Source organism: Lissotriton vulgaris, chromosome 7, assembly GCF_964263255.1.
Source record: "Lissotriton vulgaris chromosome 7, aLisVul1.2, whole genome shotgun sequence".
In the NCBI taxonomy this organism is placed as follows: Eukaryota; Metazoa; Chordata; class Amphibia; order Caudata; family Salamandridae; genus Lissotriton; species Lissotriton vulgaris.
Genome location: NC_141695.1, coordinates 1524648095 through 1525224810, shown reverse-complemented (window position 1 = coordinate 1525224810; position 576716 = coordinate 1524648095). Strand labels below are relative to the sequence as shown.

At 46.5% G+C, this 576716-nt stretch overlaps 2 protein-coding genes across 2 annotated transcripts in view; both read right to left on the bottom strand.

Annotated features, from left to right (window-relative positions):
* RABEP2 (rabaptin, RAB GTPase binding effector protein 2) overlaps positions 1–16514 on the bottom strand; it is a 305401-nt gene extending 288887 nt beyond the window's left edge. The window contains exon 1 of the mRNA XM_086932395.1: positions 16326–16514. Coding sequence (XP_086788521.1) covers positions 16326–16356 — 31 coding nt within the window. The 5' untranslated portion in view covers positions 16357–16514. The remainder of the gene's footprint in view (positions 1–16325) is intronic.
* Positions 16515–154227: 137713 nt separating this feature from the next.
* Positions 154228–575012, bottom strand: TCTN3 (tectonic family member 3). The gene is made up of 14 exons (XM_086932394.1): positions 574573–575012; positions 531971–532100; positions 469073–469188; positions 460727–460857; positions 456714–456819; positions 456142–456260; positions 428573–428608; positions 363146–363220; positions 281516–281641; positions 238507–238608; positions 224439–224536; positions 223805–223961; positions 157517–157657; positions 154228–155073 (listed from the first exon to the last, which is right to left on the bottom strand). Exons 1-14 carry the CDS (start codon positions 575009–575011, stop codon positions 154849–154851), a joined length of 2001 nt encoding a protein of 666 aa, XP_086788520.1. The 5' UTR covers position 575012; the 3' UTR covers positions 154228–154848.
* Positions 575013–576716: the final 1704 nt, after the last annotated feature.

Genomic DNA, 576716 nt, shown 5'->3' with positions numbered 1-576716 from the left:
GTTCTCTAATAACCTTACATTGGAGGAAAAAGTACCCTTCCCCTCTCGCTGTACTATCTTTTGATGCTTAAAAAGCATTTGATCGTAAAAATTGGTAATTTATGTTTAAAGCTCTCAATTGGTTTGCTTTGGTCCTAAGTTTATTTCATTCATCAGACTGCTATATTTTAAACCACATGCTTGAGTTTTTCTCAATGGCTGTTTTTCCTTTTATTTCAACCTACACAGAGAACCCTTTCTTTAGCTTATTTGCTGTAATCCTTCGATATCAGGTTTTCCATATAACTCCTTCGAAACTCAACTCTCCACTTATGTAGACGATGTCTTGGTTTACTCATCTAACCCCTTGTCCTCCCTGCCTCCATTTTTACAAGAGATTGATTCATCAAAATATCTGGTTATAAATTAAACTTCTCTAAGACTGAAATTTTACCATCAAATTCCTAATGCTATCAGTTTATGTTTTCTAATACTAACTTTATGTGGTGTCCTTCTAAGATTAAATACTTTGGTGTCTGGTTTTCTTCTACTATCTCACGCACACTCTCTTTCACAATTTTAATGCTCTAAAACGTAAAATCTGGGATAGATTAGATACTCTTAAAATGATGATTGTACCTAATGTCCTTTTTTTTTAACTTTCTATGATACCCTTCAAAATTCCTAATTATTACTTCACTCAAATCAATTCTCTTTGTACTAAGTTCCTCTGCAATATTAAAAATGCTCGTATTGCTGTAACTTAATTAGATATAAAAATGAAGGTGGCGTACGCTTCCCTAATTTCAAGTTAGATCATACTACTTTTTTTAATTTGGCAAATTTATGCTTTATCCAGAAATCAAGACTGCCCTATACCTAGCTGGATCACCTTTGAACGTTCTTTAGTGCATGAATTTTCTTTTCATGTTGCCATTTGTATGACCAAGCTGTACTTTTATTTTTTAAAACCCTATTTTAAAATACTCCTACCATTTAATGCATTTGCGGTTTACCCGTGTATCTGATTTTTATCAAGCTTTCCTTGCCTCCTCTATTTGGTATAATAAATTCATTAAATTTCAGCATGTCATTCTATTTTAAACGCTGGAAAGAAAAGGGTATCCTATATGTTTACTTATTTATTTATTCAGTGTTTTCTATAGCGCGAACAAGACCCAGAATGTGGGTGTAAGAGCGTGTTACAGTTCAACGACATTCAAAATCAGCAAATATCCAATACCTTAAAGCCAAGTACAATGTATAAGTATTACAATAACATTGGCATATGCTTACCCTTACACAAATAACACAAAATGAAAATAACTAGAATCATCTAGATTTACAGTAAAACATGCCATATCATACTTAAATTTAAAAATAAACCCACTACTGAAGATACTAGGTGTCCACACTGGTTATAGTATTGCTAGTCTAATCAAATGTACATGTGGATTGATCGAGGTACCTGTCATTATACAACATCCCTGTTGACCAGAGCAGAGACTAAATGTATCCAACCTCGCTGAATATAGACAGGAAAGTAAAATCAATGAAAGCAAACTGGCTAGTGCAATGCCCAGTTGCTTTGTTCTGCGATTAGCAGGACTTTAATACTGCTTAAAGTAGCCTACTTGAACAGCTCAATGTAGAAGATCAAAGGATTGTCTGCAGTTCTCAGAAAAGTCCTAGAATTCCCTTTTGTTTGTTTAATTGGAGAAATGTACCCATCAGAAAGGACTTGGTCCCCTTTTTGAATTGTGGAGTGTTAGAACCGGCTGTCTCTAGTTGGCAGAGGTATACACTTCCGACAAATAGGGACACACCTTTTCTAGTCAGGGCAAGGGGATCACACTCTTTGATAACCCCTGCTCACCCCCTCGGTAGCTTGGCAGAGCAGATAGGCTTATCTCAGAGGCTGTGTGTTAAGCATTTATGACCACATACAGTAATAAAGTGAATGCACTACAAATGGACACGACACAGTAGTATTATAAAAATAAGTATTTTTATATAAGGCTTAGCACAAGACCAAATAACGACAAAAATGTACACAATCTTAATAAATACTCTGGGAAGGGAAAAATAGTTCAAAGGTAGTTTCTTCTTTAGCACAAAGTCTTTAGTATCAAAGCAAATCTTCTTCTTGGAAACACAATTCTTAGTAACAGGGCAACTCACACGGGAGCTACACGACGTCGAGGCAAAGTTAATCCAAAGGTTCGGCGTCGACCGCGAGGAGCGCTACGTCGAGCCCGGAGTCACACGGACCCCCAACAACACAGTACCTTAGGAAAATGAAGCACACGAGGATCAGCGGCGTCGAGCAATCCGGCGTCGCCTCTTCGGTGTCGATCAAGCCTCAGCAGGCGTCGTTGTCGATGATGCGGTTGCATTGCGTGAGCAGCGCTCACGGCGTCGAGATCAGCAGCGGTGCAGACACGAGGTCTCTTGGAGCTGGAGCCGAACTCACTACTCACTGGCGTTGCTGCTGACGTCGATCGGGCCCGGTCGTCGAGGAAGCGGGACACTGGGGCCGTTACCCACTACGTCGAGCTGGATTCGGCGACGTCTGTCGGCGTCGAGATTGCTGGTTCTTTCAGAGGTGCTAGATTCACAGGTTCCAGCAAATAGCACTTTAAGCAGATGAAGTCCTTTAGCCCTGTGACTTCAGCAGGAGACTGGCACTCTTCCAGTCCTTGGAGATTTTCTTAGCAAGCGTGAGAGTACACACACAGTTCCTCTCTCCTGGTTCCTTGGCAAAAATAAAGAAGCACTGCAGGATTCCCCCCAGCAAACAGCACACTGGCAGAAGGGGTAGGCAAGTCCTCAGATCAGCAGGCCTCTTGTCCTTGGTTACAGGGTTCCTTGTCAGAAGTGATCTAAATTCTCGGTTCAGGGGTCCTTCTCTTATACCCCTTTTCGGCTTTGATCCCTTTGTCCATGCAGGGGACTTTCCCAACATCCTGGGTCTGTTGTGGGTGGAGCCAGGCAGAAGCACCTGGCTTATTCACTGAGCAGAGCTGGGTCCTCAGACGCCCAGCAGGAGGTGGAGCCAGCATTGATACTGGCAGGAGCAGAGCTATCGGCCTCCTGGCAGGAGGTGGGGCTAGGATCGTCCATGGCAGGCACAGAGCCATCAGCCGCTTGGCAGGAGGTGGAGCCAGCATTGTACCAGGCAGGGCAGGCTATCAGCAACTACTCTCCCCCTACTCTCAACGCAAATGTCCCACTCATCCCACACTGACTCATCCAGACCTCTGGAGCCACCCAGCTCCTGTCACACACACGCAAGACCAGCAGAAACCAGAAATGGTTAGACAAGAAAATAGACACTTTCTAAAAGTGCTATTCTCGAAACCAGAGTCCAAAAACCATCCACACCAACGGATGCGTAATTAAACCCCGAGTTCAGGGATACCAAACTCAACATTGCACCATGCTCCCCGAGCCAGCTAGGATCATAGCATTAATAATCCCGGCGGCCCATTCTAACCAACGGAGAGCAGGTTACCTCGCAATAGTGAAGCACGAAGATGGCTGTAGTTAACTATTAGGACATGCCAACTTAATCAGGGAATAATGCAGGTTTCAGTAAAAAAATCTTCAGATCCCCTAGAGGATCTACCGCCTCCAGACAGCGTATTTTTCTGGGCCAGGTAATGTGGGGTTTTGTGGTGTAGTGCCTTGTGTGTAATACATGCAATCTTTAGCTGCATTCTTGCCTCGTATGGTAGTCAATTAAGCGCTTTCAAATGTGGAGTGATGTGGTCAAAATTATTTAGAGCCTATTATAAGTTAGTTGCCACATTGAGATAAGCTTTTAGGGGAGCTGTTGAAATTTTAGGAAGACCTGATAGAGTTGATTATCTATACTCAATTCTTGATATGACCAGCGCCTGGACTGCCTTTTTACGATCACCTGAATTGATGAACGGCTTCAATTTTCTGAGATAGCTCAGGTGGAAAAAGGCTTTTTTGCCATTGTATTTGAATGTTTAATTCTTTATCCAGCATGATTCCAAGAGACTTAGTTGAATTCACTAGAATCGGGGTACAGTTTAGCGCAGTGATCATCTTGGTCCATTTCTTAATTCTGGAGGAACTTTTAGGCGGGGAGATCAGAAGGAATTCTGTTTTCTGCGAGTTAAGCTTAAGATGATTGCCAGCTAGCCATTGAATGGTTCTTCGTCATGCTTGGTTCATTATGTTGATCTCTTCTAGTGAAGAAATCTTCATATACAGCCGAGTGTCACCTGCATACATGTGGAAGGAAATGTTAGCCTGCTGTAATAAATTCTGTTAATGGTTCGATGTACAGATTGAATAGGGAAGGGGATAGAGTTTATCCTTGTGGAACTCCAATTTGAATCGGTAATGGCATGGGCAGCTTGTTGTTCATCAGGAATCTCTGCGATCTGTTCTCCAAGAAGTAATAAAAGTATTTCAAGATGGTTCCCTATAAGGCCATGCTATTTTCCAGGCGGTCTAATAATTTGGGATGTTTTACAGTGTCAAATGTGGACGAAAGGTCAAGAAGGACAAGGAGACAGGTTTTGTGGCAGTCAAGAGCAAGAAGAGCGTTATCTACTATGTGCAGAATTGCTGTTTCCGTACTGTGATCTAAACCCCAACTGGCAGTCGTTTAGTAGCTTAAATTCAGTAATGTGTTGGCTCAGTTGTTGTTGAGCATATTTTTCTAATACTTTGGCTAATAAGGGAATGGTTGTTACTGGCCGAAAATTGTTTAAGTCCGACGGGTTCTCCGTAGGTTTTTTTTTTTAAGAGAGAGACGACCTGGCCAGTTTTTAGACAGTCAGGAAAAGATCCTTGGACAAACTACTCTTTAATTATATTAGTGCAGTAGGGGATGACCATATAATTGAATGTGGGCCAACATTTTGCAGGAAGAGGGTCATTGTAATGGTTGTTCGTTTTCAAAGTTAGTAAGATTTTGGCAATGTCATACTGGTCATATAGTTTGAAGGTTGACCAATAAGCATTATTTCTGGGCATTGCTTGAGAAGTTTGGGCTTGATTTTCCACTTTACTCTTTAGATTCAAGGTTTTGTCAGTGGTATTCTTGAGTTCGCTCTCCAGTGAGCTGGCTTTATCAGTAAAGAATAATGAAAAATCTTCACAGCTCAATGCCGATTTAAAAGTTAATAGGGAGGATTTGGGCAATTTGTTCGATTGATCTTTTAGCAGATCGAAAAGTTCTCAGTCTGTTCTTTGCGTTATCGAGCTCATTTCTAAAACATTATTTGTTTTAATTTAAGTATGCTTTTATTGTAGGCTGTCCTGGTCTTCCTTAATTGTTTTAGGTGGGGGGATAATGGGAGTTGTCGCCATTTCCGTTCTGTTAGTCTGAGTTTCCGTATTTCTTCAATAAGTGAACCGTTGAACCATGGGTTTTTATCTTTGACCTATATAGTTTTAGCGGGGCCATATTATCAATTATTATAGACATTGCATTATTGTAATGATCCATAGGGTCGCTGACTTTTGTCAGTTCAGAAGGAGGTTGAAGTTCACTCTCGCCTCGTGCTCTTAGACTCTCCAAGTTCAGACCTTTAGTGTCTCTAACCCAATGCTTGGGTTTGACTGATTGCGAGATGCTTTTTCTTTTTTTGTGGATGGTATTTGGAAAATGATGATATGGTGATCAGACCAATCACAAGGAACATCGGAAATTGCTTGCACCGCGTTTTCTTTGGAGATGATCCAATCTAATGTAGAGCCTTTAGAATCGGTTGGCAGAGCACAAGCTTGCTGACTGAGAAAAGTTTATTGTTTCAGTTAATTAAAACCATAACAATACATTTTATAAAAATCGGATGCTACGAATACAAATGTACGCGTTTTCCTACTGTTTGATTTTCTAAACCATAAAACTTTCCGTTTCAGCTGCGATTATATATATATTTTTTAAATATAGTCATTTTAACATACAAAATGAACTATTTTTTAAAATCGGAAGCATTTATTGGTCCATGTATAGTGTTCCTCCCAATGTTTTAGTGCGGTTCTGTGTTGTATTCAGGAGAACACTCTACTTCCGAGTTGACTGTCCGGTTTCCTTTTTGTGAGCAGGGCACAAGGTTACATTTTAGTGCTTGTGTATGAGCTAAGAGGAACTTTATTAGTTGGCAATTCAATGGAGTGTCAGTTGGGTCTAAGGTGGCCATAATTGCCGATCTGCACGTTCTTATGCCTCTGGAGTTCATGGCTTTTTTCAGAAAGGTGCCTTGTGCTTGGGATAAGTTCGGACAAATGCATACAAGCTGGATGAAGTCCTCCTTGCTACTCCCACATAGTCTGCAGTCTTTGGGCCCATCATGGATCCAAGTTGGCTGATCCATGATGGAAGTGAATTTACCCAGACGTAGGGCCATTAACTGTAGTTTTCTGTGGGCCGGGAACGTAATTGTTAAGTATGAAGCTGGGGTGAGTGATTTGTAATTGGATATTACCATCCAAGAATGTTTTCTCGTGCTAAAAGTGGTTTTGTCAGCTAGCAGCGAGTGGAACTTTTCTGATTTGTTTATGGCTTGCTGAAAAGCCGGGTAAGGCAGATTAGTTTCCCAGAGTTCTCTTGTGCAAATGTCTGTTAAGGCTTTTTTTAGGAATTGGTTGTATGGGGACTTTGCGTCATTATCTATTTTGTCCCACAGGGCCTTATTCAGTTCAGAGGCTGCTATGTTTTGTGTCAAGTTATACCAATGCTTGATGGTCGCATACTTCCTTCCCAGAATTTCATTTGTTGCTCCAAATTCTAATCTGGTCTGCGCTGGTGAAGCTCCCTGAAGAACTTGAAAGACTGTTTTTTAGATTGCCATCTGTACTTTGTTAAGCAGGGCTGCATCTTGCCCATGGAGAGCTATGCTGCATGGAGAGCAATGCTGCCATATGATCGCATAGTAGCATTTTGGCTTTTATTGTTGCCAGAAGGGGTCTAAATGATGGCCCCTTAAGCTTTTTTGATAGGGACCTGAGGGCGAACAATAAAGCGTTTGCCCTCTGCGAGATGTAGGCTTTTTGCTGCTGGTGATTGTGCTGATTGTCAAAGTAGAATCCCAAGTACTTGTAATTAGGCACTGCTTCTATCTTTTTGCCCTCCAATCGGATTTGTTAGTTGACAGTCCGTTGTCTGGTGATAAGCATCGTTTTACTTTTAGGGGTGTTTACACTAGTGAGTGGTCGGCTAGGAACTCTTTAAGAATAGTGACCTGATTGTCCTAGAGGTCATTCCAATGAAGATTGAAGTCCCCTAGAAAAATATCATTGGAGCGAGGTTCTGAATTAGCTGTAATAATTTCCTTTAGATGGTTAATAAAAATTAAGTTTTTGCCTGGGGGGGCGGTAGAATGCGTGTAATTTGTAAAGTTGATTATCTGTAAATCTTAGTGAGAGCCCAAGGTATTCACATGAATCGATAAGAGTCTGAGAGAACTTTAGGCATGGTAATGTCTGATCTGTGGATACAGGCCACACCTCCACCAGTTTTGTTTAGCCTGTCTAGTCTTACAATATTGTAGTTTGATGGCACAAGTAGGTCTAGGCAAGGGGAGGATGATTCAGATAGCCACGATTCTGTTAAAATAGACACGTCAACGTCCTGGTTCATCATTAGGTCAGCAACACCCTTCTCAAGAAACCCAAGGCAGACCCAAAGGATCTCAAGAACTTCCGGCCCATCTCCCTGCTCAAGTCATCGAGAAGATAGTGAACAGACAACTGACCCACTTTCTTGATGAGAACACCACCTTGGACTCGTCCCAATCCGGATTCCCTAACAACCACAGCAACGAAACCACCCTCATCGCTGCCACTGATGACATCAGGACCCCGCTAGACAACATCGAAACCGCTGCCCTCATCCTCCTAGATCTCTCGGCTGCCTTCTACACTGTCTGCCACCACACCCTATGCACACGCCTCTACAACGCAGGAATCCGAGACAAAGCCCTGGATTGGATCACCTCCTTCCTCACCAACAGAACCCAGAGAGTTCGTCTCCCTCCATTCCGATCCGAATCCACCAAGATCACCTGCGGCGTAGCCCAAGGATCATCCCTCAGCCCGCCCTCTTCAACGTTTACATGACACCGCTCACCAACATCGCCCGATCACACAACCTCAACATCATCTTGTACGCCGATGACACCCAGCTGATCCTCTCCCTCGCCAAAGACCCCGCCACTGCCAAAACCAACTTCCACGAAAGAATGAAGGCTGTCGCCGAATGGATGAAGAGCAGTCGCCTGAAACTGAACTCGGACAAGACGGAGGTCCTCATCCTCGGCTCCACCCCATCCACCTGGGACGACTCCTGGTGGCCAGCCTTGCACGCAACCTGGGGTTCATCCTGGACTCATCTGTCAATGACCCAGCAAATCAACGCCATCTCCTCCTCCTGCTTCAACACCTTCCGCGTGTTTTGCAAGATCTACAGATGGATCCCCACTGGAACCAGGACGGTCACCCAAGCCCTCGTCACCAGCAGGCTGGACCACGGCAACGCCCTCTACGCAGGAACCACGGGTAAACTCCAGAAGAGACGTCAACGCATACAGAACGCCTGCACACGCCTCATTCTTGACATCCCCCTCACAGCCACATCACTGCCCACCTGAGGGACCTGCACTGGCTCCCCGTCAACAAGAGGATCACCTTCAAGCTCCTCAACCACGCTCACAAAGCACACCACGACGCCAGCCCAGCATACCTTAAACGATTCACCTTCTACACTCCCAACCGCCAGCTCCGCTCCACTGACTTCGCCCTCACCGCCGTTCCACCCATCCACCGAACGACCACCGGCGGAAGATCCTTCTCTCACCTCACCGCCAAGACATAGAACACCCTCCCCATCCACCTGCAACAGACCCAGGACCTGCTGACCTTCAGGAAACTTCTCAAGACCTGGTTGTTCGAACAGTAGCAGCTCCCCCTCCACCCCCCTCAGCGTCTTGAGACCCTCACAGGTGAGTAGTGCGCTCTACAAATGATTGATTGATTAAGCAGCAATTGATAAGTAGGCATGAGATCTTTTTTGGAGGGTTATTTACGTTAGAATCCTACCCCACTGGGATTATCGTTATTCTTTTCAGGTTATTGGGGTGTCACTTTCTGTGATTAGTTTGTGTTATTCTATTTATGTTAATTGGGACAACTTGAATTTTCTGTTTATTTTCTAGCCCTACCCCTGCCAAAGAAGTCTTCAAACTCGTTCAAGAACTTCAGAATGCCAAATCCCCCCTCCCTAGTATCTCCTCTGCACAACAATGCGAAGATCTTGCTACATTCTTTGTCGACAAAGTACAGAAAATATATACTTCTTTTCCTCAGCATTCTCCCAGCTCCACTAAAAACCCTACTCCCTCCCCCAACCTCACTCCCCTGACTCATATCCCGGAAATCTCCCCTGACAACCTCACCAAACTATGCCATAAAGTCAAAACTGGTTCTCCGTCAGACCCCATGTGCCCGGCACAATTCTTAGAATCTCTCAACTTTTTTCTATCATCCCTGACCTCTATTCTGAACATCTCCTTCTCCTCAGCGAGTGTACCATCTGCCTGGAAGCAAGCGTGGGTCTCACCCATCATTAAGAAACCCACCCTGGATCCATCTAAACCGGAGAACTTTCGACCAATCTCCTTGCTCCCATGGCTGTCCAAACTAGCAGAAGCCCATACGAACAGCACTCTATCCCAACACATGGTCCAAAATAACATCCTGGACCCATCACAAAATGGGTTCAGACCAGGTCATAGCACTGAGTCGGCCCTCCTGGCCACCACCGAATACCTCCGGACGATTTTAGATGCCGGTCAAAGCGCTGCGCTGATTCTTCTCGACCTCAGCGTGGCCTTTGATACGGTATCCCACGACATCCTTCTTAATCGTCTGGAGACATTCGGAGTATCTGGCAAAGCATTGGAGTGGTTCCGATCTTTCCTCATGAACAGATCCTTCCGGGTCTCAGCACCCCCCTTTCTATCTAAATCCCATCCCATTGCACAGGGAGTCCCGCAGGGCTCGGCGTTGAGCCCATCCCTTTTTAATCTGTACGTGCAACCCCTTGCCACATTGGCCAAAGAGTGGGGCCTGACACTGGTGTCGTACGCCGACGACACACAGCTGGCCATCACTCTCACGGAAGGCCCTTCTATCTCAGCCTCCAAATTTAAAAACGGTCTATCAGCAGTAGCCCAATGGATGACAGACAACTGTCTACAGCTCAACGCTGATAAAACAGAAGTGCTACTCCTTGGCAAAAACACCAGCCTCTGGAATGAGCACTGGTGGCCGTCCTCCCTAGGCACCATCCCACCCCCCAAATTCTTAGTTAAAAATCTAGGCGTATGGATGGATGCCTCTCTCAACTATCAGGCCCACGCCAAAAAAGTTGCTGGAACCTGTGTCGGCTTGCTGAGAGTCTTAGCCACATATTGCGCTTCTTTGACGCCAAGGTACGCCAGCTTATCATTCAAGCCACCATCCTCTCACGTTTGGACTACGCCAATGTACTCCTCCTTGGCGCCAACAAAGGAGAGATAACACGGCTGCAACGCGTGCAGAACTCTGCGACTAGAGCTCTAGTCGGCCTCCCCCGTAGATGCTCGGTCAGAGCTACAATCCGAAAGCTACACTGGCTACCCGTGGACTCCAGAATTAAATTCAAAACGCTTATCATGACCTTTAAAATCGTCAAACTCGAAACTCCTACACTGTTACGACCTCTACTTGCCTCCTACGCTCCGTCACGTAACCTGAGGTCATCTAACCAGCACCTCCTATGCGTTCCGCGCATAAAACTCTGCCGCATGGGCGGCCGCTCCTTTAGAGTCCTAGGAGCCAAACTATGGAACAGTCTGCCACTAAATATCCGCTCCAAAGAAAGTCTTTCGGCCTTCAGAAAAGCCATTAAAACGCATCTATTCCCCCCTCCCTAACTCTCTTCCACTTCTTCTCTCAGGCCAGGGTCTATGGTTTTCTAGCGCCAGGACGCTCATTGCTGGGGCAGCTGTTTTGCGCTTTACCAAAACAATACAATACAATACAATTTATCTTAGTGGCTAGACTGGATGTTGACTCGTAAGATAGTAGTAAGGTTTGTGATTCAATGCCCGGCAGATATCTAAGTAAAATACATGGACGGTAAATCCTATTAGACGGAGGCAGTGGGGTAGAGTTAAGCTTATTCTGGAAGGTGTGTACAGATTTTTGAATATAGATAATTTTGGAGAGATAGCTTGAGAGAAGTAGAATATTCGTCATGTTCCGAATAGCATTTTGCATGTTTTTAGATACCTCATCTGTCTGGGCATTGAGAATGTCTAGCTCACTTCTTGAGAGAGGAGAGAGATGATGCTTTTAAAGTGCGATTGTTGGCCTGGGGAACGGTATGCTGGATGGCTCAAATTCAGAATGCTTGTTGATACATTTAGTTCCTTCCGTAGTTTTTGTTGTTTAATCTGAGGAGCAAGCCTTGTACTATCTGTATTGAGATTTATCCTCCTGGGGCACTGATTGATGGGTGCTGCATCCGAGAGATAAGCTATTTGTAAAGTTGTGGAGGTATTTGCCCCAGACGTGTGAAGATTGGGACGGCTTGCTAGAATTTAACTGGTTTGCTGCTAGGGACTCACTGATACCCGTTTTGTGTATGTCCAGTATTAAATTGGTGGCTATAAGACGTGTCTTTGTACCTGATCTTATACTGGGGGTTCTAGGGTGCTGACTCAAGATTTGTTCCGCTGTGACTGTTAGCAGTTACACTTAGTGGAGTATGGATGATGGTGTCTGCGGTGCCGCCTTGCTGGTGAGCTAAGTGAGGGATGTTATGAACACAATATTTTAACGTGGCAAAGTGGCCATCAAAAAGCTCAAGATCCTTGTTTGCTGCATGGAGGAGTACTGTGCCATTTTTGTAGTAAGTTATATTCAGGGTGGCCATTAAATTTATTGAAGGTGTTATAGGCAACTTACTTCCGTAAGGAATGTTTCTTGCCTCTTTGATGTTTAGCAATTTAGACATCGTAGTGCGTATTTAGACAGTGATCTAGTGAAGAAAATTAGATCGTTAAAAAGTACTCCGTTTTTTTGTTGAAGGAGGGATCTGAGATAAGTGTTTCAGTGTTTTTTCTGAGCAGGTTGTTTTAAAACTTTTGGTTGCATTTTTAGAAAGGTATGCCATAGCACAGGAATTATTACCTGCAGGAATCCGATTCCCCCTTTCATTTTGTAAGTAGTGTATACAATTCCTGCTTTGGAGTTTTCTCTGCTACTTTGTCTGAGTATATGTTTTAAGGCAAGTGATGCAAGCGTAATTACTACTCTGAGTGTCCTGCAATAACTGATATTCTTTATGATGTTGATCAAAAGCTTTTTTTCATCAATTAACTTCCCAAAATTCTGTTCTCTCTTTTGCTTCATTCCAAGAGCTCTATACTTTAAACAATTCTTGCCTACCCCAATATTCTAAACTTTCTTGTGCATTTCAATCCTTTTATTGACTAATAATTTCCTCTGACTCAATTCCGTTTACTCCCTTCTCACTGCTGTATAATATTGCTTGCGATTTCAATCCTAAAGCATCCCTTATTTATAATCTTGTATATGCTCCTATTTCCGATAGACCTAAATCCCCTCTTGAACTGATTTTGGGAACAGACCGTCTGTGCTCCTCTCTGTTCAACAATGGCATTAGTTATGGCATCTAGAAGAACCTGGACCGGAACACGACCCCAATCTGGATGCAGCTTCATTTCCATTGCTTATAACAAACGCCACACAATTCACCTTTTTTCTTTCGATTTTATTTGGTTTGTTTTTCAATGTAATCCAATTTTATCATTCTTCATATTTTTCATGTCACAAGAGAGGTGCTTAAGTCTTCACTATACTCTTAATGATGCAAAAATGCCAATCCAGGCCTTATCCTGCACACAACAGTGTACATAAGTATGTCCACGATCGTTGATTTAGTTTACCCAATGATAAAATTGGATTACACTGAAAAACTAACTAAATAAAATCGAAAGAAAAAAGGTGAATTTTGTGGCATTTCTTATATGCAATGGAAATGAAGCTGTGCATTCAGATTGGGGTGGTGTACCACTCCAGGTTCTTGTGAATTCATAATAATATGGCTCAGGCTGTCACAATTTATCTTGTGCGCAACTGGTTAGGGGTTAACAGAAGCAAGGTAACAAACAACATCTCCCATAAGGCCTTGCACTCTGCTGGAACACGTGACGCCTGTTTATCCACATGACAGATCAGGAAGTGTGTTGAATATTCTGCTGGCCGGCTGTCTGTTCGGCTGGGTTTTGTTCTTCGACTGACTTCTTTTGTTTCTTCTGGGTACCGTGTTCTAAATTACCTGGATTTGTTTTTTGAACTCAGTAATTAGACCTTGGATTGTCCTGATTCATTACTGAAGCGCGGCTGGGCTCTAATTGGCTCCAGCTTAGTATCTTGCTTCCCGGTCCTCCGTTGGCGAGCTATTTGCTATTTAGCTCATGCGGAGGACGGTATTATTATTTCTTCTTGCTGTTGCCTGACTTTCGAAAAGTCCTCCGTTGGAGAGCCGATTATAGTGCTCATGCGGAGGACGGTATACAATTGATTACCGGATAGCATTTTCGGCCGCCTTGATTGACAGGTCCTCCGTAGGCGAACTCGAAGTTGCGAAATCATACGGAGGACGAGTTTAAAGGGGCAAAGCTTACATATTATTATACCGGATGGTATTACTTTGATTTTGGAATACACCCTTTTAGTCCTGTGAACTGTCTACAAGGAACTCATCGCAGGCACCATTGTGTGAGTGCGTTTAACTCATGAGGATGAACTTCTTCCTGTTTGCTTTGGCTTATCATTTACTTCCACACCCTCCGACTGTTGAGAATTACGAGGACTCCAGATTCCTGTGGGATTAACCGGAATACAGGTATGAGAGTGAAGCTGAGTAATAGTACATATTGGGTCATAGGTAGCATTAGGATCTCACTGTTGTTCTGGTCTTTCCATTGCAGTTTCGTCAAATGCTATCCTGCCTAGACCAGGGAATTCAGCATTCCTATTGTGAAGTTATATTGAGAGTCAGTACTTAACAGTTCAGGTACATGGTGTTAGACATCCTCTACTATATAGTTGGATAAACAAGTAATATATGTGGAGAAGTGATCATTGTTTATTTGTTGTTTCAGATCTCCCTCCTCGCTGTCCCTTTCCCATCCTTCTCTCACTTGATCCTTCTATCGTCCTGTGCCATAACGGCAATCAGGCGTGGTTAGATCAAGAGGTGGACCCCAATGAGCAACAAACGATCCTGAGGACTTGTGAAGTAACACGGGCTGACCACGTCTCCGGGTAGCACGCCGTGGATGAGAGCAAATACAGAAATTGAAAATCACAAAACAGGTGTGCACTCTGTCGCTCTTTCAAAATGATTAGTTATGGCATAACATGTTCACTACCTCTAAAGCTGCCAATATCACTCAATCTTTATTTTTCCTGTATGATAGAGCTGTTTTTACACCAACTTCTAGTAATAAAATTGATTCGTCTGCTTCACCTTTATAATGGTTTAGTGTTTCCTCCAACGGTACACGACTTCACTTAATGTTATTGCCCTAATGTTTTACATTTTTGAGAAATCTATTTGATCAAAATGTTTAAAGATATTCTGATGTATTATACCACTATCAATTCAGAATGATTTTCTTTTAACTATTACTGAATATTTTCATAACCATTTTCCGAAACAGATGGAATTTGATCTTTTCATTGCACTTGCTTTTAAAAAGGTATACTTTCTTGTTGGAAAGATAATTCTGAACTATGTTTGTTATCATGGTGGAATCTTATTTGTGATGAACAAAGAATATCTTCTGCTTCTTCTTTATCGTTATCTCAGAAAATTAAATCTAAATTTGCTCTGGTTACCTTTCACTACTTTATTGTCTTTGCACTCATCTCTATCAACATTTCTATACTTCTCTCTTTTATATTTCTATAGTATTTTTTTATTTCAATCTTTTTATTAAGGCTTTACAGGTCAAGACCCCTGGGGGGGGTGGGGGGGGGTAGTAATACGTCAAACATGAATCCATTGTGTCACACATTGAAGGTTACATAACATTTTACATTTCTATATTTCCTCTTTCTATCTTCTTTCTCGTTTTACCCCTTTCCTCTCTTTCTTCCTTCTCTTGTTTGGTATAAAATAATTATAGTTAAATATGTACTTTGCTCAACTTTTTTACATTTTATTATGGATTACATTTTATTGCTTTGTATTTGATAACTAATGTTTGTCCATTAATTGCTAAAGCTCTGTATTTCGATACCTTGTGTTCCTGCCTTTTGATGACTGTAATCTTTGTCTTTCTTCTTGATTGTAAAGAAAAAACTATTCAACTAAAGAAAAAAAAAAACCCCCAAAAAAAAAACAGAAATATACTATGGATATCGTAGCAATAGACAACATAGAATTACTGTGTGTGTGTGTACACAGATTGTGGGCCTTAAATCTGTTTTTCAAGGAGGTCACTTGTAACAAATCTAGCCAGGGATGCAAGACCGTTTTCCATATGCAACTCTCTAGCATTACAACACCATTGTGCCAGAGAGAGACTGCTCAGTTATAATTTTCTTCACTTTATGGATTAAAAATGTTCATCCAGTGTGCTCTGGAGTGGTACTTCACCTGATAAACTAAAGGCAGCATTTCAAGCACTCCCAAACCTACTTGCTACTTTCTGTTGTGACGGGCAAGAACCCAGAAACAGGTGTCCAAAAGAGCAGGCATACACAGGCTGCATAACACTGGTAGCCTGCTTGAATTTTTGAAAAAAACACTATCAAATACACTTACCATAACACGATAGGCGAACTGGTGCTGAATTTGCTCCCTCTCCTATTGTTATGTTCATAGTCCACTTAGCTGGTTACTGCACTGAGTTGCTGAATCTGTCATATTAGGTTTGAAATGTTATGGTTCCAGGAAGCTCTTTTTCGTACACACTGCTGTCAAGGGGGTGTGCAGTCTCGAGCATACAGTGCCACGTATAGTGCACTAACAGTATATACTGACACCTGTACACAATCTGCAGACATAGGTATGCAGAGTTGGGTACAAAACTAGTAATATACAGTAAAAGTGTAGTCATTCAAGTGTTTACTGTCCTGTGTACAGGCACCAAACATAACCACAGCAGTGCAATGAATGTCGCTTGGTTGGAACAGGACAGCCCATGTTAGCTCTAATTTTAACCACCATACAGCAAGAAGACTGTCGCCCTCCATTACCAAAACCCGGGGTGCCTTACCGTGTCTTCCTTCGTCTCCCGTCGAGTCCATCCTCCTCTTTTACCTCGCAACCGCACCACAAATCCGGTTCTTGGGCACCGGATAAAGTAAAGTACTTCCAGGTCCGCTCGGAAATCTCCGATTCTCTTCGGAAACAATCGGTGATCCACCAACATATCAGGTGTTCCGGCGTTTCCAGCTCCGTCTATGTGCGCATGCGTATCATCGCATGCATGCGTACTACGCTATTGCTCAATAATCCGGTATTTCAGAGCTCCCCCTCTGTACACTTGGGTTTTAGTGCGCATGCGTGTCATTGTACGCACGCCCACTATGTACTGGTGCTTTTATTTTTAAGCTTCCCGCGATGAGGCTCAAGCCTGTGAGAGGCGTGTGCCACAGCGACAGACTGCATGGACCAGGCGGCGTGGGTATTTAACCTCCGAGAATCCTAGCCAGAGACAGGAGCGGCTGGTGAAATGATGGCATATGCCCCCCAGCCATTTAAATGACCCTGTTAGGGTAACCAACTTGCATGGATGCAAATTCAGGACGGTGAGTGTAAAAATTCATGACAAAGGGTAAAAATTCAAGGCAAAAAATTCAGGACGGGTCAAAATTTAGGACAAAACTTCTGGTCAAAATATATGTTTTACAGACCCATCAGAGGGGGGCTGCGCAATGGAATGATAGTAAGTAAATAGGCAACCATTGAGGCACTAGTCAAAAGTTTATATTAGGTTGAAACAATTGTGTACTTCATGGTTTTTCGGTATGCACGCTGCTTTGATCAAATGTGCAGGTCTTTTTGTGGTATTTCCTATGATAATAATCTATATATATGGTTGCAGCGCAGGGTTGTCCAGTCTGATATTTTTTTTACAATTCAGGGTCCTGGGCAGGCATGTTTGGTGAGAGAAATGGTCTGGAAGATCTGCTCGGATAGACATTGTGAGATGCAGTAGCAGCTCCTGGAGGGAGTGGTGCGGGCGTTGGGGTGGGGAGTAATAAACTATGGCGTGGGGCGCTCAGACATAAGTAAATAAATAAAACTAATTACATTGCTCGCACTGAAACGCCGATGGTGTTTCAGCGCGTGCAATGTAATTCATTTTATTTATTTATTTAGTTACTTATCTCTGTGTGGCCTACGCTGTAGTTTACTACCCCCCACCCTGCCTCTCCCCGCCCCACTGCCTCGCACCACTCCCTCCAGGAGCCTATACTGGTGAGATGTAAGATGCAGCTAATCCAGATTCAAACATTTTCAAATCTATCCATCATGTATCCTTCCATCCATCATTTCACTCATCCATCCCTCCATCCACCCTTTTACTCGTCCATCCATTATCCATCCATCCACACTTTCACCCTATATCCGCACACTCATCCATCCACTCTTCCACCCACCCATCCATCCATTCACTCATCCCTCCAGCCATTTACCCTTCCACCCATCCAGCCACCCTTTCACTTACTCATCCATCCACCCCGTCACTCATCCTTCCACACATTCACACTTTCAGTCATACACAAATCCAACCTACCTTTCTCTCTCCATCAACCCTTTCACTTAGCCATCCATCCTTCCTTCCATCAACCCAACTATCCATCTACTCATCCACTCATGAATCCATCCATTGACCCTATCACTCGTCCATCCTTTCAATCATCAATCCAACCTTTTGCCCATGTACCCTCCCTTTCACTCACTCATCCATCCTTACATCCACCATTTCACACATCTGTCCATCCATTCACCCTTTCACTTATCAATTCATCAATCCATCCATCCATCATTTCACTCATCCATCCTCTCATTCTTTCTCTCATCATCCATCCATTCACCCTTTCATTCATCCATTCACCCTTTCACTTATCCAGCCAGCCACCCCTTCACTTACTCTCTCACCCACCTTTTCACGTTAATTGTGAGCTGAGCCTATGTCTGCAGAGTTGCAGACAGAAGAGACCCATCAGGAACTCACCCCTCGCTGTAGTTCCTAAAGCAATGGGAGGGGTTCAAGGTGCCCCTGCACATAGTCAATCTGAAACCTTGGAAGTCCTGAGTCATGCATGATGCACAGTGCCAGGACGTGAGGTGACTGTTGCATGGTGTGTTTCCAGGTCTTTAAGTGGGATGACAAAACTAGGGGGTCTCCAAAGGGGGTATTCCATGTAATTAAGGGCGTTAGCTTAAAACACTTAAGCTAAAAATCTGTGCTTAGCACAGTGTGCTGCCCGACTGGTATTTTGCTGATTCTGTCTTTGCATTCAGATATATAATACAGCAAGTAATGTTACACCTACAACAAGCCAGATCTATAGGCTTTCTCAATGGTTGTTAGTGGCATAAAATAACAAGCATTTACAATGCAATAGGTCTCGCAGCATTAAAGTTTGAGTTATTGGCATTGTGTATGACAATGCGTTGCATAATATTTTTTGCAAACTTTAAATTGGTGAGCAGTGACAGTGTGTGCAAGAGTATGCTGTTGCTCACAGCTGTTATTATTTACACAGCTCTGATGATGCACCTCACGCACGGGGCTGACGCAGTTATTATTCACACAGCTCTGATGATGCACCTTAGGCACGGGCTCACAGCTGTTATTATTCACACAGCTCAGATGATGCACCTCACGCACGGGGCTGACGCAGTTATTAGTCACACAGCTCTGATGATGCACCTCAGGCACGGGCTCACAGCTGTTATTATTCACACAACTCTGATGATGCACCTCAGCACGGGGCTGACGCAGTTATTATTCACACAGCTCTGATGATGCACCTCAGCACGGGGCTGACGCAGTTATTATTCACACAGCTCTGTTTTCATTATTTTGCATTCTCAGCAGCCATGTAAACAGCAGAACAAAATAAGCAACGGAACGGAACATGATGACTATATATCACTGAGGCATAAGCCATGTTTCGATGTTCTTAATCAAATAAAAAATGTACATACAAAAGAAAGCTAGGACGTGTTATAATCTCCTGTTAACATCTTTCTGTAAAGCCTCACACGAAAAAACCTCCAGACCATGATTTCACATATTCAAAACATAACACCTTCCTCATCCACACTGCTCTCCCAAGACAATACCCATAGGTGTTTGTAATACATTTTGCTCTTCCCTTCACCACTGAGAAAGCAATGAAATTTCAGCGACTATAGTGACCACAGTGGATAACTTCTAGGGGGGATTATTAGGCATACAGACACTCATGACAACTGTTCTACCACAGGAAAACATAGGTGTTTGAAAAAGCAAAAGGAGATAATGCATCCAGGGACCCTAGACATAAAATGATTTAAAGGGTCAATAGGTCATCCTAACCTGGGAAACTAAATTTGGTTTTTTTCTTGACCATAATTCAGATGACGTTTTCCGGGGGGTGGCTTCAGAGGTATCAAGAGAACAGTTTGATTTTACTGCATCATTTGAGAAACCCGTAGAACACAGTTAAAGATTCGAATATTGTTCGTGTTGCAGTCGGCCTCTGAGGCAAAGCAGTGTAAAACTCTATGTGTGAAACCAAAACACACATACAGCGCTCCCCAGTCGCAATCATATATGCATTCAAGTTAGTGTACAAAACTCCATACCTGAGGGTAGGGTGACAGAGGAAGAGGAGTAGGAGAAGTGTGTGTGTGTGCGGGGGGGGGGTGTAGGTGTGCCTTTTTGTGTCTTAAAATTGGAAGAATCAAAGGAAAGCAAAGGGAGTCTGACTTACAGCAACAATGCCTCCGGATCCAGCGTTGGGCATCTCTCGGCATTCTCAGATACTTTCCCTACCCATTCTCGGTTGGGTAAGGCCTCCCTGCCTGTTCTTGGTTTGGTCAGGCCTCCCTGCCCGTTCTCCGATGGTTAGGGCCTCTTCCTGGCTGCCTCCCTGCCCGGTCTACGAGAGTCTGCCCAGGGCACTGACAGAGTCGCACGAGCCACTGACTGAGCACTTCAATGCCGGCCTCAACAGCTGACAGGAGGAGGGGAGGTGGCATCTCAGCATTCCACACATCTGCTCGCTCTGAAAATAAAATCCAGTCCCGACCCAAGATGGGGGATCCCGGCCTCCTGTTCCAAGAACACCTGCCTCGCCCGAGCCCTGGAATGTGGCCTGGCTGCCTGTCCTCCACAAGCCTCACGCCCATGGCATCCAAGTGAGTGGGCCAGTTATTCAATGAAATCAACACCTCCAATGGAATGCGTGTCTATCGCTGCTGGAATCTGGAGGACTTTCATCACTTCTGCAACTGTACTTCGTGCCTTCTAGCAAGCTGCTGGTGCCTGACTGCAGAGACTCTGCCCATTCGAATTCAAGTTCATCCACACAGGTATATGAATTGTTATATCACTCGGTCTTCTGTCCCAGAGCATCTTTTGCAGTACAAGAGCAAACTGACACTTTTTAATTAAATTCCTGTGGCTTGTACTTGCTAAAGTTCAGAAAGCAGCCTATGTGAAGTCTGAATGCTGCACAGTGAAGGAGACCCGCTGTGTACCCACTGTTTGTGCAGTACAATGTATAAGTCCCCAAAGGTTCTGATTGGAGAAACACTAACAATTACCGCCAGAAAAATAACATGTTATCAGTTAATTATGTATGGTGATGAAGATACTATTTATTTTTTAGAGTTGTGCATTGTAGAAGGTAGAGTGATATACGTAATCGTATCAGTAGAAACCAGTAACAACAAGGATAGAGTGCGTGCAGTAACGAGAACAAGACGTGAGCGAAACCGAAACCTTCCGTGGGGCGGGACTTCCGTCTTCGGAAGCCCGCGCACGCGCCCATGGAGTGCTTGGCCAGAGAAGCAGTGCTGGTGACGCGGGGCTCCCATGTCTGAGGGAGAGCACCGCGGAGGCTGCAGAAGTCCAGAATGGCGGTAAGTGGGGCTTACTTATAGGGGGAGGGTGAGGGTGTGTGTGTGTGTGTATGTGTGCGGGGGGTCTCGTGCGTGTGTGTAGGTGCGCTCGTGTGTGTCTGTGTGCGCGCGTTGTCTCTGTATGTGTGTGTGCGTGTGTGTAGGTGCGCTCGTATGTGTGTCTCTGTGTGTGCGCATGCGTAAGCAGGGGGAGGTGTAGCTGTGTGTTACAGCTTTCCAGGAGACAGGAGCTGGCCACAGCGAGCGCGTTCTCGTGCGCGTGGCCCGCTCAAATCGCCTTCTGCCAGAGTAGATGCGCGCGGCCAGGTACTGTCTCCTGGAAAGCTGCGTCGCTAACAATAGGTCTCTGGCGAGACCGCGCTTCGCACGGTTAACGCCACGAGACCTAAAAAAGCAGAACCATGGCTTCCTTGAATATTACAGTTTTAAATTGCTGAGACTGTGAAAGAACTATAATTCTTTGTTAAAACTTTTTTTACCGCCTTATTTTAATTAACTGGATTCTCTCGTAGCAGCATGCTTAGTGTCTGTCAGTCACTGCCTTAGTTTGCTGCTCATTTTTTTATTCACTCTCAGGTGTGCATTGATGGGAGATTTATATATTTATAGTGTTCTGGCATGTGGTGCTTGCATCAGTAATTGCCTTTTGTTAAAGGTGTAAGTTGTACTTCCAGGTTTCGGCGGCAGTCGTCTGTCTCTGTCCTTTGTTGTTTTCATGACACCGCTGGTTTCTCCTGTGGCTGCTGTTTGTTCGCGATGGGTCAGGTTCTTGGCTCTAGTGAAAGGCGCCCTTCAGCTGCTTTGTTGTGCTAAGAAGTGTGCGTTTTTTCATTTTACATCACCAGGCTCCCACGGAGCGTCTGCCTCTTGCTCTGATGTTGTTTTTGTCCTCAGGCTGCTCCCGCCCCTTCTCACCTCTCTGAGAGCCAGTGCCCCCTTTGACCCTCTACCTGCCGCCCACCCCCTCCCCCTCCTCTTCTCCCGGTTCTCACCTTGGTGCTTTCACACTTAACGTTACCTCCAGCTCGCATTTTCAGAGAGGGCCCAGGCTCCCTATCACCGACATGAGGAGGAGGAAGAGAGAGGGGGGACAGAGGAAGACTTGGTGGCTTATGGGAGACGAATACGGGGGGTGAGAGTGAATCAAGAGGGGGGAGAGAAAGAGAGAAAAAAGCAGTGGGGAGAGACCGAGAATTAGGGAGGAAGGAAGATGAGAGAGCAAGTGGAGGGGGGGTACGGGTGAGGGAGAGCAGCTCCAGAGAAGTGAGACCTGTATCCTAACTCCACCACTGAAGACAGCGGGTCCAAAGGAGAAAGAACCAGGCCAGACAGAGTAGGTCCAGGCAGTGTGCACAGAGGCAGGCTCGGTGGACCCGGAAGAGGGACTGGGCAGGCAGAACAGCTCCAGAGAATGGCGAGCAGAACCGGACCAGAGCAAGCAGATCCTCCTGAGCATGGAGATGGCGTGATACACAATCAGAATGTAGTGTTCAGCTTTTGCAGTGCCAGGGGGTAACTTTAGGGTTCAGGGTGGGTGTGGGTTTAGGGTCCCTTGGAGTAATTTTAAGGTTCAGGGTGGGTTAGGGATTGGGGTGCCAGGGGGATCATTTTAGGGTTCAGGGTGGGTATGAGTTTTGGGGTACCAGGGAAGTAAGTTTAGGGTTCAAGGCCGGTATGGGTTTTGGGGTGCAAGGGGAGAAATTGTAGGGGTCAGGGTGGGTATGGGTTATAGGTGCCAGGGGGTAATTTTAGGGTTCAGGGGGGGTATGAGTTTTGGGGGGGCAGAAGTAATTTTAGGTTCAGGGTGGGTATGGGTTTTGGGGTGCTAGGGTGTAATTTTAAGGTTCAGGGTGGGTATGGGTTTTGGGGTGCCACAAAAGAAAGAGATAGCTGTGACACAACAACTCTATGGGTGTATGAGATCATACGCGGCTTGCTTCCTGCCCCCATGGCTCCTCCTGGACCCCAGTGTTTCTTGTGCCCCACCTGACACACATCATGTCGGAGGATGGTGATGACGTTAACATTTTGCGCCCCCCCTTGAAAAATTTCTGTGGACGCCCATGGTCAGGCCTCTGTATTTTTAACAGCAGCACACTATGTTGTAAAATGTGTATTACAGCTCTTTGCTCATGTTCTTATATTTGGCGTCTTAGTGAAGCACAATGAGGTAATAGAAATTTTCAGGTAGCTAATGTGTCCCCCACTCGCACCCCTTCCATGCACCCATGTTCCTTGTATGTCATGTAACTTCTTTTCCGTGCATGCTAGAAAGACGCATATGCATTCGCGTCCAACGTTAACATGTCAGTTATATAGTTCCCCAAGAAAATCATGTTAATTAGGCTTCTAGGCCTATGGTGCCAACGTCTTTACATGGTACACTTTTGAATCTCGCACACGTTTTCTCCATGTTTCCTGGCTCCGTCGAGCTAGACCCTTAATCGAGGCTCCGAGTCTCTTCTGTCTCTGAAAGCTGTAGTTTAGGTATGCATCCCTGACCTCTGCCTTACTTCCTGCCCAGCGAAGCGGTGCCCGGCTCAGCCTGGCCTGCCTGCCAAAATAGTATTTTGCCTACAAGTTATCTGCTCAGCCTCCTCGAAAACACATTCCAGTCTAGTGAAATAGGTAAACATATTCCCGGCTGCAGAGCAAAGGGCCCGGCCTTCCTGTCCTCCTTGCAAGTGATTTACAGAACCCGTTACCATGGTAGGCCCATGGCCCCGCGCATTGCACCAAGACACGTATGCACGCACTAGCATTCAGTATTGAACAGCCTCTGCCCGAGAGACCTTTTACTTCAGACACTACATCCTCCAAACATGAGATACCAGATATGCTATAGGTACAGGTCGTTCTGACATCCCAGACACCAGTCTCCTCTACTAGTGCTAAAGTCAAAGCCCCAGTTCTCCCCAGTTACACGTCATACTCAGTTGCGCGCGCATCTAGGCCAAAAGTTTCTGCTGATCCTGCAAACTTTCTCTATGCATCCACCCACTTGTGACGTTTCTCTGACATGTCCAGTGCACGCCCACGTGTACGCCTTCTTACACGCCTCCTGTTATGCACATGTGTTCTTATCTCTCTCTTTTCAACCTGTTACGCCTACTGTATTCATTTCAATTATACTGTTTTACTATATATAATGTGTGATGTTAATAAAACGTTGAATATCCCTTCCTGAACCTTAGTGGTGATGGAACATGATGTCCTGTTCCTCGAGGATCATAATTAAAGCCCGTATGACTCAGATACCACGGACTTTGCCTCTCATTTGATTGAGCTATCCTTATTGATATTTAATGTATGGAAAAATAGTTCGGTAATTTTATTTACCACATAATTCTGGCGCCCGAATAGGGACCCCCCCTTCCCCACTCGCCGGCGATGTTACGCAGGCCTTGACCCCTTCTACAGCCGTGAAGGATCCAGTGCACACCTGCGGGTTTTCCTGCTATCTCCCTCAGGCCCACGGAGGAGACGGAGACTGCGGTCCGGCATCCAGACGAGGCGGTGAGGAATGCGGAGGATCCCGACAAAAGCCCCAAGTCGAGAGAGCAAGGTCCGAGGTATCCGGAGGCCCACCTGTTCCGAAGCGCATGCGTGGTAGCGTAGTAGCAGCCAGACGCTGTAGCAGTCCAGTCCAGTCCAGTCCAGTTTCCGAGGCCTTCAGTTTCTGCTTCCCGGTGAGTACCGTTGTTGGGAACGCATCTAGACGGGTTCATTAATTTGTGCCCGGTCAAGACAGGTCTGGGTACACAGACCTGGTCCAGACGTGTTCACTTAGGTGAACGCGGTATGACGTGTCTCTTAATGGGACCGGTATTGTCTGTACTGTTTTAGCAGTGCATCTAGTAATCCAGTATTCTAGTATTGTTTCTCGAAGATTTTCAGAATTTGTGTTTTCTATGTACCAGGTATCAGTCTGAAATGTTTCAATGTGTTTAAATGTCGTGGTATGAATGATTGTTTGCTATTCATTACTGTGTTTATTGTGTTCACGTTCAAGCCAGTCCAAAAATGCCACCGTTCTCAAAATTACGTCAGATAGGAACTAGGAAAGGGATACTCAAAGAAGCAGTTCCCATCCCGCCTAGGGACACTCCTGGACATTTTATGTACCACAAGCACGACTTAGATGCCATACTATATCTAGATTTGTGGGTGGATTATACTAAAGATCTGGAAGAGAAGTATAGATGGCCTGTCTCAGCGACATGGGATGCTGATTGCATCATGAGAGTAGAAGAAGCATTATGGAAGAAGAAAGCCAGACAATCCCAGAAAGATGCCATAGAATTGTGGCGTAAAGAAGCGCATAGAAGAACAGAGAAAGAAATCAGGAAAGCAGAGAAAAGTAGAGAAGAATCTGAAAAAGCCAGAGAAAAAGAGTTACTAGAAGAAGGTGAGCGAGTCAGAATAGAACAATTAGACCGACAAAGAAATGCCCTTATTACAGGCATGTATTCTGTTCTTGCCGAGGGCCTGCCCAAGGCGACCCCGGAAGTACCCCGTAACTTGCCACCACCATTGGTCCCGACTAAACTCCGTCACAAACAGACCGCAGCAGACATTTTCCTTTCTTCCTATTTAGATGATGTAGCTCCAGAATATACCAATGTACGCGTACCACCTGCTAATAATGTACAGCAGCCTATTCAGCCTGTTCAAGTCTTGCCTAGGTTATTGACAGTTAAAAAGGAAGACTGGGATGCAATCTCAGCCTGCAAACAGAAACAAGATGAAGACACTAGTGATTTTTATTCTAGATTCGAGAAATGTTTTATTATTAATAGCGGCCTGAAAACAAGTAGTGAATCATATCCACATCTTTTTGTGACCAAATTAGTCGAGAATTCCTTACCACAGGTTAAAAATAGAGTACTGAAAGTCGAAAGTAAGTGGCAAGCTAATACTCCTTCCCAAATGTTACAAATGTTACAGTACCACCAGAACCGAATTAGAGAGGAACACGAACATGAACAGAGACGTATGAAAGATACGAAAATGAAAGTACTAGTTGCCCAGTCCGTCCCAGCAGATGGTCAGAAGAGGGGTACGACACAGACTAGTCATCCTGCAGCTCCAGTTAAAGGGAATTGCAACTACTGTAAACAGCCAGGTCACTATATAAATGAATGTCTGGTTCTGAAACACAATATTGCTACAGGCAGGACGAAAGAAAGACCGCGTCCACCTAGAACAGAACATGTTCCACAGAATATTCCACAGAACACGCAACCTCCCCAGAATGCACAACAGCAGACAGTAGCTGTACCCCAGCCTCAACCCATTGCTGCTACGCAACATGTCACACAGCAAATGTACCAGTATGCACAGTCAGATTACCCCGATTATCAGCAGTATACATGAAACAGCCTAGAGAGGGAGGTTGGCTTGCCCCTTATCGAGGTTCCTGTAGATCAAGAGGGTCCCTATGTACATAGTCAGGTATTAGGGAAAGACAGAACATTTTTGATTGACACAGGGGCGAGCAGAACTACCATCAGTCACGACGAGGTTCCAGGGGCACCCCTCTCAGGCTCACAGAATGTTTCCCTTGGATTTTCAGGAAAGCCTATTGTTAACGAAGTGTCAAAGCCAGTTCCCCTTGCAGTTGGTCCATTGTCTCGTACTACAGATTTGTTACTTACGAAATCATGTCCTGAAAACTTGCTTGGTATTAAGACGTTGAAAGCACTAGGAGCAGTGATATGTTGTTCTCCGGAAGTAGTGAGATTGTTTTTACGTGACTTTAAAGGTCATTATGTGTTGAGAGATTTTGATCCTAGATTGCAGAATGTACCACAGCATTTATGGGCGCAAGGTCCAACTGATGTAGGTTGTATGCACATTACTCCCTATCGTGTCACACTCAAGCAAGGTGTTGTACTGCCCCGAATCCGACAATACAAATCACACCCGAGGCTGTAACAGCCTTACTGAAAATTATTGACGAGCTCATTGCACAAGGAGTAGTTGTAGAAACTGACTCCAATGTATGTAATTCTCCAATCATTCCGATTCTTAAACTAACTGACCCAAATGCACCTCCAGTCTACAGACTGGTGATCGACCTTCGAGAACTGAATAAATGCATAATACCACAGTACCCAGTAGTCCCAGATATTTCTTCCCTATTGACTGCTATTGATTCCCAAGCTGCGTTCTTTACCGTAATCGATCTTAAGAACGCCTTCTTTAGTGTCCCCATTCATCCGGAAAGCCAGTACCTTTTCGGATTCTGTTTAAATGGCCGAAGCTTCAAATTTGCACGTGCACCTCAAGGGTTCACAGAAAGTCCTAGTATTTACAGTCAAGCTCTGAAACGACAACTAGACAGTATTCACATGCCTACTGACACTGCACTGCTGCAATACGTTGATGACTTGTTAATAACAGCACGGACCGAACGTGACTGCGAACGCGCATCACTGACAGTCTTGTATTTTCTGGCCGAAAAGGGGCATAAAGTGTCCCCTTCGAAGCTACAATTCTGTGCCCAGCAAGTGGTATACCTTGGACACTTGCTGTCCAAGAGGGGTGGACAGTTGACACCAGATCGTATCCAGTTAATTGCACATCTGCCACAACCCAAGACACAAAAGGAAGTACGGGCCTTTATTGGCCTCACTTCTTACTGCAGACAATGGATTCCTCAGTATGCATATCTAGCCAAGCCACTCATACAGTTGACAACACAGGAGGCAGCGACTTCGACTGTCCTCCCTTGGGCTCAGGAACATACACAAGCTTTTAATGACTTGAAGAAAGCTTTATGCCAAGCACCTGTTTTAGCAACACCATGTTACAGTAAACCTTTTACACTTTTTGTCACAGAACGCGATGGCACAGCATTATCTGTTCTCACACAAGATCAAGCAGGACACCACAAGCCTTGTGCTTATTTTTTTAGTACATTGCATCCAGTAGCCCAGGCCTTGCCTGCGTGCTTAAAATCAGTTGCAGCAACAGCTCTAGCTATCAGACAAAGCGATTCAATAGTATTAGGACATCCCTTGACAGTACAGGTTCCACACTCTGTGGAAGTTCTCCTGAACCGAACCCAGACTCAACACTTGACCATAGCACGACTGACAGGATATGAACTGACACTGTTCCAGCCACACATAGAAATCAGACGTTGCAACATACTCAACCCTGCCACATTGTTACCCTCAAGTACACCTGATCCAGCACCACATGACTGTGTAGAAGTCATTAATACCGTGACAAAGCCCAGACAAGACTTGACAGACATTGCATTGCCCGACCCAGACCTGACACTTTACGTGGATGGTTCATGTATGAGAACAAGTACAGGAGAGTTAGTAGCCGCTTATGCAGTGACCACTGAAACTGAAGTCATAGAAACACATCATATTGACACATTATCTGCCCAAGAAGCAGAGCTCATTGCTCTGACCCAAGCCTGTATACTAGCCAAGAACAAGAAAGTAAATATATACACAGATTCACAGTATGCATTCGGAGTCGTTCACGACTTCGGTGTTCTTTGGGAAGAAAGAGGTTTTTTAACTTCTCACGGTGCCAAGATACAACATGGTCCCCTCATTCAAGCCCTGTTGGAAGCAATACACTTGCCTACAGCCATAGCCATCATGAAGTGCAAGGCACATATTAAAGTCACCGACACTATTTCTCAGGGTAACGACCTGGCAGATCGAACAGCCAAACTCACAGCTCAGACTCAGACAGACATTCCGACTGATCCAACAAAGACTGAAGTCACTTCACTGACACATTGCATGACAGTTAAGGATCCCACACTAGATGTACTCGACATACAGACACATGCAACCCCAGACGAAATCAAGAAATGGACTGAACAAGGAGGGATCCAGACAGATCAGGGATGGATGACAAAGGGAAGAGCCACATGGCTCCTCCCCGACTCTATGGTTCAAGTTATCATTAACACAGCACATAGTCCAGCACACTTAGGAGAGAAAGCCATGTTAGACAGTTTACAGAATCTTTGGTTCAACAAGCATTTACGTGCAGCAGCGAAACAGAAAGTGCGTACTTGCATGATCTGTTGTCAGTTCAATCCAGGCAAAGGTATCCCCGTGGAACAAGGTGGATTTCATCCTCCTGACCATCCTTTTGAAGTCCTCCAGATGGATTATATCCAGATGGACAGATGCAGAGGATTCAAGTATGTCCTCGTAGTTGTATGTGCCCTTTCCCGATGGACAGAAGCATATCCAGTCCCAGATTACACTGCTGTAACCACTGCCAAACAACTGGTCCGAGAATTTTTCCCGCGATACGGTTTGCCCCGTGTCGTGTACTCTGATAATGGTCAGCCATTCTCGTCCGAGCTCATGAAACAGGTATCACTCCTGTTAGGTTACCAGTGGAAATTCCATTGCGTACGACACCCCGAAGCCGCTGGTGTCGTTGAGAGACATAATCAAACCCTGAAAACACGGTTAGCGAAGGTCTGTGCAGAAAAAGGTGTAGATTGGATAGTAGCCTTGCCAGTTGCCCTCTTTTACATGCGAATGGTAGCCCATTCTAGAACTGGATTGTCCCCGTATGAAATAATTTTTGGACGTCCCCCAAACATGTGGGGTACGCCTATGCCCCGAAGAATTACAGATGTTGACAGTACTATGCTGACAGATTACCTAGCTTCCTTGATGTCTGCACTACTATCTTGTCGTTCACAGGTCGCGGCTGCCTTCCCGGACAACACCCAAGTAAAACCGCATGAAATCGTTCCAGGGGATCACGTCTACGTTCGTAATTTTGACCGATCAAGCCCTCTGGAGCCGAGGTGGAAGGAGCCCAAATTGGTGTTGTTGACGACGAGGACCGCAGTAAAGATCGAAGGCCGGAAGGGATGGTTACACTCCAGCCACGTGAAGAGATTTCATGGATTGTGTCCAGAGACTGTAATCAAGGACTGCCCCCTTTCAGACACTGACTCTAAACTCCCCCTGCTAGAGAAAACTCCGCAGCAGGAGTACCGAGCCAAGTTGAGGTCTAGTAAGTCAGACAGCGTTTAATTGTTTAAGTCCCCCTCGGGTGAAGCAGTTAGACAGGTTTCTGACATGTATAAGATAGACCCAAGTAGACAGAGGGATAGGCGAATTGAAAAGAGAGAAAAATATTGCAAAAATTTGCACAGCCGATGCGTTATCGCATTCATTTCTATGTTTCTTCTGAGTCTTACGATCATATGCATAAGTTTAATGCTACATGTTTTCTTTCCTCTTGATTCTCATGTACATACATCATGTGACCCCGCAGACGCTGCTCAGGAGGCGGGTGAGTTGATGGTGTCGACTGAAATGGCCAATTCATTACCTCAGCCGGTTCGTGTGGTGCATGGTTTACTTTAATGTCCTCCCTAGATAGTAAGTCCACGGTTTCCCAAGGCAATTGGATATGGGGGAACCTGAATACAGTTATGAATAAAATATGTTTCCCAGACAAGGAAGGTCTTCCCCAACGGACAGGGACCGATCTAGAAAATGAAGTATATGGATTAGGTAATTTTACACTTAACCTCATGATTCTGAATGTGCAGTCTGAGACTAATTCAGACTTGCCGTTTATTACAGTTTTGCCAGTGAAAGGCGAATTATGCGTCAGAAAGAATGGTTCAGTACATCTAGGACACAGTGATTGTAATACTGTGGTCGAATTCAGTGATAAAGGAAAGTCTACTTTCAAAGCCTCCCGCCATTCTTATTTTATATGTGGTCAGACAGCTTATGTACGTCTGCCATTGGATTGGGATGGGACGTGTTATATCGCGTTCCTATTGCCACCTGTTTTCCTAGCCCCGCCTGATTATCATCGAAATCCACATCTTGTGCATGTAAGACATAGAAGGGAGATCAAGACCCCGATTGTCGACCAGACTGAAACAACATGGGAGCAATATACAGATTTCAATAAAGGATTCTTTTTCTTTGTAGGTCCTGTCCAGAATAGTAAATTGATACGCAAATTAACCAGAACTTTGGAAGCAGTAGTGAATGAGACTACTTCTGCTTTAGGTAACCTGACTGAGGAGCAGTCTGCTATGAGACTTGTTGTTCTTCAAAATCGCCTTGTCCTTGACGTCATCCTGGCCGATAGGGGCGGGGCTTGTAGAGTCATCGGATCCAGTTGTTGCGTGTTTATTACTAATAACGCGCCATCCGTGTATAAGGCCATAACACGGCTTCATGAAATTGCTCACCTGATACACCAGAATCCAGGCACCTGGACTTGGTCCGGTTGGCTCTGGAGTGTGATATCCGCCTGGGTATGGAAATTGTTGTCATTCCTAGGAATTATACTACTCATAGTATTCAGTTGTTGTCTCTGTCTGCAATGTGGGCCAGCGATTTGCGGCTTGTGCGCCACAGCTTGTATTCCCCGTCCAAGTACACGTTCCCGAATAAAGAAAGAAGAACAAATGATGCTATATGAACAGATAGATGGTCTCATGAACATAGATATATCCTAAAGGGTGTAGTAGGGGCCAAGGAGGGAATGAGGTAATAGAAATTTTCAGGTAGCTAATGTGTCCCCCACTCGCACCCCTTCCATGCACCCATGTTCCTTGTATGTCATGTAACTTCTTTTCCGTGCATGCTAGAAAGACGCATATGCATTTGCGTCCAACGTTAACATGTCAGTTATATAGTTCCCCAAGAAAATCATGTTAATTAGGCTTCTAGGCCTATGGTGCCAACGTCTTTACATGGTACACTTTTGAATCTCGCACACGTTTTCTCCATGTTTCCTGGCTCCGTCGAGCTAGGCCCTTAATCGAGGCTCTGAGTCTCTTCTGTCTCTGAAAGCTGTAGTTTAGGTATGCATCCCTGACCTCTGCCTTACTTCCTGGCCAGCGAAGCGGTGCCCGGCTCAGCCTGGCCTGCCTGCCAAAATAGTATTTTGCCTACAAGTTATCTGCTCAGCCTCCTCGAAAACACATTCCAGTCTAGTGAAATAGGTAAACATATTCCCGGCTGCAGAGCGAAGGGCCCGGCCTTCCTGTCCTCCTTGCAAGTGATTTACAGAACCCGTTACCATGGTAGGCCCATGGCCCCGCGCATTGCACCAAGACACGTATGCATGCACTAGCATTCAGTATTGAACAGCCTCTGCCCGAGAGACCTTTTACTCCAGACACTACATCCTCCAAACATGAGATACCAGATATGCTATAGGTACAGGTCGCTCTGACATCCCAGACACCAGTCTCCTCTACTAGTGCTAAAGTCAAAGCCCCAGTTCTCCCCAGTTACACGTCATACTCAGTTGCGCGCGCATCTAGGCCAAAAGTTTCTGCTGATCCTGCAAACTTTCTCTATGCATCCACCCACTTGTGACGTTTCTTGTGACGTTTCTCTGACATGTCCAGTGCACGCCCACGTGTACGCCTTCTTACACGCCTCCTGTTACGCACATGTGTTCTTATCTCTCTCTTTTCAACCTGTTACGCCTACTGTATTCATTTCAATTATACTGTTTTACTATATATAATGTGTGATGTTAATAAAACGTTGAAAATCCCTTCCTGAACCTTAGTGGTGATGGAACATGATGTCCTGTTCCTCGAGGATCATAATTAAAGCCCGTATGACTCAGATACCACGGACTCTGCCTCTCATTTGATTGAGCTATCCTTATTGATATTTAATGTATGGAAAAAAAGTTCGGTAATTTTATTTACTACAACAGACTTAAGCGTAGACAAGAAGCACGTGCTTCGAAAGGGCAAGATAGGCCGACTCCCTCCTTAAGCTAGGTAGTCCACTCCTGTGTCTCGAGAATAGACTGGGGTACCTCAAAGTTCTGAAGTTGCTGCTGCACAGTTCTAGTGAGCAAGGCAAAAGGGTTTGATGATGTGAATTGCTTCAGCCCCTCCCCTTTTGTAATATAATTAACTCTCCTTAATTTTACATCATTAGGTGACAGGACCACTCTGTGAGTATGGTGCCTCCTGTGTATGTCTACGTGTAACTGAATCTCACATAAGCAATGCTGCTAAGTATTAGCTAAGGAATGCATATGGCCTCCTGTGTATGGATGTTGCATGTGTTGCTCCTTCACTCCCTCGTAAGGGAAGACTTGTCCATGACATAGCTCATGTTATTGCCAGTAGTGTGCACAGTTTCTATGCCCAAGCCTCACCCTTTCCATATCCCTGAAAACACGCCAGCACAGCCAAACCCCGGCCTTCATTGAACTCTAAGAAAAGACCCTCACCACCCTTAAACACAAGCCATACATGACCTATAAGAACTCATCACCCTAAACGATTTATCCTTGAATCCTAAACCTTTCTAAATTTAACATCCACCCATCCCGGAGTCCTTAAAACCTCTCTCCACCCACTCCTGAACCCTAAAAATAACTCTTCACCACCCAACGCATAATTGAACCTTAAACCCTCTCCTGCCCTGAAATTCCGGTCATCCATGAACCTCAAAATCACTTGACACCCATAAACTCCACCCATACATGAATCCTAAAAACCCCTCCAACACCTTAACTCCACTCACTCATAAGCCCTAAAACCCCTCACCACCCCTGCACTCTACCCATCTCTGACCCCCAAAAACTCAAATTCTATGCCCCAACGCCAATAATTCCTGACCTCTAAAATGTCTCTCATCACCCTAAACATGATCCATTCCTGAGCCCACAAACTCCACAGTAATCCTAGACTCCACTCAAATGTAATGTAATTTGGGATTTTATTTAAAATTATCTTTCCTTTAAAATTCTTGCTTTCAATGTAAATTGTTTTTAATCCTTAAAATTGTCTCTCCTTAAAATTGGTTTCCAATGAATTGGTTTCCTACAATGTGGTTGTTTTGTTTCAGTTTTTGTATAAATTCACCCACCAACGTGCACATCAGCACATTCTGGTCTTTCAGTCATGAGGTAGAATTTTCTGCCAAGTCACAGATGAGTCAGTGAGGTGGCAATGCCAATAGAGTACAGCAAGGTTCTGGCTCTTACTTCTTCATGCATCTTCTTGGAGACATGCAAGACTGCTAGCCATGGGAACTCTGCAAATGAACTAGGAGAGGCGACCTGTAGTCTCGAAGCTGATGTTGCATCCTTCATCTCCAAGGGGGGCACAAAGGTCCACCACACAAAGATACAGTTGGCGAGGAGTGCAATCTATTGGACCAAGCTCCGAACCACACAAAAAAACCATGGAAGCTGGTCACAGGTGAAGGACGAACACCTCAGGAAACCCAAATTACAAACTGGTTGATCTCTTAGGCTTACTGGGCTCTCCCTTTTGTTCTTGGTGACTTGGGCAAAAATGAATCAAATTGTGCCATGGGTGGTGTATTGAAGAATACGTGAACACTCGCCTTTGGCTCAGGCTGAACTCTCATCACTGTACGTCACATTACCAATGGAGTAATTATACAATATTTTGGCACTATTCCAGTATAATGGTTCTTACCCTTTAAGACCAGGAGGTATCTTATTTGAAGGAATATGTCTCTACCAAGAACGTGCAGCCTGAGGAGGCGTTATTTTAGAACCCTGTCCCTCAAGAGGTCTACATATAATTACCTAGGAGTTTCTCAAGGTTTTGCACAATTTTGGACAATTCGAGGTGGGGCAGATAATCCTTAAATGTAAAGTGTTGGGAAGAATTTGTGATTATGCTGAACAGTAGCCATTGGAAGATCCAAACTCATCATGGTAGAATACACCGCAGATGGGCCCACTTCAACTTGCTGCAAAAAGAGTATCTTTATAAATAAAACAAGCATTGGCATAGCCAATAGGTCACGCTTTTGGGACCTTATAAGTATTTAGTTAGGCAGCACAATATCCTTGGTGCAACAACATCACCGTTGCTTGGCTAAACACTTATAAGGTCCCAAAGGCGAGACCTATTGGCTATGCCAATGCTGGTTTCATATGGTAACTGCTTTAGGCTTATGCTTCAGGTGGGTAAAATTACCGAATTTCAGCGCTTTTCCAAATTTCCTGGAGTTAAAATTACAGGCCAGACTGGTAAAAAAAAAAAAAAAAATACACAGTCAGGTGGGAACCCTACTTCTGCAGTTCTCCAGCATATGTACATTGAACTTATTTGGGTTTACCCCCGTTTATTTTAACCGACAGAATACTAACTAAACATGCAGTATTTTTAAAGTTTCACTTTTGTTTTGCAGCTTCCTTATGTAGAGAGGACACGCCTTAAAATGGATTGACAGCAGAACGTTGCTATAGTCCCGTTTGCACTGCTGTCGGCTAGCCAATTACCATGTAGCATTTGGAAACTTGGAAGAAGTGAGCTATAAACATGCAACTTCCTTGTTTAGAGTGTTGCTGCGAGTAAAGAAAAACAGATTAGGTTTTATATAGCACTGATCCGTAAAAGTGAAAGAGCTAAACACTGAAGCAGCCGAACTCTTTTCCAGGACTACATTGCGTACTATGAAGAAAGGTGGCTACAAGGAAAACTGTCCCAGTGCAACGAGGAAGCTACGAAGGACAGAGCTAAACACATTTTACTGCCTGCTTCCTGCCTCTGTGAGGAATTTGGGGGCGATACCCTGTATAGTATTATTGCGACCTATTTACAGAAGCATAACGACCAAGAAGGGGACATTTTGAACAAGCATTGGCCGCTTTCGCGGCTGCTAATGTGAAAGCGATCTCCCGGGAGTGGTGCGTGCGTGTGTGCGCGCGCATTGTGCTCTTTTTCAAAGCACCTACTCATCCTTGTGGCGTGCTCCCACAAGGCGTATGCCGCCACAAGCACAAGTATGTGCTTTGAAAAAGAGCTGCACAACGGCTAGAGGTCTCCTATGCAGAGCATGCGCACTGCATAGGCGAGACCTGAAAATATTTCAAGCAAGTAAAGCTGAAGGACATGAGTACCCTTTTATCAATGTCACTTCTCGCAGGCACATACACCCAACTTCTCTTACCAATAAAGGTGGTAGCCATTTTCTTTAGATGGCATATATTTACTGGACGTTAAAGAGAACAAGCAAAGGAAATGAAAGGATGGCAATGGACTGTGCAACAAAGGGCAAAAGACAGAAAACCAGATACTCAATTTGAGTACTTGGTACAAGGAGTGATGATGAAAGAAGTTTTTTTAACACTTCCGGGACTACTAGAATTAATAATTCTATGGGCGGAACAGTGTTCTTAGTAGAAGTTCGCATTTTATGGAACTGCCGTCTCTTACATCTCAGAGTTCCTTCCGCCCTCTCCAGCTTTAAGACAGTCTTAAAACCTACATGTTTTATACTCTTGTAACAGATCCTAAAAGATTTTTGTAGGTGGTAAGCAACTTATAAGTGACAATATTTATTTGCTCATGTATGGTGGTATTGCTACAAAGGGATCTGTTCCATAAATGAATGCAGAAAGTAGCAGCCTTCATTTTATTTAAGTATGATCACATCATTTTGTGCAAGGCCTACTTCATGACAATGCAGGATAATGGAATGGAGTAGCAGTCTCCCCTAGCAAAAACAGCGTAAAAACTTGATCTGTACATTCCAACAAGAAATTATAGAAAGCTAGACTGATACTTCTAACTGCAACTGTCCTTAAAAGTACCTTAAAAGTACTTTTAACTCTTCCAGTTATCTCATGTTTTCTTTCCTTTTTGGAAACATGCACCGTGCAAGACTGCAGTAACACTGTACCATATACTGTTCCTAGGTGTCCCAAAAGTGATTGTAAGAAGCCTTCAGTAACAAAGGTTGGTATTGGGTGTCCTAAGGGTATGCATCAGAAGCCTGTAGTGTAGCTTAGTCATAACATATACAGTGTAATATACCATATAGCACCCTATGCCAAACTCTAAATGTTGCGAAAATTAAAATTTCTATTCAGAAATAATGCATATCTCAAAATATAAGGGTACATTTGCAAAGGACTGGCCATGCGTAGGTTTTTTGTATACCCACATTCCTTTGCAATCTACTATATTCACACGAAATTGAGTAGCATGTGCACTTATGAGCAACTCTTAAGAAACACAGAGAAGATTGCCCCTTTTCAAATTGGTTTGCTTCACCATTGATGAACGGAGGCTAAAAGATTAAAGATCAGCCTGTCAAAGCTAAGCAAGCAAATGAATATTCAGCCTGCTAACATGCCTCTATTAAGATCATGTCTATTGATGATCTGATCACGGAAGGCACATAAGCTATCAAGAAAAACATACAACATAATAATAAAAGCTTATTGAACTTTATAAGTTGGTAAATGCAATATATTTTATGGAGTTTTTTTACAAGGTGTATTTATTTTTTACGTCAATTTTTTTAGCACACAACACTTCAATAAAAATAACAACTGAAAAATGTTTCATTGCATTTATACACCCAGCTACATTGTATTTCAAGCAAGTATTTAGTTATAATGTAGAATTTGTAGTTGTTCGTGGTGAAGACTTTTTTAGGTCTAGCATTAGCGGTCATGAGCTGTCTGCAAGATATGCTGTCATGAATAAAACCACGGTATTCCCACCTCCTGCTTACCGTTGGCTCATTCCACCATCATTCTTCTTTGCAGACTCCTGTTTCGTTCTAGCAGCCCATGCCTCACTTCCTTTCAGCTGAGGAGCAGCGATAAAGTAGGGCGTATATACGCATGCCTTCTTGATGCCGTTTGGGCGAATTTTTTGTTTGATTGATTCTTTGTTGCTTCTTCATTTTAGTTTGTCTATCCCTACCCCCAACACTCCCAGATCGCTGCTTTTTTAAAAATTTAAATTTGGATATTCTGTGATTTGTGTATTTAAATTAGTAGACTAATGGATTTGCTAAGAATCAGAAAGTTGTACTAACAACGAGGCTCGAAATCTGGTCTCCAACTCTTGAGTCTGCAACTCTGACCCATGAGCCATATCCTCTCCCTCTAGGGATGGCACAATGTTTTATATATTTGCTTGTTATGCTAAAACGTTCTGTTAGGAACTACACACGGGCAAATTACAATGAAGAACTGTTAATAACCAAGCTAGAAAACACATAAAGGCATTTTTGTTTTGGTTATTAACATTTCTCTATTGTAATTTGCCCATGTGTCGTTTCTAATGGAATATGTTTGTCTAGAAAAGAAATTCTTTTCATGAAGGAAAGGGCGCAGTACCACAGGCTGTTACTAGGTGTCCCTGGGACACCTAGTAAAAAAATTATTTTAATGAAGGAAAGGGTGCAGTACCACTGACTGTTACTAGTGTTGTAATTTGGCAGCAATTGGGTTAAGCACTAGCAGATGACATCCTGCATTTAGGGATTATCTTGTCAGTTTTGCGGAATCCTTTTTGTATTTCCGTCAGCCATTTTGTTCGCCATGTGCTCTGTCCTACCTTCCTGTTAACCGCTTTTGAAATCTGCCTAGAGACAAGATATATTTAGCCTCTTCTGCTTCTACAGCTGTCCCCAACTTGTAACTGTCAGGATGTGTCCACCAGAATTAGCTAACTGTCAGCCCCTCCCACTCTGTATGACCTTATATGTATTTGAAACCAGCATTCTGTACTTGTACCGCCTTCATTTGAGCCCCTGTGTGGGTATAAAAGGACCAAGCTCCTTCCAGTCAGTGTGCCACTTCATGCATTACCGAAGGGTGCTGTGTGAATGTAGTTCCACCTCATGAGGTTTAATAAACTCTGTCTTTTCTATTCCAGTTTCTGTGCCAACTTCTTCCTATTGGTCTGAGGACTCTGTGCAGAGAAGGGCGAATCCCTTGCACTGGTAGTCCTCGCTGAGGCTCACCACCACACTAGGTGTCCCTACAATTTCTTTTATAGGTGTTCCAGGGACACCTAGTAACAGCCTGTGGTACTGTGCTGTTTCCTTACTGAAAGAAATGTATTTGCTTATGCTACAACTGGCATAGTTTGAAACGGAAAAAAACCTATTAGCTTCTGCAACACCAATAGCTCACACTTAGATTAATGTGAGACCTATTGGAATCTCTCTTTGGACGCGATCGGTGCCTGAGGAGACCCTAGTCTTGGCACCCACAGAGTTTTTCCTTTCTTTCTGATCTGACCATCCAGGTGGCGCCGGTCCTCGACTGAGATCTCTTCTGTTGATTCGCCGTGCAGTGACCATTTAGTCGATTTGAGAACTTGGCAGTTAGAACGAGGACACCATTTGATTGGTAGGAGCCGTTCTGCGGCACTTGCTGTTAGTTTGACGCCTTTGATTGGTAAGGTAGTTTAGTAACACTTACTGCGGCTTTGTACGATTGGCCAATATTGAAATCTGTTTGATAATTATATATGCATTGCAATTCATATAGGCAGGTATTGAGGAGATTTTTCTCTATCTGAATTTGTTTGAACGGCGCAACGTACGAAGCGTACCTTAAGCGCTACTTTGATGAATAAATACTGCATATTCTGCACTATTTTTGGCATGCCTGATTCCAGCACACTTCGTAGGATGTGTTGCTTCTGTAGTGGTACCAGTTTGAAACTCGACGAAGCACAACCGCCCCCCCGGAGGTGACGCCTAAAAGGGACATGTATATTAAGTATGGTATTTCTTCCATAATGTACAGCACGTTATGGAACAAATACACTCTTAAAGATCCTGAGTTGCGTTGGCCTATGCATGGGTCATTTGATTTGCGAAAGATTCAGTATGTGGAGCAACGAATGTTCAAGCAAAAGGCTTGGCAAGATATGTTTGACTGTGTACGAATGTGGGAGAAAGAAGTGCGTGAGCGAATGAAGCGTGAGCAAGCCGTGATTGAAAAAGAACAACGTAGAAGCATTCATCCGAAAGCATTGGAAATGAAAAATAGGGAAATTAAAGAGAGGGAAGATAGGGAGTGTCATTTACAGGTAAATGGCCAATACGCTGTTCGTAGACCTCTTTATCCTATTCTTAATAAACCCCAAGATGATTCTCTCTTATTAGATCGTTGTCCACCTCCGTATACTCTTCCTTCTGCTCCTTATGAGTCAGATGAGGACTCTCCTACAGAACAGGATAAAGCTAGAGAAACTCGCTCAATGTTATCTGCTGAACGTGCGTCTCAGATTATATCTGCTGCGCATAAAGCCGTTCGTAGTACTCCCACTACTTCTGAACTTTTAGATAGTATAAAAGATTGGCAGGAAAGGGAGCAAATATATTTTAACGATACATTTGCTGCAGAGGTTATCGAACAGTTTAGAAAATATTCTGTAGAAATAGAGCCCGATGATGTAGCAGCTGATTGTTAAAAAAAACTACGTGAAGGTCTTTTTGTCTTCTCCCAGGTGGCTGACACGATCAGACGCTTGGTTAAACTGCGTGTTAAAGATGCCCGTTTGCGAGAGGAGAAAAAGGCAGCAGACGCATCTGCACAAACATCCCGAATCAGCATGACACGAACTTCTACTCCTGAAACAGAGAAGAATGTTGTAATTAATGTGAAACCCATGCGGGAAGCCGCACCTTTTATATGTTCATCCTAAAGGAACGGGTACAAATGATGATAAGACTTCTGTAGATGCTAAAGGATATTTTATTTATAATTGGGTTTACACTCCTTGAAATAGAACAGATGTTATGGCCCTTAAAAATGCATTGCCTGATCTGCGAAAGAATCCAGCAGCCTTTTATGAGGAAGTTGAGGGTGCCATTAGTTCTTGTACTATGACTTTGCCTGATATTGATTTGTTTTTTGGATTAATATTACCACCTGATATGTGGAGAACTGTGCGTACAATTGATGACCGTGCGACATTTGGAGCATTGTGGAAAGATTTAGAGCAGTTAGATGAAGACAGAGAACCTGCACAGAAACTGTGTCAGTTAATTTTAGATCTTCCAGCAGCTATATTAGTTAAGTTAAAGACGAATATTCCCCCTAAAAAGATAGATTGGACTGTATTAGCGTTGTGTAAGCAAAAGGCAGGGTGTAACGGGGAGGACTCGGGTCACCTCTCTTTGACCAGCATACAGGGACCTGGAGAGACACCGACGTCCTGGAAGAAACGGATCCGGAAGACAACAACGAGCCCTGCTTCTTTAAATGGGCGGAGTTAGAACGGGACAACGTCACGAGACACACCCCCTCGACCCAGGTAAAGGCCGGTCAGGAACTATCCCAGGTGTGTTATACACCCGGAGGAGAGCGGAGCTGGAAGGAGGAGGACGATTGCGGAGGAGAGCAGAGCTGGAAAGAGGAGGACGATTACGGAGGAGAGCGGAGCTGGAAGGAGGAGGACGAGTGCGGAGGAGAGAGGAGTAGGACGGAGGAGGACGAGTGCGGAGGAGAGCAGAGTCAGAGAACGAAGGCGGAGGAGAGGCGGGAGCAGAGGAGAGACGACGGCGGAGTGGAGCAGAGGCAGGAGGCGGAGGAAAGAGACCATCGGAGGAGTGAGACGGAGACGAGATCGGAGGAGGGAGAACGGCGAGGGACGGCGGTCAGAGACGAGGAAGGAGAGAGAAACGTTGAAAGGGGAAGGTCCAGAGGAGCGGAGTCCACCAAGCCAGGAGGCCAACAGGAAGGCGCTTCGCCCAGCCACACTTCATCGAGGGAAGTGTGGCTACCAGAGGTACGATCACGGCTTTCGGGCTGGGCGGGTTTTAAGTGGGCTAAACCCCCTTAGCAAAAGACCTTAAACTCACACCCTGTGCACTTCCCCTCCCTCACTATCCCAACACTGTGGGCCATAGTCGGATACGAGTGCCCGTGTGATCCCTCACTCCCTTCCCCGTGCTACTACGTCGAACAGTACCTAAAACTCCGTTGTCTTTCTTTCCTGCACAGGTGAGACGCCTCGACATCGTGGAGGAAGAAGGGCGAACCACCAGTCCCAGAAGGCACCGGGACGAGAGACGGAAAGCAACGGAAAAACGCCAACAAAGACTGTCTGACGACACAGAAACCCCCCTGCCATATTACAGGAAAACCATCCACAGAAAACGAACATTTAAAACAATAAAACCTGCTTTACCCAGAGTACCGGTGTCAGTAAGTCTATTCGAAGGGTCTGTATCCCCGATCACCCCAACGCCAGTTAGTCAGGGACAACCCGAGGCGCCACAAGTGGTGGAGAATGCGGGCACAGTAACCATCTGGGACACTAAGATGGAGGAGCTGCTACAAAGACTGGTCAAAGGGCAGGAACAGCTGGGGTGGGCGGTGGAGCAACAGATAGCCACCGCTCAGGCTGACCGGGACAATTTCCGAGACACCGTGGTGAAGCGACTGGGTGAACTACAGCCTATAACGATCGACCCGGCAGGCAACCCAGTGCGAGAGATTAGACAACACGTACCCACACCATCAGGCATATCTCTACAGAAGTATATAGCTGGAGAAGATCCAGACGCATTCCTCGTCAACTTCGAGAGAGTTTCCCTTGCCTGTGGTTGGCCATTAGAAAAATGGCCATTCTTTCTCGCGCCATTGTTAACAGGGGAAGCCCAGGCAGCCTATCAGGTGGCCAATGGCAACGGGCAGACCCCATATGGACAAATAAAGAACATCATCCTGGATCATTTAGGATTAGACGCAGAAGCATACCGCGTTCGATTCCGCAAGGAGAGAGGGACCACAGGAGAGAACCTGAAGACCTTGTTCTTTAGGCTGAAGTCAGCGGCCGATAAATGGCTAACCCCCACACAGAGTACAAAGGAGGCCATAATGGATAAAATCTACTTGGAGCAATATCTTGAGGCGCTGTCATTCGGGACACAGCGGTGGTTGAGGCAACACTCCAACCTGACCACAGCACAAGCAATGGAAATGGCCTCCACATTTTCACGGGCTCAACCTAGACTACATCCGATGGAGCCCGAGAGAAACGTCAGAGCCCCTATTCGGATGGACCGCAAACCACGATCCCCTCCAGGGCTTCCTGGTCCCAGACCACCCACCCCGGACATCACCCCATTCCGAGGCCCTCAATGCTTTGACTGTGGCACCTGGGTAAGCATGGGCGAATTTTGCGAATCTCGCGTTCGCGAATTTTGCGGATTTGCGAACTCGCAATCCGCAAAATTCGCGAATTCTCACGAATTTGTGGATTTTTTTTGTGTGTTCGCGCGGGTTTCTGCCAGTTCGCGAGGGTTTTGTACAATTTCGCAAACGCGAACTTACCTGTCGGGTCGCAAGTTTTGCGAACTTGTTGTTTCTACGTGTCCAGCCTGTTTGGGACACTCTTCTTCATCACTGCCACTCTCTGTCACCACTGCCACTCTCTGACTACTCATGCCACCCTCTGGCCCACCCATGCCACCCTCTGTTTCATCACAGCACCCTCTGGTTGTCCAGTCAGTGTACATTATTGTGGCAAAGCAAAGCACACCTTCCCTGCCTCAAGTGACCTGAATTAATTTGGGGCTGATTAATGTGTCACAGAATATTTTTTTAGCTGGCACCTGCTTCCTTAGTGCTTCCTGATTAGTGATCTTTTGCACTTGCTAAGTGCTTTCATTGTTGCAAAATTAGTTACAACACCTGCCCTGCCCCAACTGACAATAATGAATTAGGGGCTGATTAATGGATTTGAACTTCCAGCCTGGCTCCTGCTTGTCTCCCTTAGCTGTAATTCAGGACCTTTGTGCCATATGTGTAACTATTCTGAGGTTCAGAGCAGGGTCACATAATAGTTGCAACTGGCAACTGAACTCTGGAGGGCCCCTCAGGAAGCACTACAGGAAATGGCTACTAATGATGAGCCTGAACTTTTGAACCTGGTAAGTAGTTTCAGTTTTGCTAAGATCGTATTTCTGCAATTTAGCGCTTATTCGCGGGGCGCGAAGTTGTACTGGGAAGCCGCGAACTCACGCGAACAGTGCGAGCAAGCCATAAAATCCGCTGCTCGCGGATTTGCAGATTTTGCGGGAGATTCGCGAATCTCGCGGATTGCGAATTTACCGAAAATCCGCGAGCGAAACGGATTTTCCGCCCATGCTTACACCTGGGGCCATATTGCGAGATTTGGCCCACGGAAGAGGAACCAGGAAGAACCAATGGAGGTAGGGTATCTACCTTGAGCAGTAATGTTCTCCGCTGAGCTTGGAGGGGCCCATCACGTGAGTGTCCAGGTGAACGGGAGGAAAGTCAAGGCTTTGTTGGACTCGGGGTGCAAGCAATCAGTGATTCAGGGGCGGTTTGTGTGTGAACCCCAGGTAATGCCAGAGACCCTAGTACATATCAAGTGTGTTCACGGAGATATAAAGACCTACCAGGTCGCTTACGTCCCTTTGGAGTTAGAGGGGGGGCGACGCATAGTGATGAAGGTAGGGTTGTATGGCAGCCTCCCCGAAGAGCTCATTATCGGGACAGACAATCCCCACTTCCTAGACCTTTTTTCAGAGACCCTTAAAATCGGGACGGCAGGCCCCAAGAAAGTGCTCACAGCCCCTGATCCGTGGGAGGGTGACCGCAGTTTCCAGTTTGCGCAAGCCAATGACGCCACTTTGTTTAATGCCTGGGAACAGGCCCACGCCGACCAGGATAACCCGTCCCCCAGGTACCCCCGGTTCATGATCCAAGACGAACTCCTCTACAGACAAGGGAGGATAGACGAACCCAAGCAACTTCTTGTACCAGTATGCTTCCGGGACCAGGTGATGTTTTATGCCCATACCCACCTCCTAGCAGGACACACGGGCAGCGAGAAGACCACCCAGAATATCCTAAAGAACTTCTACTGGCCGGGAGTCTATCAAGATATCAAGACCCACTGCCAGACCTGTGACGTCTGTCAGCGCAACAACGTGCACAGACCCCCGGCAGTGCCTTTGCAGCCACTATCGATTATTGGGACCCCGTTTGAGAGGGTGGCCATGGACCTCATTGGCCCCCTCCCTAAGACTCGGAAGGGGAACCAATACGTCTTGGTCATTGTGGACTATGCCACCAGATTCCCCGAAGCCTTCCCCTTGAAATCCCCCACGTCCAAGAACATCGCAGAAAAGTTCCTAGAGCTCTTTTCACGTGTTGGGTTCCCGAAGGAGGTCCTTACGGACCAAGGCACCCCCTTTATGTCACGAGTGATGAAAGACGTGTGCCTTCTATTAGATCTGCATCAAATCAAGACCTCCATCTACCACCCGCAGACCGACAGCCTCGTGGAAAGATACAACGGGACCCTAAAAAGCATTCTGAAGAAAATGCTCACGGCCAACAGAACGGACTGGGACATGTTGCTACCCCTGGCTCTCTACGTCATTAGAGGACAGACCCAAAGCAGTCTTGGGTGTTCTTCCTTTGAAATGCTGTACGGCAGACGACCCCGAAGTCTCCTAGATATGACCAGAGAGTATTGGGAGGCCGAACCATCCAGAGATACGAAGACTCTACTCGAGTATAGCCAGACTCTAAAAAAACAGCTGGGGAAGATAAGGGAATTGGCATACTCCCAGCTAGGAAAGAGCCAAACGAAACAAAGAACACATTATGACAAGGGAAAAAAATGGAGGAAACTCGAGGTGAACGACTGGGCCCTGGTGTTGTTGCCATCCACCACTAAGAGGTTTCATACGGAATGGCAAGGTCCCTACCAGGTTCTGGAAACCATCGGTAAAACGACGTACCGGCTACGGCTAACGGAAAGGAAAACCCAGATCTTTCATATTAATGTCCTCAAGAAGTGGCTGGGAGCCCCTCCCCTTTCTGCATATACCACCCCTGCCAAAGACAAACAAAGGGAGACCACGGTTAGCCAACTGGTCATCAACAAAGAACTATATCTAGGCCAACAAGAAGGATTACAGGAAGTCCTTAGGCGGTGTTCGTCCATCTTCTCGGACCTCCCGGGGTTGACGTACCTGGCAGAACATCAGATCGAAACACCGAAAGGGACCATCGTGAAGCAGCGACCCTATCGGATACCTGCGCAAAAAGGGGAGCCATTAGCCGCGAGGTGAAAGAAATGCTCAGCCTAGGTGTCATACGTCCATCCAGAAGCGAATGGTCCTCTCCAATCGTGATGGTGCCGAAACCCTATGGAAGCAGTAGGTTCTGCATGGACTTCAGGGCCTTAAACGCCGTCTCCTCCTTCGATGCTTTTCCCATCCCAAGAATCGATGAGTTGATCGAGAAATTAGGGGAAGCTCGATACATCAGTACCCTCGACCTCACAAAGGGGTATTGGCAGGTGCCACTGCGAGAAGAAGATCGCAAGAAGACAGCATTTTCCACACCTGACGGATTGTTTGAATTCACAGTCCTCCCCTTCGGATTACACGGAGCCCCCGCAACGTTCCAGCGATTGATGAATGAGGTACTCCGGGAACATCAGGAATACAGTTCGGCGTACCTAGACGACATCATTATATTCAGCCCCGATTGGGAGACCCACCTCAGACACCTTGAAACCATCTTGACACAGTTAGCCAAAGCGGGACTCAATGTCAATGCGAAGAAGTCAAGGATCGGCTTCCAAAAGGTGAAGTACCTGGGGTACGTCTTGGGGCATGGAGTCATTGAACCTCAAGATGAAAAAGTCCGAGCCATTGCAGAAACCCCTTTTCCCAACAACATCAGGGACATGCGAGCCTTTCTAGGATTAGTGGAGTATTATCGTAGGTTCATACCCTCCTTTTCCGACATAGCCGCCCCGCTCACCGATACCCTGAAGAAGCAAACCCCAAAAGTTGGGTTCAGGGAAGCAACCCCTGAGATGAGAAGGGCCTTCCACCTCCTAAAGGAGATAATCACCACCCATCCCGAGCACTCATCCCCCGATTTCACCAAACCCTTCATTCTCCACACAGACGCCTCCGATTTCGGGATAGGGGCAGTGTTATCCCAGACGTCGGAAGACGGAATAGAACACCCCATCCTGTTTATCAGTCGAAAACTATTCCCTAGGGAGGTGAGGTACCCCATGATTGAAAAAGAATGTCTGGCAATCAAATGGGCAGTTGATAAACTGCGGTATTACCTGGAGGGACACACATTCAAACTGTACACTGATCACGCGCCTCTCCAATGGATGAGTCGCAACGCCTCCAACAACCCAAGAGTGATGAGGTGGTTCCTATCGTTACAACCTTTTTCCTTCCAAGTGTTACACAGAAAAGGGAAGGACAACGCTAGCGCTGACTACCTCTCCAGGTTTCCTCTCCCCGATCGGGAGAATCCAAGGGGGGAGGGGTGTAACGGGGAGGACTCGGGTCCACCAGGCTTACCTGTCTCACCTCTCTTTGACCAGCATACAGGGACCTGGAGAGACACCGACGTCCTGGAAGAAACGGATCCGGAAGACAACAACGAGCCCTGCTTCTTTAAGTGGGCGGAGTTAGAACGGGACAACGTCACGAGACACACCCCCTCGACCCAGGTAAAGGCCGGTCAGGAACCATCCCAGGTGTGTTATACACTCGGAGGAGAGCGGAGCTGGAAGGAGGAGGACGATTGCGGAGGAGAGCGGAGCTGGAAGGAGGAGGACGATTACGGAGGAGAGCGGAGCTGGAAGGAGGAGGACGAGTGCGGAGGAGAGAGGAGTAGGACCGAGGAGGACGAGTGCCGAGGAGAGCAGAGTCGGAGAACGAAGGCGGAGGAGAGGCGGGAGCAGAGGAGAGACGTCGACGGCGGAGCGGAGCAGAGGCAGGAGGCGGAGGAAAGAGACCATCGGAGGAGTGAGACGGAGACGAGATCGGAGGAGGGAGAACGGCGAGGTACGGCGGTCAGAGACGAGGACGGAGAGAGAAACGTTGAAAGGGGAAGGTCCAGAGGAGCGGAGTCCACCAAGCCAGGAGGCCAACAGGAAGGCGCTTCACCCAGCCACACTTCATCGAGGGAAGTGTGGCTACCAGAGGTACGATCACGGCTTTCGGGCTGGGCGGGTTTTAAGTTGGCTAAACCCCCTTAGCAAAAGACCTTAAACTCACACCCTGTGCACTTCCCCTCCCTCACTATCCCAACACTGTGGGCCATAGTCGGATACGAGTGCACGTGTGATCCCTCACTCCCTTCCCCGTGCTACTAGGTCAAACAGTACCTAAAACTCCATTGTCATTCTTTCCTGCACGGGTGAGACGCCTCGACATCGTGGAGGAAGAAGGGTGAACCACCAGTCCCAGAAGGCACCGGGACGAGAGACGGAAAGCAACGGAAAAACGTCAACAAAGACTGTCTGACAACACAGAAACCCCCCTGCCATATTACAGGAAAACCATCCACAGAAAACGAACATTTAAAACAATAAAACCTGCTTTACCCAGAGTACGGGTGTCAGTAAGTCTATTCGAGGGGTCTGTATCCCCGATCACCCCAACGCCAGTCAGTCAGGGACAACCCGAGGCGCCACACAGACAAATCGGTTTCAGATTTCTTTACACGCTTTAAAGAGGCATTCCACGATTTTAGTGGCCAGTCATTGACATATGACACGGGTAGACATCTGTTAGTCAATAAATATTTCACAAACCTTTTGCCAGGAATAGCTAGTTGCCTGAAGGCCAGTGAGAGTTCATGGACTACCTCTTCTCCGGTTTCTCTCTTGACCATTGCTCAGTATTAGGAGCAATAAGAATAATAAAGTTAAAATTAATGAGGATAAAATGCCTAAAGAATAGAAAACAAAGGTTATGTTAGCTCAAGCTTATGGCCCACCTTCTAGAGGTATTGATAGAGGCGGATGTGGATCTTATGGTTCATCTTTTCCTTCTTATACTCGTTCAAATGGATCTGTTGACCAGTGTGCGTCCTGCAAGAAATTTGGAAATTGCCTTTCTGATTGTCCAGTACTGCGTGCTCAGCAGTGTCCACGTGGTCGGGGACAAATGAGAAATCGCTCAGGATATTCAGGGCCTAGAGGAAGCATGAATGATCACGCTAGATTTGATGCAAATACACGTGGGCAGGATGGGTTTAACACTTTTGATAGAAGGAACCAATATCAAACGTCCGACTATGTGCCATCTGATTTACAAGATTCTGCTTATGCATAGGATTGCCCAGGATGGGGTAAGGAACCAGTTAAAGTTCCAGTAGATCAGAGGGGTCCCTATGTTACAGCACATGTTTTGGGTTCTACTGATTGGTACAGGAGCTACTCGTAGCTCCTTGTCTAAACACTTGGTTCCTAGGTCTTCCCTGTCTGGCTTAACTATTACATCGATAGGTTTCGATGGAACACCTTCCCTTAGCCCACTGTCACAACCATTTGCATTCCATGTTGATAAGTTTACTGCTCCATGTCCGTTTTTGCTTTCTCCAAACACACCAGACATTATTGTGGGTCTTGATATGCTTAAATATTTCAGGGCTACGATACAATGTTCTCTCGGGTTATTTTGAATGACAACTACCCTGTGATTGAGAGATTTTGTATTGTTAAAGAGGACATTGCACCAGCCTCACTCCCTAGTACTTTGTGGGCTACTTCGGACACCGATGTAGGGCAAATGGTTATTCCACCAGTGCATATTAGTGTCAAGGAGGGTGCTTCATTGCCAAAACTGCCTCAGTACAAGATTTCTCGAGAAGGAGAAGAAGCACTCACACGCATTGTACATGACTTGATTAAAGTAGGGGTCGTGGATGAAGTTTCTTACAATGTTTGCAATAGCCCAATTCTTCCCATTTTGAAAAAAGATACTGACACTAAGATTTACAGATTTTTCATTGACTTGAGAGAAGTAAACAAGATTGTAGTACCGCAGTACCCTGTGGTTTCTGAAATAACGACACTACTTACTTTGGTTCCTCCGACAGCAACTACATTCTCTGTTATAGACTTGAAGAACGCTTTCTTTTCGATCCCTATTCATCTTGATAGCCAATATTTGTTCGGTTTCACTTTGAATAATCGATCGTATAGATTTTGTGTAGTTCCTCAGGGCTATACTGAGAGTCCTAGTATTTACAGTCAAGCATTGAAGAGACAGCTTGATTCCTTTACTTTGCCTGAAGGAGTGGCTCTCATACACTATGTGGATGACATCTTGTTGGCAGCTGATACGCCTGAGCAGTGTGAAAAATGTACTTTGTCTTTGCTTTCTTTTCTTGCCACACACCATTATAAAGTGTCATGAAAGAAATTGCAATATTGTAGACCGAAGGTAACCTACTTAGGGCACCTTCTGTCTAAAGAGGGCCGTGCATTGACACCAGATCGCATTCAAGCAATTTTAGACACCCCAGTACCTTCCACACAGAAAGATGTCCGTGCGTTCATTGGTTTGGCTTCGTTTTGTAGGCAATGGATATTGGGCTTTTCACACATTGTTAAACCCCTGCTAGCGCTTTTGACTAAAAACACTCCGATCCCCCTTCCATGGACAGATGAATGCCAAAATGCTTTTTGTCAGTTAAGACAAGCTCTTTGATCTGCACCAGTGTTAGGCACATCAGATTACACGAAGGCTTTTACACTCTATGTACACTAGAAAGATGGGTGTGCATTGTCAGTTTTAGTACAGACACATGGTGATAAGCAGCGCACTTGTGCATATTTTTATGCAGTTCTTGATCCTGTTGATCGTGTGTTGCCTGGATGCTTCCGTTCAATTGCAGCGACAGCTGTGTCCATACGTCAGAGTGAAGGGATAGTTTTGTCACACAAACTGTTGGTGCTAGTAACCCATGCAGTAGATGCCCTTTTAAATCAGACCAAGACACAACACTTAACTAATGCTCGCTTGACAGGATACGAATTGACACTCTTAGAACTTCATATTACCTTGAAGATGTGTGTGACACTGAACCCAGCCACTTTGTTGCCATATCCTGTGGCTCAGTCCCAGTCAAAGGAACCTCATGATTGTATATTCCTTACTGAGGAACAGACAAAGGGTCGCATCGATTTGCAAGATACGCCCCTTCCAGATGTAGATGGGAACTGTGGGTTGATGGGTCCTGTCTGAAGTTACCAGATGGCACGACTTCAGCTGCTTATGCAATCAACACGCATGAGACAGTAGTGGAAACAGCTCGCATATCTCAGAATTCGGCTCAAGCAGCTGAACTAATAGCTTTGACGCGAGCGTGTGAACTTTGCACTGATTTGTGTGTGGACATTTACACGGATAGCCGCTGTGCTTTTAGAGTGGTTCATGATTTTGGCCTACTCTGGAAGGAAAGAGGCTTTCTTACATCCCACGGGATGCAGAAAATGCACGGAGATTTAGTACATAATCTCTTGACTGCACTTACATACCCAAAGAGATTTGTTATTATTAAGTGTTGCGCACACAAAAAAATCATTGACAAATTAGGACAAGGCAATGCCTTTGCAGATCGTGTAGCTTGTGAGACTGCGATGCAGCCAAGCACTACATCCATGTACGTAGTGAAATCACAAGCTGAGCGTTGGCATGATGCTAGAGAGGAAGTATTGGATATACAGAGATCTGCCTCTGTGGAAGAACTTGAGCAATGGTCTAAAGAAAGAATATTAGACGATGAGGGCTGTTGGCGTAACAAAGAAATGAATACGTGGAAATTGCCTGCAGCCTATTTACAACTTATGGTTCAAATGGCACTTGGGCTGGCACATGTTGGAGCTCTAGCAATAACTCAATTGCTTATGCAAGTTTTGGAGCACCCTGAAATTGCCAGCACAGCTAAAAGAGTAGTACAGTCCTGTTCGATCTGTTGGCAGTATAATCCTGGATAAGGGACACAAACTCCTACAGGAGGGTTTGCTACACCAACCGCACCCTTTTGAAGTCTTGCAGATGGATTACATCCAACTTGCACGCTGCAATAATCTGAAGTATGTCCTGGTGGTGGTATGTGCCTTCAGTAAATGGATAGAGGCATATCCTAATAAGGATAATACAGCTCTTACTACAGCTAAGGTGCTTCTAAAGGAGTTTTTCCCTAGGTATGGTGTTTGTAAGCTTTTGTGGAGTGACAACCAACCTCATTTTATTGGGCAAGTTGTTGTGTATGTCCTGAAAGGATTAGGGATCAAACAGAAGTTCCATGCAGTCTTACACCTGCAATCAGCAGGATTAGTGGAAAGATGCAATGCTACTTTAAAATTGAAGATGGCGAAAATACTGGATTCCACGTCTTTAAAGTGGCCAGATGCACTACCATTGGCATTGTTGTCCATAAGATCGGTGCCACGTTCCCGATCTGGTCTCACCCCGTACGAAGTGATCTTTGGGAGACCAATTATTATTTGGGAAGTTCCTAAGCCACGCCCCATACATGATGTTCCTTGTGTTCTGATGAATGATTATTTGGCACAGTTAACCGACAGTTTGATCTCTATTCATCAACAGGTTCGAGAAGCGCTTCCTGACAGATCTACAGGTGAGGCTAACGAACTCCGTACTGGCGACTATGTGATGGTCAAGGTCTTCGACAGATCAAACAGCCTGGAACCGAGGTGGCAAGTTTCGGAGCAGGTGCTCCTAACTACAAGGACAGCAGCTCGAGTGACGAACAAGAGGAACTGGGTCCACAGCACATACTGTAAGCGTGTGTCGCCTGCCTTGGTGGAACCTGCTGTGCTGACCGACCATCGAGAGATTCTGGAGACGGAGAAAGGTCAATCTATCTCACCTGATGAATCTGCGGAAGGCTTCCCGGACCACACGATTCCTGGAGCATCGCGATATCACTTGAGACCGAGGAAAGAATCTGCAGTGTTGAAAAAGACTGGTTGAGTTACCGCCCTGGGTTATTGAAACGGAGAGCCGATGTGGCAAGGGGAGAGGGGGGGGGGGGGGGGGATCAGCCCTGTGTTAGTTTAGGTACACCCGTCTTGGCCCGCGGTGAAGAAATCAGCGGATGCCCAAGGAATAAGAGCTGCAATGATTGTTTTCAATGAGTTTTTAGGAAGATCAATTATCGCTGTTGCTGAAATGAATAACAAAAGAATTACTTGTGCTGTAGGGTTTGATGTTGCTCTGGTAGTTATGACGATAATCACCTGGTTTGTTGAGAAAGTGGCTCCTGCTCAACAGCTTCTTGTTGCCACTACTCCAGCTTCAGTGTCACATAACTATTTTACACGTCCCTATCACGAGCAGAAGCATCGACAATCCTATTTAAATAACACATTCATCCAGATGTTGCATCATACACACAATGCTATGAATGCTACCAATTGTTGGCTGTGTGGAATGATACCTGCACACCAAAAGAAATGAGGAACACCTTTTATTCCTCTACCGTTTTCCCACAATGGTTCATGTCAAGCTTGGTATGCTCTTTTGTTTGCTTTCGGAAAGCCCTCAGTAGGTGGAATCATCTTTTGGTTGAATAAAGTATGCTACCAAGATGAAGACGGTTATCCTCAAGCTAAAGGGACTAAATGGGAAGAGTACCAACCGGACAATATTTCGACACCATATGTCTTCACGAATATGAGGAACATCAAAGACAATGGACCTTTTGTAATTTCTATGACCAGAGCTAAAGCAGAACTGTGTATAAGTAGTGTTGGGAAAATTCCAGTAGGACGGAGTGAATGTATTTTGACATTGATTATTGAAGGAGCTAACAACAGTAGTTTTACGTCTTCGCATAATTCGTATTTTGTATGTAGTAATAAAGGATACTATCAATTACCTGTTGGGTGGTCCAGGGTATGTTACATATCATTTTTGTTACCACCTGTGTTCTTGGCCCCTCCATCATATCAACTGAATTTAAAGTTGTATAATGACATTTCCAAGAATAGATATAAACGAACAATAAGTGCAGATGAAGTTGATCAGACAGATACCACTTTGCAACAATATGTCGATTTCAATTTGGGTTTGTTCTTTTTTGTGGGTGCTGCATTGAATAGCAAAAAGATAAAGGCGATTAACTCGTGTTGTGGAAGCTGTCACCAATCAAACAGCTATGGCACTTGGGAACATTACAGAGGAACTACAAATTGCGAGGATTGTAGCACTCCAAAATAGGATGGTGCTAGAAGTGATTTTGGCTGATCGAGGTGTTGCATGTCGCATCATCGGTAGCAGTTGCTGTGTATTTTACCAGCTCCCTCACCTTCAGTATATGATGCAATCTCAAAACTGCATAAGATTGCTGCAAAAATTCACACAGAGACTGGTACATGGACATTTTTTCAAACTGGATATGGACACTCTTTGCTACTTGGGGCTGGAAGCTACTGACTATTCTATGTATACTACTGGTGATACTATTTACATGCCTTACTTGTATACAATGTGGTCCTATGCTTTGCTCAATGTGCATGACTGCTTGTACACCTGCCAAAAGAAATACTGTAAACATAAAAGCACAACAAATGTTAAAAAATTAAATTACTGAGATGATGAACATCAATGTACAGGATGCATATCTAGATTACCCCAGGTAAACAAATGTCTTCATCTAATGCTGAAAGGGTCGTCTGTTGTAATTTGGCAGCAATTGGGTTAAGCATTAGCAGAAGACATCCTGCATTTAGAGATTATCTTGTCCGTTTTGCAGAATCCATTTTGTATTTCTGTCAGCCATTTTGTTTGCCATGTGCTCGCCATGTGCTCTGTCCTACCTTCCTTTTAACTGCTCTTGAAATCTGCCTAGAGACGAGATATATTTAGCCTCTTCTGCTTCGCACATGCTCAGTTGAGCTTACAGCTGTGCCCAACTTGTAACTGTCAGGATGTGTCCACCAGAATTAGCTAACTGTCAGCCCCTCCCACTTGTTGCCAGCACACTCTCTGTATGACCGTATATGTATTTGAAACCAGCCTTCTATACTTGTACCGCCTTCATTTGAGCCCCTGTGTGGGTATTACCGAAGGGTGCTGTGTGAATGTAGTTCCACCTCATGAGGTTTAATAAACTCTGTCTTTTCTATTCCAGTTTCTGTGCCAACTTCTTCCTATTGGTCTGAGGACTCTGTGCAGAGAAGGGTGAATCCCTTGCACTGGTAGGCCTCGCTGAGGCTCACCACTACACTCGGTGTCCCTACAATTTCTTTTATAGGTGTTCCAGGGACACCTAGTAACAGCCTGTGGTACTGTGCTCTTTCCTTACTGAAAGAAATGTATTTGCTTATGCTACAACTGGAATAATTTGAAACGGAAAAAAACTATTAGCTTCTGCAACACCAATAGCTCACACTTAGATTAATGTGAGACCTTTTGCGTTGAAAATGCTTGTATAATTTGTCAGTCCGGAGGGTCTGGTCCACTTAGTGGTGGGAACTGTTTGAGGGTTACATGTTCTCTCACTGACGAGTTCTCCATGGCTAATGTTTTGACCTATTGAGGGTACGAATGTTGCGTTTTAGAATTTTACCAATTTCCAGATCAAGATGATATTGTTGTGTTGTAACCTACAATTTCAGTTTCCTGCCTTTTAGGGTAGAGTGCACATAAAATAAAGAAAGGCAAAAACCCTCGACTATGCTGCCACAGAGAATGTATTTCACGAGATTTTACTACCAGCTGGGGAGCCAGTAAGTCATTGATGTGTTCATACAGTAACGTAATTTACAGATCACGAAGTCCGTTTACAATCTGTATTCCATTCATGCTGTCAATTTTTGTCTGCTGTATGTTGGAGTTTGCTTGTTTGGCTGGCCTAGTTCTTTCAGGTCCAGACTATGCAGCCAAGTTTGATGGAATAAGATTTCTCCTTCTACCAACAGGCTTCCCGACAGCACAATTTTATATATAGTTGCTAGTTATGCAAACATGTTCCATTATGAATTACACACAGGCAAATTACAATGAAGAAATGTTAATAACCAAAGCCCAAAAAAACATGAAGGCATTCTTGCATTGGTTATTATCATTTCTCCATTGTTATTTGCCCCTGTGTAGTTTGTATTGGAACATTTTTGCCTAGAAAAGAAATTCCTTTCACAAAGTTAAGGGCGCAGTACCACAGGCTGTTACTAGGTGTCCCTGGGAAACCTGGTAAAGAAATTCCTTTAATGAAGGAAAAGGTGCAGTACAGGCTGTTCCTAGTAACAGCCTGTGGTTCTGCGCCCTTGCCTTTGTGAAATAAATTCCTTTGCTTATGCTGCAGCTGGCATAATTTGATATGGAAAAAAACTATTAGCATCTGCTACATCAATAGCTCACATTTAGATTAATTTGAGACCTATTGCATTGCAAATGCTTGTTTCAAGATGGCTTCCGTGTTCACCAAAAGGTCCGTGCAATCCAATGGAAGAAAATGAACTGTGCATTTTATTTAAAGCACCCGCTAAAAGGTGGATAATTTACCAAACACATGAGGCAAAATATAATTGAGGTTCAGAAGCTGGCTCTTTCTGTTCGTATATTTTTATAGTGACAAAAGCTATGGCAGGCAGCTGCACTGTTCAGCAAAATGTACAAATGTGAAATCTTTCATAGAGCATTTTCTTGGTCCGCATATCATAGCCATTCATGAGTTTAGAAATCCTCTGGTTCATCAAGTCTTGGGGATATGAACAAATTAGAAATAACTGTGCAATAAAATAAAGCAACTAGATTAAGTGAGTGAGCGAAGAAAAAAATGAAAAGTAAAATAATAAAATGTAACAATACTGCTAAGAACGAAGAAAGAAAGGAAATGAGGAAAAAGTATACAAAGAGGACCAATGAAGAAATGGAAAGATAAAAGTGAGAAAGAAAATTAAAAGGAAGGAGTGAAAAGGAGAAGGGATAAAGGAATAGAACATTAGGAGGAAAAATGGGTGGTAAAGAAAGAGAGTTTCTTGTAGGAAGAATGGAAAGAAAAAGAAAGAAGGAAGCAGAAAGAGAGAACGAGACAGAAAGAAATTAACAGAGAAAGAAAGGTTGAAAAGAAGCTCCCACTACCCCCTCATCCCTCCCTCGTTGCTTGAACATAGAAGTGTTTTAATCTTGTGTGCTTTATGTTTTTTGACTGGGTCTCTTGGAATAATCATTTTTCTTTACCTGTCCTCGCTGTTAGACATTGACCCAAGGCTTATTTATATTTGAAAGCTGAAGGTTAGTGCTACCTGCTGGGTCTAATTAGCCTTTCTCTTTGCGTTCCTCCCAATGCTGTCTTATTAAATATACATATTTGTTTACCTCCTTTCATGCCATCCTGCTTCATAATAAAATTGTAAATTGCCTTTTCCGTGTTTTTTTTCTCCTCAGCCTGTGTTTGACGGTTGCCCTCTCGAACCCCCTCAGGTTTTCAAATTGCATTGTTAACTTTCCAATCCCAGCAGGAAGGGTAACATTCCAGGGCCCATGCTCTCTGTTGAGGAAAATTCTGCTACAAAGCACTACTGTAGCATGTACTGGTGTTCTAGGGTTCACGAATGGGTGGGATGTAGTAGTGAGGGATTTTAGGGTTCAGGGATTTTGGATTCTTGAGGTAGAAAGGGCTTTTAGGCTTCACGGATGGGTGTTGTTTAGGTGGGGTGAGGGGTTTTAGGGGACAAAGATTGATAGTGTTTAGGGGTTGTGAGGGGTCAGCGATGGATATTGTTTAAGGTGGTGAAGGGTCAGATAATTAAAAGCATATAAAGTAACTGTCTGTCAATGTAAGAAATATTAATATAAAATGCTGTCCCCTGAAGTAAAGCATTGAAAAAGCTATTTCAGACGAAAATGTTTCTGAAATAAGGCCTGCAATTATTGCATTTACACATAATAAATAAGCATTCACATGCCAATTTCAGCCATAAAGACTGATTGTGAATTGGTTTCTATGAAAAGGTAAATGGCATTCATTCTGAAAATTTACATTAAACAGTTGAAATTAAATAGTTTCTCGGTAATTCCGTGAAACAGTTTTCTATGAAGTCACATACAACCAATGTGCACACCAGTAACTAAGGTAAGCACAGCTTTAAAGCTAACAGAACTTTGAGTTGCTCATGCAGACCAGGCACTGCATATATAGAACATCAATTTCTTACTGTCCTTGCTTGTTAGAGCTATACTTTGTCTCGCCGCAGACCCAGAGGAGACAAACAGGTAGCAAGAAACTTTCCATGTTCTACCCTTAAAGTTGATATTCTTGACCACGATATTCTTGCTGTCAATATTTCTGTATCACAATATTTCCAACTAGATATTTGTGTATGTCGATATTTTAAACTCGATATTCTGTCTGTGCACCATTTAAATTCTTCTCTGGCTGTCTTCTCCAGAAGTTTTTTTTAGTCCAATTTGCACCCTAGAGATGCACATTTCTGAAACTTCGTTGCCTAGAGCCAAGTCCGAAGCCGGAAAACATAGCTAAGATGTATTTGTGTATATTTGCACGTTCTCTCTCTCTCTCTCTCTCTCTCTCTCTCTCTCTCTCTCTCTCTCTCTCTCTCTCTCACTCTCACTCTCTCTCACATAATAGCACTCATACACACAGACTACAACAGACAGATTGCATCTTAAACTATAATGTGGTGCGATTACTGGAGCTGTAGAATTTGAGTCAACTGCCCATAAGAAAGGAAGAAAGATTGAACTGCTCAGGAACAGGGTAGAAAAGAGAGTCTTTCCAAACAAACATAGACAAAACAATAGGATTGGCCTTTCAGAACAATTGCCTTTGCCACCGCTTGCTGCCAATATTACAGCGTTGAAAATGCTTGTATAATATAAACAGCTTCGATAAAAGAACATGCTTTTTGATAATGCTGTTTAGCATCAGTAAAAAAAAAAAAGCACCAAGCAAGACCACTGTTTACAGTCACACCATTCTGTAGACGTGTGCATGTGTCACCATGCATACCCACTCCTACAGAATGACGCTAGTACCATTTTCTTCTTACCATTCTAACCAAACCAGTGCAGGAGACAAGGATAATTGAGCCAGTCTCATGCTGGGAGTGCACTGTGAACTCTGGACCCAGAGACTTCACTTTCCGGCACTCCCACTCTCTTTAAAACTCGAGCAATGTTAAAGGTAGCTGATACTCAGCGCTTGAAAGATCTCTTGTGCACTAGCGCACGCCTGAATTGAGTGTCAATAAAGTTGTGGATCGTCATGGCAACTAGTGCCCTTCTAAGATGGTCTCCATAATAGAGTCCTTCTTTTATGTTTACTCCAGTGTGCAAATTTGGACAGGCGTTTTATGGTGGTTTATCCTGGAGTTTGAGTAAACGTTCACCTATGACAGTTGATGATAAGGTAGTTTGTGATCCTCAATGCGAAACAGTATGAGATTTTGTTTCCTTTGAGTATTTTTGTTTCCTCTGAGCATTTTTGTACATTATTGGCGAGAAGCGCCTTTCTAAGATTGCGCTCACATTAAAGTCCATTGTTTGTGTCTATAAACTCATACTAGTATGGGTAGTGGCTCGTACTGGTGTTCAGTAGCGGTTTTCAGCGAGGAGATGAGAACGTGTTTATCAAGGTTTCAATAGGTGAGGATTTTTACTTGGTAGCTCTAGATTGGCGATTTGAGACAACTTGAGAGCTCTTTGTTCATGATATTATGTTTGTCGACAGCATTCGAGATTTGAGGAGTTTTCACGAACAACGAAAGCATTTTATGAGATCAGATCGTGATTCCCTGGTAAGAGTGAAAAGAGGCACTTTCTCACAGATGTCCTACACAAGCAAAGCTCATATATGGGGGTTTGTGCCAGGACACAGTTGGACAAAGAATTCAGGGTGCGTATGATTTTGGATTTGGCAGCCAAACTGGGGGGAGATCCACACCAATATCTGGCAACACAAGATGGATCTGGCAAAATCTAGAAAAGCAATTTTCACTGCAAGTGGTTTGCCCGTAGTCCTTTGCCCCAGAGCTATTATTACACACACAACGAACCAGTGGCCTACGTCGCCCTGGAGATCTGAAAGCAATAACTTGAAGGAACCCATGCATAACGTTACACAAAAAAGTGTGCATGTTTTTAATCAAAGAACTAGGCCACTTATAAAAGCCTCCACACCTGAAGAAAGCATGGTCCACTGTGCAAAGGTACTGGGATCTTCCTAACAGTTGCAAAAGGCAGAGGGCTAACACCATTATGCTCTTGGTACAGTGAATAGTTTAACGATAGATAGGAGCTATTATCATAATGATAGAAATATTTGTGGTGTTCACAGTTCTGGTTTAATTAGTAACTGTTTGGTCAGAGTCCCATTGTTCCATATGGGAGCTCATGTTCCGGCCATAAGACAGGCTCCTATGGGGAAAAAGGGTGTTTGCGGAAAACCCTGCAACCCTATCCCAGGCACCCCACAGTGCCTGCCACACAGTTGGGGGGGTTTACAGGGGGTCCCTTAGGTACCCCCTCGGCAATCAACAGTTGGATATTGGGCCAAGGGGGCCCTGCCATGGGTATTCAAAGTCACAATCTGATTTAGTGTCTGGCAGGCTGATGCGGAAAGGCTGTTGGAAATCGATATCATAATCCCAAGGGCTTAAACATTGTCCATAGAGATGTACGGTGCAGTTCCGACCGACACGAATACTCCCCGAGTCACTTGGAACCATTTTGGAAGGGCCGCGTGGTTTAAAATTAGCCTTTACTTTGTGACACTATTGACGGTGTTGTTAATTCTCCTTCCACTTGTGTGTATTACGTCACAGGTTTCTTTATATTTTGAGACCATGTTGCCTTTCCCTTGTTGTTTGTTCCTCTCCTTTCCTCCAGGTTTCTCCAGAAGGCAGAGATTTTCTGCACTCCCCTTTCCTCTTTCCTCTTTCCGGATTACTGTTGAATCCATGTCCCAGGGACGGTACTCCTTAGGACACCCTTCTGTCTGTCCTTGACATTTAGAGTAGATTAGGTTTTTTGTTTCCCCCGTTCATGATGAAACATCGCTCATCCGATGGGAGACTTAAGGCGAGAAACATGTCGACCTTTTAAATCACCTTCACCTCACACATTGGGTTGCAACAGGTTTAATTTTCCTTGCCATGCCTCTTGTTGTCTCTTTTTAGCCATAGCATCATTGCCCAGCGATTAACGGTTCTTAGAACACTCATAGCTATTTTTTACGCATTCACAGTGCCCACTCTACTCCCTACATGCTTGTCCCACCACCTCATCACATAGGGACTCCTGGCTTACAACATATAAGATCTCGGCAAAGACCCCCTGCAAGGCCCGTTGAGCATTGCAGCACCGGCCCAACGAGGAGCTGCCCTATGATGACTCCTAACACCTCTGGGGTATGTGAGGCCCTTGCTCATTATTGGAGCTCCCCTTCCCTTTCTTCCTTCTCTTACCTGTTTTTTTGTTCACTTTTGACCGTCCCAATCACCTCCTTAGGAACTGCATACCTTTTGATTTACTTCTACATATGCGGGCATATATACTGGACCTACACCTTAAATGCTCTTGTCCATCTTTTTGTGTATATTTCTAGCACTATCCGTCAATCGTTGGTCCAGTTGATAGGAGTAGCCAAGAGAGCACCCACCTGTCTACAGAAAAACCCTCTGAGATCAACCTGATCTATAGAAAATCGTTCTGAGATCAATCCTCCCCTCTCCCAGCCCCCTTTTTACCAATCCCCGTACCCCCCACATACTACCGAGCTCCAGGTGGTCCTCTTCCTCCCGCCCCCTCCCTTTCTCCTCTCTGATGCCACAACCACGGACTGCTCTCAGGGATTCTCCTTTGAGGACAATATGGTAACTGAAATACTGAGAGCACCACCATTACTGCAGGCAGAAGGATCTACAACAGGCAACACCCAGACTAAGGACTGGAGCACACTAACCTCCATGAAAAGACTTTATGTCAAAATCACACTTTACTGCCTACTTATGACTGAATACTTGGTTGCCAATATTGCCCCAGGCGGGCTCATCGTGAAGAACATGCTTGCATCTTTCTTGAGCACATGGTCTTCAGAAGAGAATGGTCCCTGGTGGCACGGAAATGCACCAGGGACTGGCTCATCCTAATTATTAACACGGCCTAACGTTTGGCGACCTCCTCATCAAGATTACTATGGCAGAGAAAACCCTAAAACCCACGAGTCAAATTACTGCATACAAAAACAAACTGGTGGAAATCAACACTGAAAATAATGAGAATCGAGACTACTTGCTTAAACAGAAAATTAACAAACTACAAAAGGATATCAAAAGAAATTTGAGAGGAAACAGGTGTACCCCTTCTTAAAAGAGGATTATAGGGTACTAATGAGGCATCCTCTGACAAGAACAACACATCAAGGTCATGTTATTCTTCGTCCAGCAGCAATTCCAGCTCTGGGAGCAGGGGATATGATGACACACATAGGTATCCATGACCACCACCACCACAGTTAATGGACTACGGTGGAACACCTTATAAAGGACCTCCTCATGGAGGGCACACCTACCAGATGTACCCCCAGGATCACCACGCAACTTTCCTCAAGCCTACTTCACCCCTCCTTTTTTTAGGCAGAGGCTGGGGCAGAGTGAGAGGAAGAAGAAGTAGAGGTGCACAACAGAAGCAGGTGCAGAGGCAGACGCAAGAAGCGGCGACCTCCAGACAGACCAGGAGCCAGACAGTAGGCAAGAAAAAGTCATTGTCAACTTATCCGTGAGGATTCTCACGGACAGCAAAACTGCAGTACTTAGCAAGGGTCTGGAATACGTCCCCACTACTAAGGAAGACAACTTCAGGACGACGCAGTAACCACACTGGTTCTTTAGAAAAATCCGCCTCCATGCCTGCTTCCAGGACAAGCCCCCACCAGATCAGACCGACTTAGGCCTGCACGCTCCTTCTATCTTCACTCCTACTTCAGGGATGGTACTGCCTGAAGTCTCTACTGCTGAAAAGGAAGGCAGTTCTAAAAGACGTGGCACGCTGCCCGCCCAGGCATACCTTCTCCAACATGTCAATGGCTGAAACAGAAGCAATGCTCTCCCGTGGCAAAGATACAGCGATAATTATAAAACCAGCCGACACTATAAAACCAGCAGACACGGGGGGCCATTGTCAACCACAATACCACAAATTACAACCAGGAATGTGAGCGATAGCTATCCAATTGGGTATACCACACGCCCATCAAAGAAGATCCCACCGGCCGCCTGATAAAACACATCACCTCCATTGTTTTCGTGGCAGAGACCCAGGGTTGGATTAGCAAAAAAGAAGCTGCGTTTCTGGCCAACAAGAATCCAAAGATACCATACTTCTACACACTCCCTAAGATCCACAAAGTCACCAGACCACCACCAGGGAGACCGATAGTGTTAGGTACTGGGTCCACCATAGAGCCCCTGTCACAGTTTTGTGACTTCTTCCTCCAATCTCGTATTACCAAGACCCTGTCCTTCCTTAAGGACACAACTGCACTGCTGAACCTCCTTAAGAATGTTGGTGGACATTGTCGGAATAATTTTTTTTTAGCTGTTCTGTTTATGTATTGTACAACTTAAGTTAGCATTCGCTGCACCATTTTATGTTTACCCGCATTTTGAGCTATGATCAAAACTAATTCTCTCTGCCTCTGCTAAAAGCAGCTGTGGTAACTTTACTGTTTCTTCAAGGTTGGGCCTTGCTGTACTAATGAATACACTGTTCTTAGTAGCGCATACCATTCCCACTAGATAGAGGACTGCCCCACCTTTAGAGCGGCGGGCACAGGCAGAGCGACCTTGACAGTAAGAGAACGTGTGCCCATTCTCAGGATCAAAACTCATTATTCTGTACCTTCTTTGTCTAGCTGCCTCCCACTGGAAATTTCGAGTCTGGGCTTGTCTTTATTGGTTTTGGATTGTACATAATGTATCACCATGCTTGCTGAAGTCAATCCCTCTGCAGCAATCCCAGGAGGCTGGTCAGACTGAACTCCGCTCGAATGTGCCTGAATTAATATACTTGGTTTGTATTCTCTACTGTCTGACCAACTCTTCATTTGTTTGGAGGGCTGAGAGCCGGTCGCAAGTGACATAGGTGGTCCTAATCGGGTGACCTCCTTCAGATGGTGCAAGAACAGCTTCCTGAAGAGTTTAAGGATGTGCTACCGACACTGTGGGCAACGGGTGACACAGATGTGGGTTTGTTGCAGATATCGCCTGTTTCGATACTTGTCAAGCAAGGTGCTATTTTACCCCGTATTCCCCACTATAAAATACCACAGGCAGGTGAGCGAGCTTTGATGCAAATTGTGCAGGATTTGATTGAGAAAGGAGTGGTTAAGGAGACGACTGCTAATGTTTGTAATAGCCCTATTCTTCCCATTCTCAAAAGGACACCTTCAGGTTCCTCTGATGAACATGCAGATGTTTATCGTTTTGTGATTGACTTGCGTGAAGTTAACAAGATAGTGATTTCCCAGTTTCTGGTGATCCCTGACATTACGACACTCTTCACAATGATTCCTTCTTCTGCTAGATTCTTTTCTGTCATTGATTTGAAAAACGCATTCTTCAGTATCTCCTTCCATCCAGACAGTAGGTATCTGTTCGGGTTCACCCCAGCTGGTAGAAGTTTTAGATTTTGGCTCGCTCCCCAAGGCTATATAGAAAGTCTGATTCAGGCATTGAACGGTCAGCTGGATTCCTTGTCGCTCCCTGCAGGCAATGTATTGTTCCAACATGTCGATGACCTGCCCATTACCTCGGACTCAGAACTAGGTTGTAGAGATAGTACGGTTAAATTATTGCTACATTTAGCTGGCCATGGTCATAAGGTATCCCTTTCCAAATTTCAGTAGGTCACTTACTTATTTCACCTACTGTTGAAGGAGGGTAGGAGATTAACTCCTGAGCGCATCAGTACTATTGTTGAAATGCCCATTCCACAAACGCAGAAATATGTGCGCGCTTTCATAAGTATCACTTCCTATGGAAAGCAGTGGATACCTGGCTATTTACTGCTTATTAAACCCCTGATTGCGCTAACACTAAAAGATATGCATGAACCCCTGATCTGGACGCCTGAGTGTCAGCAGTCTTTTGAGCAATTTAAAACTGTGCTTTGCTCGCCTCCAGTGCTTGGTACCCCAAATTACGCAAAACTCTTTGTATTGTATGTCAATGAGATGGGTGGTTGTGCGCTTTCAGTTTTAACACAAAAATGTGGGGATAAGCAAAGACTGTGTGCTTATTTCTCTGCTGTGCTTGACCCTGTCGCACAAGCCTTCCTGAGCTGTCTAAGAGCAGTCGCAGCTATGGCTATCTCAATAAGGCAATCGACTGGGCTCGTACTTTATACTGATCTCACAGTCATGGTACGCCATGAGGTGGATACACTTTTGAATAATACAAAGACGCAGCACCTCACCAGTGCACGTCTGAGATGTTATGAGCTAAGGCTCTTTGCATGACACATTACAATATAATGCTGTGCCACTCTGAATCCAGCCACATTACTACTACTCCTTTCTAAGAAAGAGGTGATTAACATACATGAGTGTTTCTTCCGGACCGTAGAAGAGACAAAAAAGACGGTAGATCTGACTGATGTTCCCTTATCTGACCCCCAAGGGGAACTATATATCAATGGCTGTTGTTTTAAATTATCAGATGGCACTATAACTTCCGCGTATGGTATTACTACGCTGCGCACAGTAGTTGAGACGCCACACATTCCCTATCAGTCGGCCCAAGCTGCAGAGCTCGTTGCCCTTAATGGAGCCTGTGAATTGAGTGAGGGATTGGTTGTCAATAGCTATACTGACAGTCAGTACGCCTTTAGAGTCGCCCATAACTTTGGGCGGCTCTGGGCAGAAAGAAGGTTTCTTACATCCCATGGGACAAGAATTCAGCACATCCTCTTATACATAGGCTTCTGTCTTCTCTGACACTCCGTAAGAAATTGGCCACAGTGAAGTGCAGCGCCCATAGAAAAGTTACTGACAACATGGGTACAGGGAAGGCTTTTGCAGATCAGACAGCTAACAAAACAGCGCAAACTAAGATGAGAAGGATGTTTGTAGCAGCTCCTGCTCGGTGGGTGCCTGAGGTCACCATGTTTGATAATACACTTGAGAACATAAAGGAAATACAGAATGAGGACACAGTTGTGGAATTAGCAGTGGGGCAAGAAAGTACAGCACAATTGAATGATGAGGGAGGTTGGATTAACGAGTCAGGGAAGCAAAGATGCATACGTTTTTCCTGTAGGTACAATGGCCCATGGCCCAGCTCATATCAGTGCTAAGGGTATTTGCAAACTGTTAGACCCCGTATGGCAAAATGACAACATTCCATAGACGGCTACACATTTAGTAAAGTACTGTATGGTGTGCATGATGCACAATCCTGGCAAAGGTACCTCTACATCCCCCCGGCAATTTTGCGCCTCCCACTTTCTCTTTCGAGGTCCTTCAAATGGACTATATCAAAACGGACAGGGTCAATAATTTGAAGTATGTGTTGGTAGTTGTTTATGTATTCAGTAAATGGGTTGAAGCTTACCCTACTGAAGAGAATATAGCCATTTCAACTGTAAAGGTACTCCTGAAGGCGTTCTTTCCTCGCTTTAGTTTGACCCATATGATCTGGAGTGATAACGGAAGTCCTATCAATGCCAAGATTATCGAGTTAGTTTGTGATGGTTTGCACATAAAACATATGTTTCATGCTGCAAATCACCCCAGTCGGCAGTGAAGTACTAAAAATATATACCATAGAGCTATACTTACCAATAGCCCATATACCTTACTTAACCAAGAATAAGTCAGTCGGCAATGGAGAAGGTTCAATCGTTTATTTAGCAAAAGCGCCCTATATAGGGGAGCCTCTCTCTCGTCCTCACCCTCAAAGGTGCGCAGAGGAGACTACTGGATTACATTCAAAACAGTGCATATATACTTTCAGTATACCCCATGAAGACCCCATACATGGAAAAGTACCACTTCTCGTGAAGCCAACAGGAAAACCCATATAAGGCACAATTGATTGATTCGAAACTCAGCTCAAACTATTCCGGGGGTAGGTCAGTGAAGGTGCCTCCCTTTCGTTCTGGGGCACGGGAGTACAGGCACGGCACCTGCAAGAATGTGCTCATCTTACAAGAAAGACAGAAGCAACCTTGAGTTTCCTAAGTTAGAATCAATAGTCCGTTCATAGCCCAAGTCGACCTCTCAGGCTCTCTACACAGTAGCAGGTCACGTGTTTTCCTAACTAAAGGAAGAGATACAGGGAAATGAGACAAAAATGGCGTTTGTTCAGTCGAGGCCCGATTCTTAATGTATGCATGGTTCGAGTGTATTTACAAGGGGTTTCCCTAAGGTGGCATGCTAATATATTGGATACATTAGCTCAACATTATACAATATCAATTTATATTCCTTCAGACCACCCTTTTAGCCAGATGTAGCCAATATATACAAAAAGAAAACAGCAGATTTGAATCCAAAAACACACCTTCATCTATTTGCATTAAATCTGTAACTTTCTTTTGCACTAACTGCTTCTCTATTTCCGCCTGGCGAGAAACTGTCAAGGAGGAAGTAAGCTTGGCAGGGCAATAAGAGCAACATGCTGGCCCACAATGCAGGCATAGGCAACAAGTAACTACCACCCCAATTACTCCAGCAAGGATCATGAAGATCTTCCAACCCCAGGTGGACAAGAGGTTCCAGAACAACCCTGTTAAGGACCAAGTACCAGTGTCAGTATGAACTTCAGCTGCCAAGCGGTGCAATTTCTGATTGGCCAAATGTATAGTTGGAGCAGAATCAGGTATATAGACGCAGCAGGAGCTGCCGATCACGCGTCATGCTCCTCCTCGATCAGCTAGGATGACATCAAGCACCCATCCGATTTTGAAGCGAAACGAGCCCCGTAGCTTGAAGCTCTACCGTCAGGTTAGTCAAAATTCCAGCAGTGGTTTGAACTAAATTTTCCACTACTCTGGACAGGCGTCTAACATCTCTGCTGGTAAAAATAGGACCCTATATAAGAAAGAGACCCTCTGCTATATCCACAAACTGCTGTAAGGCGGTGTCAGTCTGATCCGTACTGTCAGTATCAATACTTCTCCTAGCTCGTATGAAATCTGAATTTCTTTTAGTCAACTGGTGATTCTTATGATAGTTAGAAGGGACTATATATACTGGAGGATAAAGGAAAGACAGGTAACACTGCCCTGCCTATCTTCAGGGAAGCCAAGTATAAGTGTTTTCACTGCATACAAAATACACGTTAGGCGGAGTTATCAAGGGTGGCGTGCTATTGGTATTCAAAATGTAGGTGCAGTTACATCTGCTGTCTCCTACCTTAACATGACCTTTACCTCTAATACAAAATAAAGCAGTACTATTTAAAATGGGAACTGGCATTTCCTTATCATCTGTAACATTACGATCTTGGAAATACTGGAAATATTGTGTGGAGTTCAAGTGTTCAAAATCTAACATTTCTTCCTTCAACCAAGTAGCAGTCTCATAAGTGGTATACATATTCATACAGGCATCTGAGTCTAAAGATCCCTCTCCTTGGTTTCCCAAAGCGTCGAATCCCTGATGTTGTTCTATATATCTTAAAACAGCTTCATAATCCTTTTCAGTATATCTTTTGGGGTCGGCTACATAATGTAAATACATAAGAGATAGCAACTGAAAACCAGGCCTCACAACTCGCTGAGTGTGATAATGGCAAAGAAATGAATAAATCATGACGATGCATTACATATGGCAAAAGGCCACATACCCAACAGTTTGTCCTATTTGTGGTGCTATGAGCTTGATGTAGCATTTCAATGAACACATTTTTAATATACGTTTCTTGATGTCTTTCCTTATGGGGAGGCAAAGTATAAAAGAAATGTTCAGGCGGAGCTGTTGTAGTATCTAACACCTTATGTATAGGATATTGAAATTCTAAATACACAAACACACTCATTAACCCCTTCCATGCTCATGACGGAACGGTTCCGTCATGAGCGTCGGTTGGCCTGTGCTTATGACGGAACCGTTCCGTCATGGTTCTATTGGTTCTTTAGAACCTTCAGCACCGCAGCAGAATACGGAAGAGTTCCGTCATGAGCGTTGGTTGGCCTGTGCTTATAACGGAACCGTTCCGTCATGGTTCTATTGGTTCTTTAGAACTTTCAGCACCGCAGCGGAATTCGCGCAGCGCTGAAGGGGTTAATATTATCATGATTACTGCAATAATTAGTACAAAGGTTATCTTCACTCTGCTAGGCCAACCGGAAAACATGGGGATATTTTCAAAGTAAGGTCGGGGAGCAAGGGGTCGTTCATCTTCAAGGGCAAACCGGGCAAAGGGATACTTCCTAACTAAAAGTCCAAACTAAACTCGGGAAAAGGTGCAAGCCAACTGCCAGGGGGTTTCTTCTTCCTGTGTCCGTCTAGAGCCACACAGGCAGGCTCCTATCGTTCATCAAAAAGGAACCACTTCACACTTTGATTCCACTGTTGCAATTTAGGCCCTTAGTGTAACACAGTCTTTCTTTCTGAACAGCAATGTAACAGTTCCAAGCTCTCAACGGGTTCTGTCCAGTGTCTTGCTCAGTACCCCAGTGAAGAGCTAACTTCAACCCTACAGCTCAAGTCTTTCCCGATCTCCTAGAATCCGAAACTGGGGTACAGCGTTGCTTTCGGGGCCGTAAATTGTATTGAAGATGGCCAGGCTGTTCCTGGTCATGAAACAACACAGCAGCAGGGACATTCGGTGCAACAAGGTTCTCAGAAGCCTCTGAGGAATCAGCCTTATCAAAGGATTCAGGGACTGGGGCTGATTCGTCTCCTTGCGGTATCAACAATCCTTCCTCTTGCCCGATTTCAAGGGCATCTGAGAAAGGCACAAAACTTGACCTCCGCTCTCCTTCTTGCGTTAGAATTCCGTCTCGGTTCTGCTGGTCAAGAGGGAGCGGAAGGGGCAATTTTTTCACGTGGGAGACGTGAATCCAGTCAGTGTCTATTCCCGTCCACTTTCACTGCTGTCTGAGTTGCCAAAAGAATCTGGTAGCAGGGCTCGAAAATTCCACTCGACCGCTCGGTCCAGGAGCACAATCGAACCCTAAAAGATTTTGAACCCAAATCAATGCAAACACTACACTACACCTCCAACAACAGGTCACCAGTCTTCAGGACAGGGTGGAGGACGTCAACATTTTAAATTACAGGAACCTTGACACCCTCTTACAAAAAGCCAGGGAAAAAGCACAGATCCAATATGAAAATCACTGTATCTCGTTGTACCCGGACTCTACAATTTTAGTACAACGACAAAGATCCTCTTATCAATTCATCAAGAAAAAACTGCGGGCTGCCCAACTCAAATATGCACTACTATTCTCAGCCAGATTAAAGATCATCCATGACAGAAAAACCTACTTCTTCGACAGCCCAAATACGCAGAAGAATGGCTGGAAGTGATGAACCTTGACTCAAGCCAGAGCGGACTGTCCGATTCGATAATTCAGGGCCCCAGCAAGCCGCAGAGACACGGGATCCGCCATACGCAGAAGAGCACTCAGGATAAAGAAAGCACCAGCCCGACCCGGGAACAGCAAAGTATGGATAGGGCGGCAGCCCTGGCCATAGCTGGATCGTTCAGGGATGGAAGCACCAGGACCCCCACTGACTCGGAGGACAGCACCCTGCACTCGGACTCCGATCATAGCATTACCCTGTTCCCCTCTGTCACACCTCAGACCGTAGACGAATTAGTAGATAACTGAAGCTATGCACCTGTATACAATGGTCACACTGACATGAAGGATCCGGAGTGTAAAGAAAACCCACGATGTGTGACATATAACTGAAATATCAATCGCAACTGTATCCTTTTTACCACACTGAGTTCGCAGTTGTCAAGGTAGTCGGAACTGTAAAGATGTGCTCTTAGCTTATTATACCCACATCTTGCATACATCCAGTTTGATTATATGATTTTGTACACATACCAGATGTTAAACATGACTTATTTTGTTCAAGCCAAAAATGCGTACATGTGGTGATAGTACAGTAGTAGCTATGAAATGTTCATACCCATCGGGGCTCTGTCGAGCCGCCAGGACTCCGCGTTTGCACCAGTCGCAGTATGGACGGTGGCAGCAATCCTCCACTAAGCGTATGCACCGTTATGTGTAATTTGTATGTTGGAATTTGTTGTTGGGCTCAGCGTAGTTTGTGGGCTGAGCCGAGTATTGTTTGCTTTAAGGGAAAGGGATACTCCTGGTCTGCGATAGTTAACGGGATCCACAATATAGGGAGCTCCATCTACTGTAATGTCTTATGCCTAGAGATGGCACCACTGTAGGTTCCTACAACCTGCTGATCTGGAATGTGCGGGGGCTGGGGCAGTACAGGAAAGGCAACGGGTCCATGCCTACCTCATTAGGCGCAAAGCCCACATAGTCTTCCTCCAAGAGTCACACCTTACTGACTCGGTGGCCCAGAAAACCCATAAGAAATGGAGAGGCCATATTTACTCCACTAACTACTCAGCATTCGCTAGAAGGGCGGCCATCTGGATCCAGCATGGGGTCCCATTCAGGGAACTAGATTGTTGCATAGATGACCAAGGGAGATACATCCTGTTGAAGGGTACCTTTGATGGCACAACTGCGGTCCTGGGGAGTATAGATGCCCCAAACATTGACCAGGACAAATTCTTCCACCGATTGGGTACAGCATTAGCCGGGTTGGGATACAATTCCCTGGATCCTGCGAGGAGTGGGGACTGTAATGCAGTGCTGGATATGGATTTAGACAGGTCACACCCCCCATTACATGGCACTAGTGTCTGCAAGCTAGCTGATCTCCTGAACACCTGGGTGGAGGGATGGGCTCTATTAGATGTGTGGAGCCGGATGCACCCTACCCATGAGGAATATTAATTTTATTCACCGGTCCATCACCTCCACACCAGGATAGACAGATTCAAATGCTCCAACTCCATCGTCACACATGTCCGGCAATCCACCTACCTAGCCAAAACCGTCTCAGATCACAACCTCCTAGAGCTCACACTTACCTGGGGTAAAGTACCGACCCCAGCGCCTACTTGGAAACTGGGGCCCCAATTACTGGAGGATGCCCCATTCTGTGCCGCTCTTTCCACTACCATCAATCACTATCTGTCTGAAAACTGGAAAACAGCTTCCTCCAACCTAATAAAGTGGGATGCACTCAAGGTGGTTGTGAGGGGGCCGCAATTGGACAGGTGGTGGGGCCAGACAGGAAACACATCCGCGTTTGATCAGAATAGAACATTTAATGACCACCTTAGAGCAAGAGGAAGTGACAGATCCAGACAAAGGGGACGCCCTACGGAGTGCCAGCATTAGCCACGCTGAAACACTTGAGACGCTATGGGTAATAGACTATAGAGTCTTCATGCAATGGAAACAAACATAGGCAGATAAGGCCGGGACACTACTAGCCCGCATAGTACGGAACAGACCTGAACCACCAATTATCACTCACATTACTATACCGAACGGGGGATCAGTCCACACAACACAAGATAAACAAAGCTTTCTGCACATACCTCAGTGATCTCTATGCAGCCCCAGCACACAACATTGTTAAGTCAATAGATGACTTTCTACAGGGTCTAACAATACCCTCCTTATCGGCGGATATACAGGAAGAACTAGCAAGCTCCATAACCCAACAAGAAATCCGAGCCGCGATTAAAGACCTAAATTGTAATAAAGCTCCGGGCCTGGACGGTCTGCCCATAGAATTCTACCATGCCTATTCGGACGCCCTGACCCCCAAATTAGAGGAAGTATATAAGCCAGCCCTGGATGCTGGCCACTTACAACAGTCCACCATGCAAGCATTGGTTACTTCATTCCTCAAGCTGGGTTGTGATAGCACGGATATTTCAAATTATAGGCCTCTATCCCTACGGTCAACTGAATATAAAATCTTGAGCAAGCCCTCACAAATCGCATACATCCATATCTAAACACCTTCATACACAGTTATCAATGCGGGTTTCTACCAAATGGTAGTACGTCCCTAAACACTAGACGGTTACATTATATTATGAAGGCTACCCCGGCAGACTACCAAGCTTCGGGATGTCTGGCGCCGGACTTACATCAGGCCTTTGACTCCATAACCTGGGACTACATGTTCGCTACTCTACAACGCTTTGGCTTCCCTGACGCCTATCTCAAATGGGTGCATCTACTCTACACCTCCCCCAAGGCTTGAGCTTGCACTGGCCAACATATCTCCCACGAGTACACAATACACAGGGGTACACAGCATGGATGCCCTTTGTCCCCCCTGCTGTTTGTGCACGCACTAGAACCCTTAGCAATAGCCCTGAGACAGTCCGCTGAGCAACTAGGTATACCCGTTGATGGCACTGCCCACCTCACCTCCATATATGCAGATGATATCCTCCTTTATCTTCGTGATTTGTCTGTTGAAGCCGCACCTCTCCATACTATTTTTTCCACTTTTGGAAAGATCTCAGGCCTTGTTATCAATCCGAGGAAATCGCATGCTTTTTACTTTCAAGATGGAACCCAGACAGATGAGTTACAATTTGGCACCTATACTCTACCTGTAGCCCACACCACATTTAAATACCGAGGAATACAGTTATATAGGTCAGAGGCGGACCAACTGAAAGGCAACTTACTGAAGGCCATCACTGCCTTGCGCTCGAGTTTGACCTTTTGGATATCCCTACCCCTATCAGTGATGGGATGGTTTGCCATCTCTAAGATGGTGGTGCTCCCCCGGCTATTATATTTTGTTCGTGAACCTGTCCATAGTGGTCACGCATTCAATATTCCGCACCCAGAACACTATCCTAGTGAAACTCATTTGGGGTACGGGCCGCAGGAGAGTGAGCCTCCAGAAACTAGAATTAGAATCCCACAAGGGAGGCCTGGGGGTCCCCGACTTCAGGGCATACTACTATGCTTGTCAACTCCAGTGGCTGTCCTACTGGACAGCGGGGAGGAATCTACAAGAAATTGGTTATACACCAAAGGATAATGACCGGGCACGCTACATTCCCTACTCCTGCCTAAAGCCGAAATCCTCCCCGGAGGGACCCCCACTGCTGAAGACCGTTTTACAATGTTGGAGGAAAGCTCTGCTGTATACCTTCCACCCCTGGAGGCAGGCTTACTAATACACGTCGGACAGAGGCAGGTGTGGAGGATGTTGGAGCTTTTTTTGGCGATGGTAACCTACTTGACCACTACACCTTTGTGCAGATCACTGGAGCACCTGAACTTTTATATCTAGACCATGCAGTAGTATCACATTATATCAGGAAAACATGGGCGCCACAACGCACGGAACCTCCACAACATGTCTTGGTCCAGCTACTATACTACATGGGGAAAGGAGGCCATCTAGTCAAATGGTTATATACTTGCATCAGGGCACATGCTGCAATCACACTCACAACTCTTAGAACAAAGTGGGCGGAGGACGCAGACACAGAATCACCGACAAAGCTTGGGCGAGCATGCTTGAACATCCCAAGAGGGTATCCTGTAATGTTAAACTGAAATGTATTCAAACAATGATCCTACATAGATCCTACTTTAACCCCAAAGAGAGTACACTGTATGTTCCCGGAGGCCCAACACTGCTGCCCCCGATGCAAGGGAGATGAGGCAGATTTTATTCATATGCTGTGGGCCTGCCCGCGTATACAAGATTACTGGTATGGTATTCAACATTCCCTGGGAGAGGCCTCACACATAACCTCAGGAAAATATGGTACAATGGGGCAGTGCTGAAAGCGCGATACGTAGAAGGGAAGAGGCAAGAGGGTTTCAGAAACAGCATATCTCTATGGAGTGAAACATCATGTTAGAAGACATTAAACATCTAGATCTAGCGTGGCAATCACACGCAATATTCCAATGTCACACCTTACGAATATGGGGCTAGACCCTTACAGACGTCAGACTACATACCAACGAATACAAGCAGAGTAAGACCAGTATTGATAGATTAATAACCCTAATAGGCAACTGTATGTATCTGAAACAGCAGACCAGGAGGGTGGGGGTGGACAGGGAGAAGTTATCAACGTTAAAGCTAGGTTAAATGTAAACTTGCTTGGTATTGCCGAACTCAGTGCCATATTGTTTTACATGTATACAAACTATCCCTTCCTGTCCGCAAAAGCGGACATCAGACAAACTACATCTGCAACTGAAATTTATAACGTGACAGAAAATGTATTATGCATGAGTTGGAAAATCAAAAAAGATAAAATGCCAGATGCATCAATAATCTCACTATATTATGCAGCCATGGTTCTCAATAAAAAGTTTTTTTTAAATCCATCATGAGCTGTCACCTGCTGCCAGGCACCACGTCTGCTCCAGGCCATGAAGGCATCAAGGGGGGAATGGAGTTTTTCAGAGACCATGTGGCACAAGACCCCTGGACGACGCCATTTTGAACTATCCCCAAGGCCTATTCTGGAAGGAAGGAGCAGGAGCAGAGAGGTGATAAGTCGCTGCAGGATAGGGTAGAAGAGCCTTCTGCCAGCCCCCTCCAAATTCTTTTAAAAGGTCTTGCACAGGAAGAGGAGCTCTCTCTGGGGTGTGGTCTTGCTGAGGAAGACTTGTGCTGGAGCCTGGCACCATGGAAAGTTGGAAGGAGGAACCCCCTGACTGTCCCAGGACCCTGGACAGCGTTTAGGAGGGAGTCTAGGACCAGTGAGGATAAGCCTGGGCCTCTGTAAAAGGAGAAGAGAGGCCCAGGAGGAGAGCAAGGTGAAAGGCTGGTGCAGGGAGCCAGTGAAGACAGCTCCCTGCTGAGCTCACCCTCTTGGAGGTGAGGAGGGTGGTGAAAAATGATCCAGATGGCTAGGGCTGCCCATCAGAAGTGAGAGGTCAAAATGGTGCAGATTGGCCCCCAGTGGGGCTGAGATATGCCCCCAGAAGGTAGGTGACCTTTGACCTCTAATGGGACCGACGATGAAGTGTGTGTGGCTCCCCACTGGTCTTACATGTGCCCAAGGGTTGGGTCAGTTCCCGGGGGCTGCCCCCCAAAAATAAAGTTGAGGAGTGCCATCGCGCTCCCTGGGAAATTGCCCAAAAGGGGTGCCAGGAGTCCACCTTGGCCCCGTTGACACTGGAGGATGGGAAGTGCCGTAGCGCCCCTGCAAAGAGATCTCTAGGGCCCAGGATTCCCAACTCTAGACCCCGGTGTCTGCAGCAGGAAAGCAGGTGGGGGGTGCCATCACACTTGCGGGAGAAGACAAGCCAGGGAACTCCTTGCGCACCCCACCAAACTTTTAACAGGGGCCCGGGACCCCAACTCCAGGCCCCAAAGCCAAGGCAGAAGCCAGGGAGTGCCATTGCGCTCCCCAAGAAGGTTGGCCAGGAGGGGCCCGGGATCCCCAAATCCGGGCCCCGGTGTGCTGATGGAGGAGTGGGAAGTGCCACTGCACTCCCCCCACAGCAGCGGGAAGGCACAGGGAGTGCGACGGCACTCGCACTTCCCAGAGGACCCGCCAGTCCACAAGCAGCATCCGTGTCTGCCCAGAGGAGCGGGGCAGACCAGAATGGAAGGCCGGCTCCCGCTGCAGCATGCGAGGGTGCTGGGCCATCAGGCAGCCGGCGCGGACAGCCAGGGATGGGTTCAACGTACCCTAAAGGAAGGGGTCCTGGAAGGACCGGGCCACCAATGAAGGTCAGAAGCAGCGTGAGGCCACCAACTAGGGCATCGCGTCTCTCCCCGAGCAGCGGGGGAGCCGCTGCTATGTTATGCACCAAAAGTGGAAAAGCACCCCATAATGCCTAATAGGGCAGGTGGAAACCTGCAGGAAAACCTACGTTTTCGGCTTGTGATGGCCCCAGGAGGATGGGGCCACCGCTGTTGGTGTATAAAGGTGCAGGGGGAGCTGCAGGAGCGAAGCAGACTCCCACAGCACAAAAGATGAAAGTTTCTCCTTAAGTCTCTGGGGGACTTGCAGGAAACAACCCCTCCAGAATTCAGCCATCCTTCAAAGACAACCTTTGGCTGGAACGTTCGTTCTACAGCAGAGTGTGAGTGTCTGAGACTGCACCAAGGTGCGAAGGGCTGAACTGGGGATGTCTTGAGAAAAGAATCCCCTAGAGGTGAAGAGGTGCAGTAGCACAAGAGGTGCATGTTCATGAAGATGTTTCTTGTGAGGGACTGGATGTCATGTGTATTGTGAAACCATAAGCAAGGTAGGGTTATGTTGCTTGACATTCCTGCTAGGGTGTCTGGCTCTACATGCTTAATCCTGTGATTATAATAGTGATGCCTTTTGGGGGCTTTAATTGCAATGCATTATACAGGTTATCAGAAATGATATGTACCTGCCATTCTAAAGGCACGCTTAGACATGTATTCTTTCTACCGCATTAAGCGATAAACAACCCAGCAACTGTGATTCAGGGGTGTATACTTTATGGTCAGTATGTCATGCTCAGTCAGGGTTATGTGTCACTAGGGCCGGTGTTCTCTTTCTAAATGCTTGTTGAGATAATGGGGTGGGTCGCCACTGGTATGGTGCTAGTGGGAAGGGCCCTCACTCCAGGTTATGGTCAACCTACTGCATTAGGGGGCAAGAAGATGTGCGGACATGGGAGTGGTGGTACTAGACCCCCCCCCCCCCCCCCCCCCCGGGGGAGGGATGGGAATGTTATGCAATGTCATGAAGTAATTCCAACAGCTTATGTATATTTGTAAATTGTTGCATGGTATTGAGTAGTGTGTGTGTTTAATAAATGTACTTTTCCTTTTATAAAGCAAAGTACAGACTGGACAATCAGTTATTGAGTGTTATTTCTGCGTACCTGCAAATGGTGATTACTAGCCCACACCACCTCCCTTGAGTAAGCCTTAGACTGCTCTGCAACACTACCCTCTGAGAGTCAAGCCCTACAATGGGGTGTTTGGTTCCCAGTGAAGGACAAATGTAGACATGGTATTTGCGCAGGCTTCACATATACTGCCACGTTTTCCAACATCTTACCATCTAGATAATGTAATGTATCCATGGGTAATTAGGGCTTTTACACTTTCTTTGATTCCAACTTAATACTTCACTGTATTCTTTTTAGCCTTCTTATTTCACTTTGTTCTTTTTGTGTGTAGCACTGGGATATCTGTTTTCAAATGGTCAGCACAATTAATAGGTGATGGAATCAAACTCAGACCAGTTGACTTTCCATGCTTGAACTGTGGATAAACATAGATCAGACGTCCAAGAATTCATCTTGTACTAGTGTTGAAGGCAAGGCAAGTGCGCTGAGACTCATCTCCATCCTGTGGTCCAGAACTTAAGGAATAGGTTAACTTAAAAAAAATAGAGAATCCATGTTGGTGAAATGCAGTTTCCCTACATCTTACGGACCTTAACAAAAAAGTTACTTACCTTCAGTATCAATGTATCTGTAAGAGACGTATATAGTTATAGATTCCTTACCTTAGAATTACCCCCAAGCGTCAGATTGAATCCAGAGAAGGTTTTTGTAGCAGTACCCCTGCGCTTCTGTAGGTGGCATCGGTCGACTCTGCATTCATCGGCGCCGTGTTCACCCGGATGATGTTGCGGTGTCTCCTTAGATGCCGCCCCTGGGAGCCGATGTCAGTTCTGACACGAGTTTCCACACCAGAAGTGCAGAGCCATGCAAGACACTGACCATTGGTGCACACAACCAGGGCCCTGGATGGGAGTCCCTATCCCTAGGAGTCAGTTCGCAGAACGGGAAGGATGGGTGGGGCGGTAAGGAATCTATAACTACATGTCTTTTTTTTTTCCTCACTCACAGCCAATCTCACCCTGAATGCACACTCAAGCAGTCCATACCCACACTCAGCACACTGAGAGGCGTAGGCGGCTAAGGGGTGAACTCGCCCACCTACTGGCATTTAGACTTGCTTGTGTGCACACCAAGGCACCCACTGAGATAACTCAATTTTTGTGAGCCTCTAGAGCTCGGTGGCCTTTGTCTTAGAACCTCCTACCCCATGCTAGGGGTTCCCGACCTGGCCCTTGGTGTGTTCAGGTAGTATAATCATAGGACCCGAGAGAGAAAAGAAACAAAAAACTACACACTTAACTCCGGGTCCAATCTTGTTTTCAGTATATTCCAGAATGTTCTCTTCTTTTTGCTGTTTGATCTTGACAAATCCAACTTGGAAATCGCCAGAACAGAAGATTGCCAGTCAAAAAAGGAGGGAGGGGTAGGATCTGTCCATTTTATGCATATTTGTCTCCTAGCCAGGAGCACAGGGTAAAAAAGTAGCGATCTTGCAGGGCCTCTAACATTATCTTGTAAGCCAAAAAAGACCAAGGATAAGCCGATAATGACCGGGGTTCCTATTATATCAGACTAAAATTTGCCAACACTGTCCCAGAATGGGATCAGAGCTGGACACTCTTTAAACATATGGGTATCAGAAGCCGAGGCCAGTCCACATTTCTTACAGCATACAGGCAGCTCTTTATTGATTCTAGAAAGCTTCAGTGGAGTAAAATAAGCCCAGTCGATGGTGAACAGGTGGTTCCTTTTTAACCACGCCGGCTTTACTATATCATACAGAAGTTTACACGAGGATTGCCACAAAGTGTTACATTCTTGAGCTGGTAAGACACTTCCCCATAGTTCCTCAGCGAGATTAAACTCTCCATCCAATGCCTCCAGAACTGCCTGATACCAGAAAGAAACTTCTTTCTTCTCTCGGGGTCTGGTCACAAGATGGTACTCTAAGGGCCCGATGTAGGTCGCCAATTACCGGTCGGTAACGGCTGAATTCGGCCGTTACCGACCAGTATTTGGGAATTGACATGCAGGTGGAATTAAATTTACAGAATCTGTATATTTACCGATTCGGTAAATTTACCGATTCTGTAAAATACTGAATCGGTAAATTTACCGAATCAGTAAATACAGATGTAGGTGGCACAGTGCCACAGGCCATTACCGATTCGTTATTTACCATGTAATACTATTATATGGTAAATAACGAATTTCAGTGTACATGCACATCTGTGCATGTACACCTGTGCCATGTGGCACACAGACATGCCCTAAGGGCATGTATGTGTGTCACATGGCACACAAGCCAGTAACAGGGGTGCAACAGGGTGTCAAAGTGACACCCTGTCCCCCTTGTAAAATCGGTAATTTTACCGATTCGGTAATTACCGAATCAGTATTTGCTATTGAATCCTATGGGCTTCAAGGCCCATAGGAATCAATGGCAAATTCCGATTCAGTAACTACCGAATCGGTAATTACTGATTCTTACCGATTCGGTATTTTTAACAAATTTTTTACCTACATAGCAATTACCGAATAGTGAATACCGAATCGGTAAAATTCGGTATTTACCATTCGGTAATTTGCTATTACCTACATCTAGGTCCTAGTCGTTGCCCCTCCCTTATAAGCTCCCCTGGGTTGTTTGTAACTGAGCATGAACCCAACTAGCCAACTGGAGATATTCAAATCTAGAGAGACCAGGCCCAACCCTCTCACTAAGTTGTTCCCATTTTATCAGAGTGCCGTCTGTGATCAGGTCCCCCCCAAACCGCCAGGCCGGATTCCCTTAAAGGAGCCGCCAAACTGTCCCTCAGGCACCCTGGACCTCCGGGTGAATCCCATAAGGGAGCCATAATAGAGAAGTAACCGATAGTGTCCGACCTCCTCAAATCTGCCCATGTTTTGCCCAGACCCTGCAAAGCCTTATGCCTAACTTTTTCCAAAAAACGTAACATCCTCAAATTTAAACAAAAAACCCTCCACCGGTAAATGTGCGCCCTGCAGCATTGCTAAAAACATCCTGCTAAAAACATCCCTCCTGCTCCAATATTGACTGGCATTTTCAATAGCATACAAGCGTGGGAGAGTTAGAAGGCCCAAGCATAAAGCTGAATATCAGGCAGGGCAAGACCCCCTTTCTCACTTCGCCGTCTCAGCTTTTTCCAAGCTAACCTCGAGAATTTATAACCCCAGACGAAAGAATTAATATCCCTCTGATTTTTTCATTTTGTGGTTTTTCCAAATGGAGAGGGAACAGTTAAAAAGGAAGGTAATTTTTGGGAGTATCGACATTTTAGCCAAGTTTCTATTATTGATGATAGAGAGGGGGAGCAAGGCCCAGGTCTTCATTAGCTTCACACACTCTCTCGCCACCGCAGTCAGATTGAACTCAGCAATCTTGGCTATTTCTTGCAGTATATTAACCCCCAGGTATCTCATTCTGGGGCTTATTTGGAGCTCATACTGGTTTACCTGCTGGTTCCAGCCCATTACCTCAGTTTTAGCAGCATTCATTTTGTACCCCAAAACTAGTCCAAACTCCTGGGCTTGACTGATGACAGCTGGAAATGCCATATCTAGGTCGGCAGTAAAGATCAAAATATCATCGGAGTACAGGGCTACCTTCCTCTCTCACTCCCCATATCTGAAAGGCTGAATGTTAGAGTCCTCTCTAAGCCGTTGAGCAAATGGCTCAGTGTATAAATCAAAGAGAAGAGGGGAGAGTGGGCAGCCCTGTCTAGTACCCCTAGATATATTAAAGGGTACCGTGGTACTGCCATGTACCAGAAGTCTAGCCCATGGGCTCCTATAGATAGATTGTACTGCATGACAAAACCTCTCACCAAGATTGATTTTTTCCAAGACCTCCGACAGGTATATCTAATTCACCCTCTCAAAGGCCTTGGTGGTATCGAAAGTCATAGCTGCCAAAGGGATGGAGTATGTAGAAGTCAGATCTATTGCCCCAATTAGATCATAAGTTAGGTATGCTATCTGGCGGCCTTTCACAAAGCCCTTCTGGTCTGAATGTAAGATATCCCCAGCCACTGTACCCAGTCCTGCTGCCAATATCGAGGTAAAGATTTTATAATTGGCATTCAATAACGAAATGGGTCTATGAGACCCACAATTGAATGCCGCTTTTCCTGGTTTCAGGATCAGTACTATAGTGGCATTGTTCCATGAGTCTGGTGGAAGCAGGCCTTCTTGCAGGATCTGATTAAAAAGCTTGGTCATAAAAGGAATAACCTGATCCCCTATTACTCTGTAGATCTCAGAAGGTAAGCCATCTGGCCCTGCGGCCTTGCCGTTCTTACTATTGAAGATAACCTCCCTTACTTCCCCACAAGAGAAATCTCTGTCCAAATATAGCTGTTGTTCTAAGCTAAGAGAGGGAAGTGAGATATCTTCCAGCCACCTCTGGGCACTCTGGCTATCCACATTGCCATCCTCCTGATAAATGGAATTGAAAAAAGGCCTGAAAGGCGTCCTGGATTTCCTCTTCAGGACTAGAGTACTCCTCTCATTTCTGATCTCCTTAATATAGCTCCTTGCTCAGTCTGATTTACTCTTCCACGCAAGGAGTTTGCCCGCTCCTTCTCCATATTCGAAATGGGAGGTCTTACTGGCTTTCCACCTTTGAATGAGCCTAGTGTTCAGAATATTTTCGAGCTGGGCTTTTAGTCCAGTAACCTTATCCTGCTTTTCCTGCAAGATTTCAGGGGATACTGGAACTGAGAGGTCTACATCTGCGTCCTTCAACCTGGCTTCAATATCTGTGATCTCTTTCTTCTATTGTTTGTTCTTATAACAGGACCTGTTAGTAATTTGACCACGTAAGAAAGCTTTCAAAGAGTCCCAAACTGAGTTTATTGTGGCTGTTCCTACATTCACCTCCAGAAACCATTCCGCTTCTCGTGAGAGAAAGAGGGTTTCTTCCTCCTCCAAGAGTATGGCTCGGTTAAAGGACCAAGTCCTACGTGGACTGGGTACTTGGCACTTCAGAATCAGAAGGACCCCATAATGATCCGAGAGATGGGGTGCCAAATATGCTATGTTCTTAACCAGGCTCCTTAATGAATAGCTGACCAAAACAAAGTCAATTCTTCACTGATGCCTGTATTTAAAGTTTCGATACAACACCCCTAGCTGCTCCCCTGCTCTGTCCCTCAAAATGTCCGAAAGAGTAAACTGTCTCATGGCCCCGAGCAGATACTCCAGAGATCTGGAAAAGACCACAGCCCTACTAGTTGGTGTTTATTCCAATGCAGGGTTCAAAACAATATTGAAATCCCCTGCCAGGATCATTGGTTCTGGGAAGTCCAGTAAGTGTGAAAAAAGAGACTTCAAGCTTGTAGGGTCATCGTGGTTGGGACACTAATATCCAATTAAAGTTAACGGGGTATCCCTTATTGAAGCTTTAACAATGACCCATCTACCATTTGGATCTTTTAAATTAGAACAAATATGGGCCCTAGCTGATTTCTTAAAGATAATTGATACCCCTCTGATATTTGCTGACTGGTTTGTGATGACATGAGAGCCCACCCAACTTTGAGACCTTAACAAAGAGATCATTTCATCTTCAAATAGGTGTGTTTCCTGGAGGACAATGACCTGCGCAGAAGAGTCCCCAAGTAATGCAAGATCTTGTCTCTCCTTGGTCTAGTGCACAGGCCATTGACATTCCAGGAAAAAATCTGAAAATAACTCATGGCTGCTCCCAATTCCCAACTCTATCGGAATATAGGGTATCAGCTTTCAACACCATCAATGCCTGTGCACAGGTCTTCCCTTTGCCTACGCCCTTAAGCTTAGCTCTAAAAACAGACATACCAAAAGTGGCGAAAATGAGGATTTAAAAAATATTTTCTCCCCCACCCCCTGCTCTCATACTTATCCTCCCCCCATTCATGGAGAACCCTGCCCCCGATCATCTGGACAAATGAAGTCCAGATATTTGCATCCTGAAGTTTCCCACCCGCATCCTCCCCAAAGAAAACACACCCAGAAGTGCTGAAGAAAAAAAAACCCAACCTGACTATATCTAAGCCAGCCTATTACAGAGCGATAGATGAGTCTAAAATGTTAAGAGCAAGGGGAGGAAAAAGAACAAGTAAGAGAAACCTTATCTGTACCCTTCCTAATATCTTTTGTCCCTCTCCTTGTCCCTCTCCTTTTTCCCTCTTCCCTATCGTAAAAACCTTATCTATTCCCCCCTAGGCTTTCTGCATAGAAGAGTACATATATAAACATTTTCGGCACTATATTTAGAAAAATAATCTATCCGTGTGGCAGGTGGAACAAAAGGAGGAACTAGGAAATGAGGCTAGAAGATAAGGTATACCTAAACCGACTGTAGATTTAAAAGCAAATCTTCAGCCTCCTGTACCGATGTCACGTTGTACATTTTATTTTTAAACATGATCTTCAAAGAGGCAGGAAATTTGAGTTGGGCCACCGCCCTCACCTTTTTTTTTTTTTTGTAAAATTTTTATTTTGAATTACAGAGAAAAACAAACATGGGGCTGCGGAGGCGCAGCACAGTACCCCATACAGGGCCAAATCAAAATCACACATCAATAGTGTCCCAAGACAACATAAGCAGATCTAATCCGAGGACGAAGAACCATGGTGCGAAAGCGGTAGTGCAAAAAGTCCCGGAGGGCCTGACAGTTGGACCAGTGCAATGCAGATAGACAGTATAGTAACAGGCCGGCCCTCGAACTTGCACATCTAGGTTGTCAGGCTATGCACTTGAATATTAACACCTCCACAGCCCGGAAACCAACCCGTCAAGCTCCCCCCCCCTCCCCTTCCCCCCCCAGGTGGTGACGCCAATCATAACAACATTCATACCGCAACCATACTATACTTGAAAGAGGTGCAGTGACCGCAAAGAAGCAGGGCATACAGCCGAGGGTAACCCCTTAGAGAGGAAAGTAACCAACGGACCCCATTGGTGTTGGAAGTTCTTGAATTGGCCAAGGAAGATGTCCGCCACTCTTTCCAAGCTGAGCAGCCTCCAGAGTCGCGCGTGCCACAAAGAGATCGCCGGTGCTTCTTTCTTTTTCCAGGCAGCAGCCAACGTGAGCTTAGCTGCCCCGAGGCAGAGCCACAAGATCTTTTTATCCGCCCTGGTCTGGTATTCAAGTCCAGGTTCCCGCAGTCCCAACAGGACATAGGCCATGGAGTCCTCAATGGGATAGGTAAGGATCTCCCTGATGTGCGAGAGAATCTCCTCCCAATACGGTCGAATCACCGGGCAATCCCACCAGATGTGGCGGAAGTCCCCTAGGAACCCGCAGCCCCTCCAGCACTTATCAGAGGTGGCCGGATAAATGCGGTGTAGCCTGGTCGGGCACATATACCATTGCATGACCGTCTTGAGATGAGCCTCCCTCAGATGCAGCGAATGGTTAAAGGTCGTCAAGTCCCGCCAAAGCGCCGACCACTCCGCGTCCGACACCTCCCTCCCCAACATCTCCTCCCATTGCCCCATATAGCGAGGGCGAGGCGCTAATGTCGATTTGAGCAGAAGCTGATACAGGAAGGAGATGGCCCCCTTCATGGCAGATGTCCGTAGTATGAAGGCCTCGAAAGGCGTCGGCGGTCTCGTAGCCGCCTCCAACACCCCAGGCGACGTGGCCCAGTGGAGTAGTTGAACATGCCGAAATTGCTCGGAGCGGGGGACTCCATAGTCCCTCATACAGTTAGCAAAGGTGAGAGTGTCCAGGCCATGAAACAGATGGGTCAAGGCCCTGCAGCCCCCCTCCCGCCACCCGTCAAATGGCCCCTCCCGCAGCGCCGGCGGAAAGGCCGGGTTGAAGTGCAAGGGCGTGAAGGGCGAGGGGAATGTGGTCCAGCGGTCGTCCGCGGCGAGCGTGTCCCAAACCTTCAATGTCGTACTCGTAGGAGTACTAATATACGCGTTGATGGGGCGGTCCTTTTTTGGTTTCCAGGCCAGGTCCCAGATCGACCTGCCTGCCACGCTCCGGTCCATATGCAGCCAATGCTTTTCGGATGTTTGCTGCGACCACTCCACTAACACCCTGAGCTGAGCCGCTTTGTAGTAAAGCTGCAAGTCGGGAAGGCCAACTCCACCCTCGGACCTCGGCCGACGCAAGACCGTAAAGGAGAAGCGCGCCTGACCCCCCTGCCACACGAAACGCAGTATCTGAGTTTTGAGCCGCCGGAAAAAGCCGCCGTCCAAGGGGATAGGCAGTGCTTGGAACAGATACAGGTATTTGGGGAGGAGAACCATCTTTATGGCATGGATTCTGCCAAGCCAGGACAAAAATTTAGGTTTCCACCTATCCAATTCCGCCCGGGATTTCGCCAGCAAGGGTGGGAAGTTAGCAGAGAACAGTCCGCCCACTGTCGGAGTCAAATGGACCCCCAAGTAGACAATCGATCCGGCGGCCCAAGCCAGCGGTGTCAATGATCGCACACGTGCCACCTCGGTCTGCGAGAGAGTAAGGTTCAGGATATACGACTTGCTGTAGTTGACCTTGAAGCCGGCCACCTCCTCATATTTCAAGAGGACCTCCCTAACACATGGCAGTGAGCGCTCCGGGTCTGCTATAGAGAACAAAATATCGTCCGCGAAGAGCGAGATCTTATGTTGCTCCCCTGTGAATGGCAGACCTCGGATCCCCTCGTGTTCACGCACCGCCACCGCTAAGGGCTCGATGCTCAACGCGAACAGGAGGGGGGACAGAGGGCACCCCTGTCTAGTGCCGCGCGAGTGCGGAAAGAACTCCGATAAATGGCCATTCACCGCGACCCGTGATCGGGGGCAGCAAAAATTAGCCCTCACCATTTTAATGAATGTCGCCGAGAAGCCGAAGGCCGTCATCGTATTGAACAAGAAACCCCAGTCTACTCTGTCGAAGGCCTTCTCGGCGTCTAGCCCCACAAGGACCGCGGGAATATGAAGTCTGTCTGCTTTTTCGATGAGATGCACCACCCTTCGCGTATTGTCGTGGGTCTGGCGCCCTTTGATGAACCCGGATTGATCCGGGTGTATGATCGCCGGCATTAGGTCCTGTAATCTACGCGCCAGAATCGCCGAGTAAAGTTTGGCATCTATATTAAGAAGCGCTATCGGGCGGAAGGAAGCACACTGGGCGGGATCCTTCCCTGGTTTAGGCAGAACTGTGATCACCGCTTCTGCCAAAGAGCCAGCAGAAGAGCCGGACCTGGCCATGTCGTTAAAGAGGCTCACCAAAAAATCACAAAGGTCGGAAGCGTATGATTTATAAAAAGTGGCGGTATAGCCGTCCGGCCCAGGAGCCTTGTGAAGCTTCAAGTTCCTGATGGCATCGAGTACTTCCTCCCTGGTAATTGGGGCTCCTAACAGCTCATTCCATTCCTTCGATATCTGTGTAAGGGGCAATCGCTCTAAATACTCCCTTTGGGCTACCGCATCTAACCCGTCCCCCGCGTAGAGGTCCGAGTAAAAGCGGCCGAAAATGGCCGCCTTCGTTTCATCCCGGTGTTGCAACTCCCCCGTCGCATCGCGGATCCCGCCGATATATTCACGCTCCCTTTTATCGCGCAGTTGGCGGGCCAGGTGTCTGCCCACCTTGTTCCCACAAGCGTAGGATTGGCGACCCAACCGCAACAGGGTGAATTCAGCCCTGTTAGTATAATGTGCTCTCAATTTCCCCCGTATCGCCGTCAGTGGTCGAAGGGTCACCCTTGAGGGGTTGAGTTTATGCGCCTGCTCGAGGGAGGTCAGCTCAGCCTCCAGATCTTCCCTTTCCTTGCGTCGCAACCGGTTGAGTTGCGCATTGAGGCCCAAGCATGTGCCTCTGATGGACGCCTTAAAGGCGTCCCAGGTATTGGGGACTGAGGTATCCGACGCCGGGTTGAGTTCAAAGAACTCCCTTATAGCTTTCCGTAACGCTCTATTAGAGGTATCGTCCCGGACCACCGATGCTGGGAAGTACCATTTTCGTTGCCCGCCGCTGGTCGAGGACCAACGCAAAGTAAGCACCAGCAAACTGTGGTCAGAAACTGAAAGAGGCAGAATGGCAGAGTCAAGGACATCTCCTCTAAGAGCCTGGCTGAGAAAGATATAGTCCAGTCGTGAGTAGGAGTGGTGTACATGAGAGAAAAATGTGTAGTCCCGTGAGGTAGGATGGAAGAAACGCCACCCATCAACCAGCCCCATCTCCCCCACCTTCTGTTGTGACACGGTAGAGAACACACCAGTATCCGCCCTGTGGGCGCCGGAGCAGTCCATCACCCCATCCCATACCACATTAAAGTCGCCCATGAGAAACAGGTGCCCCTCAACAAAATCACCCACCCTCTGCAGCAGTCCCTGCAGGAACTTATTTTGACCGGCATTGGGGAGATACGCCACAACAAAAGTACACAACCTCCCTTGAACAAGCCCCTTCACCATCAGCCAGCGGCCATCCCTATCGGTGCGCATCTCTACAGGTTGAAAGTGCAGCGCAGCGCGGAAGAGGAGAGCCACCCCTCGATGCTTCGTGGATGCAGAGGATCTGTATATTAGGGGATAAGCCTTATGCTTAAGGCGCAGCTCATCCTTGCGCGCTAGGTGAGTCTCTTGGAGCCCCACAACATCCAATTGGTGGTCAGTTATGTATTTCCACACCTTCTGCCGCTTTTGTGGAGAATTCAGCCCCTTAACATTCCAAGTCCCTATGCTAACAGGCATAATAAAGCATGAAACAGGAACCAGCTACGGACACCTCATTACACCCCCCTCCCTCGTTGGAAGGTCCCACGGCCACAAGCAACACAGAGATGGGTCCCCACACCCCCCCCCCTGCCCCGCAAGCCCAAATTTGAATCAACTGCAAGACCGTCACACGCCACCCCCACCACAGGGATACCACCCCTTCCTTCACACAGTCATACATCACTCTCCCCAACTCATCCGCGTCACCACCTCCGGCACCCCCAACCCCCGCAACTCCCAAAACCAGCCCCCCAAGGCCCTCCCCTCCCCGAAACCCCCCCAACACAGTAATATACAAACCAAACCACACAAGGATGAAGGACCAAACCTCCCGCAACAGTTCAGAAGTTCCAAACAAGTCCTCCAGGAGCCGGAGGAGAGACACCAGCCGGTGCCTCCCCAAGACCACATACCGGGGTGTCTTCCCACAAAGTACAAATGAACCCACGGTACCTGCTTGGTCGTGTCCCTCCGGCGTCCGTCAAGACACCCTCCTCCAATCACGCCGCCCCGGAACCAAGCTGGGAGGCCGACAGCGTGGCAGAGGCAACCGAGGCCACCGCGTCAACCCTTTCTTGTAGGCTGGTGGTCCTGTCAGGCACCCTTCTCCCCGCCTCCCCCCCCACCCTGTGCCACGAGGGGGACCTCCGCCGTCCCCTCGTAGAAGGGCTCCCAGTGCCCTGCGAAGATTCCGGCTCGTCGATGCCCAAGAGATCCTTTGCAACCTGGAGGGACCTGATCTGCTCAAGCCTGTTTTGCCATCTGAATATGATGCGGAATGGGTGTCCCCAGGAATAGGCGATGTTGCGTTCCCTCAAGAATGCAGTCACAGGCCGGAACTCACGTCGCTTCCGCAGAGTGGTAGCAGCCAAGTCCTGGTATAGCTGAGGGTGGTGGCCACGAAACTGGAGTGATGGAGCCTCCCGTGCCTTTTTCAAAATGCGCTCCTTCAGTTGGAAGTCATGGACGCAGACTAGTATATCTGGCGGAGGGCCCCCCCCACGCCTGGGAAGCCCAACCCTATGAGCCCTGTCCATCTTGATGTCGCCAACTTCGTCGTCGCCCAAAATCTGCTGAAACAGCGCTAGGACATAGCCCCTCAGGTCGCCAGACTCCCCGTCCCATGGCACTGACCTGATGCGGATGTTGTTCCGCCTGGAGCGGTTCTCCAGGTCCTCCGCATGCGCCTGCAAATCCAGATTTTGTTCCGTGAGGCGGAGCACATCCTGCTGCAACTGGTGTACGTCATTCGCCACATTAAGGTCATGGTCCTCTAGGGTGGCCACCCTCTCGCCGACACCGTCCAGATCCCGTCTCACCTCCCTAAGGTCTGATGCGAGTTGATCTCGTAGGTCGGAGATGTCCGCCTTTATGGATGCAAAAAGCTCTGTCATAAAGGCTTTGGTAGCCGGTGCCTCGTCGTCCTTCGTCGCGGACGAAGAGCTCGCTCCCGGGGACGGCGGGTGCTGAGAACCCTTGCTCGGGCCGTCCTTGCCATTCTTCCCTTTCCGCGGGTTGCCCGCCATCCTGGGACCCCAAGGCTCTGTGAAGCTCCCCTGGTAGCGGACGTGCGTAGTCTCCCCGAGGTGTATGAGGACCCCAACGCCAGGCTCAGCCCGCCAAATGATCCGGAGCCGTGCCAGCCGCCGTGTGGGACTCTCAGCCGTCACACCCGAGCCCCACCGTATTGCCTCCCCAGTTTCTGCTCATCGGAGCGTAGGGGCCCAGCACGTGAAGGGGATCCACTTGAGGCTATGCCTCCTCCGGGCCTCACTGTTGTTGGCGCCACGTGTGTGCAGGGGGCCCAGCCCGTAGAGGAAATCCACTTGAAGCTATGCCTCCACTGGGCCTCACTCTTGTCGGCGCCACGTGCGTAGCCCCCGGTTAAGCCCAGGCTGCAATGGTGGCTTCCGTTCCCGACCCCCACTCCGCAGCTGCAGGGAGGTCGCGGCGGTACCCCCTCGGTAGCAGGTCCTGCCTGTCCTTGGTGCTCCTGTGGTAAGGCCTCTCGCGGCCGCAATCTGCAATATGTCCCTCAAGGACGGCTGCCCCCACCGGCACTTCCCAGGCGGACTGCCCAGCCAGATCGGAGCTCCGTCCCTGCGCAGCGTCCGCCGCGCGCTGCAGGGGCCCCCACCGCTCACCAGGCCGGGGGTGTGTGCTCCTCCCGACCCCCTCCAGGCCGCTCACCTCCGCCTGCCCGGAGATCCCTCCGCTCCGCCGAGTCGCGGTCCGCTGTGGCACGCTCCAGCACTGCGGGGCCCCGCACTGCACCGCTCTCCAGGGGGGGGGGGACGGGGGGAGAGGCCGCCCCCCAGCAGAGTCGCCGTCTCCTCTGGGTTCCGCGCTGGCCAGCGGACCCGGCCTCCGTCCCGGATGTCTGCCGCCGACCTGCACTTCCGGTCCGGCGGGCTCGGCAACGCAAGTCCGGGGTCAGCCAGGCCTTCCCTCGTCTTCGGCTCCGCAGCGGGTCTCGCCCTCCAGACGGCTCCGAGGTGCGTCCGCGGCCGCCAGGAGCCTGCCCCCGTGCTCCGGCTCCACTCCGCAAGCGGAACCGTCGGCAAGGTACGGTTCCGGGGGTGCTAATCGAAGCTGTGCAGAGGTCGGCGCCGGAGGGACAGCAATGTGCGTCTCACTCCGTCGCCATCTTGGCCACGCCCCCTCACCTTTTTTAAATCCTCCAACTTCCTGCCCAATTCCCACTGCCTATCTAACGTGACTCTGGCCAAATCTGATTTGATCTGGAAGGGGAAATCCTTACCCTTCAGAGATTTATATTTGAGGGATAGATTAAGGATCTTCTCTTTCACTTAGTAGGTGTGAAAATTAATAAGGATTTTCCTCAGCTTAGCATGATTCGGATTTCTTCAGAAGGGGTCCCGATGGATTCTCTAAATGTTCCGGTCCAGTTCCTCATCTGAGATCTCTAGATCGAGTGATTCTTTTAAAAGCTTGATCATGAGGGCTTAAGATTGTCGCCCTCGCTCCCCTCTGGAACATTCAATATTCGCAAATTATTCCTACGGGAATTATTTTCTAATTTTTCCAACTTGTCCCGTAGGGCTCCCTCTTCTTTTTTCAGGGCGACAAGATCGACTTTCATAACGTCAAGCTGCTCCGTTAATGCCCCCTCGTTCGATTCTAGTGTTTCCGTCCTCGTATTTAGGAGGTCTTCTTTTTTAACCAATGATTTGCAAAAGCTCCTCATCTCTCCTTGATTTGCGGCTGAAACCTCAAAATCCTTTTTTTATATGTACCGATAATGAGGCCATAAGGTGCTCCAGGGAAGAAATCGAATGTGCCTCTGTAGCTAGAGTCTCTAAATTTGGAGCTATTGCTCCTCCATCCCAGCATCCTTCCACAAGAGACCGGACTTTTGCCCTTAAATAGACCCTGAAGGTTTTCTGGAGAGACAACATGGGGTGTCTGGTCCACAACCTCTTTCCCTTCTTTGACTACCTCCATCCTGTTGTCTCTCTCTGCCAACACAGAGCTTATCATATCAGTTGGGACAGAATCCTTGACAAGCGTGTGACCTCCCGGCTCAGACATCACTAATTTTAGGGCAGGATTAGCAGATCCGTCCAATCCGGGTTCTAGCTCTATTATGGCCTTTCTCCCCAACCTTCCAGCCTCTCCCTGTCTCGCAAGACACAAACCTTTCCTGCAGGACCTTGAAGTACGGCCTTAGGGAAGGAGTAATCTTGGGCTTAGTGTCTGGGAAAAGAACCTTAACCTTGGTTACTTTGGAACTATTTTTTTTTTACTTCCCCAGATAAGAAAAGTACCTCTACCTTCTTATCAGTCTTCCTGTCCTTTCCGGACTTTAACTTCCTCTTAGCGCTACTATTACTGCTATTGCTGCTATTGCCGTGATCTTCACCAGTACTGCTATTCAAGATGTCGCCAGTAATTACTGCGCTAGTGACTAAACTGCCCTCGAAGCCGCTCAGCTGCAACTGCTCGATAACTTTCCTGGCAGACTTAGCCCTTGCGAACCCGCCTCCTCCCCTACACCTTATGTCCTACCTGGAACCCTTGCTGTTACCCAGGGGGAAGGCAGAACTGAAAGCAGAAGCAGGAACCAAGATGGGGGAGTCCATATCAACTGAAATACATCCTACTTGAATATGGGACACCCCATCGACCCCCAGACCTCCACAGACCTGAGGTTAAGCCTCCGAGTGCATTTGAAAAAATGTGTCAGCCAACTCTGCTTCACAAGCTCTCCCTTCGTAGCCGTCCTATCGCTCCCCTCCAAATGCTCGCTTTCCACTATTTGCACCAGGTTGACCGCTACTCCCCTGGTGCTACCCCGGAGGAGTCTGCGGGCCGTGACTCTCAGGCTCCTTCTTAGCTCCAGCGCCGCCGTCCCCCAACGCATCAGGCCGGGAGAGGCGGAAGGAGCGAAGGAAGCAGAAGCTGTGCCAGAACAGCAGCCTGCACCGCCGTTGACACACATCCGCCAAGGGCTGGCTACCAGCACAGTCCGAAATGGAGCCCGGACCGGAGTCTGAACAAAAAACCCTGACATCCACTCTAAAAACAAGACAAATGCCTCCACACAGACACCCCAACAATGCGGAGGCCCAGGGGAAAAGGAGAAAAACACCACGCGCTGAAAACTGGCCGCTGGCGCAATCAGGAGCCAAAACCCAGGACGAGTCAATTGCGCCACCGCCGCTGTCCAGGCAAGCGGAGCGGCCTTGATGAAACAAAACCCAGAGAAAGGTCCAGGAAAAGGTAGGGAGCCCTTGCTTCGCTTTAACCCCGTTGAGTCCTCAGCACTTCATGCACCACTTCACATGGCGTGGGGGAGCGGGTGGAGCCTTCAGGTGCAGCGGCAGCTCAGCATGCTGCCGCCATGTTCTCCCGAGCTCCCTGGGGGCTTTAATTGCAATGCATTATACCGGTTATCAGAAATTATATGTACCTCTCATTCTAAAGGGATGCTTAGATATGTATTCTTTCTACCACATCACGCAATGAACAACCCAGATGTTAGCCACTTTGATTCAGGGGTGTATACTTTATGGTCAGTATGAGATGCTCAGTCAGGGTTATGTGTCACTAGGGCCGGTATTCCCTTTATAAATGCTTTTGAGATAATGGGCTGGGTAGCCACTGGTATGGTGCTAGTGGGCAGGGCCCTCACTCCAAGTTATGGTCAACCTACTGCATTAGGGGGCAAGATGATGTGCGGACATGGGAGTGCTGGTACTAGGCCCCACCCCCCCCCCGGGGGAGGGGTGGGAATGTTATGCAATGTTATGAAGTAATTCCAACAGCTTATGTATATTTGTAAATTGTTGCATGGTATTGAGTAGTGTGTTTGTTTAATAAATGTACTCTTCCTTTTATAAAGCAAGGTACAGACTGGACAATCAGTTATTGAGTGTTATTTCTGCGTGCCTGTAAATGGCGATTACTAGCCCACACCACCTCCCTTGAGTAAGCCTTAGACTGCTCAGGCAACAATACCCTCTGAGAGTAAAGCCCTACAATGGGGTGTTTGGTTCCCAGTGAAGGACAAATGTAGGCCTGTTATTTGCGCAGGCCTCACATATACTGCCTCGTTTTCAAACACCTTACCATCTAGATATTGTAATGTATCCATGGGTAATTAGGGCTTTTACACTTTCATTGATTCTAACTTAATACTGCACTGTATTCTTTTTAGCTTGCATCTTTCACATTGTTCTTTTTGTGTGTAGCACTGTGACATCGGTTTCCAAATGGTCAGCACAATTAATAGGTGATGGAATCAAACTCAGACCAGTTGACTTTCCATGCTTGAACTGTGGATAAACATTGATCAGACGTCCAAGAATTGATCTTGTACTAGGGTTGAAGGCAAGGCAGGTGCGCTGAGACTCATCTGCATCCTGTGGTCCAGAATTTAAGGAATATGTCAACTTAAAAAACATAGAGATTCCATGTTGGTGAAATGCAGTTTCTCTACATCCTACGAACCCTAACGAAAAAGTTACTTACCTTCAGTATCAATGTATCTATAAGAGACATATATAGTTATAGATTCCTTAACTTAGAATTACCCCCAGGCGTCAGACTCATCCAGAGAAGGTTTTTGTAACAGTATTCCTGCGCTTCTGTAGGTGGCATCGGTCGACTCTGCGTTCGTCGGCGTCGTGGTCACCCAGATGATGTTGCGGTGTCAGTTCTGACACGAGTTTCCACGCCAGAAGAGCAGAGCCATGCAAGACACTGATCACTGGTGCATACAACTAGGGCCCTGGAAGGGAGTCCCTATCCCTAGAAGTCCGTTCGCAGAACAGGAAGGATGGGTGGGGCGGTAAGGAATCTATAACTACATATGTCTCTTACAGATACATTGTTACTGAAGGTAAGTAACTTGTTCATCTGAAAGAAACTGTAGTTATAGATTCCTTACTTTTTAAAAAATTGTTTTTATTAAGGTTTATACAAATTTCAAGTACAAACAATAGGAACAGGTGTTCCAACCAAGAAACCAGCCAGCATGTCGCTACATTAATATACAAGGATTCATAATGCAAGACATTAGAGTTACACATATGGAAAGATACATTAAGCAAGCAGCACGCGCAGGTCAGGTAGCAACATGTCCATACACATATCACAATTTTTAGTGTTATCCATTTTGTTTTTGAAAAACGCATGAAACATCGGGGGCGAACAGATAGCATAATACAGCCACACCTATCAGTCCAAAGTCATGCATGGTGAAGATTTTACAAACACAGTGCAAACTAATCTAGTGTATAGAGGCAACACAGCACTGGGTATCCACACCAGGACTGGGTGCAGGGGACTCAGTTTTAGCGCCCGCCCAACTCAGGAATGGCTCCCATATGTCACGCGGTCTCGAAGTCGGGAGCATCAGTTCCCAGAATGTGCCAAGTTGTGTGTGGCCATACGTAACATCGGACAGCCAGTTCTTGAGCCTAGGTACCCTCTTTCTCCTCCAACGAATAGCAACCTGTCGTCTTGCATACAATAAGTAAGTAAGTAAGGAAGTAAAACTTTATTTGATCCAGACCTCTACTGAGGTCAACAAATTCAAAATTAAAATAATTCCAAATACTCATAAAAATGCTTAGCTTCACTACAAGATGGTAAAGTGGTAGTGTTCAGCCACCAACTCAGTCAACATTAGAGTGAATTTGTTAGGATAGAATAAAATCTTGGATTATACTTCTTGTTTAAAACAGCTTCAAAAAGCTTTTTAAAAACGTAAACAGGTTATGACAAACATATTCATTGACCGGAGAGTTACATAATGTAATCAAATCTAGAGCAGAGAAAGCGTTATACTTTAGTTGAATTGGGATTATGTAACTTCGGCGGGCCTTAACTATGCTCTCATTAGGACAGATTAATAGAACGTGGAGAAAATCTTGTTGCCCGCCTTTACAAAGTTCACATATACCTTTAGGGTTATTATTACCATCCCAGCTAGCTAAAATAGTGGCTAAAGGGAGTATGCCCAAACGTAAAATTAAAATACACCGCCTTACTCCATGCTCTAATTGAAAAAGCAAGTAAGGGGCAGAAGTTTAAAATTCGATTCGTTCAGCGAACCGTTTATAGTGCTTCAATTGACAACAGTGATCTTTATCAGATTCAAAACTGATTCTAGGGGCCAAGTGTTTTAAAAACAGTTTCAGATGTGCTAGAGTCCACTCCTGTAAAAGTGCAACTGTGCATTGAGAGACCTCCAAGGCTTTTACCACATTCTTATTAAAGGTGTACCCAGACGCTTCCTCTCTAAGAAACTCCAATTTTAACAAATGTCTTAAGGTATCTGGGGCTGCATGTAGTAGATTGTATGCCCACCTAATAATATTACAAATTACTCTGGCAAAAGTTCCCGTAATTGATAGCTCAAGACGGAGGGCTTGAACTGGGACCGACTGTGCTACGTTTATCAGTTTTCGAAGAATGGTCCCTTCTTTTACTTGTAATAATTGCCACGTTTTAATTTGAGAATATTCCATGGCATATGATAAAATCGGGGGGATTTTCATATTATAGACTTCCAGCATAGAATTAAAGTGTCTGTTTCCTGTGGAAAGATACAATCTCTGTAGAGCCCCAACATGGGCATCTGCTTTCCGGCACAGGTGGCTAAGGTGGGCTTTATCTAGGAGATTGGAATTGAATGTTCGATCCAGATACACGTACTCACTTACGGACTCTATTGGCTTATCTCCTAGGAATCAAGTATAAGGCGAAGGCTTCCTTCTGCCCCTAAAGGGGACTACTTTATTTTTATTGAGATTTGGCATCAGGAAGTTTTCGGTTGCATAGAGATTTAATTCATTCAAAGATCTTTGTAGACCTATCGGAGTCTGGTCAAGAATTACGATATCGTCTGCGTACATTAGACACAGTATATCTACTTGAGCTAATTTTGGAGGAAAATTATTTCTTTGAGAGAGACGCCTTGGGAGATCGCTGATATAAATAGAAAATAATAAAGGAGCTAGTAAGCATCCTTGTTTTAGCCCATTCTGCGAAGGGATAGGTTTAGTTAGGCCTTTTTCGCCCCCCATTTGAACTCTGCACCATGTAGATGTATGTAGGGCGATTATTATTGTCAGGAGATCTTTGGGTATCCCTAATTTAGCTAATTTTCTCCATAGTGTCGGACGGTCTACACTATCGAACGCAGTTGAAAAGTCGATAAAAGCACTATATAAAATTTGGCCATTTGACTTCACAAAGTTATCTAGCACAGTTTGGAATACTGCTATATTGTCCAAAGTAGAGTGCTTTGAGCGAAACCCAGCCTGATACATAGGAATTATTTTCTTGGAAAAAGCCCAGTCTTTTAAATGTTCCAGAATACAAGCAGCAAAGATCTTGCCGGAAGCGTCTAGGAGAACTATTTGCCTATAGTTTGCAGGGTTTGTTCTAACGCCTTTTTTTAAAAGGGGTACGACCACACTCCCTCGCCAAGATTCAGGAATTTCACCATTTTCCAGGCATTATTGAAAAAGAGGGGCTAAAAATGTTCCCCAGTCATCAGAGTTTTTTTGTAAAACTTTGATAGGAATCTTATCTGGGCCCATTGCAGATGTAGACCTTGCAGAAGAAATCAGAGTAGAGATCTGAGCAGCTGAGATTTCTATTGACTTTTGTTTGGGGAGTTTCATTAATGCCTGGTCCAGTCCGGGGGATAAAAGATCTTGATGGTTGGATTTATACAGCCTTAACATATACTTTTCCCAATCTGATGATGATACAGGATGCTTCAACCGTTTTCCGAATCCCCATCTGCGCAGAGATTATTTTCCAGAATGCTTTATTATTATTGTGCTTTACTGCTTGTTGGATGTCTACCCAGATAGTCTCTCAGAGCTTGTCTTTCTCTCGCCTTTTTCCGTTGGAGTTGTTTTTTCAGTTTCCATATTTCTCCTTGTCTATAGACGCTGAAAGAACTAAATTGCATTCTAGTCAATTTATTTAATTGTCGAGAAAAATTGTTCTCCAGAGTTTTTCCTATCTGGCGTGTTTTAGTACATTCGCGTCTAGAACTACTACCTTGGAGAGAGGCGACTACCGCCTGCAAGGTCACCTCGAATCTGATTATTTGATTACCGATCTTGCTTAGTGGTGTTAGCAATTCTTGTGTGATCATATAATTTGTTTTACTAATAGTTTTAGAATTCCAATGGATCCGTCCTGTTTTCTGATTAGAGACCGCCTGGCCTTCATAGGAATGGAGTGACCACGGAATGGGGTGCAGGGTATGAATTTGAAATTCTACAGTAAGTAATGCATGATCGCTTTCATGTGAATGTCTAGTGGAAAGCAATTTAACCTTTGAAAATAAGTTGAGGCTGCAGATGAAATAGTCTATGATAGAAGACTTAGTCGGGGCCAATCTGGTAAATGCCGCTAGAATATCGCTCTCTTTTCTCCCGCTAATTATTACACTATTAATTGCTTCAATGGATGACAGCAACATTTTCCCCCTTTTCTCTGCTTTTAATTCATCAGGAAAAACAGGAGTTGGAATTTGGCAGGCTTCTTCGTGTGGAGATTTCCCCCTGCTATATATTAATGAATTTGAGATCTTCCCGTTGAAGTCCCCAGCCATTATCATCATAGGGAATCCCCTTACTTCTAATATTGATTCGATTTCCTTGAATGCTTTAATCAGGATGTGATCTTTTGAGGTTCCTGGAGGAAAATATATGTTAAAAAGTAAGAGTTCAGATGAAGACTCCAATCTTTCTTTCCGACACTTAATGCTGATGCATTGAACATTTGGGAGTGATAGGTTCATTTCCTCCGGGTCCCAGTCGATCTCCTCTCTCAATAGGATTGCTAGGCCTCCTTTTGCGTGGCCTCTTCTGGAAGCCTCTGCTGCTTTTGCAAACACCACGTAATCTTTTTGCCTAAAAGTTGATGTTGACCATGTTTCTTGAAGTAATATTATAGACGGTGGGTGTTCCAGAATAAAATGCAATTTTTCAGTTGTCTTTCCCGCGATGTTCCATGACGTAATAACATGCCTAGTGCTAAAAAGGTAGTTTCAGATCTTTGCCCAGCTTATTCCTGTTTAAAGAACCTGCAATCCAAGTCCAGGAATTTTCATCCAGATACGGTTTTTGCCGTAAGTCCGGTCCTTCCGAAATTTGCCGTACGCCAACTTTTATAGAGATCTGCAGGGGAGTATCTTGCACATATTTCCTTTCTATTCCTTCCGTTCTCAGTTGTTTAAAGTTATTAATAGAAATGCCTTTTATTCCTTCAACTTCCCTTATTCCTTTACATATCGAGCTTGCCTTCTTAACCATAACAATATCATAACCATTTTTATGAAGAGTGCTTTGTTCTTTAATTATGATAGCTGGGACGACGTTAGACCAAAACTCAACTCGGGCCACCGAGCAGTTTGTTTTGTCTGGAAAAGAGACTAATTTTATTTCACCGGAGGTTAACGAATGAAGCAGACTAATCTTATATAGCAATTCAAATATTCTTCCTCGATTTAATGGGAATTTGCGGCTAGAGAATATGTCTGCAAAATCTAGTACGTTTTGAAGTGAGACCTTGAGGTCGTCTTTAGCTTCTAATATGTCACCATTACCCTCTGTTTTATATTCTTTCTTATATTCTTTTGGTTGTATGCAATTCGAGGGGTAACTCAGAGCTAGTGGATTAAATGTTTTACTGCCTTTTGTTTCCATTTGAGTGATTTTTGGAGAGGACTTCTGACAAGTATTACTATATGATCCATTGCTGTTGGGGAAGTTTGTTTTTCCTTATCGTGTTCAGCTTGACTTACTCGAAGAAATTTTATTTTCCGCGATGCTCTTTTTGATATTCTTCGTATAACTTCTTTCTTCGACAGTTTTAGTAAATTCTTTTTCCCGGCCTTATGTTTCTCCTTTTTTTGGGTCGATCTTATTGGTTCCAGAGGAATTAATTTGATCTCAGGAGACACATCCCCTTTCCTCTCAGATATTCGAGAAGGGGAGAGACCTGTTTTTTATTTTCTTGCTATAAAGATCGGAAAGAGAGAATTTGTTTTTTTGGTGACACTCTCTGTATCTCTTCCTGGCCCTGGTTCTTTAAATAGTTTTCGAAGAGAATAAATTTCATCGCCATTTGGGGAATTTATTTTTTGATTTTTTGGTATTTGATACTTTCCTATTTGGCTTCCCTTCTGTTTTCCCCCCTTATCTTGCATAGGCGAGATACAGGGGACCGAGGCAGTTACATGACACTTACTTTTTCTGCCCACGTCATGCTGTGGGCTAAAACTTAGCATATGTGTTGTTTTAACTGGTAAATTTGACTGAGCCATTTGCTTTTTCCTTTTTTTTCCTACAAGATATTGAAGGATTCCGGTTTGAGTTTCTAAGATCTGATCTGAATTTTCCAAATTCTTTTCCAGAAGTATTAATATCGAGTCCATAATTCTCTGTAGTGACAGAATAGTATTAGAAACAGGATCTTGTCTGGGTACAGATTGAGGCATAATAAACGGCGGAAACTCAGTAGATTGAGAGAGATTTTGATCTAATTCTAACAAATTACTCGGTGTACTAGATAATATACGGATGGATTGCCTTTGAGCATTATTAGAGTCAAGATGAACAGGTGAGATGAGGTTAAGATCTGGTAGAGTAAAATCAGTTGGTGCGACTTGTCTTAAGTTCTCCTTTATTTTCATTTTAGAGGATATTCTTGGAGGGTCTGTCATGAGCGAGAGATTCTCAAGCTCTTTTTGCTCTTGGAATGTTGTAGGATCATATATTTCCAAAGGATCTAGTGATTGAGCATTTTTATGAAGTTCATCCTTAGATGGGAGGACTTTGAGGGCTTGGTCTTCTCTTGAAGCGTCAGCTTTCCTTTTACAATAATAATTGCAGAGTGCTTTGTCTGATCCTCTGTAGACGATATTGCTGTAGGTAAGAAGAAATTCGTTACAGCTTGAATCATTGTACACGAGCTCTTGTAGTTGACTGAGGATCGCGCTGTTCCCACTTTTTTCATATGTATAGTGTGGGACTGTTTCCTTTTGTAGACCATGCCTCCTTGCCGTTGAGGGGGGAGGGGGGATAACTGTGAAATGAATCAGCTGAGATGTTTTCCCCTATCTGCCTTCCAAGTACTAGAGCACCCAACCTCCAACAGCTTTCTCCTGTTTTTAGACCTTCAAGTCTTCCTAGCCGCCTACCGACAGTCTAGCAATCTATCGCCTTTAGCTGGTTTCTGGCTCTTCTTCTGGTCACCTTACCGCTGCCCTACTGCAAAGCTGCTCGGTGAACACTTTATACTGTAGGAATGTTTCCGGATTTTGGGAGACACGACTCCCCTTTAAAAACACAGATGGCTCAGCTTTAACCTACTTCTTCAGAGCTATATAGATTTAGTAGCTTAAAATATAGAAGTTTCACCAAATTCTACAAAGTTCTGCCGAGTGATTGCCAGATGCTATATTGGGACACAACCCAGCTCAATTCAGTTCTACTGATGTTTCACGTCGAGGCACATGCCCACAATAACGAAAAGTAGGCAACAGAAAGTATCTGAGAATCAGCAAAAAACTTCCTGGCGTAGCAATATCCGCAGCTGCCGCTGAATAGTCTGCTGCCTATCTGCTTATTGTTTTTTTGCATTTTTCTCAGTTACAGGGGGGGGATGCAGAAGTGAGGATATGCGGGATAGCTAACAATCACCTACCAGCCTGCCAGCCTGCCGGTGCACGATAGCCGTCAGCGATTCTTCGCATGCTTCACTCCTCCTCCCCTGCTCCCACTTCTGCTCTGCGCTAGCCGCTGTGCCCAAAACTGGGCGATGCGCCCGCCGGCGTCCTACTGCTGAGGAGAACGCCCCCCGCAGCTCGGTCCCAACGCCGCGGCCTCTCACAACCTCGCAGTCTCCACAGTTCTCACCCTCAGCTCTCCACAGTTCTCACCCTCAGCTCCGGGTCCGAGTCCCGAGTCCGGGGATGGGTGTGCTTCGAAATTGCCTGCCTGCCGGTGAATGCCGATCGGAACAACACCGCCACCGAATCAACGCCGGCAGACCAGCACCAGCACTCCTGCGGCTCCCCCGCCACTTCCGCTTAGCTCCGAAGCCACACTCCAACCACTCTCCTCCACCCAGTCTGCGCCGTGTACTATCTCGACGAGGAGTGTAACCGCTGGTGTGCAGTTGGTGTTGGCGACGCAACCGGCGTTCTCTCTCCTTTCTCAGGGGCTCCTCAGAGAAATCCGCCCGGTGAAATCCGCCGCGCTTTACTTTCACTTTTTCGCTTTACTGCCACACAAGCCTTCTCCCTCGCCCGCTTGGCGGTTGTGGTTGCGGTCGGAAAGTAGCCGAAGGTGGGAGGCCGCTCTCTCATTCACTCTGCTCCGCTCCGCTCGATTCTCTCGACTCCTGATGCTGGCAGCCCATAATAAATAATAAAAGAAGTGCAAGTAATTTGCGCTGTTTTGATGGCGTGTCTTTCACATAACCCAGGAGGCCCAACATTGGGGAGGGGGCATCCGCTCTCTCAACAATATGGTTTACCACAGTAAAGACCTCCTGCCAAAACTCATTGATTTGCGGGCAGTCCCAGGCAATATGCAAAAAGGATGCAGAGGCATACCCACAGTGCCAACATCGGTCATCCTCCCTGAGCTTTATGCGATATAGGCTTATTGGTGTCCTGTAATATCTATGCAAAAATTTAAAATGTATTAGGCGAAGTCTATAATTTGTGGAAAGCTCAGTCAGCTACATGCAGCAGAATTCCCACTGTTCTTTTGTCAATTGAGAGTCAAGTTCACTGTTCCACTGATGTAGGGACTTTGGCCGGACTACCGGAGCAGTATTTTGCATGCTGGTATACAAGCGTGTGACTAGTTTGCGTGAGGAAGGTAATTTCAGGATAAGCTCCAAAGCTGGCAGTATTGGGGGAGCTTCGGGAAAACCTGCCCAAAGTGCACGGCATGAAGTTTTCAATTTGTGATATAAAAACAGCTCTGCAAATGACACAGCACAATCTTCAGTCCTGGCAGGGGGGGCTAAACTCACCATTCGGATACAGCTAAGCAAAAGTGTACAGGGGCATGTCTTTAACCACTTACTCACCCCAACTTCAATGTAGGGTAACATTGGGGTTTCGCGCTAGTGGTAAAGATGGCGCATACAGAACAGGGATGTTAGCTCTCTTCTGGAGCGCACGCCACGCCCAGCGCAGGGTACCCGCTGTGTCGACATCTCCCCTAGGACGCTGTGACTTCTGGTACAGCACCATCCCAAGTGGCACTGGGGTCACCACGTCAACTTCCATCGCTACATGAGGCTGATATGGCGTCTGGTGCACCCAAAAATGGAGGAATTGAGCCTGGGCGAATAGATCATAGAGCTGCATGTCAGGGGCGTCCAAGCCGCCATGTCTCAATGGAAGCGTCAATAGGTCCCATGAGACCCTGGCCTGCCCTCCCGCCCAAACCAGGGATAGCAACTGCGATCTTAAACGTGAGAAAAAGTGTTGCGTGAGGGGGATCGGCACGTTGACAGACAAGTATAGAAACTTCGGCAAAATAATAATTTTTGTCAATGCTACCTTCTCGGCAATGGATAAGGGCAATTTAGACCAAAGCGCAACTTTACCCTCCAACCACGTGTATGCCCTGCCGAAGTTCAAGTTCCAGATCTCCTGTAGGTTACGGCTCAGCCATACCCCCAAACATTTGACTGCCTCAGCCTCCCATCTCAGTGGGAATTCTGATGTCACCATTGGAGTACCATCTGTCAGTGGGAAAATTACTGATTTTGCCCAGTTATTAGAGACACCTGCTAGCCCCCCAAATCTGATGAATTCCCTAAGGACCAGATCTAGATTTTCTTCGGGGTTGAGAATGTACATGGTCACATCATCCGCATACAGCGAAATCCAGAGGCTACGTGTACTGAAACCGATTGCCCGTGTGGTATGATGTTGCCGGATTCTGGCAGCCAGGGGCTCCATGGCAATGGCAAATAGTAGGGGCAAAAGGGGGCAACCCTGTCTCATGCCCTGCAATATATGAATGGGTCAGATATTAAACCATTGACCCTGATCCGGGCAAGCGGCTTTGTATATAACAACCTGATACGATTTATAAACTGAGGGCTCAATCCCATGCATGTTAATAGTGTAAACAAATATGGCCACTCAAGCTTGTCAAACGCTTTTGTTGCGTGTAAAAAAATGGCAGCGGCGTGGACACTCGGGTGAAGATAATGCGACACCAAAAATAATGTACGCAAATTGTGTGACGTCGACCGTCCAGGGATAAACCCAGATTGATACGGGAGTGCAATCATCGGAAGGAGAGGTTGCAATGTATTTGCCAGCAGTTTAACATAGATCTTTACATCAACATTAATCAAGGATAGTGGCCTGTAGGAGTCAACCTCTGTTTCTGCCTTCTCAGGCTTCAACAGCGTTATGATTATTGCTTCCCTCATGGACGGTGGAAGAGCGCCTGCCTCCAATGCCTCCTCATACACTGCGAGCAATCTAGGGGCCTGTTCCTCTGCATATGTTTTGTAGAAGGCAGTAGTCAGGCCATCCGGCCCGGGGGCTTTATTAAGCGGCAAACTTTTTATGACCTGTGCTACATCCTCCACCGTAATGGGGAGGTCCATATAAACTCTGTGTGTATTGTTAAACCATACCAGGGCCATATAGTCTAAAAAAAACCTGCAGGTCTTCTGGGCTGGATACCTGGGTGGCAGTATACATGGAAGAGTAAAAGTTGGAGAACTCGTTGAGAATCTCTGATTGGCTCGGGAAACATTGTTTACAACGCGGTGTTTACACCGCACAACCTTTACCACTCAGCCATTACAACAAAAGTCATTACTACGACTTGCGCTGGATGGCGCTCTTGGTTAAGGAATAGTTTGATTTTCTATTCCAACACCTTCCCTACTGTTACGTGGGCTGGAGTTGGAATAGAAAATTAAATTAATCCTCAATCCAGCACCCTCCAATGCAGGTCATTGTAACGACTTGCATTTTGAAAACCGCGTTGTAAAGTACTTCGATCAAAATGATCGCGTTGTACTGACGTACATCCGATTGGCCCCTAATAGTGTCTCCACTAGCAGTCTTTATCTCATGTACGAAGGCAGTGGACCTGGAAGGAGGAATCATACCCGCCAGCGTGCGGCCCGGCAGTCGCCTTCGCCATATCTTCTTGCCTCTGCATATTTGTCCAAACATTTGACCTCTCGCTGCGATTCCTCAGCAAACTCCAATAATTTTGCCTTTAGAAGTGCAGCACTGGCAGAGTCATTCATAGAATAGAATAAAAAATTTTTTTTTTATTGCTTTGCAGCAAAGAAACGCCATTGACAACAAACATGTCAGCATCAAGCAACATCCCCACTTCCCCACCCCTTATCCCACCCACCTCCCCCTTGGTCTAAGACCTCATTGTCACCCATCAAATGTTCAGTCCATATAGTTCCCAAAGTCGCTAGCTGCAGGAGCATGTGACCCTCGACATTCACCCCTTCTATGCCAACCATGAAGCAAAGTGTTCGTGCCCCTTTAGAGTCCTCCATCCAGCCCATGATAGAGTAGCCATTTACCCCATACTCTTTGGTATTTCTTCGGGCACCCTCGTGCTTTGTATGTTACCCTTTCGGCCGCCATGTAAAGGTCCATTCCCCTCCTCCATTCCTCCAGTTGTGGTATGTCTGGTGCCCCCCATTTACTGGCTATGTCTCTCTTGGCCACCACCAGGGCTAGCACTAGGAAGATCAGCTGTGGCCTGGGTACATCTACATCGTTAGTCATTCCCAGGAGTAGAAGCCTTGGGTCTGGCGGTATGTGCGCCCCTAGCACCTCTCCCAGTTCAGCAAGAACCTCCCCCCAGTATATTTGAATGATTGGGCAAGACCAGACAGTGTGTAGGAAATCTCCTCTTTCATGACCACATCGCAGGCAGCAGGGGTCAGGTATTCTCCCCATTTTATATAGTCGTACTCTATCAAAGTTGACCCTGTGCAAGATCTTGAACTGGATCAAACGGAGACGCAACTTAATTGCCACCTCCCTGGGGTGCATCAGCACCACACCCCAGTCTACGTCGTCCATGTCTCCCACCTCCTGTTCTCATGTGGTTCAGAGCCCCTCCAGCCTGTTAGGTCTATTGCTCATAATGGTCTTATACGTGAGGGATACTGCCTTTTCAGGGATCCTGTCCTGTAACAGGCGGCCCTCCAAATGCACGTATTCAGGGAGTGCTTCTAACAATGCTCCCTCTGCTCTCCACGCATGTCTTAGTTGCATGTACTTAAAAAACTGGGACCGGTGGAGCCCAAAGTCCGCTTGTAGCGACGGGAATGATTGCAGTGCCCCCTTTTTGACTACGTCTCCTAAAGTAGAGATGCCTATGGCGTCCCAACCCTGAAACCCTTTTAACTTGCTGATTTCCTTCAGCCATGTGCAGTTCCATAGAGGTGTCTGTTTTGTTGGTTTATGGTCCCACTTAATGGTTTTCGTTGCCCTTTTCCACGCCCCAAGTGTGATTTTAGTAGCCGGTAGTAGCCTAGCCTGTCCTTTTCCTCCGTAAATGTAGTGGAGACACGTGTGGGTGCCCATGGTGTGCCTTTCCAGCGTGTAAGTGGGGTGTGTGGCAGGTGTGTGTATCCATTCATTTATGGGGGCCAGGTGTTCCGCCCAATAGTAGGCTTCTAGATCTGGCAGTGAAATACCCCCATCGTATTGGTGTCTCTGTAGGGTTGCCAGTGCAACCCTAGGGTGCTTACCCAGCCAGAGGTATTACCGCAGATCCGCGTGTATGTCTCGAAAGACTGTATTCTTCATGGGGAAATATTCGTTCTGGAAGGCATACAGAAATCTCGGCAATAAAATCATTTTAAACATGGCTGCCCATCCAAGAATCATCAAGGGGAGCGTCTGCCACCTGCTAGCATCTGTTTTGAAGTTACGTTGGACCCGAGCAATGTTACGGTCGTAAGAAAGGTCTCCGTTCGTTGTAATAAATATCCCTAAGTACATGAATCCCTCTCCAGTTGTCTGCAGTCTCTCAGGCAGGGCGGGCCAGCTGTCTCTACCCCGAGGGTCATAAAGAGTCGATTTATGCCAGTTGATCTGGTATCCAGACTTAGCACCATATCGATCCAATTCCGTGAACAGTGCCGGGATCGTGGTCTCCGGTCGCGTGATATACATTAGGACATCGTCCGCGTATAGGGACAGTTTTTCCTCCTGTGCCACCGCGGCCCCTATCCGAAATCTCGTAATTCCCACGCTCTGCCTGACCGTGCAAGCCATCACTTCAATAGAGAGGGCGAACAACAGGGGGGAGAGGGGGCATCCCTGTCTTGTTCCCCGTTGTATAGGGAAGGCCTTCGACATTGTCCCGTTGATCCTAACTCTAGCACTTGGGTGCGTGTATAGTAGATTGGTTTTGCATCTGTATTTAGGGCCAAATCCCATTACTCCCTCCAGAAAAGGCCAGTGGACCACAACAAATGCCTTTTTGGCATCGAGAGACAGGAACCAGTGAGGTTCCTCCCTGCTCCCCACCTCTCGAAGCCAGTTGTGGGTCCTCCGCTAATTATATCTAGTTGCCCTTTGGTCAAGATGGACCAGTCCCGGTATGACCCGTCGGAGGCGGAGAGCCAGAATTGTTGCATGCAGCTTCAACTCCACATTCAGGAGGGAAATAGGGCGGTAGGACGAGAGTCCTCTGCTGGCTTCCCGGGTTTGTGGATTGGGACAATAGTGGCCTGACTGAGGTCTAGTGGGAATTGACCCTCCTCTTCGGCGCCCCGAAAGAGGCCAGGCAGGTGGCGCTACAGGAGGTCCGCCATTTCCTTGAAGAACTCCGCAGGGAACCCGTTCGGGCCAGGGGCCTTCCCTGTACGAAGCTTGGTCAATGCGACTCTAACTTCCTCTTCGGTTATGTCTCCCTCTAGGTCTAATCGATCCGCCTCTTCTGGAGTCGGGATATCAATAAGCGCCATATATTGCAGTGCCTCCTCTTTTGACCCCAAGTCACATGCTTGATAGAAGGTGCTATAGCTCTCGACAAATGCATTCGCTATCTTGATGTCCGTGTAGGCCCATTCACCTTGACCATCTCGCACCTTTTCCACCCATATATCGTCTCTCTCTCCTGCTTAGCCACACCAACAACCTGCCAGATTTATCTCCTACATCGTACACACGGTGTAGGGTTGCCAGTGCCTGCGACTTTGCCTCCCCTGTCACTAAGTGTCTATATTGAGTTTGTAGGACTGCAAGGCGTCTAAGGTTCCCTGGATCCCTCGTAAGCATGTGTTTGCTTTCCATCTTCAGTATGTGCGCTTCCAGTCCCTGTGTCTCAGTCTGGACTTTTTTCCTATCTTCCGCCAGTCTACACTGTGCCCTATCCCTTAGTACCACTTTAAATGCCTCCCAAAGGACTAACCGGGAGTCCACCGAGTCCACGTTTTCCGCCAAATACACTTTCACGTCTGCACGTAATCCCTTCAGGATTTCCTGGTTTTGTAGGTCCCAGGCCGACAGTCGAAGTATTTTGGGCCCTTCCCTCGATCTCCTACCCACCGTCAGAAGCAATGGCGAGTGGTCTGACAACCCCCGGGCACAGTACTCCGCTGAATCCGTTACCTGTAATGCCTGCCGTGCCATAAAGATATAGTCCAGACGGGAGTACACTTTGTGTGCTCCAGAAAAGAAGTAAAAGGCCTTGGCTTCCGGATGAAGCCATCGCCAGACATCAAGAAGACCAAGCGCAGTTATGGTTTTGGCCAATTGTGTCACAGTCTGTGATCTGTCACGATCGCCTGTCCCGTCTATCCCGAGGTTCATTACGTCGTTAAAGTCGCCCCCAAGTATTTGGATTGTGTCAGATGTATTAAGGATGATGTCTGATACTCCCTTCAGTGTGCCTGCCTGCAATTTGGGTGGGGCGTAGGCCGTAGTAAACCCTGCGTGTGCTAGGGCTCTATATTGTCCCCTCGCCAGGAATGCACATTTCGTGCCCTGCAAGTGTGTCTCCTGGAGGAGCACCACATCGGCCCCTGACCTCTTCACATAGTTGTTGACCAGGCCTCGCTTTATCTTACAGCCTAGACCGTTGACGTTCCAGGTCAGGACCTTAAAACGCCCTCTGTGTACGGGTTCTCGTTCTGGGCTACACATAGGCGTAGTCTTGGAATGGTAACTGCTGGGATCTTGCGGCCCGGGGTGGGATTTGCTGTGTTGCGCGTGTGTGTGCTTGATCTGACATGGTAAAAAAACATTGCTATCCCTCCAATAAAACATTGTGAACATCCCCAACTTTCCCCCGCTCCTCCCTCCCTACCTTCCTCCCCCTTCGGTCCCACCATCTACCCCCTTCTACGGCAGGACTTATCGGCAGGAAAAGGTCTGTCGCCTTCCCCTAGTCTCCCTCCCTTCTCCTGACCTACCCCAACTTAACGAACAAAACGCAGTCAGTAAGGATAGTATCCCACTGTACCCACAGTTCTATGTGACAGTTCAATATCAAAAGCGATTAGGTTCTAAAATAACCAAATTCTAAATAGAAAAATAACATTTAGGAGGCGTGTAAGCCACTTGCGTGTCTCCGATCAGTCCAACCGATATCTCGTCCACCCAGTTGCCTTCTCGCTCAGGTGTTAAGGTCTTTGCCTTTGCCCTGCACAGGGGGGCTGTCCGTATGAGGGTCCTTTTCCAGGTCATTAATAGCAGCCACCAACGAATGAAGTGAATGATCTTCATCCTCATCGCTCCCTGACGTAGCCCCTCCCGCGTCGTCCTCTCCCTCAGAGCGCTCCTTGGCAGCCAGGACCCGAAATCTGGAGCCAGCCTGGGTGTCCTGGCGTAGAGTTGCAGAGTCCTGGATCCTCCTGGGGGTCCTATGCTGCGATGGGTAAGGTGTCGTTTGCGTCGTCCTCGACCCTGCATTCTGCGTCTGCGTTGCGGTTTCACCATCTCCCAGAGGTTGCCATTGGAGGGGCCTTCCGTCTCCCTGTTCCGCCCGTCTTCTTCTCACCTCCGCGTAGGTGGACGTTCCTCCAGCCACTGCCAAACGTCATCCGGGTGAGTGAAGAAGTGCGTCTTGTCCTTGTATATTACTTTAAACTTGGCCGGGAAGAGGAGCATATACTGTATCTTCAATTCTCTAAGTTTGGATTTCACCGTATCAAAGGATCGCCTCATCTTCTGCACCTCCTGCCTGTAGTCCAGAAAGATCATTATCTGAGAGTTCTCGACTCGTATCTCGCCCTGCTTCCTGGCTTCTCGCAGTATCGTATCTCTATCGGCGAAATTGAGGAACCTCGCTATTATCGGCCGAGGCCTACCTCCAGCCTGTGGTTTGGCCATGAGTGCTCTGTGCGCTCTTTCAATGATAAAGCAGTTGGAAAATGACTCTTGGGCAGGATTAGGATCAACCAGGAGCGCAGAAACTCCGCCACGTTGGACCCTTCGATTCCTTCCCTAAATCCCACAAAACTGAGGTTGTTGCGTCTCGCCCTGTTTTCCGCATCATCGACTTTCTATTGGAGTTGCTTATGAGAGGCCATCGGGTCTTTGACATCCTTCTGCAGTGCATGGATAACGTCTTCCGCTTCACCGAGCCTTGTTTCGGTCGTGGTAACTCTGTGAGGTTTCGGAAGTCCTGTCGCAGTAGGTTGACCTCCACTCCCACCTCACCAATTTTCACCTCCAGGGCAGCCCAAGAGGCCTGAATGTCTTCCCTGGACGCCTGGATCGCTCCCATCAGTTGGGCCGTGTCTGAGCTCGCCCCAGAGCCCTCTATAGCGTTGGATGGAGGCGCAGTCGCGAATTTATCAATGGGGCCGTGCTTCGGGGCCTTAGCGGCTGTGTCTTTCTTCCCCATTCCTGTACGGTCCCGCAGCCGGGGAGGAGAGACTGCAGGGCCTGTATTCCTTTCGGCGGTCCTGTCACCTCTTCGTCCCTCCACCGCGTCGCCCCCACGGGATCTCCTTATAATGTCCAGCAGGTCGCCCCTATCTGCTTTCCAATGCAGCCCCGGGTGGCTAGTACTACACCCTGAAGGGGTGCTCTCCTCTGTATCAGGCTTCTTGCTGAGACCAGGGCACACAGTATGTCTCATCCATCCCGCCAGTAGGGCTCTACCAGTCAATGAGGGGGACAGCGCGACCCTGTCTACCCCTCGCCTCCGAGCAAATATCGCCAGGGGTGCCGCTCTCTCTTGGGCAGGAGTGGTTGTAGTTAGGCTAATGTGGGTCCACTTGCAGGGCGCCGTAATCTGGTTCTCATGGGCCTACCCCATTCAGGTGAAACAGCGTGGCTCCTGCAGTCGTCCCCGGAGAGGTGGCCCCCAACTCCAGGCCTGCCCCTCACTTTCCAAGGGAGCGGGCGATTTATCTTCGGGTCCGCGTTCCTCCAGTCGCGGCCTCCGCCAGAGCGCTCAAGCGCCCCCGTGTGTCCTGTCCCCCCGTGCCTCTTGCTGGCACTTGGCCGTGGGGGTAGGGGCGAGGACCTTCTGGGATCAGTCCGCGGCCCCCCGCCCGTTTCTTTGCTCCACCAGGGAGCGACGGCGTCCGTCGTAGCTGACCACAGGCAGGCGCTCTTCTCCTGAGTTACCCCACACACCCTGTCTCCTGCCCGTTAGGCAGCCCTCAACCGTTGTCGGGCGATGGGGGAGTTGCCTGCACCGCTGCAGTGAGGCCGGTGTACAACGTTCTGTACGTCCTCCCGAGGCGTCCGACTAGGGTCTCTGGGGCTCATTAACTCGTGGCCTTGAGCCGGGCACTACCTCAGCAGTCCCCTCCTTACCCCCACAGGGTCTCAGGCGCTCTGGTCTACGGCTCCAGTCTAGGCCCCAGTGGGCGCCGCCATCTTGGGTCCGGCTCCGGATCAGCACGCCACTAGTTGCTCCGTCCGTTTTCTGGACCAAATCACCTCAAGGGGCCGTACTCGGCAGTCTTCAAGGGTCTATGTACTGTCCGCCACCCTTTTAGAGCGTTTAGAGGCTGCTGGGTGTATGAAAAGACGTCGGATCAATGTCGGCTGGACGGAGCTCCTGCTAAGTGCGGCTTACAGCGCCATGTTGCTGGCCGCGCCCCCTTCATAGAATAGAATTGTCTCTCAAGTTCCCTTATGAAGAAAAGTGAAAAATGACTCACTCTCCCCACCAGGGATCTATCCAGCAGTTTGCATAATAAAGCAGCAAAGGAATTGACAGCCAATCTGTAAAATCAAAAGACATCTTTATTATAATTAATTATGAGGCTTCGTCGTCCAACCGTAGTTTTACAATTGAAAGAGGGAGCCTGCCTGAGCTTTCTCAGGCAGGCCTTTTATACAAAAAGTTTGGCCCTAGGCTCACATTCTTGCTGACGAACACATCATTGTAGGTCGCTCCCATGGTACCATAACAAAGCAGGCTATAATTATGAATTCCATTCTACTTGCCCAAACTGACCAACCCATCTTCCATCATGAACATATGTCAAACTTCACATATTTTCCTGTGCAGGCCGGAGAAGCTCACAATAGACTGGTTTCCTCCCCATCATATAAACAGTCACCTCCCCATTGTAAAAGCCCAGAAGCAGAGAAACAGAGCCAGGTGTGGAAGATAGAAATGTAGGATAAGGGATGCTTGTGGGTCATAAACAGGCATGGCTACTGTATTCGGCCTTCTAATCTTGCTCAGGCCAATGTACACAACAAGTTGCTCAGATCTTTAATATAGATTGACTAGAGGGCATGGACTGGTTTGGTGAGGCCAACATCACATAGGCAGATTCAGCCTGTTCAGGTCAAATGGGAGTCAGGAAGAACTCAAGCTAAGGAATACGTGTCCTTTAAGAATCATTGGCTCATGTATATGCCTATGTAAAGGGCAACAACTAAAATGGACGCTTGTTCACAACCTTGGAGCCTGTGGGCTCAGAATGAATTTGCCAATAACTCCTGCATGCATCATTGTATTGTGATGAAAATACACACACATATTAAACTTGCCATTTTCGTTTCTCTGATATCAAAATCATAGCAGAATAATGATATTTTAAACACAGGTTCAGATTTCACAGAACCTCAGACGCCCCTTTTGCCCTTACATAGGCAATAACTCAGTCTATGTTAGCAGCTGTGTCCAAAATCCGTTATAAGCCTCTTGGAAGGCTTCTATTGTCCATCAAATCCGCTTCCATCATCTTCTTCCGCGTTGGGCCTCTCGATCCAGGCCTTTTCATGCTCAGTAGGAGTGCCCTCCTGGAACACCCACAGTTCATTCAAAGTCTCAATGTCTTAAAACAAATGCACCAGTGTCTCTTCTCTGTGACACCTCAGGAAATGTGCTCTTCATTGATCAAGGGCACAAAACATCTTGTGCAGAAACAAGCACCACTGAGAATCAACCTCTCAAGATCAGTAGCTCCTTTCAGACTCCAACACTCATCATTTAGTGTCAGAGGACGATCAAGCTGCTCTTCTCATGGGCACCGGAATGTAGTGCCTTTTCCAAACTTGGATTCTCAGGTGCACTGCCTTTCTGCTGGAGCAAAGGGAAAAGAGGTGTGTGTGGGGAAAGGCCAAAAACTCAGGCCAAGGGGGTCAGGGGACCGCGCGCTGCCAGAGGTTCAAGCACATGACAGTTTGAACAAATTGCACAAAGTGGATGACAGTCCTGCCATCAAAAGCAGGGATCCTTCGCATCTTTGCACTGAACTTCTGAGGCAAAACACAAAATCAGCTCCTTTTTTCTTTTCTTTTTACAACGCCTTCTGATGAAACAAATGGCTTGCTTAGGAGGTACCACTGGAGGCACGCTGATGATCGCTGTCCATGCTGATGACCGCTGCCCACGCTGCTGATTGCTGTTCACGCTGCTGATTGCTGTTCACGCTGCTGATTGCTGTCAGGAATTGCAAGGCCAAGAAGTCTGTAGTCGTCTGCCATGTTTACTGATGGGGACCAGGCTTTTTTGATCACCGGTCTGCAGGGTAACATTCTTCCTTTTTGACTCTGGAAGATTCCCGCAGAACCTAGTGATATAGGAAGTGTAACACAATTGTTAGTTTCCTTCAAGTCAGATATAAAAACAGTTCATGGGTTGGCTTTTTGACAAGAGAGCTGCAAGCAAGTGGCCTGCAATCTGCAAAGGAGTGGCAATTCGTCATGGGAACCTAAATGGATGCCCTCACACAGTGGCATTATCTAATGGGATACATTATTTAATGGGGTAAATACATATTCTCCTTAATGATGAAGCCTAGGTGTTCCTAAACTCCTTATCTAGAACATCTCAAATAGAGAAATGACATAATACACATTATCAAGGACATGAAGAAGTCCCTTCTTTAAACAATGTGCATCAAATGCGCTATGTAATGCAAAGGCTAATGATCAACTGTGCAGACAAGAGGACAAGAACTAGAGAGTCCTGGTATCTGCATGATTAGAACACATCTTATAAAAAATTGAAACAGCAGAAACAGAGGAGAACTGAAAAATTAAAAATAGACATTAAAAATATGTCGTACTAAAAAGAATGTAAACTTGAGGTATCTCCTATTGAGATGGAAAATGTCCTATTGGGTCAATTAACCAGGCTATCACTATCCTGACAGTCAGTCTGAAAAGGCATTTGAAGTAGGCCTAAAGAAAATTCTTGAGAAGCAGTCTGGTCACACAAAAGGGGAATGGTGTGTAGCATAAGGGGGGTTCCTAATACATCACTGCCTAAAAGTGTGAACATGAACAATACACCCATAATAATAAATGGGCTGACAGGTGAAAGGAAGATGGAGGAGGGAAAATGGAAGTAGAACACAACAAAAGTCTTCAATAACTAAACATGATGCAACATTGGTCAGGTAAGGAGCAAAAAGAAAAATCTATAGGAAGGACAAGAGTTTGCTTGGGTGGCCTAAGGCATGTGACACAGCACCAAGAGCACGGGGATACATGAAAAGACCTATGTTACAGAATTTTAACTCTACCGCTGACAATCTATACCCTACACGGTAATTCTAACTAATGTTCAGTTGTCTCTTCAGGGAAAAAAATGAATCCATAGGCTTATTCAGGAATCAAAAAATGCGATCAAAAAAATGCGATATCGAAATTAGGCCACCTTTAGTCACGGATCTATAATTCCATCCTTAGGCCCAATCAAGGATACATAAATGCAGAGCTGCCTGTCCTTAAGGAAAAAGGCAGTTAAGTGACTAACAACGGATGGCAATCTTTAATCCAGTATATCAGTTTAGTTTTCTTAAATAAAAAAAATCATTACAGCCAAATTAGGCATGAACTGGAAAAACACAGCTGCCTTACTGCTCACAGTATGAGGTCCATATCTGTGAAATTTGTCTTAATACAATATTCATCCAATTTATTGTGAAACAATGCATATCGTCATATGTGTTCCTTCACAACACAGGGGAATTTGTAATTCAAAGTAGCACCATAGAACAGAACATACACAAAAAACATTAAAAAAATAAATACACATATCAAGCCATCTCAAGCCATAAGATATACTTGCTGTATATCAAGCACAAGGAAAAACAGCCCAGACAAACAAACAGCATATATGAATAAACGGTCATGCATAATACCATGGCACATGCCCTTCTTTTGACAGCAGGGCATCAGGTAATTGATACCCTGCAGTCAACTATAATGTTGCTGTGTCAAATAACGCGTTTCAGTGGACCAAATGTACAAATGAAACATAAACACACACATTTTTTCTTAAAGAAATTACGCAAAAAAAAAAAAAACATTTCTCTTCAACCAGCCAACTCACGTGTCTTGTGAATTAATCCATGAATTATCTGTAGGAAGAAGCAGAAAAGATACACAACACACACATTTCTCATAATACAACATAAATTTTAACCCTTTTTATCAGACTACAAAACATGGCACAACGTGACATACAAAAACTTTTCATTACTTACCTGTAACCTATTTTCCATGTACCTTGCAAAAACGCCCATTCTCACTCAGGCCTAAGGCCTTTAAGTTGCAGAATTTTGGGGAAGGGCTTCTACTTATTGCCTATCTAAAACTCAATGTAACACTTCGTTTTTCATTTTGTCAAATAAACTTAACTAAAAAGAATTCGTTCCTAGCATGGAGACACACATATACCAGTTCTACAGATCATTTAGCAGAATGTTTGATATTTGTTTTCTCAAAGAAATCACTTTTGCATTTGCCCTTTTTAAATCATGTTCCTTCATTTTACACAGTGCTTAATTTGTAAGACTAGAAGTGCAGGTGCTACAATTTTGCATGAGGAATACCTTTCCTATTTGTTTATTATCTCAGATGTGCGCTTAACGCAGATGTAATGTGAATGCGGTAAAGGAAAACAAGCCAGCCTGCAATAAATGAAGGTTACAGATTTAAATTATATACAATCAACTACATCTCATATAAAGCGCTTGTGCGCAGCATTTTGAAAGCAACTGGGAGCTATGCAAACCATGTGTCCCTCAGGGTACTGACAAATGAGGCTGCAGTTTTACAAATTAAATAGTGTTCCTTTTATTATCATTAGCGGGATGCAATGCTGTGTCAGCCCTGCCGTATTTCTAATTTGAGATAAATGTGTTGATGACATAATTTACAGAACAACAAGCGTTTTGTCGGAACATGCTGGAGCTATTATTTATTCTTTGGCTAAAATGCAATCATCATTGCTGTACATGGCCCTGCATTCTTTGCTCATTTTAGTTCCCAAAAACGAAAATCCCATCCCAGCTGATGTCAGAGTTTTAACACTCTAAGAAGATGCTTTTAAATTATAAACATGAGCAGGAATTAGATTTATCGGAGCAAGTCAGGCTATTCAAATGACCTCAGGTCAGGACCGTGGCAGGGGCAGGGATTTAAATACAAAGCATGCTGCATTCCACAGGCGAGGCCCTAATTAAAAGGTCACAAATGTCAACAAGACAGCCTTACAAGATAACATCTCAGCCGCTACTGCTGGAAACACGTTATACAGGTTCTGCCAGTCCCCTGCTCGTGGTAACTGAAGCTGACAAGGCCAGTAGGTTTAACCATTTACACATAACTTGCAATATTTCACTATATTTAAAACAATTTCTATGACACATTGCCTCGCTGAATCCTAAGAAGGCACAACCTGCAAATATATATATTAAGATCTAAATGTATGTATTTACTAAAGAGACACTTTAAACAGGGGCCCTGAAACCATTTAAAACAGTCTATTTATGTGAAAATCGACTTTTGTATTCTGGATACTAAGAAATAAATATTCTATAATTTTATTGGTTAATGGGTATTACTAGAATGTCTACTACCCAATTTACGAGAAATGCTTTTGAAAATACTAAGTTATACCTTATAGAAATGAGCTTGTTTGCGCCTGGGGTAAGGGAAATTGCGCACAGAAGTGTTTGGTCATTTTCGTGGTACAACATAACTTAAATCAAACATTTTAATGCTAGGGGGTCATAGTATGAGTGTGAAGCTTCACAAATATTAAAAAACGATTTTTGTAGCACTTTGTTTTTAATAATTATTTTTCATAATTAATAATTATTTTTTCCTAATGAAGCCTAATTATTGCTATTTGTGACTGTTCTACATATAAAATGCTCACTACATCCCTTGCCTATTATTTAGATACATATTAACACACAAGCCTAAGCGCAGCTGCCTTACTGGGAATGCGTGAGATGATTGCGCCACATTTATTTAAAAAGGACTGTTTGCAAAATTCCACCACCCGTGTTTAACTAGAGAGGTGCTGGCTGAATGATTAGATATACTGCAGCTGAAAAGACTTGGCTGTGAACATCTAACACTGTGCGTCTAAAGAACAGGCAATTTCGTTTTTTCATTTTTTTCTTTGGAGCCTTATTTACATCTATTGAAGGTGACCCATACACATACATACATTGAGCTCATTCCAGACACAAAACAGAAGGGGGTCAAACACTCAGGACACACAAAACAGCGCGCTCTAACCATTTCTTGTACATAGCGCAGTTCTTGTACATAGCGCCGTCGCAATGTACAAGAAAACCTTCAAACAACATAGACATTTAAACACACATTTTAACCCATAGGTCAACACTTAGGACAGGAACAAGGAACAGCCTACAGACTGTGTTCAAAAATAACCTGCCAAAACTAGTTGTAAACCATATTTACAACAAAAACGTTTTAGTTCCTATTTTTTTGTTTTTCTTAAATTCTTCAACAGATTTCCAGAAGGCTGCAAAAGGGACAGCCTCACAGACCTTTTAGAGAGAGCTCATAAATTGGAGTTCCAACCGGAGGTATCAGACGCGAATCCTCCAACCGGGAATCCTTTGTTGCAACCTAGTAAATACTAATACAAAACAAAATACCGCGACCAGGCATCTGCGCTCACTAGTCGGGTTTCAAACTTCATGGGGCTATCTCCAACGATATACACGCAAATGTACGTGACCCACGGTTTTTGAATACTGCAGTGTTCAAATAAAACCAAGGAACCAATACTGAGGAAGATTATCCAACGATAATCTGAACCACAGCAACCAAAAGGCCTACCAACTGAACCAAATGTACCGGTACCCAAACCAAAGCGTCACATTTCTGCGACCAATAAATAACCAAGGACTGCGTCACATTTCTGCGACCAATAAATAACCAAGGACTCAGAACCAAAAAAAAAACTGGGAGCGACCCATTTTTATTCTTCAACTAAAACAGATGGAGAAAATATCTCTTCAACTGCCTATACAAATTGCAATTTGCATATACACAAATATTTGTCCAGATTATAACTGTCAATTCCCCACTGCACTAACAGTCTGTTAAAAATACTTACAGCAAAAAAAGAATGGGTTCCTTAGTCAGGAGTGACATCTTTAGGAGAGTTTTAAGTCAGAAAAATCAAAAAAACATACTAGGCCACAGAGACAGATAATCCCCCAGAAAACCCTGTGCCCAGAGTACCTCTTTTTGGTAGAATTCTGTCCTGCCTCCAGTAGTTTTTCCATCCTTTGACAAAACACTCCTGCAGATAACCACTCCATGATAAGGCCCCGAGTTGGGCAGCCAACTGAAGAAAAGTGAAAAATGACTCACTCTCCCCACCAGGGATCTATCCAGCAGTTTGCATAATAAAGCAGCAAAGGAATTGACAGCCAATCTGTAAAATCAAAAGACATCTTTATTATAATTAATTATGAGGCTTCGTCGTCCAACCGTAGTTTTACAATTGAAAGAGGGAGCCTGCCTGAGCTTTCTCAGGCAGGCCTTTTATACAAAAAGTTTGGCCCTAGGCTCACATTCTTGCTGACGAACACATCATTGTAGGTCGCTCCCATGGTACCATAACAAAGCAGGCTATAATTATGAATTCCATTCTACTTGCCCAAACTGACCAACCCATCTTCCATCATGAACATATGTCAAACTTCACATATTTTCCTGTGCAGGCCGGAGAAGCTCACAATAGACTGGTTTCCTCCCCATCATATAAACAGTCACCTCCCCATTGTAAAAGCCCAGAAGCAGAGAAACAGAGCCAGGTGTGGAAGATAGAAATGTAGGATAAGGGATGCTTGTGGGTCATAAACAGGCATGGCTACTGTATTCGGCCTTCTAATCTTGCTCAGGCCAATGTACACAACAAGTTGCTCAGATCTTTAATATAGATTGACTAGAGGGCATGGACTGGTTTGGTGAGGCCAACATCACATAGGCAGATTCAGCCTGTTCAGGTCAAATGGGAGTCAGGAAGAACTCAAGCTAAGGAATACGTGTCCTTTAAGAATCATTGGCTCATGTATATGCCTATGTAAAGGGCAACAACTAAAATGGACGCTTGTTCACAACCTTGGAGCCTGTGGGCTCAGAATGAATTTGCCAATAACTCCTGCATGCATCATTGTATTGTGATGAAAATACACACACATATTAAACTTGCCATTTTCGTTTCTCTGATATCAAAATCATAGCAGAATAATGATATTTTAAACACAGGTTCAGATTTCACAGAACCTCACTTATCTGTTCCTCTATGGCAGCTATAGTGCCCCTGATGGCTTTAAGCACTCCGGCCTGCCTTGCAATACATTGTACCCATATCACTATCTTAAAGGCCTCCCATAGCAAGGCTTCAGTGTCCACCGACCCAGTATTAAGAGTAAAATATTCAGAAATGTCAGATCAGATTTCCTATTTGATGGCCTCGTATAGGAGCACATGGGGGGGGTAATTGCCAAGTGAAAGCACACAGGGGCACATCTGGCAAGCACAGTTTAAGCATACATGGGGCATGGTCTGATAGCGAGCACGCCAGGCGGACCACTTCAAGTGTCCAGGTGGCAACATCCCGCGATACAAATCAATAGTCCAAACGGGACCAGGCGTTATGGTGGCTAGAAATACATGTCCCCTTCCTAAGCCCCGGATGACGGACCCGCCAAATATCTAGCAAATCACCGTCAGACATAATATCCTGTAGTGCTGCGCTAGCCTGAGGATGTAAGGTACGAGCCGAGCCCTGTATATCTATATAATCATTCAGTATGGCATTAAAGTATCCACCCCAAATTATCGTATGGCAGCCCATTGCTCTAATCCGTGACCAAAGGTCGCGGAAAAATTCCGGGGAGTCAACATTTGGACCATACACAGCCGCTAGTATTATGGACACACCGCCCAGCCTCACATTTAGAATCACACACCGCCCTTCGGGTCAATATATGCAGCCTCTTCACGCCAGTTCATCCCTTTCCGAATCAGTACCGCCACTCCCCTTGCGTAGTTGGAATAAATAGCGGAGTGTGTTTCTTCCCATCTGCTGTGACGCAACCGATGTGATGGCTTTACATTAAGGTTCGTTTCCTGCATAAGCATATGTCAATGTTCTGCCTTGCTAGATAAGCATGTACAAGTCTGGCCTTCCTGTCATCGTTCACCCCCCTAATGTTCCACGTAAGGACATTCACTGTGTTAGTGTGCGGTCCCTCAAGAAGCGCTTGCATCCAACCCTCGTACCTGAACCCCGCAGCGGACTACTGCTCCAGTGCAGCACTCCAAAGTATCCTGCATCGGCATGCTGGCATAAAACCAAATAACCAAACCCCTTCCTCCACCCTCCACCCACTCCAACCCCCCAATCAGGTTGTAGTATACCCTTCCCAATTCCAATGTTGGAAAACTGCAAACATTATATAGGGAGACTTCCCATGAGGGCGAGGTAAAGCCGGGGAACTTCCCTGTCTGCACAGGGTGGCCGGTAGTAATGCGGACAGGCATTCAGCGGTAACTAATGAACATGAAGGATCAGTTATATATGCACCCTGAAGCCGCCAGGGTCTAACACCCCACAGTACGGAGCTAAGCAACCGCAGATCACCACAACGAACCAACCGAGCTCGGCGAACTAAAATATCTGCACAGCATATTAAAACTTCAACAACCAAGCTAAGCAGAGATCAAGTAATAAATCAATCATTGTCACTTAGCCGGCCTCCTGAATGTCCTTCCATAGCTCTGCTATCCTTAGATTTCTTACTGCCAACATGTTTGGCAAATTTCAGAGCAGATTGGGCATTCGTGAAATAGTGAGCAGTGCCATTGTGCGAGACCTTTAGTTTAGCTGGGAAAAGCAGGGAGTAAGGGATCTGCGCCTGCATGAGGATGCGCTTGGCAGGGAGAAGTTCTCTGCGTGCCGCCTGGACCGCCGGGGTAAAATCCAGGTAGAATACGATGTTATTTCCTTTATGATTTATTTGTCTGTTTTCCCTTGCCAGGTGCAGAATAAGGTCCCTGTCTTGGTAATTTAGTCGTTTGGCCAGGATTGGTCTTGGCGTCCCACCAATTATTATTATTTCATTTTTTTGTTTGAATATCTTTTATTGCGTTTCTTTTTTGGATTGCATAACATATCAAAGTATTTTCAATGAAAACATATCTTGACAAGTTGTGATCATACAAATATATACTTTAGAGACAACAGATTGCTGCGATGGTATTGCGTACGGTCCATATTTTACAAATCAAGTGTATAGCCTAAGGCCAAAATAAATCAGTGCCACATTATCTAAGGTGCCGGGAGGCGCTGAGGACACATGATGCAAGAAAATTGCGGGGTATATATGGCATCGTGATTCTAGTCATATGTTCCAGCAGCCGATGATATTGTTACAAAGGCGTGTTCTCAGTCCTGTGCCTCTAAGAATGTGCATCTCCATCTAGCTATAGCCTCAGTATAACTGAATCCACGCATATAGTCATCAGGGCGTGCCCAAAGGAGTAATTGTGCCATACAATATTCAGAACATCATAACTTTTCTTCGAAACTGCAACAATTACATGTTAAACGATAACATCATAAAATATAAGCAACCAAAAGAAAAGAAACAAAAGAGACGCTGGTTGTCAGTATTATGCTATCGCTAACGTAAAGTGTCCAGTGTGCGGTGTGGCTTTTCTGGGAGACAGGGGGATATGCAGGTGGCACGGTCCGAGAGAGGGAGGAGGCTGGGGGAAGGGGGCCGGCGGGGAGGCGCGAAAGGTCAACAACAGCCTCCGCGTCCGCAGCGGGAGTTCAACACGGGAGCCAAGCCATCGAGTTGCAATGTGCGGGTATATCAAGTTTGCTCCGTCAAGGGACTTTCCCCTTGTTGGGATCCAGGCGCAAGACGATAGCACTGAACCATGTCTTGTGCTAATTTCACGCTCGAGGGCTGGGTTAAAGGGAGTGTATCTATGTGATTCCGCATTGAAAGTATGCCCGGTGAAAGGAGGCCAAGGTGTCATCCCAGGTCTGTGCTATAGGGTATGCGCGAAGTCCCGCAGTTTCTTCCCTGTGCAAAGTTATGCTTTCTGCTCTCGCCCAATTATCAAAAGAGCTGCGCCAATGCGCCGCCTGTGGGGGCTCGCTGTTTTTCCAGCATTTAGTGATTAACCTTTTTGTCGTGATTAAACCTCGGTCCCAGAATCTAGTGGGAACTTTTGTCAGTTTAGTCCGTTTGTAGAGACCTAGTATACATGTTTCCCATGTGTGTCGCAGTTCCCTGCCCACACCTGCAGCCAAGGAGGCCGACACCGCACGCCAGTAGTTGTGTAGCGAGGAGTAGGACCAGAGCATGTGCAAAAGATCTGCATCAACTAGCCCACATCTTGGGCATGCAGACGTCGTGTGCCCGAAGTAGCGATTAACCTTGTCCGGAGACAAATATGCACGGTGTATGATGTAGAATTGAATAATTTTAAAGCGGGAGTTACGTGGTATATTTGTTGCGCCAGCCAATATCATCGCCCATTCCCTGTCAGTCCATTCCCATCCCCTGTCCTTCGCCCACCTGTCCCGCAGGCGCTGGGAAGAAAATTGTGTGTGGATATGGAGGGCTTGCGCTAGCCAGTGCACCACATGGGACCCGTTCCCCATCACATGCAAGTATTGTATCAGCAAGTGGATTGGCAGCTCTTCAGAAAAGTCGCCCCAGGCCTGCGTTAGTGTGCGTATGAGTGTTGCGTGAAGTAGAAACTGCCCCACCGGGAGGCCTGTGTCAGCGGCTAGCGTTCCAAAAGGGACCAATACCCCCTCCACATATAGATCTCCTATAGTGTCCACGCCAGCCTGCACCCAGCCACCCTGTGCCGCCTATGTGATCACGCCATTTTCCCTGGGCATCCCCAGCAGGGGTAAGTTTGGAGCACACAGCCTTGTGTAACTAGTAAGCTTCAAGCTTCTCCTATAGCACCTACGCGCTACAGCTAAGTGCAGATGTGTTGGGCAATGGGTTTTGGCCAAAGGGTGGAACAGTGTGTGTATTTGTATGAGCTTCATGACAGTGGTGTCTGTAGCTGTATCTCCCAAGTTTTTCCCGCTCGGCTAGCCGGTTACTCACTGCAGTTGCGCCGCTAAATAGTAAAGTTCCTGGTTGGGAACCGCCGGGCCCCCAGCATCTGGAGAGGCATAAAGTGTCCTCAAAGCCACCCGGGACCTTCCCGCGTTCCAGATCAGATTCCGGACCAAGGTCTCTAGTTCTCGAAATATGCGTTTGGGGACATAGACCGGGAGGTTAGCATAGAAATACAGTAATCTGGGCAGCGCTATCATCTTTGTCAGAGTGACTCGGATAGGCACATTCAGGGGGAGAGTCTTCAAAAAAGTCATCTGCGCCTGTAGGGAGGAGATTGCCCGTACTAGGTTGCCCTCCAACACATCCGTGAGGCTTCTATAAACATATATTCAGAGGAAGCGGAACGTGGTTGGGTACCAGCCAAGCCTTTCACCCTGGATGGTAATTGCACATTCCGGTGTGGCAGCATCAAAGGAATACACGCCAGACTTAGCACAATTGACCCTGAGCCCCGACATCGCCTCGAAGGTGCAGAAGACGGGAGTGAGCGCCAATGGGAAACAGGTCAAGTCCCTGACATAGAGCAATAGGTCATCAGTATACAACAATACTGCGTGTAATCCATCAGCTAGGGGGATACCCCAGTCCACGCCATAGGCTTGCAACTGTGCCGCCAGGGGCTCCATCACCAGTGAAAAGATCAAAGGGGACAGGGGGCATCCCTGTCGGGTTCCTCTGCGCACTCGAATAGTTTCCGATAACAGCTTGCCCGCGCGGACCCGCACTGTGGGCCGCTGGTATAACAGCTCCACCATTTGGATATAATCGCCTAGGTCATATTTCTGCAACACCAACACTAAGTAAGGCCATTCTACGGAATCAAAAGCCTTTTCAAGGTCGAGCACCAGGCATCCAGAATGGGGCCATCGATTCGTGGCGAAGCTCTGCATCCTAAACAAGCGCCGGATGTTGTGTGAGGTGCTACGAGCCGGCACAAAACCATTCTGGTCGATGTGGACAAGGTTAGGCACCAGGGGAGTCAAACGTTGGGCCAGTGTGGAAGCCAGGATCTTGTAATCTGTGTTGAGGAGGGCCAGTGGGCGGTATGATCCCAGTTGGGCACCGTCTCTGCCAGGCTTCGGGAGAGAGATCACATTTGCCTCATTCAGTGTGGGCGGGCGGGAGGGCAGAGTCGGTGAAAGCCGCCTCGTACATCCGTAATAGTTCCGGGATCAAGATGATGAAATAAGCTTTGTAAAACTCGGCGGGTAGCCCATCGGGGCCCGGGGTTTAGCCGTTGGAGAGGGAAAAAATGGCTACTCGCAGTTCCTCGGGTGTCAGCGGGGCGCCTAGTTCGTCTCGTTGTGCATCGTCTATCGTCTATCCCGGGCTCTCCATCTTTTTATTTTCGCATGCCTGCTTGCGTGCCAAGGCGGTGGCCCCTTGTGAGAACCTTGAACGCATCCCATTCGAGTTGCGGGGTGGAGGCAGTGTGATTATTTTCTTCAAAATATTGTAAAAGACGCGTCGAGAGTGAGTCACAGAATGGGGCATCTAATAACAGATCAGGTTGGAGCCTCCAGGTGGGTATCGGCGGGTATGGGCGCTCCCATGCTAACTCTAGAATATGAGGGTTATGGTCAGAGTGTGTGCGACCCATATAGTAGGTGTCAGTGATATGGAGGAGCAAGTCACTTGTCAAAATGTACCTGTCCAGCCTAACATGGAACGCGTGTGCGCCAGAGTAGTAAGAGTATATCTTAGTGTGCGGGTTACGACTCCGCCAGGCATCATGTAAATCCCATTGTAACGTCCAATTCGTGAGCGCCCTCATGGCCCCATATACCGGTGCGGGGAGGAGCGATCGAGGGCAACGTCTAGGACGCAGTTGTAGTCGCCTCCCAGCACCAAGGGAAAACCGTGCCAAGGCGCCAGTACCGTCGACAACCGTGCAAAGAAATCTCCCTGCTCAGTATTAGGGGCGTAAAGGGATGCGAGGACAATCAATTGGCCATCTAGTTTGCCGTGGATGACTACACACCTACATTCCGTGTCTACCCTAAATTGGGAAAGTGCAAATGGAGTCCCGGGTCAAACCCAAATTAACGACCCTCGGGCATAAGCCGAATATCCAGTGGCGTACAACTGCCCCCACCATCTACGGTGTAGTTTCGCCGTTTCCGGGCCAGTTAAATGAGTTTCTTGCAAGAGGGCTATGTGTACGTGGTGTCGTTTGAGGTAAGAGTAAATTTGATAATGGCGTGACGGAGTGTGCATGCCGCGCAAGTTCCATGTGCATATTTTAACCACCGACATAATACGTCCAGGCATTCCCCACCCTCCTGCCCCCACCCATCTCCCACAGATAACCAATGCAGCGTCTCGTCAAGCCACACACCCACAGTCACCATCAGAAGATTAGCGTGCATTTTCTGAGTGTGTATGAGAGTAATAAAATGGAAAAACAAATCAACCAGCGCTTGGAACAAAAAAAACAAGTGAACAATACCAGAAGGTCGACAGCAGAACATGTCATCGTCCAAACACTCTAATGAGTTAATAAAACCTTAACTTCAGGGGGGTTACTGAGCACTCGGCGTGACTGTTACAGGAGTGTTTATAAAGCAAAGAGAGGGTGCCTCCCCCCACACAGGTGTTTCATGCCAGTCGGCTCAGTCGAAACAGGGTCACTTCCGATCAGGAGTCTCAAGGCCCTCTAGGTGCAGTGCTCCGCAGCTAAGTATCGCCGGGAGGCAGATCATGTCTCTCCCCCCACTCCCAAAGTCAGTGCCATCTCCATCACCTGACCCCCCCCAACCACCGAGCCGATCCAGAGTGTTCCCGATGCCTCAGCACCCCGAACAGTACTTACTGCGCCATTCAGGTCGAAGACAAGGTTCAGTCTGGGGCCAGAGTCCGCTATCTGCGCCCAGCAAGCGCCCAGTAAAAATCGGGTCCAACATGGCATAAGGGGCACTCAGAGGCAGGCAAAGCTCTCCGGGCAATCGGTCTCACCATCAGTGGAATAGATCAGCAGTTTGTGGAGTGACATCCGGTAGCTCCGTCGACACTTGTGAGTCCGGCAGCCCATATATGTTTTCATCGTCACTGGGCAGCACGCGTGGACTGGCTTCCAAGGCAGTGTCTGTGTCCTGGTAGCCACTGATCTCCACCACCATCCGAAGGGCCTCTTGTTGTTCATTGTGAACGAGATCAGCCGGGGGGCCAGCCTCCGTCTCCATGCGTAGCTGTCGTGCCGGCGATGACCTGCGCCTGCGGCGGCGCCGGGGCCCCTGGAAGCGCGGCAGGGGCGGTGCTGTCAACGCCGCTCGGGGATCCGTGGCTGTTCCAGAGTCCAGCTATGCCTCAACCGCCTCTGGAGTGTTAAAGTGAGTCTTGTCCTGGGCCACCACTCGCAGGCGCGCCGGAAAAAGGAGGGAATACTCAGCTGACGGAGCCGTTGCTTGAATGCTAAGAAGGAGTGTCTCTGGCGCTGTACCTGGATTGTGTAATCAGGGAAAAACATGATCTTAGTATTTTCAACCCGTATCTCCTGTAGCTTCCTGGTTTCCCGCAAGATGGCGTCACGATCGCGATAATTAAGGATACGGAGGAGCATAGGTCTGGGGCTGGATCCAGCCAGGGGCAGCCGGGTCGGCACCCGGTGTGCTCGTTCCACAACAAAGTGCTGAGAGAGTGCGCCATCTGGCAGTAGGTTCCGCAGCCATTCTTCCATGTGTGTCTCGGGTTCCCTGCCTTCCCAGCGCTCCGGCAGCCCCACGATGCGTACGTTATTTCTCCGCGTCTTCCCTTCCGCATCCTCCGCACGTTCTTCTAGGAATTCTACGCGGTTGAGGAGATTCAGCACGTGTCTGTCCGTTTGTGCGACTTTGGGCGCGAGATCTTTCACGGTGGCCTCCAAGGTGGCGGTGCGGTCCGACAGCTTTTTATGGTCAGCACGCAGGTGTGTGAGATCAATGGTGACGCCATCAATCTTGGTTTCCAGGGAGGTGCGGGTCAGCTGCATCGACTCCTCCAGTCGCTCCATCGCCGCCAGCATCATGTCAAGTTTTGAGGCGGTCTGTTCCGGGTCAGCCAATTTCGCCGCCTTCTCCATCTTTCCTTTCACCTGAGTACCACTAGCACCAGTTCTCGTCCTAGTTCCCCCAGACATGGGCAATGCGGTGTGGGTCGCGGTGGGAGCGTTCCCAGTGGTCTCCTCGTGCCTTGGGGAGGCCGATCAGTCCCGGGGTCAGGAGTACCAGGGCACGCGGGGGCGCAGGGCAGTGCCGCTGCCGATCCGTGTAGGTAGGTCTTGTCCCGTGTCGGGCCAGAGGGCAGGAATGAGGCAAGAGCGGGGCGGGGTGGGTGGGCGCCTGCTCCCAGCACGGCCAACACCCCCCGGCAGGTCCAGGCCGACGTCCTTGAGACGACTTGCGCTGGCCTCCTCCGCCTTCAGCCACGGGGGCAGGAGCGTAGATTGGCAAGCAGGCGTCCCCAGTCTCAACCGGCAGCTCCCCCGCCGCCAGCAGCCGCAGGAACGTCCCGGCCTGACCCGGCCGATCCGCAGCAGTAAATGGCAGCGGTGTCCTGGCCTCACTGCCGGAGGCTTGGCTCCCCCGCTCCGGGAAACGCCCGCCGAGAACACCGGGAGACAGGCTCCCCTCGCAGCAGGGCAAAGGATGAGGGGCACGAGGTGCGGTTCCCCCTCACCGGGGGGCGTTCGCCGCAGGCGCCGAGAGGCGTGCCCTCCCTGCAGCAGGGCGAAGGATGCGGTGCCCAAACTGCAGCCCCCCCTCCCCGGGGGGCTTCCGCTGTAGATGCCGGGAGGTGGGCTCTCCCCACCGCAGGGCAAAGGGTTTGTGCTCGGTGGGTCCGCCCGAGTCGCCGCAGACCCGCCTTGTGGACTCCGGAATGTAGGCCTCGGCATCAGGGCCCTGCGGCAACAGTCCCTCCCCGGCCTCGCGTGGTTGTGAGCGCCGGCCGGGGAACCGGCGATGGAGGCAGCCAACCAACGTCGCTCCCGGGGCGGCTAGGAGCGATTCCTCGGTCCCAGGTTTGTCTGGGCACCAGAGGTTGTCCCCACGCAGCTCCGCTGCTATCTTGGGCCAGTTTCGGAGAAGTGTGCCGGAGTAATGGCCTGTGGAAGGGGAGCTCAGCTCGGAGCTCTACCCAGGCACGTCCTCCGCCATTGCGTGCTTAGCCACGCCCCCCCCCCCCCTTGGCGTCCCACCAATAGGAGGTTTCGGGCCCAGGGATCTGTGAGCCTTTCAATCACAAATACTGGGGACAAGTGAGGGTCAAACAGCTCATGCAGGAGATCTGAAATGAGCCCTTCATTTTGGAAATAGCGGTGGTCTCCGGAATTCCAGTAATTCGGAGGTTATTCCTTCTAGACCGCGCCTCCAAATCATCATTCTTGGCCCTAATAACACACAACAATTTATCCATATGTCGCAATTGTTCCCTGGTATCGGCCTGAAACTCGTGGAACTCGGTGTGTCTGTTCTCCAAACTGTCCAATCTGGTCTCGTGTGTGGTCACCTGGTTCTTCACAGAGTCTAACTGCGTGGTCAAGTTATCCAGCTTTGTGTCGATGTTTCGCAAGCTGGAGCGCATTTCCAGCATTAATGTCCGCAAATCTTCCCCCTGATCCTCCGCCTGTGAGCCCTGGTTTAAGTCACCCTGTGTGTCAGGGTCAGGTACGGTGTGCCTAGTAGAGTGTTTATTTTCGAAGGTCAGCTTGGGCTGCTTTGCATCGGGCTTGCCCATGTCGCCGGTAACCAGCAGTCCGCACAGTGCTCGCACCACCACCTCTGCAACGCCACCCACCACACAGGTGGCCACAAGTCTGCAGGACAAACTCAGCCTCAAAGGACAAGACACCTCCACTGCAGCTTCGCACTCCCCAGCGCCTGGCCACACCCCACTGATGAACAAGTCGCAGCAGATCAGCTGGCGAGAACACCCCAGGATGGGCTTCACCTCAAGCAGCACCAGTGTCCCTTGCGCTATATATCCTCGTTAGCGCGGCAAAGGGATGAGCCGTGTGCGGACCAATTCGGGGCTCCTATCCAATGCTTAATCTGAGTTGCCTGGGCACCACGTCCTCAACAATCAGGGGCGCCCAATAACGTCTCAGACTCCCTCTCCTCTACACCTCTTGTCATTCCCAAGCACAGTAACTGAGTCTTCCGCACTTAGTCCCGGACTAGTGCACCCCATCTCCTATGTAGTATGAGGAAGCACCCTGTCATACAGGAGTTATGCAGGCAGTGTGGCCCTATTCATCATGGTACCTCTATGAATGGCACACATCCCCAGTCCATTCTCATCTGACCTGTGCTGTGTGGTCCGTGCACAATAGCCGCCGCCTCAGGATTCCTTTCCACCGGGCTCAAGCTCCAGTCCACAAAGATGGCAGCCGCTGCCCACCAATGAACGCCCCTCTGTGCCTCCTCAATTAGCCGCTGCCTCCCAATGTCGCCACCGGGCTCTCCGTACCTGCAGGGAATGGTGTGTAGACTGCTGCCGCTCACGGTCCCCAGCTCTGCTTTCCTCCGTCCCTCATGCGCTTCAGACACAGCGGGCCCCAGCAGCCGCGGGTCCATGCCGCCGAATACTCCGGTCTCAGGTCAGGCCGCAATGAGTCGGCCGCCACACAGCACGACCCCCGCATCTGTCGCAGACAATGCGCTTCGTTCATAAAGGTGGCCGCACCACAGGATTTGATTTCTTCACCACTCAGGGAGGGCATTTAGTTTTATGTACTGTGTGGCCCTTTGATTGCAGCTGCCACCTCGATGTACTGCCTCACCGGGCTCTAGATCTGATCCCTAAAATGGCGTCAGCAGCCTTCCGCGTCACACTCCTCCGTGGCACCCCTGTGAGCCGCCAACTTTTGAAGGCGCCTTTAATCCTCTCGCACCTGCAAGGATCTTCATGCAGGTGGCCGCCGCCCATGGCCACCAGCTCCGCCGTCCACCAACTGGAGCACCCCAGGCAAGGTAGGTCCCGCAGCCGCTGGCTCAATTTTCAGGACTGCCGGGCTCTCGCTCAGATCCAGCCGCGATGCATCAGCCGCCACACAGCTCAACGGCCCGTAGCTTTGGCAATCGAAGTGCTACGCTTACGGAAACAGCCCCACCGCAAAAACCGGCATCCTCTCAGCCCGGGGGGGAGCAGTGGGGGGTATTTTTGTACTGCTACAGCCCCTCCATGTGCAGGATTTCCCGGCTGGCGGAGCTCACTTACAAAGCGGCCATTCTGCGGCTCGGCTAGCCACACCCCCATATATTTCTTACTTTAGAATAGATACCTCAGCAATACAAACCATGGAGGTGGGTCTGTGAACAAAGTTCACACCAGGAAGTCCAGGATAACAGAACTGCCATAAAAGCTGTCTCTCTGGATTTGGTTTTCGAGGCAGTAATGCTTTGTGAATGTGTGCAGGGATGCCCACATGGCCGCCTGGCAGATGTCAACCAACAGAACTCCACATCCCAAGGCAGTAGCGGCTGCCGTCGCCCTGGTACAGTGGGCGCGTAGTCCTACTGTAGGTTCCTTTTTTGACCAAGAATAGCAGATCTTAATGCATAAGACAACTGCTCGAGAGATGGTACATTTGTGGACTCTCCAACCTTTTTTGATGCCCTCATAACCCACAAAGAGTTGATCGTCCACCCGAGAGTCTTTAGTGAGGTCAAGGTAGAAGGACAGAACACGTTTTGGGCCTAGACGGTGGAGTCTCTCCTCCTCTTTGGAAGGGTGCGGAGGCAGGAAGAAGGTGGGCAATGTTATGGTCTGACCTATGTGGAAAGAGGTAAACACTTTGGGCAGAAAAGAAGGCCTAGTCTGAAGGACCACTATGTCTGGATGGACAGCAAGAAAGGGATATTTGGAAGAAAGAGCCTAAAGCTCACTCACCCTGCAAGCACATGGAAAGCAGTCTTTTATGTTAGGAGACGAAGGGGACAATTATGTAGTGGTTCAAAGGGAACACATATAATATAATTGAGGATAAGATTCAAGTCCCACTGAGGCATTACGAAAGGAGAAGGAAGAAAGAGATGAGTAATGTCCCTCAGAAATCTATTAATAACAGGGGACTTGAAAAGAAACGGCTGATCAGGAAGGCAAAGAAAGGCCGAAATGGCCGAAAGATAGCCTTTATGAGTTCCCAGAGCAGAGCCCTGCTGGGCCAAGGAGAGAATGAAAAGGAAAACCTCTGAAAGAGGGACAGAAAGGGGATCCACAGCCTTTGCTGTGTACCATGCCACAAATGTGTTCCATCTACAGGAGTATACTGTTTTAACGGAGGGACGCCTGGCTGCCAAGATGACGTTACAGACTTTGGGAGGAAGATCGAAAGCTGTCAACTGTCGCCGTTCAATCTCCAAGCAAGGAGGTGGAAACTAACCAGGTTCAGGTGGAGGACCCTCCCCTGCTGCTGCGACAGAAGATCTTCCTGAAGAGAGGCAGTCTGATTGGAGATTTGATGGCCATGCTCAAGAGCTCCTGGTACCAGACTCTTCGTTCCCAGTCCGGTGCCACAAGAATTACTTGGGTCCGGTCGCGCTTGATCTTCTTCTGCACTCTGGGTAAAAGTGGTACAAGCACAAAGGTGCACAGGAGTCCTCAATTCCACTTGCGATGAATGGTATCTATAAGCGAGTGCTGCCTTGGAAACTCTAACGTGCAGAACTACTGATGTTGCACGTTCTCTTCAGTGGCAAACAGATCTAACTAAGGCTCTCCCCACTGCTGAAAGAGACCTTGCACCACCTCCAAGTGAAGATACCATTCATGATCCATCATACACCAGCGACTGAGTTCGTCCACCCTGGCGTTCAGGGAACCAGCCAGGTGTTGAGCCACCAAAGATTTGCCCTGATGTTCCAGCTATGTCCAAAGGCAAAGAGCCTCTTGACATAGGGTCCATGACCCCAACCCGCCCTGTATGTTGCAGTACCACATGGCGGTGGTGATGTCCGTGAACACCTGCACTACTCTTCCTTTGACAGAAGGAAGGAAAGCTTTCAGTGCAAGATGGATTGCCCGATGCTCTAGAAGGTTGATGTGTGGCCCGGACTCCATTGTCACCACTGTGAACTCTGGTTGGGAACGGAAGAGGGATCTGCCACTGACCAAATCTTGGTTCGTAAGCCACCACTGCAACTGACTCTGAGATCTGGACGACATCGGAAAGATTGCCCTGATGCTGCGCTCACTGGAACTTCAGGTCCCACCGCAGTGCCCGCATAAGCCATCCGGTATGATCTACCAGCAGGATGCAGAAGACCACGAGGTCCAGCAGCCTCAGAGTCATTCTCACCAAAATCAGGGATAGAGGCTGAAACATCTGTATCATAGTCCGACTCGGACTAGCTGCTCGGGAGGATAAGCCCGAAACTGCGCTGTATCCAGAACTGCTCCGATGAAAAAGTGCTTCTGAGAGGGAATCAGGTGCGACTTCAGCATGTTGATAGTAAACCCTAGCAAATGCAGGAGGTCAGACATAGCATGCAGGTGGGCAAGGACAGCTTGGGAAGAGCCTGCCTTCAACAGCTAGTCATCGAGATAGGGGGAAGACTGGAACCCCTGATCTGAGCAAATGAGCTGTAATACCCGTCATCACTTTCGTGAACACCCAAGGGGCGCTAGTAAGGCCAAAGGGAGCACAGTAAACTGAAAATGGTTGTGGCCTACCTTGAACCGTAGGTAACGCCAGTGGGCAGGGAAGACGGGGATGTGAAAATAAGCGCCCTGTAAGTCCAACGCTACCATCCAGTCTTAAGGATCGAGGACAGACAGGACCTGAGCCAAGGTCAACATTTTGAACTTCTCCTTTTGGAAGAAATGGTTGACGTCCCTGAGATCTAAGATAGGACAAAGGCCTTTGTCTTTCTTTGGTACCAGGAAGTAGTGGGAGTAACAACCACAATCTATTTCTGGCACAGGGACTCGTTTGATAGCTCCCTTGGCCAAGAGAGTCATACCTTCCTGACAGAGAAGGGCAAAGTGATCCTCCGACATGCGATGGAGTGTAGGGAGAAGTAGTCTGGAAGGGGAGGGAGTAGCCCCTTCAGACTATCTGCAAAACCCACCTGTCTGATGTGATGTTGTGCCAGTGGGGGAGGCAATGGCAGATCCTGATGCCCACTGGCAACTGGTGGGCCAGAAAAGTGGGGCTAGGAAGGTTTGCTGCAGGGAAGGCATTGGTGGACTGGCCCACGAGGTGGCCCACAGACCCGCGACACTGGGTCCCACGTCTCCAGCCACACATAGGTTGGGTAGCTTGTGCAGCTATGAGGTTTTGGGTGGAACGTGGTAGGGCGCCCCTTCCGTAGCCATGAAAGGGGCGAAAGGCAGACTGCATGGGGCGAGAAGTTGCTGCGAGGCCCAAGGATATGGCAGTGGCCCTAGAGTCCTTGAAGCGCCTAAAAGCGTTGCCAGACTTGTCACCAAACAGGCGATGGCCATCAAAAAGCATGTCCAAAAGTGTAGATTGGACATCCCCAGAGAAGCCTGATGTTCTCAGCCAGGCATAGCGCTTCAGGGCTACCGACATGGAAACAGTCCTACCCAGCGAGTCCGCAGTATCCAGCCCATGGAGGATTGTAAACTTAGCTGCATCTCGACCCTTAGCAACAGTGCGGTCTCCTCTAAGCACTGTGGCAACATTTACGCGACTGCATCCTACATCTGTGTATAACGGCCCAAGAGACATGCAGTGTTCACCGACTGCAATTCTAAGCTGGGGGAAGACAATATCTTCTTCCCAAGATGGTCCAGCTTCTTGGATTCCCAATCTGGGTGAGCAGTAGGGAATGTGCCTTTCGAGGATGAGGCTTGTACCACTAAGCTCTCAGGGGTAGGGTGTTGGGAGAGGAAAAGTGGGTCACCCGGGGCTGGGAGGTGGAGTCCGGCAATCATAATGCCCACAGGATCCCCTGTGCTGGGCTTGGACCATGTGCCCAGAACGAGGTCAGTTAGAGCTTCATTAAAAGACAGCAAGGGCTAAGAAGAGGCTGCTTCTGGCTAAAGGACCTCTGCCAGGAGGTTAGTCCTGACAGCCACTGTAGGAAGCTCGAGCCAAAAGGCCTCGGCTGCCCTACGCAACATCACAGCATAGGAAGCTCCCTCCTCTGTAGCTACAATAGGAGGAGAAAGAATTCAAAGGTCTGGGAAGGTATCCAAACGACTGGTATCCCCAAACTCCTCTCACCAGTCCGACTCCTCAAGTTGGTCTGATAGAGGGTGTAGGAGAGTAGGGTCTGCAATCCTATGATCACCCAGATTTTTTGCTTTTGTTTCACTGGTTTACGACTTTCTCTGGCTGTGGGCCTGCCAATCAGACCCACAGCCTGGCTGTTCTCTCTCTAAATTACAAGATGTGCCCTAGGTGCATTTACCAATTGGTACTGGGCCACCTTATCAGACCCTGTAACCCAGGGCATAGGTGTACCCAGGGCCGCCAGGGGCTGCAGCATGTATTATGCCACCCCTGGCTGGCCTCCTAAATCTGACACAACTGGCTGCATGACAGCTGGGGCAAAGTCGTGTAATCACCCTTTGCTTTAGATATAGTAGCCCTATATCTAACCCTCCAATGGACACCCGAGTTCCTATCAGTCACTCCTATGGCAGGCCTTGACAATCCTGAAGGCAGAGTGCATGGGCTCGTGTGAACTAAGCTCTGGCCCGAGCCGAGCCCGGTTGCAGCTTGCGGAATCAAGACCCAATGGCTGTTCCATGATAACGCGTACCATATCGGTAACTTCGGTGTCGCGTTATCAAGACATGTCGAGTAAGGTGTCATACGAATCGGGATGCTGCCCTCTCACCAACTCTGGCGACGAGGTTAGCATTCCGCCCTTCTAGAGGGACACGACATGTACGTAACTGTGAACCCCGGTTAAAGTTAACGAAAGCCTCAGCTCCACAAAATGGATGCTGCCACCACAGACACGAGTCTGACCTCCTGCTGCTGGGAGTCCTTCCAGCGAGGAGCACTTGGACAAAGGGTTTCCTGTCAAGGGCGGTGTTCGCACCGTCCCAGACAGGGTTTGTGTATTCTGGGTAGGTAGGGCTTTTGCGAGAAGGTGACTGCGGAGTGGCACCCCGGTGCTCACTACGCATCTGCCGGTTAGAACCAGTTCCAGGGGCGACAGCCCTGGCCTGGGGAAAGTCCGGCAGGGGAGAGGGGTGTAACTACCCCCCTTCCTGGTCCCACCCTTAGGGCAGGACCTAGTCATGTACCCACCCCTTTCTTTAGGATAAAGGCCGGAGCGGGGACCCTTCCAAATTAGATCATCTTTGAATCAAGAACTACTTTCTACGAAAGGACCTTCAAGACTCTTCTCAAGATTTCTCCCTTGTGGCTAAGGAGTAGTCACCCTGCATCAGCGGGCACCATCTAAGAACTCTGCGGTTTGCTGTAAGTCCTTCCTCAAGGAATCCGACGGCCCAGCTCGACGAGAACCGGCTTCCCTGGCACCTCTGACCTCTACCCACGTCATCAGCTCAGCTGTGATCTGTGGGTGCGACGAGACCTCGAGGGACCGGCCATCATCAGAACCTGCACGCTCTTAAAAACCAGCACGACCATCGAGGTAACTCTCTGGTGAGTGCTCTGGGGTCCGAGAAGCCCCGACCCTGAGCCGCTCCAGCACCGAAGTGCAGTCTCCCAGCATCTCCACGATCTGCGTGGGGCCCTTCTGCTCGCTGCTCAGCACGTTGTCTGGTCACTAGCCGCTGGCTCGTGTCCTTCTGTGACGACATCCGAGAATCAACACTGCCGGTCTGGTTGCTCCAGACTGGCCCTTGCTTCCATCTTTTCGAGAAGCACCCCGGACCCTCCTGGTCCACTCAAGACGCCGACAGCGACATCCGTCGTGGGACAGCTCGCACCTCCACCGTGGTCGCCGACAACGCCTCCTGGTCCGAGAGACTGCAGAGCCTAGCGTCGCCCACTCACCTGGTCGAGGTGACGGCCAACCGGTGCCTTCCTGGTACCCTCTGACTACTGGCTAGTAGTACGAACTTGGTCCCCTCTGCTTTCAGGTTTCATCAATCTCCGATCCAGGCTTGGATCTCTACGAACTATTCATCACTGGTCGCCGGCCAGCAACTCCTTTTCTTCCGGCTCCTGGCTCGTCAGCGAAGACCCCGACGCCTGTAAGACTTGCAGCCGCAGCCCTCGTGGCTAGGTAACTCGGCACTTCGGTGCCTGCATAGCCTCCTTACTCTAGGGTCCCGAGTCCCTCGCTTCCGACTTGCCTTAACCTTTCCGTGTCCCCGGACACCTGTTTTAAACTGTGCACTTGAAGTATTTACTAAAGAGATTTGGTTTGTGCTTAGTACCCTGTCCTCATAAAGAGTACAGGGCTGTTGTGATTCTTAATAAATATACTGTTTATTTTCATAACACTTGTGTGGTGTCCTTTCACTGGGTGTTCAAGGGGTACATGTGTGGTAAACAGCTGGCTTAACGCGCCCTCTCGAGTCTTTAGCCTTAGACTGCTCGTATCCACGCTACTAGGATAGCTGGTCTATAGGTTGACTTACAACCAAACACCATAAGGGTCGTTGGAACGATACATAGCGGTCGCTAGAATAGCGAACGTTGCATATCGGGCCAACTTCTCACATTGGTGAGCAGCGGTTGGGATTTGAGCTTGCTGTTGTTTTACCACACGTATCCTAAGAATATCTTGTTGAAAGATCGTACAAGTACTGTTAGTACATATAACTAAAGCTTAGAATACTCTGAGTTCTACTGAACCAGCTGTTGTAGCTCCTCAAGGCTTAGCACACCTTGGCTACAGCTCTTAGCAAGGGAAAAGTAGGTAAACACATAGTGTAGGTAGGTGCATCACTTACACCACACTAGAAACAGTATGTCGGACAAAGGAGGAAACTCTGAGTCTCCCCTTGTGTCAGTTGACCCTCCACAGGTCATCCCGTCAAGATATACTGCGCTTAACTTCCATGAGTTACGACAAGTATGTACCTCTAGGAAGATTAAGCAAGGGGCTAACCCCACCACCTCCTTTCTGATTGGTCTCCTAGAGACTTATGATGCCAGAAAGGCTGAGAAGCTTCTTAGCCCTTCTAATCCAGAAGGAGGCATGCCTCCCCTCGAGGGAACCCGGGACGATCCTGACCTCATTCACCTCGCAACTGAGAACGAAGATGGGGAGGAGGATGAGGATGAGGATCTCTCTGGGGACGAGGCAGATAAGGGACAGGTAGAAGTCGTCAGACTGACACGGTCCAACTTAAGCAGACATGATAGTGGTACTGGGGGACCCCCGGCGCTACTGTCAGGTGCGCTTAACATTGGGAATGGACGAGTTAGGTCTCTATCAAGAGGCTCTAACAGATCCCTTCGAACCAATGGCTCTCGCAACTCTTCTCAAAGAGGGATGACGTCCCCTCAGAGGAGAGTGTACGAAGCTAAGGAAAGGGCAGCTAATCTGAGGATCGAAAGGGAAGAACTTGCCCTGGCCAAAGAAAAGCTTGCTTTTGCTAGAGAGCAACAGTTAAGTGGGGCAGTCCCCACTGGTGGCAGCAATGTACCTAGTAATAGGGAAAAGAGTTTCGATACGAAACACCTTGGGAAGATAGTGCCCCCCTTTAAACAAGGGGACGACATCCACAAATGGATTACTGCTTTGGAGAGGGCCTGCACTGTGCAAGGTGTTCCCCAGAGTCAGTGGGCAGCTATCTTGTGGCTCTCCTTTGAAGGTAAAGGAAGAGACAAGCTTCTCACCACAAGGGTAGAGGACGCTAACAATTACCAAGTCTTGAAGGATACACTCGTTGAAGGGTTCGGCCTAACCACTGAGCAGTACAGGGTGCTGTTCAGGGATACCCAGAAAACGCAGGCTCAAGACTGGTCTGATTTTGTCGATTGTGCCACTAAGGCTTTTGAGGGCTGGTTGCTGGGCAGTAAGGTTACTGATTACAAAGGATTGTACAATTTGATGATGAGAGAACAAATTTTAAACAATTGTCAGAACCAGTTGTTGCATCAGCATCTTGTCGACTCGGATCTGACCTCTCCTCAAGAATTGGGGCAGAAGGCAGACAAATGGGTTCGTACGAGAGTTAAACAGAACCAGGGCCAGAATCAAGGTGGTCAGAAGAAAGCAGACCAGAAGGGTAAAGATTCTAAAGGGGAACAAAATGACCAGAAGTCTTCGACAGGTCCCCAACAACCCAGAGAGGGTGGGGGTCAGGCTCCCCAAAAGAAGAAAGAAGGCCAATCCAAACGATGGTGCCAGTACTGTAAAAGTAAATCTCACTGGTTTAGTGAGTGCACCAAGAAAGGAGGAGGGCAGACTCCTGCCACTGCAGCCCCTAAGGCACCTGTGCCCCCTAGTACAGTCAGCAGTGGTAGTGCGCCTCCCAAGGGTTTAGTAGGGTTAACCCTGGGTTCTGAGGGGCGTGACAACTTAGTTGGCACGCTCACTCAGGCTGTCCTTGTCAGTACAGGGGACGTGGACGTGTCCCCTGACGTAAGCCCCAATACCTTGGGCAAATACAGACAGACGCCTTTCATAAATGGAAAGATGGCTCAGGCCTATAGGGACACTTGTGCCAGCGTCACCATGGTGACGCCTAACTTTGTGGACCCTGGACAGATCATGCCAGGTACAGAATTCCTGGTGACCAATGCAAGCAATGTCACTACCAATCACAGTATGGCAATTGTAGCTTTCTCCTGGGGAGGGGTAACTGGCCAAAAGAAGGTTGTAGTTAGTTCAGACCTCCCAGTGGATTGTTTGTTGGGCAATGATTTGGAGTCATCACAATGGTCAGAAGTGGAGCACCGGACTCACATGGAAATGTTAGGTTTGCCAGCACATGTGTTCGCTGTGACTAGGTCACAGGTCAGGAGATGCCCCACTGAACAGGTGCTGGATTCTGGAACAACGGACCAGACACCTCCCAAGAAAAAGAGCAGTAGGGTTAAGGCTGCGCCTTCCCCCTTGCCCCAGGTCGAGGATCAAGTCTCAGAGGAGGCTGACCTACAGGAATTGAGGGAAACTGAGCCGAGAGAGTTCGAACTCGATCAAGTTGAATTCTTGGGCTCAGGGGGACCCTCAAGGGAAGATCTGGGGAAGGACCAGTTAGACTGCCCTTCTCTTGAACCCCTCAGACAGCAGGCTGCTGCTGAGGCTGCTGGGAACGCCACAGGTACCCACAAGGTATACTGGGAAGATGGACTCCTGTACACTGAGTCAAGAGACCCCAAGCCTGGCATGACCAGGAGGCTGGTCGTCCCCTTGTCTCAGCGTGGTTTCCTACTTACCTTGGCCCACGAGATTCCCTTAGCAGGTCACTTAGGCCAGACGAAAACGTGGGACAGGCTTGTCTCGCACTTTCACTGGCCTCACATGAACGAAGATACCAAGGAGTTTTGCCGCTCCTGTGTCACTTGCCAAGCCAGTGGTAAGTCAGGTGGCACGACAAAGGCCCCCCTTATACCAATGCCTGTGGTGGGGGTGCCCTTTGAACGGGTGGGGATCGACATCGTCGGTCCCATGGAACCACCGACAGCATCAGGGCACAAGTTTATACTGGTGGTAGTGGATCATGCCACCAGGTATCCTGAAGCTATTCCCCTTAGGACCACTACAGCACCTGTTGTGGCAAGAGCCCTAGTTGGAGTGTTCTCCAGAGTGGGCTTCCCTAAGGAGGTCGTCTCCGACAGAGGTGCAAACTTTATGTCGAGCTACTTAACTGCTATGTGGAAGGAATGTGGTGTCAACTACAAGTTCACTACACCCTATCATCCACAATGCAATGGGCTTGTTGAGAGATTCAACAGGACCCTAAAAGGGATGATTCATGGACTACCGGAAAAGCTTCGGCGTAGATGGGACGTCCTGATCCCCTGCCTCTTGTTCGCCTACAGAGAAGTCCCACAGAAGGGGGTTGGCTACAGCCCTTTTGAACTTTTGTACGGGCATCCTGTAAGAGGACCCCTGTGTTTGGTGAAGGAAGGATGGGAGAGACCTCTCAAAAAGCCTGCAGCCAACATAGTGGACTATGTGCTCGGCCTCCGCTCGCGGATGGCTGAATACATGGAGAAGGCATCCGAAAACCTTAAGGCCAGCCAAGAACTCCAAAAAGCTTGGCATGACCAAAAGGCTGTCTTGACTGTTTACCAGCCCGGACAGAAGGTGTGGGTGTTGGAGCCAGTGGCCCCAGCAGCACTCAAGGACAAATGGTCCGGGCCCCACACCATCCTGGAGAAAAAGGGAGAGGTCACCTACCTGGTCGACCTGGGAACTCCCCGGAGCCCCCACAGGGTGCTTCATGTCAACAGGCTAAAAGCATATGTCGACAGGAAGGACATGAGTTTGCTCATGGCCCTAGATGAGGGACAGGAAGAGGAGAGTGACCCTCTCCCCGACCTGCTCTCTCAGAATCCTGACGATGGCTCGGTAGATGGTGTTGTCTTTTGTGGCAGCCTCTCCGAACATCGACAGAGCGACTGTAAACAGGTTCTTCAGTCGTTCCGACATCTGTTCTCTCTGACACCCAGTCAGACCGATTGGTGCACCCATGAGGTCGACACTGGTGACAGCTTGCCCGTAAAGAGTAAAATCTACAGGCAGCCTGATCACGTTAGAGACTGCATCAAAAGTGAAGTGCAGAAAATGTTGGAGCTGGGAGTCATTGAACCCTCGGATAGCCCTTGGGCTAGTCCCGTAGTTCTAGTGCCGAAACCTCACACCCAGGGTGGTAAGAGAGAGATGAGGTTCTGCGTAGACTACAGGGGTCTCAATGCAGTCACTAAGACTGACGCCCACCCAATACCAAGGGCAGACGAGCTTATTGATAGGCTGGCCTCGGCCAACTACTTAAGTACGTTTGACCTGACAGCTGGGTATTGGCAAATCAGGTTAGCTGAGGACGCCAAGCCTAAAACCGCATTTTCAACCCCTGGTGGGCATTATCAGTTCGTGGTGATGCCCTTTGGTCTGAAAAATGCACCTGCCACCTTCCAACGGTTGGTGAATCACGTCCTTACTGGGCTGGATGACTTCTGTGCGGCGTATCTTGACGATATTGCTGTCTTTAGCTCCACCTGGGAGGATCACCTGGTCCACCTGCGGAAGACATTGGAGGCGCTGCAAGCAGCAGGCCTCACTATCAAGGCCACCAAGTGCCAGATAGGGCAGACACAGGTTGTATACCTGGGCCACCTTGTAGGTGGAGGTCAGGTTCAGCCACTGGAGAGCAAGATACAGTCAATCAGGGACTGGGCTCCTCCAACCACCCAGACTCAGGTTCGAGCTTTCTTGGGCCTGACTGGTTACTACCGGAAGTTTGTCAGGAACTATGGTTCCATCGTGACACCATTAAACGAACTGACAAGTAAGAAAATGCCAAAAAAGGTTCAGTGGACAGCGAGCTGTCAAAAAGCATTCGATGACCTAAAGCAGGCCATGTGCACGGCGCCTATCCTCAAGAGTCCGGACTACTCCAAACCATTCATTGTCCAAACAGATGCTTCTGAGTTGGGTGTGGGAGCTGTTCTTTCTCAACTGAATTTTGATGGTCAAGACCAGCCCATTGCTTTTATAAGCAGACGGCTGACCCCTAGAGAGAAAAATTGGTCAGCTATTGAGAGGGAGGCCTTTGCTGTGGTTTGGGCCCTGAAGAAGCTGAGGCCATACTTGTTTGGCACTCACTTCAAGATTCAGACCGACCATAAGCCCCTCTTGTGGCTAAATCAGATGAAGGGTGAAAACCCCAAACTGCTTAGGTGGTCCATTTCCCTACAGGGGATGGACTTCACAGTGGAACACAGACCTGGTACTGATCATGGCAATGCCGATGGGCTCTCCATATATTTCCACTTAGAACAAGAAGACTCACCTGGTCAAGGTTAGCTAGTTGTTCCGACGTTTGGGGGGGGGTCATGTAGGAGAGTAGGGTCTGCAATCCTATGATCACCCAGATTTTTTGCTTTTGTTTCACTGGTTTACGACTTTCTCTGGCTGTGGGCCTGCCAATCAGACCCACAGCCTGGCTGTTCTCTCTCTAAATTACGAGATGTGCCCTAGGTGCATTTACCAATTGGTACTGGGCCACCTTATCAGACCCTGTAACCCAGGGCATAGGTGTACCCAGGGCCGCCAGGGGCTGCAGCATGTATTATGCCACCCCTGGCTGGCCTCCTAAATCTGACACAACTGGCTGCATGACAGCTGGGGCAAAGTCGTGTAATCACCCTTTGCTTTAGATATAGTAGCCCTATATCTAACCCTCCAATGGACACCCGAGTTCCTATCAGTCACTCCTATGGCAGGCCTTGACAATCCTGAAGGCAGAGTGCATGGGCTCGTGTGAACTAAGCTCTGGCCCGAGCCGAGCCCGGTTGCAGCTTGCGGAATCAAGACCCAATGGCTGTTCCATGATAACGCGTACCATATCGGTAACTTCGGTGTCGCGTTATCAAGACATGTCGAGTAAGGTGTCATACGAATCGGGATGCTGCCCTCTCACCAACTCTGGCGACGAGGTTAGCATTCCGCCCTTCTAGAGGGACACGACATGTACGTAACTGTGAACCCCGGTTAAAGTTAACGAAAGCCCCAGCTCCACAAAATGGATGCTGCCACTACAGACACGAGTCTGACCTCCTGCTGCTGGGAGTCCTTCCAGCGAGGAGCACTTGGACAAAGGGTTTCCTGTCAAGGGCGGTGTTCGCACCGTCCCAGACAGGGTTTGTGTATTCTGGGTAGGTAGGGCTTTTGCGAGAAGGTGACTGCGGAGTGGCACCCCGGTGCTCACTACGCATCTGCCGGTTAGAACCAGTTCCAGGGGCGACAGCCCTGGCCTGGGGAAAGTCCGGCAGGGGAGAGGGGTGTAACTACCCCCCTTCCTGGTCCCACCCTTAGGGCAGGACCTAGTCATGTACCCACCCCTTTCTTTAGGATAAAGGCCGGAGCGGGGACCCTTCCAAATTAGATCATCTTTGAATCAAGAACTACTTTCTACGAAAGGACCTTCAAGACTCTTCTCAAGATTTCTCCCTTGTGGCTAAGGAGTAGTCACCCTGCATCAGCGGGCACCATCTAAGAACTCTGCGGTTTGCTGTAAGTCCTTCCTCAAGGAATCCGACGGCCCAGCTCGACGAGAACCGGCTTCCCTGGCACCTCTGACCTCTACCCACGTCATCAGCTCAGCTGTGATCTGTGGGTGCGACGAGACCTCGAGGGACCGGCCATCATCAGAACCTGCACGCTCTTAAAAACCAGCACGACCATCGAGGTAACTCTCTGGTGAGTGCTCTGGGGTCCGAGAAGCCCCGACCCTGAGCCGCTCCAGCACCGAAGTGCAGTCTCCCAGCATCTCCACGATCTGCGTGGGGCCCTTCTGCTCGCTGCTCAGCACGTTGTCTGGTCACTAGCCGCTGGCTCGTGTCCTTCTGTGACGACATCCGAGAATCAACACTGCCGGTCTGGTTGCTCCAGACTGGCCCTTGCTTCCATCTTTTCGAGAAGCACCCCGGACCCTCCTGGTCCACTCAAGACGCCGACAGCGACATCCGTCGTGGGACAGCTCGCACCTCCACCGTGGTCGCCGACAACGCCTCCTGGTCCGAGAGACTGCAGAGCCTAGCGTCGCCCACTCACCTGGTCGAGGTGACGGCCAACCGGTGCCTTCCTGGTACCCTCTGACTACTGGCTAGTAGTACGAACTTGGTCCCCTCTGCTTTCAGGTTTCATCAATCTCCGATCCAGGTTGGATCTCTACGAACTATTCATCACTGGTCGCCGGCCAGTAACTCCTTTTCTTCCGGCTCCTGGCTCGTCAGCGAAGACCCCGACGCCTGTAAGACTTGCAGCCGCAGCCCTCGTGGCTAGGTAACTCGGCACTTTGGTGCCTGCATAGCCTCCTTACTCTAGGGTCCCGAGTCCCTCGCTTCCGACTTGCCTTAACCTTTCCGTGTCCCCGGACACCTGTTTTAAACTGTGCACTTGAAGTATTTACTAAAGAGATTTGGTTTGTGCTTAGTACCCTGTCCTCATAAAGAGTACAGGGCTGTTGTGATTCTTAATAAATATACTGTTTATTTTCATAACACTTGTGTGGTGTCCTTTCACTGGGTGTTCAAGGGGTACATGTGTGGTAAACAGCTGGCTTAACGCGCCCTCTCGAGTCTTTAGCCTTAGACTGCTCGTATCCACGCTACTAGGAAAGCTGGTCTATAGGTTGACTTACAACCAAACACCATAAGGGTCGTTGGAACGATACATAGCGGTCGCTAGAATAGCGAACGTTGCATATCGGGCCAACTTCTCACAGAGGGTCAACAGCGCCTCACAGTCCTCCTCTGGCTACCACTCAGTGCGGTAGAGAACGCCAGGTATGAACAGCGGGATAAAAGTATTCTCCGGTGCCGGTACCGACGTTGGTCCGGCGCCGTGACCAAATCGGGGGTGAGCCTGGTGTCGATAACGGTTGGGGCAGAAGTGACGTAGGGGGCGTCGTCACTGGAATCGGCGCCAGGGAGGGTACGGAGCGGTCGACCGGTGCAGATTCAGATCCTGGCCTGGATCCGTGGGGACCCTGTGGCGCCAAGGCCGGAGCTGCCGGCATCGAAGTCCTAGGGCCCCCAGCCAAGTCTGTGAGGCCCGAAGGCATGCCTGCGGAGACGGGCTGCCCAAAGATGCTGTGCAGCGCTTCGTAAAATGAACGGAGCTGGGCAGGGGAGTCTCCGGGGAAAGGAGGGTGGCACGGAGCTGTCCCAGCAGGCTCAGAGGAAGGAGCCAGAGAGTGACAACGCTACAGGTCCCATGTCGCGTCAGCCGACAGACGGGGAGAAGGCAAAGAGCAACGATGCTTCTTGACTTACCCAAGGAGTGCAAAGACTTTGAGGACAAATGGTGGTGACTCCGCAACCAGTCCCGTGACTTTAGCCTCGACCGGGACCTTGAAAGGCATGGAGCGGAGTGCCAGACCTTCAGCTCTAGGGACCACTCCAGCAAAGACTTTGGGTCCAGGGCCCCGCAGTTGGAGCTCAAATTCGGATTGTGGTCGCGCTCCAGGCACCAGAGACACACGAGGTGCAGAACGGTGACCAACATCAACTTGAGCCAGGAGTCACAGGGCTTGAAACCGGGCTGACGGCTGGACATTCCTCCTGCACCAGGAGGCAAAGACTCAAAAAGATGTTGACAAAAGTAAAAAAAAGTTAGTCAAAAAGTGACTAAGGGGCAAGCTCTCTCTGGATATGAGCTGGCTGGTGTGGAAAAAGAAAGAAATTATGTCAGCACGAAAGCGCAGAGTCTAAGTAGACACCGTGACATCATCCCGGTGACCATGACGCTGAACGCAGTCGACCAACGCCACCTACTGACTCACAGCAGTACTGCTACAAAATAAATTCTCTGGATCCAGTCTGACACCTGGGGTTAATTCCAAGGTAAGGAATCTATAACTACAGTCTCTTTCAGATTATGATTTATGTGTGAATAAAAATACCCGATTTCTATAGGTCAAAGCAGTGGGCACTGACAATTCAAAAGTCTGTAGCTGTGTTATTGACAATATTCTCAAATGTGCATTTTCCTTAGATGTGGACTCATGTAGCCCTCTAATCCCTCTAATTAAATAGGTATTATAAAATTGTCTCTGGATCCAAAATATTTACAATGTTTAAGAACTCGCCTGTCCTTCTAATTGATCACTTGTGTACAGGCTGAATAAAAAACAGTTAAGTAGCAGCAACGCTTTTTCAAACTTTTCTGACCACAATGTAAACCATTATATTGAAAAAAGGAGAATACTCCATTAGAAAGCACAATCATTTTTATTGGAAACATATTAATAAATATATAAAAATACAAAAATATATTGTCTTTCTTTCAACATTTTTTAGGCTACTTTCGTAGCACATCTGATTAGGAAAAACAATATTTCATGAGTTTGAGGGTTTTTTCAATGGTACTACATTACGTTTCAATAGAACCACAGTACATTTTAAATAACAAAGGGCCAGATGTACTAAACGTTTCTCTGGTTACAAACAGTTTTCTTCACCGCTTTCACCCGCCAACACGTTTTTTTAGAAAGTACTTTAGCCATTTTATAAGTCTGTAAACTTTTACCAACTCCTAAAACGGTTTTGCAAATGTATAAAAATGTACAATTTGGAAGGGTAATGTTGTAGCAATGTTTGCCGAACACAAAATATTGAAAAAGAAAAGGTTACTTAGGGGTTATTTACAAGCCCCTTGCACCGCCCACACGTCCCTTTTTCCCCATGTTAAAAGTGACAGCGGCAAAAAGGACTTGAAAATAAACCCCCTTATTTGTAGCCCTAATTATCCATCAAGGGTGACTTCATTGAAGGCCTAAACTCTAGAATAATTCCTTGATCCATATGTGGACCCAAGAAGACATCAATTTAACGTAATTGCCCAAAGATTTCTCTTATGGGGTGTGTAGGTCAATTTGATGTACAGCCCTCCTTGAAAACCTACTTGAGGCCTTATTTTTCTAAAATTTAGACTTTTAGAATCCAGTGTGCCTATTTCAAGATTCTATAGCAGAATCCCAAATCATTAATGGCTTAAAAACATTTAACATTAAAAGGGAAAATGCAGCAGGCTTGAAGTGAAAAACGCAAGAAAAGTGGCAGGTTTCTAAGATCTCAGGAATTGTCGATCCATGGTGCCTTGTACTGGAAGTTGCTTCCCACAGTGATATATTGTTTTTATGGTGGAATAAATATTAGATGTTGTTTATACAACTCTAACTTATCTAGCTAGGTCTTTTGTCACATCAATGAATATTCCTACACTGCAAAACTAGGACTGCAAGTAACCTTTTCTTCAGCATAGAAAGATCTTAACTAAGTCAAATATGTTTCAATAGAGTAGCAATCTGAACGTTTTCATCTGTAGCAGCTACAGGACTGCAGAAACTAACTATGGTAATACATTAAAACTTTAATAGCAGAGCATGTTTGGTTAATTGAAGAGATGTCAGTGTCTCTTGGTGGATAGCAGCCTCAGTTTGAGTGTTTTAATCTAGATAATAATGTTGGGAATTAAATGATGTCCATTCAGCTGCATCACAGATTTCCTTTACAAGATTTCTATTTGTTGTGGTTGCTTCACCCTTTGTTGAGTGCATTCCTGTTTTTCCTTGGAGAGGTTGATTTGCTAATTGGTAATAACATGAAATGCAAGCCACAATGTTTCTTGAAATAACCTGTTTAGATGAGACTAGGCCTTGCTGAAGAGGACCATAACTGACAAACAGTTGCTTTGATTTTCTTGGGTCTTTTGTCTTGTATAGATAGAAGTCCAGAACTCGTCTGACATCTAAGGAATTAAGTGAATGCTCTACTGAAGAGGATGGATTGGAAGGAAACATAAGATAAAAAGTTTGATAGTTCGATTTATATGAAAATCTGAATCTACTTGGGTAAAACGTATAAAATATTGAGCACCCATTTGTCTTTGTTGCTAGGACTCCACTCTTCCTAAAGACACACTGCTCCCTCTACTGGTGTGGTCGACAAAAGGGAGAGGGGTGCGGGGATCAAAGACTGTCAATGTCTATTCCCTGATGAATGTCTCCCTCTGGAGTTGGATGTCTGCTGTTGTGTGGGCTTTGTCTTGGCGTTCTTCCATTGAAATGGTTGTTTCTGGCCTTCCTACTATTGGTTCTGCAGCTCGTAAGGCTGGAAGTATCTCCTGCCTTTAGGCTGGTGCTGCAGTCTGTAAATGGTTCTGTGCTACTCTAGGCCCAAGCCTTAAAGGTCTTAGCCTCACTGATTTTCAGCATTTCTTCTTCAGTATGCTGACTGAATAAGGCGGATCTCGTGAAGGGAAAGTTCAAGATCTTTGCTGGGCCTATGGCTGGAGGATGGTTGAGGAAAGCCATGACGACCATCTCAAAGATACTCCATGGTAGTATACAGTTGCCGATAGCTCTGCTGAGATACAGCAGCACTTACCTGGTTGGACATCAGGGAGCAGTCGTTTACCATCTCCAAGAAACCCTGCACTGATATTTGATTGGATGATTGGTGAAAGATGCCATACCTTCCCATATTTCCATCTGATATCTGCCTTGGAGGGTAGTTGTGTTGGCATTTTTAAGGTGAGTGGCAGCAGATTTTTCTACCAGCTGCCTCCAATGTTACGCTCATCTGCTCTGGAGAAGCTATTTACAGGTGCTGATACATGTCTCCGCTGTACAGATGTGAAAATAACCAGATCAGGTTTTGGGTTTGTTTCCTGCAATTTAGCATCCTGCTGACAGGGCCCCATTCTTCTTAGGTCTCGCCTGTCGATGCGCATGCGCATCGAGCTTGCGAGACTATGGGGGCTTATCCACTCTTGAACCAACTTGCAAGGAATCGTGGCGATTCCTTGCAGTGCCCGTGACTTTTAAGCTCAATGCGCATGCGCATTGAGCTTAAAAGCGCGTGCACATCAGTTCCCTCATCCGCACGTCGCATTTCTCCTCCCCAGCTCCGCCCCCTCACTTCTTGATTGCACGGCCGCTAGGCCGTGCCTCCCCTACTCTCCTCCCCCCTCCTCCTCCTACTCTGCCTGCCGTGTCGCACCTCTCCCCTCTCCCCGCTCCGCCCCCTGCACACTGGCCTGAATTGTACCGAAGACTGGACCTCGTATGCCCTCAATCCATATTGTGGACCCCTTGGCTCCAGTTCCCTCAAGAGGGCCGCCGCAGACGCTCTGCATGCACCTTTGGTCTGTCCATATATTGTTTCATTACACCCCCAACCCAAAATGGCCGACACTTTCTGCCGCGCGCCCATTGGTCATTTGCTTCCATGTGACCGCGAGCGGCTTTCTTATTATGACAACACATTGCTGAGGGCGTATCGTGAAGATCTCTCACGCCTAGCAAGGACCCCCATTGCGGACCTGCAATTCTTCCTGTGGGGTAAGCCCTTATAGATGCGCGACATATTCGAGGCTCCAGACATGCTTTATTTATTTGAACCTGCCTTCAATTTTTATGTGTCAATTGTTTATGTGCACTTTCCCTTCCCGCAGATTATCCATCAAGGGCACTGTTCCCGCTGGTAAGCTTGTTTATTAGAGCACCCTTTTTTCACTGCACACTCGGTAATTGATACCCCAGTTCACTCTCCCCTCTCTCCCCACAGACGTCTTCAATACTCCCCTTGGCCCCACCTCGTGGTAAGTTTTTTCCGCAATAATGGCAGCCCCTTTTTTGGGCAATATGACCGTAATTAACTGTCTAATTCCTTTCCCCTTAGACACTTGTTATACTTTGCATACAGCGCTGAACTCCTCTCAGCTTCATTCCACCGGTAAGCCTCTCTCACGGTCCCTTACTCCTGCACTCCTTTAGAGTCCTTCACTTATGGCTAGCAATGTTGCATTCCAAATGCTATAGGTGTCACATTCGCAAAAGTTATAACTATTGGCATTGTAAATGACAAAGCTATCAATTTAGCTATTTTAAAAACCAACAAATAAATAAAATATTTGTCATTTACAAGACCAATAGCTCCAACTTCTCTAATGCGAGACCTATTGCATTTCCAATGCTTGTTTAAGAGGAGTGGTGGTGCCATCTTCACTTTCTCTTCAGCTCTATATAACATTCACAGCACTAATGGCAAAATTGACTTTGGAGATTATCTAAGTTGCAAAGTTTCAAAGATGACGGACACCACAGGTTGAGGAGTAAAATTTAATATTAAGTTTTGACGCTGTCCTTGCAAGGACTCCTGAAACATAATATTGTCAACAAGTGATAACTGGGATGGTGAGGCAACTGGAGAGGTAGGTCTCTATGAGGGAATTTCATCAGAGTTTGTATAGGAGATCTTGATCTTAAATTTGATCCTTGCCTTTTCCTTTTTTCAGGCATGGTCTAGGCCTCCTTAAATGTGATATAGAAGTAGGCCTGGGTACCACCCTTTTAGGGGATAAGCAGAGGTCTTAACAGCATCTGCACTGTATTTACAAGAGAAATGGTTGGTCTTGTGGGTCGAGGAGGAAGTGGTGCTTGATCAGGAGAGAAAACTGGCCTTGGTGTACTTTCCTCTTGTGCAGCTCTCTGTCTCTTACAAGGCTAAGGCAGTACTGAAGACGAAAATAACCTCAGTGCGACTTTAGATGAGGCCAGACAGCGTGGCAATACCATTCTGAGTAAGTGAACTGTAGAGGTCAAGGGCACAGAATGGACTGAAGCATAAAGATAAGACCATTAACTTCAATGGGGTGTGCTTCGATGTCATACATGGAGTTTGTCTTGACATTCATGAGGACTGAGAGTATGCTAACATTGGGTAAAGTATTTTCTTCAACGGCAATGGATCATGCTGGATAAAATGCCAGGCATAATCGCTGCATTCAAGTGCAGCTTCTTACATTAGGGGCGGTTCCGAAGAAGAGACGCTGGTTCTAATGCACCAGTATCTCCATTATATATTTGTGGGTATTATATCACATTAATCTGGTGATTTTGGCATGATCTTCGGTGCTTGGAGTTTCATTGGAATATGTTTTTGATCCCCATTATGGCTCTACTCCTTAGAATACAAATTGAGATTACTGTCTTTGTCTGTTACGAGATTGGCTGATTAGCCTAATTCCATTTGGACTGTTTTATCTGGTGGACTCATATTGAAGAATGCCCTGAAGAAGTCCTATGTTACAGGACGAAAAGCGTTGGCTGTTTTGCATTATAAAGAAAGAAATATTAAAGAAGAAATTGTTTCTAGTTGCGCATGATTGAACTATAACTTTTTATATGGACTTGTGTTTTCTGAAGTGGTGCAACTCTGATCTAGTTCTTTTGGGCAATGGGATGTATGCTGGTTCTGTGAGACCCTACTTTGTCTTCGACAACGAAGGTGGATTTTGAGTGTGCGTGCATCGAAGACCTGCAGTGTCCCCTATGACATTGATGTTTTGCATTGTGGTACCCGTGGCAACTTCAAAGCTTTTGATTTTAAACTCTAATTAAGTCAAGAGTAGTTTTGTCTGTGGTGTTACTTACCACTAGTTATTCTTTCCCTGGATCTCTCTCTCTGGAATTTTTTGTTAGCAGAGCCTGCTTTTCACAGGCCATTTTAGAAGCCAATCTTCTGGGTTTTTCCTTTTTTTGTCTTTCTTTTATTGCCCTAATGTCTTGCAGGATTCCACTCAGTCTTAGTCTTTTCCAGTCCTCCAAGGTTCTCTTAGACATTTTATTGACAAATGTCACAGTCTTTTACAGAGTGGAAGATGGTTTCTTTCTGCCACAGGATGGACATTTAGAGAATAGAGAAGGCATTACTTACAGAAAAAGTGTACTAAGAAACAGTAAAACTTTTTTTGCATTAAACAGTTTAAGCCTAAAACTGTTGAGTAAAAAGGGCAGAAAAAAACTTCCTGACAAAAATTGTAAGAAAAAACAAACAGAGGTGGAAAGCCTCTCAAGTGTTCTGAAATTCTTTCCACCATGAGCTAGAAAAAAGAACTGGCATTGACAGGCAACTGCCAGTACAATGCATTACGGGTAGGGAACCACCTTACGACTTGAAGATAGAGGACACGTTTACTCATTTTTTCAATCCTGGCCTATTAGCCTGAATTTCCTTTCATGTTAGACAGTTTTAAGCCATTATTACTTTGGTATGCTGCAAAACAGTTATGAATAGGTATGTGGGATTTATTCAGTCTACATTTCGGAAGAAATATGGCCTTGAGTATGCTTCTAAGAGGGGCTGTACAACATATGGATTTATGCACCCCATAAAGAAAATCTGTGGACAATTGCATTCAATTCATGTATTCTAGTGTCCAAGCATGCAGCAGGCAATTGTTTGAATATTTATGAATATAAATCAATATCCTACAATGCAGAATTACAGACTTCTGAGTTGGGATGCTAATTTATACGTGAAAGGGAAGGAGTCCCCCTGACACCCCTTCCCCTGAGTGAATATCAATAAATGTCTGCTGGGGAGTAGGCAGTGATCCAATGAACCACTGCCAACTCTCAAACTTTTAACAACAAGAAAATGTGCTTTTAAATGAAGCACTGTTTCCTTTGAGGAAAAACAGACTACATAAAAAAAGTTTGTTATAAGGCTATCAGTCATGGGGGTTTGTGGAACCTAGCAGGCCACCATTCCTACACTGGCCACCAACTGGAGGCAGTAGCAATATGCAGTCAATCTCATTAATATTGCTCAGGCATTCCAGATTGCGATCCACTCTAAATCGGAATTTAGCAAACCAACATATTAGAACATAAGTCAGACTGTTAAATTATTTACTGGTTGAAAAAATACTGGTGATAAACTGCCACCACATGTTTGCAACCAGTAATTAGTACATCGGGCCAATAATTCATTGAGACGTTTTAGAAACATGAAATTATTTTGGCATGCTATATATTGGCCCTACTCTTACTTGTTGTGTGACCAAAGTGTTGAGTGCCTTTACCTGATCGGAACAGGTAGATGTTGCAGTGGTTAAATGTTCCCATGGCCTCTGTGGTTTTGTGGGATATGCATAGCATTATTAAATGCTTCTCGGTGTTTTAGAAGCCTCCAGTACCATCAGTTACTGTGGGACCACAGTGATACTGTCAAAAGACACCAGTGCCCTTAGTTGTGATAATGGGCCACTAGTCTTCAGTGCTTGCAGTTAGCAGTCTTCACTCCTCTCAGTGAAGGGGTGTCACTAGCTGAGTCAAGGGACAGACTCCCTTCAGCTTGTGATTGGTAGATCCTGTGAAGATACAGTCACTGGTTTTCCTGTGCTGGAGAACCCTCACATCCCTATGCTCAGAGCCTTTCAGGGACAGCTGGGTAGAACTGGACACCATTCACAATGAAGGTGTTGGGTCTGCAGGGAGTCCTAGGTAAGGCTGTATCTCACCATTACCAAGAGAGCTACACCTTCAAGCAACTCCTTGACCAGGTACATGTGCGTTATTGTCCTCCAACACTGGTCGGTAAAAGTCACTAGATCGTAGAAAGTATAGTGCAAGAGACGTCAATGTATCAGAGGTCCCTGCAGCCCATTTGGTGCGGGGGCACACCCTTCAGGGGGCTCTCATTGAACCTAAAGATTCTAAATATCTGTAATTTATGGAGACTCAGGAGCCCACCACCACTCTTTGCAAGGAGGCCCTATCATCTTGTGGTATGCCACTGGACCACCATATTACACGCCAGTTCCTGAAAAAATTACTGATGTGTAGCTTTGACTCTTCTTCTTTGATTTCTTGCATAGCTTTTCAAGCTGTGTCCTGGGACTAATTAGGAGCAACAGTTCAAAAATCTGTAGTATTCATTTATAGGTCTTATACCTTTCTTTGTTCTGCACTGATAGCATGCCCCCTTCATGCTAAAGAAAATGAGTGGAGTGCAGGTAAGGAGACATTCGTCTCTGAGATGTTCTCTATACAACATGCCCACTCAATCAATTAGTTCAGCTACAAAAGTATCCATAAAAGTAAATTTAAAAAACACAGTGAATAATTTAAAAACATTTAAAACAGGCATTTCATAAAAATCACTATAAAATTCAGAGAGTGACATCCACAGCCTGTTATCAGTCAGGAATACAATTATAAAACAGTTCTAATAGGAGCTCCTTGTAAAACGAGCGCGGACAGAAATTTTCAGAAACGTGCCCACATAAAAGATACACTCATCATTAAGTTGTAGCAGTTTGCTATAAGCTTTTCTAAAATCGATAAGGCTGAGCCTCTTAATTAGGGGGTAACAAAATGCTCTTTGTGTATATGGCGTAAAAACCGCAGAAAAGTAGAAATTTAACATAGATTGGCCTGAGCTCCCATCACACGGGCAGGGAGACGTATCTAGATTTTCCTGAAAGCCTAAAGGAAAACATAAATATCTAACAGTGCCCGCCCTATAGCGAAACAATAGAGTACGCACCCAGTACCCAAAGGTTTTGTTAAATACCTTGCGATTGATCTATTTGCTCCAGTGTTCATACTCGACTTTGAGGTCTCGATCACCAATCTTTCAGACTGAGGGATTTTAACAAAACTGCCTGCAGCTGTTTTTTGCTAATAGTATGTTCCTACTCGTAGAGCCCTCACACATCAATTATCAAAATAAATATCACCGTAGCAAAGCTGAAGAGGGAGGTGCATGACACATCTCTTCCATGCATTGATACCCCATTCACAGCCACTTTGAAAGGGAAATAGAAGTCAAACGGCAATTTCCAAAACGTTGCAGGCTGGCCACGTGGATACTGGGGATACACTGTAGTGTCAATAAAAGAGATTGTAGTCTCCAAAATAACTGGACTCTGGCACTGTAGAAATAGATGAAAAAAAAGGATTAGTCAACCACTTCCCCGTCAGTAAACATAATGCAATAATAATTACAGACTCAGTAAACATCTCACTGCTTTGCTTACAGGTAGTTCTGATTGGATGAATTCTGCATGCATCTTCCCAATGTGCTTCTTCTGGAATAACGCACCTAATGGAGGCCTCTTATCTCCCGCCTGTCCAAACTCATGGTCAACTGAGTGTGTAGAACCATTCCCTCTCCTTCACAACTGGATAAAAGGCTTTGCGGAAGGCACATTTGGACATATTAATTCAGTTCAGCAAGAAGCACTGCCAAATCTCCAATAATTCCTGGACTGCTGCAACTGAGTAAATACCCTTACATCAAGAGCCCTCTCTCTCAAGAGCTCAGCCTAGAAGACGAACGAAGTGTTTAATGAGCTCCTATCACCAAACTGTCTGATTTACAAGTACAGGGGTAATTAATGGCCGCCAGAATTATCCCCTGGTAAAAACTAGCAGAACAAAACCTGCTGCAATTAACTGGGGAAAGTGGCCGGAAAATACTGTACATGTGGAATTCGACACGGTAAGCAGTGAAATGTACAGGTTATTCCCCATTTTCTAACTGAAAACTATGAACGGGAGGTTTTTATCGCGACTGGTATATACCTCACCCTGCAGTATCGACATTTGTCAATGTGGTAAATACCTCGTCCCCCATCGATCCCATTCGGAATCAGGGCCAGAGGCATGTTAAATGTGAGAGGGCCCTCTTTAGTATAAAAAAATATCCTTACGATGTGATTCTATGTTCCAGTTCCCAACTATCAACGAACTTGTTACACTGTGTTAATATAGGACACATTTACTAGTCCACTACCTGAAGGCATAGGTGGCTACTTAGGTTAACAGTGCATCCACTGCTAGTGGTCACTTAACCTACAGTAGTGTTGGTATTTCCTAGGCGAAGATGGGGTATGCAATTGAATAGTCTAAGCCTCTTCCTTTTCGTAAGATGAAGGTAAATCTGTATTTCAATAGTTTGAAACTGGCTTTGTCCTACTGGACAGTGATTCTCCTGGAATACTGAATGTATTTCCATTGCTTTCATGAATTTTAAAATAATGAATCAGGGAAACCTTTCCACAAACTGCAGAGAACCCCCAAAAAACAGACTTACGTCTATGGAAGCAGGTGCAAGAGGTTGCAGACTGAATCCTTCATATCTTCTCAACACACAATACTTCCTGAGACCTGGATGTCCTGTTGCAATACTTTCTAGTGCTCCCCTTCCAACCAGAGACTTCATGGAACATGCAATACTTTATAATGCATGCCTCTCCACATCACCAGAACTCCGAGATAAGCCTCTCCCACCGTGAAACGTGCCAATGCACACCTCTGATGCAGTTCTCTACTAATTCAAAACTTCATGGCCCATGACCCTCACTACAAGCTTTCACGATAAACTCCTTCCCACTGAAGGCCTTCCTGAAGCTTGACTCTCCCACTGCAAGACTTAATGACTACTGCCCTAGCTATTGTGAGATTTCATGATGGGCTTCTTCCCAACGAAAGACTTTGTGAACCTTACCTCTATCATTACAAGACTTTCCATTGCAAGTCTCTCACACTACAAGACTGTACAAAGCATGCAACTTTCCCATCCCTCTTCCGCCTTGTTACTTACTAAGCGGTACAAATGGGGGTGGTGATGGACGGAGCATATGAACCAATGAAACACTCACACCCAGTCAACAGATCTGGGTTTAATCCATCACCGTTCTTTAGCCCACTCGGCCACCCCAGTTCAGACATGGCCATATGCAAATCGGTCCGACCCTGTGCCTCATGGGAACAGTCCAGCCCGAACTGCCACGCCATGTCTTCCCTAGACCGGAAACAAGCTTCCGAGGACCGGTTTCTGGCATTCCAGCCGTCCTCAGACCGGCTTGCTTGAATCAGGTGGCAAAGTGAGCAAGGGACTCACGTCTGAGCATACCCTGCCAACTTATGGCGAACAAAGCGGTACAAAAGGGGGTGGTGATGGACGGAGCATCTGAACCAATCAAACACTCACACCCAGTCAACAGATCTGGGTTTAATCCATCACTGTGAGTCCCTTTTTACTTACTAATCCATGCATCACACTGTGTAGTGCGGCACACCTTTCCGAGAACCAGACAATCTAACACTGCAAGACTTCGTGACTCCCGGCCTTGCCACATTGAACCTTTGAGATGCACTGCTTCCCCTTACAAGGTCTTCCTGAAGTCATCTATCCCACTGCTACAGTCCAGTGCGTTTCCCCTTCCCATCAAAGGACTTCTTGAAAGTAATATCTCCCACTGCAATAGTCCAGTGCATTTCCTCATCTACCCCTCTCCCTCACCATTATTTTATGGAGAATGTCTTTCACAGGGCGTGTTCAAATGCATGTCTCCTCCGTCCTTTGCTTACCGTCAGCTGTGAGCAGTGACTTTTGACCCGAGCTCCAAGCACCTGGGCCTGTGGGTTGGACCTCAGCCCCACTTCTGCCCATAGCACCTGTATTTCCAATGACACAGGAACGATGCAACCAGTGGAGCAGTCACCCTGAGTCTAGAGAAAAAAAGAGAGCATAAAATTAATTTCAATTAGAGAGCGCAGACAACACCACTTTCAATTCCCCCTTCCCAACAGAAAGTTCCTCTCACTGTTTTGTTTTTCAAATGTAACATTGTTAGACAGGACATGCCAAAAAAGCTATAGATTAGTTCACCGATGAAGATCAATTTAGCAAACGCCACCTAAAGTTTCCTTTGTAAGTCAGCCACGAGACTACCTTCAACATTGCACGGTATTGGTCACAGGTGGCTAGCTTATATTTGACTGCATTGTCAGCTTCCGGTATCTCAAAACAACACCAAAATGCAGAATACGAAAAATGATTCCCTCACACCTTAGAAAGAAGAGACCATTGTCTGCATCTTTGGGAGCCAATTACTTCTAAGCCTTCCTGTCTCAGGTGTGGCTCAGTAAAAACATAGTTTGTATATGTGCTGGTGGAAAGGCCAGAGACACGGGGGACATATATTGGCCATGTACTGAGATGAAAGCAGCTAGAATTCCTAGATATCTTCTGGTAGGGGGCTATTTATCTTATTTCTTTCTGGGATGGGATTATGAATTACATTTATATCTGGAGGAAACTTCTACAATATTCAGTTGTTCTCTGTTGGGTAAAAGTGTGTTGTGCATTTTCTACTGTCATTTTCATATCGATAATGCGTTTGTAATAGTGTTGTACCTTCCCTGGTATAATTCTACTGATGGATTAAGTACAATTGCATAACCTCTGGCACAATAATTCTATTATCATATTTCAAGTGGCATCTTAATTCTACCAATAACCTACTCATGCTCACGGCAACTCTGCATTATCTGTTGTATAATAATTTATTGAAATATGTACACTTGCACACTGCCCTTCATGGCATCATTTCTCATGCCACTTGACTCTTTTCAGAATTTCTCATGTAGAAGTTGCAAAATGTCTTATTAAAAATTATATGAAATATTGTTTTTCCACTCGGTACTGAAATGCTTATCGAACAAGAATAGAGATACCTTTATGGCGACTCTTAGGTTATAGACTCTTTTCCCATTATGACCTGTGGGTGCCTTTCTACCTACTGGCAGGATCACAACCACTGCTTCTATGGCTACTTTATTACAGAACCTTCTGTTGTCATAGGCGGACACCCCACTCTTGTGGCATGCCCTCCGCAGTGTGATTCAATTTGAAAAAGTTACTCTGTTTTCTGTTGGGGGATTTTTCAAATACAGACATCAGGGAGCTATGACTTGGATGGATCACCCACATTTGCTGCTCAGAATGCCTTCTAAACCTAAAACTATGGCTAGAGAAACACAGTCTCCTTACCTCTACTTGTTGTTAGAGACTATAGTTCCTAGAGAACATCATGTGTCCTGCGTTGCCAACATTTCCACAATAGAAACTTTACCCATACCTTATAAGTGGATGTGCATATTGTATGGGAGGGGAATGGGTCAAAACCGGAACCATGTCACTACCCTTGCAATATGTACTATACAGGGGAATAGCTTGATATTCTCTCACGCAATGTGTGCATCCACATATGTACCTATGTTTTCTTTTTTGGTTATCCCCCTATTCTTTTCTCATAGTATTATTTTTTTAGATCTCGCCTAGTGTTGCAGCGCGCATGTGCTGCTTGCTCTGCGAGACATATTGTGGATGAGGAGGTTTGAGAGGGGGACTTGAAGCCCAGCCCCTCTTTTTCATTGGCTGGCATCACCGTTTATGTAAAATGGTGGCCACCGAGTGAAACGGAGGCTTTTTAGTTGCCGTCCTTTCCCCTTTTCGTCCGGCCCATCCGGACTGGATCGTCTGCTTCACGGCTGTCGTGAAGCAATTTGTTATCTTAATAGGGGCCATGTGTTTCTAAATAGTTCATCGCTTGCTTCATTCCGCAGAGCGAGCTTTAGGGGACCATCTGTTTTTAATTACACCTCAGGATGCGACCTTCGAAACGCGGTGCAGTTACATAAACGCGACTCATGCTATCGCCTCAGCTGCCACTTTGCGCGGGTCAGTTGTAAACACCGCAAATTAGTATTTTTTTTTCTTTTGCCTCCCGTTTTATCCTGCCTCTGGAAGGTGAAGCGTGTCTAGCAGGGCGCCCTGTCCCAGGGCCTCAAAGAGAAAGGTAACGGAGGCGTTTGAAGTTACATCTAGCTGGACAGCTGCCTCGCTCTCCACAGAACCATCCCAGCGCTGTCTGTGTCACTGCCATTAAACCGCTTCCCACAGACCGTGAGGAAGCCGAGCAGCCCCACTGCACTTCTTGTGGGAGGAGGCCGAGCCCCGCGCAGCACAGGAGGAGCACGTTTCCTGAGGCACCCACCGGCACGGCCTCTTTTCAAGGAGCTGTTGTGCTGCGAGGCGCTGGCGGGTCGAGGAGAACTACCTGCTGTGGTGCTCCTACTTCAAGTGTATACAGAAGGACATGCAGCCCTACATGCGCAGGATGCTCCCCGCATGGATGCAGGAGTTTTGTTTCCTAAAGACCACCCGCAGTCCATGCTGAGGGACCCTCCCATACCTCACCGTGTGCCCCAACCACACAAGGAACATCTCCCCACTGCTTGCCTTTTATTTGCACATATTGCCCTTTTCTACTCTCCCTTCCGGGCTGGTGGCTGCTGCTCTTCTAAGACTTAAGAAACGTTTCAGAAAGTCCCCTCAGAGAGGGCTGCATTAACTTTTACCTCTAAGGGGATAATAGCATAAAATGTTAACATTATTGACACACAATCTGCTGTTTCTTCCTATTAAAGTCGGTGTCTATGTATACACAAGGTGCCATGTTTTGCCACGTTGATTTGAGCTGTAGGGTGGGGGTGTCGATTCCAGAAGGTGTTTGCAGAGTGCCACGAGTGGGAAGGATTGCAACCCCTGGCTCACACCCGGTAAGATACCTCGGGGTGCCTATCCTCGTGGAGCTCGGCTGTACTCCGTGAGACCTGTCCGCTTCAGCCCCTGAGATGACGAGAACACCCCACCCCTCCTTTAGAGGCTCTGTATGCCCCCTCTTCATACCTCACCCGCCCGGAAAAGACACCCCTTGGTAGCTCATAGCCCTAGCTTTGTTTTCATGTATCAGGCTTCTCTGTCCAACTTTCCTTTGATTTTTAATGTTTTTTTTAAACTAAGCGCCAGCTTGAGCACGCATGATTTTTGCTTCTCCGTTGGTCTTTCTCTGCCCCCCACATGTGCCTGGTCTCTCTCCCCATCTCTCCCTTCTATCTCACTCTGTACCTTTCTGTCTTTCTGCCCGTCCCTCTCTTTCGTTTCAGTTCTCCTTCATCTTTAGCTCCTTTCATGTGGTTCTCTTAGGTCACACTCTTTCTCGCTTTCCTTTTTCATTCTTTCTTCTTTCCCATCTCCCGCTCTAATCTCTAACAAGTTCGCTGTCTTCGTTAGGTAGTTTCTCTCTCCTTTCTCGTTCATTCTCTCCCTCCAGCTCACCTGCTATTGTTTCTTTCTTCTCCACTCTAACTCTACATTCCTCTATCTATTTTTCTCTTCTCTTTCATTCTCTCTCACTCTTCGCTACTTAGTAAGCAATATATAAATGCAAATACTTACTTCTTCGCCCTTTCTCTGGCTTTCCTCGCCCTTATTTCGCCTTCCATTCTACCATTTGCCAGCCCTCTACTGACCCCTAGAACTCTTGCAGTCTTTCGCTCTTTCCTTCTCACCACCCCTCTACCATCTCTACCTTTCAGTTCCTCATCCCCTTTGCGCTTTCATTGATGTTTTTCTTTATTTCTCGCGACCCTTTCTCCTTCACTTTTTTCTTCCAGTCGCACTTTTCGGGTGCTGCGGCACTGCGGCCTTCAGGAGCCCTCTATGGCGGCGCCAATCCTGGTGGGCTCGGCTCAGGTCTCCTGGGGCCCCCGGCGCAGCACCTGGCTGTGAGCAGTATGCAGGATAAGACCGGTCAGTGAGCTTTATTCCGTGGCATTGCTCAGTCACCCGGTCTAAAGCTCACCCCAGTTGTTCCACTCCCAAATTCAGCGCCGGTCGCACTGTTTAGGGGCCTCCCTGTGTTGTCGTCTGTCTTGCGCGTATTCACCTCCGGCTCTCCCAGCTGTTCCGGCAGGCAGTGTCCGCTTTTGTCGGTGATGGCACTCACTCGTCCCCTCCGGCGATGCACAGTTTTGGGGCTCCCTCCTGCTGAGCCGCACTCCCAGCGAAATAGTAGCACAGTGAGGGAACCGCATAGGACACCTGCAGGCCGACTCCGTCTTTCTCTTCCCTCGCCGCAGCCCCCCGAATGGGTCCTTTCTCCAGCGGGCCCTCTCTCAGTGGGGAAAATATCCACCACTTCCACTGAGCTCCTCAGGACTGGGCCACCATTAGATCTTGTGCCCACCTCACTCTCTTCTTCTGCCGCTTCGCACCCACCATCTGGGGATCCTCACTCTGCCCCCGAGAGCCTTTGCGGGTGGGCGACTGGCCAGCAGCGGCGCCGGTTTGCGGACGATCTCCACCTTGCTCAGCCCTGACCGGCCCAACCTCCAGCAGGTCAGTCGTGGTACGGGGCTCACAATCCCGCTCCTCTACGCCGCTGCCTCCTTCCAATGCGGCTGGGTGCCCCAGGTGGACTCTAATCCCCAAGTCTCAATCCAACGGCGGCCAAACCTCGACCTCCGCCGTATCTGCACGTCAGGCAGCCCCACCAAACAATCAAGGCCCCCGGCGTGTACCCCTCTTCAAGGCTTCAAATTTCCTCCTGTTGTCCCGGCAAGCCAAATCATCCTCACGTCCTCTACGCCGCCTCACCACAATGCAGCCGGACACCCCGATGTAATTGGAGCTCCCCGGACCCGCTCGGCAGCAACTGGACCTCGGTCGCCACCGGTTGCTCACTTCGGGCGGTGCCGCCAATCAAGCGAGGCCCCGGCTTTCTCGCCAGGCAAGGCCCTGAGTCGCCCGTCGATGAAGGTCGGTCCCCAGAGCACCGGGACGGCTCGAAACGGAACCTACAAGAATCGGAACTGCTCCTGATGCCGGGGACGGGGTTGAGGCACAGGATATTCGTCAGGATAGTGCAGCAGGGAAGTGAAGTCGGCGGAGCCGATTCACTACGCGGCCATCTTGGTCGCCGGCTTGGCTCCTTGGCAGCAAACTTTTTAGAAAAATGTGCGCTGCTCCAACCTCCCAAAACACTGAAGAACTTACAGTCAATTCTAGGTTTCCTAAATTTTGGAAGAAGAACATACATACTAAATTACGCAGAAAGGGTTAAACCTCTCTACGAATACTCAAACCTGATTTCAAACAAATTAATTGGATCAAAAAATACACAGAAATTTTGAGTTCAGAGCAAACAGACATGTTAACAACAACACATTTACAGACACACGTAACTATATGCAACCTTGTAATCCAAATCATCCCAGGGAGATACGGAGTCACATACCTAATCTTTAATGAAGGTGAAAAGGTACCAATAGCTTATAAATCACACACAAGCTGAAATTAAATTCACTTCTACAGAAAAGATTCTGACAGCTGTTCAAACTGCAGTAACAAAAGAGAGAGCACTCGCACAGGGAAAACGCATAATGGTCGTTACGCTTGTACCTGCCTTAGAGGCGGGAACAAAAGTGAGCATTCCGAATGCAAAAGCTTTACATCCTAGATGGATACAATGGGTTAACTCTCTTGCTGCAACAGACGTTGAATACGTTTTTGACCCTTACTTGAAAACACAAGAATTTCTACAATACGAACAAGAATGCCCTCTGCCCAGTGAGATTCTGCCTCTAGAACAATACCAATGTATAATTTATACAGACGGATCAGCACAGCCCGCAATTGGGGGTAAACAAGCTGATAGTGCTGCGTGTGCGATTGTTAAAGGTCGCTGGCGCGATGGTAAATGTCGACCTATGGTCGCAAAAACCCAAGCTCTAGGAGATTGTACAGCTCAGCGAGCTGAACTACAGGCATTCAAGATGGAGCTTGAAAATAGTGATCGCGAATTCCTCACACTCATAGTGTGCGATTCATATTACTGTGTTCAATGTTACAATAAATACTTGCAGAACTGGATACAAACCGGTTTCAAAGATGCAAAAGGTGCCACAATCAAACATAAATTGCTTTGGGAACAAGTAGTTATATTACAGAAAGAACTACAAAAGACTCATGTAATTCATACACTGAGTCATCAACGTGATGCATTCACGCTGCAGGGAATTCATTGGCTGATGAAGCCGCAAAGGCAGCTGTGCAAACGGCTTCTGTAGCTGCAATCACTCGTTCAAAAACAAAAATAGACAGCGAAATAATGCAAGCTGTCACTGCTTCAGTAAAAGACAGTGGTAAAACACTCCCAAAAGGCTTTCCACTCAAGTACTCATATATAACTGATGCGAATAATGTTCCTTTTGCTTGAATCCATGGAGTGGGTGATAGAGTAATTCCAAACATGGAACATAGATTAGGACTAATCTTAGCAGTACATGAAGGGCTCGCCTCTGCACAGGCAGGTGTTTCTGCCACAGTATCATTATTGAGACAGAGATACTGGTGGCCGCGCATGAGGAAACAAACTAGAAACTATGTTCTAGAATGTGAGATCTGCCAGAAAATAAAGGTTTCGACAGTGAAACGTTCGGCGCAGACTCCCCTTCTAATTTCAGATAAACCATTAGCGTGTGTTTACCTGGACCACTGTGGTCCCTTACAAAGGGATGGCAACTATAAATATATTATGGTCGAAGTGGATTCCTGCTCAAGATTCATTTGGATGTGGCCTCAGCGCTCGGCTGATGCCCAAACCGTTATAAAAGATTTGAGAGTCTTTATCGGCACATACGCAATTGGCACGCTACATTCTGACCAGGGTCCTGCGTTTAGCTCTTGTGCTTATAAAGAGGCAATGGCCAGCTTGGGCGTTGCAGTGTGGTACTCAAGTCCATTCCATCCTGAGGGAAATGCATTAGTGGAAACAAAAAAACGGGACATAAAGCAATCTATAACAGTTAGGGTATTAGGCTCGGGTGACGGGTGGGTCAAACATCTAATAAGTGTCCAACGTAGTTTAAACAATCTGCCAAGAAATTCTCTGGGTGGAATCACTCCATATGAAATACTGTTTGGTACTAGAATGATTATCCAGGATCTTGATCGGCACACTTCAGTGGTGGAACAAAAGCCTTTTGATATCAAAGACCGTTTGGCTGTTTTGCATGACTTAAATGAAACAAGAAAAAGTCTGAGCAACACAATACAGAAGCCAACGACCACTGAAGAACAACCACCTGTCACAGCAAGGCCTGTCATGATTCCGAAGATTGGGGATCTAATCAGAAAAAAAGATCGTGGACCAGAAGGATTTTGGGCCTGGTTACAGAAAACCAGTACCTGTACTAGCAATCCATGGATCAAGAACAGTATTACTGCCGCCCCTTGCTGGAAGAAAGGAAACAGGTCCGTATCCATCGACCTGGCAAAACCACATCATGTGGCCGATAATAAGTAGTAGGCCCAGTGGACTCCAAAGATGTAGCAGACGAATGAATCTTTCTACAATCCAAGAGGTTCAAACTGAGAGACTCATCACCTTTGAAGAACCTGCAGTAAGAAAAGGACTATGCAATAAAGCCATGGAACTTGTGCCTCTTGAGACCCAAATAACAGTTCATCAAGACAGAACTGTCTACAATGAGATAGCACCTGACTATACTAATCTGACAAGGGATCAAACAGCTAAAGTGATTTCAAGTAATCCGGATGCAATTCCAACAATTGACAGAACTGCCTCTGGCTATTTCATCAACTTTGATACGTTTTCTGAGGATCCCAGTGAATTGGAAACGACGCTAACAAATAAAACATTCAAAGAAAAAATAACAGAACTCTTTCATCAACTTGAAAAAACATACCTGGTTTCACCATGGGCTGAATTTTGGATTGTGTTAGGTGTACTTTTTCTCCTACTTTGGCTTAGTCTTGTTTTAAGTTTGGGGAAGCTGATAGATGGAAAATATAGTAAAATGGACACAGAAAGTCAGAAAATCAACTTTCTCCTGAAGCCACACAAGTCTTCTCATCGTGAACAAAGAGACCTGTCATCAGTGAACATCACAGCCGTTCCTATACCTGGTGGTATAGCATGGGACAGAACTGATTATGACATTTATGGGCCTGTGGAGCTGTTCAAGATTCCACATCAATTTAAGGTTTCTTTGAGTGACTTTGTTTCACCCAGCACATTTTCTGATGATTGGGACTTTGAGACTGTTAATAATATGATGTCAGACTTCGAGATGTCAGCAAAATTTACAAAACATGAATACTTTGAAGGTTCATTAGATTATGAACAAATGTATTGTTTTAATCATTATGGTCATCATTATTTGCACAAATCAGCAAACCCTAGAAATGTTTATACTTATAATCAATGGGAACATTGTCCAACGCCACCAAAAGGTAGTTCAAAAACATTCTACAAAAAGTTTCCATACTTCTCAGGTTTTAATGTCACAAATCCAGAACCTTTTTTCTTTAAAAATGTTAATAAGACAGGAATGAAAAGTATGTTGACTAATACTAAGCAAATTTATTCTGCGGCCTTTTATGCTCAGCTGTCTACATTAGGCTTCAACTTTTGGAAAGACAACATTAAGACAAAAACTGTCTGGGGCACAAAAGACTGGCAAGTGAAGGGATTAGAAGCCTTATTCAGAGCCTGTATCATCCCAGAGCAAATAATGTTTTTGAATGACACTGTTCAACAAACATCTTGTCTTGGCATAGCTAAGATAAAGGATTTAAACAAACCATCCATACCTGAGCCCACACCTGATAGTAATAGCACTACAGATGAGGAGGTAGACGTAAAACATATTTTACAACAGAACAGAACTAATCCTGATTGGAAAAAATTGTTAATCTGGCCCACAGACACAAATTACTGTGAAGATAGATTCCTGAACAAAACACAAGGGTTTACAGTGAAAGGCCAGATCCAAGATATGCCCAGAGACAACATCCAGGGATAGTTACAACATACAGTGTAGGAAAACTATGCCTTGAGTGGCTACAGAGATCCACACTTCCAGAAATAAAACAACACTTAACTTTACTTAAAGATGGCGTTGATTTAAGAGACTTCTTACTAGGACCTCATAAACCACGTCATAAATGTTTCATATACGCCGGTATATACACTGCTTATAATGAAGTATGGAAAGTCATGCAAATGGAAACTGCAGAAAGAATACAAGAAATTGGTTGTATTAATTTAGAGAAAGCTCTCTCTGTAGTGGACAATCGGTTAACGACTCTGTCCTCCAGAATTTATTCTTTGGACAGCATTGTATCCTCTGCCATAGATATAATAGAACAGGACTTGCTCATGTTACAACATGGGCAGTCTCAATTGCGTTCTATAATGCTGCTAGGCTGGACGTTACAAAATCTCTGTTCAGACTACGTGCCTTGACATTTAATCAACGCCACGTCATTGTTTTCTGGATTTAACCTTGCAGATAAACAAATCTCTTTGGCACAGAGGGCAGCAGACTATACGGGGCTGAGCATAGAAAAACTGAAAAGATTACCATTAACCGTTTCGGAGAAACCAGTCGTGGAGTGGATAATACATGGCACCATCACAATACCAGTGACGATTTTCCAGTTTCAGTACTGCTTGAAACACATACCAGCAGGCCTGTATGAAAGGTGGGGTAAACAATAAATAAAGTCGACTTGGGATTTACCATACACACACAAATGTTGGAGTGGGGGAAAGGAGGTATTTCTTAGTGGTAAACATTGCAAAAATGCACTAAGTGGTACACTTTTATGTCAAGGTATTAATTTACATGGAGCCTGCGATGGTTCTTCGACTAACCTATCGTGCCACCTGCAGGGTTCTACGGCAGCGGTGATAGATCCAGTTTTTAGGCAGCTTTCCAATGGAAGCTACATAATGTTAAATGATCACAGCTGTTGTGGAATGATGCCAGGAATAGCCTATCTCGTTAGTGTGTCAGCCAGGGTCACTTGTTGTTTTCAAGTATTGTTTCCTAAAGCTAAGACAGACGGGGAGTCGCCGCTATGGCCTTGACTGAACATCTCTTCTATACGAATTGATACTTTAAGCAGAGTGAAAGTGATCATTTTACAAAAAACTGTGCCACTGGCATCGTCCAAAGAGACGTATGATCTGCAAGTTGCAAGGTCCTCTGCAGAAATACACGCCCTTTTATCCACAAACTGTCCTATACATTTCGTAGAAATGTTAGGTTGTATCTTAAACATGTCTGATACCAGCGGTATTGTACATGTATTTAAGGCAGTTTTTTCGGGACTGTTAGCACCCTTTGAAGCAGTCCTAGGCATTTTTCCAAACTTCGTGCACTCTGTGTTCGGTGGCCTGCCTCCCGTCTTGGGAATCGTAGCAGTGATACTATTTTTTATTCCTTCCGCTCCGATATGGCAAGTCCAGTCACCAGCGATATCCAGATTACCATGGAAAACGCTCTTTTGGCAATGCGGTATAGTGACCGAATTACACAGGTTCTTGGCTTGGCTTGTTTGAGAGATCTGAATACCACATGGTTCCTTTCGTTTAGACCAATCTGGCAAGATTGCATCTTACCTCTTCTGCGATGCCTGCTTTGTGGAGAGGAATGCGTGTTGGATATTTGTCTAACACTTCCATCAGCATCAACGGATGTTGACGCTTTGCTTGGTTCGGTAACGGCTCATGCATCATGTTGTCCCCAGCGGCTACCTATCCTGATGACGGCATTCATTGAGGTCTCACCGTCAATTCCATTTGACGGTGAGATACGTGGACGAACAGGCACACAGGTACCGTGTACTGCGAACATTGCTAATGCGGATCACGCTGACGGCGATACTTCTCATCTGTGTACAATTGATCTACTTAATGAAGTAGTCCAACTTTCACCTACTGTGGTAGATGATTTCTTTGCCAGCTTAGATGTTTTAATGTTTTCTCCCGGCAACGAGAATAACTTTTGAAATTAGCAAACAGTGTTCCATGAACTCTGAGTTCGACCTTCGCTTTTTCAAAACAAACTTCTAACTTTGGAACTCTATTTTTCTATGATTTGATTTAACTTTTTCCAAAATTGAACATTTTTGGCACTAGGTAATCTGCTTAAAGTAGAACTATTATTAGAGAACAAGAATTCTTTGAATACTTCTAAGAGACAATATTTGGCCTTGTCCACAACCAAAACAGTTTATGTACTCTGTTATGAAATGGTCTCAACCTTTTCTTCTCTATTTGAGAGCCATTTTCATAAAATGTAATTTAATGATTCATTTGGTTCGCATTGCCAGTATCATACTATATGCTTTGAATGAAACTATTGCCTTTACAAATGCGTGCAGCACAAATGGAAATTTTCCGTGTACAACCATTCCAAGTGCATTTTATGTATTTTGGGTGGGATTGTAAAGACATGCTTTTGAAATGTTTTAAATGCTTATAATTTAGTAATGTCGAACATAATAAAGTGGAGTGGGTGTTGTATAGCATTTTAGGACCCTAGTGTAATTTTCCAGATTCATGCTCATATATAGGTATAAATCACCTAGACTTTACATAGGCATAGATATCATAACCATATTTAGACTTAGCCCATGCAGTCCAAATACGGCATGGCTACTTCCACTAGCTCTGAAAATCCACACCGATATCTTGGAAAAACTTGCCTTCAGCAGTCAGGGACTTCCCCTTGCTTGAATATTGATTTGTCCAAGAACTCGTGGAGTTTTCAAAGAACTGCGAGTCTTTGATGACGTTATTATGTCCAACCTTACGTCAAACTCGGCACCTTCAAGGTATAAATATGCCCACACTTGCCCTAGCAAACACATAGTGTTTTGGAGCAGTTCGGCTATCTACCTAATCGACACAGCTTGCCGCAGCAAGTGCCGAAGGAAGACAACCCTCCAGCAGACGCATTGAGAGAGACGCTGTCTTCTCTCTTGCCGAGAAATCCAGCTCCAGTGTTTCAAAACTCCCCTAGCGGGGTGTTGGGAAATCAAGTCCTGAAGACAGAGAGTTACCAGACCTCCTTCATTCTAAACCAAGGTACGGAGCTGATTAGACCTTAAGAGAAATCTTGGATAGATTCTTGGCAAAGAATAACTAAACCTATGCTACACCTCACTTACTTCTTCCCTCGTACTAGACCTAGGTTAGGTACATCGGGGTAGGCGTATTTTAGAAGCACCAGTTGAGTTTTTTAGTCATTGTTATTTATGTATGTATTCTATGGCTCAAAAACCATACCATGCTTTTACAGTATTATTTCATAATACTCTTCTTGCTGTACGCATTATACTGTACAGCCAGTATTACGAGTGTAGCCGTTCATTTCTTCTGCATGAGAAAGAAGACTGTATAATAAATACCTTTTATTGAAAACACCCGTCTCTCTATTTCTCTGCACCTCTGGTGAAATAAAGCATGCACGATTGACTGAGTGAAATATCTATCTATTGTTTCCACAACTCTGAAGATACGTTTTATCTTGGGGAAACAGAGTTGTCATGTTCATGCGGTTGTCAGAAACTAATCCCTTCTTGTTTATTCAAGAAAGTTTCTGGTGACCTCTGAGATAGCTGGAACTCACAATTAAGTCTAATATATTCAATAGAGACCTAGTTGACCTAAGTCCTACGTCAATTCTATAGTATATATTATTCCAATGCACAGAGCCTATTGGTAATATAGGAACTACACTACAAATAGATGGGGGCTAGTTGATAGGAGCAGCAAATGGTAGGGTCAGCTCACAATGCGGCCTGCCTTTAAAGCTTCTCCTTCATGGACCCTGCCCATCCTCGGGGAGGAGGATTGTCACCTCTACCCAGGATATACTTTGTTTTAAGACCCGAGAGCGGCAGGCTCTCGACCCAGGGGTCCAGAAACATGTCTCGGTGGCAGCTGGCGAGCAGCCAGTAAACCAGGACACATGAGTTAGGGCGATTTTCAGGGAGCATCTCTAAGATGCCCTCGGAGTGCATTTGGCATTAAATCCTACACTGACATCAGTTCGGGTTTAATGTACGAAGAAGTTTAATACCAAACTTCTCACTTTGCACTTACATTGTCTAAGAATGGACTTAGACATTGTACAGGGCTCATCACCTGTACCCTCACCAATGGTATAGTGCACCCAGCTAGAGGGGTGGTCTTACCTATACCATAGGCAGTGGATTGTAAGCACAGCACACAGGCATGTTTTCCATGTCAACTGTTCACTTTTCTCTGCACCAAAACACACAGCCTGTAATAACAGTGTGTGTGTAAGGTACAGGGCCTCTAAGGATGGTCCAATTGGTGCTGCCGTCCTTAGAGGCCTTCCCTAGTCACAGTGCCCTTGGTACCCATGGTACTTTTTACAAGGGACTTACATGTGGGCAGAGAGGTGCCAATTGGGGTTGGAAAGGTACAGTTTTAGGGAAAAACATAGGCCCTGGGTACCTGGTTAGCAGGAACTCATGGCACACTTAGTCAAAGACCATCAACATCAGTGGGGGGCAACCATGCAAAAAGGGGCACTTTCCTACAAACATCATATGCAAAATCTATTCCAGTTAAAGGCATATGCGGAACATGTTGAAGGCGCTTAGCCTCTTTCAGGATATCAATACAGTCTTGGGGCAGAATCAAGGCTCTGTACTGCACTAGCTCAAGAGCCATGCCGCCAAATTCATTGGAGAGAGATTAGGCTGTACCATCTGACCTCTGAACTTCGTTAGCAGGTGTGGTCTGCGTGGCAGATTGCGATGTGGATGGACGGACCGGTGAAAGAGGTCGTGAATGACCATTTATGTGGCCACTCCGGAGCTAAGAGGATCATCTTTGTTCTCAACAGGGACAACTTGATGAGGACTGTTGGGATCAGTACTGGAAGAAAAGCGTAGAGAAATCTGCCAGATGATTTGATCCATAGGGCATTCCCCAGCGACCTTAGCTTGAAGTACCTCGAAGCGAAGCTTTGGCATTTTTTGTTTTCTGCGGTGGAAAACAAGTCAATGGCCGAAGTTCCCCTGTTGAAAGATATTTTGAACAACATCGTCATTTAAGATCCACTCATGGTTTTCTTGCATGAGTCTGCTGAGGGATCAGCTTGAGCATTCTGGACCTGGAAGGGGGGTTGATATAATTATACGACCCATGGCTAGAAGCCATTTTCGGATTGTCTGGGGCTCGTGTGACAAGGAACTGGACCTCGTACCTCCCTGCTTGTTGAGGTAGTACATGGTTGTTGTACTGTCTGTTTGAACATGCAGGGAGTGGATTCTGCACGATGGATTAAACGCCTTCAGTGCCAGATGGACTGCATGCTGCTCGAGAGGAATGATATAGTGTGTCTATTCTCTCTGTGACAACGTTCCCTGGATTTGGAGGTGATCCATGTGGGTTGCCCATCCCATGAGGCATCCATGACTGTGGTTTGAGGAGGAATTTTCTGATTAAATGGCGTACCTCAAAAATTGGTTAGAAAGCACTACCATTTCAGGCACAGCTCTGCATGAAGGGATAGTTGTATCCTGCCTTCCCAATTGCCTGCCAGTTGGTTCCACTGGTCCTTAAGACATTCCTGTAGAGGGCGCTTTTGGAGATGGCCATTTGGTATGAGAAAGACGCAGGAAGCCAAGGAGGGAAAATACTGTTCTCACCATTGGATGAGAGGCTTTCATGTCTGTGGGGATTCAATCAGTGAGACTCTCAAAATTGCGGTCAGAAGACTTTTATTCAATCTTCTCGGTAATATTTTCAAATCAAAATGAATCAGTCCAAACAAAATAAGTTTGGTTTAGCTATGAGATGTCCTAACTCCTAGACGTCTGTGTTTTGGCAATCTCCGTTGTTCCTTTCCGGTACGTCACGGTTGGAACTCCGAACACAGACAAAAAAAAAAAAACAAGGTTTCTAAGGACTCTTATTGTCCTTGCTTGTGCGAGGGGCTAGGGAGTGAGGGAAGAACACCACAAACCGTCACCAACGCCGTACGCAAGGTTGTGCATGAAAGCAAAAGTCAAACCAACTAAAATGATACGGCTCCCAGGTGTTTAAGACTGAGGGTTTCCTCCCACCCCTAGGTTACGGATATTTGCGGGCATCACCCTTTTGAACCAGCCTTTCACCCGGGAACGTACCTCTGGAAGCCACCCTCCGCCATGGGCGTGGCTGGCTGCTTCGCACAGTATCCTTCGGTCCTTGTAAAACCCCCGGCCATACCCGATAAACAGGGTCCAAAATCCTTCTCAATCTTAAGATCAGCCAAAGGCCGATCCCCAGTAAGGGCGACCCACCCAAAAATCAAGGAGGCCAAAACCACAGCGATTGACTGGGCCTGGCTGCCAGCGGCCCTGGATGGGGGAAATCACAATTGAACCCAACCTGGTCTCTTACTGTGCTCATGGACATCAATGGCCTTCCTCCAAAACTTCAATCCCCAGATGTGATAACGTTTTTTAAAAATCACGAGGGTATACTATTGCAGGAAACATGGTCCATGGTCAGCCTCCCAGTAGAAGGCTATTTGGAATATAGAACACCTGCTCAGAGGCTGCATAAGTTGGCCGACCCAGCGGTGGTCTCCCAATTTACATTTCAGCCAAGTTAAATGTTAATATCACACAATTGACATATGAAGAAGATTGGATTTCTGGAGTAATGATTAACAATTCCACACAGACCGAACAACTGATCCTGATCAATATCTACATCTCACCAAGCGCCAGGGAGAAAAAAAAAAAGAAGTTTAACCATCTAACCCAGGTTTTGTGTAACATACAAAGTAACTATAAAAGACCAGCAGGCATAGTATCCAGTGACTACAACACAAATCTTTTTCAAGAACTTCCGGAAGAGTATGAAGCACCATGGCCAGACATTCTGGAACAAATAAAACCCATTGGCATTAAATACAGCAAACTAGGCGAATACATGGTGCTACAACTCAGTGCTCTGGGTTACACAATCTTAAACGGTCGGTTCCCCAAGGATAATCCTCCCAACTGGACAGGATCAAACGGTCAACCCTTTCCTTCCTAGATTATACCATATGTAGCAAGGAAATCCTTCCTTTTATCGAGAACTACACCATAGCTGTTCGAGGAGACAGTGACCATTGCCCCCACGTGACCACCCTGTCATTTCACTTAGCACATCTCGCCACGACTAGCCAGACTGCAGAAGGTAACTATACTGAAAATCTCAAAAGGTAGAAATGTACTGATCCAACTATACCAGCAATAATGAGCCAATGTAGAGCTCAGCGAGATTCAATGAGTACTGCTACATCCCTGCCCACTACATCATGGGAGCTCTTCTCCCGGGAACTGCTTAAATAATTTCCACGTACCACACGAAAACCCGAAAAAGGAAATCAGGCAATAATAACAGGTGAAATCAGGAAATTAAAATCAGCACGTAATAGTGCCCTAAGACAGGCACGTAGACTTCCAGGGGAAGACTATAATCTAAACAATTATAAGCAAGCCCAAAAAGCACTCCGACACGCAATATTCACCAAGAAAAAGAAACGCTCTGAGCAGTTCTGGCTAGAACTGATACATGCAAGTAAAAACGATAATCTAAAACCCTTCTGGTCACTTGTTAATTCTAAAACACACAAACAAGGAGTACAAAGCAGCGCTAATACTCTGAAGCTCAATGGGTATCCTCTTTAACAACTCATTTTGAGGAACCAGAAAAAGATGCCCCATTGGTCAGACCACCAGCCATGGCTCTACAACTCAACACATGCCAACCATTAGGCATGATGGATGTTAAGACACTAGGAAACCTCGCTGAATTATATACAGGTGCTCCATCGACAACTGATATGAAATCTTTGCCACAGCCCACAGAAACATCACAAAGTGCTCCAACAACCCTGGGAATCATTACGGAAAACATAGCTCGAATTATAACCGAGGGCCGCTCAGATGAATTTGAATTTAATTTGAATTTGAAGGAAATTTGTATAGCGCTCGTACACCTGGCGGTTTCTTGGCGCTCACTGATAACAGCTACTCAGTCGGTCGGAACAGGGGAACGGTGAAGAGATTCAGGTTGGGAAGGCTTGGGTAAAGAGGAAAGTCTTGAGATCTCTGCGGAAGAGGGGGTAATGAGTGCAGGTTCTGAGGGACAGTGGGAGAGAGTTCCAGAAAGCTGGGCCCGTGGTAGCAAACTTGGAACCACCCCATTTCTTCCGTTTGAAACGGGGAACCACGAGAAGGTGGTGGGAGGAGGATCGGAGGTCTCGTGACGGAGTATAGGATTGTATAGCTGAGTTGATGAAGGAAGGGGCGGAGCCTATCCTGGCTTTAAAGATAGTGCAGCCAAGCTTGAATAAGACGCGCTGCCGGACAGGGAGCCAATGGAGGGAAAGAAGAAGAGGAGTAACATGGTGCGATTTAGAAAGGTTAAAAACCAGCCGGGCGGCCTGGTTTTGAACCAGCTGGAGGCGCCTCATGAGGTAGTCAGGCATGCCATGGTAGAGGACATTGCCATAATCTAGGCGCGATGTCACCATGGCCAGAAGAATTAGTTTGAGCGCGTCTGGGGCGAAAAATCGTGAGACTCTGCGGATAGTCCTGAGCGACAGAAAAGCTGATGACACCACAGCAGAGACTTGGGAATGTAAGGAAAGTTGGTTATTGATTTTGAAGCCAAGGGTTTTGACAGAGGATACAGGAGTGGGTGGGGGACCTAATGATGGGGGCCAGAAGGAGGGGGACCAGGGACTGGAGCAACCACCTGTCAACACCAACTCCGTTTTGTCGGGGTTGAGTTTCAGGTGGTTGAAGTTCATCCAGTCCTGGATAAAGGTCATGATGGACTGAACCTTAGACATGGACTCTGGAGCAGAGGACAGGTGGAAGATGAGCTGGAGATCGTCTGCATAGTTGTACACAGAGACCTCCAGCTGCTGTAAAGCAAAAATAAGGGGGGCGATGTAGAGATTAAATAAAAGGGGGGATAGTGAGGAACCCTGGGGGACACCGCACTGGATGGGTAAAGATTCCACAGAGAACTCTCCCAGACGAACCGCCTGAGTCCGACCGCTCAAGAAGGAGGACAACCATAGTAGGGCTGTTCCTCGAATTCCCGCCGCCTCGACCCGTGAAAGTAAGATGGTATGGTCCACGGTGTCGAATGCGGCGGAAAGATCTAGGAGGATCAGGGCCTGATGTTGATTGGTGTCCATTCCTTGTCGGAGGTTATCCAGAACTGATGTTATGACGGACTCAGTTGAGTGGGCTGGGCGGAAGCCAGCCTGTCTTGGGGCCAAGACCCCATGACTTTCCACGAAGTCACTCAGTGTTTTGACCACGTGTCGTTCCAATACCTTTGCCAGGAAAGGCAAGAGGGAGATTGGACGGAAGTTAGCAGGGTCGGAAGGGTCCGCTCCAGGTTTTTTAAGGATCGGTACGATCACTGCTGATTTAAGTGCTGGGGTAACGATGCCCTGAGCCAGTGAGCTATTGAGGAGCGCTAAAGGTGGTGAGGGGCAGAAGGTGTAAATCTGCTTTAAGATGTAAGCAGGGCAGGGGTCCAGCGGGGAGCCGGACTTGACCAACGGAAGAATGGAAAGAAATGAGTCGGTCGATAGGGGGGGAATTGAGTCCAGATTAGCGGTGGCTGGAGGACGTCGGTGGTCCGTGAAGGTCGGGGATGGGGGGGGAATTTTAATTTTAATTTTACTAATTTTATCTAGGAAGAAGTGATTAAGGGAGTCGCATAGTGATTGAGAGGGTGATGGTTTGAGTGAAGCTCTGTCGGAAAAGGCGAGGTCTTGGATGATAGAAAAGATTTCTCTCGGCCGGTTCTCCGCTAGTTGGATTTTTGAGGAGAAATAGTCTTTCTTTGTGTCTAATATGGCTTTCTTGTACTGAGTGAGAAGTTCAGTATACCTGGTTTTAGCAATGGAGCGTCAGGGCCAAATGGTTTACTCCAGTCTCTGTTCAAACAGGATACAGAATTCTGGGCCAAACAATTGGCATCTCTTTTTTCCTATGGCTGGATTAACTCGGTATTACCGGAATCATGGCAAGGAGCTATTATACATCCAATTTATAAAGGTGGTAAGAGATCAGACCCGAAAAAGTATAGGATGATCACCCTACTGGACGTGGAATCGAAATTCTATGCTAAGCTGCTCCTTCAAGACCTGGCGTCCTGGGACGCAAAAAATCAAAAATTGTTGACTTTAAGGCCACCTTCAACGGCGTTCCCCGAAGCCGATTATGGCTCAAACTGCGAAAATGGGGAATTCCACCTGTGTTACTACAAGCCATAATTGTGCTACATTCTAACACATGGATCCGTATAAAACTTGGGGGTGGATCACACATCTCAAGGAAAATACAAACAACCCGCGGAGTGAAACAAGGGTGCGTGCTGGCGCCTCTTCTCTTCAACCTCTTCATTTCCGATTTGTCAGAGTTACTTGACAAAGTTAATTCTCATCCTCCAAAACTCGCTGGGACAAGAGTTAGTAACTTACTGTATGCGGACGATCTGGTCCTGCTTAGTCACACCAGGGTTGGCTTGCAGAGACTACTTTCTTATAAGTATCTGGTGCTTCAACTAGACAAAAAGGGAACATTCTCTAAACATAGAGACGAGGTAGAAGCTAAAGGTGGTTTTTAAGACTCTTGCAAGGCAACTGTCAGGTCCTAGTCTAACCCCACTTATAACCGTAATGAAGGCAAAAATCTTCAATTTTCTCACCTACAGCCAGGAGATCATGCAAGGGAAAGACAACAGTCACATGAACAAAATAATAACAAGAATATTCAAACAGGTACTGGGCTTACCTAAATCCTCCTCCCCCGCTCAAATAAGTCTTGAGTTCGGTCTTCAAGACCACCAAGCAGTAGGGCGTGGAGCCTACATCAGGTTGTGCAATAAGTTTCGTATGCAGGGTTTTATTATATAAATTGAATTGCAATTCCAGGAACCTCACAACAAATACGGAACTACATTACCAGCATTATTAATTATTGTTTCTTAATAACAAATTTTTGCCTGGGGCCCTAGCAGATGGAAAGAAATATTATAATGGATAATTATGGTTTACAACTGCCTTTTTAATTACTTCTTTAAAAAAAAAAAAAGGGGGGGGTCGTACTGTCTAGACAAGTTAATACATTTTATTATTATAAAAAATAGGTTTCTAGCATTTTAAATTATTTTCTGATGAACTTTATCTTTTATTCTCATCGTGATGGCACAAATCTAAATATTTTAATAACTATCCGCGATATATGTTTTATTATGGATGCATCTTCACCATTGTAATGATTGTTATTAATCAAACAATAAAGTATATTCCCCAGGGTCCGGCTCCCGCTCTTGGTTCCTCGAAGACGGACAACTCTGCACTCCCGACATTGACTGACTTCTACGTCGGAATCCGCAACTCCTCTTCGGTTTCCTCGGAGTTCCTAACTTCCGTGGTCCCCGTGAGTGACTGCCTCCTCTCTTTCTTCTCTGGTTAAAAGGGCAACCTCGTCCTCCTCCAGGGTCCCGATAGGTGCATGTGACCCAGTCGTCAGCGAAGACCTCGCCTGCCGGAAGGGAAAGGCAGAGGAGTTAAAGGTACCGCTATAACTCGTGCTGGAGGTGTCCCACGGTGACTGCAAGAAAAGTACAGGAGATACATAAGGAGGCAGGGCGTCATCCTCCCCCTCTTGCGAGACCCCCCGAGGTAGTGTTGTCTGACACATCCCTCCCCTGGACAGTTCCCGCTCGGGGAGCTGAGGTACACGGGAGAGAAAGTCTGCATTTGTATTACAACTACCCTTACAATGGTGGACTGAAAAGGAGTAGGGCTGAAGGGAGAGGAACCACCTTAGAACCCTGGCGTTGTTCCCCTTATTACGGCACAACTATTGGAGGGGGCATGGTCCGTATACAGGCGAAACGTGGTTCCTTCTAGATAGCATTACAGTTTTTCAACCGCCCATTTAACCGGCAAACACTTCTTTTCAATGACTGGATAGTTCTTTTCACGTGGGAACAGTTTCCGGCTAATAAAAGCGACTGGACATTCTATGCCATCCTCGGTTTCCTGTGAAAGTACTGCACCCGAACCGGTCTCGGAGGCATCGGTTTGAAGAATGAATGTGCGGTTGAAATTAGGGGACATAAGCACCGGGTGAGAAGTGATGGTACTTTTTAGTTCAGAGAAGGCTTGGATGGCCTGTGAGGGTGGTGATAGAAGCTCCTTTTCCCTGGTTCCCTTTCTGAGCAGATCAGTTAATGGGGCAGCTATGTGAGCATAACATGGGATGAACCTACGATAGTAACCAAGCAAACCTAAGAACGCTCAGAGTTCTTTCTTTGTTGTGGGAAAAGGAGCATTAGTGATGGCCTGTACTTTCTCTTGTTGAGGTTCTATCTGTCCATTCCCTAGAAGATACCCTAGGTATCGTACCTTTGGATATGCTACTCTAGATTTTTTTGAGTTAATGTGTAGTCTCGCTGTTTGGAGGGCCTGAAAAACATTTCGGCAATGTGACAGGTGTTCCAGTCAGAGCTGAAGATAATGATATCATTGAGGTAGGCTGATGCATACCCCTGATGTTCTTTTAGGACGATATCCACGAGGCGGTGAAAGGGGGCAGGCGCCCCATGTAGACCGAAGGGTAATACAGTAAATTCATAGAGGCCAGATGGTGTGGCGAAAACTGTTTTATGTTGGTCTTGTGGTTAAAGGGGGACTTGCCAATAATCTTTAGTCAGGTCTAAGGTTGTGATATATCGGGCTTCCCCCAATCGTTCAACTAATTCATCCACTCGGGGTAAAGGGTAAGAATCGAACTGGGTGATTGCATTTACTGCCCTAAAGTCTATACAGAATCTTATTGTACCATTGGGTTTTGGGACCAGGACTATAGGCGAGGACCATGCACTTTTGGAAGGTTTTATGATGCCGGCCTTGAGCATGTTCTGGATCTCGTTTTCAACAGCAGCTCAACGAGCAGCGGGAATTCTGTATGGTGGGTGTCGAATGACCTTCCCGGGTATGGAGGGAATGGAATGTTCAACCAGAGAGGTCTGACCGGGCCTATCAGAAAAGGTCTCTGAGAAGGAGGACAGTAAAGAATCCAGGGACTCTCTCTCGTCTTTTGCAAGTCTTTGTTTATGTCAAGAAGGTGCAGCGTGGTTTCCGTGGTTGTTGTTACCAAATTGGTTTTTGGAGTAGGACCTAACCATTTTTAAAAAAAAGGTTTATATGAAATATCTGAGTTTTGTTTTTAGAAAGGCGAAGTTTGTATGTAGTGAGGCCCAGCTTCTCAATGATCTCATAGGGTCCTTTCCATTGGGATCGGCCCTTGGGAAGTACCGAGGGTAATAAAACCAAAACCCAATCATGGACCTGGAGATGCTGCCATTTCTTACCCTTATCATAGAATACCTGCTGCTTCTGTTGAGCTTTGTCCAGGTTGCTATGTGCAAACTCCCGCAATTTGGACAGCCTCGTCCTCAATCCCCTTGAATAATCCAACAAAGTCTGGATTTCTTCGGGTGTTTCTTTTTCCCAGGCTTCCTTAGTCATCTCGAGGAGGGTGTGAGGTTGACGCCCGTACAAGAGTTTGAACGGTGAGCAACCCAGACTGCTCTGTTTCTGACAGCGGATGACAAACAAAGCTAGGGGTAGTAATGCATCCCAATCTGCACCTCGGCCCTCATCATATTTTTCAGGATCAGTTTTATTGTACCGTTGTATCGTTCACATAAACCATCTGTCTGGGGATGATAAACTGATGTCCTAATTTGGGTTATGTCTAGGCTCCTACACACCTGACCCATCAGACGAGAGACGAAGAGTGTGCCCTGATCCGTAAGGATCTCCCGAGGGAACCCCACCCGGAAAATAAATCCACCAGCTTCTCACAGATGGTGACCGTGTTGGGGGAACGTAAAGGAAAAGCCTCAGGATATCGGTGGCATAATCGATGATGACTAGGGCGTATTGAGGATCCTTTCGAGATTTAGGGAGGGGACCGATAAGGTCCATACCAATGCGTTCAAATGGCTTCCTAATAATGATTAAAGGTTGTAAAGGGGCAGTGGGGGGTCTATACGGGTTTTTACGTTGGCATACCTCGCACTCCCGTCAATATTTAGTTATTTGTGCGTGTATGCCAGGCCAGTAAAAATGGTTTAAGATGTTTTGGCTAGTTTTCAGTGCTCCTGTATGACCGGCGAGGAGTTGAGCATGTGCAAAGAACATGGCCTGTTCCCTAAAGCTGTGGGGCACTAGAAGTTGAGAAGGAGCGGTTGGGCTACTTTTTCTATATAGAAGATCATTTCTTTTATAAAAGCCGGTTAGGTTGTGATGGGAAGGGTTGATTGTTGCCATGCCATTTGTAATGTAGAGTCGTTTTTCTGGACATAATGGAAATTTTTATCTCCCTGCAACGGGACCTGAGTGAGATAGACAGAGGTTTTTTTGTGATAGGCTTTAATCTTTATTCCTAGGTATTTCATAAATTCTGGATGGTCAATCCCTAATATGAGCTTTTCTGGAAGGTTAGGGAGGACACCTACCATAATGGGAAGCTCACTGCCTTCTGGCGTTCTGACTATGATGGAAGCGGATGGGTAGATTTTAACATCCCTATGGACACAACTAATAGAGATTTGACGATGTATCAAAATATTCTCGGTTTTGACTAAGGAGCTCTGGATGACTGATTGTCGGCACCCGGAATATAGAAGTGTTCTAACATGTACCCAGTCAATGACAAGACTTACATAGAATCCTGTACCCATCTCTTCCGTATACATGACGTGATGTGAAAGATAGCTGACATCCATGGGTTCCTCAGAGTTTCGTTTCTGGGGACAGAAGCGGTCGATATGTCCCCAGGTGCCACAATCGAAGCACTGAGGTCCTTTTGTGGTGGGTGCTACTGCTTTTGAGGGACAGACTTTGGCAGCTTCTAGTGGGGCTTTGCCCGTATTTCTCTTCTCCAGTTTATTCGTGGGGATGCAAGGTATGTTTTCCCCTTCCCAAACAGGGATTCTTGGTTGGGCCCTAGAGTAAGTGGTGGCCATTTCTACTGTTTGGTCTAGGGAAAGACCAGTGTGTTGTCTTAGCCATCTCTGGGTAGGAGAAAGTAGCGCTTCCAGAAACTGCTCTAGGTAAATTAGGAACATAATTTCTTCCTTTGTATGTTCTTGTGGCTTAAGCGATTTGTGTGCAGCCGTTTTCAGTCTATGAAAGAGTGTCTTGGGCGTATCTCCAGGGTTGCCCTTCTCTTTTCTGAATCTTACCCTGTACGCCTCGGCGTCTAGTCCTAGCTGGTCTAGGATGACCTCCTTTATCTCGCTATAACCGGCTTTGCCGTTCTGGTTAGCCACTTGGTAAGCGGCCTGTGCTTCCCCTGTTAATAGGGGAGCCAAAAAGAAAGGTCACTTGCTTTCCGGCCATCCTGATGCCCGAGCTGCTTGTTTAAAATTACTGAGGAACGAATCTGGGTCTTCCCCTACAACATATTTTTGAAGGAAAATATTGGGAAAAGATGACTAGGAGCCCTGGTGTGGTGTCATGTCCTTGGAGACGTCCTCTTGTCGGTCAGAGAGTTTATACAAACCCTCCATTTGTTGACTCATTGTGGTACTAAACAGTTCTCTGTCCGCTTGGGCTGCCTTCATGTATCTTTCTAAAGCCCATTCTAATTTATTCAGTCCGGCAATGAGTTGGTGGAGCGGGTTCTCCATTCTGTTTACAATGGATGGAATCCCACTTCTGACACTATTTGTGGGGATTCAATCAGTGAGACTCTCAAAATTGCTTTCAGAAGACTGTTATTCAATCTTCTCAGTAATATTTTAAAATCAAAATGAATCAGTCCAAACAAAATAAGTTTGGTTTAGCTATGAGATGTCTTAAATCCTAGGCGTCTGTGCTTTGGCAATCTCCGTTGTTACTTTCCGGTAGGTCATGGTTGGAACTCCGAACACACAAAAAAAAAACAAAGAAAAAAAAACCAAGGTTACTCAGGACTCTTTTTGTCCTTGCTTGTGCGAGGGGTTAGGGACTGAGGGAAGAACACCACAAACCATCACCAGCGCCGTACGTAAGGTTGTGCATGAAAGCAAAAGTCAAACAAACTAAAACGATATGGGCTCCCCGGTGTTTAAGACTGAGGGTTTCCTCCCTCCCCTAGGTTACGGGTATTTGCGGGCGTCCCCCTTTTGAACCAGCCTTTCACCCGGGAACGTACCTCTGGGAACCGCGCTCCTCGGTGGGCATGGCAGGCTGCCTCACTGTACCGGATCGGGTCCGGCTTCTGCTCTTGGCTCCTCGAAGAAGGATGACTCTGCACTCCTGACGTGTCCGGTCCTTCAGGATGCGGTGCGGCTTGACTGTCTTCTACGTCGGAATCCGCAACTCCTCTTCGGTTTCCTCGGAGTTCCCAACTTCCGTGGTCCCAGTGAGTGACGGCCTCCTCTCTTTCTTCACTGGTTGAAAGGGCAACCCCGTCCTCCTCCAGGTTCCCGATAGGTGCATGTGATCCAGTCGTCAGCGAAGAGCATGCCTCCAGGAAGGGAAAGGCCGAGGAGTTAAAGGTACAGCTATAACTCGTGTTGGAGGTGTCCCACGGTGACTGCAAAAAAAGTACAGGAGATACATAAGGAGGCAGGGGGGTCATCCTCCCCCTCTTGCGAGACCCCCTGAGGTAGTGTTGTCTGACAGTGTTTCTAATCCGAAAGACACACTTTTGCCCGTATTGTGTCGATGGAAGCTCCTAGATAATGTAAGGTTTGAACTGGGACAGAGGTCGACTTGTGGTTGACCTGAAGGACTAACGTTTGTAGGAGATTGCACGCCAATTGTAATAAAGCTGAGCTTCCTGAGACGTGGATGTCCTAATTAACCAACCTTCTAAGTATGTAGTGTAGTTCCTAGTTTCCCACTAGGCCCTGCGCATTGGAATAACATAAACAGTAGTATCGACGTGGAACTGCGGATATTCCAGGCCTCCACTGACTATGCTAAACTTAATTGGGTTGTGTTACCAACTAGCTCAGAGGTCACTGGAAACTTTCTTCTCTGCATAGGAAGTGATCAGCTTCCTTGGCACAGACAAGAAGGGATTCAGTTTTCCAACAACCGTGCAACATGACAACTTTGCTCCTCAGATCAAGAGTCAATCTCTAGGGTCGTGTGAAACAATAGACATGTATTTCACTCAGTCAGTCTAGTGCAGTTTACTTTCACGAGATGTAGAAAATAGAGAGACGGGCGTTTGTCAATAAAGGGTTAACATTTATTGAACAGTCTTTCTTCTCGTACAAGAGAAATGTATTGCCACAATTGCAAGAATTGTTACTATAAAAAGTACGTACAGTAAGATAAGGATTGCGAAATAGAACTGTAAAAGCATTGATATGGTTTCTTAGCCATACAATGGTTTAAAAGTAATAAAACATATATACAGTCATATATACATTAGGCTAACATACTCAACTGGTGCTTCTAACTAAGCCTACCCCAGTGTGCCTGACCTAAGCCTAACACGTGGAAGGGGAGTAAGTAAGTAGCTTTAAGTTAAGTTGGTTTTGCCAAGGTTTGTTTCAAGAATTCTCGTCTAAGGGTTTAGTCAACACCATACCTCTGAATAGAATGATGGAGGATTGGCATCTCTTTCAGGGGTCACTCTCGATATCCCAGTCACCCGCGAGGGTAGACCTGGAAACGCCGGGGCTGGATTTCTCTGCAGGAGAAAGGCAGCGGGTCTCTTCAGCGCGTCGAGGAAGGAGGGGGGACAGCGTCCGCGGGCAGCTGGAATCTGCTGGATGTCTTCGCAGAGGACGGCTGTTCAGCTCCTAAGCGTACTGCACCATAGTTCGCGCTTTAGCAGCGATAATGGTATCAGCAGCTTCACCACCACAGGGACAGCAGGCTGCAGCGACAGAGTGCTAGATTTACCAACACGGGGTCTTGCAGGCAGCTGGCATCAGCAACAGTAGCTCGCATTGCTTAAGGCAACGTTGGTAATATTTATACCTGACAGGTGCCGGGTTTGACGCAAGTTTGCTGGACATAAGACGTCAATTAAAGATGTCACTCGGAAGTGATAGTTATCAGTTGCTCATTAGAGTTCCATTACTAATCAAAACACAGCAAGCGGGGATTTCCAGGTTTGCTGAGTTTTTATCTTGTTGAAGAACTCGGAGTGTTAATCTAGGAATATCAGATAGTGACTTCTGCTCTGTCATTGCACTAATTGGTCGCAAAGGAAGTGGCAGAGAGCTATGCTGGAATGTGACTCTGTTCGTGTGAGGCCAGCGATGACTTTTCAGAAAATCGCACTTGAACGGTTATGCCAATATAGGGAATAAATGGATTTATAGCTGAATAGGGGCATAAGGTCACAGTACAGGGCTCGACAAATCCACTCGCCCGCTCGCATTTGCAAGGGAGAATGGATGAGGACGAGCTATTTTTAGGTCCTACTCGCCCTTTCTGGCGAGTAGGAAGTCAAACTAACTTTTGTCCTCTGTCTTTGAAAACAGAGCAAAAGTGACAAGATAACATGATTTAAAGGCATTTTTATTGCTCATTAAGGGAATGAGCAATAAAGATGCCTTTAAATCTTGTTAACTTGTCACTTTTGCTCCGTTTTCAGAGACGGAGGTCAAGTGGGTTGCAGTCAGGTCGAGGGGATTTTCCATGGTACTAGACCAGCAGGACTAGTACCATTTTTCGGATTTGTCGAGCCCTGCAGTATCGATCAGGAACCTAGATAAACACGCAACACCCACTCCACGGGTTAATGTCCATCAAAATTACTAAAACTAAAGCAATTAGATGCATGTGTAACATTGCCCACCCCAAAATACATAAATGCATTCGAAATAGGCGTACTTGTAATACATGAATTTAGGTACTGTACGTTTTTTAAAGGATAGAAATCATTCAAAAAATTATTGCATATGAAATCAATGAACGATTATGCAAAAGGAATTACACATGAAGTATCTCTGACAGAAGAAGGGCGAGATAAATCATCACATAAAAATGCATTGTAATAACATGTGTGCTAGAGGCTGGTGTAATGTTGTTATGTCTCTAGATGTGTTTAGAAATAGAAGTGTGAAGCTTCTGTTCTCTAAGAATAGTTTTTACGTTAAGCAAAGAATTGTTCGTGCCAAAAAGGGTCAATATTAAAAATTGTCCAATTCAAAGAATTATTGCTTGAACGGGGAAAAATAGATTTCCAAAGCTCTTGGCAGTTTTTGTTGATCAAAACTGAAGGCCGAATTCAGAGTTCATGGGAACGCTGTGTTTCGGAAAGCTTCTAAAAGTTATTGTTTCTGTACGGGTGAGAACATCGTATCAGACAGGCTCTCAAAGAATTGGTCTACAAATTCAGGTGATAGTTCAACCAAATTAGATAGCGCTGCAACTTGGCAGGTGTGAGAATGATTGCTGTCATCATAGTCGGGACCAGCAATGCTCACAGAACGTTGTACCTGGATGATGTTGCTTTTGTCACTCGCTCCACTGTTACCACTTGGCTGTAGTACAGGAGTCTCCACGAATGCCGTCATCAGGATTGGTAGCCGCTGGGGACAACACAATGCGTGAGCCGTTATTGGACTGAGCAAAGTATCGACGTCCATTGGTACTGCTGATGGAAGTGAAAGACAGATGTCCAACACGCATTCATCGCCGCAAAGCATACACCGTAGCACAGGTAAAATGCAATTTTGCCATATCGGTCTGAATGAAAGGAACCAGGTCATGTTTAGATCTCTCAGCCTGGCCAATCCAAGGACGTTAGTTATCCTGTCCCGGTAGCGCATTGCTAGGATTGTCTCTTCCATTCCCATGGGAGCTATGTCTGAGCCGAGGCTTGCCATAACGAAGCAGGAGGGTCAAAAATAGAATCCCTGCGACAAGTCCCAAAAATAATGGTATGCCGCCAAAAACGGAGTGCACAAAATTAGGAAAGATTCCCAAAATTGCCTGGAAGGGTGTTAGCAGTCCCGTAAAGACTGTCTTAAATATGCCTGGGATGCTTGTTGCACTAGACATGTTAAGGAGTTGGCTGAACATTTCTACGAAATGCACGGGGCAATTTGTTGATAAAAGGTCATGAACTTCAGTAGCTGTCCTTGCAACTAGAAGAGCATACGTCTCTTTTGATGACGTTATAGGCACTGTTATCTGTAAAAGTACAGATTTCATTTTGCTTAATGTATCAATTCGTATAGAATAGAGATTCAGACGAGGCCAGATGGGAGTCACTATGTCTGCAGGCCCACTCGGAAACAATGCTTGCATACAGCATTTGACCATGGATGTTACTTCTACTAGATAACTTTTCCCTGGCACGAGGCCACAACATCTGTGATCCGTTCTAAGAATGTAACTCCCGTTCGAAAGTTGCATAAAGAAGGGCTCTATCTGAGTTGCAGGTGTGACTAGCTGGTGGCATGAAAGGTTGTTAGAATTTCCATCACATGCTCCGTGTAAATTAATACCCTGACACAAAAGTATACCGCTTAGTGAATGTTTACAGTTCTCACCACTAAGAAATACATTTTTGTCGCTGTCACTATAGCAAGAATGAGTGTATGGTAATTTCCATTCAGATTTTACATATCCTTTACCCAATTGTTCATATTGGCCGGCAGGTATGTACTCAAGGCACTTTTTAAATCGGAAAGTTGTTATCGGAATTGTGATAATTCCGTGTATTATCCATTCAATGACAGGACTCTCTGACATTGTCAATGGTAATCTCTCGAGTTTTTCGATGCTCAGGATTGTATAGTCTGCTCCTTTCTGTGCCAAACTGATCTGTTTATCAGTAAGGTTAAAACTGGAAAATAATGACGTTGTGTTGATTAAACGCCAAGGCACATAGCCTGAACGAAGATTTTGCAGCGTCCAGCCTAATTCTATAATAGAGCGTAATTGAGACTGGCCATGTTGTAACATTAGCAAATCTCTGTCTATCACATCAAAGGCAGAGGATACAATATTGTCCAACGAATATATTCTGGAAGACAGAGTCATTAACCCATTGTCTACCACAGAAAGTGATTTCTCCAAATTAATACGATCAATTTCTCGTATTTTTTCAGCAGTTTCAACTTGCTTTACTTTCCAAGCCTCGTTGTAAGCAGCATAGATACTGGTCGCTATGAAACGCTTTTGACGCTGTTTGCGTGGTCCAAGAATGAAATCGCGCAAATCAGCACCATCTTTTAGTAAAGACAAGTGTTGCTTAATTTCAGCCAGTGTGGACGAAGTTAGCCATTCAAGGCAGAGTTTCCCTACACTGTATGTTGTTATAATCCCTGGATGTTGTCTCTGGGAGTATCTCGAGTCTAATCTGGTCATTTTTAACCCCTGTGTTTTATTCAGGAATCTATCTTGACAGCTATTTGTGTCTGTAGGCCAGATTAACCACTTTTTCCAATCAGGATTTGTTCTGTTGAAATGTAAAATTTGTGACACGTCTAACTCAATATCAGCGGTTGCATTTTCTGGTATTGGCTTCGGAATAGACGGTGTTTTAAGGTCTTTGATCTTAGCTAGGCCAAGACAAGATGTTTGGTGTATTGTGTCATTTAAAAATAACATTTGTTCTGGTATCATGCAGGTTCTAAACAGTGCTTCTATGCCTTGCACCTGCCAATCTTTTGTACCCCAAATTGTTTTCGTTTCAATATTATTTTTCCAATAATCAAAACCAAATGTCATCATTTTGTCATAAAATGCTTCTGAATATATCAATTTAGAATTTGTCAGCATTGTTTTCATTCCTGTTTTATCTAACAGTTTATATTAAAACGTTTCTGCATCACTGGTGTTAAACCCTGAGAAGTATTTGAATTTCTCAAAAAATGCTTTAGAACTGCTTTTAGGTGGTGTAGAACAATGTTCCCATTGATTATACATAAAAACCTTTCTAGGCTGTGCAGATTTATGCAAGTAATGATCCCCATAGTGGGTTTAACAGAATAACTGCTCATAACTAGATGAACCTTGTAAATAATCATGATCTGTGAATCTAGCTGACATTACTAAATCAGACATCATTTCATTAATACTGTTAAAGTCCCAATCATCAGAGAATGTACTAGGTGTCACAAAGTCACTTAAGGAAACCTTTAGTTGATGAGGATACTTCAGGATTTCGACCGGACCATAGATCTCATAGTCTGTTTTCTCCCATACTACCCCACCAGGTATTGGAATTGCTGTGACATTTACTGTTGACAGTTCTCTTTTCTTCACGTGGGATGATCTGTGTGGTTTCAGGACTAGGCTGATGTTCTGACTTGCTGTGTCCATTCAATTGTAATAAACTTCCCAAAAATTAAAACTAAAATTAGGCATAGTAGGAGTATGAATACCCCTGAGATAATCCAATGCTCAATCAACGGTGAATCCAGATATAGTTCTTTGGTTTGTTGAAGGAGTCCTGTTGTATTTTCTTTAGAATACTTTTTTGTTTCTGGCATCACTTCGGGTCGTTTAAATCTTCAGAGAAGTTGTCGAAGTTGATGAAATAACCAGAGGCAGTTCTGTCAATTGATGGGATTGTTCTTTCAATTTGTCTCTCGGTAGCACTTTCTGATGCCACATCATTGTAGACTGGTGTTGTTTCTTGACGAACTGTTTCAATCTGTGTTTCAAGAGGCACGAGTTCCATGGCATTATTGCATAGTCCTTCATTGTGCACTGCAGGCTGATCGAATGTGATGAGTCTTTCAGTTTGAACCTCTTGGATTGTTGCAAGTTTGGGTATTCTGTTGTTTCTTGGGAGTCCACTGGGCCTACTGTTGATTATAGGCCACATGCTTGTGGTTTTACCAGATCGATAGACACGACTCTGTTCTCCTTTTTACCAGCAAGGGGCGGTAGCACAACTGATCTTGTTCCGGTGACTGCCAAGACAGGTACTGCTTTTCTGTAAGAAGGCCCAAATTCCTTCTTAACCGCGATCTTTTCTCTGACTAGATCCCCAATCTTTGGAATCCAGACAGGCCTTGCTGGGGCTGTTGCGGGTGGTGCCTCGTCAGTGGTACTTGGCTGTTGCTTTAACTTTATGTTGCTTAATGATTTTCTTGTTTCATTCAGTTCCTGTAAAACAGCCAAACGATCTTTTACATCAAAGTGCGTTGTTTCTTCTTGTACCACTGACATCTGACTATCGAGGTCCTGAACTCGCATTCTAATTCCGAACAATAGTTCGTATGGGCTGAAACCTTTTAGAGAATTTCTTGGCATGTTGTTAAGACTAGTCTGGACACTTATTAAATGTTTGACCCACCCAGCGCCTTAACCTAATACCTTCGCTGTTATAGATTGCTTTATGTCACGGTTTTTTCTTTCTACCACACTGTTCCCTTCCGGGGTATGACGGACAAGAATACCGCAACCCAATTCCCATGCTGGCCATGGCCTCCTTATAGGCTCGAGAGCTGAAAGCAGGACCCTGGTCAGAATGGAACGTGGTAATTGCGTATGTGCCGATATTGACTCGCAAATCTTTTATAACCGTTCTAGCGTCAGCCGAGCGCTGGAGGCCTCATTTTTTAAGTGCTTTTCGTCTTAATGGTGTACACTGGGACGCTCTTCTCTTCTTTGATTGCGCAGATAGACCGCCTTATGCTGTCTAGAAGGGATCCTGAAACTACACTGGCCTGTTCATTACTGCGATCTCTGTTGCAGTTTTCACAATTTTGAGCAAAACATTGAATATCTATACTCATTCCTGGCCACCAGTACTCTGATTGTAATTCTTTCAGAGAGGCTTTGATTGTTTGGTGTCTCAGACCCAACCCCATGTGTGCTTCCAGTAAGAGGAAGCCCCTCCTGCTCCTGTTTGGAATTACTCTGTCCCCCACTCCAGGGATTCGAGCAAAAGGAACGGAGTTTGCATCGATTATGTATGCATAATTGAGTGGATAGTTTACGGGTAGTGCTGCACAGTCGCCTTTTACAGTCGTTTTTACTGCCAACATGGTTTCCCCGTCTATGTATTTATCTGTACGCTTTTTTGTGGCTACGGAAGCCGGTTTAGTTGCTTCCGCTTTGGCTGTATTAGCCAATGAATTCCCTGCAACGTGAACGCCATCACGTTGAAGACTCTGTGCGTGAATCACGTGAGTCTTTTGTAGTTCTTTGTGTAAAAGAGCTACCTCGTTCCAGAGCAATTTATGCTTTATTGTGGCACCTGTGTCATCTTTGTAGTCATTTTCGATCCAACTCTGCAGTTTATTGTTGTAAGAGTTGACGCAAAAATGAGAATCGCACACTATAAGTGTCGGGAATTCACGTTCTGCATTTTCGAGCGCCATCTTTAAAGATCTGATTTCAGTTCTCTGAACCGAACAGTTTCTTACAGATTCAGTTTTTGTTACTTTCGGTCTGAATTTACCGCACAGCCAACGACCTTTAATGATCGCACACGCTGCATTGTAGGATTTTCTCTCTACGTTGAAATGCTGTACAAAGCTATCTGTATAGATTATACAAGCGTATTGTGGGAGAGGCAGAATTTCGATTGGCAGAGGATATTCTTCTTCATATTCTTAATCATTCAGTTCTTTGAATTGCGGGGCGAAATAGTATTTCACATCTTCCGCTCCTAGAGAATCTATGCACTGTATCCATTTCGGATCCAGTGACACTATAGGCAGGTTTACTGGGCTAAATAGCGCCTCGAAGGCGGATTCCGCTGTAAGGATATTAATCCGTTTGCCGTGTGCTAGTTCTCGTTCATTTGCTAATGCGATTTGCACTGCTTTCACAGTTCTTTCTGTGTGACTGAATGCTTTTTCTGCTTGTGTGTACAAGTGAGATTTAATTGAAATTGGTACCTTTTCTCCCTCATTAGAGGTTAGGTATGTGAATCCGCATCTTCCTGGGATGACTCGGATTACAAGATCGATCGTGTTGTCACGTGTATCTAATTTTGTTTTTGCTAACATGTCTGTTTGCAGTGATCTCAAAATTTCTGTGTGTTTTTGAGTCCAATTGATTTGTTTAAAATCAGGTTTAATTAGTTCGTAGAGAGGTTTAACCCTATCCGCGTAATTTAGGGTTTAAGTTCTTCCGAAATTCAGAAAACCTAAAATGGATTGTAAATTCTTCAGCGTTTTTGGAGCTTGGAGTACAGCACACTTCTCTAAGAAGTTGTCTGCTAGGCTTTTCCCTTCACTTGATAATTCGTACCCTAAAAACAGTACTGTCAGATGGGCAATTCGAGACTTTTTAAAGTTGAATTTGTAACCCTCTGCTGCGAACCCAAGTATAATGGTGTTCACTCTTTTCAAGTGAGTATCCAAGTCGTCGTCTGTGAGATAAATATCATCTACGTAAGATAATGCTTCATCATCATAGATTTGTAGTAACTCTGTTACCCTAGCTGAGAATAGTCCTGGGCTGTTCTTGAACCCCTGTGGGAGTCGACAGAATTTTTTCTGCGACCCAAATGCAGAGAAAGCGGTCAAATATCTGCTTTCTGGTGCAATGTTTTGACAAAAGAAACCATTAGAAATGTCTAATGTCGTTTTATATTTTTTCCTAACTATGTTATTCATTAGGGCTGCACTATGCGAGTTTTGTACTGCAAAAGTTTTGCAACATGTATTAAGATGTCTGTAGTCCAAAACTAGACAATATGAATTGTCTGGCTTGGAGACAGGAAACAAAGGATTGTTCATTTGAGAGGTGCATGTTTCAATCACCCCCTGGTACTCAAGTTGATCTAAGATCTCCCTGACCTGTTTTTTAGCTTCTTGCTTTATGGGATACTGCCGTTGGGCAGTTGGTTCACTTTTTAATTGGATTTTGTGAGGAGGTGAATCCTTATCCCATCCTACATGATTTTTATATAATGCAGGTGCCTGGGCTACTGCCCATTTCCTTGCATATGTATATTTTTTGTGAATCGGTATGTGATTCGAGAAGGCAGGCATAATCACTTCTTCGCCACGAGGGCACTCCCTGACAAACTCTGGGGGCCAATCTTTTTCAGCTAACAGAATATCATAGCCTTTTGAGAGTTTATCCCAAAATAGACCCTTAATTTTCCTAGTCTTATCACCCTCTATACGCAATGTTATTTCGTATATTTTATGGGGCTCGCTAAGTCTGGCATCGGCAGTTTCAACCTGAATGTATTCATTCGTGTCCACTGTCTCCAGATGACTCATCAAGATCTTGCGCGCTATACTGATTTCTGCTGCACTGTCCAACATTGTCAATGCCCACTCCCCGTTTTTCAACTGTGTCCTCAGTATTCTCGGCATGGTTGATTACTCTAATACTGGCTACCTTCTTTTTCTGAAATTGAGATTTCTTATTTTGAGCAGGTTCCTTGTCTTTGGACTTGGTGTGCTCTCCTGGGTCTGACCGTCCTCTTCTTTCCGAATTCTGTGGAAAAGATCGAGAGGGACGTGTATCAATACTTTGATATCTATCAGGTTTTTTCAGATTATCCCTATTTCTAAGGTTATATCTTTTCTCAGAGGGCTCCCTCTGGGGAGACTGGCGTTCTCGAGTCGGAGTTCTTTCCCTCCGTCGAGGAGACCTTCCTCTGGACTGGAAAACTTTTTCCTTGGGAGTGGATTGTTTATTTCCATCCCAGCTCTTTTTAGGAGTGTTTGAATTATTTTTAATAAATAATTTTACTAACTCTCTATAAGCTTTTGTTAATTCTCCTATGTTAACTAAGAGATCTTCCTTTGACATTTTTGCAATGTCAGGATGTGGTGTGTAGCTGGCTAGAACCGGCCACGTTGCTCCTGGTCTACCTAGTGGACCGAGCCTGGTTATGTGATCATTGTGTTTTAGGGCGCCATTAAACCAGAGCAGGTGCTCTTGAAATTTAAGTGGAATTTCAATCTCCTCGAAAGGAGCGTACTCTTCCGGAGGTTTCTCTATTTTGTAATAGTGAAACTCTTTTGTTCTAGCGTTTACCGCTGGAAAGTTTATCCATGAATAGAATACCTCTGTCTGCCGATACTCGTGAGCCTCTATCACGAAAATTACTGTACCACCTTGAGGTGTCAGTCCGTTTTCTATAAGTTTTAAAGTTATAGATCTTCTTAAGTGGACCGGGATGATAATAGCATCCGGGTCTGTGTGTTCGGGACCTTGCTGAGTCGCATCTGCTGCGGCCCCAGTGGTTCCGTTATTTTCTGGCATTGTAAAAATGCAAGGTTTGCAGAGTAGGTCTCCAAGGAGACAAAGATTAGGTGCACAATATTTTGGAACACTGTATCCTTCAACGTTGAATAAACCAGAGCTTTACATAGGAATCTCTTCCTACTAAGGTCGGGCGGATTTTAACCTTTCACCCACTCCAGACGTCTATTGGAGTATTTACGGGAGAAAGGGGTCTGTGTGAAATATGCACGACTGAGTTACTCTAACTGCCTTGCGTTAGTTTATCGCCTTACCAAACGTTGGGCGCCATGTAGTGTAGTTCCTAGTTTCCCACTAGGCCCTGCGCATTGGAATAACATAAACAGTAGTATCGACGTGGAACTGCGGATATTCCAGGCCTCCACTGACTATGCTAAACTTAATTGGGTTGTGTTACCAACTAGCTCAGAGGTCACTGGAAACTTTCTTCTCTGCATAGGAAGTGATCAGCTTCCTTGGCACAGACAAGAAGGGATTCAGTTTTCCAACAACCGTGCAACATGACAACTTTGCTCCTCAGATCAAGAGTCAATCTCTAGGGTCGTGTGAAACAATAGACATGTATTTCACTCAGTCAGTCTAGTGCAGTTTACTTTCACGAGATGTAGAGAATAGAGAGACGGGCGTTTGTCAATAAAGGGTTAACATTTATTGAACAGTCTTTTTTCTCGTACAAGAGAAATGTATTGCCACAATTGCAAGAATTGTTACTATAAATAGTACGTACAGTAAGATAAGGATTGCGAAATAGAACTGTAAAAGCATTGATATGGTTTCTTAGCCATACAATGGTTTAAAAGTAATAAAACATATATACAGTCATATATACATTAGGCTAACATACTCAACTGGTGCTTCTAAATAAGCCTACCCCAGTGTGCCTGACCTAAGCCTAACACGTGGAAGGGGAGTAAGTAAGTAGCTTTAAGTTAAGTTGGTTTTGCCAAGGTTTGTTTCAAGAATTCTCGTCTAAGGGTTTAGTCAACACCATACCTCTGAATAGAATGATGGAGGAATGGTATCTCCTTCAGGGGTCACTCTCGATATCCCAGTCACCCGCGAGGGTAGACCTGGTAACGCCGGGGCTGGATTTCTCTGCAGGAGAAAGGCAGCGGGTCTCTTCAGCGCGTCGAGGAAGGAGGGGGGACAGCGTCCGCGGGCAGCTGGAATCTGCTGGATGTCTTCGCAGAGGACGGCTGTTCAGCTCCTAAGCGTACTGCACCATAGTTCGCGCTTTAGCAGCGATAATGGTATCAGCAGCTTCACCACCACAGGGACAGCAGGCTGCAGCGACAGAGTGCTAGATTTACCAACACGGGGTCTTGCAGGCAGCTGGCATCAGCAACAGTAGCTCGCATTGCTTAAAGCAACGTTGGTAATATTTATACCTGACAGGTGCCGGCTTTGACGTAAGTTTGCTGGACATAAGACGTCAATTAAAGATGTCACTCGGAAGTGATAGTTATCAGTTGCTCATTAGAGTTCCATTACTAATCAAAACACAGCAAGCGGGGATTTCCAGGTTTGCTGAGTTTTTATCTTGTTGAAGAACTCGGAGTGTTAATCTAGGAATATCAGATAGTGACTTCTGCTCTGTCATTGCACTAATTGGTCGCAAAGGAAGTGGCAGAGAGCTATGCTGGAATGTGACTCTGTTCGTGTGAGGCCAGAGATGACTTTTCAGAAAATCGCACTTGAACGGTTATGCCAATATAGGGAATAAATGGATTTATAGCCGAATAGGGGCATAAGGTCACAGTATCGATCAGGAACCTAGATAAACACGCAACAAGTACGGGTAGAAGAATATTTTGTGTCTCCTGAGATGGGCATCCACTACAGCCATGCATTTGGAGAATTTCCTAGGTGCTGACTTCAGGCCAAATGTAAGTACTTGGTACTGATAAAGGTCCTGCCCCACTACAAGCCTCAAGAACTTACTCTGCTTTCTGGCGAATGGTGTATGAAAGTATGCCTCTTGAAGATGGATGGAACAGAGCCAATCCCCCTGGTGTAATTGGGTATACATTTGGTATAATAATGAGCAAATAGAAAGGTGGCAGTGGTTTCTGGAAGGACAGCCAGCACTTCTGTTGTGTTTGCAAAGTTATCAGCAATTTATGTTTTTACGGCGTGCTCAATGCAGATATCATGCCACGCAATATTATTCAATGTGCGACAATAAAATTCCACGCATATAACATATACAAAATTTCAATAGCAGAGCACTGCACGTCTAAAAGTTCAGACTGACTGTTATACAGTCAGTTAAGAAATTGTTATTTTCCAGAGAAATGTCAAACTCTCAGGCTGAGAGTTGGACGTTTCTCTGATTTTGAAGGAAGATTATCATTCTTCCCGAGGGCTTGACACTTTGGGCCCTACTCAGCGAACCGGTCTGAGTTTCTCTCGGCTTATCGATATTTTTTAGTGACAAGCCATGCAATCTCTATCTCCATGATCACAGAAAGGATGGAGTAGTTTGTAGTAATTTGTTATTGTTCAAATCCAACTGTGTGGATCAAGTGGAGTTATAAATGCCATTGACGTCTATTTTAGAGCCTTGAAAAAGTCGCATCAAGAGACGAAACACGTGTCAGTGGTTCGGCTGTATCATCTACGTGTCAACAATTTGTTAAAACGATCTACTTATGATAGATTATGTCATATGGACTATTCAAAGTTTGGAAGATAAAAAATTCTTAACTGACTGTAGAACAGTCAGTCTGAACTTTTAGACGTGCAGTGCTCTGCTATGGGAATTCTGTACATTTGGTATAATGCCAGCATCTGGAATTTTCCCACCGAATCCACTTGCAGGCTGTTTTGAGAGCAAGAATGGATCTGAATTAGTTCTGGTCTTTCGTCATGACAAGAAAGTACCTGGATTAAATGCCTGTATCTCGTTGATAAGGAACAGGTTCCACCGCCTGCTTTATTAAGAGGATGTTGACCTCCGGTCGAAACAGAGGGAATTGGAAACTGAATAATTCCAGAGGTGTGGAGGACGGGTGAATCTTGTACAATATCCATTATGAACAATATTCATAACCCAGGCCTCTTGTGTTATGTTTTACCACTGTGCCAAACATTGTAGGCTTCCCCCTACCGGAGTGGGTAACAGAAAAAGGGGAAGTAATGATTCAGAGGTTTGTCCTGGATGGTTGCTTGCCTTCTTGAGACGACAGCTAGACAGATCTCCCTCTAAGCTGCTTGCTTTGATATGATTGATAGGGACGTTGGTGCTGTTGTTGTGCAACGCTTTGCTGGCGCCCATGATACCAGTGAGGGGTTTGAATCCTCCGGGAATAGAAGAGGCATTTGTAGGGTTGGAATAATATTCTGTGTTCCCTGGGTCACTCTAAGCTGACTGTCTTTAGATTTTCCATTTCTGCCTTCAACCTTGCCATCTCATTGTCAGTATGGCTTCCAAATAGAGTGCTACGAGACAATGGCAGATTTATTATTCTCTGCTGCAATTCTGGCTGGAGAGATGTAAGGCGGAGCCAAGAGTGCCATCTAAGATAGACACTGTGGCAGCACTTATGAACTGCTAATAGAAAAGAGTCTGCTGCATCACTAATAACTTGATTGCAAACCAGTAATCCATCATTTAGGATCTGCATGAATTCTTGTCTCTAGGGAGATGTTCCGCAAACTGGTTCATGGATTCCCACAGTGCCCTGATGTCTTGACCGAGATCTTCGTGGTGAATGATGATGATGGCGGGAGCACCTGGAAGAGGTAGAAGTGTATAAACAATGAGATTCTATCAATGTGAAGAGGTGATAATTTTTATGATGTTTTTATTCTTATGGGGTCCGCTGAGGTACTAGGCTCCCTCTTAGGATTAGAAAGATGAGAGCACAGTGTGCTTGTTAAAATACCCCTCACACACTAAAAAGTCCTTTAGTGTCATGCTTCATCATAGGGGTCTTCCCGTCCCTATAACGGGGCGGGGCGTGCTGCGACCAAACGAACTGCGTGGGAGCACTTAAGTTGTGACAGAGGCTATGTGTAGGTGTAGGGGTGTCAGTGAAAGTGTAGGGACCTAGCAAGTGAGTGCAAGAAAAGATACAAAAAAGTTAAAAATTCCCTAACTTAGTAGAAAAATATATTTTATTCACTTCCCTAGCTGGGAACGTTAAAAAGAGGATTGTGAGGTAGAGCAATAGCTTGCTACCTAGTCGACATGTTTCGTAAGCAGTCCCCTACTGCTTACTCATCAGAACCATATAGTGATCCCTACTACTAATAGCTCAGTTCTACAGAAGTATGCCTACTGTCCTACAAACAATGCAGCAAAAATAGGCTGACTGTTTGGGCTTCAGGGCATGAGCTGGCCCGTGTGAAGCATGGTAATTTACATTGATAGAATCTCATTGTTTATACAATTCTGCTAGGAGGGTGATTCTATCAGTACCTCTACGATTCCTCTCTTGTTTTGGAATGAGAGGTAGAAGTGTGCCTTAGGCTCAGTTAATGGAGCCTAGAATGATGGTGCGACCTAGACCAAGATCTGTTTCTTGGACTTGTGCCGGTGAAGTTGGAGGCAGTGGTGGAGGAGATGGAGTTGGAAGCCATGGTGGAGAAGGCAGAGGAGATGGTGCTGTTGGTGGATAACGTGACTGGAAACCTGAAGCAGGGGAATATGTTCTAGAGTACTCCGAATCTGGGGAGAAGTAGATACATCTTGTCTTCTTTTTTGCCTCCTGTAGCCTCACCAACTTCAAGAGTTCTCAATGTTGACCAACCTTGATGCCTAGCTGTTGACTTGCTTGTCGACAGTGATCGCCGACGGCATCCTCACATCAGTGTGCCTCGACATCGAACTTAGAGGTCACCTCGACAGTGATCTTCTTGATGGCTGCGTAGTAGATGGGCTCCTCGATGTTGAACGAGGCCTATAGGTCGACAGTGTAGTTATCAAGGTCGATACTCCCTGCCTCAACGCTGATCTGTGGTTCTTCCTCGACGTTGAACCATGGATAGACATGATCAGGTCGGCGCCATACCTCTTGTTGATGTCGATTAGACATAAGGCGTTTTTCTGCCATTTTCTTCCTCGCACTCACTCCAGGGACAGATGACAGAGCCCTGGTAGAGGCCTAACCCTCTCCTTGCCCTGAGGTACCACCGTCAGACTGCGCCTGTTGTCTTTTTTATTTTATTTATTTATACCACTTGTAAAGAGTATTTGTCACCAACTGGTGTCCTGGCACTAAAGTGAGTGAATAGCTACAGCTGCTGGTGTGATATCATCCAGGGGGAGATACATATGTAGGAAGGCTGTTGCAGATCTAAGAGATGGTGACAATGTATTCCAAAGTTGGGACTATTCAACTGAGAAAGCCCGGACCTCTGTTTTGTCTTCGGAAACGTATTGACACAGACCAGGTGTGCAGTGCTGGAGAGGAGGTGTTGCTCTGGGGTGTACCCCTTCAATATCCTTTGTAGGGATACTGCGCCAACACACTTTAGAACCTTGAACATAGCCTTGAAAAAAAACCTATGCTTTAAAGGTAGCCAGGCAGTTCCTTCAAGAAATCAGTGGCTGATGATCAGTGAAATCTGTTTAAGGCAAGTTTTGCTGCAGCCATTTGGACTCTATAGAGTCTGTTCAGCAGATAATCAGGCGTCCAGAGTAACATGGTATTAAAGTAGTCCAGCCTACTGAGTATAACGCTACGTACTACAAGAGCATTGGCTTGATGGGATAACAATGGTAGCACTTTTCTGAGGCTCTGTAATAGTGCAATGCATGTGCCTGCTACTTTTGTACCATGGTTCTCTATAGATAGCTTATTATTGAAAGTGACCCCCAAGTTACAGAACATGTCGGCTTGTACTAACTCATCACCAGGTGGGATGGGGCAAAGGTTGGAGGAGTCATTGGGTTCTTGTTAGCCGAACAACACAGAAATTCTGTTTTGTCCCTATTATTTTAATGAGTTTGCATTCAACCAGCTCACTATTTACAATTTTTGGAAAGCTGTTCGTATCTCCTCTTGGTTATTATTGAAGGATAAGATCAGCTGAGTGTCATTCACGTAATAACCACATTAATGCTCTGTTTCTTTATCAAATGGACAAGTGACCTCAAATAGATATCAAACAATATTGGGATGAGCCTTGCAGTACGCCCTGTTGTAGAATTTTAAATGCAGAGAAGTAGGGGGCAGAGAGACCACTTGACACCTGTCTGGTAGCTAGGACTCCAGCCACTTTAGTGCTGATCCTCCTACCCCAATTAAAATTTACCTGGACAGCAAGACTTTGTGATTTACAGTGTCAAAGGCAGCAGACAAGTGAAGCATAATCAAAAGTGTTGACTGTCTATGTGCATTCGTAGATCATCTAAAGCAATAAGTAAGGCTGACTCTGTACCATGTTGTACCATGTCCTGGTCGTAAGCCAAATTGCCTATCCTCATGGAGGGACTGAGATTTTGCGGTACCATGAAGGGAAATCTTCTCTTGGTCTCTCAGGGTGCCTCTTGAAAAGTTCCTGCAGTGATGACAAGACTCAAGAATATGATCTTCTGAGATGCAGAGTATGAGGGTCTGTCTTGGCCTTTTTTCTTCCACAGGATAGGCATTTTGTAAAAAATACATGCCATTTTTCTGTTAAAAAGCCTCTAATTTTGGGGGGCGTGGCTGGCGGCCGAACATGGCGGCAGCATAGAGGACTAGCTCCGGCAGGGAAGCGGCCTCTCCATCTATCAGCACGATAATCTGTGGCTAATTCTTACCTCAGACGGCGGCACCGAACGCCCGAGACCGGGCGGAACTGGCAGCAAGTACCCGGACAGAAATCGAGGATTGGATGACGGAGTTATCGTCGAGTGCTGATCCGATCGAAGTACAGGCCCACCTCCGGGAACTCTAGTGGCGACTGAGGCCGACCGGAAGTGCAGCCTGTTCAGCTACCGCAGACAGGAAGTGGTCGGTGCTGGAGGACCACCTCGAGTGACGGCCGGCGGGCGTGTTCCCTGCCCAGGGATAGACTGTTTGCCGTAACTGACGGAGGTTAATCACAGGGGGTGCCCGAGGATTTTCAAGACATCTATCAGAATACTATCTTGCCATCTGCCCCGTAAAGATCATCGGGGCGTCTCCCTCATTGCACTGAAAGCCCCTCTTCGCACTGAACAGAGGGCCGCGCTGTGACGGTGGTTCCTTCAGGTACCCCATTGTGCCGGCGAACTGTATTTTCTCTGTGATCGAACTATGGCCGGGAAAGGTGTTAAAGGCGGTACAACCCAGACTCGTATCGACCGATTGACGAACGACAGAACCGCTTCCCTTCCGGCGGATGGGAAACATTCCTCCGTAAAACCAGGCGAGCCTGCGGGGACGAAGTAGGCGACAGTGGAAGATGTTATGAAGGCTCTCTCGCAGGTCCAAACGACGGTGGGCTCCATCTCGACCGAAATCACCCTTATCCGAGCGGATCTCCACAAGATGGCCGAAAAAGTAGGCTCATTGGAACTGGTCACGAAATCGCTAGTAGAGGATGTTTCGGAACTACAAACGGCCATGGAAGCGGTCATGGCGGAAAACAAGCTCCTGAAGGATAAGCTTGACGACCAGGAGGGCCGTTCCAGGCGGAGCAACGTACGCATTCTTGGCGTTCCGGAGTCGGAGGGCACGAGAGCGATGGATTTGTATGTGGAGGACCTCATTAAAACACACCTTCAACCTAAAGGTCTGTCGGCCTTCTTTTCGGTCGAGCGGGCACATAGAGTCCCGGGGGGTCAACCTAAGCCAGGGGCCTCGCCTAGGCCGATCCTAGCAAGACTGTTTAACTACCGCGACCGGGATGTCATCCTACAGGCGGCGCGAGTCTCACCGCCGGTGAAAATCCTTAACTCAACGGTGGCGTTTTTCCCGGATTATACGGCGGAGGTGGCCAGGCGGCGGAAGACCTTCCTGGACATTAAAAAGGAACTTAGGAAGCGAGAACTCCCTTACTCCATGATTTTTCCGGCCAGGCTCCGGGCGGTGGCGGAGAACAGGACCTGGTTTTTCGACGACCCTGGAACTGCACGAGACTGGCTGGACGGCTGGCGTCCTGCCTCCCACTCTCGCCATCCTGGACGGACTAAGAATGGCTCACATCAACCCGACCCAGACGACGCTGGGGAAGCCGGTACGAACAGTGGCAGGAGCTCGCCAGTAAGAGACAATGATGACCTGAATCAGGAGGTGGACTCATGAACACTCGGCGTGTACGAGACATTGTTGTTTGGGACTGCGGCTGGAACCGCCAAGGACACTGGGCCGAGGGCCTCCGTAGAGGGTATGAGGGGTCGCTACTTCCGGAGTACTCCTCACCCCCAACGAGCAAGTAACTGTGTGTTTTCTTTGGGATGGGTCTAAGCACTCTGCTAAATTGGGGTGGCGGGCAGTTTGGAGTCCGTGTAGCAGGGAAGCAGGGTGGGTGGGGGTATTGGGAACGGGGGGGTTTCGTTGGTTTGCTTGTTTGAATTGTTTGGCTCTATTCACCATCTTACAATTGCTAATAGTCACATATGGCCGTATTCCTTACACCGGGTGTGCCACCTCTGATCCTCTAGCACTACGAAGGCACCGACGTGCGAATAGTTGCACAGGGCAGGGGGATTCTTCAGCCACTGTAGCTCTGCCCTACCCCATGGAACACCAACTTACACGCGCATCTACACAATGGCGGACCTCCCACGACCTAATAACGTAACACCTGACACTGGGGTGGGGTCTGTGCCACTGTTGCAGATAATGTCGTGGAATGTCCGGGGGTTGGGGGATAAAGTGAAGAGGGGACTGGTCTTGCAATGTATTAGGCGATTGAACTGTGACATTGCCCTTCTTCAGGAAACACACTTGGTGGGGGCGGCCACTAAAGCTCTGGATAGGAGAGGGTATCACATGGTAGTACATTCAGACTTCACTTCAGGGTCCCGAGGGACGGGTGTTTGGGTGAAAAAAACATTGCGCTTTATACATCACTCCACAAAAACAGACAAACATGGCCGCTTCGCGGCAGTGTGTGGGCAATGGGAAGGTGTGCCTATTAATGTGGTGTCTGCGTACATCCCGCCAGCGCTACATTCATCGGTATTTCCGGACCTGGGCAAGTTTCTTCTGGAACTTCCGGAAGGGGACCTGCTGGTGGGCGGAGACTTCAATGCACTGGCCAATACTGCCATGGATAGATTCCCGGTTCGCTCCCTCCCCGCTGGCCCAATGAAATTCAGGGACTTTCTGGAGGCACAGGGTCTGGTTGATATCTGGAGACAGCTCCACCCTACTGATCGCCACTATTCCTACTATTCATCCACTCATGATTGCCTGTCTCGTATTGACTACTTTCTTACACTGGGGGGTGGCAGACTCACATTTGCTGACGTGCAGATTAAGCCCCGGGGTATATCGGACCATTCCCCCTTGACTGCTACGCTGTCCTGCACAACCGTGGCTCGCAAACGGCTTTATCCTATTTACCCTGGTTATCTTAAACTCCCTCCAGTTCGAAAATCCCTTAAAACCGCCACCAAGCATTACTTCCAGGAGAATTCCGGCTCGGTGTCCTCCCCGACGATACTATGGGAGGCGTATAAGACAGTGTTGAGAGGCCAGGCGATCGCGGCTATAACCGATCATAAACGTAAACAAAAACAGGAACGGGTAGAGTTGGAACTGCAGTTAGAATAGGCTAATGCAGCTCATATGAACGTACCGTTGGACGACACTCGACACACACTGTCTCTCTGCCAGCAAAAGCATGACGACTTTCTCCGTCGGCGGGTGTTAGAGCATATAGAGTCGACTGCGAGTAGGGTTTATGATGTGGGCGATAAGGCCAATAAACTACTGGCCTGGTTAGACAAGAAACGGGATGGTGGCAGGCACATTCTACAATTGCGGGACCGAGAAGGGACATGTCACACGCACCCTCCCAAAATTGTTGACCTCTTAGCGGACCGCTTCCAGGGGGTGTATACTCCAGAGGTGGTAGTTACGGCAGAGGCGGCGGAGCTAGCTCTCCAGGGTGTAGAAGTAGAGACGCTGTCGCCGGAGGCAGTGACTGAGCTGGAAGCGGACCTCACGGTGGAGGAGCTCCGTATGGCGATGGGTGGGCTGCGTACAGGTAGGGCGCTGGGCCCCAACGGGATACCGATCGAATGGTTTCAAACGATGTCGGATGCACTGGGCCCACCACTGTTGGCCATGTTTGAGAACTGCCGAGAGACCGGAACGCTGCCTTTAGACCAGCGCTTGGCGACGATAGTAGCTATTCCAAAGCCCGACAGACCTCCTGAGGACTGTACGTCTTATCGCCCGATCTCGCTCATTAACGCAGAGGCAAAGATCTTGGCGAAATTGATTGCTACTAGGCTGACTCCGCATCTTTTCCAGCTGATCCACCCGGACCAATCGGGCTTTATGCCGCATAGGAGTACGGCATTAAATCTCCGTAGAGTGCACGGCGCACTGGCTCGAGCACATTCACTGAAAGAACCGGCGGCCATTTTGTCGTTAGATGCCAGAATGGCTTTTGATATGGTAGAGTGGCACTACCTGTTTGCAGTTCTGACCCGGATGGGCTTCGGACCGAAATTTCTATTGTGGGTTCGACTTCTCTATACGGACCCAGTAGCCCACGTGGCGGCCAATGGCCACATCTCACGAGCGATTCCTCTGGCACGTGGGACTCGTCAGGGCTGCCCCCTATCCCCGTTACTGTTCGCGCTGGTCCTTGAACCACTCGCTATTGTTATTAGAAAGACGCCACTACTGAAAGGTATTAAATGGACGGAGGCCTGGGAAGATAGGGTATCATTGTATGCCGATGATATGTTGGTCTACTTATCTGCCCCCGAATCGAGTGTTCCGATATTACTGGCGCTTTGCGATAAGCATGGCTCGGCCTCCGGCTATACTATTAACTGGACGAAATCGGTCCTTTATGTCCTGAAGGGCCCTAGGCCAGTCCTCCCTGAACACTGTCCTCTAGTGTTGACTGATGTCTCCTTCAAATACTTGGGCATTCATGTCACCAGCGACACAGCCGTATTCTACGACCGGAACCTGGTGCCTCCCCTCCTTCGTCTGAAGGCAGACGCCCGACATTGGTCATCCTTGCCACTCACGCTTTTGGGGCGTGCTGCCCTATTTAAAATGATGGCACTTCCACGCCTCCTGTATGTTCTGGAAAATACCCCAGATGTAATTCCGCCCTCCTATTTCCATAAAGTCACCGCAGTTGTCACTACCCTGCTGTGGGGTGAGCGTCCTCCGAGAATTGCTCACCTCAAACTTAACCGTGGTTGGTACGACGGGGGAATAGCGCTACCAAATGTACAACTTTACTACTGGGCATCTCAACTCAAGGTACTCAACCAATGGCTCCACGCACCGCACGACGACCCGGCATATTTGGCTGATAGGGCCCAACTGGGAACGCAAAGTCTGTTAGCCCCTTTATATAACCCGAGTCTCCTCAAAGACCTGATTGGCCCTACTAAACATACAGTTGCCTTATGGTACAGGGCGCTCACTCGGCTGAAGTGGAAGGGGGTCATCACGAAACTTACCCCGCTTTGGGACACCAAAAAACTGGGCTGCCTCAGGTCCAGCAAGGGATTCACCCAGTGGGATAATATAGGCATTTCATCGGTGGGGGATCTTTGGACGTACTCGGGGGTGATTCCCTTTGCGCAACTACAACAGCAGTATGCCCTAGGCCCTACTTAAACATACAGATACATCCAAATCAGGCACGCTCTGCTGGCGGTGTTGGAACCAGGGACCACCGTCCCGGAGTCCTCACCTCTGGAAGACCGGCTTCTTACGGACTTTTTACAGACATGGGCCACCTCACTCACATATCGCAAACTACTAAATAATCTCCCAGACCCCCTGCAGAAACTGCGAGAGAAGTGGGAGAATGAGTTAGGAGCTATGGATGAGACGGACTGGAATGCTGCTATGGCGTCTCCAAGGGAGGCAGGGGTGTCGGCCAGGTTCCGGCTCATACAGTTAAAAGTACTGCACAGAGTATATTACACGAGAACCACCCTACATAGAATACATAGGGCTGAGACCCCTCACTGTCTCAGGGGATGCGGGGAGGACGGCACGTTATTACATACGCTGTGGGATTGCCCACTCATTGTCAGATATTGGCAACAGGTCATGCGCACAATATCCCAGGCCCTTGATACCTCCCTTACGCCGGAGCCACGCCTCTGTCTCTTGAATATATGGGAGGGTACTGACCTTAATCTTAGACAACAACAGTGGGTCACAATTGGTACAATGGTGGCTAAGCGTGATGTGGCGCAAAGATGGGGGGTGGCGGAAGTACCTACTTTGGCATTGTGGTGCAAGACCATGGACAAACTGATGCTAACTGAAAGAACTGTATATAAAATGAGAGCGAACCCAAAGAAATGGAACAAGGTATGGGAGGCGTGGAATAGATATAGAGGGGACCTGTGTGAACCGCTGCAGGAAGATGATGACGATGATTCGGACGATGAGGGGGAAATGATTGCTTGACTTGAAGGATGCTCTGGGGTGGGATAGGAACTGTACCTTGCTGTTGGGGATTTCATTTTGCATGCTGCTTGGGGGAGGAAGGGGTATTTACCTGAGTGATTGGGATCGGCATATTCTACTGATAGCATTTTTTCTTGTTGCTTTGTGACTATTCAACACAAATGAGCCATTGAGTTTGGTTTGGTTTTTCTTTTACAAAAATGAAAAAAATGGACTTGAAAACGTAAGATTTCATGGCTCCGAATACTATATCCTGATGACCTATCATATCATCTTCAACATTCGCTGCCGGACCGGAGGGTTGTCGGCTGAATAGCTGTGTAGAAGTACAAAATGTTGCCTTATCCTACGACATGCTTACTGCCTAAATGTACTACTGTTACTTTGATGATAACTGTCAATAAAAATCTTACACCAAAAAAAAAAAAACAAAAAAAAAAAGCCTCTAATTTCTGTCAGAAAAAAGGCAATAAAAGCCAGGGAGAGACCAAAGACGCTGAATGAAAAGATTCTCACCAAAATTCAGTTGTGAATTTTGAAGAGAAAAGCCAAAATTTGGCCGAGCTCAATGCTCCAGGGTTCTGTCAGCAGGAACCGGAAAAAGAAACTGAAGCAACTGTCACCAGCTCAGCATGATGGGATACTGGCAGTCCCTCGGTTCTTAAAGGTGCAGCCTCTATTTTTTACTTGTATAACGACGCCTAGAGGGCTACTCTGTCCTGCTTTCCTTCATCTTTATGTTCTATCAAAAAAGGGTTGGTGAAAGAGATTTATGTTGTTATATTAAAACATCAAGGAATTATGCACATAGATAATTCTCCTAGCCCCTTTTTAGGTCGAGGTAATATCCGGTCTGCCGAAGGCAGAAACGGAAGTACCGAGATTTAATGTTTCTTAGTGTGGACTATTTGTCCCGCCTCTGTTTTTGCCTCTCTCCCATTGGCTGGCTTCCTAAACGGAGGCCAGCCATTGGAGGAGAGAGCTGTCCCTCCGAATAGGCTCTGTCCTTGTCGGATTTGGAGGTGTGTTCGGTGTTCTTCTTTCCACTTTTAGGCCACGCCCATTCTGAGAACACCGAACACGCCCCCAATCCGAAAAATTTGGAACGTTGTTTTGTGTTTGCTTTCTGTGTTTCCCTGTGTCCTGTGAGCTGTTTGTCCCGTCCGATATGTCCTGTCCGATTTTTTTGTGTTTGCTTTCTGTGTTTCCCTGTGTCCTGTGAGCTGTTTGTCCCGTCCGATGTGTCCTGTTTGTCCCGTCTGATTTGTCAGCGTCACCATCCCGTCGTGTATGGCCCCCTTTTCCCGGTGTGCCTGTGAGCTCCGTTGAAGATTCGTGGGGTCAGGATGAAGCGCCAGATTTATGATGAATATGGTCAAATTAGCCTTGCCACCAATTGTGGCACATGCAAAGAGAAGGAAAAGCAAAAACCTGAGAAATGAAGGGATGCAGAACGTAGATTGAAAGCACAAGAGGAAGAGCAAACCATAGGAAATGAAAATCAAAAACAGAAAAAAAGGTAAAATGAACCAAAAGGGATAAGAATGAAAACTGCGTAAAATAGGCAGGCACTGGGATGTTGCTTGATTAGTTATCGGTGGCAGATGTCCTTGTGGCTTCACGTACTGCAGAGAAGCATCACAGATTGTACTTTCAGTCAGTAAACTCAGCGGGTACATGCACCACTGGATGAATGCCTTTGTTCTCTGAAGGAAAGTGAGAGATTCTGATCCCAATGAGAAACCACGGTGGGTTAATGCGCCTACCCAAATCATGTATGTACAACCTATTGGTCACAGGGTTCAGCCACAGAGCGTTATATAAGTGGGTCAATGCCCCGAGTGTAAAGATTTGTGTGCAAAGTGTATGTAACACCTTCCAGTCGTAGTAAGAGCGCTGCCTCCTGGACTAAGCGGAACATACTGAGACCAGTGAATAAATGTGAAACCAGACCAGGGTGGGGAGTCCAGATGAAGCTCCCCTGCACCCGACTAATCCCAAAGAGACCTGGCTCCAGTCCGGGGCGCGGCCAGAGTACAGCCCATGGCGTCCCCTCCCTGCCTCGGAAACTTTAGTTTCTCTTCCGAACAAACTTCCCTGATCACACAGACGCGGGCGGGGACTCAGGGCTGGCCCGGCTACTAATGAACTCACGGGACTCATGACTATAAATGGAAATCCCTTACGAGAAGTAATGCTTGCATCTGTTGTGACCGCTCTGCTACATCTGAGATGCAATACTGAATGCTAGTGTCAGGACAGTATGGCTGCTGAATAATTTATTGAAGAATCGCTGGCACAATTCAAAGTTTACAGTAATATTCATGACCACATAATTCACACCAGCTTTCCTCACAGCCTCTTAGCCAGCAAAGCATAAATGCTTCAATGATACAGGCTCTCTGAAAATTCACAAGACAGTCGTAGAGGCCAAACTGAATTTACTTCGAATGAGTACAGAGGTAGGTGTCTACAATGGCTCCAAGAAGCCTCTGGCAGACAGGGCTGTTACCTACAGTTTGAAGTGCAGAGCCTTTTGTAGACAGTAAAGGTACCTAGCAAGGGTCTGGCTTTTTTCTAATCTCAGAATAATTTTGGGCCACATTTTAGTTTATTGACGTCTTACCAGCCACACACTGCAAGATGTTAGTAATTTGTGCCTTTCTTTAAGCTAGAGCTTTCACACATTGTGAAAAAAATCTTTGAGAACAGAGGCAAAAAGGCTTGGTCACTCACATTCCTTTCTCTTTTGTTTCCAAATATTAGAAACATTTCTTTCTTAAAGATCTCTGACATTGATCACATTGAACACGATTAATTTGTCTCTAATAACACTGTAAGGTGATCTTTGACTACCAGATTGAGTTCCTTAACCACAAGAGCCATAAAGAATGAGTTGAGGAGATGAGACAATTGGAGTATTTCAAATTGTTCAAGACAACTTGCAAGTCCTAAAAGAAAGGAAGGCAAGAAAGGGGTAGAAATAGAAGCAACGTCTAGCACATATTAAAGCATTCCAGCTAAATGTATTAATCTAAAAGTAAAGCAACCCTTAAAAAAAGGTATTAACTTACATTTCTATACAGGTCAGCAAAACCAAAAATGTTAGCACATTTTCCAGGGAACCAAACAGGGGCAAGAATAGCGCTGTTACAACGAATCATGATTCAGAAAAGGGGGTGGTGATGAACAGAGTGTCTGAATTAAGCAGACCACTCTTACCCAGTCCAAAGATCAGGGCTTGATCCATCACCTTTTTTTAGCTCACTGCACCATCCCAGCTCAGAACCTGGCTACATGCAAATTAGTCTATTCCTGTCCCAGTGCATGATGGGAACAGGGCAAACCAAACTACCAAGCCAATTCTTATACTGGGAAGGAAACAAGCTTCCGGGGACCGGTTTCTGGCATTTCAGCCGTCGTCGGCCCGGCTTGCTTGAATCCTGATGGTGCAATGAGCAAGGGACTCACATCTGAGTATACCCTTCCACGCTTATGGTGGACAAAATGATTCAGAAAAGGGGAGATGAGACAATTGGAGTATTTCAAATTGTTCAGACAACTTGCAAGTCCTAAAAGAAAGGAAGGCAAGAAAGGGGTAGAAATAGAAGCAACGTCTAGCACATATTAAAGCATTCCAGCTAAATGTATTATTCTAAAAGTAAAGCAACCCTTAAAAAAGGTATTAACTTACATTTTTATACAGGTCAGCAAAACCAAAAATGTTAGCACATTTTCCAGGGAACCAAACAGGGGCAAGAATAGCGCTGTTACAACGAATCATCCTATAAAAGGGAGGCCAAACACTTGACGATGTTCATGAGGTAACCACAAATATTCAATTTGAACACTCAAATCATATACAATTGTAATAAGTCGAGATTACTGATAACACAAAGGAAACACTTGGGAGAGTGACATCATTGTGCAGAGTTAGAAAGCATGAAGAGAACAAGCATTGGCATAGCCAATAGGTCTCGCCTTTGGGACCTTATAAGTATTTAGTTATGCAGCAGGTCCCAAAGGAGACCTATTGGCTATGTTAATGCTTGTTTGTTTTGAGAATCTGGTCACCCTATGCAGAGGGCTGACACAAACCCTTTCAATTTATGTGCAGGCATCTGAGGTGATTTTTTGACAGTGTTGCTGGTGTTGAAGATTCACTCTATATAAAGTATATAGGAACAACTCTCAACCTCAGGTCTCGGAACTACCTGGGCTAACCTGCGCGCACATATGCTGGAGCCTATCTGTGTGTCTTTGTGTTTAATTTTAAGAAGTCCTTCAGAAATACATATACTTAAAGAGCCAGTCAATTAACACCACCTCTATCGATTGGTCAACAGAGTTTGATAGGGTTCATGGACCCAGAATGTCCACTTTATAGATGTTGGAGGGGCTACTGACACCCCTGATTGCACTCCATACTGAAGCAAGGATACTTTTGAACACCCTTGCTAATTCCAAATTATATGATTTCCCCCAAAAATGCGTAATTTCCATCAACTGTATTTGTTGACCTACTCGGAAAATCGGAAGCAATCTTAAAATAAACTTGCCCAAGCCAATGGTGGGTGTGTCCTGATCAATAAACTGGGATTGGATGAAGCTGTGGTTGCTGTGCACTTGTTCAGTAAATAGGGAGCAGCGCGCGCCGTGACTCAGGTCTGCGTGATGTGAGTCACTCAGTCACCCACCCTCAGCCAGATGAGCAGAGTTACTGGCCAGCAATGCAGGACTCACTGTGACTATGCTGGGCCCACTACGAGCAGATGAATGCGGGCTCGGACCCCTGGCCTCGGCGAGACCACAGGCCTCGGCATCCTCGGTCAGAGCCCAGGGAACCATCCGGCCCCAGCCCCCCAGACTCTGGCTGGGCATAAGAGCGAGTGCGGAAATACTGCAGGCGGTGGTGGTGGTGGTGGGAGAGAGAGACGGGAAGGAAGAGAGTGGGCAGGGACTGAGGCAACATCGGACGGTGCATTGGAGAGGGAGAGAATAATAAAAGACGAGTGAGGAAGGAAATGGTCATCTGTGTGGAACAGATAAAAGACAGGAGAGAAGTTGAAACAAAATGTAAGATAATGACAGCTGGGCAGTGCACCTCATGCTCCGAAGTTGCCGTAATCATGGAACAGAAGACTACAGTAAACGAAGAAATGACGGCCAAGGTTTTCAGTCTTAAATGTGCAGAACAGGGGCCAGTTAGTCAATCTAGCACAACATCAAACTGTCAATAAACTGAAAGTGAAGAGGAACTGTTGGTTCGGCTTCTGCTGCAGAAAATTAATATTTGCCCACATCGACCTCGAGGGCCACAACCGCCAAAGATAAGTGTCCACCTTCACTGACCCCAAAGGATGAAACTACTAAAGAAGAAAGCCTACCTTCCATTGATGCCTGAGGCTTGAGCCGGGCTGCTACTTCTTTTAACTCTTGAAAGCTGATTTTACTTTGCTCCTGTGTTTATCCTTTGTGTCCTACCCCCCCCCCGCCTGCACGCGCGGAATTATCGCGCTGCTTGTCTCCACCGACTGAGGGTGGAGGCACTACCGCTTTTAGCCTAATTTTAAATCTTGACAAAACTCACTGGATTGAGCGCTGCATTTTCGCTCCTCTGCCTCCTCCCCTGGGTGACCAGCCGATTCAGGGCTGACTCATCGGGGGCACGGTCAAAGAGACAGCGGCGGCCATCTTTGATAGGGCTAGCCTCCCTGGTGGCGAGAGGCTTGACTATAAAAATAGCAGTAGGACTTGCTCGCGAGGAAACACTTCCATTGATGCCTGAGGCTTGAGCCGGGCTGCTACTTCTTTTAACTCTTGAAAGCTGATTTTACTTTGCTCCTGTGTTTATCCTTTGTGTCCTACCCCCCCCCCCCCATCCTCCCCCCCCCCGCCTGCACGGGCGGAATTATCGCGCTGCTTGTCTCCACCAACTGAGGGGTGGAGGCACTACCGCTTTTAGCCTAATTTTAAATCTTGACAAAACTCACTGGATTGAGCGCTGCATTTTCGCTCCTCTGCCTCCTCCCCTGGGTGACCAGCCGATTCAGGGCTGACTCATCGGGGCACGGTCGAAGAGACGGCGGCCGCCATCTTTGATAGGGTTAGCCTCCCTGGTGGCGAGAGGCTTGACTATAAAAATAAACGGCCATTGCTCCGCGCATCGGACGCGTACAGCGGGCGCGCCATAGTCGCGCCGGAGTCAAGCCAGAGTCATGCCCGTCTGTGCTCGTCAGCGCTAAGGCAGGGCTAGGGCAGGGCTCCCTGGACATTCCCCACTATGCTATCCAGTGATTTCCTCACTGGTCTCCGTCCCAAGGTAAGCTCTTGTGCTCATGGAGCTCTTGACCCCCTCTGTGGGCCTGTCCAATGCCCTACATGCTCTTTTGAACTTCCGCTGCCCCTACCCATTGCAACCCTAAGTGTGAACCCCCCTACTGTTACCAGCCAACAGATTACACTTAAAATACTACATCTTAATGTTAGATCCTTGGTCTGCCACCACTTAGATGTCTTTACTATACTTACAGACGAACAGCCTGACATTTTCTTTTTAACAGAAACATGCCTTCATGACGATGCCACAGCAGCTATTAACCTTGCGCTTCCTGATGAATATGTCAATTATACTTTGAACCGCAACTCACGAGGTGGCGGAATTGTGGCTGTAACTAGATCATGCTACCCATGCTCATGGAAGACCATTCCCATAGCTGGTTGTGAAAGTGCCCATTTTGCAATTTCTATAAATCCTCACCTTACCATCTCTGGATTACTCATCTACAGACCCCCTGGCCCGGACGCCGCCTTCCGGCTCGCCCTTCCCGAGGTTGTCTCCTCGCTGGCCCTTAGATCAGCTAACATTAGCATCATAGGTGATCTCAACCTTCACTTAGATACTCCACTCTCCACTACCGCTAGTAGTTTCCTTGCAGATCTTGAGGCCCTACAGCTGTATCAGCTTATTAATCGTCAGACTCATGTGGGCGGGCATATCCTCGATCCCTTTCTGACGAATCTTCACAATGTTACCACTCTCCCACCCAGACCCATGGCCTGGACAGATCACCACCTAATAGAAGTTCAGCTAATATGCAACATCCCTCCTTTTAAGAACACCACTCCACCGATCTTTAAGCGGCCTTGGAGAAAATTGAGATTGGCCGACTTCCATCAGTTTATGTCATCGCATCCCCTTGACCCTCCTAAAGATGCCTCGCTGGGATATGACCACTTCTGTGAGTGGCTGACCCTAGCCTTCGACTCCCTAATTCCTGCTAGATGGAGCAAAGTTCGACCTGGTCCTTCTAGCCCGTGGTACAATAACTTCCTTAGGCTTCTTAAGACTGCCTGCAAACGAGCAGAAAGAACCTGGCGTAAGTCTTATGATCCCGACCTCAAGCAGACTTACTTGACTAGTATTAAAGCATACCATCGAGCTATATGTAAAGATCGAGCCACGTTCTACTCCGAGGAGTTTAAGAATAGCCCTAATCCGACAAAACTCATCTTTAAGGTCTGTAAAGATCTTATCAGCAAGAAAACGGCGGCAATAGAAAAACGCTCCTTGAATCACTGCGAAACGCTAGCGGCCTTCTTTGTAGAAAAAGTCGAGGCGATCTATCGATCATTTCCCCTACAAACTGTACATATAACCAACTTAGGAAGCAATCCCACGATCACTAGATCTCTCTCGCTTATACCTAAGCCATCTCAGGAAGAGTTTAAAGCCCTTACTATAAAAGTTAAATCAGGCTGACCTGCTGACCCCTTAAGACCTGCACAATTCAATGAATCCACCGAGATTTGTTTGCCTCCTGTGCTCAATCTAATTGGGCTATCCTTTGAGTCCGGGACTGTTCCCAGTAAATGGAAACAAGCTACGGTTATCCCTATTTTAAAAAAGCCCACCTTGGACCCTTCAAAGCCTGAACATTATCGACCCATCTCCCTCCTCCCATGGGTATCCAAACTTGCGGAGGCACATGCCAACAAAATCCTGTCTAACCATCTTCAAAACTCAGGCATTCTAGATCCATCCCAGAATGGTTTCCGTGCAGGCCATAGCACGGAAACTGCTTTGTTGGCCATGGTGGAGCATTTGCGGAAGTTGATAGACGCAGGACAGACGGCGTCACTGATCCTGTTGGATCTCAGTGACGCTTTCGACACTGTCTCCCATCCCATCCTTCTTCAGCAACTACAAGAGGCCGGTGTGGAGAATACCGCACTAGAATGGTTTCGTTCCTTTTTATCTGGACGCACCTTTAAAGTCTCCACCCCCCCATTTGAATCTGCCTCACGCAATATCTCCCAAGGGGTCCCGCAGGGCTCGGCACTCAGCCCGACTCTTTTTAATTTATACGTGCAGCCGCTAGCCACCATTGCAAAAAACTGTGGTTTAACCATGGTGTCGTACGCCGACGACACCCAGCTAGCGGTTGTACTAAATGGGGACCCTGCGGTTGAAGCCCCGAAATTTCAGAAAGCCCTAAAGGAGGTGGCCAGTTGGATGACGAAGAACTGTCTCCAACTTAATGCATCAAAAACAGAGGTCCTAGTTCTGGGTAAACAGGCTCATCTTTGGGGAGACCACTGGTGGCCACCGGAGCTAGGCCAAGCCCCCACTCCTGTGACTGAGGCTAAGAACCTCGGGGTCTGGATTGATTCCAACCTTACTTTCATCCCCCATACCAAAAGAGTTGCTGGCACCTGTTTCGGGGTTTTGCAGAGCCTCAGACCTATTATAAAATTTTTCGAAGACCCAACTAGACAACTCATTGTCCAAGCTACAGTACTCTCTAGGTTGGATTATGCCAGTTCGCTTCTTTTGGGCGTTAACCAAGCTGAATTAACACGCCTTCAGCGTGTGCAAAATGCAGCCGCCAGAATGCTAGTAGGCCTGCCCAAATTCTGCTCCGTCAGTCGCACCATCCACGATCTTCATTGCTTGCCTGTCGGACAGAGGATCAAGTTCAAAGCTCTGTGCCTGACCTTTAAGATCCTAAAGGCCTCTTCACCTCCTATTCTGGCACAGGCAATTACCTACTACACCCCTGCTAGAGTACTACGCTCAACGGGTCAATTTCTGGCCTGTGTTCCTCGCTTCAGGAAGGCCAGAGTGGGAGGTCGCTCCTTTGGCGTTCTGGCAGCGAGTCTCTGGAACACACTACCTGTTGACATCCGTGCCATATCTGACATACTGTCTTTTCAAAGAGCTATCAAGACTTTTCTGTTTCCATTACCCTAATCTTGATTCTGGCTATTTCCCTCTTCTGGTTGTGTTATTTTGTCCATTATAGCGCCGGGACGCCACTTTGCTGCGGCAGCTGAGCGCTCTATAAATTCTATAACATAACATAACATAACATGAATATGAATATGAAAGTTAAACAAGGATCAAAGTGGATATGAGAGAGAGTGGCATGAGCTTGAAACAAGACCGGGAGCGAGCAGCAGCCGCAACAGAAGTATCATGTGACACGGCATGGCATGATGGAGTGGGAGGGGAGGAGTGCAGTCCTAGGGAGCTCGGGAGCGACCAGCAGCCAGATAGCAGACTGTGCGCCCCTGCTTGCTCCTGAGAACCATAGCTATGGCAGAAAACATTTAAAGAGAAGGTGGGACATACCCGAGCCTTTGGCCAGTTGCATGCTTTCTTTTGTGAAAGCCTTACGCAAATGGCAATCAAATGCGTGGCTGGAAAAAAAACATCACAAGGAAAAGATGTGCCAGATGGAAGTCCTTACTAGAAGCTCCTCAGGCGAGACCTAAAAAGAGTCTTCGCCAGTGAAGGAGTTTATAAAGTACTCCAATTCAAGAGTAAAGGAACCCGGGTAATAAAGGAATGAAACCTGAACAGTATGGAAGATACAAGAACAGGAAACAATAGTTACTGAGAGAAGCCTACAACAGTGTACTGGCAGACTGAAGAATAGTGCTTGTCACAGTAAATATGAGACAACCATAGAGTAAAAGTTTACCGGTAGGTCTACATTATTTTCACTTTGGTACTTTGGCACTTTTTGATACACTGTTGCAGTAGTGTATAGCATAGGTCCTGATGAAAGCCTGTGGAGGCTGAAACATGTTGACCAATTAACATCTTCAACTGATAGTAATTCTTTACATACTATCCTCAATCTGCTTTTTAATCATGCCGTTATGATGGTCACCTCCAATAAAGTTGTTTTTTGTCATCATAACAGGTATTTTTAACATTATTCTTCACATTTTGAGCACTGCGACCCCCTTTTCTCTTCCCCTCAGCCCACTAACATAATCTGCTGGCTGTCCATCTCACTGGAGGATCCCATACAGGCATCCCTTGGAAAAATATCCCAGGAGATGTCTAGTGGATACCAGTTTATAATTCTCAAACCCAGATGATGAGGTTCCGCCCACGGGTGGGCTGATGGGTACTTTTCTCTGTGTCTCTCTCCTCTGGTCTTTCTTTCTTTTCCATACACTACAATTGAGTGTTTTCTCCACAGTATAGTAGAGACCCTTAGCATCCCCTTGTTTGTTGTTTGTGGGCCCCTGGACCACCCAGGGCTCCCAGGCCCGGAGGCGCAGGGAAAGCCTCCCCGGGCCCACGGGACGCCGTCCCGGGCACCCTGCCATGCACCAGGACCAAGGACAGAGCCCGGGGTGGGGAGGCCACCCTCCCCGGTGCCCCTGGCAGCCCCTGAACACTACAAAGCAGGGGGAGGTTCCCATTCCCACAGGACCCAATCCGCGGCAGGCTGCCATGCGGTAGGCCCGGGGACAGACCCCGGGCTGGGGCAGCGTCCTGGCCCATCCAGCTGCCCGCTGAGGACCACTTGGACGAAAGGAGTTCCGGAGTACCCTGTCCCTAGTAATCCGGAGGAAGGCTACCCCCCTTTCTGATAACCCGTGCGCATCACAAGACTCAGGGGACCCTAGGCGCAGATGCGCCCGACCTTCTGGAGCCCTGGCTGGGATTGGAGAGGGAAATGAGCCCTCATCGGGACTTCAAGTGCAGCCCGGCCATCTGGTCGCCCATTGGAAAGCATTGCATGCGGCCAGGTGGCCGAGGAGAAAGGTGCGACCAGATGGCTGGGACTGAAAGGCTTACCATCAGCCCGCCCGAGCCTTCGTGGCTGGGCTCCCACCTGTCCTTGCAGGGCTCGGGGACACAGCTTTCCAGGGGGCTCGGAGACCCCGGCTGGGTTTCAGGCAGGGGTGGACCGCCAGAGCTCTCGGGCCCCGATGCCCGGGGGAGGACTGCCCGGGACCCATGGAGCACGTCCTGGGCACTTTGCCACGCCGCTGGCTGGAGGAGGGAGCCCCGGATGCCTGGGAGGTGTTGGCCGGGCCCAGCCCATCTGGGAACCGCCAACCCGAGAGGGGTGTCCCGGCATACCCTGCCCCTAGTAATCCGGAGGAAGGCTACCCCTCTTTCAGGGAACCCGTGCGCACAGCGAATCGGGAGACCCTAGGCACCGACCCGCCCGACCTCCTGGAGAACTGGCTGGGATCAGGGAGGCAAATGCGCCCTCATTGGGACTTCCAGGGCAGCCCCGCTATCTGGTCGCCCTATTAGAAAGCGTTGCGTACGATCAGATGGCGGAGGGGAAAAGTGCCATCAGATGGTCGGGACCGAAAGGCTTCCCATCTGCCAATCCAGAGCCTTCGCACTTGGGCTCCCGCCTGTCCTTGCAGGGCTCGGAGACCCCGGCTGGGCCTCAGGCACAGGGTGGACCGCCGGAGCTCTCAGGCCCGGACGCCTGGGGGAGGACTGCCCAGGACCAATGGAGCCCATTCCGGGCACTTTGCCACGCCACGGGCCGGAAGGAGGAGCCCCGGACGGAGGCGAGGTGTTGTCCGGTCATAGCCCATCTGGTCCCCGGCAGAGAACCGCCAGCCTGGGAGGGGTGTTCCGGCATACCCTGCCCCAAGTAATACGGAGGAAGGCTACCCCTCTTTCTGGGAACCCGTGTGCACCGAGAGACTCAGGGGACACTAGGCGCGGACCCGCCTGGCCTCCTGGAGCCCTGGCTGGGATTAGGGAGGCAAATGAGCCCCCATCGGGACTTCCAGGCCAGCCCAGCCATCTGGTCGCCCCATTGGAAAGAATGTGACCAGATGGCAGAGGGGATAGGTGCAACCAGATGGCCAGGGCAGAAAGGATGCCCATCTGCCCGCCTGAGCCTTCGCAGTTGGGCTCCCACCTGCCCTTGCAGGGCTTGGGGGCTCCGCTTCCTGGGTGACTTGTGGACCCCGGCTGGGCCTCCGGCACGGGGAGGACCGCCGGAGCTCTTGGGCCCGGACGCCTGGGGGAGGATAACCTAGGACCCGTGGAGCCCATCCCGGGCACTTTGCCACGCCGTGGGCGGGAGGAGGGAGTCCCGGGACGGAGGAGAGGTGTTGTCCGAGCATAGCCCATCTGGTCAACGGCAAAGTACCGCCAGCCGGGAGGGGTGTTCCGACATACCCTTCCCCTAGTAATCCGGAGGAAAGCTACCCCCTTGTCTGGTAACCCGTGCACACTGAGTGACGGATGGGACCCTGATCGGGGAGGCAAATGAGCCCCCATCGAGACTTCGAGGGCAGCCGGCCATCTGGTCGCCCCATTGGAAAAGCATTGCGTGCGACCAGATGGCCGAGGGGAAGTTGCGACCAGATGGCTGCGACTGAAAGGACGCCCATCTGACTGAGCCGAGTCATAGCGGTAGGGCTACTGCCTGCCCTTGCAGGGCTCCGGGGCTCTGCCCCAGGGACTCTTGTCCCGGGCAGATGGACCGTTGGCAGGCCGCAGGAGGGGGGCTCCCAGGCCCTGACCGAAACCCAGGCCCCAGAGCCGGTCCCTGCTTCTCAACCCAGCCAGGCTGGGGAGATCGGGGAGCCAGCCAGGGCACAAGGAAAGCCTGTCCCGGGCACACGGGCCCTCAGGACGTACGCTTGTTTTCCACAAAGTTTTTTCATAACTCTGCGTAGTGGGGTTACGCCAATCCCGCCTAGCCGTACTGATGACGTGGGCAGAGAAAATGCTTTTGCAGAACAGACTGCTAAGGAAACAGCCCTAACAAAGATGAAACGTATGTTTGTAGCAGGTCCAGCTAAGTGGGTCCCTGAAGTTGTCATGTTCGAAAATACCCTTGAAAGTGTAAAGGAGATACAAAGTGATGCCACTGTGGAAGAATTAGTGAAATGGCAAGTACAGGACAGTTTAATGAGGAAGGATGTTGGATCCATAAATCAGGGAAACAGTGATGGCTATTGCCATATGCATATGTTCTTCCTGTGGTTATTATGGCACATGGTTCAGCTTACATTAGTGACAAGGGCATTTGTAAGCTGGTAGCCCCTGTATGGCAGAATGACAATATCTCCAAGGCAGCTGCGCATTTTATGAAATATTGCATGGTCTGCATGATGCATAATCCAGGGAAGGGTACCCCGACACCACCTGGTAATTTTGCACCACCCACTTTTCCTTTTGAAGTCCTTCAGATAGACTATTTAGAGTTAGAGAGATGCAATAGTCTTAAGTATGTTTTGGTGGTTGTATGTGCATTTAGTAAATTGGTTGGGGCTTACCCCACTAAAGACAATACAGCCAATACGGCTGCAAAGGTACTCCTGCAAAGGCACTCCTGAAGGAGTTCTTGCCTCGTTCCGGCTTGCCACAAGTTATCTGGAGTAACAACATAAGTGATTCAATTGATTTGTGAGGGTCTCCATGTAAAGCAAAAATTCCATGCTGCCAATCATCCACAGTCATTGGTTTGGTTGAGAAGTACAATGGTACTCTCAAACTGAAATTGGCAAAAATTCAGAAGACCACAATGTTAAAGTGGCCAGATGCCTTACAATTAGCTCTTTAGTCAAGAAGAACAACAGCACATTCTAGGACAGGATTGTCTCCTTACGAGGTCGTGTTTGTGAGCCCGGTATTGTCTGGGGCATCCCGGCTCCTCATAGGTTTTCTGGTATTGAGTACCCTGTATTGCTCGATTACCTTGGCCAGTTAACAGAAAGTTTACGTTCTATTCACCAACAGGTGCAAGAGCCCCTACCTTACACAGCAGAAGGACCCTGCCAGGATATCCAGCCCGGTAACTTCATTGTGTTGCGCAACTTTCAATGGAAGAAAAGTTTGGAGCCACGCGGGAAGGGTCTTGAGCAGGTTTTATTAGCAAAGCTGCCTGCTGTGAGGGTTGCTGGCCGTAAGAATTGGGTCCATGCGTCCCACTGTCGGAGGATTTCCTTACCATTACCCTATGACAGGTGGGTCAAAGACGGAACTGGGGAAACGGAGTGCGAACAGATGTCCAGTTCAGCGATGCCCAGCTAACGTAGACACCGACCGATAAAGAGAATGAGGATGTGTTGAAGAGGTTGCTCCTCCAGAAATTCGAGCTATCCAAGAGCCTTTGTTCACTGATCACATGGTACCTAGGGCTACCAGGTACAATTTGAACCCTCTGTTGAGGAAAACTACATCTAAGGAGAAAAGAGATAAGGAATTGACTGTGTAAAACAGGTTGTACTGAGTTATAGTACCAACGGAATTAGTTGAGGTTAGTGAAAGATTTCTGCTTACTTTATTCTAGTTGTTTGAACATTAGATAGGGAAGATCGAAGTATACCCTGAAGGTATACCATCTTGATTGACGTGGGATAAGAGCTTAGGACAGAGCAAGTTCCACCGCTGGTGCTCAAGAGCGCCAACGTATCGATGGACAATAGGAGCCTGTACCAGTGATGCTCTGATGGACACTGGGAACTTGTATATTTTTACTCGCATTTTGATCCCCTCTTTATCATCCGTTATGCATCCCTCTGGTAGACCGGCTATGAAGTAAGACCAGCCAGTGATTCTTGTTGCTCAACATAATATGGTGTGGACATGTGAACAGAAAGTAACGTGTGTTGCTCTTGTGGTTTTATTGCTAATAATGTTGTGTGGGGTGTCATGGGCTTTGGGAAATGATCAGGATGTACCTTTACATAGCAAGGGAAAGGTTATTCCTCATACAAGAAAGAAAAGGACAGCCTGAGTAATATATTTCTAGATATACACACAAAAGATTCTTTGGAGAAGTGACAGATTGCTACCCCACTGAAACGGTCTCTAGTTTATGACTGCATATCCATCGTCACGTATAAATTATACATATATTCTCATCCACCGTAATTTACAGAAGTGAAGCGAGTTTTTGGTTTTGGCTGTCCAGGACCTTGCTTATATTTTATAAAAACCATTGGGATTGGGCTATCCAGGTTGTGATAATAATACATATTGTGACAATTTTTATAGGGATGCATAGAACGTCACTTTGGTGGGCTGGCATTACAAGGAATTGATAGTCGCCCGGGAGGCTGGTTATTATTCTGCTTGTTGCCCTATCCTGAATAACACAGACACTTCTTTGTATATCAATTGTTCTGGAATAGTGTTGTACAAAAATACGATCCCTTTAGTGAATGATTCAAGTACTTTCGGAATGAACACTAGATATGCTGCAGTAGATTAGGAAAGGACCGATTGATGCACACCTGAGGTTTTACTTTTTGTCTAACTGTATATATTCCAACGTGGGTAATGGTACAGATGATGTGGCTTTCGGGATGGTGTTGCCTTTAGGTGTGCCTTGTAAATATGCTAAGCCTAATGTCCACTGGTGTAAAAGGTCTTTGACCAAGGAATTTTGTGAGGAAGTGACTGATATAGAGGTCAATAATTATTGTAATGGGATCACTTTTGAATACATCCTTTCTTCCATTTTCACTTTGGGTGGTACTTCAATGGCCATGTGTGAAAAAGCTAGAGAATATTTTGGGTGCAAGTTGCAAATTTTATATAATACTACGGTAGCAGCTTTACGCGACATCACCACTCAGTTGGAAAATATTCAAATACATTCAGAGCAGACTAAATACACATTTGATTTTATCTTAGCCAAGAGTGGTGGTGTATGCACGGTAGTGGGAGACCAGTGTGTGGTCAGGATCAAGAATATGGAAAAGAATATTACCAAGCATATTCTAGACATCCTCGAGAATGTCAAGGGAATGGTAAGTGGAAATTGGAGTTGATCTCTTTTTGGTGGCTGGGGCTGGATTCTTGAAAAGGTAATGTACCTGGTTGTGATATTGTTTCTTATTCAGTGCCTCTCCTTCTATTGCTCCTATTGTTCTCACCCCTTAACGGAAAATATTGATTCATGATACCAATGTTGCAATTATGGTACAAAAAATAATAGTGGACCTCATGAATATAGAGGAGGGCATTTTCAAGACTTCTTCCCTCCCTACAGTCTCCTTTCCCGATACTGAAAACATGGAATGCTCATAAGGATTTATTGTTATTATTGTTCCTGGTTTCCTCCTTTCCCTGTTGTTGTTAGAAAGTGTTCTAGCTCATGCTAAAAGGAGGGTCTGTTAAACTAGGAATATTCATGTTTGCGCATTGCCCAATGTAAGTTAGCATTCGTTGCGCCATTTTCTTAGTAGGCGCCATGTTAAGCCGTTGGAAACTGATCTAGTTTAATTCGGAGAAATGCTCCACTATAAGTTTTGTTTTCTGCCATGTAGGCCTGTTCCCGTAATGAGTACATTGTTACAGTTAGTGCATACCGTTCTCACTAGCTAAAGGCCCTCTCCCACTTGTCTGATGGCAGGCCCGAATGGAACAACCTTGGACCTTGGACCTTGTGACTTTGTGTGAGATACCAGTGCTCAAACTGTTTTTTTCTATATTCGACTGCTTAGCTGCACCTGCTTGGAAAATTCCACTGTGGGCGTGTTTTAGCTCAGTTACGAAATGTACATAATGTATCTCTATGCTTGTTGATTTCAGTCCCTCTGCAGCACTCCTAGTGACTGGGCAGACTGGGCTCCGCTCTGAGTGTATATGAATAAACAGTTATTGGTTTGTATTCTCTACTGTCTGACCGACTCTTCATTTGGTATGGAAGGCTGAGAGGTGGTCATTAGTTACCCGGTGACCCTAATCGGGCCACTTCCTTCATATTTCAGGGTTGAGGTCAGAGAGACTGAAATAACATACCTCCAAGTGAAACTGCATAATTTGTGCATATTGCCTACCACAGAATTCTAGAACCCATGATCACTCACTCATTCATATACACACACACACACACACACACACACACACACAGGGTTTCAGTTGCAGGATACCCTCCCGGGTGATAATGCACTCTGCAATTTGTGAAACATAACACACACACATGCGTTTGTTGCTGTGTAAATAGTGAAGCAAAAGCTTAGTCGTCCACAACTTTCAATAGTTTACTAGAATGGCTTTTCAAGAGGGTATGGCCAGTATTGTAGTTCCATTTATCTACACCCTTGCTCTCCCCTTTCTCCTTCATTCATCGCATTTTAATATTACCTGGCTGCAGTTCTCATAAATGACCTGGGTGGTCCAATCAGTGGAATTGCTTGGATTTGCATTGCCAAACATGGCCAGATTTTGTGGCGGTTGTGTCCCCAGGAGGGTCTTCATTAGGTCCTCAGCAAAGCCTGTGCAGGAGTTTGATGCCACCTCACTGAAAATAGATGGAAATGGATTAGGTCCCAGGAGTATGAGTAAAAGGCGAGGTTCCAAGAGGGCAGGTGAAATTATCTAAAAGGATAGGGGTCTGTTTCCAGTCTAGCAGGGGGAGATCCGGAAGGTCCCGCAAGAACATAATTGGCCCCTGGGTGATAAAAATGCAAAAGTAATTTGTTGACAGTGGTGATGTTTCAGGAGTGCAGAGATCTGGTTACAATGGGGAGGGGTTAAAGAGTGGAAGATGGCAGGGGTGGGGGCCATGGGATAATGAGTATGGAACCTATGGGCAGAGCATAAATCTTAGGAGGACATAATACAAATGCCTGACAACATAGAAATGAGTCCATCTCCACCCCTAGGAAAAGCCCCAATCCTCCTCAGTTTTTCTGCTTGTCCCTCATCATATGCCACGATTTACACTTATTTTAGAGAGGCTTCGTGCCCCTCAGCCCCAGAGGACTTATTGACTTACCTAAACCTGCAGCCTGTCCTCATGTTCACACCAAACAGAGCGGTGGACCGACTGTGAGCAGAGCAGGTCCCATCGTTCTGACTCTGCATGATTGTCACCTGGGTGTCTAATGTTAAGAAGACATCATGAATGTAGAAAGCCAGGAAGCAATGCATGGTGGTATAGCCTTTGAGAGGTATGCCACCTTAGGATTTGCAGACTCTGAAATGCAGCTTAAGGGGAGCAAATCTAAGAACAAGGCACTAGGTTAAGTCTGTGGAGTGAATGGCCTGCCTGGTGGGAGCATCTTTAGTTGCCAAGGACTTGGAGGTACATACCTGGAGGGTTTGTAGCTATAAGTATGGATAGGAGTTGAACGAGCAGTGGGATAAATTACCTCTGCACAACTGTGGTGGAAGAGGGTCACAGGCTATTTTGTTAAATTATTTATCTGAGAATGCATCTGCATGGACATAAGTTATAACTCTCATTGGAGATCCAGAACTTAGCCAATTTGGAGTATTTTGGAGAAGTAAAAAACGAGTTACTTACCTGTACACTATGGTTCTCCAGTATTATCTTTCATAGATTCACATGCTTGTATCTTCCCCGTTGTCATGGTGGGAGTCTCACTGTAACAGAATGAGTATCATAGAGTAAAACACTGCATAGAAAGTCCCATAGGGGACCATAATATTTGGATGCCAAACCTCCTCATTATTTGGACCAAAACTCTGCCAATCAGCTGCCAGCCCTGACATCACACTCCCCAGCAGAGCCATCAAACCTCAGATTTTAGCCCCAAGTAAGAGCCAAGGATGTATCCAGAGATAAGAGGTCTACCTGAGTAACGGGGAGGTGGGAGCGTCGCATGTGAACCTATGAAAGATAATACTGGAGAACCATAGTGTACAGGTAAGTAACTAGTTTTTTTCTCCAGTATTGAATCTTTCATAGATTCACATGCTTGTATCAGACTACCGAGCAGTACTTATAGAAGATGTGTTGCTCAGGAGAGAACCTCACCGACTGTGGGCTCTGCTCCTATTTCTGCATACAAATAAACAGACTCTTAGAGTAGTGCTTAAAATGTACACAAAGTATGTCTGCTGAACAAACAGAGTATCAAAAAAGCAAAAGCATAACCTTGAAAGAAAGCTAATGCATACACATAGATATATAAATGTATATATACATATAAATATAAAATCTTGACCAATACCTCAATGAAACAGATGGCAACGAGCTGCTTGTCCCACTGCTGCATCATGTCGCCATGCTGTTTCTAGACAATAGTGTCTAGTAAAAGTGTGCACATTTTTCCACGTTGCTGCTCGGCAAATGTCTGGCAGTGACACTCCTGCAAATAATGCTGTAGAAGCTGCCATTTATCTGGTCGAATGTGCATGTACTCTGGATTGGAGAGGATTACCGGCTTTGTCATGGCACAGAGAGATAGCCGAAGAAATCCATCTAGAAATACTGGATCTTGAGAGTGCCAACCCTTTTCTTGGACCAGAAAAAGCTACAAAAAGCCGGTTTATTTTTCTGAACGACTTCGTCCTGTCAATGTAGAACTTTAGACATCTTTTGACGTCTAGAGAGTGTAGAGACTGCTCCGCAGGCGACGAAGGATCCTTAAAAAATGTAGGCAGTACCACAGGTTCGTTGAGATGAAATATGGATGGAACCTTAGGAATGAATTTAGGATTTGTCCTCAAGACAACCTTGTCAGGATGAAATTGGAGAAAAGGTTCAGAAATCGAGAAAGCCTGAATTTCACTTACTCTCCTCGCAGATGTGAGAGCTAAAAGCAAGGTCGTTTTCCATGACAGAAATTGCAAATCCGTTTTATGTATCGGTTCAAAAGGAGACTTCATGAGTTGTGCTAAAACCGTTTTCAGCTGCCATGAGAGTGTTGGACGGTGGACTGGAGGAAATGTCCTGAAAAGTACCTTGAGAAATTCCTTTATTACTCTTTGAGACCAGAGAGATGGACAGTCAGGATGTCTTCTATATCTCGAGATAGCTGCCAAATGCACCTTTATAGAAGCATGAGAACATTTCGCTCAAGCTAGATGCAAAAGATATGGCAGGATTTGTTCTGAAGAAATATTAAAAGGATGAAGATTTTGAGAAGCGCACCTTTGACAAAACCTCTTCCATTTTGCCGTATAGGTTTTGTTCGTAGAGATCGCCCGTGATTTGGAAAGTATCTCTTTGCATTCTTGAGAAATATTCAAAGATTGAAACTCATGTTCATGAGGTTCCATGCCGATAAATTGAGCGATTTCAAATTCGCATGAAGAATTTGGCCTTTGTTCATGGAAATCAGATTCTGAGAGAGTGGGAACCGAATCCTGGGTGCCACTGACAGCTTGAGGAGATCGGAGAACCACTCTTGCATCGGCCAAGCTGGAGCTATGAGAATCAAGTGGCACGGCTCTGATTTAATTTTCCGGATCACTTTTGAAATTAGAGGGAATGGGGGAAAGGCATAAGCGAACATTCCTGTCCAGCACATTTGGAGAGCATTGCCCCACAATCCTTTCTGATGGAATCTGCTCGCAAAATGCTTGCATTTTGAGTTGTGAACCATCGTGAAAAGGTCCAGTGATGGAGTTCCCCATAGGTGGAAGACTTGGAGAAGGTAATCCTGATGTAATTCCCATTCGTGAGAGACACTTGGAGATCTACTGAGAGCATCTGTCCTCGAGTTGTTCACTCCCGGAATGTGCTGCACTTGCAGCGAGATGATGTGGAGAAGTAAACATCTCCAAATCTCCTGCGCTTGTCTTGAGAGAAGTTCCGACCTTGTACCTCCTTGTTTAGCAGGTAAAACATGGTAGTCGTACTGTCGGTCCTGACTAGAACTGTGGAACCTCTGATCTTGGGTAGAAAGCTTGTAATCCCAAGAACACTGTCTTTAACTCTAGTAGGTTGATGTGAAGATGCAATTCTCTTTCTGACCAATGACCCTGAATTTCTAAGTCTTGTAGATAAGCCCCCCAACCTTGCAGAGATGCGTATGTCAACATTACATAACTGTGATGCTGAGGCTCGAATATCAAACCTTTTGTTAAGTGTTTTCTGATTGTCCACCATGACAGGGCTATAATCCTAGAGATTGGATCTACTGTTTGTCCAGAAGTTCTTGAAGAGGCCTCATATGTAGCCTGCAATTGGGAAGCAACGGGAAACAAGAAGACATCATTCCCAACAATGACTTGTAGATTCTCACTGAAGTGAACTGCTTTTTTCGTAGAAGAGATGCCAGATTTAGAATCTTTTGAACCTGTTCTTCTGAAGGGTAAGCTTTCGCTTCTTTTGTGTGAAGCATAGGTCCTAGAAACTGAAGAGACTGAGACGGGAGAAGACATGACTTTTCCATGTTGACTTTCAAACCGAGATGACTGAAGAGATCATGCAACGCTGCAGAGAGAGCTGCGTTTCCTGAAATGACTTGCCTTTTATGAGCCAGTCGTCCAGGTACGGGAAGACCTGAAGACTTTGAAGTCTTAAGTGCGCTGCTACTGGCGCCATACACTTCTTGAAAACCCTTGGGGCTGACTTCAGACTGAATGGCAAGACTTTGCTTTATGGTGGCGGGGCGCCAATATCAATTCAAAGACATTTTCTGTGTTTTCTGTGGATTGGAATATGAAAATAAGCATCTAAGAGGTCCAGGAATGTTAGATAGTCTCCTCGGCAAAGAAGTAGTAATATTTCTTGAAGGGATGACATGCGACATGAAATCTTTTTGATGCATTTGTTCAAACTTCTTAGGTCCATTACCTGCCTCCATTTCCCTGTAAGCTTTTTCTTTATGAGAAAGAAATACGAATAAAAACCTTTCCCTTGTTGATGACGTGGCACTTCCTCCGTTGCCTCCTTTTGTAGGAGACATAAAATTTCCATTTTAAGAGCGGACACGTGGCGCTGTTGTCGGAGGATAGGAGGTTGATGTGGAGGCTTTTGTATAAATTCCAGGGTATGGCCCTGATGGATTATGTCCAAAACCCATTTGTCCGTTGTAATGGACTTCTAGGTTTGGTAGAATAGAGCTAGATAATGGTCGTTGGAGTTTGGGCAGGTGGTGGGCGCACTGCTGAAGTCACTGTCTTCTATTAGACTGTTGAGCCTTGCCTCTTGCCGATGGTTTTCCTCTTGTCTGTTGCTGATATGATGACCTGAGGAGTGAACCTGCTGACCACTTGAGAACTGGCGATATCGCTGTTGATTGTAAGGCTGAAATCTGCCAGATTGATATGCCGTTCTCTGGGTATATTGTCCTCTTGACCCTCTCCTACGAAAGGATTGAAACTTTCCTTGTTGCAAAGATCCTAGAGCCCATGCTGTATCAGTATCGGCTTTGATGCCTTGAAGGGCTTCATCCATATGCTTACCAAATAGATTTTCTCAGTAATAAGGCATGTAAATTATTTTAGTTTGCACTTCAGGTTTGAACGAAGTAGCCTTAAGCCATCCCTGTCTTCGCAGCGCTACAGCCGCTGCCATCTGAAGAAAGGAAAGCAACGACATATCCATGGCTATATCGATGGACTCAGAAGCCGCATTGAAGCCATCCTGGATTATGTTGGCTGCCTCTTCTTTTTTTTAATTTTTGGCAAGTGAGACAGTAAAGGAGCTATGTCCGACCACATCTGGCGATTGTATCTACTAAGAAGAACTAAGGCATTTGCAGTCCCAATTGCTGCTATCGCCAGCACAGCAAAGCGCTTCCACGCTCCATCCAACTTGTTCTTAAAATACCACTGTTTTTAAAATACTCACCAGAATCGCGTTGCATTGGTGAAAGGGTTCTCTGTCCTTAGCTGTTTCCCTCCCAGCTGCCTCAGCCAATCGGTCGGCACGGTGTGAGGCTTGGAGGCGGGCCGGGCATTAAATGGGAGTGTAGCGCTGGGGGCAAGCAATTGTTTGTTTGTTGCTGCTACCGCGCGGACCATTTCTATTTAGTGTTGCCTGTAGAAATTGACTACTTGTTCTTAAAATACCACTGTTTTTAAAATACTCACCCGAATCGCGATGCATTTGTGAAAGGGTTCTCTGTCCTTAGCTGTTCCCCGAATCGCGATGCATTTGTGAAAGGGTTCTCTGTCCTTAGCTGTTCCCCTCCCAGCGGCCTTAGCCAATCGACCAGCACGGGGTGGAGCTTGGAGGCGGGGCAGGGCATTAAATGGGAGTGTAGCGCTGGGGGCGAGCCATTGTTTGTTTGTTGCTGCTGCTGCGCAGACCATTTCTATTTAGTGTTGCCTGTAGAAATTGACTACTTGTTCTTAAAATACCACTGTTTTTAAAATACTCATCGAATCGTGTTGCATTTGTGAAAGGGTTCTCTGTCCTCAGCTGTTCCCCTCCCAGCCGCCTCCGCCAATCGTCCGGCACGGGGTGGAGCTTGGAGGCGGGGCCGTGGTACGTATGTACACCAGCATGCGGAAGCGCAGCGGACTCGCCGCCGGCCCGCTGTCCGCGCCCGACCGGGCCCAGGGGCCACGAACCCTGGCCAAATTATCACCTATTCTCCGGCAGGACTTAGAGCTCTAGAGCAATTTCTAGCTCCTTTAACCCAGGAAGTTTTCAATCGTATTAAAGTTCTCGGGATTCTCCACAATCAAGTGAGCCATCTCACCCCCTTGTCCATGACGCCTGTTGCTTCCCCCTCTAATCATTTGTCTATAGGCAACTCATCCTCTCTTCGAGTCTTGTATCTTAACACTCGCTCCTTGGTGAAGCACCAACTGGACATCTTCATGTTGCTATTATCGGACAAGCCAGATGTCCTTTTGCTTTCGAAGACCTGGCTCACGCTGGACTCTATGCCAGATATCTTAGCAGCACTCCCCTCTGACATCTTATCAGCTAATCGGCCTGCAGGGAAGATGGGAGGGGGAGTGGTTGCTATTATACATAAAAATCATAAGTTCACTACACTGACCTCTCTGACTCTGCCAGAAGTGGAGAATATCGTTATTAATCTCGAAACCAACTCAGGATCTTTGGCTCTGGTGCTCATTTACCGGCCTCCCCAGTCCATGCCTTCCTTTCCTCTCTCCCTCTGTGAACAGCTGGCGAATCTTACTATGAACCATGCCAGAGTCCTACTTATTGGGGACCTGAACTATTGGTTCAACGATGTAGGTGGGGCTCCTCTGTCGGCTGAGCTACTTTCTAACATCAACCTGGTTCAACAACTCACCGCCCCCACCCACATCAAGGGCCACATCCTTGACCAAATTTGGTCTTATAACATGGAACTCTCGCCACCTATCATCTCTCCCTGTATATGGTCCGATCACCATCTGATTGAATTCACAGCCACCTTTAGCTGCAGGGCTAAGACCCCTAAGGTAGAGGGAGGCCTGACCAGAGAGTGGAGAGCATTTGATACCCAGGAGTTCATTAACACACTAGTTATCTCCCTCCCCACCGTTAATTCCAACTTTACTGTTGACTCCATGGAGAAAGAGATCACGGATTGGCTATTGGCGGCTAGCGATATCCATGCTCCACTCATCAAATTCTCTTGGGCCAGACACTCTGAAGCCCATAAATGGTTCACTAGTGAACTGAAAACTCAAAAATTATTGCTTTGTCAGCTAGAAAGGAAATGGAGGCATGATTATGCCAGCAACGATAGATAGCTCTATTTGTCAGCCCGTAGGGACTATAAGAAAGTTATATTGGCTGCCAAGGCCTCGTATTTCTCCACCAGGATTCTCGCTGCCCCTAATAAATCCAGAGAAATGTTTAGAATCGTAAACGAACTCAGCAGCTATGACAAATTTCTCCCTGTCAGGTCCCCACTCAAAAGCAGTGTAACTCACTGAACAACTTCTTTGTGGAAAAATTGAAACCATCAGGGCTAGTATTCCCATTACTTATCAGGTGAAGCCTCTGGACAACAATCCAAACAACCCCTCGACTAGGAATCACTTTACAGTTCTATGTCCTGACACCTTACTGAAGTTAATCTCCTGAGTCAAGTCGGGCTGTCCTAAGGACTGCTGTCCTCCTTCTGTCTTAAAGGACACCTTTGCGGCTCTACCTCACATTATTCTTCCTTTCCTCAATGAATCTCTAAGGAAGGGAGAAGTACCTAGAGCCTTCAAAAACACCACATTAGTCTGTCTCCTTAAGAAACCCGGAGTGGACCCCTCAAACTTATCAAATTATCGCCCTATTTCCCTCCTTCCATTCTTTGCTAAAATTTTGGAGGCCCACGTGGCTAGGTGCCTCTCTAATTTTATTGAAGAAATGGATTACCTGGAGCCTAACGAAGCCGATTTTCGGCCGGCTCATTCTACGGAGTCAGTTATCCTGGCGGTGATGGATACCTTGAGGGCCAAAGCTGACTTAGGGATCCCGCAAGCACTTGTGCTTCTGGATTTGTCTGCAGCGTTCGACACGGTCGACCATATCACCTTGTTGAACCGTGTCGAACAAGCTGGTATCCGGGGCGCTGCTTTTAAGTTGATAAAGTCCTTTCTCACGGACAGAACTCAAGCAGTCTTGGGAACTATACTGCCCCTAATCTGTCCACGTCCTGTGGGGTCCCGCAGGGCTCCTCCCTTTCCCCACTATTGTTCAACCTCTACATCAGGCCTCTGATTCACTCACTTAAAGCCAGGGGAACCACTGTCTTCAACTACGCTGACGACCTACAGCTTGTCTTCTCGCTGAAGTCTCCCAATGCTGCTGCTGAATTCCAATCCACAATGCGTCACATCCAGCACTGGATGGATCTGAATCAATTGAAGGTCAACCCTGGCAAGGCAGAACTGGTGCTGCCTGGGAAGAGCTTCACGTTTTGGGGATCTCATTTTTGGCCAGGCGAATTAGGCCCACCCCTAGTCACTTCCCTATCAGTAAAGAGTCTTGGGGTGACAATAGACTCCGACCTCACTCTTAGAGGACAGGTGGGTGTTGTGGTTTCTTCAAGCCTTTTCCAGCTGCGTACAATAAGGAAAATCTCACACTTGCTATCCCATCCAGCCCTGGTTCAAGTGATTATTGCTCTGGTACTTTCACGCCTGGACTTCTCTAACTCCCTGTATATTGGCCTCCCTCAGGGCCTGCTTAACCGCCTCCAAATGGTCCAGAATCAGGCGGCGAGACTGATCTATAAACAGCCAAAATAGCAATCGGCCAGGCCTTTACTAGCTAAACTACACTGGCTGCCCATAGTACATTGTGCCGCCTTTAAGACAGGCTGCATAGTCTTCAAAAAACTGCACTGTACGAGTCCAAAATTTCATAATAGCCGGATCACCAAATATGCCCCCATACGTAACCTCCGATCTGCCTACCTCCTTCTTCTTACCACCCCTACCCCTAAGCTGGTAAAAGTGGCATACCCAAATATAATTAAATGCTTAGACTTACAAGAAACAGATGAGACTGTTCTAAGTAACTTCATCCAAATACTGGAGAAAACAAAGTGTCTCCTTACCTCTAACTCTAAAACCCAAAATAGGACTGTTAGAGGATGGTTTAACCACAGCTGTACAGCGGCCCTTGCTAACTTAAAACTAGCCCTAAAAACTACTCCCAGAGATCAGACTCAGATTCAACTCTATAGAAAACAATACAAGAGGGCACGTAAAACAAGAATAGAAGAACTTAAGCAAAAACTTTGGAATGATCTCCATATCAGTGCTCTCTCTAGAAATAGTGAGAAATTTTGGCGTACCCTTAGATCACCCTACCTTGTAGACGATAAAAGTCCCAAAATAGAAGTGGCCATAGAGGAAGACATATGGGTTGCTCACTTCTCAAAAATGTTTAAAAACCCAACAACATCAGGGAGGACTGAAAGCACATTGACAAAGGTTGAATACCCAATTTCCCTACAGTTTGATATCTCTGAGTTATTAGTTGCACTGGGCGCTAGTAAGAATGGGAAGGCACCGGGCCCAGATGGGGTTCCGGTGGACCTCTTTAAACATAATTTAGATATTTGGGCCCCCATCCTCACCAGAGTATGTAGTGCAGCAGCAAAAGTGGGCCTGATAGAATCCTGGTCGAGATCTATCATCGTCCCAATCTTCAAGAAAGGGGACCGCCAGGATCCCACATGCTATCGCCCCATCTCACTGCTGGACTCTCTGGGCAAAGTTGCTGGTAGGGTAATCCTTCAGAGACTCCAGCAGTGGGTTGAGGCGAAAGGCATAATTTCTGATCTTCAGTTCGGATTCCGAGAAGGCTTCGGCACAGTGGAGCAAGCTCTTAACCTTAGCCTTCTAATTAGCAAGTATACTCAAGCAAAAAAGGGCATGGTCTACATGGTATACGTGGACCTGTCCGCAGCATTTGACTGCGTTTCCCACGCAAAACGCTGGATAGTTTTGAGGGAAATGGGAGTGGATGCTACTCTACTAGATTTTGTGAGAGAACTATACTCAACAGCGACTGCGAGAGTGCGTTTTGTCCTAAAGGGGGAGCTGACGGAGTCGTTTGGGGTGGAGCGTGGAGTCAGACAGGGTTGTGTCCTGGCCCCCTTCCTATTCTCTCTGTACACTAACGGTCTCGAGGAGGAGATGCTGAGGGGGGCACAGGACCTTCCACAGGTAAAAAACCGCCTGATTCCCGCTCTGCTCTACGCAGACAATGCCGTCATCTTGGCACGCACCCCGCGTGAACTGCAGAAGTCCCTGAACAGATATACGGACTACATGACCAAACTGGATTTGCACATGAACGTAAAAAAAACATTTGTCATGATAGCAGGGAGTAAGAAAAAACAAGTTAGGAGCATCCACCTTAGTAACCAAAAACTTGATAGCTGATAAATATCCGTACTTTGGCATTATGATCGATAGGAAACAGAACTGGCGGGCAGCAGTGGACGCAAGGTGTCACCTATTCAAAAGAGCCACAGCGGCGCTGATTAGTTTTTCACAGAGATTAGGGAAAAGGGCTCCAGTAAAGCTACTAAAAATGTATAGCGCAAAATGTCAGTCGATTGCACTATATGTGGCCGGTCTCTGGGGCTATGCTGACACAACTAACCTGCAGGTTGTAGAAAATTCTTTCTTTAGATTTCTCCTAGCAATACCAAGTTCAACTTCCATATACGCAATCCACGTGGAACTTGGTGTCTCTTATCTGGAAGACCTTATAAAGATCCAGCCATTACTGTTGTGGAGGCGTATATGGACCTCCGAAAAAAACCTATTCACACAGTCAATTGTAGCAGAGTTAATGACTCTTGATAGAGCAGATAACATCCTATGGCTCCGGTATGTCAGAAATTTTCTTAAAAATCTAGGAAAGGAGATTTATTATCTGCAACCTGAAAACATCATTGGCATACCGAAGAAAACATTAAAACAACTGCCACTAAGCCATCTAGAGTCACTAAGGCTGGCCGCTGAATCCCAAAAACCCTCAGTCCTCCATGCTAACATGGTTCAGACCACAGAAAGCATCCAGCCTTACCTAACATTAGAAATGAGTTCTTACAAGAAAATGCTGCTAACAAGATTTAGCCTAGATCTTTTTTTCAGGCTGGTAGCCTTTTATGCAGAAAAAAGGTGGGAACAAACTCTTCCTGTAAGTCCGTGTGATGAGAACTCAAAACAGACTAACTTACACACCATTTTGTTTTGTAAATTGTATACCTCACATCGGAAAATATGGTTATTGCCACTGTTGAGACAATGGGGCTTGAGGCAATGCCGTCCCGCAATGTTCCGCATACAAATGTTGGAATCAGAATCTGCCTGTTACCACGTTGTGAATTTCTTGAAATGTGTCATAAGGCATAGAAAAAATCTTTAAATAACACAGCTTGATTGTGGCCCTAGAAACTATAATGAACTAATCTTCTCTAGTCTTTTTAAAACGTATTGACTCATTCTGAATCAAATATTTGTATGAATATGTAGTTTTTATATTTTTTAGACTGTATTTTAAAAAAAAAAGTGCTTTTATGGTTTGCCAATGTGTTAAATCAAATAAAGGAATTATATATATTACCACCCCTACCATAAAATTAAAAAGGCAGGGCGAATGCAGGTTCTCTTACTTGTCACCCAGGCTCTGGAACTCACTTCCACTCTCAGTCAGGAGCTTTTCGTGCAACCTTATGAACTTGGTCTCCCGCATCTACATTCATCCAATTAGCGCCATGAAACCTACGGTGACCGTGCGCTTTATAAATTCTTCCTAACATAACATTACATAACATCCATGCGTCTTCCTTTCTTGTCCGGAGGCCCTGCAGTCTTTGATACCGGATTTGTTGAGTTGCGTTGCGCTGCCTGCATCACCACAGATTCCGGAGGGATGCCCAATTAAACACGCCGGAGAAGATTCAGGTGCCCGATTCTTTTTTTCTATCCTTGGCACAGAGGCTGCAACAGAGGCAGGCTTTTTCATCAATTTTAACCCTTCTTCCCAAATGAAGTCTATAATTGGGATTGATAGGACGGATTTACGTGATTCTTCCTTAAAGTCGTAAAGGAAACATTCTGCTTCCTTGACTGGAAGCGGGAACTCAAATCGCTTTGAGGCCTTCTCCATTATATCATGGAATCCTCCAATATCTTGGGGAGGAGAAGTGGCTGGCGATGGAGATGGCGTAGTAGGGATAACATATTCATCCCATTCAGTTCCAACTGGGCTATCTTGAAGGAGTTCACCTTCCTCTGGTTGATCTCCGTCACTTTCTATCAGATCATCTCTGATTGTAACAATAGGAGGGGAGCGTATTTTTGGAGTGGAAGGTGTAGGTACAGGTGGAGGCTGAGCCTTCTGGACCTGAACAGGACTTGTAACAGACTTTGAGGTGGAAGTGTTCGCCTCTGGGAAACGGTGATAGTAGTCATTTATCATATGGCGAAGGTCTGTTACTAGGGAAATTGGTATAGAGACAGTTTCCTCTCTCACCTCTTGTTGAACCTCCTCTTCTTCTTCATAGTCGTAAGACTGCTGAAAAGACTCATATCTCTTTTCTGTCACTGGACGATCTTGGAAAGAAAAGACCTCCTGTACCTCCTGGTACTCATCATCATCAGTGTCTTGACTTTTTATCTGTAGCTGGGATGGACTATAAGCTACTCCAGATTCCTCATCCTCTGACAGCATTTCCAACAGAGTTGAAGGTGGCAACGGTGAAACCTTGGTCCAACTGGTAAAGTCAATAGATTTTTTCGTTGTCGACGAGCCCGTAGACGGGTGGAAGGACTTTAAAGCAATGGAGGATTTTGACTTCGGAGACTTGAAATGTGTCATTGACGAGTCTCCCGTCGACTAAGTTCCCCTCGTGGGAAACATCCTTTACAACGCAACTTTTACCATGCAGTGCCTTTATATCGCAACTTTTACAACGCAAACCATTACAACGCATTGCACTGGGGGGCGCTCTAGGATAGGGAATAGATTTAATTTACTATCCAACACCTTCCCCACTATCCAAAGGGACTGGAGTTGGAATAGTAAATTAAACTATTCACTATCCAGCACCCCTCAACACTATGCGTTGTAAAGGCATGCGTTGTAAAACTTGCGATGTAAAAGCATGCGGGGTAAAAGCATGCGTTGTAATGTCATACATCCAATTCGGATTATCGTCGACGTCAATGGTGTCGTTGTCGCAGATGGCGTCGGCGCGGTCGTCGACGGTGTCGAAGCTGATCTTCCCATCGACGAGATCGACGTTGAACCTTTCATTGACGGAGTTGTCTTCGTCATTGACGAAGCTGTCGTTTTCGAAATCGTCGTCGTCGACTAGGTCGTCGTTGACGGTGTCGTCGTCCTTTTGACAGGAGGTACAGCTGGAGATACTCCTACCTTGGATGAGGGAGCAGATCACACCTCCCTTGAAACAGAGGATTGTTTCAACGATGTTTGAGGCAAAGAAGAAGAAGCCTCTTTTTCTTTGGTTTTTTGCTTTTTAGCAATCAATTTCTCCTCAAGAGCAGAAGACTTTCTTTTCTTGGGAGTCTGAGGATTAACTTCTTCAGAGTCCGAATCTGTAGTGGACTTCTTCTTTTGAAGCCACAATAATAAACGTGCCTCCCTGTCCCTCAAGGTTTTAGCCGAGAAGGTCCTACAATGCTTGAAGTCTTAAGAGACATGTTTAGGGTGGAGACAGTTTTAGCAATCCTTAGGTGGATCCTCAGAGTAAAGTCTAGGTTTTCCACAGGATCTGCAGGGCCTGAAAAGCCTCTTTTTAGAGCTTTCAGCCATTGTAGTTAAAGGAAACAACAGTACCTCAATCCAGAAGCAAGAAACACTTTCAGTTGAGCAAGATGAAAAGTTCACAGGAAGAAAACTGAGCAGAGCTCAGGGAGACTCCTCTTCACACGAAGGTTGGAAATCTGAGGTATGATGGCTCTGCTGGGGAGAGTGATGTCAGGGCTGGCAGCTGATTGGCTGAGTTTTGGAATCAACGATGGGAGCACACTGCTAGCCTCTCCGCCGTATCGCCCCTCTGCATTCTGGTATATGCAGTGCGTATGACTTGAAGAGTTGGGAAAAAGCTTGTGAGTGTTTCACCAAGGTTGGTGCAAGTAAGTACTTGATATTTCCAGTATCTCTAGACACAAGACATGGCTCGAGTTTTGGTCCAAATAATGAGGAGGTTTGGCAACCAAATATTATGGTCCCCTAGGGGGCTTTCTATGCAGTGTTTTACTCTATGATACTGCTATAGTCATTCAGTTACTGTGAGACTCCCACCATGACGACAGGGAAGATACAAGCATGTGAATCTATGAAAGATTCAATACTGGAGGAATATACAACTCAATATAAAATGCAGTCAGTTTTGAGCTTGTGGAGACAGAGAATGTCTTTACATCTCCTTTGATCTACGAAAGTATAAGTGAATTCTCCCATGATATCCCCATTCCTTTCCTCAAAACAAGGCTTAGTTCCCGCAACCAACTCTGCCCAGCAACTGGTTGTTCTTGTAACATAGATGTACTAACATTTTTATTTCTTCTGCTCTGGAGCACCAATAGGAGTTTTTAAAGAGTAGAAATATGAGTGTTTAAAGAAGAGTATGCTATTCTTTGTGTCACAAAAGGATGTCTTCAAATGATTTGCAGTGCCAGAAGGATACAGGCATTCTTGTGTAACCAACCGTGGTCAAGAGAGCAGCCCCTACGATGTACCCTGGGTTTCCACTCCTCTGCACAGCTCCCTGGACGATCTGAAGTGAAGACTGGAAGGGGGAAAGAGGTAAAGCATAAGACTTACAGACATTAACAACCTTGAACTGGTTTACCCTGAGCTTAACAGGCGGAAATTACAGGAAACATCTCAGGATGAAGAACAGTGAATGTTTAACAGTTAAAGGCAACAGAGAAAAAATAACCATTCAGTCGCAGCACAGGTAAAGGGTGGCATCACCCAAGTAATTAGTCCTTCCATGTTTATCACAGCAAAGGTACAACAACACTGGCTGAGTACAAGATAATTGCAGGTAAAATCCGAAAAATTAATCACTGCTCAGTATGGAGCTCTAGCAGTTAAAACACCTGAATTGCTTATTCATCTTACAAAGGACTAGGAACCAAAACACTAGATCAATCTTCGTACAGAAGAATGAATGTTTATTATATGGAAGAAACATACAAGCGTGCAAGCACTGCATGAGTCAGTGCTTACATTAGGAATGTTGTTGGGAATGCTACATGTTGGTCAAGTTGGTGTTCGGTATGTGGAAGCTGCACCTATCAACACCCAAATAATGGATTCAACTGTTAAGTAAGGGGAGGGTATTGATTAGCAACACAAAGTAGATCACACCAAATTCTTCAAGGCTGCAATGGGTTTAAACTTCCAAAAGCGTTATAGCTTGTTTAGAATGGTAAGAGGGAGACTGATATCCGCTCCTAATAGTAAATTATTCCATTCACTACAACAGTGGTGGCAGGTGACATTTGAAAATGGTGAGGCATAAACATTGGCCATGGCTTTTATATAGCAAGCAATGTGAACAGGTTTAATGGACAAACTTGGGATCCAGGATGGGTCCCTCTCTCGAGAAAGAAATGGAAAAAAGATTGCCAAATGATACATTTCAAAGCAAAGGCACGTAGCAATAAAGCAAGGCTTATAAAGCAGTGTGAAAGTATAGTCTTGAAATATTAAAGACATTAAAAACTGTCCCCAATCTCACTGCATTAATATGTTTATCAGTTAATGTAATGTATAAATTGTACAGCGTGACAACTGTTGCACTTTAAAATGTATGCTTGCCCACTTTCTTGCATTGCATGCAGCATTAACTTTGGAAAGAAATTCTCTAACCACCAGGCTTCGGGAAGCACCTAAATATGCTGGCTGCAACCAGTCATATAGAAATATGTGCAGGCAGGTCTTTTAAGTGAGATGAAAAATGTACAGGCTCTCTATAAAGAACATGTCAAATACATTTCTGTGATTCCCATAGTGTGCCAACTGACCAGTATTTTGGTTTACTGGTTCCTCTCAGAGATGCAATTGTATCCAGATAAATGACAATTGAGCTACACCTAAAACTTTTCGCTACGATTGAGTTTGTCAATGGATGTTAGCTGTTTAAAATACATGAGTGACAACAATGATTTGTTATACATGATTAACATTGGAAAAGTTTTGTTAGAAATGCGGGTCTCTAGTTGGCACAAGTAGGTACCTTTGTCCAAGTAGGGACCCTTCTTCCTAGTCAGGGTAAGGGAGTTACACTCTCAAAATAACCCCTGCTCACCCCCTTGGTAGCTTGGCACGAGCAGTCAGGCTTATCTCAGAGGCGAAAAGAACAATTAATGGACAGAATGCAGAACAATGTCATACATTCACCCAATAACAGATATCTGGGCCTAAATCCATTGTGTTTTTGCTCACCATGCCATTCCAGTTTGAACTCAGCCATATGCAAATCAGTCTTGATCTTGTGCCCAGTGGGAAGAGTCCAGCCTGAACTGCCAGGTCAGGTCTTCCATGGACTGGAAACAAGCATCCTAGGACCAGTTTCGGGGTTTCAGCCCTCATTTGTCAGGTTACCCAGCTGATCTTTGCCCCAGAGTACCATGGCCCTTCTCTCCCCCACTTGCACTCTTCTAATACAAAAAATATTTAACTCCTCCATTCACACTGTCTGTATTCCATCCGCATGGAAGGAAGCTTATGTGTGTCTCATTCTAAAGAAACCTTCTGCTGATTTGCAGGTGCTAGGTAACTATAGACCAATATCTTTGTTACCACTGTTGGGTAAAATGCTAGAATGAGCTATAAATAAACAACTCAGCCAGTATTTGGAAAGCAACAACATTCTTGACCCTTCTCAGTAGGGCTTTCGCCCGCCTTTAGCACAGAAACAGCCATTCTGGCTGTTACTGATTCGCTGTGACTCACCCTCGATGCTGGATAATCCATGATACTGATCCTGTTAGACCTTTCTGCAGCTTTTGACACTATAGCTCATCAACTGCTGGCAGAGAGACTACAGGAGTGCGGCATCGGGGGTAGGGCCCTGCAATGGCTAAGGATTTTTCTCACAGATAGATGCCAAACTACTATCCTTGGTTTCTTTGCATCTCAAAAGTTCCTGCTAGACAAGGGTGTGCCTCAGGGCTCGTGTCTGACCCCCACGCTCTTTAATGTATATATGGCCCCCCTAGCTAAAATTGTGCAACCTTTCGGCTTCGAGATATTCTTATATGCTGAAGACACACAACTGCTATGTCCGATCGGCTTAAATCCCACGGATGAGAAATCTCGTTTCTCAGGAGGAATGTTAGCTATCTCCGAGTGGATGAGTGAACGTTGTCTCTAGCTCAACCCGGGGATAACTAATCTTATGCTCCTGGGTAGAGCCGCTCACTCCTGGTCAGCCGACTGGTGACCAGTAGAGCTGGGTGAGGCCCCCACCCCTTCTCCCTCAGTAAAAAGCTTGGGAATCCAATTGGACCACAAACTTACCATGCAAGATAATATCAAGTCCATCTCAAGGTCATTCTATTACAGCCTCCGTTGGCTACGCAAACTACTCCCCTATCTACCACTAGAACACCGCAGAACCGTAGTTCAGGCTTTGGTCATGAGTAGGCTTGACTATGGGAACGCTTTGTTGGCCGAAGTAGGGGACACAGCGCTAACTAAACTGCAGGTGATCCAAAATACTGCAGCAAGGATGGTTCAGAATCGCCCCCCAGGACCTCCATCGCTTCCCTTGCTTAGAGAACTACACTGGCTCCCAGTGAAAAACAGAGCTTTTTTCAATATCTGCTGCCTCTCCTTTAAAGCCCTCAAAGGGGAAGGCCCCAGTTACCTACAAAACAAGTTGTACAAGCAGACGTCTGAATGCAATTTAAGATCGAACTCATTAGCCCTCCTGAATGTCCCACCCATCCGCTTGAGCCGCACAGGAGGTAGAGCATTTTCATACATCGCCCCCAAATACTAGAATTTGCTACCTGAGGCTCTGCGTCCATCAATATCTCTCCTGACCTTCAGAAACCTTCCTGTTCTAACTTGACGGGTCACATGAGAAACTACTTTCCTGACCCGCCTTATGTTTTCCCCCAGGTTAAGCGCCGAGATGCCCCCGGGTAATTCACGCGCTATACAAGAAACCACTAACGTAACTAACATCAGTCAGGATAGCTTGACTCCAGCGGCATGGAGAGCACGGGACCCACGTCTGGGCATACCCGTCCCACTCAGGGTGACAAATGTAAACAGAACAATTGATGGACAGAATGCTGAACAATTTCATACATTCACCCAGGTACAGAGATCTGGGCCTAAATCCATCCTTTTTTTGCTCACCATGCCATTCCAGTGTGAACCCAGCCATATGTAAAACAGCCTTGACCCCAGTTTGAGCTGGACTGTTCCCATGATGCACAGGGTCAAGAATGATTTGCATATGGCCAGGTCTAATCTGGGGTGGCATGGCAAGCAAAAGAATGATTGATTTAACCCAGATCTCTTGACTGGGGGTGAATGTTTTGATTTGTTCTGCATTCCGTCCATCAACTGTGTTTCTTAGGCTTAGCTCAGGGGCAGTGTGTAAAACATTTGAACATAATCGCAATAAAACAGTGAAGAAACTACAAAAGGACACCACATCAGTTTAGAATAATATCTAATATTTTTATATATCCGAAACAGGACCAAAAACGATAAAAAGCCACCATACAGTTCTCAGAAATCTTCAATAATGAAAATAGACTTGAAATAAAATTCATTGAAGTCAATAGCTCCGTCTGGGGCTATCACGGCATCATGAACAACAAATCTAAACAGTTCTGGGTGACTGCGGCGTCCCGGGCCAGCTACGGTGTTGGGAAGACCCACAAAACAATACCTTTAGAAATGTAGGTTGTTGGCGACCTCCCGAGGAGCCCTGAAGGGCCAGCGTCTGCTGGCGTTGGTTCAAGAAGTCGGTGCAGGACTCGTCCGGCCCTTGAAGTCACACGTGTTGCAGATCGAACTACTCACGGTTGAAGTCGGGTGCGCTGGCGTTGGCAGGCATCGGGGCAGCGGTGCGAAGTGCAGCAGTGCAGTGCCCTCAGGTCGTGGCGCAGGCAGCGGCTCGGTGTCAGTCGTCCAGGGTCATCCAAGAGACAAGGGCGGCATTGCTCATCGCGGTGCTGGCAGGTCATTGTGCAAGCACCGCTGAAGTGCTGTCGTCAGATGACAAACTGGAGTTGATAGTGCTGGAGTCGGTGGGCCAAGGCTGTGGTACGGGATGAGGATGGTACATTATGTAACTTATGATCGATGCACTCAAACCATGGTGCAAGCAGCGGCGTGGAACATCGTCATTGTGGATACCAGGGCAACTGCGTGAAGCAAGGCGGTGGGGAGTGCGGTGCCCACTGGTCGCGGTAGAAGCAGCAGATCTGTGACAGCATCAGGTGGCGTCGTCGGTGAACACGGAGTCGGCACGGGCGTTGTTGACGGCATCAGGCTGCTTTTCTTCTGTAGAAGCACAAAACACACAATCCCCAGTAATGGTAACAGATGAACTTGAAGTCTGTGCTGTTGTTGAACAGGGGACAACCTCTACCTCAAGCCCTTTGAGAAACTCACAAAAAGAAAGTTGTATAAAGTTCAGTACAGTCCTTTCACTGCCCAAGATAGAAGCAGACAAGCCACTGCAGGCCAACAGAGCAAAGCACATTGCAAAGTGATAGTCTCTCCTCACAGCTACACCAGCTCTTCTTCTTGGCAGTCTTCTTGTTTACAAAAGAGTTTTAAAGTTCTGGGCTCCAATATTTATATTCCAAATTCTTTTGTGCACTCATGCAGAGAGTCTCTGTGCTTAGTCCAAACCAGTTTGGTCCTCTCTGTCCCAGCTTCCTAGAAGGAGGCAGAGACAGCATTGGCTACAGCAGAGCAGGTCCATTCTATTCAGGTGCAAGGAAATCTCCTCCCAGTACTCTAAATGAAGTCCAGATCCAGACTCTCTGGAGCCACTGCACATCCCGAACCCCTGTCACTCCAAAGCCAGACAGTCAGTACACATCCTAGCAGAGGCACACAGGATGGCTAAGCATGAAAATACCTACTTTCTAAAAGTGGTATTTTCAAATACAGAATGTAAAAATCACCTTAACTAAAAAAAGAGCTTTATATTCGGAATTCAGGCAAACTAAACTTTATGTTCCTATCAGGTCCCAATGGAAACTTATATTTATAAGATGTTATAAAGTAACTACCATGCTTTCCTATGGACCAGATAGCCTTTCAATAGTGAAAAATGAAATTGGTGAATTTCACTATCAGGACATGTCACACACATCAGGGCATGTCCCCCCTTTCACATACACAGCACCCTGCCCTCAGGGGTACCTTGGGCGTACCTTAGGGGTGCCTCACATGTAAGAAATGGAAAGGGTAAGGCCTGGTAAGTGGGTTACAAACTGCACACAGACCCTGCAGTGGCAGGTTGGAGATAACTTTTCAGGGCTACTCCTGTGGGTGGCATAAAGTCCATTCCCTGTAGGAAGATGGATCACCTCAACAGTTTTGGTTTCTCACCACTCATTTGCATCAACCATCTGAGGGGCCTGTTGTCTGTCTGAACTCGGAAGTGAGTCCCAAACAGGTAGGTCTTAGTTTCTTCAGGGCCCAGAACACAGCAAAAGTTTCTCTTTCTATGGCACTCCACCTCTGTTCCCTGGGGAGTAGTCTCCTGCTAGGGAAGACTACAGGCTGGTCTAGACCCTCTTTGTTTAGTTGGGAGAGCACCGCTCCCTCACCATGCTCTCAAGCATCAGTCTGCACTACGAATTCCATTGAGAAGCTGGGTGCTTTGAGCACGGGCACTGTGCAAATGGCTGCCTTCAGGGCATCAAAAGCTTTCTGGCAGGCATCAGTCCAGATCACTTACCCGGGCTACTTCCTAGAAGCCAGCTCTGTTAAGGGGCAACAATGGTGCCGTAGCCCTTAACAAATCTCCTGTAGTAACCAGCGAGACCTAAAAAGGCTCTCAACTGTCTGGGTCTTGGGGGGGCTCCCAAGCCAGAATAATGTCAATCTTGGGCTGTACGGGGCGCCACCTGGCCACTTCCTACCTGTTGTCCCAAGTACACCACAGAGCCCTGCCTGATCTGGCACTTACTGGCCTTGACCGTGAGGCCTGCCCTCTGCAGAGCCTTCAAGAGGTGCAACAAGTGTTCTTCCCAACTGAACACTGCAATGTCGTCCAGGTAGGTGCCACTGAAATCCTCCAGTCCAGCCAACACTTGGTTGTCCAACCTGAAAAGTGGCAGGGGCATTCTTCAATCCAAAGGGCATCACCTGGAATTGGTAATGCCCCTCAGAATTTGATAATGCTGACCTCTCCTTGGCCCCATCGGTTAAGGCAATCTGCCAGTACCCAGACGTCAAATCAAACGTGCAGAGGAACTTCGCATCTCCCAACCGAACAATGAGCCCATCAGCTCAGGGGATGAGGTGCGCGTCAGTCTTGGTGATGGCATTAAGCCCATGGCAGTCCATACACAATCGCAGTTCTGGAGTGGCAGTCTTTGGCACCCAGACCATTGGCCTGACCGAAGGACTGTTGGAGGGCTCTATCACCCCTAACACCAACATCTCAGAGACCTCCTCTTCGATGCTGGCCCTGACCCAGTCAGTCAACCTGTAAATCTTGTTTTTTACAGTAGGGCTGTCACCAGTGCCCATGTCATGGGTACACCAGTGAGTAACACCTGGGGTCAGAGAGAACAGTGTGGCAAACTGTTCCAATAACTGGTGATAGTCGCCCTGCTGCTCTGGGCTCAGTGTAGGGGAGAGGATCACACCTTCCACTGACCCATTGTGCTCCTTGGTGGACAGGAGGTCAGGGAGAGATTTACTCTCCTCTTCCACCCTTTCATCCGTCGCCAAGAGCATGCTCACTGCAGACCTCTAAAAGAGCGGTTTGAGGCGGTTGATTTGAAGGACCCTCAACGGGTTCCTGGGAGACTCCAAATTCACCATGTAGGTGACATCACTTTTGCGCTCCACCACCTCAAAAGGCCCAGTCCACTTTTCCTGCAATGCACAAGTTTACACTCGGGCCACGTCCTACACTTTTTGGCAAGGCTGGAACTATCAAAGTGACATTCTGGTCGTACCAGCGTTTCATCACCTCCTGGCTTGCTTCTAGATTCGCCTGAACGAGTTTCCTGAAGCGGGCAGTTTGGTTCCTGAAGGCCAGCATGTAGCTAAATACATCCTGGGGGGTTTTCCCGGGGGGCTGCTTCCCAGCCTTCCAAGACCAAACTAAGAGGTCCTCTCACAAGGTGCCCATACAGAAGCTCAAAGGGACTGAACCCTAGAGAAGTCTGTGGTACCTCTCTGTATGCAAAGAGAAGGTATGGCAAGAGGACATCCCACTTACACCTCATGGGTTCCGTTAGACCCTTGATTAGGCCCTTCAAGGCTTGGTTGAATCTATCCATTAACCACTCGCCAATCACTGGCGCTGTCGCAGTACCAAGAAGGATTGCCTCCGGGAACCAGGTGGCATGGTCCACCAACACCAGGATGTAAATATTTCCCATGGCTGTCTTGGGATCGAGTGGCCCCACAATTGCTATCCCAACCCTTTCAAAAGGGTTCCAACAATTGGAAATGTTTGGAGAGAATCTTTACCCTTCCTCCCACACTTAAGGTGCAGAGGAAGAATATTGAGTACAAAATATCGAGTTGCAGAAAAATAGAGTCATCAATATCGTGGGTCAGAAATATAAACAGCAAGAAAATTTTGGTGAAGAATATTGACTCAAGGTAAGTAATATCGATTTTAAAAATATCGAAGAGTTTAATATCGTTTGCAAAAACATAGTTGCTTAAAATATCGATTTTTATTATTATTATGAATTTTAGTATATGTTTGTGATGTATTTTTTTGTATAAGAATTGATTGTATTTTTAATATATGTGTCACATTTTTAGAAGTTATAATGGTATTTTTATTTGAATTTTGCGCTTTAAGTTCCATAGCGGGTTGTGGGTTTCTAGGGGAACAGGGCGGGAAATTATTTAATTATATTACATTTATCAATGTCTTTGAATTTGAATTTTGTGCTTTTAGTTCTAGAGCAGGTTGTGGGTTTATAGGGGAATAGGGTGTTAAGTAATTCAATTATATTACATTTATTTATTTTTTTTATTTGAATTTTGAGCTTTTAGTTCCGTAGCAGGTTGTGGTCTTATAGGGGAATAGGGTGGGAAGTAATTTAATTATATTGAATATATTGATTAACTTGGATTTTTTTATATTTGTTTACTTGAGATGTTATAGTGTTAAATATGTAAAGTAATTGATTATTAATTCATTTTTAATTGGTTATCTAATTTTAATTAATGAATTGGTAAATAATTATGATAATTGTGTAATTAATTTTAGGTGTGTGTTGTGGTGTTTATAGCTGTAAAAGGTGGTAAGTAATTTATTTTTAATTAATGAATTACTAATTGGTTGTTCATTTTAATTAATTAATTAATTTTGGTAATTTTGTAATTAATGTTAAGGGTGCGTTGTGGTGTTTATAGGTGTAAAGAGTGGGAAGTACTTTATTTTTAATGTATTAATTAATAATTGCCTGTTAATTCATTTTAATTAATTAATTGGTAATACATTATGGTAATTGTGTTATTAATTTTAGGTGTGTGTTGTGGTGTTTATAGGAGTAAGGGGTTGAAAGTAATTTGTGTTTAATTAATTAATATACAGTTGTTATTGAATGTTAATTATTTTATATTTATTTTGGGTAATTGTTTATTTTTTGTGTGTTGTTTTTATTTTTAAAGGGGTAAAGGGTGGGTATTAAATAAATATTAATTATTTAATTAGTCGTTATTAGTAATAGTTTTTAATTTTAGAATACGTTTTAATTGTGTTTCATTATTTTATAGTTTAATTTAGGTGTATGTTGTGGAAATGATAGTGTGAGTGTAGTCATCATCATCATCAACAAACTTTATTCGGCTTTAAAAATAAAACCATAAAAGTCAAACATCCTACGATATACCATCATGCAGATTACAGGTAAACAAATACAACAAAATACGGGTAATCAAGACACAAAATAAAAGTACATGATCTATAATACAGATGTTAATTACAGCTTGTCCTAAATCTGATAGCGACCAGTAAAAAACTAGGAGTGTGCAAGACGATATCACTTGAGAGAAGTTGTAAAAAGATAAAAGCTAGTCTCACCCTCCTAAAACCCATTTAAAAAAAATGGAATTAATAAATAACTTTCTGAGTACAACATAAAAAGTACAAAACATTAAAAATTGCATCATGTCCTGAGGAGACTCTCCGTTGCAGCCACAGGGCATGAGGCACTGACCTCTATGAGAGCTTTGGGGCTGCGCCAATAAAAAGTGAAAGAGGTTGAGCCGGAACCTCGTCAATAAAAAGCTGTTGTCAATGCTTTTAAGCCCTGAAAGGTAAGGCTCAATGGTGAGCACAGTTTTCCATACGACGTACTTTCGCACGCTAGGTTTACACAGCTTTTTATCCTCTCTATCACGATGACATATTCTTGGAAAACCCTCCTTGGCCCAAAAGAGGTCCATTTTACGAATACCCTCAAGGTTCATGAAAGGGTCTACTCTTCCAAGCCTGGCTAAGCCAACTCTAATGTACTGGAGCCAGCGGATACACGAGGCATGATCAAGAGATAGACAATCCCATTTGACATCTTTGCCTAGTGAATTCTCTTGCTTTGACCAAATCTTGAGCCACAAGGACAAAGGGCGGAAAGCTAAATCATCGGCAAGAAAAAGACATCCCCAATTCCTCGTGAACAACATACGATGGGACACATTGCGGAACAGAGAGAACTTTTTGCATATCTCACTCCCATAACTAGCCTTAGAGATACATTGTGCTTGATAAATCTTCAGGAGGGCCCTTATTGCCCCCCCCCGCCACTCTACCCGCAAAGTTAAAAACGGCTGCAGTGGCTTTCACTAGGACCCCTTTCTTGTGGTTAAGCGAAGGGCACCAGCTCAACGAGTCGTCAAACACTACTCCCAAATAGGAGAAGACATTTGTTATAGGTATTGGTGAACCTCCTAATTTAAAAGTGGGCTGCTTTACCTTTGCCTTACCGGGACCCACTTGCAAGATGTATGATTCACTGATAGATCCAACTCCTCCATAAACAAGGTGAAAGAATTGAGAAGACGTTGTAGGCCCCTTGCAGTCCTCGCCAGGAGGACTGCATCGTCCACATATAAGAGGACCGGCAGACTATGCTTGCCTACCTGGTGGGTTCTGCTATAATGACTAGAAGGTCTTTCTCTAGAGAGTTGATGTATAAATTGAAGAGGAAGGGTGCGAGTATACACCCCTGATGCACCCGCCTCTGGAATGTTGAATTGGCGGGACACTTTCAAGTCCTTTGAGTAGCGTACTACTGCCCTGGAATCTCAGTGAAGATCCCTCAGAAACAAAATTATGTTATTATCAATGCCAATGGATGACATCAGCTGCCATAACTTGGACCTGTTCACAGAGTCTAAGTATAAAGTGCAGGTGCGAGCCACCGTGTACTTGTTCAGAACAAGATACAAATTTAGACATTGCTCCACGGTGGATCAGCCGGAGCGAAAACCGTACTGAATCTCAGATAAAAATTTATTTTCGTCCGCCCAACATACCAATCTATCAAGAAATATGCGGCCCACCACCTTAACCACAGAGTCCAGGAGGAAGATAGGCCTATAACATGAGGTGCTGTCAAGATAACCCATCGGGACTATAGTCGATAAAGACCAGGAATCAGGCGGTCAACCCGGACCGAGGCATTAATAATAGCAGTAAGGACGGGCGCCCAAGTATCGACATGGGCGGGGCGTGGCTTGGCTGCTGAGCGGAATGGCTGCCTAGTTGTGCAGCTCCGCCGACCGAGCACGAAATCTGACAAATATCCGTCCTGAAACACGCCGAATTTCGGACCTGCTGGGTAACGAAGGATGCTGCTGCCCTTCGTTCTGACTTGCTGACAAAAGCGGAGCCGTGGAGTGAAAATTAGTGGGACTACAGGCAGCGGCGGGAACGAGGCAGAGGTGCGGCCTGGTGAGACCAGTGCGACAGGGGACTAAAGTAGTGGCTGGCTGGAGACTTTGGGCATGGCGAAGAGCGGCACTGGGCCAAACTGAGCGAGGTCAAACAGCAACGGTGTGATCTTCCCATTTGAGGCCATATGGAGAACAATTGCAGTAGCGGACACTGCTGTATCTAAGGCTGAAACGACAAGAACCCTCCTACTACGACTGCAAGGCCCCGAATACAGATGGCGATGGTGAGAGCCTACTAAATCACGGTAAGAGGCGAGGCCTCATATAATACAAGCTGCGATGCGACGCTACAGATTGGCGAAATGAGAGCATTCGCCTCTGATAATGCACGTGATAGACTGGAAAGTACAGATATTGATCTGCTTATAACCTGGTACTAATTATAATGCGATTCGTTGTTGGGTGGCCGTGAAGGTGATGCGACAGCCCTATTGTGTCCAAACAGATGGATGGGGGCGAGTGAAAGCTGCCTGAACTGTGGAAGATAGCGCACAGATACCGGAGACCAAGGGGGCTGCGATTGCGACACACAGAGCGACACTTAGCGTCCATACATGACTCCATCTGACATCTGCATGGGCAGGACGGTAGGAGGATTGGATTGGAAAACTTATTGAGAGATCGCACCACCTGCACACTTGGGAGGAAGAGGAGTTGAGAAGTCGCAACCTGTACAATATTGCCGTTGTAGTGATCTGAAGGTAATCAGCGTTTGCCTGGAGATCTCTGCCTATCTGCCCTGTCTGGAAGTACGCTGCTTTGCTGGGATAGATCGCACATGTGATAGTCACAGAAGGAATATCCATGTAAATACGAGGACAGGTTGCTGTTCACTACGCAGCACGGACTTTGTTTGCAGTATAAAATATTTGCGAATACGCACCTAAGCAGTGATACACGCATCCGAACTGTGCAACCCCATGGAGAACTGGGGACAGTATTGTACCCTACAGACCGCACGGATTACCATAAGATCGGAAGACTAGGGAAGAGAGTTCAAGGGAGTTGAAATGGGCAAGCCAGAAACTCACCAGCCCAAAATAACGTTCGGTAAGAAAACGCCGAAGCCACCCGGCCCGGAGCAAATAGATCAGGACGCTGCAGATGAGGGCGCTAGTCAAATTCCGGCTGAGGATATTAGATCCATGTTCCAGGACTTGAAGACAAGCCTGCAGGGAATCGACTCTAAAATGGACACACTAGTCGCCCGCATGGATGGAATCACGAACCGAATGGATAAACAAGAGGGTAGAGTGAGTGTGCTGGAGACGCGGGTCACTGAAACAGAAGAGGGGCAGACCGAGATCGAGAAGAAAGTGAAAGGTATGGATAAAGTTCTAGCCCTCATTCAACAAAAGAATGAGGATTTGGAAGCGAGATCACGGCGGAATAATGTGCGCGTAACTGGCGTGGCTGAATCTACAGACATTCTAAATATGGAACGCTATGTTGAGACCATGATGAGAGACCTATTTGGAGATGGGCTGTCCCCGATGTTCTTGAGCGAGAGGGCTCATAGATCCCTTAGCCCCTGACCAAAACCTGGAGCGCCACCCAGGCCAATACTGGCCAGAGTCCTGAACTACAGAGACCGGGACACAATTCTACGCCTGGCAAGGGAAAAAGGGAAGATCCAATATCACGGAAATTATATCGCACTCTATCCAGACTTTACATTGCATGTACAGGCTGCCCGCAGGGAATTTATACCAGCGAAAAAAGTCTTTCAGCAATCAGGCACCAAATATGCGTTAATATATCCAGCAAAATTGAGGGTGCAGGGCCCTGGCAGACCTACCTATTTCGTGGATGCAAAAGAGGCACTTCAATATGTCAAGCAACTGGCCAGGGAACAGAAACAGCAGTCGACGCCGGAGAGGAGGGGATCTACTGACAGGCTAAGTGACATTGAATAACATGTATATATTGTCAGCCTAGGAAGATGTGTGGAATATTGGGGCGGGGCGCAACAATCGATCTTTACAAATTAAGGTTAAAGATGGGTGACTTGATGGCTGCTAGCTGGATGATCCGGAATGTGGAATTCAAGACCATCCCCGTAAGCTTAATAAATCACCCAGTGGGTCCTTGAGAGGCTGGTGTGGTGTTAGCGCTCGGTCACCCTGTAATGACAACATGGAAGTATGATGACCAACCTGCGTACCCTCTGGGATGATTCCCATTTCATATATTTTGTTTCTATTGCTGGTTTGGGTTGGGACATGGGGATGGGTTGTGGGAGGGGTGAATACACAATCTGATTGGGGGGTTGATGTGGGTGGGAGGGGAGGGGGAGTGAGAGTATGGATTCAAATGAGTCGCACAGTATTTTTATTTGGGGGGTAATGCTCGACCCGTTTGGGGGGTTGGAGCGGGAGGGGGGGTTTACAAGTTGTATAGTTATGACTGTTGCCAGAAACGTATCACAATTGCACTGACTCAAAGCTTTATTTTCGGTAACAAGCCTCACATGGGTGTCCCAAGGCATGTCTGCATTTACATGGAGGAGGGGACTGCTCTGTTGCATATCTCCACACGACAATGGCTAGCTGAGGCTGGATATGAGACGTGATGGGGGCCACCAATAAGACGATAAACTGCCTATCCTGGAATATTCGGGGGATAAACGATAGGAGGAAGTCGAGATTGATTCATTCATACCTGTTGCGTCATGAGGTAGATATCTGTATATTGCAGGAAACTCACTTGGCCGTTGCGGGTACTAATATTCTCAAACACTATCGGTGGGGGGAGATTGTAGAGGCACCCTTTTCTAATTATGCCAGAGGAGTAGCTATTCTCATACGCCGAGGTGCACAATGGAAAACTCACACGTCCATTATAGATAAGGAGGGGAGGTACATATTGTTGCTAGGAACACTGTGCGCTGCTCCGGTGCTGATTGTCAATGTGTATGGTCCGAACGCCGATAGCCCTACTTTCTTTGATGACGTATGGCAAAAAATCCAATCATGTGGCAATACGGCAATAATATGGGGCGGGGACTTTAATGTGGCTCTTTCCCCCGTAGCAGACCGGCAGGGAGTGGCTCGGGAACACCACCCTAGAACTGCAGGCTTTCTGAGAGATCTGATGCTTGAAGAATGTCTGGTTGACACCTGAATGGAAGAGAAGGTACATGTGTGACTGCACATAGAAACGCCTGATCCAGGATTGATTACTGGTTGCTATCAAGATATATGCATGCACCCGTGACTGGGGCGAAACACTTGCCGAGGTCCTTTTCTGATCATGCGCCTGTGCGCGTGTGTTTGGCGATTCCACCACAATATGTCCGGCCTTTTATCTGGAGATTTCCCTCGAGAGTGCTATTAGACCAAGTGTTCAGGGAGGAATTGAGGTTGAAATTGACTGAGTACTTTGAATTGAATGAGGACACGGTGGACTCGTCAAGAGTTTTATGGGAAGCGTTCAAGGTGGTGACCCGTGGCAGTTGCTTGGCCCTTAAAACAGGGGTGCTCAGATCAATAAGAACTACATTGAGTGGTTTAGAGAATGACATTGCGCATCTGGAAAGAATGAATAGAGAAAACCCATCTCCGTCCACTCAAGCAGAGCTCAGAACCAAACTAACGGCCTTCCAGGAAGAAGCTGAAAGGAAAACAGCATACCTTAATAAATACGCACAGGCCAGGAGATATGGAGAAGGAGATAGAGCAGGGAAGACATTAGCTTTGTTATTGCGAGCTCCACGCAGTGCAGAGTATATAACGGAGATACAAATGTCAGACAGAGTAACTAGAGGCACGAGACAAGACTGCCCGCTATCGTCATTGTTTTTTGCTATAGCCGCTGAACCCCTTGCGGCGCGGCTACGGCAACACCACACTCAACGCAGCATAGGCTTCACCTCGAGTAGACTGCTCGTCTCAATGTACGCAGACGACATGACAATTTATATGAGTAGGCCTGTGGAGAACATTGACCCACTTATGCAGGAGTTTGTACGGTGTGGGGGACTCACATGCATACAGATCAACTGGTCTAAATCTGTGATGATGCCCCTAACTGACGGCACAGCTCGCTGTGACACAGAATTTCCTATAGCCTGGACAGATGACAGTGTTAAATATTTGGGTGTATGGTTCAGCAGATCAGTACAGGACATATGGTTGTCGAATTATGGCAGAGTGATGGACTCGATGGAGGTAAAGGTGAAGAGATGGAGGAAATTGCCTCTGTCCCTGACGGGGCGTATAGCCAATAGTAAAATGGTAATATTACCAAAATTGCTCTACCTCTTTGTAAACATCCCCATACCCCTCAATGTACACTTTTGTAACCGGCTTCGAACTGTATTTTTGGAGCTAGTCTGGACAGGATGTCAACCTAGAGTCTCATGGAAACTATTGACGCTCCCATTCAGTCAGGGTGGCCTTGCTGCTCCAGACTTCGAACTGTACGCGTACAATGCCCAGGCGCAATATCTGCACTTTTGGCATCATCCCATCCCATACCAACCGCATGTAGCGATTGAATTGGACATTGCTCCCCCAACTCAACTAAACACGACAGTGTATCACCCCTTCAAGAGATCCCCATCGGACATAAATACGGTCGAGGTGACGAGATGGGCCTGGACTAAAATAGCTCGTAGAGCGGGCATTTCGGAGCTCTATGCACTGTTGATGCCGCTGGGAGGTAATCCCCTACTGGGTCCGCTTACGGATAAAAGCAGTAACAGACAGGGCGAGTAATCATGGCTTAAAAATAGCGGGGGACTTCTACCCAGCAGGAAAAATCTTGACGCTGCCCCAGATGTGTGCAGCCGCGGAACCTACGGCCTCAGATTTGCTGCTTTATTATCAGTTAAGAGCGGCTTGCAAAGGCAGGTATACAGAGTTCCCGAAGGCACCGCCCCCATTGCCGGCGCTGGAAGACGTATTGTCTAACAGCTCTCCTCGAAAGATGATCACACGTATATATAGGAACACACAAAAACCCTCACCATTAATTCAATGTACTTCAAGGGCAGAGTGGGAAAGGGAATCGGGCATGGTCATTAGTGAAACACAGTGGGCTTTTTGCTGCTCACAGCTCGAGAACTTATCTCCTAATTACAGGCTGAGGCTTATACACTTCAACTTCTTGCATAAAACATATCGTACGCCTAAACAGCTTTATCAAATGGGACTTCAGGCTGATGCGGATTGTTGGAGATGTGGGGATATTGAGGCAAATTTCTTTCACCTGACTTGGAAGTGTCCGCAGATTGCGCTTTACTGGGAGGAGGTCATAGGACACATAGGGCGGATTATCGAGGTGGAATTGACCCCGAGTTCATTACTTGCGCTGCTGGATTTTGTACTGGAGGCCCCATGCAAGGTGCGCAAACTAGCCACCCTGCTGCTGTTGTTGGCTAAAAGGCATGTCGCGTTACATTGGAAAAAGACTGCTCCCCCAACGGTAGCGGGATGGGTACATTCGGCAACATATTGCAGAGACCAATTGACCAACTACTGGGAACTCATGCCAAGCGGATCGCTGCCTCTGGACATTTGGGAACCATTTGCTGAGTGGCTGGGGAGAGGTGGCATGGAGCAGTAGGTGTGCTGGTTGTATGGGAGTGCCTGATAGAGAGCTGTGTGTCATCTTGCGGAAGATAGGGTTGCGAATCGGGCATGGACGTCTGAGATGATTGTCTGTGGCTGGGGTGTTGGATGTGGAGACTGTGGGGCCAGTGGTAGGGTAGCGGGTAAAAACTGGAGCCTTAGCTAGATAGGTTAGTTAACCAAGTGGGCATGTATGGGAGAGGAGTATGTGAGGGACTGAACATCATTAATAGCGGCCGCTCGAAGCCTTGCCTGTTTTACATTGGAGTGCGTTTGTACACAGCATGGAGACACTGTATGATAATACTTCTGGATTCGCCACTGGACCGTATTGGTTGTCGGTAAAATGGCTGTGTTAGCGTATAGTGATACACTTTTATTCCACGCTGCCGGCCTTCGGGTTGTAGGCTTCAACAGCTGTGTACATTGTGTGAATGGCAATAAAGGTTTTTGAAACAAAAAAAAAAGTATATACATGGGCAAAATAGAGATCAGGCGGAATCCCGTCTGAACCTGGGGTCTTTCTGTTGGTCAAGCCTAGTGGAGAATTCGAGATCCGCCTTAAGTTCCACCCTATCCTGCTCATCGATAGTCGTGGAGTCAGGCTGAAAGATACACTCGAAATGATGAACCAATCATCCTCCGTGATAGGAGCATTCAGTAAGTGAACATTCTATTCTGAGAGAAATGGGCTAATAATGATAGCCCAAAACTTAAAGTGCTTGCCTCTGCTGGGTCCGACCAAGCCTCAGCCTAGCGCAGCCTTATATGCTCTGCGAAGACCTTTGACCGCCACCATATCGCGGGGCTTATTGCTCAGAGCCTGTCTCAGCTTCCTAGAAGCGTGGGAACACGCAGAATCAAACCATCTTGGGCTTGCAGGGTCCCTGCCTACGTCCTGGGCACATAATAGCCTCCATATGACGGTGGACATAGTACCGAAAGCACCCAAGATGTCCAAGGCACTAGCCTTGCCGTCGAGACAGGTGGCAAACTCCCTACGACACTGATTTACAAGGGACTCGTGAAATGACTCTGGTCCTATACACCCCCATTTTAGAATCGTCCCTGCCTCGGACACTTTGAGAGGGGCTCAACCCCCACCCGACTCGGGGTGTCCATGTACTCAGGACCAGCCTGTTGTTATACAGATAGGATTATTGTCACTAAATTCACTAATCTGGATCTGGACCAAAAAATCTGTGACCAAGGAAAAGATGGGGGTAGATACGAAGGTAAATTATTTATTATTTATTTAAAAGTTTTATAGAGCGCAAACTAGACCCGTGAGGGTATCAGAGCGCTTTACAGGTTTGAGGGTGGTATACAAAGCGTTAGGAAGGGAGGGAACAATTGGGTAAGATGGGGGATACATTATACAAGAAAAAGCATGCAGTCTAAGGTCCCGGCTACAAGAAGGATAAAAAGGTAAAAATAGGTAGACACTTATAAAAGAAGGCACAAAGTCTCAACTCTTGGGAGGGATGCCCAGGAGTGCAGTAATAGGTATCCTCTGTGGAGCCGTTGATGATGTCAAGGTGGAGGGTGGAAACATGCCGCTACAGTGATTGCGATGTAATCATAAGACGAGGTGGAGGGGGGCGGAGTTTGATCGCGACCGAGATGGCCGCTTAAACCTCGAGCTCTGTACCACCGTCTAACAATCCTACAAATATCCGACAGCCCTGCGGCTTCCAGACCCCTCCCGACACAGTACTGGCCATCGGAACTCACCCGCTGGCCACGAAGCATCCCCTGGAGCCGCTCTGGACAGCTGCGCCGGAGTTATCACAGTGCGTTGCTGGCTGCTGACTAGGCCCGATATCCCCAGCCTGGAGTGGGGCTGGGAGCAGAGCTGCGTCTGCCGACGTGCGCCGTAGCCCCCAGCGGCCTAGCCGATCCCGGAGTAACTTCGAGCGTGCGACAGTGCTTGCTGCTTGGGTCTGGCTCGAGACCTGAAGCGAGACAGGACAACACCCTAGAGCTGCAGGTTGGAGTGGCGGGCGGCGTTGGCAGAGACGCGCACGCCGGGACTGACCGTCATTGTTGCCCCCGACTGTGTGCGCACGGGCCAGACTAACGACGCGAGAGGAGGGCTGCAAGTTCGCACAGCTCTGAGGAGGAGCATTGCCCTCTCATACCACAGAGAAGGGGAAGTCAGTTTTGCTGTGCTCTCACCACCTTCAAGCTTCACCACATGTACGTTTTTAAAGTGGCTGCATGAGACTCTCAGCAAAAGGTGGAGTTATTACGCAAGGTAGGCGCACGCCGGTGACACATGACTGAGCTTGGCGGAGCCTGCCTGCTTTGGATGCCAGTGCATATATGGAGTGTGGCAATTTGGGAGGGACCCAATGTGAAGAGTGCCCCACACCAGAGAGGGGTGGTGGCTGGACTGAGGCATCCCGGGACTTTTGCTTTACATTAAGGCCCCTAGTAGGGCGGCGCAGGACCCCGCACTGTGCGACTGAACGGCAGTGAGACCCCTACTGTGGACCGCCACCCATGGCCTTGATCCTGCTATAGTCTTTGCTGCCAAGGTGAGATGGAGAACGGCCTGTGGTACACCGGTTGCGCCTGGGACTAGCGTAGTGGGGGTACATGTGCGCTTTCATTATCAATAGAGACAACACTGGAGCCGGCACTGTGGGGGCTGTGGATATATTCTGGACTGACTCCCGCAGCTGCTGGTGTGGACCTCGGAGGAACAGCTCAGACCGGGACATAGTGCAGCAAGAGCCTCTTGGACTGGCAGCAGGGGCAGCGGACGCTGGCGCCATGCCTGCAGTGGGCACCGTGGGGCTTCATACGCGACTGCATAGCCCTAGGGCCCAGGCGGCCTGATTTGGAGAGTGAAGAGTACCTCTGAGGCAAGACCAGTCACACCACGCGCCAAAGGACACTTGTCTGTCCGGTGGGGGAACGTGGACCGAGTTAGCTGGATGTGAGAGACGATTTCTCCGGCCGAGTTGTAGTCAGGAACACAACGCTTACGCTGACTAAGGAGACTGATTGAAGTACAGACCAGAGCGCCTGGTAAAGGGCTCCTTGCTACATTACTTGCGGTGTATTTTAAAAAACATTTGTCAATTTGCCCTTCTTTCCAGATAGCACCTGGTAATGGGCTCTGATGTTTTTAGACTCATTTTTAAAATTGCATCTTTGTACATTGTTATTTACCTGCGCACTGTTAGAACACTCACCTGGTATCTTCCCCGGTCCAGCACGGATTGTTCCGGTTGTCTGGAGGGGAGAAGATACAAACTGGAAGTGAGACTTGACCGCTTCTCACCCAATCTCGACGGGAGGTTAGCAGTCTATATCCCTAACTATAAAAGCTTATGCCTAGTCAGACGCGCAGCAGACGCGCTTAAGCTGACTGAGGAGACTGATTGAAAAATCTTGGAGTCCAACATGGATCAAAACCTCACCCTGGGAGACCATGTCTATTCTACCATCGGAGCCGGCTTCCATAGCCTTAGCATGCTCAGAAGAGTCTTCCCTTTCCTACCACTGTCTTCGAGGAAAACCTTGATTCAGGTACTGATTTTAAGCTGCTTAGACTACTGTAAAGCCCTGTTGATCTCAGCCAACGAAAATTACATGAATAGATTACATGTTGTCCAAAACACCGCTGCTCGTCTGGTGACCAATGCCCCCCCAAGAACAGCCTCCCTCCCTTTGCTGAAAAAATTACTTTGGCTACCTATACGAAAAAGGATTCATTTCAAAATATGCTGTTTGATTTATAAAGCCATATATAGATTAGGCCCTAGTTATCTCAATGACAAATTTGTTAACTATGTGCCTCTTAGACCCCTCCATTCAGGAGACAAAGCCCTGATTTCAGTCCTGCGTTTTAGAAAGTCTCGACAAGGTGGTAATGCCTTCTACCATCTTGGCCCATGCCTATAGAACAATCTCCCCATTCGCCTGCGACAATGTACAGACCACCTGGCCTTTAGGAAACTGTTGAAAACATCGCTTTTCTAAACAGGTCTCCTCAGTTCGCTTATGTGGCCCCAGCGCGGAGATACCCTTATGGGGTTATTCGTGCGCTCTATAAGTTAAATAAATAAATAAACACGGAGCGTGGCAGGCCCCTGATCGAAGCACTTGCCTTGGCCTCAACATGGGTAAAGTTGATAGAGCCCAACCTAAGCTCTCCTTCGAGCAGAAGCACTCAAAATCGCACAACTACTCCACTGAAGAGGCCTCCAGGACACACACCCCTGTTGCGGACGACGCTGGCCCGGACATTTGCAATATGCTCCTATCTATGGAAAACGGCCTGCAAAGCGGCATTGCCTCACTAGGCACAAAAATGGACGCTCTCTCTTACAGAATGGATAGAATGGTGGAACATCTGGACAAACATGCAGAACGTCTAGATATGTATGAAAGGAGACTCACGGAGGTGGAAGAAGCGCATACTACGCTGGATACGGATCACAAACAACTGGGGAGGGTTATGCGAGTACTACAGGACAAAATGGAGGATTTAAAAGCCTGTTCGCGATGCTGCAACTTGAGAATTACTGGCCTGCTGGAGACGACCTCCACGGGCAATATGGAACAATTCATTGAAAAACTATTGACCGTTCTCCTGAGGGACCGAGTTTTCTCCAACATATTCGTGGTGGAGACAGCGCATCGCTCCTTGGGTCCGCGCCCACCTCCGGGTGCACCACCTCGTCCTATTATTGCAAAGCTGCTCAACTACTGGGACAGAGACTGACATATGTAGGATCCTCAATATCGATGTACCCCAACTTCACTATTCGGGTGCAAGAGGCGCACAGACAGTTAGCCCCTATGAAGAAGCAACTACAGGATTTGAACTTGGATTGTGCCATGCTATATCCTGCTGTTACGAGTTAATAGGCAAGGCAGATCCCACATCTTTACGGATCCAAAGGCCCCGAAGGGTTGGTCTAAAGAACATAGTAGGAGTCCTGATCGACACCTGTTGACAAAGCGGCTGGAAAAGCGCTGAATGAACAGGACTGAAACGGAACTGCAACTGCTGCCTGATGAGTATAATGGGGGGGCATTGCATGGTGGCGATTGGGAGGTCCGGAGGGGGGGGGGGGACGGCTAATGTTTAGTGATAATGTGTCAGTTGGAACATTGCAACACTAGGTTTGCACTGAACTGGGGATTATATGGGATCTTCTGCATCACTTGGATAGGCGGGTACCTAGCGGCTGACACGTAAAAACTGGCCCAATTGGTAAGGAAGCGACAGCGACCTGGGGCTCCAGGTGCAAATTGGTATGGAGGGTTTGATTCGACTGATTGACGCCTTACTACATTCCTGGACGGGGTCTGGTTGAAGGGGCTGTTTAGATTTACAGGCAGTGTACGTGACGCAGAGCAGAAGTGTGTTTGTATATTCTTCTTCTAATTATCGAGAAACCTCCACCCACGAGAGTCACACACCAGGGTCTTAATTGTTGGAGTGGGGTGGGTAGCGGGGGGCTGGGTAGGGGTACTCTGGAATAATGCACGGCCAAGTTGGGGGAGGTCTGCTGTGGGTGCAGGGTGGGAAAAGGAGAGACTATGTTTGATTGTTTTTGTTAATTGTGGTTTTATTATGCTTTACACATGCTGCACACACTGTATACGCGCTGCGCAGGTCAGGATTCAAGTTGCAACTAGAAACACAGTATGACGACACCTAGTGAGGTTAGCGCTCCGAGGCGTATTGACTCTTTACGAGCATTGTCATGGAATATTCATGGGCTGAATGACTACCGCAAACTGCGCAAGGTGCTGAACTATTTGATTAGGCAGAACATAGATTTGGTTTTACTTCAGGAGACACATCTCCCACAGTCTAGCGCGCTGCTGTGCGTCAGGGGGTTACTGGGCAATACCAATGCCTCAGGATTTACGTCACATGCACGGGGGTCCTGAGCTGGGTTAATCCTATATCTGAATACACAATTGAGCAGCTACACTCACACTGAAGGACGGTTTGTCATCTCTAGATGTCGGGGCAGAGGCATGGATTTTGTTGTAGTTAATGTATACGGCCCCAAGTATGACTGCCCTGAGTTTTTTTACAAATTTGGCGACAACAGCGTACCATTTTCAGGGCGCAGTTTCTCGGGTGGGGGGATTTTATCTTGCTCCGAAATCCGTCACTAGATAGATCCGCAGGTCTGGCGAGGAGGCCTGTAGTGGCAGCACGGGCGCTGGACTGTGTAATGATTAGCTGGGACCTTTGTGATGTATGGCGGAGGCGCGATCCCGATAAGGGAGGATTCACGCATTAGTCGGCCTATTAAAATTTGCACACTCGCATAGATTATTGGTTAGCCACTGAGTCGCTTATGGAGCGGGTACATCATTGTATGGTACTCGCTTGGACGCTCTCGGATCACTCGCCGCTGGTGCTGGTCCTGGCCACCCCTAAGAAAACTATACCAACTTTCACATGGCGCTTTCCCCCCTATTCATTGCTCGACCTCCTATTCAAAGAGGAGCTGGCAGATGCCATAGAAACATTTTTTACTACCAATATCGGATCTGTGGATAATTTCAAGACCGTTTGGGAGGCTTTCAAAGCGTATATTCATTGTGTAGCCATGGTCAAGCACTCGGGGGTTCTCCAATCTATACGGCACAGTCTAGCAGACCTAGAACAGAAATTGAGAGATTTGGAATCGCAGCAAGTTGCAGGTGAAGGTGGAGACCTCGCAAGTGCAATTAAAGACACGCTAGGTGAATACCAGGAAGCTGCAGACAGTGAAGTTAACCACCTGGGCAAGTACGCTACAGCCCGTAAGTATGGGGCAGGAGATAGGCCGGGCTCGGTCTTGGTGCAGATTCTGAAAGCTAAGCGTGACAAAACTCTGATCAGTGAAATTAGGGCTACAGACGGAACACTGTTGACAGAAGAAACAAACATTGCGGATAGGTTTAAACAGTTTTATTCGGAATTATATACCTCTCGTTCATCAGGCACGGACAAAGAAATACTTGATTATTTATAACACATTAAGTTGCCATTTCTCACTAACACACATCGAGAGTTTCTCATACACCCCATTGAAAAAGATGAAATTACGAAAGCACTGGCGGGAATGAAAACTGCTAGTGCCCCAGGGACGGACGGCCTCACAGTTGGCTTCTATAAAACGTTTCTCGACTTGCTGCTCCCTCGTCTTTCGGCCCTATTCTTTGCTATGTGTGTTTCAGGTACACTGCCCCAGACTATGAGAGAGGCAATCATAGTGGCCATCCCCAAACCGGGTAAACCCCCGGAGGAATGCGGCTCTTACCGCCCCCTCTCACTGCTCAATGTGGATACCAAGTTATTCGCTAAAATATCACCCAACCCCCTAGCCCCTCTATCTTCGGTGCTGGTTGTGCCAGAGCAAGCAGGCTTTATCCCCCGGATAGGAATCTTACATATAACTTTCGTACACTGTTTGGAAACTTGCAACACGTTAAACAAGATACTGAGGCGGTTGCGGTCTTCCTTGACATGGAAAAGGCCTTTGACTCTGTCGAATGGCCTTTTATGCGGCAGGTGCTGAACAGGATGGAACAAGGCTCAGTTTTCCTCCAGCTGATCGGCGTATTGTATAATGCGCCCACAGCGCGGATCCGGCTCGGCAACCTGGTCACGGATCCAATTGATATTACTAGGGAGACAAGGCAGGGGTGTCCGCTTGCTCCTATTCTATATGCCCTGGTTGCTGAACCTTTTGCATGTGCTCTCAGAGAATATCATGGGCATAAATGTCTCCGGTTCCCGACTTATAGGATAGTAGTGTCCACATACGCAGACGACAGCTTATTATATGTTCGAGACCCGGAATGTAATCTATCCTCTGTTCTTAGAGAAGTAGTTCACTTCGGTGCACTATCAGGACTACGGGTAAATTGGCCTAAATCAATTGTCTTCCCGCTCACGACAAGCTTTGAAATGGAATTCCCTCTACAATGGACCACAGATTTGATTCGGTACCTAGGTATTAGACTCCACACAGATTTAGAGACAGTCTTCAGAGAGAATGATGGCATTGCCATAGATAAACTGGAGGATGATGTTGAGACCTGGATCCGTTTGCCGCTGTCACTCATTAGCTGTGTTTCCATTATGAAAATGGAGGTATTGCCCAGATTCCTGTTCCTCTTTACAAATATTCCCATAGTCTTACCACGCTCGTTTTTTCACAGACTTCATAAATCAATGATAAAACTAGCTTGGGCAGGTACACAAGCACGTGTGCAATGGAGAATACTTACAATGCCATACCAGATGGGGCTTGGGAGCACCAGATTTTGACTTATATTATAGGGCTGCGCAAGGAGCACTAGCACATCATTGGACACATGGTGCACCTGACGTACCGTTCCTTTGCATTGAAAGATTGTTTGCCGAGCCACTCACTCTCCCAGCCATGTTATTTGAACCTGTGGATCGGAGAACTGGAATTCTGGACTCCATTAACTCGTCACGCCACGCTGGCATACTCTATTGCAAATACAAGGGGGTTACTTGGCCTATTCAGTGGCTATGCCAATAAAATGGGCTTTGTGGATAGCCCCCTGCAGGGATAGTGGGGTAACTCTAGCGCTTAACACATTGAACATGGTCACAGCCGGAGACCTGTTCAAGGATGGGGTGGTTAAGACGTGGGAACAAATTGAAGGCGCGGCGGATGGCAACAACTTACTGCAACGCTTTCAGTTTTACATGGTGCGCAGCACAAGTTACTACTTGTGTAACGATATATCTGTACGAGACATTAGTGATAGATTCCTTACCTTAGAATATCCCCAGGCGTCAGACTGGATCCGGAAATTTTTGCGTAGCAGTACCCTTGCTCGTCAGTAGGCGTCGTCTGCGGCTCCGTGTCCATCATAGGCGCCGTGATGACGTCGTCGGAGTACTTAGACGCCGCCTCCGTGTGCTGACGTCAGTTCTTAGACACAGCTTTTCCGCGCCAGAAACACAGAGCTATGCTAAAAACATACACTGGTGCCTTGAAACTAGGGCCCTGAAAGGGGATGACCTTAACCCTAGATATCGGTTCGCAGAACGGGGAGGATGGGTGGGTTGGTAAGGAATCTATCACTAACTAATGTCTCTTACAGATATATCGTTACACAAGTAGTAACTTGTGCATCTGAAAGAGACACGTTAGTGATAGATTCCTTACCTTAGAATAGATACTCCAGCAATACCAACCCCGGTGGTGGGTCTGCGAACCAATAATCACACCAGAAAGTCCTGGAGGACGGAACGGCCAAAGCAGCCATCCCTCCGGACTTGACTGTCCAGGTAATAATGTTGTGCGAACGTGTGCAGCGAGGCCCACGTAGCCGTCTGGCAAATGTCCTGCAAGGACACACCTCGGCCCAAGGCAGTTGTAGTTGCTGTGGCTCGAGTGGAATGAGCCCTCAGCCCCACTGGGGGTTCCTTCTTAGCCAAGGAGTAGCAAGCCTGGATACACAAGATGATCCACCGCAAGATGGTTCGCTTGTGTCCCGCCTTTCCCTTCTTGGCGCCCACGTAACCAACAAAGAGTTGGTCATCCACCCGGAACTGGCGTGTGCGATCTAGATAGTAAGAGAGCACACGTTTTGGGTCCAGACGCTGGAGCCTCTCTTTCTCTCTCGAGGGATGCGGAGGCGGAAAGAAGGTGGGCAAGGTGATGGATTGCCCGATGTGGAAGGCTGTGACTAACTTGGGCAGGAAAGAGGGCCTTGTCCGCAACACAACCTTGTCCGGATGGACTGAAAGGAAAGGAGGTTTACAGGATAGAGCCTGGAGCTCACTCACCCTCCTGGCAGAGGTGATGGCTACCAGGAAGGCAGTCTTCAAAGTAAGAAGGCGGAGAGGACAATTGTGAAGTGGCTCGAAGGGGGCGCACATCAGAAAAGTAAGAACCAAGTTCAAGTCCCACTGAGGCCTCACAAAGGGAACAGGAGGGAACGTATGTGTGATGCCTTTCAGGAATCGATTAACAATAGGGGACTTGAACAAAGAAGGTTGATCAGGCAGCCTCAAAAAGGCTGAAAGAGCAGAAAGGTAGCCCTTGATAGTGCCCAGAGCAGAGCCCTGCTGGGCAAGAGGAAGAAGAAAGAGAAGAACCTCAGAAAGAGGGGCAGAGAGAGGATCCACAGCCTTTGCTGTGCACCATGCCACAAATCTGTTCCACGTGCAGGCGTATACCGACTTTGTGGAGGGACGCCTGGCTGCCAGAATGATGTTACAGACTTCAAGAGGCAAGTCAAATGCCCTCAACTGTCGCCGCTCAATCTCCAAGCATGGAGGTGGAGACTGGCCAGGTTCGGGTGGAGGACCGTCCCCTCCTGCTGCGACAGAAGGTCCTCCTGAAGAGGCAGACGAACCAGGGGATCGACTGACATACTGAGTAGCTTGGAATACCAGTACCTTCGTGCCCAGTCCGGAGCCACAAGGATGACTTGTGCCCGGTCGCGCTTGATCTTCTTCAGCACTCTGGGCAGAAGTGGTATCGGCAGGAAGGCGTACAACAGACCGCAACTCCACTCGCGACGAAAAGCGTCTCAGAGCGAGTGCCGACTTGGAAATTCCAACGCGCAGAACCAATAACATTGCGCGTTCTCTTCGGTGGCGAATAGATCTAATCAAGGCTCTCCCCACTGCTGAAAGAGGCCTTGCGCCACGTCCAAGTTCAGACGCCATTCGTGATCCATCATGCACCGGCGGCTGAGTTCGTCCGCCCTGGCTTTCAGAGAACCTGCCAGGTGTTGAACCACCAGGGTCACACCCTGATGTTCCAGCCACTGCCAAAGACGCAGAGCCTCCTGGCAGAGGGTCCATGACCCCACCCGCCCTGTTTGTTGCAGTACCACATGGCGGTGGTGTTGTCCGTGAACACCTGCACTACACTCCCTCGGACAGAGGGGAGGAATGCCTTCAGTGCTAGACGAATCGCCCGCAGCTCCAAAAGGTTGATATGGAGCTGGGACTCTGCAGGAGACCAGAGACCTCTGATCTCCGCCTCTCCCATGTGGCTTCTCCAGCCCTGGAGGGACGCGTCCGTCACAACTACGTGCTCCGGTTGGGGAAGGGAGAGGGATCTGCCGCTGAACCCAATTGCGGTCCGTGAGCCACCACTGCAGCTGTCTCGCAGTGACCTCCGAGATCAGGACATGGTCGGACAGGTTGCCCTGATGCTGGGCCCACTGAAACTTCAGGTCCCACTGCAGAGCACGCATCCGCCAACGGGCGTAATGCACCAGAAGGATGCAGGAAGCCATCAGCCCCAGAAGCCACAGCGTCAATCTGACCGAATCTCGGGATAAAGGCTGAAAGATTGGAATCAGAGCCTGTATATCCCGAACCCGCTGTTCGGGTGGGTAAACCCGAAACTGCGCCGAGTCGAGAACCGCTCCGATGAAAAGGAGCTTCTGAGAGGGGCACAGGTGTGACTTCGGCACATTGATGGAGAACCCCAGCTGGTGCAAGAGGTCTGCCGTCGTCTGGAGGTGGCTGATGACTGTCTGAGGCGAGCCCGCCTTCAACAACCAGTCGTCGAGGTAGGGGAAGACTGAAACCCCTAACCTGCGCAGATGAGCTGTGACCACCGCCATCACCTTCGTGAACACCCGCGGGGCGCTGGTAAGACCGAAGGGGAGCACGGTTAACTGAAAGTGCTCGTGGCCTACCGTGAACCGCAGGTAACACCGGTGGGCCGGCAGGACGGGGATGTGGAAATAAGCGTCCTGCAAGTCCAACGCTACCATCCAGTCTCCTGGGTCCAGGGCAGCTAAGACCTGAGACAGAGTCAGCATCTTGAACTTCTCCTTCCGGAGGAAGCCGTTGACGTTCCGTAGGTCTAGGTAAGAGCGTAGGCCCCCTTTGACCTTCTTGGGTACCAGAAAGTAGTGGGAGTAGCAACCACGTCCTACTTCTGGCCCAGGAACGCGCTCGATGGCCCCCTTGGCCAAGAGGGCCGAAACGTCCTCCTGCAGAAGCCACAAATGATCCCCCGATACGCGGTGGCGTTGCGGTGGCATGGTTGGAGAGGTCGTCTCGAAGGGGAGAGAGTAGCCCATTCAGACGATCTGCAGCACCCACCTGTCCGAAGTGACAGTGCACCAGTGAGAGTGGTGATGGTGAACCCTGCCCCCCACTGGCGTCACGTGGGCCGAAAAGCATGGACTAGGAGGGTTTAGAGGCGGATGCTGCGGGGGAGGGTGTGGACTGGCTTCGCCGTTGTCCCCGACCGCCTCCACGCTGATTTCCACGTCTGCTATCGTGCTGGATGTTAGTCTGCGGCGTGTGGCTGGCAGCACGTGTCGGGGCGCCCCTTCCTTGTCCACGAAAGGAGCAAAAGACACCCATTTGCTGGCGCGGGCCGAGAGGCCAAAGGACTTGGCCGCAGCCCTGGAGTCCTTAAAGCGTTCAAGCGTATGGTCTGCCTTGTCGCCAAAAAGACGACAGCCATCAAACGGCATGTCCATCAGTGTGTTTTGGACATCGGCCGAAAAGTTGGCGGACCTCAACCAGACGTGTCGTCTAACCGCCACCGTCATTGCCATCGCTCTACCTAGTGAGTCGGTGGTATCCAGCCCACACCGGATAGAATCCACAAGGGCTTGGCCAAGTTTGGCCCGTACCTCCAACGGACACTCTGGCAGCACTTCCACAACCGTATCCCACAGAGAGTGGGTGTAGCGGCCCAAGAGGCATGCGGTGTTGGAAGACCGCAGTCCCAGACTAAGGGAGGAGAAGATCTTTTTATCGTACTGCTCGTACCTCTTGGATTCCCTGTCCGGCGGAGCCGACGGGAATGCAGTCTGGGAATTGGATGCCTGGATGACCAGGCTCTCGGGGGTGGGGTGGGTGGACAGGAAACATAGGTCCCCCGGGGCCGGGCGGTGGCGTCTGGCCACTTTCCTATCTGGCGAACCCGTAGCGGGCCTGGACCAAGTGCCCAAAAGAACGTCAGACAAGGCCTCATTAAAAGGCAGCAGAGGCTCGGCCGAGCATGACTGCGGTTTAAGGACCTCAGTGAGGAGGTTAGTCCTCACTGCCGCGACGGGGAGCTCAAGGCCCAAGGCCTTGGCTGCCCTCATCAACACCACACTGTAGGTTGCCCCATCCTCCGAAGCCACGGTAGGAGGGGAGACAAAACCAGTGTCTGGTGAGGTGTCCAGACGACTGGCATCCCCGAGTCCACCTGTCCAGTCCTCTCGAGACTGACACTCTCGGGTCAGAGGGTCCTCAGACCCCTCCCAATACTCCTCGTCACCCATCCCCTGATAGTCATGGTCGACAAACGATGAGGCCGGTTCATAGAAGCTAAACTCCCCAAGCGGCGCCCAGCGGTGCCATTCCGATGCCGGAACCGGAGCGAGGGAGGCACGGGGACGGTGCCGCCCAAGGACGGCGCCGGAGGTGACACCTGACGGACCGATGTCAGGGTGGTCGTAAGGTCCACCGGCGAGGACCCGGATCCTGAAACGGATCCAGTGGGGTCCTGCGGCGCCGGGCCCGAAGGCGCCGGCGGTGTCGGGACCGTGGGGCCTTGCGGCGCCAGGCCCGAAGTCGGAGGAGAGAGGGACCTCATGGCCATGAGGAAGCGATTGATCTCCTCCGGCGTCGCGTCCCGCCCAGGGACCGGAGGGTGTGGAGCTGTTTGCGGCGCCCGAGACTCCAACGGAGCCGCGTGGGCGGTGTCACCCGAACCCCCGGCCGCGTCGTGCGAGCGTCGGGGGGAGTCAGAAGAGCGATGACGCCTCTTCGACTTCTTGTGTTTCTTACCTGACGACGACTTCGACCCGAGGAGTGGTGCCGACTCTCGGAGCTGTGGTGGCTCCGACCCAGAGACCTGTCCCTCGACCTCCTGTGGGACCGGGACATCTCGTGGCGCGGGGCCAACTGCCGGAGTTTGAGTCGCCTGCGGGACCGCTCCCGCCTGGCTTTCGAAGACAGGGCCCGGCAGTCGGGGCAGGTCTTGTCATCGTGGTCGACGCAGAGACAGAGTAAACACCGATGGTGAGAATACGTGACCGACATCGTGCGGTCGCAATCCTCGCAGTGCTTAAATCCAGGCATCCCTATGGCACCGATCGGAGTCGTTCGGCTCGAAAGATGATCAAAATGATCCAAAAAAGTTAGTCAAAAAGTGACTAGAAGTACTGCTTATTCCAGATCTGCACTTGCTGGCGCGGAAAAAAGAAGAACTGACGTCAGCACGCAGAGGCGGCGTCTAAGTACTCCGACGACGTCACCCCGACGCCGACGACGGACGCGGAGCTGCAGACGACGCCTACCGACGCGCAAGGGTACTGCTACGCAAAGATTTCCGGATCCAGTCTGACGCCTGGGGATATTCTAAGGTAAGAAATCCATCACTAACGTGTCTCTTTCAGATGAGCTATGCGTGAACTGCTGGGGGAAGACATGAATGAACCTCCTGAGGTCCCTGAACTGTCTTACGTCATAAAGACTAAGTCCCCCGCACAGTAGTCTCTAACATATACAAATTGGCTATGCCACATCAATATTCAAAGGCCAGGCTTGCATGGCAAAGAAATCTTCAGGTTGCAATAGATGACTCAATGTGGAATTACTGCTGCACTAACACCAGATGAATCTCATTACATGGCAGGCATAGACTAGTTCACTTTAAATACATCAATAGAGTCTATTACACCCCTGAGAGGCTCCATAGATACGGACTGCGGGAGGATGCATTTTGTGATAGATGTCGTGCCCTCCCTGCAGATTTTATGCATCTGGCGTGGCAGTGCCCTGGAGTATTTGCTTTTTGAGAGGCTGTCTTACTGGAATTGGGAACTGTGGTAGAAGCGGAGCTCACACCTGATCCCGCAATAGCCCTTTTGGGGTATTCTAAAGCCCTGCCTAAAGCGATACGAAGGTTAGTGGATATGGGGCTCCTAATTGCAAAGCGCAGGGTGGCGATGTGTTGGATGAGAGGCCCAGTTCCTACTGTTACATAGTGGTCCCACGATATGCTCTACTGCTGCACATAATCGGAGTATTTTAGTGAGCTGTTCCCGCCTCGTAGACGGCCTAAGAATTTCTGGGGTTTATATACAACATACCAGCTTAATAGGACTGTTGAGCCAGGGGACGAAGTGTTGGCAGTACCAGAGGGAGAAGTTTAACTCTTTTACACAACAAATGATGGTTGATGGTAGACATGTCACAAACCTATTGTAGTATAGTTCCTATTTTCCCTGTAGGCCCTGCGCATTGGAATAACAAACAGAAGTGTAGACGTAGGACTGAGGTCATCTAGGTCTCTACTGACTATGTTAGACTTAATTTAGGTTTGCGCCAGCAAGCTCAGAGGTCACTGGAAACTTTCTTGACTGAATAGGAAAGGATCAGCTTCCCTGGCTCAGACAAGAAGGGATTCAGCTTCCGACAACCGCATAAACATGACAACTTTGCTCCCTCAGAATAAGAGTCAATCTCTAGAGTCGTGTGAAAACAATAGACAGCTATTTCACTCAGTCAGATGTGCATTCTTAGTTTCACCAGAGTGCAGAGAATAGAGAGACAGGCGTTTTCAATAAAAGGTATTATTTATTGAGCAGTCTTCCTTCTCATGCAAGAGAAATGAATTGCCACAATTGCAATACTTAATGTAAAGTAAATTACGTACAGTAAAAGGAGAATTATGAAATAATACTGTAAAAGCATTGATATGGTTTCTTAGCCATAAGACACTTTAAAATGGATAAAATATATATACATATATACATAGGCTAACTTGCTCAACTGGTGCTTCTAAAATATGCCTACCCCGGTGTACCTGACCTAAGCCTAATACATGGAAAGGAGTAAGTAAGTAGCAGTTTAAGTTAAGTAGGTTTTTTGCCAAGAATCTGACTCATGAATTCTCTCTAAGGGTTTAGTCAGCACTGTACCTTAGAAATAGAATGTAGGAGGTCTGGTATCTCTCTCTCAGGACTCGATATCCCAGTCAACCGCAAGGGTAGGCTGGAAACGCCAGAGCTGGATTTTCTCGGCAAGAGAAAAAGACAGCGTCTCTCTCAGCGCGTCAAAGAGGAGGGACAGCGTCCGTGGGCTCTCCGCGTCTGCTGGGCTCTCGGCAAGTAGATTAGCTGCTCTGCTCCAGAACCACCACCGTGTGTTTGCTTAAGGCAACTTTGGTATATTTATACCTGAAAGGTGCCGAGTTAGACGTAAGGTTTGGACATAAGAAGTCAATAAAGATGTCACTAAGAACTGGCCATTCTTACAGTGCTCGCAGGAGTTCTATTACAAATCAAAACAAAGCAAGCAGGGATTTCCCAGGTTGCTGGAGGTTTGGTGTGTTGAAAGAACTCGTTGTGCTTTCTAGGAATCTAAGGAAGTAGCTTTTGCCATGCCTTGGGCTGCAAGGGCGATTTACTGAAATATGGATCTGTTTCTTATGCCATTATAGGGATATTTATTGATTATAGCAGTGTAAGGGAATAAAATGGTAATATTGATTCAGGTTCCTAGATAAAAACACTACACCCACTCACGATTTTATGTCCATCAATTACTAAAAACTAAGCAATAAAGATGCATGTGTATTCCAACCCACCCCAAAATACATTTTGCATTTGAAATGGTGTATGCGAAATACACGGAAGATTATAGTTACTGTACGTTTTTGAGCAGTGTAATCATTAAAAAAAATTGCATATATTTTTAGCTGAACGATTTGCGAAAATTACACATGAAATGTCTCTTAATTACAGAAAAGAAGTTCGAGACTATTTCATCACATATAAATGAAATTGCTTGTGAGTGTGCTAGAGGCTGAGGTAATATATTGTCTCTAGAATTACTAAAAATAGAAGCTTTGTTCTTTATGAATAGTTCTACTGTAAGCAGAGTACATGTGCCAAAAAAAGGTAAATATTTTGGAATTTGGAAAAAAATAATTTCGTTTTCAGGGGAAAAAATAGTTCCAAATGTTTTCAGTAGCTTTTGTTTTTCAAAGCTGAAGTCCGAATTCAGAGTTCATGGGAACGCTGTGTGCCGGTTTGCTTAAAAGTTATTCATTCAGTTCAGGGGTGAATATTACTTCACATAGATGTGCAAAAAAACAGTCTACAGCTTCAGGTGAAAGTTCGACCATGGTTGAAAATGCTTTAACTGGGCAGTCGTGAGAATGATTGCTATCATCGGTGTCGGGATCAGCAATGCTCACAGAAGGTCGTACCTGGGTGATGTTGCTCTCATTTCTTGCTTCACTGCCACCATCTAATCGTAGTGGAGAAGTCTCAACGAATGCCGTCATCAGGATTGGTAACCGCTGGGGACAACACGATGCATGAGCCGTTACAGGACTTAGCAAAGTATCGATATCCATTGGTACTGCTGATTATAGTGTAAGACAGGTGTCCAACACGCATTCTTCTCCGCATAGCATACATCGAAGCACAGGTAAGATGCAGTTCTGCCATATAGGTCTGAATGAAAGAAACCAGGTCATATTCAGATCTCTTAGCCGGGCTAATCCAAGGACTTTAGTTATACGGTCCCAGTAGCGTATTGCTAGGATCGTTTCTTCCATTGTTGCTGGAGTCATGTCTGTGTTTTGGCTTGCCATATCGGAGCAGAAGGGTAAAAAATAAGGTTTTTCATGGTCTTTAACCCCTCCTCCCATATATGGTCCACAATCGGAATGGACCTCGTAGACTTACGGTGAGTGTCTTTAAAGTCATACAAGAAACAATCCGTTGTTTGCGCAGGCAAGACCAACTTAAATCGGCCGGCTGCACGTTCCATCAGTTGGTGAAAACTACCGATGTCAGCAGGAGGAGAATCGCCTAGGTCCTGGTGTGGCGAAGCCTGATCCGGGTGGACGTAATCATTGTATTCATCTCCATCCTGATCCGAGTCCGGACGATTATCGGAAGACACATCCGTTTCATTATCATGATCCCTATCCGGATCATCTGCTGGTTCAGACGGAGTCTGGGGCAGTGGCCGCTGTGGTTGAGGAGGAGACTGCACCGGGTGCATAGGTGGGACAATTGAAGAGTGGTCCTTAACTGGAGTTGATGGAATAGATCTTCTCGGAGCTGGGCGCTCGGCCTTGGATTTATAGTCTTGCAACATCTTGTGCAGGTCATGTAGGAAGGACGTCGGGACTGAAACCATGTCCTGTGATTCATATTCCCTTGGGTCGTCAGTTTGTGGGTAGTAACTGCCACCTTGTTCATATGCTTCCTCCGAGTCAGTTTCTTGACTTTTAATGAGAAGTTGCAAAGGGCTATTCGCATAATCAAAGCCATCCTGACCGTCTCCCTCAGAGTCCTCCTGGTCTAGCAACATTGTGGGAGGTAATGATGGCACTCTCCTTGGGGACGTCATTTCAGGCGTGATCCTCGTAAGAGAAATCGTCACCCTCCTCTCTGCAGCCAGTATTGTAGGCTGCTCCGTCGATGCCGGTGAAATCCTCGTCGACGAGATAGGAATGGAGGAAGTCGTCGTCGACGCCACCGACGACGAGCCCGCCGTCGATGTCGAAATTGTTGTCGTCGTTGAAGCACTCATCGACGACATGACCGTCGTCGACACCGTCGTCGACACCATCGTCGACGGCGTCGTCGTCGTCGTCGTCGATGTGCTCGTCGTCGACGTCGTCGTCGTCGGTATCGCCGTCGTCGCCACCGCCGTCGACGACGACGGCTTCTTCGTCGACGATGTCTTCACCTTCGTCGACGATGTCGTCGGCATACTGTCCGTCGACGCTGCAGTCGTCGAGCTCTTCTTCGCCGACGACGGTGCTTTAGCCGTCGACGCTCCCGTCGACGAGCCCGTCGAGGGAACCAATTGGATCTTGGGCTTCATTTTCGTCGTCGACGGAGCCACCGTCGACGATGTCTTCGTCGTAGAGGACTTGGAACTCCTCTCAGAAGAGTGTGAAGAGGGTTTCTTGAAGGCTGGGTCTGTCTTCTCACCCTTAGGAGGCGAAACCAGTTCTGCCTTGCCCGACCCACTGTGGTGGGGGGAACCTCCTGAACCCCGGCCATCAGACTCACTGGGGGTCTTCCTTGAAGCCTTAGAGGGGCGCCCAGTAGAGGAAGAAGGGTAACCTCTACCCCTTTTCACTGACCTTTTAGAAGAAGCGCAGGACACTGATTCCTCCTCATCACTGGAAACTCCATGTTTCCTCTCCTTCTGCCTCTGCAACCATGTCAGAAGCCTTCCAGCACGATCTCTGAAGGTCTTGGTGGAGAGAGTGCGGCAAATTCGACAGTCCTCTGCCTTGTGATCAGGATACAGGCAGTAAATGCAATCCTTGTGTTTGTCTTCCACAAACAGCCTCTTCTTACCACAGGTGGAACAGGGTTTAAAAAGGGCTTTTTTCTTCTCAACTTCAGCCATTTTGATGAAGAAAGGTGTTTCCTGAAGAATCTGAAGAAAAATCTGAAGAAATATCTATAGAAATGAGTTTTAAAGAGTAGAAATAGAGCAGAGCTCAATGGAGACTCCCTAGCACAACGTGCGGTAGAAAATCTGAGGCTCTGAGGTTCCTTCAGGAAGGTTCTAAGGGTGAGGCTCTTCTGATTGGCTGACGCCTAGAGTTTGGTCTCTTTTACAAAAAGAGGCTGATATGTTACAAAAGGGAATGAGGCCTAGGCCTTTCCTTTCTCTTTTGTACCTACTACTATGATATTTTTTATTACCGAGACTCCCAGTCCGACGACGGGGAATGATACAAAGCATGGGAATCTATGAAAGTTCCAATACTGGGGCAATCCTTGTTTTGCTAAGCAACCTGTTTGGAATGCCTTGAAGTTAGTCATGTTTAGCCCCCCCAGCTCTTTCCGCAGTCTCAGTTTTGAGAGGCTGATTCTAGCTTTTTTTCCGCTCCATAGGAATGTGCTGATTGTCTTATCTAGTTTTTTTGTGGAATTCTTCGGTTAGGGTTAGTGGTAGCACGCTGAGCAAATAGTTTAGCATGGGTGTGATTATCATCTTGATAGTTTCGACTCTTCCCCCACCAGCTGATGAATTTCAGGCTCCAGGACTCTAGTTTGTTCCTGATTTTCTTAAGAATTGCCTCTTCGTTGTGGTCTAAAGTTGACCTTAGGACTCTCCCGAAAAGGAGTCCCAGGTATTTTAGTAGTTTCGTTTGCCAGGCTAGCCCTGAAGCGCCCAGGACTGTCCTTGTTGTGTGGCAGTTCATGGGTTTGCATTCTGATTTGTCTCTGTTGAATCTGTATCCTGAGACCTGCTCGTATTCCTCCATTGTTTGCATCAGTGCAGCAATTGGGGTGTCTGGGTCGTTTGTCGTGATTAAGATGTCATCGGCGTACGCTGCCAGTTTGAACGTGTTGTCTCTGACCCGCATGCCTGTTATAAGTAAGTTGCTCCTGATCATGCATAGGAGCGGTTCCAGCGCAAGTAGGAACAGGCTAGGGGAGAGTGGGCAACCCGGTCTTGTTCCCCTCTCCAGGGTGAACACCGCAGATGTGGTTCCATTGACAACTACCCGTGCTCTGGGGTTGTTGTAGAGTGACATTACCATGTTGCGATATTTGGTGCTTAGTCCGAATTTGCTCATGCATAGGTCAAGGAAGGGCCAGGAAACTCTATCGAAGGCCTTTTCCGTGTCTAGCGCGATCATCACCGCCTTGTCCTGGCTATTGGCCGTGCGGTGTATGAGGTGGCATAAAAGTCTTGTGTTGTCTTGGGAGAGTCTGTTTTTGAGATAGCCTACTTGTGATTTGTGTATGAGGTGGGGCAGGTAGGTGTTTAGTCTCGCTGCCATTACTTTGGCGTAGAATTTACAATCCACATTCATTAGTGAGATCGGGCGATAGTTCTGTGGGAACTGTGGGTCCTTCCCTTCTTTGGGGATGACAATGATGTTCGCCTCCGCCATCGAGTCAGCCATACTGCCCCTCTGAGCGCATAGTCTGAAGACCTTGACCATGGTCCCCTTAAGTAGGTTCTGGAATTGTTTGTAAAAGGCGGCCGTGTACCCATCTGGGCCCGGCGCCTTGTTTGGTTTTAGGGAGTTGAACGCCATTCCTACTTCTGCTTCGGTTATAGTCTCTTCTAGTGAGTCTCTTTGTTCACCAGTGAGTTTGGGGAGGTCAATTTTGTCCAGCAGGCTCGCGCCTCTGTCTGTAGCTAGTGTGTTGTCGGATGTGTAGAGCTCCTTATAGAAGTCCTTGAAGACCTCCAGGATTTGTTTGTTGGCTGTGTGCGTCCTATTTGCCCCGTCCGTTATTGCTGCAATGGAATGTTGCCTTTGCTTTGCTTTCAGGTACCCTGCTAGTGCTTTCCCTGCCTTGTTTGCTGAGCACAGGTTTATGGACTTGTACTTATTGATCCATGTACCTGCTCTTTCGCTCAAGGTTTTGTTGAGCTCGTACTTCTTTTTCGAGAGTTCAGTGAGTGTGTTCCTGTCTACGAGATTCTCGCAGTGGCTCTTTTCCAGTTTCATTATCTGGCTCTCTAACTCTGTTATTTTTTTGTTTCTGTTTCTGTTCATTCTGGCTTTTATGCTTAGGAACTTCCCTCTTATTGTGGCCTTCAGCGCCTCCCATAGGGTTGCTTTGTCTGTCTCTGCTGTGTCATTGAAGGATAGGTATTCTCGGATTGCCTCTTTCACCTGATCTATGTTGGCTGGGCTCTCTAGGATGTCACTGTTGAGTCGCCAGCTGCGACTCGGCTTCTCATTGTGTCTCCCGCTGATCGAGAGGGTTATGTGTGCATGGTCTGAGATTGTTATTGGGCCGATCTCTGTCAGATCAATGAGGTGTGTGTGAGTGGAGGACATGAAGATGTAGTCGTTCTGCTGTATGAGTTGTGTGGATGTTAATAGAAGGTGTACTCTCTGGCGTTCGGATGTTGTAGTCTCCATGGGCCGGACATCCCTAATTTGGCACATATGTTTTTGAGTATGTTCTGTTCTTGTGGTGCATGGCTCATCCTGTGTGGGTGTCTATTTATGGCATTGTCGATGGTCTGGTTCATGTCTCCCGCTAGGATCAGTAGTTCTCCCTGAGGGACATTGGCGAGTTTGTTCTCCACTCCCTCCCAGAATTCCCTGTCCAGTGAGTTCGGGCCGTATATGTTGGCTATGTGGATTACCTCCTCCCCTCTTTGCAGGCATGTGATCAGCATCCTTCCTTTTGTGTCGGCTTTTATTGTGAGTTTGGATTTTTTGCTGATGATGGTTATAACCCCCCCTTTCTTATTCACCGCGGGTGAGCAGGCTATTTCGCCTATCCACCTTGCCTTGAGGCGTTTTGCATCCTCCTCAGAGACCCTAGTTTCCTGGAGGACGTATATGTCTCCTTTGAGTTTGGCTAAGTAGTCAAGTGTTTTCCGGCGCTTTATGGGGTGGTTGAGACCCTTGACATTGAGGAATACTATCTTAATGTCTGAGGCGGTTTGGATGCGATTAGGCGCGGTCATGGTGGTTTGTGTCTCTCGCTAACTCTTGCGCTAACCCATGTGGCGTGCTCTGCATCTTGCCCCCTCCTCCGGCGTGGTTCTTGGTGTGGTCCCTCTCCCTTGGGGTGTAGATAGGAAGTGGGATAGAATATAGGTAGAAAGAAAAAAGTGTGTCCACAAGATCGCCCCTGTTCGTACTGCCCGGCTTCCCGCCCCTTCCGGCCCCCCCTTCCTCCCCATCCCCCCTCCCCCCTGTCATCGTACTGTAGACGTGCGACAGCAACGGTCCTCCCTCCCTCCGTCTCCCTGAGTAATTTTTCCTTGCCCTTCCATGTGTATCTGGTATCTCTTTAGCAAAGGATATACAATGTTATCAACGTTGGTAACGTTTCCCCTGAGAGTCTATAAGTCTCTTGTTCTTTAGTTGCGCCATGTTGAGGTAGAGATTCTTGAGGTGGCTTCGTTGTCTTGAGGTAGTCTATGTTTCTATCGGTCAATGCCCTCCTTCTGCACCTCCTTCCGAGCCGTCTGAAGATGCTCTTCTTTTCGCTGCTCCTGGGCTTTGTGCTTCCATTTCTTCCGGGTCTGGTCCTTGCAGGTATCTCCGAAGTTCTGCCGGCTCCTCAAAGATCCTCGTGCCTCTCCTGTCAGTGATACGCATTTTTGCAGGCCTGCGAAGCTGAAGGTTATGTTTGCTTTTTTGAGTCTTTCTCTGAGCGCTAGGAAGCCTTTCCTTGTCTCTACCGTTGTTTTAAAGAAGTCTTGTGTTATTATTATCTTGTGTCCCTTCCACTTCACAGTCTGGCCTTTCCTCGCGAAGGCAAAGATGGCATCTGTGTGATACCCTCTCATTGGCTTGCAGATAATTGGTCTCGGCCCATTCCTTTGAGATTGCTTCATTGCTTCATTGCTGGAACTCTGTACGCCTTGTCTATCTCGAAAGACCTGTCGAATTTTAGGCCTGTCAGCTTGGGGATTAGGTCTTCGAGTAGTACAGCCCATGAGCCTGCGGTTGCCTCCTCGTCCTCTGGCACTCCCAGGAGCCTGATGTTGCCCTTCCTGTTTCTATCCTCCTGCTCTGCTAGCATTCTTTGTAGGTCACTGGTCGCTTTAGCAACATCTTGCATGTCCCTGTTTGTTCTGGTTGTGCTGTCTTCTATGTCGCTTATTCTTTTCTCCACTTCGTCGACTCTACTGGACATTTTGTTCTGGTCGTATGGCTGTGAGTTCTAATTGTCAATGGAGTTTTTTGTGGCTTTCGCTAAGTCATTAGCCTCAGTGATCTTCTTTAGGAGTATGTCCATTGCTGCCTCGTTGGTGGTGTTATTCTTCAGCTTTGTTGGTGACTCTGCCATTTCCTTCCTGAGTTTTTTGTTGTCACTGGATATTTTGTCGTCTCTGCCTGCCATTTTATCAAAGCCTCTTCTCGCTAGGTATTCGTGGGTTCTACTGCTACACGGGTCAGCGGTGATCTTGCACTCTGGGGAGTTCTCAAGTCTGAACCTGTTCGGCCACCTTATTGTCCTTGTCCTAGTCTTGCTGGACGCCAGGGCGTTGTTGTGAGTTTATGTTTGTTTGGCGTTTATGTTCGTGTTCGCTGCAGTGGCCTGTACGTTTTACACTTCACACTTCAAGGAGGGGTGCGGTGGCGGCTGTCTGTCTGGTACGGTTTGCCCGCTTCCTGCCTGCCGCCCTGCTCGTTCTTCCTGTGCGCCTGCTCTGCCTCTGATTGTGACTTATGGCGCTTGTAACTAGTTTGCTGGTTTGCGCTTCTCAGGCGATCCTCCTTGGCCTGTACCTGGCCGAGTTCCGCTGCATGTGGTCTGAGCCCCTTTGCCTTGCTTCCCCTCGCTATGCTTGCGTTATGCGCTGCCAGTGTTGGCACCTTATTATCTGTGCTAGCTTTCGCGCTCACTTGCTTGGCTTACTTTTTTGGCAGCTTTCCGGTGCTTGCGGCGAGTTTGCGCTTCCCAGGTGGTCCTCCTTGATTAGTGCTTGTTCATGTTGGCTGTATTCGAACAGAGTCTACTACGTCTTGCTTGCCCTGCTACGGTTGCGTTGTACGCTCCCCCACGCGCTTCTTTGGCCTCGTTCGATCTTGGTCTTGGTTTTGGCTTCCTCGCCTTGCGCTTGTTAGTGGCGCCCGAATCACCTTGCGCTCCTGCGCTTGCCGCCGCTTCCACCTTTGCGTTGTGCGTTCCCCACGCTTACTTCCTCTTGTCTGTGCTCGCCCTCGCCTCTTAGTGTCCTTTTTGTTGGGTGTGGCACACACTCGCCTCCCCTTCCTAAGATGGCCGCCTCCGGGGTGTTATTGTGCCCGAGGATTCTGTCTCTGATCTGTTGGGTCCGGTCTCCTTTATTCTTCCTGTGTTGGAGCCTCTGTTTGGGACTTGTTACTTCGTTACAGGGCCAGATCTTAGAGTGTCCACACTCCTTCGAGCATTCGCTTTGTTCGTGAGCTCGTGGGTGCGCGAGTGCACAGCGTTCTCCCAACTTAAAATGGCCGCCTACTTGATCGTTTCGGTTTCGTTTCACTTCCTCTTCGTGTTGAAGTTTAGCGGAGGAGTTGCAGTTTAGCGGAGGAGTTGCAGTTTAGCGGTTAAAGTGGGCACATTGTCCTTGGTACGCGCGGCTTATTGCTTACCGCTACGCTAGCTGTTCCGCCCCTCACCGCGTTAGTCTCCGACCTGCTCGCTTCTCATTCGGGGGTTCGGCAGCTTATTTGCTGCTCGGTCCTGTGCCGCCCACCATCTTGGAAGCTTCGGTCTTCCTCGCTGTTCCCTGCACCTTTTCCTCGATTCCTCCTGTCTTTCTGTTCTTGGTGGCCCCTCTTTTGTCTCCTTTCGTGCCTCAGAGGTTCCCACGTCTCTTAATTCCTTTGTAGCTGTTGTTCGGGCACTTTCGCTGGTTGTTTTGCTGCTTTTTCGTTCAGGGTGACGGAGCTCTCGGACTTAGGCGTCTGCCTGCATTGCTGTCCAAGCCACACACCCCCAGCCCCACAGTTCTAATGGAGAAACCACCCATGCTCTACAAAGAAGATACAATATATCAACCTCAAAATGTGATTCGGGAAAAGTGTGGCGCTGCGGCCAGGGAGACTGACGCTGGAATCTTGGGATCACTGTTCGATCCCCGGTGCTGGTGACAGATTAGCCCAGCACCATGTGACTCTGGGTAATAGATTGCTTAATCTTCCTGACGGCCCCCAGCGCCTGGAAACCCTTACGGGTGATTGTTCGCGCTTTACAAATGTGGATTATTATTATTATTATTATTATTATTATTATTATTATTAATAATAATAATGTATTTATTAATATTATTCAGAACATGCTTTCTTTACTTTAACAAAACATCCAAAACATGAATCAATACATATCCACTAAAGGTGGAAATACCACATTTGGAAATAACAAAATTAATCATCTAGTGCTTAACTACGGTGGGATGTCTTCTATCATCAATCATGCAGTCCTTTAACTAAGCAAAAAACAGATTTTAAGACACAAAACATATGTGAAAAGCCATTAACTCAACTTTTTGAAATAAATTACTTTTCTCACCCGGAAGAACACACTGAACCTTTGAAGAAATGTAGCCCCCGGGTCACCTGACAGGTTGGTCAAAGTGAAGAAAACAGACACATTCTGGATTCCTTGTGTTCCATTGTAATCTATCACATAGCTCACCTGTAAAGTCAAGTATAGGAGTCTTAAGAGCCATGAACAACCGTGAGATCTAAGCATAGACAGGCATTCAAGGAATGAGGTACATCCAACACAGAAAATCTTTGCACAATGCACCTTCCAAGCACATTGCAACGCAAAATTCATGTGAGAATTTTCTATTACAACAAAAACAAATATTAAAAGCAAAATGGCCATGAAACACTCCAACTAATGAATCGTTTAAATTCTTTCAATCAACTTCTAAGAGACAATTAAAAAAAAAATCTCAATTTCCCCATGAAATCAGAAAGAGGCTTTAACATTATTAGGTCATTCATAAAGCTGCTGTAATGTGCGAACAAAGGTTTCACCAACAGACAAGTTAAAGTCTGCCAAATTATGTCACACATTCATTGAAAAGATGCACTTACCTTGCTCAGTTTTCGTTTGTTGCATTGGATCCTTTATCACCCAATCAGGCCTTAGCCAACAACTTAAGCACATTCTAAAAGATGGTTACGCCAAATATTACCCAACATAAGCTCAAACATGCGGATTCATTTTCAAGAGTAATCAATATCCAACATCTGCAAATCTTTAGTCAATGGTCCGAGAATGGGGCGTGGCCTGGTAAGATACAAGGTAGACATTTCTACAGACGCACCCGTCGACACAGGCTGGATCTGGTCATTATCCTGCAGTACTCAGGCAACAATTCCCCATCAATGAGGCAGGGTGATTACGCTTTTGCCCTGGGGCCCACTCTACTCGCCCAGAGCGAGTGATGTGCTTTGGCAGGAAGGCGGCCTTTGGGACAACCAGCGCCATTTCCCCTGCTCTGCATAAGACTGGGCGTAGCGATGTCTAAAAGCTGGAGACGGGACAAGAGCTTGAGGAACAGAAGGGCAGATGCACTAATGGGCCCCGCCGAAACAGACGATCCAGTGAGGAGTGACAGCCCCGCTGCCTAGTTGTGATTCCCGCTTGCATTAAGGGGAGCCGGCTCCTGCGTGGAGTCACAACTCCGGGGCAGCTAGCCTGGGACAGTGAGGTCTATATCGGGGGTGGAGGTGAGCTAAATGCCCTGCGTTCACAGCAGATAATGGACCTAGAAGGTGCGGGAATCCTGCTGAGAGCTTAACCAGATGTTTATCGGAGTGATGAACCAGGAGCGGCTTTAGGTTCATGGTGCCCCTGGGCAGGGAGCCTAGGTAGGGGCCCCTGAGAGGGGGTCCGGGTGCGGCGGAGCCCCCTGGAGCTCAGGAAGGTACCAGCAGGCCAGCAGTGGGTAGGAAAAAAAAGAAGCCAATCATGAACCAGGAGGAACGCAGGTGCGGAGGCCAGTGAAGAGGGGGGGGGGGGTGTCAGGTGTTTGGAAGTGGAACAGAGCCGGAGGCCGCCAAATCCCTGCCAGGGGCCGCCAAGCAAATATGTATCCATCGTCAGGGGATTACTATATTAAGGATTTATATTGGCGTGGTGGCCCCTGGGGGTTGTTGGCCCTGTGCAGGTGCATAGCTTGCACATGCCTAAGGTCGCCCCTGGATGAACCCTTCATCCGGCAAGCTTCTGAGGTGAGGGGATGGTCTCAGGCATGTGAGACCGCAGTCGGAGGTCCCCTGCGGTTGACCCGTGGTGACGCTGTGTTCTCATGCTGCAAGCGTCACCCGTGGGTTCGCTGTGTCACTACCTTGGGTGGTTCCGTGGGGTCCCAGTGATTCTACGTGCTCTAGGCACCGTGTCTAGTCAAGGCGTGGTTGTTATACCACTTTCTTAGTATATGGTTTAGTCTCCTCCTGGAGCCCGCTGTGCATTGTGCTATTTACTGTCAGTTTATTACTGTATTATTGTGTGCCTTGTTCTCTAATCTCATAAAGAGATTAGCAGAGAGTATTTAGTAATAAATACACATATTTTATATATACCTTGTGTGGTTCTCCTTTCATTTGGTCATTCAAGAGGTTATAATCTGGAAAACCAAGCTGCTCTACATTCCTTTGAGACTTAGCCTGAAGGCTGCTCTCCTTAGTTACCACTAGGATAGCTTTCAATAAAGGTTGTCTTTAACCTAATCATCAATAAGGGTCGATTGGACTGGTACAAGGTGCCCACTATAACTAGTGGACAGCATATACCCAGCCAACTTCTCACAGACAGGTTTTTAAGTGGGATGAAAAAAGTAGGGGCTCTCTATAAGGAGACATGTTAAATACATTTCTGTGATTCCAATAGTGTACCAACCGACCAGTATTTTGGTTTACGGGTTTCCCGCTGAGATGTAATTGTATCCAGATAAATTACAGAAGAACTGATCTACACCTAAAACCTTTCACTATGATTGACTTAGTCAATGGGTGTTAGCTGTTTAAAATAAATAAGTAACAACAATGATTTGTTATAAATAATTAACATTGGAAATGTTTCACTTCTGAAATAGTGTGTCTGTGAATTAAATAGCATCAAGGCCTGAGGAAGGAGTTTTGGCCTTCAGTTAAGTGTGCTTTATGTTAGATATGTGTCCTCCTTCTCACTGCATATCTTGTCCATCTGCACATCTACAACCACCTCTATTTCCTCTTCATCCTCTTTTCACTCTTCCCTGAATGCACCTCCGTGCATCTCTATCACTTCACTGCCACCAAGCATACACTGCACTCCCTCAAATGTAAGCACTTTATTTTCTCTTATTTTTGCATTGCAAATATGTTACCAACTGTGTACCCCTTTACACACACATCCACAGAATTTCTGTTGTAAATTGAATACATAAACATTGTTCTTTGTGCTCTGCAGAGAGGCCAACCCACTAACATGCACTTTGTTTGGCTTCAGCCTTAGTGCCTGCGCGCTCAATCAAAGCCCCTCTTAAAAACCTGGCATGGCTCGAGTCTCAAAGTACGCACAGAAAAAATACAGATGAACAAGAACATTATAAAATAGCTAACTCTTGGGGGATGCAAGATTAAGTAAAATGTTTGAAAAGAGGAACTAAATAACTATTGTGTCAACGTTTTTAACATTCTTTGCTTGCAAGTCAATCCATGTTTTTGGCATCGGTGTTAACTTAGGGGCATGGAGCCACTGGCAGTTTAAATGTCACACATCAGAGAACTGTCCACTGTAAGCACATGTTCAGAGAATGGTTGCATTGCCAGCATTCCGTCCATCATTTGTTTGCTGTAACACTTTTTGCCCTAAGTAGGATGGGTATGCCCAGACGTGGGTCCCTTGCTCACTGTGCAACTGGTTTCAAGCGAGCCTGGCAGAAGAAGGGTGGCATACGCTGAAACCGGTCCCAGAATGCTGGTTTCCGGTCCAGGGAGGACCTGGCCTGGCAGTTCGGTCTGGACTGTTCCCATGGGGCACAGGGTCAAGACTGATTTGCATATGGCTGGGTCCAAACTGGGGTGGTGTGGTGGGCAAAAGGAACGACGGATTTAACCCAGATCTTTTGACAAGGGGAGAATGTTTGCATTGTCAGCATTCTGTCCATCATTTGTTTCCTGTAACACATGTTCACAGTAAGCAAATATTTCTCACCTTGCTTCACTCAGATATTGGGATTAACTTCACAAGGGAACAAGAACGAACCCTGCTCGATATTTGGATCCATTTCGTGGTGGAACAAGTGCTGCAGCTCCATTTATAACGGGGCCAGCAACATGCAGTCAGGGCCTGGGGTGACACAGTGGGCAATGTTAGTGTGATGAGGGGTCTCAGCACAATATACATAACACAACTTTAGCTAGCAAACACTTACATTACCCAGAACAATGCCCCAGATCAGACGTGCTTGCATCCACTCTCACGTATGACGAACGTGTGCGTTCTACATCTTTGAATGACGGACGTCTGAAGCCACAAAGGGATGAAGTCTGTCACGTCTGAAACCATGACGCTAATTGTGTCATTGGCCTACAGAGTGAATGCAACCATAAACTCAAAGACAACAAATTGCTTTAAAACAGAAAGCCTTGCGTCCTGCATCACAATTCCGAAGGTTTTCAGAGCGAGGCGGGGTAGGCAGCCTAAAACACACAGCCCAGCCCAAACTTAAATACATCGATTTACTTAGCGATACAATTGTATCTATAAATAAAGTGTTACAGCAAATAAATTGATCTATTTATTATGTTGTTATGTAAATGTGTAGGAATTTCAGAGGGGTGCAGCCCCACAGCCTTTATGTAGAAACTGCCCCTGTTAGGTTTATTTGGTAAATATTGAATGTGTGACTGGAACTTTGTGTGTTCGTATAAGAGATGTCTGGAACAGGAAGGTAAATGCTGGATCCTCCTGCATCTTTCACTTCAGGCTGCTCTGTGAAGCTTACTCTCCCACTTCTTAGTACCCAAAATGGGTGGTGGCTACAACACTGTCCCCTAATTCAGCTCCACTGGCCAAGCCGGGCCTCCTGAAGGGTCCAATGTTTGCCAGGGGCAGTGGCCAGTCACTGACTTACGCTGTGCCTGTTTATTTTACACCATTCTTGAATGTAACGCACTGAAACTCCTTTCTGCAGCACTGGGACCAGGTCCCCAGTTGGAAGGACATAGCTGCCCGATGGTCCCTTCTCATTTTAGAACAGGGATAGGTTAGAGAACTGGCATATGCACTGCGGTAGTGGTGCTCTTCTTTTTTTGTGTGCTCATAATCTGTTTATTATGTTTGGGTAGAATACACAAACATCAATCAGATAATACACTATGCAAGGCTCACATGGACCTCAGTATGGTAGTAAAGGCACAGACATTGAGCATGGCAATACTCATGAGGCAATCAGCATGGGGCGTACCACCACAAGGCCCAACAAAAAATCAGAAATCTACAAAGTACTCAAAAAACTTATTACGATCTTTGGAGCAACTCAACTTAAGGGCCTTAAATGATCGCTACTCTGAGGATGATCAACCGGTAGCGACCTTCCACTCAAACAAACAATCCTCTCATCTTGATTACATGTTTACATCCCTAAACATGTTATGCTGGGTAACAACTTTTAGAATAGGGACGAGCGATCTCTGTGACCACTTGCCTCTAGAAGCCAAACGAAGATCAAATTGTCAACTGGTAACAGCACCATTTATAGGCCCTGACACAGAGGTCAGCTCAAATTTAAAGTGGCTTCGGTGCAATGTCGGCAATATTGACTCCGTAAGCCGCAAAGTGAAAACCCTTTTCATTGAAATTGCCAGCTCTTCAACCCAGGTGTCGGACATTTGGCAAAACTTCATTCATGCCATCAGAGAGAAAATGGAAGAAATTATGCCCAAAAACTCACGTCGAGGGAAGGGAAATTCGAATAAACCAACCTTAGAAATGAAAATACAAAAACGACTAATAAATCAAAGACTGGGGCAATTGCGGAAGTATCAGACAAACCAGAGCCTACAAAGTGACCTACGGGCAGGAAAAAGCCAACTCAAACGGTTGAAATGGGAAAAGCAGAAATTAAGAAATGAAGACCTGTGGGTAAAACTTCTCTATGAGGGGAAACGGAAAAACTGCTCTAAGTTTTGGCAAATGGTCAAAAGACTACAGAACCCCGATCGTTTAGGTCAAAACTCAAATATCTCAGAGGAGGTATGGACAAAATACCTACTGATGCATTTCAATAATGATGACACCATTGAGGACACCGTTATCAACAATCTTTGTCTAAAACCCATTAGGTCCAAATCAAAAGAAAATTCGAATAATACGGGCATAGAAGCTCAGGGAAAGTGCGCCCACAGAGCCACTGGCACCTTAACATTTGATAAACCCAATACCGATGAAGATCCCGTAAAGGCTATTGAGCCAGCCCCACCGAATGAAATCTTTCCGGCAGACATCCAACGAAAAATATTAAGGGGGCGACCCACTGGGGCACCGGGGCCGAATGGCATTCCACAGATACTGTACAAAACAGATGTGGAGTTCTGGAGCGTATCGCTGGCACCATTATTTAACAATATAAAACACACTCAGACTCTCTAAGAGTCTTGGCATGGGTCAGTTATCAGCCCGATTTATAAACGCGGTAGCAAGAAGGATCCCAGCAGCTAACGACTCATTGCCCTACTAGATGTGGAGGCTAAATACTTTGCTGGAGTCATCCTGGAGGAACTAACTTCATGGGCATCCGGAAATTCAATTATCCCAATAAATCAAACGGGTTTCTCCAAAGGCCAAGGGACCACAGCCAACATCATGGCATTGTCCCTGCTGATGGGAGCAGCAAAAGAGATTAAGTCATCTTTATACCTCTCGTTTTTTCGATTATACCGCGGCATTCGATCATGTGGACCGTAACAAATTATGGCAGAAACTGGATCACTGGGGTATACCGAAGCGCCTCTTAGACGCTCTAATTATGCTCCATTCAGAAACCTGGATTAAAATTAAACGCCATCAGGACAACAAAAGGGCTAAAGCAGGGGTGCGTATTAGCACCACTACTATTTAATCTTTTCCTAGTCGACCTACCTGGGGTCCTTAATAAATGTCCTAACCACGCACCCAAATTGGGGAAAATTGTACTTTCTAATCTTCTATTCGCAGACGACCTGGTGCTGAAAAGTCGGACACCAACGGGCCTCCAGCACCTTTTGAACGTAACTTACATCTTTTCGGCAAAAAACTCCCTTCAAGTTAATTTTAGTAAATCAAAGGTCATGGCCGTGAATTACAGGAAAAAAAGGAACCTCTGTTTGTATTTGAATGGAGAACAGCTTGATCAGGTGACCTCTTACAAATACCTGGGAGTTAACTTGGACTCCAACAACTCATCAAGGGTACAACTTGACTCCCTACGAGGCAAGGCGACTATGATCTATCTGGCATTAAAACCACTAAAGGCCAAACTACCTGATCTCACCTTCAAACCGCTCCTTGAACTTTTTGTGTACAAAACTACAGCCCACTCTCACATACGGCAGTGAATAGCTACATGGGAAGGATGCCGTTCTACTGGATACAGTTATAGCCAATATAAACAGGGCTATTTTCAATCTTCCAAAATATGTTTCTCCAGCCCACATCCGACTAGAGTTTGGCCTTCTCAGACTAACCCTAGAAAGGCGGTGCGTGTGCATAGCTAGCGGGCACAAGATCCGCTTGGCAGAGACGGGCTCCTTAAGCCCCAACGTATGGGAAGAGCTATGTCGGCAACGCAAATCCTGCCCCAGAGATTACCTTCTTTAATCACTCCAAGTCCTTGGCCTGACTGACATCTGGGAAACATCAATAGACCTTTTGTCTCTAAAAAAATCGGCAAAAAATCAGCGCGTATTATCTCACTGATCGAAGACAAGCAGGATCTAGCAAGCAGGGCCCACGGCTGGATAACGTTGGGTGACTATGGAAAAATCCAACCACAGGCATACCTTAACATCGGTATGAAAAGGCAACTCAGAAAAGCTGTTAAAATTTCGCCTAGGTGTAATCCCTATACTCCCTCATCTCCCTCCCTGGGAAAGAAATAACTCTTCACAGCAGTGTCGCCTATGTAAAACTGCCAAGGAGGACATTGTTCATGCGCTTTGCATCTGTCCCAGACTAAAGGACCTGAGGCATAACCTTCTACAACTTTTCTTCAAACTACATGCCGTTCGGTCCTGCAGGCAGGCAGTCAAATTGTGTTTCAACACCAACAACACTAAATTGAACTGCCAGGTTGTGAGGTTCTTTGATCTGACAAAGAAAAGACTTATCAGTGCTTGATGAACATTATATGGCTCCTAGGACAAGCACTAACTGATCTCAATCAACTCTTTATTTTTAATTAATTTAATCTGATACTCCCAAGTACACATCTCTTTCTAAATGTAAATTGGTGTTTTTACAATTTTGTAAAGATTTTAATTAACTATGTACAAATAAAATAACTTCAAACTTCATGAGGTAATCATAGAGGGAAACAGGGTAAACAAAAAATAAGTATACAGAACAACCAGTTAGCAGCATTAGATCAGGAGCCATATAGGGTGTCATATAAGAGCCTTCAATAATCTTGCAATACTATATAGCTTTTTGGGCAAAGCAATCTCAATTCCTCCCAACAATATCAAGGCAACCCGAGGAGTTCTGAGAGTGTCTTGGGATTCCTACTGGGAAGTCCACAAGACGGGCCATGAATATCAGCTGAGTGAGTGCTGTGCAGAAAGGAACCCCTGGCTGGTATTCTCCTCAAGTAGGGAAAAGGGACAAGGGGCCCCACGGCGAAAAAAAAAGGAATAAGGAAATGTTCCATCAACACAAAGTAAAGGAAAAGGAAGTTACTGCTGTAAGTGCAAGGTCAAGGGCGTGGGACAGCAAGGCGAGAAGGAAAAAGGAGCGACAAAGTTGGGGACCACTAGATGCGACCAGGGGCATCCCTAGCAATTAAGAGAGCTAGAAAAAGCAAGAGCCAGAATCACTGTACAGGAAAGCCAGTCAAACAGGTGGAGGGCACGCAGTTTAGGCAGCTGAAAGCAGAGTTGTTTCAATCCTGAACATATAGTCAAGGAGGGGCTGCCACAAGTGTGTGAATCTCTTGTCTGTGAGGGACAGCTTATGTGATAAATGTTCCATAGCTAGGGTTTGCCACATAGCTGAGTGAACAAGGATAAGATGGGAGAGGGAGCTGGAGCCTTTCAAGCCAAAGCTATGAGCAGTCAGGCCATGCCCTTTATGTGGCGGATTAAATATCAATCCACGTGCCTCAAGGCTTTGAGCGTGGTAGGACGAATGCCTAAAAAAATCGTGCAGTAGTCCACTAGAATCAGAAACCCCATAGTGTTCCAAATGTGTCCCAGCGTATCCTTCTAGAAGAGGGTGAGATGAGGGTATGGCCACCAAAAATGCTGAAAATCCCCCTCTTGTGCCCATTATCTCCAACAAGCTGTTGAAGCTGTGGGGAACATGGTGTACAACCAAACAGGTGTATAGTACCATTGAAACATCAGCCTGTAAGCTGATTCCTGCTGTAAGATGCTCCTATATGTTTCAGGAATCTCACGCCACAGGAGTTCCACTGTTTCTATGTGATGCCTGCCACACTATCTGATTCCCATTTCATCTAGTACAGGGAGTGTAGGAGGAGGTGGACTGTTGGAGGACATTGTAAGTCTTAGAAAACAGACTTTTCGAACCTTGAAAGCTACGAACTGATGTTTCAAAGGGCATACGTGGCTGAGTGGCTCTAAATGTGGTGGGGGGGGGGATATAGTGGACCCAGTGGCACAGCTGAAAATACTGGTGTCTGAGTTTGTCTGGGAAACTAAAAATCAGACTTGCATTGCTCAAATGATTTGATCTGTAGCCCTTGAAAGAGGTGCTACATTCGTCCCTTTCCCACTCAAGGAAAGACCCCAAGCAAAAAGCATGAACTCAAGATTGCAAGCTATGAGGGTATTCGGAGAAGGGAATGAGGTCAAGCCAAACTTGATTGCTACCCTACCCCATATCTCAAACACTGTCTAGGTACTGGTTGCCAGATAGGCACTACGTGGGTGATGGGACTTTGAAAGCTAAGCCAAGTCCCGGAGTTGTCTGAAGAACAGAGTGTGGTCCATATGGAACCCACATTCTTTTCTCTCCAGGACCACATATTCATAAAAGAAGCAGAGGTGAGCTGCTCAATAGCAGTCGAGAAGAATGGGTCAGGCTAGACCGTCACAAATTCTGGGTAGCAAGAGCAGTGTTGGTATGTTTTGTAATGTAAAAAGAACAATTGATGGATAGAATGCAGAACAATGTCATACATTCACCCCAGTACAGAGATCTGGGCCTAAATACATTGGTTTTTTTTGCTCACCTTACCATTCCAGTTTGGACCCAGCCATATGAAAATCAGTCTTGACCCTGCACCCAATGGGAACAGTTCAGCCCGAACTGCCAGGCCAGGTCCTCCCTGGACTGGAAACAAGCATCCTAGGACCAGTTTGGGCTTTCAGCCCTCAGCAGCCAGGATAGCCTGACTCCAGTGGCATGGAGAGCACAGGACTCAAATCTGAGCATTCCCGTCCCACTCGGGGTGACAAATGCAAAAAGAACAATTGATGGACAGAATGCAGAACAATGTCATACATTCACCCCAGTACAGAGATCTGGGCCTAAATACATTGTTTTTTTTGCTAACCATGCCATTCCAGTTTGGACACAGCCACATGCAAATCAGTCTTGACCCTGCGCCCAATGGGAACTGTTGGACTTGGCCCTTTTGGCAGGTTCGTCCCTGAACTTTTTGCCTTTTAGTGTTACATAATTATAGTGATTTCTGGTCTTTGCGCACTTTTACACTGTGTCCCAGTGTAAAGTGCGTGTGCTCTTTGAGTGCGTGTGTGAGATTGGCCTGCCCTCCCATAGGAATGCATGGGGGATATGTGTGTCCATGGTAGTTCCTGATGTGTGAGGAGTGCACAGGCGAGTTTGTATGTGCGAACTCGTGAAATTAAATGCTGCATGATGATGTGCGCTGATTTAATGTATCTAGTGTGGAAGTGCCACTTTTAGAAGTTGGCATGTCTGTGTAGTAAATGTGAATTGACTGTCTGGCTTGTGATTGGCTGCAGCTGGCTGGTGTGCCTGGCTCCAGGAGTCAGGATGGGTCTTCCCCGGTGGTGAATGGAGAGATCTGCATGTTGATGGGAGGGAAGAGTGCACCTGGGACCTGAATAGGGCTGGGCCTTCCCTACACAATGCTGGCTCCGCCCCCTGTGGTGCGTCTGATGTCCCTAGCCTGTCCTGTGAATGGGGAGAGGGGCTGAGCACAACAAAGTGCTCCAAAACCAGTTGCATCTGGTTTTTCCTTAACCCTCTGCTACCAGACAAAGGAAAGATGTGTATAAAAAGGGGCTGTGACCCCATGTAAAATGTTCTCTGTCTGATCCTGACTTGAGGGGGCCTGCTGCTGCTGGGCGCCAGGAGGAACGGCCACTGGGTGCTGCCTCCCTGCCTGGAGGGCCCTGTGAGCTGGCCCCTGGGCCCAGCCTTTGCCCCCCACCTACTGAAAGACTTCTGGACGTTTGACTGCCATCGCCTGGGAAGCGCTGGCCTCCCAAAGCTAAATAGTGCTTTCGCGCCGCCGGAGCGGCGATCCCTATCTTGAGGGATTTCCCGGCATGAGGATCCCCCTGCCGGTGTGATTTTATTGCGCAGGTGCCCACCCTGCGACTTGACCTTGTGCCCGTTTGGAAAACCCTAGCGGGTGCCCACCCTGCCATGGACGCCGTCTTTAGAGGGTGCCTACCCCTCGAGTGCCTGTCTAAAATTTTATACTCATGAGGGTGTCTACCCCTCGGTTGCCCCGAGAAAATCACCGCCGCCGGCCCGGGGGCTCGCGGTGAGGGCCGCGCTGCCATTGGTTAAGGTGTCCCGAAGCCGGAGGCTCGACGCCCAGGGCCTCGCTACTTTTGGCTTCCCCAGGAGAAGTAAACAGGAAGCGGACGGGAGCCCACCCCACGCTCCTGGAAACAGAGAAAGGTGGCGCTTGCACCCGGGCCCCCGAGAGCGAGGGAGAGCCCCGGGGGTGCCCAGAGAGGTGCGTTGTTCTCTAGCGGAGCTCCCGGCGTGTAGGGAGCCCTGCAACCGCTTACAGGCCGCTAGAAGAGCCCGGTGAGGAGGGCTCCCCCGAGCAGCCCCCGCCCAGGAGCAGCGCCGGGACAAAGAGGAGTCCCCAGCAGAGGCCCGGTGAGTGTTGGCGTCTCGAGGCAGGGGCACCGATTCAGGTGAGGAGCCGCCCCGGATAGCAGCGGGTCGCTCCCTTGCTTAGCGAGGCACTTCTGTTTTAAAGCCTACGTGGCTCCTACACTTACGGGGGCATTTCCTGGCAATTCAGAGTTGCCCTGCAAGTGTGCAGGCAACTCCAACGCTGAAGGGGGCATTTCAGGTGGCAGAGCAGCCCCGGTTGGCAGCAGGCCACTCCCACAGTGTGGCAGCATTACTTGGTGGTTCAGAGCCCCGTGGCTCTAACGTGTGGGGGCATTTTGTGTTTAGAGCCTACGTAGCTCCCATGTCGTGTTTGGCTGCATTTTGTATTTAGAGCCCCAGAGGAGAGCCAGGGTGCACGCTGGTGCACAGGCTCAGTTCCCCAGCTGCCCAGCACTCAGTGGGCAGCTGCATCGTTTAGGCCCTAAAAACCCTTGTGCATTCTTCTGTGGCTGCCTGCGCAACCTGCCCTTACTCTGCTGGACAAAGGGCGTTTGAGCCCCTGAGAGGACAAGTTGGTCTGGGGGTCAGTACCTAAATGTGATTTGGGCGCAATGTGATTACCTATAGTGCTTGAGAGAATACTTGCCTAATGTGATTTATGCATAATATGCAATGCCTTTATGCCTGTGATACCTCTAACTGTGATTTCATAATTAGGAGGTTGTTTTGCCTAATATAGGTTATGCTAGTGAGTTCATGGTTCCCTGCGTGATATATGCCTAAGGTGGTTAGGATTGCGTAGTGTGTACCTACCTTTTACCAGTGGTTACTGGTTGTGTTCTACAATTGTTATTTTGTGCTACAATTATTCTATGTTCTAGAAATGCGATTTCTACTAAATGCTATTTCTGACGGTGGCCCATGTGGCCCTGTCCTGTGTATATAATACCCTGTAAATACTGCCCTGTGCCAGTTGGCACAGTGTAATTGTGTGATTATGATCTAATGTCTTTATGGTAATACAAAGGCTATTGTTATATATAACATTGTGTGGAGTTCCTTTTTGTGGTGTGCCTGGTGTGTTGCTGCTGTGTGTGTGTGTTGCACAAACGCTTTACACATTGCCTCCGGGATAAGCCTGACTGCTCGTGCCAAGCTACCAAGGAGGTTATCTTGGCGTGTAACTCTCTTGCCCTGACTAGAGTGGTGATTTCTGCCTGGCTTTGGCGCAAACCTTAGCCAACCAGAAATCCCATTTCTAACAGGAACAGTCCAGCCCAAACTGCCAGGCCAGGTCCTCCCTGGACTGGAAACAAGCATCCTAGGACCAGTTTCGGGCTTTCAGCTCTCATCAGCAAGGATAGCTTGACTCCAGTGCCATGGAGAGCACAGGACTCACGTCTGAGCATACCCGTCCCACTCGGGGTGGCAAATGCTCACTTTGCCACTGGATTCAAGCTAGCCTAGCTGATGAAGGGCGTTACCCAGAAACCGGTCCTAGGATGCTGGTTTCTGGTTCAGGGAAGACCTGGCTTTGCAGTTCCGGCTGGACTGTTCCCATGAGGAACAGGGTCAAGGCTGATTTGCATATAGCTGGGTCTGAACTGAGGTGGCAAAGTGAGTTAAAGAATGATGATGGATTCAATCCAGGTCTGTGACTGGGGTGAGTGTCTGAAAAGTTTCAGCGCTCCGTCCATCATCTCCTTGTGTTTGCCTTGTTCGCCATAAGTTGGCAGGGTATGCCCAGACATGGGTCCCTTGTTCACTTTGCCACTGGATTCAACCTAGCCTGGCTGATGAAGGGTGTTACCCAGAAACCGGTCCAGGATGCTTGTTTCAGGTGCAGGGAAGGCCTGGCTTGGCAGTTCAGGCTGGACTGTTCCCATGAGGCACAGGGTCAAGACTGATTTGCATATAGATGGGTCTGAACTGAGGTGGCGAAGTGAGCTAAAGAATGATGATGGATTCAACCCAGACTTGTGACTGGGGGTGAGTGTCTGAAAAGTTTCAGCGCTCCGTCCATCATCTCCTTGTGTTTGCTATGTTTTGCAATTTACCGACATATAGGCTAGGGCAGTCATCTAACCTTTCACCTACATTTTTCCTGCCATTGTACTATATCACTTTTTTGGGTATTGACCTTTTACCTAGTTAGGTGTTGCATACATGTTGTGTGGTTTTCCCAGTAAACTAGCCTCATTTATTCATCCTCAGCTTACATTACACAGTAAGGTAGAACCCCTGAGGGTATCTTCTTGGGTATATAAACACCATATCTTTGCTGGTGCAGACAGAGGAGAAAGTCTTCCATGTCAACACACTGATGCAAGACGCTGAGGTTCCTGCTCACAGACACTCAAGCACACATAGGTCTGACATCCCTTGCGGGGGTGGCCATCTCGAGAACAAGACAGGGTCCTTCATTCTCTCACAGCATGTAATGAGGTTGGCTCCATCCTAAGGGGATTCTTTGCTCTACATCTACATACATGCTAGGTACACTTAGATACATCTAGTTAGGATTGCATCGTAGGAGTACGCTTTATTACGGTCACGTATTTATATACCTGCCTATTTTCATTGTTTTAGCACTATGGTAGAAATCTACCATTGATTTACTCCGTTGGTGCTTATAATCATTTATATTAGTTTCTGTCTTATAGTTGTTTCAGCACACCTATTTTACATTAGAATGCAGCGGGTTTAATAAATGCTTATTGAAAATGTCCCCAACGTTTGTTCTGTGTATCTCTCTGAGACAAAGTGAGCACAAGTGACTGAGCGAAAAGTACTGTTTGTTTCCATGATCCTGGATGGGACAGGGCTGCCATGTTCGATAGTTTCCAGGAACTATTCTCCCACTTGGTAAGAGGAGTTTACAGTGGCACTGTGAGCTAGCTGGTATACAGGCTAACATACTCGGTGTGGGTGTCTGGAATCAGTATGGACACCAATCCCACAGTTTATGTCGTCTAAATAGCAGATCCTATATGGATTTATAGGAACAATACAACAGTGTATTGGAGATGCCGGTTTGTTTCCTGTTCCAAATGAAGGAACGGAGATCTCTCTGCATTCAGCGGATGTCCCCCGCTGGTATGGAGGGCCTGAAAAAGTTAAAGCAAGTGGGCAGGAAATTCAACGGAACCACGTTCACCGCGCCCAGCCTCGAGATGTGCAACATCTTCCACCGGCACATATCCTACAATGGCCCCGCGATGATGTGACCAATATGCTCGGGTCCAGGTCTGCAATGAGCTAGTAATGGTAATTCGAAGGTACTGGATACAATGAGTAGCCCATTGAAAGGGAGCCAGTGACTGCAGTCCAGGGAGATGCTGTGGTGGGATGGTAAGATTAAGCACCTGCCACTTGGTCATATTAATCTTTTAACCCGAGGTAAGTTCAAACTCTAGTAGTTTCCATACCACCGCCGGAAGGATGGTGACCGGATCCGTCGGAGTCAACAGTAGGCCATCTGCATAAAGCAGAACCTTGTGCTCCAACCCTGTACTCTTAATGTCCTGCGCTTGACGAAGGCGAATTTCTAAAGGTTTTGTAACCAGAGCAAAAAGTAGAGGGGACAAGGGACATCCCTGCTGGGCACTTCGCTTAAAGCTGCTACAATGTGTCTTGTTGGGTCAATCAATTGCTTAGTTTCAATGGCAATAAGTCAAAATCAATCACATAAATGTTATGAAAAGTAGAGTGATAAGTCAAAGCACACCAAACAAAGGACATACTTGATATGTATTATTTATATATATATATATATAGATATAATTTGAATGCATCATGGTATATATGGCTGTAACACAGTTAAATCACAGGATAATAGACACATGACTATATAACGTGGAGTGTGACAATATTCTGTACATATTCACAGAAACTAACAAATACACAGACATATCAAGACAAAGCTAAATTTTGGGAGAATCCATCCTATTACAATGTATATAGTTCAACTTCCACCCTGCCTTAACTTTCACAATGATTTATATTTCAATTCAATTCAATTCAAAAGACCTTTATTCAAATTCCATAAAATTCATAAAAGCACTTACAAAAAACAGTCCCAAACTTTATACAAATCTAATTACGATAATCATAATTTTTAAAATTTTGTTACAGCTCTTGTAAATCAAGTTTTCAGGGGTTCTCCATCATTTTGCGTACACAAGTTATCAGTCTCAGGAAAGTGCTAGTGCGAAAGATCAGTTCGTCTGTATCCAGAGAAAGCAACATTAGATAAGACTCCGTTTCAACAACAGCTAAGGTGCACCACAAGCAATAATGTCCAAATTAATATTACAATAAGTTGCAAACGATGATTTTCATTTTATGGATTTTCAATCTTTATTCAGCAAAATTGGAGTACCACACAGCCGACGCGTTTCGTCCCACGCAGGGGACTTCTTCAGGGCTTTTTATAATTAAAGCTGACCTCCCAATGGATGTGACCGGTGTTCTGTAGAGCGATATTCATAAGGCCTCAATTGTCTTAAAGTTTATATAGAAGTATAGCATGAACTCATATTCAGGGCGTCATCTTGACTTGAGAGGCGGTCACTGGCTAACTTCTTTTCACCAGTCACAAGATGGAGGAACAAAATATAGTGGTCTCTTTAAAACTTGGTTTATGTCCTTGGTCGTAATTGCCGCTTTGAGAATAAGGCCTCTGGAGGACTTATCAGGTTTCAGACGGAAGTTTCCCATTTGCTATCCATGGAAAAGCTCTACTAAGACTGGTTCTATAAAAATAAAATACAGAATCATTGTGTATCTGGAGACATACCATGTTCCTATAATATTCTCAAAGCGGCAATTACGACCAAGGACATAAACCAAGTTTTAAAGAGACCACTATATTCTCTTTGGACGTGGCAGACTCAGAATGGATTTGGTGGCTTTTGAGAACTTGCTCATGGCGTGGGCCAAATGCCCACTCCATGAGCCGTTCGCAGCAAAAACCAGCCCCAAATACGGAAATGCGTCCACAGATTCTAATTTATCTGTCCCCACACGTATAGTATTAAGCTTCCGTTTCCCTAGGCCACAGGGCATAATAAAAGATTTTTTTAAATTCACTTGCAGATCTAAAGCCTTCATATATTGGACAAAGGTTTTAACAAGTAAACGGAGGGCATTAGGTGTGCGGCCCATAAGGACCACATCAACTGCGTATAAAAGAACCGGTAATGGTTGCCCCTGGATTTTTGGCACATCTGGTGTCACCTGTTTTAAAGATTTCGCTGATTTATAAGGTGAATTGACAGCAGTACGTAGATAGATTAAGCGTTGACGTTTGGACATAGGATATGTGTGTTAATGTGTGAACATCAAGAGGGTCTTTCACAGGACTGGTATGCAACCTGCAGACGGTCATGGTGAATGAATTCACAAGGAAGTACTCCGTCCTGGTCCAGATGGAGTAAGGAAAAAGCAAGAGTAAATCACATTCACAATCAGAGCCGGATGTACAGATTCTTGAATATTGTATCCTCTGTGTCCAATTCAAAGATAGTGAAATCGCAAAGCAGTACGCCTCCTGGTCCGTAATAAGTGCACAAACAAGATTAAGAAAGGTACTTGGTTCGAATTGGGGGAATTAAATGATTGTGAAATTTTCTGTATCCATATCCATGGATGAAGGCATAAAATTACGCTGACGACATGCAGCTGATCTTTCCAATTGACGAAACGGAGGAATCTAAGGATTTCTCCCAACGTACTATGCTCTTCATTAAAGACTGGATGAATCATAACTATCTCAAATTAAACTTGGATAAAACTGAGATAGTTATTTTTAATAATAGAATCGATCTGTGGATGCCAGCACACTGGCCAGCTGCACTGTGCCTTCCACCTACCCCTGAAAATTCAGTTAAAAGTTTAGGAATTAAAATTGATGCTAAGCTATCTATGCATGAAGAGATCAACCTGGTTACCTCCTCTTGCATTTACTATCTGAGGACGTTTAAGAAAATTAGGAAAGTCTTTACCAGGGAAGCAAGAACGGCAGTCATGCTTGCCTTGATCATGTCCAGGCTAGATTACGTTAACGCCATCTACTTAGGGCTCCCTGCAAATCAGACCCACAGGCTGCAGGTAATACAAAACCAAGCAGCCAGGCTGGTCCTTCGCAACCAAGACACTGCCACATTAAACCACTTCTTGGCTTCAGGCGACTCAGCGCATGATCTTCAATGCCCTCTGTGAGAAGGGCTCTAAATTCATCTCTGTTAAGATATCTAGGTATCGACCCAAACGAAATCTCTGATCGGCCTCGATGTCTAAGCTGATGATTCCAAGATTCAAGCGCAAGAGAATGAGTGCCTCCCGGTTCTCTGTCCTTGGCCCCACGCTATGGAATTCCCTGCCAATAGACATCAGACTTACTCCTGATTACACCAACTTCAGGAAAAAACTGAAAGCATGGCTATTCACTCTAGCTTATTGCTAGTAGCTCTCAGGAAGTTTCTCCCTCCCCTTCATTGCCTAAAGACCTTTTGGCATACGTGTGCTTACCAAATCTCCCAAACATAAACATAAACATGCTGTGAATTCAATCAAGAAAGGGGAGGGGGGATCAGTAAATCAGCCTCAATGTAACCCTCATGGCGACTTGCAGTGAATGTGAATCACGAACCGGGAGACTCGCTGAAGCAGAATGGGTGCAGTAACTTGGCCCTTCACTACTGTCTATCGGCGTGATGTATAAAGCCATGATTTTGCTAACCATGAAAGGACCAAACCCTTTCTTGATGAGGACTGTCCGTAAAAAGACCCAACTGACCGATATCAAACGCTTTCTCTGTGTCTAACGACAGGAGAAGGGCAGGGATATTGTGCATATGGGCTTTTCTTACCAACTGAATGAGATGTCTGGTGTTGTCTGGGCCCTGCTGGTGCTATATAAAGCCCAGTTGATCTTGTTCAAGCAAGTCGGTAGGAGAGGCTCTAAGCAATTCGCCAGTATTTTAGTATAGACATTAGCGTCAGTGTTTAACAGGGTCATGAGCCCGTAGGAAGTGCAGTGAGTGGGATCTGTTAGAAATGGGATTCCTGGTTGGCTGGTGTATGCACCCAGGCCAGGCAAGAACCACCACTAGTCATGGTAAGCTAGATACACACTACAAGATAACCTGTAGTCACCCTCTGGTAGCTTGGCACAGAGCAGTCAGGCTTATCTAGAAAAGGCAATGTGTAAAGTATGTGTGCAACATACACACACAGTAACACAACGAATACATCACAATAAGACTCCACACAGTTTAGAAAAATAGAGATTATCCATCTGAGTAAAACAAGAGCAAAACGACAAACATCCAATCACTAGAAGTCGACATATGTATTTTTATAGATTAAATGCAAAAACAGTGCTTAGAAGCCACTAGCGGTCAGAAGGCTACTTGAGGTCTCGAGGGACGGGTGCAAATCCAAAGTTCAGGCTTACCGTGATGGAGGGCAGGCTGGCTACAGCACCCACGTAGTGCCCGCTAAGAAAATACCTTGGCTGGAGCAAAGCATTGATGCGGAGTGCACAATGTGTTGATCTTTTCAATGCAGTCGGGCGCGGTCGTCAAGATTCACTGAGGTGAAGGCAATGTGTCATCTTAAAACCACGCAGAGCGTCATCGTCGAGCCGCGCAGAGTGTCATTGTCGAGCTGCGCAGAGTGTTTCGCGCAGGCTGAAGAACTGCTGTTGTTGAATAGCCACTGGGTTGAAGGATGATGCGCCAGTTCTGTACGGCGCAAAGGTGATGACGCGTCAGTTTTAGAGCAAAACAGCTGCAGAACCCATTTCTGAGGCTCAGAACTTGGAGGGGGGAGGATAAGACGCACATAAGGCAGAGTCCAGCAGCACCAACAGAATAGCAGGAAGTCTTTTGTGTCAGAAAACAGGAATCAAGCCAGAGATCTCCAGGAGGAAAGGCAGAGCCCAGCCCTTCTTCAGATGAGGCCAGGAGCAGCAGAGCAACAAGCAGAAAAGCACTCCTTACAGAAAAACAGTCCAGCTGAGTCCTTTAAGCAGCACAGAAGTCCTTCTGACAGAGGTTTAGTTCAAAATCCAGAAGTGTCTGATTGTAGGGGGTCAGACCCAGTACTTACACCACAAAGTGGCTTAGATGTACGCGGTGACTTCAAAGCAGCTCTCTGTGGTGCGCAAGTATCTCTTTTAACTCAGTCCACTCTGTCAGGCTATCTGTGGGGGGTGGGGCAGATAAGTGCTTTGTGTTTGGACAGGATACTACCTATTAAAGTGTAAGTGTCAGCCCCTCCCATTCCTCACTGCCCAAAAAGACCTACCAGAATGCAGGTGAATGCTCGGAATGCAGATGAGCCTCAGCTTCCTGTGTATGTGGCTGTCTAGAGGGAATGCACTAAGTGTAGCTGTCACCAACCCCAAATGTGTATTAGATAAAAGCTGTCAGGGATGTCCCTTAGTGCACAGCAGTCTGGCCTGAAAAGGCATACAATGTTCAAATCCAATGATTGTATCAATCCAAACAGAATGTAGTTTGAAAAAACTTTAATAAAGTATGTTTTACTTGCTTTGTTACTTTTTCTCCAATCTGATAAATAATCTCAGATGTTATTTCTTTTCACAAACGTTTTTTATCATTCAACATAAAACATTCCCGATGCATTTTGGGCAACCCATCTGTAAATGAAACCAAATAATATGCGCTATTCATCAACTCATGTTTCAACATGTTCATAAAGTGTTAAATTTCAATGTGTTCTGATGATATTCACATCTTCAGTGAGTACACATGCATTTGTAGTTGCTAAGGAAGTTAGTGATGATGATAGTCGCTGCAACGTTGATTATTATGGATAACGTACCAAGGGGGTAGTCTACAAGTGAAGTGCGAGCTGTTGTAAACACCTTCAACAACTGCGATAATAAACCAGTGACTAATAAAAAAGAAGTGACCCCTTGTGAGACAATAATATCACCGTGCAGTGTGAAAACGCCATGTATAAAACAAGTGAAACGTGTGAAGGCACAGTGACTGCACTTATCAGCAAGATCATGCTCAATGTAAACACAGAGTAACTTACGACGCTGGTGTCATGACGATGTAAGTCTGTAATACGAAAAAACATATAACCAAGTGCTCACGTTGACAAAGTGGAAACCAGTGAAACCCATGATGCATATAGATCCACTTACGTGGCGATGCGAAAAAACACGTCTCCAGAAGATGTCTGATAACAGATTACAAATCGCGAGCAAATAGCGGTCAGCTACCGATGCGTGGCATCTGTAAAAAGAATAGACCATCACGAGTCTACCGAGATTATGAAGCAATATGTGCTGTCAGTACAAAGTACGAAGGCTGTACTTGCATAGAACAAGGGACACGATGTCCAGACGATACCGGTCCGGTTGCGATGAGAAAACAGCTGTAAGAATGCAGAGTTTGCGAGGAAAGTTTAAGTCAGGCGAGAGCGGAAATCGTTATATGGTCACGTGACCACGTATACAACGGCTGCCATCTTATAATGGTGAACGAGCAAAGTGTCTTAAACGGGTGAAATAAAGTAAAAAACGACGTGAAGACCATGTGTCTGGGAGTGTAATCACACGGGAAAACAGCAAATACCAAAACCGGTGCAATCAAATTTTAGAAAACAATAAACCAAAAATAGAAACGGACATCGTTAAAAAGGTCCTAAAAGACTAAACACCTAATGTGTATATTGGAGTATAAGTAAAGTATCCTACATGAAACAACTGTAATAATGCATATGTTACTATACCACTCATCTTTCTTCCTGTCAATTGAAGAAAATATCCTAAGAATATCAGTGAACATTTCTTAATAATCAAGTTCTCATTTATCATATAGATCTATCATATGTACAGATTCAACTCATCATCCTAAAATCAAAAAAGCATTAGTCAATTACTGTATGAAAGTTATAGGTAACATGTTCCATCCTATCGTTCAGTCCATTAGGATGCATTGTGTTCAGAAAACGGATACAAAAGTTCTCTCTGTGTAAGAGCCTGTTGTTATTATCCACTCCTTCTTTCATTTCCACAGTTTCTAGCACTAAAAACTTGAGTTGTGCAATGTTATGTCCTTTATCCACGAAGTGAGCTGCTAGTGTTGATTTAGAATTTCTCATTCCAATATTGCTCTTGTGCTCCAATATTCGGATTCTAAATTTCCTGGTGGTTTCCCCAACATAACATAGGCCACATGGGCACTTGATCATGTATATGACATTCATTGTGTTACAAGTGGCATTCACTCGGAGTTTAATTATGGTGCCTTTCATGGGATGATTCATGTTTGATCCACGGATCACATGGTTACAATTACTGCAGTTCTGACATGGTTGCAAGCCTTTAAAAGTGATCCCCTTTTGTTCTGTGTCCAGTTTTGTTCGTAATTCTTTTATATTTGGACCTTTGTATATGCAAATATTGGTGGTTGTAGATAAATGCCATTGAAGTCTGGTTCAGCTGTCAGTATAGACCAATGTTTCAATATGACCTTCTTGTATTGTTGGCTCATAGTGGAGTATTTTGAAATGATTACCATTCGATTCTGTGGTTCTTTGGTTTGAGTTTTCAAAAGGTCTTCACGATTTTTACTATCACTTCTTTCCAAAGCTCGTTGTAGTATTTGAGTAGGGTACCCACGCTTTTTAAATCTTTCTATCATGACTTGTGATTGTATGATGCTTTCTGTGGGATCTGAAACGACTCTCTTGACCCGCAACAATTGTGAATATGGTAAATTACATTTGAGGTTAGGTCTATGAAAGCTGTTGAAATGCAAAATGCTGTTTCTATCTGTGGCCTTGCGAAAAATGGTGGTCTGAAGGTGGTCCCCCTCACGTTGTATCTGTACATCCAAAAAATGAATGATTTTTTTGTTGGATTTCAGAGGTAAACTGGATACGTTCATCAATATTATTAAGTTGTTTTAATGATACTAGCAATTCATCACTAGCTCCAGACTATATAATAAATAAATTGTTAAAGTATCTTAGAAAAAATCTCGTGTGTAATCTATGGTTCTTTATTCAGTATGTAACTCTTCAAAATGGTACATGAAGATATTGGCATATACTGGGGCTGAACAATTCCCCATAGATGCTCCGGAGAGTTGTAAAAACCATTTGTTGTCCCATTTAAAATAACTTTGATACAATGTGAACTGCAGAAGTTCCATAATGAAAACTTTTAATTCGTTGTCTATGTTTGATCTTAGTAACACAAATTCAATGGCTTCAATGCCTAAGTCATGGGGTAGCGATGTATAAAGCGACTTTACATATGCTGTGCACATCCATATTTCCTCTTCTGGATGAAACTTCAAGTGGCTGATTTTGTCAATGACACCTGTGGTGTCCCGTATGTAGGTGCTGATGTTCATCACAAAAGGTTGCAGGTGTTTATCTAAAGATTTGCCAATCGGCTCATATATACTTTCACGGGTAGAAGCTATGGGTCTAAAAGGGGGTTGATGCAAATTCTTATGTACTTTGGAGAACATGTACAATGTCGGCGATCTGGGATTGGTTTGAATCAAAAAAATGTTTGCTCTTTCAGTGATGACTCCATTTTCTACTGCTCTTGAAATGATCTTTTTAAGTTCCCCTTCAAATTGGTTTGTAGGATTATATTCTAATACCATGTAAGTATTAGTATCGTTTACATGTTTGTCAACTTGTTCTTTGTAGAAATTACTATCCATTATCACAAGGACTCCACCCTTATCTGCATTTTGACAGACGATTTTTGGATTGTTGGCCAAGTTGCGTAAGATGGCCTTCTCTTTAACAGACATGTTGCAGTGTTTAGATCTGTGTTGAAACTTCAAGGTGGATAAGTCTTGTTTCACCAAGTTTTCGAAAAGATCTAAACTTTTGTGACTTACTGGAGGTAAAAAAGTACTCTTTGGTCTTAATCCTTTTTAGTAGGGTATCTTCTTCCGGCTGTGTAATGGTTACCACATTTTCAAAGTAATTCCTCAATCTCAAGTTCCTCATGCACTTGAAAAAGCTAATTTCAAGTTACAAAGTATTAGAAAAAGTAGTAGGTACAAATGATGGTCCCTTTTGTAGAGTACATACTTCACAAGATGATAAATGGTGGATGAAATATTTATCACTAAGTTGTCATGATCCATTATTTCTTGCCTCGGAACCTGCCCGTAGTCACCGGATTCGTATCGGTCAATGTGTCTTTTTCTGAACTTTTGGCTCCTCCTGGGTCGCTTGCGTCTTTTGTTCCCTCGTCTAAAAAATGCACCGCAGAGGTGGAAGGTGCTTGGGTGCTCTCTGTTGAACTCCCAGTTGTATCATTAGTACGCAGTACTCAAGGGCGAGTTTCTCCTTCTGATGAGGATGTCTCCGTTTTCGAATTAGGATTGTATGGTTTATTCTGACGTCGGCCGGCATACACTTCCGCCCACGTGTACACTTCCCCTAGCTTATAGTCAATGGTATCTCGTTTATATTTCCTGATTTTACGAGCCTGTATCTCCAATGTGTATTTATTCAATTGGTTGTTGATATCATCCAACATTTTCGTTAATTCGTCTTCCTCCAATATGTTGTTTAATTCTGTTTTGATTTGATTAATTTCGGTGTTTAGTTCCTCCAATACATTCGATAATTCCTCTATGATTAGCAATATTAAATCGAGGGAACACTTATGGCATACCATTTGTCTACAAAATTATGAATTGTTTTTGCACAATAGTGGTTTTAGAGGTATCCTTAGACCTCGTGGGATCCGTTGTACACAATGGTACCTAATGAGTGTACTGGCATGCAGCCTTTGGTTGGTTTCCTTTTTCATTAATGACAGTAATTGTTTTATGTTGCTTTCTTTGTTTTTGTTAGATGTTATGGGTGTTATGTCTTCTTGTATTAACGCATATATTTTGGTAGCATCAGTATCCGTAAATGCATAAGTCTCTGCTCTTTGTTCCGTTAGGTTTGAAATATTATCATAAGACATGGTTATATCAAGCTTTCAAGTTGTTTCTGGCCTGCTGTGTGCAGTGGATGGGATACAGTGAAAAACAAAAATCAATGGTGCCACGCACAGCCTATAAGTATTCACTTCTTTTTATTAGTCACTGGTTTATTATCGCAGTTGTTGAAGGTGTTTACAACAGCTCTCACTTCTCTTCTAGATTACCCCCTTGGTACGTTATCCGTAATCATCAACGTTGCGGAGACTATCATCATCACCAACTTCCTTAGCAACTACAAACGCATGAGTACTCACTGAAGATGTGAATATCATCAGAATGCATTGAAACTTAACACTTTATGAACATGTTGAAACAGGAGTTGATGAATAGCGCAAATTATTTGGTTTCATTTACAGATGGGTCCCCTGAAGAAGGGCACTTAGTTACCCTTAATGCATCGGGAATGTTTTATGTTGAATGATAAAAAACGTTTGTGAAAAGAAATAACATCTGAGATTATTTATCAGATTGGTGAAAAAGTAACAAAGCAAGAAAAACATACTTTATTAAAGTTTCTTCAAACTACATCCTGTTTGGATTGATACAATCATTGAATTTGAACATTGTATGCCTTTTCAGGACATTCCCTAGTCAGGAGATGCTTATTGAGTTTATTTTGCACAGCACTTCAAAGGATTGGAGAGTGATACCTTAGGAGCACGAAACAACTTGTTTACTCTGAATAATAATAGGCTGTGCGTGGCACCATTGATTTTTGTTTCTCACTTTATAAAAGGGCCATTTCTAAAACAGTAATGTTAAATTCACCTTCACCAGTAGGAAGGAATCATCATTGGCATCCCAAAGATATGAAACATTACAAAGCTACTCTTCTCTGATCAGGAATTAAAGCTTAAAAAGTGTATTAAGGAATTCCCAATGCCGACCGATGGGAGGGGTAGGCCTCACAGTAGTGAAAAACAAAGTAGGCTGTTTGTCACTACCAGCACATGCTAAACATACAAATACATGTTCTACCTTTTCCTTACACCAGACTCTGCCCTTAGGGTTAGTTAGGGGTGACTTAGATGTGATAAAAGGGGAGTTTAAGGCCTGACAAGTAATTTTAAATGGCAAGTTGAAGAGGCAGTAAACTGCACACACAGGCACTGCAGTGGCAGGCCTGAAACAGGTTTGAAAGCTCACTTCTGTGGGTGGCACAAGTGCTGCAGTCAACTAGTAGCATTTAAGGTACAGGCCTGGGTATATGGTATACCACTTAACAAGGGGCTCACCAGTAATCTAAATATAGCAAGGGTGTATACACCAATGTCATCATATTTAGGGGAGAAGAGCATGAACTTTAGCACTGGTTAGCAGTGGTATAGTGCTCAGAATCCTAAGGCCAACAAAAAGAATCAGCAAAACTTGGAGGCAAAAAGTTTAGGGGAAGACCACCCTAAGGAAGCCAAGTCTAACTCAATCCTTGCCCGGTTTAGGGATGAGCGAGATTTCTGCAGCCGACATTGTGGGTGTGAGGCCCGTACTATGGATGAGGGAGTTAATTAACCCGAGCATGTGATACTTCAAATAAAGGTAAAAGATCTTAAAGGTGACTGACATGCCCCCTCCCCCTCCCAAGCGCTATTTTAAGGTTTGCAGCCGAAAAGGACACTTCCATGTCCTGGGTGAGCGTTGGTTCCAAAGGCACCCCAGAGCAGTCCTGAAGGTAAGAGTGGATAGCCATCTGATCTTCCCTCTGCAAGTGTAGAGGGCCTGGTAGTAGGCCCTAAAAGTCTCCTTCTTGTTGGATATTCTGCCGCATAGCCCAAGGCCTCAGTGTGTATTTCAGCAATGTGGGAGTGAGCATTCTGGTGGCGACACCTATGGGTCAGCAATGTGCCTATTTTGTCTCCCCATTGGAGTAGTTTTTGCTTAAGTGCCAAGAAGGAAAGTACTGCTTGTTGACCCAATGTGCATGTAACTGACCTTGAGGCAGTGCATGTTGCTGCTTATTACGCACCAAAGGATTACACTCGTCAATTCCCTCTAGAGTACGAATCTCTTCAGTGAGTTTAGTTTCAAATAAGCATGCTTCACGAAATCTGGGTATCACAATGGAGAAAATGACGCCTCTTATGGTCGCATTGAAGCCCAAAGCATATGAGGAGGGGTGTCAGGCAGAGCAATGAGTTCAAAATACTCCTGAATTGAATCCTGGATTGTAGTCCGATCTACAGGGTCATGCAGCAGCTGAAGGGGTCGCCAGTGAGGGGGAGCGCACGGAGAGCCGGCCTGGAGGGACCGGGTCATTTCTGTGTGTGCATGGTCAGAGATGGAGATGTCAGATGTTCGTTCCAATTCTATGCCACCCAGGAGACAAAGTGTTAGAAACATGTAATTGATGCTGTAATAGGAATGCTGCTGTTTAAAGGGAGTTTCTAGACCACTGCATACCACAAAAGAGATAATTTCTTATATTCATCTTTGTTATATGGACATTATTTCTTTGTTCTACCTAAGACAATGTGCATCTGCAAGTTTCGGCTACACGAATGTCACACATGAATGTTACAAATAAGCACAATGAAAACAGGGAAATGTCACACGCAAGCAAACCGGAAACTTGCCAGCAAAGCATATTCTGCGAACAGCCGGCACCAGACAATGGGAAAAACCGCGTTTTGCCTACAAAAGGGCCACCGATCTAAGGGACCAACTGGTAAACACCAGGCCACGAACGACAAATCAGAGCAAAGACAACACCATTGTCAACGCATGGGGTCTGCCCAAAATCACCGGACACCAACCCTGTAACAACTGCAGCGTATGCCACCTAACATCCCCATCCAAAACACTTAACTTGGAACCAGGGAAAACCTGGACGCAGCGACAGTTCACGAACTGCAACTCTACCAACTTGGTATACTTGATAACCTGCAGATGCCGCCTGAGATACATCGGCATGACAACCCGCAAAGTACGCACTAGAATGACTGAACACAGAAGCACAATAAGATGTGGGAAAAATATCAGCAAACTCACAGATCACTTCCTGACCCACAATCACACACCAAATGACTTCTCCTGGACTGTCATTGAGAAATTTGACAATGCCAGAGATGAGAGATTTCTTCTACAAAAAGAACAGCGCTGGATATACCGTCTAGCCACTCACATCCATGGCCTGAACGACGCTATTCCATGGAATAGCTTAACTGTATAACCACAGCATGCCTGTAATAACATGACTTGACATCACTGCTTGACAGCACTGCGTGCATTCCATGCAATCCCCTGGTTTGCCTGTCCAAACCCACCTAGCTGTACCTAGTACTAGCGTGGACCTTTGTCCTCATATCACCTTTATAAGGTAGATAACCTTTGCCAGTGCACCCCTGCATGAGCGCCCTCTTCTCTGACCCTCCCTCTCCCACAGTGACCTTCCCTTTTCGCCCAGTGCATATTATGCACATATGAGTATTTCTCAATCTCCATATAGTACTACATTGGCTAAATATCCTCAAGCGCACTAGACAGTTCAAGCACTGTTTATCATGCCCTGCAAGCAAGCGCACACTTGACCATCATCTGCGCTCGCGTTGTCAACAGACACGGCTCGTCTTCGCGCATGCGTGTAGACGCGCATCATAGTTTCGCGCATGCGCGATCACACGCGCTGCTCTCGTGCACATGCGCAGACAGGACCAGCATGACATGGCGGTCTGCGCGCATCCCTCCCTCTCTTTCTATCCCGAACAGGTGAAACAGATTATGAGACGAGTATAAAAAACAAACTAGGCGGCCCATTCACTGCATATCGGGCGCCGCGGATGGACTACTAGGTCCCAGGAGGAACCAGACCGAACTACTCGTGAGTAACCTCCTAATCCTGCCATTGGGGTAAGCAACTTCTCTCCTTACAGGTTAGATAGCCTTGCATATCTCATTTATCTTCACAGGGTCTCTTTCTCTGCCAGGCGACCCATGAGGCTTTTTACTAAGAAATAACAGAGTGAGGACCAAGTACCAATACTTTCCTGTACCTCACCTTGTGATTTCGTTTTTTAGCCCACCACCCCTTACTAACGGTTCAGTATACCCTCACCAGCTCCATGGAGTCTCCATGAGCTCACTATATAGGTCGTACACCACCTTAAAAGTCGGCAAACAGTGGTTCTTTAACTTATGCAACCCTAATATGACTCTCCCCTGTACGTCTTGTCCTTGTCCTATGTGTTCTGTGTAGAAAAGCTTGAGGGAATCCCCCTCTAACAGTTACAGCGCCTTAGCGTGCGCAACACATAGCAAAAACCAGACACACACTTAAAATTAAGTTTATTATAATTTTGCACTTCTTCACATTTCTCTTTGGTCCTGAGGAAAGCCAGCTTAGAATTAAAAGGCACTGGCTGAAACATGTAGACCACACTGGACGCCGGAGGTCATTGTAACACTCCTTTAACGTCCTTTTGCCTTTTTAACCTGCTAACAGAGGCCCAGTTTATTAAATATTGTTAACCCTCGGGTGCTGGGACCTCTCGTATAGCATTTTAATCTTCACCTATCACACCCCTTCACTGCACACTCAGCAATATACCAGCTCCGCAGTCACCTGGCGTTGTAGCACACCTGGGGCACATTCGGTGCCACTGTGGTGGGCCCGATGATGAAGCATGCCACCGACTAGGTCGGTGGGTGAGGGCTTTCTAAGGAAAACAGTGCTTTTTCCTTATCTATTTGCTGACGTACCTGAGTCACCTAAATACTCCTTCCCTTAAACTAGCTAGCCCACATTGATTTACATATATAATACTGGGGATACGGGCTAGCTTACCTAGTCCTCTCTCTCTTGTTGATCTGTATAACGTTCCAATTCTATGCCACCCAGGAGACAAAGTGTTAGAAACATGTAATTGATGCTGTAATAGGAATGCTGCTGTTTAAAGGGAGTTTCTAGACCACTGCATACCACAAAAGAGATAATTTCTTATATTTATCTTTGTTATATGGACATTATTTCTTTGTTCTACCTAAGACAATGTGCATCTGCAAGTTTCGGCTACACGAATGTCACACATGAATGTTACAAATAAGCACAATGAAAACAGGGAAATGTCACACGCAAGCAAATCGGAAACTTGCCAGCAAAGCATATTCTGCGAACAGCCATGGGAGACATGAAGACTGTACAGAAAAAGATAGTCTGTATTAACATTTCTAGTTACCATACCCAACTTTTTGGACCAACAGGTACGGCATCCCCGGCAAGGGGGGGTTGCATAGCACCCCACCAATGTCTCCATTCATTCCCATTGTGTCCCACCTACAGGCCCAGTTTCTTTGTACAGGTATCTCCCGTAGTGTCAAGATCTCCAACGCGACCGGTTCAATACTCCTCAGTCTACCCCTTCTGCACCATCCGCTACTGGTTCCCCAGCACACTCCGGGAATTCCCATTTGTAGACTACCTCCGTTCAGAGGAGCGTGATATGTCGAATGAGAACCCCTGTGCCTCCTCTCTTTGCAGTGCTCTTTTCTCAGCCTGAGCCAAATGAATGACATAATTCACCCAGGTTTCCAGGCAAGGGTATCAGGGCGACTTCCAAGCCATGGCTACACACGGTCTGGCCAAGAACAGAGCTAACTTTGTAATCTATTCCTCACCTGCTAGGAGTCCAGGCCGTGGAAGGAGGCCCAGGAGGCAGATCAAAATTACATTATCAAGTGATCTATTCCTATTGAGTCCTACTACATCCTCGCCCCAGAAGCCTGTGAGTCTGGGGCATCCCCAGGTCATGTGGTCAAAAGTCTGAGTCCAGCGCTCCACAGCAAGGACATCTCTTAGGGTCCCCACCATTTATAAGCATAATCCTATGAGGGGTAAGCTAAGACTTATGGGTATAGATGTACTGTAAATATTTAAGGCATACGTTGGAAGAAACCTTCTGAGGATAAGCAAGTACCCTTTTCCAGTCAGCATCCAACCTGTCCCAACCCAGTGCAATCGTCCAGCAGGCCAGGAAGGCATCTAGTGGTTTCAAGACTAGTCCATTGGGTGCTCTGTAAAATCATGTGACCAGGAAGGTGCCCGCTCCCAACGTCAAGAAGAGCCAAAGAACCGCATTTGTGGGTGGCTCCACTTTCGCAGTGCCCCACAGGTCTCGTAAAGCACGCAAGTAAGAAATTGACCTGGAGCCTGATCCACCAGCTCTCCGAACAGGACTAGAGCATTCATCTGGAAGCAGTCTCCCAGGGTCACCAGGCCCACATCCGTCCATGAATCCAATTGCCCTGCAGTTAAGAAGCTCACCATGGGGGAGCCCACCAACGGGAGCTCAGGGGGGTTAAAAGTTACCACCCCAGTGTGTCGCAGCCCTCATTTTCAGCATGTCAGGGCAGAACACAGCAGGATACCCGTGCGGGGAGCTCAAATTGCCAAGCTTCACAGCAACAGATCTTTGTTGCGCTCAACGTCTATCTGGCCAATTTTTGAGAGGCCTGGGCCATCGAGCCACCTAATGATCCATGGAGTTGGACCACAAGGAAGTACAACTCAAAATATGGTACCACCCCAATCATCCCTCCAGTGTGGAAGTCGTGGAGGGTAGCCAATGCGACTCTCTGCCATTTCAAATCAACTCCCGGAGAAGTGCGTTGAGTTCCCGAAGCCAAGTCACTGAGATCCTCACCAGGAGGTTTATGTAGAAATAAAGAAGTCTTGGGAGCATGACCATTTTGGAAAGCGCTATTCAGGCCTTGGTGGGCAACCTGAGGGCGCACCAGAAGGTTACCATGTCAACTTAAGAGTTATTAAACCACTTGGGTTTATGTGAAGTAATTTAAAAACCTAACTATAGGATGCAGAGGAGGACCATTCCACCTCCTTTTTCTTGACTCAACTTAATGGCTATTAACACACTGGGGTTTGTCGTTAATTATTTAGAAACCCAATTAGTGGAGGTGCTCAGGAGGACCGCTCAACCTCCTTTTGAATAACTTTTCTGTGAAGAAACAGCGGGTACAATACAAATATTGTATAATTCTTAAGCTCAAAATAATGGACGAGGCATGCTTCTTACAATCTATGACCCAATGGTGTTGATAGCATAAAAAAATGTGATTTGTTTTTATGAAACAATTAATACCAACAATATTTAATCTATTGCCAAAAACAATCATTAGTTGAATCTATTTGTAACCGTTTATTCTGCAATTATATGGAGAGCGACCGCAACCCATGCAAAGCATTGGGGCCCTCCGTGGGAGATAAAAGGGTGTCTCCATTAGACACTGTAATTGTAGCAGCAGAGCTCCTGTCTTCTGAAATTATACCATTATGTATAAGTTTCCTGGTTGCCTTGCAGCTCCTGTTTTACCGCCCACTTGACCGGCCCAGCCCTGAACAGTCAGTGGGGGACTGCGCCACATCTTTCCTGCATCGGGTGCCGGGGGACTCCATTCCCCAGAGTCCCTCTGTGGCACCCAGTACCAGCGTCATCGTGCAGCGCCAGGAGGCGCTTTAAAATCCTTGCAGGGCTCCCGCAGCGCGGGACGCGCGTGGGCGTGCCGGGGCCAAGGGCAGGCCCATCCGCGCCAGTCATAGCCCGGAGGAGGCTAGGCTGGGACACCCCCCTGGGTAGTTGTTATCAGCGTGTGCAAGGTGAAGAAAAAGAGCGGGTAAGCTTTCTACCTTCCCCACACAGACTTGGAGGGATAGCCTTAATGACAGCAACCATCGGGCCCTGACGCAGTGCTATATGGCCAAGATGGCCTAAGACTATATTAGCTCTGTCGCACTTGAATTCTGGCCACTAAACAAAACTTTGGACTGCGAAGTGTCCCGTTAAAAACTGTGCAAAACTGTATCGCGGGTAGTATAGGGAAAAAAAGGCACAAGTTATTCTGGGTAGTGCATTTCTTCTATTTACCTCAGGAGTTAAACTGGATTTATGAATAAAGAGTTGGGGAGTGGAAAAATGGGAGAAAGGGTGGGCCCAAGCAGAAACAAAACTGGTCCTGTTCCTCCATTGCCAAAAACATCGATAGATAAAATGCTACAGAGGGCTATCGGGGTAGTTAATACAGAAATCGAATTAACAGAGCGGAGGCTGTCACTCACTCCGGATATATTCATACATACGCCGGATCCACCTACAAAAGTAGTTACGCCCCAACCATTAGAGGTTATACAAATCAAGACGCCCACCCAGGATATTCCCCCAAAAAAGGTCTTGCGCAAAGGTAGATCAGGTACAACTGCCCCTAAGAATGGCAAACGCAATTCAACCGTTGGGACTGGCCCCAGGGAAAAAAAAACCCTGTGGGGAGAATGTGGTCATGGAGGATAATAGTTTAGGGCATGATCCTGAAGAGGTTACACACCAACCCGCCAGTGGAGATACTCTCTATCCACCATGGGCACGCAACCTCATGGTCGCTTTATATGACAAAGTGAGGGACACACTTAGGACTGAACTAGCCCCTCTATCACTAGATTAGATAAGCTTGAGAAAGTGGTGGCTAAGGGGGGTGTGGGAATTGCCACGCAGCCTAACCCAACCATAAAGAATACAAGGGGAGAGATGGAAAGTGACGTAGGGGGAGAACGTACTATGGAGGGTCCATCTACTATATCCGATGGTGAGGCAGGAAGTAGACATGCGAAGAACAATGGCAACCCCAGTGAGGTCTTGAGAATAGAGCGTAGCCCCCCCACACAAGTTGCAAGAACAGTCCTAATCTCCCAACATTAAGCACTGATAACAACAAGAGTACGCCCACCAAGTTGCTGGGAGTACCCCTGGTGAATCCAACTTACCACACATAAATCTCCCCCCGGCATGTGCCCCATATGTTGTCATATTAAGAGGAACTCCACCAATTGCACCCGTGAGACAGACCCCACTCGAACTTAGAAATAAATGCCTGTTCTGGCTTGCAAGATATAAACGCTTTGAGCATGCCAGAGCAGGGGAAATAATAATGGTGCGAAGAGTAGGGTGGGTGGGTGGGAACACGCAGGAAATTAGAACCAGAGGAGTGTATCATCATTAACTTTAAAAGCCCTAATTCTGTTAGAAATTTACTCCACACTCCAACCAACCAGCAGAATGCCCCAACAGGTATTAGTCTCCGATCCCTAGATTTCTTCTATCCTCAGCAACACAAAATACTAACAGATAGTGTCGCACTGATATTGCAAAAAACAGGCCCTGAGATCGTAAAGGAGAGAAGATGGGATCTGTATAGTAGGTACCCACAATTCAACATCAGGGTGAACAACAGGTATGAAGGTCTGGAGGAGGTGAACTGACTGGGAGGGGAGTACCAGGATAGGGAAAACCCCATAATCCTGCGGCAGACACAGAGGGTAGCAGTGGACTTCTGTGGGCCCTTTTTTGCTGGGGGAGTTGTGTAGATGGTGCTCCATCCTCTGCTTTACCAACTATGATTACACAGGAAGGGGGAACCCTGGATGCATCATCTTTAGTAGTCCTGAGGGATTCTACTGGAGAACTGGCTGGGGTAGATGGCAATCCTTGCGGATTGTGTCCCGATGATTTGCTGGCCCTGTGTGATAGGGGTATTGAGGTACAGCGGAGAGCCAGAGTACTGGGCGATAGTATCCGAATTCTGTCGTGGAATCTGCTGGAATTAAGAATAAATTACCCTGTCTAGATTGGGGATGTTTTGTAGACAATTATGATGTCTGCTCATTCCAGGAGACGTGGGCCCGGGAAGAACATCAGAGAGCAGGTTTTGCTTCCTTTAACATTTTGGCTACCCCGAAGGGGAGGGGGAGACCGCCAGGTGGTCTAAGTATCTGGGTGGGCACACATCTTGGCGTTAAAGCCGAGCAGATTCCATCTAATACAGACCACGTGTAATGTGTTCTCTTAACACTTGCCTCAAAGGCACAAATAGCCCTAATGAATGTTTATTCCAGACCTGTGCATAGCGGGCAAGAATCAGGTGTTATAGAGGATTTGGGGCATTTCATACTAACCTTGGATCCAGCAGTTCTATTGATTATAGGAGGCGATTTTAATTGCCAGTTCGAGCCTCTTATTGATCCAACTTTAGATGGGCCCACTGAGGACCAGTTTTGGTCGATACCCGATCCACAGATTCCACCAGTCAAAGCTTGGACGCCACTGGTCTTGCAACTCAACTCCCTTACCCTGGCACCCTCATTCAGGGTATGTAATGGGAGGACCAAATCTGATAGACCAGGCCAGTTTACGTTTAATAGAGAGGGGCAGAACTCGTGGCTTGATTACATTATGGTTGAAACTAGAACTTGGGATAGGGTCCTTGACTTTCATGTCCACCAGAGGCAAGATAGTGACCATAATGCTCTAGTAATGACTTTAAAAGCAGGAAGTATGGGTTTGTCTAACCCTCTACCAGCATTTAGTAGAGAGCAAAATGCACTAATATTATCAAACAATAGGCGAGTGAGATGGTGCATTATTCAGAAATCTCTACCCAAACTGGCCAATACATATCAGCAGGTATTACCATTACTAATCGAAATGGGGAAGGTAGGAGGAGGCAACTCCCAAACAGGGATACAGGACAGGCCCTTAAGCAGTGTAGGGCATGCTGTAAGTGGACCACCAAAACAGAAACGAAAAACTGGGAAGCGGAGAAGTGGGAAGCCCTTAGGATTGCCCTGAGTGATAAAGATTTGAAAACATTTTGGGCAATAATAAGTTCTGGGGGCAGGGGAGGGCGACCCGCCCTAGAACCCAATATAGCGCCCGAAGTTTGGGAAGCACACTTTGGGGCACTATATGCTGATCAGAGTGAAGTGGGTGCTTCTATTGCCTCTCCGAAGCTCTTTCATGAATATCAATTGGAAGGTGCATGGGAGATTACGCTGGGTGAAGTAGAATGTGACATTGTTAAATTGCAACCCAATAAAGCACATGGCTAGATAAGTTACCCGGGGATCTCTTTCGGACAGAATCGAAAATTTGGGCCCCGTACTTGTGTGCCTTGTTTAATGCCATCTTGAAGGGCATGGATCCCCTGGACACCTGGCGTGGGGCTGAGATAGTCCCCATACACAAAAAAGATTGCCCTCTCCTACCCTCAAACTATAGGCCCATCAGCCTAACAGATACTACCCAAAAACTTATGGGACGGGTTATTTTGGATAGAATACAGAGTTTGATGGAGGAGATGGAGATACTAAGTCCTTATCAGGCAGGCTTCAGGTCGGGAGCATCAACCATCGACCAGATATTTAGACTCCAGCTGCTTTACTGGAAGACGGTGAGTATAGAGGGTGGCAGCCTCTATCACATATTCGTCGACCTGAAGTCTGCCTTTGACTTAGTTCCCAGGGAAAAACTATAGAAACTATTATGCAACCTTGGGATCCCACCTTACCTTGTTGATGTGTTAGTGAGGCTACACACAGGGACCTATGCCCAAGTTAGATGTGGAAAGTATGGAGAACACTCTGCACGCTTCCCTGTCAAAAAGGGGGTACGACAGGGGTGCGTGCTTGCCCCTACCCTATTCTGCCTTTACATCAACGGGCTCATTCAACATCTAATTAGTGTCAAAGATAGCGATGCACCAAGGCTAGTTTCGGGGAAGGTGCCTGCATTGATGTTCGCGGACGACACTCTGTTGCTGTCCAAAACATCAACGGGCATACAATGCACTTTGGATGGTTTTGCAGAATTTTGCAATCTAAGGGGCTTGGAGATCAATCTAACTAAGACCAAATGTATGATCTTCAATCCCCCCAAAACCACCCGTCCAAATCCCTCCCTAGAGGGCACAGTGAAGGAGTGTGGCTCACTGGTTAGAGGCGGCAGACCCGAGAGCAGAGGACGGCCCGGGACCAGGGTTCGATTCCCGGCGCGGCAGGTTTCTGGACCAGGGTCAGCGGACTCGATAATTCTCTCGCCTCGGTGCCCACTCTGATCAGCGATCACACTCGGCAACTCTGGGCATTAGCTTGCCTCATCTTCACTAACGGCCCCACCAGACCGCCGGGGATGCCTGGTCTCACCCTGGAGATACCCATTAAGGGACAATCTCTCAGGGAAGTCAGGAAGGGTTTCGCAGCGGTCGAAGCGCCTTGGGACCCTACGGGTAAGTAGTGCGCTATATAAATGCCTATACACACACCGCTGGAGAGAGTGAGGACATTTGAGTACCTGGGTATTATATCAACAGGACATCTCGAGTGGGAAACCCAACTGGCCAAGGCAAGTCTGAAGCTAACACAGACAGTGAGGGGATTCTGAAAATGCATAGAACAGCTACATTCAAGCCAGCTGCCCCTGTCATTCAAATATATAAAGTTCAGGCCAGGGGGGGTACCTTATATGGCTGAACTGTGGGGGCACTGAAGGCCCTTTAACCTCATGAAAACAGAACACAATTTCATAAGGCAATTAGTGGACCTCCCTCGTAGCACCCCCCTAGTCCCCCTCAGTATGGAGTTGGGTTTGTTACCCATTGATGAAGAGATCGCTATAAGGCCTATTAAATTCTGGCGTAGGCTTTGGGCAACACCAGACTTGTCTTGCTACAGAGCTGCATTTAGGGAGATCCAATCTAGCCTAACTAACAAGAAAATACTGTGGCTTAACAACATAAGGGAACTCTGTACTAAGATAGGTAGGAAGGACCTCTGGAAAACGCCCGAGTTAGTGTGCCCACTAATAGCCAGGTTAGATCCTGTGCGGCTCTCTGGCACCATAATCTGATATCCCTCCAAGAAAGGGCCACTGGTGGTCGGCTGACCCTAGAGCTTCTTCAAGTAAATCCCTCTCTGGCTAGGAAACTTTACATCCAATTTAGAATGGGGACCCTTCCACTAATGACGTTAACCAGTAAATGGGACATAGAAAACATGGAGGAATGCCCGGTGTGCAAATATAGGGTAGAGTCTGAAATTCGTGTGTTTTTTCTCTGCCCTGCATATTCTGTATCACACAAACAATGGTTTGCCCCAATATGCAGAAACCTAGGGTTCAGGCACTGTCAAGAGGCGTATAGAATATTAAAATACGATACCCACCCCCTATTGTTTTTGCTGTTTCGCGCTGCCTGAATGGTATTTGGCATAAGCGTAGGGGCTTTATGAAGTGAATGTGTGGAGAGTCCCATGTATGCCCATTTTTAACAAATTTATCTAGGTCTATTTAATGGAGACATTTGTATTACTTCACAATTTTTCATTTTATCCCAATAATTACCAGCCCTAAATTAATTTTATAATCGCTTTTAACTTGATTTTAGGATAATTTTTATACTGTAACAAATGTAGATATATGATTGTACTGTTTACCGTTATCTAATTTTTACTTTTTCCCTTTGTTGTTTTATGATTGTAATAAAGTACTTTTATGGTCCGAGTTGGCCAAAATAAAGTTATTAACTGAACTGAACTGTATGAGTTTTTTGCAGGGACTCACAATTTCGTTTTCCTTACAAACAATACTACTTTTCCCAACCTTTCGTCCTGTAAACCAGAAAGTAGACCTTTTTTAAATTTATTTAAATACATAATCCTGCGCACTCAAAGAGAATCACAACATCAATGTGTCAGTAAATTCAAATTAACACAATAAGAAAGTCTTGTCCAGCGTTGTTTTCATTGGAGGTTTGTGTGTCTCTCCTTTTATTTGATCAGCAGATAGGATAATTTAAATACAGCCAGCCGACATGTGTTTTGTTGTAGGACTGTACATAAACAGACACTACAACTCTTCAGGGCTTAATTGCTGAGATGTAAATCCATAGACCCAGTTCCGGTGATAATTCCAACCCGGAACACAAAATCAGTCGCCACAGGTTTTCTCAAATGCACACTGTGTACTGCCAATATTCAATCCTTAGGTTCAAAATTATAACTCGAGTCCGTGTCACTCCAATGAGTAAGAACATCTAATTTGCAATAAACGTACCCACGGGTGCGTGTGTTACGTATTCCTTCGGCAGAATCACCCTCGCGCAACTGGCGTCTCTGACCCGGAAGGATCTTGCTCTAAAACATTCATTCAGTTTTCTTGCTAAAAAAACTAGATGGCCACTCTTATCAACCATGGCTCTCGGTTATCAAAGCAAAACTGCTCCCATCTCTAACTTACGTAAGTACGGTGATGCATGGAAAGGACTCCAAAATGTTAGATAGATTACAAGTCAAAACATGCAAATGGGTCTTTTATCTGCGCTGTAATGAGTCTCCCTTTCAAATTCGTTTGAAATTCCGATTTAAACACAGCAAAACATAGCAAGAAGATATCACTTCATCAAATCCATGCATAAAATACGAAACAATCAGTCCAGCCCTTTAATCAGTGCTCTATGGGAATCGGTGAATAATGATGCGAATTCAAGTTACAACAAATACCTGTCATCATCTCTACAACTAACCAGTGCAGGTGACTTATGGGGCCTTACTTTATCGCATCTTACTTTCTGCCAAGCCATGAACAAAACTGCAAAAATTAATTCTCTAGTTGAGGACAAAAGCATATTTCACTCGGCGATCCCATGCCTGGATGACAATTCAAACCTATGTCACATTGCAACCGGCAACGTATCTACACCTAACCTATCCGATGTATTTCAAGAAAAAACTATTGGCTATGCGCTTAGGTGATCTGCTGTCAAATTGAGTGCATTAACAAAATCAAATGGTTTGATATAGATCTTTAACCCCCAACTCTAGAAGAGAACTCTACACATGTTTTCCATGTAAAATCCATTCTGCTCCTATAACTGCCTGACTTGTGCTACACAAGACAAAAGTTACCTACACAGGGGTTGAAGCCTGCCTAGCTATATTTGTACGCAGAGTTGCTTGGGGGATGCAGCAAAGATAAAGTACTCACACTTCTTTATTTCCATTCAAAACACTCCTGGAGACATATGTGTGACATTCTCCCTGCTGAATAACTCTGTGTGCTACCGAAAATCTGCATTTAACATGCTCCAATTCCCTGGACAACATTATTAAATCACGAAGCAGCATCCCATGTACGAGCCGGAGAAAGATTTGTTTGGTTGCGTCCCCATTTCAAGTTTGAGTGGTGAGTTTGTGGTGCTGGAGAACCATAGCAGGAGCACTGAATCTATGTCAGAATACAGTATTCCTAAATATTGTGGCATACATGTTGTTAGCAAAAACATGATTAGCTCCAATGTTATGAATTACATCTAGAACAAAAGTCTTATGTCAAACGATATATTGAAAATTATATTCTACCAGCTTACTCGTCGCGTGTTGCTGTGATCTCAGAAGAAAGGAAATTCAAGGAAACTCGTTATGATAACATTAAATTTACATTGTGTCATTGTTATTGAAACTTATTCATTTTATTTTTGAAAACATTTCTAAGTGTGGCTTGAGCAGTGCGTCCCAGATTGGCTTCCAATCTTGATTCTCGTTGCTCGTTCGTTTGAGAATTACGGGCTTCAGCAATTTGTATTCAAACAGCTTCTAATCTTGCTTCCCGTTGCTCGTCTGTTTCTGAAGCTCGTAATGCCTTTTTCTTTTGTGCTTCTGATGTAGATTGACCAATCAATTTCCGTTTGGGGGTCATAACTGTCGACGATGCTCGCAAATTCACTGTCCATTTCAGTATTCGAAAGATTTTGAGGGCCCTGGGGGGGCGATTTAAAAAACAAAAATTGACAGAAACCTTCACAGGAGTGTACTCAACAACTTCCCAAAGTTTCATGGCGATCGGATGAATGGTGTAGTAATGCATAAAGGACAAACAGACAGACAGACATACTTTCGTTTTTATATATATAGATTACCAGAGATGGACACTATTTGGTGCAAATTTTGCTCCAAACACCTAGTAATTAAGAGAACTTGCAGAAAGTCAGACAGATAAAGATATGTGTTACAAGACGGTGCTGACACCTTCATTCATTGTATGTATATTTGTATGTGTGCTTTCCGTAGTACAAACCAAGCGAAAAGGTAGTAGGGAGCTGTACAGGGTCAAAAACAAGGATAATATCAATGACTGATAGAAGATGTGTTCTGGTTTGTGGGCTACTAATGTGTTGTCATGGAGTGTTCTTTAAAGAGAGGCAACTTCTACTCTTCATAAATTGGTCACAAAAGGTGGGTGGGAGGACTGTGCCTGGCATACCTGCCCACAATTGATCCAGATACACTGTGGTAAATGCAGAGCATGATAACATTCACTTTAGTTTAAAGGACATAGTACTCATCTTTGTTGGTGCAGGCAGTGCTGGGTATCTTTAGACAAGTGTTTTAGGATATTTTTACTTCTCCTGTAGAGTAACACCTTAAATTTGAGGGTACAGCAATGCTGCAGCCAGTCTTCTCAAGTCTCTGTACCACGCCCAAAGCTTAGGGTTTTCCTAAATTGGAGAAGCGTTGAGGTGGTCCTGGAGGATTTGGGAATGTTGTTTTAGATCCTAGTTGTGTAGAAAGAAAAAAAACGAATGTCTTGTTTATTTTCTTCTTTTTTTACGCTTCTTAATCTTCAGTCTCATGGTGTAGTGTTCTGGCTGTGGGAGCCAGAGATGGTGATCTTCCTTGCAAGATAAGCGGATCTGCTGGATGTGTAGCTGGTTATGATGATTGGGCATGCCGGCAAGGGTAGTCAATAGAGTTCCGCCAGGATGGAAGTGATGTGATCATATTTCTTTAGACCTTGGATGAGACTTGGTGAGGCATGTAAGATGCCCTTAAGGAGTGACAGTGTGGAGTCTGGGGAAGTGATGTATCAGGGTGTTACCATCATCCAAATGCAAGAGTACGAGGGCTTGAAAGTGGTTTCAGGAATAAACTGTTTCACTTTCTTTAGTGGCACTAGGCTCTCTTCTTTTTTGGCAATATGTTTCATGAGTGTGAGGCAGGGGACCGGGGTGCATTTAAGTGACTTGGCATTCAGTAAGAGTTGTGGGTCAAAGCCATCAAAGTTCATGTTGTTAAGGCAGGTTTGTAATGTTTCTGGATTGTTGCTCCTGGCAAGTCTGTTGTTCTTGACAAATTACAGGAATTCTGTCTTGGGTTTGGCTGAGCTTCAGACAGGTACTGGACATCCAGGTCTGATGTTGTAGAGACATGGTTTTGGGCATTGCATGTCTAAACCAGTGGAGACTTTCAGGCAGAATTGCAGCTCATCGGCATTTTGACCAAACCTGAATCTACTATCTGTGAGTATAGCACCAAGTGGCTTCACGTAAAGGCTTAAGACAAAAGAAGACTGTATGAAACCATGTGGAGCACCTAAGGGGCATGGATCTTTTCGGACCTAGAGGTGTCATATGTCCCATACAGGCTCATTGTTATTAGCCTGGGTATATGGTAAGCTGCTCTCTGCTTTGCACACAATATTAAATAAATGTATCTTGCTTCGTATCATGCCACACTTTCACACAGAACCTGCGGTTTGTGTTCTGTTCTTGTCTGGGATTTAATTTGAACACTTTAGACAAGGTCAAACAACAATGCCCCTTGTGTAGGAAAGTGGCTCTGTATATACTGGACCAAAGTAAGGTACAGTGTGTACAGAGTCCACAGTCACCAGAGGTTTGGCAGAGGCTAACGTTAGATATAACCTTACTCTCTAAAGTGGTAGCTTGGTTGAGCAGTAAGGCAGTATCAGAGGAGAGTGTAAAGCATTTGTTTTACACACTCAATCAGCAAATGGACTCCCACACTCAAGAACTGAACTTTAGGCCAATTGTTTTGTATCAAAATATATAGTTGTTTTATTTTTAGAACCAACAAGGTATCAACATATACTTTCTCTGAATTAGTTACTTTAGTTAAACACTTTCAAATAGGCAACAGACTTTTTGATTACAATAGTTACAGTTGTTGCAATAGGCAACACAATTTTAAACACAATGCAACATTGAGCTCAATGGGAATTTCTCGATAAATGCAATTAGTTACTTTATAGATTACTTTTCGAACCACAGCACTGGATCCTAGATTCAGTCCTGGGACATCTCCTGTAAACAGTTAAGTAATAGCGTTTTGGTTGCAGTCGTGATTTTTAAAGAATATTATTGTATTTTAAAAGTTGACACTTAGAAACTTTTTCACATAGAATCACCATTGTTATCCTATGGGAGGAAATTCACTTAGCAGGTAAGTAGTGTTATCGTTACTTTTTCTTACTCAGGGTTGGATCCTGGATCCAGCCCTGGTGCATCTCCTGTAAACAATTGAAAGAATGCATTTAAGTCATACAGGCGATATTTAAGGAATATTTGTAGTTTTTGAAAATCGACACTTGGAAACTTTTCTGGTGAAAACCATACAATGGATTCCTATGGAAGGAAATTCAAATTACTGGTAAGTATGGTTAAAATTACTTTTCAGGGTCAGTGCTGGGCTAACAGATGCAGCACTAGGTTCTCTCCTGATAACAGGTGAGTAAATTCGAATTAGTTGTCCAGCAGATTTTAGATTTATATTTTAATGTTTTAAAACTCCACACTTAAAAGAATTTCCAAGTGAAACCAGTCAATGTTACCCTATGGAAGAAAAGTGAGTTATCGGCTTTTGGGTAAGTATTCGACTGGCAGAGTTAAGGTTCTGGACATAGACTCCTGGGTCTCCCAGGGTCAGGTAGGTACAGTTGGTACACCCTCAGTGGCACAGGGACAGCCGGGTGCAGAGGTAGTTAGGCCCAAAATTATCCAACGAGAGGCAGGGGGCCTTCGGTTAATGGCTGCTGGCAAGCAGGCCACACTGCTGTGGGAGCTGGGCTCCTGCTCACTTGCGCAAGGCAAATGGGGAAGTAGGTTAGGACAAAGGTTGCACTGCTAGGGGCACTCGGGCGGCTGGGTGCAAGGTGCTTTTGAGCCGTCTGGCACTCAATGTTATTCAATGGAGATCTTGGGAGATGAAAAAAGGCTGCAGGCTAGGGGACGGAGATTCATCAGGAGTGACCAACACATTGAGAGGTAAGTTGGTATCTTGGGGGAAAGGTAGGCACCCAGGAGTTGGGCACAGGGGGCTGTGGGGCGCCGGGTGCAGGGGTGTCTTTTGACATCGGGAAATCTTACCCTCTGCTGGTCTCGGTTGGGGGGTCCCTTGCTGTGAGGCTGCAGGAGTCGTCTGGGTTGTCGAGGAGGGTCCTTGGGCACTGGATTCCAGGTCACAATCGCTGAGGGGACGTCCTCAGGGTCTTTGTCCACTCAGGCAAAGGCCGGGCTCGGCGGGTGCAGAGTGAGCTGGATTCGCGGTTCCTGGCTGGCACCAGGGGTATTGCTGTTTGAGCAGAACCACTGCTCATGGGAGTCCAAGTCTTTAAGAAGTTCAAGGCAGGCAGGTCCTCTGGGGTTTTCTAGGTTGCTGTCCACAGGAGACGCCGGTGTTTAGCAGGAGCAGGTTCAAGGATCAACAGGCCTGTAGGGCTGTGGCCAAGTCAGTCGGTGTTTTCATTTTGTTAGCAGCTGCACGGCAGGTCTCCTTCTTGATCTTCTTTCTTGTTTTTAAATCGGGATCTGAGGAAGGAAGGTTCAGGGTGCCCCTAAATACCAAATTTAGGGGCGTTACAGGTAGGGCAAGGGCAGGCACCAATAGGTCCCTGTCCTGGTGTGAGTACACCCCCATCCTGCTCCTCTCCTGTGGGAGGGGGGCAGGGGCCTAGCTCTGATTGGGTAGGGCTCCCCATCCTCAAGATGGCGGGAGCCCGGATTTATGCTTCACCTCGCCTCCCCCACCTGAGGGGTGGGGTTGGCAGAGGCTGGCACACCCCCTTCCCTTCCTTTGTTTTTCCTGCCTGTCTTCCCGCCAGAGTGGGGGTCAGAACCGGTGGGGGCCAGTTGCTGAGTATAGCAAGGGGCCTGGAGAAGCTCACAAAAGCGGCATGCCTTTGAAGCTCCCCCTGCCCATCCTGGGGAAGGAGATCTAGCACCTTGTCCCAGAATGTGCATTGTTGCAGGCCCAGGAGAGCGGATGCCTCTCTACCCAGGGGTCCAGCAACATGTGCAGCCTCTCAGTCAGGACACTGGTAGTTGGTTACGTTTCAGGGGGCATCTCTAAGATGCCCTCTGTAGTGCTTTTTACATTAAATCCCACACTGCCATCAGTGTGGGTTTAATGTGCTGAGAAGTTTGATACCAAATTCTCAGTCTTCAGTTTAGCCATTATTGTGCGGTATAGTTCGTAATGACAACCTCCCAGCACCATATACTCTTAATGGCATCACTGCACTTACAGTGCCCAGGAATGGCCCTGGGTACTGTAGGGGCACAGAGCTCATGCACCTGTGCCCACACCACTGGCATAGTGCACCCAGCTAGAGGGGTGACTGATGTATGCCAGGGGAGTGAGTTTGTGGGCATGACACACAGGAATGTGTGCCATGTCGGCTCTCTGTTTAGTTCTGTACCAAGACACTCAGCCTGCCAAGGCAGTGTATGTGTGTCAGGGTACAGGGCCCCTAAGGGTGGCACAATGAGTGCTGCAGACCATAGGGGTCTTCTCTGGTCATAGTGCCCTGGCTACCTAGGGTACCATTTACCAGGGGCTTACCTGTGGCCAGAGATACCAATTGAGTTTAGGCTTTAGTGCAGTTTTTAGGGAGGGAACACAGGCCCTGGGTACCTGATTGGTAGGGACCCAGGGCACACCAAGGAAAAGTCCATCAGGTATCAGGCAAAAAGTGCGTGTGTGTGTGTGTGGGGGGGGGGGGGTTACTGCAACAGAAACCCACTTCCCTACACCTCGTTATTCTGTCCTGGTCAAACTTTTTTTTTTTAATTTGTTTTTATTGTGATGAAAAATATACAGTGGAGCGAGATCACAGCACATAATGGGACTTGGTCCAGAAGACCTAAATAAAACACAGCCATTCAGCCCACATCCCGGGGGCTGGGCGGCAATATGGTAATGAGCTAAGGAGCTCCGTATCCATAACCACTTAACATACAGGAGATGGTATCATCACGTTTTGACATTTTTATCGGTGAAAAACTTTTAGGAACATCGAAACAGTCCCCCCCCCAAACTAAGCATCATTAGCAAAACATGTGTGTACAGTTCATTCAACTCATCAGAGCCCATTCGAGCACAGGCATCAGAATCCTAAGCAAACTTTCGGGAAACAAAGCAAATCACAATTGCAACAGTGATTATACATGCGTTATCAGCCGGGCACTACCCCTGGACAGACCCCCCCATCCCCGCTCCCGCCACCCTCTCCCTCGGATTCCGACTCCTCCGGGGTGAACAGTTCAGCACTGGTTGCGTCCGAGTCACTACAGGACGACCCCACTGCACACATCATCTCCATGCAAGCAGGTCCTCCTGCAGCTTTTCATCCCTACGGGTGTGCTGCATGTGTGTCTCCTCAGCTAAGGACCATTCCCTGACATCCCTAAGCCGCAATGATATCTTAGGGGCTCTTTGTCCCATCCAGGTAATAGCCACCCTTCGCCGAGCTAACACCAGGATCAGCTGTCTCCAGAGATACGCCACAAGGAAACAGGGTGATATAGGTGCGATGTACAAAATTGAAATGAATTAATTTAAACCTTGCGTTGCACGACAGCTTACGGATGAGAGCTCCGATGCGTTTGCGCTGTCCGGGCTCCAGGGCAACACCGAGATCCGCTTCCCAGGCCACCCAGGATGGTGAAACTGGTGGGTCGGAGTCCCGCCACATGGCCGAATACAGCAATGTGATCAGCCGTCATCCCCGGCCGCTAGAAAGGAGGATGTTGAGGGTGTGAGACATCGGAGGCGCCTCCGGGAACTGCGGCCAAGTCGCACTCACCATCTCCTGGAGTCCCCTATAGTGGAGGAATTGCCCTTCACCCAGTCCGAAAGCCTCCGTAGCTCGTTCAAAGGACACAAAGGAGTTGTCCGGGTAAAGGTCCGCTAAGGTCTCACAACCACCCTCACGCCAGTTCCGGAAGGACATATGTTCCTCCATAAGCACCACGGGCGCCAGAATCCAGACTGGCAACTCCCTGTGAAAGGGGGCCTGTCTCAAGATCCTCTCAACAAACCGTTGCCAGATCCCAGCAGCGTGTCTCACGATATATGGCAAGGTCTCATCCGCTCCCCTCCCCCGCATCAGTGCCACCTGCAGCGTCCTCTAATCCACTCTACCCGCCAGGAGTCTCATCTCCCAAGTATCCGCGCTCGCGAACCACCTCGCAGCCGGTAGGAGCATAATAATACAAATCAAACCTCGGAGCCTCCAGGCCCCCCTCCTCCCAACTCCGGACAACGGTGTGTAGGGCGACTGCTGCGCCTTCCCGCCCAGAGTAACGAAGTAAGTAAGGTGTTGAGTGTGCGAAACATACGCGGGGGGAGCGGGCACAGAGAGTTCTGTAAGACGTAGAGCGTTCGCGGCAGCATGACCATTTTAGCCACAGCCAGTCGTCCCATGAAGGAGAGCGGGAGCGTGTTCCAGAAAGACACAGACTGCTGGAAGGATCGTAGCACCCGCCCGGCGTTACGGGCCAGCAATTGCTCGTCCGTCGAGGCCACCTGGATGCCCAAATACCGGAAGGCCTCCAGTTCCCATCTCAACCCCAGGTGCGGGAGGCCTACCCTCGGGTCCGGAGCGCAACCCGCCAGGGGGAAGATTAGGGACTTCCCGAGATTCATTCGCAGACCCGAGGCTGCACCAAAGCGGTCCAAAAGTTGCAGCAGAATGGGGAGTGACTCACTCGGGGTCGTTAAATAGAACAAAGCATTGTCTGTGTACATTGCAATCACATTCACGGTATCTCCCACCTTGATCCCCCATTGTGCCATTTCCATGCGAACAGAGACTGCCAAAGGCTCAATCGCCATGGCGAAAAGTAGCGGCGAGAGGGACACCCCTCCCGAGTGCCCCTACCCAACGGCCAATTCTCAGATCGCGCCGATCCAAGCCGAACTCGGGCTCGAGGTGCCCCATATAGGATCCGGATCCAGTCCCAAAAGACGGGCCCCAGGCCCACCAACAGGAGCACCTCCAGCAAGTACCCCCAGTTAACCGTATCGAACGCCTTGGCCAGGTCAATGGACACTAGGACCTGGGGATCCTCCCTACCTCGCACCTCATGGAGGATATGGTTCAGGTGCCGTATATTCATTGCGGTGTTGCGGCCTGGGATAAACCCGCATTGGTCCTGATGTACCAAGTGCGCCATGTGCGGCGCCAGTCGAGCGGCCAATAATTTTGTTAGGATTTTCACATCCGTGTTGATCAGAGTAATGGGTCGGTACGCCGCGGGGTCCTAGCTGTCCCCACCGGGTTTCGGGATCATGCAAACTTCACCCTGATTCATGGTAGGCGGGAGAGCGCCACAATCTAGCGCCTCACAGTAAACCTGTAGGAGGAGGGGGGCCAGGGCCTCCTCATAGGCCTGGTAAAATTCAGGCGGGAACTCATCGCTCCCAGGGGTCTTAGCCCGTGGTAGACTGGCCAGCGCCCCCCTGACCTCAAGGAGCGAGAGAGCCACGTCCAACTCCTCCGCAGCCTCCGCCGAAAGGGCCTGGAGAGGCAATCCCCGAAGATAAGGCTGATAGGAGATCTCCGTCACCGAGGGGTCCGCAGCATATACCGTCTGCAAATGCGATTGGAGGACTCCGAAAATACCCGCTTCCGAGTGCACCATGTCCCCCGCGGGGCCCCTCAGGGCAACTATCCGCTCCGGGGCGAACTCTTTCTTGAGAATCCAGGCCAATAATCGCCCAGACTTGTCCCCTTCACGATGGAGGCGCTGTCGGTACTGGCCCAGATTGTGTTTATCCAGTCAGGTCAGTATGTCGTGGACGCACACACGGGCCGTCCATTCCGACTCCAGATCCGAGTCATCAGGTTCTTTCACAGTCTGACAATGCCGAAGGCGATCCTCCACTTCCCGCAAGTCACGGAGCAACTGGTTCCCCACCCCATAGGCAAGGCCCATCCATTCGCTTCGCACCACCGCCTTCAGGGCGTCCCATTTAACCGAGTAGGGTATATCTCCCCCCTCCCAGTTCAAGTCCAAATAGTTAGTCAGGGCCGTCGCCACATGGTCTCTCCCCACCTGGTCCTGTAAGAGGTCCATCGGCATCCTCGGCGGGAGGGTGGGGCGCCCCATTGCGCAACACACGTCACCGGTGAGTGGTTGGAGAGGAAACGGGCTTGATGAGTGACGTTCAAGGAGAGAGACGCGTCTATGTTAGCGGCAAAGACCCTATCCAACCTACTATGAGTATTGTGCGTCGGGGTATAACAGGTGTATAGTCTCTGCAGGGGGTTGCCCTGTCGCAACACATCAGAGACCCCCAGGTTGTGCATCACCTCCCGGAGTGTCGCTGTCATACGTGGTTTCGTGCCTGCACGGGGAAGGAGTCTATCCAATTCCGGGTCCAGTACACAATTAAAGTCTTCAAGCCAGAGGAGGGGGGCGTCGAGATCCGAAACAAGGACCTCCTGGAGACGGGAGAAGAAATCGGGGTCATCAACATTAGGCGCATAGGAATTAAATATCGAAAAATCCCGCCCATCGAGCTTCACCCGCAGTAGCAGGTACCTGCTCTCAATGTCTGCCTCAACATACTGGACGGCAAGGGGAACCCTAGGCGCCACCCAGACCAGAACCCCCTGGCATAGGTAGAAAATGAGGAATGAAAAACTTGGCCTCTTCATTTTTTGGACAACTTTTGAGCTCCCTCTTCATTCAAATGAGTCTCCTGCAAACACGCTATGGAAACTCCATGGCGCCGGAGGAAGGAAAGGACCCTGTGTCTCTTGGTACAAGTGCCCAACCCCCGCACGTTCCAGGTTAAAAACTTATATCCCATGATCGCCGGTTCCGCCCATCCGGGCCGCCAGGTCTATCCTCCATGTTCTGCCACCCAGGAGCCTGAACTATAGTACACTTGATGCCTGTAACAACTGCCCCCCCCAACACCCCCCACCTCCCCAGAGTCCTCAATCCCACAAACCCCGGAGAACACATTCCCCCACCCCCACCCACGAGCAAGATGGCAGTACCAACAAAATATGCTACCCTGCCCTCCCCTGCTGGTGCCAGGACGTACACAGCCACCCCATTCGTCTCACACAACACTCACTCACAAAGCAACAAAACCAAAACCACCACCCCCCCCCCCAGCTCCTCGCGGGACCTAAGCTCTACAGGACAGCCACTAGGCTCAGCCAAATGGAGCAACCCAAGGTCGGACTCCGCCCCAACCAGACATATCCACTCCCCTCCGTACAATCCCCACTCAGCAAGGTGGAAGTCCTCCGCTCCACTCAGCCATCCAGGGGCAAACATCTCGGGCCACAGGCGTCCATGGCGAACTCAGGACATGCCAAAAAGGCCCCTCAGACTGGAGCGCAACATAGTGTAAGCCAGATAGTACCTCAGGACGGAACCGTCTCCGCCAACGACTCGGCACCTCCAGTCTCCGGGATCACCGGAGCCGTGAAGATCGTACCCTGCACTGTATTCTGCAAAGTGTCCGGGACCAGAACATCCCCAGGGGCGGACGAGCTCGGAGTCCCCGGCACAGTCTCCGCCGGAAAAGGTTCCAAAAGCAGAGCACCATCCTCACCCACTGTGACTCAAGGTTCCTCGGAGACCTCCGACCCAGACCGGTGTCTCCGTCTGCCACGGCGTCTCCTCGGGGGTCGGTCCCCCACGTCTCATGGGGACCCCCACCTTCTCCCGGGGGAAGGCCGTCGCCCCTTATCTCCAGTCACTCCCATACCTCCACTGGGGATTCAAAGAAGTGCGCCCTGAGGCCGTGAGTGCGGGAACCGAGGGTAGAGGAGAAGGCTTGAGTCGCCTGCTTCTGCCTGTGAGCCTGAGTGCCCCGGGGACCTGTCAGAGCGAGGTGCCTGTTTCCGGCGGTGCCCTGCATGCTCTGACCGCTCGATAACGAAGACATCCGACAGGCCCCACGGACACAGCTGGGTTCGGATCCAAGTCTCCAGGAAGCGCTCGGCATTACCCGCTTCCAATCTTTCCGGCACTCCCAGGACCCTCATGTTGCTGCGACACGCTCTTCCCTCCGCGTCCTCGGCCCTCTGCTCCAAGGCATGGGTTGTGGCCGTGAGGTGCGTGACCGTCTGCTTGAGGGAGGCCACCTCACCTTGCAGTTGGGTAATATTGCCCTCGGGGTCCGGAACCTTGTCCGCAACTTTTCGGAGATCTGTCCGCAAAAGATTGACGTCGATCGAGACAGTTTCAATCTGCCGCTCCAACGCAGTGTGAGAGCCCTGTATGGCCTTCAATAGCTCTGCCTTGGAAGGCTCCGCAGGCACATCCGCCCCCTCCTCCTGACCTGTCTGTCGCGTAATCCGCTGCGAGGGCAGCCGCTGAGTAGTATTGCGTGATGGGCTGGGTGGACCGCGACATCCTGTCTTTAAGCATTACCAACTTCCAAAAGTACCACCAAGCACTCCAGTGGGCCGTCAAGGGCCTCCCCCAGCCACAGCAGCCTAGATACTTGGCGCCAGATGTCCCCCGAGATCGTAAACACTGTGCACAAGACCTCACAGCCGGCTATCTCCAGTCCTCCCCAATATGGGAGCCGCCAGGGGAGTGCCGTTAGCGCCACTGATGCATCCCAATCCAGGCCGGGTGATTCCAACAAGGGGTGCAGGGTCCAAACTCCTCCACCAAGCCCCCTACAGTGCCGTTGCGTGGGGACAGTGGGGGGTCGACAACCCAGGAGGGGCAACAGACAGTCCAAACGTTCCCGGCCTCCCTGGGGCGCGAAGCGGGAGGCCCTAATCTCGGCCAGTTTGCAGGCCTCACACCGGGAGGGGGACCGCTCCAAGGGAATCTCAGGACCACAGTGCCGGCAGGATCATGCAGGACACAGACACTCAGGGCCGCCCGGGAGCGCCACTGCAATGGCTTCAGCAGCAGGAGAAAGGACCCAGCCAAGGCTCGCCAAGGCTCACCAAGGCGTCCACGGTGGGGGGGACTCGTCCCACCAGGCCCAGCGGAGCAGTAGATGTCAGGAGGTGGTATTGGCGGTCAGAGCATGCAAGGCACCGCCGGAAACAGGCCCCTCGCTCTGACAGGTCCCCGGGGCACTCAGGCTCACAGGCAGAAGCAGGCGACTCAAGCCTTCTCCTCTACCCTCGGTTCCCGCACTGACGGCCTCTGGGGCACTCAGCACTCCTCTCCGGCGGGGGGGCCACAGTCAATGCAGGCCATCGCGGCGGGCCGTCTAGGCCGCAGGGAGCCACAGGACAGGACAGCCGTTGCCCTCCGCCACTCTCAAGGGCCTCGCTCACCCGGTCTCCAGTCGCCGCCTCAGCAGAAAGAAGTGCCGCAGGTCAGGTCTCCCCTCCAACTCAGTGCCGCTCCAGGGCCCTCCGCCTCAATTCACGCCCCAGTCCGCCGGGGCCCCCGGGACAAAGAGGGCCTTCTCCGCAGGCTGCGGTCGCCAGGCCCAGGCTCCCCCACGCCCCAGGAAGAGAGTCGCCAGGGGGTAGAGCCGGCCTTTGCTCCCTTCGCCTCCGCACCAGAACCGATGGCAAGTAGGGCAGGTGCACAGCAGGGTCTGCCAGAGTCCCTCAGATCCTGCAGGCACGGAGTCGCGAGTGGTAGCGGGCTCCGTACTCGGCGATGCAGCGCCAGCCCCCCAGAGACCACTGGTACTCGGTGTGAGAAGTTGGCCCGATATGCAACGTTCGCTATTCTAGCGACCGCTATGTATCGTTCCAACGACCCTTATGGTGTTTGGTCGTAAGTCAACCTATAGACCAGCTATCCTAGTAGCGTGGATACGAGCAGTCTAAGGCTAAAGACTCGAGAGGGCGCGTTAAGCCAGCTGTTTACCACACATGTACCCCTTGAACACCCAGTGAAAGGACACCACACAAGTGTTATGAAAATAAACAGGATATTTATTAAGATTCACAACAGCCCTGGACTCTTTATGAGGACAGGGTACTAAGCACAAACCAAATCTCTTAGGAAAATACTTCAAGTGCACAATTAAAACAAGTGTCCGAGGACACGGAAAGTTTAAGGTCTCGGGCGGACCCGATAAGGCAAGTCGGAAGCGAGGGACTCGGGACCCTAGAGTAAAGAGGCTATGCAGGCACCGAAATGCCGAGTTACCTAGCCACGAGGGCTGCGGCTGCACAAGTCTTACAGGCGTCGGGGTCTTCGCTGACGAGCCAGGAGCCAGAAGAAAAGGAGTTGCTATCGGCGACCAGTGATGAATAGTTCGTAGAGATCCAAGCCTGGATCAGAGATTGTTGATACCTGAAAGCAGAGGGGACCAAGTTCGTACTACTAGCCAGTAGTCAGAGGGTACCAGGATGGCACCGGTTGGCCGTCACCTCGACCAGGTGAGTGGGCGACGCTAGGCTCTGCAGTCTCACGGACCAGGAGGCGTTGTCGGCGACCACGGCGGAGGTGCGAGCTGTCCCACGAAGGATGATGCTGTCGGCGTCGCTGGGCCCAGGATGGGGCAACAAGCCTTGGCAGATCTCAGGGCCACGTGGTGGGCCTAAGATGGCGTCTTGAGTGGACCAGGAGGGTCCGGGGTGCTTCTCGCAAAGATGGAAGCAAGGGCCAGTCTGGAGCAACCAGACCAGCAGTGTTGATTGTCGGATGTCGTCACAGAAGGGCACAAGCCAGCGGCTAGTGACCAGACAACGTGCTGAGCAGCGAGCAGAAGGGCCCCACGCAGATCGTGGAGATGCTGGGAGACTGCACTTCGGTGCTGGAGCGGCTCAGGGTCGGGGCTTCTCGGACCCCAGAGCACTCACCAGGGAATTGCTTCGAAGGTCGTGCTGGTTAAGAGCGTGCAGGTTCTGATGATGGCCGGTCCCTCGAGGTCTTGTCGCACCCACAGATCACAGCTGAGCTGATGACGTGGGTAGAGGTCAGAGGTGCCAGGGAAGCCGGTTCTCGTCGAGCTGGGCCGTCGGATTCCTTGAGGAAGGACTTACAGCAAACCGCAGAGTTCTTAGATGGTGCCCGCTGATGCAGGGTGACTACTCCTTAGTCACAAGGGAGAAATCTTGAGAAGAGTCTTGAGTGTCCTTTCGTAGAAAGTAGTTCTTGATTCAAAGATGATCCAATTTGGAAGGGTCCCCGCTCCGGCCTTTATTCTAAAGAAAGGGGTGGGTACATGACTAGGTCCTGCCCTAAGGGTGGGACCAGGAAGGGAGGTGGTTACACCCCTCTCCCCTGCCGGACTTTCCCCAGGCCAGGGCTGGCGCCCCTGGAACTGGTTCTGACCGGCAGATGCGTAGTGAGCACCGGGGTGCCACTCCGCAGTCACCTTCTCGCAAAAGCCCTACCTACCCAGAATACACAAACCCTGTCTGGGACGGTGCGAACACCGCCCTTGACAGGAAACCCTTTGTCCAAGCTCTCCTCGCTGGAAGGACTCCCAGCAGCAGGAGGTCAGACTCGTGTCTGTGGTGGCAGCATCCATTTTGTGGAGCTGAGGCTTTAGTTAACTTTAACCGGGGTTCACAGTTACGTACATGTCGTGTCCCTCTAGAAGGGCGGAATGCTAACCTCGTCGCCAGAGTTGGTGAGAGGGCAGCATCCCGATTCGTATGACACCTTACTCGACATGTCTTGATAACGCGACACCGAAGTTACCGATGTGGTACGCGTTATCATGGAACAGCCATTGGGTCTTGATTCCGCAAGCTGCAACCGGGCTCGGCTCGGGCCAGAACCTAGTTCACACGAGCCCATGCACTCTGCCTTCAGGATTGTCAAGGCCTGCCATAGGAGTGACTGATAGGAACTCGGGTGTCCATTGTATGGTTAGATATAGAGCTACTATATCTAAAGCAAAGTGTGATTACACGACTTCGCCCCAGCTGTCATGCAGCCAGTTGTGTCAAATGTAGGAGGCCAGCCAGGGGTGGCATAATACATGCTGCAGCCCCTGGCGGCCCTGGGTACACCTATGCCCTGCGTTACGGGGTCTGATAAGGTGGCCCAGTACCAATTGGTAGATGCACCTAGGATACATATCGTAATTTAGAAAGAGAACAGCCAAGCTGGGGGTCTGATTGGCAGGCCCACAGCCAGAGAAAGTCGTAAACCAGTGAAACAAAAGCAAAAAATCTGGGTGATCATAGGATTGCAGACCCTACTCTCCTACACTCGGGACCTCCACACCGCAGCCCCTCCGGACCAGGCCTCAGTCCCCGGCCTCGCGTGGACAGAGGCCCTGGGTATCCCTACGCCAGTGGGCGTCACGGCGGGGCGCCGGAAAGTCCACCACCTCGGAGCCCCAGCTGACAGTGGGCTCCGACGGCCGAACTGCAGCGCCGCAATCTCAAGAAGTCCCCGGTGCACAGGCCCATCACTCCGTTGTCCCTCCGGACCAGGCCATGATCCCCGACCTCGCGTAGGCAGAGGTCCGGGGCAGCACCACTCTAGCAAGTCCCGCAGCCGTACCAGCGGGGGCCCGCCGTCCGCCGCTCAATTCAGGGGCCACCGGTGGGAGGGAAGTGCAGGACCCCCGTTTTCAAGGACTGCGAGCCCAGGTAGGATAATTAATCAGGATTTCGAGGTCCGCAGGCCGGGAGCTGGTGGAGCTCACATCCTGTCGGCCATGCTGCTTGGCCCTGGTCAAACTTTAGCATCTAGACACAACACACAAGTGAAGTTGCTGTTTGGGAACACATATTATTTGTCATATAGGTATGCACAAACATGAAGGGACACAGATGAGATTGTGACCGCACCTGAGATGTAGAACCTTCATCTGTGTATGATAAGATACGGGGTCCGCTGCAAACACCCAGAGATCTTCTGACATATAACCACTTTGCTTCTATAGAGGAGGAGGGGGTTTGTCCACCCTGTCTAATATCATGGCAGCTTATTTTATGATTTATGGATTTTCTATGGACCCAGTTGCTCAAACCTTTCTAAAGTCATATTCTTAATACTTGTATGCTGGATTTTTGTAGTATTGGGTATTGTTGGGTTTAGATAAAGATACGTTATTTTTCTAAACTGGTGTGGTGTCCATTTGTGGTGTTATCACTGTATTACTGTTTGTTTTGAGTACAGATACTTTACACATTGCCTTTGGGATAGGCCTGCCTGCTCGTGCCAAGCTACCCAGGGGGTCAGCAGGGGTTATCTAAAGTGTGTATCCCCATACCCTGACTAGAAGGAAGGGTCCCTATTGGACAAATGTACCTACCTCTGCCAACTAGAGACCCCCATTTCTAACACCAATATCAATATCGTAAGAAAAGAATTCAAGACAACGCAGGATATTTCCAAAGTTTTTTCATCATAACCTGGCTCCGGAGAGCCGTGACTGGTCTGCACTTACTACCCTTGGTTCCCAGCGTCGATACGCACGTTTACCAATGGGGTATAAGAACAGCCCCAGTGTTTTTGCGGTGCGTATTTATTCCCTTTTACATGACATTGATCCTGAAGATTTGTCATATGTCGATGACATATACCTCACTGATGATTAACTAAATCCTAATTTCCCGAGAGTGAATCGCTTTATTGGGCAATTCCCTGAACAAGGTTACAAGCTACATTTTGCCAACTCCCACATTGCGTTTCTTGCTGTACTATATCTTGGTTATGAATTGAGCAATGAAGGTAGGGGTTTAACCGCTAATTTTTTCCATTAAAAAAACTGCAGTCTCTGCTTGCTTTTTAGGTCTCGCACCTGGCGACGCAGCGCGAAGCGCTGTCGCCTGCGAGACCTGCAGTTGTCGACTCTACTTTCAAGGGCCCTGAAAGGCAGACAGGAGATGGGCACGTGCTCCATTGTGACTGTGAACTGTAGCTTTCAGTTTCGTTGTTAATCATGTCCATCTGGTTTTCCCATTTAAAGCACTGGGCATCACCATTTTAAACAGACTCGCTCTGCCCTTCCCTGTCTTTAAACTGTGGCTTCTCCGCTTCCTTCCCCCTTGTCCTGCTCCAATATCCTGTCAGTCTTCGCACCTTCCGTTCTCAAATTCGATAACATAAGAAGGATTCGCAGCCCGCCCCACTATTCCCCCCCCCAAACCCTGCCCACTCACGCCAATCCTCACCGGTGCTGGTCCATTGACAGGACTGACTGGGCCTCCCCCGTTGACATGGACTTCTCACAGCTGTCCTCTCGGGCCGCGACTTCCCTGAGATTTTCAAACGCGAACTGCCAGCTTCCGAGGGGGCTGCGCGGGGCGGAAACCCCACTCCCACCAGTTGCAGCGGGTCACAGGGCAGGCACGAGACGCGGGTCACAGGGCTGGCACGAGACGCAGGTCAATCGACACCTGTGATCTGGTAGGAGGCGCGAGCCTAGCGCCTGGCACGAGACGGCAAGGCAGGAGCCGTGGACCTGACGCGAGACGCGGGACAGAAGCAGTGTGGCCTGGTGCAATAGGACAGTCGGCGGCCACAGGCCTACTGCGAGGCCCGGCACTGCTGCTGCTCACTGCGCGGGGCTGAGCTCAGACAAGGTCACAAAGGGTAGGGGCCTCGGGGGTCACACGTAAATCTAAAACAAGAGGTATATGGGGCATCAGAGGGGAAGGGGAGGGCGGTCAGCCTTCTGGCCAGGTAAAAAGTCTGTGGTTCCAGGTACAGGCGAACGCATTCATAAAAAAAATAAAACTGAAGCAAATTTAAGACTATTTGAGAAAGGACAGCGGACACATCCGGGAGCACTACATTCAGAACAAGCACTTGCAATGCAATAGGTCCCGCATTTGCGAGAGTTTAAGCTCTTGGCATTGTAAATAACAATGCCTTTTATTTATGTATTAAAAACCAAAACATTAATAAAAGGCATTGGCATTTACAACGCCAATAGCTCAAACTCTAACAACTGCAAGACCTATTGCATTGCAAATGCTTGTTTTAATTAAGGTAGAACATAAAATCCAGATTATGATCAATGAATTGAACCGCTCACTTTCTCTGCTTCTTCCTGGCTTCCTGAACATACTGCGGCCTTACGTGATTTGCAGGCAGATCTGCTAGCAACGCAGTTCTTACAGACCAGACTTAAAATCACAAATTTGGTCATCCGGATTTTGCTGGGTGCGATTGCTTTCATTTATGTAACATTCAATGAGGGTGACACAGTCCCCATTGCTTATAAATCACATTTGTATACTCCTGCTGAAAGGCGCTTTTCTTCTACTGAGAAAATTCTGACTGGGGTGCAAATGGCCATCCTTAAAGAACAGTCACATGTTCAAGGTAAAAGCATATTTGTTGTTTCCCCTGTGTCTGCCTTAAAGGTGGTCATAAAGGCTAGTGTTCCTAATTTAAAAGACCATCACCCCCAATGGATTCAATGGGCTATGTCCTTAACATCTGTTGAGGTTTCCTTTCTTTTTGACCCCTCCATGCAAAGGCAGGAGTTTCTTCAATATGAACATGTTATCTCTGCCTTCTTTGCTTCTTCCTCTGACAGTATAAATGTATCATTTCTAAGCAGACGTATTCTGCAGCTTTTGCTATTGTTGTAGGCATTATGAGCAATGTGGTTTTTAACTACAGTTTGATTCATACGCATTCTCTAAGAGACTGTAAGGCACAAGAGGCCGAGCTGAATGTGCTGCTTACCCAGAAGCGGTTGCATTGATTGTTAGAGGACATTTGAATTAAACAAGACAATGAGAAGGTTTGCACAAGATTGATTCTCGCGCCCACCAACAAGAAACGGCTGAAACTTATAAGCCTTTTACCACATTTTACAGTGTCCACATGCAAATGCCATCAAAACTAATTACCAAGGATACCTACTATCCACACCATACCACAGCACTGCAGACACAATGATTCACAGCCCTGAAACATAAATCCATAGGACAAACAAAAGACCTACTTTTTGGCAGAGATTGGCTAATCTCAAACTAAACTCTTTTGAGTTCCAGGCCTAAGGAGAACCCAACCTAACTTTTTATTGGGGGTTCGTAATGCGTTGACCACATCATGACTAAACAAGTGGTTAAAACATACTATCAGGCTTACTCTCTTTTGCGTTTTGTAATTTTTCTTTTTTTTTAAAGAATGATGAAATTGCTTGGGTACCCTGAATAGTGCACTGTTTGGTCACTGCCCAGACCAGGGTGGTTTTGTTTCAAAACATTGTTTTTTCAAATATTTTGCAACTGATTTGGGCCTCTTTTCCCATTTTTTCCTTTTCACTGTTTTTTCACGTCTTCAATATTTTGGAACTTGAGCTTGTTTATTTGTTCTTTGAATTGTATATTTTTTTGTCTACGTCATGTGTAGTGTCGTCCAATATATGTGATGAATAGTATATGTAATATATGTAATGTATGTGCTTTAATATATGTGGTCTATGAAACAATTGGTTAATGTACTTTTGTGTTAACTTTTGAGATTTTCAAACAATTGACTTTGCAATTTTTATCAAAACAAAAGAATAAAAAAAAATGTGTTTTCAGTCACAAGGAGTGTCACGTGATCTGATGGAAAAAATGTTGACTAAATATCAGTATTAGCATGTGTGTTGTTTTGAGCGTTTAGCTCTTGAGCATTCTGATCCCAATTCACTTTTTACTGTGTATAGTTTTTTGATGAAAATGTACATTTCTGGAAACCAAATGATCTTCAGGATTCTAAAGGTAGGACAATAAAGCATAAAATGCTTTGGGTCAAGGTGGCTCATCTTAAAGTTTGCCTACCTCTTAGAAATGTAGTAAACACATTGGGCCATCAACATATGGGAATGCATGCTCTTGGGAATTCAATGGCTGACGAAGCAGCCAAATCTGCAGTTGCCACAACTAAAGTAGCAACGGCTATGCGTTCTATGACTACAATTGATGATGCCATTCTAACTGCCATCGCTGCATCTCAGGATGGTACAGCTTTTCCAAAGGGATATCCTTCTAAATACACATATCAGTTAAATGCTGAGAAAGTTCTCTTTGTAACCCTTCCTGGGGTAGGAGATTGCTTAATACTCAACTTGGAAATCAGGCACTCCTTGATAGTGGCTACTCATCAGGGTATAGCCTCTGCACATGCAGGGATTGCTGCAATGGTTTCACTTTTACAGTAAAGTTGTTGGTAGCGAGGCTTACACCAGCAAGCTCATTGTTATGTCCTGTGTTGTGACGTTTGCCAGCAAATTAAATGTTCAACATTGTCCCGTCCACCTCAGACACATCTCTATACATCAAATATGTCTTTTTGTTATATTTATCTTGATCATTGCAGTTCCCTTGTTTCAGATAATGCATTTAATTATATTTTAGTTGCAGTTGATTCATGCTCCAGATTCCTTTGGGTCTGGCCACAGTGCTCGGCCGACACTTAAATTGTTATTAAGGATTTGCAGGTCTTTGTCGAATTTATGCCTGAGGTGCTTTCCATTCGGGTCAGGGTCCGGCATTTGCCTCTAAGGTGTACCATGATCCAATGGCGTCAATGGAGGTGCATGTGCTTTTCTCGTCTCCGTATAGGCCCAAGGTTAATTCTGCTGTGGAGCGGATGAACCAAGACTAAACGCAATCTTTAACAGCAAGGGTATTAGGTATGGGTTGTGGCTGGTTACCTCATCTGTATGAGGTTCAGCAGGCACTTAATAACCTCCCTAAAAGAACTCTGGGTGGGGGACCCTGTAAGAAATGCTCTGACATCATGATGTGTGTTCTGGACCTTGATGGTTTAGAGGTTGTGGAGGCAGCTGCAACCTTTGACGTAGATAACCACTGTGCTTTCTTACAGGATCTACAAAAATGTTGTAATGCTCTGGCTAACACCCAATTGCCTTTGTCTCTTCCATTGATGCTGCTGTTCAGACTCCTGTTTCTGGCAGGCCTATAATTGGTGATCTAGTTCATGAAAGGGTGGCGATCAAGAAAGAATTTGGTCCCTCCTACTGTGCTCCTGTTCCAGTGCTTGGTCTTCAGGGTACCCGGAGTGTGATTTTACCTCCAGTTCCAGGATACAAAGATAATAACTTTGTTTCTATTGGACATGCCAAGCTACAACCTATAGCCAATACTAAACAGTATGCCAGCAAGTTGTTCAAATACAGAATGTCACTCTAAAACATGTGAGCACCATCCTTCCTGACTCTCCCCTGCTGCAGGAGGGGGTTATCGAATCTTCTATTGACCTGGTACCTGTTACACCTTCTTCACACTCCGTTATGGATATTATTTATTCTAATCCTCCAGTTGAGGCCCCTACTGCAATACAAGACTCAAGTCTATATGTGGGAAACGAAGCGTCCTTTATTCCAGCTGAATTATTCTGGTTACTATATCGATCTAAATAACTTTTCTTCGGACAGTTCTTCGTTGTCTTCAGCTTTGCACACACAACCAGCCCAAATTGGTGTTTTCATCTTCTGCTTAAAGCCAACTCATCTAGTCCCACCCTGGATATATATCTGGATCTTGTTTTCAATGGTATGTTTGTTTATGTGGATTGAATTTGTGACAGTTTTTTTTCCTTTTAATCAATAGGCATTTATAACCGAGAACATTATGCTGCAGAACTGGTCGAAGGGGTGTTGTCCCCACATTCTTCCTCATATAAAATGAAAAGAGACCAGGCCCTAGTAAATATTTCAGCAGATCCAGTCACGGATGGAACTGTATGGGATAAAGTATCATTTGCTGTATTCGGTCCTAAGGAGACCTTGCAGATACCATATGTGTTTTGAGTTTCCATGGGTGATGTCATAGTACCTGGGTTACATTTGGATGCTTGGGATGTTGATACTGTGAATTTCATGTTTTCTAAATGGCAAAACTACACGGTCTTTGAATTTCAAGATTTATATTTGAATTCTGCCAACTATGCTGATTTGTTCTGTTATCAACATTGTTTACATCATTATTTGTATAGAACAGATATACAGCGTCCCCAATATAATTATGCTCGATGGTAGCATTGCCAAACTCCACATTTGGGTGGCTCAAAAACACAAAGGATGAAATATACATATTTCACCAGTTATGTTTCAGACCCAAAATCATAATATTTTAAATTGGTACCTTTTCACTCAAAGAAATATATGCTTACTCAAACCAAGCTAATCTATACAGAGTCCTTCATTGAGGAACTAGACCTGAAAGGCTATGATTATAGGAAAGACAGTATCAATTTAAAATCAATTTGGACCACTAGATCCTGATAAGCCCAAGGTACAGAGTCCCTGTTTGGTGCATTTATCATACCTACACAAATAATTTTTCTAAATGACACAATTCAAAAGACTACTTAATGGGATTGGCAAAAATTAAAGACTTGAATACTCCTACTATTCCCTCCTTTGCCCCTTTTGATGATTGGCAATCTTATAAAAATTATACTAAAGACCAATTAAATAGTATGATACAAAACAGTACATTTAATTCTTCATTACAGCTCCGGGTGGGTGGTTACACTAATTTTTGTCAAGCTCGTTTTTTAAACTCCACATCAGGATTCAAATCAAATTGACCTGATCCTTGATATTTACAATCCACACACCCTAACACTGTTACCGCTTACTCTGTGGGTAAATAATGTCAACAATGGTTAGAACATTCCACATTGTCTTCGTAAAACAACATATTTCTCTCCTGTCCGAAGAAATTAAAATGCCTGATTCCCCCCGTTCTAATGAATTTTAGAAAAGGTCACAAATGGAAGCTGCCAAGAGTTTAAGCAAATTCGATCAAGATAATTTGGATAAAGTACCTGCTGTAGTAGACAGCAATATTAATACCATGTCAACTCACATTTATACCTTAGATAATATAGTATTGTCTGTTATTGATATTCTGCTCAATGATATGTTTATGCTATATCATGGCCAGAATCAACTTAGATCCATCACGCAATTTAGTTGGACTCTCCAAACACTTAAGATTGGCCACGCTCCCTGGCATTTCCTCAATTCCACTGCTTTTTTCTTACAATAAATTTGACAAGCAAACAACAATCAATGGCTATGAAAGATGCTTGTTATACCATGTTACACATAGAAAAACCTGAACAGCCACCATTTACAATAGCAGAAACACCATCCGCAGTCTATTTAAGGCACAGGTTTATTTCATTGCCTATCTCTACTTTTCAGTTCACTGCCTGTATGAAACGGATGTATGACGATACAACGCGATCATTTAGATCGCGGTACATTACATTGCTGTTTTTACAATGCAAGTCGTTACAACGACTCGCGCTGGAGGGCGCTAGACTTAGGAATAGTATGATTTACTATGCCAACTCCAGCCTACGCAACAGTAAGGAAGGTGTTGGAAGAGTAAATCACACTAACTATTCCTTAGTCTAGAGCGCATATTCAGCGCAAGACGGTGTAACGACTTGCATTGTAAAAACAGCGATGTACATGTATTGGGTTGTTTTGACTGTGTTGTTACGGTCGTTTTCCATATGAAACAATTCTGGGTAGGTAGAAATGAACCTCCTGGGAGCAGTTACATACATGAGTTGTGGCCCTGCCATTTACATATTGTTGTCAAAGGGCTGAGAGAGAGGTTTTTCTTACAGGGGAGAAATGCAACTCCACTGCGCCCCTCCCTCGTTTGTCAACATGTAAAGATCCATGGCACCTGTAACGTGTCTGCCCCTAATCTGGCTTGTTGTTTAAAAGGAACTCCAGTTCCTTATTATTCCCACTCTTACATTGTTTTTGAATGGAAGCTATCTTGTTGTTAATAATCAGGTCTGCTGCAGTCTGCTTGCAGGAATCCTGCATGTGGTGTCCGTTTCCCAGTTAGTTACTTGCTGCAACAACGTCCTGTTGATAGTTCGTTATGACATTCCATTCCAACTCAAAAAACAGATTGCAATAAACTAAGCAGACTCAAAGTGTTAATGTTTTAATAAGAAATGGCTCTCGCTGAAGCTCGTGAAACCTTCGAATTGCAGGTGGCGAGAATCTCTAGTGAATTGTCAGACACAAACCCCCCCTACATTTACATTACAAATATTTAATGCGTCTGATACCTTGGGCTTGACCCACTTTTTTAAAGTTGTGGGATCCGGTCTTGTGACATCCTTTCAAACTATTTTTAGAGTAACATCAGCATTTATACATTCAATTGTTTCCAGCGTGTTCTCGCTGCTACTCATCTTGAACCTGGGTGTTATAGTGCTGTTCCTACTATTCCGTAATGGATGCTGCCTTTGTGGTCCTTCCCGGGCAGGCATCACTGCAGCTCTACAGGGCATGCATGCTCTGGCTCTTTTGAGTAATGGTCCTGGACGCTCTGGATGGCGGGTTTTGTTTAAACTTCCGCTATGCTTACTTCACCCTTGTGCAACCTTTTAATGGCAAATGCTGCTCTCAATTTCGAACTGCTGATGAGTGCCTAAGTGGATCATTACCAGGACTGTTCCTTGGGCATCCGACTCTTTTATGTCTTGCTCAACTGGATGGTGAATATCTGTACCTTGGAAGGTTCAGATCTTGTATTGGAATCGCTGATTTATCAGTTGGCATCCTACATTTTGGGTACCCACAATACGTTTTAATTGACTGCTACGATTTGACAATATTTTTTTACTAAGATTTGAACAACATATGTTTCTTTTTGTCCACGTCCTCACATTATTACATGACTGAACTGCTGTTAAAACATTTTGGTTCTACTTATTACCTGGATTCTATCATCATCTTGGTGCTACCATTCTGACCAAGGAGAGGATGTCATATGTCCTGTACAGGCCTATTGTCGTTTTCCCTTATGTTAGCCTGGGCACCTACTAGGCTGCTGTCTGCTTTGCACATGTTACTATACAAACATATCTTGTTTTGTGCCACGCTGTACTTTCAAACAAAACCTGCTGCTGTTGGCATCCTGTTATTTCCTGGGACTTAGTCTGAACACCGTAGAAAAGGTCAAACAACAACGCCCCTTGTTATTCTGCCCTAGTCAGGCGTTAACACCTAGACACAACACAAAAGTGCATCTGTTGTTTGGGAACATGTACTCTTCGTTATATAGGTATGCACAAACATGAAGGGACACAGATGAGATCCAGGCTGCACCTGAGATGTAGAACCTTCACCTGTGTATGCGGAGGTACGGGGTGAGCTGCAAACACCAAGAGATCTTCTGATATATAATCACTTTGCTTCTTTAGAAGGGGAGAGGGGTTATTCTACCCTGTCTAACATCATGAAAGCTCCTTTTATAATTTATGGATTATTTATTATGCTGACCATATTTGTGACATCTTCTTACTTGTTGTGGCATGTATACTGCATACTAGACACAATAGTTCAAATAAATATTTTAAATGTTTCTTGTATCTCTCTTCGATCGTATTGTGGACAAGTATGACTGTGAGAGCGAAAGGGTGTGTTCTGTCACTGTAATTCCTGAGAGAGTCTGGAGTATTGCGTTCTCGGGTGTCTAATCACTTGTTCCTTTGTGCGTGAGTAGACGGACAAGTGAGACACTTTAGCTAGTCGATCCCCGGCTCATGGGTACTAAGGTGGTAGGATAACTTAATCCCTACCTGCTAAGGTTCTATGGTCCAAGCATAGTTCTGTGATTATACAGAATCCCTGCAACAGAGGTGCCCACCTGAACAAAAGGTCTTGGTTGGAGAGATACGGCTGTGCTTTTCTTTTGGGCATGACTACCAGTTACATACCCCTTAGATTCACCAAAGATATCTGAATCCTCCATCACAGCTAAAGGATAACATTGGTCACAGGTTGAAACATAAATGCAAAACAATAAAACGGGATATTACCTTTATAACATATAGAACTGACTCGGAATTCTGTGAAATATCATATCATACTTCAGACCTATACCACCTTTTTGAGTACCTTTTGCATACTCCATTATACTACCCCTTCAACAGTCCAGTTTACAAAGGGAGTCATGGCCAAACGGAGTGCGAAAAATTAAAAAGTCCCTGGGACATCAGCTGTAAACAAAAGTGCCCACCAAGATTAATAACCAGTAAATACTAGATGTTTAAGTTACTTAGGAACATGCTTCACAGCATTTTCATGATGTCTAGAGAGAGGCAGTCCTTCGACCGGGACTTGGAAAATGTAAATAGGTCAATGAGTTGGTATTGGGGTTGACTGTTCTAGTGGATCTTCATATGTTCTTTCTCAACCCCTCCAAATGTGGTTCTGACGAAATGGACTTCATGACATAATAAATTCTCTTTTTGCCAGATCTTGTTCCAAATTACCTGGTACATCCTTTTATTTGAGAAGCTGCTGAGTTCTTATAATACAGTTCAAGCACTGCAGAGAAGGAGGGCAGTGAAGGGTCTGCACTGTGACAAATGAAATATGTCTTTCTTGTCATCGTTATCATAATCAGGCTGTTTGATTATTGAAATAAAAACCTCTCATTGCATCCTATGCTGCTATTGTTCCTGACTAGAAGTAACCTCTTTTGAAGATTCGGGCTGAGTTGGAAAAAATGTGCAGAAAATTAAAGCACACCTTCATGGGAACCGTTTAAGTTGGAGGGTTTGAAAGTAGTTTAACACTGTATTGTAGAGCCATACCTCTATCGCACTTTGAGCATGGCCTTCAGATAATGAGGTGCATAACCATATACAGTTTTCTGGGTCAAAGTTAATTGCTTTAAATTATATTGGAGTAACTAATGTGGCTGTTTGAGCACAGGCATAGTGTTCAGTTTTCTATGAATTGATGATTGCCTGAGGGTTGCAGTTTTATAACAAACTTGCCAATTTCTTGTTAGGCAAGTTTGCATTCTGATCACTGAGGTAATCAAATAATCCTTAATGCCACTATAGACTTTACAATTGTAGGCATATGGAAATCAGACTGGAATGTTAATTTGATCGTTACAGCTTATTTTAATGAATAGTAGTCCCTATTCAATTAACCAGTTATTCATTGACATGGTAAAGTTAAAAAAATACTCTCACAAGGCTAAATGCCAATCCTGTGCTAGCAGAAGTTTGCACAGCAATTGGAAGTATGAGTTCTGTGACAATTATCATGCTCTCACAGTTTCCCGTAGAAATCTATAGCACCCTGCTAGCGATCAACCCTGCCAATCATTTCTCTGATCCCCGACCCCCATCTGTATTCAAAACAATAAAGACCTCTATTCTACCCATATGGGCAAAAATTGTTAACGCCTCTCTGAGGCAGGGCTCCATACCTGACTGCCTTAGAATAGGGCAAGTCACAACTATACTAAAGAAAGCCAATTCCCTCTCCACAGACCTCAACAACTATCGCCCTATATCCAACATCCCCACTCTGGCGAAACTATTGGAAAAATGTGTACAAATTCAACTTTGCAACCATATCGAGAACTTCAACCTCCTAGATAAACACCAATCCGGCATCCATCAAGGCCACAGTACCGAATCAGCACTCACTTAATGGATGACATTTTAAAAATGTTAGCTCATAACGAATCATGCCTATTGATACTTCTTGACCTATCTTCCGCTTTCGACACGGTTAAACACGACAATCTACTGTCCCTACTTGACCGAAAGATGGGCCAACCCGTCCAGTGTTACAATGGTTCATCTCCTTTCTAAGCAACAGAACCCAAAGAATCAAGATGAAGCAATCATTCTCTCAACCATCCACGGTCACCCTAGGAGTTCCACAGGGATCAGCACTATCACCGATCCTTTTTAATCTACTCATGGAACCCCTTTGCTAATGCGCTGAATTCTGCAAATATTCTATATCACCTATACGCGGACGACACACAACTATATATGGAAATCTCCTCACCAGATGACTTCATCTCCCTCAATGCCATTTTTCATAATACCCAAAGTGGGCTCAATGGCAACCACCTCATGCTCAACACCAAAAAAACAGTATTCCTCCTCATCTCCCCTCCCAATCACACACCCAAGATAGACTTATGGCTGAAGCAGCTAACTTCCTTTGATTGGGTCCCACACATCATTGACTCAGCAAAATCCCAGGGAGTCACCCTGGACAAACATTTAAATATGCAGGCGCAAATCTACAATGCAACCAAGGGAGACAATTATCAGTTGAGTAGCCTAAGGAAACTTGGGGCCAGATGTAGGAGCCCTAATACCGGTCGGAAACGGCCGATTTCGGCCGTTTCCGACCGGTATTAGGGTTTTCAGATGTAGGGGCATGTTATTTTAAGAATCGGTAATTTTACCGATTCGGTAAATATACCGATTCTGTAAAATACTTTTGAGAAGCAGCCAGACACAACGGGGAAGATATTGTTCATCCCCGGCTACGAGCCCCAAGGCACCCTAGACTACCTAAACCGAGGGAATATTCTCCACCTCACATCCTCCATTCCCAGTCTAACCCATCTAACGTCGGCTGACCTATCATCAATCGAATTCATCACGTTAGGAGAGAACGCCTCTGGGGAAGACACACTTACCACCTGGAGGAGCTTAGAAGTGACAAAAAGCATACTTGCAGAAGTAAATAAATTTGAAGAGTGGGGAATATCTCTGAAAGAACAATCAAAAAAGGGCTACCCGTCACCATTGCTAAAAAGATCTAGGAAAAGAGAAGACTACACAATCCTGACCACTCATTCAATTCTACACGGTGCCAGGGGGGCAGAAACATCAACTAATAGCTACCAGAGACAAATGCAAGCCATTAATGACAATTGAATTAATTACGAGGTCGATAAAACTGAAGAAAATGTTATAAAACTGCTCTCATGGAACATTGCAGGAGCAAAAAACATCCTAAATCAAAGCAGGAAAACAGCTACCTGGGATCAATACGATATCATAGCGCTGCAGGAAACTTGGTTAACTGAGCCAATTGATGTACCAGGAAGATTATGTTTCCATGAAAAGGCGACACGCTGTCAGCGCTACGGCCGCGCAAGGGGAGGTCTATCTATTTACGTTTCCACCTCATTAAATATCAATGTTTCGCAAATGCCGGCTTCAGCAATGGATATGCAAATCGTCAAGCTGGAGTGCACAATCAAACATGTGCTCAGGACAATTGTCCTAATCAATATATACGCCCACCCGAAAAAACAGCAAAAAAAAAGATCTGTTCCAACGTGTAGTTAATGTTGTAACTTCTATCCGCTTAGATCACCCAAGTTGGGAGATAATTGCTACGGGCGACTTTAACTCCAATCTCTTGCATCAATCGGAGGAAGAGGACAATATCTCAGTGGCAAACGAAATCTGGAATGTTGAATCTCAGGAGATCATATCGCCCGTGAGATCAGACCAACTGGGTAAGCAACTGGTTTGGGACCTGGAACGACTCGATATACGGGTATTAAATGGAAGATCGAAGCACGACAAACCGCCAGCTGCTACATACATAGGTCATAATACAAACTCAACTCTGGACTACACATTAATAACATTGCCCCTAATGAGCTTGGTCAAAAAAGTTCAAATAATTGGTACTCTAGACAGTGATCATTCCATGCAACACATTGAAATGAAACTAAGCTCCCCTAGGTATACAATGGCTCCAAAAATACCAGGTCAACTATCAACTTTCAACCTGAAGCGGCTCAAGTGGACAAGCAAAACACTATTCCAAATAGCGCTGGATGCCAAGAACCTATTACAAATGGTCATGGCAGAGAATGATCTTTGTTCTGAAACCTGGACCAACTTTCTAGACAGACTGCCAAAATCAAGCAGCAAGCCCAGGAGGCATAGCAGTCCCACGACCAAAACCACATTTTCAACAACCACTCTAGTCATGAAGACCCGTCTCCAAAAGCTCACAAGACGGGTACAAGGTTCAAGGACACACCAAAGCACCTGGCAAGAAGTTTGGTTGATTAGGAAAGAATACAAAAAGTTAGTATGGAGGGAAAAAAGAACAAATACAATGACTTTTGGGCCAAATTGATGCATAACATTAAAAAAGCAGATTCTAGAGCGTTCTGGATGCAAATCAATGCAATCAACAGAGCAGTACAACCCACAAGCATGACATGCGTCCCGGAAAACCTTTGGGTTCAACACAAAGTGGATACATTCGCGGTAAAACCATTGGAGCACCAGGCCATGATGACCACAACAACACCTGAAATGACAAGAACTAGGGTCAAGGAAAGCAAATCCTTTTCCAGTCCCAGAGCCACATCTAATGGCAAGGAGGGCTTGGACCAATCAATCTTGTCAATTGACGATCAACAAATATGTTCCATAATAAAGAAAGGCAAGCAAGAGAGCGCACCGGGGCCAAATGGCATCCCGCAGGCGATATACAAAGAGGACCCTGAATTCTGGGCGCGCAAATTTAATCTCCTATTCCAGTCCATTAGCAACTCAGGTCGGGTGCCTGAAAGTTGGAGGGGTGCCATCATCAACCCCATCTATAAAGGCGGAGATCGGAAAAATCCATCAAATTACCGCTTAATTGCCCTGATTGATGCAGAGGCAAAATACTATGCATCCCTGGTGCTAGCCGATCTGGTACAGTGGTCTGATATGAATAGCAAGGTTCCGTTAAATCAGACCGGGTTCCGTCGCGGAACTGGTACAATGGCTAATGCAATGGCACTGTGCATGATTGGCGAAAGCAGTCTACTTAACCATCGGGAACTATATACCTGTTTTGTCGACTTTAAAGCGGTATTCGACCGTGTCAATAGGAACTTGCTATGGGCCAAACTGAAAAAGCAGGGTCTGCCGGAGTCAATCCTAATGCCGATCATCGACCTGTATAGCAACACCTGGATGCAGGTAAAAATCAACAATGGACAAAGGCTAACCAGGAAGATACCCACCTTTGATGGGTTGAAGCAAGGTTGTGTGCTGGCTCCCCACCTCTTCAATTTATTCATGGCCGATTTAACATCAAGGCTCGATTTGGTCAATGCCCATCCGCCTCGGCTGGGCACGCTTCGTGTAACCCACCTATCTTACGCCGATGATGTGGTCCTATTAAGCCAGACACAAATAGGCCTGCATCGGCTACTACAGGAGCTGGCCCGCTACACAAAAGAGAATATGATAGAAATAAATTGCGCGAAAACAAAAACGATGGTCATAACCCGACGCCATAAACCGCCACAAACATTTACCATAGACAATGTCAAACTTGAAGCGGTGGGAAGTTACAAGTATCTCGGAATACTCCTGGATAAGAGTCTTAACTTCCAGGCACAGTTCACCAGCATGGAAAAGAAGGGCATGGCCCTAATGCACGCCTTCATGAGCTTAGCTACTGAACTCAAGGGTCCTTTGGTCTCGCCACTGCTAACAATAATGAAAGCCAAACTTATTCCCACGATAGCTTACGGGAGCATACTGCACCACGGCAAGAGTGCACAAATTTTGGATAAGGTGCAAATGAGAATTTACAAGCGCATCTTTGCGCTACCAAGTAAAGCATCCCCGGCCCAGGTAAGACTGGAACTGGGCCTGAAATCTCAAGTGCTACTGAGGAAGTATGAGACCATAAAATTCTGGTATAATGTCTGGATGCACCAAGAGATCATGATCTATCGTGCTATGTGGGAAACCATCATCAAATGTCCAAATTCAAATTATGCCAAGTACCTCAAAATTTCATTGGAAACAACAAACCTGATTGAACTCTGGGAAACCAAGCTCCAAGTACCTTTATTCAAACAGGTGGTCAGGAAGGCAGCCATCAAACACTCATTGTTGGATGACAAAATAGCTTTCAGTCTCAGGTCACATGCCTGGATGACTATCCAATCATACAAAAAACTAGTGCCGGCACACTACCTGGATCTGACCTTCTCGCCTTATATCAAACATAAATATCTTAATATAAGGCTGGGTAGTTTGCCAACCAACGCCGAGCGTCCTAAGTGGAAGCCCCAAGAAAGTGAAGGGTGCGGGCTATGCGGTGCAGCAAGGCAAGACTTTATCCACCTAATTTGCATCTGCCCGGCTCTTATAGAGGAACGTCGGAATTGGTTGAAAGCCAAGTTCAAGCAGTTTGGAACACGTACCTGTAGATCTGCGATTATAAAAACTTTATGCACCACAGACCCCCAATTTATATGTAGATCAATCAAATTTATCGAACATTTTGAGAAAAAACAAAGATCATAGGCAAAATCTTGAACATGGAAATTGTTATTCTTTACCCCAGAAAGACACTTGTTTTTATTACCAATTCTAAATTTTATTATTCTCACATCAGTGTGTTTTTAGTATATTATCATATCTGTATTTTTGTAATGGTTTTAATTAACTATACAATAAAGATTCTTAAAAGAATCGGTATATTTACCGAATCGGTAAATCCATATGTAGGTGGCACATTTGTGCATGCACACCTGTGCAATGTGACACACAGACATGCCCTTAGGGCATGTCTGTGTGCCACATGGCACACATGCCTGTATTTGGGGTGCTAGAGGGTGTCAAAGGGAAACCCCCTGCACCCTTGCTGGAATTGGTATTTACCGAATCAGTAAATACCGATTCGGTAATGCCCATTGATTCCTATGGGCTTCAATGCCCATAGAAATCAATAGGCATTACCGAATCGGTATTTACAGAATCGGTAAATACCAAATCTTAACTATTCGGTATTTACCGATTCTGTAATACCTACACCCCCCCCCTCTATTTTACCACTTCTTAAATACCGAATCGGTAAAATTCGGTATTTAAGAAGTGGGAAAATAAAATTACCTACATCTAGGCCCTAAACCCTTCCTCCCACAGACTGATCTAAAAATGGCAGTACAGGCTCTAGTACTACAAAAACTGGACTATGGAAGCACCACTTTATGTGGTCTTCCAAAGTACAAGCTAGAACCACTCATGGCATCTCTTAACGCTGCCGCGAAGCTGGTCACTGGAATAAAAAGAAATAACCACATCACCCTTGCCTTGAAGGCTCTGAACTGGCTACCCTACGAGGCGAGAATACACCTAATGATCACCTGCATGACACATAAAGCCCTACATAGCAACACCCCCAGCTATTTAGCACAAAAGCTAGAGCAGTCGGGAGGATGAAGACATTCGCGAAGTTCGAGCTCACTACTACTAAAACCTCAATCCTTCCACAAAAAGAGAACGGGGTGCAGAGCTTTTTCAGGTATTACACCTAAGATTTGGAACTCCCCTCCCCCAGATGTACGCAGAATCTCCTCCTTTACCGCCTTCAAAAAAGAAGCAAAAACGTTTCTTATGGGAGGAGCTTCGCGCCGGTCAAAGATGGCCGTGTGAAAGCCCAGCTCCGCCGGACCTGCCCCCCAACCCTAACATCCTGTAAATAATCCTGGTCGTGGACCCCACCGCTAGTCAGCAGAGGGTCAGCAGAGGGTGAGCGGTGCGCTTTCCAGTGACTCAGACCCCGCTGGGACATCGGGGGCCGGAGCTACGCCTCTTGTCGTTCGAGGCCTGTCAGCTGGCTGGAGCCGGGGGCTGGAGTTGGGAAGGGAGTCGGCCGCAAGTGCAACAACACCGGGGCCGCAGACCGGAAGTCGTTGGGCGGGCCCCAGTACGGACTAGCTGCTGCCTGTGGTCGGAGCGGAGCTGCGGCGGCGCAGTGAGCTGCGGACGACCAACCTGCCCAGAGAAGTGTGAGCAGAGCAGCAGCGGCGCTGGGGGCTGCGGGTGGCTTAGTAACGGAGGATCAGAGGTGGCGGAGGGAGCACGATTGACTGCCAGGGAGCAGCGCGGGAGAGGATATTTGGTGCCCCAGGCATGTGTGGACTGTTGCGGGTGCCCGTTTTGACTGCCCTCGCCGGGAGATCATCGGTGGTGAGACGCCCTCCACCCCCCCCCCTGGCCTAACAGAGGAGCCTTCCGGTTTAGAGGCGATTCAGGTGGCAGTGCAGTGGAGTACCGGACCTCAGAGAGGGAGATGTTGCCTGAGGGACCCAACCGGATTGTGTACAGGCTGTTGATGGCCGGGGCCCCCGCGGGTGGGACCGGTACCTATCTCTGGGCACAGACCCGGCTGGGCACCCTTACTCCTGGGTCCCTGAGTGGGCAAACGTCAGCGTAAGAGGCGGAGGTGGTGCAGTGGATTCATCTGGGTACTAGCTGAGTGGAGGCGTGCCCCCCCTTATTGGACAACTTCTTTTGAGCATCTGGATCGCAGAGCTGTCTCCTCCAGAGGGTGAGACATTGCGGGGGCCCCTAAACATCCTTTGTTGGGCGCGGCGGTCGGCTCGCTCATATTGGCCCTTGACGCAGCTGTCCGGTGTGGGCGTGGCTGTGCCTTTCTGGCCCTGGGTTCCCCTGTGGCCGAGGATCTAAACTCCAGAGGTCCAGCAGATTTTTGGTGACTGCAGCCTCGCGACCGAGTCTGTCCGGTGACCTGTTCTGGGGCCCAGGCCGGTTGGAGGCGCTGTTCGGTTGCCAGTGGCCAGGGGTCCATCAAGGAGGTATTTAAGATGACATCTAAACCCGAAGTTGACAGGCAGCAGTCAAGAACCTCCAAGGGGTCACGGCAGGTCCGGACTAATAAGCTTGACTGCTACGCGATGCCTCGGGGGTCCCCGCCGGATTCAAGATGGATTCAATCGATCGGAGGAGACTCTTCTGGCCCGCCAGCTGAGCTGCTTGACGTGATGACGGCGATAGATTGTGTCAAGTCTTCACTGGGACAAAAGATGGAGGCGCCTGACAACAAGCTCAACACTGTTACCATCGAGGTCAATCTCATACGGGCGGATCTCACTAAGGCGAGTGAAAAAGTCAAGTCTCTAGATATTAAGACCGCCGGTTTAACAGATGACGTGGCACAGCTCCAACAGGAAGTGCCAGACCACAAGGCCTCCAGCGCCCTGACCAATCGGAAGCTGGACGACTATGAGGGAAGAGCTCGACGTAACAATGTCCGTATTATTGGTGTTCCCGAGAAGGCCGAGGGCCCAGTCCCGGGCCTGTTCGTCGAGGGCATAATCCTCAACCATCTTAAGCCCAAGGGGCTGGGCAACTTCTTTACGACTGAGCAAGCACACAGAATGCAGGGGGGGGGGAGACCCAGGCCTGGGCCCCCCCCCTCGCCCAATGATTGTGAGGGTGTTAAACTTTAGGGACAGAGACGCTATCCTGCAGGCTTCCGGGTCGGGAGGCCCCCTTAGATATGGAAAGGCCACTCTTTCCTTTTTCCTGTATTTCACACAAGCTGTCCAGCAACAGCACCAAAATTTCCTCGGAGTAAAGAAGAAGCTCAGAGACGGAGCACTGAAGTATGCAATGATGTTCCCGGCCCGGTTGAGAGTGGAGGCCGAAGGGAGGGTCTGGTTTTTTGACAACCCAGAGGTGGCTTCAGATTGGTTGGAAAGTCGTACCCCAAGAGGATCAGAGAGGCAAGACCGTGATGGAGGTGGCGGACTGGAAGAGCAGGAATGACGGCAACCGCAGACTATTTGGGACTTTTGATAACTGCCAAGTGGGTCTGACCCACGTGTACTTTGTTTTTCTTCGTCCCAGAACTATGTGCTGTCAAGGACACAGAGTGGAGTAGTTCTTCAAAGAGGTGGGGGGGAGACGGGGTCCTGATTTCCTCCTCCTTTCTACTTTTAGTTAGTCAGTAGTTTAGTCTATGGGGCGACAGGCACAATGCCAGTTGGGGTTGGGCGGAAGCCATGAGCAGGGGTGCAGGGAGGGGTGGTGGGGGTTGGGAGACCGTGCGATTTTGATGTCCAAGGGATTGTTTGTGATTGGCTTGGTTTTGTTAACGTCAGGTGACAAGGATTTGAGTGTATTGTTTCCATACCAGCATTATGGTAAATGTCAGACAGGGATCGGGGATAAGTGTGCTTAGTTGGAATGTAAATGGCCTGGGGGATAAGATTAAGAGAGGAATGGTTAGCCAATTTATTCGAAGGCACTCCCCAGATGTTGTGCTGCTACAAGAGACACATCTCATAGGGAACTGTTGTATGGCCTTGCACAAAGGAGGATATAAGTTAGTGGCACATGCTGGGTTTACTTCGGGGTCGAGGGGGGTTGGTGTCTTGGTGAAAAATTCCTTTCCCCTAGCTGTTCAGGCAACTTGGATTGACAAGCGCGGTAGGTACATTGGAGTATCAGGGCAATGGGAGGGGAGGATGGTCACCTTTGTTTCCATTTACGTCCCACCTTGTCTTCAATCTGACACGTTCCGTGATCTGGGCTCTATCTTCCTAACTTTGCCCCTGGGCCTCCTAGTGCTTGGAGGAGACTTTAATGCGGTAATGGACGGTGAGGTAGATTGACAGCCCGCTCGGGAGCTGCGACCGGCACAGCGATGGTTCCCCGACTTTTTACAAATGACGGGGCTCGTGGATGGTTGGAGGGTACGCAATCCGTATGGGGTGCACTACACGCACATTTCCGCCGCACACCATAGCCTGTCTTGGATAGATTATGTCCAGGTGCCAGCGGCGCAGGCTTACACTGTCGGGAGGTGTGGTACCTAGGGAGAGGCATCTCGGACCACTCGCCGGTTTGGCTCGGTTGGAGATTGACTATTTTAATAAAGGCAGAGTTGCCCCTAATAGCGCTTGGCATCTGAAAGACCCCGCCACTAAGAAGGAAATTATTAAGGTCACGGACAGGTACTTTCAGGAAAACAAGGGAACGGTGGAGTCGGCCCAGACTCTGTGGGAGGCATATAAAACGGTAGTCCGGGGGGAGGCCTTGTCCCTGATCGTCAAGAAGAAGAAGGAACAACTGGCGGAATTGGAGAAGGCGGAGGAGGAAGTATTGAGATTGGAAAGGGAGGTTGCTCAGGTGGCTACGCTCCGGCTAAAACTGCGACAGAATGAGTTTAGGGGCCTCGCTAAAGCGCAGAATGAAGAGACACAGAGTAGAGAATATGAACACGGAGATAAGGCTGGGAAGCTGATAGCCTGGCTTGAAAAGGGAGAGTGGGCATCGCGGTTGGTGCCAGAGTTGCAGGGGGAGGACTCCTGTAAAATTACAGACCCACAGGCGGTGGCAGATAGTTTTGGGGAGTACTATAGTGGGATATATACCTCAGATGAGATGTATACAGAGACTGAAAATAGTGCAATGATCAGGGACATCCAATTGCCTGCGCTATTGAAAGATAACCGGAAATATCTGGACTCGTCGCTCACGGACGACGAAGTGGCGCAGGCTATAAGGGGAGTACACTCAGGGAAGGCTATGGGTCAGAACGGAATTCCCATAGAACTACATAAGTTGAGCGCCAAACGGTTTGCTCCCTTCCTCCGCTCCATGTATGAGGAGAGCAGGGAGAAGGGACAGCTTCCGTATGACCAGCGAGTGGCCAACATTGTGGTCATTCATAAGGCGGGCAAACCTAAGACGTGTTGTTCCTACTACAGACCTATCTCTTTACTGAATGCCAAGCCTAAGGTTCTGGCAAAGCTGTTGGCGACGCGGCTGGTCAAAGTTATTACTTCCCTGATACATGCGGATCAGTCCGGTTTTATGCCGCGTCGAAATACGGCCCTCAATCTGCGTAGGCTTCATGGGGTGCTGGGCAGGACCCCTACGATTCAGGAGCCAGCAGTGTTGGTGTCCTTGGACGCCACTATGGCTTTTGATAGGGTCGAATGGCCTTACCTATTTGCGGTGTTGGGGAAGATGGGTTTTGGTCTTGAGTTTATTACCTGGGAGCGTCTCCTATATGCGACCTCTCTGGCCAGAGTTGTCGTAAACAATCGGAAATCCTCCGACTTTCCCCTCGGCAGGGGTACGAGACAGGGTTGTCCCTTGTCCCAGCTCCTTTTTGCCTTGGCCCTGGAGCTGCTTGCGGCTTGGGTTCGTTGGGACCGGTCAATTTGTGGCTTGCGTTGGACACTGGAATGGGAGGACAAAATCTCATTGTATGCGGATGATATCCTGCTTTATCTCACTAATCCGAGGGGATCCCTGATAGGTTTCCTAGATGTGCTTGCTATTTTTGGGAGATACTCAGGCTACGCAATTAATTGGTCAAAATCCGTTCTTTTCGTTCTCAGAGGTGACCCGCTGGTAGTTCCGCGTACTTGCCCGGTACAAATTGAACCGGTAGGGTTTAAGTACCTCAGCCTTTATGTTACGCTGGACCCGAAACTACGATTTGCTAACAATCTGGGTCCCCCTCTGACTTGACTTAGGGGAGGCGTGGCACGTTGTAAGGCACTCCCACTCTCCCTTTTGGGTAGAGCAGTGTTTTTTAAATTGATGGCCCTTTCCCGGTTTTGGTACGCACTTCAAAATGCGATGGACCCAGTCCCAGCTTCCTACTTCAAAGACATAGAGACCTTACAGAGGCAGCTGCTGTGGGACGGTAAACAGCATTGCGTTCGCTAAACTCACTCTTCCTTGGTACGACGAGGGGATAGGACTACCGGATCTACGAAAATATTACTGGGCTTCTCAGCTAGCCGCGGTGAAGCACGATATTTACGGTCCCCCCAGGGACCCGGGATATGCTATGACCGCTGGCAGGTGCCAGAGGGCGACTTTACTAGAGCGCTCTATGCCAGGCCTCGTTGGTTCCCCTTAGCGGGACCCACAGCACATGCCGTTCAGGTGTGGCATGCGGTAAACAGGCATCTTAAATGGGAGGAGAAGCTCACACTCGCCACCCCATTATGGAGTTTGGAGAAGCTGGGAAGTCTTTGGAAGACTAAAGGTTTTGACAAATGGGACCTCATTGGGATCACACAAATTTAGGATGTTGCCATCTTCATATTAGCCATGCATTGCTCACACATATACCCAAAGACACGCTACTTCCCGACGCTTCCCCCCTTGAAGACCGGGTGTTGGACGATCACCTCCCTGAGAAGACCATCTCTTTAATATACAGGTAACTCATAAATAATATGGAGGATTCGTTGGTACTTCTAAAATCGCACTGGAATGATGATGGGCTGGAGCTTGATGATGAGGACTGGCGAGAGGCGGTTTCCTCTCTGCTGGTGGTAGCGATACAGATGCGGCTCAGGCTGGTACAATTAAAGATTTTGCACAGGTCATATGTCTCGGGCCGGTTCTGATCCGGATGGTCGCTCGGAGGGTGGGGAGTGCAGGAGGGGATGCGGGGAACTTGGAACTTCATACATATTTAAGGGCACTGTACGGTGGTGCAGACGTATTGGGGGAAAGATCCACGATAAGTTACGGGAGGTCTTGGGGTGCAGATAAGGCCGGAGGCCCGTAGGTGTATCCTGAATGTTTGGGAGCCCACAAATCTGAATACACATAGGAAGCAGTGGTGACATTGGCATGCATGATAGCGAAGTGTAATATTGCTCAGTTGTGGGGAGCAAGCCAGGCGCCCCGGATAGAAAAGTGGGTGGATGATTTGGATTGGTGCATGTTTAGAGAACGCTCAGTGTATGCGGCTAGGGGGTGTCCTGAGAAGTGAAGGAAGGTTTGGGAGGCATGAAATCATTACCGTGGGGATGTCTGTGAGCCCCCGATACGTCCAGAGGATATGGAGGTGCACGAGTCCCCTTGATCCATTTTCACTATTCTGTATCATTTCTTTTTGATGTCTGGAATGTAATGATGAAACCTTGCTCAAAGTTTCAACTGTCACCTGATTTTTTCTTTTTTGATGTTTCTTCAATAAAAAGATTTTTTTTAAAACAAAAACGTTTCTTATGAACAAATTAACACCCTAAAACTTTAATTCTCTGATGACTATTTGCCACCGATTATATCCAAACGCCAATGCCTACCTCTTTTGTATTGTATGCGATTTCCGATTGTATGTATAAATGTGTGATAACAATGTACTGTAAAGTGCTCTGATACCCCCGTGTGCCATGTTCACGCTACATAAAACTTTATAAATCAATAAATAAGTTTACTTCTAATAAAATCCAACAGGGCAATCCCAACTAGAATACTATCCAGAGGAAAAGGCCCAGAAAAAAGAAAAATCATATGGAATTAGAAGTGTTGAAAATGATGCATAACATAAAACATCAAATTCTAAGTTCAAAACTTGGAATAGGAAGCATTTACCCCATCCAGTAAATATCTCCCCCTGGTGTTGTAAATTGACAGCAATGGGTTAGCATTAGCAGAAGCCATCCTGTATTTAGAAGGTATCTTGTCCGCTTTGGGAAAGCCATTTTGTATTTCTGGCAGCCATTTTGTTTGCCATGTGCTCTGTCCTACCTTTCTGTTAACTGCTCTTGAAATCTGCCTAGAGACAAACTATATTCAGCATCTTCCACCTTCGCACATGCCCAGAGGGGCCTAGCTAGTAGAATGCACCTGCTTCTCTAGTAGGCTTCTGTGTGATGTAGTCTCACCTCATTTGAGGTTAATAAAGATGTTCCTTTATATTTCAGCTTCTGTGCCAATTTCTTCTTTGTTGGTTTAAAAGGACCAAGTATCAGTGGGACCCCATGGAACCTTTTTTGATTTCATCACTGGGGTAATCATATTTAAGTTGTGTGGTAAAAGTCCCACCCTATTCCATGCAACCTGGCAATAGCGCCCAAGAGTCTTAATTTTTTCTACGGGAACAAAAGTGATATCCATTAGTGATACTTGAAGATTTTGACATTTTTCCATGTCATTCAACACAAATTAAACACTCTGCCCAAGAATAGGGACTAACCTAAGTTATCGAACATAAACTGATGGAATGGACTGTCAATCATCAGTACATTGTTGGCAAACAACTCTTCAGGAGTGACAAAGTACACCTGATAAACTGAACGCCATTTCTGAACCTCATTTACTAAACTGAACCGAAATCATCAAAAACAATGTTGACAAACAACAACTATACCAGAGAAGACCTATCTGAAATAAACAGTACCCAACAAAACCTTAGGAAATGGATTGTAGGCTTGCATTTCACCTTTTCTCTTCTCCTCTTTCATGTGTTTCTTGTCCTTACATTTAGGAGGAACTGTCCAAAGCAAACTACTAGTTGGTTGCCATTTATTAACATCTTACTCTCCACCTCCTTTTGATGTACCTTGAGTGGATAGGGTGGGGTAAGAGCATACTTTTTTTCTGGTCCAGCCCCTCTAGACTTCACTTTAGAAAATTGGATAAAACGGAAAATACAATGTCCTTTCAGGATGGAAAAACGCCGAAAGAGTACTGCAAGATCCAAAGAAGGTAAGGAAAAGTCTGCATCTTGCCCTACAGGTATGAAAAAATTGTAACTAGGTCGGGATTCATGCATTCGGGTGGCCTAGTGTTCAAGATGACTCTAGCACTGTAGATGCCATCTAGAACATTTAAATACCAGATATAAATAACAGTTGTTCCACTATAACCTTTGTGTGATCTGTAATTGCACAAACAATCAATTGTAGAATCGCTTTCTTTACGTAAGTGCATTAATTTTTACTGTGCAGGTGACCAAAGAGAATTATAACCAAAAGGGGAGATAGGTCTAAATACAAAAGCAACCCACATATCAGAACATGTGATTAACAGACATCTGTGACATTGAAGAACTGAGAAATCAAATATAAAACTGTTGCTATAGAAAGTACAAATGTTTTTCCTGAAATGGATAAAGAAATGTACTAATATACAAAAAAAGGTTAATTTTAGTTTTTTGAACCATCATGCCAATTTCTATCAAAAATTGATAAGAGAACATGGCTTTCTGTCAAACGTGATGCACCAAATCAAGCGAAAGAATCAAAATGTTTGATATGGTGAAATCACTTCAAAATTCACATGGCCTAAAATCAGTGGTGTTATCAATACATAATTGAAACCGTGCCTAAAAGCTGTCATTTGCACACATTTTGTGATATACCTCTCATAAATAGTCATCCACTCCAAACAGTAAAATTCATTTGAAAGACCATTTTTGATCAATTTTTCATTGTCTGTATTACTTTGGAAATCAGGAAAATGATAGGGCCACCAAAACAATTCAGATGTTAAACTTGATGTAACTTTCCAACTAAAATAGAACCAACATCGTTATTGATCTGCACAGTAGAGTACGGCCAATGCCTTCACTTATGGCTCTTCGACTCCCCCCTGAGCACTAAATACATGGGATTCCCTTCATTTTTGGATTATACTGCATAGATTAACAATCTCAGCAGAAAAGTACACTGGTCAATGGTGTTGGCAGTTAGAAACTTTTGTTTTAAAATAAAAGCTGCTGGTCTTCTACCTTGGACACTATATTGATGCAGCTACTGCCAAGCAGGGATGGACTTGCAGGGGTCGAAGCAAGAGTGATTGGCACCTAAACGTGGGTAGAATTAAAACAAGGAGTTAAACAGTGGACATTTAACATCGCATAAACAGTTTTAGACACAAAACACTGATTTTAATTAAGGTAAAATGGTTTAATCCATAAATGAGTTCCCTGTGATATGCAAGGAATGATGATTATTCTAATTATGCAAAAAGAACAAATGATGTATGGAATGCTGAACAAATCAAACATTCGCCCCTAGTCACAGATCTGGGGTAAATCCATTGTTTTGTTTTTGCTTGCCATGTCATTCTAGTTTGGATCCAGCCATATGCAAATCAGTCTTGATCCTGCTCCCCATGGAGCACTTCCCATGAGGAGTAGGGTCAAGACTGATTTGCACATGGCTGGGTCAAAATTGGGGTGGCATGGTGAGTAAAAGAACAATGGATTTAACCCAGATCTCTTGAGTGGGGTGAGTGTTTGAAATGTTTCAGCAAGCCATCCATCCTCTTGCTGTGTTTGTAATTATTCTACTCATGACAAGAGAATGTAGAATTTATTACAGACATAGAGGCTAACATTAGGCATGCATTACTCCTTTAAAGCTCACTCCTCACAGCCTCTTCAAAGTGCAACCACTAACATTAGCTTGCAGAATATATTCATTGCCCGTATCTTACTTTTCCCTAAACTAGCTCTATAAATGCTTTAAAATGAGTTTGCCAACACTGTCCATGAAATTCCTATGCCATACGTTCCATTCACCATTTATCAGTGTATTCGTATGGCCGTATCAATATGGGAAATCTAGTATCTACTTAAAATAAACTACTTCTGGATGGATATCAGCTTGCATTTTGTTGTGCTACTTGAAAACAAATAGGTCGCTTGAGACAGCTTAACCCATGTGCCAGTGGTAGAGATATGTAGACAATTGATCCAATCAGGAAGGAGCGTACTAATAATACAATGTGCATATAATAACTTCAATTCACAATAACTCTTCTTCACAAAGATGTCTTCTGTGTTTTCCAAAGATTTCTTTATTCTTTCGACTCAACACTTCTCATAGGATCACAGTACAAATTTAACAGCCGACGCGTTTCGTCCCGTGATGGGACGTCCTCAGAGCTTTGGAAGAAAAATGTAAACACACAATCACAAACATATTCATCTCAAAATAAATAGAGTCATTTTCTCTCTGGATTTCCCTTCTATTTTTGAAACTCAGGAGCAGCAACATTGCTGTGGTGTCACCAGGGCTTTAAGTGGAAGTTTTTTTCAATATTATATACACGCCATAGTTGCTGCTTATTTATCTTATGCAACTAACAACCATTGACAAAGCCAATAGTCCTGACTTGTTGTAGGTATGACGTTACCTGTTGTGTCATATATCTGGATGCAATGACAGAAACGGTCAAATACAAGTCGGGTGGCACACTATGCTAAGTTCAGATTTTTAGCTTACAAGTTTTTAAGCTACACCCTTAATTACATTAGCCACGTTCCTTTGAGAACCCCCCCCCCCCCCCCCCCCCAAAACACAGATTTTTCATCCCATTTAAATCCCTGCCACCAAGTTGAGGCTTCTGGCAAATGTCGCCTTTGGGAGCAATATAATTCTGCTGTCACAAAGCCTGGCGTACTCAGGTTTAAAAGGAACTGCAGAATACTCACCATTCGGCATGATGTCAGTACATGAATATAGGCCAGGGTGGGGGGGAAGTCCCATATGGTGACCCCCTGGTGGTAGGCACGAGAGCCTAGTTAGTGAACTGTGACATGGTATCAGAATGTGCACGTTCCCCACAAGTCCGGTTTGTTCTTTTTCTCAGTGAGGCATAGTCTCCATTTCACACGATTCATTTTCTTACCTAATGGAACTATTCCACCAAACCTATGCCCTCAGAATCCTGGCCATTCCCACCACCCAAGAACCAACGCTATTGAACGGAAATGCATGTTACATTTAACACATCATTCTGCCCTTACGGTTCTCTGCAAATCGAGCACTGTGGCTGTAATTCTGCATGAAACGCATTTTACAAATTTTTCTTAAGAGAAACCTGTGCTGTACGTAGCGGTCGGAAGAGTCGTGGAGTTAACAGGAGATGAAGAAAACAAAACAAAACCTTTATCTAATGGAATAGAAGATTTGAGGGTAAACGGATATATCTGCCTTATCCATTCATATTTATTGGGCAAGCCATTTTGGGGGACTTTTTGATGTTTCAAACCAGCAGGGGTCCAGAGTGGCAGATATAGTGAGAGGAGGTTTGTCCAAGGCCTGTTGCTTCATAGCATGACTTTAATTCCTGTGTTTGCATCCTTTCACCTCCTCCTCTGCTGGTCCTTGGTTCCCAGGGCCAGCCAGGGTGCGCTTGAGTGCTGGCTGAGGCACAAAAGCAGAGAGCGAGCCTCCTCTCCCCAGCGCACGCACTGCCTGCGGCGGGCTCCTCATCCCCATGCAACAGGCGCGGGGAGATTGATGAATCTGATCCTGTGACCTTGAGAACAGTTGCTCTCTTTCCAGAAGCTGGGCTTCCAATTTTTCATGCAGCAGAGTAAGAAAAATGGAAACCGGGGTTTCTAATGATCTTTTCCTCGGTGGAAAGCAGGCTATCTGCTAAGGGTCAGTGCTGCGGAATGTGGGCGTGGCCAGTGCCCAGCGAAATCATTCGTCATAGTTACCAGCCCGTGTCAATGCGGGCTTTGTACCCCGTGTGCCTGGAGCAGCCGGGGGCGAGGATGCTTCACAGGAATAACAAGCCCGGGTGTGGTGCGTCGGCGCTAAGAGGAATTTGCACCAAGGCTATCACGACCGCCATCTGTTTCTAATTAAGATAATTGGAAACAGATGGCGCTGCTGCTCGCTCCCGAGCTGCCTAGGCCAAGGCAGAGAGAAGGTGGGCCATGCACCTGACTTTGGCCAATTCCGTGCTGTCTTTCTTAGAAAGACGCACGCAAAGGCCAATAGGTGTGATGAAAAAAAGGCACACGCACGAGCGTGTGGTGCAAGTTGAAAAATCCTTCCTAGAAGCCTTGCATTGCAGCGCATGCGCGCTGGCTCAGGCGAGACCTAAAAAGGGAGATGCGATCAATTACGATAGCAACAGAGGGAAGGAACCCTTGTGGACTGAAAAGAGCACTGCAATGGTGTTGAACCAGAGAATAGGAACACATGTCCGAACCAGACGGCAGAAAGAACACAATCTAACAATGGAGTCAATGACCATGCACATTACCAGCAAGAGGAGGAGTCACAGTACCTTGTGACTATAAATACTTCTTCAACGAAAAACAACTTGCACACATCTGGGCCCAACACTAGATGGCAGGAGTATGCACATCATGTGAATCTACAGCCACACATGCCTCAAACAAGTTATTTCTAGATTCAAGTTTTTGGATAACACAAATTGTTCACTTTATCTATAGTCTTGAGCACTCCTCTCTCAAACGCTCTTGCTGCTCTGACAAGTAGCTTGCAAAACCATTTGTTAACAAATTCCTCAACATGCTCTATAGGCCATCATTCAGCACTTGGCGTATTGCTACAGGGCTAATGTCTTTCCTTGGGGATCTTTTACAAACCCTTTCTTTTCTTCAAATTAACAAGATTGGGGTGCGCCAGGTCATGAAGTCCAGTACTCAGATAGTAATATAAAACAAATTCTTTATATCATATTCTTAACACAGTGATACGAAAAGCTCAGCCAACGCGTTTCCTTCCCTCACGGGGAACTTTCTCAGGGCACCTCCGGAGGTTACGACCAGACGACATTTTGCGATGGTCTTTTCATGCAGGATTTATCATACCCGTATCCTTTCCGGTTTGTTCCAGCACAATACACTGGACTTAAATGCGTACGCTGGATTACGATAACTGTTCTTCAACAGGTTTTATACAAAGGCTGTGATGCTCTGGAATCACTTCGGGAAGTACCCGCGGTACCTACCACAACGTAACCAACACTTCGGCTATCTGAACTAGCACAATCCAACTGTGACTTTCTTGCCCTGATGAAGTTCCCTGTTATGGAATGAAACACGTTGGCTGAACTTTTTGTATCACTGACTTAAGAATTTGAAATAAAGAATTATTTTTATACTACTATCTGAGTACTGGACTTCATGACCTGGCACACGCCCATCTTGTTAATTACATCTTTGGATCTGGAGCACAGAGGCGCCAAGCAACAGCTGGTGTTGGGGTGAGCTGCGCAGGAACAATACAAACTGGAACTAGTGTGAGGTGCAGAATCAGGGGTCCGCTGTTGTTTCTCTGGAAATTTACCTCTCTTTTCTTCACCTTTCCCCCTCATTTGCCATACTACCATCCACTGCAACATATATGTATTGATCACACTCCTGAAGGGTCAGCTTAAATAAGAGTATCATTTTCCTGCTCTATGATGAGTTTTCAAACTGCAGTGCCACCATCAAAGTCTGACAAACTTAAAGGAAGGTGCATAGAGACACAGCTGTCATTCACCCTTAGGAGAGATGCCTACAGTTGTTTTTACTGTAACCAGCTGCATCACAGTATAAAATTACACTCAAGGATGACTGCATCCAAAGAGATTTGTTGTAGATACATGAGTGATGAAAGTAATAATCAAATCACTCAATATATAGTTTATTTCAGTTCTTTTGTTCATAAAAACAACAAACATTAAAAACATGATGCATAACAAAAAAATATCATTATGGTCAAAAAACATTTACAAGTTACCTCACTAATACAACACAATACCGTTGGAATAAATAATATAGAGATATGTGTTCATCCAGAATTAAATACCCTTCATAATATTAATAACATTGACCAACCAAATTCTAGCTAAGCGGTTACTCTGTAAGAGAATAAATAATGAATTCCTTCTTTTTAACGCCACAGTTAAACAGTACCCTCGGCAGAAGAAACCAGAGCAGACATTGAAAAGTGAAAATATAAGAAGGCTTCAAGAAGTGACCTTAATGACTTTCCGTGATTACTGGGATAATAGATTTCTTGTCAGGCACAGAATATAATTTTTTAAAGAGTATATTAGTTTGGCTAGAGGAATTGCCACATATGTGTAGCTCACTGAATTCTAACAGAGCCAAACCTCAATCTGGTCAAGAGAAATTTCATAAAGAAGCTATCAAGCCACAATAGATAAGGCTTCCACTCCAATAACGGTTGTCAAAATAAAGTGATTTCTTATACCACTTTTCTTTAATTCAAGGTTACCCATAGGACTCGTCATTGAGAAAACATCACTCAGACATTTTATAGCCACTTTCATGATCCCTTCAGGATAAAAGAAGAGATTCATCCACCCAAATTCCCTGCTGATGTCTATGATGAATGTGCGCCATGGTATCCCAGACAAAACGCAGCAATCTTGCAGAATGCCTTTGTTCAAAGACGCAGCTCAATTAATTCAAATCTAAATCCAGAAGAATAGCTAGCTATTCAAAAAGGATCTTCTACATACTTTAAATCATGGGTACTTGCAAACATGTTCACCAGAGGCCAAAAAATGTGGTCTGTGATGTACCTGTGTGCCGCATTGATGCCAGCGGGTGGAGGTCGGGTGACCAGGGTTCAAAGGCGATTGGCGGTAAGGTGGGTGTAGGGTAAGCAAAGCACATACATATAGTGGCTGAACTGAACAACGTAAAACTAGAAAACATGGGATTAATTCCGGCTTCCCCACTTTACCAAATTGAGTGATCCTAAGCAGACTTCAGGATGTGCGCTGTAAACATTTTTCTCCTGTGTTTGATTTAATTAACTAAAATGTTGTTCATGTATAATAGGAACACAGGCTACCCACAGATTGTGCATAACAACTGACTTGTCTCTAAGTTCTCTATTGAAATTGTTGTCAGGGTGGGGAGAAGAACAAGTTTTTAAATTCATGTTTCAAAACTATCACTTTTAAATTAAGACTTCTCAATGCACAGTTATAATTTGATGTACTAAGGTGAAAAGGTGGTTCTACATGTTAATTAAATATTATTATTGAATATTATTGAAAGAGACGTTGTCATATTTTTATATTTTTGCTGCATGATATCTTTAAAATGAAGGAGTGTTTCTAAAGTTAAGTGGGGCAGTACCTCCTAGTTACATCCTTTCTTTTACATCAATTAACCTTTACATAAATGCTTGCCTATTTGACATGTTGTTCTTAGTGCGGAGTACAGTAAACAGCAGCCCAGTGCTGCTGTTGACCAGGGGGGGCACATGTAAAAGTCAAGAGGGCTGCATGAGGCTCCCAGGTCGTAATTTATTGAGAATCAAAGCTCTAAACTTAACTCTTCATGCATAGTGAAAGAAGAATCTGACTGGGGATGACCCAGTAAGTGCTTAGAAAAATACTTTCTTCTGCTACAAACACACATCCATGCTCTTTAAACCTGATGCTATATGTTTGGCTTCATTGGCTAAGAAAGGTGACCAAAGGTTGGTGCCAAAATCTAGAGACCAAACCAAAAACAGCTACAGGGGTTTATACAACAAGTTTTCTTTTAACTAATATTTGGGGTTCCAGTTATGATGGAAGCTAAACAGGATGCCGGATATTTTAATAAAATTACAGATTGAGGCAGCATATTACCAATAGATTTGTTTCGATATTTTAAGGGTCAAATGCCATGCCATAAGATTCTAAACCAGCACTAGCAAAGCCAATAGATCTTGCCTATGTTAGAGCTATGACTTTGCCAAAGTCTTTTAGCTATATTGTATAGCAGCGTGGCTGCTGTGCAGCTTGGCTAAAAGATAATAAAAATATGCTATAAGCACTTTTTTCTCCCTGCGTCATAGCACTTTTTAAATACGTTTTTTAGCACTTTTTTAAAAATAACATTTTAGCCATGGTGGACTATTGGCTTGCCAATGCTGTTTTGAAACTTTAATCACATTTATGGTGATACAGGAATGTGGAATTCCTATAGCCTGACGCCCAGGACATATTATTTGGGGTTGAGGGCAACAAGTTTTCATGTGTATTTTGTCCTTGGGACAAGTAGGCCCAACCCCCTGCAGCACAAACCTTTTGGCTGCCAGTTTGCAGTACCACATTATGGATCAGGGATGGACACTGTCTGCAATTAAAGTAATATTTTTGTCCATATGTTACTGCAGTTCAAACGTGTATTAATGGTTCATTAATTGAAAGCCTTTATTATTAGGGTGAGAGCTTTAAGTATATGTGAGCTCTGACTGCATTACGGACAGTGGTGCCAGTATAAAAATGTGTACACACGTTTTCAAAGTTTAGCAATATGAGGATATGTATAATGCTACTAGGATGCTCTCTGATTAGATGCAAATATTTGCAGAAGCTTGAAAGCAAGATTGATGATTCTTGGCTTTCAAAATAAAATGTTCATAAAAAAATGAAAGCAGGAAAAAAATCATTTAGCTAAACTACTGAAAAATGTCAGGTACCATTTCTTTGCAGCATCATTTAGTAACATGTGATGATACATGCTAGTAGTTCCCAAAAATATTCATAATGGAAAACAGTGTAACCACTTCCAATTTTTATGGCAAACAAAAATAAGCACGCATTGGCAAAGCCAGTAGGTGTGAAATTGGTGGCCAGCTTTTTAGTTTTGTCAATGTGTGACTTGTTTTGGAATGTTTTCTGTTAAACCTTATTGGTGTGGGAGCTGCCGGGCCCTCACCATTATATTAAACATTGGCAAAAGCAAAAAAAACTTTTGGTCTCAAAAAGCAAACACTGCCACAGTAGTTACTGGCACTGAACAAAACTACTTTGTGTGCCGATATGCTCCTTGCGAAAGAGCAGAAGGCTGTCACTCAAAGTGAAGCCAGCTGATACAGAGAGAGAAATGAAATTTTAATAAACACAAAAGGACCAAATTAGGGGCCCAATTGTTAAAGAAAGGCTTAAAGGTGCACCCACGGTATATGTCCTTGCAATGAGTGCAGCTATATGGCTTCGCAAATTCCCAAGAAGTTACAGAAGTAGGACAAGAAATAGTACTCAAATAAAATATTTGGGAACTGCATTTTAGTATGAGCAAATATGCGTGTGTAGATTTGCTCATGCAGGAATCTGAGTGTTTGCAAGTTCACTTTCCCTCCAACCACTTTTTTTCCAACTCTGGAAGAAGGTTCTGCCATTGTCAGGAATACATTTCCAACCTTTCTCAGTATGGGAAAAGATTAGAGAAGAGTTGTTGAAAACCCTTAAACCATGCAAGTTAGGGGCATGGACAAACATCATGGCCGATCAGACGTAACTCTGATCGGCTCCTCTCCAGGCCCAGCTTCATTAAGAGTGGCGAGGCACTTGCGGCCACCAAAACCGAGTCGTCCGATGTCTGGGGGCGCCTGGAGGTGCGGCGGCTTCCCGGAGGTGAGCTAAGAGCCTCGGGTGTTGTCTGTGGAGCAAAGTCATTCCTGATGCCAGAGCCCGCAGCGCCGTCCAAGATGGCGGCTGTTGCAGAGCCCGTTCTCTGTCACGAACGCTGCAGCACCGGGACCGTGGAGGGGCCGCGCGGAGGCTAGCACAAAGGAGTGCACCAGGGTCACTATTCGCCTACCCTCAGGAACTTCTTCCAGCCGCAAAGGAGTGGTGAGTTGCGCATCGGCACCTGCAGCAGAAGGATTGATCTGCATGCCGGCACCCCCTTGAGGTCAAGAAGTGCACATAGCGCCAGGTACGGAGGAGGGAGAAGGGACTCCCCCCACACAAGGGTGGACAACCGGGAGTGCTTATAACAGTCTAGCGCCTGACCTTAAGATGGCAGCAAGCAGGTGCCATCTCCCAGTCTTGTAAGAAAGCCCTAACTCATAGCTCTATGCCAAGTATGGTGCCTACGTCCCTGAAGCCCTCTAGATGCAGGTGAAGAGCTCCTGAGCCCATCAGCCTCCAGCAGCTGATCTCTCCCCGGGTGTGGCCATAGATGCGGCGACCTCACTGGCATCAGGTTGGGAAGGAGATGGGACACAGAACGGGGGGGGGGGGGGGGGGGGGGTCACCCTTAAGCCCTGGGTCGCGTCGGAGCCTGGGTGAAAATGTCCACCAGTCAATTACCAAACGCACCACTGAGAGTGTAAGCGGAAGGCGAGGGGCTCCTTTGCTCCGGGATGGTATGGTAACCGTTGAATTATTTTTTTTTATGCCATACCGGGAGCAGGGGTAGGGTGTTACAAGTGGTGGAGGAGATCGTCCAAAAAGTGCCAACTCGGACACAAGCCAGATGCTGACTGAATACTGAAATTCTTTTCTCCAGTTCAAATAAATCTATAATTGAATATATCATTAAGTGGTTCCATAAGGAAAATGATCATTCCACAATTTCCCACACAAATACTTGTGATCACCCTTTTTTTTTAACCAACACATCCCAGTGATGCTGCCAATCATGAAAGTGACCTGCTAAGAAACAAATCAGAAAGTTAGTATGTCTGTGTATATCGGCCCATAATGATTTTCTTTTTAGAGAAGGCCACTATAAAATTACAAAATTGTCTTGAACAGAAAGGGCGTTTGAGTTATAAGGAAATAAAGGGTCCACTGATTTGTCGGATCAAACAAAATTGGTAGAATTATGGCCAATTACTTTCTGTCCAAACAAGAGAGATGGACGAGGCCGGATACCAACAACACTTGACAACATTTGCTGATAAAAAATAATAAATGTTACCAAAAATTATATGGCGCACTATATCACTCCAAACTCTGACCAAGAATGTATAAATTGTTTCCTACTTTGTGGGTATAATTGAAACATTTCTGAGTTTGAACTCAAATTAAAAGAATGGATTATAATCCATACTAATATAATAAAGAGAGAGCCCAAACTTTTGAGGCGGGTAATCTCAGGAACCACAGCACCAATCACAACACCCAATACAGCGTTGGAAAGGGCAGTTGCAGCAGAAGGACATAGGCTATGCAGACGCCCACCATATACATTTAAAAGGTAAAAGAACCGTGCCAGCAAAGTAGTCCCTTGTGGGCGTGTCTGCGTTGTGCTGTGGGCGTGTGCTGGGGGCGTGACAAACGCTGGGGCGTGTGGTACGTTCCGCCCTTCATGCCATGTCTCATATCGTGTGCTAATCCCACCCTGCTCCCTTTAAATACCCCTGCACCCCATAATCATAACCCACCCTTTCTCCTTAAAATATCCCAACACCCTTAAACACTAACCCATCTTAACCCTATAAATATACCCTGTACCCCAAAACCCAAACCTATCCCTAAACCCTAATACCCCTGTACCCCCAAACCTAGCCCTGAACCCTATAAATACCCCTGTACCTCAAAACCCAAATCTACCCCTGAACCCTAAAAATACCCTGTACCCCAAAACCCAAAACCTAGCCCTGAACCCTAAAAATATAACTGTACCCCAAAACCCAAACCTACCCCTGAACCCTAAAATACCCCTGTACCCCAAAACCCAAACCTAGCCCTGAACACTTAAAATACCCCTGTACCCCAAAACCCAAACCTACCCCTGAACCCTAAAAATACCCCTGTACCCCAAAATCCAAACCTAGCCCTGAACCCTAAAAAAAACCCTGTACCCCAAAACCCAAACCTACCTCTGAACCCTAAAATACCCCTGTACCCCAAAACCCAAACCTAGTCCTGAACCCTAAAAATACCCCTGTACCCCAAAACCCAAACCTAGCCCTGAACCCTTAAAATACCTCTGTACCCCAAAACCCAAACCTACCCCTAAACCCTAAAAATACCCCTATACACCAACACCCAAACCTAGCCCTGAACCCTAAAAATACCCCTGTTCCCTTATAATCCAAAACTATATCTGAACCCTTAAAATACCCTAACACCCCAAAACATATACCTCAGTACCCCAAAACATATACCCCTATACCCATACTTACCTTATCCAAACATTAAAAAAAACATGCTTTTACCATTCATGCATTTACAACGAATTTAGTTGTAAATGTGTGCGAGGTAAAAGCATATAAAATGTAATGCCATGCGTTATAACGGAATTGCGGAGTCATGGTACTTTCGTAATGAAAGTATGCGGAGTGATGGTATGCGGAAAGAAAGATGTGGAATAATGGGTGTTTACCCTCCCCCGGTAAGTGCATTGGTTGCACGGCGGCCCACATCTCCAGCAACATACTCATATTTTTTCACCACCCATTTGAAAAATGCACAGGTCTCTCTCATTGATGGCCAGCACCGACATACACTTTTAGACAAACCTCCCGCCACAAGTTCTAGAATTGCGAACTTTAGAGCTGGGGAGCTACGTTCGAATCTCGGCATCAGCTCAACGTCCTGTGATTCCAGGCAAATCGCTTTGTCTCCCCGTGCCTCCCACAAATGAATGTGTTCTTCTGTAATGTAAATTGTGCTCATGCCATGTTGTCGAGTTCACGCTATATAATATTGCAAGGAAAAATAAAGTAGGGAAACTCGAGTTCACACACTACTGAACGCGCACTCTTAAGTGCATCAGCAGTGCACTGTGAATCAGAGCGTTTCACAGGCCTGTCACAGATAAGAAATGCTATCAAAACGAAATCCTACAAAACAATATACTACTGGCCGGCAGCAATTCATACCCGGACAACGTCGGGGCGGGCTGCTAGTTGACTAATAAAAAAAGAGGCATCAGAACCTTGAAATTGGGAAAACACCTTAAATCACCAACTTCTAAAAACAACGGGTTCATTATTTTAGCAGTCAAGGCCAAATAAGGAGTTCGGTTAGAAAAGCAATCGTGTGCTCTCCAAGCCTGGAAAAACGCCATTGAAGCAGAAGAAATGCTAAATTTGAGCAAGAGTCCTGAAAAAATGAAAAAAAACATCCAGTCATACACTAAATGAGGTGGTCTATTTGATTTTCACACATTTTCAGAGACTTATGCACCTTAAGTACCATTTTTATGGGGTAGCGCGGTGGTCTTTCACTATGGGCCATGAGACTTTCTCTTCAATGCCATATCGATTAAGGATTTTGGTAGTAGCTATTTGTGCTTTACATAGGTGTTTCTTACTTTTTATCAGGGCACAAGTCCTAAAAAGAGAATGGGGGGCTAACCAACTTAGGCAGTATGGAAGTGACATTATGGGACGTGACATCACAGCATCACAGGAAGTGACATCTCAACCACGCCCTCACGAGAGTAACATCAGGTCTTAACACTTCACATATGTTTCGCATGTCGATAACGAGTACATTTGAGCCCAAGCATTTGTGAATAACTTTATTTGCATTTGCACCTATGTCTGAGGCTCAGATATCTTAGAGTCAGGATAGTTAATCAAAAGTTTATACTATACTCGGGGGTTACGACATGGTAACACTGTGAGCATTTCGCTGAGAGCCAAAGAATAGGATTGTATTAAAAAAAATTGCCCTAAATGCATGTTCAAACCTCTGCGTACTGCAAATATGTAAATATGACACACACACAGCCCTGTTACAGTACTCTATTTGGCTACTAGACTAAATTCCTTCATCTCCTTGCACCCCTTATATGTATCTACCTGCTGTGGTCAAAAATAGAATAATTTCAGTTGTCTTTGCATAGAAAATGTAAAGTAAGAAATTATAGTTATTTTTATTTTAGGGGCCTCACTTCATGTCTATTCTACCACACTACTCATATTGCTAAAGTTTATTTTAACAGTTTTTTTTGCCAGACTAATGCATCTGACGTGATCGGTTAAATGCCGCACTTAAAATGACACCAATTGCGCTACTTACATCGACCGTCCAGTCAACTCGGTCTAATGTTTATTGTCAGTATAATAATGGACAGCCTGGGCGTGGTTTAAATCTTTTTTGGAGAACAGATCCTTTAGGGTTTTTGATGGCGAGTCTGTGTCCTCCAGTAGGCCTTTAAAGTGCGGTGTTCCTCAGGGCTCCTCTCTGAGCCCTGCACTGTTCAATCTGTACATGAGACCACTAGCCGACGTCGTCCGCCCATTCGGATTTAAGATCATCTCCTATGCGGACGACACGCAGCTAGTGGTCTCACTGGCGCAGGAGGCAAACCATACTGCGCCAGGTGGGCTCAGAGAATGCCTGGAGGAAGTGAGGACCTGGATGTCATCATCATCCCTGAAGTTGAACGGGGACAAAACAGAGCTGATGCTCTTAGGCCCTTCTGATCTGGTCCTTCCTCCCTCTCTATGGCCTCCCTGTCTAGGTCCCCCTCCACTCCCCAAAAATAACATCAAAAGCCTTGGAGTGTGGCTGGACAGATCTTTATCCTTCAATGTGCAAGCCACAAAGCTTTCAGCCACCTGTTTTGGCATCATGAGGGTGCTAAATAAAATATTTCCTCTCCTTCCCATGGAAGCCAAACAGGTAGCCATTCAAGGTCTCATACAATCACGCCTTGATTTTAATAATGTACTCTACCTCGGCGCCCCAGAATATATTCTACGCAGGCTGCAGATTGTACAGAACTGCGCAGCGCGTCTTCTGCTCAAAATCCCCCGTAGACACTCAGTGAGGGCCGGACTGACTAGCCTTCATTGGCTACCAATTCGGCAGAGAGTTTTGTTCAAGGCACTATGTATAGCCCATCAAGCCTTCTGGAATATGGGCCCTAGTATCACCCGTGATCTGGTCCCCCATTACATCCCAAACCGAAGTCTTCGTTCCAGCCAGACCTTCTTGGCAGTGGTGCCAAGAATAAAAAGATCTAGATCTGGCGGAAGGACGTTCGCATATAACGCGTCCAAGACTTGGAACACTCTCCCACTCCATCTCAGAGCCAACCCTAACCTCACAGTATTTCGCAAGCAATTAAAGACTTTTCTGTTCACATCCTCTTACTAACTGCCTGTCCCCCTCCTTTGCCTATCAGTAGGTTTGTGGCTTTCTCAGCGCTTGGACGCCTCCGGGCAACAATTCGCGCTATATAAATCTGCAAGTTTACAAGTTTACAGACATTAGAACTTCTGGGTTGCAAAACAGCCAATCCCACTTATAAGCATGTTACAGAAGGTGCATGGAAGGGAGTGGTAACATAAAGTGGCCTAGGATTGGAGAATTGGTTGCACATTAGCCAATCCTAATGCATGACACAGAATTATAAAGTGCTGATTGGTTGTGAATCCAATCTCACAGCCAGAGAAGAAAAGGCAGGAGTCCACGTGAGTATCAATCACAAATCTTCATTTGGGTCGCGTGCTTCTTGTTGCTGACTGTGCGGGACATCGCTTGTGGATTTTGTCATTAGTCAGTCAAGAACTCAATTTTAAATTTGAGTCGGGCGGTGATAGGATGGCTTAGATGTCGCCACTCACTATTTTAGATGTCAGAAAGGAGGCGGATAGGTGAGGATCCATTGTTACTGGCTGTATTGCATACGTTTCATGTGTTTAAACTGGGTTAGTCATTGACATAAGGGGTGAGGTGGGGCCACAGGCAGGGTATCGGGCGGCAGCAGTTTACATATACAGGGCATAAGCCTTAAACAAGCATTGGCTGCGCGCGAGCGGCCGCAATATGTGGTGGGGGAGGGGGAGAAGCAGGAGTTGTGCACGCGCTAAAAGAAAACAAGTACCCTGAGACGAGAATGCAGCCTGCCCTCGCCGCAGGACGTGCGGCCGCAAACGGGAATTGTGTGATCGTGGTACAGATGGCGCCTGGGATGGTGAAGCTGGCGGGGGTGCACCTGCATGCGCGCGTGTCCACAAGCGCTAGGCCATCAAAAGCATGGGGTAGCACTTTGAAAACCCCGCTTACTAAATATCTCGCAGAGCAGCACATGCGCTGGCTCAGGCGAGACCTAAAAAAGGGGGTTGCCCAGGTTTAGTGAGCCCAGACAGCCTTTAGACTCAGAATCGAGATAGAAAACGAGTTTTGCTTCTGTGTGTGGCAGCTCGTGTGGGCTGCTTGATAATCTATATTTACTATAAGGCTTTGGTGCGGGCGTTCCAATAGGACCACTGCGGGGTTCCTTAAGCAAGAACTCTGATTGAAGCAGGTTCCCTGTGCGAATGTGCCCTCAAGGTTCATCTCTTGAGTTATCAATGAGTTTTTAGAGCCCGAAGTGTTATCAATGTTTTGGCTGTTCTCTAGAACAATAGATATTATGATAGGTTTTTCTGAAATACACAGTCGACATAAGGTGGGCTGAGAAGCCTCCAAGTGGGTCTGCAAGGTGTCCAGACCAGTGTCTGCTGAATAAGGCTGCCTGTCAGGAGGGGCATTTTGATCGGCTGCTGGTTGTGAAATGTCCACGATTGCGCCTCCCGACATATCAATTTATGCTTGTTCAGGCTGTTCGTGGAGAGGAAAGGGATTTATTGCGTTGTTCTGTCTGAAGATTGGATACAACTTTTGAGATTGTATAGAGCTTAACTTAATTTTGGAACTATTTAATTATGGTTATTAATCTGGTGGGGCCAGGGTTTTTGTTATGCAGGGTTGAGGAGATCTTGGTTCCGTCCCCAGCGTCTCGTAGGCATTTCTTCCTTGTAGGGGGGCTCACCGGGTACTACCAGACCTCTATCTTCCAAGCCTGCTGGTACACGTGGCCTACTGGAATGGAGCTGAAGCTGTGATCTGTGCTGGATTGAGGTGAGGCGAGGCTGGGGCCAGTGCTAATGCAAGAAGCACAGCAGTTGTTGCACTGTATATTGCATAGTCAGAAAGTTTCCAGAAAGGTCCCTCATGTAAAGCATAAATTGCCACAGGGTCCATAATGACCCATCTATATCAAGCGTAAAGGCTATATACGACTATTTCAATAGGTTACAGACATGGGCCTTAGCATAAACTAGTATGGCAATGTAGGCTTTCTTTATATACAACTTTAACGTATACCTTACATGCAGGGGGTATTATGGGAAGTTGCCATGCAAGATGTGGTTATGTATGTTTGCATCATAGGACTGTGAAAAAGTGCCTCTTTTGACATGGTTAGCCACCACTATTTGCCTGGAATTTGATGTAGTTTCGATTTTAGTGGACAGGGTACCTGCCAACCAGATCCCCTATGCCAGTGCTTCTTCCCTAAAACTATTCCACAATTGGCCCCGTAGACCCTCTATAAGCTGTAAGTCCCTAGTAAATGGCACTTGAGTACCTAGGGCATTGGGGCTGAAAAGAGTCCCCTAGGGACGCCTCACCTAGGACATGCAGACTGCCACTCCAGCATGCACATCCTGAAGCAGACAAAATGATAAAAAGGACATGGCACACTGCCTGTTTGCCATGCCAACTAGCACTGCCTAAGATGTAGATATGTAAACCCTCTAGCAGGCCTTACAAGCTCTAAGGCAGGCTGCACTATATTACAGGTGTGGGCATATCTGCATGAGCAGATATGCCCCTACCATATTAGGGTAAATTCCATAATGTTGTAAGTGCCAGGGTAGCCATTGAAAGTACATGGGCTGGAAACTCGACAACTCATTCCACACCGCCATGATGGCTTCACTGAACACAGGAGTGTTTGGTGCCAAACTACTCTTCTCAATAAGCCCACTGTGAGAAGAACGAGGTGGGCAGGAAGCACAGCCCGGATGGTACCAATACTTTGCCCCCACAGGAAGGATACAGCGGGCTAGTCCTACCACAGGAAACTGAAGGAGGAACTGTGATGTCATCACTGGGGGCCAGCCCAGAGAGGGAAGAAACGAGGAAGAAAGCAAGCTGCGCCAAGAACGAGGAGGAGACAAAAGGACTTCTCTGGAGAATGGACGGTGTGCCGGACCCAACGGAAGATGGGGCAGGCGAGCGGAGTTAGATATACAAAGTGACTGAGCCTATTGTTATTACTAGGATCAGATCCAACGTTCCAGGGTCAGTGCTACCAAAATATCACGTTGGGGAGGACCCAGACTATTTCTTTATACATTTTAAAGAGTGGCCACTACTGCAGCCTGGCCTCCAGAGAGGTGGGGACAATATATAGCATCTCTCCTGTCAGAGGAATTGCAGGCAGCCTACCTAGCCGCTAACCGGGCAGGTATTACGGCCTACGATGAGATAAAAAGCTATTTTTGAGCGACTGGGCTGTAAACAGGATTATTATATGGAGAAATTCAGAAAGGAAAGGTGAACTGCCGGCCATAATCCACAAGCCATTTATTATCGGATCAGGGATTCGGGAAATAGATGGTTGACACCCCATACGTCTAGTGTTCACAAGCTTACTGAAAAGGTATATTTAGAACAATTCCTAGATGCGTTACCAGCCAATACCTGTACGTGGTTAAAGCAACACCCCGGCCTAACATCCACAACAGCAGTAGATCTTGCTTGCACCTTTCAGATCCCCTGATATTAAAGCAAATACTCCACGCCCCCCTACACATCCCTTAGGGGAACTCCATGGCCCGAAGCAAAACCAGTGACAACTCCCGGAGTTCCCCTAAGACCCCCATCAATACCAAGCAGACACGGTCCGCAGTGTTACCATTGTGCAGATTGGGGACACATAGCCAGGCATTGCCCCCATTGGACAAAGACAGTCAAACCCATGGAAATAGCATATTCCAGTGGTCGTATATATGTGAGAGGGAAGGAACCCCGCCAGTATAGAAAGGCCTATCCAGTAGCCGAGGTCCTTTTAGACGTGGAAAACGATTCCCACTTAAGGAAGGTTGGGGTCATACCTTCTCTGCTCGAGGCCATCGTAATCGGAACAGGTTATCCCAAAAGTTGAGCAACATTTAGAAAGGAAAAGGGTCTCATATTGCATGGTTACAGGAGGCATAGTTTATAGGAAGATGGATAAAAAACACAAGGGTAAATAGCAGGAAAACAAGACAGGAGAGGCGAAAGGAAAAAAGGATGTATGACTATATACAAAAGCCACAACCTGCTTTTACTCTCTCAAGCAGAAACAGTCAGGACCACACAGACACGTTTTCAAGCAGCCCAGCAAGAGGACAACACTCTCAAACATTCCTGGGTGCAAGCCCAAGAACAAGAACCTGAGCGGGTAGGACCCTATTTTTTTGTAACAAGAAGTTTATTGTATCAGGCTATAAAAGGGGAAATGCACCACACTACACAGCTACTAGTCCCAACACCCTTCAGAGAACAGGTCTTATACTTACCCCACAACCAGATGGGAGGGGAGCATTATGGTAAAGAGAACACCTTGAAGTACCTGTAAGAAAGGTTTTACTGGTCTGGGGTGTATGGGGATGTTGCTAGACACTGTGCTACAAGTGTAAGTTGTCAATACACAAACACAGGAAATGTAAAAAAAGCCACTTATGTCTGTTACTCATAATCGATGTCCCATTTAAAAGGGTTGGTATGGACTTAGTAGGCCCCTAACTCCCTCAGCGAGGGGGCACCAATACCTTCTTGTCATAATAGACTATGCTAGGTCTTCCCTCTGTCTAGTATGACCACAACGAGTGTAGCCCAAGGCATGATTTCTTTTTTCCCCAAGGATGGGGCTCTTGTCGGAAACCCTAACAGTTCTGGGGACCCCCTTTATGTCCCATCTCAAGGCATATATCTGCAAGTGCTTGGTATAGGCCAGATACAGACTTCCGTTTATCATCCCCAAACCGATGGCCTTCTGGAGCGTTACAAAAGGACCATCAAAAGTATGCTCTGCAAGGTCATCAAGGAGACAAGAAAAGACTGGGATAGTGAGCTACTGTTGGTTGTGTTTGCGATAAGATCGCATGAACAGCGGTCCATGGGTTTCTCCCCTTTTGAAGTGATAGTTGGTAGAAAACCCAGGTCTTTCTTGGACAGGGCGGCGGAACAACGGGAGGGCGAAGACAAGGAATGGCAGCCCTTAATGCAAAATGCTGCTAACTTAAAGAACACTTTAACACAGTTATGGGGCCTAGTACATGATCACTTGGAAAAAGCTCAAGATACACAGAAGAAATACTATGACCGGGGTAGGTATTGAAGGGAGTTTGCCCCAGGGGATAAGGTACTCATACTACTCCTGTCTACAGTTAACCTTCTGACTCAATGGCAGGGTCCCTTTGTCATAGAAAAGAAAATAACCCCAGCCACTCACAGTGTTCTTTTACCTCTCCATTCAGGAGGCAAGCAGATATATCATGGCAACCTCCTAAAGAAGAGGGAGGAGCCCGCACACACAGAGAAGAACATATACCTGACCATTACGTCAGTGCTGCTAAACAGGTGGACATCCCTTTGCTGTCTAGTCAGGAAACAAAACCAGTAAAAACTGGGACTGTTGTGTCTCCTGCACAGAAAAATCTAATTCTTGATTTGCTGGATACCTATCCAGGCATTTTTTCCACCACCCCAGGTTTGACTTCTCTTGTACATCATTTTTAGAAATGGGGGTCTCTAGTTGGCAGAGGTAGGAACCTTTGTCCAAATAGGGACCCTTGCTTCTAGTCAGGGTAAGGGGAATAAACTTCTAAAGTAACCCCTGGTAGCCTGGCACGAGCAGACCGGCTTATCTCAGAGGCAGTGTGTAAACCGTCTGTGAATACATACGGTAACACAGTGAAAACACTACAAATGGACACCACACCAGTTTAGAAAAATAAGTTATCTTTATCTAAACCAAAACAAGATCAAACAACAAAAATCCACAATACAGTATTAAAAAATAAGGAGTTAAAATGGTGGAAATAGTTCAGTTCAATACAAGCTGTAAATGTGACATGTTTATCAAAAGCACCTTAGATGCGTCACGCAAAGCACACAAAATGACCACAGGGAAGGTGATGTGTTAGTTCCTTAAGTGCAGGGGAGGTGACGCGTCTGTTCCGTACTGCAGCCCATGGGAGGTGATTCATCGGTTCATTACTGCGTGGGGAGTTGATGCATCTGTTTCTTACTGCAGTGCATAGGAGGTGATGCGTCGGTTCATTACTGCGTGGGGAGTTGATGCGTCTGTATCTTACTGTGGACCCCAAACGATGAGACAGTCTTTGGCGCCTCAATGCGATGCGTCGATCCGGTACGATGCGAGTCTTCGTGCAGCTGCACACAAGGCTTGAGTTGGTATTGATGCTGCGACGGCGATTTCTCAAGCCGCGGCAGGCACCGTGACGGTTTCTTCAGCGTTGCGTCAGGAAACCAGTGCGGATGCGACACGCTTCTTCGGTGTTGCTTTATTTCCCAGCTCACAGCGACAAACAGTCTCCAGAGGTCCTAAACAGCAGCAGGCACCTCTTTGAAGGTTGGAACTCCCAGCAAGGATATTCAGAGGAGCTGTTGGTGAAGACTTTGTGTCCCAGAGAGTTCAGAAAAGGAGGCAAGCTCAGTTTCGAGCCCTTGGAGATCTTCCTCAAAATGACAAAGCAAACTGCAAAGTTCTTTTCTCCTTTCCTTGGCAGCAAGTAGCCACTGCAGGCCAACCCCAGATATCGAACAGCACAGTATTCCTCTTCAGCTTATCCGGCCCTTCTCCTTGCCAAAGGTTCCTATGATTTCCCATAATTGATCTAAAAGTCTGTGGTCTGGGCCCCTCTTTTTATACACCAAAATCATTTGTTCTTTGAAGGCAGAGAGTGTCTGTACCCAGCCAAAACCAGTGCTGTGGGGCACTTTGTAAGTGCACAACAACCTCCTTTGTCAGTGTGAGCCCTGGCTTCAGACACACCACAGGGGGGCGGAGCCATCTTGTGGAATGCAGGCACATCCCTATTCAGGTGAAGATGCTAATCCTCCTACCACTCCAAATGTAGACCAAGCCTATTCAGCCCAGCCCTGACCCATCAGACTTCTGGAGCCACAGTCCTCCTCCAGCCCCTGTCATCCAAAAGCCAGACATGCAATACACAAACCTAGCAGAGTCAGTCAGTCAGTCAGTCAAAACACTTTATTTGATTAATTAAAATCATAAAAGACAATATAAAAACAAAATACATTTAAAAATTTAAAAAAATGTTTTACAATTAATATATATATACAATTATGACAATCCACGTGCATTCTAACAGGCAGTACAAAAAACAATTCATCTGAGTAATGGACCAACAAAAGTATTATACACGAGCACTCCTTTTGTTATTGATCCGGGCAGCGGCCACCAAGAAACTAGCAACGTTATAAATGTCATGCGTGCTCCTAAGCATTTGCAAATACAGCAAGGCAGGCCTCGCTTGTACAAAACCTGCCTCTCTTAATATTGGTATTAAACAAAAATTCAGTATCTCAGAATAAAATTCACAAAACATAACCAAATGCAAAGTGTCTTGTGTTGAAAAATTATCGCAAGAACATGGTCTTGAGTTTTCTGGTTTTCCCCAGGCTGGAAAGGCTCCTAGAGTGAGGTGTATTAAATTAAACCGAAATCTGACCAGCAAATAACAATGAAATGGCTTGGTCACAATTTTTAAATATGGTTCAATAGAGGGGGAGGTTAACAAAACAATAATTAGCTTTAACACACGGCTTCTGCAGCTCACGGTTTTCCCGCTCCAGTTCCAACATGTTCAGGTAATTATGCTTAATCCAACTTAAGTCCTTTTTTTTATACATTCAGGTGATGTGAACAATTCAGGACGACCAAGCTTGGTGCACGCCGCTCTAACGTACGTCAACCAGGGCACCCTGTTTGCCTCGTCTAGTGCTACACAATCACTGAGGATCTGGTGGTTCAGGGTAATTTCCTCATTTAACCATGTTTTCACCCAAGCAATTAAACGGAGCCATTTTTAATTGATCTGAGATATAACCCAAGCCTAATTCTGTGGGCAAAGAATAAGTTGGGGTCGACTGGGGGACTACCAGAAGGGATCTGAGGAACCTATTTTCTGCAACTTGTATTTTGTTCAGCGACGTATACCCTCATATGGAAGCACCATAGGAAGCAATCGCCAAACATTTAGACTTATAAATCTTCAGAATTGCCTCCATTGGTCTTGCTCCCAACCGCTTAGAGAAACCTAAAAGAGCCGCAGTTGACCTGGCAACCGCATTGCTCTTAAGCTTTTGTTGAGGTCCCCACGTGCCTTTTTCATCGAAGAGGACCCAGAGGTAAGTAAAAACCGGGACCTTCGATAGTTTATGCTGTTGCAAGTAAAGGATTTTAACTTTACCTTCCTACCACTTGTCCCGGCCACCATCACGTGCAACTTTTTGGTGTTAATTTTTAGATCTAGGGAGTCCATATAGCCGTCGAAATGATCCAGCAGCCTCTGGAGACCCATACCCTTACATGACAGTAACACTGCGTCGTCCGCGTACAGGACAACAGGAATAACCTAATCCCCTATACGCGGAACATCCAGAGTAGCCGCCCCCAAGGACTTCTCCAAAGCGTTGATATATATGGTAAAAAGAAGCAGGCCAGAATGCATCCTTGTCTGACACCCCTCCTTGAACTAAAGTGGCTAGTGCACCGTCCTTCCCTGGTCACCCTGACTGCTGCTAAAAGTTCCCAATGCAAGTCACTTAAAAAATTTACCAGTGGTGGATCTATTCCTATTTCATATAAAATTGCCCATAGTTTAGAGCAGTTAACTAAGTCAAATGCTGACGAAAGGTCCATAAAACCCATATACAAAAGACCTTCCTTAGCTAATATGTACTTACTTATGAGGAGATGGAGGTTCAGACATTGGTCAATGGTACTCCTATGTTCTCTGAATCCATATTGGAGGTTTGAGAGGACCCCACTGCCATCTAGCCAATCCCTCAGTTTATATAAAATGACTCTGCCTAGAATTTTCACAGCAGAGTCCAACAAATTGATTGCCTGTAGCAGGCTGGGTCCCCTCTATCCCCCTTTTTAAATATTGGGGCAATTATTGATCTAGCCCAGGATGACGGGAAGCCTGCTATACTAGAGGCATTAAAAATTTTGGTCAGAATCTTAGCCTACAATTTAGGATATGAACTATATAAATCTGCCGGCACCCCATCAGGGCCTGGTGCTTTATTTTTTGACATGTCTTTAATCGCTTTCTCCACCTCACTATCTCTAAAGATTACAAGGCATGCACCTCGGGAGGCTGAATTAGCACCATCCAGCACATCTAGGTGCTCCTTATCATAGATTTCCCTGAAATGTCCGACCCATCGTTCGTCAGGGATGACGCAGTCCATGTCTGAGTTCTCTTGGTCAGAAAAAAACGGTTGATTTATATTTGCCCAAAATGTCCTGCTATCTCGCAAAACCTCAATTGAGAGGAGGTTATCCCACGTCTCCTCTTTAATTTGTTGTTTGCGTGTGGCAATAGCAAATTTATATTTCTTTCAATACTTTGCAACCAAGGCCCTATCTCTTGGTTTTATTTTCAACACATGTAGAAGGGCACCATGTACCTTGGAGCAACTACTATCAAACCATCTTTGCGCCTTCTTTGGTTTATCTCTAATTTCTGCCTCTAGTTTCTTCGCAATCTGACCACATACGGCCACATAAGCTCCTATAATCTCAGCACTCGGAGCTGAGCTATCAAGGCAAATTGTCAAGTTAGCATCGGCCTCGACAGCAAGTCTCTCAAAGAAAACTACCAGCACCACCCTGTCCCATTTGATCCTCCTCATTTGGTCTGTTGTAACCAGACTTCCTGACTCCCCCCTCTCTACCCCTTTTGGTCCACTCAGTTCCCCCAGATCGATCTCTAAGAGGATCGAGTTATGGTCACTAAATGTTGAAAACACCGCTCTATATGCTAAGGTCTTATCCAATACCCCAGGTGATAAAAAGATATAGTCAATGACTGTAGTAGACCCTCTTCCTATAAAAGTGGGGACCCTCTCGACCCCTTCCTGACCGCCTGATTCAAATAGGTTCATATTAGCTAAAAATTCCTCAAGTGCCTCCCCCTGAATACAGTGTCCAAAATGAGGGACCACTGCACCAGGTGGCCCACAGGGGTCGCCCATGTTACAATCCAATTTGCACGGATAAATATTAAAATCTCCCATAAGGATCATCTCGAAAACAGTGTTCTGATTAAGTTTATAATCTGACAGAAATGTTACCAATGCACCTAAATGTTCATTATAATGTGAACCAGCTTTGGAATTATAAAAGTTAATTAAAAGGTACTTATGTAAATTTGTACTACTCCATTCAAACCTAGCAGAGGTACACTGGATGGTTAGGCAAGAAAATACCTACTTTCTAAAAGAGGTATTTTCAAAACACAGAATGTTAAAATGACCCTCACTAAAAGATGCATCTTAACATTCTGAGTTCAAGCATACTAAACTTTATTTTCTCATCTTGTTTCTAGGGTCAGTTAGGTTTATAAGATGTTATAAACTATTCCCCATTCTGGCCTATGGGAACAGATAGCCTTGCAATAGTGAAAAACTAAATAGGCAGTATTTCACTATCCAGGAATGCCACGCACACCAGGGAATGTCTTACCATTCACATACAATGCACCCTGAACACATGGGTACCTTGGGCCTACCGTAGGGGTGACTAACGAAGAAACGGGAAGGTTTAGGGATTGGTAAGTGTGTGCACTTGCCAAGTTAACATGGCAGTCCCAGACTGCACACAGGCTCTGCAATAGCAGGCCCGAGCCACATTTTACAAGCTGCTCCTGTGGGGGGCACAATCAGTGCTGCAAGTCCACCAGCAGCATTTGATTTGCGGGCCCTGTGCACCCATGGTGCACTGTACTAGGGTCTGACAAGAAAATCAAATCAGCCAATCATGGAATCACTAATCCATCACATCAGTTTATAAAGGGAGCACTTGCACTTTGGCACTGAACAGCAGTGCCAAAGTGCCCAAAGCAACTAGACCAGCAAAAAACACAGGCGGCAACAGCAGAAAAAATGGAAGGGAGACTACGCCAATGAGCCAGGTCAAACAATCATGACTTAGTTTCCTTGGAGAATGAAATGGTGCAATTAAAGCCCTACCGCATTCCGGCAGCTCAAAGAGAGGCTGTAGAGAGAGAGAGAGAGGTGACAGCCATGCTACACTCCCAGATAATAGAACCCTCACAGAGTGACTGGTGCTCCTCGTGATAATCGTTCCCAAACCAGATGCTGGCTTGCGCTTTTGCATTGACTTTAGACAAGTCAACGAAATCACCAAATTTGACATCTACCCCATGCCTCGAATTGATAAACTGATCGAACGGCTAGGAAAGGCTAGATATATATGTTAACTCTTGATTTCACTGAAGAGTATTGGCAAATTACCCTTGATCCCACAAGCCAGGGAGAAAACAGCATTTGCAACCCCTTCAGGGCTATACCACTTCAAAGTACTTCCTTTTGGCTTACATGGGGCACCAGCCACTTTTCAGAGACTAATGGACAGAACTCTTAGGCCCCATAAGAACTATGCCGCTGCTTGTCTGGACGAGTCATTTTCAGTCCAACCTGGGAGGAGCATTTGGTGCACTTCGCTTCAGTATTCACTGCTATCCAAATGGCAGGTCTAACTATACATCCCCAAAAATCCTTGTTCGTCACAAACATCATCCAATATCTAGGGTATACAATACAGGAAGGGCACAAACTAGAAGCAATCAGGAAGATCCCCACCCCAACAACTAAACGGGACATACACTCCTTTTTGGGTTTCATTACCATAGGTTCATCTCTAACTTCTCAGCAATAGCCAGTCCCCGTTCTGACCTTCGGAATAACAAATATTCTTCACATACACCTGCATGGAAATCAGGACATTAAAGAAGTTTCCAAGCCCTGAAGGACTCTATTTGTAAGGGACCAGTTCTGCATTGTCCTGACTTTAACAAAAACTTTTTTTCAAAACCAATGCTTCAAGTCTAGATTTGGGTGCTGTTCTTGACCAACCTTACTCAATCAATTATCTAAAACCGCTCCTCTATATTAGTAGGAAATAGTTTCCCCGTGAAACCCATTATCCTACGATCAAAAAAGAGTGAGTGGCCATTAAATGGGTCATAGAAACCCTACAATATTACCTTCTTGGGCGTTCATCTCTCCTACTCACTGACCAGGCACCCCTTACTTGGTTGACATAACAATGAGTACAATTCCTGTATACTCTGCTGGTTCCTAGTGTTACAGCCTTTTAGTTTCAGACCCTCCATGTGCCAGGCGTCAAACAGATAAGAGCTGACTACCTATCCCAACACCCGTTTTCTGAATGGCCCCAACGGCCATTCCTAAGGGGGGAGCTTTGTGAGAAGGACTAGGTTGGCAGGAAGCACAACTTAGATGGTGCCGATACATCGCCCTGACAGGAAGGAGACAGCGGTCTAGTCATACCACAGGAAACTGTAGGAGCAGCCGTGACGTCCCCTCTGCGGGCCGGACCAGAGATGGCAGACAGCAAGCTGCGCGGAGTGTGAGGAGGCAACAAGAGGACTTCCCTGGAGACTGGACGTTGTGCTGGACCAGACAGAAGAAGGAGCAGGTGCGCAGTTCCATATACATGGTGACTGAGCCCAGCAGCCAACGGAGTGGACGCCCCAGGTCCCGACACCACAGCCCTTGATACGAGTCGTAGCCCAAGGCAAGTATCCTTGAGGGGCCCATTTCGGTGGGGGTGGTGGGGAGGCAAAAGGGTGTAGAGCACACGCTCCAAAGATAGGAGCGCTATTGTCACTGCGGAGAGTATCCAAACCCTTCCCTCTTCCTCACACTGCGCGACTGATAAAGGTAGCACTGCTCAGAAGAGGTCTAGTTTACCTATTGAATATTAAAACAAACCCCGGTTATGTTGTTTTTCCTGTCCCTGCTTCGTGGCCTGAGTGACGTACTGCTTCCAGGATTCCCCAAGACGTAGCAACAACATTGTGGATTACCCAGGACAGACATCGTGTTTTTTATCGGAGTTCAAGAAAGGAGCCTAAAAGCACGGTCTCCCTAGTCACTTTCTTTCTCCCCGGTTTACTCAGAAATAAAGACCTGTCATCGTCTTTGTATCTCCTTATCTCCTAGTGTTGTCTACCCCCCCCCCCAAACTCCTACACCCACACTGAGGTCAGTGTCGGATTTATTGATCCATGTACTCAGAGAGCACCTAAAAGGTGCCCCTTGAAGACCTATCAACCCTGGTGTGGTCATAGACTGGGTCGAGAGACTGCTCTCTAAAACCAGAAACAATGCACATCCTGGGCTGAGGCGTCACACCTCCTCTCCCAGGATGGGCACAGTGCTAGAGAGGGAAGCTTCAGAGGCCTGCCACCTTTGTTAAGCAGCCCCCAGCCTCTGCTGCTAGCATCAGATGACAACTCCCGGTATACACCCCCACTTTGGGAGGGAAAACCTAGAAGAACAGAAGGTGTGTTCACCTCTGCCAACACCACCCCTTGAGTGGGGGAAGCAAGGTGATGCACATCTTTCAGACCCTGCCATCTTGAAGATGGGGAGACCCCTTTAAACAGGGCTAGGACTACGTCCCCTCCCACAAAAGGGTGGCATAATTGAGGATGTAGACACCTACCTGCTACTCCGCTAAAAATGCTCCTAAATCTAGTATTTAGATGCTCCCTCAGACCTGGAAACTAGTAACTGACGACCTAATAAGAAGGATTAAGGAGACATCGTGTAGCAAAGCCTGAAGATAACTACTGACTTGGCCCCAGCCCTAGTGACCTGTCTCCAGCTTTTGGGACCCTGCAAAAGAAAACAATGCCTGTCCTGCAGCCAGCAACATCCAGAACCCGAAGAAGACTGCCTGCCCTTTGACCAAGACGAGAACTCCTGAGGACACAGATCTGTCCCCCAATAAATCTACACAAGGGACTCTGGTGCCCTCCAGAACCGGGAGTCCTGCCAACTCTGCACCAGACGGCCCTGGCCTGTGTTCAGGTAGACCACCGACCCAGAACAGATTCCTCAGCAATCCTGACCTCAAGTCCAGCATTGGCTGACCCCTCCTGGACTCCACCACAGTGCCTGCAGACTGAATCCAGAGGCTCCCCCAACCAACACCGGCAAGAAGAATCCGACATGTAAGGACATACCTGCATCCAAAGCCGCTGAGCATTGGTGAGATGACCCAATGGTGCCCCAGCAACCCCAGCACCTCAACTTACCTGTGCGGTCACTGGTTTCCTTCAAGCAGCCTCCAGTGCGACATCTGCAGCCTCTTTTTGAAAACAAGGATCTCAGTTAAAAAGCATTGGGCGTCTGATGCTGTATTTGCACCCTGAAACCACTGTGCCGCTGGGTGTGTGTGTTTGGTGTTGCCTTGTGCCCCTGTGCTTGCTCTAACCCCCAAAGCTTGGCCCCTGCAACTGATCTCCTTACATGCAAGCAGCGTAGCTGAAGGACTGGGTTTTTCTAAGACCCAGCGGTGCCAGGGGACAACACCTGAAACCTTCGTGGGTAACCTGTTCCGGCGTACAAATGACAGAGACACGGGACACTTCCTTCGGCGTCAAAGATTCGGGGTTTATTACTGCAGGGAACACAGAAGTCACAAGAAGTACAACACGTGCAAGTTCTGGGAGACTGCTTCAAATTGCTACTGTGGGTTGCTCCTTTTATACACATTTCTCTCATAGGTTAACATGATACACAAAGGTTTACAACTTGGTTCCCATAATAAACGCCAGAAGGGGTTGCCTTCATGTATTCAGGGCCCGGAACATAAGTACGGAAACATTTGGTGGTTCCCAACTGTAAAAACCCATCTTCCCACCATTAGTACATTCCAATCAGCAGTAAACAGATCGAAGAAGGAACAGGAACAGGTGCAGAGGAAGGCAGAAACAGTGGGGAGATCGGAAAGGGTGTAAAAGGGGTGGTATCGGGAAACACGATTTGCAAGCATCAAAGGGACGCACCTAATGAGATGCACGGCTGAGACAATAGACCGGCACGGCAAGATGAGCCTCGAGCGGGGCCATCTGCCTTACAGTATCATCCCCCTCATCATAAAGACACTTTCAAAGGAAACGTGTCTTCCGCAAGAGTCTTGGGAATCCCAGGGTCGCGAAGCGGACAGCGTCCGTTCGCTGGCTACTTGAGGGCAAGAGACAAAATGGATGCCGTATCTAAGATGGAACCCGTGGGTACAGATATAGAAACCCACGAAACAGACGAACGGTTTAGGTTAGCACAGCGAAACTGCGTACACCCACTAAACTCGTCATTTGCGGTTCATAGATACCAGACTCGACCATATTCGTGCGAGTCAAAAACACCACTTACAATCGTCACGGAACCTCAGACGCTCCTTTTGCCTTCATGTAGGCAAGCGCTAGTCAGAATCATATTCTATATTCATCAGACCATCTAGATGTTGTTGCAACATAATTCTATCCATCTGAGCTCCTTTGGTAACAGGCGGCTGTCTTATACACGTCGTAGCACAGAGGCCACATAAGGCAGGACCACACTGCACACAAAGGCAACATGTGAACAGAAACGCTACGACAACCCCGATGATCATCAGAATCTTCCAACCCCAAGTCGACATTAGGCCCCAAAACCACCCAAGTAGCGTCCAATCCCCTACTTCCACGTGTATGGACTCAGAGATCTTATGCAACTTTGAGATGGCTTGATAGACAGTCGGAGCATTATCTGGAATGAAAATACAGCAGCTCGAATGGATCACCTTACATACTCCACCTCGATCTGCTAAAACAACGTCCAAAACCATGCGGTTTTGTAACGTCATGAGCCTATCCGCCTGAAGTTCTGCAGTGATATTACCAAGGGCACTGGCAGTGATATTAGCTGTCGATTCCACCACTCGAGTCAACTGTCTCAGGTTCCTACTATTGACCATAGGCCCCCAAAACGGAAAGAAACCCTTGACAAAGTCTCCTGCCTCTTGACCGGCAGTGTCCTCTTCGCTAATCACGCCCCTCACAACTCTAGTCTTGTGATAGTCTGCATCTACGGTGAACGTCGGAGGCAACAAATTTCCGATATAACATGTGCCCGCAAAGTCGGAGGGCAACCACGTATACGCACGATCATGACAGACAAAGTACGTACCCTTGGCAGTCAGAAACACAGGGGACGAGAGCATTGGCGAGACGTACGTCTCGGAGCAAGCACTCTCTCCAAGATGAGCTCTCGGTCTTCGGCCACGACCTTTTAGACAGAAATTACCAAGGTGGGGTACGATCCATATCGGAGACGAGCTTCTGAGCTGTCTTTCACCCACGAGTGCACTATACTCAGCCTCACTCAGGTCCCTATAGGCTCGCACCTCTTCCTTTGGGATGAGCGACGGCTCATAGATATCCCTATCTAAATCAGCGATCGCTATAGCCAAAGGTTTGTGATACGGACCAGGACCAAAGTGGGAAGGACGTGGCTCTCGATTGGGGTAGGAATCTAGTGCGCTTCGAAACATTGTTTGAAATGCTCGAGCTGAACCCTGTGAACTATAAGGAAGGACCAGATATGGAATTCCCTTATCCGTGGTATGCAGCATTAACCCACACACCCAACAATTAGTAGTATTAACCACTAACTGATGCTGATGAAGGAGCTGAATAAAGGAATTATTTCTTAATTCTGCACGTCTAGCCTGCTCGTGTTGAGGTAAAATGTGAAAAGAATGAGGAGAAACAGTGGAGGTAGTTTTAGGTTCAGGAGAAGGGGTAGGTGAGGCGGAAGGCAAAAACGTCAATATCAGGTAATACACCCCACCCACCAATAATGAAAAAACAGTTAAAAACAGTAGGGACACCTGAAACATAAAGCAATTGGTACGGGTAATTTGTTGCAGTTTGAATCTTTGCGCCTGAGCTTTTTCCAAGTCCACAAGCTTTGAAAATGCCATCCCCTAAAACCGTCCGCAACGTTTCTTGACGCACTTCGTTCTGTGTAGCAGTAGTCAATCCCTAGGAGTTCCCAGGAACCGACGGCCTTTGACCTAGTGTCAAGACCTACTAACCAGAAGGAAGTACACGCGCGGCCCTACGGTACACCTGGATGCAAGGTATCTTAATTCACAAATATGTACAAAGTCTTTCAGCTGTGGAAGAAAAAACAGAGGTGGAAAAAAAACTCAATATTTACAAAAATCACAGTTATACGAATGTTTAGACTGATCGTGGCAATGGGGTAACGTAAATGTCGAGGAATAAGAGCAAATTTTTATTTGTCCTTGGTATTAGATCGCAAAAAGTATCGGCTCTTTCCAGGACGTGTCTGTTCGTCAAACAATGGATCCGATGAGGGAACAGAGTTCTGTTGATCAGTCAATTGTTCAGATCTAGAGCTTTGCGGTGACAAATGTTCAACAATGTCGTTCTGCTGCACTGAGGATTCTCCGACAGGTTCGGCGTCGCTAAAAGGTACGAAGGTCTGCAATCTTTCCGTTTCAGATGAAGCAATGCCTTTCCTCACCCACGAGTCCGCCGGTAAAGGTATAGGTACCTTTTTGGTGTGGGTGGCATGCACCCAGTTCTTCCGGCCTTCCAAACGGACAGCAGTTCTCGTGGCAAGGAGGACCTGGAAGGGTCCAGTAAAACGAGGCTCGAGGTTTCTTTTCCTTCCAAAGTTCCTCGTCACCACCCAGTCTCCGGGCTGGAGCTGGTGGCCTGGACCCTCCGTCTGCGTCGGCAGTGCTTCAAAGACCTGTTGGTGAATTAACCTCAGTTTAGCAGTCAGATCATGAAGATAAGGAATTAGTTACTTACCTGTACACTATAGTTCTCCAGTATTATCTTTCATAGATTCACATGCTTGTATCTTCCCCGTCGGGATTGGTGTCAGTACAACGCGGATTTTTACATCGCATTCCGTTACAACGGAATTTTTACAACGCAGGATCCATTACATCGGATGCCATTACAACGCATGGCATTACATAGCAGATGGTATTACAACGCATGGCATTACATCGTAAGTATAGGTAAGTATACCTTTTTTTAAAAATGTTATTAAGTTAATTTAATTAATTTAATTTAATTAATTTAAATAAAATACATTTTAAAATAGCCATTAATTTAATTGAATAAAATAATATCTATTTAATAAATGTAATTTTAATAAAAAATGGGAATAATTTAATTTAATTGAAATAATAAAATTAACTTAATGTACATATTTTTATAATTGATATTAAATTAAATGAAATAATTTATTTAATTTAATTAATTTAATTAAAAAATGTAATTAATGAAATAAAATTAATTTAATTTATTAAATATATTTTAATTAATTTAAAAATGGTAAATATAATTTAATTAACCCAAAACACAAACCCCTGTACCCCAAAACCCAAACCCTGCCCTAAAACCTAAAAACACCCCTGTACCCCAAAACCCAAACCCTGCCCTAAAACCTAAAAACACCCCTGTACCCCAAAACCCAAACCCTGCCCTAAAACCTAAAAACACCCCTGTACCCCAAAACCCAAACCTTGCCCTAAAACCTAAAAACACCCCTGTACCCCAAAACCCAAACCTTGCCCTAAAACCTAAAAACACCCCTGTACCCCAAAACCCAAACCCTGCCCTAAAACCTAAAAACACCCCTGTACCCCAAAACCCAAACCCTGCCCTAAAACCTAAAAACACCCCTGTACCCCAAAACCCAAACCCTGCCCTAAAACCTAAAAACACCCCTGTACCCCAAAACCCAAACCCTGCCCTAAAACCTAAAAACACCCCTGTACCCCAAAACCCAAACCTTGCCCTAAAACCTAAAAACACCCCTGTACCCCAAAACCCAAACCTTGCCCTAAAACCTAAAAACACCCCTGTACCCCAAAACCCAAACCCTGCCCTAAAACCTAAAAACACCCCTGTACCCCAAAACCCAAACCCTGCCCTAAAACCTAAAAACACCCCTGTACCCCAAAACCCAAACCCTGCCCTAAAACCTAAAAACACCCCTGTACCCCAAAACCCAAACCCTGCCCTAAAACCTAAAAACACCCCTGTACCCCAAAACCCAAACCCTGCCCTAAAACCTAAAAACACCCCTGTACCCCAAAACCCAAACCTTGCCCTAAAACCTAAAAACACCCCTGTACCCCAAAACCCAAACCTTGCCCTAAAACCTAAAAACACCCCTGTACCCCAAAACCCAAACCCTGCCCTAAAACCTAAAAACACCCCTTTACCCCAAAACCCAAACCCTGCCCTAAAACCTAAAAACACCCCTGTACCCCAAAACCCAAACCCTGCCCTAAAACCTAAAAACACCCCTGTACCCCAAAACCCAAACCCTGCCCTAAAACCTAAAAACACCCCTGTACCCCAAAACCCAAACCCTGCCCTAAAACCTAAAAATACCCAAACACCCCAAAACATATACCTCAGTACCCCAAAACATATACTCCTATACTCATACTTATTTAAAAAATTACTTAAATTAATAAATTTAATTTATAATATTTAAAAACATAAATAAATATTTTTATTTATTTTTAATTATAATTAATAATAATTAAATCAATTATATAATATTAAATAAAATAAAAAAAATTATATACTTACCAATACTTACGATGTAATGGTATGCGTTGTAATACCATCTGCTATGTAATGCCATGCGTTGTAATGGCATCCGATGTAATGGATCCTGCGTTGTAATAGCTGCGTTGTAACAGCATTACGACGTAAAAGTTGCGTTGTAAGTGATACACACCTCCCCGTCGTCATGGTGGGAGTCTCATGGTAACAGAACGACCAAGCAGTATCATAGAGAAGAAAAACTGCATAGAAAATCCCCATAGGGGCTGTATTATTTGGTAACCAGACCATTTCTTTGTTTGGTCCAAAAGCCAGCCAATCAGCATTGCTGCCCTGCCCTCACACTCCCCAGCAGAAGCTTCCTGCCTCAGATTTCCGTCCCCGAGTGAGAGACATGGATAAATACCGAGAAACAGGTTCTGTCTGAGAAACGGGGAGGCGGGCGGGCGCATGTGAATCTATGAAAGATAATACTGGAGAACTATAGTGTACAGGTAAGTAACTAATTCCTTCTCCAGTATTACATCTTTCATAGATTCACATGCTTGTATCAGAGTAGTAAGCAGTGCTCACAATATTTGTAGCGTTTCCAGGACAGAACTCATAAGGAAGCTCTGCCGCAAAGCAATGATATAACAGTACATATCAATATAAAAGTAATACGATAAATGCATGTTTAAATATAAATCAAAGCACTGTATAGAAAATACATCATGCCATTAGATCATACCTTACTGAAATAGACGTTTCAGAACAGCTTGACCCACTGCCGTGTCCTCCTTCCACGCAGTGTCTAGACAGTAGTGTCTTGTAAATGAATGCACGCTCTTCCACGTTGCTGCTCTGCAGATGTCTGGCAGCGCCACTCCTGCGAACAAGGCCATCGAAGTTGCCATCTTCCTCGTGGAATGTGCATGCACCTTAGAACATAGCGGCTTTCCTGCTTTTTCATGACATTTCAGGATAGCTGAGGAGATCCATCTGGCAATACTCAGTCTTGACAAAGGAAGACCTTTCCTTTGTCCTTCGAATGCAATGAATAATTGCTTGGACTTGCGGAACGTTTTTGTCCGTTCAATGTAGAACTTTAGGCATCTAGAAATGTCTAGAGAGTGTAAGGCTCTTTCTGCTTCAGATGAAGGATTGCTGAAAAAAGTAGGCAAAATAATGGGTTCATCGAGGTGAAACGACGTTGCCACCTTGGGAATAAAGGATAACCCTGTCCTGACGAAATTGTAAGAAGGGTTCCTCCACTGAAAAGGCCTGGATTTCGCTAACCCTCCTTGCTGATGTTAAGGCGAGCAGGAGGGCTGTTTTCCATGACAGGAACTGTAAGTCTATTTTGTGTATAGGCTCGAAAGGTGGCCTCATAAGCTGCGATAGTACTGTATTGAGGTGCCACGGCACAGGTGGGCGTCGGATGGGTGGGAAAACTCTAAAAAGTCCTTTGATAAATTCCTTTATGATTCTGGAGGACCAGAGAGATGGTTCATTTGGCTTTCGCCGGAAGCGCGATATTGCTGCCAAGTGTACTTTGACCGAGGCATGCGACAGACCTGCTTTAGATAGTGACAGCAGGTAAGGTAGGATACCTTCAGGTTGTACCTCAAACGGATGCAAGTTTTGTCTGTTGCACCAGTGGCAGAAACGGGTCCATTTCGCTGCATATGTTTTGTTTGTTGATATAGCTCTGGCTTGTGAAAGAATATGCCTGCATTCTTGCGAAATATCTAGATTTTGAAATTCCCGCTCATGAGGTTCCATGCTGACAATTTTAGTGATTGCAGATCCGGATGTAGAATCTGCCCTTCTTTCATGGAGATGAGGTCTTGAAATGTCGGGAGCTGGATCTTGTCGCCCCTCGACAATTGAAGTAGGTCTGAAAACCACGCCTGTCTCGGCCAGGCTGGTGCTATCAATATGATCCGGCACGGTTCCAATCTCATCTTGCGCAGGATTCGCGGTATCAACGGGAACGGAGGGAACGCGTAGGCAAACCTTCCTGTCCAGTCCATGAGGAATGCATTTCCCTTGGAGCCTTGTTGATGGTACCTGGACGCAAATTGAACGCACTTTGATTTGTTTTGTGTTGCGAACAAGTCTAATGTGGGAGTGCCCCACCTTTGAAACAAGATGCGAATCTGAGTGTCGTGTAGTTCCCACTCGTGCGTCGCATTGGGAGTGCGGCTCAGGGCGTCCGCCCGTGTGTTGAGGACTCCCTGTATGTGCTGAACCTGAATTGAAATTCCGTTGGTTATGAGCCATTTCCAGATTCTTTGCGCCAATGTCGACAGCTGTTTGGATCTCGTTCCGCCCTGTTTTAGCAGGTAAAACATGGTCGTGGTGCTGTCCGTTTGGATAAGTACTGACGATTGGCGTATTCTGGGGAGGAATGCTTGAAGCCCTAGGAACACCGCTTTGAGCTCCAACATGTTTATGTGAAGCTGAGCTTCCCAATCTGACAAAGTCCCTGAATCTCCAGCTCCTGAAGATGCGCACCCCATCCCTTCAGCGAAGCGTCCGTTGTCATCACGAAGTCGTGATCTCGAGGAATAAAGCTCAAGCCTTGGTCCAAGTTCTTTTGAATCTTCCACCATGACATGGCCACCTTCATATGGTTCGTGATGGTAATGCGATCCTCGAAGGTTCCTCTGGCCTGGACCCACTGCTCGTCCAGTTGTTCCTGCAAAGGCCTCATTCGAAGACGACAGTTTGGTACCAATGGGATGCAGGATGATATCATCCCCAACATGGACTTGTATATCCTCACGGAAGTGGACCTTTTTGCTTGAAGTGATGCCGTTATCCCCATGATCTTTCTCATACGGTCTTCGGAAGGATAGGCTTTCCCTGCTCTGGTGCATATCCATGCCCCCAGGAACTGGATGCCTTGGGCCGGAGTCAGCGAGGATTTCTCTAAGTTGGTCCTCAGGCCCAAGCGCTGAAACAGCCGGATGCAGCTCTGAAGAGATCTTGCTGCGTCCTCGAAAGATGGACCTGTCACCAACCAGTCGTCCAGATATGGGTAAATGTAATGCCCTTGCAGTCTTAAGTGGGCCGCCACCGGGGCCATGCATTTGGTGAACACCCTCGGGGCTGATTTGAGTCCGAATGGCAGGACTTTGAACTGAAAGTGGCGACTCTCCACAACAAATCTTAAATACTTCCTGTGCTTCTGATGAATGGGAATATGGAAGTACGCATCCATGAGATCCAAGGACGCCATGTAGTCTTTTTCCTTTATCATGAGTAGGATCTCTTGCAACGATAACATTCTGAAGGGTATCTTTTTTATGTATTGATTGAGATCCCTCAAGTCCAATACCTGTCTCCATTTCCGGGTTTGTTTCTTTTTGATGAGGAAGAAATGCGAATAGAAGCCTCTCCCTCTGAGATGTTGCGGCACTTCCTCTATGGCTCCCTTTTGCAGAAGCGAGTGTACTTCTTTCTGCATTTCCTGGCGATGTTGGTTGAGCCTGAGTACTGGGGGATGATCCGGTGGTATTTCCACAAATTCCAGAGTGTGGCCCCTGCTTATGACATCTAGAACCCATTTGTCCGATGTTATGGACATCCAGTTGGTGTAATATTGAGACAGATAGTGGTCGTTTTCCGGGATCTGTTGTGTGGGGAGCGCCGGCCTGAAATCATTGATGTCTATTAGACTGCTGATTTTTCCCCCTTGCGTTTGGTTTACCTCTGGACTGTTGTTGGTAAGAGGAGTTGGAGGACCTGAACTGGTTGCTGGTATTATACTGTCGATATCCCTGTTGATTATACGGTTGGTATCGATTGGATTGAAAAGAGGGTCTTTGATTAAATTGGCCTCTTGCACCCCTCTTTCGAAAGGACTGAAACCTTCCCTGCTGAAGAGATCCCAGCGCTCTAGCTGTATCCGTGTCCGACTTTATGCCTTGCAACGCCTCATCGATATGCTTCCCAAATAAATTTTCACCGTCAAAAGGCATATCGACAATTTTCGCCTGCACCTCTGGACGAAAAGAAGTCGCCTTGAGCCAGCCCTGCCTGCGAAGCGAAACCGCTCCAGCCATCTGCCTGAAGGCCATAGACGAGACATCCATGGCGATGTCGATAGATTCGGCAGCAGATTTAGCTCCTTCTTTGAGGAGGGCTGCCGCTTCCTCCTTTCTATCTTCCGGAAGTGCAGAAAGTATGGGCGCAAGATCGGACCATATTTGTCTGCTGTAACGGCCAAGCAGTGCCATAGCATTTGCCGCTTTAATGGTAGAGGCTGCCATGACCGCAAACCTCTTACCTGCTCCATCCATTCTCCTTCCTTCCTTGTCTGGTGGCACCAGGGAAGTAGCCACCGGGTTTTTTGAATTTCTTTGCGCCGCCTGCGTCACGACTGATTCCGGCCTGGGGTGCCCGATGAGGCAGGCTGCTGTGGACTCTGGTGCTCTGTACTTTTTTTCAATTCGGGGAACTGAAACCGCTATAGACGCCGGTGTTTTCAGAATCTTTAGGCCCTCCTCCCAGATGTGAGGGATAACCGGAATTGAGCGAAGCGATCTTTTGTTATCATCTTTGAAATCGTACAAGAAACAATCCGTCTCTTGCACTTCCACATCCAGATTGAATCTCTTGGCCGCTCTTTCCATGATATCATGGAAACCTCTGATGTCTTGAGGAGGAGAGGTAGACGGTAGTGGGACAGGTGACGAAGCCGATGGTAAAATGTATTCGTCCCATTCCCGCCCCGAAGCATCATGAACAAGCTCTCCTTCTTCAGGCTGTTCATCTTCGTCGGATTCCGTTAGGTCATCCCTTATAGTAACCACCTGCGGTGATCTCACCCCTTGCTCTTGTGAAGCAGGTGCTTTAGGCGTCTGCGAGGAAGGCGTCTGCGAAACTGGTTGCGAAGAATTCGCCTCTGGGAAACGACGGTAGTAGTCGTTTAACATCAACCTAAGGTCAGACACAAGAGTGATAGGTATGGACACCGTCTCTTGACGTTCCTCCTCCCGTGAGTCCTCATGCTGCTCCTCCTCATCATAATCCCCAGATTCCTGAAATGACTCATATCTGGAAGATTGGGGTCTGTCCCTGAAGGAATATACTTCCTCCTCGTCCGTGTCTTGGCTCTTTATCTGAAGCTGAGAAGGACTGTAGGCGGGACCTGAGGACTCCTCTCCATCCGAGTCCTGCTCCAGCAATGAGGATGGTGGCAAAGGAGAGATCTTTGTCCATGAGGTGAACTCTGCAGATTTACTGATAGTAGCCGAACCCCTGGTCGACTGAAAAGACCGGATCGAGATCATGGTCTTCGACTGCGGTGATTTGAATGCTTTTGTAGATGATAGCACGATTTTCGTCGACGGAACCATCGTCGACGGAACCATCGTCGACGGAACCATCGTCGACGGAACCATCGTCGACGGAACCATCGTCGACGGAACCTTCGTCGACGGGACCTTCGTCGACGGGACCTTCGTCGACGGGACCTTCGTCGACGGGACCTTCGTCGACGCGACCATCGTCGACGGGGCCCCCGTCGACATCCTCGACATCGAACCTGTCGTCGACGGAGTCGTCGTCGTCGACGGTCTTTTCGACGACAGTGAAATTTTACTCGTCGATGTTGTTGTCGTCGATGTCGTAGCCGTAGCTTTAGATCCTATCGTCGATGAAGCTGTCGTCGTCGACGAAGTCGTCATTGACGGTGAAGTCGTCGACGGAGCTGAAGTCTTCACCACAGGTTTTGGAGCAGAAGCTAGGGAGCTGGTCGAAGGTGCAGACCCAGGCCCTTTAAGACTTGACTGCTTTTCCAGAGGAGTAATAGGAAGAGATGAGGTTGATTTCTCCTTAGATTTACTCCTTTTAGACTCTACTCTCTCCACAGAAACAGAGGCCTTTCTTTTCTTGGGAGTTGAATGAGAAGATTCCTCCTCAGAGTCTGAGCCTGATGTGGCCTTCTTCTTCTGAAGCCATAACAGTAATCTAGCCTCTCTGTCTCTTTTGGTTTTGTCAGAAAATTTTCTACAGAGTTTACAGTCTTTCACCAAGTGTTTAGGATAGAGACAGTAAAGGCAGTCCTCATGTGGGTCCTCAGAGAAAAGTCTGGCCTTCCCACAGGACCTGCAAGGCCTGAACAGCCTCTTTTTAGAGCTTTCAGCCATCATGAGAAAAAATAAGTACACACAATACCTTAATCCAGTAGATAGAAAATAAGATTCCAAAGGGTCAAAAGTTCACACAGGAACAGAAAACTGAGCAGAGCTCAGGGAGACTCCTTTCTCACACGAAGGCGGTTGGAAATCTGAGGCAGGAAGCTTCTGCTGGGGAGTGTGAGGGCAGGGCAGCAATACTGATTGGCTGGCTTTTGTACCAAACAAAGAAATGGTCTGGTTACCAAATAATACAGCCCCTATGGGGATTTTCTATGCAGTTTTTCTTCTCTATGATACTGCTTGGTCATTCTGTTACCGTGAGACTCCCACCATGACGACGGGGAAGATACAAGCATGTGAATCTATGAAAGATGTAATACTGGAGAATCAATCAACATCGGATACTCAAGATCAGAAAACACTCTCGGTCTAGGGACCCCCCAAACATTCGCAGGACGGCCGAACACTATTTTATAGGGACTGAGCCCTACTCGGGAGTGTACAGTCGCCCTTGTTGACAACAGAGCTAGAGGCAAAGCGTCAGGCCACGACAGACCAGTCGTAGCTTGAATCTTCGCTAGTTTGAGTTTAAGGGTGCCATTATACCCTTCAACCAAACCTGCTGACTGGGGATGATTGGCGCTATGGAATTTTTGAGTAATTCCAAGGCCCTTACACACACTCTTCATTACACTCCCTACAAACTCACTTCCGTTATCAGACCATACAATCCGTGGCATTCCGTACCGAGGAAAGTATTCCTTCAGTAGGATTTTCGCAGTGGACAGAGCTGTATTGTCTTTAAGAGGGTAGGCTTCGATCCATCGGGAGAATGCGCAAACCACAACTAAAACGTATTTCAGGTTATTGCATCGCTCCATATGGATGAAGTCTAGCTGAATCACTTCAAAGGGACATGAAGGGGGAGCAAAACGGCCAGGAGGTGTAGGGGTTCCCTTACCAGGATTGTACATCATACATATCATGCAATTCTTCACCAATCTCTCAGCACATTTAGTGATACCATCATTCTTCCACACAGGGGACAACAACTTACAAATATCTTTCGCGCTAATATGTGCTAACCCGTGTGCCATCGTCACAACAGCTAACACATACGCATCTGGCAACATCCATCTCTTATGCTCCGACAAATCAATCCAACAACCATTCGCATCCAACTTTCCCGTACTCTCTTTCCACTTCGTCTTTTCAGTCTCGGTGGCCTCGTTTTGTATCGTTCTCACGCTCTCGATGGTATCCTCGCACATACTAGTCTCTGTAGGCCACCTAACCGAACTCGTCACATACATTCTAGTGCTAAGGTTCCGGGCAGTCTCCTTAGCAGTCTCATCTGCAAACGCATTACCACGACCAACATCATCCGTCACCTTACGATGCGCACTACATTTAACAATCGCCACCTGCTTAGGTAACGTAAGTGCATCCAAAAGATCATTCACAAGTTGTCCATGCTGAATCTTAGTACCATGGGATGTCATAAAACCTCTCTCTCTCCACAATCGTCCAAAACTATGGGCGACGCCAAAAGCGTATTGGCTGTCGGTAAACACATTCACCCGTTTCCCTTTCGACAACACACACGCTCTAGTCAAAGCGATCAGTTCTGCAGCCTGGGCAGAGTTCTGATTCAATCTCGCAGCTTCCACAACAGTATTCAAAGTTACCACAGCATACGCAGTCGTCACATCACCATTCGGCAATTTAAAACATGAACCATCCACATACAAGGTCCCATCGGGATCTTCCAAAGGAGTGTTTTTAAGGTCCACACGACCTTTTGTTTCCTCCTCAGTCCGTAAGTAACAGTCATGAGGGGTTACTTCATCTGACTCCATGCTAATGGGCAACAAAGTCGCCGGGTTCAGGACATTACAACGTTTTATCTGAATATGACTTGCCAAAAGCGTCAACTCGTACCCAGACAACCTTGCACTCGTCAAGTGCTGATTTTTCGTACGATTTAAGAGAGTGTCAACTGCATGCGGAACCATCACCGTAAGCATATTATCCATGACCAATCCTGCTGATTGTCGGATGGACACCGCAGCTGCCGCTGTTGCTCTCAAACAACTCGGCAAAGCTCTAGCTACTGGGTCCAAGGTCGAGGAAAAATATGCACATGGACGCTGCTTACCGCCGAAAGGTTGCGTCAAAACACTCAACGCACAACCTTCTCTCTCGTGCACGTATAGTGTAAACGGCTTGCTGTAGTCAGGGGTACCTAACACAGGAGCCGAACACAACGCGTCACGCAATTCAGAAAAACTTTTCCGACATTCTTCCGTCCATGGTAAAGGAGTTGGAACATCCTTGCACGTCAGAGCCACCAATGGTTTCGCTAGCAATGAAAAATTTGGAATCCATTGCCTGCAGTATGACGTGATACCCAAAAAGGCACGCACATCTCTCTGAGTTGTTGGCACAGTCATTCGGGCAATCGCTGCAATTCTCTCTGGGGTCAACCTTCTTCCCTCCTTTGACAATAAGTGACCTAGATAGGTTACTTCTTGACAACAATATTGAAGTTTAGAAGGAGACACCTTGTGATATAAGTCACAGAGATATTGCAACAACGATACCGTAGCAATTTTGCAAATGTCCTGAGTATCTGCAGCCACCAATAAGTCGTCAACATATTGGATCAAGGCTGCACCAGCCGGCAACACAAACGCATCCAGTTGGCCCTTCAATGCTTGACTGTATATCGATGGACTTTCACAGTAGCCCTGAGGAGCACGTTTAAACCGGAAGCTGCGACCACCAAGAGAGAAACCGAAAAGGTCTCTGCTTTCCTCAGCAATCGGGATGCTGAAGAACGCATTCTTCAGATCGATCACTGAAAACCAAGATGCCGAGGCTGGAATCAGAGTCAGTAGCGCCGTGATGTCGGGCACAACAGGGAACTGAGGAATCACAATTTTATTTACCTCCCGTAAATCGATAACAAAACGATAAACAGGTGGTTTCGAAGGATCAGTATGCTTCAGAATGGGCAACACAGGACTATTGCACACGTTTCACCGTGTCTCCTCGATAACATCTTTCTCAATCAGGTCATAGATAATAGCTAACAACGCTCGTTCACCATCAAGGGAGATACGATACTGGGGAATACGTGGCAATCGCACATTAGATTTCAAATGAACAACATAAGGGGAGATATCAAGCAGGCCCACGTCATTGGGACCTGTTGCCCACAAAGATGCAGGAAGAGAACTCAATTCCGGTGGAAGCTTATCGAGAGACAAGTACATTGGAGAGATAACTCTCTCACCCAAAGTAAGCTTCACTCCCACAGGAGAACAATACAAAGTCGCATACAGACGTTTTAGCAAGTCCAGGCCCAAGAGATTTTCACCACAACCAGTGGTCAAAATCAACGGAGCTTTGAGCTCACGCGGCCCAATTGTAAGAGGCAAAGGGCACGAAACCGGATTGCTAACAGGGGCGCCAGAGAATCCAACGGAAACATTTGTTAAGCCAGACAAAGGTGCGCCAGGGAGTTTCGAATGCATTATGGAACTTTTCGCTGCACCAGTGTCCAACAGAAAAGGCTCAACGACGCCCGAGGTGGCAACTGCGACGTAAGGCCCTCTCTGATCAACCGGAACTGATACTACTCCCTCTCCTTGTCTATGGCTGTCCTAGTAATTGCCGTCGTCAGCATCCTGATCGACGTAATAATCATCTACATTGTACTGAGCAGATCACCCTTGCGACGATCCACGCTGATCAAAACAATTATTGGAGTCAGAAGTGTTAGTGGAACGATCGTTCTAAGCACCGCGACCTCTACCACGGGATGTCTGTTGAGAACCACCACGACCTCCTCTAGACGAATTACCACTATTACGCTCATTGAGGACTGGACAATCGAATTTCAAATGACCCTCCTGTCTACAATAGGCACACTGATTGTACCCTAACGACGATCTCTGCGATGAGGAATCATTTCGTGATTGTGACCTATTGGATTGAGACTGCGATCGATTACGCTGTTGCGAGTCATTCTGATTCGAACGCGGAGGATACGCCTGTTGCAACGACACCTTAGTTTTAAGCTCTTTCGTTTTCTTGTCAGCACGATCGTTCTCCTCTTTCTCCCTATTCTCATAATATTGAGCCGTAGCCAATATTTGAGCAGAAGTAGAAACAGCCCACGCACTTTCAGAATTTCGTAATTTGTTGCTTAAGTCAGGCAGTAAATTTGAAACAAATTTGTCCACAAACAACCTCTGACCACCTTCGGTACCCATGTCTTGACCACTGTGGTCAATTAAACCCTCCTCAAATCTCGTAAAGAAATCAGAGACGCTCTCATCCTTCTTTTGTTTGCAAGCGGACAGTTTGTCCCAATTTACCTTCATGGCTGGCATAAGCGTTTTCATCAGAGCGATAATTCTCTGAGGCAAAGCCATAGTGAGCTGTTCAGGTTTAGCCCCACCAATTTGTCGTGTGTCTGCTGAGATAAGAGCAGCCCAATCACCACCTAATTCTGCCACGTGGTTTTCTTGACGAATCTTTGCTCATACCGGTTGCGGTACGACATTGCCAAACAGCATATCAATATCGGCAAGATTCATTATCGTAGCGTCTACGAGCTGCGATAATTCTTTATAGTACCCTGCAGGATTTTTGCGAGGGTCAGGCAAAGATTGCTTCACCTGCAGAACTTCAGATCGTTTCCACTGGAGATGTATCCACACTCTCTGGAAATGCGGCAAGATCGCAGGATTTTGAGTTGCATCACCTGGCATCCACACTGGTGGGACTTCGCGCATGGGGTACTGACCAGGCGCTGCTGGCGGTCCTTCGATGTCTTCGACAAACAATGCCCGAGGCATTATAGAAGGACGAAAAGATAACAACTGCTCAACAGCGCGTCGAACATTTGAATCGACTATCATTCCGCTCGAAAACTGGAGCTGCAAATTAGTCAAAGCAGTCAATACATCGTTCGATGCATCTGCCGATATTTGATCACGTAAAACTTTGCACATTTCTTCGAAAACGTATCTTTGTGTTGGTATATTGAATTGACAGAACGTATCAAGCACTGCGCGTGGAGGATTTCTAAGAGGGTATTTCATCCAAGCCATCGCCATATTATACAGCGCAGCACGTTCCCTATTACCGGGAAACTGACTACGTCTTTGGGGACCGTCCGAACCAGCGGACTCAAGAATAGGTCCAAGAGAATTGAAAAAGTTAGCAGCAACAGAAGGGGTACGACGTCGAGTAGATGGAGAGGTGTAACATAGGGGATTAACAAGAGAAGAGTCGGAAACAGACGAAACAGCAGGAGTAAGTAGAACAGGAGCAGCAGCGGGAACAGGAGTATGGGGAAGTACAAGCGGTGGAGCGGTAGGAACAGCAGTAGGCAAGGGAGCAGGAACAATCGGAGGAACGGGTACAGGTTGAGGAACAGGTTGAGGAACAGGCACAGGAACAGGTACAGGGGGAACCACAGGAGCTGCGGTTCCCTGTGCGTACGGAGGTGGCGATTTCAGAGGATAAGACAGTAAAGGGTCCTCAACCGATTCCTCCTTCTTATCCGACCCTGTTGGCAAAGCGGGGTAACATTTATCTATAGACATACACTGAAGCCTATCAAAAACTTCCTTTTCCTTTTCCTCCTTATCTCGCTGAAACTGTTCTGCTTTCTTTACTATGGCAGCAACTCCATCTCTCTGATTACGTTTTGTCTGTCGGATTTCTTTCTGTTTGGCTTCTTTGCGCCACAACCGAAAGGCATCAAACATGGCCGGCCTTGACTTTTTCTTAAACAATTTAGCCTCGAGGTTATCTAAAATCGGGGTTTCGAAACTGCCATGAGGTGGCCAACTAAGGACACCGTCCTTTCTGGTGTAGCGAATCCAATATTCATTAAAGGTAATCGGACCTAACCCATGCTTGCTATATAATTCATAAGTTGGAGTTCCAACCGGAGGTATCGGACACGAGTCCTCCAGTCGGGAATCCGCACCACAACGACCAAAACAACTGAACAAAGTACTACGACCAGGCATCTTGCACACTAGCCGAGTTTCACAAACTTCAAGGGTTACGGGATTTACCAAGTCCCTGCAAAGAGCAAAAACCCTCGGTTTTTGGCGACTGCAGACGTCAAATATCACAACAAAGAACCAAGTACTAAGAACCACAAATGCAATGGAACCATGCAACAACTAAGCACCCACAACTAAGGACTCTGGGAGCGACCCACAAATACTTAACTCAAAGATCGATGGCGTCACCAGGAAGGCCCGTCAATCGTCTCGCTGTACCAAGGTCTACGCCAGGCGCCAAAACAGGTCTACAGTCAGGGCAGCAGTCCGTCGCAGCCGTCAGGAGGCGGGAATCTTCGCGGGAAAAGTCGTCGGGCCACTTGTTTCGACAACAGGATCGATGAAGCGGGGTGCACCTTCCCTCGGAGATTTCACACGAAGTTCCTCACGATCGTCGGGCTTGGACCGGTACCACTGATGCAGCCCCACTTTGGCGCCAACTGAAGGACTGGGTTTTTCTAAGACCCAGCGGTGCCAGGGGACAACACCTGAAACCTTCGTGGGTAACCTGTTCCGGCGTACAAATGACAGAGACACGGGACACTTCCTTCGGCGTCAAAGATTCGGGGTTTATTACTGCAGGGAACACAGAAGTCACAAGAAGTACAACACGTGTAAGTTCTGGGAGACTGCTTCAAATTGCTACTGTGGGTCGCTCCTTTTATACACATTTCTCTCATAGGTTAACATGATACACAAAGGTTTACAACTTGGTTCCCATAATAAACGCCAGAAGGGGTTGCCTTCATGTATTCAGGGCCCGGAACATAAGTACGGAAACATTTGGTGGTTCCCAACTGTAAAAACCCATCTTCCCACCATTAGTACATTCCAATCAGCAGTAAACAGATCGAAGAAGGAACAGGAACAGGTGCAGAGGAAGGCAGAAACAGTGGGGAGATCGGAAAGGGTGTAAAAGGGGTGGTATCGGGAAACACGATTTGCAAGCATCAAAGGGACGCGCCTAATGAGATGCACGGCTGAGACAATAGACCGGCACGGTAAGATGAGCCTCGAGCGGGGCCATCTGCCTTACAGTATCATCCCCCTCATCATAAAGACACTTTCAAAGGAAACGTGTCTTCCGGCAGAGTCTTGGGAATCCCAGGGTCGCGAAGCGGACAGCGTCCGTTCGCTGGCTACTTGAGGGCAAGAGACAAAATGGATGCCGTATCTAAGATAGAACCCGTGGGTACAGATATAGAAACCCACGAAACAGACGAACGGTTTAGGTTAGCACAGCGAAACTGCGTACACCCACTAAACTTGTCATTTGCGGTTCATAGATACCAGACTCGACCATATTCGTGCGAGTCAAAAACACCACTTACAATCGTCACGGAACCTCATAGCTTCGAGCACTCCTAGTCCCCATTGAATCTAATTGGGCCCAGGCCCAAATTTGAACTCTGCACCTGGCCGCTGGTAATGTAGACTTTGAGCTTACCTGTACCTTGCCCTCTGCTGATCTTAATCTCTGAAGACTGTAACTGTAAGTTGGGTACTTACTTGTGAAACCGCATCGTTGTTTTTCTCCATCGGATATCATTAAACTGTGCAAATATTGCACTGTCTACTTCGGAAAGACTGAAATATTTTTCCTGAAAGACGTACTTCCCTTTTTGCAAAGATCTTGGTTTTAAAATAAAACTCCAACAAAACTTATTATTATAAAATTGGTGTGGATCTCCTTTTTGAGACATGTGTGAGTTAGTGGTAAATGTGTGTGCAATAAATGTCTCACACTCCTCGGTGTCATGCTGCTCGCCCACACTACCCCCAATAGAGCAACTTGGGTTTGTATTGAGCACTGTAAACTTAGGGGGAATCTCTGTGCACGGGATAACCACCTAGTGGTATACCATATACAGAGCCAGCTCCCTACAGGGAAGCATCATGGCACTGTATGTATTTCTAAGGAGGAGCGTAGCAACGTTCAAGGTAATTTATAATCAGTAACCTGAGGGTAATAAGTAGGCTGCATATATTTTAGAACCGTGAGAAACAGCCTTAGCGTCTCTGGCACTCTGTATTCTCCCCTGCCCCAATCCCACTCTTAGCCCCAGTTCTGTTCCACAAAGTGAAAATAACCCAGGCATAGTCAGCAGATCCCTGGTTTATTTGAGCATCAAGCATCACCCCTTGAAGGCTGACACACCGATCACAACTCTGGCATATTTGAACTGTAGCCTTGGCAGGCTAACATGTTGGGCATCATTATATCAGTTACACCCAGGAATATCTTTCAGACCTCTAAATTATAAGCAACTCGACTCTGAGCAACAGGCATGAATGCAGCCCTATCGGATACAATGCATCAACTGGTATTTTGTCACACTGATATTTCAATGAACGATCAACAGTTACGGCCATTAGGACTTTGCACTTAAACCTTGGGTATTTTTCCAGGTATAAAAATGTGGATTGTTATTCATGCCAGAGTTATAATGTATCAGGTAGACACTGTCTCCAGTGACTCAGTGTATGGGGGCGTGTTTATATTAATCAGGGGGGGAACATTTTTCATAGGCACATATAAGATTCAATGCAATGCAGAAATGGTGTGTTTCAGACTGAGGAACGGGAATAATTAATTGCTACTTCTTGGGAAGAACTACCTGCACTATTTGTGACTTCTAGCCAATATATTAGACAAAGTGTCCCGCAAAAAAATCCAAACATTCTTGGGGGAGATCAAATTATTATTCTAGAACTACTTTTGAGAGGGATGTACTTCACTGCTTCAATCTGGAGCTTTGCATGAATATTTTTGCCAGGGCTATTTTTTTGTTCAAAATCCAGGCTAGCCTTTATCAGCCGTGACACAGACAGTAGAAAAAGATTTTAGAAGTACAATAACCCGCAGCAGTTACCAATATGATGCCAGGAAATCACCACGTATTTCCTTACTGTTTAGCAACCGTGTAGAAGGAAACCTTGTGAATCAATCAATCAATCAATCAATCAATCAATCAAGAAATTTGTATAGCGCGCTACTCACCTGGAGGGTCTCAAGGCGCTTGGGGGGAGGGGGGTCCGCTACTGCTCGAACAGCCAGGTCTTGAGTTGCTTCCTGAAGGAGAGGTGGTCTTGGGTACGACGGAGGTGGATGGGGAGGGAGTTCCAAGTCTTGGCTGCCAGGTAGGAGAAGGATCTTCCTCCCATGGTGGCTCTTCGGATGCGTGGGACCGCGGCGAGGGCGTGGCTTGTCGATTACAGTTGGCGGGTGGGAGTGTAGAAGGTCAGGCGGTTGTTGAGGTACCTGGGGCCCAGGTCGTGGAGGGCCTTGTGTGCGTGGGTGAGGAGACGGAACGTGATCGGTCAGGCGGTTGTTGAAGTACCTGGGGCCCAGGTCGTGGAGGGCCTTGTGTGCGTGGGTGAGGAGACAGAACGTGATTCTCCTGATGACGGGGAGCCAGTGCAGGTCTCTCAGGTGTCCGGAGATGTGGCTGTGTCAGGGGATGTCCAGGATGAGTCGTGCGGAGGCGTTCTGGATGCGTTGGAGTCTTTTCTACAGTTTGGCTGTGGTTCCGGTGTAGAGGGTGTTTCTGTAGTCCAATCGGCTGGTGAAGAGTGCTTGGGTGACCGTCTTCCTGGTTTCGGTGGGGATCCATCTGAAGATCTTTCGGAGCATGCGTAGGATGGTGAAACACGATGATGAGACGGCGTTGACTTGTCTGGTCATCGAGAGGGAGGAGTCCAGGATGAAGCCCAGGTTGCGTGCATGGTCCGTTGGTTTGGGTGCGCTGCCTAGGGCCGGGGGCCACCAGGAGTCGTCCCAGGCAGAGGGTGATGAGCCAAGGATGAGGACTTCCATCTTGTCTGAGTTCAGTTTCAGGCGGCTGTTCTTCATCCATTCGGCTACTTCTTTCATCCCTTCGTGTAGGTTGGTTCTGGCAGTGGCAGGGTCGTTGGTGAGGGAGAGGATCAGCTGGGTGTCGTCGGCGTAAGAGATGATGTTGAGGTTGTGTTGGCGTGCGATGGCTGTGAGGGATCTCATGTAGACATTGAAGAGGGTGGGGCTGAGTGATGATCCTTGTGGTACGCCGCAGAGGAGTTCGGTGGCCTCGGATCTGAACGGGGGGAGGTGGACTCTCTGGGTTCTTCCGGCGAGGAACGAGATGATATACTCCAGTGCCTTCTCTTGGATACCGACGTTGCTGAGGCGTTGTACAAGGGTGCGGTGGCAGACGGTGTCGAACGCTGCAGAGAGGTCCAGGAGGATGAGGGCCGCAGTTTCCCCGTTGTCGAGCAGAGCTCGGATGTTGTTAGTGGCTGCGATGAGGGCGGTCTCGGTGCTGTGGTTGGCTCGGAAGCTGGACTGTGAGTGGTCGAGGGATCCGTTCGTCTCGAGGAAGGCGGCAAGCTTTCTGTTGACGGTCTTCTCGATGACTTTGGCAGGAAACGGGAGCAGCGAGATGGGGGCGGTAGTTCTTGAGGTCGGTAGGGTCTGCTGATGGTTTCTTCAGGAGGGCGCTGAGTTCGGCATGCTTCCAGCTCTCCGGGAAGGTGGCGGTGTTGAAGGAGCAGTTGATGATGTCTTGGAGTTGGGGTGCGATGACGGAGTCGGCCTTGTTGAAGGCGTGGTAGGGGTAAGGGTCGGTTGGTGGTCCGGAGTGGACGGTGTTCATCGTGTGGATGGTGTCTTCGGTGCTGACCAGGGTCCAGGCGTGGAGGGTGGTGGTGGGGGGCGTTGGTTCTGTGGTTAGGTGCGTGGTCTGTTCGCCGAAGCTGTTGCGTATGTCTGCGATCTTGCTGTGGAAGAACGAGGCGAGTGAGTCGCCGAGTTCTAGTGAAGGAGTGATGTTGTTGTTTCCGGCGCTTGGGTTGGAGAGCTCTTTGACGATGTTGAAGAGTTCCTTGCTGTTGTGTGCGTTGTTGTCTAGTCGATCCTTGAATGCTGACTTCTTGGTGGTGTAGATCAGCTGGTGGTGTTTGCGGGTGGCGTGCTTGAGGGCGGTCATGTTGTCTGTAGTCGGGTTTTTTCGCCAGGCTTTCTCGAGGGTACGGAAGTTCTCCTTGGAGTTCTTGAGGTCGTCGTTGAACCAGGAGGCTTTCTTGCTTCTAGGCCTGCTGGGATGGTTTTTCAGGGGTGCGAGGTCATCGGCGCAGTTGGTGATCCACTGTGTGATGTTGTTGGCTGCTTGGTTGGGGTCCGTTGATCTGGCGGGAGGGTTCTGGTTCAGTGATGTGATGTGCTGATCGGTGGTGATCTTGTTCTAGATCCTGCGGGGGGCCTGTTGCGGGTGGTGGTGAGTCGTGGTCCTTCTGAAGCTGAAGTGGACGCAGCTGTGGTCTGTCCAGTGGAGTCCGGTGGAGTGGCTGAAGGAGATGAACTTGCTGGAGGAGATGATTGGGTCAAGTGTGTGTCCGGTGTAGTGGGTGGGGGTGTTTACCAGTTGCTTGAGTCCGAGGTTGGCGAGGTTGTCCAGCAGGGTGGTGGTGTTGTTGTCGTTGTTGTTCTCCAGGTGGAAGTTGAGGTCCCCTAGGACCTCAACTTCAACTTTCAGAGTGGCAGACTGTTAAATCAAATAAAATAATATTAAGGATGTGTTCTAGCTACTTCCTAAGTAAACACACACGTCCAAAATAAAAGGTCCGGCTTACTCTGCATCTCACACCAATTATGTTCTGAAAGAAAAAGATCAGCATATTGGAGCGCCACCAAATTGTATTCACACTCAAGAGGACAAGAGGAGCTTGGATGTGTGCTAAAGACCCTCAAGGTATTTGCTGCAAAGAAGCACAGAAAAGAACAATGTTTGTTGTGAACAATTGTTACTTTTAACATAAAATCCTGTGTTTCAGCATTAAGATTAGCATATCCTGCTTTCTACAATTGTTTGGGGGTATTAATATTCCATTTCTGTAAAGTGTAAATATAGGTCTTATCATGAAGTTCTGCAAGTAGAGGGAGATGTGCTCAACATAAAAATACCTTTTGTAGAGACTATCATCTATCTACTTTAGATGTTGTCCTTTCAAACGAATTACCATGTTACTCCGGGAAGGTCTAATTTCTTTGTGCTGATTGACAACCTGGATATTCATCCTACATAATTTGTAGAAATACACTTGACCTTCTCAGGATTGTCTGGATGATCAGTGGTAGCAAAGGTCTGGGAGCTGTACAAGTAATTTTACAACAACTGTCCCCTTCAATCAATCACAACAAAGGTATTCATATTGAGTTCGGGTGTTCACATAGATTATTCAAAATTTCAAGGAAATGGGTCACAGATACGGAACTAGTACTATATCAATATGCTGAATAAAGGGTGTTGCATCTATTCCTCAGGTTTTTTTACCTCTCAATCACATCAGAGGCAGTCATTGCACAAAAGAGAGCCTAAGTCACATACACTATATGATGAAGCTGAGAGGAAGAAGTTCTAGGACCCCATTAAAGAGGTGTTCAATATAAATAAAAAGCACCTGAGGGCTTATCCAGAACAGGCCCGATTCACAGAACTAACTTAAGACAAAATCCTAAACTTACTACCATTTTGATATTCACAGAAGACATTTACTCATTTTAGTATTCAGAGAAGACATTTACTCATTTTGGTATTCAGAGAAGGCACTTACTCATTTTGGTATTCCCAGAAGGCACTTACTCATTGATGAGTAAGTGCCGTCGGTGAATACCAAAATGACTATGTTACTCAAAATAAGTAAGTTACTCAAAATGAGTAAGTGCCTTCTGTGAATACCAAAATGAGTGTCTAGAATAAAATAACTTAACTCAATTAGCCTTTGCAATAATTGTCAATCACAGCGTGCCAACAGCTGTAAATTACGTCAATATTAGTTCCCCTGCTAGGAAAAAATGGAACCTACATGTAAAAAATGCTCCTCACAATGTGCACAGCAGAGTAGCAAGCGTTCATGCCCGGAAACAAACAGCCAAACGGCCTCCTGGAGACTCAGACTGTGAGATCACTCTCAGCGCTCAGCCGAAGTATATTTTCGGATTCGGGGCAAACCACTTAGCCTTCTGTTGCCTTAAAAAATCTGACTTTCCTTAAGTAATGTAGCAGGCGCTCCTGTAATCTGCGCCAATACCTTAGGGTTGTGTTTAACTTCCAATTCTCCTGCGTGAACACCACATGGCTGCTCAACTGCACCCAATAAAAATGCACAAAAGTGGCTAATGTCCAACAGATTACACAGCCTCCTCCATTTTTAATCAAACCTGGGAGCCCGCCAATTTTTTGGTCAGAGTGGTACAGACTTTTCGAAAATCATTTAGTGGCAATTGAAGCTGTGGGTTATTCACCAGCTCGTAAATTAGCTTTATTATTTGGATGTCTTGGCCAAGCAGCCCAGAGAATTTTCGACAGTATTGTACCTATTCCACCTCGAGCATCCCATTCTGGCGACGGCCAATGGAACGTTTATCTAGAGGCGGTCGCTCGTCTTCAAAAACAATTTTTCGATGAACCAAATATTATGCTGGAGGGACATAACTTTTATAAAAGAAAACAAAAAGAAGAGGAGAAAGTAGAGGAATACATTTCCGCACTCGGAGTGTTAGCTGCCACATGTGGTTTTGGTCCTTTAATGGACAATTACATTAGAGATCACTTTGTCTTTAACTGCGCATCTCGTAAGATCAAGGACAGAATGTTGGGATGCAAAAATCCGTCTGGTTCCAAAGTGATTGAGTTAGCCCTGAGTATTGAGCGTTCAGCTATTTCTAGCAAAGCTATGCAGGAAGACTCAAAATCCGGGGTTAATCTTATAGCTTCTTCTGATGTTGTACAAGATAATTCAGTATGCACTGTGAATGTTAAAAGTAAAAATTTCTAATTTAACCAAAAGAAACACATTTTTTTCTGTTATAGGTGCGGATCCAAAAATCATATTAGGAAATTTTCTGGTTGTCCCACCATTAACAAACGCTGTGTCATTTGTTAGAAAATTGGGCATTTCCAGGGAGTGTGCAGGAATGCAAAGAAACCGCTAAATGTAAACTGGATTGAAACGGATATAGATTCATGTAGTAATTCTCTTAGTAACGTGATTGTAACCCTAGACTGTGGAGGTGGTACAAATTCTATAAAAGGTCCTTTGTGTTCTGCTGTAATTGATAACGTGCCTGTTCAGGTTATGATGGACTCTGGTTCACCTATTACGATTTTAAGAGACACCACTTTCAATGATTTATGGAATGACCGAGTAAAATTACTACAATCTGATGTTAATCCAAAAGCCTTTGGAGAGAAACACATAAATATGATTGGTTATTTTTCTGGTGTAGTACAATGCCTAGGTAGAGAAATTTACGTAGCGTAAAAAAGGAAAAATATCATCAGATGGAAAGATTTAAAAGCACAGATTGGTCTATAATTAGTACCAGGCAATGAGATTCCAATTAAAGTAGGGGAATTGCCTGCATGTAATATTGAATGTACTGTACCAGTGATGGACACTAACGTGTTGAAGGAAATAATCACAGAGTTCAAGCCTGTGTTTAGTGAACAAGTTGGTCTTGTTAAAGGCGTTAACACCACATTAGATCAGCACCTGGGGCTCAACCAGTTGCACATGAACTGCGTTCCGTCCCATTGTGTGTGAGAGATGAACTGAAATTCACTTTACAAAGTGTGTGTGATTAAGGAATTATTAAGGCTACAGGTTCTTCACAGTGAATGGCACCCATTATTGTCGTGCACAAAAAGACTGGCGAGATCAGGGTTTGTGCGGACTTGCGCGCACTTAATAAAAATATAATTGTGGATTGCCACCCACTGCCTAGAATCCACAAATTATTGGCAAATCTGGGAGGAGCCAAATGGTTCTCATTAATAGACTTAAGATCAGCTTATCACCAAGTCGCATTGACAACAGATTCCAAAGAGTTGACTACGTTTGTGACCCCTTTCGGGGCGTACAAATCTTTACGCCTTCCATTTGGCCTTGCATCGGCTGGCAGTGTGTTTCAGAAGCTGATGGGCACGCTATTTCATGATAACAAAGGTGTCCAAGCATATTTGGATGACATTTTAATATATGCCAAATCATTTGAAAAACACAATGACATATTTAAACGTGTACTTTCTATTTTGAGGTCTAAGAAAATGACAGCAAGATCTGGCAAATGTAAGTTGGCTGTCCAAGAGTTAGAATATTTGGGACACACTGTATCAAAGCATGGGATTAAGCCAACATTTTCCGTAATTTGGATAATCAAAGAAGCAAGGGCTCCCTCTGATAAAGATGCTTTACAGTCACTTCTCAGCTTAGCTGAATACTATGCAAGGTTTGTGCCTTGTTATGCACAAGCAGTAGAACCCTAACGAATGTTGCTTAGAAATAGTCAAAGTTTCAAGTGAACTGATGAGTTGGATAAAGCATTTGGAGATGTTAAAAAAATGATTGTACCTGCCCAAGCTTTACATGCTTTTAGAGAAAACTGTTTCTCTCATAACAGTTGATGCTAGTGTTTCCGGACTTGGAGCAGTCCTTAGTCAGAAAGTCAATGGGCGTGAACAAACTGTGGCTTTTGCCTCAAGGTCCCTTAAACCATTTGAACAGCAATACAGCACAATAGAGCGGGAAGCCCTAGCGTGCGTGTGGACGGTACATACATTTAGAATGTAAATTTGGGGATGCAAATTTGATCTTGTGACCGAACATAAACCTTTGGTTTATATTTTTAATAAGGTGAATTCCTCCAACATGTCCGCCAGGCTTATGAGGTTAGTGTCAAAACTACAAGAATTTAATTTTAAAGTTAAACACATTCAGGGAGGAAAAAATTTCCACAATAACTGTTTATCGAGGTTACTGATGCACAAAGATGGTGAGGATGATTCCTTGACAGAAGATATTGAATGTGTAGCTGTGGTGGATGCAGTTCAAGAGTATGATTCTGTATTGTCTGAGTATGATTGGAAGTCAGCTTATGAGAGCGATTTGATTTTACAGAAGGTGATTGAGTATATCACTTACTGCTGGCCTGAGCCTAAATGTTTGAGTGGTGATTTGTGTGTTTTTGCACAAATATCAGATGAATTGTCTGTTGAAAACAAAATTGTTCGTCGGGGAGACAAATGTGTCCCTTCTGACAGATTACGCCCTTCAATCATAAATAAAGCACATCTGGGTCATCTGGGATCTACAAAGACTGTAATGAAGATGAAACAGTATTACTGGTGGCCTTCCTTAGATTCTAAGGTTAATAGTACAACTGATAGCTGCCCTGAGTTTCTTTTGTCTGATAAGCATTGGCGAACATTGAAAACTCTGTTTCACCCTACCAAGTTTCCCAGTGCTCCTTTGGAAAATATTGGCTTAGATTTTTCAGGGCCTTATTTCATTCTTAAACAAGATAGAAAGTATGTGATACTAGCTGTTGACTACTTCTCTAAATGGATGTATCATTGTTTTGTCGAATCTCCGGATACCGAGTCAACCATATCATGTTTTAATAAGATATTTTCTTTAGAAGGATCCACAAAAGTGATTGTTACAGATAACGGCACTCATTTTGTTTCTGAGAAAATATGTACATTTAAAAAGAAATTAGATAATAAACATCTTAAGGTTGCATTATACTCTCCCACGTCAAATGGCTTAGTTGAAAGAGGGAATAAAGTGGTGAAGGAAGGTATACAGACAGCACTAGCATCTGGGTTGAATGTGGATGAGTTTATCAACCAAACCCCACTGTACCACTGGGATATCTCTTTTTACTTTATTGAGAGGTAGAGAAGCACACATTGTTCTGTTTCCGACGTGGTTGAGAGAAATGTCTGGTGAAATAAGATCAATGTTAAAGAAGTGTCTGATAGAGTATAAGCTAAGCAGACTCAAAGGAAAAAAAACTTTGACAAGAAATTCAATCTGACGGGTGAGGACGTCCTGGTTGGAGACTGGGTTTAATCAAAAAAACATTGAAAGTTAAAAAGGGTGAGTCCAAATTTTTTAACACCAGAACAAGTGTACAAGGTCAGTAAAGGAGCTGATTTAGTTGGTAAGAAGGGCTGGTGGAACAAGAGGCAGCTTGTTAAAGTGTCTCCTCAACAGATTGAAATTATGCATCGTAGACAGAGAAATGTTGAGGATGATCTTGATTGGGGGCACTGGTTAGTCTAAGTAAAGAATCCTCTTTATTCTACTCAGTCTCTAATTACTTCTTCTGTTCACTCTGATCCTAGTGTTCCTGTCCATCCTGTCGTTAACACAAACACTTGTAGTTCGATTGCAAGTTCCTCTAGGGGTCGTATCATTAAAACACCAAAAAGATTTTAAAATGTCATTAGATTTTAAGAATTGTTAAGCAAATGTATTGATTCATGTTCGTGTTTTAATATGCATTGTATTTTATCTTTTTTTTTTCTGTAAGGGGGAAGGTGGTGTCATATTGGTAGGAATGTTATGCATCGCTCGGGTAGCGCGTGATGCTTTAGAAATTCATTATGTGTTCTTTTGAAATGTGGCTCACGCATGAAGTGGCCACTAGATAGAGGTTCGAATGGTGATTGTCAGTTGCTGTTCGTTCGTCTAGCTGGGAAGATGCTCCGTGTATTGAGTGGAGTTTGGATCTCAAATAAACTCTTCATACAAGATACGGCTATCTTGCAACTTTATTTCACGGAGCCCCTTTCTCGCTCAATCGCTGCCTGGTTGTAAAAACCAACACAAGAAGTTGCCTTGTACACTATACTACACTAAGGGACCCACCCATAAGTCAGTCTGGCCTCTCACACAGTGTGGTTGTACCTATGCCTCACACGTGAGTCGCGGCCAGCATGACTGGCGGGTCGGGGGTGCAAATGGGGTCATTGCAGGGGTGATGGGGGATGAGGCGTGAGAGGTTTAATAAAAAAATATATAAAATAAAACTCCCCATCCCGCGCCGCCTCAGCTTCTGGACTGGTCCCGACTCCCTCCGTCCCGCGGTTTCCAATTCCTGCAGCTCAGCTCTCGTCATCATCAGGAAAGACAGCCCCCCTCCCTCCCCTCCGCCAATCACAACGCTGCAATGGCAGCATTGATGTGAGCATGTACAAGCACGTCTAAACAAAGAGCGAGCGCGCGGTAAAATCTCTGCATCAGCTTAGCGATCTCCCTCTGTAAGGCAACCCGAAAGTGAAGGGTCCTCCAAGAAGCTGAACACTTACGACCGGACATGACGGGTTCCTGCCTTCCCCTGTGCTCTCGTCCTACACATTATATCGGATTTTTACATAAAGCAAACAATAACCCCAACTCTGTCCGGCTGATATATATGGTCTTCATCAGAAAAATCGCTCTGCATTTTATTGCAGAGACACAGGCCTAGCGAATTCCAAGCAATGTCAAGTCAAGGAGACAGTTTCATCTATCACCACCTGTTATCAGAAGGCTAACAAATTCATTCCCTAGATACCAAGAACTTATTGTAGCAATGGAAACAAAGTCAAATCTGCCCTTATTTGAAAAATGCTTCATAAACATAATTTGCGAGTAGTCTCTTGGTTATAATATAACACCTCTGTCAAACATAACTGGTTGGATTCATGCTCTGTAACACACACACTGGTCAGAATGTTCTCACAGCTTTCCAAACTATGTGGTGCAACACATATGTAGGTGTGTCGCGCGATGAGATGAGATGACGTCTGCCGGCAATCGGAGGAGTCGGGTTGCAGGTGCTCTTAGAAGGGGTGAAACAACAACAAAGCCCTATTAACATGCACAAGGTCTTTAAAGCCCTATGAAGTGCTCGGGTGCAGTTGTGAGCGGTCCCGGGCTGCCACTCACGACGGGGGGGGGCCCTTTGATGCCAATGGGTGTTGCGCGCCTGATACAGTGTATCGACTATATCGCAACGCAAAAGCAGCTGGTCTGACAGACTTTTTCATGCCGTGGTTTCATCCTTGCTTGCTATTTCAGATGTTTTAACCCCCGATAGACTGCAGGGAATAAAAGATTGCCTAAAAGAGGCTGCTCTTTAGATTACATCTGCAGAAGTATGATTGGGGGGAGGGAGAAAGGGGGTAATTCTAAGAGAGCAATTACGTTGATAAATAATGGTAGAAAACATCCTTTACGCTTTACCATGCAGCTTTTGCCAAACTTCTTTTGTTGAGCAAACTAGAGCCAAAGGTATCAGAGCGCTTTACATGAGCACCAGTTATGTTACAGACGGACACTTGCATTTTTGTGTGTGTGTGGGGTTGCGTGGGTGTGTGTGGGGTGTGTGTGTGGGGTGTGTGTGTGTGGGGTGTGTGTGTGTGGGGTGGTGTGTCTATGTGATGGTCTGTGTGGGGTTGTGTGTGGGGTTGTGTGTGGGGTGTGTGTGGGGTGGGGTGTGTGTGTGTGGGGCCCCAACCCACCATAGGTGGTTCGGGCTCGCTCGCTGCGCTTCCTCGCATTACTGTGTCCCTGAAATTTTTTTCACAAAAAGGTGTGTCACCAACATGAAAAGTTTGGAACTCTGTGTTCTACAGAATGACGTTAAAATACTATGCTCATTTAAACTTTTTCTGTTTTTCGCAGTCCAAGTTTATTGATAGGTCGAAATAAAAGTGTCATCATCAATACATAAGACAATTACGAGAAAAAGAATTTAAAACGATAAGGTAAAAGTATGTCAGGTAGGCGCAGACATAAACACAGTAGTAAATACAAAATTTAAAAGTACTTATATACAGAAATCCAGCCAATATTCATCACCTCAGCCACACTGTAAACTTAATCTGGCATGTTACTTAATACCTTTTCCCTTGTTATTCAGGCTGTGTGCAAAAACTATGACATTGCCACTATCGTAGATGTGTCACTTTTCCAAATTCAATAGGATTCGCCTCTCTCTGCTAGACTAAGGGATCGGCACAGAGGCACTATCTACCTACTTCTGGCTCTAGCATATGGGGGGCAGAAGAATAACAAATGTTCATCTTCTTCTGTGACAGTTTTGCAACAGAAACCGTAGAATGACCCCTACTTCATACCCCCATTAGGTGTTGAAAGCTGCTACTGGAAGTGTCCCATACCTGAAGTGTAAAACAGTGATCGTGCGCATGCCAGGCTTATAAAATCTAAAAAAAACTCAACCTTGCTTGTGGATTTATGGAGTAAGAAAGAACTTGCTAAACTGCCTGTGTTATTCTGATGCTCTCTGCATTAGGAAGCTTTCTCATAAACCAGCGTTATCACTATTTGTACATCTCCTGTGTGGCAGCAGCAGAGCTCTTTGCCAAATTTTTGCAAGCCTGGGTTGGTCAATGCATTTTTCATGAACTCTAGCCATTTTATTTTTGCCGTGAAATTAGTTTACAAGATGTCTGCCAGCCCCTTTGTAAAGTGGCACAGTTCATTAGTGCTCCAAATGCATTAATGCAATTCTTAATGAGATCATAAGCTTGGGGGTCTTCCCACAGCTCTGGAGAATGGCCTGTATCAGGCCTATCCTAAAGAAAGATACGTTTGATCCCCAGGAGACCAAATATTATCGCCCTATATCTTGCCTCCAGTTTACTTCTAAAATCTTGGAGAAAGCCATGAACCTGGAATTAATGGATTACTTGGATTCCAACAACATCCTTGACTCCACCCAGCATAGCTTCAGATCACGGCATTCAACGGAATCGGCATTGATTATGACAACAGAAGAGATCCGCAGGGTGATGGATGGGGGAGGCAGGGCCGTTCTCATCTTGCTCGATCCAACGGCTGCATTCGACACCGTAAACCATGCAGTACTGGTATGGCGGCTGAAAGCAGTGGGTATTAAGCACTCCGCTTTAACGCTACCTACGTCCTTTCTTGCCTCGAGGGTACAACTAATTCACTGAGAGGGTCTTCAGTCAGGAGAGTTCTACCTCCCATGTGGTGTTCCTCAAGGTTCAGCCTTGTCCCCCACAATGTACAACCTGTACGTCACTCCACTAGCTAGACTAATAAAAGATTCATGGTCTGACGCTAGTGTCGTACGCGGATGGCACTCAGCTTGTGGTGTCACTCACACAAAGCGTGAACATGACAGCTGAATGATTCCGCAACTGCCTTATGTCACTGATGGCTTGGATGAACATTAATTTTCTGAAGCTCAACACAGAAAAAAACAAAGTTGTTGAGTTTGGTCAAAAACCCTTGGTATGGAGCCAACTATGGTGGTCTCCTGAAGCCGGCATCTGCCCTGTTCCTGTGCCTTAGGCCAGGAACTTAGGTTTCCTAAATGACAAGGACTTAACGCTTTGCCCTCAAATTAACCAAGTCACCTAGGCTTGCTTTTTCATGATAAAGGTCCTGCGAAAAATCCTTCCCTTTATCCCTTTCTCCCTAAGGAAAACAGTAGTAGGTGCCTTGGTATTGTCGATAGTAGATTATTGCTATGCTCTGTACATGGGAGCTGGCACAAGACAGTTTTCCAAACTTCAGTCACTACAGAATGAGGCCGCCAGTATACTACTGGACTTACTCAAACATCCTGATGTCCAAAGCTATAAAGCAGTTACACTGGCCTCCAGTACGACAACGAGTTGACTTTAAGGCCTTCTGTTTGGTGCACAAAGCTCTATATGGAGGAAGAGCGGCAGATCTTAGGCTCCTTTTCTCTCGATATGTGCCATCACGCTCTCTTAGGTCCGCAAATATGGGGTTGGTATGTCTCCCCAAGACAAGAAGAGTCAGATGGGGAGGAAAGGGCTTCTCATTCCAAGCGGTCAAGCTATGGAACACCCTCCCTATACAGATCCGACTACAACCCAACAGGACGCTATTCAGAAAGACGTTGAAACCCTGGCTTTTTGTAATGACCTAGATCTGTTAATGTAGCACCATCCGCACACACCTCAGTGCCAAGACGCCTCGGCAATAGTGCGCTTAATAAATAATTCAGTCAGTCAAATGCATATCCAATATAGTAAAGGTCCTAATGCAGCTAACACAGCTATTTCATGAATATCTAGGTCCAAATATATTGGTACAAGTGGTGTTCCCTTCCCTAGACCATTAAGGGCTCTAAGGAAATTATCTTCCGCAACAGTCAAGGAGTCTGTGTTGATGCGGGCCCATAGTTCTGCACTGTAGAGGGCTGGTCTCCTTGCTGGAGCCTAATAAATTTCCACAGCTGGTTAGATAGGGTTCCAGTTGGCATTTTTTGCAAATTTACGTATTGCCCCAGGTCTGTGCTTCACTGTGATTAAACGTTTTAAAATCTGTGGCTCCCAAGACCCTTTTTCAGCTAGTCTGATGCAAAGGCAGTCAAACTCCCATATTTTTCCTAATGGTCCATTCAGCACTGTGATGGCCCTCCTTGCGCAGTCTCTCTCAAGAATAAACAACACAAATCTGATTGAATCTATCAATCAGATTTTTCAGCCCCTCCTGGTTTTAGACAACAAAAGTGTGTCATACGCAAAAAGGATCACAGGGATGTTGTGCTCTGCCAGGGAGAGGGGTGTCAGTCAGTCAGTCAAGTACTTTATTCAGCTGACTTGCAGCCCTAAAAGAGTACATCATACAAATGATTTAAAAGCAATTAAAATATGATACAGACAATGCATGATAAGCTTCATGACAGTAGTAATTCATAATCAGAAATGTAACAATGATAATTAAGTCAATGTTTCAACAAAATAGCAGCATGACATACAGACAACGTATTGGGCCTTACGGCAAACCTGTATACCATAAACCCATAAAATTACAAATGTCGTTCACTAAAAGCCAAGTGCAAACGGGTCACTTCCCAACCACATTTCATAAATGGACAGCTGAGGAAATGTATCTAGACCATTAAACAAGTATATTTATCATTTAAGAACTGAAAGTGATATAGGGCGGGCCGACGCTTCCTAATATTTAAATGTTTTAAAAGGAGGGTGATAAAATCCCACCTCGACTTGAAATAAAGTTGACAGAAAAACAGGAGATGCAGCATATTCTGTGTAGATTTGGAGTCACAAGGGCAAGTTCCAGTTTAGCATCACAGTAAGCTTTGCGAGGATAGGAGACCAGAAGGTACGCAATGCCAACCTGAATCTGATAAAACATTTTGACATGACAAAAATAAAAAGAGACATAAGGCTCAACGCTTGAAGAGTGTACTAGAAGCAAGTATTTTCAGAGACTCTTTTGTCCCCATCTCCAAGCGCTCAGTGAACTATATGAGACAGGATAAAAAGTACTTTTTTAGCTGGATTTCTGGGATCTTTACAACGCGCTCTGGGTTGTGAAAACAGTCCACCAGCCCCAATGTCTCCAACATTGTTTTTTATGTAGTTAAACCATGGTATCTCCAACATGTGATCAACAGTCTAAAATGATTGCGTGACTAAGGGCTGGCTCATCTTTTGCCCAAATTGAAAGCCATAATAAAATTGGTGCAGTTTGTATGCAATGGGTTAAAGGAGTCAAACCAAGTTCATTATGACAAAGGGTAGCAGGGAGGCTACCTGGAACTGTTAATAAACGTCTTATGAAATTGTTCTCAGATGCTTGGAGGCAAGCAGGATTGCAAGATCCCCACACTCCAGCCCCATACAAAATTACAGAACACTAGCAGGCCTTATAAATATTAATTATTTGGTTAATCGGTCTGGAGCCTAATTTCTTTGTAAACCTAAATAGTGTCTCCAGGTATTGATTAAAACTTCTAACTCTTGTTTCAACTAGATGGTGTCAAGTGCTTTTCTGGTCAAAAGGGATTACCAAGTACGAAAAAGTTGGGACATAAGACAACCTTTCATTATTATTAAAACATCATTTTAACAGAAGGGGGGAGAATTACCTGCCACCATGGTGTATGAATTAGCCGGGTTAGTCTTTAGGGCCAGTTCGGTCATAAAATCATTGAATCTAGTAACAAACTTCTGCAGGTCCAGACTGGTTCTGGACATTAACACACAGTCGTCTGCATAGAGTAATGCTGTAAGATTTCTAGTGCCTATCTTGGGGACATCAACATGCCATTGATTAATATAACTTTCTAAGTCATCAATGTAAAGACAAAGGGGGGTGTCATTAATACAGTTCAGCAAGTAGCTGACACAGTTATTAATAGATAAGATAAAGAATGTTGGCACAAGAACACAACCTTGGCGCACACATTGTTCAAGTGGGAAGGCCTCCGTCAAATCCCCACTCATGCCATATTGAACTTTGACAAAGTTGCCCTCGTGGAGTAGCATAATTATTTGCAATAGTTTAGGGAGGATCCCATCCCTTGAAGCAACTCCCACAGTTCCTCCTAGGCACCAGCTCAAATACGGCATGAAGATTGATGAATGTCACAAAAAGTTCACCCTTAGCCAGGTCTACCATCAAACACATTGCAACAAGGAAACTGAAGGCCTGATCAATGGCACTAGACTTGTGCCTAAAGCCTTCCTTCAGGTTTGAGAGGATATGGTTCTCCTCACACCAAACTAGAAGCAGCTCCAAGACCTATGTACAAAAAACGTATTTTATTATCCATGATGCTGATTGGGTACACATCTGGATTCACCCTTTTTAAAAATTGGCAAAATATCAGCTGCCTAACAGGATGTAGGGATGAACCCCTCCATCATGATTGCATTTGAGATGGCGTTTATGTAGGGCGCCCAAACAGCATTGTCAGACTTGAAGAGATCTGCAGGGATCTTATGAAGCCCCAGTACTTTCCATCGTCTAAATGAGGCCACAGCCCCAGCACCTTTCTCCAAGGAGAAAGCTACTGGAGGCAAGATTTGATTCAGCGGACAGCTAGCATCCCTGGGGGAGAACAGCTTTCGCTATTTCGTGAGATGGTGAATATAATTTTCTAAAATGGGCAATCCATTCACCGGGTAAGATTGTAGACATGGCTGGCTTACCCAATTTCCTGCCACCTAAATTGACGAAAGACCCGAATTTCCTCTAGTTATTGGTTGTTGCTGCATCCAAAACATTCATGCAAATACTATTTTCACATTTTGCTTTGGCTTCCTTTAAGTTAGCTCGGTAGGCAGCCCTGTATTCCCCGATATCCCAAATGACTCCCTTTTTTATAGCTCCCAGAAACTTCGTCTTAGCAATTTTACAGTCTCTATTAAACTCGCCCTTTGGGGCAGTTAATTTTGTTCTCCCCAAACCTTCCTTGGTGAAAAGATCCCTTAACTTTATAAACACTACATTGTGCTAAACTAAAATTGATGCATTGTTCCCCAAGATAACTAACATTCATTCCATGTGGGTGGCAAGAATTAAATATAGATCCATACCTACATTGGGTGAATAACTCACTGCCTCCCACTTGGCATCCCTCCTACTGTTTGTTACTTCTAGATAGCCCTGGTGGATAATTGCTCCCGTTTTCCAATTTTCCTGACTTCCTACTACCAATTTTCAACAGTGAGCTTGCGATTCTAGTCTTGTGTCCATTAGTAAACGTGGTGCAATGCAGAAGAAAATTTTATTTATTAGTTTTCGGGGTCTAAACAAACAACACACATGCCTCCCTTCTAAAGCCAGGGGAATGAAAATGGAAATTGGGACTAAGTTCCTTTCACCATCCCAGCTGTCAGAATGAAACAAGGGCCAACTTCATTAGATGGTTTATTTTGGGGGGTAAAATGACTATCAGGCTGCTGCCAATCTGTTCCTGTTTATAGAGGTCTTGCGCAGCTCAGTTGTTGTTAGACCCTATGAGCAAATCTAAATGATATAAAAAAAAATAATTCTATGCCCAGAGAAGCATTTTAGAAAATAGTGCACTTTACAAGAAACATTCCAGTGTCAGAATATAGGAGGTAAATGGCTTGCCACTTACGAATTTAAGGAACAAACCAAAATAAAAAATTATGATCACAAATAAGTATTTTCCTTCTGCTTTAAGGTATAATAAACAACTGGATAGAGTCTATAACCTTTAAAATATGTTTAACCACTTCAGTAATCTTAATAGCGATAAAGTACAGACAATATGTTTATGTAGTCGCACCAACTTTACCTGTTGTGATATAGAGCCATTCACCGCATTAGGGACCTACAAGAATAGAAAATAGTTTCTGTTTATTAATGGGTCATCCTTGCATGCAAAATTTAGGACAGAAGAAATATCTATCAATCTGGTGGCTCCCTGTTCGCTCTTTGTATGTTTTATCACCTCCCCTCCCTTCTCTACACAATGCCCCTCTCTCCACATTTTTTTAACCACATGGCTGCTGGGCGTTTTCCCCCCCCCTGTGCTGGAAAATGCCATTTTAGTGGCACTATGACGAGCTCAGCTCATCATCAGCACACGACACCCGTGGGTGATGACGAGCTGAGCTCGTCATCAGCATCGAAAGGGTTAAACATGTGCTAAGTGCATCCAAGCTCCCTTCTCCGCTAACAACTTTGGCCCATCCTGCACTATTGCTCTGGTACCAGTAACAAAGTTAAAAAAACAAAACTATTTCAATTTTGATGCCAGATGTCTTAATTGTTTTGCCACAATGGCGCATTGAATTTACCAATACTATACACAATAATGATCTTCAGCACTGGGAACAGCTGCGGTCCTGGCCCCTTCAGATGAGACTGGGCTTATGGTTGCTTCCCCATCCTAACCACTCAGCCTGCTGCCAAATGAAAAAAAGAGGCTTTAGGGGCAGGGTCTCCCACAAGAAGATACATGCGCCAAAACGTTTGCCCGAAGGTTAGACCCCCTCCCCCAACATCATCAGAACTGGAGGAAAATATCCACACTTGGGACATCTTTTATTGTAATCTACTATTATCTATGGCCAGCAGTTTGAATGGGATCCTAGAACGTTTAACTGCTATGGAAAAGTCTATTAATTCTAATTTATCTTAATCGCCTGGGCATTATATACACAGTTAGGCATATATTTCTTCACCCACACTGAGGCATGCGTTTGGGTCTTCCTTATTGGTTCCAGTCACTTCCCTGCTTAGGCTAGCATATTATTTTAACCCTGCATCCGCGCACACTGCCCCCAGTCCTCCCAGCTCCTATCAGGATCCCTGTATTCATAAAGACCCCATTCTAAAACTGTACTTGCTACATTTAAGTCACCTAGGAGGTCGAATGGTCTCCCGGGTTGCACCTCGTCATTCCTAAGGCCAACTAGAGGCCAAGTCCTCCCAAAATCTACCCCCAGAGGCCAGTCCTTAGGTGGTGGTTGGTGCAAATGTTCCGTTGTTGACAAAGAAGCGTAATGAATCCTCGATACAACTTAAGAACAAAGTCTGTCTCTTGCTCTTACGTCATACCAACTTTAACCTAGCTGATTATAATAATATTCTGTTCACAAGCAGATAGCCTAGGTGGGTGCATCACCTAGGAGGTTCAAATGAGACTGTGTTGTGATCACCTGTAAACAGCCAGCACTGGCTAGATGTCTGTTACAACAGGGCCTACTGTGGGCTCAGTGGTCTCAATAGCGTCCGGATTCTACAGCTGATCTCCTTTTATAGTCATTAGATGCCCTCTTTTTATAGTCATTAGATGCCCTGCAGATGTAAGCCCTGCACCAACTGTGCACGTCAGCCTCCTTGCCCCCTGTTGCCCCCCTTCCGGCCTATAACCAATCATTTTCAGGAGTTGGCCAACCCAGCGAAGATTGAGTGACCAGCTGTTTCTGAGGGCCAGCAGGGTAGCAGAAAACCAGGTAGAGCCCACTTTAAGTACTAATGCCAGGGCCAGTGCCACCTGTGAGTACCCCCTGATGAACATCCATCTCATGCTATTACATTTTGTTAGATGGAATATTTCAGGGCTAGCCACAAAGACTGGAGTAGAAAATGTGTTACATGTTATAAATATATTTTATCATCCTGTAGTAGGAGAACCGGACCAAGGATATGATTTTTTTTAGATGGCTACTGCAGTATTATCCTGTTGGCCCCTCCATCTTCTTCTGGCAGAGCAAGGGACAGTCTATTGACTTTTTTAAGGTTTCCAAGATTGCTAGCGTGATATCCATTCAATTTCTCACATCACACAAAATGAGGTATGTGCATGTTCTAAATTAGGTAGCTTAAGTTTCCTAAACGCATGTTCTTAACATTCTTAGGAGAGGATGTACCACCCTCAACTTGCCTTTTAATATTATCTGGGACGCCATACATATATATTTTTTATAAATAGATTTTATTGAGTTTAGTGCAGAAGAAAATAATAACATAGGACACACAATGAGCACGTTTGAGTTAATTACAATGCAACTGCTCAGGCCACTGGCATTCATTTGATACAGTAGGATAATAACTTATTGGCCCAACCATTTCCCCCACACATGCGCTTATTATCAAGGGGACACCCCATTGCCTTAAAGACCGTTTTTTCTTGCTGGGCACACCAGTCCACCCCTTGGCGCCAGTGTAAAAGAGAGGTAAAGAGGACTTCCAGCCGGCGGGAATGTCCTATTTGGCGACCATTAGGGCCAAGAAGGATTGATTAGCCCTCGTGCCTCCAGAGCCCTCAAGGAACGCCAACAAAATAAACAAAGGGGTGAGGGGGGACTCCCATTCAAGCACCTCAGTTCCCCCACAACCGCAGCCCAGAGGTTCTGCATCACAGGGCACAACCAAATCATGTGATGGAAATCGGCAGAAGCCCACCACAGCCGGGACAGACAGGTTCAGAAGGGAGTCTCGCTCAGTGGCGCCGAGCAGGGAGATATAAGCCGTAATGAGGTAATATGTTTGAATAAACCGCGCGTTGTACCAGTCATCATCGTAGAGGTATACCAACCAACCCTCCCATCAGATTCTGAGATGGTCTAGGGTGCCTGGGGAATTAACAAACAAGATCCGATCGATTTGGAAAATTCTTCCTTTGCCCTAATCGTCCATGAAAAGCTTGGACTTCAATGTTCTAATTTCTGGAATAGAGTCAGTGTGTGGGAGTTGAGATTGAAGGGCATGGCGCAATTCAAGGCACTTATAGACCCAAGTACGGGCTAGCGTATAGGTCGCATGTGTGTCCCCAAATTGTGAAATCCTAATAAGGTCTCAGCAAAGTTGTGTAGTGACGCCACCTCCCTCAAGCATGTACTCTGCTGGAGGGCATGGCCAAACAACATAGCCAACAGGACGCTAGCCTCGGAGCACCCGGCTAACCCAATACACAATCCTTCATAAAGCCTGCAGCTCCCCACGTTATAAGTGCTACATTCTAGTGTCATATGGGCGATAGGGGCATTGACGACATCGCTAAGTTAGCACGAGCTCTGCTGCCATAATGACGCTTTTGCGCACGTTATTGCATGACTTTATTTTTGCAAGACTCAGTTTATGCCTTTCATATGAGAACTATCTGCTTTGTGCGTTCTCTGTCTTTTCCTGGAGTTTAGTCTGAACACGGTGAGCAAGGTTGATAAACAATGTCCCTTGTTATTCTGTTCTGGTCAGTCCCTAGCACCTAGACAAAACAGGCTAACAACTGTGGCTGCTGAAGACTCCTGCTTTGATATTATGAGAATGCATGTTTTGTTGGGACCCACTTGTAGTGGGACCTTTCCAGGGAAAAGAGACATGCTGTTCCAATGATGTAGATATACAATCTAGGCACTAAGGTATAGGGTCTGCTGACACAGCCTGGAGATCTTCTATTATATAGTAATACATCTTCTTACCAAGGGGAGGGTGGGTAGGCCTTTTAGTCCTTCATCCACTGCCTTTATAAGATAACATCTCCCTTTATGATATATGGACTTGCTACAATGCTTACTGTTTTAGGTTTATACGTTTTGCTGCTGGTAGTGGCTTGTATACTGCGTTATAGAGCACAATAGTTAAAATACACATTTTAAACTATACCAGTGACTCTGTCAATTCCTATTGTGGACAAGTATGAGTGAGTGAGCGAAAGGGAACGGCTTGTTACCGCAATTCCTGAGAGAGTCAGGAGTGTTGTGTTCTGGGGTGTCTAATCATTTGCATCTTCGTGATTATTTAGGAGAGCGAGTGAGACACTATAGCTAGTCGGTCCTGGGATTGTGGTTACTGAGCCGGTAGGAAGGCTTAGCCCCTACACACAGAGGTCCTGTATTCCTAAGCATAGTTCTGTGTATGTGCAGAATCCCTGCAACATGGCACCACCAACGTTTAGAATGGTACTTACTTGCGAGACTCCGGAGTACTGCTTGTGCTTGTCCACAATCCCCTCACTTCTGTTTTAAGAGACGGATGTGACAGTGTAGCCTCCTATTGTCGAAATAATATAGGTTTTCCGGCTTGAATTTTAAAAGGTCTCTCTCTTTCTCTGCCCAGTGTTGCGCTGCTGCTCGTAGGTTGTTATACTATACGTTTCGATATGGCGGTTGCCATAACAGCTCAACACTGCGCTCCAGTCACAGCTTATTTGACTCAACATGGAGTCCCTAATGTTGGTGCTGCTCTTATTTTTGTTGTTAAAGTGGATGCAGCTCACCTCTTCGAGGTATTCTATTCTTGGGTCACCTTTAAGGCGGGGGATGGTAATGAATATCTTTCACAAATATACTGCCAGTGCGCCTCGGCAGAATTATCGACCTTATAGATCTCTTGAAATCCCGTTAACGACTTGGAAACATACCATTTGGTTTAATGGCGCCCTACCTCACCCTTTGACATCGGTCAGTTTAGGCCCCTTATCAATTGACGGGCCACATGACCTGTTTTGGCTGAGTATACCCCACATCCAAATTACCTTAATGTTACTGTAGCAGAGCTACGCATATTATATACATCGTTGATACGTCTCCATAGGGCTGTAATACAGTTGTTGTCGCACAACATACAGGTGGCACCACCTGGAGTTGCTGCGCAACTGCCAGGACACAGTGGTTTGGTTATAAGTCCCTTCATGATTAATTCAGTGATGGACAAACGTCCACAAAATAATGATGAATTTCCTTATTGGCTTGCTGAAAAATTAGGGCAACTCGAAGCTGTTTTTCCACACACCACTCCTGTTGAGAAGCACAGAATTTTGGATATGAGCTTGCCTAAAGGCCTTGTTGGCGAGTTAGCTGATTGTAACACTTAGGGTAGAGTGTTTGCAGCGGTACATTCGATGTGTTTTGGCACCCCCTCAATAACTGTTCTCCCTTTCGTGATAAAGCGGGTTCAGGATGAACACGGAGCTGAAGCGGCCCTGGAGTTGGGAATGAGGCTGGTGGGAGTCTTCAACATTGTTTGCGATATGATCCTTGCTAATGTGAAGGGGAAGCTGTAAGCTTACAAGTGGCTCAGCATATGGAGGCTGTTGCTGATGCAGACAAACAGTGCAAATTACCAAAGATTATTGCTAAACCTTATAAAACCTTCACGCGCAATAATGTGGGAATTAAGCCTTTTACTCAAACTCCACCTCAACAAAAAGTCCATACTGAGAAGGATAGGCGCCCATTCTTTCCTAAAAAGAACTGGAGTAAAAAACAGAGGCAGCAAAACCAGAAGCAAGGTTTGCGTACTGGTTCACCGGCACCTGCTTCTTCTGAGCGTATTCATGATTTTCACGACCACGCAGAACTTAAGACTCCAGACAGAGTTCAAGTCCCTGATCAGCGCTCTCCTCGTGCTTTACAGGACATATTGGACTCCCAAGTCGGTGGTGGAGAGCGCCAGGATTGCAGCAAAGGTGCGACCGGTCAGCAGGGACGAGATCAACCTCGTCAGTTTGACATAAAAGCCAAACAGGAGGGACTACCTTGTTTACGACCCCCTTATCAAAAGAAGAAAGTTGCTGCTTTAACAGCGAAGTATGCCTCAGACGGTGAGAACGCTACTCCTAGATAGGACATGCGCAGTGACACTCCTCGACAGCGCTGCGGAAGTTACCACAGTGCAGGAGGCACTGCATCCCTGTCTGGAGGCGAGAGCAACTGATACATTTATTACAGTGGAGACAGCAGATACACGAGTTGCACCCCTGATCGATCATACAAAATAGTCCTTCATATTGAAGGTCATATACAGCGTACAATTATTGTGGTTTTCTGTGAAAATCTCACCTCCTCGTATCACATTTGTTGGCAGAGGCGGATTGGCCGCCACCATTTGTTCTGGCTTCTTCTCCTGAGGAGTAAGTGATACTTCCGAGTTTTTCGCGTTAAGTCCGTGAGGAAGCGAAACAGGCTTACGCATCGCAGTGGGCATTGGCCCTGGCTCCTGTGGTGTAATCAAGTGGGCTGGGATTGAGATTCACCGGCACATGGGATTCCGTTGCGATCTACGCCGCAGCCCCAACCACAATATCCAAGACGAAAGGCTAAAGCTATCATCTGTGACATTGTGTCCCAATTGGAATATCAAGGTGTATTTGAATCCTATGCATCACCCATGAATAATCCTCTTTTTCCGATATCGAAACCGGATGGTTCATATCGCATTGTATTAGATTATCCAAATTTAAATAGTCATGTTTGTACATTTGCAGTACAGAACACACAGAACTTAGCGTTAGTACATAACATTGTTCGCAAAAAATAAAAAATGACGTGGGATATTTCCAAGATTTGACCACATTTAGAGCGGTCGGCAACCAAAAAAGATGTACGCATTTGCCTATGGACTATAAGAACAGCCCTGGGACATTTGCTGCACGTGTGAAGTCTTTGTTACACAGGATTGACCCCAAACAACCCCAAAACATTTCGAATGAGCCAGATGCATTTGCATTGAATCAGCATGGTGTAGACCTTGGTTAAGAAGACACCTAGCGTTTGGGATTATTCGAGATTGGTGTAGCTTCTCTGAGAGCAGCGCTCTGCGTGCATTTGTTGGAAACCGGAGATTTAATCAGCCGCTGTCGTGGCTACATTTCTTAACGCTAACAGCATATTGGTACATACGTTCGACATCCAGTGGCCCCCGAAGAAGGGACTGGGGTCCCGAAATGCATCGGACTCATTCGAAATGTTTTGGGGTTGAACAAAAAATGTAACTGTATAAATATGATGTATTAATAAAAAACAATGTTGATGGTTTAACTTCGTGATTTCAAGTATATTTATTTATCCACTTTGCTAATAACAAAACTTAAGTTGAATCGCACTTGTGTTAATAATATTTTTGTGTACTTTGATATACTGGTTGAATTATAAAATTGTTGAAAGTATGTCAAAAATGTTTACCACACAGACATTTTCTCTGTAGTGCACACGGGTTATCAAGTGAGCGTTCTCTTGATTGTCTTTCATTAAGATGCTTGTGCCAGACCTTGATGGTCTAGATGTTGTGGCAACTGACGCAACATTTGACGTAGATAACCATTCGACTATGTTACAGGACCTACAAAAGACTCGTGACAGCTTCGCTACAGAACATTTACCCTCTTCCGATGAAACGGCAGTGCTGATCCCGGTCGCCGGCGGGCTTCCTAACATTGGAGATCTGGTACGAGAAAAGCTGTAAAAGCAAAAAGAATTTGATCCCTTTTATCATGCACCAGTCCCAGTTCTTGGATTAAAGGGTACCTGTACGGTGATACTACCACCTTTGTCTGGTTACAAGGAAATCAGATATATTTCAATTGACTATGTCAAACTAAACCATCTTGCCGATTCTGAACAGTGTGACTCCCAGTGTTTCATGCAACGCTATTTCCATGAATCCGATGGTTTCGACATCTTCGACTAATGCCCAAGTCGTTGAGGGTGAGATGGAGACTTCTATTGACTTTCTGCTTGTTGTGCCTTCATTGTCCTCCAAGGCTGACGTTGAGTATGCGTATCCTGCGGATGAGTGTCATATTGAGTGTCATATTGAGGTACCAAACAGTCCTTTACATCATCAAGCTGATGCTGCATTGCCTCCGTTAATGAATGTGGGAGCAACCGGTTATTTTGGGGACCGTACGAGCTTCGCTTATGATTCTTCCTCTTTGTCATCAACTTTGACAATTCCACCGACGCAAACCAGTATTGTCATCTCCTGGTTAAAAAAGACTTACATGGTCCCACCCTGGACCTACATCTGGCTGATGCTTATACTGATTTTCCTCTTCATGTCGATTTATTTTGTGACAGTGTTCTTCTTGCTAATTGGTCATTACTTGCCAGAACGCTCTGCTGTGAAGTTGGTTGATGGAATTCTGGCTCCAGATACATCGTCCCATGTCATGAAACGCGAGCAAGCCCTTGTGAACATTTCAGCCTTCCCTATAGCTGATGGCATAGTTTGGGATAAAGTTGCATTTAAAATCCATGGTCCAACGCAAGTCCTCAACGTGCCATACGTGTTTCACGTTCCCTTAGGAGATGTGGAAACACAGGACATACATTCAGATGATTTGGATGAACACACAGTACATTCTCTATTTTCCGATTTAAAGTATTATGCTGCTTTTGATGCTGAAGATTTGCATTTAAATTATGTCAATCATGTTGATTTATACTGTTATCAACATTATGGTAATCATTTTTTGCATAAAACAAACATGTTAAGACCTGTTTTTATTCTTACACAATGGGAACATTGTCCAACTCCCCTACAGGGAAGTTCCAAAACACTTCCAAATAAGTACACCTATTTTACTGATAACAACAGTCCAATCCAGCGTCCAATTTCTTTAAATTGAAATTGCTGACACAATCTAAATTTATGTTGACACACACAAAGTTGATTTATTCGAATTCATTTAGAGATGAATTGGCTTTACAGGGTTATGAACACTGGAAAGAATCCATTGATTTGAAATTGATTTGGGGTACCAAAGCTTGGCAAGTCCAGGGAACCGTAGCTTTGCATCGGGCGTGTCTCATCCCAAACCAAATATTATTTTTAAATGACACGGTGTACCAAACTACTTGCTTTGGTTTGGCTACAGCCAAAAATGTGAATATTCCCTCTATTCCCTCACTGGCTGAGTACGATGATTGGCGTAAACACACCAATCATACAATTGATGAATTGCAAGCGCTGTTTTGAAATGGCAGTTTGAATATCTCTGATGTTCTCCCCTCAGGATGGTTGTTATGGCACACCTATGCCAATGTCTGTCAACTGCATTTTTATAATGCAACGACCGGTTTTACGCAAACTAGACCTGATGCAACATTTTCCGCGTTCACATTCAGTCACCACATACTCGGTGGGGAAATTGTGTCAGCAATGGTTGCAACACTCAACACTGTCGTCAGTGAAACAGCATCTATCTCTCTTGGCGAGCGACATTAATTTGGCAGATTTTATCTTGAGTCCAAAATCTAAAAAATTTATTTGGGAGGCCTATAATGAATTATGGAAACTATCATAGATGAAAGCAGCATTACGTCTGTGCCAAATTGACAAAGCAAATTTGGAGAAAGTTCTTGCAACTGTCAGTAATAGCATCAATACATTGTCTTCCCGTATTTACACCTAAGATAATATTGTTTCCTCTGTCATTGATATTGCTCAAACTGATGTATCTGTGTTATACTGTGGTCAAAATAAATTAAGATCTGTGATGCAATTTGCATGTACATTGCAAACTCTCAAAATAGTAAAAAAGTACCATGGGATTATTTGAACCCTTCTGCAATGTTTATGCTGTTTAACTTAACTGATAAACAAAGGTTCATGTCCATAAAAGATGCTACATGCACATTGAACAATTAGAACATTTACCCTTTTCCATAGCAGAGACTGATTCAGCTGTCTGGTTAATTCATGGTGTTATTCCTCTGCCATTCTCGCTATTTCAGTTTAAATCGTACATGAAACACTTCCAGATAGGCTGCTTGGAACCCCTGGGTAGTGAGTTTCTTCATGAATTATGGTCCTTGCCTTTCAAATACAGATGTCAACGTGAAGATAAGGAAGTTTTCCTAACAGGTGAGGTGTGCTATTCCACAGTAGGACATTCCCTAGTTTGCAAACAAGTTAAATCACACGGCTATAGAAACATGTCCGCTGTTAATCTAGCTTGTTTTTTTAAAGGATCTCCCGTTCCGGCAATAATTTCCACACTCACAGTACTTGTTGCAGCAATGTGCTTTTTCCACTCCCACATGGGATTGTATACTGTTCTATTTGGCCTTCTAATCCGATTTTGAAAACAAAGTTCAATAAACTAAGTAGGCTCAATGCGCTATTGTTTCAACAGGAAGTTGCTCTAACTTCAGCTCGAGAGACCTTTGAATTGCAGGTGGTGAGAACATCTAGTGAGATTCAGTCACTCCAAAATACGAATCTCCCACTCCATTTTGGGGAACTGCTACATCAAATATTTACTGTGCTTGACACAGAAGGCCTTGCTAATTTTTTTTTTAACTTGTGGGATCCGGCATTGTAACGTCTTTTCAGACTATCTTTGAAGTGATATCGGCCTTTATCCATTCGATTTTTTCCTGCGCCTTCAGAGGTTTTCCCTCAATTCTAGTGCTAGCGGCTGCCGTGCTGGTACTTCTGCTGGTGTTACACAATGGCTGCCCATCTTGTGGTACAGCACAGACCCGGCCAATTGCAACTGTACTGTGACCAAATGCAACAATGTTTTGGATGCTTGCCATTAGCGACGCTTGGCATAAGTTATGGACTAATTTTTCGCTTTGCCAACTTCGCTTGCGTGCAACCTGTGTTCTACTGCCGGTGGAGCTCTTTCCATTGGGCCTTGGATCTGTGCCTCTCTAATATGTCATGCGTGGACCTGGATTATGATCTCTTGCTGGGCCATTACTGGCCCATGGCCAGGCCTGTTCTGGGGATGGCCGTTTGATGCGTGCTGCTGCACTTGGATTGTTGGCTAAGTGGAGTAAGTGTGCGGCTGCACAGCGCCTCTTACAACGGAGTTTAATTGAATATCATGCAAGTTGCCCGGATATGCTCTTGGAAGCATCAGATTATGATGAACACGTGTGTTCCTTCGAACTACTTAACTGGGTGGTATCCCAGAAAGACTGCCACCGCGGAAATCGCGACGGATCCGTAATAGACATAGAGGACTGAGAAGACCTTCACTGTCAGAGACAACAGAAGAACGACGAGGGGTCTTGGAGGTGGTATCTGCACTATGAGGAACACAATACTCCCCGTCGCAGGACGAGGTGGGGTCGGAAAAGGGTAATGACCATTCAGACACTGAGCACTCGGAAACAGACAGTGTGCCCTTGCCCGCGGTTACCCCGGCGACAGCAGAGGGAATGCTGGACGAGGGATAGAAGTACCCGGTGAGCTGTACAAATTTGAAGTAAAGACTATGCCGGACTGCTTGCTGTGAGCTCTGGGAGGGAGTTGCTAATTGTGGTTGGGAGATGGGTGGTTATCGAGATGTTTATTTAATTGGGGCTCGATCAATCGATCAGCGGGGAGCTTAGGGATTGGACGGCTGCCCGTTGGCGACCAACCCTCCTTCATTGCCCTTAAGGCGTACCCACAGTGGCTACTGTTGGGTTAGTCACATGTTAGTATTCAGAAATGTTTGGATGGGAGCTAGACGGAGGTTACTAGGTCCTGTTCTGGGGGGGAAGAGGGGTTGGGAAGGTTTGGGGGTATGGAAGGGATGGCTCATCCCCGATGTTGATATGTTGCTACGCTTAGGGCATCTGGGGAGTGGTTGGAGTGGGAAGCACAGGACACTGTGGGACACTGGGTGATTCAGCTAATCTGCGATGTATAACCTGGAATGTGAGCGGTCTTCATACCATGACGCGACAAGGCTCACGCCTACCTGGTACACAGAGGGGTACCAGTTGCACTACTTCAGTAAACACATTTAACGAAGGCTGAAGGGCTAGCATTGCAGCGTCAATGGAAGGGTCAGGTATATAACACTACATATTCAGCGTTTGCTAGGGGGGCGTTAATTTGGTTTAGAGCCGGGGTTCCATTTCAGGTAACCAAGCAGGTAATAGACCCAGAGGGAAGGTTTGTAGAAATAGAGGAGAAGTTACGAGGTAAGGACATTGCCTTCTGTAGTTTATATGCGCCCAACGTTGATCAGTTGACCTTTCTGGCGAAAATATCCGGGTCCCTAGCACACTTCCTCGCAGGACCAATACTGATGGGCGGTGACTTTAACTCTGTACTGGACATCTCTCTTGATAGGTCGCACCCCCCCTTGGCAGACTCTCCGACACACCGCACAGCCAAAGGCAGGTTAGAACGGCAAACTAGGTGGGGTCTGATAGACGCTTGGCACACGCAACATCCACAGGATCGAGATTACTCCTACTTCTCAAGTCTGCATGAGTTACATGTAAGGTAGATGCGGTGCTGTGCTCCCCAGTAATAATGCCAGCAATTGTGAGAACTGAATATCTGACTAGAACATTATCGGATCATAATCCTCTATTGATCACTATGCAGTGGCTACCTGGTGCCTCATGTGTCCCCACTTGGAGGCTGCGCCCTGAGACGCTAGATGACCCATTTTTTAATGCTGCGCTGGAGGAGGGGATTTCTCAGTACTTTGAGGAAAATGCTGGCACGACTGCAACAAGGGCGACGGAATGGGATGCCTTTAAGGTAGTCATAAGAGGGTTTTGTATAGGGAAACATGTGGGAATACGGAAGGTACTTCTAGATGACCTGGATAGGGCTGACAAGACACTCCGCGAAGAAGAATTATTAAGACTTGGTCACCCTGAGCTACAAGGATGGGTTAGCGAGGCGAAAGAAGCGGTAGCAGCAGAAACAGAGCGCTTGCGCAGCTTTGACTATAAAACGTATGCAGTGAGGACCCACGCGGAGGGCGACAAAGCGGGGACCCTATTGGCTTGGCTTGCTAACCCCACGAAAAGAGGCTCCCCCATAGTGACCATGCGTACAGCGGAAGAGAAGAGGTTTACACCCAGAATGAGATTTTACAATGCTTTACGAGCTATTATGAAAACCTCAACAAATGCAAACTAGTGACCGGTAATCCGGCCGTGGACGTCTTCCTGGAAGGGCTTTGCTTCCCTGAACTAGATCACGATCAGGCGAAAGAACTAGGAAAGGATATAGAGCTAGGAGAAATACGAAGCGCCATAAAACATATGGCACACAACAAAACCCCGGGTTTGGATGGGTTACCCATAGAGTTCTATGGAAAATACACCGACCTGTTGGCGCCAAGACTGTTAGAGGTCTATAAGGAGGCGAAACAATTGGGACGGTTACCACAATCTATGCGAGAAGCGTTAGTGATACCCTTATTAAAACCAGGGAGAGAGAGCGGGGACACGGCATCATATAGACCATTATCAATGCTGACTACTGATTAAAAAATACTAAGCAGCATCCTGGCATCTCGCCTGTTACAACACATGACTGCGCTAGTTCTTGAGGACCAAGCTGGTTTTATACCAACGCGGAATAAGACCACAAACATACGCCGATTGATGCGATTATTAGAGGGAGACCACTCAGAGGCGCAACAACCAATGATATTGTCGGATGACATAGAGAAAGCGTTTGACAGCCTTGAATGGGAATATCTTTACAAGGTACTGAGATGCTTCGGAGTGGGAGAGGATTATCTGGGATGGACGAAAGTACTGTACACTTCCGCGGTGCCCAGAGTGAGAACGGGAACGCTGATATCGTCTCAATACCCGGTGGAAAGAGGCACGAGGCAGGGATGCTCACTATCTCCATTGCTGTTCGCTTTAGCAGTGGAACCCCTTGCGATATCGATCAGGACGGGAGACCACTATGGGGGACTGCAAATTAGGGTTGGACAACAATATAAATTGTTATATGCGGATGACCTTCTGCTCTTCCTTGAAGATGCCGACAAGGCAATGGCGGGAGCCGAAAATGTACTAACGAGCTTCGGAGAAATATCCGGCTTGAAAGTAAACTGGTCCAAGACGTGCTTGTTCCCGGCGCGACAGGGGTAGACCCAACCCTCCAGGATCCGAGCTGTGAGATGGGAGCCCGAATGCATGAAATACTTAGGTGTGTACATTTACCACACGACAACTGCTTTGTTGGAGGGAAATATTGGCCGCGGAATAAGGGCATTGAAAGGTAGTATGGCCTTTTGGGCTACTCTCCCACTGTCGCTAGCAGTCCGGATAGCACTACTTAAAATGATAGCGTTTCCAAGGCTCTTGTATTACTTTAGGTCACTACCAGTATGGATACCTGGCACTACCTTTAAACTTCTAAAGTAGTTGATAGTGACCTTCCTTTGGGGTGAGGGACGGCGAAGGGTAGCACAAGCAACGTTAATAAGACCTATAACAGAGGGAGGACTGGCGGACCCAGACTTTGAGCTGTACTACTTGGCAGCCCAACTGCAGATTTACACGCAGGAAATAGCACGAAAATTCAGAGGACCGGAGCATAAAAGGGGCCGAGGTATACCTCGCCATGTCCTCTCTTTCATAGCGCTACAGCAGAAACTGGATCTTAGGGATCTAACGCAAGAGGAAAAAACGATCAGATTGTGCTGGAACCGTTCACAACGTAGGGCAGGTGTACTACACCCGTACGCCCCCGAAATCCCAATAGGGATGCTAACGGCGCTACCGCACGGTGGCGATTGGTCGAAGTTGCAGGACTGGGAAGAGGCGGGAGTCCAGATGCTCGGAGACCTATATGAAGACGGAGCGCTATTACCGTACCAGACACTCCTAGAAAGATTAGACTTACCAAGAGGGTTTTTTTTTAGCTTCATGCAGCATTGACAAGAGCGATACAAAGTCAAAGTCAAAAGTACTTTATTCGGTTCATAAAAGAAAAAACCATAAAAGTATATTGAACATCAAAAGTCAGTGTCATATCTAAATACAAAAGACTTGTGCAAATTAGCAATCCATACAGTGCTTTAACCTGATTAAAAACAATCCATACAGTACTTTAACGTAATAAAAAACATTAATTAATAAATATTCATTAAAAATTATAGGTCTAGAGATATCATAACGATCTAGGTGCTGTTTTAAGTGAGGCGTGCAAAGATGTACAGAGGGCAGGCAAGTTTCTTATACCGGCATTACTTTTTGCCGATGATGCCGCTCTTTTAACACGCACAGCAGTAGGGTTGCAACGCCTTTTAAACTCTTTTGCTGATTTTATGAAAGCGCTGGATCGGAGCGTTAAGTTCTCTAAATCACATGTAATGATTGTGGGGAATAGAGGGAAAAAAACTAAGACTTTGCAATGTGAAGGGAATGTTCTGTCTAGGGTTTCCAGATTTCCGTATTTAGGGGTTATTTTTGATGATAACTGCACATGGTTACCCCAGCTGGTTGCAAAACGAAATGTCTATCCTGGCGGTTTTGGGATTCTCTCGCAAATTGGGTGTGAAGCCGCTGCAGGCTGTGCTGAAAATATATGATGCCAAATGTGTTTCTTTAGCCATGTATGGAGCTGATTTGTGGGTGACCAAAAATGTAAAGTTGTTACAGGTGGCTGAGGATACTTTTTTTTTTTTCTTCAAATTTTTGAAAACCTTTATTGCTCAATGTCATGAAACAAATACGGGCCTACAACCATCCGGCCGGCCTCGACAACGATTGGAGCACATCAGCAATCAATACGGCACCGCAGTAGTTCTACAAACAAATTACAATCGACTTGAGTTACACTGGAGAGATACATACTACCGGGGAGCAGGAGAAGTGAAGGTTCATTTTAAAAGTTTTTTATGAAGAATAATAACTGTAGAGACTGGAAAGGATCAAGGACCAAACATACCAACCAAAACTAAAGTGGACGACTCGTAGCACAGAGATACAGTGAGCATGGAGACAACATCAAAATGGCAGCACCAAAACAGTACACAAGGATTGACAATCGCAGAATTCGTTGTGTGCCAAATGCTACCCACCCCCTTACAACTAGCGCCATTGACCCAAAGAAAAAGGGGAAAGAAAAAGATTGCAGAAATAAGAAAAATAAGGCCCATACAAACCAAAACGGACAAAATAATATCCCCCCCCCCTACCCCCACCCTACACGCATGCAGAGGCTACGGCCTACCCCCCCCCCCCTAGCAGTGTGCCTGTCGCCCCAAAAGAGTACCCGAAATAAAGAAGAAAGAAAAGAGAAGAAAAGGAAAACATGTATTACCGGAGGAGGGCCAACCATATGCACCCGAAACAGCCTTACGGTTATTATCGGCCACCGCACCCCCGTCCCCTAATCGAATCCTTGCCAACGTCCAGCCGCCCCGTCTATCCATCCCAGTCTTGGTAATGCAAGCATCGGCAAGTAGGAAGGGGAGAAGCAGAGTCAACCTAGTCCCTTGCGATCCAACGTGCCAGTGAGGTACAGTAGCGAAGGAGCCATACGGAGCAGGAGAAGCCGCCAGAACGACCTCGGCGAGTCAAAGCACCGTCCACCAGTGTCCATCCGATGCAGTACAGTGTGACCCATAAAGGTACAGTACAGGCACGCACACAGCAGCAGTCCTCCGAAATTAGACAATCCAAGCAGAAGCAACATACCCAGAAGAAGAATACCAGTCTCGCCAATAGATCCCGGTGGAGGTAACAAACATGGCGTCCAAGAGCGATCCCCCAGCAGCTGTACAGGTGAAGGACACACATTTTTCGCCACTACTGTGACCGGCAGTGTCGCGATGGTGATCGGCTCTCTCACCGCCAGCGCCTCACCGCATCTCTGAAGAGGCAGATCGCAACCTTCGAGCCCAGGGTGTGGCGAAGTGCCCCGCACGCGAGCGCCAGCTCGGCCAGTCGAGGAAAGCGGAGGCAAAAGGTCATCCAATCGGCCCTCCAGGTCCCGGGCATGGCAACCCAAGGCATCCCGCAAACCGGCCAAAGCACTCAATGCATCGCCGATATTCAAGGGCGCCTCGGGAGAGGATGGTTCTGCAATCCCCAGCACATAGGGCACGCAAGCGTGTGGCAGTCCTCGATTCCGATCGCCGGCATCCCTTCCTAGCAGCCGGTAATCAACTCGGCTCCCCGACAAGCACAGCCAGGGCGCGGGGGCCAGGGCAGCTCCCTCCATTGTAGCGTCGCGTGTAGTGAAAGCACGGAGTCTGTCGTAGCAAGCGCCCACAGCGCAAACCGGTTCACCAAGTACAAGCGCTAGCCACTCCGCCCAAAATGGCCCCCTCCGACTCCGCTTGAAGACGAGAATAGCCGCAGGATCATCTGGGGAGAGGGATACAATTGTATCAATGACGACGATAAAGCCGTGAAAGCATGAAAGTCCCAAGAAAAAGTGTTGCACTTCTGCCGAAGGTCCAGAACGTCTGCCTCGTCTCGCCAGCCCCCTCGCCCTGCCCTCAATGGCCGATGTTGTTGTTGTCCGGCCGGGCGCAGCCGAGAACAAAGGACCGGTCCCCTTCGTCAATCACCAGCAGGCGAACAGGGCGTCCTGTCACTCCCAACGCAGGGAAATCAACGAGGAGCACATCATTGGAACCAGCGTCGCCTCCCGGACCCGATACCGCACAACAGTCGCAGAATAGTACGCAGGAGAAGAAGCGGTACGGGAGGGAGGCAGACGGGTCGACGGAGCCGAGGGCTCAGGCGGCCATCGCGGTTGCTGGCTAGGCTCCTCTGAGGATACATTTTTGAAGTCCATCCTGTCTGTTCCCCAGTCAACTTCTGGGTACATCATTCCATCAAGAGTGTGGGGTAAAATATTTAGAAGATCGGATAGCTATAGCCCCATTACTGAAATGGATTTCAGTCTGGTTGAATCCTGAATTGGAGCTGAACCATGAGGTTTTTAGGGACTGCTTGGCATAAGAGCAGGGTAATTGCATTCCTTGGCTGAATTATGTAAAAAAAATTAGCAGCCAAATTAGGTCGTCCAGAACTATTTGATCTACCACTTAATTTAGTGAAGGGGGACGTGAAATGGGCGAAGGATACACATAACCTGATGACTGCTTCGGTAAGAGAAGATAAGGAATTGATAAAACCTACAGTAAGGGCTCACCAGCTATTAATAACCACAAGTGACATGGAACCCTATTTAAGAATCGTTAATAAAACTAACCATCGATTCTTAATAACAAAATTTATATTAAATAAATTCCATCTCCTCCTTACAGAACGTCCGGGTTGGACTAAGGAGATGGATCTGGAGATCTGCTCTTGCGACGGATTTTCTAAAATGGATACCGCGCATTTTAACTTTTTTTGTGAACATTTCCGTCCAATTCGCAAAAGGTTTATTATCCCTATTATCAAAGACAAAGGGTTTAAACAAATAAAACTGGCCCTCCTGTATTTACAGATGTTGTCTAATATTTGGGAAATCTTTAATGTAGCAAATTTTTTGACCTTAGCTATGAGATTAAAGAGAAAGATTAAATGGACCTACTGTACATAGCGGTGAATAGATGAATTGCACAGGATGATTCTGTTTAAAAAAAAAAAAAAAAAAAAAAAGAATTTTGTATATGATATCTCTAGACCTATAATTTTTAATGAATATTTATTAATTAATGTTTTTAATTACGTTAAAGTACTGTATGGATTGTTTTAATCAGGTTAAAGCACTGTATGGATTGCTAATTTGCACAAGTCTTTTGTATTTAGATATGGCACTGACTTTTGATGTTCAATATACTTTTATGGTTTTTCTTTTATGAACCGAATAAAGTACTTTTGACTTTGACTTTGCATCGCTCTTGTCAATGCTGCATGAAGCAAAAAAAAACCCTCTTGGTAAGTCAAATATTTCTACGAGTGTCTGGTACGGTAATAGCGCTCCGTCTTCATATAGGTCTCCGAGCATCTGGACTCCCGCCTCTTCCCAGTCCTGCAACTTCGACCAATCGCCACCATGCGGTAGCGCCGTTAGCATCCCTATTGGGATTTTAGGGGCGTACGGGTGTAGTACACCTGCCCTACGTTGTGAACGGTTCCAACACAATCTGATCGGTTTTTCCTCTTGCGTTAGATCCCTAAGATCCAGTTTCTGCTGTAGCGCTATGAAAGAGAGGACATGGCGAGATATACCTCGGCCCCTTTTATGCTCCGGTCCGGACCATGGGCAGTCTATTCCTTGGTTCAAACATATTAAGTGTATTGCAGAGTTATTGTGGCGAAAGGACCAATATTCTAATCTCTCAGCTGTCAAGAAGAGTAAACTACATAGGAAAAAAAACTATTTAGGGATATATTCACCACCCACTGAAAGAGAGGGAGTACAGCTTATTAAAACATCTATACGTTACCACATTATAATACAGACCACCTGGGATATCGAACCCTATTTCTTATGGGTCCCCAACCTGTGGGAGAGATCCCTTTTAATAAGATTTTGACTTGGATCAGTTCACTGCCTGCTCAGTTTTCCTTTGTGGGAATTTGACTCTAATACTATCATGACCTACCCTCGTGACGGGGTTTCTCCCCAATCACTTTTAAATTTTGTGCTCTTTTGCAAATTTTACTAACATCTTTCATGTCGAATTTTAGGCTCACACTTAAATCATATTATTCAAGTCAGTCAGTCAGTAAGTCAAAGACACTTTATTCGGCCACTAAAAGCAATAAAAGCAAACATATAAAGAAGGGAAACCCCGGGACTTGTGTACCTCTTATAGACCTATATCACTTTTGAATGCCGAACCTAAGATTCTGGCCAAATTATTGGCAAATCGGTTAATTAAAGTGATTGAGACCTGATACATCCGGATCAGTCCGGATTTATTCCAACCCGCAACACTGCGCTGAATTTACGTCTCCTTCACGGCGTTCTTGCGAGGGCGGAGACGTTGCGTGAGCCGGCCATTTTGGTCTCTCTAGATACCACAATGGCCTTCGACACTGTGGAAAGGCCATATCTATGGGCGGCCCTTGCGAAGTTCGGTTTTGGCCTGTGTTCGTCAGTTGGGTCAAACTTCTCTATGAGAGGCCGCTGGCTCAGGTGGTTGTTAATGGTAGGGTCTCTGAGCCTTTCACTCTCGGGAGAGGTACGCGGCAAGGATGCCCCCTATCTCCGTTACTGTTCGCGCTCGCCTTGGAACCCCTGGCGGCAAGGCTGCGGTGGGAACCATCGCTCAAGGGTATCAGATGGACCCCCGACTTTGAAGACCGCATATCGCTATATGCGGACGATATCCTCCTGTACCTTACTTCCCCTCGGAAATTGTTGGGGGTACTGTTTGATGTCCTCAGCTCCTTTGGTAAGAATTCTGGTCTGGTGATCAATTGGAATAAGTCTTGTGTCTACTCGCTTACTGGTGAGATAACCTCTCGTGCCGCGTAACTGCCCGATACAGATCTCACACACCGGCTTCAAGTACTTGGGGATATACGTTTCGCTTGACCCTGCGATTCGGTACCAGCGTAATTAGCTCCCTCCGCTTCTCCGGTTGAAATCCGACGTGAAAGCTTGGTGTAGATTGCCGTTGTCTCTGGTGGGAAGGGCGGCCCTCTTCAAAATGATGTCCCTGCCCAGATTTTTATACGCACTTCAAAATACACTTGACCTTGGAGACTAACGGGATCTTGGAGGAGTCTCAGAATGGATTCCGTGCCAAACATAGCACTGAGTCGGCCTTATTGGTCGTTATGGAACATCTAAGGGTGGCACAGGACATGGGCAGCACCTCAGCTGTGGTGCTGCTGGATTTGAGCACGGCGTTTGACACCGTTTCCCATGGGATCCTGCTTAGGAGACTGTGGGAGATAGGTGTCAGAGATGAAGCTCTGGATTGGTTCGTGTCATTTCTATCTGACCGCTCCTTCCAGGTTCATGCTCCCCCATACTCATCCAGCAGTTATCCATTAGGCTGCGGTGTCCCACAGGGCTCTTCCCTCAGCCCCACGCTGTTTAATGTGTATGTCCGCCCCTTGGCCATAATAGCCAGGGAACGTAGCATCAAATTAATATCCTATGGGGATGATACGCAACTGATTTTTACCTTTTCTAATAACACCGTGGGAGATCAAGCCAAATTTCAAGAGGACATTCTGGCCATTTCCAGCTGGCTAACAGAGAAATGCCTTCAGTTAAATTCATCTAAGACTGAAGTCCTCCTTATTGGCACTGATACTCAAAAGTGGGATGAGCGGTGGTGGCCCCCTACATTGGGCCCCCCTCCCACGCCCAAGAGGGAAGTTAAAAATCTGGGCGTGATTCTAGATGACGCTCTCACCCTGGATTCCCACGCAAAAAGAGTCGCTGGTACTTGTTATGGTCGCCTGCGCTCTTTGAAACCAATCCTCGGCTTCTTTGAACCTTCCATCCGTCAGACAATTGTCCAAGCTATGGTCTTATCCCATCTAGACTATTGTAATGTTCTTATGCTTGGGTCCAATCTGACAGTCGTTAATAGACTACAAAGAGCCCAGAACGCTGCAGCCCGTACTTAGTTCGATCTGACGAAACGTTGCCACACTTCTCAGGTCTTACGTAGACTCCATTGGCTGCCCGTCAGACAGCGCATTCAATTTAAAGCCTTGTGTGTTATTCACAGAATGTTGCATTGTCTAGGTCCCCAAATCTTGCAAGGAATTTGTTCCTTTTATGTCCCGCCACGTGCCCTCTGCTCTGCGGACCTCTCCCTTGCCTGTACTATCAAGATCCGGAAGTGCAGAGCTGGAGGCCGATCTTTTAAGTTCCTGGCCCCAAAACTCTGGAACTCTATCCCTCTGGATGTGCGCTCCATCACTAATCACCTTCATTTTCGAAAACACGTTAAAACTTGGCTGTTCTCCTCTATCTAGGGCTCCTTTTGAGCAGGTACTTTACCGTATCCCTCTGGGTGTTATGTAATCGGGCTTGTCTGCAAGCGCTGGGATGCCTTGTTGCTGGGGTAGCCATGCGCTATATAAGCGTATTATAACATAACATAACCTTGTACCCACCAGCTATTTCCGCGAGATCGAATGCCTTCAGAGGAAGCTACTGTGGGGCGGACGCCCCCGTATTGCCTTGGCTAAGTTAACACTGCCTTGGTATGACGGGGGCATTGCGTTGCCTGACATCAGACGCTACTATTGGGCCTCCCAACTGAGCACAGTTAATCACGCTATGTACGGCCCTGTGACCAACCCAGCATTCGCAATGGATAAATGGTTGCTCCCAGGAGGGGACTACAACAGGGCGTTATATTACAAACAGCCGGGTAGGACGTTAACCGGACCCACCGGAGTTGCGGTGCGGATTTGGTATAGTGCGAATGCAGCTATGGGCTGGTCGGACGTCGTGACCCGAGCGGCTCCGCTCTATGTCACTGAGAAACTAGGCAATTTATAGACTACCAAGGGTTTCGAAAAGTGGGACCTCATCGGCATCAGTAAGGTTGGGGATCTCTGGGTCAAGGACAGGATAAAGACCTTCGATGAATTAAAAACTGAATATGCACTTAACGATAGGGAGTACTTCCGTTACCTACAGATCCGACATGCGATTGGTTCGGTCTTCCCGGCCGGCACCCTCATCCCAGAATCTTTCCCTCTCGAAGATAGAGTGCTTGACGGCCACTTTCCGGATAGTACCATCTCTCTAATATACAAAAAACTCATAAATGACCGAACGGATCTTCTTCTGCAACTGCGAGAGGCTTGGACCGGCGATGGACTGGAGCTAGACGATGAAGATTGGCAGGCTGCGATATCCTCTCCTAAGGAGGTCACGATCCCGGCCCGTCTTCGACTGGTGCAATTAAAGATCTTACACCGTGTTTACGTGACAGGGCCCCGATTGTTGCGTATGGGTTATTCTGTGGATGGGTTGTGTAAGCGCGGGTGTGGAATGATGGGTACCTTCCTCCATATTCTATGGGAATGCCCCGAGGTCGTGTCATTCTGGAATCGTGTGCATGATGTCATGAACGAAGTTACGGGAGTTTCGATATTGCCTGAGGCCCGGAGGTGTCTGTTGAATGTGTGGGAACCCAACGACTATAACGTGGCTCAGACACAATGGGTCAGTTTGGGGAATATGGTGGCTAAAAGGGATATTGCACAGTTATGGGGGTCCCCGAGGGCACCCAGGCTCTCAGCCTGGACAGAGAACATGGACTGGTGCATGTTTCGAGAAAAAACGGTATATGTCGCACGGGGTAGGCCCAAGAAGTGGGGGAGAGTATGGAACCAGTGGAATCTGTACAGCGGAGAGATCTGTACTCCTCCTTTGGTTAATCCACCGGAGGTGCTGCAGTCCCCTTAACCTGATGTTCCTTCTACAGTATTGAGCTTAGTTGATATCATGATTGCTTGCTCTCTTTCCCCCTTCCCCCCTCCCCTTCTGTTGACATCTCCATTCACTGAATACGTATGACTCTTCGGATGCGGTTCTCCCCTTCCTGGGAGAGACACTTATGTATACAAGTCCTGTTTTGCCTCGCTATTTTTATATAGTTTCCTTTTTTCTTTTAGTTTGTTTATACATATCAAAAAAGTAAAACCTTGATTTATCCTGCGTCTTAACATATATTTTTATGACATGTAAGCTTATTCGCCGCCGGACCCCCGGGTTGCCGGCTGAAGCGCTGTGTAACTGTACTACACTATGCATTTGTCTGTGTTGGCAACGGCCGGCCCTAGTGGTTGTAGGCTTGCTACTGTAATATTATAATTGTCAATAGAGGTTTTAAAAAAAAAAATTATAATAATACAGGCCTTACTTGAACAAATTGACCGGATCTAAGCAGCGGGAGAATACATTTATTACGCAGGGGGTCATAAAATTCGCAATCATTTTTAAATGTAAAGTATCTTGTTCGGGGAAATTGTCACAAGGACATTGCTTTAGGGCACCAGGCTTTGTGTAGCCTTTAGGAAAGGATAATAGCCAGTATACCAGATTCAGTCTGAATCTGGTTAACAAGAAGCAATGATGTGTGTTAGTGATCAGTGACAAATAAGGCTGCACCTCTGGGCTCAGACTCAGCGTAACATACTTTCTCACTGTGGGTTTAACTAATTCCTAGCCCTCTCTTATCCCCCTGATGCTTAGCCAAAACAGATGTTTGATATTCCTAATGGCTGATGGGCCTAAAGGCCTGGGGTTGGTATATAGGTCAGGGCAACCTAGCCACCTCATTTGCTCCATAATGTACTTTAACCAGGGGATACGTAGGGCCCCCTCAAGTGCAGTACAGTCCGCTACGACAAGTTGGTTTAAAGTGGTGGCTGGGCTAGACCAAATTCTCAGCCAGTGCATTAGGGGCACAACAGCAATATGTTCAGTGATGTGCCCCATGCCAAGCTCCTCATGCAAGATAAAAGCTGGAGTGCTGAGGGGGGACAGCAAGAAGCCTATGCATAAATTTGTTTTCGGCCCCTGGATGTCCCCCACGTCTTTATACCGCCATACATCACATCCATACATGCCCATATTATTTTAGTCAATGTAAACCTGCTTTTATTTCTTACACACCCAATGTAATCCGTTAGTATGCTATGCAGCTGGAAGTTTTCTAAAACGTATGGTCTCACACCAGAAATCTTTGCTGTTTTAACATTTAGGTACTATATATAGTTAATAGTATATCTATGAAGTCGGATTCATATCGCTTTTTTAAAATTATTTTTACTAACGTAATAATAATGTTGATGATGAGGAGTACACAACAATGATAACAATAACAGATTGCTATTTCATATACTTTCTCATGGCACGTTTCTGCCATTCATACGCATGGCAAATAATAGACTTTACCGAATTTAACAGCAATTGATTTGAAGACTCTGAAAGAAGGAAGGCCGATTTAGCCTTGACCAGACTTGACCTTGTGACTGGTAATTCACAAAAGATTTAGGCTGTAAACGCTTAAAATAGTCAATAGCTACATTTGAGAGTTTTTACACTCAAAATGCCATGGTGTACCATTTGGCACAGTGCCTTTATTGTGTGGCAATGCAGGGAATACTCGCTCATGTGAACAATGGAGGAAGGAATACTTCGAAATAATTGTAAGCTTCGGATTTACTTTACAAGTTGAGACAGACATGGCACTGCTTCCCAGCAAAAATCATTCACCTTGAGCATAGGGGTTATCTCTGCCCCAACTTACTTGTGCCACCAAGAACTGCGCATTAAATACACGGAGGACTTTATAAAAGCCAGACCTGCTTTGTTTTGGCTGAAAATATGGAGGAATCAAGCAGCGTCCCTGACCCGTGATATCATTAAGGACTGCTTGAAATGTGACCGGGCCACTCAGATACCGTGGCTCGCGGCGGTGGAAAAAAGCCTACGGAGTGTGGAGCAGGGACATTTATTTACATCTCCCCACATAATAGACTGCTCACATAAGAACTTAGTAAAAAGGGCCCTGTATAGCCACTATAACTGTGAAAGAGAAAAGAAAGACCTCACAAAACCGGCAGTCCTAAGGTATCTCTCATTTTTCACACCAAGCAACAGGCCTCCTAATCTACCCGAAAGTTATTTGTGCAGAAAGATGAGTAGATGGAACAGGAGTTTGCTGTTCCGGTTCAGGGATGGGAGTATTAAAAATCTATTATGCTTCCCAATAGGATTTAATAGGAATTTGGAGCACCTAAACTGTCCTTGTAGCCATGGTGGCAAACAAAGCCTTTTGCACTTTACACTTTTTTGTGGTTATTATGTTAAATACACCAAACATTTTTTAATGCCATATTTTCGTAATACTGACCAATTTGACTTTGAACTAGCTTTTGTAGAGTTATTACGGTTAAGCTGTGACAAAGTAATTTTTAGAGTCAGTTGCTTTCTTAAATCTGCAGTCCGCTCTAGAGCATCATTGAACTTGCCTTGAAAAGTTTTGTACTGTGAATTGCTGATTTGCACATCGCCTTATTTTGCACAAATTATTGCATTTTTGCACACATTATAGAATTATTTTTTGTAGAGTCGCCAATCGTAGTTCTTTTTAATATGAAGTCCGCTCAAGAGTGTCATTGGATCTGCCCTGAAAAGTTTTGTAATGTGAATTGCTGTTTTTGCACCTTGCTTTATTTTGCACAAATAATTGCGTCCTGCACACATTATAGAATTATCTTTTGTAGAGTCGCCGACTGCAACTCTTTTTATAAACTCAAAACTTGATACTTCTAATTTTGAAGTTATTTGCACATACAGCCCATGATGAATTTGCTGTTTTTATTACAGGATTTTAAATGTAAGCGCATTGGACTTGGTTTCTTGTATGATATTCCATGATGTTGAGATTTTATGTACTTTTATGGATGTTGAATCCGAATAAAGATCTTTTGACTTGACTAGACTTGAGCATAGGGGAAGTGGCACGGCTAGCATTTAACATTGCATTATTCACCGGATGGGATGAATGAGTTAGTACTGTTTGGATGTTTTCATACTTATTTAGTATAGTTAGGATATGGGCAGTATAATGGGAAATAATGCCACACTCCTAGTGAAATGTAAAAGGTGGCACTGCTAGCATGACAAAGTGTATAGCAGTCCAGAATATTATCACATCTCTCAAATCACGAGATGCTTAGGGGGAACTACTTTGCTATCATTGAACAGGTTTAGCATGCGGAGGGTTACTGCATGGACTGCTGAGATAGAGTTATGCATGGTTTCCATGTCGAGAAGGAAGGCACGCCTGGGTATTCAATCATGCAGTTTAATTTGGTCATTATTAAAATATCCATTGTAGGACAATGTTTGGCATGGGTAGATAGAAAACCCTGTATAGATTAAGGAGGTGTGCCTCTTGCAATGTTTTGAAATAATCATGCATGTTGAGTATGGTGCGATGTTCGGATAACACTGCTGGATTTTAAACATAAATAATCAGCACTAAGATAGTTAATTCAATATGCCACTGAGATACATTACACTTTTTTTACCACTGGGAGGTGTGTAGGAATTGCATCTCTGATACAACATAAAATATATTAGACTTGTTCAGCACTGTCGGATTTACGAAAGGGTAGTACAGGGATATAATCAGAGCTGCTGGAATATTGTGATTCTGCGGTTCCAGCGTTTCTCCCATAAAGTTCTGGATTTATAATCTTCAGATGTTTAACAAAAAAAAGTTGTGTACACCTCCAACTGATTAAAGATTTAATAAATAAAGCACCACAAATGGTTATGCACAGTGTCAGACACCGCAAAGGTTATCTGCCCATCTTTCAATTGCTGAATTCACATGTTATTCTGTAGCTCAGACTTTATTAACACCTTAGCTGCGGCACAAATATCCCTCCCCAGTGCTGCGCTGTCCAATGGAACTAGTGCTGAATGGACGTCCAATGGTCGTGCGCAGCACTGGGGAGGTAGCGCTCGTGACGACCTTGGCCGTCAGCAGCGCTTAAGAGGTTAAAGTGTGTTAAAATGACGAAATAGTGAAAAAAATATTGCAACATAACGATCTATATAATTTGCTTTTGCCACATGATTAGGTCAACCATATGGTATAATTTGATCTTGAATTGTTACATACAAGAAGGTGCCTTGAATATAATCAAATACTTTGGTATATTCATACATGTCTGGCATAGGAAGCACCGCTAGGATGCAATAGCACTTTTAACACCTTCAATACTACAGTAATTCTCCCTGGGTGCTGAACTCCCTTGAATCCCCTTGTTCATGACAAGCTCAGCTCGTCATGAGCACACGAGCAGTGTACTGCATGACGAGCTGAGCTTGTCATGAGCATGGAAGGGGTTAACCTGATGAATCACAGCAGATGGCACCTTTGGATTTGGCCATGCATGTTTAGAATCAAACAGTGTTAAACAGTACTGATGAAATATAATTACACACCTTTAGCACCGTGAAAAATCTATAATAGAAGTCTGCGCCTAGTTGTGGATCACGTGTGCAGCTGCGATTTAGATTGGTGACGGTCCGTATACAACTGCTATTATAATTCTCCAGGAATCCTAAAATTCAGAAAACAACACAAACAAAAACAAAAAGTTAAGCATCAAAGTCCAAACATGACGAGCGTAAGGCAAGGTTTTCTAAGTTAGCTGAGTACCTGGACTAGGTAAGGGTGTGTAAAAACCTTGAGAACTAGGAGTGTATAACTGCCCTTGAGACCTACTAGGGAAAACATGTAAACACCCAAAAGAAAATACACCCAGTTCTAGAGGAAGAGGTATTCATACTCTGACCTAGGTCCTGGATCAGCAAGTGTAGTTCAGTTTGTCATACAGAAATGATCCACCTCTGAATCCTAGAAAACAGATGTCTCAAACTTCACTGTGCTGTACCTACAATGTTGATATGTTTATTTATTCCCGCTCCAGCTACACCAGACCCTTCCACCACTGCTTCATCTAGAAGTGCCAGTGGTGCCACACAAGTCAAATATTTGAAATGGGTGAGGTTACCTGCAGGGTTTGTATCTGCACAACGTCCTCCTGGTCCCTGTGCCACCAGCTGGTGAAGCACACCGAGAGTTGATGAGTTACTAAGAGTAAGAATTGGGTCTCCAACCTACACAGAGAAGTGAAAAGCATATCAAAGCAGGTGGAAAGCAATACCAATGTACTGTCTCTAATCTGTCAAAAATATCAGGCACAATATATTCTACTTTCTGCTCATTATTAGAAAACATTTCCACAAGGTGGTCCTGCACTTTCCAGAACAAAGATCTGCACTAGTGCTCCGTCCATCATTTCCATTTTTGTCAAATATATTGTCCGTCATGGGATCCTGATTAACGTTCATGAACATTAAATAACACAGGTAGTGTGCGACAACCCAGACAAACCTATTTCAAAGAGCTTTCAAAAACAAAAATGTTCACAATGTCTCTTTAAAGGCAATGTTTCCGTCATTAGAAAAGGTGATTATTAACCAGATGAAAAAACACCCTTTTTAACTTCTAGAAGTAATACAAATGCAGGAACTGTGGCTGAAGCCTCATACTAGAGCAATGGTGGTATTGTCACGAGGCAGCAGGCTCCTGCAGCCTCCCACAATGTAGCATGGTGACACTTGGAGGCAGCCATCGAAATGACAAGAGATCCCCAGCTCAAACAAATTATAAGCCTCAAAGGGACGAGATTTGAGCCGGAACACAGCGAGTATCGATGCCAAATATAAAGTAATTATCAAATGCGAGAGGTCCTGATTGTCGGAGTACCCAAGGGCAGGACAGATTTAGCTTGGGGAGAAGCAGCATCAAAGATAATTCCAGCGGTAGAGAAGACAATGTATATGGATTTGAATAAAGGGTTTCCAACAAAGGTACATAGGGGCAAGATTCATGTCAGTTTTAAAGGATATCTGCTTAAGATAAACTGAAAATCAGTAACATAAATGGAACATATTTACTGTGCTCATTAGAAAAGTTCAATTAATGTATATTCCATAGCAGTCACAAACTGCCCAGCCCTACCTATATAAAATACTAAGAGCTGGAATCTTACTAAAGTTCAAAACACAAATATGATATTTCACTATTTCTATCTGATTTTGGATAATTGCTTACCATCCCCATAGCACAGTACAAGGACTACGCGTACTTACCTGTATTCCAGTCCCCCCTTTTGGGCCATCTTTAAAGTCCTAAACTAGGCACTTTTCTTCCAGGTACATTAAGCAGAAGGTGATAGGAAATAATTTATAGTTTGGTTAACACTCTCAAATGTTGCACCAGCTCTCCGGGAATTCTGTTATATTCAATTTATATTCAAACTAGTCATTTTGCAATTCAGTCAACTCACATTCCAACTATTTCAGCAAAGTACTTGGTAGGTTCCTACAGTAAATATCCTTGCAAGCGTTTTATTGTTTTTGCTATTCATCTGAGAAGAGTATTAGTTCCATCTAGATCTGCTTACATGCTGCTTACAGATTACTGTAGTGAATTAGCAAAAGAAGTATAGGGCCTGCCACCGGTTCAGAGAGCCGAACAATATTACTCTTCCTAAAAGGAGCCCTTTTTAACACTTCTAAAGAGTGGTCTGGACTCATACAAGTTGCACCAACCTTCCCACAATGCATGATGGTAGATGAAGTTCAGTGTATTTATAATTCAGTCGTTTTGCAAGAGTAAGTTCAATTGACTATTCAAGTCAGTGTACATCCTTCAAAATGAAGTGACTTTTTCACTGCATTACATTTTGGGATAATGCAAAAACCTGTTGCCTCTGAGGCAGGCTCTGATTACTTGTATTTTATCATTTTAGGGAGAAGAAAATTACTAAAAGAAAAGGTTTTATTTCAGGCTTAACTTTATATTTCCAAGCACCAGTTTTCCTTTCTTTATGAGGTACAATGCCTTTTTCTGTGATGTGCTGTATTCATGGCAGTAAATGTTGTTTATTATTGCTAAGTTCCTACAGAAATATTGTTCTCCAAATGTATGGCCACGTTACTGCCTTTAGCCCCGGACTCTTCACAAGTACTGCAGAAAAGGTTTGCTCTAGAAAGTGTGTAGTATCCTGTGTTGTACGTATCTGGTTACTTACTCCCTAGCTGCTCAGCCAGTGTGAATGTGATGCATGGAATGTTGGCGTGAGAGTCTTGAATGAAATGTTTGGGTGCCTGGATGCTTGAGTATGTCAGTTGGAGTATGGGCTGAGCAACAGGCAGTCTGCTCCTGGTGGGGCTGCATCTCTACAACTCAACTACCTGTAACTAAAGTTAATAAATCTACTTAAAACTACATCCTGGCTACGAACCTCATCACTACAAAGTGGTAATCGGATAAAAACTCCGATCCAGTATTACACCTAAATAACAAATGCTTCAGAGCAATTAATTTAAAATCCATAAATATACTGACAAAATAAAAAGAGGTGCTACACCTTCTGACACAGATATACCATTGCAAATACAATAGTGTGCCAGGACCGGAGGCGGGGATTATGCTTTATTCTCTCTTTGCTTTTTATTAACAACAGCCCTCATAAAGGCCTAACTGGGACATCGGTCATTCAAGTCCAGAAAGAAATATAGGTTGTCAAACGGCAGTTAAAAAAAAAAAAAACCTTGGTGTACAGTCAATGGAACTTCCAGGAACGTATTAGTTGGAAGGATTGAGGCTGAGGAGCAAGTCCAAATACTAGAGGAGTCAGTTAACCGAAGGGCGGGGACACAAGTGAAGGGCTCAACTTCAAACAATGACTTGACGCAATATGGAACTCCCAACTTCAATGAGGTCTCTTAGGGGGCCTAAAGTTCTGTTGCCTATATCTTGGGCAGCTAGGGTCAAATATTCAGTCATCTGATGCACCCACGTGAGCAGCGGCATATACAGGCTTAAGAAGCCGGAACTTACATTTTTTATGTTATAATACTGCCCCTATTAAACTCCTCTAACCCTGCATAACGTACCACAATACAAACCAGGTATTTTTTATATGCATTTTGTCATTACATCGACCACCACTACATTAACCATACCCCAACCTATTTTTACATTACATATTTGTAATAACTATTTTCTTATTTGTAGTTGTAACTCATTTCTCTAATGCACATTTTTTTTAAATCTAACTGTGAGGCCCAATTATATTTAATTCACATGTATTTATAAATAACATCTAAATAGATGATAAATAAATTAATATATCCATGATCCTTTTTGTTAATGTTTAATCAATTTGTGAAATTGTTCATTAATTTGCATATATCACCTAACCTTTACTCCTTTATTAACATGTTTTTTTCATTTTTATATTTAATATATTATTTGAAATGAATCCTCATCGGGGGAGGAGTACCTCCTCCCGAAGAACTTTTATTTAATTCACTTTTTTTTATATTATAACTACAGTATTAATTAGATTTGAATTTAATTTTAATTTGAAAAAAGTAAGCCTCCAAAATATTTGATTTCAATCCAATTTGTTTAAATTGTTTAAAACCAAACTGTATTAGGGATTTCACCAACTGGTGGCAATATGCGGTTTACTGTAAGTAAGATTCCCATGATGCAGAGGTATGTTTTAAGGTAAGTAACTTTCCTAGCAAGGTGGTCTCTGTGAAAGTAAATCCACTAGAGTCTCCTTCTCCTCACCCCTGTTCTACAAACATAGTTCAGAGATGTCCATGACTAATACTGCATGATAACCTCGGCCACTGTGAACATTTTTGGAATCAATGGTTCTGTGAGATGGAGGATGGGGGTGTGGGAGAAGAACCTGAACACCTCTCTTCCGAAAGGGAACCACAAGGTGACAGCACTATACAAGTCAAGAGAGCAATACTCTGCACTTCTCCCAATGTGCATCTTATGAAACGAGTGTTAACTGTACTTTTGTAGCAATCACCAGTTTCAAATTGCTGTAACAAACTCCCCTTATCATACAGTTCAAAGGAAGACAATCTACCAATCTGAGAGAAATACAAGGATTTGTGTTAAAATCACCAGTATTCCTCGGTCACTTGCCTTGTAGAAAGAAGGGTTTGAGGGATCAGGCTCATTAGGCTGCATAAACGATGGCCCCCCGTACTCCGCTACGATCCCTGGAAAGCCAGATTCTGTAACGTTCCGCTGATTTGAGAAAAAGTTTATACTTGCTGAAAGAAAAGAAAATAATGAACACATTTACATTTAAAAATGCACAGCTTGTTTTTAAGGCAATGTGCTTTTCTCTTTATGTATACACGATGTTAAAATGCAATGTTGTTTTTCACATATAAGGCGTGATAGGCCAACCAGCCGTATACAGGTTTCTCTTTTTTCAAGCACAGATTCTCATTTAAGTCTTCTCAACACGTGAGTATCACAAGGATCTTTCCAGCAAAATACTCTGCATATAGGGAGAGTGCTGTGTCTCTGGTTCAATCAATCAATCGGGATAATAAGCGCACTACTCACCAGTCAGGGTCTCAAGGCGCTGGGGTGTGGGTGCAGCTCAGGGTTGGCCGAAAAGCCAGGTCTTGAGGCTCTTCCTGAAGGTGTGCACAGTGGGGGAGCATCTGATATTGACTGGGAGTTCGTTCCAGGCTTTGGCTGTGACATGGTAGAAGGCTCTACCCCTGGCACTGGTTCTGCGGATGCTTGGGGTGCGTGAAAGGAGATTCTTTCGTTGAGGTATTTGGGTCCGATGTTGTGAAGGGGTTTGTAGGTGTGGGTGAGCAGCTTGATGGTTACTCTCTTTCTGACAGGGAGGCCAGTGGAGGTCTTGCAGGTGTTGGGTCATGTGCTCCTGTCGTGGGGTGCCGAGGACGAGTCTGGCAGTGGTGTTTTAGATGGTATGGAGTTTCTGTAGCAGGGATTTGTTGATTCCCGCTTAGAGGGTGTTTTCGTAGACCAGTCTGCTGGTGATGAGGGCGTGGGTGACGGTCTTTCTGGCTTTGGGTGAGATCCACTCGAAGGTCTTGCGGAGGGAGTTGAAACAGATGGAGGTGACGGCGTTAACCTGGCGGGTAATGGTGAGGGAGAAGTCTAGAATGATGCTGAGGTTTTGGGCGTGGTTCGTCAGGGTGAGTGGGTTTACAAGGGTAGAGGGCCACCATGAGCTGTCCCACATGGAGGGGGAGGGTCCAAGGATGAGGACCTGTGTCTTCTCCGAGTTCAGTCTGAGGCAGCTGTCGCTCATCCAGGCAGAGACGTCCTTCATTCCTCCTTGGAAGCCGAGTTTGGTGCCTTCAGGGTTCTTTGTGAGGGACAGGATGAGCTGGATGTCGTCAGCGTAAAATACTATGCTGAGCCCATGCTGTCTGATGATGGGGGTGAGGGGGGCTATGTAGATGTTGAAGAGAGTGGGGCTGAGCGAGGATTCCTGGGGTACTCCGTAGCTGATCTCTGTGGGTTCGGAGAGGAAGGGTGTTAGTCTGATCCGTTGGGTTCTGCCAGTGAGGAAAGAGCAGATCCAGTCGAGGGCGAGTCCTTGTATGCTGGCGTTGTGGAGTCTGGTTGCAGGAGTGCAGTGGGAGATGGTGTTGAAAGCCGCGGAATGGTCTAGCAGGATGAGGGCCAAGGTGTGTCCCTGGTCGAGTAGCATGTGGATGTCATCGGTGGCGGCAAGGAGGGTGGTCTCGGTGCTGTGGTTGCTGCGGAATCCGGATTGGGAGGAGTCAAGTATGGTGTTCTCTTCGATAAAGGTGGTTAGTTTTGTTTTGACGAATGTTTCAGAGACTTCAGCTGTGAGGGGAGGAGAGAAATGGGCTGGTAGTTTTTCAGGTCTGTTGGGTCGGGCAGGGGTTTCTTGAAGAGGGGCTTGACCTAAGTCCACTTCCAGTCATCGCAGAAGATGCCGGCTTCGAAGGTGGCGTTGGTGGTGCGGCGGAGTTCGGGTGTAATGGCAGTGGTTGCTCTGTGGAAAATGTGAGACGGGTAGGGGTCTGTGGGAGCTCCTGAGTGGGTGCTTTTCATGGTTGTAGTGGTGTCTTCGGTGGTGACTGGTGTCCAGGTGGTGATAGTGGGCTAGCTGTCATTTCTGGAGGGGACAGGGATTTCAAAAGTCTTATCGTTGAAGTTGTCGTTGAGAGCCTTGATCTTTCTGTGAAAGTAGGAGCTGAATTTGTTGCAGAGGTCTTGGGACGGTGTGATGTTCGTGGCCTCGCTGGGGGGTTTGGTGAACTGCTGACTGATGTTGAAGAGTTTTTTGGGGTTGCTGGTGTTGGTGAGTATTTTGTTCCTGATGAAGGTCCTTTTAGTGGTTCTTTAGAGATGGTCTTGCTTTTTCTCCATCGTTTCTCGAGCCATTGGCATGAGCGTCTAGCTTCTTGGAAATCGCTGGAGAACCAGGCAGCCTTCAGAGAGCATTGTCTGTCGGGGAGGCGGAAGGGAGCAAGTTTGAGATCCAGTGGTATAGTTCTGTGGCTGGGGAGTTGGCGTTGGTCGTGGCAGGGGTGTGAAGGACGAGAGTAGAGTGAAGCTGCTCTTCTGTGACCTTGTTCCAGTTCCTTTGCAGCGGGCGTGGGGTGAGCTTGCGCATGGTAGTGGTGCTGAAGGAGAAGTGTACACAATAGTGGTCTGTCCAGAGGGGCTGCGAGGTGTGGCTGAAGTGAATGTTGGTCCCTCCTGCGAAGATGGGGTCAGGGTGTGCCCGGCCTTGTGGGTGGGGGTGGTGATGAGCTGCTTCAGTCTGAGGTTGTCAAGGTTGTCCAGGAGGGTGGCAGAGTTGGGGTCGCTGCGGTTGTCGAGGTGGGAGTTGAGGTCTCAAATGAGTATGTAGTCCATGGAAGCGATGGCGTGCGATGAGGCCGGCAATGGTGGTGGTGAAGTGAGCACCATCCGGGGAGGTCTGTAGGCAAGGGTGCCTAGGAGCAAGGTTTTAGTGCTGGCCTGAATCTCGAATGAAGGTGTTCGGTGTTTGGAGAGGGTGTCGCTTGTGCTGAATTCGGAGAGTTGGAGGGAGCTCTTGTGTACGATGGCAAGTCCTCCTCCTGGGCGGTGGGGGTGGTCTTTCCTCTGCATCTTGTAGCCATCGGGGATTGCGGTGGCGATGTCGGGGGCTAGGTGGCGTTTGTCCAGGTTTCCGTGAGGACGGTGACGTCTGGCGCGAGGGCGTCGAGAAGGTCCCAGATTTCTATGGTGTGTCGGTGCAGGAAGAGGATGCACTTCAGGGCTTCCTTGGTGCAAGCGTCTGGCGTGGATGCGGCTGTTGGAGGGGGGCTGTGGATGGTGAAGGAATGTCGGCAGTGTCGGTAGGGGAATTGGCTGTGGGTGGTGTTTGGCGATGACCGCCGGCAGTTGCTATTCATCCCATGGATGAGTGCGAGGAGGGCAGCAGAGTTGTAGCAGCGGAAGGTCGCAGATCTAGAGTTCCTGGCGCTGGTCGTGTCGCGGAAGGGCGCAGACAGGCTTGGCTTTGGTGCGCCTTTGGCGTGCCAGCGGCGCGGCCGGTAGTGAAGGGGGAAGGGATTCGTAGCTGGGAGGCGGGAACGAGGAATCGGTGGGGGGAGGGGCAGCGGAGGCAGCAGCGGCGGGAAGAGAGAAGCGGGCAGGAAAAAAATAACAAGCCAGAAAAATGGGACAAGAACAAGACAAAACAGGCAACAGCACAATAAGGCAAAAAACAAATTACAATAAGCACTTACACTGGAAGCAGAAGCAAGGAAAAAACAAGCACTGGCGTTGCCAATAGGTCTCGCATTAGGAAAGTGTGAGCTATTGGTATTGTAAATGACAATTATTTTTTTAATATGTGTTGGCATTGAAAATATATAAATTAATAGCATTGTTATTTACAAAGCCAATAGCTTGCACTTTCCTAATGCGAGTCCTATTGGCTATGGGAATGCTTGTTAGCCAGCAAGGACAGTGCTGTTGTGGTGCTGAGTGATGCTGTTATGGTGTCCCAGAGTGGTGTGGTGGTGTCCCAGAGTGGTGTGGTGGTGTCCCAGAGTGGTGTGGTGGTGTCCCAGAGTGGTGTGGTGGTGTCCCCGAGTGATGTGGTGGTGTCCCCGAGTGATGTGGTGGTGTCCCCGAGTGATGTGGTGGTGTCCCCGAGTGATGTGGTGGTGTCCCCGAGTGATGTGGTGGTGTCCCCGAGTGATGTGGTGGTGTCCCCGAGTGATGTGGTGGTGTCCCCGAGTGATGTGGTGGTGTCCCCGAGTGATGTGGTGGTGTCCCCGAGTGATGTGGTGGTGTCCGTGAGTGATGTGGTGGTGTCCGTGAGTGATGTGGTGGTGTCCGTGAGTGATGTGGTGGTGTCCGTGAGTGATGTGGTGGTGTCCGTGAGTGGTGTGGTGGTGTCCCAGAGTGGTGTGGTGGTGTCCCAGAGTGGTGTGGTGGTGTCCCAGAGTGGTGTGGTGGTGTCCCAGAGTTGTGTGGTGGTGTCCCAGAGTTGTGTGGTGGTGTCCCTGAGTGGTGTGGTGGTGTCCCTGAGTGATGTGGTGGTGTCCCTGAGTGATGTGGTGGTATCCCTGATTGATTTTGTGGTGTACATCAGTGATGTGGTGGTGTCCCTGAGTGCTGTGTTGGTGTCACTAAGGGCTGTGGTGGTGTCCCTGAGTGCCGTGGAGGCCTCTTCCCTGGAATCCGAAACAGCTTGTCATAACACTTCTTAACACGTAAACATCGCCTTATAAATGACCATGCCCCGGTCCTAAATAAGGCACAAACACGAGCTCAGAAATGCCTTGCTTGCACTGGCCATTTTCGAGCTGCATTTCCTCCTCCAAACTAGAACATTCTTCCAATAACATAAACCTCTTGGTGGGGGCGGAGGGGGGCACTTCTCCGCAAAGCGTTTCTTCCTTCACACGAACACCCACTGCCCCTACAGAGACGTATTCGGGCGTGTTGGTGGCCACGCTTGAGCGGACTCGAAAAACAACCCTCAAGTGAAAACACACGAGCTGTACATTTATAATTATGGCTCCTCGGGACTTCTGTGTAGGTGTGTGTCCGTGTCTTTCTGTTTCATTGGTGCAAACTGCGTTTAAAGCAAACACCACATTTGCAAGGAAAGTGTGGAGTTGATTCTGCTTACACTAGCCCTTTCTGTGTCGCACATTTGCACCCGGGAAAGTGCCGCGAGGACACACTTCCTACCCTTTTGTCTGCCCGTCTTTGTGGACGGGCCCTGGAGCATGTCAAATTCCCATGCAGAGCAAATTTAACCCGAGAAAAAAAAACAGCCGAACAAATAAGTATGTCTGACCGCAAGCAAGCGATCGCTTGATACTCGGCTACACTCTCTCGGTTCTTGATGAGTCATTTAAATATATAAATAATAATGAATACAATTCTGAAGTTTCCACAGAACTCTTGAAATGTGAGTGTGCTCGCGGAGAAGTTTACATACAGAAAGAGAGTTTGGGAGGGCAAACACAGCCTGGTGACCGTGAGAAGTGTGAAGTAGGGGGCGGGGGGAGTGGATGCCTGAAGTGAAGCTGCTGGCACCACGCTGGGGTAGCAACAGATGGCTGGCTTTGAAGTGGTGATGCAATGGGTAAGCCTGTGGGGAAATGCGTGTGCTTGGCTGGGCTGCCTCTGATGATCTAATGCGAGTCAAGGAAGGCAGGCGCTGGAGAGGGAGGGGGTGGGAGAAGCTGTGTGCGGGAGGCTGGGCTCGTTCACAAGAGGCTTGTGGTCACGTGATTCTCCCGTTTTTCACATGCACTCCCCATTTCCCATTCCTGCGGAATGGTATGAAGATGTGCATATAAATTCCGCGAAATTGTTTGAGAAATAAAAACATTTCTCCAGATTAGCGCCTGCTTCAAGGAGGCGTTACTTTGCATGACTCTTTGCTGGCGCAAGGTATTCGAAAACCTGTCATTTGATTTGAGTGCTGCGCTACCCCTCTGCTGAGTTAACAGAAGTAACTTAATTGTTTGAAAGAGCGCACAGCTCCGTCCTGCGCCTGCGCAGACTCGGTCTGTGCGCCCATCACACCATGGCGCCTGTTAAACCCACACCAGCGAGGGAATGAAAACAACAGCTGTGCGCCGAAAGTTCCTCTGCATTCATCTGAGATAGAGGAGCGCTGCTGAGAAACGTGCCTGGAGAGGGGCTCCGTTTCACTGCAAGCGCAAGAGGAATGGAGTGTTTGCGGTAGAAATAGACCTCTGATGACCTCAGCGCTGCAGCTGCGCCCTCCGAAAGAGGACATCTGATTTTAATATTGGGATCAAAAACTGCATCTACGGCTACGCGCAGGCGGGGCTGAATCTTCCAGACCACCTTGAGATGCTAGAAACCTGTAAAAAGCAACAATAAATACATTCTGCAACCAGGTCTCTTGGGATACAGGTTTCAGACACCCCACTGGATTACGTCAAAGTCTGGCTTTGTTAGGTTAAAAACAAGAAGGTTTCCTGCATGCTTGGCGCACAAGTGCGGTTTACATGGAGTACAATAAGTGATATGCACAGAGACTAGCACGTGGTGTCTGCCTGGCAGTGCTTAATTCGAGACGGTGGTTTCTCGATATTCGTGATCAAGCCTGTTGTGATTTCCCTAGATACAGTGGGCACACACAACCTCAGTTCCACACCAAGACAACCAGTGTCAGTAAGTGGAAGATTAATGTCCTTCTGCCACATCTGCCTCCACTCTCATAGGATAACAAGTATGTGGATCAAAAGAAAAGTGTGATTTAGTGCATGGGGGAGGGGGCATATTTACAAGACCGGGAGAGAAAATAAAGAGAAACAAGGATGAGGCAGATACCAGACGGCAAGGCTGTGATTGCGTGGAGAGAGAGGGGAGGTGCTGGTGTGGGAGGGGGGGGGAGGAGTGCTGCTAGGGCAAGGCTGTGATTGCGTGGAGAGAGAGGGGAGGTGCTGGTGTGGGAGGAGTGCTGCTAGGGAAAGGCTGTGATTGCGTGGAGAGAGAGGGGAGGTGCTGGTGTGGGAGGGGGGAGGTGCTGGTGTGGGAGGAGTGCTGCTAGGACAAGGCTGTGTTTGCGGGGAGAGAGAGGGGAGGTGCTGGTGTGGGAGGGGGGAGTTGCTGGTGTGGGAGGAGTGCTGCTAGGGGAGGAGAAGCCCTGGACGTGAATGCTCGTGCATGTTTGATCACGTGATTCACGTGAACTGCAAGAAAACCGCGGCTGAAAGCCCTTTGGTTTGAAGAGAAAATAGCCGACTTGAATTCTCCCCATTTCCCATTCCTGCGGAATGGTAAAGGCGAGACCTAAAAAGACGGGCAGAGTGGAGGAGGAGGAGGGCCTCGAACCCCTCGCAATGCAGAACATGGCACAGCACGGGCAGCGGCACTCACCAGCGGAGCTGCAGGGGGAGAGGGCAGGTCCATGACCAGGAGGTCAGAAGTCTTCAGGGGATCCATTTGCTTAAGGGAGAAATATCTCTCCAAGGACATATGGCAAACGTAGTTTAGAACACATTATGGATATTGCTTTGTCTTGCATATGTTATGCTGCTTCTCTTTCAAGCTCTGGCAATGACAAACTTTCTAGTTAGCAATGCTTAAGGGTTTTTGTAGGAAGAGTTGTTAAGTTTCTTCATTTTGTCCACCTTATTTCCTCTAGTCACCGATATTGTGATATTTGACACTATTCTGTTGCACATATTCTATACTAGGTTGGCTTATAATAAGAGCTTCTAAGAGTCCAAATGTCTTCTGTATATGCTGCTTTGGGTGAGAGGAACTCATCTACAATTTGTCAGTTTGTAGCAGAACTGAATGCTATCCCAAATATGGATCATTCTTTAAGCACACTATGGTGGACAGTTTATGTGACATCTGGCTGTTTTCTCTGCTCCACATGGTAAGCGGTATATTAACTACTTGAGGCCCAAGAGAAGACTGCTGATTGTGACCAAAACTCACCGGCATGCATCAGGGAAGAGTATGGCCTCTGCTAATTTATCACTGGGACTGCCAGTGACATATTCCATTTATCCAGGACAAGTCGGTCTGCTGGCATCCTCTCCGAATCCTGGGTCAATTACTGTACCCGGTAGCACGTTGAAAGAATGCATGCTTCATTATTTTAGTAAAAACAATATTTTATTAAACAACGCAGGCTAAAAGAGATTGTAAATACTGAGAAGCAGAAGTGCATATAAAAACGGTTAAAATATGTGTGAAAATAGTAGGGGGTTCATGGCTATCCTGAAGGACAACTGTGAGTTCCATCCAGAATGCAGGACACATGGTAAAGTGGCAGTTTTACTCGATGGATTTGTGTTAGTCCATCAGTTGTAAAGGGGCTGCTCTAGTCGGTGTTTCTGGTGCTTCTAGTGCTTCTAGCTAGTGAGACCTGTGGGGTAACTATGAGTGTGCTCACCAACCTTGCTAATACAAAGGGAATAAGAAAGAATTATAGTTTCTGACCCTTTGCCTTGCATTATTATAATTAAAGTCACTTACAGTCATTGACCTGGATGCAGAACTGATTGGGTGTCGCAGTGTCATTGTTGGTGATTGTTAGTGGGGTGTTGTATCTGAAGATCAGCGTGCTATCCACACATCTTTGGCTAACCGCCCTAGAAAAATGGAGAGACACAAATAAGCATTGCGACGAAAGGCTAAATACAACGTCCTCTGGAGCTACTATTAATCCCACCCAAAAAGTTGCAGCCCGCAAAAATCCCACCAACCTCCAGGCCACCTGAGAAATCAATCACATCTAAACAAAAATAGCTACATTTATCTGGAAGTATCTAAAAAACAATCTTATCGCCCAGTATGATAAACCCCCAATAACACAGAAAACCAGTTTCACCTAACCTGGAACCTATTTTGCATCTGAAAACCAGTCTCTAACATGAAAGGTAATCATATCGAACACAACCTGTGTTTCCACTTAGAAATATGGGAATGTAAAATCACCTATCCACAGAAACAACTGCAGGAACTATTTTACACCTACCTTAAGAAACCAATTTCATCCCATGTTAATCAGTCCCTCTGCCCCCAAAACCATTCTCTACATCTCAAGAAAAATACTGCGCCTCCCTAGATGGGAATCTATCATACACCCACAAACTAGTCCCACCCTGCCAGAAGGAATCAGCATTACCTCCTGGAAATCGGTCAAATTCCTGAAAACTAATTGTGTCTCAGGAAAGCAGTCCCCAAACCCAAGCTGCCTTACTTTAATCAGTATTGAAATAAGCAAACCGGATGTCTGGGGGGTATTTTGATTAGAGTTGTGATAAACCTTAGACCATTAATTCCAAAGTTTTCAAACTTTATTTCGCTTATTTTTGATATTTCAACAAATACATTAATAAATCAATAGAGAATGTATTTTCAAAGAAACACCACATTAGTAAATCACACAATTCAAAAACGTTTAAAATAGAACTATATACAACATTTACACAGTGCAGAAAAATAATAATACATGGAACGTTTTTGCAAACAAATAATAACAAATAAACCATAATCACAAGAAAAACATCAATAACTCTTGTGTGCCAGCCTAAAAATAAACCAGTCCTACATTCATATTAACACCAGACGGACAGTTACTAATTTTCACAACACATGTTTCCTGTCCTGCCTGTGAGAGGATGGGGATACCTAATCTACTTGTGGGTGTTGTCAGAAGCTGCTGAGGGAAATATTATTTAACATTCCTCATGACACACCCCATCAACAGTCCCTCATACTCAAAGCCAACGTGTTTCGAATCCCTAACAAATCCGGGATTCTCTTCAGGACTTGGACTTGGTATTTTGGCTCTTAATTGTGGTGTGGAGTTGTTCCACAGGAACTGATGTCCAGAAACGTTGCTTCAAATCTTATATTGTGATCGAAGCTTCAAATGTATGTGATGTGTAGGACAACTCAGTGGTGTGAGTCCATAATCTTAATATCGAAAAAAAGCCATAATTGAAGTGCACGCTTTTAAACAGCAGCTGCTCCCAGATTGTATTTGTTTCCTGTAATTCTTTCTCTATACTATGGGAAATATCAATCCAACATGCTACTCTGCTTCCAAACCGGCAGCAATGCTTACTTTAATCATTCTCATCAATGGAAACTAGTCTTAGCACTGTGCTGCGATTGAACAAAACACTGCAGACTGAGTTCTTGTGTATGTTCTTCCAATGTTTGCCTCTAAATCAGTGAATTCTCCTTAGTCAGGCGGGGTATATATTGTGGGTTACATCAGTAGGCCTATGGTGCAGCCAAGATTGTTCATAAGTCTTCAAGACGTATCATACTACCCTCAGAATCTGAAGAGGAATGACAAATTACTAATAATGGTATTAACAGTTGAATGGATAAAGGAGGAGTGGCCAAGATGGCGGCAGCAGCAGACGCTTGCTGAGGTACTCTGTGTCAAGCCCGATTAATGTCCTAATTAATATGCGGAGTTGGCCTTCTTATGTGGCAATTACCACCTGCTAAGTGTCCAGTACACACCAGGGTGTGCTTTAACTGCCCGGGCTAACTCTGGGCCTTGAGATGTCAAGAACTGGTGGGTCATGCTCCTGGAGGCCTGCGTCACGCTCATGCTCCAGGCCTGCTAGACGGTGCTGGGGCATTTTGAAGGGCCGTTGAAGGAGAGGCTACAGGCTGCTGGGGTCTCATTCTGCCATCTGGCTGAGTGGACCAACCCCCACTGTTGGCTCTGCAACTCAAGAGGGGTCTGGACCTCTCTGTAGGGGCGGCCGTGGAAGGAGCAGCCCAGCATTTTGGACCGCGCCCTGGATCCCCGGCACTGCATGGAGAGCGGCCCGATCCTGCTATAGGAGTGTGGCCAGTACTTTTCTTAAACCTCTGGGGTCTGAGCAGAAGCGCAACTAGAGCCAAATTTCGTGGGGGGGGGGGGCTAAGAAAATAATTCGGAGGGGGCCAATTCTTTCAGCAACAGGCAGAGTGGAGATGCAGCGTCTCCAAGGAGTGCATAGGAGTGCGAGCTCAGCACAAACCAAGATGGCTGCCTGACCGAGAGCTCAGTTCTGCAACGGGAGATGCTGCGGTGATTTCTGCGGTTCCGGGCCCTTTCTGCACTTGTAAAGGTGCTCTGCTGTCATCTGAAGACTCCCTGACAAATTTATGGGTTTTTCTTCTCAAGCCTGGAGATATTTTTAAGCTACTCATCTCCTCAGTTTTGGCTGCCATTTTGTTTTTCTTGCAATGGTGTTTCTTTTTTACCTCAACCACATTATATTTGAAGGAAACTCCAACATAATTCTCCTTACTATGTATTTTCTTGCATAGTCATGGTTTATTTGTTTTTCATCTGTCATTTTCTATAGTTGTTTAATTTGAATGTTTTTGCGCAAGTTGAATTTTAATCCTCGTCTGCTGCCTTTTTGCTTTTGAAACACAGATAACAATAGTTTTCTCTGCATTGAAGCGTTCTTCTCCTGGCTTTCTGCATCCTTCTGGATTATTACTCCGCTTTTTGCTTATGGGAAGGAGTAAGAAATTACTTTTTATCAATAAAAAGTCTACTATTGACGCTCCTGGGACTTGCTCATCTCATACTAATTTATCTTTACAAACCACTGGCAAGATGGTGCAATCTAACTCTTCTAGGTCATTGGCTTCGCCAATTTCTTCAATCAAATTGTAAACGCCATCCTTTGCCACCAAGCGTCTTAAACAGGATCCTCCTTTTCCGCCAAAGTCTGTCTCTCCGGTATCCTTGGACACTATGCTGGATGAAATACGTGCCTTACAACCATTTATTGAGGAAATTAATTCTCGTCTGCAAGCCTTGGACACTAAGTTGTTGTCCATGGAATCTCGCATTTCTACGGTGGAACAACAAGTTGGAGAGCTACATGACATGTCTGTCAAGGTTGTTAACTTAGAGAAGGAGGTCCTTCTGTTGAAGAAATCTGCAGAAAATCTTAAGAATAGAAACAGACGCAATAATCTTCGATTATATGGACTTCAGGAGGGCCTGGAGGGCGATGACCCTGTTCATTCCTTCACCACCTGTCGTCCAAAGCTTCAGGATCTTTCTCCATCTTCAAACCTAAGTATTCAACGGGCTCATAGACTAGGTCCTCGTTTGATTCTATATCAACTCCTTCAAAACCACGGGGTGTAATTTTTCTGTTTTTGAAGTTTACTGACCTCTTACAAGTTTTGAACGCCACTAAAGCCCAAAAACATCTTACTTGGTCTGGTTCCAAGTTATTCATTTCACAGGGCGTTTCTTCAACAACTGCTAAACGTTGAAAGGATTTTCTTGACCTTCGTCCTGCTCTACGCACATTGGGCGTAAGATATGGGTTACTTCATCCATGCTTATTTAAGGTCACTTTTCAAAACAAAACGTCTACCTTTGAAGACCCGGCAGACTCATCCACAATGTCGATGGAAGTCGCTGGTCCTTCTTCTGCAACTTCGATACCGTGATTTATCTCTTTGTAACATGGTTAATCTATGTAACTTCATTTGATATTTTTCCTTGCAGGTTGTTTGTTGATATCGGTTTGTTGTATCTTTTTTCCAACATAGTACTCTTCTTTTATATTTTCAGTTTTTATCTTCTCACAGAATTTATCTTTGGAATATCCTTATGTATCAGTTTCCTGCTGGTTTTATATACCTCCCTGTTGTGGTTCGTTCCTCCTGATTGGATGTGCCTGTAAGGAACCACGAGCTGTTTCTGCAGGGGTACCAGGAATCGCAGATAGACCCAGCCACTCCATCCCACACCTCTTGTGTCTATCAAACTCTAGTACACAATGGTGATAAGGAGGGAAAGGAGGGAACAAAACAAGGGAAGGAAGGGGAATTCTCCTTGGACCGGACTCCAACAAGTGGGACACTGGTGCTAAAAGAAAGAATACGGGTCAGAAACACAGATCAGTGTATAATGCACAATAAACCAATAATTCTACGTGAAATTATCTAGGAAGGTTCTTGAGGACACTTCTAATATGGTAACAGTGCGTAGTCCCAAACCACTAAAAGGCTGAACTTTCCAAAGGAACACCCCTCGTAGACTGAATGAACCAAACAGGAGATGTAAGCTGTGTGTATTCACAAGAGGTATTAAACTGGCACTGAAGAGTACAAATCTTACCCCTTCTTGAGTAACTAAAGTAGGAGAGGTGATGAGTCCTAAAAGTAGACTGTGCTCCTGTCTTTTCTTGAACATAAGAACACCGCTCACTATACAGTACTCACATAGATGTAAAGAAAAGAAAGAGGCAGCGTAAGACGCTTTTACCAGGCCTTCAAGTCTTCCAATGCTGTGACGCTCGCCAGACCTCGGTACCCAGAGGATGCCCAGTAAGGAGGAAGAATCAAAAAAGAAGGTACCAAAAATAAAAGGACAGGCGGACCCCCATCACACCGAGCCCCCACAGTAAGCACCCAGCACGTCCTGTCCAAGTCCGGCCGACAGGCGGGACCAAGTTCGGCCAGCAGGCGGAAACGAAAGTAACAGCCAGGGGCTCCACCGGGAAGCAGAGGAATGGAAAGCCGGCACTGTGGAGGAACACCCCAGAAGGAGGTATATTCCTGCCGAGGCAAGTAAATGGTTCGAAGAAGCACAGCTCCCGGGGGCAAAGTACTAGGCAGGGAGTCCTTACGTGCAAAATGAAGGTCGTTCACAAAAGTAGGCTCTTAATCAAATATTGGGAGCCTTCCAGGACAATATTAACAAAACAAGGCGAGAACGGGTATAACTGCAACAAGAGAAATCGGCTTTGGGCGGAAGTGATCGCGACGCAAAACGTCCAAACACTAGAGCGCGAAGCATCGCTCTCAGGGAAAGTCAGGCTTTTCCCTGCTGCCGGACTTCCTCGCGCCTGCGCGATACGGGGCGGCCATCTTGGGTCTAGTCCGCGATCTGGCAGTTGTGACAGTGCCGTCTTCACTTGTGTCGCCACTCCTTGTAATTTTCTTCTAGTTCCCCCTTAAATGTACGTATTACAGTCATCAATCCCTTTTTCTTTACCTGCATTGTAACTATATATTTCCTTCTCTTCAATGGTTGGCATGTACTGTCTTCTCTTATTTTCTTTTCTATTTTTCCCCTTTCTCTTCTCTTTTTCTTCTTTCCTATTCTCTCTCTATATTTCCCTTCCCTGTTCTTTTGATCTTCCATTTCTCCTTCTTCATTACTGTTGATCGTGTTGTTTTATATATTGTTCAATTGATCTTCATTCAGGGTTATATCCTGGAATGTGAAAGGTTTTATTAACTCTATTAAAAGGCAGAGAATTCTTTCTCATTTAGCCTCCTATAGTCCGGACTTAGTCCTTTTTTACAAGAGACTCCCTTAACAGAAGTAGAAGCTTTGAAACTTAAACAGAGTTGGGTGGGTTTAGTTCTTGCTTTCCCTACCTCTAATAAGAAAAATTGTGTAATTATCCTTTGTCACAAATGGTTAAAGTGTTCTGTTGTCTCTCAGGAGAAAGATTCAGAAGGTAGATGGTTATTAGTTAAGCTACTTATTAACAATATTTTGTTGATTGTTTTTAATGTTTATGGTCCGACTCAGCTAGACTATTCCTTTTGGCATAACATTACAAAAAAATGTATACAGTGTAAAGATGGACTTTTTGTTTTAGGAGGTGATTGCAACCAAATTGTAGATCCATTTATAGACCGTAAATCCCAGGTTTGTATTAATCCCCATAAAACTCACAAACAATTCCACAACACCATTTCTCAATCACACCTTATTGATGCTTGGAGTCTATGTAACCCAGAAGTAACAGAATTCTCCTTTTTCTCCCCCATCATGGCTCTCTTGCACGGTTTGGTCTACATTTACCTTTCTAAACAGTTATCTCAAAATCTGATTTCCTCTTCAATAGAACCCATTGTGATTTCTGATCACGCCCCGGAGTTGCAAATTTTGATTTGCTCCAACCATAGCCCAGATCTTTTTGATTGAGATTCAATAACTTTCTCTCACAAGACTCAGTTTTGTTCTTCCTTGAATTCTTTTGCTGAAGAATTTTTTCTCTTGAACCACAATCCCAATTAATCTCCTACATTGATATGGGACGCGCTTAAAGCTGCTGCTCTGGGTTTTAATATCAATTTTGTCTCCAAGAAAAAGAAAAAAATCCCTTGCTCAACATAAATCCCTACTAGCTAATATTAAACGATTAGAACATCAATTCTATTCTTCTGCATATGATCCTAACTTAAAAGAAATTATTCGTTCAAATTAGATTTTAACAAATTAACCACTGACAATGCTTCGTCTATTCTCTCACGTAGCAGTGCCCGATATTATGGCGGACAAAATAAAACTGCTAAGAATTTGGCTAATTACCTTAAAGTCCGAAAGGAACGTATGTCAATCGATTCTATTCATACTCCAGAAGTGAAACACCTTTTTAAAGAACAGGATATATTGGGAGAGTTTGTGAAATTTTATAAGGCCTTATACATGCCGGAATCCATTGCTTCTCCTGCTTTGATTGATACTTATCTTGCCCAAGTTAACCCTTCTCCTCGTGAAAATCTCGATTTCGATACTCTTGAATCTGACTTCTCGACTATAGAAATAGTTAAATCCCTTAATTCACCTAAAAAACAGAAGACTCCTGGTCCAGATGTATTTATGGTAGAATTTTAGTTACACTTCTCAATTGTATTACTACCAAACTGCTTCACCTCTTCCAGCACTTTTACAATTCTGGCAAAGCAGAGGGAATGTTTTTAGAGGCTACTATTTGTTTAATTCATAAGGAAGGTTGTGATCCAATGTTTTGTAAGAATTACTGCCCAATTTCCCTTGTAAACGTGGATTATAAAATTTTCGCTAAATTGCTTGCCTTACGTCTCGAACTCCTTCTACGTACCCTAATCAATCCAGAACAATGTGTCTTTGTGAAAGGCAGATTAACCTCCGATAATTCTCGAATGTTTTTTAATGTCCTGAATCAATTATCCACTCTCTCTTATTCTCTTGCCGCAATTACTGTCGAACGGGGAAGGCTTTCGATCGAGTTGTTTGTTCTTCTTTATTTAAAATCTATCCTGGCATGGTTTTGGCCTCAAGTTTATTTCCCTTATTTCTTTTACTCATCTCATACTGCCTCTGTTTTATTCAATGGCCTTATCTCATAATGTTTTCCATTGCAACACGGTGTTCACCAAGTTAGTCCCCTAGCCCCTCTTATCTATCGAACCCTTCTTGTCCCGTAATCGTCAAAATTCCTCTATTTCAGGTTTTGCTTATGGAGATTCCCACTTGAAATTGTCAACCTACTCAGATGATATTTTGCTTTTTATTTCCAACCCTGAAACCTCTATTCCCTCTCTTTTACAAGAGTTTTCAGATTTTTCTTTGTTTTTTGGTAATAAAATCAACCCCAAGAAGACGAAAATCATGCCCATAACCAAATTCTGTCTTAAACATCATTTGATTTGACTGGTTTTCGTTGGAACAACTCTAAAATGAAATACTTAGGAAATTGTTTTAACAAGTCCATCAAATTCGGTTAAACTCAATACGAAGGCAACCTTTAACCGCGTTTCTAGCCTTCTTTCATCCTGGAATCCTCTTTTTCTCTCAAGGTGGGGCAGTCAAAATGATGATCACCCCTATTTTATTATACGTGCTCTCAATGTTTCCCACCCATATCCCTTCTACGTACTTCAAAAAACTTGACTCTTTTATCTAAATATTTATGGCATAATAAGAAATCTAGAATTGCCTTGAAATCCCTCAAGAAATAAAAAGAGGATGGTGGTGTGAAGTTTCCTGACTTTCAACTTTATCATATAGCTTTTTGTTTGAAACATGCCTCCAAATGGCTTCCTACAGTTGACACACCTTATACTCATTTGTGGCTTAAAATGGAAAAAATATTGCTTGCTTCTTTGAGACATGTTTGATGGTTTGACTCATTGTTCCTTTCCTCAATTTCAAATGTCCTTTAATTGTACACGCTCTTTCTGGCAAAAGTTCTCAACTGTCATGGGAATCATTCTGGACATCTTTTATTCTTTCCCCTCCGAAGGTTCCCCGCACTTAACTGATCCTTTTTTTAAATTATTGTTGCGGTTTCCAAAGGTTTCTTTGATCTATAAATACCTTTCCTCTCCGGACCCTTCTTGTTCTAAAACAAATTTGGAGCTTGATTGGGAAACATATTTGGGCTGTACTTGGAGCATCGATTTCTGGATTAAAATGTGGACAAGATCATCAAAAATTTCTAGGTCTGCTTCTACTACTCAATCTATGCTTTTTCTTCATCATGGACTGTATTTCACTCCTGTCTCAATAGCTAAAATTTCTCCTACAAATAATGACTCTTGCTGGACATGCAACTCCCCTTCTACTGACTTGGTTCATCTTTCATCCTTATGTCTCACTGTAGCCTCCTTCTGGGTGGATATTGGATCTCTTATTTCTAAAACGTTTACCTTATACCTACCCCGGACTAATGTTATCCTTTTAGCAGGTAGTTTGATAGAGTCTTTGGCTCTATCTTCACATGAAAAAAGATTACTTGATCTTATGTTAGCTTTGGCCATTCAGCAAATCACACTACACAGGAAATGTTGAACTAAACTCTCAGTTAAGTCATGGTGGAATAACCTTTGCCACCATCATAGATTAGATATTGCTTTTGCTTCTTCTCATAATCCACTTGTTAATAGAGATTTATATTGGTTACCATTAACCACTTATTTAAATAAAGTTTCAGAAAAAAGAAGTTCTGAAAATTTTAGACCTCCGTAAGATGTTAATTCTCTACCTTTTACTGTATATTAGTTTTTATTATTACTTATTGGTGCATTACTTACTTCTTCATTGATTACTAATATGCATTGTAATTCTATCTTCAGTTATTGACTTATGGTATACCCTTTCCCCCTTTTCCTCCCTTTCACATTGTACAAATGTAAACAGCTTTTTATTTTGTTTAATTTGCCCTTCATATTTGTTTGTTACCTATTCCAGGATATTTTATGGTTTAAATCTTTTATTGAATTTACAACATACAATACGTTCAGTGTTGCAAGAGCTGAATCGCAGCCATGTTCTCACTTAATACAGTCATAGCTGGGTGACCGTAGCAGATGAAGGACATAATAAAATTAGATGAAACAGGACATAAAAAGTAAAAGAAACCTATTGTAACCCCTCTCCCACCCCCACCCCGTCCCTAGTCCACCAAGGAAATGAATATATTCAGTGCTTGAGTCTCGTAGTTGGAACATGGTCCTTACTTCCTGGCCCTTTAAGGATCAGAGCGCCTCAGGAGGGGCAGGTACCTTGGACAGGTGGTTTCCCTTAACCCAGAGGAAAGAAGGGACAAAAAGGGTTGCCAAAGATCATCAAACATGGATCCCGTCGCTGCAATTGTCAACATCAGCTTCTCCATCCCCAGGACATGCCATAAACGGTGCACCCAGCCTGTGAAAGTAGGGGTTGTGAGGTGCGCCAATGTGCTAGTATGTTTTGTACTGCCGAACCCAGCACTATTGCCATCAGCCGACCTCGCCAGGATTCGAGTGGGTAAGTCAAGGGGTTTGGGCGGCCCAGAAGGACATAAGCTGGGAGGCGTGGTATTTGCGTGTCTAGGTGTTTGTCTACCTCATCCAGTACCTGAATCATGTATGCCTGGATGTGTGTACAGTCCTATAGCAGGTGTACTAATGTGCCCACCTTCCCTCAAACCCGCCAGCAGGTAGCTTCCTGAGTGGGATCTGTTGAGTGGAGCCGTTCCGGGGTATAATACCATTAGGTAACTAATCTGGTAAGGATTTCGGTAAGCCCCATGTGATACGCCGAGTGGCGGGCACTGTAATATACCCCCTCCCATTCTTTGTGGTCGAGTGTTCTGACCAGGTCCCTTTCCCACCTTGCACGGCTAGCGCTGTACAAGTGCGTATTTCAGGCTAATAGCATTTTATATAGGTCCAAGGTGAGTTTTTTGTCGGAGGTGCGGGTGATAAGCCACTTCTCGTAAGTGGACAGGAGCCTACTAGTGAATGGCTTCACCTGGGTGTGAAGGACCCAGTGACGAATTTGACCATATCGGAGCCTTTCAGTTTCAGGGAGCCCATAGGCCAATTTGAGCTGGTGGAACGGTATAATTCCGTCCACATTGAATAGGTGGCTCAACGAGCGACATTCTGAGGATCTCCACCGAGAAAGGCTGCTGCGTCCATGCCGGCTGGAAGTCTGGGTTCTCAAACAATGGGTAAGTGTCGAGGGAAAGGTTGTGAAATTGTGTTTAGTGTTAGTATGGTCCCACGTTTGAAGAATGACTCGGGTAATATGGGCCGCATATAGGTTGGGTGGTCTATGTGTTCTCCGGAGGAAGGGGATTCCCTGTAGGGGTCTGGCAGCCACTTCCTGGTCCTGAAATAATCGGTGCTTCTCCGACTCTAGCTGTCTCCTCTCAATCAGGTGGCGTAGCTGAGCCGCTTGGAAGTAAAGAAGGAGATCGGAGATATCAAGACCCCCTCTCTCCGGGGGGTGCATCATCAGTGCCTGCTTCATCCTAGGTTTGCGGCTGCTCCAAATAAATTGTGCAAGTTCAGATTGTGTCCGTTTTATCCACCCCGATGGGGGTCGAAGAGGGAAGGTGTGAATCAGGTAAAAAATCTGAGGGCGGATGGTCATCTTAACTGCTGCTATTTTACAGAGCCAGGAGAGCGGATAGTGCTTCCATTGGGTCAGTTTCTTACAGATTTGCTGTTGCAGATATGCTTAATTGATGGCAACCGTATCTGATATGGAGGGAGCTAGTTGAATCCCCAGGTATAGAATCCCGTTGACTGCCCATTGAATGGAATGGCGGTCCTGGAGATGCGTGCGGGTAGAGGGCGCAAGGGAGAGGTCAAGTGCAACCGATTTGTCCATGTTCACCTTAAACCTGGATGCCAGCGAGAAGACTTCTAGTTTTGCAAGGCATGGTGGTAATGCTAGGAGTGGGTTCGATAATGAGATCAGGACGTCGTCAGCATACAGGCTGACCGTGTGAGTGTAGCCTCCGAAATTGATCCCTGTGATCTCTGGGTGAGTACGGAGGTGGTGGGCCAGCGGCTCCATATAAAATGTAAAGAGGAGTGGTGACAGGGGGTCCCCCTGTCACGTGCTTCTCTCTATAGGGAATCAAGATGACGTGTGGTCATTGACCCGAACTGTAGCTGTTGGGAACTTATAGCAGTTGAGGATGTAAGTCCGAATCTTCTCTCCCAAACCCAACCGAGCAAGGACCTGTTCTAAGTATGGCCAATGGACCTGATCGAAGGTCATCTCGGCATCGATAGTGAGCATCATGGACTCCCCTTGTGTCCGGGAGGCCTTCTCAATAAGGTGAAGGACCCGTTTTATGTTGTCACTTGTCTGACGCTGGGGAATAAAGCCTGCCTGGTCCGGGTCAATCAGCCCTGGCATGTACGGTGAGAGGCGAGCAGCCAATATCCCAGTGTATAACTTAAGATCAATGTTGAAGAGGGATTTGGTGCGATAGGCTCCTGGTCTTGTCCTTTCATGATTTCGGGATGACCACTATGGAAGAATCAAGCATTTCTGCCGGGATCGCTCCGGCTTCAGCAAACGAGTTAAAAAGCCTAGTTAACACTGGGGCAAACAGGGTACAGAACGTTCTATAAAATATGGCGGAAAAAACGTGGGGCCCAGGGGCCTTGGCGGGTTTCAGCAGCAAAATAGCTTCAATGATCTCTTCTATCCTGATGTCGCTGTCCAGGTGATCCACGTGGGACTTGGTCAGGGTGGGCAAACCGTCTGACGCGAGAAAGGTGGCACCATCTGCGAAAGACAGAGGGGAGCTGGCATAAGTCCCGGAACGCCTCAGCGATCTCAGAATCTTCGGACACTCGCCGCCCGTCTCCCCGTTGAATATCCCGGACTCCCTGCTTTTGCCGGGTCTCTGGGCGAGGAGGCAACCACACTTATCTCCTCCTGTGTAGTATGTGTGTCGCAGTCGGGGGGCTGTGAACTCTACTCTTTCCTGATCTAGCGTGGCGAGCTGTTGCTGCGTAGCTTTTAGTTGGTGTCAGACTCGAGGTGCCCCGGTTCGCTGATGTATCTGTTCTAGTTCTTTCGTTTTCTGGGTAAGGTCATCCCTCTTACACCTGCGCTCTACATTATCTGCAGCGGAGACGGCGACTAGACTAGTTTCCTGTGTATAACCGCTTTAAGTGCTGCCCATTGTGTGGAGAGGGAGGTGTCGTTATTTGCGTTATGAAAAAGGTAGTCTTTTATGGAGCGCTCTAACCGTTCTAGTACTGCGGTGCGGTGTAGGAGGGTGTCGCGAAGGTGCCATAACCGAGAGGATCGCTGCATGGGGGGGAGAGTAAAGGTTGCATGGTCAGATAAGGAGGCTATGACTATCTAAACGTGGAAACCAGCAGATAATCTAATCTAGCGTATGTTTTATGCGCGTTAGAATAAAAAGAATATTCGTGGCTATGGGGGTGGAAGCACCGCCAGATGTTGATGAGGCCTAAGTCGTGCCGTCGGGTCAGACCTGCTGTGGAGAACGCGCCTGTCTGGGTAGTGCGTTGACACGACCTGTCTGCATTGTTATCAAAGACAACATTCAAGTCACCCCCAAAAGGGTCCTACGTTCTGCTGTGGCCATCGGATCAGTGAGCAGTGTGTGTAAAAACTTTTCCTGCCCTTCGTTCGGACCATAAACTAAGCAGATGGTAAACGTGAAGCCCCCTCGAGCAAAACGATAGGTGAGGAGCTGTCCTTTGATTTCAGCTTCTTTATGAAGAATTTCCCGCTGGAACTGCAGGGCGACCAGAATGGCCACACCAGCTGATTTGGTGAGGCCTGAGGAAAACAGCTGGGTCGTGAACCTATGGGATTTGAGGCGATGGCAATATTTCGACAATAAATGCGTTTCTTGGAGTAATCATATGTCCGCCTCTGTATTTTCTAAACAGGACAGGCCAGGACAGGATATCTTTACGTTTGACTGGATTGTTAAGTCCCCGCACATTCAGGGTGAGTATTCTAAGTGTGGTGGGAATCATGTAGCCAGGTGACAATGGATGGGATCTGGAATCTATTGCCCTGTCAGTATTGGGCGGATGTGGTACAGAGAATCACTTTCTGCGCAGATCTATGCTACAATTTAAAAAGGGTGGACAAGAAACCCCAAAATCCCTAAAAAACAACAGCCCCAACCAAATGTCTGTTTGAAATCCTTCTGGCAATGAGCAGAACAAAAAAAGGAAAAAAAGAAAAATCAAATCGAAGTCCATCATCCACCGATGATCGGAAAAGACTTACCATGGGGGAAATGTTGTGGCCAAAGGTGACCCTCCCCCGCCAACAGGCCACTAAAAAAGAGGAACACATCAAAGAGAGAATTAGGCCCAGTGGGTATCAGCCAGGCTATGTCTTCGCTAGTTCTGCGGGCCTGGTCTTGAGGGCTGCTTTCTGTCCTTGTGATATTTCAGAAGTATGAGAAGTTGACCTGATATGTGATGTCAACTATTCTAGTGGGCACCCTGTATCAGTCCAAACAACCCTCATGGTGATGGTTGTAAAGTCAACCTGATAGACCAGCTATCCTAGTGGTAGCATGGACAAAGCAGTCTTAGGCTAATACTTCAGAGAGCATGTGAAGCCAATTGTTTTACCAATAATAACCCCTTGAATACCAAATGAAAGGACACCACACAAGGTATATATCAAATATATATGTATTTATTACTAACACAACCCCTCTGCACTCTTTATGAGTTCAGAGTTCGAGATACAGCACAAGTTACTCAATAAGCATACTATAAGTTGCACAAATACAATTCTGCCTTAGGGGCCTCACGAACCATATACTAAGTAAGTGATATAAGAACCACTTCAGGAAAGGTGAGTAGGCCTAGGGCCTAGGAAATCGCTGGGACTACACGGAACAAACTGAGGTTAGGCAGTAGGAGTTACACAGGATGCGTGTGCAGCGTCTAAACACACACGCGGGTTCTCATAGACTTTGAATGGGAGCGTAAAGTTTACAAAGTAGTTGATTTAGGGCACATTTCCGGATAGACTACGGGAAAACCCAGTTAGACTAGGACACTTGGATAGTTATTACCCCCAGGAGCACCGGAGTACTCGAGTTACCTCACCCAGGGAAGCCGAGTGAATATGTGTTCTATTGTGTCGGGTTTCGTCGTCAAATCCTATGGAGAGCTGCACAAAGATGCTGCAGGCGACCAGGAGGAAGATGTCTAGATGGATCCAAGGGTGGATCGGAGCAGTGAAAAACCTGAAAGCAGAGAGGACATAGTCTGGGTCACTAGCCAGTGACCAGGAAGGAACCCGGAAGGAACAAGGCGATGTCGAGATGCAAACAGGTGAAGAAGTGACGCTTGTCTCTGCAGCCACGTGGACCAGGAGGCGTCAATGACGACCAGGAGCTGGATACGGACTGTCCCAAGAAGGATCTCGCTGTTGGCGGTGTTGGCTTCCAGATTGGAGTCAACAAGCCTTGGCAAAGGCAACATACGCAGGAAGGGAAGATTGGCTTCAGTTCAAACCAGCAAGGTCTGGGGAGCTTCCCCTTTACAGGAAAGCAGGAGCAAGCCCAGAGCAACCAGGCAAGCGGTGTTGATTCAAAAGGATATCTTCAGGAGGGCCACTAGGCAACGGGCTAGCAACCGCAAAGACGCGTCGAGGAGAATTGCAGAAAAGGGGGTGGTGATGAACAGAGTGTCTGAATTAAGCAGACCACTCTTACCCAGTCCAAAGATCAGGGCTTGATCCATCACCGTTTTTTAGCTCACTGCACCATCCCAGCTCAGAACTTGGCTATATGCAAATTAGTCTGACCCTGGCCCAGTGCATCATGGGAACAGGGCAGACCAAACTACCAAGCCAATTCTTATACTGGGAAGGAAACAAGCTACCGGGGACCGGTTTCTGGCATTTCAGCCGTCTTCGGCCCGGCTTACTTGAATCCTGATGGTGCAATGAGCTAGGGACTCACATCTGAGTATACCCTTCCACGCTTATGGTGGACAAAAATGATTTAGAAAAGGGGGTGGTGATGAACAGAGTGTCTGAATTAAGCAGACCACTCTTAACCAGTCCAAAGATCAGGGCTTGATCCATCACCGTTTTTTAGCTCACTGCACCATCCCAGCTCAGAACTTGGCTATATGCAAATTAGTCTGACCCTGGCCCAGCGCATCATGGGAACAGGGCAGACCAAACTACCAAGCCAATTCTTATACTGGGAAGGAAACAAGCTACCGGGGACCGGTTTCTGGCATTTCAGCCGTCTTCGGCCCGGCTTGCTTGAATCCTGATGGTGCAATGAGCTAGGGACTCACATCTGAGTATACCCTTCCACGCTAATGGTGGACAAAAATGATTCAGAAAAGGGGGTGGTGATGAACAGAGTGTCTGAATGAAGCAGACCACTCTTACCCAGTCCAAAGATCAGGGCTTGATCCATCACCGTTTTTTAGCTCACTGCACCATCCCAGCTCAGAACTTGGCTATATGCAAATTAGTCTGACCCTGGCCCAGTGCATCATGGGAACAGGGCAGACCAAACTACCAAGCCAATTCTTATACTGGGAAGGAAACAAGCTACCGGGGACCGGTTTCTGGCATTTCAGCCGTCTTCGGCCCGGCTTGCTTGAATCCTGATGGTGCAATGAGCTAGGGACTCACATCTGAGTATACCCTTCCACGCTTATGGTGGACAAAAATTATTCAGAAAAGGGGGTGGTGATGAACAGAGTGTCTGAATTAAGCAGACCACTCTTACCCAGTCCAAAGATCAGGGCTTGATCCATCACCGTTTTTTAGCTCACTGCACCATCCCAGCTCAGAACTTGGCTATATGCAAATTAGTCTGACCCTGGCCCAGTGCATCATGGGAACAGGGCAGACCAAACTACCGAGCCAATTCTTATACTGGGAAGGAAACAAGCTACCGGGGACCGGTTTCTGGCATTTCAGCCGTCTTCGGCCCGGCTTGCTTGAATCCTGATGGTGCAATGAGCTAGGGACTCACATCTGAGTATTCCCTTCCACGCTTGTGGTGGACAAAAATGATTCAGAAAAGGGGGTGGTGATGGTAGCTTGTCTCCTTTCTGGTGAAGAATTGGCTTGGTAGTTTCGTCTGCCCTGTTCCCATGATGCACTGGGCCAGGGAGAGACTGATTTGCATATAGCCAGGTTCTGAGCTGGGATGGTGCAGTGAGCTAAAAAACGGTGATGGATCAAGCCCTGATCTTTGGACTGGGTAAGAGTGGTCTGCTTAATTCAGACACTCTGTTCATCACCACCCCCTTTTCTGAATCGATTTTGGCCACTATAGGTGTGGCAGGGTATACTCAGACATGAGTCCCTTTCTCACTGCACCATCAGGATTCAAGCAAGCCGGGCCGAAGACGGCTGAAATGCCAGAAACCGGTCCCCGGTAGCTTGTCTCCTTTGTGGTGTAGAATTGGCTTGGTAGTTTAGTCTGCCCTGTTCCCATGATGCACTGGGCCAGGGACAGACTGATTTGCATATAGCCAGGTTCTGAGCTGGGATGGTGCAGTGAGCTAAAAAACGGTGATGGATCAAGCCCTGATCTTTGGACTGGGTAAGAGTGGTCTGCTTAATTCAAACACTCTGTTCATCCCCACCCCCTTTTTTTTTTTTTTTTTTTTGAAAACCTTTATTGTGCCTTCACAGTTTACACAGCTTGTCGCCTACAACCCAATTGGGCTGGCCGCTATATAAGGTGTCAAAGAAAAACGATCTTTACAATACAGTTGTGCCGGTAGTCGTCGAATTCATGAGGGTAAAGGTCGGTAAACAAGTGGTGATGGCGAAATGCAAATGGTCCATGCTTAGAGTACGAGGTTTTCCATTTTCTGTTTTAAACCTAAGAAAAGAACATTCAAAACTTCGGGAAGTTACAGTACGATCAGTGAAATAAGCTTATTGCCAGTTAGGTATGAGTGTAGTCCTGAGTTAGGGCCAACCCTATGCCGCCCTCTATGCTAGGTAGAGTGTGAGCAAACCACCCTCATCCCTCCAGCCCTCCCCGGTGTACCCCCCGCATCACTCAGCCCTCCTCAGCCCAACCCGTCTTCTTCGTCTGAGTCCAGTGGGTCGTCCTCAGGTAGTGGATCACAGATGTCGCCCCGGTATGTGTTCCATGGGGACCACACTTTGTTCCACTTGGCCGGACATGCCCTGTTCAAGTAAACTGCCCGTTCTGTGACCATGGCCCTGTCCATATTTACGCACCATTGTGAGGCCGTCGGGGGGTCCGCCACCCCCCAGCGCTGCGCGATGTCTCTCTTGGCCATCATCATCCCTAATGTTACCCAGAGGCGGCCATGCCGGGACAAGTCTGTTGGTTCCCACACATTGAGGAGGCAACGCCGCGGTTCCGGGAACACCGAAACCTCCAACACCTGTGACACAGTGCGCATGACCTGACGCCAATAGGAGTGTATAACTGAGCACTCCCAGAATGTGTGGAAGAGTGTGCCCTCCTCCCCGCAGACTCGAAAGCAGAAAGGGTCAGGGGCTCGTTGTATGCGGTGAAGCAATGTCCTGGTGTAATATGTCCTATGTAGAACTTTGAGTTGGATGAGCCTCATTTTAGACGATATTCCCGCTTCCTTAGGGGACACCAGTGCCTCGTTCCATTCATTTTTTTTTTTTTTTTTTGTGGAATATATTTTTATTGCAGGAATCAGCAAACTGTTACATATATGACCAGCATCATAAATCCAATAAAATCAATTAACTGCATCCCACCCACCCCCCGCAGCATGTTTTCATATACAATCATTCAGCCCACAGTCCAAAGGTCGGGCGACAAAATCCAGTGGGGGCTCAGCAGGAGAGCAAAGCTGGTCCGGATGATCCACTGTCCGTCATCTGCTTTTCTAAACAAGCCCACAAAACCCAAAAGAAAGTCCCACCCACAGAACACTAAATTACAAAGAAATCCCTCCCCAACCCAACCCCGCCATCAGTGTATGGTAGCAGCCGCAGTAGGATTCATGAGAGGACCCAAGAGGAGCGTATCAGAAACAGAAAACGCAATCGCCTATCGGGACTCGGGGCGCGCTGCATTCTCGCTATCAGAGTCGCTGGGGGCGCAATAGTCCCTGAGGGCCTGCACTAGTGTCTCCCATTCTAGCGCTGCCTCCTGTGCTTTTTCGTTACGCTGTCTCCCAGCTAGTTGGTATCTCAGCGTGCTTTCTCCCGCCGCCCACTTCAAGAGTTCGCTGTGCCACCTGCTCCCAGTCGGACCAGCTCGTGCCTTCCAGTTCCTGGTCACCTCTCGTTTGGCCAAGAGAAGCCCCAAATCAATAAATTTACTGGAAATTTTGTTTTTGGGGGTATGTGGAAACCAATGCAAAAGTCCCACCGCCACATCGCCGATAGGGGTCTCCCCGTCACCTCCGTCAGGGTCTTCCCCACTTCCACCCAGTAGGAGGACAAACCCGGGCAGGCCCACAACATATGGAGGAGGTCTGCCTCCGGCGCCGGGCATCTGGGGCAGGTTGCCGAGCCCGTGGCGAAGTACTGTTGGATTTTCGCCGGGGTCAGGTATGCCCGATGGAGTATATAATAGTGGACCAACTGAAAACGGGCGTGGCGCGTCCCCTTCCAAGCTCGCCGCACGAGTTGAGACCAGGTCGCTTCCGGGATCTCCTTGCCTATGTCTGCCTCCCAACGGGCCCTCAGGGTCGTAAGGGGGGTCAGCCCTTCATTGATCAATCTACCGTAGAGGCAGGTGACCGCCTTCACCGTGCCCGCAGACATCATGACGTATTGGCACACCGGAGAAGTAGGAGGTTCCTCCTGTCCGCCTTTCCAGTGCGCCTGGATCGCTCGGACCAGGGCCGAGTGCAACAGGAAGTCTCCACGGGGAATCTCGAAGCGGTCAATGAGCTCCTGAAAGGGCAAGAGTACCCCAGCCTCATAAAGATCCCCCACGAACTGCAACCCCGCGTCCTCCCAGTCCGCCAATCGTGACCAATCATCGCCATGGGGCAAGGCCGTCAACATCCCTAATGGTATTTCAGGCGCATACGGTATTCGCAATTGGCCCCGGGCGTGGGCCCGGTTCCAACACAGGCGAATGGTCTTCTCCTCCAGCGTCAGGTCTTGCAAGGTCAAACGTTGGCGTAGAGCTATGAAGGATAGGACATGCCTGGCCATCCCTATACCTCTCCTGTCCTCCGGGCCTCGGAATTCCCTGGCAATCTCCTGGGTGAGGGTCTGGAGCTGCGCCGCCAGATAGTATTTCTCAAAATCCGGCACCGCGAGCCCACCCTCGGCTTTCGGCCTCATCAGGGTTTTAAGGGCCACTCTTCGGCGGCCCGAGCCCCAGAGGAATCCGACTATCATCGACCGTAGGAGCCTAAATGTGGCTGGCGGGATCCAAACCGGTAACGCCCGGAAATAATACAGCAGCCGGGGAAGAGCCACCATTTTGAGGAGAGCGACCCGTCCCGCCAACGAAAGCGGTAGCGTAGCCCAGAAGTCCATATTACCCCGTAGCGCTCGACTGCATCTGGTAATGTTTCCGTCCAGGAGGTCAGATGGGTCATGATAGATATACACTCCCAGGTACCTGAAGCAGTCAGGTTCCCATCTAAGCTCTCTATTGAGGACTGGACTAGGGGTGCCTCTGCGAACCGGGAAAAGGCATGTCTTAGCCCAATTCACCCGTAGGCCCGAGACCTCCCCAAACGCCGTGAGCGCCGTCTCAGCTCCATGTAGGGCCTCGACTGGGTCCTCAAGGAAGAGCAACAGGTCGTCGGCATATAACGAAATGTGGTGCGGGCCCGAAGGTGTCCAGAAGCCATTGTAATGAGCCCCCGATCGGAGTAGCAGTGCGAGAGGCTCCACCGCCAGCGCGAAGAGAAGTGGGGATAACGAGCAGCCCTGTCTCGTGCCTCTTTCTACCGGGTACTGCGAGGAAATTAACGGACCCGCCCGAACCCTGGCCGATACGGAGGTATATAAGACCGCGGTCCACCTGATGAAACCCTCGCCGAGGCCGAACCGCCGCAACACAGTGTGCAGGTAGTCCCATTCCAGGCTATCAAACGCCTTCTCTAAGTCCACCGATAGGACCACCGGGCACGGAGCATCCACAAGCGGTTCACCCAGCAAGCGGAACAACCTACGGATGTTCATTGTCGTGTTGCGCTTGGGGATGAACCCAGCCTGGTCTTCATGTACCAGGGAGCTCATGTGGCCCAGCAGTCTCGAGGCCAAGATGCTGCTCAGAATCTTATAATCGACCGTCAGCATCGATAAGGGACGGTAGGACGCCGGATCGGTCGAGTCCCGCCCCGGCTTGAGGAGGGGAACCACCAGGGCCTCGCGCATCGAGCCGGGTAGTCGGCCAAGCCTCTTCGCCTCTCTATATACGATCACCAGTCTCGGAGCTAGGAGGTCGGCATAGGCCGCGTAAAATTCCACAGGAAGACCGTCTAGACCTGGGGTCTTATTCCGCGCCATCTTTTTAATGGCGCTGCGGATCTCCCCCAGTTCAATATCGGACCCCAGGGCTTTCGCCACGTCAGGCTCCACCGCTGGGAGCTCCAGGGGCCTCAGATAGTCCTCGAGAAGGTCAGGGTCTTTGGCAGCACGACTGCGATATAACTGATCATAGTAGTGCCGGTAGCAGCCTAAAATCTCCGGTTGAGTGTGCACCATGGTCCCGTCCGCCATGCGCATGGACGTCGTCAGTGAGGTCTGGCGCGTAGGGTTAGCCAGCCATGCCAGCAATGCGCTCGATCTATCCCCTTCTGCGAGGGACCGAACCGTATAGGCCTTGTAGTCGAAGCAGCGCAGCCGCTCGACCTCTGCCGCCACCGCCTCCTTCGCCTCTGCCGTGCGTCCCTGGAGTTCAGGGTGCCCGGGGCGGCGGAGTTCCAACTCACGAAGCCTCCGATCAGCCACGTCCAAGTCATCGAGGATAACCCGCCTCATACCTACCTTCTTGGTAATGCAATAACCCCTCACCACCACCTTAAAAGCGTCCCATTCCAGCGCTCTCGAGCTCGCAGAGCCCCCGTTGGACGCGAAATACTCCTCGATCTTATCACCTAAGTCCGCTCTGAATACAGTGTCCTCGAGGATCTCAGGGCGTAACTTCCAGGTGGGCACCGCCGGCGCCCCCGGAAACCAGCGAAGGGCCAGCAGGAGGGGGTTATGGTCCGAGATGGTCCTAGTCAAGTATTCGGAACGGATCGCCGCTGAAACCAGTTCAGTCGAGCCAAGAAACCCGTCCAGCCTAACGTGCAACTCGTGTAGGCCCGAAAAGTAGGAGTAGTCTCTAGCGTCGGGGTGTTGCGCTCTCCAAATATCCGTCAGACCCCAACGTGTCTGCCAGTCCCTACGACCTTTAGCCACATGGCGGACCGGAGAATCAGGGAGGGGCGGGTGCGAGCGATCGGTCTCCACATCCACTACCGAATTGAAGTCCCCACCGAGCAGGAGGGGCCCCGTGAAAAAGTGGGCCAACGAGCCCGATAACCTAGAAAGGAAGGCAATCTGGTCCATGTGCCTCGTTCCATTCATGTTCATCCATCTCGCCCACTTCCTGCTCCCATTTCTCCTTAAGAGGCACTAGCGGGTCTGGGGAATTGTTAAGGAGTTTTCGGTAGGTGAGGGAGGTGGCTTTTTCTACCATGTAATCCGTCAGAAGGCGATCTTCTAGCGGGGAGGACTCGGGGAGAGTCGATCCCGCCGGAACGGCTGCCAATAATGCATGACGGATTTGGACATATCGGTAGGTTTCGTGTGGCCCTAGGTCATAGAGTTCTTTCAGGCGGGCAAAAGTAATGACTCCCCCATGCTCCCACATGTCTCCCACCGTTGAGATGCCGATATCGTCCCAGCGGGAGAACCCCTTACTGGTCCGAAGGTTGCCTAGGGCTCGTGAGTCCCAGAGTGGAGTGAGTGTAGTGATTGTGTCTTTCCACCCTAGTGCAGCGGTGGCTGCGTGCAAGGTGGCCACTGTGAGCCTAGTGGGGCCCTTCAGCGGTCTGAGTTTCCGTCTATCATAAAGCGGGGCCAGTAGGCCACTGGTACCCAGTTGGGCCCTGTCCGCCTGGAATGCCGGGTCCGATTGCGATGCATGCAGCCACTGGTTGATCGGTCTGAGCTGTGCCGCCCAGTAGTAGAGATAGAGGTTGGGAAGTGCGATGCCGCCCTCGTACCAGCTCCTGCAGAGCTTGGCATGTGCTATACTCGCCGGGCGGTTGTCCCACAGCAGACCAGAGACCACTGCCGCCACCCTCTTGAAGTACCTCTGGGGCACAGCAAAGGGGGTATTGTCTAGGATATATAGGAAGCGGGGCAGGGATTTCATCTTAAACAGGGCTGCTTTCCCAAGCATCGTCAACGGTAATCCCGCCCAGAAGCTCGCATCTTGCTTGAGGCGGTTCAGCGGTGGCGCGAGGTTCAGTTTTTCGTGTTCCGCCGGGTCACCCGTAACGTGAATACCAAGGTACTTAAATGAGGAGCCGGCCAGTCGCAGAGGGCAGTCTGGACCAAGCGTTGGGTGGCCACCCGTCAGGGCGTACAGTTCAGATTTACTCCAATTAATAGTGTATCCTGATATCTCTCCGTGGTCGTTGCAAAGGCGCAAGAGGGCCGGTATGCCGTGATCGGGGTCCGTCAGGTACACCAGCATATCATCCGCGTAAAGCGAGACGCGGTCTTCCCAGCCCTCCTTCCATTTAATCCCTGTAAGCAAAGGGGTAGTCCTGATGCGGATAGCCAAGGGCTCTAGTGAGAGCGCAAAGAGAAGGGGGGAAAGAGGGCACCCTTGTCGGGTGCCGCGCCTGAGTGGGAAGGAGCGTGAAATGTGGCCGTTCGCTACCACATGCGCTACCGGTGCGGTGTATAGCAGTTTGATCCAGGAGATGAAGACGGGTCCGAATCCCATATACTGGAGTACCTCAAAGAGATAGGCCCACTCCACCATGTCGAAGGCCATTTTCGCGTCAAGCGCCAATATGGCCGCAGGTTCGCCTATGTCAACTGCTTTAGCTAACACCCCATGTACCCGCCTGAGATTGAGCGAGGTGTTCCTGTGGGGCATGAACCCTGACTGGTCCGGGTGAATAAGATCGGACAGATGAGGCAGGAGACGATTTGCCAGAAGTTTCGCTAGAATCTTACTTTCTGCGTTGAGCAAAGATATAGGGCGGTATGAGGAGCATTCCTCAGGGGGCTTACCGGGCTTTGGAATAGCCACGATCGCGGCCGTTCGTTGGTCCAGCGGGAGCACCCCCTTATCACGGCATTCTTCGTACATTCGGAGCAGGTATGGGCTTAGAACGTCTGTGCGTGCTTGGAACCATTCGACTGGGATGCCGTTTGGCCCTAGCGCTTTGCCCGTACGGAGGGCCCCAATGGCAATCCGCAGTTCGTCAGCTGTGAACGGTGCCTCAAGCTCAGTTGCGGCCTCCGGTAACAGTGCCGGGATGTTTATGTCGTAGAGTGCGCTTTGGGCTGCAATCGCGGTGATGTCCCGTTCCGGAGTGTATACTTTCTCAAAATGGGCAGCCAGTGCCTCCACTACGCGATCTGGGTCAGTCTGAGTATTGCCCTCCTCGTCTCTCACCTGCTGGATCCCTCTGGAGCTACCCCCTCACTTGTCGAGCCAGGCCAACATTTTTCCCGCTTTGTCCCCAACATCATATATTCGGTTTTGTGTATCTGAGATGTGTCTAATAAAAGAGAGAGGGACCCTCTACCAAAGGGATGGGGTACCAACTGTTGACTATGTCAAAAAAGAGATTCCCTCTGGCCACAATAATCAGAATAGCATAACATCAAACATATAACACACAAAACAAGCAAACTTAAAAACAATGCAGTAGTGATCAAAATTCTGAAACAGCAAATCAATTATCAAGTGCACAAGTTTATTTAAAAATTAAGTTAAAAAACCGAATTAAAAATATACTAATCACAATCAAGGGAAAACAGTCAATATAAGGAACAATTACTCTTTACAGTTCATCACACAAGTTCCTAAAGTAAATGGGAAGGAGGAACACAAAAAGGTTATATTCCGCATCAATCAGAACAGTCCTTCGTTAGTGATTAGAAATCTCTCCCAGGGGGAGAGATTTCTAATCACTAACGAAGGACTGTTCTGAGGGAGAGATTTCTAATCACTAACGAAGGACTGTTCTGATTGATGCGGAATATAACCTTTTTGTGTTCCTCCTTCCCATTTACTTTAGGAACTTGTGTGATGAACTGTAAAGAGTAATTGTTCCTTATATTGACTGTTTTCCCTTGATTGTGATTAGTATATTTTTAATTCGGTTTTTTAACTTAATTTTTAAATAAACTTGTGCACTTGATAATTGATTTGCTGTTTCAGAATTTTGATCACTACTGCATTGTTTTTAAGTTTGCTTGTTTTGTGTGTTATATGTTTGATGTTATGCTATTCTGATTATTGTGGCCAGAGGGAATCTCTTTTTTGACATTATCTGAGATGTGGCCTTGTGCGATGAGCCGAGCGTGGTCTGTATACAGGCGCTGGGCAAGTGCTAGTGCATGTGTTGCGTCATCCGTGGGGTCTGCTTCATGGGCAGTGGTGGCTTCGCGCAGTCGGAGCTCAAGGGCCGCGTGTTCAGCTGCCTGTTCTCTTCTATGTGACGTTATAGAACTGATGGCTTGCCCCCTTAGGACTGTCTTGTAGGCCTCCCAGAGGACCTCAGCCGAGGCTGCTGTCGGTTCGTTCTCCGTGAAATAATGTGTCGTGGCGGTCTGCAGGGCCTTCCTGACCTTAGGGACCTTTAGGTAAGAGGCGTGCATAGGGAAGACGCGGTGGCGTGTTCGTGTCCTTGAGGTAATGGTGAGAGTCAGTGGTGAGTGGTCTGAGATGCCCCTAGGGTGTATGTGCACTTCCTCTACGCGCTGTAACCCACCCCCTAACGCCAGGAAGTGATCAATGCGGGATAGGCTATTGTGGACGGTGGAGTGGAACGTGTACTGTCGCAGTGTAGGGTGAACATGGCGCCATATGTCTACCAGCCCTAGTGCCTCTGTGAAGCGCTGAAACCTGGAAGGACCCCCCGGGAGGGCAGCCGCTGGAAACCTATTGAGTTGCGGGTCCGCAGATGCATTGAAGTCCCCGCCTAGAAGTATGTCACCTTCGGGGAGGGACAGCAAGAAGTCGCCCAGGGCTGGCAACATCACGGAGTGCAATGATGGTGGGATGTAAACTGAAACTATTGTCAAGGGGCGCCCGTCCCATTGTCCTGCCGCTGCCGCAAAACAGCCCTGTGTGTCAGTTCTAGTACTGAGGGTGATAAAATTGGAGGACTTTCTAAGTAGGATACCCGTGCCCCGGGACCCAGTGGAGAATTCCGAGTGGGTTAACATTTTATACCCCCTTCTGTCCAGGGCCTTAGTGGCGCTACCCATTAGATGGGTCTCTTGGAGGAGTATTAGATCAGGTTTGTGACGTTTCACCTCGGACAGAACGAGGCCGCGCTTCACTTTATCACCTAGGCCGCGCACGTTCCATGCTAGAAGTTTGAGGGAGGAGCCGCCCAGTCGCGTCTCCCCCGTTCGCATTACGTTAGGCTGTACATCCACCATCAATAAACATCAGAGAAAGAAACCATCGGAGCAGACTCCACCTCCCCAGCAACAGTTCAATAAGCATTATAGTGCATTTTACATTTTGTGATCGATTCTGTGAACGTCCCGTGAAAACAAACCCCCCCCCCCAACCCCCCCCCACCCTGCCTCCCTGCCAAACGGACTCAGAACTGCCCGCCACCCCAACTTAGCAGAGCGCTTATCCCATGCCAAAAACAGAGTACTTGCGCGTCAGGGGAGAGTGTCCCCCAAAGCAGGCGGTCCCTCTGCTGTCCTCGGGTTGTCCGGGCCAGCGTCCATGAACGACTTGGTGAACAATCATAGTGGGAATAAGGTCCATGTTACACATTTAGTTCCTCATGGTAGTGTCATTTGCCTCCAGCAGCTCCCATGTGGTCCTGCGATGGTGATCCATTCGCACTGCCCCTGGTCGACGATTGTGAGCCCGGCCGGCTCTCCTCTCCCGTCCTGTTGCGCCCACCCCCTTTTCTGAATCGATTTTGGCCACTATAGGTGTGGCAGGGTATACTCAGACATGAGTCCCTTTCTCACTGCACCATCAGGATTCAAGCAAGCCGGGCCGAAGACGGCTGAAATGCCAGAAACCGGTCCCCGGTAGCTTGTCTCCTTTCTGGTGAAGAATTGGCTTGGTAGTTTAGTCTGCCCTGTTCCCATGATGCACTGGGCCAGGGACAGACTGATTTGCATATAGCCAGGTTCTGAGCTGGGATGGTGCAGTGAGATAAATAACGGGGATGGATCAAGCCCTGATCTTTGGACTGGGTAAGAGTGGTCTGCTTAATTCAGACACTCTGTTCATCACCACCCCCTTTTCTGAATCGATTTTGGCCACTATAGGTGTGGCAGGGTATACTCAGACATGATTCCCTTTCTCACTGCACCATCAGGATTCAAGCAAGCCGGGCCGAAGACGGCTGAAATGCCAGAAACCGGTCCCCGGTAGCTTGTCTCCTTTCTGGTGAAGAATTGGCTTGGTAGTTTAGTCTGCCCTGTTCCCATGATGCACTAGGCCAGGGACAGACTGATTTGCATATAGTCAGGTTCTGAGCTGGGATGGTGCAGTGAGATAAATAACGGTGATGGATCAAGCCCTGATCTTTGGACTGGGTAAGAGTGGTCTGCTTAATTCAGACACTCTGTTCATCACCACCCCCTTTTCTGAATCGATTTTGGCCACTATAGGTGTGGCAGGGTATACTCAGACATGAGTCCCTTACTCACTGCACCATCAGAATTCAAGCAAGCCGGGCCGAAGACGGCTGAAATGCCAGAAACCGGTCCCTGGTAGCTTGTCTCCTTTCTGGTGAAGAATTGGCTTGGTAGTTTAGTCTGCCCTGTTCCCATGATGCACTGGGCCAGGGACAGACTGATTTGCATATAGCCAGGTTCAGAGCTGGGATGGTGCAGTGAGATAAATAACGGTGATGGATCAAGCCCTGATCTTTGGACTGGGTAAGAGTGGTCTGCTTAATTCAGACACTCTGTTCATCACCACCCCCTTTTCTGACCCCCCCCCTTTTCTGAATCGAGGAGAATTGCAGGCACAGGCCCAACGCGGCACTCGTGGAGTGTGGAGGGCTGAGCTTCGGTGCACTTACTGCTCATGGTTGGGGCTTCCAAAGTCCCAATGCACAACTTCGAGGACGCCTCAGAAGCTGCAGAGTTCGCAAAAAGCAGGTACTGCAGGTAGTCTGGTCCCACGTCTCTCGTGTCCGACACGGGTCTCAGCTTTGCTGTGGATGTGGGTCGGAGTCAGAGAAGTCTGGAAGTCTAGAGGCTGCGTTGCTAAGTCTTCGGGTTCCAGCGGGAGCGTCGACAAAGCAAACCGGCAAGTTCGCAAAAAGCAGGTACTGCAGGTAGTCCGGTCCCACGTCTCTCGTGTCCGCCACGGGTCTCAGCTTTGCTGTTGATGTGGGTCGGAGTCGGAGAAGTCTGGAAGTCTAGAGGCTGCGTCGCTAAGTCTTCGGGTTCCGGCGGGAGCGTCGACAAAGCAAACCGGCAAGTCACTGATGGTGCCTGTTTGCACAGGGTGGTCACTCCTTGACCACAAGGGAGATTCTTCAGTCTTCTAGTTGCAGTAGAATGTCGAAGGTCCAGAGTTTCGCTTCAGAGTTTGAGTTCAGGATAATCTAATGTCTCTAGACACAGCTCCTAGCTTTATACTAATCTAAGGGGCTGGATTACCTGCTATGGGTGGAACCTGGGAAGGGGTGGTTATACCCCTTTCCCTTTGTCCATTTTCGCGCCAGAGCTGGGGCTGGATTGCCCCAGCAACTGGTTTGAACCGGGCTATGCATGGAGCACCTTGTGTGCCCCGGCAAGTGTCTCATTTCTTTCAACCCACCCTGCCCCAATACACCATTGCCTGTCTGGGGAGGTGCTAGCACCTCCCAAGGCAGGAAACCTATTGTCGAGGCCTCCCCTGCCAGAATTTCGTCCAGCAGCAGGAGGTCAGACTCGTGTCTGTGGTAGCAGCATCCATTTTGTGATGCTGAGGCTCTGTTTCACTTTAACCGGGTAAAGCTACAACTACATGTCTTCTCCCTCTAGAAGGGTGGAATGCTACTCCCGCCGCCATGACTGGCAGTTAGCCATAGCCGCAAGGATTATAATGCACTTAAGAGAATATGGTATGGCTATATCATAGAACAGCTATAAGGACATGGTTCCGAAAGCTGCAGACAGGCTCAGCTCATGCTAGAGCACCATCTCACATAAAGCAAAGCACTCTGCCTTCAGGATTGTCAAGGCCTGCCATAGGAGTGACTTATAGGTACATACGTATCTATATATAAGGGTAGATATAGGAATACTATCATCAAAGAGCTCCCTGCCCAGGTAGTACAGGTGCGGTCTTCTTAGGTGACAGCTCGCAGCCCAGCTGGGACCTTGAGGAGGACACCAAAAGCACCAGCACCTCACGGCCAGACATTTATAGCAACAGACCTGTGCTGCAGGTTGCGCTATCCAGATTTACTTTCCACCCTTAAGAAACACCAACAAGTGGGGGCAGAAGTACCGCTAGAGGCTCGATGCCATATCCTGGGGGTAACAAGAACATAAGTTACTTACCTGTAAACTGTGGTTCTCCAGTACTGGTGTCTTTCATAGATTCACATGCTTGAAAATTCCCTGTCGTCGAAGTGGGAGTCCCACGGTACATAAAATAGCAGTAATATATGCATGCATAAATAAAAAATTACCATAATTATATATAAATATACATATATAAAATACAGTAAAGTATCCAAAAAAACTCAAAAGTACCAAAGAACAGAATAGGCCCATAGAAAGCCTAAGGGAGAAACTCAACTTAGTAACATATCAGTGTCATTATGTTTTGTCCACATTCCAGCCAATCAGGCAGTAGTTCCCTCTAGAACCTTCTCCTTAGAAGCCCAAGTCCTCAGATTTTCGTAGCACAAAGTAACCAAAAGTGCCTGAGGAGAAGAGAGCCTCTGATGGGAGGAAGGGAGGGTTGCATGTGAATCTATGAAAGACACCAATACTGGAGAACCACAGTTTACAGGTAAGTAACTTATGTTTTTCTCCAGTATTAGGGGTGTCTTTCATAGATTCACATGCTTGAATAAGAGTAGAAAGCAGTAACTCATCATATAAGTCATAAAGGTAACACTAACTTCAAGCATACAAGAACATATCATAAATATCTAATATATCAATATTCAAGAGAAAAAACCTTTATGACTGGAGGTGGGTAGCAACAGAGGCTCACCTTTCATGGAAAAGATTCCGCAGCACCGCTTGTCCCACCGCTGCATCTGCGGCGTCTGTTGATTGCAGACAGTAGTGCTTCGTAAAAGTATGGCTGCTCGACCACCTATCAGCTCTGCAAATGTGCCGCAGAGGTACCCCCGCAAAGAGGGCAGTAGAAGCTGACACAGCTCTAGGTGAATGAGCACGTACTGGAGCCGGAAGAGGCTTGCCAGCCCGTTGATGACAAAAAGTAATGGTAGAAGAAATCCACCTAGTAATAGTCTGTTTGGTAACAGGTTGTCCTTTGCAGATCGGGCCATAGGCCACGAATAATTGATCCGATTTCCTGAAGGATGCAGTGCGCTGAATGTAAAACTTGAGACAACGTTTCAAATCCAAGGAATGTAATGAACGTTCCGCAGGAGTTTGTGGATCAGGAAAGAAAGTCTTTTAAATGACTGGTTCATTGAGATGGAAATCACTAGGGACTTTCGGAATAAATTTAGGATTAGTATGTAGCGTAACAGCCTCCTTGGAGAACTGGAGAAAAGGAGGCTGAAGTGAATGCCTGAATGTCACTGACACGCCTAGATGACGTCAAGGCGAGCAATAGAGCAACTTTCCACGTGAGGAATTTTAAGCTAGCTGAGTGGATGGGCTCGAAAGGAGGTAGGAGGAGCTGAGACAAAACCAGATTTAGGCGTCAAGCTGGTGGAGGACGACGAATGGGTGAAAACATACGGAAGAGGCCTTTGAAAAACTGTTGGATGATTCTAGATGAATACAGCGAGGTGGAATCATCATGACGGAAGCGGGAAAGTGCTGCCAAAAACACCTTAAGAGTGGAGTGGGAAAGTCCTGACTTTGCAAGGGATAGGAAAAAAAGTAGGATCTGTTCTGGTTTGGCGGTCATTGGATCCAAGGCTTTGGTATGGCACCTGATACAGAAACGCTTCCACTTCAACTGATAGGTTTTAATGGTGGATGGAGTGCGAGCATGCGCTAACACTTCTCTGCAATCTGCGTCGATGGTTAGACGCACAAATTCATTGTGTTCAGGTTCCAGGCATGGAGCTGGAGGTACGCCGGATCTGGGTGGCAAATCTGCCCTTGCTGCATCGTGAGGAGGTGAGGCAGAGGATGAAGTGATATTGGCTCGTTCTGGGAAAACAAGAGCAGGTCCGAGAACCATGGGCGTCGCGGCCACTTGGGTGCGATCAGGATGACATGACAGGGTTGAAGTCTCATCCTGTGCAACAGGCGCGGAATCAGAGGAAGCGGAGGGAAAGCGTAGATGAAGTCGTTCAACCAGCTGATCGAAAATGCATTTCCGCTCGACTCTCTGTGGGGATGAAGACTTGCAAAGTGTTGGCATTTCCTGTTGGTGGCAGTCGCAAAGAGATCCATCTGCGGCTGGCCCCACTGACGGAAAATGAACTCAAGAGTTGGTAGGTTGAGTTCCCACTCGTGATTATCCGAGAGAGACCTGGTGAGTGAATCCGCCAGAACATTGGAAACACCCGGCACATGTATGGCTGTAAGATGAACTTGATGACGAATCGCCCATTTCCATATCTCCTGTGCTTGTTGGGAAAGCAGAAGGGACCTTGTGCCGCCCTGTTTGTTTAGGTAATGCAAGACTGAGTGTGCTGGATTGCCAGTTGTAATTGTAATTGTAAAAATACTTGTTAAGCGCGGTTGCTGCCCGTAGGCGTCCAAGCGCTGAGTTGAAGCAGTAAGGTGACGGGGAGAGGAGCTAGGGTGCATAGGATTTGGCAAACAGCAATGTCTTTAGGTTTTTACGGAATGAGAAGAGGTCTGGGTTGGACCGGAGTGAGATGGGGAGAGCATTCCAGAGCCTGGCGGTGTTCAAAGAGAACAGCCTACCCCCAGACCTGGCTCGCTTCACTCTGGGGACAACGGCGAGGAACGCCTCAGACGACCGAAGGTTCCTGTTAGGGTGGTAGGGGGTGATACGGTCGGTGTTAATGGCTGGGCCCGTTTTCCAGAAGGCGCGGTGCGCCAAGCACAGCGCCTTAAAGGCCACTCTCTGCTTCACTGGCAACCAGTGGAGACTTTTTAGAGCAGGTCTGGCTGACTGGGTGCGCGGAATTTTCAGCAGGGTGCGTGCTGCACAGTTTTGAACAACCTGCAATTTTCGGAGGGTCATCTCAGGTGCCCCCATGTATAAGGCATTGTTAGAGTCCAGGCGAGACTGGATCAGACCTTGTACCGCCACCTTTTTGGCCTCTAGGGGAAGTAGCGGGAGAACCTTCCTCAAGATTCTAAGTAGGCCAAAGCAAGTGGCGGACAGTTTTTTGGCCTGGGTGGAGAAGGAGAGTTTGTTGTCCAGCCACACTCCCAGGCTTTTGACACTTTCCTTAGGGGTGGGGGGGGGGGCCAGTGCACTGGGCCACAAGGAAGTGAAAGACACAGGGGAGGTTGGGCCTAGGAGCATGAGCTCCGTCTTTTCTCCGTTTAGTTTTAGGGAGGAGTTGGTCATCCATCCCTTTACATCCTCTAGGCATTTTAGTAGGTCGGCTGGGGAATGCCTGTTGTTCTCCGTGGCCAGCGAGACCACGAGCTGGGTGTCGTCGGCGTATGACACGATTTTAATGCCATAAGGTTCGACAACACCCGCCAGCGGCCTCATGTACACGTTGAACAATACAGGGCTCAGGGAGGAGCCCTGTGGTATTCCGCAGCTCAGGGGTTTGCTAGAGGACACAGTCTCTCTGTCGAAGATCTGAAACGACCTCCCAGACAGAAAGGAGTCAAACCACCTTAAAGCGTCACCTGAAACTCCGATGTTATAGAGACGGTCCAGCAAGGTGGTATAGCTGACCGTATCGAAGGCGGCACTTAGATCAAGGAGGATCACTGCCACTGATCCTCCCTGGTCCAGTATCCTTCTAGTTTCTTCGGCGACTGCTAACAAGGCGGTTTCCGTGCCATGCTTTGGTCTGAAGCCTGTCTGGGATGTGTGTAATAGAGAGTGGTCCTCCAGGAACTGGACCAGCTGCGCGTTTATATACTTCTCTAACACCTTGCTAGCCCAAGGGAGAAGTGAGATGGGGCGGTAGCTGGAGTGGTCATCTGGGTCTAGGCTGGGTTTCTTCAACAGCGCCCGTACCATGGCCTGCTTCCAAGCTGTGGGGACTGAGCAAGCGGATATGGATGTGTTTAGAAGATCCAGGATTACAGGCAGGGTGGTTTTGCTTGCCTGCATCAGGACTTCTGGAGGAGCAGGATCACAAGGGGAGCCCGACTTGACTTGTCGTGCCACCTTGCTTAAAGTGTCGAGGTCCAGAGGAGGGAAGTGCTCGAGGGAAGGCTGGTCTGGGTGAAGAGGTGGTCTAGGGGGGAGTGGATTAATCGCATCCGGGGTTGTGGCTGCAGTTGGGAAGGTAGAGTAAATTTTTAGAACTTTGTTGTGAAAAAAATCCGCAAGTTCGTTGCATTGGTCCTGGGTTTTGTTAGGAGGGGGTGCCGTGTTGGCACTGGAGCATTGCTTTATAATTTGGAAAATTTCTTTGGGCTTAGATTTCGCTTCTAGTATTTTCTCAGAGTAGTGGGTTGCCTGGGCCGTTCTGATCCCTTCTTTGTAGGCTTTGATCGCCTCTTTGTAAGAAGCCTTTTTATCTGGGAGGAAGTCTAAACGCCAGGCTCTCTCTCGTTGCCTGCAAAGGCGTTTTAGCTGTCTTAGAGAGTCAGAGAACCAGGGGGCAGATTTCTGTAGTCTCTTCGAGGAGGATCTATGAAGCGGGAGGATCGAGTCTAGCGAGTGGGTGATCCAACTTTCATAGTAGACGTTAGCCACATTGGGGTCTAGACAGGGTGGCGGGCGAGTGGAGTCCAGATTATGCAGCCAGGACTCCAATGGGAGTTTTGACCAGTTCCTCCTGGTGGTGACTTGGGGAGGTAGCTGGGGGGTTTTGTGTTTGACCCAGGTAAACGGGACCAAATAAATGGTCCGACCATGGGAGGGGGGTGGGTTGATCAACAGTTAGATCCAGGCAGTTACTAAATATAGGGTCAAGTAAATTGCCCTTTTCATGGGTCGGGCTGCAACCAGTTGGGACAGTTGGAGAGCTTCCAGATCATCTAGTAATTCCTGAGCTATGTGGTCTGAGGGGGAATTAGGAGGCTCTGAGCCTTTATAAGACAATCGTCCAGGTATAGATAAAATTGGATGCCTTGTAGGTGCAGAAAAGCAGCTACCGGGGCCATGATCTTGGTAAAGACCCTCAGTACTGAACGGAGGCCGAACAGCAGAACTCTGAATTGGAAGTGTTGGTGTCCGACTGTAAAACGAAGATACTTTCTGTGCCTGGGGTGAATCAGAACATGAAAGTATGCGTCCTGGAGGTCGATCGTGGAGAAGAACTCTCCGGGATTGAGATAATTTAAAATCTGGAGCAGGGTCAACATTTTAAATGTTTTTGACGTGATGAATTTGTTCAGGGCCCTTAGATCCAAAATGGGGCGCCATTCCCCTGACTTTTTCTTGACTAGAAAAAAGCGGGAGTAAAACCCCTTGCCCTGCTGGCCTTGTGGTACGACCTCAATAGCACCTTTTCTGATCATTAATTTGACTTGAGCCAATAGTTCTTTGAAATGGGGAGGAGGCGGGCCAGTAGGAGGACGATTGGGAGGAAATTTTGTAAACTCCAAGGTATGTCCTTTTGAAATCACATCTAGGACCCATTGATCAGAAGTAATGTTGGACCAATTCAAGATGTAATTTGAGATTCGACCTCCAATTCTCACAGTCGGTGGAAAATTGACGCTGGGACTGTCACTGTTTCTTTGTATTTGAACCACCTCTGTAGTTGGTTTTCCTCTGGTATGGTCTGGAGGAGGTCTGTCGATTCTGGGACTGGTAAGTTTGTCTTTGCCAGTTGTCATTGTAGGAGCGATATTGGTTTGATCCACGAAAAGTGGAAGAGTCGCCACCTCTACCACGTGCTCCTCGAAATGGCCGTTTTCTATATTGGAGAGATCCTAACGCCTTGGCCGTATCTGTATCTTTTTTGATCGATTCGAGGACCTCATCAACATGTTTGTCGAAGAGTGATTCACCATCATAAGGTAGATCGAGGACTTTAGCTTGAACTTCAGGGCGAAATGCTGTCCATTTTAACCAGCCTTTCGTCGTCGTCGATGTCGTCGACGGACGCGTCGACGAGCCAGTGCCCTTTTTTGAGGAAGAAGGCATGGCTTTGGACAATGACGCCAGAGAGTCAGGTCTCGTAGGCGCAATTGGAGGCAAATCTTGTGGGGAGTCAACCTTAGAGATTTCAACAAGTCTCTTTTTCTTAAGAAAAGGAGAAGGCATCTCTGACTCTGACCCACGCTTTTGAGAGGTCTTTGACTGGAAAGAAGAGACACTCTCATCCTCCGAGACCACAGTGTCCGTTGTCTTCAACTTCTGAAGCCACAGAAGGAGACGGGCCTCTCTGTCCCTTAAAGTTCTAGGTGGAAAAGTACGGCAGTACTTACAGGTCTTCACTTCATGGTCCAGGTAGAGGCAGTAAATACATTTACTGTGTGGATCTTCATGTAAGAGACGCAATTTTCCACAGGATGGCTCTGGGGCTTCCCAGAAGAGCACATGGACCGGCCGCCCTTGCGAAGCTGCACTGGCTACCTTTGCGACAGAGGATACAATTTAAAGCCCTCTGTCTGGTGTTCAGGGCTCTTCACAGAATCGGCCCTGCCTCCCTGCAATCGAAATTTACCTGGTACACACTGACCAGGCCCCTTCGGTCTTCAGTGGCTAGGCTGGTGAAAGTACCCAGATTTAAGAAGGTTAGAGCAGGAGGCAGATCCTTCGAGGTGGCAGCTGTTAAATTATGGAATCTGCTCCCACTCGAGATACGACAAACCGCAGAGCTTCTCCCATTTAGGAGAAAGATTAAAACCTGGTTGTTTCCTGAGTAACTAGTGGTGTGGTTCTTGCTCTGTCTGACACATGTTCTTTGCCCGTGAGTTAGTTAGCGCCAGGATGCCTGCAAGGTGACAGTGCGCTTTAGAAATAATAAATAATAATAATAATAATAATAATAATAATAATAATAATCATAATAATAATGGACAAGGTCTGAACAAAGATTTCCTTGAAGAAGACATTTTGAGAAGAAAAAACAGCTAAGTAAGATGAAAAACTGAGCAGAGCTCAGGAAGACTCCCTTCACATGACGTGCGGTAGAAAATCTGAGGACTTGGGCTTCTGAGGAGAAGGTTCTAGAGGGAACTACAGCCTGATTGGCTGGAATGTGGACCAAAACATAATGACACTGATATGTTTCTAAGTTGAGTTTCTCCCTTAGGCTTTCTATGGGCCTATTCTGTTCTATGGTACTTTTGAGTTTTTCTGGATACTTTACTGTATTTTATATATGCATATGTATATATAATTATGGTAATTTTTTATTTATGCATGCATATATTACTGCTATTTTATGTACCCTGGGACTCCCACTTCGATGACGGGGAATATTCAAGCATGTGAATCTATGAAAGACACCCCTAATACTGGAGAAAATATATAACACATGGCCTAAAAATGACAAGATTTGGTTGGCACTAGCTAGCATGGTTGCAAAAAGAAATATAGCACGACTCTGGGGAAGTGAGGTGGTGCCTACGGTGGAAGTGTGGGAAAGGGACCTCGATTGGTGCCAAAGGGCGGAAAGAGAGTTATTTATAGGAGCAGAGGATGCCCAAAAAAATGGGAGAAAGTGTGGGGGCTATGGAGGCTATACAGAGGAGAATCAGTAGACACCCAGGCTGACTATGCGTCAGACTAATAGCTAGAATAGGCTCAGAGTCCTGCTCCCTTCCTGAGGAGGGAGGGGATGGATGGGTGGCGCGGGGGGATTAGACAGTGTATGGGAGGGGGTGGCACTTCAGTATGCAGAGATGTCCATTCACGTTAACCCTGCTGGTGTGGACCCCAGACATTTGGGGTCAGGACTAGGAGGGGTATAGGAGGTTTGATTTATCATGATGGCCTAGATGATGATATGTAATGTAAATGATGATGTCTTTTTATGTATCCATGTATTACTTCTGCGACCACTGTGTGATTTGAATGGAGCATGTTTTATAATAAAAAGATTTAAAAAATAAAAAGAAACACCAACAAGATCTGGGCTCACAACCCGGAGAAGCGTTGCAAGATGTCTCTCAGTCTCGCGCATGGACACCGACAGAGGACTGGAGCGCACAGGAGCGCACAGGCAAATCCTTCTCCATGCAGGATTGTGGAGGACGCTGAAGGGGACCGCTGTCTGCCTGAGACTGCTGCCGGAGCCTGAGCCCATAACGCCAACACAAGGACAAAACACCATTTCCCAGAAGCCCATGGCCCGTGGCGCTGCCTTACTGTGTCATCAACTGGGCGCCAGGAGGTGCTTAAGTACGAGGCAAGCCCGACGCAGTGCGGTCCGCGCGCGGGCGAGCCCGGGCCAAGGGCGGGCCCGTCCACGCCCGTCCGAACCCGGAGGAGGCCTGGCTGGGCCACATCTCTAACTTCTCCTGCAGAGACTTGTAAGACTGTTATATATTTGGCACTTTTAAATTCAGCTTGTTGTGCATGGTAAAACTGCTAATGTTGATTCCTGGGTGTTCCTCCTATGCTTAACTCTACTGTCATGAGTAAACGGAAGGTAAGGGGTGGTGGGCACACTTGATGCATTTGTAAACCGAGCCGAAACAGTTTTGATTCATGAGATCCAGGCAACTTAACGCAGGCTCTCTTTGGAGCCAGGTCTATCAAGGGGAGGATCGTTGCCATGTGCCCAGTTACCTGTTTCCCAAACGAGTACTGTAGTGAACCGCTCTGGTGAGTGCTCCTCACCTGGTTCAATTAGTGAGATGCCTATGCCCCCCGTACCCGACGCCTCATTGTTACAATGTAGTTCACAGAGTCCAGTTATGGTTAAGACAAGGGGGAGGAAAGCACTAGGGGGGATAGTGGTTGAACCACCAACAAAAAAAAAGAAAGGTCGTTGCCCAACTCAAAAAGTCACAACTGCCTCAGTAGGAACTATTATAGGGGGGGAAGCCATTGTGCAAATCAGTGACACTCCAAACGCACAAGCATGCACTGACCAGGTCCCACATGTGCCTAGTGCTGCAAAGCCTGTTAGGTTGTCCCCTAAAAATGGCAATATGGCACAAACACAAACACTGCAGCGGAATGAGGTAGCAGGTAATGGGAGAAGGGTCGAAGAAGGACCTGAAGGGAGCCCTGTTATGCTTCCTAGTCTCCACCTTCCCCCTGAAGCTACACCCTACACTATTATTCTAGCAAACGTACCCCCACTCCTTGTAGGTACTCGTGAACATTGGACAACCCTTAAAAATAAAGCTCTCTACTTCCTGAGGAAAAAGTCTGGTATCAGTAGGGCATTGTTTGATGAATTCAAAATGGTGAGGCGTATCAATTGGATTGGTCATACACAACAGTGTTTGGCAGGAGATTGCGTGGTATTTAAGTTTCAGATCACCCTTGTTTGTACAACACATTCTTGAGCTGGCTGCCCACTATCCCCCCGCTGCCGATGATATGAAAATTCTACCCTTAGGTTTTTATATAAGCGTGGTAGGACCCCAGGATGTAAGGAGCCTTGGGTTTCCCATAGGGCTTTCAGCATGGTTGATAATCCCATACAGACTAGCAATCGTTTCGAGTTATTATCCACTTTAGAGGATAACGATTGACTGAGTGGAGATGATATCCCCCCAGAGGTTTCAAAATACGGGGTTAAGAAGATAACAGGTGGGTATCCACATGGTAGCCACAATGAGTTGGGTGGAGGGTGCAAGACCATTCAGGCTATTTCTACTGGTAGTGTAGGTAAAATCCGTCAGAGTTCGGTCCAACGGGTGATCTCTGTTGTTCATGAGGACTGCCCAGTGGTAAGACCTTGCTTAACAAGAACCTCCACAACACTATCCTCGTGGAATATTGCCGAGTTGGAATCCAAATTACATTCATTGGATTGGGCTAGTTTTAGTGAGAAGACAGATATATGGGCCTTCCAAGAAACTTGGGCTGTGGAGGGTATGTTTCATGCGGGATACTTAAACTTTTCTAAACCAACAGTCAAGGGTTTGAGGGGTAGACCAGTTGGTGGGCTGACTCTTTGGGATCGGCAATGTGAGGGGTTAAAGGTGGATGCGGTTCCCATCAACAGCCCTGACATTATGGCCATTCGGGTTAGATCACCCAAGAGCCTCAATGTGCTTATATATAATGTCTATGCAAGGGGTCTTTCGGGTGGTAGGAGTTCTCAGGTTGTTTCAATCCTAGAAAGTCACTTGAATCGGGAGGTCAACCCTAGTTACAGGATTATTGCGGGCGATTTTAACACGTGCTTTGAGCCCTTACACCTGGATGATGGTAGGCTCACTGAAGCGGAGGATGCTATGTGGGGTATTCCACAGCTGGACCTACAACCCATTAGAAAATGGTCCGAGGCTGCACTCCAATTGAAAGGTTTGTGCCTGGACAAGGGTTTGAGGGCGGTTAAAGGCAGGACCCAGTCAGATAGGCACGGGGTGCAAACGTTGATAACGGTAGATCTGGTAGCCGCATTGACTACATTTTAGTTAATGTGGAGATGTGGCCGATTATATTAGATATGGTGGTCGAGAGTAGGCCAGAAAGCACCCACAACCCTCTGATTTTGTCAGTCAATGACAGTAGTTTTAGTAGATCCCCGTGTGCGAAGATGCAATAGTTCAGGATATGGTAACTATTTCTAACGACCAAAGAAGGGTTCGGTGGCCTAAGATAACCACTAATGACAGGGTCCGTGCAGATATTAGGGACATGGTCACAAGTTCCATGTGTAAACTCAACGGCTGTGAGTCACAAGGGGTGCTCAATGCTAAGCTATTGAGCATCTATAGTTATCTTTTTTTGGGTCTCAAAAAGTATTTTATTAAAAAACTCCCACGTAATAAAGACAAATTGCTGAGGTCTAGCTCATGGTATAATAATAGCTGTAGGCAGGCCCAACAAGCCTTGGTGATAGCTATTAAGTCTAGGGCACATGATGATATTAATAGATGTAGGGTTACTTACAAAGCAGTGCAGAAAGAAGCCCAGAAAACGTGGGATGAAGACCATTGGAAGGAGTTGTTACAGGCTTGTGACAGTCGCAATATGACCCCCTTTTGGCACCTATTAAAGTGGGGGAATTGCTCGCAACCACTGACTCCAAGTAACTATGTTGAGCCGCAGCAGTGGGTAACCTACTTTGAAAATCAATTTAAGATTCTTGATGGTAATGTCGAGGTTGTTCTGCCCCCTAGTTACAATGTACCGTTGGTATTTGCACACAAAGAGGTCGAGACTGTGCTCGAATTAATTCCGAGTGGCAGAGCTCCTGGGCCCGACTGCCTTCCGGCAGACTTATTTAAGCATGAGCAGGATTTATGGGTCCCATACATAACTGTTTTAGCTAATGCATTGGTTCCAGATTCTTGGTTCGGAGCAGAGATTCTATCGCTCTTTAAGAAAGGTGACCGCTCTGCTCCGGCCAATTATCGTCTGATTAGTCTAATCGATGCGGTTCAAAAAATAATAGCATGACTAGTACTCGTGAGAATTCAGTGTTGGATGACCGAAGCTGACCTCTTAACCCCCTTACAGGCGGGATTTCGGTCACATATAGGGACCCTGGATCAGGCCTTTAGATTTGTGCTACTGTATTGGAAGGAGGTGCTCTTAGGCGGGGGCATGCTTTTTGCGGCCTTAGTGGATCTTAGATCCGCTTTTGATCTTGTGCCAAGGGCAAAACTTTGGAAAGTACTTCTGGAGCAGGGGATGTCTAATGAACTGGTGGCAATCTTGGTTAAACTCCACGAACCAGGGGAGGTTACGGACAGGTTTGAGGTGTGTAAAGGAGTCAAACAGGGGTGTGTGCTGGCTCCCACCCTGTTTTTTCAATTTATAAACGGGGTGGTCCAGTACTTTGTAAATCACCCGACTGACGCGCCAATACTAGCAGGCATGAAAGTCCCACTGCTCATGTTAGCGGACGACACCCTGCTTCTATCCAAGACGAGACAGGGATTACAACTAGAACTGTCTCGTTTTGAGGTGTTCTGCCGCGAACATGAGCTGGGGAAAACCAAGTTCATGGTGCTACATGGGACAAAGCCTGTTAGAGCACGGGTTTAGATGGGCGGCGACCCCTTGGAGCAGACTTCAGTCTTTACTTACCTGGGAGTCACTTACAGCGATAAAATGAGCTGGAAGCCCCAAATTGACATGTTACCTTTAAAACACTCCCAACTAGCTTGTGCATTAATTAAAGAGCACAGGTTGTCCCTAACTAAGCCTATTGCCCCCATTGTTAAAATGTATGTGTCTAAAATTTTGCCGGCAATTTTGTATGGTGCAGAACTATGGGGGTTCAACAACCTGTCCCCACTTATTGTCGCCCAAAATACATTTTTTTAGGTCATCTGTAGGCTTACCCCAATCCTCACCGTGCATCCCTTTATTGTTAGATCTTGGTTGCCAGGCAGTTGAGGATGTAGCACGCTACAGACCCCTGGCATTTTGGCGACGTCTCTGGACCACTCCAGGGCTCTCCATGTAGGCTAAAGCCTTGATGGAAGTTAAAGGGTTGGTTGGTTCACATAAGGTCTCTTGGCTGGCTGATATCAAGTCACTGTTGACAGATATGGGGATGGGGGAACTTTGGGCTAATCCAGACACAGCGGTGTTCCCACCAAAAAAAGTTTATAGTGCTGTGTACTGGGAAATGATTAAAATCAAGAGATTCTCCTCCCATGTTAGTAGTTCCTTGACAACAGTCTTCCTTGACACAAAGGAGGAACCCCCCCTGGAAGACTATTGGGATACTATTACTAAGCCTCTTGATCGCAAATTGTATCACCAACTCAAGAGTAGGTATACTACCTTTACGATGGTTAACCAGTAGATGGAACGTGGCTGGTTGTGACAAATGTGTATTTTGTCCAGATCACACTGAAACTGATCATTTTTTATTTGCCTGCCCTGCGTACTATCAACCTAGGTGCGTATGGTTAAAACCTCTTTGTGCGCTTATGGGAACAAGATCAGCACTGGTTGCAAGCAGAATATTGAAAAATGATACTTCAAATCCAGTCGTAATTGGTGTAGCAAAATTCTTGAGTTAGGCGTTGGTCCTCCGGACTAAAAAGGGTGGGGTATAGTCGGTAGGAATGATTGATGTCATGGTTTTGGAAAAGTAGGATCTATAGCTGGGAATTATTACAGGATTGGTGAGCTTATATGAGAGATTTTTATACTAATGATTTAATTCTCTCTTTTTATATTTAGATAGGTCTAAGTCTATTGCCTATTTCTATATTTAATTCTATTTTATGGAAGTTTTATACTGTAAATACTATGTATTATGTACTATTGGATTTTAGTAACGAGCTTTCCATTTTATATCATATATGATGAATTTTATCTGGTATGGATTTTGTATTATTTGTAGATTGTCTTTTATGATGAAGAATCGCAATAAAGACTTAATAACTGACTGACTGAATACTATGTCTAAGCAAGGAGTGATTACACAACCTTGCCCCAGCTGAGTGATCAGCCAGTGGTGTCAGTTTGGATGGCCAGCCAGGGGTGGCATAATACATGCTGCAGCCCCTGGTAGGCCTTGGATGCACCTATGCCCTGGGTACCTATGGTACACTATACAGGAGCTCATAAGGTGACCCAATATCCAATTGGAGATGTACCTATAGTACATGGAGTCCATTTTACAGTGAGAGCAGATAGTTGGCTTGGGATCCTGCTAATCAGGGCCCCAGGCTAAGTCGAAAACCAGCTAAACACTAGGCTAAAAGTTGGGATAATCATATAGTCAGATATCCACCTTCCTACAAGAATGATGTGGTCGTTTTGGGCGGCGCCGCCGACCCTGCTGTCGCCAACGAGGTTTTGCGTCTTCTGTGCCTTGAGTAAGGCCATCATCCCCGCTTTCTTCCACCAGGAGGTCCACTTCGAGCAGGCGGCAGGCCTCAGAGAGAGAGCGCAGCTGATAAAGTTTGCCATCCATGCGAAACACCAGGCGGAATGGGTGACCCCAGCTATAGAAGATGTTGCGTTGTCGGAGGTGCGCTGTGATGGGTTTGAAAGTTCTCCTATTTTGTAAAGTGAGCACTGCCAGGTCCTGGTATGGCGGTACAAAAGGGGGTGGTGATGGACGGAGCATCTGAATCAATCAAACACTAACACCCAATCAAAAGATCTGGGTTGGGGGCGTGGCCAAGATGGCAGCTCGGTAGGACGTGTTCCGCGGAGGCTCCCCGCACCCGATCCCCCGACCGGGATTTTGAGCGGACCTACCCCCCTACCGAGCCAGCCACCGAAGGCGGACAGTGACCGGAGTACCAACTTTGAAGCCAGGGCTGGGGGCAAGGCTCCGAAACAGAGTGGGGCGCCGCGGAGCGGAGGCGCTGCTCGCAACGGCCTAGAGGCGCGAAAACAGAGGTCCTGGCCCCGGCGCTCAACCGAGCAGGGGGGCCTTCCACGGCGATTCCAGCACCGGCGCTGCAGCGTCGGAGGTTCCGGCGGCGAGCGCGAGGGCTCAGGTGCGGAGCCTGCCCGCAGAGGATGGCGTGCCCACCAACAGGGAGGCAGATCTAGCCCTACGCAAGACCCCGGCTTGGGCCTAGTCACAAGAGGAGCGGCCGCAATCACCTGGATGGCCTGAGCCTGCAAGTACGCAGCATTTGGCGGGGTGTGGACGGAGGCAGCAGCGGACCAGAGGCGCGTATCTCCGGGGGGTTGAGAGCGTGGAGACCCCTCGCTGCACACAGGAGCTGACGCAGTCCCCAGGAAGAGAGCACCGGTCCCGGGACACCAGGCCCCAAGCAACCCCCCCGGCTTGGGCCTAACGGCCGGAAAAGGCATTGTAGCTGGTGCCGTGGAGGAGCTGTGAGGGCGGCGAACAGCGGGGGCGGCTCTGGGAGCGTGCCCACGAGCCCCCCAGACCCAACGATCAAGGAGTGACTTCGTGGGGCCCCATTAAGTGCAGCATGACACGCAGCGGAGCTCAGAGGCCCAGCGTAGCCCGACCACCGGTGAGTGCGGGAGAAGGGGCACCCCCACAGTGGAGAAGAGGGATTAAGGACCGCCAGACAAGTCAGGAGGGGTCGGGGCCACGGACCACAGCGGAGTGGACGGCCCGGTCGCCGTAGGCGCTGCTCGGCCGGCCCGCTGTCCACGAACTCTGGGCGCCTGGAGCGGGGGTCGAGAGGAGCAGAGGACTCCGCGGCATCTGAGAGGAGCCCTGGGGGTGCCCGGGGCAATCGGTCAGGCCGCAGCACTGTCTAAGGAAGGGCCCTGCAGGAGGTGGCGGACTGCAGTAGCGACCGGCCCGAAGGAGTGGCAGCTTGGGGAGCTCAGCAGAGGTCTGGAGGGTCGACCTCGGACGCCATAGCCCCCGGAGAGCAGAGGCAGGGGCTGCAGCGAGAGGGCCTACTACAACGTCTCGTGGGACCCGGAGACCGGAGGAGCGCGGCTTCAGCTGAGTCGAGACACCGTGCGGTCGCAGGTTGAACCCTTCCCCCCAGACCGTACACACCGTGGACTTCCTACGGTCCCGACAGGGGCAGCACCCCAACCGGGGCCTCCGGCCGGAGACAAGGTGCGATATGGCGTCCAACAATCGGAAAGGAAACCGCACCATTTCCGATATGCTGACTGTTGGACAGGCCACGTGAAGGGCTTGCTCCCTCCCCGCATGACAGGGCCCGAGCCCCGGCCCTCCAGGTGTTACCCACAGAAGCGACCCGCACCCCGTCTCCTACGGGACTCCCGACCCCGGACATCTCCGTATCATGGGGCCGAACCACTACCAGCTCCATTGCCCGGCCCGGCCGCCATCTTGGACACTGCACCACGAGGCCGCGTGGCCTCAGCTCGACCCTAACCCTGGGCCTTGCCAGGCCCCGACATCCTCGCACCACCATCCACCCAGGAGGTGAACGGACCACTTGGCAGGTCAATGGGAGAAAGGAGTGTCGATGGCTCTCCCCCGCCAGGTGCCGATCGCCCCCAGCCTCCCCGGGCGCTGGCTCCACCCCCCTGCTGGGTGTCTGGACTCCCTCATCCCGGACCTCCCGACCTCCAAGTGCGAGGGTCCGGACATCAAAGGGCGCCAGACCTATAACTGGGGCAGCTTCAGAGCAGGAAGGCAGTTGTATCCTGGAGTCGAGAGACACCGTGACGAACTCATCCTTGACGGACTACCGGCGCTGCCGTAGCCCTGCCTTGTGAACTACTGTCCTGCCTGCTGGCGCTGCCGCAACCTTCTGCATCCTTCATCCACGTCGGGACCTGCTGGCGCTGCCGCGGACCGTTGTAACTACCACCTTCACCGGGACCTGCTGGCGCCGCCGCGGACCGTCGCTACCTACGATCATCTCGGGACCTGCCGGCGCTGCCGCGGCCCGTCCACCTAGAACGCCGAGCTCGAGGATTGTGAGCTATCCATCATACCACCGCATCTACCAGATTGGTAACAAGACTGTCCCGCTACCCCCTTTCCCATCCAAGAGACTAGAACCGAGGGGACCCCTGAGTCCAGACCTCCTTGTACCATCCTATCGTACCTAAAGATTGCTTATAAAGAACGTTAAACCTTATCTTTGTGTGGTGTACATCTGTGGGGGGGAAGTTACTCGACTGTACGATCACTGGAGACAGGTCTCCCCGGAGACCTCTCCCCTTGGCCGCGGCCGACCCTCCCGGTCTGTCTAACACTGACCAAGGGGACTTCTAAGGTCGACAAAAGCCCGGCTCAGGTGCCCCCCTCCAAGGGGAAAGACCACACGGAAGGCGAGACCCCGGCGACCAAAGCATTCATGGAGGCCCTCTTCACCTCTCTTAAAGAGGACATCCAAACCTTCCGGCAAGAAATGACAGGGGAATATAAAGAACTCCAACGAGATGTCGATGATCTGGGGGAAAGAGTGGCCGCAAATTAGCTCTCGGGTCAACCCAGAAGTGAGGAAATAGATCTCCTCCGACAGGAGATCGTTCGCCTCCACGACCAACAAACGGACCTTCAATCTCATACGGAGGACCTGGAAAACCGCTCCAGGCGCAACAACATTCGCGTCCGGAATGTGCCACTCAAGGCGGAGGGAGACGACGTGGCAGGATACCTACAGGCATTATTCCGGATGGTGCTAGAGGAGGACGATGACTTCGTGATCCGTATCGACAGAGCACATCGAGTGGGCCTGGCTCGCCGGACTCGGGTCCCCCCCCCCCGGACATCTTGGCCTTCCTGCCAGACTACCCCCTAAAGGAACGCATACTGAAGGCGGCGCGTCTCAAACAGCCCCTTCGCTTTCAAGACCACGCGGTGGAACTATTCCAGGATCTGTCGGCAATCACCCTACAGAAACAGAGGTCATTCAAGGTTGCCACCGCCTTCCTACGCAAAGAGGGGGTCCCCTACTCCTGGGGACACCCATTTCGCCTCATCTTCAAGTGGAATGGAGCCCTACACCAGCTGCGCTCCTTACAAGACACCTGCGCCTTACTGGGAATGCCACATGAGGAGATTCCACCGGACGATATTGACGAGGGGCGGTCGTCTGGGACTGCATCCGGATCCCCTCGAACGACTTGTGACGGCTGGCAAAAAGTACGAAGGGGCAGACCACAAAAGAAAAACCTCAAGCCTAATCCCGAAACAGTGGCACAGGAACAGGCTGCAGCGATCCAAGAGGTCTCCAAGGACACTGGTGCCGAATCATGAGACGACTACGGCGACGGTCAACATCAGCTAAGTTGTGGCACCTGGTCGGGGGGAGAGTCGGGGGGCAGTGAGCCGCCACTACCACACACCCATACATTGACTCATTTACCACAGGCCTGGACAGACAATTGAGAGGCCTGGGACAATGTTCACCTGTTTGGGTTTCGGGTTTGAACGGGGGGGGTGGGGGAGGGACGGGGGGAGGGGAAGTTGGGGCTAGGGTGGGAAAAGATGGGGACCATTGTTGGATGGGCGAGCCAAGGTGGACTCCGAGCGAGAGGGAGGACGGACAATCTGCCGCCCGGACGGTTGTTTGGGATTGGGATGGGGTTCAGTTTGGCCGGGGGGACAGGGGTTGGAGGCCCCGGGGTGTTCGTTCCAGAGAGGCGGGACAAGCGGGGATCCGAGAGGGCTATGTACAAAGGTTTGTGGAGATAGACACATGAGCTCGAGGGCGCATCTGGTGCAGGCAAAGTGGTAGCGGGGCAGGGCCTAATTCCCCGAATGGCATCTGACACTTTGCAGGTCCTAACTCTCAACGTTAAGAGCCTCAATAACCCCATTAAGCGGCGGGCGGTGCTCTCGTACTTAGAGAACTCCGGTGCGACAATTTGCCTCCTACAGGAGTCAAATTTGCTGGCAAAGGACTGGCATTGTATGCGATCCAGGACCTTCCCGACACAACTTTATTCCTCCACTATGGAGAAAAAAGCGGGGGTGGCCATTTTGTTCGCTAAGCACTTTAAGGGCCAAGTAAGGGACAAGGTGGCAGAAATAAAGGGCAGGCTGCTAGCGCACACTGTTAGCATTGGTAATGTGGAATTCACAGTGGGAACCATTTACGCACCCAACACTGAGCAGGAACCGTTCCTCACGGGGGCATTGTCAGAGGTTCTGGGGGCTGCGACCAAGTACACATTGGTGGGAGGGGACCTAAATCTGGTGATGGATAATGCGTTAGACAGGTCGGTACACTGATTTGGTGACTCCGGCACTCTCTCTACGGAAGGGAAGCACTGACTCGCCAGCAGGGGCTTCCGGGATGTATGGAGGAAGGTACACCACACAGCACCGGGGTACACCTTTTACTCACCCGTTCATAGGACATATGCCAGGATAGATCACTTCCTTGAATCGGCAGATATGGCCCCTATGGTAAAGGACGTGGAGGTCACCCCAGAGGCCCTGTCCGACCACGACGCAATCCTACTACACATGCAAGTCCCCCGCATTCACTCTGGCAAGGGTAGGTGGCGGCTCAGGGAGTCCCTGCTCACGCGTAAAGGGGTCACGCAGCAACTCTCCCAGACTATTTCAGACTACCTTAGCAGGAATGACACAGGTGAGGTAGCCATGCCCGCGGTATGGAGGGCACTAAAGGCAGTGGTCAGAGGGGAGCTGATGGCGATTTCGGCCGCCGATAACAGGATACGGAAAGAAAGGCGCCAGGAATTAACCGCACAGGTACTAGAACTCGAGCGAGTGCATTGTCAGACGGGGGCCCCCAGGATTTGGCGCCAACTGAAGGCTGCCAGAGCGCAACTTGCAAGTCTTGACTTGGACAGGGTAGAATAGGCGGCACTACGCCTCAAGCATACTTATTATGTGGGGGGAGACAGGACTGGTCGCCTGCTGGCCAGCAAACTTAAAGCGCAAACAGTCAAGGCCAAGGTGCAAGTCATACGCGAGGACGACGGACACGAGCACTACGAAGACGAGCACATAGCCGAGGCTTTCAGGGCATTTTACGCCAAGCTGTACGAGGCCGAACCGGCCTCGGAGGAAGAGGTCGGGACAGAATACTTGAATGAGGCCAACGTGACCGCACTGAATGGCGCGAACTCCGAGGCGCTAGACGTTCCCATCCGCCTGGAGGAGGTGGTGTCTGCCATCGCCCGCCTTAAACCACTAAAGGCGCCAGGCCCAGATGGGTTCTCCGCGGGCTTTTACAAAACCTTTTGCCACCTTCTGGCCCCGGTGTTGACAAAACTCTTTAACTCGTTTCGAGGCCCGGGCTCGATCCCGCAAGAGATGCTCGAGGCAGACATAATCGTCCTACCAAAACCCGGAAAGGACACTTCTAAATGCGTGGCTTACCGGCCAATATCGCTTCTGAATGTTGATCTGAAGCTTTTTACCGGAATCTTAGCTGCAAGGCTAGGGCCATGTCTCCCAGGCATAATTGAACCAGACCAGGCGGGTTTTATACCCTCACATCAATGCACAGACAACACCAAACGCCTGTTGCACGTCATCGATAAAGCCCACTACAACGATTCGGATGCTGCCCTGCTGTCGGTCGACGCTGAAAAAGCTTTTGACAGAGTGGACTGGACCCACCTCGATAGGACACTGTTGAGATTCGGGCTTGGGGAGAGGTTCAGAGCCTGGGTGGCAAGCTGTTGCGCAGCCCCCGTGCAACTATTAGGGTGAACGGGACGGGCTCCAAGCCACTGGACATCCGGCGGGGCACGAGGCAAGGCTGCCCTCTATCGCCGATGTTGTTCGCCCTGTACATGGAACAGTTTGCCCAACGAGTGCGAGATAACCGGAACATAAAGGGCATCACCTTCGGAGGCGAGGATCAGACCATCAGCTTGTACGCAGACGACATTCTGGTCGCTGTTGAGAACCCGGGGGTATCGATCCCAGCATTTCTGCAGGAAATGGAGCAGTTTGGGAAGGTCTCGGGCTTTAAGATGAACATCCAGAAGTCCGTGATCCTACCACTGGGGTCCAATGCGCGACAGCCTAATAGAGGGTCGCTCCGGATCGGAGGGCTACAAGAACGGCTGGAACTGCCGTACTTAGGAATAGACCTGTCCCCCTCGACAGCCCAAATGGTGGAAAATAACTATACCAAGCTCTTTCAACGTGTCCAAGGAGATTTCTTCCGCTGGCGACACCAACCGCTGTCATGGCTAGGCCGGGTGGCAGCTATCAAGATGTCTGTGCTGCCGAGGGTGCTACACCTGTTCCAGACCATCCTGGTCACTCCTCCACTGGGCATGATTAAAAAGCTGCAGGACGCCATACAGCAATATGTCTAGGCCGGGAAACGCCGTAGAATGCGGCGCGACCTCATCTCACGGTCACAAGCCGAGGGGGGCTAGGGGTCCCTGACCTGCACCGTTACTTCCAAGCTACCCAGCTACGCTACCTCCTGGAGAGGTCCAGACCGACCTCAGAGAAAAGGTGGCTCTTTCAAGATAGGGCAATGGCGGGTATGCCATTCACTGGCGAGTCCCATTCCTGGAAAGACGCGACAGACCGGCATATATCAAGAAATCCCCCATCACCAGGACACTCTTACAGGTGTGGGACGCAGTAGCAATACCTAGAGATCTCACCTGCTTCCGGTCACCGATGACACCCCTTTTTGATAACCCGGCGTTCCTCCCCGGGGCGGCCCCTGGCGCCTTTTCTCAGTGGCGATCTACAGAATGTAGTTCAGCAGGACATCTGTTTGACCGGCAGGGCTCTATGACACTGGGGGCTCTCAAGGAGAGCTACGGGATAGACCATCCGCATAACTTCCAATATTTTCAATTAAGACACTGGCTCACTCACAAGGAAGTCGCCCGCAGGTGGGCCGCTTCCTCACACCCTTTGAGAAGTGGCTTCTGGCCAAGTCGGACGATAAGAGGGCGATCACGGAACTCTACAAATTTCTGGCCCCGCCAGCGCTGGCAGCTAAGTCAGCAGGGCAGAAAAGGTGGGAGAAAGAGCTCGGGCAGGCGCTCTCGGACAGGGTATGGCACGATATATTTTTCAGGGCCCATCACACGACTAGGAACATGGCGAGAAGGGAGGCCGCGGTCAAAGTGGCCTGTTACTGGCACCTGACTCCGGAACGCCTCCACCAGAGCAACCCTAGGCGAGACCCTAAGTGCTGGAGGGGTTGCGGTCAGACTGGGACCATGCTCCATCTGCTGTGGGAATGCCAGGAGGTGCAAGACTACTGGGAGTAGGTACTGAGGGATATAGATTTACACTTCGAAACGGAGATCCCACGCTTCCCGGCATACACGATTTTAGGCCTCCCTAACAAATTGACTTTTCCACTCAAATCAATCCGGGGGAAGCAAATGGGGCTAGCAATGGGCGCAGTGACACACCACATCCTCTCACTGTGGGGCACCTCGCGCAAACCCTCTCACACGGGATGGCTCCACAAAATCTGGTTCATAATGGGTATGGAGCACATACAGGCCTCTCTCACGCAATCCACGGACTCGTTCCGAGGGATATGGTCGCCCCTGATTGCACTACTCACCACTGAATTTCACAAGCTGACTTGCCCCAAATACCTTCGAGTTCTCAGACTAGTTGATGAATTTCACAAACCTACCAATGCTCATGGACAGACAAAGAAACGGCGAAAGCCCAGGTGATTCCCTATTAAGGTCCTGGCAGAACACAACGGGGGGGGTGGGAGGGGGGTGGGGGGTGGGATGGGAACCACGGTTGTTGAGATAGGAGGGGTTACGGGCGGGGGGGTGGGGAGAGGGATCTGTTGGGGTATCTTGTTACTTGAAAATGGCTTTCACTGCATACACGGACACTTGGCCCGAGGCCGTACGATCTTGGGGCCCTTTCCCGGGAGCTCTGAGTGGAGCTCACAAGAGATGGTAGATTGCATTTGTCCTATCACTGTAATGTACTATGCTGTTGCCAATAAAAACAAATTTGATCCAAAAAAAAAAAAAGATCTGGGTTTAATCCATCACCGTTCTTTGTACACTCTGCCACCCCAGTTCAGACATGGCTGTATGCAAATCAGTCTGACCCTGTGCCTCATGGGAACAGTCCAGCCCGAACTGCCAAGCCATGTCTTCCCTGGACCGTAAACAAGCTTCCGAGGACCGGTTTCTGGCATTCCAGCCGTCTTCAGCCCAGCTTGCTAGAATCCAGTGGCAAAGTGAGCAAGGGACTCACGTCTGAGCATACCCATCCCACTCGGGTGACAAATGCAAAAACCACGGTTGATGGACAGAATGCAGAACAATGTCATACATTCATCCCAGTACAGAGATTTGGGCCTAAATCAATCGTTTTTTTGCACTCCACACCACCCCAGTTCAGACATGGCCATATGCAAATCAGTCTGATCCTGTGCCTCATGGGAACAGTCCAGCTTGAACTGCCAAGCCATGATTTCCCTGGACCGGAAACAAGCTTCCGAGGACCGGTTTCTGGCATTCCAGCCGTCTTCAGCCCGGCTTGCTTGAATCCAGTGGTGTGGAGAGCATGGGACTCACGGCTGAGCATACCCATTCCACTCGGGTGACAAATACAAAAACACAGTTGATGGACAGAATGCAGAACAATGTCATACATTGGCTGGTTAATGTTTCTGTTTACAAGTTTTGATCGGAGTCTGCTATCCACGGAACCTGTTAGTTTTGTACACTCTTCGTATGGGTGTCTGTACATGTCAGTGAAGGTTTTCATGGGTGGGTTTTTACCCTGCTGGTGGGGGCGAGGTGTCCTGCATACCTAGTACATTTTAGCATTTCTATGACTCTTGCCCGGCCTGACAACCAATTGCCACATCCTGCAGTATCAATTTCTCACATGGAATGTGCATGGAATGGCTACTCCAGCCAAGCGTTACTGTGTTTATGCGTACCTCAGAATCCGGCATACCCACATCGCCATGCTTGAAGCAGGGTCCAGTTTTATCATATTGTGCCCCAGGCCCATTCTGTCTACATCTATAGCATAAGTCTCATATGTCTCTGCCGGCCCATTGACAGGGTTGTGCTAACTAGTCCACACTGCCATGAGCGTCTACAGAGGCAGTAGGCCTCATGCCCTTCTGTAACCTCAGATGTATATCGCCTGTGATGGTCAATAATCTCAGATCACTGCCTTTCTGATAAACAAGTCCCCAAGCCCCTGTCCTCTGCATGCACATCTGACTGTACATTGAAATCATGACTAGATAAACAGGATGCATCTGTCATGTAGAAGAAGATGGGCTAAGAGTAGAGGTGGGGGAAAAACCGCAACTTCACACCTGATGTTTTGCTAGCTTTGGAAACTAAGATACCGACATGGCTCAAAATAATGTGTGACCTTGTGTACCTTTTTTTGTTACTTCTGCTTTCTTAATTTTCCAAGACGTGACACAAATGGCTTTCAATAAAATGTCCAGCTTTTGTTATGTTCTGTGGTCAAGCACCTGCTAATGTTTTGATTCTGCAGTCACCAGTTGCTCATTTCAATTGTATAAAAGGTCTGCCCACTGACCAACTCATTGATCACCTCATACATGTCTTTCACGAAGAGATGTTTCCAGCTAGCTGATTGATTTATTATTAGATAAGGTTATACTGTCTCATTGCATTTTGCTATTCAATGTTTCCCTCTCTCTCTCTATGAACTGTTGTGATTTAATATTTGCTAGATTGCGTGTTTTTATTCTTGATTAATGATGCCTCTTTGACGCTTGTTACTTATGTGTTTGAATAAAATGACACGCCTAACTCGATTCATGCTTCTCAAAGTGTATATATGTTATCACAGATAACACAGTAAACGTCAGCTCCTGTTTGGTAAAGAACTACACTCTAAAATGCTTCAAGAAAGTAACCTCACTATGCCCGAACTCCTCAAGGTGCATGCTAAATGGAGGGGACAGGTGTATGGGACAACCATGTTGGCCTATGCGAAAGGTGTGCTTGTTTGGTTCGCCCAAGTGTTTCCTTTGTCCTGGGTGCTCTGAGGTTGGACATGGACGAGCGGTAGGTGATACTGGAGGGTCACCTGGACGGGCCCCCCTCACATTGGTGGCACTCTACTCTCCCCCTCACACTAATCAAGCAGGGTTTTTGGATATGCTTACCTAAGCACTCCTTCAAGACCCACTTAGTCCCAGAATCTGGGAGGCGACTTTAATTGTATGCCTAATTTAAAACTGGATTGTTCCACTCCCCCCTACGCACAGCTGCTAGTGCTCGCATCACACATCACTTTGACCAATGGCTTTTGCACATGCGCTTACACGAATCCTGGTGCCTAGGATACGTACACGACAGCAAATTCACTTATTACTCCCCTGTGCAGGATGTGCACACCAGGATAAATCCCATTTTATGACTGCCCATCTTGCCCCCCTGCTCACCCCGTCGGAATATTTGATATGCTCATTGTCGGACCATTGTACTCTATTGCTCGCCATGCGTCCATACCCACTTGGTGATGTCAGGTTGAGGAACGCTCTGATCCCCCCTTTCGCAAGTACCAGGAGCAATGTCTCACTCGATATTTTGAGGAGAACAATGTCTTTGCTGCGACTCGAGCCCCTGAATAGGATGCTCACAACGTAGTGGTCCAAGGCCATTGCCTGGCAGCCTCATGGGTATATGCAGGCACCTGATTGGTGACTTCACCAATATCAAGAGGGACCTTCACTCGCTGGAATACAGATGGCTAGTTAAGTGGCGTAGCCCGAACTACTTCTGCATATGCGCGAACGTCGCAATGAGGTGGAGGCATCTTTGAGTAGACATGATTACCAGAAGAGAATGGCCCTCTAGCACGCCCAGAGCGATCGCTCTGGTAGACTGTTGGCGCAGCTTGTTCAAAAGGAACACTAGTGTGGCCCATTGAAGAACTGCATCTCTCCTATTGTCGATTCTTTAAGTAAGAAAATACTTTAGTTCAGTCGAGAGACCATTAAAGTACAATTGCAGCAAATACATCATGATGGTAAAAAGCATAAAAACAATGATAAAAGGGAGAAGAAAAATACATTAAAACATTCTAATAACATTAAATCCATAGGATGGGCATGATGGTAAACCGCAGAGAAAATAATTACCACTATCAACATAAACCTCCATAGTGGCCTTATTTTATGCCAATATGTGGTCCGCCTTGTTGAATTGCTCAGTCTACCCGATCTGGTTTAATCAACAAAAATATTCTCTCGTTTCATACTAGTCAATAGCAGTAGCTATCCTATTCTAGGGTAAAGGTATTAAAAGGTTGCAAAAAATACCTTGCAGTAAAATCAACTTGAAAATAATTCATGGGACAGATTTTGGCTGATGATGCTGTGTTCAAGAGACCATAGGTTTTATTTACATAGCAGCAATGATATTTACAAGTTTGCAGATATTTAACTTTTCATATGTATTGTCCAGGCCCCCCATGAAAAGCGAGCAACCGCAAATACTAAAGGCTCATTCGTGTCACTTTTCAGAATACGCATTGCCTCCCAACAGTGCCTTTCACCCTTAAGTTTGTACCATGCTAAAATCAATTTTTTTCGTAGGATGGAATATCCAGGGCAGAATAGCAAGAAATAAACCTCTGTTTCTTTTAGTAGCGAGCAGAAAGGGTAACTCTCCAGTACACCATCAGTTTTACACCAGCTAGATGTGAAGCTTCTTAGGGGTAGAAAACAGAGTCGGAACTGGATATACACTCGTTTTACCCCTGCTGGATATATCCTGTCCATAGGGCTTGAAGCTAGGTGAGCATTTGTGAAGTAGAAATTTCCTGTAGTTAAGCTCTCTCTAATGCTCAGTCCCAGATTCTGGTCAGGTTATGTTCCCAGCTTATCACCTTTGATAACTTCTTCCGGTTTAACCCACAAATTTGCTAAATTAAGTGATTCAAGGTGCTTCTTAACATGTTTTAACCAGGGGGTGCGAATAGTCGTGTCACAGTTCATCAGATCCCTAAGGGCCATATGCATGAACACATTTCCCCATAGACACAGAATGGGCAAAACCCTTTGATGCATCTGGCCCTAAGTGCCTCTATATATAGATGGTTAATTCTGGGGTGGTCCATATCGTCACCAAATACAGCAGTGGTTTTAACGAGGATACCAGTAGGATAGGATTGAGGGCTAGATCAGATCTTAGCAGCACCAGTGGTGCGCTTTTCGGAAGATTAAGGAGTCCTTTAATACATTTATTTTCCTTGATGGTTAATCTAGATGCATCTTTGTATCCCAAATCTCGGCTCCATACAGGGCAGCCGACGCTGCTGTGGTTTAAATATATTTTTATGGCCGGTGACACAGCCCCACCTGCAGTCGACTTGTGTTTCCTACTGATTAAAAGTGCACACTGATGGGGACCGCCCTTGCTTTTCTCAATTTTCTCCCCCCATTTTAGAGAGTCTGACAGTCTAATGCCCAGATAATCAAATTGAGTTGCCTATTCTACCAATGCACCTTCTATTCTCATATTGCCTCTGAAGGTTCCATGGGGGTTAATTCCCATACATTTATATTTATATGGGTTTATTTCTAGGCCTCTATTTTTATAGAAGGCTGCAAATGGATCCAGTTCCTTCTAAAGCCCATCAGGGTTCTGGAGATGAGTAAGGTGTCATCTGCCAACATTAAAATCGGAACCAGTGTGGCAATGAGATATGGGGCAGTATGTTCAAATGCAGAGACCCAGTTCACAGCACCACTGATGAACAAACTAAATAGGGTTGGGGCAAGCACACAGCCCTGTTTAACTCCTCTTTTCGTGGGGATTTTATCTATGAGATCGCCGATGTTGCTTCACCTTACTTGTGCATAAGTATTAGGTAGGCTTATTACTTCCAAGCTGGCCATTATTACAGCCTTCTGAGGTTTCTACCAGGGGATGTACTCAGGGCCTGATCCACAGACCCCAAATTGTGTATCTGGGTTCTTTCATGGGATTTTCCTACCTCGGGGGAACTCCCTACAGAATGATACACTCGAGGAGGCCTGCAGCTGGAGGAGATTCAAGTGGCTCTTAGCCAAGCTGCCCGGAACAAGATCTAAGGGTTGTAGGAAAGTAGTATGTTCCACTTATGGTTACCCCCACTTTTTTGCTGATGTCACACTGTTTTTGGCCTAGTCTGACTGGGACCCTGCTATCCAGGACTCCCCTCTATCTGCTTTATCCCTTAAATTGCAATGCATGTACTTTAGATACACTCCAGATTGGATTCTGGGGTACCCTCATCAGTCCCTAGTATATGGTACACCATGTACCCAGGGCATAGGTACCCCAGAGCCCTCCCATGGGATGAAGCATGTATTATGCCACCCCTGAGAGGCCATTAAAATTGACACAACCAGCCTGCTACAGCAGACTATAAGCTGTTGCTTGCTATGTGTGACCGGGCAGGGTAGTGTGGTGTCCAAAAGCTGGGCGTCCATTCCATCATATAGCTAAACATGGACAACACTTTAGTTGTCCTTCGGAATGCGGAGGTCACCCTCCCTGACTTTATGAGATTCCTCAATGATTTTGATGATGTATTGGGCCTGTGGGTGAACTGGTCCATATCCCATTTGCTCCCCCTAGCTCCCCGCCTGGCATCGCAAGGGGCAGTCATGCGAGGGGGGGGGGGATGGGTGCTAGATAGAATGCAGTGCTACCACAGCCTCTGCCGGATAAGGGATGTACTCTGGCACTTAAGCTAAACAAAGAGGTAACCTGTAACCCGAGGTTTCGTTTTACTCAATTTAACTTTGTCCATCAGTCATACCTTGCTCCTCAGCACATTCAATGCATATTTTTAACGCTCTCCCTTGCTTGACCCCACTGCATGTTCCAGACAGTGGGGTTTTACCACATGGTGTGGGATTGATTGATGTTGCAAATTGCCTGGCATAAGGTGACTGCTGAGGTGGCAGAGATAATATAAACAAACAATGGTCCGAGACCCAATTTTTTGAAGGTGAGAGATCAAGATTTGAATCGTTCAAGGTGTATACTAAATTCACAACCTAAACACAATTAATGAAAAACAAAAGAATAGGCAACAGCAACAGCCTCAGACTCTTTCATAGCATTTAATCCATTATTAGAAACAAGATTCAATGTACAATTATTTTACATTTTATATACAGTGCCCCGTATCTAGAGCGTGCAGTAAAGGAAAAGAAGGTGTTGAAAGGGCATGATCGTGAAAAAGGTGAAAAGGAGAGGTTTCACACAGAGTATACAAAAAATATTCTATATTTATTCAAGCAAACACCAGTCAAAAAAAGAACTGGGACAGTGGAACCTGGCCACTTAGGTAAATCAGTATGTAGTCCTTCTAGTTATTCAAGGGACATCAGATGAGTCAATGTCTGCACAAGGGGGGAATAACATTAGTGGTCCAGGTATTATTGGATGTCGACGTTTCGACTCGTCTTGCGGCCTTCCGGTTAGTTATGCCTGGGCCATGCGAGTCTTCCTCAGGACAGGTGCAACGGGGCAAGGGATCTGGTAGATGACCCTATGGAGAATACAAATAACCATGAGGGTTGGGGCTGTTGCCTATTAGAATTAAAACTTTGGGAGGGGGCAAATATGCTTACCCTTCACAGGATGAAGTAGGCGTAATGTCTTCCAAAATAACTCGGTCCAAATGATTCAAATAAGGGTACTGAAAAAATCCTCTGAAAAAATCAATCAAATGAGGAACCTCTGTTTTACAGTGATGTATACTTAGTAGAATAGATATCAGGATAAATACTGTAAAAATATTACCTTGTTCTATGCGTTGGGGGGTCCTATCAAGATAATGAGGCCATATAACACTATATGTCTCTTCAGGCACAATCCATAGTTAATTATGCAGTATAGAGAAATCTTCAAGGTTTTTGATTAAGCCTGAAAAATTAAGGACCGAGCTGTGGTAAGTATCAGCACAATAGAGTACCATAGAAGCTTAGTGAGATGGCCAAAAAGGGAGAAAAGGAGCCATTTACCTGAAATTAGGCTGATTGTCAATGTTTCATACTGAAGGAAAATTCCCTCGCCGATCAAAAAACTTTAACCGGCAGCTAAAAGTAAAGAAACAAGGAAACAAGGATGAGTGCCCCCTATTCAGTTAGTCCGCGTGAATAGACCTAAAGTAGTCCGGTTTTTACTCACTTTTTTTAAAAGGTAGGCAGGGTACTTCAAAGTAGACGCGCGTCGGTAACCCCTGGACCGGGTGGACTGACACCGAGTGTGGTGACTCAGTTGTAGCGCGTTTACGGAGTAAACAGCGACGACGGACTACCCGATTCCCAACCACTTCCTGGTTGGAGAAGGCCAGAAAAGACCCTTCGTCCAGGACATAATTGTAATTAAAACCTCCGGAGGATGTTTAAAAGGGGGGGGGGGGGCAGCCGAGGTCTTTACAGTAATCAGCGCTAAGAATTCTAATGCGACCAAGTTCGCAAATTATGTCATACCGACCTCCGTTCGGAATTGATAATAAATTCCAAATTTTACATGCTGAATACATATATAGTCGGTCTGGAGGACGTAGGCCACTTATCAGTACAGTGGTCATAGGAAAATCATTGTAAGATTGAAGGAACTGTGGCGGCCATTTTGGGTAGGGGAGACAGAGATCGAGCCCCAATGGTCATACTGGTACACAGAATTAAAACACATATTTACACATGAAGAAGGCAATATTTACAATTTACACACAAACAAAGCATAGTAGACCTATTGAGAGTCAGTCACACTGAATATACAAGATATGAATGTCATAACTGATTAACACTTAAAATAAAGAAAGGAATGATGGTTAGAGGATTCCCACTTGTCTATTGATCTCCTCCAATTCATTCAGCCCTTTGTGAGCCGTGTCAAGGAGATGTATCCAACGGCATTCCCTCCTGCTTAAGATACTTTGTACATCCCCTCCTCGTGGGTTAGCTTGTACTTTTTCCACGACCCACCATTTGATACTCTCCGGGGGATGTGAAAAGGTAGTGAAATGCTGTACCAGTGGAGCCCCTGCTGTTTTGCATCGTATCCGGCTGACATGCTGGAGGATCCTACACTTGACTCTTTGAATGGTTTGGCCCACATACATAAACCCACAGGGGCAAAGAATGGCATAAATCACCCCTGTGGTATTACAATTGCTGTGAACTTTTAGTGAATGTGTTTGGTCATTATGTGTAAAAGTGGTGCATTCCACTGACATGGGGCAGGCTTTACAATTCCCACATTTCTTGTGCCCGATTACTGGTGGTAAACCCCAATGTCGACATTGGCATTTGGTACAGGATGAAGTAGGGGGACTGTCGACCCCGTTACATGCTTTTAGAAAAGGGAAAAGCATCAGAGACCACCTCGTTAAATCACTCCTCCCAACACCAACTGCACCTTCTCAAACCACAAACCCACAGGGGTGATTTATGCCATTCTTTGCCCCTGTGGGTTTATGTATGTGGGCCAAACCATTCAAAGAGTCAAGTGTAGGATCCTCCAGCATGTCAGCCGGATACGATGCAAAACAGCAGGGGCTCCACTGGTACAGCATTTCACTACCTTTTCACATCCCCCGGAGAGTATCAAATGGTGGGTCGTGGAAAAAGTACAAGCTAACCCACGAGGAGGGGATGTACAAAGTATCTTAAGCAGGAGGGAATGCCGTTGGATACATCTCCTTGACACGGCTCACAAAGGGCTGAATGAATTGGAGGAGATCAATAGACAAGTGGGAATCCTCTAACCATCATTCCTTTCTTTATTTTAAGTGTTAATCAGTTATGACATTCATATCTTGTATATTCAGTGTGACTGACTCTCAATAGGTCTACTATGCTTTGTTCGTGTGTAAATTGTAAATATTGCCTTCTTCATGTGTAAATATGTGTTTTAATTCTGTGTACCAGTATGACCATTGGGGCTCGATCTCTGTCTCCCCTACCCAAAATGGCCGCCACAGTTCCTTCAATCTTACAATGATTTTCCTATGACCACTGTACTGATAAGTGGCCTACGTCCTCCAGACCGACTATATATGTATTCAGCATGTAAAATTTGGAATTTATTATCAATTCCGAACGGAGGTCGGTATGACATAATTTGCGAACTTGGTCGCATTAGAATTCTTAGCGCTGATTACTGTAAAGACCTCGGCTGCCCCCCCCCCCCCCTCCCCCCTTTTAAACATCCTCCGGAGGTTTTAATTACAATTATGTCCTGGACGAAGGGTCTTTTCTGGCCTTCTCCAACCAGGAAGTGGTTGGGAATCGGGTAGTCCGTCGTCGCTGTTTACTCCGTAAACGCGCTACAACTGAGTCACCACACTCGGTGTCAGTCCACCCGGTCCAGGGGTTACCGACGCGCGTCTACTTTGAAGTACCCTGCCTACCTTTTAAAAAAAAAAGTGAGTAAAAACCGGACTACTTTAGGTCTATTCACGCGGACTAACTGAATAGGGGGCACTCATCCTTGTTTCCTTGTTTCTTTACTTTTAGCTGCCGGTTAAAGTTTTTTGATCGGCGAGGGAATTTTCCTTCAGTATGAAACATTGACAATCAGCCTAATTTCAGGTAAATGGCTCCTTTTCTCCCTTTTTGGCCATCTCACTAAGCTTCTATGGTACTCTATTGTGCTGATACTTACCACAGCTCGGTCCTTAATTTTTCAGGCTTAATCAAAAACTTGAAGATTTCTCTATACTGCATAATTAACTATGGATTGTGCCTGAAGAGACATATAGTGTTATATGGCCTCATTATCTTGATAGGACCCCCCAACGCATAGAACAAGGTAATATTTTTACAGTATTTATCCTGATATCTATTCTACTAAGTATACATCACTGTAAAACAGAGGTTCCTCATTTGATTGATTTTTTCAGAGGATTTTTTCAGTACCCTTATTTGAATCATTTGGACCGAGTTATTTTGGAAGACATTACGCCTACTTCATCCTGTGAAGGGTAAGCATATTTGCCCCCTCCCAAAGTTTTAATTCTAATAGGCAACAGCCCCAACCCTCATGGTTATTTGTATTCTCCATAGGGTCATCTACCAGATCCCTTGCCCCGTTGCACCTGTCCTGAGGAAGACTCGCATGGCCCAGGCATAACTAACCGGAAGGCCGCAAGACGAGTCGAAACGTCGACATCCAATAATACCTGGACCACTAATGTTATTCCCCCCTTGTGCAGACATTGACTCATCTGATGTCCCTTGAATAACTAGAAGGACTACATACTGATTTACCTAAGTGGCCAGGTTCCACTGTCCCAGTTCTTTTTTGACTGGTGTTTGCTTGAATAAATATAGAATAATTTTTGTATACTCTGTGTGAAACCTCTCCTTTTCACCTTTTTCACGATCACGCCCTTTCAACACCTTCTTTTCCTTTACTGGACGCTCTAGATACGGGGCACTGTATATAAAATGTAAAATAATTGTACATTGAATCTTGTTTCTAATAATGGATTAAATGCTATGAAAGAGTCTGAGGCTGTTGCTGTTGCCTATTCTTTTGTTTTTCATTATTGTGTTTAGGTTGTGAATTTAGTATACACCTTGAACGATTCAAATCTTGATCTCCCACCTTCAAAAAATTGGGTCTCGGACCATTGTTTGTTTATATTACTGATTACCCAGGTCCAGTACCTCTAGGGTTACCCCATTACTATAATGGGAGGTGGCAGAGATGGCAGCACATGATCTCATTCCTACGCCTTCTTGAATGCTGGGACTGCGCCCCATGTGAAGAGGGACAGAAACCTACATAGGTTTATTGATTCAGCTTTTGTTCGGCTCAAGCACCGGGTACCCATCACGCTTGATCTACAGCGCTGGCACCATGACCTGTTGACATAGACTCTGGCAGAGGCTCATACCGTCCGCTGGCTCCACGAGGAGAGGTCCTGCACTGGTAGCGAAAGTTGGGAGACCTTTATGACTGAAGCTACAAATGACGTGTGTCCTTCTTGAGCCCACACCAACCAGCAATTCACTTATGTCAGTGCATACACACATATGGCATAGTGAATGTTCTCAAACACAGAGTGGGTACTGCTGGCCCCCGCAGTTGCACAATTAGCGTTCCATACACTTATTTGTACATGCAATTGTTTTTTCGACCCCACTAGGCTTCCATTGAGTGTTCCCTCAGGGGTTGTATGTTCCCACGTGACTCCCCCACCTCATCCCTCCCACCTGCCTACAGGTGTCATGCTTTCATACCTATGGGGCAAACCCATGGATTTGTTTGCTTTGTTTTTATGTTCTGATTTATTATATTTGTGTTTACTATTGCCACTTTCGCCATGGGCATGCTTGTGCCAACAAATACACTGTTCAGAAAGTTCATATGGTATATTCCGCATGCTACTGCATTATTATGTATTAGGATATGACTGTAGAGGTTGTCTAACTGTATTATTTTTTTAAAACAAATAAAAACATAAACAGGTGAAACGATAAAGTAAGGTGATGATGATTCACCATACACTCACTCTGTGCTGCCTGGAAGGCAGTAAGAGAAGACCACTAGAGGGTCAGACAAATTGCAGTCGGGATCACAGCAGCAGTTAGTGTCACAGGTGCCAGGTGAGAGATCACAGGTACAATACGGCAGGGTTGTTACTAAGAGAAAAAAAAAGCAGTGTTAGACAACAATCATTAAAAATGTCTGCTTCTCATTGTAGATGAAGACAACACCAGTCTCTCCTTTGAAATCCACAGCATTTGTGCAACATCTGAAGAATATCTATATTTGCTTGAGACACTGGCACCAGTCTCTCCACCCCTGGACTCTGCATATTTCCACAAATTGCATGCAGTGCATACTTGTGCACTCACCAGATGGAAAAGTGAAAGTAACTAGGTAGTGTGGTGATGGGTATTACAGAGGAGTGTTAGGGGGAGTGCAGTGAACTCCTCTGCATTTTTAATCTATTTATGGGTTTTAAGGGTTCTATGGACATGGGGTTGAGAGTGACACACAGGATGGCTTTTAAATGTGCCAGCTTACGGGCTCTTATGTTTACTCAACATATTCTGCATTGAAGGCCTTCAGGTAGAAGCACAAAGAACACCATTCTCAATTAAAATTGTGTGATGGACAAGAAGTTTGGGGCTTTGGTCAAGCTGTTGGTCACTGCCAAGGACAAACGTCTTTTCACAATAACAGTAACAGAGTGATGTGGTGCACATTTTGTATTGTTGCAAGTCCACTGTCCACAGTACCCCAATGAGAAATACATTCAAGGAGGCCTACCCCTAACATGACAATGTACTCTTGACCTTCCCCCGGTAACTGTATCTTTCAAGGGCCTATGTCCCCTGTTCAGTGGTCTGTTGCTCTTGAAGTAGGTTTCCGCCCTGGAAATGCCAAAACATATATACATCATTCCCCTCACATCACAGATAGGCAGGGGTTTGCACTAAGTCTAAATACATTGATCAATTTTCTTTGACAGTGAACACTGAAAACAAACATGTAGACACTCTTAAAATGCTTACTGACTGTAGAACAAAGCAAAGGGAGAAAGGATTTTGAAACTAGGGAGGCAGAGATTGAAATCTATAGAGCCTGGGGTTGAATTATATAATCGTACTGGTAAATTATACACTCTTCAACATATCTCCAAATAATAACTAGTGCCTACCCAGTGGTTTTAACAGTCCATATCCCAGTTACAGATCTTTTGGAAATTTACAGAGTGATTACTAGAAAGGGTCAATTGGTAATTTTTCAATTCCAACCACTTGCATTCAATATTTAAATTCCATCTCCACCAGGCTGTGGCAGCGCCAACATCACAACCTCCTTAGAATTTATTATACTGCTCCCTACCATGGAGATTGGGTAAGGAACGCTTGCCTGACCGTAACAGACTCAGTCCCAAAGCTATTAATAAAACCTGCATGACAAGATTCGAAAGTTAATAGCCTCGTGCGTTTAGTCAAAGAAAGCAAAAGATTAATACATCATAATAATTAGCATAATTATAAGTATCTAAATAAAGAGGCAAAATATACGGACATTGAAATATACTGATATTGAGTTCTGATCCCAAGAAAGCCAAACAGATCACTGGTTCTTCTCCAAAATAACACGTCTTTTATGTTTTTGGGACAGAAGACACACACATGTTCATCGCCTAACATTACATAGAAGGGTTGAATTAAAAAATGTTTCGTTCATGACAACCAATCAATCTATTAGTTGGTACAATACTCTTAGTAACTCCTACTCACTGAAGCATCCTATTGGCTTAAACTGTGCATATCTAATTAAGTAGATTAAATCATAGATTATAAAACATAGGAATAAAATAGCTTGCTCAACTACGGCGGAACTCAGCTAAGTAACCTTGAACTTGTAACAGAAACACACCCTTCCCTCCAGAGAGAACAAATTATTATACATTTGTAGTAGGACAGATCACTGCAGAGGCTATATTTTCATTGATTCTCTGAAATAATGAAACATGCACGTGGAACGCTCATACACATGAAATAAACATGGACTTTTGTGCAGAATTTCATGAATGATTGTCAATGCGGCCTGGTATGGTCTAGTTATGATATCTAAAGCATGCCTAAATTAATAATTACTTTTTATCAAGTTAAAACGCTGCTCCAACATAATTTATAGATTTTGGCACATCACACAGACGGCTAGCACAAGCGCTAAGACAACCCATAGGCTTATCTCCTACGTTAATGCTCCTAGGAATCCTCGAGGAGCATGCCTGGTACAGAGAGGAGAAGGCTTCAGTGAGCATGGCCGAGAGGGATAGACAGGTGCTCACGCAGAACCTAAATACAAAGTTTGTGGGTGCTCCCACAAGCACCAGAAAGTGTTGGGCCTATAATGGGATCATTTACAAATGAAGTTGGCATTAGTAAGACAGGTTGTAAGATTAAAAATACTGTACCAGTTAAGTTACTGTATGACACGTCTATCTTTGTACCATATCATGCAAGACAGATGCAAGAATGTTATGTATTGGTTTTGAAAAATTAATAAAAAAGAGTTTACTAAACCCAAATAGTTACATTCGATAAAACACAAGGCCAATCTAGAGTAGCTAAATTTCAAAGTCTCCATATTTCAGCAGCAATGGTTAATTAACATAATATGTTATGTTATGTTATAGGTGCTTATATAGCGCGCAGCTGCCCCAGCTAAGGGGAGTCCCGGCGCTTGATAGACAGGAGACTCTACCGCTGGAATGGATTCGCGGCTATAACATAACAGTGCAGTTTAACAAAAGTGGTAGGTTTTAATGGCCCTTCTGAACATCAGGAGATCCTGTAGACCACAACATACAAAATGTTTCTATTGAGGATCTATGTATTGTTTAACTATAAAGGATCATTTTCCACCATTACAAACTCTTGCATTTCTGAAAGAACTTTGATTGCACACAAGACATAGATTCAATAAAGAGAGGAATTCAAGAACAGGAACACAAACTACTGCAATCTCATACAAATAGGACGTAATCCTTCAGGTGCCCAGACACTCACTTTAGTATGGTTAAGAACCAACTGCTGCAACTAGGCAATGCAGAATCATACTCACCCGCTACAAATAAGCATCAAACCTGCAGTGACATCTTACAGCACTCTAAAATGTGGGCTGCACTATTGCAGATTAGTTGCAACACAAATAAAACTTTATAAATAAATAACTGAAATTAGAGGCACCACGATTGATAATGATCAGTAGATAGGGCTCATGGATAAACTGGCTTAGCAGCTACTCTCATACATTAATTGATTGTTTGCTACCGAAAAGAATTTCCATCTTTAGATTAGACAGAAAAAATTAAAACAGGATGGTGCGTTGCACTTATTCATAGGGACACACTCAAATGGGTGAATATTCATATGCTCAACTTTTAACACACCGAATGTCTTATAACTGAAATCTGATCAAACACCATGATTTCAATCATCGGCAATCTTATTTACCACAGTCGTGGCCAGAATAACAACTTTCTATAACTCACAGAATTTATACTCTCTGAGAATTTGGCAGACTCTAAGAAAGTTCAGCTTGGATCTTTAAATATATACTTATGCTTATGTTCTAATTATTTTAATAGTTTGCTTTTTGTCAATATATTCATAAATAGTTTAGAGCAAGTGATTTCTTATATGGATATTTTCAAGTAAGACTAACAATTTCCATAAAATTCTACATACACAGCATCAGAAACCAAGGGGACACCATTCTCACAGATCCTCTGGAAAACAGCACAAACAGCTGGTCTTCAACTTTCCGAAAAAGGCGGTGCATATGCTTGCACCGTGGAAGCTTATTAGAACAGTGGATGATAACCAGTGACTATCTCACAGACATGCTATAATGTACTACACCTCTCCCAACGGCAGACTTTTTGGGTGCTGATACAGTAACAGAGATTCAGCAGGAATAGGTATTTTCAGAAATAATGTTACCACCTAACATTAAGTTCTGTTTATTACTTATTGTCATGTATAACATAATCCTGCATAGTTTGTCTTCTAATAAAGGCCTCTAATAATACTAGTCCAAGTGTCTACTGTGTGTGCTCACTCTGGATTAAGTGTGAGGGGAACTGTAAAGAAGACACTCGCAATGCGGAAAGTATACAAGTCTTCTTTATTGCATCCGATCACCCAGCTTCCCGGCAGCAACTGCCAGTGCCACATCATTCCATGTTCCACGCAGGGAACGAAAAAGGAATGCAGTACAAGTGGCACGAGATCCCAACACCCCCCCTTTCCTCACATGGAAAACAAGATGATGAAAACATTCTTAAACACGAGAGAAACAGAAATTAAAATAAATTGCAAGGATGAGAGGTCAGCCAAAGAAATCGAGAAAATCAATACCTAACATAATCCCGGAATCTAGTGGGAGCAACCCTTTTTCTAGAAGAGGATGGCCGGGGAATAACCTCCTTGGCAGGAACAGAAACCTTTGAACTTCCCCCCATGGGAGGCAAACCGGTGCAAGGAGTGTGAACTCCAAATTTTCCTCTCACAAACTCAACTTTCGACTCCGGCACCACCAAGATAGCACATTTGTTCCAGGTCTTCTCATTCTCCTGCACCACAACATGGTCTCTCACCTCCCTCACTCTAACTGGAGCAGAAAATCAAGAGGATCCTTTACTAACAAGAACAGTTCCAATGACACACCGGAGACACTCTGTTCTGACCGACTTTTTCGGCCCTCTTTGGAGGGAGAATGATGGAAGATGACTCCAGTCTATTACCCTTCTAGTACAGGGATTAGAACTATAAACAGGACTTATCCATAAGGCACAATAGTGCATTTTCGTACCCTTTTCCTTAGATCAGGGATTATAAACTTAAGTTAGGGGATAGATTCATTAGTATTAGTGATGATCCGTCCTTTTGCAAGAGTGTTAGTATACCTTCTATGGAGTTATGCTTATTTCGGGCCTTGTAGGCCTCAAACGGGAGAGACTCCATCTTGCTTTCTGCCCGGCAGCTTGAGAGGCTTTCTAGGTCAAGTGTAATGTTTTAGTTTCGAAGTGTTGTTCGCTTGGAGAGAACCGGCTCAGGCTGGCCCTTATCGAAAGACTGTATTTTTCTCCACTCCGAAGACACAACTTCAGGCCCGCCGGCTGGGAACGTGTCCTTGGTACGGGGAGGTACAAGAATTTGGTGGGCGGCAGGTTACTGGCCGTAACTTTCCATGAAGGGACAGGCTTCCATATTAGCGAAAGTGTTAGGCAGTGAGTCAGTCAGTTTGTAGGCGGCAGCTAGCCGTTAGCATCTATGCCATTAATTATTTCCAGGCAGACAGTCGCCATTTTGAAGTCTGAGAAAGATCATGAAACTGAGACTCTCTGAGAAAGACTGAAGGAGAAGGAGAAGTAGCGCAGAGCGATCAGAAACAGAGAGAGACAGCAGCTAATAACGAGAGAGGTTCCAGTGACTTGGAGGGAAGCAGAGGAGATCGAGCATAGCGGTGCAGACGTGTACTCGTGACTGCTAAGGTGTGATTCCGAGACGAGCCAAAGCACAGACGAGAAGGGAACCTAGATGACTGCCGAACCCCGACTTCACGTTAATAAGGTGACCTCTGCCCTTTCCCCTATAGTGTGCACATTCTAACCTTTCACTTTTCTATGCAGAATATATGCTATCGTATAGTATTGTGTTTATAATTATTGTAATAAAAATACCCCAGTTCTTAGTGAACCGACATGTGCCTTGTATTCTTGTTCAATCAGGGTAACCTGGTCTTCTAGTCAGACATTGTTTGCATGAACGGATGCGAACCCCGATCAGGTAAGAAGTGACTGAGCAATGAGGGAGAGAGGGAACGTTTGATGCCAAGAGCAGAAGGTACATATTTCAATTTGGAAAGCCGTACTAACTTCTATTATTGTAGTATTATCCTGAGTAGACAATGAGAGATTTCTTCCACAGGTGTTCGTAGGAAAGTGATCGTCGTTGGTACACGGCGTTAATGAGAGCACCGGGGGGACACGGTGTGTAGATCCGCCGGAATGTGGATCGGGTTGTAAGTGAATGAGAGCACCGGGGGACACGGTGTGTAGGTCCGCCGGATTTTGGACCGGATAAGAGAGAGAGAGCACTGGGACTGCAGGCCCGTGTGTAGACACGCCGGATTGCGAGTCGAGTGAGCACTGAGGGAGATCAGTGTGTAAGGGTACATAACCAGACCTGCCCCAGGGTAGATTAGTCTGGGCCTAAGTGGCCGTGAGACTAGTTGGTATGAATAGGATATTGTAGAAAAACCTATGCATGTTTATTGCTATTTTCCCCATCCTTAGTTACGAAATGTACATACATATATCTATATCCATTGTAAATACGTTCTAAGGAGGGAAGTGAGTACGTTCCGACTGGGTTAGAGGGGCTCCTAGGAGCTGATTCCATCTGGTCCGAAAATCCTGTCGTTACATCTGGCGTCACGAACTGTTTACGAAGCCTGTGTGCGCTGTATTGTTTTGATCTTGTTGGTTTGCGCTCGGCTCGTACGTATTTTCTTTGTTGATAATTGTGTATATATTTTTTGTGTGTCAAAATGTTTTCAAAGAAATCGAAATCTACTTTTTAATTGCCTGCTGAAATTCCCGGCTGGGAATCAACGCCTTACGAGGCCTTGGCCCGTGAGTGGGCCGATTCTACTGGTTTGAGTGAGAATTGGACTTCTTGTTTGGAGCAGGCGGAGCCTGCTGATGTGGTTTCTTGCTTGCAAAAAGCTCCAGTAGTGAAGGGTGATGAGCTTCCTATTTTAGGACGCAGAGGTTGGATTGTGCTGACTGCATACAGAATGCTTCATGAGAAGTTTGTTAAATTGCAGAGGCGGTTTGTGGATATGGAAGAAAAGTTTGTTGAAGTGCAGAATGCGCATACTCTTTTGCGATGTCAGAATAAATTGCTTGCCGACAAACTTGAGACTTATCAAACTATAGCCGAAAGGGCTGCTGTGCGCATTGTGAAATACAAATACAGACACCGTCGTGGTCGTGTTTCTACACGGAAAGTGCGTCTGGTCGTGGCGAAAGCCGGACTGGATTGGAACCCTGATGAGTGGGATGGTAATATCTGGGATTCGAATGATTCTGGCTCCTCGGCTGAGGAGGGTGATAAGCACGAGTCTTCTCGCTCCGGACGTGATTGTAAATCTGCTTCTTGTGACAAAGACGATATTTCTAGCGACCGTGGTCGCTCTTCCTGTTCTAATGACGTATCTCGCCCTGATTGTTCATCTAAATTTGAGGACCGGGCTTCTTCGGAGGCTCTTCCGGAGGTTTCTGCTCACCTTGTTTTTCGACGCAAATTGCAACAGGCTCCTGGTATGCCGAATGGTATTCATTTGGATAGTATTGAAGATTTTACTCAACAGGAGTTTAGTGACATTTTACAACGATTTCGACAACGGCCCGGTGAAACTTTGCTTACGTGGATGGTACGCCTATATGAATTGGGTGCTGCTGGTATCATGCGTGATGCTGGTGATTGTTTACGGTTTTGCTCTTTGAGTTCCGATTCTACTGTACAAGATCATTTTCGGAATTATAATGGTGCTGGCCAAATTAGTCTGCTCCAGCTTGCGAATGATGGCTGTAACCATAAATACCCTACTGAATATGACTGGCCTGTCAATGACAAGCCGTGGTACACTTTGCGCGATGCGTCGCAACGTTTGAAAGAGGAAGTGATGAAGACTGCGATTTTTCTCAGTACTTCTGACAGGTTGTTGGATGGTCTATTAACATCTTCTGTACGCAATCGCATTATCCGTTCTTCCCCTGTTGCTTATAAACAGGTTATGATGACTTTATTAATCAATCAGACTGGCAATCCTTTGTCTATGGTGCTTGAATCTGTTCGTCAGCTTGGTGAGTTGGGTGAATGGTTTAAACCTGAGAGACAATCTCGACCTGAGGGTTGTACCGCTGGGGATTATAGATTCTCTGGACGTGATATGTTTCTTGCGCTATTGGCTGATGGTGTGAAAAGGGAGGACATTGATGGTGAACCTAATAATCGCTTATGGGACATGTTTCGTAAGCGTGGTTTAGATCGGAAAGAGGGTGCCCGTCGTGTGTGAAAGAATGATTGTGACCGTGGTTCTGATGACAGTGGTGATGAGAGGCGTCGTGTGGATGCTGATCGCCGTGATGAACGGCGCTATGAACGTGATGTATCCCCTCGTCGTGAGAACGTAAGGGTGAGAGAGGGGGACAGAGAAAGGGGGAGAGATGATCGTGTCTCCAACAGACACAGAGATGAAAGAGGTTATTCCCCTGAGTTGAGAAGGGAGGATCGTCACAAGCTTTCTGATCGTAATTCGCAATACTTTGAAAATGACAAAAATCCATTTCGTAATAGAGATGGATATGAGCAGGACATTCTGATTCCCAAGAAACCTGAGAGCATTTATCCTGATTTGTCTTGGTTGACAGACCACAGTAAAAATGACTAGGAAATAGGTCAAGCTCCAGTACGCAGGTGGGCCCACAGAGACAACAGACCCTATGTAGATATTGACATTTTTGGGAAACATCGTAATATCCAAAGGGCCCGAGCATTGGTAGATACAGGAGCGGAGGCCACTTTAATTCATGGTAAATCTAAGAAATTTATAGGACAATTTTTCACTATTACTGGTTTAGGTGGAAAGGAGACCCCCGCAGTGCAAACTACACTTGAGATGAAAATTGGTAGAATTCCCCGCAAAGAATATTCTGTGTTAGTTGTACCGCTTTTGGAGTATATAATTGGAATCGATATTTTGAAAGGAATGACTTTGCATTTGGATGATGGTTGTTATCAATTTGGAACTAAGCATTACATATCGTCCAGACCCGTACGGGTTGGCCGTTTACGGATGCCCCCCATAAAGATTCCCAAAGCTACGAAAGTGGTTTCTCAGAAACAATATCGTATTCCAGGTGGTCATGAAGAAATTAGTGCCACAATTCAGGATTTGGTTGATGCAGGAGTTATAACTCCGGTTACTTCTGCTTTGAATAATCCCGTTTGGCCTGTGCGCAAGAGTGATAATTCTTGGCGCATGGCTGTTGATTATCGAGAGCTGAACAAACACACACCTCGTTTGACTGTTGCAGTGCCAGACATTGTTACTTTAATTCAAAGAATTCAGAAGCATCCAGGTACATGGTATGCGTCTATTGATATTGCTAATGCTTTCTTTTCGATTCCGATTGCCCCAGAGTGTCAGGAACAATTCAGTTTTACCTGGAATTGACGTCAAATGACGTTTAGAAGTCTTCCTCAAGGTTATGTACATAGTCCTACGATCTGTCACCGGCTGGTGGCGGAACATTTGTCCGAAGTGACTGTACATCCGCAAGTTCAAGTGTGTCATTATATTGACGACATTTTAATTCAAGGTGAGACACAAGATCAGGTCCAGATCCAATTAGATCAGATCCTTGACTGCTTACGTGCAAAAGGTTGGGAAATTAATCCTGATAAGTTACAAGGTCCATCCCAAAATGTTAAATTTTTAGGCATCAATTGGCATGAAGGTCACAGAGAAGTGATCCCGCAGGTAAAACGAAAAATTTTAGACTTTGCAGTTCCAAGGAATAGGAAAGAAGCTCAGAGTTTCATTGGCTTGTTTGGTTTTTGGCGTCAACATTTTCCCCATTTGAGTCAGATTTTGGCTCCCCTATATCGAGTCACTCGTAAAAAGAATGCGTTTGAATGGGGTGAACCACAACAGAATGCTTTTAATTTGGCGAAAGAAGCAATTCAGTACGCCTTGGATCTGTGGCCTGTGGGCAAGGGTGATGTGGATTTGAATGTGTCTGTCGAAGGTCTGTATGCCAATTGGAGTTTATGGCAAAAGCAGGGCAGACAAAAAGTGCCATTAGGTTTTTGGACTAAAAAGTTACCCGAGGCTGGTGAGCGTTATACACCTTTTGAGAAACAGTTGCTTGCATGTTATTGGGCTCTGGTGGATACCGAGCAATTGACCTTGGGTCATGCTGTAATTTTGAGACCTGAAATTCCTATCATGCAGTGGGATTTAAGTTCGCCGAAATCCCATCGAATTGGACCTGCTCAAGAGGCGAGCGTGATTAAATGGAAATGGTACATTCAGGACAGGGCATGTGTGGGTCCGAAAGGTGTGGCAGTGTTACATGAGCGAGTGGCGCAGGCGCCATTGAACGAAACTGGAAATGATTGCTCCGTACCTGTAGTACAGGAATTTCTAATTTAAAACATTTATAAAGCGCAGCATGCACCGAACGGTTTCTTGGCGCTAGTGGAGGGGATTGGCTACAGAGACAAAAGTGGAGCCCGGGATTGGGGCCGGGGAAGGAGGATTACACAGGGAATGCCTGTTGGACCCACCCCACTTTTTGCGTCTGAAACGTGGGATTTGGAGGAGGGACTTGGAGGAGGAACGAAGTTGTCTAGAGGGAACGTATTCTTTTATTAGTGAGGAGATGAAAGCGGGTGCGGTGCCTTGACGAGCCTGGAAAACCATGCAGGCGGTTTTGAACAGAGAACGTTCCTTGATCGGGAGCCAATGAAGCTCCCTGAGGAGGGGTGTGGAGTGGTGGTAGCGTGGGAGACCAAAAACCAGCCGGGCGGCTTGGTTTTGGACCACCTGTAGCCTCCTTAGACTGTATGCTGGTATGCCGTTGTAGAGGGCGTTGGAGTAATCCAGTCGTGATATGACTAAAGCGGCCATGATCATTTTGAGTGCCTGGGGGGAGAAGAAGCGAGCGACAGTGCGGATAGTTCGGAGGGTGAGGAAGCAGGAGGAGACTACGGAGCTGATTTGAGAGTGGAGGGTAAGCTGATTATTCATTTTAACCCCCAGAGTTTTGACCGTGGTAGAAGGAGTGGGGGCGGGACAGAGGGTGGGGGGCCAGAAGAGAGAGTTCCAGGGACTGGAAGGACCTCCGGTAAGAACCAACTCGGTTTTGTCCGGATTCAACTTGAGATGGTTGTGGTTCATCCAGTCCCTGATAAATGTCATGGTGTGCTGGAAGCTGGAAACAGAGAGGGGAGAAGAGGATAGACCAAATATGAGCTGGAGGTCATCCGCGTAGTTAAACACGGTGACCTCCAGCTGTTGAAGAGCGAAGATGAGGGGGAAGATGTAAAGATTGAATAGTAGGGGGGACAAGGAAGAACCCTGGGGGACACCACATGTGACGGGGAGTGGGATGGTTGTAAAATCTCCGAGGCGGACCACCTGAGTGCGGAATAACATTGAATGGGTGTTTCACATTCCATATTATCCACAGGCTTCGGGTCTAATTGAGAGAATGAATGGTTTGCTAAAGGAACAATTACGAAAGTTAACTGATGAACACTACAAAAACTGGAGAGACTTTCTACTCCAGGCATTGCTGATTCTGAATAATCGTCCCTTGTTGCATGCTGAATCTCCTTTAATGCGTTTGTTTCCCCCAAATGTTGATGCACAGCCCAACACCATTGGTAATACTGTCATGTATTGGGAAATTACCCCCGGAGCTTTGGCTCCATGCAGAGCAACCCCAGGTTCCGCAGGCTTGGACCTGCATGCTATGTATGATACTATCCTCAAAAGCAGGGACCGAATAATTGTTGAAACAGGCGTTGGTGTCTGTATACCAGCTGGAAGTTTTGGACTGATTGCCCCTAGATCGGGCCTTGCCTTAAAAGGTGTTCAAGTACTCGGGGGAGTGATTGACAGTGATTATCAGGGAGAGATTAAGGTTCTCCTGCTGAATAGCAGTGAGATTGATTTACCGATTAAAAAATCTGACCGTGTTGCTCAGTTGCTAATTATGCCTGTTTTCAGTGGTGAGATTAAGAAAGGCGTTGCCCCAACTTTGCTAACTGTACGAGGCCAATAGGGATTCGGCTCTACGGATAATCCTGGAGCGAAAATATGGGTGCAATCGCCTAAACATCCCCCTGAACAGGCTGAAGTCATTGCGACCGGTCATGACAATACCATTTTGGTAATGAGACCAGGGAAAGATAGCTGGGAAGCTGTCCCGGCTGACAAATGTTTTTTACGAGAATGAATAATGCCTGTATTTGATTTTCTTTCAGATCATTCTCTGGACTGCTGCTGCAGGATGTGCCGGCGTTGGACTCCTTTTGGTCTGCTACGCCGGGAGAGGAGAGGACCCACAGACTTCGGTTGATTGGAGAACCCGAGTTCCGCGTTCCTTCGCTGCGTGGGATTCCTCATCGAACTTTTGGATCACCCTTGCTAAGCGGGTTACTAACTCTCCGCATTTCTGCCTTACCCCTATGCGTTCTGTGACTGACATCTTAGCGACCTGCTTGGTTGTCGTCCCTGCCTCCACTGAAACGTTGCGGCACATTTTCAATGTATCGAGTGCCCGAACCAATATTATTCTGGGCGATTTCGCGGCCCACGAATTTTGCCCTTTGTGTACTGTTCTTTCAGACTCCATTCCCCCGATTCATTCCCAAATTACTACCTACAATATCACGCAGGGTGATTTATGTTTTATTTTGACCTGTGATCCTAAAGCAATTACTGAATGTGTCAGATTGAAGTTAAATGCTGCCACTTCTTTTTCAGCTCATCAACGTTTGCTATGCTTACAAAGACTCCCGACTTCATTTGTTTCTGTTAAAAATAATATGACATGCAAACGTATATTAGTTGCTCCTAGCCATTACCGTACGATGTTGTTACCCTCTGGTTGGTTATTTTCCTGCGGAAATTCCTCCTGGCCCTATATTCCTGCAAATATTTCCGGCGGTCCATGTGCCATCACCAGACTGAGTTTATTAATGTTTTCTTCACATCCCAATACCCATTCCCGTGTAGTCTGTGATTCTATGATGTTACATGAGGACTGTGATTCTTCCCTTCATCTTTATTCTAAATCTGAATATCTAAGTTTAGCTATTTCCATTATTGGTGTCCCGGCGTTGGCAGTTTACAACGCCAAGTCGATTGGATAAATGGCCTGTTGGATGGTAAAATCGATTAATCAAACCTCTACCATTCTATCTGACATGTTATTAGATGCCCAGGGTGAATGCAGAGCAACTCTGCAGAACCGCGCAGCCATCAACTACCTCTTGTTAAAGCATGGACATGATTGTTCTGACTTTGAGGGTCTTTGCTCCTTCAACTTATCCGACCACACCAAATCTATCCAAGCCCATATTGATAAACTTCATGACTTGACTGCAGAAGTTAGAAAACATATTGATCAGGGTTGGTTTGACTGGCTCTTCAATTGGTTACCTGACTTACATTCTCTACGACAGATATTAGGGGGTATTGTGATTTCTATTTGTATTTTAGTAGCCGTTTGCTGCTTTATTCAGTGCATTCCTTCTCTACTCCAATATTGTAGATTTGGCAAGAGAAATAGATCAGTTAATTTTGTTTCTTATTAATCTTCCACAGATGTTAGTTCCATATAAAACATGGTTAATAGACTGGAGTCAAGGGTGAAGTGTTCTGACCGACTTTTTCGGCCCTCTTTGGAGGGAGAATGATGGAAGATGACTCCAGCCTATTACCCTTCTAGTACAGGGATTAGAACTATAAACAGGACTTATCCATAAGGCACAGTAGTGCATTTTCGTACCCTTTTCCTTAGATCAGGGATTATAAACTTAAGTTAGGGGATAGATTCATTAGTATTAGTGATGATCCGTCCTTTTGCAAGAGTGTTAGTATACCTTCTATGGAGGTATGCTTATTTCGGGCCTTGTAGGCCTCAAACGGGAGAGACTCCATCTTGCTTTCTGCCGGCAGCTTGAGAGGCTTTCTAGGTCAAGTGTAATGTTTTAGTTTCGAAGTGTTGTTCGCTTGGAGAGAACCGGCTCAGGCTGGCCCTTATCGAAAGACTGTATTTTTCTCCACTCCGAAGACACAACTTCAGGTCGGCCGGCTGGGAACGTGTTCTTGGTACGGGGAGGTACAAGAATTTGGTGGGCGGCAGGTTACTGGCCGTAACTTTCCATGAAGGGACAGGCTTCCATATTAGCGAAAGTGTTAGGCAGTGAGTCAGTCAGTTTGTAGGCGGCAGCTAGCCGTTAGCATCTATGCCATTAGTTATTTCCAGGCAGACAGTCGCCATTTTGAAGTCTGAGAAAGATCATGAAACTGAGACTCTCTGAGAAAGACTGAAGGAGAAGGAGAAGTAGCGCAGAGCGATCAGAAACAGAGAGAGACAGCAGCTAATAACGAGAGAGGTTCCAGTGACTTGGAGGGAAGCAGAGGAGATCGAGCATAGCGGTGCAGACGTGTACTCGTGACTGCTAAGGTGTGATTCCGAGACGAGCCAAGGCACAGACGAGAAGGGAACCTAGATGACTGCCGAACCCCGACTTCACGTTAATAAGGTGACCTCTGCCCTTTCCCCTATAGTGTGCACATTCTAACCTTTCACTTTTCTATGCAGAATATATGCTATCGTATAGTATTGTGTTTATAATTATTGTAATAAAAATACCCCAGTTCTTAGTGAACCGACATGTGCCTTGTATTCTTGTTCAATCAGGGTAACCTGGTCTTCTAGTCAGACATTGTTTGCATGAACGGATGCGAACCCCGATCAGGTAAGAAGTGACTGAGCAATGAGGGAGAGAGGGAACGTTTGATGCCAAGAGCAGAAGGTACATATTTCAATTTGGAAAGCCGTACTAACTTCTATTATTGTAGTATTATCCTGAGTAGACAATGAGAGATTTCTTCCACAGGTGTTCATAGGAAAGTGATTGTCGTTGGTACACGGCGTTAATGAGAGCACCGGGGGGACACGGTGTGTAGATCCGCCGGATTGTGGATCGGGTTGTAAGTGAATGAGAGCACCGGGGGACACGGTGTGTAGGTCCGCCGGATTGTGGACCGGATAAAAGAGAGAGAGCACTGGGACTGCAGGCCCGTGTGCAGACACGCCGGATTGCGTGTCGAGTGAGCACTGAGGGAGATCAGTGTGTAAGGGTACATAATCAGACCTGCCCCAGGGTAGATTAGTCTGGGCCTAAGTGGCCGTGAGACTAGTTGGTATGAATAGGATATTGTAGAAAAACCTATGCATGTTTATTGCCATTTTCCCCATCCTTAGGTACGAAATGTACATACATATATCTATACCCATTGTAAATACGTTCTAAGGAGGGAAGTGAGTACATTCCGACTGGGTTAGAGGGGCTCCTAGGAGCTTATTCCATCTGGTCCGAAAATCCGGTTGTTACACACTCTGACACAGTTGGATACATACTTGGATTGGACAGCGGCCCGACATCGGCTACCTTGCCAAGCTTTTGCAAATCCACCTCCTTCCTAGACATCCAGTCCTTGTTCAGCTTAGAACCAGACACTCTACCCCTTAGCAAAGTGAAAGGAGACACCCCAGTACTCGAGTGAGTAGTGATCCTCATTGCCCACAACATATCAGAAATAGCCACCATCCAATGCAAGCCATTGATGAAAGCCAACTGCAACTGATCCTTGATCACACTGTGCAGGCGTTCAACAAGACCATTACTGCGGGGATGATAAAGGGAGGTGAGGATGTGCTTGATGCCATGCGCCTTCCGGAATTCCTGCATCTCCACGGACACCAACTGGGTGCCATAATCAGTCACCAAATCCTCTGGAAACCCTTCCTGAATAATAACATCCTTGAAGAAGCTGATCGTTGTTGCAGAATTGATGCCATCTATTATCTAACTTCTGGCCATTTAGACATGTAATCAATAAAAAACACCAAAGCGTATTTGGGAGAACTACCCATACCACATCAAAAGTCAACTTGCACCAGGGTGAGTTCTTCACTGCTACAGGATTGACAGGAGGGGGATAGGTTACTTGAGTTGTGTCACTTCAAACACATGCACCACAATCACGAACAGTGTTCAATGGACCTATCAACACCCAGCCATTAGAAATCTTCTCTAACCCTCCACTTCATGGCACGGATGCCCAGATGATGTTTGTGGGCCAGATCTAAAACCTTCTTACGTAAGGTCACAGGAACAACCAGTAATCCACCTCTACGCAGAATCCTATCAACAAGAGACAACTCGTCACATACCCTCCTCAAAAAGGAATTAGTTCAGGAGTAAGAACAGTATTATTGGGCCAGCTGTGAGGCACAAAGTCCATCACCTTGCTGATCTCAAAATCTTCAGACAGAGCCAGCTTTCAATCAACTTCAGACAAAGCAGCTCCAGTATCAGCTACTGTACTAACAACACACACCATTTCCAAATGCTCACCCTCAGGCTCAAAAACAGTCTCAGCAAGGAGTAACCTGGACAGGAAATCGGCTACGTGATTTTTCAAGCCAGGCACATACTCCAAACGGTAATTAAATTATTTAAGTTTGTACTGCCATTTGGCAATGCAAGGGGTGGCCCTCCCACCACCCTTGGTGGTAAAAAGATCTACCAATGGTTTATGGTCAGTCCGGGATATAAAATCATTGCCCCACAAAAAGTTACAAAAATACTGTACACCCCACCATAAAGCCAAGGCTTTCTTTTCAATTGTAGAGTAGGTGCCCTCGGCACCCCGGAGTGCTCTAGAGGCAAAAGCAAATCTCCTCCTTATTGTCAGATCTTTTCTGCATAAGAACAGCCCCGAGACCCACATTGCTGGCGTCAGTGGTAACAATGCAGTGATTGTTAATGTTCATTAATTTGAGTGGGCGTGCCTGAACAATTGCCTCTTTCAATAACTTGAAATCACAAGCACACTGGTCTAATCATACGCACTTATAATTTTTTTTTTAGAAGCCCGCGCAAACACACCGTCCTGTCAGAGAAATTGCCACAAATGTAGCGTAGTAGTGGTGTGCACATCACCGACATACTTAATAATGCAGGTTGACACGCTTGGTGTGCGTGTCACTGTAGCCAATAAAATGCACTGGGTGTGGATGTAACTGTTGAAAATATACATTGATATGCTTGGTGTGCCTGTCACCGTTAACAGAACTTGTACAAGATGTGGCGATAGTTTCAATGAAAGTGACACGCTGCCATGCAGAGCTTCCCCTCTAGCTGTGTGACGTGCGCTGACTAACGCGCTAGTTGCCACAACAACGGAAACTTGCTACACAGTGTGTGACGCGCGCCGACTAACGCACCAGTTGCTACAACCACGGAAGTCTTCCTTCACGCAACGTGACGTGTGCTGACTCGCGGGCAGGTTGTCGCGGTAACAGAAACTTTCCAGCAACAGTATGACACGCGTTGACTCGCGCATGAAACATCAATACAGTTTCCTTCAACAAGCTTGAAATTCACATGAAAAGAGACAAGACCTGACCAGACTCCACGGAAACTGGGGTTTGCAGGGCAGAGGCTCGGGGTCTTTGCTGGATAAACTTCAGAGACGCTCATTAGGCCTGCTTCACGGGATCCAGAATACATGGAACAAGGCTTCCCCACGGATTGGCTTGACTGGCACTCACTTCATACAGGAACAACGGAGGGAAGACTGGGGACCAGACAACTCGTCGCCAGTGTAAGGAAGACACCCGCAATGCGGTAAGTTTACCAGTCTTCTTTATTGCATCTTATCACCCAGCTTCCCGGCAGCAACTGCCAGTGCCACAGCATTCCATGTTACACGCAGGGAACGCAAGAGAAAAGGAATGCAGTACAAGTGGCACGAGATCCCAACAGGAACCCAAAAAAGCATCACTCCTTTCTTCCGTAGGTGTTGTCTGTTACCAACATAAAACTGTTCCAGGTAGATTTGGGAAAAGTTCACTGGACACTGGTCCGTTTTCCCCACTCGACTTTGTTAGTTGGTATAGCTGCTCTGCCTCGGGTCATTGGAAATCTTCTGAATGTGATCAGAATTAGCTTGGCAACACAACACCAGACCAAAGGGAAGGGCCACCATGGACCTTGTAATAGCCAAATAAGGTCTATAATTTGTTAAATCGAATACATGTGGACTGATCCGTTCATCAACTGATTCCTTTGGAGATACCAGTCAACATAACAATACTAAAATATCAAATTAAATCAATACTTTATTGTTTTAGTTAACTAAAACCATACAATTTACTATGGATAATTATAATGCATTTAAAAGAGTTATACAAAGGAGATTTCTTTTTCTTTTTAAAACACCAATTGCTTCACAATACCTTAAATACATTGCACATTTAAACGTGAAAGGTGACAAATGCAATAAAATCAAGACACAGTGATCCGCTACAGGTTTCAGCTTTGCTGGGAGCGCAGGTCAGCATCAGAGATGTCTAGAAGTCTGTGTCCTGTGTCGCAGAGTCTTCGGGATGCGGCTGGAGCCTCAACAATGCAGACCGGCAAAGATGCAGTTGGTGCCTCTTTGAACAGGGTGGTCACTCTTTGACCACAAGGGAAATTTCTTCCGTATTCCAGTCGATATGGAATGTCGAAGGTCCAAGATATACGTTGCAGAATTTCGTCCAGGGTAATCTAAAGTCCTAGGGACTGGGGTTCTATTCTTAAAGTAAAAATAGGGGATGGACTAACTCTATGGCCCCACCTATGGGAGGGCCAGGGGAGGGGGTGGTTACACCCCTTCCCCGTTGTCCAGTTTCGCGCCAGAGCTGGGGCTGAGTGCCCCAGCAACCGGTTTGAACTGGGAAATGCATGGAGCACCTTGTGTGCCCCAGGCAGTCAGTGTCTGAAAAGCATTCACTGAATGCAACCCACCCTGCCCCAATACACTAAAGCCTGTCTGGGGATGTGCTGGCACCTCCCTGGACAGGAAACCTATTGTCCAGGCCTCCCCTGCCAGAGTTTTGTCCAGCCGCAGGAGGGCAGGCTCGTGTCTGTGGCAGCAGCATCCATTTTGTGATGCTGAGGCTCTGTTTAACTTTAACCGGGTAAACCAGTAACTACATGTCTTCTTCCTTTAGAAGGGTGAAATGCTACCCCGCCGCCAGAACTGGCGGGGGGGGGGGTAGTATTCCAAAGTGTTTGACCCCTTACACGACATGTTTTGATAAAGCCAAACCAAAGTTAGCATTAACTGCGAGGATTATAATGCACTTAAGAGTATATGGTATGGCTACTTCATAGAACAGCTATAAGGAGATGGTTCCGAAAGCTGCAGAGGGGCTCAGCTCATGCTAGGGCACCCTCTCACATAAAACCAAGCACTCTGCCTCCAGGATTGTTAAGGCCTGCCATATGAGTGACTTTTATATCTAAGTAAGGGGTGATTACACCACCTTACCCTGGCTGCAATTGCAGACCTGTTGTGTCAGTCTGGAGGCCCAACCAGGGGCGGCACAATACATGCTGCAGCCCTTGGTAGGCCTTGGGTGCACCTGTGCCCTGGGTACCTAAGGTACTATATACAGGGACTCACAAGTGTGACCCAGTACCCAATCTGGTATGTACCTAAAGTACATGGTATCAATTTAGAGAGAGAACAGCTAAGCTGTGGGCCTGATTAACAGGACCACAGCCATACTAAAGTCGAAAAACCAGTGAAACACAGCAAAAAGTGGGGGTAACAATAGGAAGAGGACCCTACTCTCCTACAAGCAGATATAACAACTTCCCTTTTAAATCAGAGAATTTCTCCATGCGATCTTCTGTGTATCCCCCTTTCCCTTTTACAGGTTATTTCTCAGTTTCTTTTTAAACTGATCATTCATGTGACAATAATTTACCTTTACCAATCTTACGATGTCTTCACTCTTGTCCACTTTACTATTTGCTGCAACAGTTTTAGCACACCTCGTAGTTAGTTCAGCTTTGCTAATGATGGCCCTAATTCTACATAAGCCTGCGTCTCTGTTAATCCAAAGTTCGTCCTGAAAATTCAAATTGTTGCAATGCATAACCAATTGATCTCAAACCAGTTCTTCTTCTATTACACCAAACTTGCAAGATAAAGCTAATCTTCTCAATGCTGCTATTTAATCTTCAACTTTTTCATTAGGCCCCTGTTTCTGGTGGTAAAAGTTGAATCTGTGCACTGCATTACACGCTGTAGGAGCAAAATGCGAGTTTAACTCTGCAATAGCTTGTGTGAACACATTCACCTCACCTCCAGGCGAAGGTTTCTACACAATTCGGTTGTACAATTTTAATACTCCAGGACCAAATCAATGTAAGGGTATTTTTTTTCTCTCAGGTAGTAATTATTTACTCTCAAAGGTGTCTAAATAGTTTATGAGGTATCCCTCCACTTTTCCCCATCTCTGGCTTATTATTTCACCATCCTTTATCATGAATGGCTGTGGAGCAGGAAGATTCATGGTTGCCATGGCCCCGGTAGGTATTTACTATGGTACATAAATAAATACTTTGAAAAGATTAAAAGGTGTACGTTGTAAATAGAGAGAGAATAAAACAACTCTACAATGTATTCAAATTGTAACCCTATAAAGTCTTGTAATAAATCGCTCAACATGAGTAGTTTCAAAATCAGAGGTACCTAAATTATGCAAATGTAGAACAGCCAAAATGTACCTCGGAATCATGAAATGGAAAGTCACCAGGAACTAATTTAACACAATGGTGTGCGTATCACCGCAGACGAACGCTAAATTTCTCTTTTCACCCGAAACTGAAATAAAACTCTGGGTGTGTACATTACTGCTGACAAAATCGGTAAAATTATGTTGCTGGTGGAGCAGCCCTAACTAGACAAATCTAAAATGGCCGCTCCGACGTTGCCTTGCGTAAACATCACCTCCGTTGAATGTTTCCATAGAGATGCACTGAGAGACATGTTTCCAGCGCATCTGGTTGACAGTTGCAAAAGGCTTCCTCACTCTCTCAAAATGGAGTCCTCCGCCATACAGTTGAGTCCTCCCACTGTGACAGTTGCTCGTACGTCTCAATCGCAGTCACAGGTACTTGTGTAAACTTTTGAAGTCATTCATACTCCCATGTACCTTTAAATGCTCCGCATAATCTGTAGGGAGTTTGACGGACTTCTTCAATAGCAATAGCTGTCGAGTACTTCTTCAGATGTAGTCGCGTGTGGTAACGATAGCCAATAAATCGTTATACTTGTGGGGTCGTGGGGTTTAAGTTGCTTGTCGCCATTGTTGGAATACAATGGACTACACGTTTCTCAAGTTGCCTTGCTTTATTCTGGTAACTTAACCCCCCCAACAGTGAAGAAGAGCGCGCACAACCGTCCGCTCCAGGCTACGTCCCAAGACCACCCTAAACACATTGTATAGCCCGAGCGCAGCCAAAGCTCTAGAATACCACGAGCCCAGAGTGGCTCGAGCACCAACACAACATATATCAGCATATCATTTTCTCCAACAGCTTTTGGATGTTGAGACATGGTCAGATGTAAGCTGATTCCTTTGTGCTGATGTATGCTTATGGGGCTTAAGGCTGACAAGGTGACTACAACTGGAGAGCGCCTGGGAAAGGGCTTCTCTTTAAACCTTTTTATACTGTTGAAATGCCCTGTTTTTTTTATTACAATAAGCTCTGGAAAGCACCTGGGAAAGGCCTTTCACACGTAGGCATTACTGTGTTCTATTCTAAACTTGTTGTATTTCCACTACAATTTTAAACCAAAGCAGTCTCTAATCACTCGTAGTCACCCACCTCTTACATCCGGTGTTAGCGTCCTCCGAGCACAGATTGTTCAAGTTGTCTGGAGGGAGGCGCCACTAAACTGGAAGTAAGGCACACCCAAGGACGGGAGGTTAGCAGCCTAGCTTACCCAGTATAAAACCACATGCAGATTCAGATGCGCAGCAGGCGTGCCACCGGTGCGCCAAAGGCAAGCCCGCCTGTGCCCGTACGCTCACCTGCCACACACAGCGCCAGCCATGCTGCCGGCCGGAGCACTTATAATGCCTTACCTTAGATACTCTGGGAAACAATTACGTGCCCTAGGAGAGCAGGAGAACGTAGCAGGTAAATTCACACTGGATAAAACAGCTGGGCCATCCTCGGACTTTTTGAAGAAGGATGTGTTGAACTGTGGCCTCCTGAATGTGAGATCATTACCAAGGCACTCCACTGAGACGCAATTTTATTAGAGACACAAAAAATAGATGTACTGTTTTTAACAGAGACATGGACGGAAGCAGGATCAGATCTGGAGTTGGGTCTGACTTCTCCAGTAGGATATAAAGCCTTTCACAAACTGACAACCAGTGGTAGAGGTGGAGGAGTAGGGGTCATTTACAAGGAACTCTGGGATATCACACCCATGGATATCTAGGAGGTGGAGGGCATAGAAATACTGTGTTTCTCCATAAAAGAACCTGCAGGCCATGTACTGACAGGCATGGTCTGCTATAGACTTCCGGGTGCAGTCAGCGAACAATTTCAACATAGACTGATGTATTCAATAATATGGCACTTACTCATTCGTGTCTCCTGATCTTAGGAGATTTCAATCTTTGGAATAATGGGAAAATGGATGCAGACTACAAAAATGTCCTTCAATCCTGTGCTAATCTGAACCTGCCACAATGGGTTACTGAACCAACCCACAATGGAGGCCATATACTGGACCTGGTATTCACGGGGGAAGACTAGATCACAATGGATAAAATCTTGCCGTGGGTTGGTCGGACCACCACCTGGTGCAATTTTGAGCGATACACTCCAGGCTGAATAAGCCTACTCCCAAAAGGGAAAGAATTCTTTGGGGGAGGGACTGGAAGGGACTAGAGAGGAGATCAACCAAATCCCCCGTCTTTCATGCAGAGAGCTCCTTTGATTCAAGTAAACAGGTGGAGGAGAACTACACAGCCCTCTGTGGATGTATAACCAAAAAGCTAGATCAGATTGCTCCTCTCGAGAACATTAGGATGGTGGGAAAACCATCTGCCCTATGGTACAATGAAAACTTAAGAACCCATAAGTTGGCATGGAAACATGCGGAGAGGCAATGGAGGAAGCTTTATGCGGAAGACAAAAAAGCTATTCGGAAGGAGAAAATAGCCATGTATAAAAAAGCTATTGTTACAACCAAAGCAGAATATTACTCCGAATTAATTTCGAAGTCAACCAATAGTACTAAAAGCATCTTTGGAATAGTAAAAAACATGGTCAACCCTGAATGTGTTAAAAATAAGATGTTGCACACACAGGAACTATGTGATAGTCTGGCTTCCTTCTTCCAGGAGAATATAACCAAGATTATAGAAGGGATTAAGACGGAGGAGACACCTATCACTATAAAACAGGGACACAGACAAATACCAAAGGTCATTGAAGTTAGGGACAGAGAGGCGTCACCATTAAAGCTGGATCACGTTGTACTACCCTCAAAGGAAGAATTTATAAAGATAGCTTTAGGAGTTACATCTGGCTCACCCCTGGACGCCATCCCTCATAAAATTTGGAGGGAACTTGGCTCGGAATTATTTCCAGTTCTTCGCCAGTTGTGTGACCAGTCCTTAAGCAGTAGGTTAGGTCCATCCTACTGGAAACAGGCAATAGTAACCCCCTTCTGAAAAAACCAACAGCAGACCCTAAATGCCTAAAAAACTACAGGCCCATCTCACTACTCCCATACCCAGTGAAGATAGTGGAGAGCCTGGTTAGCAGGTCGCGGTCCCAATTCCTGGAGGCCAATAACAAACTGGAGGATGAGCAATTTGGGTTCCGCCCAGGCAATGGGACGGAAACTGCTCTGAAAACCACCCTGGGCGATCTCCGAATGCGTTCGGACAGTGGACAATCGGCCATTCTGATCAACCTGTCCGCCACTTTCGATACAGTGAATCATGTGATCCTACTTGCTAGGCTGGAAGAAATGGGGGTGGCCTTGAAATGGGTCAAGTCATATCTGGCCAATAGACAGCAGGCAGTGGCCCTCCCTCCCTTTCAATAGGACTTCGTTGACATCAATCACGGTGTACCTCAGGGGTCCTCAATCAGCCCTGTCCTATTCAATGCCTATATGCAGCCGCTGATAGGCATTATCAAGTCATTTAAAATTAGGTTAGTGAACTACGCTGATGACACCCAGCTGATTCGGTCATTGGAAGGGGACCATGATGGTGCCCTGGAGAATTTTCAGTCTTGCATGCGGGAAATGATAAACTGGTTATGAGACAACTCCCTGCAATTTAATAATGAAAAGACTGAGATTTTGCACTGTGGAGTGGGTAGAGTGCCGCCCGCACTTCCTACCAACTTCTGGCTTTTTCCCAAGGAGGTGCCTTTGATACCCGTGGGGACTGTGCGAAACCTGAGGGTCAGCTATAACGATAAGCTGAACCTAGAATCTCACGTCAACAATCTGGTGGGAAACTGCTACAATCTTATTATAGAGTTGCAGAAGGTGCTACAAGTACTTCCCACTCAGGCCAGAGCATCAGTGGTCAGGAGTGTCATCATGAGCCGCCTGGACTACTGCAATGTCTTGCTACTGGAGTCCCCAAAATATCTGCTGAAGAGACTCCAGAGAATCCAGGCGGCCGCAGCAAAACTTGCTCTTATGAGACCACGCCGATCATCTTCTACTCAGGCTATGGCAGAGCTGTACTGGCCACACACACAACAAACAATGGGAGGAGGGTCTAAGGGCGAGTTTACCGACCAACCAGGTACATACCCCAAAACACAATATTATCACAACAAATAATACCTGGGGGTCAAAAATAGTTAGTCAAACAGAGTGGATCACAACACCAATACTACACAAAAGACACCAGTGAGGACGTCATGCATGTTAGTGAATGCAGGCCAAGTAAAGGCTCAAGAGCATATGGAGAAATAGTTCCCATCAGAAGCCACACTGTACCGCCCTCTTTCTCATCATTTGGGTTCTCCTTACCCAGGAGACAGAACGGCCGGTCAGGTGTTACCGTGACCGATAGATGTGGTAAGTGGGTGGTGTATTATGTACAAAGATTGAAGTGGCTACTGAAAAAGCAGTGTTAAGGTGATAGGAGTGAGAGAGTGAGGGAAATAGAATAAAATTAGGTGAATCGGGTGGACAAACAAAATTTATTAGTGTCTCCCAATCCCTAAAGTTTAAAAAGCCAGTGTAAGTGCGGGTTTTAAATAATAACCGTACTTAATAGTGGTCAACATGTTTCTGCATTACATAGAACATAGTTTCAAATGCATTCTTCAGGACCTTATATAAAACACTGCTGCTTGTAGTAATGGAAAATTAAGAACAATATCACCTGAACTTCAGGTACGTACTCAACCGTATACTGTTGCATCGGACGGTATTGGATCCACACAGAGAGACAAACAAACAAATAAAGAACATGAAGATATCATATTCCCATGGTTTATATACTGTAATGAGTACACATTCACATGTAATGGGACAAACATTCCGATTTGCAGACTCACCCATATATGATGGTTGAGAGGCTTCACCCCACCTGGCTGCAGCGCAGGTATGAGGAGCACCGCTCTTGATGGGAACTATTTCTCCATATGCTCTTGAGCCTTTACTTGGCCTGCATTCACTAACATGCATGACGTCCTCACTGGTGTCTTTTGTGTAGTATTGGTGTTGTGATCCACTCTGTTTGACTAACTATTTTTGACCCCCAGGTATTATTTGTTGTGATAATATTGTGTTTTGGGGTATGTACCTGGTTGGTCGGTAAACTCGCCCTTAGACCCTCCTCCCATTGTTTGTTGTGTGTGTGAACAGTACAGCTTAGGCTGTGGGTCTTTTTAAATACTGGTTGACCACTAGGTCTCCAGCACGACTGAGTTTACTGTGAGGCTTCTTTTCATTAATTTTCCTCCATCATAGTGGGTCCCTTATTCTGTACTTCTCCCCTTCGTCCCCGACATGGCTACCAACTGGGGCTTAGCTTTTGAGAGTGCAGAGGTTCAGAGTATTCTAGACGAAAACCCTAGTCTTTTAGACACTATTCCAGTCTCGGTTCAAACAGCAAACAACGATGATGGTTGGGCCAAGATTCTAGTCCTTAAAAAATCCCATTCCAGGACATCTGTCCATGGAATAATCATGGCACAATACCTCCGAGACAACTGTGCACCCTCAGGCCTCATTGTCAATAATGCACCACGTCTATTCCTTGATGATAAAGATTTTCTCAAAGACTGGTCGATGATAGCCTGGAGGTGTACAAGGGACTGGCTAGTTCTTATCATCAAAACCGCAAAAAGAGTAGCGGATAAGATATTAATTGAGATTCAGGTTCTAGAGGGCCAGATTAAAACTACACTAAAAAGTGGATTGTTTAAAAAGGGACAGGAAGACAGTGACAAGAACAACAAAGACTTTAAAGAATCCATTATTTTCACTAAGTTAGAAAAGTTTAAAAAAGACTTAGCTAAATTCTCTATGGAAAGAGTATATCCATACACGAGCGATACATACACAGCACCAACATTCAACCGAAGCGGCAAGAAGGGTGGCTCTACGTATGGCACATCAAGTTCGGATGGAGCGTCCAGTGATTCACACACCTCACAACATGGGCCTGCTGATCAAACTTCCAGAGGCCGAGGTACCAGAAGAAATTGGAGAAACGGAAACCAACCACAGAACTTTAACAACTTTCAACCTTGGTGGCCGGCTAACCCCTGGATGTTTGGACCTCAATGTCCCCCTCAAATGGGTCCTTTTGGTCCCCCTCCAATGCAACAGGGTCCAGGATCTTTTCCTTTTTTAGGATTCGGCCCGAGACGAGGCAGGGGCAGGAGGAGACAAGGAACCACGACACCGCAGGTCCACTGGAACACGAATACTCCACAACAATCGAGAATGGATATCCGCAGCGGGAAGAAAGTCCCACAGGACACTGCAGGGACCAGCAACCAGCCAGCCTCGTGATGAACCTTAGTTCACACACACTCTCTCCTACTGAAGAGCGACTTTTGAACAAAGGCCTGGGTTTTGTGGCAACCCAGAAAGGGGATCCTTTTATAGCACAAATCGAATTAGCTAAGCTATTTAGAAAAATAAGACTGCACTACTTCTTTTCTAAATCAGAACACATTAGCACTGTCCCCGAAGATAAAAACACGGGACTGAAAAAGCCTTCCACTTTTAATCCACCAGTTGCTGTTTTACCTCCAAAGGTCTTGACTTTCGAAGCGGCAGTGGAAAATGACATTAAACGTCTCTATGAAACAGAGACTAGACCGTTCATGAATCTCTCGAGGGACGAACAGCTTGCCCTACGTTCATTATCATCTAATGACAGGATCATTATCAAGCCTGCTGATAAAGGTGGTGCTACAGTCATCTTAGGCACTGAGACATACCGAAATGAGTGCCTTCGGCAATTGAGTGACCGGAAATCATACCTCCCACTGAGAGAAGATCCAACAGAGAAATTGCAAACCAAAATTAGCAATTTGGTAGAGGAAGCAACCACTGAGGGCTGGATAACGCCACAAGAAGGACAGTATCTAATCACCAAACATCCTACAATTCCGTACTTTTACTGTCTTCCTAAAGTGCACAAACCCCAGAGGCCGCCACCCGGCAGGCCGATCATTTCGGGTATTGGCTCGGTCCTTGAACCTCTATCAACCTTTGTTGATCATTTTTTAAACCCAATGGTCAAGGCTATGCCCACGTTCCTGCAGGATACGAAAGATGTCCTAAGACTACTACCAACAATACAATACGACATCGATACTGATATCCTTGTATCATTTGACGTAGAGTCTTTATATACGTTAATCCCACAAACCGAAACGCTGGAGGTAGTAGGTGTCCTGTTGGAACAGAGTAATCCCCAATCCATCACGCCAACGAGCTTCATTATGCACTTAGCTGAAATTGCCATGAAAGAAAACTACTTTCGCTTTGAGGACACCATTTACCTGCAAACATCCGGGACCAGTATGGGCAGTGTTTTCGCGCCGAGCCTGGCGAATCTTTACGTCCATAACTTTGAACAGCAGGAAGTCCTAACGCCCGCCAACCCATACTTACCATCACTATATGTATGGAAACATTATATTGACGACATCCTGGTGGTATGGCGAGGCACGGAAGAAGACCTAGTGTTATTTCATGGTTGGTTGAATAGTAAGACTGCTTACCTCAAATTTACCATCGAATATAGCAGAACATCTTTAGCTTTCCTTGATCTGAGGTTACATGCAACCAATAATGGTATCGAATCGGAGCTCTATCGGAAGCCGATGGCTAGAAACGCACTATTGAGGTACGACAGTTGTCATCCGCGAGCCCTGAGGGACAATTTGCCTTTCGGCCAATTTCTTAGGGTGCAAAGGAACTGCTCCAGCAAAGAAGCCTTCAAAATCCATTCGAAGAACCTGGAAACCCAACTGAGTGAAAAAAACTATCCGAAAAAGATTATTCGCCAGTCAAAAAAGAGGGCTTCTAACAATAACAGGGAGTCCCTATTAGAGATACACCCACCCAAAGATAAGACCAACCGCATTGCTTTTGTTAACACATTTAACAGTCGATCGAATCAAGTGCAGAAAATTATAAAGAAACATTGGTCGATCTTGAAGACTGGCAATGACGACATCGCTTTACCCATCTTTGCCTTTAAAAGAGGACAAAATTTAAAAGACCAGCTGGTCCACACACGCCCACGCAACAAAGAATCAAGGCAAGTGGGGACACTGTGGGACTTACCTCCTGTCGTCGGACATCACCCTTGTGGGGCTTGCACCGTTTGTCCCCAAACCTGCAAATCCACTGTGGTCGACATAGGGACTAACCGCCCTTGGACACAAAACAGATTTACAAACTGCAACAGCAGTAATCTCATATATCTGATAACGTGCCCATGCCCACTACGATATGTTGGCATGACGACCCGGAAAATCAGGACATGGATACAAGAACATAAAAGTACAGTGCAATGCCGAAAACAGGCTACTCGTCTCACCGCACATTTTTTGGAGAAGGGACATGGCCCTGATGACTTTTGTTGGACAGTCCTGGAACAACCACAAATCCCTGATTCCTGTACTGACATCAGCCGTTTCTTGTTCAAAATTGAACAAAAGTGGTTTTACCGCCAGAACAGTGACAAAGAGGGACTCAATGAGCCAATACCTTGGATGTCCCTCTAATCAATGCCATCTTACCGACTCTATGAACCCTTAACTGGCAGATAAGAAGCCCTAATGTAACTAATTGCACGGGTTTTCGCTAGTTTCTCTGACCTACCTCTCAGTACCCCTATAACACCATACTGGTTTTTGCCATTATATTACTGACAATATTCCTGGAACCACGAGTTCCTTAATCTAATATACTGCCTTCGCTTGTATGCGCAATCTGCCCATAGACTAATATGCCTTGTTGGCAGCATATTGTTCGTCAACACCCGTTCGGGACTACATGTCCCAGCATGCCCGGCATCACGTGATCAAATCACATCACGTGACCTTTATCCTGCCGTGCTGAACGCGAAGGTACAAAACAGTTTCCTTTGAGGAGCGCCGGTGCCCCCCCAGACAGTACGGATGACTGCCAGGAGACATCGACGGACAGGTAAGCGAGCGCTCGCTTCCTATGCGCACGCTGGCAGCCTGATATACACAGCGCGCTGAAACTTGACAATACAAACGCGCTGCCTTGAAAGCGATCGCGCTTCCATTACCGATGACAATGCTTCCACCCGAGTTCGGCTACTTTTTTTAAAAACTCGATCAGCGGACTAGCGCCCTGAAACGCGCAGCTTTTAAAGCGATTCCGCTTTTCATTATTGACGCCATTTCTTCCATCTTAGTCTGGCTTCATATCTATAACATGATCAACGGACCATTGTCCGCGTCCTTGTCGGACCGATGGAGCATAGTACAGGCGGGGTGACCCGCACAATACCAACGTAGATTCTGAAGGAATAATTAAGTAATCTGCCTCCCTGTGAATTCCCTTTTAATTTTAATTTCCAGCTCTAAAAGTTACTTGTGAACTGTTTTTAGAGCGGTGCTCCTCATACCTGCGCTGCAGCCAGGTGGGGTGAAGCCTCTCAACCATCATATATGGGTGAGTCTGCAAATCAGAATGTTTGTCCCATTACATGTGAATGTGTACTCATTACAGTATATAAACCATGGGAATATGATATCTTCATGTTCTTTATTTGTTTGTTTGTCTCTCTGTGTGGATCCAATACCGTCCGATGCAACAGTATACGGTTGAGTACGTACCTGAAGTTCAGGTGATATTGTTCTTAATTTTCCATTACTACAAGCAGCAGTGTTTTATATAATGTCCTGAAGAATGCATTTGAAACTATGTTCTATGTAATGCAGAAACATGTTGACCACTATTAAGTACGGTTATTATTTAAAACCCGCACTTACACTTGCTTTTTAAACTTTAGGGATTGGGAGACACTAATAAATTTTGTTTGTCCACCCGATTCACCTAATTTTATTCTATTTCCCTCACTCTCTCACTCCTATCACCTTAACACTGCTTTTTCAGTAGCCACTTCAATCTTTGTACATAATACACCACCCACTTACCACATCTATCGGTCACGGTAACACCTGACCGGCCGTTCTGTCTCCTGGGTAAGGAGAACCCAAATGATGAGAAAGAGGGCGGTACAGTGTGGCTTCTGATGGGAACTATTTCTCCATATGCTCTTGAGCCTTTACTTGGCCTGCATTCACTAACATGCATGACGTCCTCACTGGTGTCTTTTGTGTAGTATTGGTGTTGTGATCCACTCTGTTTGACTAACTATTTTTGACCCCCAGGTATTATTTGTTGTGATAATAGAGCTGTACTGGCTCCCGGTGGCTCAAAGGGTACAGTTCAACTCCCTCTGTTTAGTGTTCAAGGCTCTACATGGACTTGGACCCAAACGTATACAGAAGATGTTCGGTTGGTATGCCCCAATACGTAACCTCCGCTCCTCCTCAGCAAATCTGGTGATCATTCCAAAAACAAAGAGAGTAACAATGGGGGGGGAGCATTTGGAGTGGCAGCTGCCCACCTCTGGAATAGCCTCCCCCCTGAATGGAGACAGATACAGGATCTAAAGCTGTTCCGAAAAAAAATCAAGGCCTGTCTCTTCCCCAGAGCATAATCTCCTCAATTTGAGGCACAGCACTCTAGTCCGTAACTTAGGTGTCACAGTGCCAGGATGCCCGTAGGGTTACAGCGCGCTTAAGAAATGCTCATACATTACATATGCATTTTACTTAAACCATGACTATTTTCAAATTCAAAGTTTCTTTATTCGACTGACAGAGAAGCAGTCATAAAAGCACATAAAAGCACATAATACAGTAATATACAGTTCATTCATAGAAAGAAAAAATTTATCTTCCATTAACCATATAAGAAAAAAGTAATAAGCATTTTACAAGAGAAAAATATATATTTTTTTTTTTTTAAAAAAAGACAAGATACAGTGGTCCTATGTGAATATACTTAATCAAGACGAAGTTGTATCTGTAATATAATTCAGTTTGGAGTCATCCTTCCATACTTGATCTATACTTCAAGGCTGTTTTTAAAAACTTGCAGATAAAAAAAGTACTGTCTTCATGCAACATTTGAAGGTATAGAAGTGCAGGCTTAATTTGTATAAAATTCATCTTTTTAAGCAACGGTTTTAAAAACATATTGCGTGGACTTGAGTAATAAGAACATAGGAATAAAAAGTGAGCCAAGTCTTGCGGAGACTTCTTGTCGCAGCCGCATGCTGGTAACACTTGACCTCTATGGGCTCCACTTGGCACAGCTAAGAGCAGATGGTAGAGATCAAATCGAAATCTGCTCAGCAGGAAGCGTTCATATCTGGATATATTCCACGATAAATAAGGTTCAGCGAACACACAGGTCTTTGTTAGTGCGTGGCTCCTTACGCTGGACTTTTTAAACTCAGTTTCTTCCCTGTCGAGCTGTCGCTTCAGATAAAAAGTGTTTTTTACAAAATTGACATCTTGCTTGGTGGTATTCTGGGGTGTTAAGTAAAGGTCTAATCTGCCCAGATCTTTACAGCAATTTCGAATGTATTTCAACCAGGGTAACTTGAGTTGTCCTTCCCAAGTAAGGGCTTCAGCTAGGATGTTATGAGTCAATGGAATAGATATATTGCGCCAACAGCTTAACCAGCAGAGCAAAGGGTTTGCAGCGATTTTGTCAGCTAAATACGGAGTGCCCAGTTCCTCATGTACGGAGAAGTTTGCTGTACTCTTTGGCAAGCTCATGACCTGTTTCAGAAAGTTGTTTTCAAGAGTTATTAGGGTATCTACTGGTAGGAACCCCCACAGTTCACTTCCGTAACATGCCACCGCAACACTTTTTGCCTGATAAAGCTTCAATATGGCGGACACTTGAGTGTTACCCAATTTACGAGCAAAATCCATTATACCAGAGTTGGTCCTCAGTATTTCGCCTTTCTTTTTAGTTATGGCAGGGCCCCATTTGAGTTTGTGGTCAAACAGTACTCCCAAATACGAAAATGTTTTTGTTAGTGGTATGTTTTCCCCATTGACTGAGAAGGGGTACTGTTTTTTGGGAGTTAATCCAACCGTCATGACAAAAGATTTGGAATTGTTAATATTTAGGCCACGTGAGGACATGAATTGAAAAAAAGAATCTAATAATTTTTGGAGTCCGAGTGCGGTTCTGGATAAAAGAACAGCGTCGTCCGCATACAACAGGACCGGTACGCCTGTTTTCCCAATTCGAGGGTAATCCGTGTCTGTTTTTACCAAGTGATCTTCAAGTCCATTTATATATAAATTAAAAAGAAAAGGTGCTAATATACAGCCCTGCCTGACTCCTCGGTTAATTTTAAAATCTCTCGTTACTTTCATGTCTCTTGTAAAACGCACATTTGCACGGGTGTCGTTGTGTAAGTCGGCCAAAAAGTTGATCAAGTTATTTTCTACGCCCATATTTTGCAGGACTTCCCATAGTTTACTCCTATCGACACAGTAAAAAGCCGAGGAAAGGTCCATAAAGGCCATATACAAAGTTCCCTCTCTTGCTTGGGTGTATTTACCACTTATTAGATATAGATTCAGACACTGTGTAGTTGTTGCATGTCCTGGTCTGAATCCATACTGTGCAGGGGTCATTATGTTGTGTTGTTTGGCCCATGCATTCAGCCTCTTTAGTAGAATCCCGCCCACTACCTTCGCAACAGAGTTTATCAGGGAGATTGGTCTGTAGCAGGCCGCTTTTGTTCTGTCCCCCTTTTTGTAAACAGGGACGATAGTAGATGCTCCCCAAGATTTAGGAGCCCCCACTTCGACCCCGGCATTGATGACAGATGTGAGAATGGGAGCCCATAAGGTGATATTAGATTTAAATAGGTCAGGTGGAAGACCATCAGGGCCCGGGGCTTTGTTACTGGAGAGACCAAGTATCCCTAATTCAATTTCTTTAGTTGAAAAGTGTAGCGGGCTGCTTTCAGGGAGATGAAATGGTTCTGGAGACTGTGGGGCGTCGCTCTTGAAGATAGCTCCAAAGTGAGTGATCCATTCATCCTCCGGTATAACTGTACCGAGACTCTCATCATTTGGGTCGCCAAAAAGTGGTTTATTTATTATGCTCCAGAATTTTGAACTGTTGCCCAAGGTAGAGGGGTCGAGCAAAGATTCCCATGTTTTAGTTTTAATTGACTTTTTGCGTGAGGCAAGGGCATTTTTGTAGTCTGCTCGAAGGGCCTTAATAAGTGCAGAGTCTCTCGGTTTGTTTTTAAGAGCAACTTTTAATTTGCGGTTTGCAGAAGAACAAGCATGATCAAACCAGCGGGGGTGTTGAGCAATAGATCCCTTGGTTGTTACCGTCAATAGTTGATCTATTCTTTTGGACACTACAGCAAAGGCGGATAAAATAGATTCTGGAGGAGCGGAATTTGTAGCACAGAGCTTAAGTTCATGTTCGCAATGTAAAGCAACGTCCTCATACAATTTGTCGCTGTTTACCAGGTTCCATTTTAAGCGGCGGTTATTATTGACCAACTTAAGTGCCCCAGGGTCCCTAATGTTTTTATGGAGCACTGAGGGGCCGCATTGCAATTCAAGGTGCAAAGGATTGTGATCACTATGAATGCTATCAAGAATGTCAAAGTTTAAAACCTGTTGGGCAACTCCAGCAGAAAGGAGAATATGATCTATAAAAGACCCTGACTCAGATCCTTTGTAGGTTGGATCTTTGAAGGAAAAGGAGTCGTCTTTCATAGATAGTGCCATGGTCAAGTTCATGGTATCCGTTAGAGTGTTTAGTTTAGTTCCACGCTGGCAATGTGTGAAGTGGGGACCTGTTCTGAGTCCGCAGCCCAAGGATCCCAAAGTGGTTAAGAGAGGATTACCGCAAATGTGTGTATTAAAGTCACCAAGAAGAATTTTATCCTGTGGTAGTTTTGAACCAAATTCATTTAGGTAACTTTCAAGTCTGACAAGGTTACAATCGTTCGAATTTGCGACAGAATTGTAGAAGTTAATTAGAGTTATAGCTTTCTTGCCCCATCTGAGAGTCAGTACCTGCATGTTCCTGTTATCCAGCTGCACTTGGTTAATCTGCATTTTAAGAGACAGACTAATGAATATTGCCAAGCCCCCCTTTGCTCTGCCGCGAGGGGAGGGGGATGCGGGAACAAAAAAACTTTGATATCCCTCAATGAAGGTGTTGTTATCTATTAGCCATGTTTCTTGGAAGCACAGGATGGTATAGTTTTTAACAAAAACTTCCCACGACGGGTCAATAATTTTTTAGGCCAATCCTGCGATGTTCCAAGACAATATCTTGATTATATTGGGGACATAGTGTGCTAAGTTTGATGCAGGTGTTATAACAGATAGAGAGCACAGATCTGGATTGTCCCTTATCACAGGGTTCGTCCTTGGAGTTACAGGTGATACATGAGATTGGCAAGCTGTTGGTAAGGGAAAAATACCTGCCTCGTCCTCTAAGAAGGGCGGGGCTTGATTTGCTTTAGGGCTGACTGAGAGTCTTAATTTCGTCGTGAAGGTGGTATTGGATGGAATGACCACTGGGGAATTAGATGTTTTAGGTGGAGTCCTCATGTTTTCTACCTGGCTGTCTGTTTTCGCAGAAAGTGAGACGGGAAACAGGTCAGATGGCAGTCAGTCAACCTCTTCCAATTGGTCGTGGCTGAGGAAAACATCGTAACGATTGGCTGTAGGGAACCCGTAGTCATTATATTGTGAGGTGGTGTGGTTAAAGGCTCGGTAGTAACCATGCCCATGACGTTCAGCTATTTCTATTGGTTGGTAGTTGTGAACTTTATTTCCCCATGAATGAGAATATGGATGTTGGTCTAGGCCCATTGGTGTGTCTGGGCGGGGTGGGACAAAGGCCAGCCAGGGTTGATTATTCTGCTGTGTCCTGTGAGATCCTTCTTGGGTATAATTGTAATTTGTTTTGTTCCTGTAGGTATCTGAACGGACTGGATAAAAGTAGCTAAGTCCCATGGTTCGAATCAAGCTTTTTGTCCCAGTGCTTCTCCATCCTGCGATGAATTTCGCCGGTCCTAGATATTTGAAGGTGACCACAATACAGTCACCCTCTGTGGATTTAAAGCGAGTGCCCACCCACTCTACTCTTTTGACATGTTGGATGGTACCTATTATGTTTGGGGGGAGGGGCCTATGTATGGAAAGCCATTGCATTGCTTTGTTCCTCAGTTCCTCCCGTGTTTCTTCCCTGTTATCAGCAACTTTTGGCACCCCAATCATAACTATCGTATAGGGGTTGGACTGTGGTGGCAAGTTAATATGTGTTAATGGACGTGTTGTAATAGGTCTGGGGGGCTGTGTTCCTATGTCTTTGAGTTGAGTGTTACCTTTGGGAGGGGCCGTACGACGTTTATCCTCAGATATGCCTACATTGGTACTAGGTGGGTGACCCTCTGCAGCCCACTCGCTATCATCCTCATCTATTTGAGTATTAGGTGTGTTGAGCATGGGTGTATTTGTGATCGCAGTGGTGGTGGGAGCTAATTGTGAATTTGGTGTTTGAACAGTTAAGGGTAGGCTCTGAAGTTGTGGATTGTTTGGCTTTCCTGTATTCTTTGATGTGTTGTCTACTTTTTTCAATGTTTTTGAATTTTTTACATTAAGGGTTGATGAAGATGGAACAAAGGTGGTAGGCGTGTTAGTTGTTTTAAGCAATCTGAGGATACTAGAGGATATATCATTTTGTGCCCTCTCAAATTTACTCAGCGCCCTTTCTATGTTGTCGATCTGATGGCTAATGGGTTGTAGAATTGTTTTAATTAGGGCTTCGATCTCTCTCATTGTTGGCAAGATTGCACTACTCTGCTTCTCAATGTGTCCTGTTTCCTCATTAACTAAAGAAATACCAGTTTTGGGATTAGTATTCCCACATGCATCGTAGACTAGTGGGGAAATTGATAGGGGCCCACCCCGCGTTGTGACAGGGAGTTTCTCTAGACTATTCTTCTGCCACATGTCTTTGAGCGATCGCTTGGGTTTGCCTGATATGTGGTGGATTTTCCTTTTGGGAAGTATGATTCTGGGCTTTTTTCTCTTGGATTTTGGAGGATTGCGTTGTTTAGATGGTTGGGTTTCAGTTATAGCAATAGCTAATGGGGCAATCTCCACGGTGTGAACTTTCAGTGCAGAAGCTGGATCTTTTTCTTGCTGGATGTTATTTGCACTACTAGTTAGAATCATAAGGCTATTATCCAGGGTATTCGCTAATAGATCCATGGAAGAAGAATTAAAAGGTTTTTCCTTGATGTGTGATCTTGGTAGTTCTGAAAATGATTGCATTAAAAGGGACTCCTGTGATGAGGCCGTGTCCTCCATATTTGGGTCTTCTGCACTAGTATGTGAGGACAAATCTGGGAAACATAAATTAGGCGTCAAAGAGAGCCTCCTCTCAGTATCCTGAATGGCATCCGCCACAACATTGATAGTTTTTTGGAGCATTTTATCTATAGCAGTAATAGTGGGCAAGGGTGTACTCACTGTTTTTAATCTGCTGGTTGATCGTGTGGCCATCGGGGTTTTACAGGTTTTAGTCATCTTTGAGCAGTGTTAACAGCCACTTTCCTCTGAATGTAGCGTAGGATTAACTTGTGGCTTCCGTAGGGCGTACTTAGGGGGGTGGCCCGACCCGGCCACTTCAGGCCCCTGAGGGCCACAGAGGGCCCGCCCTTTGCCCGGGCTTCGCCCGGGCGTCGACCCGCGCGCGTCCCGCGATGCGCGTATTAGGCCCTGTTTAAGTAGGTGAGGTGTAGGGAAGGGGCGGGGCACTGGGAGGGGGCGCGGCTCACGCGGGAAGAGGGAACAGCTGGTGTTACTGACGCTGTCCCTCGCAGTCCCGGGGCCGCGCCTCTCGCCTCCTCTGCGGCCTCGCGTCTCCTCGCTCAGGGTCTCAGGCTGATTTAGCAGAAGAAGGCTGCTCCTGCAGCAATGGCAAGTAGGGCTTTGATAACGCTGGAAAGTCTTTACGAACAGCAACCTCTATGGCGAGCGGCTCCCGCGGAGCGGGGGCCGCGAGAGGTTTTGTACGCCTTGTAGGGGGCGGGGCACTGGGAGGGGGCGCGGCTCACGCGGGAAGAGGGAACAGCTGGTGTTACTGAAGCTGTCCCTCGCAGTCCCGGGGCCGCGCCTCTCGCCTCCTCTGCGGCCTCGCGTCTCCTCGCTCAGGGTCTCAGGCTGATTTAGCAGAAGAAGGCTGCTCCTGCAGCAATGGCAAGTAGGGCTTTGATAACGCTGGCAAGTCTTTACGAACGGTAGTTATCAAAAATAGAAAAACGGACACTAGTTACACCTTATGGCCATTGGCATAAGGGATAAAGATCAGAGTTGCCTCAAAAAACTCTATGTTATGGTTGGAAGGAGGTGCGGTATATTTGGTTCGTCCGCCCCACATTAGAGTTATGGCAGTTATCATTGGCTACTCCGAAGTAGTGAATGTGCCAGCCTCACCCGAGGCGCCTCTGGTCTAGGGTGCAGTGTCCAGAGATTTTGAGTGAAAAAAGGTGTAAAGAAAAATGTGCAAAAAAGGAACAAAGTTTAAAAAGGTAAACAGCCCAAAAGTTCTTTAATGGGGGTTGTTTTTACCACAATTAAAAATTAGGGTGGTACAATCTTAGACCGAGTTACTAGGTCTGATAGTATAGTTGATAAGATACGTCGACATGTTTCAGCTCCTAGGGCCTGGAAGGGTCTGCGGAGCTTTCGTCAGGACTCACAAACATAAAGGTATTGTACTTACACAATTAGTGTAGTCGTATTTTGATGTACAAGCACTCTTGTTTTGATTATATATAGTTAGGAAATTTTCCTTCATAATCTGTAATGAGACGGAAATAATGTACATATATTGCATTTACACATACACCTTATTTCATTTAGTAATGAATTTCATTATCAAAGTTTAGTTTAAGTGACATTATCATCAAAAAAACTATTTCACATTGCATAGGCAAATACTGGAGAGTAAAGATGCTGGTTTTTTATATATATGGACGAAATACTAGAATGATACGTAGGTATCTATTTTCCACAAGCCTTATATAAAGCGAGCGGAAAAGTTGTAGGTGTGGCATAAACACTCTGACCCTGCAAAATTGGTGGGGAACAAAGCTTTATCAGAGCATAAAAGTAGCGCTAGTATAGCGGGAAGCGGGAGAGAACAAGCCCTGTAAACTATGCATGAATACTAAACAGTGTAATGCTAATAAAGCGGGGCATGTTTTCCTACCTGTATCAAATGTTTGCTCTGCTTCACCGGGGTGTCGCTTTTGTAGCAGCATGAAGCTCAGAGCTGTTGTAAAGAGCACTCCGTTAGTTTTTAAAAAAGAATTACTCGTCTTACCGGTGTATCTGGAGGTCGGCGCCATTACCCGCGTGTGTGGAGAATTTCGCCTTGTGCTGACTCTGCCCCGGGGTGTGGCTTAGATTGAAAACACCATGATTTTTAAAGGTGCATGACGGGTCACATGGGCGTGTTAGTTTCATTGAGTTTTTTTTCCTTTATATGGCTACTCTGGTAGCTTTATTGGTCTAACGAAACTAAGTCTCCATTTAGTCAATGCATATATTTGTCTTCAAACACAATCGTGTTGGTTTATCAGAAGTCGGCGCCATCACCCGCGTGTGTGGGGGTTTCGCCTTGTGCTGACTCTGCCCCGGGGTGTGGCTTAGATTGAAAGCACTGTGATTTTTGAAGGTGCATGACGGGTCACATGGGCGTGTTAGTTTCATTAAGTTTTTTTTCTCTTCTGGTAGCTTTATTGGCCTGACGAGGCTTAGTCTCCATTTGGTCAATGTATATATGTCTTCAAGCACAATTGTGTTGGTTTTTCAGGACTTTTATCAATATGCAAATCGGTGCCAGGGAATGGCATCGTTCAACCCCTGTTCACAGGTTTTTAGACGGTCCACCCACCTTTGTTCTTTTTCGAACAGTCTGCGCTCACAGTTTGTATTTTTATCGGTAAGCATTTCAAGCACTGTCCATTGGAGTTCTTCACATGAGTGACCCATCTCAACAAAATGGGCACACAGTTTGGTGGTATTTTTCTTCAAGCGGATGTTACTTTTATGCTCGCCAATTCTCAGTTTTATTTTGCGGCAGGTCATCCCAATGTATCTCTTGTTGCATTTGCAGGTGATCATGTATATCGCAGAACAAAAAACATCAAAGACGTTCTGGTTCATACTCGTCCTTTGAAAAAACAGCAACAAACCATAACGAGGGATGTCAATATGAACCCGGTCACCGGCCACTACCCCTGTGGCTCCTGTGTAGCCTGTAAAACTACCACAGTATCAAAAACACTGCAGTTAACTGAGAAATTGTTATGGACACAACGTCAGCATACGAACTGCAACTCGTCACATGTTATATACATGATCACCTGCAAATGCAACAAGAGATACATTGGGATGACCTGCCGCAAAATAAAACTGAGAATTGGCGAGCATAAAAGTAACATCCGCTTGAAGAAAAATACCACCAAACTGTGTGCCCATTTTGTTGAGATGGGTCACTCATGTGAAGAACTCCAATGGACAGTGCTTGAAATGCTTACCGATAAAAATACAAACTGTGAGCGCAGACTGTTCGAAAAAGAACAAAGGTGGGTGGACCGTCTAAAAACCTGTGAACAGGGGTTGAACGATGCCATTCCCTGGCACCGATTTGCATATTGATAAAAGTCCTGAAAAACCAACACAATTGTGCTTGAAGACATATATACATTGACCAAATGGAGACTAAGCCTCGTCAGGCCAATAAAGCTACCAGAAGAGAAAAAAAACTTAATGAAACTAACACGCCCATGTGACCCGTCATGCACCTTCAAAAATCACAGTGCTTTCAATCTAAGCCACACCCCGGGGCAGAGTCAGCACAAGGCGAAACCCCCACACACGCGGGTGATGGCGCCGACTTCTGATAAACCAACACGATTGTGTTTGAAGACAAATATATGCATTGACTAAATGGAGACTTAGTTTCGTTAGACCAATAAAGCTACCAGAGTAGCCATATAAAGGAAAAAAAACTCAATGAAACTAACACGCCCATGTGACCCGTCATGCACCTTTAAAAATCATGGTGTTTTCAATCTAAGCCACACCCCGGGGCAGAGTCAGCACAAGGCGAAATTCTCCACACACGCGGGTAATGGCGCCGACCTCCAGATACACCGGTAAGACGAGTAATTCTTTTTTAAAAACTAACGGAGTGCTCTTTACAACAGCTCTGAGCTTCATGCTGCTACAAAAGCGACACCCCGGTGAAGCAGAGCAAACATTTGATACAGGTAGGAAAACATGCCCCGCTTTATTAGCATTACACTGTTTAGTATTCATGCATAGTTTACAGGGCTTGTTCTCTCCCGCTTCCCGCTATACTAGCGCTACTTTTATGCTCTGATAAAGCTTTGTTCCCCACCAATTTTGCAGGGTCAGAGTGTTTATGCCACACCTACAACTTTTCCGCTCGCTTTATATAAGGCTTGTGGAAAATAGATACCTACGTATCATTCTAGTATTTCGTCCATATATATAAAAAAACAGCATCTTTACTCTCCAGTATTTGCCTATGCAATGTGAAATAGTTTTTTTGATGATAATGTCACTTAAACTAAACTTTGATAATGAAATTCATTACTAAATGAAATAAGGTGTATGTGTAAATGCAATATATGTACATTATTTCCGTCTCATTACAGATTATGAAGGAAAATTTCCTAACTATATATAATCAAAACAAGAGTGCTTGTACATCAAAATACGACTACACTAATTGTGTAAGTACAATACCTTTATGTTTGTGAGTCCTGACGAAAGCTCCGCAGACCCTTCCAGGCCCTAGGAGCTGAAACATGTCGACGTATCTTATCAACTATACTATCAGACCTAGTAACTCGGTCTAAGATTGTACCACCCTAATTTTTAATTGTGGTAAAAACAACCCCCATTAAAGAACTTTTGGGCTGTTTACCTTTTTAAACTTTGTTCCTTTTTTGCACATTTTTCTTTACACCTTTTTTCACTCAAAATCTCTGGACACTGCACCCTAGACCAGAGGCGCCTCGGGTGAGGCTGGCACATTCACTACTTCGGAGTAGCCAATGATAACTGCCATAACTCTAATGTGGGGCGGACGAACCAAATATACCGCACCTCCTTCCAACCATAACATAGAGTTTTTTGAGGCAACTCTGATCTTTATCCCTTATGCCAATGGCCATAAGGTGTAACTAGTGTCCGTTTTTCTATTTTTGATAACTACTAACTAACCTTGGGGAACGAAACGGAGACTCTGATCCCTTATCCCTCTTTTGATTATTCATCAAGTCTTTACGAACAGCAACCTCTATGGCGAGCGGCTCCCGCGGAGCGGGGGCCGCGAGAGGTTTTGTACGCCTTGTAGGGGGCGGGGCACTGGGAGGGGGCGCGGCTCACGCGGGAAGAGGGAACAGCTGGTGTTACTGAAGCTGTCCCTCGCAGTCCCGGGGCCGCGCCTCTCGCCTCCTCTGCGGCCTCGCGTCTCCTCGCTCAGGGTCTCAGGCTGATTTAGCAGAAGAAGGCTGCTCCTGCAGCAATGGCAAGTAGGGCTTTGATAACGCTGGCAAGTCTTTACGAACAGCAACCTCTATGGCGAGCGGCACCTCTTTACGAACAGCAACCTCTATGGCGAGCGGCACCATGACTAGCTAGAATTTAAGTGTTTTAAGAATGTTAATACTTTCTAATTTCGGTTGTAATCATTTATATTTTTACACATTGTATTGATCTTATGTGGGTATGTATACTTATATGGTTGTATCTTTAAGCCGAATTGTTATTTTTTCATTCCTACCTCTTTCTTGTTTACTACCCCATAATGTAGTTCTTTATAAGAATCAAGGCCGAAATTAAGATACATATGGCAACTGGCAATCCTCGTATTCACTAGCATGCATCCTTATCTGGGCGGGGACATGGATGTTCCTCAGTTCATGTCTAAAAACTTCCACTTTCAATGAACACTATTCAAATAAGTGAAAAGCTTTGTGTGTTAAAGAAATACGCTGTCGTGAACTTTGAAGTAACATTATCATACCTAACACGTTGTTTGATAACTGCTTTACGTGCCTAATATTTTTGGGCTTGGCTCGTTTCGTGCATGGGTTCTAAGATCCAAGCCAGGTCCTTGGCGCGGCACTTCCAGCTCGCTTACTGGCTCGCCCCATCTAGTACTCACCACTGGCGGCCCTTGCTTGCCCTTGGCTCCTGTCTGGTACGGCTGTCGCAAGTCCTTTGAGGTAGCTTGTCGGGCCGGTGTCTTCATTGCCTGCCACAGGTGACGACTTCGGGTTCTCAGTCGCTGCTGATGCTGTCGCCTGGACGATGTCCCTTAGGTCTTCGATGTCCCTTAAATTCCAATTTACAGCACCCCCAACCTCTTTTTCAGCATGAACCCTGGAAGCCTCATGCGCGGGGTCCACCTCCAAAAAGGCCACTTCTGCAGTGCTCTCGACTCCGGGTGCCCCCTGATTCCCTGATGTGGGATGCCCAAGGGTCTTCGCAGAAGTCGTGACACCGGAAACTACCCGGTACCCAGATACGGCTGCCTCTGTAAAATGTATTACAGGCAAAACAGCAGATATCCACAGCGCCAACAGGACCCACATTAACTCCATTACTAAATAGGCAGCTTCGCCCGTTGCTAGGAACTCTCGTTGCTGGCAACGAGCCCGTCCGTCTTCTATGTCGGAGTTGGACTGAGGAAGCTACAATTTGTGTCCGTCTTCTCTGTCAAGAGGAACCCGGTGCACTGAAAATATTTTTGTGTGGCGTAATTACCGGTCTGCAATTCAGTCGTTGAGTGACAGCGGATTTAAGGCTGACAAGACAGAAAATCACAAAAGTAAAGAGATCTATGTTTGAATGGTAATGAAAGCGAGATTACCGTGCAGTGGTCGTAGTGTATTTAAAAAAAGGTACGGGAACTGTGAAGCTCTACTCAATGGGGGCGGGGTGAGTAAACATGGGGGCGTGGCCAAAGGCTGACAAAACTAAACAAGTATTCGCAATGCAATAGGTCTGGCATTTGCGAGAATTTATGCTATTGGCATTGTAAATAAAAATGCCTTTTATTTATCTGTTTTGATAATTAACATGTAACTTAAAGTAATTGTCATTTACAATACTGATGGCGCGCGGGACTACCAGCTCAATTTATCATACTCAGCTGGGCCCATCAACAGTCACACTTTGAACTAGCAGCCCTGCTTTCTACTTCAAGCCTATCAGTACTTTGAGTTTTTTTAGGACTTATACCTGAAAACCATGACTTACCAATCCTTGTCACTTATGTTATAAATCCTAGGGATCTAAAAGGGAGTTAGAATAATGAGTAGTTAGTCTAATAATTTACCTTTCCTGTAATAACCTGTTGCGATCGCGACTCATCCCCTTCGAGGTAGGGCTTCAGCTTCTCTCCATGGTTGTGGTAAAACCCACAACAGACACAATATACTACAAAGGCCACCGGGGGGCCCATGGAACACCATGCACTACAATCCCCAGAAGCCTTGTGGGCATCGCGCAGGAAGCGGAAGCTCCGGGCGAAGCTACATAGCCCCTCCTGTTTACAGGGACAGGGCTTGACAATCCTGAACCTGGCTGGTCATGGACGCGACCAGCAAACCTCCGTGGAAATGACAGAGGTTTCTTCTTCGTTTCTCCTCAACTCCAAGACTCAGGCCATTCCGAGCCAACGCCGGGAACAGCGCTGGAGCGCTTGAAGTTCTCTGCACTGCTGTGAGTATATTCTTGGGTTAGCACGCGAGAGCAATCTCTGTTGCCGATTCAATTGAGCAAGCGCTGAAACGCTTGCTGTGTTCACAATACTGCTGGCATTTGTGATAGGTACAAAAGGGGTTGGTGATGGACGGAGCATCTGAACCAATCAAACACTCACACCCAGTCAAAAGATCTGGGTTTGATCCATCACCGTTCTTCAGCCCACTCTGCCACCCCAGTTCAGCCATGGCTATATGCAAATCAGTCTGACCCTGTGCCTCATGGGAACACCAGCCCGAACTGCCAAGCCATGCCTACCCTGGACCGGAAACAAGCTTCCGAGGACCGGTTTCTGGCATTCCAGCCGTCTTCAGCCCGGCTTGCTTGAATCCAGACGCAAAGTGAGCAAGGGACTCATGTCTGAGCATACCCTGCCACACTTATGGCGGCCAAAGCGGTACAAAAGGGGGTGGTGATGGACGGAGCATCTGAACCAATCAAACACTCACACCCAGTCAAAAGATCTGGGTTTGATCCATCACCGTTCTTTAGCCCACTCTGCCACCCCAGTTCAGCCATGGCTAATTGCAACTCAGTCTG

What these genes read in the sequence shown, in the direction of transcription:
- TCTN3 (XM_086932394.1), bottom strand. Translation starts at nt 575,011, where the DNA reads ATGGAGTTAATGTGGGTCCTGTTGGCGCTGTGGATATCTGCTGTTTTG. An exon ending in GCAAGCAAGGGCCGCCAGTG is followed by an intron (nt 532,101 to 574,572) that starts GTGAGTACTAGA and finishes TTTTTCTCTTAG; the next exon opens with TAACAACCCTGCCGTATTGT. An exon ending in ATGGCTCTATATCACAACAG is followed by an intron (nt 363,221 to 428,572) that starts GTAAAGTTGGTG and finishes ACCCACGTTTAG; the next exon opens with GTGCCAATCACTCTTGCTTC.